The sequence below is a fragment of the Haliotis rufescens genome, unplaced genomic scaffold (assembly GCF_023055435.1).
Source record: "Haliotis rufescens isolate VD_foot unplaced genomic scaffold, xgHalRufe1.0.p SCAF_5, whole genome shotgun sequence".
Lineage (NCBI taxonomy): Eukaryota > Metazoa > Mollusca > Gastropoda > Lepetellida > Haliotidae > Haliotis > Haliotis rufescens.
In genome coordinates, this window is record NW_025964223.1 from 49,415,619 (window position 1) to 49,860,177 (window position 444,559).

The following is a 444,559-nucleotide window of genomic DNA, read 5'->3' on the forward strand; positions in this document are numbered from 1 at the left end:
CTTTCGGTTTGGTGGGGGACGTTAGTATTGCCTATGGTTATATTTATTGGGAAGTGGTCACTTCCTAGGGGGGCGTCGTGAACTTCCCATTGTGTGCTTTGAGCTAGATCTGCTGTGCAGATTGTTAGGTCGATAGCCGACATGTTGTTATTGCTTTTATCGTATCTAGTGGGTTGGTTATTATTTAGAAGTACTAGATCGTTAGCCTCTATCCATTCTGAAATTAGTTTGCCGTCGTTATCTAGTTTATCCCCCGTGCCCCAGGAGGGGTGGTGGGCGTTAAAGTCTCCTAGGAAGATGGATGATTTGGTGCTTATTTGTTTGAGAGTATTTAGATCCTCCGGTTGGATTTTTTGTTGTAGCCAGTGGTAGATATTTACGATGTTTATTTTTTTGTTATTTAAGGTGATTTGGACGCCATTGGCTTCTAGGTTTGGGGTATTGACTAGGATTTCTTCGTAGTTTATGTCCTCTCTGATTAGTATAATTAGGCCTCCCGATGCTCTTAGTACTTTTGATTTAGGTCGGTCTAGTCTGACTGTGTTATAGTTTGGAAGATTAAATTTTGATTTGCTTGAAAATTTGGTTTCCTGGATACACGCTACATGTGGTCCCTGTTTAAGTTTAAATCTAGCTTTAAGTTCGTGGCTGTGGGAGTTTAGCCCGTCCGCATTCCACTGGAAGATATTTAGGCCTGTCATTATTTGGGCTTTTAGTGTTTGGAGATTATGATTTTGGTTTTGTTTTTAATTTATAGTCCTGCGGTTGCTAGGGAGTAGCTTGCGTAGAATTCTGGGTAGGTTTGGTTTGTAAGATTTAGTCTACGAGCTACTTGGTGTAGGTTAGTGGCTTTAATGTCTGGTTTGATTTCTTTCAGCAGGTAGAGTAGTAGGAGTGTAAAGTTATCTAGTTGGGTATTTAAGGGTGTTTGGGGTTCAGGTTGAGTTTGAGGTCTGCGTTTGCGGTTTTTGAGATTTCTGGGGGCTGACCGTGTTATATCATTTATGTTAAGCTGAGTTTCGGTTTGGGAGTCATCTAAGTTAATTAGATTAGTGTCCTCACTATCCATGGGGGTTGTTTGAGTGTTTTGTTGTGTCGTGCTGGGTATTTCAATGGGTTGAGTTATGTTTGCATTTTCGGGTGTTGCTTGCTCGTGTCTGGTTGTTGTTGCCCTGGTGGCTGCTGATTGTATGGTGTTTGGGTGGGATATGGCAGGTATGGTGAGTTTTGGTTTGCGTGCGGGAGTAGATGCAGTGACTGGTTTGGGTGTGGCGAATGTTGGCGGGTAGTGCGGGGTTTGGGTGTTTGTGGCTGTTGCGTGTGGTATTTCCATGGGGATGCCGTCAAACAGGCTCTGTAGGTGTGGTTTGTTGTTTGGTTGTGGTGTGGGTAGCAAGGGTGTTCTTGGATGCTGTGTCAGTTTTCGTGTTTATAATTTGGCCGAGTCGATGTCTATGTATCTGTTGGCCTGTTGGGTGAGGGTGTGTTTGTGGGGGCATTTGTTGGATAGTGAGGAGTGGTTGGTTGTTTTGCAGTGAATGCACCAGGGAGTGCAGGATCCCTGACATTGAGGTTGAGCGCAAGTTCTACATTTAGTTTTTTGATATTTACAATCGTTAGCGGTGTGATTATATTGAAGGCAGTTTGTACACTGTTTAACTTGTTTGATGTAGGGTTTTACTTCTAATTTAGATGACGCTCCGAAGGAGATGTGTTTAGGGGCTTCTGGATATTTATCTGATTTTTGGAAGTTTATGATGACTATTGGCGTGTTGGTTATTCTACCGTTCCTATTTGAGGTAGTTCTCCTAGTGCTGGTTATTTTAGGTTGGAGGGTGTCTGTGTTAAGATTTGCTTCGCTACTGTATAATTCTAGGTCTTCCTCTGACTCTCTAGGGTTTACTCTGATTACTCCTCTAGTGTATAGTTGCCAGTTAGGTGTTTGGTGGGTTACTGTGTATTGGAAAATTTCCGTTATTTTTTTGGCTGCATTAAGTGAGTGTTGATCCGGAAAGATGATTTGAAATCCTTTGTGAGCTTCCCTGATTTTATCGAAGTGTATTTTTTGTTTTTTAAACCATAGTCCTACTTTATTAGCGGAGAGTACCTTACTTAGTGTGTTAATGGGGCCAGCCGCGCAGAAGTAGAGGGCGAACGTGACCATGGATGCAGGGATGGAAGGTGATGTGGGTGTTGTGTTTGAAGCGTCCAACTTCCTTTTTTTTGGGTTTGTTGTGATTGCGGGCGAATCCGAAGTTTTGGTAGGAGAAGCGACTGTAGTTGGCTTTCCGAATTCGTGCGGGATGAGGGTTTCGGGTGTCCGATCGGAGGTGTTGTGGGCCTCCGATGGTGTGGGTGTGTCTGTGCAGTGGATGTCTGCCTGGGTGATTGTGCGTGTGTCGGTCATGTCTGTGGTTGTGTAGGCTGATGTAGGTTTTTAGGTTTTTGTTTGGGGGGGAGGAGAGTGAGCTGATCTTAAGAGGGGGCTTTTGTGTGTAGAGTGGGTGACTGGGTGAGTGGTGTTTGGCTGGCTTCTACGCTATTTTGGGGTTTGGCTGGTGAGTTTGTTTGTTTAGTTAGGAGATTTTGGAGAGTTGGTGTTTTAAGTGGGCTTGGGGGTGAGTTACCTTTTGCCTAAGTTTGAAAGGGTGTGTTGTGATAGTAACTAAGGGATTTGAGGGTTTGGTGTTTTAAGTGGGCTTGTGTGTGAGTGGTTTTAACCTAAATTGTATGGGTGTGTTGTGATAATTACCGAGGTGTTGCTCTTGGGCTGGCTATCAGTGGAACTGTGCTGGCTTGGGAGGCTTGCTGGGTGAGGTTGGCTTGGTGGCTGGATGGCTTGGGTTGCTTCGTAGGCTGAGGAGGTGTTGCTAGCTAGGAGTACAAACTGCGTCTGTTTACCAATGTGCGGTGTCTATATGTAGCTAAAGTTTGCCGATAAGCACCCAGATGCCAGAACGGTCTGGCGCAAAATCCACGCCATCAGAGGCTTAAAACGACATAAAAAAACCCCTAACATTGACAACTCAACCAACCCCGCCCAAAAAGCAAATAATCTCGCCAACCACTTTTCGGCCGTTAGCAGTAACACCAACTTCAGTAAAAAATTCCAAGATAAACTTAAAACAGAAAACAAACCTACAAAAGAACCAAACAATAACAATCTAGAAATAAATCAACCCTACACAATGGAGGAGCTCCTCTACGTAATCCAAAACAGGAAAAAGGGCACAGCCCCAGGATTAGACCTAACTTCTTACCAAATAATTAAAAAACTCCCCCTAAAACTACTCCAGGCACTACTCAAACTATACAATCTCATCTACCTAAACGGACAGGTTCCTACTCCCTGGAAACAGGCCCTAGTCATACCAATCCCTAAACCTAATAAACCAGCTAATCAAGCTAACTCATATAGACCAATATCCCTAACTTCAAACTTATGTAAAGTAATGGAATCAATGGCTAAAAATAGATTACAACATTACTTAACCCAAAATAACATCATAAACCCAGATCAAAGCGGTTTCACTCCTGGCCGCTCAACCCTAGATAACCTCACCCGACTAGAACAAGATATTAAGACAGGACAGCTAAATAAACAATATACCACAGGCATCTTCTTAGACTTCTCTAAAGCTTTCGACATGGTATGGCACGATGGGCTAATACAAAAACTTAAAAAAATAGGTCTCAAAGGTCAGATAATAAACTACATCCAGGACTTCCTAAACAATCGTAAAATAACCGTGGGTATAGACCAAACTCTATCGGACCAATGTCCCCTAGAAAATGGTACTCCACAGGGCAGTATCCTCAGCCCCACCCTCTTCAATATAATGATAAACGATCTATTCGAGGGCCTATCCCCTAAAGTAAACACATCAAAATTCGCGGATGATGGAGCCATCTGGATCCGCACTAAAAGCATGAACATGGTCCAAAATTTACTCCAAAAATCTCTTAATAAAATACAACAGTGGGCTGACAAATGGGGCTTCTCCCTTAACTCAGAAAAAACAACAGGAATAGTATTCAAACATAAAAACATGAAACCCGCCTCCCCAATCCTCCAGCTAAACAATCAAACAATCAAATTTCAAAAACAAACCAAATTCTTAGGACTTATTTTCGATGAACATCTCACCTGGGATGCTCACATCCAAAACCTAACAACTAAATGCAGTAAAGACCTAAACACCCTAAGATGCCTAACTGGTTCTCACTGGGGAGCATCCAAAGATACCCTCCTCTCTCTCTACATATCACTAATTAGATCAAAACTAGACTACGGCTGCGCCATATACAACACCCTAAACAACTCTCTATCTAAAAAACTTGACTCAATACAATATCAGGCTCTCAAACTAATTACACGCACCCAACATGGCACCTCCTACACCTCACTTCAGGCCTTAACAGGAGAAATGCCACTAAGTCTACGCAGGGAACAGCTAAGCTTAAATTTCTGGGCCGCGTCCCAATCAAACCCTCTCATCCAAAACTTAATAAACCAAAACATCAGCCCCAAAAACCAAGCTCTAGCTCGTAAACACCCCTTACTTACCCCAATATCCCAAAGAATAACAAACTACCTAAATGAACACCAAATTAAAAATCTTAAACAAAACTGCAAACAATCAAATATCTTCACCCCTAAACTTAAAATACCCAAAATAGACACAACACTAGCTAGCCAAATAAATAAACAAACCGACCCAAACATAGCTAAAACTACCACACTAGCATACATACACGAAAATTGGCCAAATTGGTGTCACATTTACACGGACGGATCCTCAGATCCGACCTCCAAACACACAGGTTTCGGAGTCCATACCACACAACCAACTAAAACCACACAATCCTTCCGACTCCCAAACAACCAATCAATATTCACGGCAGAACTAATGGGCATGGCCTCAGCCCTCCATAATCAAGAATCCAAAAACCACAAAAAAATCCTAATACTTACCGACTCCCTAAGTGGACTGCAAGCCCTCCAAAACAAAAATACCAAAAACCGACCTAAATTAATAAATCAAATACTTAAAAGCTCCAACGACCTAACTAAGGCAGGCAAACAAATAACCTTCTTGTGGATACCCGCCCACGTAGGAATATACGGTAATGAAAACGCCGATAAAGCAGCTAAACTATCCCTCAAAATCCCAGAAATAAGCTTAAACTTACCCATCTCAAAATCAGAAATTAAAAGTGTAAACAAGCAAAAAATCACCAAAAAATGGCATAACCTATATCTAAACTCAAATAGCCAAATCAAAAAAGTGCTCAGCAAACCACTAACCAAACCAAAAATTCTCCATCCATCCAAAAAAATCGACAGAGTAATCACTAAACTCCAAACAGGACACACCAACCTAAATAACCACCTAAAAAAATTTAAAAAACACACTACAGGTAACTGCCCGCACTGCAAACAACCAGAAACCCCAGAACACGCACTCATCCACTGCACACACTACCTAACACATCGAACCGCATTACAAACCACCCTCAATCTAAACAAGGCTCTAACTCTAGAAGCAATACTAAACCCACAAAATAAACTAGAAAACTTCAAGGCCTTAGGCGTATTCTTAATCAAAACGGAACTAATAAAACGCATCTAAAAACACAATAACTCACCAAATCAAAATCACATAAACAAACAAACATCCACCATACCCAGCTCCCTTAGTTCTCCTCCCCAATCCCATCGGCATCTATTCCAAATCTCAAAATTCCCAAATTCTATATAAGCAACCCCTAAAACCCCCCTCTTGGGTTGCACAGACCACCTTCGCCCCTTTCGGAAACACATTAAATGGCCTGGCCGGGCCCGTGTGCGAAATACGCATCAGTCGGAAAGCGCACGTTAAATCTCCAAAGTAAGTAAGTAAGTAAGTAAGTAAGATAAGCACCCACCACACCCATAACCGACAGCTTTGTCTGGGGCCCCTACCGAGAAACCGCACCCACCTCACACATACAAGCAGCCACTCAACCAACCTCGAACCCTCCCACATCTCACATAGCCAAAACATCAACCCCCGCATGCAAAACAAACCTCAAAATGACCACCACAACACGACCCTCATCCAAGCACCCTACAGCCCATATGGTAACAACGCTCTCCCACAAGCAAGCACAACAACAAAACACAAACACTATGAAATCATCAGCTACACCCATCCCACAAACACCTTCACAATCCTCCACATCACATGCCTCCCCCATGGAAACTCAATCAGCTAAACCTAATCTAACCGATGACGAAGATTTCTCCACTACTGAGGAAACAATAGACACTACTCCAACTAAAACAAACCAAACTCCCCAACCAGCCAACACCCAAAACCTAAACAACCTCACCTTACTCCTAGCATACATGCATAGTCAAAACTCACCAAAAGCTAGCATGAAATCCTTCTACAAAGTAGCTTTCAATCTAAAATTAACCGATCTTCCCTTCTTCCTCTTTAACCTCCATCTAAAAGAACTCACCGAATAAAATAAAAAATAGAAAATAAATCACCAATCACCCGAACCCAATATTCGAAGGACTAAATATTTTTCAGTGGAACGCCAATGGACTCACCTCCCACGGCCATGAACTAAAAACTAAATTTAAACTAAATAAAGGCCCTCACATTGCTTGTATACAGGAAACCAAATTCTCAAAAAAATCCAAATTCACACTACCTAACTACAACTCAGTTAGAACTGACAGAGCTAAACCGAAAACAAGAAGAGGCGCAGGAGGACTAATCATATTTATCAGGGAAGATATAAATTACGAAGAAATAAAAATAGACACGCCAAACCTAGAAGCCAACGGCATTAAAATCACATTAAATAACCGAAACATAAACATCATAAATATTTACCACTGGGCGGAACAAAAAGTCCAACCTGAGGATCTAAACAAACTACTCCATATAAGCGATAAATCTACTATATTCCTAGGAGACTTTAACGCTCACCATCCTACATGGAGCATAGATGATAAAATAGATAATCATGGCAAATTAATCTCCGAATGGATAGAAACAAACGACCTAGTACTCCTTAATAGCAACCAACCCACGAGGTACGATAAGATAAACCAAAAAATGTCGGCTATCAACCTAACCATATGCACCGCAGATCTAGCCCAAAGTACTCAATGGGAAGTGCACGACGTCCCGCTAGGTAGTGACCACTTCCCCATAAACATAACCATAGGAAATACAAACGTACCAATCCAAACAGAAAACCAAGAACCAAAATTCCATTACAATAAAGCTAACTGGGACCAATTCCAAGATATCTGCAACGAAGCTAACTTAAACGAAATAGAAAATAATGATCCAGAAACCTATTGTAAAAACCTAACAGACTATATAATAAACGCAGCCAAAACCTCCATCCCCTTCAAAACATCTAAGACAGGCAAACCGACGGTACCATGGTGGAATGAGGAAATAGAACAGACTAGACGAAAACGTAAATCAGCCTTCAATAAAGCAAAACGCGACTACAAATATTTAAACATAGCCCACGAACTAAACCACCAGGTTCAAAAACTAGTCCAAATAGCCAAAAGTAGAGACTGGAAAAAATTCTGCGAAGGTATAAATAACCGTACAGATGCCAGAACGGTCTGGCGCAAAATCCACGCCATCAGAGGCTTAAAACGACATAAAAAAAACCTAACATTGACAACTCAACCAACCCCGCCCAAAAAGCAAATAATCTCGCCAACCACTTTTCGGCCGTTAGCAGTAACACCAACTTCAGTAAAAAATTCCAAGATAAACTTAAAACAGAAAACAAACCCACAAAAGAACCAAACAATAACAATCTAGAAATAAATCAACCCTACACAATGGAGGAGCTCCTCTACGTAATCCAAAACAGGAAAAAGGGCACAGCCCCAGGATTAGACCTAACTCCTTACCAAATAATTAAAAAACTCCCCCTAAAACTACTCCAGGCACTACTCAAACTATACAATCTCATCTACCTAAACGGACAGGTTCCTACTCCCTGGAAACAGGCCCTAGTCATACCAATCCCTAAACCTAATAAACCAGCTAATCAAGCTAACTCATATAGACCAATATCCCTAACTTCAAACTTATGTAAAGTAATGGAATCAATGGCTAAAAATAGATTACAACATTACTTAACCCAAAATAACATCATAAACCCAGATCAAAGCGGTTTCACTCCTGGCCGCTCAACCCTAGATAACCTCACCCGACTAGAACAAGATATTAAGACAGGACAGCTAAATAAACAATATACCACAGGCATCTTCTTAGACTTCTCTAAAGCTTTCGACATGGCATGGCACGATGGGCCAAAAACTTAAAAAAATAGGACTCAAAGGTCAGATAATAAACTACATCCAGGACTTCCTAAACAATCGTAAAATAACCGTGGGTATAGACCAAACTCTATCGGACCAATGTCCCCTAGAAAATGGTACTCCACAGGGCAGTATCCTCAGCCCCACCCTCTTCAATATAATGATAAACGATCTATTCGAGGGCCTATCCCCTAAAGTAAACACATCAAAATTCGCGGATGATGGAGCCATCTGGATCCGCACTAAAAGCATGAACATGGTCCAAAATTTACTCCAAAAATCTCTTAATAAAATACAACAATGGGCTGACAAATGGGGCTTCTCCCTTAACTCAGAAAAAACAACAGGAATAGTATTCAAACATAAAAACATGAAACCCGCCTCCCCAATCCTCCAGCTAAACAATCAAACAATCAAATTTCAAAAACAAACCAAATTCTTAGGACTTATTTTCGATGAACATCTCACCTGGGATGCTCACATCCAAAACCTAACAACTAAATGCAGTAAAGACCTAAACACCCTAAGATGCCTAACTGGCTCTAACTGGGGAGCATCCAAAGATACCCTCCTCTCTCTCTACATATCACTAATTAGATCAAAACTAGACTACGGCTGCGCCATATACAACACCCTAAACAACTCTCTATCTAAAAAACTTGACTCAATACAATATCAGGCTCTCAAACTAATTACACGCACCCAACATGGCACCTCCTACACCTCACTTCAGGCCTTAACAGGAGAAATGCCACTAAGTCTACGCAGGGAACAGCTAAGCTTAAATTTCTGGGCCGCGTCCCAATCAAACCCTCTCATCCAAAACTTAATAAACCAAAACATCAGCCCCCAAAACCAAGCTCTAGCTCGTAAACACCCCTTACTTACCCCAATATCCCAAAGAATAACAAACTACCTAAATGAACACCAAATTAAAAATCTTAAACAAAACTGCAAACAATCAAATATCTTCACCCCTAAACTTAAAATACCCAAAATAGACACAACACTAGCTAGCCAAATAAATAAACAAACCGACCCAAACATAGCTAAAACTACCACACTAGCATACATACACGAAAATTGGCCAAATTGGTGTCACATTTACACGGACGGATCCTCAGATCCGACCTCCAAACACACAGGTTTCGGAGTCCATACCACACAACCAACTAAAACCACACAATCCTTCCGACTCCCAAACAACCAATCAATATTCACGGCAGAACTAATGGGCATGGCCTCAGCCCTCCATAATCAAGAATCCAAAAACCACAAAAAAATCCTAATACTTACCGACTCCCTAAGTGGACTGCAAGCCCTCCAAAACAAAAATACCAAAAACCGACCTAAATTAATAAATCAAATACTTAAAAGCTCCAACGACCTAACTAAGGCAGGCAAACAAATAACCTTCTTGTGGATACCCGCCCACGTAGGAATATACGGTAATGAAAACGCCGATAAAGCAGCTAAACTATCCCTCAAAATCCCAGAAATAAGCTTAAACTTACCCATCTCAAAATCAGAAATTAAAAGTGTAAACAAGCAAAAAATCACCAAAAAATGGCATAACCTATATCTAAACTCAAATAGCCAAATCAAAAAAGTGCTCAGCAAACCACTAACCAAACCAAAAATTCTCCATCCATCCAAAAAAATCGACAGAGTAATCACTAAACTCCAAACAGGACACACCAACCTAAATAACCACCTAAAAAATTTTAAAAAACACACTACAGGTAACTGCCCGCACTGCAAACAACCAGAAACCCCAGAACACGCACTCATCCACTGCACACACTACCTAACACATCGAACCGCATTACAAACCACCCTCAATCTAAACAAGGCTCTAACTCTAGAAGCAATACTAAACCCACAAAATAAACTAGAAAACTTCAAGGCCTTAGGCGTATTCTTAATCAAAACGGAACTAATAAAACGCATCTAAAAACACAATAACTCACCAAATCAAAATCACATAAACAAACAAACATCCACCATACCCAGCTCCCTTAGTTCTCCTCCCCAATCCCATCGGCATCTATTCCAAATCTCAAAATTCCCAAATTCTATATAAGCAACCCCTAAAACCCCCCTCTTGGGTTGCACAGACCACCTTCGCCCCTTTCGGAAACACATTAAATGGCCTGGCCGGGCCCGTGTGCGAAATACGCATCAGTCGGAAAGCGCACGTTAAATCTCCAAAGTAAGTAAGTAAGTAAGTAAGTAAGATAAGCACCCACCACACCCATAACCGACAGCTTTGTCTGGGGCCCCTACCGAGAAACCGCACCCACCTCACACATACAAGCAGCCACTCAACCAACCTCGAACCCTCCCACATCTCACATAGCCAAAACATCAACCCCCGCATGCAAAACAAACCTCAAAATGACCACCACAACACGACCCTCATCCAAGCACCCTACAGCCCATATGGTAACAACGCTCTCCCACAAGCAAGCACAACAACAAAACACAAACACTATGAAATCATCAGCTACACCCATCCCACAAACACCTTCACAATCCTCCACATCACATGCCTCCCCCATGGAAACTCAATCAGCTAAACCTAATCTAACCGATGACGAAGATTTCTCCACTACTGAGGAAACAATAGACACTACTCCAACTAAAACAAACCAAACTCCCCAACCAGCCAACACCCAAAACCTAAACAACCTCACCTTACTCCTAGCATACATGCATAGTCAAAACTCACCAAAAGCTAGCATGAAATCCTTCTACAAAGTAGCTTTCAATCTAAAATTAACCGATCTTCCCTTCTTCCTCTTTAACCTCCATCTAAAAGAACTCACCGAATAAAATAAAAAATAGAAAATAAATCACCAATCACCCGAACCCAATATTCGAAGGACTAAATATTTTTCAGTGGAACGCCAATGGACTCACCTCCCACGGCCATGAACTAAAAACTAAATTTAAACTAAATAAAGGCCCTCACATTGCTTGTATACAGGAAACCAAATTCTCAAAAAAATCCAAATTCACACTACCTAACTACAACTCAGTTAGAACTGACAGAGCTAAACCGAAAACAAGAAGAGGCGCAGGAGGACTAATCATATTTATCAGGGAAGATATAAATTACGAAGAAATAAAAATAGACACGCCAAACCTAGAAGCCAACGGCATTAAAATCACATTAAATAACCGAAACATAAACATCATAAATATTTACCACTGGGCGGAACAAAAAGTCCAACCTGAGGATCTAAACAAACTACTCCATATAAGCGATAAATCTACTATATTCCTAGGAGACTTTAACGCTCACCATCCTACATGGAGCATAGATGATAAAATAGATAATCATGGCAAATTAATCTCCGAATGGATAGAAACAAACGACCTAGTACTCCTTAATAGCAACCAACCCACGAGGTACGATAAGATAAACCAAAAAATGTCGGCTATCAACCTAACCATATGCACCGCAGATCTAGCCCAAAGTACTCAATGGGAAGTGCACGACGTCCCGCTAGGTAGTGACCACTTCCCCATAAACATAACCATAGGAAATACAAACGTACCAATCCAAACAGAAAACCAAGAACCAAAATTCCATTACAATAAAGCTAACTGGGACCAATTCCAAGATATCTGCAACGAAGCTAACTTAAACGAAATAGAAAATAATGATCCAGAAACCTATTGTAAAAACCTATCAGACTATATAATAAACGCAGCCAAAACCTCCATCCCCTTCAAAACATCTAAGACAGGCAAACCGACGGTACCATGGTGGAATGAGGAAATAGAACAGACTAGACGAAAACGTAAATCAGCCTTCAATAAAGCAAAACGCGACTACAAATATTTAAACATAGCCCACGAACTAAACCACCAGGTTCAAAAACTAGTCCAAATAGCCAAAAGTAGAGACTGGAAAAAATTCTGCGAAGGTATAAATAACCGTACAGATGCCAGAACGGTCTGGCGCAAAATCCACGCCATCAGAGGCTTAAAACGACATAAAAAAAACCTAACATTGACAACTCAACCAACCCCGCCCAAAAAGCAAATAATCTCGCCAACCACTTTTCGGCCGTTAGCAGTAACACCAACTTCAGTAAAAAATTCCAAGATAAACTTAAAACAGAAAACAAACCCACAAAAGAACCAAACAATAACAATCTAGAAATAAATCAACCCTACACAATGGAGGAGCTCCTCTACGTAATCCAAAACAGGAAAAAGGGCACAGCCCCAGGATTAGACCTAACTCCTTACCAAATAATTAAAAAACTCCCCCTAAAACTACTCCAGGCACTACTCAAACTATACAATCTCATCTACCTAAACGGACAGGTTCCTACTCCCTGGAAACAGGCCCTAGTCATACCAATCCATAAACCTAATAAACCAGCTAATCAAGCTAACTCATATAGACCAATATCCCTAACTTCAAACTTATGTAAAGTAATGGAATCAATGGCTAAAAATAGATTACAACATTACTTAACCCAAAATAACATCATAAACCCAGATCAAAGCGGTTTCACTCCTGGCCGCTCAACCCTAGATAACCTCACCCGACTAGAACAAGATATTAAGACAGGACAGCTAAATAAACAATATACCACAGGCATCTTCTTAGACTTCTCTAAAGCTTTCGACATGGCATGGCACGATGGGCCAAAAACTTAAAAAAATAGGACTCAAAGGTCAGATAATAAACTACATCCAGGACTTCCTAAACAATCGTAAAATAACCGTGGGTATAGACCAAACTCTATCGGACCAATGTCCCCTAGAAAATGGTACTCCACAGGGCAGTATCCTCAGCCCCACCCTCTTCAATATAATGATAAACGATCTATTCGAGGGCCTATCCCCTAAAGTAAACACATCAAAATTCGCGGATGATGGAGCCATCTGGATCCGCACTAAAAGCATGAACATGGTCCAAAATTTACTCCAAAAATCTCTTAATAAAATACAACAATGGGCTGACAAATGGGGCTTCTCCCTTAACTCAGAAAAAACAACAGGAATAGTATTCAAACATAAAAACATGAAACCCGCCTCCCCAATCCTCCAGCTAAACAATCAAACAATCAAATTTCAAAAACAAACCAAATTCTTAGGACTTATTTTCGATGAACATCTCACCTGGGATGCTCACATCCAAAACCTAACAACTAAATGCAGTAAAGACCTAAACACCCTAAGATGCCTAACTGGCTCTAACTGGGGAGCATCCAAAGATACCCTCCTCTCTCTCTACATATCACTAATTAGATCAAAACTAGACTACGGCTGCGCCATATACAACACCCTAAACAACTCTCTATCTAAAAAACTTGACTCAATACAATATCAGGCTCTCAAACTAATTACACGCACCCAACATGGCACCTCCTACACCTCACTTCAGGCCTTAACAGGAGAAATGCCACTAAGTCTACGCAGGGAACAGCTAAGCTTAAATTTCTGGGCCGCGTCCCAATCAAACCCTCTCATCCAAAACTTAATAAACCAAAACATCAGCCCCAAAAACCAAGCTCTAGCTCGTAAACACCCCTTACTACCCCAATATCCCAAAGAATAACAAACTACCTAAATGAACACCAAATTAAAAATCTTAAACAAAACTGCAAACAATCAAATATCTTCACCCCTAAACTTAAAATACCCAAAATAGACACAACACTAGCTAGCCAAATAAATAAACAAACCGACCCAAACATAGCTAAAACTACCACACTAGCATACATACACGAAAATTGGCCAAATTGGTGTCACATTTACACGGACGGATCCTCAGATCCGACCTCCAAACACACAGGTTTCGGAGTCCATACCACACAACCAACTAAAACCACACAATCCTTCCGACTCCCAAACAACCAATCAATATTCACGGCAGAACTAATGGGCATGGCCTCAGCCCTCCATAATCAAGAATCCAAAAACCACAAAAAAATCCTAATACTTACCGACTCCCTAAGTGGACTGCAAGCCCTCCAAAACAAAAATACCAAAAACCGACCTAAATTAATAAATCAAATACTTAAAAGCTCCAACGACCTAACTAAGGCAGGCAAACAAATAACCTTCTTGTGGATACCCGCCCACGTAGGAATATACGGTAATGAAAACGCCGATAAAGCAGCTAAACTATCCCTCAAAATCCCAGAAATAAGCTTAAACTTACCCATCTCAAAATCAGAAATTAAAAGTGTAAACAAGCAAAAAATCACCAAAAAATGGCATAACCTATATCTAAACTCAAATAGCCAAATCAAAAAAGTGCTCAGCAAACCACTAACCAAACCAAAAATTCTCCATCCATCCAAAAAAATCGACAGAGTAATCACTAAACTCCAAACAGGACACACCAACCTAAATAACCACCTAAAAAAATTTAAAAAACACACTACAGGTAACTGCCCGCACTGCAAACAACCAGAAACCCCAGAACACGCACTCATCCACTGCACACACTACCTAACACATCGAACCGCATTACAAACCACCCTCAATCTAAACAAGGCTCTAACTCTAGAAGCAATACTAAACCCACAAAATAAACTAGAAAACTTCAAGGCCTTAGGCGTATTCTTAATCAAAACGGAACTAATAAAACGCATCTAAAAACACAATAACTCACCAAATCAAAATCACATAAACAAACAAACATCCACCATACCCAGCTCCCTTAGTTCTCCTCCCCAATCCCATCGGCATCTATTCCAAATCTCAAAATTCCCAAATTCTATATAAGCAACCCCTAAAACCCCCCTCTTGGGTTGCACAGACCACCTTCGCCCCTTTCGGAAACACATTAAATGGCCTGGCCGGGCCCGTGTGCGAAATACGCATCAGTCGGAAAGCGCACGTTAAATCTCCAAAGTAAGTAAGTAAGTAAGTAAGTAAGATAAGCACCCACCACACCCATAACCGACAGCTTTGTCTGGGGCCCCTACCGAGAAACCGCACCCACCTCACACATACAAGCAGCCACTCAACCAACCTCGAACCCTCCCACATCTCACATAGCCAAAACATCAACCCCCGCATGCAAAACAAACCTCAAAATGACCACCACAACACGACCCTCATCCAAGCACCCTACAGCCCATATGGTAACAACGCTCTCCCACAAGCAAGCACAACAACAAAACACAAACACTATGAAATCATCAGCTACACCCATCCCACAAACACCTTCACAATCCTCCACATCACATGCCTCCCCCATGGAAACTCAATCAGCTAAACCTAATCTAACCGATGACGAAGATTTCTCCACTACTGAGGAAACAATAGACACTACTCCAACTAAAACAAACCAAACTCCCCAACCAGCCAACACCCAAAACCTAAACAACCTCACCTTACTCCTAGCATACATGCATAGTCAAAACTCACCAAAAGCTAGCATGAAATCCTTCTACAAAGTAGCTTTCAATCTAAAATTAACCGATCTTCCCTTTTCCTCTTTAACCTCCATCTAAAAGAACTCACCGAATAAAATAAAAAATAGAAAATAAATCACCAATCACCCGAACCCAATATTCGAAGGACTAAATATTTTTCAGTGGAACGCCAACGGACTCACCTCCCACGGCCATGAACTAAAAACTAAATTTAAACTAAATAAAGGCCCTCACATTGCTTGTATACAGGAAACCAAATTCTCAAAAAAATCCAAATTCACACTACCTAACTACAACTCAGTTAGAACTGACAGAGCTAAACCGAAAACAAGAAGAGGCGCAGGAGGACTAATCATATTTATCAGGGAAGATATAAATTACGAAGAAATAAAAATAGACACGCCAAACCTAGAAGCCAACGGCATTAAAATCACATTAAATAACCGAAACATAAACATCATAAATATTTACCACTGGGCGGAACAAAAAGTCCAACCTGAGGATCTAAACAAACTACTCCATATAAGCGATAAATCTACTATATTCCTAGGAGACTTTAACGCTCACCATCCTACATGGAGCATAGATGATAAAATAGATAATCATGGCAAATTAATCTCCGAATGGATAGAAACAAACGACCTAGTACTCCTTAATAGCAACCAACCCACGAGGTACGATAAGATAAACCAAAAAATGTCGGCTATCAACCTAACCATATGCACCGCAGATCTAGCCCAAAGTACTCAATGGGAAGTGCACGACGTCCCGCTAGGTAGTGACCACTTCCCCATAAACATAACCATAGGAAATACAAACGTACCAATCCAAACAGAAAACCAAGAACCAAAATTCCATTACAATCAAGCTAACTGGGACCAATTCCAAGATATCTGCAACGAAGCTAACTTAAACGAAATAGAAAATAATGATCCAGAAACCTATTGTAAAAACCTAACAGACTATATAATAAACGCAGCCAAAACCTCCATCCCCTTCAAAACATCTAAGACAGGCAAACCGACGGTACCATGGTGGAATGAGGAAATAGAACAGACTAGACGAAAACGTAAATCAGCCTTCAATAAAGCAAAACGCGACTACAAATATTTAAACATAGCCCACGAACTAAACCACCAGGTTCAAAAACTAGTCCAAATAGCCAAAAGTAGAGACTGGAAAAAATTCTGCGAAGGTATAAATAACCGTACAGATGCCAGAACGGTCTGGCGCAAAATCCACGCCATCAGAGGCTTAAAACGACATAAAAAAAACCCTAACATTGACAACTCAACCAACCCCGCCCAAAAAGCAAATAATCTCGCCAACCACTTTTCGGCCGTTAGCAGTAACACCAACTTCAGTAAAAAATTCCAAGATAAACTTAAAACAGAAAACAAACCTACAAAAGAACCAAACAATAACAATCTAGAAATAAATCAACCCTACACAATGGAGGAGCTCCTCTACGTAATCCAAAACAGGAAAAAGGGCACAGCCCAAACCAAAAAAAAACACACTACAGGTAACTGCCCACACTGCAAACAACCAGAAACCCCAGAACACGCACTCATCCACTGCACACACTACCTAACACATCGAACCGCATTACAAACCACCCTCAATCTAAACAAGGCTCTAACTCTAGAAGCAATACTAAACCCACAAAATAAACTAGAAAACTTCAAGGCCTTAGGCGTATTCTTAATCAAAACGGAACTAATAAAACGCATCTAAAAACACAATAACTCACCAAATCAAAATCACATAAACAAACAAACATCCACCATACCCAGCTCCCTTAGTTCTCCTCCCCAATCCCATCGGCATCTATTCCAAATCTCAAAATTCCCAAATTCTATATAAGCAACGCCTAAAACCCCCCTCTTGGGTTGCACAGACCACCTTCGCCCCTTTCGGAAACACATTAAATGGCCTGGCCGGGCCCGTGTGCGAAATACGCATCAGTCGGAAAGCGCACGTTAAATCTCCAAAGTAAGTAAGTAAGATAAGCATTGTCTACGGCCATACCACGTTGAAAACACCGGTTCTCGTCCGATCACCGAAGTTAAGCAACGTCGGGTCCGGAGAGTACTTGGATGGGTGACCGCCTGGGAACACCGGGTGCAGTAGACATTTTTGCTATGCGATTCCCACTTTTTTTCTTTTTCGACCATAAGGTGCACTTGACTCATTCACATCTGATGTAATCATACACTTTTATTTCCTTGTAAATGGCCCCACTCATGCATGTCTGCTCAAAGACATACCTGCCAGCCATGTATTCTTACATCCCTTTACAGAAAGGACTTTTCCACTATACATGTGATCATATTCAGTTGTCAGTTCACCAAACTCGTCAACTATTCTGAAGGCATGTACGTCCTTTTCGCCACATAAAGGTGTTTGCGTGCACCGATAATTGACTATTTTACTTACTTTCTTACTTTCAAAGCATGAATTCGTGTTAAGTCTCGGCTCACATCTCTTTGCCTACACAGATAAGAAAAGGAGAAAGAGTTAGATCGTACAGAGCGCCTGTCAATAGGAGTTCACTGGCTTGCTGCTGGAAAATGTATTTTGAAAGCTGTGAGCAAACTGATCACTGTTGACACGCTTTAAAAATATGAAAAGAAACGACGCGACTGTGTGATAAACCAGCTATTTTATGTTCCCCGTTCCAGCTGATCGCTTGCAAACGTACTTTAGACTTATTAGAAAGTATTTCCATACATTTCTCTCGCCATACAACAGGTAGATGTGACATGTTGCAGGTAGAGGGCTAGGCGAAACGCACACGACCAAGGGCGCACAACTCTTGGCGCTCTATTTGAAAAGTCGTGCACAGGCGAGGCGTGTGTCGGTAAAACACCCCGTGGATGTCGGGCCTTTATCGCCGTTTTACACCTTTGAACACAACGTGCATGTGCAGCTACACACATATACATATTTATTGTTTTGTTATCAGTGTTTTCAAGTTTTCTTTTGGGGTATTTGGATGGCCCTGAAAAGGGCCTTTGGACCACAGAAATGTGGAGCGAAGGCGTGACAATGAGAGCTTAAGCCTTCTTTGGCTTGACTGCCTTCTTCTTGGGGGTCTTGACCTTCTTGGGTTTGGCTGCTGCCTTCTTGGGTGTCTTCGCCTTCTTGGGCTTGGCTGCAGCCTTCACCTTCTTTGGTGACTTAGCGGCCTTCTTAGCGGCTGTTTTGGGTTTCTTGGCAGCAGCTGGCTTCTTGACTTTATGGAGGATTTGGCAGCCTTCTTTGGTTTGGCAGCTGCCTTAGCCTTCTTGGGTTTTTCGTCTTTCTTTGCCTCGCCAAGACGGAATGATCCAGCGGCTCCAGTTCCCTTTGATTGCTTCAGTGCGCCGTTCTTGACTCCATTTTTCAAAGCAGTCTTGATGCGAGCATTGATGGGCACCTGGTTGTCACCAACCTTGTAGTTGGCCAAGATGTATTTCAGAACAGCCTGTCGGGAAGAACCACCCCTCTCCTTCAGGGTTGAAATAGCTTTCTTGATCATCTCCAAATAGGTAGGATGTGCGGCAGCCTTCTTAGGCTTGGCAGCAGCCTTCTTCTTGGGAGTCTTGACAACAGCGGGGGCAGCAGCAGCATCAGCCATAGTGGTAAGTTTGAGTGGTAAGAATTCACGTCAGCTACGAGAGAAGCACAGAGAGCGAATGACACTTCCCCACAGACAGCCCGGCTGATACTCCGGAGGCGCGGACGTCGGAGGAGACACCCTGCTTGTTGTGGCTGATAGCTGCACGCTTACAAGCGCGTGTGCTTTTTCGTGTATTTGTATCCGAATAATCACTTCTTAATCAAGGAAAGTTTCAATTTCAACAATACAGTTAGGTAGTAAAAACATTTGGCTACACTTCGGTTACAATAGCAACGCTCACGGGTGAAGTTCAAAGCCACACGTGCTGTTTCCAATGAAGCGACCCAGTCTAAAATGTAGACATCGCTACTTTCAAAAGCACATTTTTAGCCTTGAGACTCAAGTTTTTGCATTTTAAACGTTGCCTGTCAATTCTCAATATATCTAACTATGAAAGTAAAACACAACACTCATCAGTATTGCCTATGATAAGCTAGAACAAGCGTTCAAACAACGACAATGAAGCACGTTTTTCTGACGACTTCGCCATTTTGCAACAGAAAACATTTGACACTATATTTCTGGAGACATAATTTTGGTCACTTCAATTAGAGTTGAAACTAACTTTGTCATAACAAGTAAGTAACGGGGATTTTACTTTCAGGAAAACAGTCTAGTAAGACGAGGATCTCGGGACACAAGCAGCTAGGGCGCGAAGCCCCGAACAGTAACATATATACATTGGTGTTTAGATCACTCGATCGGTCGTCACAGATTAAGTCTTTTTGCCTGTCTTAATAGCACGATATTAGTAGGGGTCTTCGTCGTTTGGATGTTAATTTTACCAGAACAATATAGGCTACCATGCATCAACGAAAAGTGAATGTTTCAGACGAAAGGCCGGATCGAGTGAGCGAGTGTGCCGGGCCTCGTGTTAAACAGTGATCACATGTTTTTACAACGGCTAGATTTTAATCCCTGTAAATATACATCATAAATCAACAAACACAACATGTCTACTGAACCCGCTGAAAACGCGAGCATGCTGTTTTCATGGCAATGTCTGTTTACCAATGTGCGGTGTCTATATGTAGCTAAAGTTTGCCGACAAGCATTGTCTACGGCCATACCACGTTGAAAACACCGGTTCTCGTCCGATCACCGAAGTTAAGCAACGTCGGGTCCGGAGAGTACTTGGATGGGTGACCGCCTGGGAACACCGGGTGCAGTAGACATTTTTGCTGTGCGATTCCCACTTTTTTTCTTTTTCGACCATAAGGTGCACTTGCCTCATTCACATCTGATGTAATCATACACTTTTATTTCCTTGTAAATGGCCCCACTCATGCATGTCTGCTCAAAGACATAGCTGCCAGCCATGTATTCTTACATACCTTTACAGAAAGGACTTTTCCACTATACATGTGATCATATTCAGTTGTCAGTTCACCAAACTCGTCAACTATTCTGAAGGCATGTACGTCCTTTTCGCCACATAAAGGTGTTTGCGTGCACCGATAATTGACTATTTTACTTACTTTCTTACTTTCAAAGCATGAATATATAATATATACATGTAAAATTATAATGTTGTTCGTGTTAAGTCTCGGCTCACATCTCTTTGCCTACACAGATAAGAAAAGGAGAAAGAGTTAGATCGTACAGAGCGCCTGTCAATAGGAGTTCACTGGCTTGCTGCTGGAAAATGTATTTTGAAAGCTGTGAGCAAGCTGATCACTGTTGACACGCTTTAAAAATATGAAAAGAAACGACGCGACTGTGTGATAAACGTACTTTAGACTTATTGGAAAGTATTTCCATACATTTCTCTCGCCATACAACAGGTAGATGTGACATGTTGCAGGTAGGGGGCTAGGCGAAACGCACACGACCAAGGGCGCACAACTCTTGACGCTCTATTTGAAAAGTCGTGCACAGGCGAGGCGTGTGTCGGTAAAACACCCCGTGGATGTCGGGCCTTTTTCGCCGTTTTACACCTTTGAACACAACGTACATGTGCAGCTACACACATAGGAAGTCTGCACTCAGGATATTATATATATCAACGACACTAATCGCCTCACTTTCCAACATACACCCATTTGGGGGGTTAATAAACAAGCATAACAACAGTCATTAGTGTGAAGACACACTACCCCCCCCCCCCCCCACACACACAATAAAATCCCTGACATACCTTTATCATCATCACTTATGTGTGTTATGTGCGTGGTGGGTGTTGCTGCCACGTTATCTCTGTTATCACGAGAACCTGCACTTTATTACTGCTAATATACATATTTATTGTTTTGTTATCAGTGTTTTCAAGTTTTCTTTTGGGGTATTTGGATGGCCCTGAAAAGGGCCTTTGGACCACAGAAATGTGGAGCGAAGGCGTGACAATGAGAGCTTAAGCCTTCTTTGGCTTGACTGCCTTCTTCTTGGGGGTCTTGACCTTCTTGGGTTTGGCTGCTGCCTTCTTGGGTGTCTTCGCCTTCTTGGGCTTGGCTGCAGCCTTCACCTTCTTTGGTGACTTAGCGGCCTTCTTAGCGGCTGTTTTGGGTTTCTTGGCAGCAGCTGGCTTCTTGACTTTATGGAGGATTTGGCAGCCTTCTTTGGTTTGGCAGCTGCCTTAGCCTTCTTGGGTTTTTCGTCTTTCTTTGCCTCGCCAAGACGGAATGATCCAGCGGCTCCAGTTCCCTTTGATTGCTTCAGTGCGCCGTTCTTGACTCCATTTTTCAAAGCAGTCTTGATGCGAGCATTGATGGGCACCTGGTTGTCACCAACCTTGTAGTTGGCCAAGATGTATTTCAGAACAGCCTGTCGGGAAGAACCACCCCTCTCCTTCAGGGTTGAAATAGCTTTCTTGATCATCTCCAAATAGGTAGGATGTGCGGCAGCCTTCTTAGGCTTGGCAGCAGCCTTCTTCTTGGGAGTCTTGACAACAGCGGGGGCAGCAGCAGCATCAGCCATAGTGGTAAGTTTGAGTGGTAAGAATTCACGTCAGCTACGAGAGAAGCACAGAGAGCGAATGACACTTCCCCACAGACAGCCCGGCTGATACTCCGGAGGCGCGGACGTCGGAGGAGACACCCTGCTTGTTGTGGCTGATAGCTGCACGCTTACAAGCGCGTGTGCTTTTTCGTGTATTTGTATCCGAATAATCACTTCTTAATCAAGGAAAGTTTCAATTTCAACAATACAGTTAGGTAGTAAAAACATTTGGCTACACTTCGGTTACAATAGCAACGCTCACGGGTGAAGTTCAAAGCCACACGTGCTGTTTCCAATGAAGCGACCCAGTCTAAAATGTAGACATCGCTACTTTCAAAAGCACATTTTTAGCCTTGAGACTCAAGTTTTTGCATTTTAAACGTTGCTCTTAAATTCTCAATATATCTAACTATGAAAGTAAAACACAACACTCATCAGTATTGCCTATGATAAGCTAGAACAAGCGTTCAAACAACGACAATGAAGCACGTTTTTCTGACGACTTCGCCATTTTGCAACAGAAAACATTTGACACTATATTTCTGGAGACATAATTTTGGTCACTTCAATTAGAGTTGAAACTAACTTTGTCATAACAAGTAAGTAACGGGGATTTTACTTTCAGGAAAACAGTCTAGTAAGACGAGGATCTCGGGACACAAGCAGCTAGGGCGCGAAGCCCCGAACAGTAACATATATACATTGGTGTTTAGATCACTCGATCGGTCGTCACAGATTAAGTCTTTTTGCCTGTCTTAATAGCACGATATTAGTAGGGGTCTTCGTCGTTTGGATGTTAATTTTACCAGAACAATATAGGCTACCATGCATCAACGAAAAGTGAATGTTTCAGACGAAAGGCCGGATCGAGTGAGCGAGTGTGCCGGGCCTCGTGTTAAACAGTGATCACATGTTTTTACAACGGCTAGATTTTAATCCCTGTAAATATACATCATAAATCAACAAACACAACATGTCTACTGAACCCGCTGAAAACGCGAGCATGCTGTTTTCATGGCAATGTCTGTTTACCAATGTGTGGTGTCTATATGTAGCTAAAGCTTGCCGACAAGCATTGTCTACGGCCATACCACGTTGAAAACACCGGTTCTCGTCCGATCACCGAAGTTAAGCAACGTCGGGCCCGGAGAGTACTTGGATGTGTGACCGCCTGGGAACACCGGGTGCAGTAGACATTTTTGCTGTGCGATTCCCACTTTTTTTCTTTTTCGACCATAAGGTGCACTTGCCTCATTCACATCTGATGTAATCATACACTTTTATTTCCTTGTAAATGGCCCCACTCATGCATGTCTGCTCAAAGACATAGCTGCCAGCCATGTATTCTTACATACCTTTACAGAAAGGACTTTTCCACTATACATGTGATCATATTCAGTTGTCAGTTCACCAAACTCGTCAACTATTCTGAAGGCATGTACGTCCTTTTCGCCACATAAAGGTGTTTGCGTGCACCGATAATTGACTATTTTACTTACTTTCTTACTTTCAAAGCATGAATATATAATATATACATGTAAAATTATAATGTTGTTCGTGTTAAGTCTCGGCTCACATCTCTTTGCCTACACAGATAAGAAAAGGAGAAAGAGTTAGATCGTACAGAGCGCCTGTCAATAGGAGTTCACTGGCTTGCTGCTGGAAAATGTATTTTGAAAGCTGTGAGCAAGCTGATCACTGTTGACACGCTTTACAAATATGAAAAAAAACGACGCGACTGTGTGATAAACGTACTTTAGACTTATTGGAAAGTATTTCCATACATTTCTCTCGCCATACAACAGGTAGATGTGACATGTTGCAGGTAGGGGGCTAGGCGAAACGCACACGACCAAGGGCGCACAACTCTTGACGCTCTATTTGAAAAGTCGTGCACAGGCGAGGCGTGTGTCGGTAAAACACCCCGTGGATGTCGGGCCTTTATCGCCGTTTTACACCTTTGAACACAACGTACATGTGCAGCTACACACATAGGAAGTCTGCACTCAGGATATTATATATATCAACGACACTAATCGCCTCACTTTCCAACATACACCCATTTGGGGGGTTAATAAACAAGCATAACAACAGTCATTAGTGTGAAGACACACTACCCCCCACACACACACAATAAAATCCCTGACATACCTTTATCATCATCACTTATGTGTGTTATGTGCGTGGTGGGTGTTGCTGCCACGTTATCTCTGTTATCACGAGAACCTGCACTTTATTACTGCTAATATACATATTTATTGTTTTGTTATCAGTGTTTTCAAGTTTTCTTTTGGGGTATTTGGATGGCCCTGAAAAGGGCCTTTGGACCACAGAAATGTGGAGCGAAGGCGTGACAATGAGAGCTTAAGCCTTCTTTGGCTTGACTGCCTTCTTCTTGGGGGTCTTGACCTTCTTGGGTTTGGCTGCTGCCTTCTTGGGTGTCTTCGCCTTCTTGGGCTTGGCTGCAGCCTTCACCTTCTTTGGTGACTTAGCGGCCTTCTTAGCGGCTGTTTTGGGTTTCTTGGCAGCAGCTGGCTTCTTGACTTTCTTGGGGGATTTGGCAGCCTTCTTTGGTTTGGCAGCTGCCTTAGCCTTCTTGGGTTTTTCGTCTTTCTTTGCCTCGCCAAGACGGAATGATCCAGCGGCTCCAGTTCCCTTTGATTGCTTCAGTGCGCCGTTCTTGACTCCATTTTTCAAAGCAGTCTTGATGCGAGCATTGATGGGCACCTGGTTGTCACCAACCTTGTAGTTGGCCAAGATGTATTTCAGAACAGCCTGTCGGGAAGAACCACCCCTCTCCTTCAGGGTTGAAATAGCTTTCTTGATCATCTCCAAATAGGTAGGATGTGCGGCAGCCTTCTTAGGCTTGGCAGCAGCCTTCTTCTTGGGAGTCTTGACAACAGCGGGGGCAGCAGCAGCATCAGCCATAGTGGTAAGTTTGAGTGGTAAGAATTCACGTCAGCTACGAGAGAAGCACAGAGAGCGAATGACACTTCCCCACAGACAGCCCGGCTGATACTCCGGAGGCGCGGACGTCGGAGGAGACACCCTGCTTGTTGTGGCTGATAGCTGCACGCTTACAAGCGCGTGTGCTTTTTCGTGTATTTGTATCCGAATAATCACTTCTTAATCAAGGAAAGTTTCAATTTCAACAATACAGTTAGGTAGTAAAAACATTTGGCTACACTTCGGTTACAATAGCAACGCTCACGGGTGAAGTTCAAAGCCACACGTGCTGTTTCCAATGAAGCGACCCAGTCTAAAATGTAGACATCGCTACTTTCAAAAGCACATTTTTAGCCTTGAGACTCAAGTTTTTGCATTTTAAACGTTGCCTGTCAATTCTCAATATATCTAACTATGAAAGTAAAACACAACACTCATCAGTATTGCCTATGATAAGCTAGAACAAGCGTTCAAACAACGACAATGAAGCACGTTTTTCTGACGACTTCGCCATTTTGCAACAGAAAACATTTGACACTATATTTCTGGAGACATAATTTTGGTCACTTCAGTTAGAGTTGAAACTAACTTTGTCATAACAAGTAAGTAACGGGGATTTTACTTTCAGGAAAACAGTCTAGTAAGACGAGGATCTCGGGACACAAGCAGCTAGGGCGCGAAGCCCCGAACAGTAACATATATACATAGGTGTTTAGATCACTCGATCGGTCGTCACAGATTAAGTCTTTTTGCCTGTCTTAATAGCACGATATTAGTAGGGGTCTTCGTCGTTTGGATGTTAATATTACCAGAACAATATAGGCTACAATGCATCAACGAAAAGTGAATGTTTCATACGAAAGGCCGGATCGAGTGAGCGAGTGTGCCGGGCCTCGTGTTAATCAGTGATCACATGTTTTTACAACGGCTAGATTTTAATCCCTGTAAATATACATCATAAATCAACAAACACAACATGTCTACTGAACCCGCTGAAAACGCGAGCATGCTGTTTTCATGGCAATGTCTGTTTACCAATGTGCGGTGTCTATATGTAGCTAAAGTTTGCCGATAAGCATTGTCTACGACCATACCACGTTGAAAACACCGGTTCTCGTCCGATCACCGAAGTTAAGCAACGTCGGGCCCGGAGAGTACTTGGATGTGTGACCGCCTGGGAACACCGGGTGCAGTAGACATTTTTGCTGTGCGATTCCCACTTTTTTTCTTTTTCGACCATAAGGTGCACTTGCCTCATTCACATCTGATGTAATCATACACTTTTATTTCCTTGTAAATGGCCCCACTCATGCATGTCTGCTCAAAGACATAGCTGCCAGCCATGTATTCTTACATACCTTTACAGAAAGGACTTTTCCACTATACATGTGATCATATTCAGTTGTCAGTTCACCAAACTCGTCAACTATTCTGAAGGCATGTACGTCCTTTTCGCCACATAAAGGTGTTTGCGTGCACCGATAATTGACTATTTTACTTACTTTCTTACTTTCAAAGCATGAATATATAATATATACATGTAAAATTATAATGTTGTTCGTGTTAAGTCTCGGCTCACATCTCTTTGCCTACACAGATAAGAAAAGGAGAAAGAGTTAGATCGTACAGAGCGCCTGTCAATAGGAGTTCACTGGCTTGCTGCTGGAAAATGTATTTTGAAAGCTGTGAGCAAGCTGATCACTGTTGACACGCTTTAAAAATATGAAAAAAAACGACGCGACTGTGTGATAAACGTACTTTAGACTTATTGGAAAGTATTTCCATACATTTCTCTCGCCATACAACAGGTAGATGTGACATGTTGCAGGTAGGGGGCTAGGCGAAACGCACACGACCAAGGGCGCACAACTCTTGACGCTCTATTTGAAAAGTCATGCACAGGCGAGGCGTGTGTCGTTAAAACACCCCGTGGATGTCGGGCCTTTATCGCCGTTTTACACCTTTGAACACAACGTACATGTGCAGCTACACACATAGGAAGTCTGCACTCAGGATATTATATATATCAACGACACTAATCGCCTCACTTTCCAACATACACCCATTTGGGGGGTTAATAAACAAGCATAACAACAGTCATTAGTGTGAAGACACACTACCCCCCCCCCCCCCCCCCCTCTTGGGTTTTTCGTCTTTCTTTGCCTCGCCAAGACGGAATGATCCAGCGGCTCCAGTTCCCTTTGATTGCTTCAGTGCGCCGTTCTTGACTCCATTTTTCAAAGCAGTCTTGATGCGAGCATTGATGGGCACCTGGTTGTCACCAACCTTGTAGTTGGCCAAGATGTATTTCAGAACAGCCTGTCGGGAAGAACCACCCCTCTCCTTCAGGGTTGAAATAGCTTTCTTGATCATCTCCAAATAGGTAGGATGTGCGGCAGCCTTCTTAGGCTTGGCAGCAGCCTTCTTCTTGGGAGTCTTGACAACAGCGGGGGCAGCAGCAGCATCAGCCATAGTGGTAAGTTTGAGTGGTAAGAATTCACGTCAGCTACGAGAGAAGCACAGAGAGCGAATGACACTTCCCCACAGACAGCCCGGCTGATACTCCGGAGGCGCGGACGTCGGAGGAGACACCCTGCTTGTTGTGGCTGATAGCTGCACGCTTACAAGCGCGTGTGCTTTTTCGTGTATTTGTATCCGAATAATCACTTCTTAATCAAGGAAAGTTTCAATTTCAACAATACAGTTAGGTAGTAAAAACATTTGGCTACACTTCGGTTACAATAGCAACGCTCACGGGTGAAGTTCAAAGCCACACGTGCTGTTTCCAATGAAGCGACCCAGTCTAAAATGTAGACATCGCTACTTTCAAAAGCACATTTTTAGCCTTGAGACTCAAGTTTTTGCATTTTAAACGTTGCCTGTCAATTCTCAATATATCTAACTATGAAAGTAAAACACAACACTCATCAGTATTGCCTATGATAAGCTAGAACAAGCGTTCAAACAACGACAATGAAGCACGTTTTTCTGACGACTTCGCCATTTTGCAACAGAAAACATTTGACACTATATTTCTGGAGACATAATTTTGGTCACTTCAATTAGAGTTGAAACTAACTTTGTCATAACAAGTAAGTAACGGGGATTTTACTTTCAGGAAAACAGTCTAGTAAGACGAGGATCTCGGGACACAAGCAGCTAGGGCGCGAAGCCCCGAACAGTAACATATATACATTGGTGTTTAGATCACTCGATCGGTCGTCACAGATTAAGTCTTTTTGCCTGTCTTAATAGCACGATATTAGTAGGGGTCTTCGTCGTTTGGATGTTAATTTTACCAGAACAATATAGGCTTCCATGCATCAACAAAAAGTGAATGTTTCAGACGAAAGGCCGGATCGAGTGAGCGAGTGTGCCGGGCCTCGTGTTAAACAGTGATCACATGTTTTTACAACGGCTAGATTTTAATCCCTGTAAATATACATCATAAATCAACAAACACAACATGTCTACTGAACCCGCTGAAAACGCGAGCATGCTGTTTTCATGGCAATGTCTGTTTACCAATGTGTGGTGTCTATATGTAGCTAAAGCTTGCCGACAAGCATTGCGAAACCGAGGGACATACAGCCACACAAATTACTTGCCCACTCAAACAACAACACATCCTTCGGCTCAACAAACACATCAAACAGGAACATCTACCTAAACCGGCCAGAATACTACAAACATATAACAGCCTTCCAGATTATGAAGATATATCAGATACAGCATCCTCCACATCATTCCCTCCCCCTATTCCCCCCACCCAGACCCGACCCACCCAGTCCAAACGTAAACAACTTTTCTCCACTCCAGCCCCAACCCAACAGACCCTCCCCCACCCAATAAACTCCATCCCACCCACCCAAGCAGTAAACACTGCCCCACCCCACACAGACAACCCAACACAGGCACGGCCCCCTCAACCAGTACCCCCACCCACAGCATACAACACCCTCCCCAAGACCACCACCCCCCTGCTACCCACCCCTACCCCCCACCCCTCCACCCTACCCCCCCCCACAACCCAGCCATACTCCCCTCCCCCTGTCCATCCCACCTCCAACCCAACCTGTCTCCCTACCCATCCAAACCCCCATTCACACACTCTTCAGATCTGCTATACCAATTTTAGCCACCCAACTACAAATCCAGTCTAAAACACACAAAGCCAAAGCACATCTAGCTAGAAAACCACTACTCGCACAGAAAATACAATCACTCAGGTCCACCACACCCAAACCAATCACCCCACAAAAATTTCACTCCAACACAAACAAAATCATAGAATTCCTGTCAGCAATTCTTCTTATTAAAAACCCCTCCCCCAAAAAAATCCACAACATAGCCTTGGTGTCTAACCTATACCAAAAACCATATCATCACTTCCAAACTGCAATAAGAGCTCTCAAATAACAAGCTAAATTAGTCCCAAAACCCCTCTTCCAAATTAGCCCCATAGCACCATGCATTTGGCTTTAACATCCCCACAAAATCTACAAATCAGAACATGGTGTTTTTACAGTGGAATTGTAATGGTCTCAATACTAATGGGCATGAACTTAAGGCCCTCATTGCCCTAAACAAAATTGTCCCATATGTAATAGCAGTACAAGAAACAAAACTATCCCCCAAAAAAGCCTTCAAATTGCCGGGCTACACTTTCATTCGACAAGATAGAGTCAGACCAACCAATAAACCAGGCCCCCCCCATGGAGGGCTAGGGCTGTTTATCAAAAATACCATACAGTTTTCAGAACTACCCATCCCCACTCCTAACCTAGAAGTCCTGGCTGCCAACATCACTATTAATGACACTAAAATAACTGTAATTAACTGCTACCACACAAAAACCAAACCGTTTAAACCTGAAGATTTAGAAGTCCTCTCCAAATTTATAGGCCCAAATACCCTCATTCTAGGAGACTTTAATGCACATCACCCACTGTGGGGCACTAAAAATTATCAAGATAGATTTGGAAAATATATAACTGAATGGTTAGACACCAAAAATCTCATTAGCTTAAACGACAATAGTGCCACTAGAATTCCTATTACCCACCTACAATCCCCCACTGCAGTAGACTTATCTATCACTACCCCCCAACTCTTTCAAAAACTCACATGGGACCCCCACAATGACACCTGGGGTAGTGATCATTTCCCCATAAAAATCTCTATAAACATTCCTTCTAATAAACCCATATCTGACCCCAACCCCACTTCTGACAACCCCACACAAACTAAATTCAATTTCACCAAAGCTGACTGGCAGGAATTCAATATACTATGCAACCAGATAGACCCCCACAATATACATAGCACTGACATCGACACCTTCAACTCAAATCTAAGCAATACCCTATACAATATATCCATTAAATGCATTCCCACAACCAAAACAAAACCCATACATAATACAGTACCATGGTGGAGCCCTGAAATTATTCAATCTAGAAAACTCAGGAAAAAAGCTCTTAATAAGGCAAAACATGATAGAACTAAACTCCATTTGGCCCATAAACAAAGAAATCTTACCAAAGAACTAATAATGGCAACAAAAAGAAATCATTGGCAAACTTTTACATCAACCTTGAAGATGGGCAAACAAAATTCAAAAATTCTGTGGAATAAACTTAAAGCAATAAAAGGCATCGCTAAATCCTCCAACTCGCCCAATTTTCCCTTACTTAAAACAAATAAAGAAAAAGCCAATGCCATGGCCGCCCATCTTTCGACCGTAAGTAGCTCCGCCAACCACTCCAAACACATACAAGACACAATAAACACACAACCTGCATTTCAAAACAGATCACCACTCTCACATCTCGCAATAAACAAACTCATTAACATCCACGAACTCCAATACGCCCTAAAAAACAAAAACACAGCCCCAGCCACTGGATTAGACAATATAAGTTACAAAATTCTAAATCATGTCCCCATCAAAATTCAAAAATTAATACTTCAACTTTATAATCAGATTTGGACTTCTGGCCACCTCCCCAAAACATGGAAAAATGCTCTAGTGGTGCCAATCCTAAAACCAGGGAAATCCCCAAATGACCCTGACTCCTACCGCCCTATCTCTCTCACATCTCACCTATGTAAAATCATGGAAACAGTAATAAACAACAGACTAAAGCATAAAATACAAAACAATAGCCTGATAAAAGAGGACCAGAGCGGCTTTACAGCAAACAGACAGACCCTAGACCATATTTTACATTTGGAACATGATGTTAGGACAGCCCAAGCACAAAAACAATACACTGTGGCCATTTTTATAGACTTTTCTAAAGCATTTGATATGGTTTGGCAACAAGGCCTAATTCAAAAATTAATAAATAAAGCAATTGATGGGAGAATTCTAAATTTCATTCACTCTTTCCTAAATAACAGAAACATAACAGTTAAATCAAGCAACACCCTATCAGACCCCCACACTCTTGAAAATGGCACCCCCCAGGGAAGCATCCTGTCCCCCACTCTATTTAATCTAATGATTGATGACATATTCCCATCTGCCCCCAAAAAAACCACCACAGCTAAATTCGCTGATGATATATCATTTTGGTCGTCATCAACATCCATAAAACAAATTGAAAACAGAATTAAACCAACTCTTGCGAAAATAGAAAACTGGGCTTCCCAATGGGGGTTCAAAATTAACACCAAAAAAACCATCGGCATTGTCTTCAAAAAAACTTTCATGACAAATTTAACACCCAAACTTACACTCCTTAAAGAAAATATTAAATTTCAAAAAGAAGCAAAATTCCTTGGAGTCACATTTGACCAACATCTCACATGGGCTCCCCACATCAATAACGTGGTCAACTCCTGCCAAAAAGATATTAATCTAATGAGAGCCATCAGCGGCTCTCACTGGGGAGCTGACAAACAAACATTATTAAACATATACAAAACCCTTATTCAATCAAAAATAGACTATGCCGCTCCGGTCCTCCATTCTTTAACAAATAAGTTGGAAAAAAAGCTCAATTCAATACAATATAAGGCCCTCAAGATAGCCCTGGGGACTAGAAATGGCACCTCCCTTAATACACTGCAAATCATCACAGGCATTACATCAATTCAACTCAAACGACATCAATCTATACTCAATTACTGGGCTGGGGCACAACAAAACCCTATTTACAACGAAATACTACACAAATACAAAAACTCAAGACCAGCAACCCTCAAAAAGTTCAAAAACAAGACAAATATAGCACCCTTCATAACACACCTGCAAAATCTCATTAAAACACACAATCTAGGACACATAACTCACTCACCCCCAGACAACACCTATATTCTTGACCTTCCCCCCCCCGAAATAGACATATCCCTAGCCAAACTACTAAACAACCATATCAAACCCACAAATATAGAAAAGGGAACAATATCACTTAATTATATTCATGACAACTGGCCGGAACATACACACATCTATACAGATGCATCATACAACAGCAAAAACCAAAAAACAGGGCTGGGTGTCCACACAACACAGCCCATACAAAGCACAAAGAAATACCAATATACAAACTACTCACATACAAACACAGCAGAGCTACTAGCCATTCTACAAGCCTATAAACAGGCAGAAACATCAAACTATAACAAAATTATCATAATTTCTGACTCACTAAATTCAATTAAACAAATATCAGACAAATCTTCCAAATGCAGACCCGATTTAATCAAACAAATAATAAACACCCATACAAAACTCAAAACATCCAACAAATCAATAACATTAGTATGGATACCCAGCCATACAGGCATACCAGGCAACCAGATTGCAGACCAAACAGCAAAAACAGCAACTAATGACCAAACACCCACTTTACAATTTCACACAAGCAAAGCCGAAACCAAAACTCTAATAAAACACAATATAATACAACAAAACTTTAGCAATAACATTCAAAAATGTAAATCCCAATGGATCAAAACACTATTCAGTAAACCAACAACAAAATGCAAAAATTACACAAACTCCATTTTAGCAGACAAAGCCATAACCAGAATACAAAGTAACCAAACAAACTTAAACGCAACCTTACACAAACAAAACAGACATACAAGCCCAAACTGCATTCATTGCAATACAACAGAAGACATAAAACATATATTCACCACCTGTAGTAAATATAAACAACAACAACAAACACTTTACAACTCACTCCCACCCAAATACAACAATAATATAACACTGCTATTCAAACCCGACAACCCACCAGCGATTTACCTACAAATAGTCACTTTCCTCAAAGACACAAACCTAATAGAAAAAATTTAGACCCTCCCAAACAAACCCAGCAAGTAACTTTAACATAAACAGCAAAATTCTAGATTCGGATCGGGATCGAAATTCTCAGCGCGGATTGTCTTCTACGACGTCCGCGCCTCAAAATTCTATAGCGGATAGTCTACAATGACGTCCGCGCACTCAACCTATAGCGCGGATTGTCTACTCCGACGTCCGCGCCACAAACTCCTATATCCATACTCAGTAACTCTATAGCCGCTTAACCAGCCATCCACCATCAGCCGACACAAACAAGCCCACTACCAATCACGCCGACACCAAGCCTTACCCCCACCACCCACCCCCGCGCTAGGCCCCCGTTTTCTAACGTAGGTTACTCATATTTTTTCATTATTTTTCCCCCTTGATTTGTTTTAATTTAATCTATCTATTAATAGTAGCTATACATCAGCTTAACTGATTACTTCTGTCACTCTATCTATCCTAGTAACTATAACCCAATAAACCTGGCTAATGTAGAACTTTACTATCTCTCTACGGCTCTCTATGGCCACTAAATCCTAAACCCCTCTTCTCATTACTTTATCCCCCTTCACTTACAGTTTTTTGGGCTAGACGTTTATATTTATTCCCACTATTCTATATTTTATAAGAACCGTCTGCCCCGAGTGCGAAATAGCCAGAGGCTGAAGCGCTCGTAAAATCTCCAAATATCTATCTATCTACAAGCATTGTCTACGGCCATACCACGTTGAAAACACCGGTTCTCGTCCGATCACCGAAGTTAAGCAACGTCGGGCCCGGAGAGTACTTGGATGTGTGACCGCCTGGGAACACCGGGTGCAGTAGACATTTTTGCTGTGCGATTCCCACTTTTTTTCTTTTTCGACCATAAGGTGCACTTGCCTCATTCACATCTGATGTAATCATACACTTTTATTTCCTTGTAAATGGCCCCACTCATGCATGTCTGCTCAAAGACATAGCTGCCAGCCATGTATTCTTACATACCTTTACAGAAAGGACTTTTCCACTATACATGTGATCATATTCAGTTGTCAGTTCACCAAACTCGTCAACTATTCTGAAGGCATGTACGTCCTTTTCGCCACATAAAGGTGTTTGCGTGCACCGATAATTGACTATTTTACTTACTTTCTTACTTTCAAAGCATGAATATATAATATATACATGTAAAATTATAATGTTGTTCGTGTTAAGTCTCGGCTCACATCTCTTTGCCTACACAGATAAGAAAAGGAGAAAGAGTTAGATCGTACAGAGCGCCTGTCAATAGGAGTTCACTGGCTTGCTGCTGGAAAATGTATTTTGAAAGCTGTGAGCAAGCTGATCACTGTTGACACGCTTTAAAAATATGAAAAAAAACGACGCGACTGTGTGATAAACGTACTTTAGACTTATTGGAAAGTATTTCCATACATTTCTCTCGCCATACAACAGGTAGATGTGACATGTTGCAGGTAGGGGGCTAGGCGAAACGCACACGACCAAGGGCGCACAACTCTTGACGCTCTATTTGAAAAGTCATGCACAGGCGAGGCGTGTGTCGTTAAAACACCCCGTGGATGTCGGGCCTTTATCGCCGTTTTACACCTTTGAACACAACGTACATGTGCAGCTACACACATAGGAAGTCTGCACTCAGGATATTATATATATCAACGACACTAATCGCCTCACTTTCCAACATACACCCATTTGGGGGGTTAATAAACAAGCATAACAACAGTCATTAGTGTGAAGACACACTACCCCCCCCCCCCCCCCCCCACACACACACAATAAAATCCCTGACATACCTTTATCATCATACTCCAAGCTAGCAACACCTCTCCAGCCTACGAAGCAACCCAAGCCATCCAGCCACCAAGCCAACCTCACCCAGCAAAGCCTCCCAAGCCAGCACAGTTCCACTGATAGCCAGCCCAAGAGCAACACATCGGTAATTATCACAACACACCCATACAATCTAGGTTAAAACCACTCACACACAAGCCCACTTAAAACACCAAACCCTCAAACCCTCTAGTTACTACCAAAACACACCCTTTCAAACTTAGGCCAAAGGTAACTCACCCCAAGCCCACTTAAAACACCAACTCTCCAAAATTTCCTAGCTAAACAAACTAACTCACCAGCCAAAACCCAAATAGCGTAGAAGCCAGCCAAACACTACTCACCCAGTCACCCACTCTACACACAAAGCCCCCTCTTAAGCCCAGCTCACTCTCCTCCCCCAAACCAAAACCTACAAACCTACAACAGCTACACTACCACAGACATGACCGACACACGCATTATCACCCAGGCAGACATCCACTGCACAGACACACCCACACCATCGGAGGCCCACAACACCTCCGATCGGACACCTGAAACCCTCATCCCGCACGAATTCGGAAAGCAAACCACAGTCGCTTCTCCCACCAAAACTCCGGATTCGCCTGCAACCACAACAAACCCAAAGAAACGGAAGCTAAATGCTTCAAACACAACACCTGCATCACCTTCCACCCCCGCATCTATAGTCACCTTCGCCCTCTACTTCTGCGCGGCTGGCCCCATAAACATCCTAAGTAAGGTACTCTCCGCCAATAAAGTAGGATCATTCTTTAAAAAAAAACAAATACTCTTCGATAAAATCAGGGAAGCCCACAAAGGATTTCAGATCATCTTTCCGGACCAACAATCACTTAACGCAGCCAAAAAAATAACGGAAATATTTCAATACACAGTAACCCACCAAACCCCAAACTGGCAACTATACACTAGAGGAGTAATTAGAGTAAACCCTAGAGAGTCAGAGGAGGACCTAGAATTCTACAGTAACGAAGCAAATCTAAACACAGGCTCCTTCCCCCAACCTAAAATAACCAGCACTAAAAGAATTACATCAAATAGGAACGGTAGAATAACCAACACGCCGATAGTCATCATAAACTTCCAAAAATCAGAAACGTATCCAGAAGCCCCTAAACACATCTCCTTCGGAGCGTCATCTAAATTAGAAGTTAAACCCTATATCAAACAAGTCAAACAGTGCACAAACTGCCTCCAATACAATCACACCGCTAACGGATGTAAATATCAAAAAACTAAATGTAGAAACTGCGCTCAACCTCAATGTCTAGGGCCATGCGCCCCCTGGTGCATTCACTGCAAAACAAACACCCACTCCTCACTATCCAACAAATGCCCCCACAAACACACACTCACCCAACAGGCCAACCGACACATAAACATCGACTCGGCCAAACTACAAACACGAAAACTGACACAGCATCCAAGAACACCCCTACTACCCACACCACAACCAAACAACCAACCACACCTACAGAGCCCGTACGACGGCGTCCTCATGCCAACACCACAAGCATCAGCCACAAACACCCAAACCCAACACTACCCGCCAACATTCGCCACACCCAAACCAGTCGCCGCATCCACACCCGCACCTAAACCAAAACTCACTAAACCTACCATATCTCACCCCAACACCATACAATCTACAGCCACCAGGGCAACAACAACCACACACGAGCAAGCAACACACGAAAAACTAAACATTACTAAACCCATTGAAATACCCAGTACACCTACTCCAACACAACCAAACACCCACACAACTCCCATGGATAGTGAGGAAACCAATCTAATTAACCTAGATGACTCCCAAACCACAACTGATCAAAACATAAATGATAAAACATTTTCAGCCCCCAAAACCCTGAAAAATCGCAAACGCAAACCCCAAACTCAACCTGAACCCGAAACTTTAACCACCAAACTAAATAGCTTCACACTCCTACTAGTATACATGCTTAAAGAAATCAAACCAGACCTTAAAGCCACTAACCTACACCAGGTAGCACATAGACTAAATCTAACTACCCAAACCTACCAAGAATTCTACGATAGTTACAACCTAGCAATCGCAGGACTATAAACCAAAAACCAAACCAAAATCGTAATCTCCAAACACTAAAAGCCCACATAATGACAGGCCTAAATATCTTTCAGTGGAATGCGGCCGGGCTTAACTCCCACAGCCACGAATTAAAAGCTAGATTTAAACTAAAACAAGGACCACACATAGCGTGCATCCAGGAAACTAAATTCTCCAATAAATCCAAATTTCACCTACCAAACTACAACATAGTCAGACATGATCGACCTAAAACCAAAATAATAAGAGCATCAGGTGGCCTACTAATACTAATTAGAGAAGACATAAGCTACGAGGAAATCAAAATAAACACCCCAAACCTAGAAGCCAATGGTATCCAAATCACCCTTAAAAACCAAAAAATAAACATCATAAACATCTACCACTGGCAACAACAGAAAATCCAACCGGAGGATCTAAACATACTCACAAAGATAGGCAACAAATCTACCATCTTTCTAGGAGACTTCAACGCCCACCACCCTTCCTGGGGCACGGGAGATAAACTAGATAATCACGGCAAACTAATATCAGAATGGATAGAAACAAATAATTTAGTACTACTAAATAACAACCAACCTACCAGATACGACAAAAACAATAAAAACATGTCGGCTATCGACCTAACCATATGTACAGCAGACTTAGCGCAAAGTACCCAATGGGAAGTTCACGACGCCCCCCTAGGAAGTGATCACTTCCCCATAAACATAACCATAGGAAACACTAACGTCCCAAATCAATCCGAAAGTTCAGAACCTAAATTTAACTACAACCAGGCTAACTGGGATAAATTCCAAGACATATGCAACCAAGCTAACCTAGTAGAACTAGAAAATAGTGACCCAGAAATATATTGCCAAAACCTAACGGACTTCATAATAAACGCAGCCAAAAGCGCAATCCCCTTTAAAAAACCCAATAAATCGGGTAGGCCCTCTGTACCCTGGTGGAACGAGGAAATAGAACTAACTAGACAAAAACGTAAAACAGCCTTCAACAAAGCCAAACGCGACCATAACCACATACCAGTAGCTCACCAACTAAACCACCAGGTACAAAAACTAGTTAAAATAGCAAAAACTAGAGACTGGAAAAAATTCTGTGAGGGATTAAACAACCGTACAGACGCCAGAACGGTCTGGCGTAAAATCCACGCCGTTAGAGGCCTAAAACGTCACCAAAAGACACCTAACATAAATAACTCAACAACTCCTAGCGAAAAAGCAGACAACCTAGCAAACCACTTTTCGGCCACAAGCAGTAATAACAATTTCAGTGACAAATTCCAACTAAAACTTAAAACAGAAACCAAACCTAGCCAAGACCCAAATAATGACGCCCTAGAAATAAATCAGCCGTACACAATAGAAGAACTCAATTATGTACTCCAAAATAGGAAAAAGGGAACAGCCCCAGGACTAGACCTAACCTCCTACCAAATATTAAAAAAACTCCCCCCTAAATTACTCCAGACACTACTCAAACTATATAACCTAATCTACATAAAAGGCCATGTACCAACCCCCTGGAAAGAGGCGCTAATCATACCTATTCCCAAACCCGGTAAACCAACCAACCAAGCTAACTCTTATAGACCAATCTCTCTTACTTCCAACCTTTGCAAAGTAATGGAATCCATGGCCAAAAATAGACTTCAACACTATCTATCTCAAAATAACATAATAAACTCAGATCAAAGCGGTTTCACTCCTGGCCGCTCCACCCTAGATAACCTCGCTCGTCTCGAACAGGATATTAAAACCGGTCAACTAAACAAACAATACACAACAGGCATCTTTCTGGACTTCTCTAAAGCCTTTGATATGGTATGGCATAACGGATTAATCCAAAAACTTAAAAAAATAGGACTTAAAGGTCAAATCGTAAACTACATCCAAAGCTTCCTCCAAAACCGCAAAATTACAGTGGGTATAGACCAGGCCTTGTCAGAGCAGTGTCCCCTGGAAAACGGCACCCCTCAAGGCAGCATTCTTAGCCCCACACTTTTTAACATAATGATAAACGACCTATTTGATGGCTTATCCCCCAAAATAAACACCTCAAAATTTGCGGATGACGGAGCCCTATGGATCCGCTCCAAAAGTATCTTAACATCTCAGGACTTACTACAAAAATCCCTAAACAAAATACAAAACTGGGCAGACAAATGGGGCTTCTCCCTAAACTCCGAAAAAACGACAGGAATAGTATTCAAACACAAAAATATGAGACGGGCCTCCCCTCTCCTCAAACTAAACAATAAACCAATCATATTTCAAAAGCAAACTAAATTCCTAGGTCTAATCTTCGACGAGCATCTCTCCTGGGATGCTCACGTCCAAAACCTAACCACCAGATGTAGCAAAGATCTAAACACACTAAGATGCCTAACCGGCTCCAACTGGGGAGCCTCTAAAGATACCCTCCTCAGCCTCTACACATCCCTAATCGGATCTAAACTAGACTACGGCTGTGCCATATACGATACCCTAAACGAAACCCTAACCAAAAAACTAGATTCAATACAATATCAAGCCCTCAAACTAGTAACACGTACTCAACATGGCACCTCCCTCACATCACTTCAGGCCCTTACAGGAGAAATGCCACTAAATTTACGTAGACAACACTTAACACTAAACTTCTGGGCAGCATCTCAATCAAACCCCCTTCTCCAAAACATGCTAAACCAAAACATACGTCCCCAAAACCAGGCACTAACTAGAAAACACCCTCTACTCACCCCAATATCCCAACGAATAATAAACTACCATAACGAACACCAAATAGGAAACCAACAACAAAACTGCAAACAATCAAACGTATTCACCCCAAAACTTAAAATCCCCAAAATAGACACATCCCTAGCCAACACAATAAACAAACAAACCGACCCAAACCTAGCTAAAAGCACATCACTAGCTTACATCCATCAAAAATGGCCAAATTGGTGTCACATATACACAGACGGATCCGCTGATCCGATCACAAATCACACAGGTTTCGGAGTCCATATAGCCCAACCAGTCAAAAATACTCAATCCTTCCGACTCCCAAACAACCAATCTATATTCACCGCAGAGCTCATGGGTATCGCCACGGCGCTCCACAGCCATCACACCAAAAACCAAAAAAAAATCTTAATACTCTCAGACTCACTAAGCGGACTTCAGGCCCTCCAAAACAAAAACACCAAAAACCGCCCCAAATTAATAAACCAAATTCTCAAAAGCGTAAACAAACTAACAGAGGCAGGCAAAAACATACAACTTATCTGGATACCAGCTCACGTAGGAATTTACGGGAATGAAAACGCAGACAGAGCCGCAAAACAATCCCTAAAAATACCAGACATAAGCCTTAAGCTACCAATATCTAAAGCAGAAATCAAAAGTATAAACAAACGTAAAATCACCCAAAAATGGCATAACCTCTATCAAAACACAAAAACCCAAATCCTAAAAACCCTCAAAAAACCCCTCACCAAACCAAAAATCCTCCATCCCTCCAAAAAAATCGATAGAATAATCACCAAACTCCAAACAGGACACACCAAACTAAATAACCACCTTCAAAAACTAAAAAAACACGCAAACGGGAAGTGCCCACACTGCACTCACCCAGAAACAATAGACCACGTACTACTACATTGCACCCACTACCTCACACAACGTACAACATTACAAACCAACCTAAATCCAAATAACGCTCTTACCTTAGAAGCAATCCTTAACCCCCAAAATAAAATAGAAAACTTCAAAGCCCTAGGCATTTACCTAACCAAAACAGAACTAATTAACCGTATTTAAAACTTCACTAAACCACCAACACTAAACATCCAAAAAACATCAACTCACCCCCACACACTCCCTTAGTCCCAACCACTCCCCCAAGGCATGTATTCCAAATCTCAAAATTTCAAACTTTATATAAGCAACCACTAAACCCCCCTCCTTGGTTGCACTCCTCTCGCTACCACTTTTATACCACTAAATGGCCCGGCCGGGCCCGTGTGCGAAATACGCTCCAGTCGGAAAGCGCACGTAAAATCTCCTAATATAAGTAAGTAAGTTTATCATCATCACTTATGTGTGTTATGTGCGTGGTGGGTGTTGCTGCCACGTTATCTCTGTTATCACGAGAACCTGCACTTTATTACTGCTAATATACATATTTATTGTTTTGTTATCAGTGTTTTCAAGTTTTCTTTTGGGGTATTTGGATGGCCCTGAAAAGGGCCTTTGGACCACAGAAATGTGGAGCGAAGGCGTGACAATGAGAGCTTAAGCCTTCTTTGGCTTGACTGCCTTCTTCTTGGGGGTCTTGACCTTCTTGGGTTTGGCTGCTGCCTTCTTGGGTGTCTTCGCCTTCTTGGGCTTGGCTGCAGCCTTCACCTTCTTTGGTGACTTAGCGGCCTTCTTAGCGGCTGTTTTGGGTTTCTTGGCAGCAGCTGGCTTCTTGACTTTCTTGGGGGATTTGGCAGCCTTCTTTGGTTTGGCAGCTGCCTTAGCCTTCTTGGGTTTTTCGTCTTTCTTTGCCTCGCCAAGACGGAATGATCCAGCGGCTCCAGTTCCCTTTGATTGCTTCAGTGCGCCGTTCTTGACTCCATTTTTCAAAGCAGTCTTGATGCGAGCATTGATGGCCACCTGGTTGTCACCAACCTTGTAGTTGGCCAAGATGTATTTCAGAACAGCCTGTCGGGAAGAACCACCCCTCTCCTTCAGGGTTGAAATAGCTTTCTTGATCATCTCCAAATAGGTAGGATGTGCAGCAGCCTTCTTAGGCTTGGCAGCAGCCTTCTTCTTGGGAGTCTTGACAACAGCGGGGGCAGCAGCAGCATCAGCCATAGTGGTAAGTTTGAGTGGTAAAAATTCACGTCAGCTACGAGAGAAGCACAGAGAGCGAATGACACTTCCCCACAGACAGCCCGGCTGATACTCCGGAGGCGCGGACGTCGGAGGAGACACCCTGCTTGTTGTGGCTGATAGCTGCACGCTTACAAGCGCGTGTGCTTTTTCGTGTATTTGTATCCGAATAATCACTTCTTAATCAAGGAAAGTTTCAATTTCAACAATACAGTTAGGTAGTAAAAACATTTGGCTACACTTCGGTTACAATAGCAACGCTCACGGGTGAAGTTCAAAGCCACACGTGCTGTTTCCAATGAAGCGACCCAGTCTAAAATGTAGACATCGCTACTTTCAAAAGCACATTTTTAGCCTTGAGACTCAAGTTTTTGCATTTTAAACGTTGCTCTTAAATTCTCAATATATCTAACTATGAAAGTAAAACACAACACTCATCAGTATTGCCTATGATAAGCTAGAACAAGCGTTCAAACAACGACAATGAAGCACGTTTTTCTGACGACTTCGCCATTTTGCAACAGAAAACATTTGACACTATATTTCTGGAGACATAATTTTGGTCACTTCAATTAGAGTTGAAACTAACTTTGTCATAACAAGTAAGTAACGGGGATTTTACTTTCAGGAAAACAGTCTAGTAAGACGAGGATCTCGGGACACAAGCAGCTAGGGCGCGAAGCCCCGAACAGTAACATATATACATTGGTGTTTAGATCACTCGATCGGTCGTCACAGATTAAGTCTTTTTGCCTGTCTTAATAGCACGATATTAGTAGGGGTCTTCGTCGTTTGGATGTTAATTTTACCAGAACAATATAGGCTTCCATGCATCAACAAAAAGTGAATGTTTCAGACGAAAGGCCGGATCGAGTGAGCGAGTGTGCCGGGCCTCGTGTTAAACAGTGATCACATGTTTTTACAACGGCTAGATTTTAATCCCTGTAAATATACATCATAAATCAACAAACACAACATGTCTACTGAACCCGCTGAAAACGCGAGCATGCTGTTTTCATGGCAATGTCTGTTTACCAATGTGTGGTGTCTATATGTAGCTAAAGCTTGCCGACAAGCATTGTCTACGGCCATACCACGTTGAAAACACCGGTTCTCGTCCGATCACCGAAGTTAAGCAACGTCGGGCCCGGAGAGTACTTGGATGTGTGACCGCCTGGGAACACCGGGTGCAGTAGACATTTTTGCTGTGCGATTCCCACTTTTTTTCTTTTTCGACCATAAGGTGCACTTGCCTCATTCACATCTGATGTAATCATACACTTTTATTTCCTTGTAAATGGCCCCACTCATGCATGTCTGCTCAAAGACATAGCTGCCAGCCATGTATTCTTACATACCTTTACAGAAAGGACTTTTCCACTATACATGTGATCATATTCAGTTGTCAGTTCACCAAACTCGTCAACTATTCTGAAGGCATGTACGTCCTTTTCGCCACATAAAGGTGTTTGCGTGCACCGATAATTGACTATTTTACTTACTTTCTTACTTTCAAAGCATGAATATATAATATATACATGTAAAATTATAATGTTGTTCGTGTTAAGTCTCGGCTCACATCTCTTTGCCTACACAGATAAGAAAAGGAGAAAGAGTTAGATCGTACAGAGCGCCTGTCAATAGGAGTTCACTGGCTTGCTGCTGGAAAATGTATTTTGAAAGCTGTGAGCAAGCTGATCACTGTTGACACGCTTTAAAAATATGAAAAAAAACGACGCGACTGTGTGATAAACGTACTTTAGACTTATTGGAAAGTATTTCCATACATTTCTCTCGCCATACAACAGGTAGATGTGACATGTTGCAGGTCGGGGGCTAGGCGAAACGCACCCGACCAAGGGCGCACAACTCTTGACGCTCTATTTGAAAAGTCATGCACAGGCGAGGCGTGTGTCGGTAAAACACCCCGTGGATGTCGGGCCTTTATCGCCGTTTTACACCTTTGAACACAACGTACATGTGCAGCTACACACATAGGAAGTCTGCACTCAGGATATTATATATATCAACGACACTAATCGCCTCACTTTCCAACATACACCCATTTGGGGGGTTAATAAACAAGCATAACAACAGTCATTAGTGTGAAGACACACTACCCCCCCCCCCCACACACACAATAAAATCCCTGACATACCTTTATCATCATCACTTATGTGTGTTATGTGCGTGGTGGGTGTTGCTGCCACGTTATCTCTGTTATCACGAGAACCTGCACTTTATTACTGCTAATATACATATTTATTGTTTTGTTATCAGTGTTTTCAAGTTTTCTTTTGGGGTATTTGGATGGCCCTGAAAAGGGCCTTTGGACCACAGAAATGTGGAGCGAAGGCGTGACAATGAGAGCTTAAGCCTTCTTTGGCTTGACTGCCTTCTTCTTGGGGGTCTTGACCTTCTTGGGTTTGGCTGCTGCCTTCTTGGGTGTCTTCGCCTTCTTGGGCTTGGCTGCAGCCTTCACCTTCTTTGGTGACTTAGCGGCCTTCTTAGCGGCTGTTTTGGGTTTCTTGGCAGCAGCTGGCTTCTTGACTTTCTTGGGGGATTTGGCAGCCTTCTTTGGTTTGGCAGCTGCCTTAGCCTTCTTGGGTTTTTCGTCTTTCTTTGCCTCGCCAAGACGGAATGATCCAGCGGCTCCAGTTCCCTTTGATTGCTTCAGTGCGCCGTTCTTGACTCCATTTTTCAAAGCAGTCTTGATGCGAGCATTGATGGCCACCTGGTTGTCACCAACCTTGTAGTTGGCCAAGATGTATTTCAGAACAGCCTGTCGGGAAGAACCACCCCTCTCCTTCAGGGTTGAAATAGCTTTCTTGATCATCTCCAAATAGGTAGGATGTGCGGCAGCCTTCTTAGGCTTGGCAGCAGCCTTCTTCTTGGGAGTCTTGACAACAGCGGGGGCAGAAGCAGCATCAGCCATAGTGGTAAGTTTGAGTGGTAAAAATTCACGTCAGCTACGAGAGAAGCACAGAGAGCGAATGACACTTCCCCACAGACAGCCCGGCTGATACTCCGGAGGCGCGGACGTCGGAGGAGACACCCTGCTTGTTGTGGCTGATAGCTGCACGCTTACAAGCGCGTGTGCTTTTTCGTGTATTTGTATCCGAATAATCACTTCTTAATCAAGGAAAGTTTCAATTTCAACAATACAGTTAGGTAGTAAAAACATTTGGCTACACTTCGGTTACAATAGCATCGCTCACGGGTGAAGTTCAAAGCCACACGTGCTGTTTCCAATGAAGCGACCCAGTCTAAAATGTAGACATCGCTACTTTCAAAAGCACATTTTTAGCCTTGAGACTCAAGTTTTTGCATTTTAAACGTTGCCTGTCAATTCTCAATATATCTAACTATGAAAGTAAAACACAACACTCATCAGTATTGCCTATGATAAGCTAGAACAAGCGTTCAAACAACGACAATGAAGCACGTTTTTCTGACGACTTCGCCATTTTGCAACAGAAAACATTTGACACTATATTTCTGGAGACATAATTTTGGTCACTTCAATTAGAGTTGAAACTAACTTTGTCATAACAAGTAAGTAACGGGGATTTTACTTTCAGGAAAACAGTCTAGTAAGACGAGGATCTCGGGACACAAGCAGCTAGGGCGCGAAGCCCCGAACAGTAACATATATACATTGGTGTTTAGATCACTCGATCGGTCGTCACAGATTAAGTCTTTTTGCCTGTCTTAATAGCACGATATTAGTAGGGGTCTTCGTCGTTTGGATGTTAATTTTACCAGAACAATATAGGCTACCATGCATCAACGAAAAGTGAATGTTTCAGACGAAAGGCCGGATCGAGTGAGCGAGTGTGCCGGGCCTCGTGTTAAACAGTGATCACATGTTTTTACAACGGCTAGATTTTAATCCCTGTAAATATACATCATAAATCAACAAACACAACATGTCTACTGAACCCGCTGAAAACGCGAGCATGCTGTTTTCATGGCAATGTCTGTTTACCAATGTGTGGTGTCTATATGTAGCTAAAGCTTGCCGACAAGCATTGTCTACGGCCATACCACGTTGAAAACACCGGTTCTCGTCCGATCACCGAAGTTAAGCAACGTCGGGCCCGGAGAGTACTTGGATGTGTGACCGCCTGGGAACACCGGGTGCAGTAGACATTTTTGCTGTGCGATTCCCACTTTTTTTCTTTTTCGACCATAAGGTGCACTTGCCTCATTCACATCTGATGTAATCATACACTTTTATTTCCTTGTAAATGGCCCCACTCATGCATGTCTGCTCAAAGACATAGCTGCCAGCCATGTATTCTTACATACCTTTACAGAAAGGACTTTTCCACTATACATGTGATCATATTCAGTTGTCAGTTCACCAAACTCGTCAACTATTCTGAAGGCATGTACGTCCTTTTCGCCACATAAAGGTGTTTGCGTGCACCGATAATTGACTATTTTACTTACTTTCTTACTTTCAAAGCATGAATATATAATATATACATGTAAAATTATAATGTTGTTCGTGTTAAGTCTCGGCTCACATCTCTTTGCCTACACAGATAAGAAAAGGAGAAAGAGTTAGATCGTACAGAGCGCCTGTCAATAGGAGTTCACTGGCTTGCTGCTGGAAAATGTATTTTGAAAGCTGTGAGCAAGCTGATCACTGTTGACACGCTTTAAAAATATGAAAAAAAACGACGCGACTGTGTGATAAACGTACTTTAGACTTATTGGAAAGTATTTCCATACATTTCTCTCGCCATACAACAGGTAGATGTGACATGTTGCAGGTAGGGGGCTAGGCGAAACGCACACGACCAAGGGCGCACAACTCTTGACGCTCTATTTGAAAAGTCATGCACAGGCGAGGCGTGTGTCGTTAAAACACCCCGTGGATGTCGGGCCTTTATCGCCGTTTTACACCTTTGAACACAACGTACATGTGCAGCTACACACATAGGAAGTCTGCACTCAGGATATTATATATATCAACGACACTAATCGCCTCACTTTCCAACATACACCCATTTGGGGGGTTAATAAACAAGCATAACAACAGTCATTAGTGTGAAGACACACTACCCCCCCCCCCCCCCCCCCACACACAATAAAATCCCTGACATACCTTTATCATCATCACTTATGTGTGTTATGTGCGTGGTGGGTGTTGCTGCCACGTTATCTCTGTTATCACGAGAACCTGCACTTTATTACTGCTAATATACATATTTATTGTTTTGTTATCAGTGTTTTCAAGTTTTCTTTTGGGGTATTTGGATGGCCCTGAAAAGGGCCTTTGGACCACAGAAATGTGGAGCGAAGGCGTGACAATGAGAGCTTAAGCCTTCTTTGGCTTGACTGCCTTCTTCTTGGGGGTCTTGACCTTCTTGGGTTTGGCTGCTGCCTTCTTGGGTGTCTTCGCCTTCTTGGGCTTGGCTGCAGCCTTCACCTTCTTTGGTGACTTAGCGGCCTTCTTAGCGGCTGTTTTGGGTTTCTTGGCAGCAGCTGGCTTCTTGACTTTCTTGGGGGATTTGGCAGCCTTCTTTGGTTTGGCAGCTGCCTTAGCCTTCTTGGGTTTTTCGTCTTTCTTTGCCTCGCCAAGACGGAATGATCCAGCGGCTCCAGTTCCCTTTGATTGCTTCAGTGCGCCGTTCTTGACTCCATTTTTCAAAGCAGTCTTGATGCGAGCATTGATGGCCACCTGGTTGTCACCAACCTTGTAGTTGGCCAAGATGTATTTCAGAACAGCCTGTCGGGAAGAACCACCCCTCTCCTTCAGGGTTGAAATAGCTTTCTTGATCATCTCCAAATAGGTAGGATGTGCAGCAGCCTTCTTAGGCTTGGCAGCAGCCTTCTTCTTGGGAGTCTTGACAACAGCGGGGGCAGCAGCAGCATCAGCCATAGTGGTAAGTTTGAGTGGTAAAAATTCACGTCAGCTACGAGAGAAGCACAGAGAGCGAATGACACTTCCCCACAGACAGCCCGGCTGATACTCCGGAGGCGCGGACGTCGGAGGAGACACCCTGCTTGTTGTGGCTGATAGCTGCACGCTTACAAGCGCGTGTGCTTTTTCGTGTATTTGTATCCGAATAATCACTTCTTAATCAAGGAAAGTTTCAATTTCAACAATACAGTTAGGTAGTAAAAACATTTGGCTACACTTCGGTTACAATAGCAACGCTCACGGGTGAAGTTCAAAGCCACACGTGCTGTTTCCAATGAAGCGACCCAGTCTAAAATGTAGACATCGCTACTTTCAAAAGCACATTTTTAGCCTTGAGACTCAAGTTTTTGCATTTTAAACGTTGCCTGTCAATTCTCAATATATCTAACTATGAAAGTAAAACACAACACTCATCAGTATTGCCTATGATAAGCTAGAACAAGCGTTCAAACAACGACAATGAAGCACGTTTTTCTGACGACTTCGCCATTTTGCAACAGAAAACATTTGACACTATATTTCTGGAGACATAATTTTGGTCACTTCAATTAGAGTTGAAACTAACTTTGTCATAACAAGTAAGTAACGGGGATTTTACTTTCAGGAAAACAGTCTAGTAAGACGAGGATCTCGGGACACAAGCAGCTAGGGCGCGAAGCCCCGAACAGTAACATATATACATTGGTGTTTAGATCACTCGATCGGTCGTCACAGATTAAGTCTTTTTGCCTGTCTTAATAGCACGATATTAGTAGGGGTCTTCGTCGTTTGGATGTTAATTTTACCAGAACAATATAGGCTACCATGCATCAACGAAAAGTGAATGTTTCAGACGAAAGGCCGGATCGATTGAGCGAGTGTGCCGGGCCTCGTGTTAAACAGTGATCACATGTTTTTACAACGGCTAGATTTTAATCCCTGTAAATATACATCATAAATCAACAAACACAACATGTCTACTGAACCCGCTGAAAACGCGAGCATGCTGTTTTCATGGCAATGTCTGTTTACCAATGTGTGGTGTCTATATGTAGCTAAATTTTGCCGACAAGCATTGTCTACGGCCATACCACGTTGAAAACACCGGTTCTCGTCCGATCACCGAAGTTAAGCAACGTCGGGCCCGGAGAGTACTTGGATGGGTGACCGCCTGGGAACACCGGGTGCAGTAGACATTTTTGCTGTGCGATTCCCACTTTTTTTCTTTTTCGACCATAAGGTGCACTTGCCACATTCACATCTGATGTAATCATACACTTTTATTTCCTTGTAAATGGCCCCACTCATGCATGTCTGCTCAAAGACATAGCTGCCAGCCATGTATTCTTACATACCTTTACAGAAAGGACTTTTCCACTATACATGTGATCATATTCAGTTGTCAGTTCACCAAACTCGTCAACTATTCTGAAGGCATGTACGTCCTTTTCGCCACATAAAGGTGTTTGCGTGCACCGATAATTGACTATTTTACTTACTTTCTTACTTTCAAAGCATGAATATATAATATATACATGTAAAATTATAATGTTGTTCGTGTTAAGTCTCGGCTCACATCTCTTTGCCTACACAGATAAGAAAAGGAGAAAGAGTTAGATCGTACAGAGCGCCTGTCAATAGGAGTTCACTGGCTTGCTGCTGGAAAATGTATTTTGAAAGCTGTGAGCAAGCTGATCACTGTTGACACGCTTTACAAATATGAAAAAAAAACGACGCGACTGTGTGATAAACCAGCTATTTTATGTTCCCCGTTCTAGCTGATCGCTTGCAAACGTACTTTAGACTTATTAGAAAGTATTTCCATACATTTCTCTCGCCATACAACAGGTAGATGTGACATGTTGCAGGTAGGGGGCTAGGCGAAACGCACCCGACCAAGGGCGCACAACTCTTGACGCTCTATTTGAAAAGTCATGCACAGGCGAGGCGTGTGTCGGTAAAACACCCCGTGGATGTCGGGCCTTTATCGCCGTTTTACACCTTTGAACACAACGTACATGTGCAGCTACACACATAGGAAGTCTGCACTCAGGATATTATATATATCAACGACACTAATCGCCTCACTTTCCAACATACACCCATTTGGGGGGTTAATAAACAAGCATAACAACAGTCATTAGTGTGAAGACACACTACCCCCCCCCCCCCCACACACACAATAAAATCCCTGACATACCTTTATCATCATCACTTATGTGTGTTATGTGCGTGGTGGGTGTTGCTGCCACGTTATCTCTGTTATCACGAGAACCTGCACTTTATTACTGCTAATATACATATTTATTGTTTTGTTATCAGTGTTTTCAAGTTTTCTTTTGGGGTATTTGGATGGCCCTGAAAAGGGCCTTTGGACCACAGAAATGTGGAGCGAAGGCGTGACAATGAGAGCTTAAGCCTTCTTTGGCTTGACTGCCTTCTTCTTGGGGGTCTTGACCTTCTTGGGTTTGGCTGCTGCCTTCTTGGGTGTCTTCGCCTTCTTGGGCTTGGCTGCAGCCTTCACCTTCTTTGGTGACTTAGCGGCCTTCTTAGCGGCTGTTTTGGGTTTCTTGGCAGCAGCTGGCTTCTTGACTTTCTTGGGGGATTTGGCAGCCTTCTTTGGTTTGGCAGCTGCCTTAGCCTTCTTGGGTTTTTCGTCTTTCTTTGCCTCGCCAAGACGGAATGATCCAGCGGCTCCAGTTCCCTTTGATTGCTTCAGTGCGCCGTTCTTGACTCCATTTTTCAAAGCAGTCTTGATGCGAGCATTGATGGCCACCTGGTTGTCACCAACCTTGTGGTTGGCCAAGATGTATTTCAGAACAGCCTGTCGGGAAGAACCACCCCTCTCCTTCAGGGTTGAAATAGCTTTCTTGATCATCTCCAAATAGGTAGGATGTGCGGCAGCCTTCTTAGGCTTGGCAGCAGCCTTCTTCTTGGGAGTCTTGACAACAGCGGGGGCAGAAGCAGCATCAGCCATAGTGGTAAGTTTGAGTGGTAAAAATTCACGTCAGCTACGAGAGAAGCACAGAGAGCGAATGACACTTCCCCACAGACAGCCCGGCTGATACTCCGGAGGCGCGGACGTCGGAGGAGACACCCTGCTTGTTGTGGCTGATAGCTGCACGCTTACAAGCGCGTGTGCTTTTTCGTGTATTTGTATCCGAATAATCACTTCTTAATCAAGGAAAGTTTCAATTTCAACAATACAGTTAGGTAGTAAAAACATTTGGCTACACTTCGGTTACAATAGCAACGCTCAGGGGTGAAGTTCAAAGCCACACGTGCTGTTTCCAATGAAGCGACCCAGTCTAAAATGTAGACATCGCTACTTTCAAAAGCACATTTTTAGCCTTGAGACTCAAGTTTTTGCATTTTAAACGTTGCCTGTCAATTCTCAATATATCTAACTATGAAAGTAAAACACAACACTCATCAGTATTGCCTATGATAAGCTAGAACAAGCGTTCAAACAACGACAATGAAGCACGTTTTTCTGACGACTTCGCCATTTTGCAACAGAAAACATTTGACACTATATTTCTGGAGACATAATTTTGGTCACTTCAATTAGAGTTGAAACTAACTTTGTCATAACAAGTAAGTAACGGGGATTTTACTTTCAGGAAAACAGTCTAGTAAGACGAGGATCTCGGGACACAAGCAGCTAGGGCGCGAAGCCCCGAACAGTAACATATATACATTGGTGTTTAGATCACTCGATCGGTCGTCACAGATTAAGTCTTTTTGCCTGTCTTAATAGCACGATATTAGTAGGGGTCTTCGTCGTTTGGATGTTAATTTTACCAGAACAATATAGGCTACCATGCATCAACGAAAAGTGAATGTTTCAGACGAAAGGCCGGATCGAGTGAGCGAGTGTGCCGGGCCTCGTGTTAAACAGTGATCACATGTTTTTACAACGGCTAGATTTTAATCCCTGTAAATATACATCATAAATCAACAAACACAACATGTCTACTGAACCCGCTGAAAACGCGAGCATGCTGTTTTCATGGCAATGTCTGTTTACCAATGTGTGGTGTCTATATGTAGCTAAAGCTTGCCGACAAGCATTGTCTACGGCCATACCACGTTGAAAACACCGGTTCTCGTCCGATCACCGAAGTTAAGCAACGTCGGGCCCGGAGAGTACTTGGATGTGTGACCGCCTGGGAACACCGGGTGCAGTAGACATTTTTGCTGTGCGATTCCCACTTTTTTTCTTTTTCGACCATAAGGTGCACTTGCCTCATTCACATCTGATGTAATCATACACTTTTATTTCCTTGTAAATGGCCCCACTCATGCATGTCTGCTCAAAGACATAGCTGCCAGCCATGTATTCTTACATACCTTTACAGAAAGGACTTTTCCACTATACATGTGATCATATTCAGTTGTCAGTTCACCAAACTCGTCAACTATTCTGAAGGCATGTACGTCCTTTTCGCCACATAAAGGTGTTTGCGTGCACCGATAATTGACTATTTTACTTACTTTCTTACTTTCAAAGCATGAATATATAATATATACATGTAAAATTATAATGTTGTTCGTGTTAAGTCTCGGCTCACATCTCTTTGCCTACACAGATAAGAAAAGGAGAAAGAGTTAGATCGTACAGAGCGCCTGTCAATAGGAGTTCACTGGCTTGCTGCTGGAAAATGTATTTTGAAAGCTGTGAGCAAGCTGATCACTGTTGACACGCTTTAAAAATATGAAAAAAAACGACGCGACTGTGTGATAAACGTACTTTAGACTTATTGGAAAGTATTTCCATACATTTCTCTCGCCATACAACAGGTAGATGTGACATGTTGCAGGTAGGGGGCTAGGCGAAACGCACACGACCAAGGGCGCACAACTCTTGACGCTCTATTTGAAAAGTCATGCACAGGCGAGGCGTGTGTCGTTAAAACACCCCGTGGATGTCGGGCCTTTATCGCCGTTTTACACCTTTGAACACAACGTACATGTGCAGCTACACACATAGGAAGTCTGCACTCAGGATATTATATATATCAACGACACTAATCGCCTCACTTTCCAACATACACCCATTTGGGGGGTTAATAAACAAGCATAACAACAGTCATTAGTGTGAAGACACACTACCCCCCCCCCCCACACACAATAAAATCCCTGACATACCTTTATCATCATCACTTATGTGCGTTATGTGCGTGGTGGGTGTTGCTGCCACGTTATCTCTGTTATCACGAGAACCTGCACTTTATTACTGCTAATATACATATTTATTGTTTTGTTATCAGTGTTTTCAAGTTTTCTTTTGGGGTATTTGGATGGCCCTGAAAAGGGCCTTTGGACCACAGAAATGTGGAGCGAAGGCGTGACAATGAGAGCTTAAGCCTTCTTTGGCTTGACTGCCTTCTTCTTGGGGGTCTTGACCTTCTTGGGTTTGGCTGCTGCCTTCTTGGGTGTCTTCGCCTTCTTGGGCTTGGCTGCAGCCTTCACCTTCTTTGGTGACTTAGCGGCCTTCTTAGCGGCTGTTTTGGGTTTCTTGGCAGCAGCTGGCTTCTTGACTTTCTTGGGGGATTTGGCAGCCTTCTTTGGTTTGGCAGCTGCCTTAGCCTTCTTGGGTTTTTCGTCTTTCTTTGCCTCGCCAAGACGGAATGATCCAGCGGCTCCAGTTCCCTTTGATTGCTTCAGTGCGCCGTTCTTGACTCCATTTTTCAAAGCAGTCTTGATGCGAGCATTGATGGCCACCTGGTTGTCACCAACCTTGTAGTTGGCCAAGATGTATTTCAGAACAGCCTGTCGGGAAGAACCACCCCTCTCCTTCAGGGTTGAAATAGCTTTCTTGATCATCTCCAAATAGGTAGGATGTGCAGCAGCCTTCTTAGGCTTGGCAGCAGCCTTCTTCTTGGGAGTCTTGACAACAGCGGGGGCAGCAGCAGCATCAGCCATAGTGGTAAGTTTGAGTGGTAAAAATTCACGTCAGCTACGAGAGAAGCACAGAGAGCGAATGACACTTCCCCACAGACAGCCCGGCTGATACTCCGGAGGCGCGGACGTCGGAGGAGACACCCTGCTTGTTGTGGCTGATAGCTGCACGCTTACAAGCGCGTGTGCTTTTTCGTGTATTTGTATCCGAATAATCACTTCTTAATCAAGGAAAGTTTCAATTTCAACAATACAGTTAGGTAGTAAAAACATTTGGCTACACTTCGGTTACAATAGCAACGCTCACGGGTGAAGTTCAAAGCCACACGTGCTGTTTCCAATGAAGCGACCCAGTCTAAAATGTAGACATCGCTACTTTCAAAAGCACATTTTTAGCCTTGAGACTCAAGTTTTTGCATTTTAAACGTTGCCTGTCAATTCTCAATATATCTAACTATGAAAGTAAAACACAACACTCATCAGTATTGCCTATGATAAGCTAGAACAAGCGTTCAAACAACGACAATGAAGCACGTTTTTCTGACGACTTCGCCATTTTGCAACAGAAAACATTTGACACTATATTTCTGGAGACATAATTTTGGTCACTTCAATTAGAGTTGAAACTAACTTTGTCATAACAAGTAAGTAACGGGGATTTTACTTTCAGGAAAACAGTCTAGTAAGACGAGGATCTCGGGACACAAGCAGCTAGGGCGCGAAGCCCCGAACAGTAACATATATACATTGGTGTTTAGATCACTCGATCGGTCGTCACAGATTAAGTCTTTTTGCCTGTCTTAATAGCACGATATTAGTAGGGGTCTTCGTCGTTTGGATGTTAATTTTACCAGAACAATATAGGCTACCATGCATCAACGAAAAGTGAATGTTTCAGACGAAAGGCCGGATCGATTGAGCGAGTGTGCCGGGCCTCGTGTTAAACAGTGATCACATGTTTTTACAACGGCTAGATTTTAATCCCTGTAAATATACATCATAAATCAACAAACACAACATGTCTACTGAACCCGCTGAAAACGCGAGCATGCTGTTTTCATGGCAATGTCTGTTTACCAATGTGTGGTGTCTATATGTAGCTAAATTTTGCCGACAAGCATTGTCTACGGCCATACCACGTTGAAAACACCGGTTCTCGTCCGATCACCGAAGTTAAGCAACGTCGGGCCCGGAGAGTACTTGGATGGGTGACCGCCTGGGAACACCGGGTGCAGTAGACATTTTTGCTGTGCGATTCCCACTTTTTTTCTTTTTCGACCATAAGGTGCACTTGCCACATTCACATTTGATGTAATCATACACTTTTATTTCCTTGTAAATGGCCCCACTCATGCATGTCTGCTCAAAGACATAGCTGCCAGCCATGTATTCTTACATACCTTTACAGAAAGGACTTTTCCACTATACATGTGATCATATTCAGTTGTCAGTTCACCAAACTCGTCAACTATTCTGAAGGCATGTACGTCCTTTTCGCCACATAAAGGTGTTTGCGTGCACCGATAATTGACTATTTTACTTACTTTCTTACTTTCAAAGCATGAATATATAATATATACATGTAAAATTATAATGTTGTTCGTGTTAAGTCTCGGCTCACATCTCTTTGCCTACACAGATAAGAAAAGGAGAAAGAGTTAGATCGTACAGAGCGCCTGTCAATAGGAGTTCACTGGCTTGCTGCTGGAAAATGTATTTTGAAAGCTGTGAGCAAGCTGATCACTGTTGACACGCTTTACAAATATGAAAAAAAAACGACGCGACTGTGTGATAAACCAGCTATTTTATGTTCCCCGTTCTAGCTGATCGCTTGCAAACGTACTTTAGACTTATTAGAAAGTATTTCCATACATTTCTCTCGCCATACAACAGGTAGATGTGACATGTTGCAGGTAGGGGGCTAGGCGAAACGCACACGACCAAGGGCGCACAACTCTTGACGCTCTATTTGAAAGGTCGTGCACAGGCGAGGCGTGTGTCGGTAAAACACCCCGTGGATGTCTGGCCTTTATCGCCGTTTTACACCTTTGAACACAACGTGCATGTGCAGCTACACACATAGGAAGTCTGCACTCAGGATATTATATATATCAACGACACTAATCGCCTCACTTTCCAACATACACTCATTTGGTGGGTTAATAAACAAGCATAACAACAGTCATTAGTGTGAAGACACACTACCCCCCCCACACACACAATAAAATCCCTGACATACCTTTATCATCATCACCTATGTGTGTTATGTGCGTGGTGGGTGTTGCTGCCACGTTATCTCTGTTATCACGAGAACCTGCACTTTATTACTGCTAATATACATATTTATTGTTTTGTTATCAGTGTTTTCAAGTTTTCTTTTGGGGTATTTGGATGGCCCTGAAAAGGGCCTTTGGACCACAGAAATGTGGAGCGAAGGCGTGACAATGAGAGCTTAAGCCTTCTTTGGCTTGACTGCCTTCTTCTTGGGGGTCTTGACCTTCTTGGGTTTGGCTGCTGCCTTCTTGGGTGTCTTCGCCTTCTTGGGCTTGGCTGCAGCCTTCACCTTCTTTGGTGACTTAGCGGCCTTCTTAGCGGCTGTTTTGGGTTTCTTGGCAGCAGCTGGCTTCTTGACTTTCTTGGGGGATTTGGCAGCCTTCTTTGGTTTGGCAGCTGCCTTAGCCTTCTTGGGTTTTTCGTCTTTCTTTGCCTCGCCAAGACGGAATGATCCAGCGGCTCCAGTTCCCTTTGATTGCTTCAGTGCGCCGTTCTTGACTCCATTTTTCAAAGCAGTCTTGATGCGAGCATTGATGGCCACCTGGTTGTCACCAACCTTGTAGTTGGCCAAGATGTATTTCAGAACAGCCTGTCGGGAAGAACCACTCCTCTCCTTCAGGGTTGAAATAGCTTTCTTGATCATCTCCAAATAGGTAGGATGTGCGGCAGCCTTCTTAGGCTTGGCAGCAGCCTTCTTCTTGGGAGTCTTGACAACAGCGGGGGCAGCAGCAGCATCAGCCATAGTGGTAAGTTTAAGTGGTAAGAATTCACGTCAGCTACGAGAGAAGCACAGAGAGCGAATGACACTTCCCCACAGACAGCCCGGCTGATACTCCGGAGGCGCGGACGTCGGAGGAGACACCCTGCTTGTTGTGGCTGATAGCTGCACGCTTACAAGCGCGTGTGCTTTTTCGTGTATTTGTATCCGAATAATCACTTCTTAATCAAGGAAAGTTTCAATTTCAACAATACAGTTAGGTAGTAAAAACATTTGGCTACACTTCGGTTACAATAGCAACGCTCACGGGTGAAGTTCAAAGCCACACGTGCTGTTTCCAATGAAGCGACCCAGTCTAAAATGTAGACATCGCTACTTTCAAAAGCACATTTTTAGCCTTGAGACTCAAGTTTTTGCATTTTAAACGTTGCCTGTCAATTCTCAATATATCTAACTATGAAAGTAAAACACAACACTCATCAGTATTGCCTATGATAAGCTAGAACAAGCGTTCAAACAACGACAATGAAGCACGTTTTTCTGACGACTTCGCCATTTTGCAACAGAAAACATTTGACACTATATTTCTGGAGACATAATTTTGGTCACTTCAATTAGAGTTGAAACTAACTTTGTCATAACAAGTAAGTAACGGGGATTTTACTTTCAGGAAAACAGTCTAGTAAGACGAGGATCTCGGGACACAAGCAGCTAGGGCGCGAAGCCCCGAACAGTAACATATATACATTGGTGTTTAGATCACTCGATCGGTCGTCACAGATTAAGTCTTTTTGCCTGTCTTAATAGCACGATATTAGTAGGGGTCTTCGTCGTTTGGATGTTAATTTTACCAGAACAATATAGGCTACCATGCATCAACGAAAAGTGAATGTTTCAGACGAAAGGCCGGATCGAGTGAGCGAGTGTGCCGGGCCTCGTGTTAAACAGTGATCACATGTTTTTACAACGGCTAGATTTTAATCCCTGTAAATATACATCATAAATCAACAAACACAACATGTCTACTGAACCCGCTGAAAACGCGAGCATGCTGTTTTCATGGCAATGTCTGTTTACCAATGTGTGGTGTCTATATGTAGCTAAAGTTTGCCGACAAGCATTGTCTACGGCCATACCACGTTGAAAACACCAGTTCTCGTCCGATCACCGAAGTTAAAGCCCCACCCTGACTATAAATAGCCCGCAAGGTGGCGGTGTTTCAGTTTCGAACAATGACTGACAATGTAAACACAACCGAGTGTCGGGAGAGGTTTTTTGAAAACTATACGGGAACCAGATCACCATTGACCTTCAAACTTCGTATCAACTTGTATGACAAACCATGGATACAATAAATGGCTCCATATCAAGATATAAGTCAATAAATTTTCTGTAGTTTTATCATAAAAAATCGAATCGATCGTGTTTGGCGTCTGCATCAATCACAGTGGGCGGAGCTTATTTACGGTTGCGCTATAAATAGCAAAGCACATGGCCAAATGTACATGTGACACATTCAATGCATTTGTGGTCAAAGTGAATTGTGTTGCATATTTTTTACGGCAGAACAGCAGCAGAACATCAGTTTCGGTTAATGTAACAGTAACGATACTTAAATACGAAATTGACGACGCGATTCTTTCAGTTCAATCCGAAAATTACAGATATTTGTTTAGTTTTGGTCATTTGCATTCAACAGTTAGATTTGTGCCACACAATAATCAGTTTATATTCATAAAACTTAAATTATTACACAGATTTTCAACTAGTGTTTAGGAAGGGGCCTAATTTGAAGCACCAGAAGTTCCGCCAATATTTCTCAGCTTGACTACAATAGATGAATATGTCACGTGTATCAACATAACAATGCACATAAGCAACTGGTAAATAAGTAACGAAATATACTTGATGTTTTGACCTACAGAAGGCGTATCCAGATAATATTGTACTTACGATAAACGAAAACTCCAATACATATATTCCAAGACAACTTTAATTATGAATTTCCTTTTCTTTCACAGAATTTTCACACACAAAACTGAGTTTGATCATTAGATCCACACTTGTCCCATGTATGTTTGTTCGGGGTATTTGGATATACTTCGCGCACAAGTTTTGAAATACAATCTGGGATCCCTTTCCCGTTTTGTCCACACAAATCCTTCATCTGCTGCAACGTTTAATTACGTTTCTTCAAGTCGAAGTATCTACGATCTCTCCAAACACTTCGTTTATTTAGCTCAGTCCAGAAGCAATGTGTTCAAATCGACGAATTTCTGCAACATGGTGGCCGCACCATTCCCCAACTGCGATTGCCTGTGCCGTGTCACCCATGGTTGACAAAAGAAGTGTGAACATACATATTCGGCTTCATCTGGTTCCACAATGAAATCTCGCTGTCACATTGATTCACTAATCCCAAGAATCGGCACTGAATTTATCAAAGTTTCTGTTGCACTTGCAAGGGCGGGAAGAGAGGCGCCATCTTGTCGATTCGAGTTGTGAATCGGAATCATGTCATCTTGAATTGGAACTTTCTCCACGATAAAGTCACCAATGTCATAATCGAAATGACCAAAGGCTCCCTGATTATCTCGAACAACTCTTCGTCAAATTAGGCTTCACATGAAAATGTTTTGTTGCTCATATTGAAGACAAGCGAAATTGCAAAGTTCTTGACAGTTGTAAGCAGCAACTCGATGCCCTCTTGGGGCGTGGTTGCTAGGAGATCGCGTGGTCAGAAAGGGGAAAACAACTTTTTTTAGAAAGTAATAAAAGAAATACGCAGTGCAATCCAAAGGTACCATGTACAGGATATTTTTTAATAATAATATTCACGAAAAAAAATCTTTTCTAAAAATGCAAATTAATTTATTAATTTATCCCAAGGTTGTAACCCTGATCACGTGGTGGGTATTTGGAATTTTTGCGATGACGCCGTGTATTACATTGTTGAATTCAACTGCCCAGGAAGATTGTTGAGGCATTGACATTTTGACAGATGTTCGTCATGAATGGAGAGAAAAATGTATCTGAGAGAAACATTGTTGCTTTGAGCTTCGAGACAAAACATGTGTTAATGCCGAAGTAGCCAGCGACCTGAATGTAAGCTTGATGAAAATAATGTTGAAACCCATTTTCACATGACAGAATTAATGTGAACTAATATTTATCTGAACATCGTTTCGAAGTCTGTGAGGCTGTCCGTATTTTATTATTTATATCTCCAATAATGTCTTCGTGTCTCAATTTTGCTGCCGCTGTGGAAAATTGCGCACCGATGTAATAAAAGAAATACTACTAGATCTACCATTGCATCGTCATAAAAGAACCAGGTCAACTTTATCTTTGTTCCGTTGTTTATTAAAAATTCGTTTTCGAAGCAAAGCGAATCGATCTACATCATAAATTAATTCATAGACTAGATTCTAGTACCAAGTGTTAAACCCTTTTTTAAATGTCATAAAACAACTTACACAATTATTGAAAGAGATTTTTTTATAAGTAATATATTTTATTCCGTCCGCCCGCTCCCTGGTTAGTTCAGGCTTGAGGGGAGAAACACATACAAACAATATGGATGGCCTTATGCAAATGACACTTGGCATGCCAATCAACAGGGATGTGGGTCACTGGGACCCGCCAAGTTTCACGGATCGAGTTACTTCAGGATAAGGGCTTCATCGGACAAGTCTTTGCCAAAATACATTGGTAGATCTACTTGGCAATGAAAAAATGTCACGGAAACGACAAAAAACTACTTTGATCACTTGAAAATATGTTTGACCATTATATTACCAGGGTTTTTCTACAGGATCGTTGTCATCCAGATTCCAGATGAGGCAAGACGAACACAACGAAGAAAAACATTGTTGAAATCACCGATTGCCGTATATATTGTGAGAAATGCTTCTTCCTGCTTGTGCGATTCCCACTTTTTTTCTTTTTCGACCATAAGGTGCACTTGCCACATTCACATCTGATGTAATCATACACTTTTATTTCCTTGTAAATGGCCCCACTCATGCATGTCTGCTCAAAGACATAGCTGCCAGCCATGTATTCTTACATACCTTTACAGAAAGGACTTTTCCACTATACATGTGATCATATTCAGTTGTCAGTTCACCCAACTCGTCAACTATTCTGAAGGCATGTACGTCCTTTTCGCCACATAAAGGTGTTTGCGTGCACCGATAATTGACTATTTTACTTACTTTCTTACTTTCAAAGCATGAATATATAATATATACATGTAAAATTATAATGTTGTTCGTGTTAAGTCTCGGCTCACATCTCTTTGCCTACACAGATAAGAAAAGGAGAAAGAGTTAGATCGTACAGAGCGCCTGTCAATAGGAGTTCACTTGCTTGCTGCTGGAAAATGTATTTTGAAAGCTGTGAGCAAGCTGATCACTGTTGACACGCTTTAAAAATATGAAAAAAAAACGACGCGACTGTGTGATAAACCAGCTATTTTATGTTCCCCGTTCTAGCTGATCGCTGGCAAACGTACTTTAGACTTATTAGAAAGTATTTCCATACATTTCTCTCGCCATACAACAGGTAGATGTGACATGTTGCAGGTAGGGGGCTAGGCGAAACGCACACGACCAAGGGCGCACAACTCTTGACGCTCTATTTGAAAGGTCGTGCACAGGCGAGGCGTGTGTCGGTAAAACACCCCGTGGATGTCGGGCCTTTATCGCCGTTTTACACCTTTGAACACAACGTGCATGTGCAGCTACACACATAGGAAGTCTGCACTCAGGATATTATATATATCAACGACACTAATCGCCTCACTTTCCAACATACACCCATTTGGGGGGTTAATAAACAAGCATAACAACAGTCATTAGTGTGAAGACACACTACCCCACCCCCCCCACCCCCACCCACCCCCCCCCCCCCACACCCCACACACACAATAAAATCCCTGACATACCTTTATCATCATCACCTATGTGTGTTATGTGCGTGGTGGGTGTTGCTGCCACGTTATCTCTGTTATCACGAGAACCTGCACTTTATTACTGCTAATATACATATTTATTGTTTTGTTATCAGTGTTTTCAAGTTTTCTTTTGGGGTATTTGGATGGCCCTGAAAAGGGCCTTTGGACCACAGAAATGTGGAGCGAAGGCGTGACAATGAGAGCTTAAGCCTTCTTTGGCTTGACTGCCTTCTTCTTGGGGGTCTTGACCTTCTTGGGTTTGGCTGCTGCCTTCTTGGGTGTCTTCGCCTTCTTGGGCTTGGCTGCAGCCTTCACCTTCTTTGGTGACTTAGCGGCCTTCTTAGCGGCTGTTTTGGGTTTCTTGGCAGCAGCTGGCTTCTTGACTTTCTTGGGGGATTTGGCAGCCTTCTTTGGTTTGGCAGCTGCCTTAGCCTTCTTGGGTTTATCGTCTTTCTTTGCCTCGCCAAGACGGAATGATCCAGCGGCTCCAGTTCCCTTTGATTGCTTCAGTGCGCCGTTCTTGACTCCATTTTTCAAAGCAGTCTTGATGCGAGCATTGATGGCCACCTGGTTGTCACCAACCTTGTAGTTGGCCAAGATGTATTTCAGAACAGCCTGTCGGGAAGAACCACCCCTCTCCTTCAGGGTTGAAATAGCTTTCTTGATCATCTCCAAATAGGTAGGATGTGCGGCAGCCTTCTTAGGCTTGGCAGCAGCCTTCTTCTTGGGAGTCTTGACAACAGCGGGGGCAGCAGCAGCATCAGCCATAGTGGTAAGTTTGAGTGGTAAGAATTCACGTCAGCTACGAGAGAAGCACAGAGAGCGAATGACACTTCCCCACAGACAGCCCGGCTGATACTCCGGAGGCGCGGACGTCGGAGGAGACACCCTGCTTGTTGTGGCTGATAGCTGCACGCTTACAAGCGCGTGTGCTTTTTCGTGTATTTGTATCCGAATAATCACTTCTTAATCAAGGAAAGTTTCAATTTCAACAATACAGTTAGGTAGTAAAAACATTTGGCTACATTTCGGTTACAATAGCAACGCTCACGGGTGAAGTTCAAAGCCACACGTGCTGTTTCCAATGAAGCGACCCAGTCTAAAATGTAGACATCGCTACTTTCAAAAGCACATTTTTAGCCTTGAGACTCAAGTTTATGCATTTTAAACGTTGCCTGTCAATTCTCAATATATCTAACTATGAAAGTAAAACACAACACTCATCAGTATTGCCTATGATAAGCTAGAACAAGCGTTCAAACAACGACAATGAAGCACGTTTTTCTGACGACTTCGCCATTTTGCAACAGAAAACATTTGACACTATATTTCTGGAGACATAATTTTGGTCACTTCAATTAGAGTTGAAACTAACTTTGTCATAACAAGTAAGTAACGGGGATTTTACTTTCAGGAAAACAGTCTAGTAAGACGAGGATCTCGGGACACAAGCAGCTAGGGCGCGAAGCCCCGAACAGTAACATATATACATTGGTGTTTAGATCACTCGATCGGTCGTCACAGATTAAGTCTTTTTGCCTGTCTTAATAGCACGATATTAGTAGGGGTCTTCGTCGTTTGGATGTTAATTTTACCAGAACAATATAGGCTACCATGCATCAACGAAAAGTGAATGTTTCAGACGAAAGGCCGGATCGAGTGAGCGAGTGTGCCGGGCCTCGTGTTAAACAGTGATCACATGTTTTTACAACGGCTAGATTTTAATCCCTGTAAATATACATCATAAATCAACAAACACAACATGTCTACTGAACCCGCTGAAAACGCGAGCATGCTGTTTTCATGGCAATGTCTGTTTACCAATGTGTGGTGTCTATATGTAGCTAAAGTTTGCCGACAAACTCCCCAACCAGCCAACACCCAAAACCTAAACAACCTCACCTTACTCCTAGCATACATGCATAGTCAAAACTCACCAAAAGCTAGCATGAAATCCTTCTACAAAGTAGCTTTCAATCTAAAATTTACCGATCTTCCCTTCTTCCTCTTTAACCTCCATCTAAAAGAACTCACCGAATAAAATAAAAAATAAAAAATAAATCACGAATCACCCGAACCCAATATTCGAAGGACTAAATATTTTTCAGTGGAACGCCAACGGACTCACCTCCCACGGCCATGAACTAAAAACTAAATTTAAACTAAATAAAGGCCCTCACATTGCTTGTATACAGGAAACCAAATTCTCAAAAAAATCCAAATTCACACTACCTAACTACAACTCAGTTAGAACTGACAGAGCTAAACCGAAAACAAGAAGAGCCGCAGGAGGACTAATCATATTTATCAGGGAAGATATAAATTACGAAGAAATAAAAATAGACACGCCAAACCTAGAAGCCAACGGCATTAAAATCACATTAAATAACCGAAACATAAACATCATAAATATTTACCACTGGGCGGAACAAAAAGTCCAACCTGAGGATCTAAACAAACTACTCCAAATAAGCGATAAATCTACTATATTCCTAGGAGACTTTAACGCTCACCATCCTACATGGAGCATAGATGATAAAATAGATAATCATGGCAAATTAATCTCCGAATGGATAGAAACAAACGACCTAGTACTCCTTAATAGCAACCAACCCACGAGGTACGATAAGATAAACCAAAAAATGTCGGCTATCGACCTAACCATATTCACCGCAGATCTAGCCCAAAGTACTCAATGGGAAGTGCACGACGTCCCGCTAGGTAGTGACCACTTCCCCATAAACATAACCATAGGAAATACAAACGTACCAATCCAAACAGAAAACCAAGAACCAAAATTCCATTACAATAAAGCTAACTGGGACCAATTCCAAGATATCTGCAACGAAGCTAACCTAAACGAAATAGAAAATAATGATCCAGAAACCTATTGTAAAAACCTAACAGACTATATAATAAACGCAGCCAAAACCTCCATCCCCTTCAAAACATCTAAGACAGGCAAACCGACGGTACCATGGTGGAATGAGGAAATAGAACAGACTAGACGAAAACGTAAATCAGCCTTCAATAAAGCAAAACGCGACTACAAATATTTAAACATAGCCCACGAACTAAACCACCAGGTTCAAAAACTAGTCCAAATAGCCAAAAGTAGAGACTGGAAAAAATTCTGCGAAGGTATAAATAACCGTACAGATGCCAGAACGGTCTGGCGCAAAATCCACGCCATCAGAGGCTTAAAACGACATAACAAAAACCCTAACATTGACAACTCAACCAACCCCGCCCAAAAAGCAAATAATCTCGCCAACCACTTTTCGGCCGTTAGCAGTAACACCAACTTCAGTAAAAAATTCCAAGATAAACTTAAAACAGAAAACAAACCCACAAAAGAACCAAACAATAACAATCTAGAAATAAATCAACCCTACACAATGGAGGAGCTCCTCTATGTAATCCAAAACAGGAAAAAGGGCACAGCCCCAGGATTAGACCTAACTTCTTACCAAATAATTAAAAAACTCCCCCTAAAACTACTCCAGGCACTACTCAAACTATACAATCTCATCTACCTAAACGGACAGGTTCCTACTCCCTGGAAACAGGCCCTAGTCATACCAATCCCTAAACCTAATAAACCAGCTAATCAAGCTAACTCATATAGACCAATATCCCTAACTTCAAACTTATGTAAAGTAATGGAATCAATGGCTAAAAATAGATTACAACATTACTTAACCCAAAATAACATCATAAACCCAGATCAAAGCGGTTTCACTCCTGGCCGCTCAACCCTAGATAACCTCACCCGACTAGAACAAGATATTAAGACAGGACAGCTAAATAAACAATATACCACAGGCATCTTCTTAGACTTCTCTAAAGCTTTCGACATGGTATGGCACGATGGGCTAATACAAAAACTTAAAAAAATAGGACTCAAAGGTCAGATAATAAACTACATCCAGGACTTCCTAAACAATCGTAAAATAACCGTAGGTATAGACCAAACTCTATCGGACCAATGTCCCCTAGAAAATGGTACTCCACAGGGCAGTATCCTCAGCCCCACCCTCTTCAATATAATGATAAACGATCTATTCGAGGGCCTATCCCCTAAAGTAAACACATCAAAATTCGCGGATGATGGAGCCATCTGGATCCGCACTAAAAGCATGAACATGGTCCAAAATTTACTCCAAAAATCTCTTAATAAAATACAACAGTGGGCTGACAAATGGGGCTTCTCCCTTAACTCAGAAAAAACAACAGGAATAGTATTCAAACATAAAAACATGAAACCCGCCTCCCCAATCTTCCAGCTAAACAATCAAACAATCAAATTTCAAAAACAAACCAAATTCTTAGGAATTATTTTCGATGAACATCTCACCTGGGATGCTCACATCCAAAACCTAACAACTAAATGCAGTAAAGACCTAAACACCCTAAGATGCCTAACTGGTTCTAACTGGGGAGCATCCAAAGATACCCTCCTCTCTCTCTACATATCACTAATTAGATCAAAACTAGACTATGGCTGCGCCATATACAACACCCTAAACAACTCTCTATCTAAAAAACTTGACTCAATACAATATCAGGCTCTCAAACTAATTACACGCACCCAACATGGCACCTCCTGCACCTCACTTCAGGCCTTAACAGGAGAAATGCCACTAAGTCTACGCAGGGAACAGCTAAGCTTAAATTTCTGGGCCGCGTCCCAATCAAACCCTCTCATCCAAAACTTAATAAACCAAAACATCAGCCCCAAAAACCAAGCTCTAGCTCGTAAACACCCCTTACTACCCCAATATCCCAAAGAATAACAAACTACCTAAATGAACACCAAATTAAAAATCTTAAACAAAACTGCAAACAATCAAATATCTTCACCCCTAAACTTAAAATACCCAAAATAGACACAACACTAGCTAGCCAAATAAATAAACAAACCGACCCAAACATAGCTAAAACTACCACACTAGCATACATACACGAAAATTGGCCAAATTGGTGTCACATTTACACGGACGGATCCTCAGATCCGACCTCCAAACACACAGGTTTCGGAGTCCATACCACACAACCAACTAAAACCACACAATCCTTCCGACTCCCAAACAACCAATCAATATTCACGGCAGAACTAATGGGCATGGCCTCAGCCCTCCATAATCAAGAATCCAAAAACCACAAAAAAATCCTAATACTTACCGACTCCCTAAGTGGACTGCAAGCCCTCCAAAACAAAAATACCAAAAACCGACCTAAATTAATAAATCAAATACTTAAAAGCTCCAACGACCTAACTAAGGCAGGCAAACAAATAACCTTCTTGTGGATACCCGCCCACGTAGGAATATACGGTAATGAAAACGCCGATAAAGCAGCTAAACTATCCCTCAAAATCCCAGAAATAAGCTTAAACTTACCCATCTCAAAATCAGAAATTAAAAGTGTAAACAAGCAAAAAATCACCAAAAAATGGCATAACCTATATCTAAACTCAAATAGCCAAATCAAAAAAGTGCTCAGCAAACCACTAACCAAACCAAAAATTCTCCATCCATCCAAAAACATCGACAGAGTAATCACTAAACTCCAAACAGGACACACCAACCTAAATAACCACCTAAAAAAATTTAAAAAACACACTACAGGTAACTGCCCACACTGCAAACAACCAGAAACCCCAGAACACGCACTCATCCACTGCACACACTACCTAACACATCGAACCGCATTACAAACCACCCTCAATCTAAACAAGGCTCTAACTCTAGAAGCAATACTAAACCCACAAAATAACCTAGAAAACTTCAAGGCCTTAGGCGTATTCTTAATCAAAACGGAACTAATAAAACGCATCTAAAAACACAATAACTCACCAAATCAAAATCACATAAACAAACAAACATCCACCATACCCAGCTCCCTTAGTTCTCCTCCCCAATCCCATCGGCATCTATTCCAAATCTCAAAATTCCCAAATTCTATATAAGCAACCCCTAAAACCCCCCTCTTGGGTTGCACAGACCACCTTCGCCCCTTTCGGAAACACATTAAATGGCCTGGCCGGGGCCGTGTGCGAAATACGCATCAGTCGGAAAGCGCACGTTAAATCTCCAAAGTAAGTAAGTAAGACAAGCATTGTCTACGGCCATACCACGTTGAAAACACCGGTTCTCGTCCGATCACCGAAGTTAAGCAACGTCGGGCCCGGAGAGTACTTGGATGGGTGACCGCCTGGGAACACCGGGTGCAGTAGACATTTTTGCTGTGCGATTCCCACTTTTTTTCTTTTCGACCATAAGGTGCACTTGCCACATTCACATCTGATGTAATCATACACTTTTATTTCCTTGTAAATGGCCCCACTCATGCATGTCTGCTCAAAGACATAGCTGCCAGCCATGTATTCTTACATACCTTTACAGAAAGGACTTTTCCACTATACATGTGATCATATTCAGTTGTCAGTTCACCAAACTCGTCAACTATTCTGAAGGCATGTACGTCCTTTTCGCCACATAAAGGTGTTTGCGTGCACTGATAATTGACTATTTTACTTACTTTCTTACTTTCAAAGCATGAATATATAATATATACATGTAAAATTATAATGTTGTTCGTGTTAAGTCTCGGCTCACATCTCTTTGCCTACACAGATAAGAAAAGGAGAAAGAGTTAGATCTTACAGAGCGCCTGTCAATAGGAGTTCACTGGCTTGCTGCTGGAAAATGTATTTTGAAAGCTGTGAGCAAGCTGATCACTGTTGACACGCTTTAAAAATATGAAAAAAAACGACGCGACTGTGTGATAAACGTACTTTAGACTTATTGGAAAGTATTTCCATACATTTCTCTCGCCATACAACAGGTAGATGTGACATGTTGCAGGTAGGGGGCTAGGCGAAACGCACACGACCAAGGGCGCACAACTCTTGACGCTCTATTTGAAAAGTCGTGCACAGGCGAGGCGTGTGTCGGTAAAACACCCCGTGGATGTCTGGCCTTTATCGCCGTTTTACACCTTTGAACACAACGTGCATGTGCAGCTACACACATAGGAAGTCTGCACTCAGGATATTATATATATCAACGACACTAATCGCCTCACTTTCCAACATACACCCATTTGGGGGGTTAATAAACAAGCATAACAACAGTCATTAGTGTGAAGACACACTACCCCACACACACACACAATAAAATCCCTGACATACCTTTATCATCATCACCTATGTGTGTTATGTGCGTGGTGGGTGTTGCTGCCACGTTATCTCTGTTATCACGAGAACCTGCACTTTATTACTGCTAATATACATATTTATTGTTTTGTTATCAGTGTTTTCAAGTTTTCTTTTGGGGTATTTGGATGGCCCTGAAAAGGGCCTTTGGACCACAGAAATGTGGAGCGAAGGCGTGACAATGAGAGCTTAAGCCTTCTTTGGCTTGACTGCCTTCTTCTTGGGGGTCTTGACCTTCTTGGGTTTGGCTGCTGCCTTCTTGGGTGTCTTCGCCTTCCTGGGCTTGGCTGCAGCCTTCACCTTCTTTGGTGACTTAGCGGCCTTCTTAGCGGCTGTTTTGGGTTTCTTGGCAGCAGCTGGCTTCTTGACTTTCTTGGGGGATTTGGCAGCCTTCTTTGGTTTGGCAGCTGCCTTAGCCTTCTTGGGTTTTTCGTCTTTCTTTGCCTCGCCAAGACGGAATGATCCAGCGGCTCCAGTTCCCTTTGATTGCTTCAGTGCGCCGTTCTTGACTCCATTTTTCAAAGCAGTCTTGATGCGAGCATTGATGGCCACCTGGTTGTCACCAACCTTGTAGTTGGCCAAGATGTATTTCAGAACAGCCTGTCGGGAAGAACCACCCCTCTCCTTCAGGGTTGAAATAGCTTTCTTGATCATCTCCAAATAGGTAGGATGTGCGGCAGCCTTCTTAGGCTTGGCAGCAGCCTTCTTCTTGGGAGTCTTGACAACAGCGGGGGCAGCAGCAGCATCAGCCATAGTGGTAAGTTTGAGTGGTAAAAATTCACGTCAGCTACGAGAGAAGCACAGAGAGCGAATGACACTTCCCCACAGACAGCCCGGCTGATACTCCGGAGGCGCGGACGTCGGAGGAGACACCCTGCTTGTTGTGGCTGATAGCTGCACGCTTACAAGCGCGTGTGCTTTTTCGTGTATTTGTATCCGAATAATCACTTCTTAATCAAGGAAAGTTTCAATTTCAACAATACAGTTAGGTAGTAAAAACATTTGGCTACATTTCGGTTACAATAGCAACGCTCACGGGTGAAGTTCAAAGCCACACGTGCTGTTTCCAATGAAGCGACCCAGTCTAAAATGTAGACATCGCTACTTTCAAAAGCACATTTTTAGCCTTGAGACTCAAGTTTATGCATTTTAAACGTTGCCTGTCAATTCTCAATATATCTAACTATGAAAGTAAAACACAACACTCATCAGTATTGCCTATGATAAGCTAGAACAAGCGTTCAAACAACGACAATGAAGCACGTTTTTCTGACGACTTCGCCATTTTGCAACAGAAAACATTTGACACTATATTTCTGGAGACATAATTTTGGTCACTTCAATTAGAGTTGAAACTAACTTTGTCATAACAAGTAAGTAACGGGGATTTTACTTTCAGGAAAACAGTCTAGTAAGACGAGGATCTCGGGACACAAGCAGCTAGGGCGCGAAGCCCCGAACAGTAACATATATACATTGGTGTTTAGATCACTCGATCGGTCGTCACAGATTAAGTCTTTTTGCCTGTCTTAATAGCACGATATTAGTAGGGGTCTTCGTCGTTTGGATGTTAATTTTACCAGAACAATATAGGCTACCATCCATCAACGAAAAGTGAATGTTTCAGACGAAAGGCCGGATCGAGTGAGCGAGTGTGCCGGGCCTCGTGTTAAACAGTGATCACATGTTTTTAGAACGGCTAGATTTTAATCCCTGTAAATATACATCATAAATCAACAAACACAACATGTCTACTGAACCCGCTGAAAACGCGAGCATGCTGTTTTCATGGCAATGTCTGTTTACCGACTGACTGACTGATATAGAAGATTTAACGTGCGCTTTCCGACTGCAGCGTATTTCGCACACGGGCCTGGCCAGGCCATTTAGTGTATTCCGAGAAGGGTGAAAGTGGTGTGTGCAACCCAAGAGGGGGCTTTTAGGGGTTGCTTATATCGATTTTTTTGAAATTCTAAAATTTGGAATAAATGCCGAGGTGGGTGGAGGAGGGAAATAAGGGAGCCGGGTGAGGTGGGTGTTTGTATGTTTATTGGATTTTGGATTGGTAGATTAATTAGTTTTTAGATGCGCTTAATTAGGCCTGTTTTGATTAGGAATACGCCTAGGGCCTTGAAGTTTTCTAGTTTATTTTGAGGGTTTAGTATTTCATCTAGAGTAGGAACCTTATTTAGATTGAGGTTGGTTTGTAGTGTGGTTCTGTGTGTTTGGTAGTGGGTGCAGTGGATGAGTGCGTGTTCTGTGGTTTCGGGTTGTTTGCAGTGGGGGCAGTTGCCCGTGTCTTTTAAGTTGTTTTAGGTGGTTATTTAGGTTCGTGTGTCCTGTTTGGAGTTTTGTAATTAATCTGTCAATTTTTTTAGAGGGGTGTAGGATTTTAGGTTTGGCTAGTGGTTTTCTGAGCACTTTTTTGATTTGGCTATTTGAGTTTTGATATTGATTATGCCATTTTTTGGTTATTTTTTGTTTGTTTACACTTTTAATTTCTGATTTTGAGATGGGTAGGTTTAGGCTTATTTCTGGTATTTTGAGAGATAATTTAGCTGCTTTATCGGCGTTTTCGTTGCCGTAAATTCCTACGTGGGCGGGGATCCACAAGAAGGTTATTTGTTTGCCTGCTTTTGTTAGGTTGTTGGAGCTTTTAAGTATTTGGTTTATTAATTTAGGTCGTTTTTTGGTATTTTTGTTTTGGAGGGCTTGTAGCCCACTAAGCGAGTCAGTGAGAATTAGGATTTTTTGTTGTTTTTTGATTGTTGGTTATGCAGGGCTGAGGCCATGCCCATAAGTTCAGCCGTGAATATAGATTGGTTGTTAGGGAGTCGGTAAGATTGTGTGGATATAACTGGTTGTGTGGTATGGACTCCGAAACCTGTGTGGTTGGAGATCGGGTCTGAAGATCCGTCAGTATATATGTGACACCAATTTGGCCAATTTTCGTGTATGTAAGAAAGTGTGGTGGTTTTAGCTATGTTTGGGTCGGTTTGTTTATTTATTTGGTTAGTTAGCGTTGTGTCTATTTTGGGTATTTTGAGTTTAGGGGTGAAGATATTTGATTTTTTGCAGTTTTGTTTAAGATTTTGAGTTTGGTGTTCATTGAGGTAGTTAGTTATTCTTTGGGATATTGGGGTAGTAAGGGGTGTTTGCGAGCTAGAGCTTGGTTTCTTGGGCTAATGTTTTGGTTAATTAGGTTTTGGATGAGAGGGTTTGTTTGGGACGCGGCCCAGAAATTAAGGCTTAGATGTTCCCTGCGTAGATTTAGTGGCATTTCTCCTGTAAGGGCCTGAAGTGAGGTGCAGGAGGTGCCATGTTGGGTGCGTGTAATTAGTTTAAGGGCTTGGTATTGTATTGAGTCAAGTTTTTTAGATAGAGAGTTGTTTAGGGTATTGTATATGGCGCAGCCGTAGTCTAGTTTTGATCTAATTAGTGTTGTATATAGTGAGAGGAGGGTATCTTTGGAGGCTCCCCAGTTAGAGCCGGTGAGACATCTTAATGTGTTAAGGTCTTTGCTGCATCTAGTTTTTAGGTTTTGGACGTGAGCCTCCCAGGTGAGGTGTTGATCGAAAATAAGTCCTAAGAATTTGGTTTGTTTTTGGAATTTGATTGTTTGGTTGTTTAGCTGGAGGATTGGGTAGGCAGGTTTCATGTTTTTATGTTTGAATACTATTCCTGTTGTTTTATCTGAGTTAAGGGAGAAGCCCCATTTGTCTGCCCATTGTTGTATTTTATTTAGAGATTTTTGGATTAAGTTTTCTGCCATTTTAATGCTTTTAGTGCGGATCCATAGGGCTCCATCATCCGCGAATTTTGAAGTGTTTAGTTTAGGGGATAAGCCCTCGAATAGATCATTTATCATTATATTGAAGAGGGTTGGGCTGAGAATGCTGCCCTGGGGAGTGCCATTTTCTAGGGGACACTGGTCCGATAGCGTATGGTCTATACCCACGGTAATTTTGCGATTGTTTAGGAAATCTTGGATGAAGTTTATTATTTGGCCTTTTAGTCCTATTTTTTTTAGTTTTTGTATTAGCCCGTGGTGCCATACCATATCGAAAGCTTTAGAGAAGTCGAGGAATATGCCTATGGTGTATTGCTTGTTCAGCTGTCCTGTTTTTATATCCTGTTCTAGTCGGGCAAGGTTATCGAGAGTTGATCGGCCAGGAGTGAAGCCGCTTTGGTCGGGGTTTATGATGTTGTTTTGGTCTAGGTAGTGCTGTAGCCTATTTTTAGTCATAAGTTCCATTATTTTGCAGAGATTTGAGGTTAGGGATATGGGCCTATAGGAGTTGTCCTGATCTGCTGGTTTATTTGGTTTAGGTATTGGGATTACTAGAGCTTCCTTCCATGAGGATGGGACCTGTCCGTTTAGGTAAACTAGGTTGTATAGTTTAAGTAAAGTTTGGAGTAGTTTGGTAGGTAAGTGTTTGATTATTTGGTAAGAGGTGAGGTCTAGGCCAGGGGCTGTTCCTTTTTTTCTATTGTTTAGTACGTGATTTAGTTCTTCTATGGTGTAAGGTTGATTTATTTCTAGGTTGTCTTGTCTGATTTCTTTGGAGAATTTTATTTCTTTATTTAGTTTATCTTGGAATTTCTTACTGAAGTTACTGTTGCTACTAACTTTAGAGGAGTGTTTGGCTAGGTTGTTGGCCTTTTGGGTGGGGTTTGTTGAGTTGTTTATATTGGGGCTTTTTTTGTGCCGTTTGATGCCTCGGATGGCGTGAATTTTGCGCCACACCTTCCTAGCGTCGGTGTGGTGGTTTAGCTCCTCACAGAATTTTTTCCAGTTTTTGGTTTTAGCAGTTTTAACTAGGTTTTGGACTTGGTGGTTTAGTTCATGAGCTGTTTTGAGATGAGAGGGGTCTCGTTTAGCTCTGTTGAAAGCTGATTTGCGTTTTAGTCTAGTTAGCTCTATTTCCTCATTCCACCAAGGGACAGTGGGTTTTCCTGGGTTGGATGATTTGAAGGGGATTGCGGATTTGGCTGCGTTGATTATGAAGTTAGTTAGGTTTTGACAGAATGTTTCGGGGTCTGTTGTTTCTAAATCGTTTAGATTAGCTTCGTTGCATAATTCTTGGAATTGGTCCCAGTTGGCGTTTTTGTACTGAAATTTAGGTTCCTGTTTAGGGGTTTGATTTGGTATTTTTATATTTCCTAGGGTTATATTTATGGGAAAGTGGTCGCTGCCTAGAGGTACTGGGTGGACGTCCCACATCAGACTTTGTGCTAAGTCTGGCGTACATATTGTTAAGTCGATAGCCGACATGGTGTGGTGGATTTTGTCGTATCTAGTTGGTTGGTTATTGTTTAATAGTATTAGGTCATTTTTTTCGATCCACTCTGATATTAGTTGTCCATGGTTGTCTAGTTTATCTGCAATGCCCCAGGTAGGATGATGGGCATTGAAGTCTCCTAGGAAGATGGTTGATTTGTTTCCTAATTGGTAAAGGATATCTAGGTCTGTATCTTTAATTGGTTTTAGTGTTGAGTGATAGATGTTAATGATTTTTATTTTTTGGTTATTGATGGTGACTTGGATTCCATTAGCTTCTAGATTAGGAGTGTTTACTTTAACTTCCTCGTAGTTTATATCCTCTCTAACGTAGATGATTAGACCTCCTCCTGTTCTGCCTGGGATGGTTTTGGACCTGTCGGTTCTCACTGCGTTATAATTTGGTAGCTTGAATTTAGTTTTATGTGAGAATTTGGTTTCTTGAATACAAGCTACATGGGGACCTTTATCTATTTTGAATTTAGCTTTAAGTTCAGAACCATGGCCAGCGAGGCCATTGGCATTCCATTGAAAAATATTTAGGCCTTCCATTGGGAAACTGGGTGGATTTATGTTTGGTTTAGGCTTGGTTTAGGTATTTACTTTAGTAGGTTATTAAGGTTGCTGCTGAAACGGTCGAAAGAGGTGGTGACGAGTTGTAGTTTATGTGGTACACCAAAGAAGGCTTTGGAGCTGGCTTCTGGATTAGACTGCTTTAACATGTAAGCTAGTAGGAGGACTAAGTTGTTTAGTTTTTTGCTTGCTACGTTTTGGGTGAGTTTTTTTCTATAGCTTTTGGTTTTTGGGGCTGACAAGGTAAGATCGTTTATTTCCTCTGAGGATGTGTACTCGTCCTCTTCGGTTAAGTTATCTTTAGTTTGGTCACTCTGTTCGGTGGTGGGTTGCATGATGGGTTTGGGTGCGAGAGTCTGAGTGGTTTCTGTAGTTTCCCTGTTGACTGGGTGTTCGGGGGGTGCCTGTAGGTTTTGGAGTGTTGTTGCCCTTGTGGCTGTGATGGCTTGTGTTGGTGCTGGTTGTGTGGTGGTCGTTGTGCGTTGGGTTTTGCTTGCGGGTGTAGATGTGGTAATTGTAGGGTGAGAGGCGGGGAGGGTGAGAGTGTGAGTTTGTGGGATGTGTGGGGTGTTTGTTTCATTTGCGATGTATGCGTCTCGCTGATTTTGGTCCCATACGGAGACTGGGTATACTGTTTTGCGTGCGTGAGTGTTGTTGTTTGGGGGTGGTGTTGGTAGTAGTTGTTTGTATGCTTGCGGTGTGGGTTTTTTGGTTTGGATTTTGGCCGTGTTTATGTCTATATGTTTGTTGGCCTGTTGGGTGAGTGATAGTCTGTGGGGGCATTGGTTGGAGAGTGATGAGTGTTTTATGGATTTGCAGTGGATGCACCAGGGTGTGCATATCCCTGGGCAGTCCGTTTGGGCACAGTTTTTGCATTTAGTTTTTTTGAAAGTACATTGGTTAGCGGTGTGATTATATTGTAGGCAATTTGAACATTGCCTTACTTGCTTGATGTAGGGTTTGACCTCTAAGTTATGGTTAGCGCCGAAAGTGATATGTTTGGGGGCTTCAGGGTGTTTAGCTGTTTTTTTTAAGTTTATTATTACAATAGGTGTGGGGGTGGTTTTCCCGTTTCTGTTTGATTTTATCCTGCGGAGGCTAGTTATTTGTGGTTGGGTTTGGATAGTGTTAGCTTCTTTGGCGTATATGTCGAGGTCCTCGTCGGTTTCCCTTGGGTGCACTCGAATAACTCCCCTAGTGTATATTTGCCAGTTAGGTTTAGAGCTATTTACGGTGAATTGGAATATTTGTTTAATTTTAGTTGCTGCTATGTAGGATTCCTGATTTGGGAAGATTATCTGATATCCTTTGAAGCTACGTTTGATGTTTAGGTAATTGATTTTTTGTTGCCTTAGCCACATGCCTATTTTATTTATGGTTAGTGTTGGAGCTAGTTGTACTGAGGGGGTGGCCGAAAAAAAGTAGAGGGCCCACGTGGTGATGAGGGCTGCGGGTGAGAGGGTGTGTGAGGTAGGTGATGCCGATGCGTCTAGTTTGCGTTTTTTTGTGTTGCATGCTTGGGGAGGTGGGGTGCTGGGTTGAGTTTCCATGTAGGAGGCTTGAGGGTCTTGATCGCCGTAGCCTGTTGGAATGAGTGAGGGTGTTGCCCTGTCGGAGGTGTTGTGCGCCTCCGCAGGTGTAGGGGATGTAATGCCAGAGATTTCGCTTATCTCGATTTGTCTTTGGTCTGCCATGCTGGGATAGGGTGTATAGGATGAGTGTGTGTTGTTGTGGTGTTTGAGGTGAGGGGTTGTGGGTGGAGTGTTTTGGAAGGGGTGAGTAGTGTTTGCGGAGTTTTGGTTGTTTTTGGGTTTGTGAGTTGTTTAAAGCTTTTAGAGATTAATTAGAGGGCTTGTGTTTTAATTTGAAGTGTTTGAGTTTGTTTAGGTTGGCTTTGTGAGTGTAGTTTTAGGTTTGGGCTTGGGTGTGAGCGTTGATTAGGAGGTGTAGGTTGTTGTGAATGGATGGGTGAGTGGTTATATAATTACCTTTGAAGTTCTCCCTGGGCTTGCTATCAGCGGTGCTGTGCGTGGGCTTGAGGAGGCTCTGGAGGCTTGGAGAGGTGTTGCTCGCTTGGAGTACAAACTGCAACTGAATGGTCTGTTTACCAATGTGTGGTGTCTATATGTAGCTAAAGTTTGCCGATAAGCATTGTCTACGGCCATACCACGTTGAAAACACCGGTTCTCGTCCGATCACCGAAGTTAAGCAACGTCGGGCCCGGAGAGTACTTGGATGGGTGACCGCCTGGGAACACCGGGTGCAGTAGACATTTTTGCTGTGCGATTCCCACTTTTTTTCATTTTCGACCATAAGGTGCACTTGCCTCATTCACATCTGATGTAATCATACACTTTTATTTCCTTGTAAATGGCCCCACTCATGCATGTCTGCTCAAAGACATAGCTGCCAGCCATGTATTCTTACATACCTTTACAGAAAGGAATTTTCCACTATACATGTGATCATATTCAGTTGTCAGTTCACCAAACTCGTCAACTATTCTGAAGGCATGTATGTCCTTTTCGCCACATAAAGGTGTTTGCGTGCACCGATAATTGACTATTTTACTTACTTTCTTACTTTCAAAGCATGAATATATAATATATACATGTAAAATTATAGAATGCACTGGACGCCGAGCTGAACGGACGTGTTTTTTGTAGCTCCTCCAGACAAGGGTTATGTAATGACATAAGCCCACAAGGGCGAAACAGTATGATGAATACTACAGCCTTGTGAGAAAGTGGACGATAATAATTGTGAATTACTGGAGATTCGTGATGCATTACCCTGAGATATTTGGACTATTTTGTGATTGACCACTGGACATCTCAATGTAAGGTAAAACAATCCTTCTTTATACCTTTATATTGACAATGAGTCAAAGTGCTCAAGCGTACTCAACACAACTGCCAGATGAACTGGACTACAATATATTGAAGCAGCTTGAAGAGATAATTGGCGAAAATGATAGAAAGACTTGTGAGCAGAAATTGGTTGACGCCTATGATAATGATGATACAGGGCTCAATCATATCAGAGAATCTGTCTATGATGTAGCTAAAGCAGAGTGTGGAGACTATCCAGAGGGCATTTTGATTAAGAGAGTCAATAGAAGTGGTCAAACTAAAAGCGTAGCAGAAAAATATGCATCTGATGTGTATCTGCTCTATAAGTTTGTTAAAGGTGCTATTCCAGCTCATGTGATTCAGACTGATGTCTTAAGTAGACCAAAGCAAGCCTGTATGAAGCCTACTACTGATGTAGCTATGGAAAAGGACAAGGACATATTGTCAAGTGTATTGGCGAAACTAATGTTCTTGCACGAAGATGTAAACAAGAAGTTTGACAGTGTGCGCAGACAACTGGATCAATTTCAAGACAAATATGACAGAGATATGTTACAGTTAATCAGTGCATATGATGAAAAGAGCGATGAAGTGAAAAGGTGTACGGTTGTGATTCAGACACTTCGTTCAAATGAACAGTCAATGAAGACGGACTTAATTCAATTACGTAATCAACTCAAACAGAAAGAGACTGAGTTACTTGAATTGAGAGGAAATGTGAAAGAAACAATTATATCTATTGACAAGAATGTGCGCGTTGTCGATGGAAAAATAGATTGCATGAACACGAGAAACAAACTTTTATATTCGGAGACTGTTACGAAGGGAAGCCCAAATTCCAACAGACCTATATCCCCACCCATTCAGAGGACCGATTACACGAGTATAGACTCTCGTCAATTCCCAAGCCTCCCATTCAGACCTCAGACTCATGACAATGCAGGCAGTAAAGACCCAAGCTCTGAAGACACTTCCCCCAAGCCGCTCATTGTCAAGCATGATGGCGTCGACAGACAAAAGCAAACTAAACCTGTAAACAATGTAAAGGAGACAAGAAATGTTACATTCAACAATCAGTGGGAAAAGTCTTTTGCCGGTGTCTATAGAAATAGAAACAAAAGACTGGTCCTAAGCTATGTCAGAGCTGACGAACCATTTGACGTTGTTAAAGATGCTATATGTGACTATGCTAAGAATCGTGATGTAACTATCACAAATGTGAGACTCATGAAACACTCGGAAGGGCGACGCAATCCTACCTTCACCATTCGAATAACTGTCCCACAGCAATGTGCAGATATCATCTTGGATGATGACTGCTTCTGGCCCGAAAACGTTAACTGTCGTGAGTGGCTACCGAATAATGTGTGGTACAATGACGATAAGGCTGAACATTAATAATGTTGATGAACAATTTTAGACTTGCGACATATATACTTGTTCTAATGGCAATCCTTCGCATGATTACGTGGAATGTGCGTGGGGCATTGAATTGCTTAGATGAAATTCGCTCAAAACTAATGAGCTGTGACATTTTGGTTATTACCGAACACTGGCTGGACGACACACGTGAATATCTACTCTATGACTTGGATGATGACTTTAACGTCTATGTTAAATGTCAGCATGACCACTTATCTCAAAGAGGCGCAGGGGGTATAGCCATATTTATTCGTAAAAGTACATGTCGGAGGTCGTCAGCAATTAGTATACCTTCAAGCGAGCATATCATTGGGGCTAAACTCTTCATTAATAAATGCCCTATGTATATAATTGGTGCTCGCCTTCCCTCATCTAACGTATTAGATAGTGTATACATAGAAGAAGTTAATAATGTACTGGAGATTTATGATAGATGTTCTCATCAAGGGGAGACAATTCTTCTGGGTGATTTTAATGCAGACCTGCGGCATGGAATTATATTGAAACGCAGAGCGAAATATCTGCAAAGAGTGCTCACTGAACGGAATCTAATCTCTGTCGTACCCCTTGACGATAATGCCTTTTTTACCTTCACAAGTAAATGTAAAACTATAAGAAGTATGATAGATTATGTGTTCATTAATCTCCAACATGTTAGTAACGTTGTTGGTTATACTTTAGATACTGGTGTTCAATACTCAGTATCAGACCATTGTCCGATATTCCTATGTCTGAGTACTGATTCCCAGCCACGCCACCATGGCGGTGAACATCTAAACTGGCGTAAAGCTAATGACGTAGACTTTATGTTATACCGATATGAAACTGAAAACTATTTTAGATGTGCTCAGTTTGACGAAACTCAGTACGCATCTCCTCATGAATACATTGAAAGTTATCACGACTATATCCTACAAGCGTTACATGCTGCAGCTAAACTAAGTATACCATCTTCAAAATTCCAATCTCATTTAAAACCATACTGGAAAAAAGATAATTTAAATACGTTGCATCGTACAATGCGACAACGCCGTAGTGAATGGATCTATAATGGTAAATCTCATGATAAAGAGGATGCAAATTACATTGAGTATAAAAGAGCAAAACGTATCTTTAGGAAGCAGCATCGCCGTTCCAAACAAAAACTGAAAGACGAAAAGTTTCAGGAAATATATGAAGCAGCTGAGGTTGATATAACAGAGTACTTTAGAGTAACCAAGAAATATAAAAGAAAGAAGGAACAAACCCAGACGCTTGTGTATAATGAAGAGTCCTGTAATACACAGGAAGGAATTTGTAATCTGTTTTCCAAATATTTCAAGGATTTATCAATGCCAAATCATGATATCAATTTTGACTCAGATTTTACTGATTATGTGAATATTCGCATGGAACAGATTGAAAATGACTCGTATAATGACCAAGGGAACAGCGACGTTAGTTCCACGTTGATTTGTCCTTTCACATCTGATGAGTTATTGGCAACTATAAAACGTCTAAAAAGTGGAAAATCGCCTGGTCCCGATGGCATAGTTAATGAACATATCAAATACTCTGGTAGATCTATTATCCAACACCTTGTTATATTTTATAATAAAATTGTTTCTCATGAATATGTACCTAAAATGTTTAACGTTGGAAAGATTTTACCTATCCATAAAGGCCATGGTAAACGTAAAGACGACCCCACTAACTACAGAGGTATTACCGTCACTCCAGTATTAAGTAAACTGTTCGAAAGACTTCTGCTGAATAGAATTGAAGAGTGGGCAAACAAATCTAAAGGCTTCCCCCACCGCTTTCAATTTGGATTTAGGAGAGGGGCTGGGGCAGAAACTGCCCTGTTTACATTAATGGAAAGCATAGCTTATTATAACGAAAGACAGTCTCCAGTTTACTGCGCTTTTCTCGACAACGAGAAAGCTTTTGACAGAGTCTGGCTTAATGGTCTTTTCTTCAAACTGTATAACTTTGGTATTAATGGAAAATTATGGCGACTTCTACGCACAATATATACCTCAATGCAGTCATGTGTAAGCATTGGAGGTTTTACCTCAAATGTGTTTCATGTTAAGCAAGGTGTTGGCCAAGGTCGCGTTTTATCGGCATGGTTTTTTACTCTATATATTAACGACTTGTTGTATTCACTTGATGATTTAGGGCGTGGCTTGTGTCTTCCATGGGGTAATACACCCGGCATCCTATTAGCAGACGATACTACGCTGTTGAGCAGCTCCTCTGACGGACTGCAATGTCTACTGAATAATATATACACCTATGCTAATAGATGGCATTTGAAATATAATGCCAGTAAAAGTGCATTTCTACTGTTTGGGAATATTCGCAAATCTGTCTCTCAATGTGTCTACATTGGTTCACAAGTACTTCCTAAAAAGGAAAATGTAACTTATGCTGGATTGCTTCTAAGTACATCAAAGAAAACCTTAGAACGTACCCATCTAATATGTGAAAAACTCAGAATGTTAGTCAATATAAATTATAATCATGGACTATACTTTGGTGGCTTAAATCCTATCCCAGCTGTTCGTATATGGGAAAGGGTAATTTTACCATGTGGATTATTTGCTTGTAGTGTATGGGGTAAACTGTCACCGAAGGAATACGAAATGCTTGAAATTATTCAACGTTATTTTTGTAAAAAGATTCAAGGACTGTCTAGACGCACTCCTTCCGTCGTCACCAGAGATTGTCTGGGTTAAATTTCTCTCCAGGCGTACATTGATCAACGAGCTCTCTTATTTCTGGGAAGACTATGTAATAGTGACATTAACTTTGCATTTAAAAGACTATTTCAGCACAGACTTGTTCAGTTTGAACTCGATACAATTAAAGAAAAAGATGATAAATGTAAAATGTCACCCTTGTACCACATGCTTTCACTTGTAAACAAGTATGAACTCAATAATGACATAAACACATATACCATTTATTCTCATTTCCCCTCAAAACATGCATGGGCGAGTCGAGTTAAAGAACAAATAAGCGTAGGTGACCATAACATAATTCATGCAGAGATTCATTCAAGAGAAAACCTAAAACGATACTCTCTTATACGATCACCTAAGGTACACAGACTTTGGTTACTAACAATTGAAAGGCCGGAACACTTCTATGATTTAGCATATTTATTATGCCTTAGCACCTACAGTATACAATCTGATGAATGTTTATGCGGCACATTTGCTTTTGATATTATCAAACATGTGTTTATGTATTGTAAAAAGACTCAACAACAAAGAAATATTCTTGTTGAGTCTATTATTGATTTGCTAGATGTGACAACTTTTTCTAGTATCTGGAACGATGATGACGATACCTTTCTGTCCTTTTTACTTGGCGGTTTGCCAACAGAAAGTACTATGGCAATTGAATACAATCTATGGGCAAATATCATGCTTCGTGTATGTAAAACTGTTAAAATGTGGAAAAACCTACTAAGAAACATTATTTGATAACGATGTGAAACATGTGATCATATTCAGTTGTCAGTTCACCCAACTCGTCAACTATTCTGAAGGCATGTACGTCCTTTTCGCCACATAAAGGTGTTTGCGTGCACCGATAATTGACTATTTTACTTACTTTCTTACTTTCAAAGCATGAATATATAATATATACATGTAAAATTATAATGTTGTTCGTGTTAAGTCTCGGCTCACATCTCTTTGCCTACACAGATAAGAAAAGGAGAAAGAGTTAGATCGTACAGAGCGCCTGTCAATAGGAGTTCACTGGCTTGCTGCTGGAAAATGTATTTTGAAAGCTGTGAGCAAGCTGATCACTGTTGACACGCTTTAAAAATATGAAAAAAAACGACGTTACTGTGTGATAAACCAGCTATTTTATGTTCCCCGTTCTAGCTGATCGCTGGCAAACGTACTTTAGACTTATTAGAAAGTATTTCCATACATTTCTCTCGCCATACAACAGGTAGATGTGACATGTTGCAGGTAGGGGGCTAGGCGAAACGCACACGACCAAGGGCGCACAACTCTTGGCGCTCTATTTGAAAAGTCGTGCACAGGCGAGGCGTGTGTCGGTAAAACACCCCGTGGATGTCGGGCCTTTATCGCCGTTTTACACCTTTGAACACAACGTGCATGTGCAGCTACACACATAGGAAGTCTGCACTCAGGATATTATATATATCAACGACACTAATCGCCTCACTTTCCAACATACACCCATTTGGGGGGTTAATAAACAAGCATAACAACAGTCATTAGTGTGAAGACACACTACCCCACCCCCCCCACCCCCACCCACCCCCCCCCCACACCCCACACACACAATAAAATCCCTGACATACCTTTATCATCATCACCTATGTGTGTTATGTGCGTGGTGGGTGTTGCTGCCACGTTATCTCTGTTATCACGAGAACCTGCACTTTATTACTGCTAATATACATATTTATTGTTTTGTTATCAGTGTTTTCAAGTTTTCTTTTGGGGTATTTGGATGGCCCTGAAAAGGGCCTTTGGACCACAGAAATGTGGAGCGAAGGCGTGACAATGAGAGCTTAAGCCTTCTTTGGCTTGACTGCCTTCTTCTTGGGGGTCTTGACCTTCTTGGGTTTGGCTGCTGCCTTCTTGGGTGTCTTCGCCTTCTTGGGCTTGGCTGCAGCCTTCACCTTCTTTGGTGACTTAGCGGCCTTCTTAGCGGCTGTTTTGGGTTTCTTGGCAGCAGCTGGCTTCTTGACTTTCTTGGGGGATTTGGCAGCCTTCTTTGGTTTGGCAGCTGCCTTAGCCTTCTTGGGTTTTTCGTCTTTCTTTGCCTCGCCAAGACGGAATGATCCAGCGGCTCCAGTTCCCTTTGATTGCTTCAGTGCGCCGTTCTTGACTCCATTTTTCAAAGCAGTCTTGATGCGAGCATTGATGGCCACCTGGTTGTCACCAACCTTGTAGTTGGCCAAGATGTATTTCAGAACAGCCTGTCGGGAAGAACCACCCCTCTCCTTCAGGGTTGAAATAGCTTTCTTGATCATCTCCAAATAGGTAGGATGTGCGGCAGCCTTCTTAGGCTTGGCAGCAGCCTTCTTCTTGGGAGTCTTGACAACAGCGGGGGCAGCAGCAGCATCAGCCATAGTGCTTACTTACTTACTTACTTATATTAGGGGATTTTACGTGCGCTTTCCGACTGGAGCGTATTTCGCACACGGGCCCTGCCGGGCCATTTAGTGATATAAAAGGGGTAGCGAGAAGAGTGCAACCAAGGAGGGGGGTTTAGTGGTTGCTTATATAGAGTTTTGAAATTTTGAGATTTGGAAGACATGCCTTGGGGGAGTGGTTGGGACTAAGGGAGTGTGTGGGGGTGAGTTGTTGTTTTTAGATGTTTAGTGTTGGTGGTTTAGTGAAGTTTTAAATACGGTTAATTAGGTCTGTTTTGGTTAGGTAAATGCCTAGGGCTTTGAAGTTTTCTATTTTATTTTGGGGGTTAAGGATTGCTTCTAATGTAAGAGCTTTATTTGGATTTAGGTTGGTTTGTAATGTTTTACGTTGGGCGAGGTAGTGGGTGCAATGTAGTAGTACGTGGTCTATTGTTTCTGGGTGAGTGCAGTGTGGGCACTTCCCGTTTGCGTGTTTTTTTAGTTTTAGAAGGTGGTTATTTAGTTTGGTGTGTCCTGTTTGGAGTTTGGTGATTATTCTATCGATTTTTTTGGAGGGATGGAGGATTTTTGGTTTGGTAAGGGTTTTTTTGAGGATTTTTAAGATTTGGGTTTTTGTGTTTTGATAGAGGTTATGCCATTTTTGGGTGATTTTACGTTTGTTTATACTTTTGATCTCTGCTTTAGATATTGGTAGCTTAAGGCTTATGTCTGGTATTTTTAGGGATTGTTTTGCGGCTCTGTCTGCGTTTTCATTCCCGTATATTCCTACGTGAGCTGGTATCCAGATAAGTTGTATGTTTTTGCCTGCCTCTGTTAGTTTGTTTACGCTTTTGAGAATTTGGTTTATTAATTTGGGGCGGTTTTTGGTGTTTTTGTTTTGGAGGGCCTGAAGTCCACTTAGTGAGTCTGAGAGTATTAAGATTTTTTTTTGGTTTTTAGTGTGATGGCTGTGGAGCGCCGTGGCGATACCCATGAGTTCTGCGGTGAAGATGGATTGGTTGTTTGGGAGTCGGAAGGATTGAGTATTTTTAACTGGTTGGGCTATGTGGACTCCGAAACCTGTGTGATTTGTGATCGGATCAGCGGATCCGTCTGTGTATATGTGACACCAATTTGGCCATTTTTGATGGATGTAAGCTAGTGAGGTGGTTTTAGCTAGGTTTGGGTCAGTTTGTTTGTTTATTGTGTTGGCTAGGGATGTGTCTATTTTGGGGATTTTAAGTTTTGGGGTGAATACGTTTGATCGCTTGCAGTTTTGTTGTTGGTTTCCTATTTGGTGTTCGTTATGGTAGTTTATTATTCGTTGGGATATTGGAGTGAGTAGAGGGTGTTTCCTAGTTAGTGCCTGGTTTGGGGGACGTATGTTTTGGTTTAGCATGTTTTGGAGAAGGGGGTTTGAGTGAGATGCTGCCCAAAAGTTTAGTGTTAAGTGTTGTCTACGTAAATTTAGTGGCATTTCTCCTGTAAGGGCCTGCAGTGATGTGAGGGAGGTGCCATGTTGAGTACGTGTTACTAGTTTGAGGGCTTGATATTGTATTGAATCTAGTTTTTTGGTTAGGGTTTCGTTTAGGGTATCGTATATGGCACAGCCGTAGTCTAGTTTAGATCTGATTAGGGATGTGTAGAGGCTGAGGAGGGTATCTTTAGAGGCTCCCCAGTTGGAGCCGGTTAGGCATCTTAGTGTGTTTAGATCTTTGCTACATCTGGTGGTTAGGTTTTGGACGTGAGCATCCCAGGAGAGATGCTCGTCGAAAATTAGACCTAGGAATTTAGTTTGCTTTTGAAATTTGATTGGTTTATTGTTTAGTTTGAGGAGAGGGGAGGCCCGTTTCATACTTTTGTGTTTGAATACTATTCCTGTCGTTTTTTCGGAGTTTAGGGAGAAGCCCCATTTGTCTGCCCATTTTTGTATTTTGTTTAGGGATTTTTGTAGTAAGTCCTGAGATGTTAAGATACTTTTGGAGCGGATCCAGAGGGCTCCGTCATCCGCAAATTTTGAGGTGTTTATTTTGGGGGATAAGCCATCAAATAGGTCGTTTATCATTATGTTAAAAAGTGTGGGGCTAAGAATGCTGCCTTGTGGGGTGCCGTTTTCTAGGGGACACTGCTCCGACAAGGCCTGGTCTATACCCACTGTAATTTTGCGGTTTTGGAGGAAGCTTTGGATGTAGTTAACGATTTGACCTTTAAGTCCTATTTTTTTAAGTTTTTGGATTAATCCGTTATGCCATACCATATCAAAGGCTTTAGAGAAATCCAGAAAGATGCCTGTTGTGTATTGTTTGTTTAGTTGACCGGTTTTAATATCCTGTTCGAGACGAGCGAGGTTATCTAGGGTGGAGCGGCCAGGAGTGAAACCGCTTTGATCTGAGTTTATTATGTTATTTTGAGATAGATAGTGTTGAAGTCTATTTTTGGCCATGGATTCCATTACTTTGCAAAGGTTTGAGGTAAGAGAAATTGGTCTATAAGAGTTAGCTTGGTTGGTTGGTTTACCGGGTTTGGGAATAGGTATGATTAGCGCCTCCTTCCAGGGGGTTGGTACATGGCCTTTTATGTAGATTAGATTATATAGTTTGAGTAGTGTCTGGAGTAGTTTAGGGGGGAGTTTTTTTAATATTTGGTAGGAGGTTAGGTCTAGTCCTGGGGCTGTTCCCTTTTTCCTATTTTGGAGTACATAATTGAGCTCTTCTATTGTGTACGGCTGATTTATTTCTAGGGCGTCGTTATTTGGGTCTTGGCTAGGTTTGGTTTCTGTTTTAAGTTTTAGTTGGAATTTGTCACTGAAATTGTTATTACTGCTTGTGGCCGAAAAGTGGTTTGCTAGGTTATCTGCTTTTTCGCTAGGAGTTGTTGAGTTATTTATGTTAGGTGTCTTTTTGTGACGTTTTAGGCCTCTAACGGCGTGGATTTTACGCCAGACCGTTCTGGCGTCTGTGCGGTTGTTTAATCCCTCACAGAATTTTTTCCAGTCTCTAGTTTTTGCTATTTTAACTAGTTTTTGTACCTGGTGGTTTAGTTGGTGAGCTACTGGTATGTGGTTATGGTCGCGTTTGGCTTTGTTGAAGGCTGTTTTACGTTTTTGTCTAGTTAGTTCTATTTCCTCGTTCCACCAGGGTACAGAGGGCCTACCCGATTTATTGGGTTTTTTAAAGGGGATTGCGCTTTTGGCTGCGTTTATTATGAAGTCCGTTAGGTTTTGGCAATATATTTCTGGGTCACTATTTTCTAGTTCTACTAGGTTAGCTTGGTTGCATATGTCTTGGAATTTATCCCAGTTAGCCTGGTTGTAGTTAAATTTGGGTTCTGAACTTTCGGATTGATTTGGGACGTTAGTGTTTCCTATGGTTATGTTTATGGGGAAGTGATCACTTCCTAGGGGGGCGTCGTGAACTTCCCATTGGGTACTTTGAGCTAAGTCTGCTGTACATATGGTTAGGTCGATAGCCGACATGTCTTTATTGTTTTTATCGTATCTGGTAGGTTGGTTGTTATTTAGTAGTACTAGATTGTTTGTTTCTATCCATTCTGATATTAGTTTGCCGTGATTATCTAGTTTATCTCCCGTGCCCCAGGAAGGGTGGTGGGCGTTGAAGTCTCCTAGAAAGATGGTAGATTTGTTGCCTATCTTTTTGAGTATGTTTAGATCCTCCGGTTGGATTTTCTGTTGTTGCCAGTGGTAAATGTTTATGATGTTTATTTTTTGGTTTTTAAGGGTGATTTGGATACCATTGGCTTCTAGGTTTGGGGTGTTTATTTTGATTTCCTCGTAACTTATGTCTTCTCTAATTAGTATTAGTAGGCCACCTGATGCTCTTATTATTTTGGTTTTAGGTCGATCATGTCTGACTATGTTGTAGTTTGGTAGGTAGAATTTGGATTTATTGGAGAATTTAGTTTCCTGGATGCACGCTATATGTGGTCCTTGTTTTAGTTTAAATCTAGCTTTTAATTCGTGGCTGTGGGAGTTAAGCCCGTCCGCATTCCACTGAAAGATATTTAGGCCTGTCATTATTTGGGCTTTTAGTGTTTGGAGATTATGGATTTATTGTTTGTTTGGATTGTCTATAGTCCTGCGGTTGCTGTTGAGTAGTTTGTAAGAAATTCCTTGTAACTTTGAGTGGTCAGTTTTAGGTTTAGGGCTACTTTGTGAAGATTTTTGGAGCTAGCCTCTGGGTTTATTTGTTTGAGCATGTAGGCCAGTAAGATTGTGATGTTGTTTAGTTTGGAAGTTATGGGGGTTTGGGGTTGAGATTGGATTTTGCGTTTGCGGTTTTTAAATTTTTTAGGTGCTGATCGGGTAATTTCAATTTCGTTTGCATTATCTTCAGAATCGTATTCGTCTTCGTCTATATTGCTTTGGTTTATCTCCTCACTCTCCATGGGGGTTGTTTGTGTGTTTGGTAGTGCTTGCGTGTGCGTGCTGGGTATGTCCATGGGTTGAGTGCTGTTTGTGTCTTCGGGTAGTGCTTGCTCGTGTGTGGTTGTTGTTGCCCTGGTGGCTGCGGGTTGTATGGTGTTGGGTAGGGTTGAGGCGTGTGAGGTGCGGTTGGTTTTGCTTGCGGGTGTGGATGCAGCGAGTGGCTGTGGTGTGGCGAAAGTTTGGGGGTTGCGTGGGTGGTGGTTGAGTGTGGTTGTTGCTTGGGGGATTACCTTGGGGATGCCATCCCATGGGGATTGTAGGTGTCGGTCGTTGTTTGGTTGCGGTGTGGGTAAGAGTGGATTGTTTGTATGCTGTGTTTGTTTTCTTGTTTGGAGTTTGGCCGAGTCAATGTCGATGTGTTTGTTGGCCTGTTGGGTGAGGGTGTGTCTGTGGGGGCATTTGTTGGAGAGAGAGGAGTGATTAGTTGCTTTACAATGTATGCACCAGGGAGCGCAGGCTCCTGGGCATTGGGTTTGAGCATAAGTCCTACATTTGGTTTTTTTAAATGTAAAGGCGTTAGCAGTATGATTGTATTGTAAACAGTTTGAGCATTGTTTTACTTGCTTAATGTAGGGTTTAACCTCTAGTTTAGTAGAAGCGCCGAAAGAGATGAAGTTTGGGGCTTGAGGGTATTTTTCTGATTTCTGAAAGTTTATGATAACAATTGGTGTGTTTGTAGTTTTGCCGTTTCTGTTTGAAGTTATTCTCCTGGTGCTGGTTATTTTGGGTTGAAGAAGGGTATGGTTATTTAGGTTGGCTTCATCTGTGTAAAGTGCTAAGTCTTCATCTGATTCCCTAGGATTTACTCTGATTACGCCTCTAGTATAAAGTTGCCAATTTGGGGTTTGATGGGTTACTGTAAATTGGAAGATCTCCGTTACTTTTTTAGCTAAGTTTAGTGATTCTAGGTCCGGAAAGATAATTTGGTATCCTTTGTGTGCCTCTCTGATTTTGTTGTATTGGATTTTTTGTTTTTTAAACCAGAGTCCTACTTTGTTAATTGAGAGTTCCTTAGTTAGATTTATGACGGGGCCTGACGCACAGAAGTAGAGGGCGAAGGTGACCAGTGATGCTGCTTGTGATGTGAATGAGGTGTTGGAAGAGTCCAGCTTCCGTTTTTTAGGGTTTGTGGTGGCTGCGGTCGATTCGGAAGTTTTTGGAGGGTTGACTGTGGTTTTGTTTCCGAAATCGTGTGGTATGAGGGTCTCGGGCGTCCGATCGGAGGTGTTGTGCGCCTCCGATGGTGTAGGAGTGTCAGTCTGGTGTATGTCTGCCTGGGTGACTGTGACTGTGCGTGTGTCGGACATGGTGAGCTTGTGTGAGAGAGTGTTTGTTGTGTATGGGTTTTTGTATGGGGGTATTTGTAGAGAGTGCCTGGGTGAGTTGTGTTTGACTGGTTTCTACTCTATATAGGGTTGGATTGGAGAGGTTGTTTGTTTAGGTTAAGAGATTTTTAAAGGTTTGTGGTTTTTAGTGGGCTTGGGTGTGAGATACTTTGGCCTAGTGTTGAAAGGGTGTGTTGTGATAGTAACGGATTGGCATGGGTGGTGGTTTGTTTTAAGCTAGAGGTTTAGGTGGTTTGGTGTTTTAAGTTGGCTTGGGTGTGAGTAATTTTAACCTAAATTGTATGGGTGTGTTGTGATAGTTACCGGGGTGTTGCTCTTGGGCTGGCTAGCAGTGGGAACTGTGCTGGCTTGGGAGGCTTTGCTGGGTGAGGTTGGCTTGGTGGCTGGATGGCTTGGGTTGCTTCGTAGGCTGAAGAGGTGTTGCTAGCTTGGAGTACAAACTGCGACTGCAGCCATAGTGGTAAGTTTGAGTGGTAAAAATTCACGTCAGCTACGAGAGAAGCACAGAGAGCGAATGACACTTCCCCACAGACAGCCCGGCTGATACTCCGGAGGCGCGGACGTCGGAGGAGACACCCTGCTTGTTGTGGCTGATAGCTGCACGCTTACAAGCGCGTGTGCTTTTTCGTGTATTTGTATCCGAATAATCACTTCTTAATCAAGGAAAGTTTCAATTTCAACAATACAGTTAGGTAGTAAAAACATTTGGCTACATTTCGGTAACAATAGCAACGCTCACGGGTGAAGTTCAAAGCCACACGTGCTGTTTCCAATGAAGCGACCCAGTCTAAAATGTAGACATCGCTACTTTCAAAAGCACATTTTTAGCCTTGAGACTCAAGTTTTTGCATTTTAAACGTTGCCTGTCAATTCTCAATATATCTAACTATGGAAGTAAAACACAACACTCATCAGTATTGCCTATGATAAGCTAGAACAAGCTTTCAAACAACGACAATGAAGCACGTTTTTCTGACGACTTCGCCATTTTGCAACAGAAAACATTTGACACTATATTTCTGGAGACATAATTTTGGTCACTTCAATTAGAGTTGAAACTAACTTTGTCATAACAAGTAAGTAACGGGGATTTTACTTTCAGGAAAACAGTCTAGTAAGACGAGGATCTCGGGACACAAGCAGCTAGGGCGCGAAGCCCCGAACAGTAACATATATACATTGGTGTTTAGATCACTCGATCGGTCGTCACAGATTAAGTCTTTTTGCCTGTCTTAATAGCACGATATTAGTAGGGGTCTTCGTCGTTTGGATGTTAATTTTACCAGAACAATATAGGCTACCATCCATCAACGAAAAGTGAATGTTTCAGACGAAAGGCCGGATCGAGTGAGCGAGTGTGCCGGGCCTCGTGTTAAACAGTGATCACATGTTTTTAGAACGGCTAGATTTTAATCCCTGTAAATATACATCATAAATCAACAAACACAACATGTCTACCGAACCCGCTGAAAACGCGAGCATGCTGTTTTCATGGCAATGTCTGTTTACCAATGTGTGGTGGCTATATGTAGCTAAAGTTTGCCGACAAGCATTGTCTACGGCCATACCACGTTGAAAACACCGGTTCTCGTCCGATCACCGAAGTTAAGCAACGTCGGGCCCGGAGAGTACTTGGATGGGTGACCGCCTGGGAACACCGGGTGCAGTAGACATTTTTGCTGTGCGATTCCCACTTTTTTTCTTTTTCGACCATAAGGTGCACTTGCCTCATTCACATCTGATGTAATCATACACTTTTATTTCCTTGTAAATGGCCCCACTCATGCATGTCTGCTCAAAGACATAGCTGCCAGCCATGTATTCTTACATACCTTTACAGAAAGGAATTTTCCACTATACATGTGATCATATTCAGTTGTCAGTTCACCCAACTCGTCAACTATTCTGAAGGCATGTACGTCCTTTTCGCCACATAAAGGTGTTTGCGTGCACCGATAATTGACTATTTTACTTACTTTCTTACTTTCAAAGCATGAATATATAATATATAAATGTAAAATTATAATGTTGTTCGTGTTAAGTCTCGGCTCACATCTCTTTGCCTACACAGATAAGAAAAGGAGAAAGAGTTAGATCGTACAGAGCGCCTGTCAATAGGAGTTCACTGGCTTGCTGCTGGAAAATGTATTTTGAAAGCTGTGAGCAAGCTGATCACTGTTGACACGCTTTAAAAATATGAAGAAAAACGACGCGACTGTGTGATAAACCAGCTATTTTATGTTCCCCGTTCTAGCTGATCGCTGGCAAACGTACTTTAGACTTATTAGAAAGTATTTCCATACATTTCTCTCGCCATACAACAGGTAGATGTGACATGTTGCAGGTAGGGGGCTAGGCGAAACGCACACGACCAAGGGCGCACAACTCTTGGCGCTCTATTTGAAAAGTCGTGCACAGGCGAGGCGTGTGTCGGTAAAACACCCCGTGGATGTCTGGCCTTTATCGCCGTTTTACACCTTTGAACACAACGTGCATGTGCAGCTACACACATAGGAAGTCTGCACTCAGGATATTATATATATCAACGACACTAATCGCCTCACTTTCCAACATACACCCATTTGGGGGGTTAATAAACAAGCATAACAACAGTCATTAGTGTGAAGACACACTACCCCACCCCCCCCACCCCCCCCACCCCCCCCCCCCCCCCACCCCCCCCCCCCCCCCCACCCCACACACACACACAATAAAATCCCTGACATACCTTTATCATCATCACCTATGTGTGTTATGTGCGTGGTGGGTGTTGCTGCCACGTTATCTCTGTTATCACGAGAACCTGCACTTTATTACTGCTAATATACATATTTATTGTTTTGTTATCAGTGTTTTCAAGTTTTCTTTTGGGGTATTTGGATGGCCCTGAAAAGGGCCTTTGGACCACAGAAATGTGGAGCGAAGGCGTGACAATGAGAGCTTAAGCCTTCTTTGGCTTGACTGCCTTCTTCTTGGGGGTCTTGACCTTCTTGGGTTTGGCTGCTGCCTTCTTGGGTGTCTTCGCCTTCTTGGGCTTGGCTGCAGCCTTCACCTTCTTTGGTGACTTAGCGGCCTTCTTAGCGGCTGTTTTGGGTTTCTTGGCAGCAGCTGGCTTCTTGACTTTCTTGGGGGATTTGGCAGCCTTCTTTGGTTTGGCAGCTGCCTTAGCCTTCTTGGGTTTTTCGTCTTTCTTTGCCTCGCCAAGACGGAATGATCCAGCGGCTCCAGTTCCCTTTGATTGCTTCAGTGCGCCGTTCTTGACTCCATTTTTCAAAGCAGTCTTGATGCGAGCATTGATGGCCACCTGGTTGTCACCAACCTTGTAGTTGGCCAAGATGTATTTCAGAACAGCCTGTCGGGAAGAACCACCCCTCTCCTTCAGGGTTGAAATAGCTTTCTTGATCATCTCCAAATAGGTAGGATGTGCGGCAGCCTTCTTAGGCTTGGCAGCAGCCTTCTTCTTGGGAGTCTTGACAACAGCGGGGGCAGCAGCAGCATCAGCCATAGTGGTAAGTTTGAGTGGTAAAAATTCACTTACTTACTTACTTATATTAGGGGATTTTACGTGCGCTTTCCGACTGGAGCGTAATTCGCACACGGGCCCGGCCGGGCCATTTAGTGATATAAAAGGGGTAGCGAGAAGAGTGCAACCAAGGATGGGGGTTTAGTGGTTGCTTATATAAAGTTTTGAAATTTTGAGATTTGGAAGACATGCCTTGGGGGAGTGGTTGGGACTAAGGGAGTGTGTGGGGGTGAGTTGTTGTTTTTAGATGTTTAGTGTTGGTGGTTTAGTGAAGTTTTAAATACGGTTAATTAGGTCTGTTTTGGTTAGGTAAATGCCTAGGGCTTTGAAGTTTTCTATTTTATTTTGGGGGTTAAGGATTGCTTCTAAGGTAAGAGCTTTATTTGGATTTAGGTTGGTTTGTAATGTTGTACGTTGGGTGAGGTAGTGGGTGCAATGTAGTAGTACGTGGTCTATTGTTTCTGGGTGAGTGCAGTGTGGGCACTTCCCGTTTGCGTGTTTTTTTTAGTTTTAGAAGGTGGTTATTTAGTTTGGTGTGTCCTGTTTGGAGTTTGGTGATTATTCTATCGACTTTTTTGGAGGGATGGAGGATTTTTGGTTTGGTAAGGGGTTTTTTGAGGATTTTTAAGATTTGGGTTTTTGTGTTTTGATAGAGGTTATGCCATTTTTGGGTGATTTTACGTTTGTTTATACTTTTGATCTCTGCTTTAGATATTGGTAGCTTAAGGCTTATGTCTGGTATATTAAGGGATTGTTTTGCGGCTCTGTCTGCGTTTTCATTCCCGTATATTCCTACGTGGGCTGGTATCCAGATAAGTTGTATGTTTTTGCCTGCCTCTGTTAGTTTGTTTACGCTTTTGAGAATTTGGTTTATTAATTTGGGGCGGTTTTTGGTGTTTTTGTTTTGGAGGGCCTGAAGTCCACTTAGTGAGTCTGAGAGTATTAAGATTTTTTTTTGGTTTTTAGTTTGATGGCTGTGGAGCGCCGTGGCGATACCCATGAGTTCTGCGGTGAAGATGGATTGGTTGTTTGGGAGTCGGAAGGATTGAGTATTTTTAACTGGTTGGGCTATGTGGACTCCGAAACCTGTGTGATTTGTGATCGGATCAGCGGATCCGTCTGTGTATATGTGACACCAATTTGGCCATTTTTGATGAATGTAAGCTAGTGAGGTGGTTTTAGCTAGGTTTGGGTCAGTTTGTTTGTTTATTGTGTTGGCTAGGGATGTGTCTATTTTGGGGATTTTAAGTTTTGGGGTGAATACGTTTGATTTCTTGCAGTTTTGTTGTTGGTTTCCTATTTGGTGTTCGTTATGGTAGTTTATTATTCGTTGGGATATTGGAGTGAGTAGAGGGTGTTTCCTAGTTAGTGCCTGGTTTTGGGGACGTATGTTTTGGTTTAGCATGTTTTGGAGAAGGGGGTTTGAGTGAGATGCTGCCCAGAAGTTTAGTGTTAAGTGTTGTCTACGTAAATTTAGTGGCATTTCTCCTGTAAGGGCCTGCAGTGATGTGAGGGAGGTGCCATGTTGAGTACGTGTTACTAGTTTGAGGGCTTGATATTGTATTGAATCTAGTTTTTTGGTTAGGGTTTCGTTTAGGGTATCGTATATGGCACAGCCGTAGTCTAGTTTAGATCTGATTAGGGATGTGTAGAGGCTGAGGAGGGTATCTTTAGAGGCTCCCCAGTTGGAGCCGGTTAGGCATCTTAGTGTGTTTAGATCTTTGCTACATCTGGTGGTTAGGTTTTGGACGTGAGCATCCCAGGAGAGATGCTCGTCGAAAATTAGACCTAGGAATTTGGTTTGCTTTTGGAATTTGATTGGTTTATTGTTTAGTTTGAGGAAAGGGGAGGCCCGTTTCATACTTTTGTGTTTGAATACTATTCCTGTCGTTTTTTCGGAGTTTAGGGAGAAGCCCCATTTGTCTGCCCATTTTTGTATTTTGTTTAGGGATTTTTGTAGTAAGTCCTGAGATGTTAAGATACTTTTGGAGCGGATCCAGAGGGCTCCGTCATCCGCAAATTTTGAGGTGTTTATTTTGGGGGATAAGCCATCAAATAGGTCGTTTATCATTATGTTAAAAAGTGTGGGGCTAAGAATGCTGCCTTGTGGGGTGCCGTTTTCTAGGGGACACTGCTCCGACAAGGCCTGGTCTATACCCACTGTAATTTTGCGGTTTTGGAGGAAGCTTTGGATGTAGTTAACGATTTGACCTTTAAGTCCTATTTTTTTAAGTTTTTGGATTAATCCGTTATGCCATACCATATCAAAGGCTTTAGAGAAATCCAGAAAGATGCCTGTTGTGTATTGTTTGTTTAGTTGACCGGTTTTAATATCCTGTTCGAGACGAGCGAGGTTATCTAGGGTGGAGCGGCCAGGAGTGAAACCGCTTTGATCTGAGTTTATTATGTTATTTTGAGATAGATAGTGTTGAAGTCTATTTTTGGCCATGGATTCCATTACTTTGCAAAGGTTTGAAGTAAGAGAAATTGGTCTATAAGAGTTAGCTTGGTTGGTTGGTTTACCGGGTTTGGGAATAGGTATGATTAGCGCCTCCTTCCAGGGGGTTGGTACATGGCCTTTTATGTAGATTAGATTATATAGTTTGAGTAGTGTCTGGAGTAGTTTAGGGGGGAGTTTTTTTAATATTTGGTAGGAGGTTAGGTCTAGTCCTGGGGCTGTTCCCTTTTTCCTATTTTGGAGTACATAATTGAGTTCTTCTATTGTGTACGGCTGATTTATTTCTAGGGCGTCGTTATTTGGGTCTTGGCTAGGTTTGGTTTCTGTTTTAAGTTTTAGTTGGAATTTGTCACTGAAATTGTTATTACTGCTTGTGGCCGAAAAGTGGTTTGCTAGGTTGTCTGCTTTTTCGCTAGGAGTTGTTGAGTTATTTATGTTAGGTGTCTTTTTGTGACGTTTTAGGCCTCTAACGGCGTGGATTTTACGCCAGACCGTTCTGGCGTCTGTGCGGTTGTTTAATCCCTCACAGAATTTTTTCCAGTCTCTAGTTTTTGCTATTTTAACTAGTTTTTGTACCTGGTGGTTTAGTTGGTGTGCTACTGGTATGTGGTTATGGTCGCGTTTGGCTTTGTTGAAGGCTGTTTTACGTTTTTGTCTAGTTAGTTCTATTTCCTCGTTCCACCAGGGTACAGAGGGCCTACCCGATTTATTGGGTTTTTTAAAGGGGATTGCGCTTTTGGCTGCGTTTATTATGAAGTCCGTTAGGTTTTGGCAATATATTTCTGGGTCACTATTTTCTAGTTCTACTAGGTTAGCTTGGTTGCATATGTCTTGGAATTTATCCCAGTTAGCCTGGTTGTAGTTAAATTTGGGTTCTGAACTTTCGGATTGATTTGGGACGTTAGTGTTTCCTATGGTTATGTTTATGGGGAAGTGATCACTTCCTAGGGGGGCGTCGTGGACTTCCCATTGGGTGCTTTGAGCTAAGTCTGCTGTACATATGGTTAGGTCGATAGCCGACATGTCTTTATTGTTTTTATCGTATCTGGTAGGTTGGTTGTTAATTAATAGTACTAAATTGTTTGTTTCTATCCATTCTGATATTAGTTTGCCGTGATTATCTAGTTTATCTCCCGTGCCCCAGGAGGGGTGGTGGGCGTTGAAGTCTCCTAGAAAGATGGTAGATTTGTTGCCTATCTTTTTGAGTATGTTTAGATCCTCCGGTTGGATTTTCTGTTGTTGCCAGTGGTAAATGTTTATGATGTTTATTTTTTGTTTTTTAAGGGTGATTTGGATACCATTGGCTTCTAGGTTTGGGGTGTTTATTTTGATTTCCTCGTAACTTATGTCTTCTCTAATTAGTATTAGTAGGCCACCTGATGCTCTAATTGTTTTGGTTTTAGGTCAATCATGTCTGACTATGTTGTAGTTTGGTAGGTAGAATTTGGATTTATTGGAGAATTTAGTTTCCTGGATGCACGCTATATGTGGTCCTTGTTTTAGTTTAAATCTAGCTTTTAATTCGTGGCTGTGGGAGTTAAGCCCGTCCGCATTCCACTGAAAGATATTTAGGCCTGTCATTATTTGGGCTTTTAGTGTTTGGAGATTATGGATTTATTGTTTGTTTGGATTGTCTATAGTCCTGCGGTTGCTGTTGAGTAGTTTGTAAGAAATTCCTTGTAACTTTGAGTGGTCAGTTTTAGGTTTAGGGCTACTTTGTGAAGATTTTTGGAGCTAGCCTCTGGGTTTATTTGTTTGAGCATGTAGGCCAGTAAGATTGTGATGTTGTTTAGTTTGGAAGTTATGGGGGTTTGGGGTTGAGATTGGATTTTGCGTTTGCGGTTTTTAAATTTTTTAGGTGCTGATCGGGTAATTTCAATTTCGTTTGCATTATCTTCAGAATCGTATTCGTCTTCGTCTATATTGCTTTGGTTTATCTCCTCACTCTCCATGGGGGTTGTTTGTGTGTTTGGTAGTGCTTGCGTGTGCGTGCTGGGTATGTCCATGGGTTGAGTGCTGTTTGTGTCTTCGGGTAGTGCTTGCTCGTGTGTGGTTGTTGTTGCCCTGGTGGCTGCGGGTTGTATGGTGTTGGGTAGGGTTGAGGCGTGTGAGGTGCGGTTGGTTTTGCTTGCGGGTGTGGATGCAGCGAGTGGCTGTGGTGTGGCGAAAGTTTGGGGGTTGCGTGGGTGGTGGTTGAGTGTGGTTGTTGCTTGGGGGATTACCTTGGGGATGCCATCCCATGGGGATTGTAGGTGTCGGTCGTTGTTTGGTTGCGGTGTGGGTAAGAGTGGATTGTTTGTATGCTGTGTTTGTTTTCTTGTTTGGAGTTTGGCCGAGTCAATGTCGATGTGTTTGTTGGCCTGTTGGGTGAGGGTGTGTCTGTGGGGGCATTTGTTGGAGAGAGAGGAGTGATTAGTTGCTTTACAATGTATGCACCAGGGAGCGCAGGCTCCTGGGCATTGGGTTTGAGCACAAGTCCTACATTTGGTTTTTTTAAATGTACAGGTGTTAGCAGTATGATTGTATTGTAAACAGTTTGAGCATTGTTTTACTTGTTTAATGTAGGGTTTAACCTCTAGTTTAGTAGAAGCGCCGAAAGAGATGAAGTTTGGGGCTTGAGGGTACTTTTCTGATTTCTGAAAGTTTATGATAACAATTGGTGTGTTTGTAGTTTTGCCGTTTCTGTTTGAAGTTATTCTCCTGGTGCTGGTTATTTTGGGTTGAAGAAGGGTATGGTTATTTAGGTTGGCTTCATCTGTGTAAAGTGCTAAGTCTTCATCTGATTCCCTAGGATTTACTCTGATTACGCCTCTAGTATAAAGTTGCCAATTTGGGGTTTGATGGGTTACTGTAAATTGGAAGATCTCCGTTACTTTTTTAGCTAAGTTTAGTGATTCTAGGTCCGGAAAGATAATTTGGTATCCTTTGTGTGCCTCTCTGATTTTGTTGTATTGGATTTTTTGTTTTTTAAACCAGAGTCCTACTTTGTTAATTGAGAGTTCCTTAGTTAGATTTATGACGGGGCCTGCCGCACAGAAGTAGAGGGCGAAGGTGACCAGTGATGCTGCTTGTGATGTGAATGAGGTGTTGGAAGAGTCCAGCTTCCGTTTTTTAGGGTTTGTGGTGGCTGCGGTCGATTCGGAAGTTTTTGGAGGGTTGACTGTGGTTTTGTTTCCGAAATCGTGTGGTATGAGGGTCTCGGGCGTCCGATCGGAGGTGTTGGTTTGGTGTTTTAAGTTGGCTTGGGTGTGAGTAATTTTAACCTAAATTGTATGGGTGTGTTGTGATAGTTACCGGGGTGTTGCTCTTGGGCTGGCTAGCAGTGGGAACTGTGCTGGCTTGGGAGGCTTTGCTGGGTGAGGTTGGCTTGGTGGCTGGATGGCTTGGGTTGCTTCGTAGGCTGAAGAGGTGTTGCTAGCTTGGAGTACAAACTGCAGATGCTACGAGAGAAGCACAGAGAGCGAATGACACTTCCCCACAGACAGCCCGGCTGATACTCCGGAGGCGCTGACGTCGGAGGAGGAGACACCCTGCTTGTTGTGGCTGATAGCTGCACGCTTACAAGCGCGTGTGCTTTTTCGTGTATTTGTATCCGAATAATCACTTCTTAATCAAGGAAAGTTTCAATTTCAACAATACAGTTAGGTAGTAAAAACATTTGGCTACATTTCGGTTACAATAGCAACGCTCACGGGTGAAGTTCAAAGCCACACGTGCTGTTTCCAATGAAGCGACCCAGTCTAAAATGTAGACATCGCTACTTTCAAAAGCACATTTTTAGCCTTGAGACTCAAGTTTATGCATTTTAAACGTTGCCTGTCAATTCTCAATATATCTAACTATGAAAGTAAAACACAACACTCATCAGTATTGCCTATGATAAGCTAGAACAAGCTTTCAAACAACGACAATGAAGCACGTTTTTCTGACGACTTCGCCATTTTGCAACAGAAAACATTTGACACTATATTTCTGGAGACATAATTTTGGTCACTTCAATTAGAGTTGAAACTAACTTTGTCATAACAAGTAAGTAACGGGGATTTTACTTTCAGGAAAACAGTCTAGTAAGACGAGGATCTCGGGACACAAGCAGCTAGGGCGCGAAGCCCCGAACAGTAACATATATACATTGGTGTTTAGATCACTCGATCGGTCGTCACAGATTAAGTCTTTTTGCCTGTCTTAATAGCACGATATTAGTAGGGGTCTTCGTCGTTTGGATGTTAATTTTACCAGAACAATATAGGCTACCATCCATCAACGAAAAGTGAATGTTTCAGACGAAAGGCCGGATCGAGTGAGCGAGTGTGCCGGGCCTCGTGTTAAACAGTGATCACATGTTTTTAGAACGGCTAGATTTTAATCCCTGTAAATATACATCATAAATCAACAAACACAACATGTCTACTGAACCCGCTGAAAACGCGAGCATGCTGTTTTCATGGCAATGTCTGTTTACCAATGTGTGGTGGCTATATGTAGCTAAAGTTTGCCGACAAGCATTGTCTACGGCCATACCACGTTGAAAACACCGGTTCTCGTCCGATCACCGAAGTTAAGCAACGTCGGGCCCGGAGAGTACTTGGATGGGTGACCGCCTGGGAACACCGGGTGCAGTAGACATTTTTGCTGTGCGATTCCCACTTTTTTTCTTTTTCGACCATAAGGTGCACTTGCCTCATTCACATCTGATGTAATCATACACTTTTATTTCCTTGTAAATGGCCCCACTCATGCATGTCTGCTCAAAGACATAGCTGCCAGCCATGTATTCTTACATACCTTTACAGAAAGGAATTTTCCACTATACATGTGATCATATTCAGTTGTCAGTTCACCCAACTCGTCAACTATTCTGAAGGCATGTACGTCCTTTTCGCCACATAAAGGTGTTTGCGTGCACCGATAATTGACTATTTTTCTTACTTTCTTACTTTCAAAGCATGAATATATAATATATACATGTAAAATTATAATGTTGTTCGTGTTAAGTCTCGGCTCACATCTCTTTGCCTACACAGATAAGAAAAGGAGAAAGAGTTAGATCGTACAGAGCGCCTGTCAATAGGAGTTCACTGGCTTGCTGCTGGAAAATGTATTTTGAAAGCTGTGAGCAAGCTGATCACTGTTGACACGCTTTAAAAATATGAAAAAAAAACGACGCGACTGTGTGATAAACCAGCTATTTTATGTTCCCCGTTCTAGCTGATCGCTGGCAAACGTACTTTAGACTTATTAGAAAGTATTTCCATACATTTCTCTCGCCATACAACAGGTAGATGTGACATGTTGCAGGTAGGGGGCTAGGCGAAACGCACACGACCAAGGGCGCACAACTCTTGGCGCTCTATTTGAAAAGTCGTGCACAGGCGAGGCGTGTGTCGGTAAAACACCCCGTGGATGTCTGGCCTTTATCGCCGTTTTACACCTTTGAACACAACGTGCATGTGCAGCTACACACATAGGAAGTCTGCACTCAGGATATTATATATATCAACGACACTAATCGCCTCACTTTCCAACATACACCCATTTGGGGGGTTAATAAACAAGCATAACAACAGTCATTAGTGTGAAGACACAGTACCCCACCCCCCCATCCCCCCCCCCACACACAATAAAATCCCTGACATACCTTTATCAACATCACCTATGTGTGTTATGTGCGTGGTGGGTGTTGCTGCCACGTTATCTCTGTTATCACGAGAACCTGCACTTTATTACTGCTAATATACATATTTATTGTTTTGTTATCAGTGTTTTCAAGTTTTCTTTTGGGGTATTTGGATGGCCCTGAAAAGGGCCTTTGGACCACAGAAATGTGGAGCGAAGGCGTGACAATGAGAGCTTAAGCCTTCTTTGGCTTGACTGCCTTCTTCTTGGGGGTCTTGACCTTCTTGGGTTTGGCTGCTGCCTTCTTGGGTGTCTTCGCCTTCTTGGGCTTGGCTGCAGCCTTCACCTTCTTTGGTGACTTAGCGGCCTTCTTAGCGGCTGTTTTGGGTTTCTTGGCAGCAGCTGGCTTCTTGACTTTCTTGGGGGATTTGGCAGCCTTCTTTGGTTTGGCAGCTGCCTTAGCCTTCTTGGGTTTTTCGTCTTTCTTTGCCTCGCCAAGACGGAATGATCCAGCGGCTCCAGTTCCCTTTGATTGCTTCAGTGCGCCGTTCTTGACTCCATTTTTCAAAGCAGTCTTGATGCGAGCATTGATGGCCACCTGGTTGTCACCAACCTTGTAGTTGGCCAAGATGTATTTCAGAACAGCCTGTCGGGAAGAACCACCCCTCTCCTTCAGGGTTGAAATAGCTTTCTTGATCATCTCCAAATAGGTAGGATGTGCGGCAGCCTTCTTAGGCTTGGCAGTAGCCTTCTTCTTGGGAGTCTTGACAACAGCGGGGGCAGCAGCAGCATCAGCCATAGTGGTAAGTTTGAGTGGTAAAAATTCACGTCAGCTACGAGAGAAGCACAGAGAGCGAATGACACTTCCCCACAGACAGCCCGGCTGATACTCCGGAGGCGCGGACGTCGGAGGAGACACCCTGCTTGTTGTGGCTGATAGCTGCACGCTTACAAGCGCGTGTGCTTTTTCGTGTATTTGTATCCGAATAATCACTTCTTAATCAAGGAAAGTTTCAATTTCAACAATACAGTTAGGTAGTAAAAACATTTGGCTACATTTCGGTTACAATAGCAACGCTCACGGGTGAAGTTCAAAGCCACACGTGCTGTTTCCAATGAAGCGACCCAGTCTAAAATGTAGACATCGCTACTTTCAAAAGCACATTTTTAGCCTTGAGACTCAAGTTTATGCATTTTAAACGTTGCCTGTCAATTCTCAATATATCTAACTATGAAAGTAAAACACAACACTCATCAGTATTGCCTATGATAAGCTAGAACAAGCTTTCAAACAACGACAATGAAGCACGTTTTTCTGACGACTTCGCCATTTTGCAACAGAAAACATTTGACACTATATTTCTGGAGACATAATTTTGGTCACTTCAATTAGAGTTGAAACTAACTTTGTCATAACAAGTAAGTAACGGGGATTTTACTTTCAGGAAAACAGTCTAGTAAGACGAGGATCTCGGGACACAAGCAGCTAGGGCGCGAAGCCCCGAACAGTAACATATATACATTGGTGTTTAGATCACTCGATCGGTCGTCACAGATTAAGTCTTTTTGCCTGTCTTAATAGCACGATATTAGTAGGGGTCTTCGTCGTTTGGATGTTAATTTTACCAGAACAATATAGGCTACCATCCATCAACGAAAAGTGAATGTTTCAGACGAAAGGCCGGATCGAGTGAGCGAGTGTGCCGGGCCTCGTGTTAAACAGTGATCACATGTTTTTAGAACGGCTAGATTTTAATCCCTGTAAATATACATCATAAATGAACAAACACAACATGTCTACTGAACCCGCTGAAAACGCGAGCATGCTGTTTTCATGGCAATGTCTGTTTACCAATGTGTGGTGGCTATATGTAGCTAAAGTTTGCCGACAAGCATTGTCTACGGCCATACCACGTTGAAAACACCGGTTCTCGTCCGATCACCGAAGTTAAGCAACGTCGGGCCCGGAGAGTACTTGGATGTGTGACCGCCTGGGAACACCGGGTGCAGTAGACATTTTTGCTGTGCGATTCCCACTTTTTTTCTTTTTCGACCATAAGGTGCACTTGCCTCATTCACATCTGATGTAATCATACACTTTTATTTCCTTGTAAATGGCCCCACTCATGCATGTCTGCTCAAAGACATAGCTGCCAGCCATGTATTCTTACATACCTTTACAGAAAGGAATTTTCCACTATACATGTGATCATATTCAGTTGTCAGTTCACCCAACTCGTCAACTATTCTGAAGGCATGTACGTCCTTTTCGCCACATAAAGGTGTTTGCGTGCACCGATAATTGACTATTTTTCTTACTTTCTTACTTTCAAAGCATGAATATATAATATATACATGTAAAATTATAATGTTGTTCGTGTTAAGTCTCGGCTCACATCTCTTTGCCTACACAGATAAGAAAAGGAGAAAGAGTTAGATCGTACAGAGCGCCTGTCAATAGGAGTTCACTGGCTTGCTGCTGGAAAATGTATTTTGAAAGCTGTGAGCAAGCTGATCACTGTTGACACGCTTTAAAAATATGAAAAAAAAACGACGCGACTGTGTGATAAACCAGCTATTTTATGTTCCCCGTTCTAGCTGATCGCTGGCAAACGTACTTTAGACTTATTAGAAAGTATTTCCATACATTTCTCTCGCCATACAACAGGTAGATGTGACATGTTGCAGGTAGGGGGCTAGGCGAAACGCACACGACCAAGGGCGCACAACTCTTGGCGCTCTATTTGAAAAGTCGTGCACAGGCGAGGCGTGTGTCGGTAAAACACCCCGTGGATGTCTGGCCTTTATCGCCGTTTTACACCTTTGAACACAACGTGCATGTGCAGCTACACACATAGGAAGTCTGCACTCAGGATATTATATATATCAACGACACTAATCGCCTCACTTTCCAACATACACCCATTTGGGGGGTTAATAAACAAGCATAACAACAGTCATTAGTGTGAAGACACAGTACCCCACCCCCCCATCCCCCCCCCCACACACAATAAAATCCCTGACATACCTTTATCAACATCACCTATGTGTGTTATGTGCGTGGTGGGTGTTGCTGCCACGTTATCTCTGTTATCACGAGAACCTGCACTTTATTACTGCTAATATACATATTTATTGTTTTGTTATCAGTGTTTTCAAGTTTTCTTTTGGGGTATTTGGATGGCCCTGAAAAGGGCCTTTGGACCACAGAAATGTGGAGCGAAGGCGTGACAATGAGAGCTTAAGCCTTCTTTGGCTTGACTGCCTTCTTCTTGGGGGTCTTGACCTTCTTGGGTTTGGCTGCTGCCTTCTTGGGTGTCTTCGCCTTCTTGGGCTTGGCTGCAGCCTTCACCTTCTTTGGTGACTTAGCGGCCTTCTTAGCGGCTGTTTTGGGTTTCTTGGCAGCAGCTGGCTTCTTGACTTTCTTGGGGGATTTGGCAGCCTTCTTTGGTTTGGCAGCTGCCTTAGCCTTCTTGGGTTTTTCGTCTTTCTTTGCCTCGCCAAGACGGAATGATCCAGCGGCTCCAGTTCCCTTTGATTGCTTCAATGCGCCGTTCTTGACTCCATTTTTCAAAGCAGTCTTGATGCGAGCATTGATGGCCACCTGGTTGTCACCAACCTTGTAGTTGGCCAAGATGTATTTCAGAACAGCCTGTCGGGAAGAACCACCCCTCTCCTTCAGGGTTGAAATAGCTTTCTTGATCATCTCCAAATAGGTAGGATGTGCGGCAGCCTTCTTAGGCTTGGCAGTAGCCTTCTTCTTGGGAGTCTTGACAACAGCGGGGGCAGCAGCAGCATCAGCCATAGTGGTAAGTTTGAGTGGTAAAAATTCACGTCAGCTACGAGAGAAGCACAGAGAGCGAATGACACTTCCCCACAGACAGCCCGGCTGATACTCCGGAGGCGCGGACGTCGGAGGAGACACCCTGCTTGTTGTGGCTGATAGCTGCACGCTTACAAGCGCGTGTGCTTTTTCGTGTATTTGTATCCGAATAATCACTTCTTAATCAAGGAAAGTTTCAATTTCAACAATACAGTTAGGTAGTAAAAACATTTGGCTACATTTCGGTTACAATAGCAACGCTCACGGGTGAAGTTCAAAGCCACACGTGCTGTTTCCAATGAAGCGACCCAGTCTAAAATGTAGACATCGCTACTTTCAAAAGCACATTTTTAGCCTTGAGACTCAAGTTTATGCATTTTAAACGTTGCCTGTCAATTCTCAATATATCTAACTATGAAAGTAAAACACAACACTCATCAGTATTGCCTATGATAAGCTAGAACAAGCTTTCAAACAACGACAATGAAGCACGTTTTTCTGACGACTTCGCCATTTTGCAACAGAAAACATTTGACACTATATTTCTGGAGACATAATTTTGGTCACTTCAATTAGAGTTGAAACTAACTTTGTCATAACAAGTAAGTAACGGGGATTTTACTTTCAGGAAAACAGTCTAGTAAGACGAGGATCTCGGGACACAAGCAGCTAGGGCGCGAAGCCCCGAACAGTAACATATATACATTGGTGTTTAGATCACTCGATCGGTCGTCAAAGATTAAGTCTTTTTGCCTGTCTTAATAGCACGATATTAGTAGGGGTCTTCGTCGTTTGGATGTTAATTTTACCAGAACAATATAGGCTACCATCCATCAACGAAAAGTGAATGTTTCAGACGAAAGGCCGGATCGAGTGAGCGAGTGTGCCGGGCCTCGTGTTAAACAGTGATCACATGTTTTTAGAACGGCTAGATTTTAATCCCTGTAAATATACATCATAAATGAACAAACACAACATGTCTACTGAACCCGCTGAAAACGCGAGCATGCTGTTTTCATGGCAATGTCTGTTTACCAATGTGTGGTGGCTATATGTAGCTAAAGTTTGCCGACAAGCATTGTCTACGGCCATACCACGTTGAAAACACCGGTTCTCGTCCGATCACCGAAGTTAAGCAACGTCGGGCCCGGAGAGTACTTGGATGTGTGACCGCCTGGGAACACCGGGTGCAGTAGACATTTTTGCTGTGCGATTCCCACTTTTTTTCTTTTTCGACCATAAGGTGCACTTGCCTCATTCACATCTGATGTAATCATACACTTTTATTTCCTTGTAAATGGCCCCACTCATGCATGTCTGCTCAAAGACATAGCTGCCAGCCATGTATTCTTACATACCTTTACAGAAAGGAATTTTCCACTATACATGTGATCATATTCAGTTGTCAGTTCACCCAACTCGTCAACTATTCTGAAGGCATGTACGTCCTTTTCGCCACATAAAGGTGTTTGCGTGCACCGATAATTGACTATTTTACTTACTTTCTTACTTTCAAAGCATGAATATATAATATATACATGTAAAATTATAATGTTGTTCGTGTTAAGTCTCGGCTCACATCTCTTTGCCTACACAGATAAGAAAAGGAGAAAGAGTTAGATCGTACAGAGCGCCTGTCAATAGGAGTTCACTGGCTTGCTGCTGGAAAATGTATTTTGAAAGCTGTGAGCAAGCTGATCACTGTTGACACGCTTTAAAAATATGAAAAAAAAACGACGCGACTGTGTGATAAACCAGCTATTTTATGTTCCCCGTTCTAGCTGATCGCTGGCAAACGTACTTTAGACTTATTAGAAAGTATTTCCATACATTTCTCTCGCCATACAACAGGTAGATGTGACATGTTGCAGGTAGGGGGCTAGGCGAAACGCACACGACCAAGGGCGCACAACTCTTGGCGCTCTATTTGAAAAGTCGTGCACAGGCGAGGCGTGTGTCGGTAAAACACCCCGTGGATGTCTGGCCTTTATCGCCGTTTTACACCTTTGAACACAACGTGCATGTGCAGCTACACACATAGGAAGTCTGCACTCAGGATATTATATATATCAACGACACTAATCGCCTCACTTTCCAACATACACCCATTTGGGGGGTTAATAAACAAGCATAACAACAGTCATTAGTGTGAAGACACACTACCCCACCCCCCCATCCCCCCACACACACACACACAATAAAATCCCTGACATACCTTTATCAACATCACCTATGTGTGTTATGTGCGTGGTGGGTGTTGCTGCCACGTTATCTCTGTTATCACGAGAACCTGCACTTTATTACTGCTAATATACATATTTATTGTTTTGTTATCAGTGTTTTCAAGTTTTCTTTTGGGGTATTTGGATGGCCCTGAAAAGGGCCTTTGGACCACAGAAATGTGGAGCGAAGGCGTGACAATGAGAGCTTAAGCCTTCTTTGGCTTGACTGCCTTCTTCTTGGGGGTCTTGACCTTCTTGGGTTTGGCTGCTGCCTTCTTGGGTGTCTTCGCCTTCTTGGGCTTGGCTGCAGCCTTCACCTTCTTTGGTGACTTAGCGGCCTTCTTAGCGGCTGTTTTGGGTTTCTTGGCAGCAGCTGGCTTCTTGACTTTCTTGGGGGATTTGGCAGCCTTCTTTGGTTTGGCAGCTGCCTTAGCCTTCTTGGGTTTTTCGTCTTTCTTTGCCTCGCCAAGACGGAATGATCCAGCGGCTCCAGTTCCCTTTGATTGCTTCAGTGCGCCGTTCTTGACTCCATTTTTCAAAGCAGTCTTGATGCGAGCATTGATGGCCACCTGGTTGTCACCAACCTTGTAGTTGGCCAAGATGTATTTCAGAACAGCCTGTCGGGAAGAACCACCCCTCTCCTTCAGGGTTGAAATAGCTTTCTTGATCATCTCCAAATAGGTAGGATGTGCGGCAGCCTTCTTAGGCTTGGCAGTAGCCTTCTTCTTGGGAGTCTTGACAACAGCGGGGGCAGCAGCAGCATCAGCCATAGTGGTAAGTTTGAGTGGTAAAAATTCACGTCAGCTACGAGAGAAGCACAGAGAGCGAATGACACTTCCCCACAGACAGCCCGGCTGATACTCCGGAGGCGCGGACGTCGGAGGAGACACCCTGCTTGTTGTGGCTGATAGCTGCACGCTTACAAGCGCGTGTGCTTTTTCGTGTATTTGTATCCGAATAATCACTTCTTAATCAAGGAAAGTTTCAATTTCAACAATACAGTTAGGTAGTAAAAACATTTGGCTACATTTCGGTTACAATAGCAACGCTCACGGGTGAAGTTCAAAGCCACACGTGCTGTTTCCAATGAAGCGACCCAGTCTAAAATGTAGACATCGCTACTTTCAAAAGCACATTTTTAGCCTTGAGACTCAAGTTTATGCATTTTAAACGTTGCCTGTCAATTCTCAATATATCTAACTATGAAAGTAAAACACAACACTCATCAGTATTGCCTATGATAAGCTAGAACAAGCTTTCAAACAACGACAATGAAGCACGTTTTTCTGACGACTTCGCCATTTTGCAACAGAAAACATTTGACACTATATTTCTGGAGACATAATTTTGGTCACTTCAATTAGAGTTGAAACTAACTTTGTCATAACAAGTAAGTAACGGGGATTTTACTTTCAGGAAAACAGTCTAGTAAGACGAGGATCTCGGGACACAAGCAGCTAGGGCGCGAAGCCCCGAACAGTAACATATATACATTGGTGTTTAGATCACTCGATCGGTCGTCACAGATTAAGTCTTTTTGCCTGTCTTAATAGCACGATATTAGTAGGGGTCTTCGTCGTTTGGATGTTAATTTTACCAGAACAATATAGGCTACCATCCATCAACGAAAAGTGAATGTTTCAGACGAAAGGCCGGATCGAGTGAGCGAGTGTGCCGGGCCTCGTGTTAAACAGTGATCACATGTTTTTAGAACGGCTAGATTTTAATCCCTGTAAATATACATCATAAATGAACAAACACAACATGTCTACTGAACCCGCTGAAAACGCGAGCATGCTGTTTTCATGGCAATGTCTGTTTACCAATGTGTGGTGGCTATATGTAGCTAAAGTTTGCCGACAAGCATTGTCTACGGCCATACCACGTTGAAAACACCGGTTCTCGTCCGATCACCGAAGTTAAGCAACGTCGGGCCCGGAGAGTACTTGGATGTGTGACCGCCTGGGAACACCGGGTGCAGTAGACATTTTTGCTGTGCGATTCCCACTTTTTTTCTTTTTCGACCATAAGGTGCACTTGCCTCATTCACATCTGATGTAATCATACACTTTTATTTCCTTGTAAATGGCCCCACTCATGCATGTCTGCTCAAAGACATAGCTGCCAGCCATGTATTCTTACATACCTTTACAGAAAGGAATTTTCCACTATACATGTGATCATATTCAGTTGTCAGTTCACCCAACTCGTCAACTATTCTGAAGGCATGTACGTCCTTTTCGCCACATAAAGGTGTTTGCGTGCACCGATAATTGACTATTTTACTTACTTTCTTACTTTCAAAGCATGAATATATAATATATACATGTAAAATTATAATGTTGTTCGTGTTAAGTCTCGGCTCACATCTCTTTGCCTACACAGATAAGAAAAGGAGAAAGAGTTAGATCGTACAGAGCGCCTGTCAATAGGAGTTCACTGGCTTGCTGCTGGAAAATGTATTTTGAAAGCTGTGAGCAAGCTGATCACTGTTGACACGCTTTAAAAATATGAAAAAAAAACGACGCGACTGTGTGATAAACCAGCTATTTTATGTTCCCCGTTCTAGCTGATCGCTGGCAAACGTACTTTAGACTTATTAGAAAGTATTTCCATACATTTCTCTCGCCATACAACAGGTAGATGTGACATGTTGCAGGTAGGGGGCTAGGCGAAACGCACACGACCAAGGGCGCACAACTCTTGGCGCTCTATTTGAAAAGTCGTGCACAGGCGAGGCGTGTGTCGGTAAAACACCCCGTGGATGTCTGGCCTTTATCGCCGTTTTACACCTTTGAACACAACGTGCATGTGCAGCTACACACATAGGAAGTCTGCACTCAGGATATTATATATATCAACGACACTAATCGCCTCACTTTCCAACATACACCCATTTGGGGGGTTAATAAACAAGCATAACAACAGTCATTAGTGTGAAGACACACTACCCCACCCCCCCATCCCCCCCCCCACACACAATAAAATCCCTGACATACCTTTATCAACATCACCTATGTGTGTTATGTGCGTGGTGGGTGTTGCTGCCACGTTATCTCTGTTATCACGAGAACCTGCACTTTATTACTGCTAATATACATATTTATTGTTTTGTTGTCAGTGTTTTCAAGTTTTCTTTTGGGGTATTTGGATGGCCCTGAAAAGGGCCTTTGGACCACAGAAATGTGGAGCGAAGGCGTGACAATGAGAGCTTAAGCCTTCTTTGGCTTGACTGCCTTCTTCTTGGGGGTCTTGACCTTCTTGGGTTTGGCTGCTGCCTTCTTGGGTGTCTTCGCCTTCTTGGGCTTGGCTGCAGCCTTCACCTTCTTTGGTGACTTAGCGGCCTTCTTAGCGGCTGTTTTGGGTTTCTTGGCAGCAGCTGGCTTCTTGACTTTCTTGGGGGATTTGGCAGCCTTCTTTGGTTTGGCAGCTGCCTTAGCCTTCTTGGGTTTTTCGTCTTTCTTTGCCTCGCCAAGACGGAATGATCCAGCGGCTCCAGTTCCCTTTGATTGCTTCAGTGCGCCGTTCTTGACTCCATTTTTCAAAGCAGTCTTGATGCGAGCATTGATGGCCACCTGGTTGTCACCAACCTTGTAGTTGGCCAAGATGTATTTCAGAACAGCCTGTCGGGAAGAACCACCCCTCTCCTTCAGGGTTGAAATAGCTTTCTTGATCATCTCCAAATAGGTAGGATGTGCGGCAGCCTTCTTAGGCTTGGCAGTAGCCTTCTTCTTGGGAGTCTTGACAACAGCGGGGGCAGCAGCAGCATCAGCCATAGTGGTAAGTTTGAGTGGTAAAAATTCACGTCAGCTACGAGAGAAGCACAGAGAGCGAATGACACTTCCCCACAGACAGCCCGGCTGATACTCCGGAGGCGCGGACGTCGGAGGAGACACCCTGCTTGTTGTGGCTGATAGCTGCACGCTTACAAGCGCGTGTGCTTTTTCGTGTATTTGTATCCGAATAATCACTTCTTAATCAAGGAAAGTTTCAATTTCAACAATACAGTTAGGTAGTAAAAACATTTGGCTACATTTCGGTTACAATAGCAACGCTCACGGGTGAAGTTCAAAGCCACACGTGCTGTTTCCAATGAAGCGACCCAGTCTAAAATGTAGACATCGCTACTTTCAAAAGCACATTTTTAGCCTTGAGACTCAAGTTTATGCATTTTAAACGTTGCCTGTCAATTCTCAATATATCTAACTATGAAAGTAAAACACAACACTCATCAGTATTGCCTATGATAAGCTAGAACAAGCTTTCAAACAACGACAATGAAGCACGTTTTTCTGACGACTTCGCCATTTTGCAACAGAAAACATTTGACACTATATTTCTGGAGACATAATTTTGGTCACTTCAATTAGAGTTGAAACTAACTTTGTCATAACAAGTAAGTAACGGGGATTTTACTTTCAGGAAAACAGTCTAGTAAGACGAGGATCTCGGGACACAAGCAGCTAGGGCGCGAAGCCCCGAACAGTAACATATATACATTGGTGTTTAGATCACTCGATCGGTCGTCACAGATTAAGTCTTTTTGCCTGTCTTAATAGCACGATATTAGTAGGGGTCTTCGTCGTTTGGATGTTAATTTTACCAGAACAATATAGGCTACCATCCATCAACGAAAAGTGAATGTTTCAGACGAAAGGCCGGATCGAGTGAGCGAGTGTGCCGGGCCTCGTGTTAAACAGTGATCACATGTTTTTAGAACGGCTAGATTTTAATCCCTGTAAATATACATCATAAATGAACAAACACAACATGTCTACTGAACCCGCTGAAAACGCGAGCATGCTGTTTTCATGGCAATGTCTGTTTACCAATGTGTGGTGGCTATATGTAGCTAAAGTTTGCCGACAAGCATTGTCTACGGCCATACCACGTTGAAAACACCGGTTCTCGTCCGATCACCGAAGTTAAGCAACGTCGGGCCCGGAGAGTACTTGGATGTGTGACCGCCTGGGAACACCGGGTGCAGTAGACATTTTTGCTGTGCGATTCCCACTTTTTTTCTTTTTCGACCATAAGGTGCACTTGCCTCATTCACATCTGATGTAATCATACACTTTTATTTCCTTGTAAATGGCCCCACTCATGCATGTCTGCTCAAAGACATAGCTGCCAGCCATGTATTCTTACATACCTTTACAGAAAGGAATTTTCCACTATACATGTGATCATATTCAGTTGTCAGTTCACCCAACTCGTCAACTATTCTGAAGGCATGTACGTCCTTTTCGCCACATAAAGGTGTTTGCGTGCACCGATAATTGACTATTTTACTTACTTTCTTACTTTCAAAGCATGAATATATAATATATACATGTAAAATTATAATGTTGTTCGTGTTAAGTCTCGGCTCACATCTCTTTGCCTACACAGATAAGAAAAGGAGAAAGAGTTAGATCGTACAGAGCGCCTGTCAATAGGAGTTCACTGGCTTGCTGCTGGAAAATGTATTTTGAAAGCTGTGAGCAAGCTGATCACTGTTGACACGCTTTAAAAATATGAAAAAAAAACGACGCGACTGTGTGATAAACCAGCTATTTTATGTTCCCCGTTCTAGCTGATCGCTGGCAAACGTACTTTAGACTTATTAGAAAGTATTTCCATACATTTCTCTCGCCATACAACAGGTAGATGTGACATGTTGCAGGTAGGGGGCTAGGCGAAACGCACACGACCAAGGGCGCACAACTCTTGGCGCTCTATTTGAAAAGTCGTGCACAGGCGAGGCGTGTGTCGGTAAAACACCCCGTGGATGTCTGGCCTTTATCGCCGTTTTACACCTTTGAACACAACGTGCATGTGCAGCTACACACATAGGAAGTCTGCACTCAGGATATTATATATATCAACGACACTAATCGCCTCACTTTCCAACATACACCCATTTGGGGGGTTAATAAACAAGCATAACAACAGTCATTAGTGTGAAGACACACTACCCCACCCCCCCATCCCCCCCCCCCCCACACAATAAAATCCCTGACATACCTTTATCAACATCACCTATGTGTGTTATGTGCGTGGTGGGTGTTGCTGCCACGTTATCTCTGTTATCACGAGAACCTGCACTTTATTACTGCTAATATACATATTTATTGTTTTGTTATCAGTGTTTTCAAGTTTTCTTTTGGGGTATTTGGATGGCCCTGAAAAGGGCCTTTGGACCACAGAAATGTGGAGCGAAGGCGTGACAATGAGAGCTTAAGCCTTCTTTGGCTTGACTGCCTTCTTCTTGGGGGTCTTGACCTTCTTGGGTTTGGCTGCTGCCTTCTTGGGTGTCTTCGCCTTCTTGGGCTTGGCTGCAGCCTTCACCTTCTTTGGTGACTTAGCGGCCTTCTTAGCGGCTGTTTTGGGTTTCTTGGCAGCAGCTGGCTTCTTGACTTTCTTGGGGGATTTGGCAGCCTTCTTTGGTTTGGCAGCTGCCTTAGCCTTCTTGGGTTTTTCGTCTTTCTTTGCCTCGCCAAGACGGAATGATCCAGCGGCTCCAGTTCCCTTTGATTGCTTCAGTGCGCCGTTCTTGACTCCATTTTTCAAAGCAGTCTTGATGCGAGCATTGATGGCCACCTGGTTGTCACCAACCTTGTAGTTGGCCAAGATGTATTTCAGAACAGCCTGTCGGGAAGAACCACCCCTCTCCTTCAGGGTTGAAATAGCTTTCTTGATCATCTCCAAATAGGTAGGATGTGCGGCAGCCTTCTTAGGCTTGGCAGTAGCCTTCTTCTTGGGAGTCTTGACAACAGCGGGGGCAGCAGCAGCATCAGCCATAGTGGTAAGTTTGAGTGGTAAAAATTCACGTCAGCTACGAGAGAAGCACAGAGAGCGAATGACACTTCCCCACAGACAGCCCGGCTGATACTCCGGAGGCGCGGACGTCGGAGGAGACACCCTGCTTGTTGTGGCTGATAGCTGCACGCTTACAAGCGCGTGTGCTTTTTCGTGTATTTGTATCCGAATAATCACTTCTTAATCAAGGAAAGTTTCAATTTCAACAATACAGTTAGGTAGTAAAAACATTTGGCTACATTTCGGTTACAATAGCAACGCTCACGGGTGAAGTTCAAAGCCACACGTGCTGTTTCCAATGAAGCGACCCAGTCTAAAATGTAGACATCGCTACTTTCAAAAGCACATTTTTAGCCTTGAGACTCAAGTTTATGCATTTTAAACGTTGCCTGTCAATTCTCAATATATCTAACTATGAAAGTAAAACACAACACTCATCAGTATTGCCTATGATAAGCTAGAACAAGCTTTCAAACAACGACAATGAAGCACGTTTTTCTGACGACTTCGCCATTTTGCAACAGAAAACATTTGACACTATATTTCTGGAGACATAATTTTGGTCACTTCAATTAGAGTTGAAACTAACTTTGTCATAACAAGTAAGTAACGGGGATTTTACTTTCAGGAAAACAGTCTAGTAAGACGAGGATCTCGGGACACAAGCAGCTAGGGCGCGAAGCCCCGAACAGTAACATATATACATTGGTGTTTAGATCACTCGATCGGTCGTCACAGATTAAGTCTTTTTGCCTGTCTTAATAGCACGATATTAGTAGGGGTCTTCGTCGTTTGGATGTTAATTTTACCAGAACAATATAGGCTACCATCCATCAACGAAAAGTGAATGTTTCAGACGAAAGGCCGGATCGAGTGAGCGAGTGTGCCGGGCCTCGTGTTAAACAGTGATCACATGTTTTTAGAACGGCTAGATTTTAATCCCTGTAAATATACATCATAAATGAACAAACACAACATGTCTACTGAACCCGCTGAAAACGCGAGCATGCTGTTTTCATGGCAATGTCTGTTTACCAATGTGTGGTGGCTATATGTAGCTAAAGTTTGCCGACAAGCATTGTCTACGGCCATACCACGTTGAAAACACCGGTTCTCGTCCGATCACCGAAGTTAAGCAACGTCGGGCCCGGAGAGTACTTGGATGTGTGACCGCCTGGGAACACCGGGTGCAGTAGACATTTTTGCTGTGCGATTCCCACTTTTTTTCTTTTTCGACCATAAGGTGCACTTGCCTCATTCACATCTGATGTAATCATACACTTTTATTTCCTTGTAAATGGCCCCACTCATGCATGTCTGCTCAAAGACATAGCTGCCAGCCATGTATTCTTACATACCTTTACAGAAAGGAATTTTCCACTATACATGTGATCATATTCAGTTGTCAGTTCACCCAACTCGTCAACTATTCTGAAGGCATGTACGTCCTTTTCGCCACATAAAGGTGTTTGCGTGCACCGATAATTGACTATTTTACTTACTTTCTTACTTTCAAAGCATGAATATATAATATATACATGTAAAATTATAATGTTGTTCGTGTTAAGTCTCGGCTCACATCTCTTTGCCTACACAGATAAGAAAAGGAGAAAGAGTTAGATCGTACAGAGCGCCTGTCAATAGGAGTTCACTGGCTTGCTGCTGGAAAATGTATTTTGAAAGCTGTGAGCAAGCTGATCACTGTTGACACGCTTTAAAAATATGGAAAAAAAACGACGCGACTGTGTGATAAACCAGCTATTTTATGTTCCCCGTTCTAGCTGATCGCTGGCAAACGTACTTTAGACTTATTAGAAAGTATTTCCATACATTTCTCTCGCCATACAACAGGTAGATGTGACATGTTGCAGGTAGGGGGCTAGGCGAAACGCACACGACCAAGGGCGCACAACTCTTGGCGCTCTATTTGAAAAGTCGTGCACAGGCGAGGCGTGTGTCGGTAAAACACCCCGTGGATGTCTGGCCTTTATCGCCGTTTTACACCTTTGAACACAACGTGCATGTGCAGCTACACACATAGGAAGTCTGCACTCAGGATATTATATATATCAACGACACTAATCGCCTCACTTTCCAACATACACCCATTTGGGGGGTTAATAAACAAGCATAACAACAGTCATTAGTGTGAAGACACAGTACCCCACCCCCCCATCCCCCCACACACACACAATAAAATCCCTGACATACCTTTATCAACATCACCTATGTGTGTTATGTGCGTGGTGGGTGTTGCTGCCACGTTATCTCTGTTATCACGAGAACCTGCACTTTATTACTGCTAATATACATATTTATTGTTTTGTTATCAGTGTTTTCAAGTTTTCTTTTGGGGTATTTGGATGGCCCTGAAAAGGGCCTTTGGACCACAGAAATGTGGAGCGAAGGCGTGACAATGAGAGCTTAAGCCTTCTTTGGCTTGACTGCCTTCTTCTTGGGGGTCTTGACCTTCTTGGGTTTGGCTGCTGCCTTCTTGGGTGTCTTCACCTTCTTGGGCTTGGCTGCAGCCTTCACCTTCTTTGGTGACTTAGCGGCCTTCTTAGCGGCTGTTTTGGGTTTCTTGGCAGCAGCTGGCTTCTTGACTTTCTTGGGGGATTTGGCAGCCTTCTTTGGTTTGGCAGCTGCCTTAGCCTTCTTGGGTTTTTCGTCTTTCTTTGCCTCGCCAAGACGGAATGATCCAGCGGCTCCAGTTCCCTTTGATTGCTTCAGTGCGCCGTTCTTGACTCCATTTTTCAAAGCAGTCTTGATGCGAGCATTGATGGCCACCTGGTTGTCACCAACCTTGTAGTTGGCCAAGATGTATTTCAGAACAGCCTGTCGGGAAGAACCACCCCTCTCCTTCAGGGTTGAAATAGCTTTCTTGATCATCTCCAAATAGGTAGGATGTGCGGCAGCCTTCTTAGGCTTGGCAGCAGCCTTCTTCTTGGGAGTCTTGACAACAGCGGGGGCAGCAGCAGCATCAGCCATAGTGGTAAGTTTGAGTGGTAAAAATTCACGTCAGCTACGAGAGAAGCACAGAGAGCGAATGACACTTCCCCACAGACAGCCCGGCTGATACTCCGGAGGCGCGGACGTCGGAGGAGACACCCTGCTTGTTGTGGCTGATAGCTGCACGCTTACAAGCGCGTGTGCTTTTTCGTGTATTTGTATCCGAATAATCACTTCTTAATCAAGGAAAGTTTCAATTTCAACAATACAGTTAGGTAGTAAAAACATTTGGCTACATTTCGGTTACAATAGCAACGCTCACGGGTGAAGTTCAAAGCCACACGTGCTGTTTCCAATGAAGCGACCCAGTCTAAAATGTAGACATCGCTACTTTCAAAAGCACATTTTTAGCCTTGAGACTCAAGTTTATGCATTTTAAACGTTGCCTGTCAATTCTCAATATATCTAACTATGAAAGTAAAACACAACACTCATCAGTATTGCCTATGATAAGCTAGAACAAGCTTTCAAACAACGACAATGAAGCACGTTTTTCTGACGACTTCGCCATTTTGCAACAGAAAACATTTGACACTATATTTCTGGAGACATAATTTTGGTCACTTCAATTAGAGTTGAAACTAACTTTGTCATAACAAGTAAGTAACGGGGATTTTACTTTCAGGAAAACAGTCTAGTAAGACGAGGATCTCGGGACACAAGCAGCTAGGGCGCGAAGCCCCGAACAGTAACATATATACATTGGTGTTTAGATCACTCGATCGGTCGTCACAGATTAAGTCTTTTTGCCTGTCTTAATAGCACGATATTAGTAGGGGTCTTCGTCGTTTGGATGTTAATTTTACCAGAACAATATAGGCTACCATCCATCAACGAAAAGTGAATGTTTCAGACGAAAGGCCGGATCGAGTGAGCGAGTGTGCCGGGCCTCGTGTTAAACAGTGATCACATGTTTTTAGAACGGCTAGATTTTAATCCCTGTAAATATACATCATAAATGAACAAACACAACATGTCTACTGAACCCGCTGAAAACGCGAGCATGCTGTTTTCATGGCAATGTCTGTTTACCAATGTGTGGTGGCTATATGTAGCTAAAGTTTGCCGACAAGCATTGTCTACGGCCATACCACGTTGAAAACACCGGTTCTCGTCCGATCACCGAAGTTAAGCAACGTCGGGCCCGGAGAGTACTTGGATGTGTGACCGCCTGGGAACACCGGGTGCAGTAGACATTTTTGCTGTGCGATTCCCACTTTTTTTCTTTTTCGACCATAAGGTGCACTTGCCTCATTCACATCTGATGTAATCATACACTTTTATTTCCTTGTAAATGGCCCCACTCATGCATGTCTGCTCAAAGACATAGCTGCCAGCCATGTATTCTTACATACCTTTACAGAAAGGAATTTTCCACTATACATGTGATCATATTCAGTTGTCAGTTCACCCAACTCGTCAACTATTCTGAAGGCATGTACGTCCTTTTCGCCACATAAAGGTGTTTGCGTGCACCGATAATTGACTATTTTACTTACTTTCTTACTTTCAAAGCATGAATATATAATATATACATGTAAAATTATAATGTTGTTCGTGTTAAGTCTCGGCTCACATCTCTTTGCCTACACAGATAAGAAAAGGAGAAAGAGTTAGATCGTACAGAGCGCCTGTCAATAGGAGTTCACTGGCTTGCTGCTGGAAAATGTATTTTGAAAGCTGTGAGCAAGCTGATCACTGTTGACACGCTTTAAAAATATGGAAAAAAAACGACGCGACTGTGTGATAAACCAGCTATTTTATGTTCCCCGTTCTAGCTGATCGCTGGCAAACGTACTTTAGACTTATTAGAAAGTATTTCCATACATTTCTCTCGCCATACAACAGGTAGATGTGACATGTTGCAGGTAGGGGGCTAGGCGAAACGCACACGACCAAGGGCGCACAACTCTTGGCGCTCTATTTGAAAAGTCGTGCACAGGCGAGGCGTGTGTCGGTAAAACACCCCGTGGATGTCTGGCCTTTATCGCCGTTTTACACCTTTGAACACAACGTGCATGTGCAGCTACACACATAGGAAGTCTGCACTCAGGATATTATATATATCAACGACACTAATCGCCTCACTTTCCAACATACACCCATTTGGGGGGTTAATAAACAAGCATAACAACAGTCATTAGTGTGAAGACACAGTACCCCACCCCCCCATCCCCCCACACACACACAATAAAATCCCTGACATACCTTTATCAACATCACCTATGTGTGTTATGTGCGTGGTGGGTGTTGCTGCCACGTTATCTCTGTTATCACGAGAACCTGCACTTTATTACTGCTAATATACATATTTATTGTTTTGTTATCAGTGTTTTCAAGTTTTCTTTTGGGGTATTTGGATGGCCCTGAAAAGGGCCTTTGGACCACAGAAATGTGGAGCGAAGGCGTGACAATGAGAGCTTAAGCCTTCTTTGGCTTGACTGCCTTCTTCTTGGGGGTCTTGACCTTCTTGGGTTTGGCTGCTGCCTTCTTGGGTGTCTTCACCTTCTTGGGCTTGGCTGCAGCCTTCACCTTCTTTGGTGACTTAGCGGCCTTCTTAGCGGCTGTTTTGGGTTTCTTGGCAGCAGCTGGCTTCTTGACTTTCTTGGGGGATTTGGCAGCCTTCTTTGGTTTGGCAGCTGCCTTAGCCTTCTTGGGTTTTTCGTCTTTCTTTGCCTCGCCAAGACGGAATGATCCAGCGGCTCCAGTTCCCTTTGATTGCTTCAGTGCGCCGTTCTTGACTCCATTTTTCAAAGCAGTCTTGATGCGAGCATTGATGGCCACCTGGTTGTCACCAACCTTGTAGTTGGCCAAGATGTATTTCAGAACAGCCTGTCGGGAAGAACCACCCCTCTCCTTCAGGGTTGAAATAGCTTTCTTGATCATCTCCAAATAGGTAGGATGTGCGGCAGCCTTCTTAGGCTTGGCAGTAGCCTTCTTCTTGGGAGTCTTGACAACAGCGGGGGCAGCAGCAGCATCAGCCATAGTGGTAAGTTTGAGTGGTAAAAATTCACGTCAGCTACGAGAGAAGCACAGAGAGCGAATGACACTTCCCCACAGACAGCCCGGCTGATACTCCGGAGGCGCGGACGTCGGAGGAGACACCCTGCTTGTTGTGGCTGATAGCTGCACGCTTACAAGCGCGTGTGCTTTTTCGTGTATTTGTATCCGAATAATCACTTCTTAATCAAGGAAAGTTTCAATTTCAACAATACAGTTAGGTAGTAAAAACATTTGGCTACATTTCGGTTACAATAGCAACGCTCACGGGTGAAGTTCAAAGCCACACGTGCTGTTTCCAATGAAGCGACCCAGTCTAAAATGTAGACATCGCTACTTTCAAAAGCACATTTTTAGCCTTGAGACTCAAGTTTATGCATTTTAAACGTTGCCTGTCAATTCTCAATATATCTAACTATGAAAGTAAAACACAACACTCATCAGTATTGCCTATGATAAGCTAGAACAAGCTTTCAAACAACGACAATGAAGCACGTTTTTCTGACGACTTCGCCATTTTGCAACAGAAAACATTTGACACTATATTTCTGGAGACATAATTTTGGTCACTTCAATTAGAGTTGAAACTAACTTTGTCATAACAAGTAAGTAACGGGGATTTTACTTTCAGGAAAACAGTCTAGTAAGACGAGGATCTCGGGACACAAGCAGCTAGGGCGCGAAGCCCCGAACAGTAACATATATACATTGGTGTTTAGATCACTCGATCGGTCGTCACAGATTAAGTCTTTTTGCCTGTCTTAATAGCACGATATTAGTAGGGGTCTTCGTCGTTTGGATGTTAATTTTACCAGAACAATATAGGCTACCATCCATCAACGAAAAGTGAATGTTTCAGACGAAAGGCCGGATCGAGTGAGCGAGTGTGCCGGGCCTCGTGTTAAACAGTGATCACATGTTTTTAGAACGGCTAGATTTTAATCCCTGTAAATATACATCATAAATGAACAAACACAACATGTCTACTGAACCCGCTGAAAACGCGAGCATGCTGTTTTCATGGCAATGTCTGTTTACCAATGTGTGGTGGCTATATGTAGCTAAAGTTTGCCGACAAGCATTGTCTACGGCCATACCACGTTGAAAACACCGGTTCTCGTCCGATCACCGAAGTTAAGCAACGTCGGGCCCGGAGAGTACTTGGATGGGTGACCGCCTGGGAACACCGGGTGCAGTAGACATTTTTGCTGTGCGATTCCCACTTTTTTTCTTTTTCGACCATAAGGTGCACTTGCCTCATTCACATCTGATGTAATCATACACTTTTATTTCCTTGTAAATGGCCCCACTCATGCATGTCTGCTCAAAGACATAGCTGCCAGCCATGTATTCTTACATACCTTTACAGAAAGGAATTTTCCACTATACATGTGATCATATTCAGTTGTCAGTTCACCCAACTCGTCAACTATTCTGAAGGCATGTACGTCCTTTTCGCCACATAAAGGTGTTTGCGTGCACCGATAATTGACTATTTTACTTACTTTCTTACTTTCAAAGCATGAATATATAATATATACATGTAAAATTATAATGTTGTTCGTGTTAAGTCTCGGCTCACATCTCTTTGCCTACACAGATAAGAAAAGGAGAAAGAGTTAGATCGTACAGAGCGCCTGTCAATAGGAGTTCACTGGCTTGCTGCTGGAAAATGTATTTTGAAAGCTGTGAGCAAGCTGATCACTGTTGACACGCTTTAAAAATATGAAAGAAAAACGACGCGACTGTGTGATAAACCAGCTATTTTATGTTCCCCGTTCTAGCTGATCGCTGGCAAACGTACTTTAGACTTATTAGAAAGTATTTCCATACATTTCTCTCGCCATACAACAGGTAGATGTGACATGTTGCAGGTAGGGGGCTAGGCGAAACGCACACGACCAAGGGCGCACAACTCTTGGCGCTCTATTTGAAAAGTCGTGCACAGGCGAGGCGTGTGTCGGTAAAACACCCCGTGGATGTCTGGCCTTTATCGCCGTTTTACACCTTTGAACACAACGTGCATGTGCAGCTACACACATAGGAAGTCTGCACTCAGGATATTATATATATCAACGACACTAATCGCCTCACTTTCCAACATACACCCATTTGGGGGGTTAATAAACAAGCATAACAACAGTCATTAGTGTGAAGACACAGTACCCCACCCCCCCATCCCCCCACACACACACAATAAAATCCCTGACATACCTTTATCAACATCACCTATGTGTGTTATGTGCGTGGTGGGTGTTGCTGCCACGTTATCTCTGTTATCACGAGAACCTGCACTTTATTACTGCTAATATACATATTTATTGTTTTGTTATCAGTGTTTTCAAGTTTTCTTTTGGGGTATTTGGATGGCCCTGAAAAGGGCCTTTGGACCACAGAAATGTGGAGCGAAGGCGTGACAATGAGAGCTTAAGCCTTCTTTGGCTTGACTGCCTTCTTCTTGGGGGTCTTGACCTTCTTGGGTTTGGCTGCTGCCTTCTTGGGTGTCTTCGCCTTCTTGGGCTTGGCTGCAGCCTTCACCTTCTTTGGTGACTTAGCGGCCTTCTTAGCGGCTGTTTTGGGTTTCTTGGCAGCAGCTGGCTTCTTGACTTTCTTGGGGGATTTGGCAGCCTTCTTTGGTTTGGCAGCTGCCTTAGCCTTCTTGGGTTTTTCGTCTTTCTTTGCCTCGCCAAGACGGAATGATCCAGCGGCTCCAGTTCCCTTTGATTGCTTCAATGCGCCGTTCTTGACTCCATTTTTCAAAGCAGTCTTGATGCGAGCATTGATGGCCACCTGGTTGTCACCAACCTTGTAGTTGGCCAAGATGTATTTCAGAACAGCCTGTCGGGAAGAACCACCCCTCTCCTTCAGGGTTGAAATAGCTTTCTTGATCATCTCCAAATAGGTAGGATGTGCGGCAGCCTTCTTAGGCTTGGCAGTAGCCTTCTTCTTGGGAGTCTTGACAACAGCGGGGGCAGCAGCAGCATCAGCCATAGTGGTAAGTTTGAGTGGTAAAAATTCACGTCAGCTACGAGAGAAGCACAGAGAGCGAATGACACTTCCCCACAGACAGCCCGGCTGATACTCCGGAGGCGCGGACGTCGGAGGAGACACCCTGCTTGTTGTGGCTGATAGCTGCACGCTTACAAGCGCGTGTGCTTTTTCGTGTATTTGTATCCGAATAATCACTTCTTAATCAAGGAAAGTTTCAATTTCAACAATACAGTTAGGTAGTAAAAACATTTGGCTACATTTCGGTTACAATAGCAACGCTCACGGGTGAAGTTCAAAGCCACACGTGCTGTTTCCAATGAAGCGACCCAGTCTAAAATGTAGACATCGCTACTTTCAAAAGCACATTTTTAGCCTTGAGACTCAAGTTTATGCATTTTAAACGTTGCCTGTCAATTCTCAATATATCTAACTATGAAAGTAAAACACAACACTCATCAGTATTGCCTATGATAAGCTAGAACAAGCTTTCAAACAACGACAATGAAGCACGTTTTTCTGACGACTTCGCCATTTTGCAACAGAAAACATTTGACACTATATTTCTGGAGACATAATTTTGGTCACTTCAATTAGAGTTGAAACTAACTTTGTCATAACAAGTAAGTAACGGGGATTTTACTTTCAGGAAAACAGTCTAGTAAGACGAGGATCTCGGGACACAAGCAGCTAGGGCGCGAAGCCCCGAACAGTAACATATATACATTGGTGTTTAGATCACTCGATCGGTCGTCACAGATTAAGTCTTTTTGCCTGTCTTAATAGCACGATATTAGTAGGGGTCTTCGTCGTTTGGATGTTAATTTTACCAGAACAATATAGGCTACCATCCATCAACGAAAAGTGAATGTTTCAGACGAAAGGCCGGATCGAGTGAGCGAGTGTGCCGGGCCTCGTGTTAAACAGTGATCACATGTTTTTAGAACGGCTAGATTTTAATCCCTGTAAATATACATCATAAATGAACAAACACAACATGTCTACTGAACCCGCTGAAAACGCGAGCATGCTGTTTTCATGGCAATGTCTGTTTACCAATGTGTGGTGGCTATATGTAGCTAAAGTTTGCCGACAAGCATTGTCTACGGCCATACCACGTTGAAAACACCGGTTCTCGTCCGATCACCGAAGTTAAGCAACGTCGGGCCCGGAGAGTACTTGGATGGGTGACCGCCTGGGAACACCGGGTGCAGTAGACATTTTTGCTGTGCGATTCCCACTTTTTTTCTTTTTCGACCATAAGGTGCACTTGCCTCATTCACATCTGATGTAATCATACACTTTTATTTCCTTGTAAATGGCCCCACTCATGCATGTCTGCTCAAAGACATAGCTGCCAGCCATGTATTCTTACATACCTTTACAGAAAGGAATTTTCCACTATACATGTGATCATATTCAGTTGTCAGTTCACCCAACTCGTCAACTATTCTGAAGGCATGTACGTCCTTTTCGCCACATAAAGGTGTTTGCGTGCACCGATAATTGACTATTTTACTTACTTTCTTACTTTCAAAGCATGAATATATAATATATACATGTAAAATTATAATGTTGTTCGTGTTAAGTCTCGGCTCACATCTCTTTGCCTACACAGATAAGAAAAGGAGAAAGAGTTAGATCGTACAGAGCGCCTGTCAATAGGAGTTCACTGGCTTGCTGCTGGAAAATGTATTTTGAAAGCTGTGAGCAAGCTGATCACTGTTGACACGCTTTAAAAATATGAAAAAAAAACGACGCGACTGTGTGATAAACCAGCTATTTTATGTTCCCCGTTCTAGCTGATCGCTGGCAAACGTACTTTAGACTTATTAGAAAGTATTTCCATACATTTCTCTCGCCATACAACAGGTAGATGTGACATGTTGCAGGTAGGGGGCTAGGCGAAACGCACACGACCAAGGGCGCACAACTCTTGGCGCTCTATTTGAAAAGTCGTGCACAGGCGAGGCGTGTGTCGGTAAAACACCCCGTGGATGTCTGGCCTTTATCGCCGTTTTACACCTTTGAACACAACGTGCATGTGCAGCTACACACATAGGAAGTCTGCACTCAGGATATTATATATATCAACGACACTAATCGCCTCACTTTCCAACATACACCCATTTGGGGGGTTAATAAACAAGCATAACAACAGTCATTAGTGTGAAGACACACTACCCCACCCCCCCATCCCCCCCCACACACACAATAAAATCCCTGACATACCTTTATCAACATCACCTATGTGTGTTATGTGCGTGGTGGGTGTTGCTGCCACGTTATCTCTGTTATCACGAGAACCTGCACTTTATTACTGCTAATATACATATTTATTGTTTTGTTATCAGTGTTTTCAAGTTTTCTTTTGGGGTATTTGGATGGCCCTGAAAAGGGCCTTTGGACCACAGAAATGTGGAGCGAAGGTGTGACAATGAGAGCTTAAGCCTTCTTTGGCTTGACTGCCTTCTTCTTGGGGGTCTTGACCTTCTTGGGTTTGGCTGCTGCCTTCTTGGGTGTCTTCGCCTTCTTGGGCTTGGCTGCAGCCTTCACCTTCTTTGGTGACTTAGCGGCCTTCTTAGCGGCTGTTTTGGGTTTCTTGGCAGCAGCTGGCTTCTTGACTTTCTTGGGGGATTTGGCAGCCTTCTTTGGTTTGGCAGCTGCCTTAGCCTTCTTGGGTTTTTCGTCTTTCTTTGCCTCGCCAAGACGGAATGATCCAGCGGCTCCAGTTCCCTTTGATTGCTTCAGTGCGCCGTTCTTGACTCCATTTTTCAAAGCAGTCTTGATGCGAGCATTGATGGCCACCTGGTTGTCACCAACCTTGTAGTTGGCCAAGATGTATTTCAGAACAGCCTGTCGGGAAGAACCACCCCTCTCCTTCAGGGTTGAAATAGCTTTCTTGATCATCTCCAAATAGGTAGGATGTGCGGCAGCCTTCTTAGGCTTGGCAGTAGCCTTCTTCTTGGGAGTCTTGACAACAGCGGGGGCAGCAGCAGCATCAGCCATAGTGGTAAGTTTGAGTGGTAAAAATTCACGTCAGCTACGAGAGAAGCACAGAGAGCGAATGACACTTCCCCACAGACAGCCCGGCTGATACTCCGGAGGCGCGGACGTCGGAGGAGACACCCTGCTTGTTGTGGCTGATAGCTGCACGCTTACAAGCGCGTGTGCTTTTTCGTGTATTTGTATCCGAATAATCACTTCTTAATCAAGGAAAGTTTCAATTTCAACAATACAGTTAGGTAGTAAAAACATTTGGCTACATTTCGGTTACAATAGCAACGCTCACGGGTGAAGTTCAAAGCCACACGTGCTGTTTCCAATGAAGCGACCCAGTCTAAAATGTAGACATCGCTACTTTCAAAAGCACATTTTTAGCCTTGAGACTCAAGTTTATGCATTTTAAACGTTGCCTGTCAATTCTCAATATATCTAACTATGAAAGTAAAACACAACACTCATCAGTATTGCCTATGATAAGCTAGAACAAGCTTTCAAACAACGACAATGAAGCACGTTTTTCTGACGACTTCGCCATTTTGCAACAGAAAACATTTGACACTATATTTCTGGAGACATAATTTTGGTCACTTCAATTAGAGTTGAAACTAACTTTGTCATAACAAGTAAGTAACGGGGATTTTACTTTCAGGAAAACAGTCTAGTAAGACGAGGATCTCGGGACACAAGCAGCTAGGGCGCGAAGCCCCGAACAGTAACATATATACATTGGTGTTTAGATCACTCGATCGGTCGTCACAGATTAAGTCTTTTTGCCTGTCTAAATAGCACGATATTAGTAGGGGTCTTCGTCGTTTGGATGTTAATTTTACCAGAACAATATAGGCTACCATCCATCAACGAAAAGTGAATGTTTCAGACGAAAGGCCGGATCGAGTGAGCGAGTGTGCCGGGCCTCGTGTTAAACAGTGATCACATGTTTTTAGAACGGCTAGATTTTAATCCCTGTAAATATACATCATAAATCAACAAACACAACATGTCTACTGAACCCGCTGAAAACGCGAGCATGCTGTTTTCATGGCAATGTCTGTTTACCAATGTGTGGTGGCTATATGTAGCTAAAGTTTGCCAACAAGCATTGTCTACGGCCATACCACGTTGAAAACACCGGTTCTCGTCCGATCACCGAAGTTAAGCAACGTCGGGCCCGGAGAGTACTTGGATGGGTGACCGCCTGGGAACACCGGGTGCAGTAGACATTTTTGCTGTGCGATTCCCACTTTTTTTCTTTTTCGACCATAAGGTGCACTTGCCTCATTCACATCTGATGTAATCATACACTTTTATTTCCTTGTAAATGGCCCCACTCATGCATGTCTGCTCAAAGACATAGCTGCCAGCCATGTATTCTTACATACCTTTACAGAAAGGAATTTTCCACTATACATGTGATCATATTCAGTTGTCAGTTCACCCAACTCGTCAACTATTCTGAAGGCATGTACGTCCTTTTCGCCACATAAAGGTGTTTGCGTGCACCGATAATTGACTATTTTACTTACTTTCTTACTTTCAAAGCATGAATATATAATATATACATGTAAAATTATAATGTTGTTCGTGTTAAGTCTCGGCTCACATCTCTTTGCCTACACAGATAAGAAAAGGAGAAAGAGTTAGATCGTACAGAGCGCCTGTCAATAGGAGTTCACTGGCTTGCTGCTGGAAAATGTATTTTGAAAGCTGTGAGCAAGCTGATCACTGTTGACACGCTTTAAAAATATGAAAGAAAAACGACGCGACTGTGTGATAAACCAGCTATTTTATGTTCCCCGTTCTAGCTGATCGCTGGCAAACGTACTTTAGACTTATTAGAAAGTATTTCCATACATTTCTCTCGCCATACAACATGTAGATGTGACATGTTGCAGGTAGGGGGCTAGGCGAAACGCACACGACCAAGGGCGCACAACTCTTGGCGCTCTATTTGAAAAGTCGTGCACAGGCGAGGCGTGTGTCGGTAAAACACCCCGTGGATGTCTGGCCTTTATCGCCGTTTTACACCTTTGAACACAACGTGCATGTGCAGCTACACACATAGGAAGTCTGCACTCAGGATATTATATATATCAACGACACTAATCGCCTCACTTTCCAACATACACCCATTTGGGGGGTTAATAAACAAGCATAACAACAGTCATTAGTGTGAAGACACAGTACCCCACCCCCCCATCCCCCCCCACACACACAATAAAATCCCTGACATACCTTTATCAACATCACCTATGTGTGTTATGTGCGTGGTGGGTGTTGCTGCCACGTTATCTCTGTTATCACGAGAACCTGCACTTTATTACTGCTAATATACATATTTATTGTTTTGTTATCAGTGTTTTCAAGTTTTCTTTTGGGGTATTTGGATGGCCCTGAAAAGGGCCTTTGGACCACAGAAATGTGGAGCGAAGGCGTGACAATGAGAGCTTAAGCCTTCTTTGGCTTGACTGCCTTCTTCTTGGGGGTCTTGACCTTCTTGGGTTTGGCTGCTGCCTTCTTGGGTGTCTTCGCCTTCTTGGGCTTGGCTGCAGCCTTCACCTTCTTTGGTGACTTAGCGGCCTTCTTAGCGGCTGTTTTGGGTTTCTTGGCAGCAGCTGGCTTCTTGACTTTCTTGGGGGATTTGGCAGCCTTCTTTGGTTTGGCAGCTGCCTTAGCCTTCTTGGGTTTTTCGTCTTTCTTTGCCTCGCCAAGACGGAATGATCCAGCGGCTCCAGTTCCCTTTGATTGCTTCAATGCGCCGTTCTTGACTCCATTTTTCAAAGCAGTCTTGATGCGAGCATTGATGGCCACCTGGTTGTCACCAACCTTGTAGTTGGCCAAGATGTATTTCAGAACAGCCTGTCGGGAAGAACCACCCCTCTCCTTCAGGGTTGAAATAGCTTTCTTGATCATCTCCAAATAGGTAGGATGTGCGGCAGCCTTCTTAGGCTTGGCAGTAGCCTTCTTCTTGGGAGTCTTGACAACAGCGGGGGCAGCAGCAGCATCAGCCATAGTGGTAAGTTTGAGTGGTAAAAATTCACGTCAGCTACGAGAGAAGCACAGAGAGCGAATGACACTTCCCCACAGACAGCCCGGCTGATACTCCGGAGGCGCGGACGTCGGAGGAGACACCCTGCTTGTTGTGGCTGATAGCTGCACGCTTACAAGCGCGTGTGCTTTTTCGTGTATTTGTATCCGAATAATCACTTCTTAATCAAGGAAAGTTTCAATTTCAACAATACAGTTAGGTAGTAAAAACATTTGGCTACATTTCGGTTACAATAGCAACGCTCACGGGTGAAGTTCAAAGCCACACGTGCTGTTTCCAATGAAGCGACCCAGTCTAAAATGTAGACATCGCTACTTTCAAAAGCACATTTTTAGCCTTGAGACTCAAGTTTATGCATTTTAAACGTTGCCTGTCAATTCTCAATATATCTAACTATGAAAGTAAAACACAACACTCATCAGTATTGCCTATGATAAGCTAGAACAAGCTTTCAAACAACGACAATGAAGCACGTTTTTCTGACGACTTCGCCATTTTGCAACAGAAAACATTTGACACTATATTTCTGGAGACATAATTTTGGTCACTTCAATTAGAGTTGAAACTAACTTTGTCATAACAAGTAAGTAACGGGGATTTTACTTTCAGGAAAACAGTCTAGTAAGACGAGGATCTCGGGACACAAGCAGCTAGGGCGCGAAGCCCCGAACAGTAACATATATACATTGGTGTTTAGATCACTCGATCGGTCGTCACAGATTAAGTCTTTTTGCCTGTCTTAATAGCACGATATTAGTAGGGGTCTTCGTCGTTTGGATGTTAATTTTACCAGAACAATATAGGCTACCATCCATCAACGAAAAGTGAATGTTTCAGACGAAAGGCCGGATCGAGTGAGCGAGTGTGCCGGGCCTCGTGTTAAACAGTGATCACATGTTTTTAGAACGGCTAGATTTTAATCCCTGTAAATATACATCATAAATGAACAAACACAACATGTCTACTGAACCCGCTGAAAACGCGAGCATGCTGTTTTCATGGCAATGTCTGTTTACCAATGTGTGGTGGCTATATGTAGCTAAAGTTTGCCGACAAGCATTGTCTACGGCCATACCACGTTGAAAACACCGGTTCTCGTCCGATCACCGAAGTTAAGCAACGTCGGGCCCGGAGAGTACTTGGATGGGTGACCGCCTGGGAACACCGGGTGCAGTAGACATTTTTGCTGTGCGATTCCCACTTTTTTTCTTTTTCGACCATAAGGTGCACTTGCCTCATTCACATCTGATGTAATCATACACTTTTATTTCCTTGTAAATGGCCCCACTCATGCATGTCTGCTCAAAGACATAGCTGCCAGCCATGTATTCTTACATACCTTTACAGAAAGGAATTTTCCACTATACATGTGATCATATATTCAGTTGTCAGTTCACCCAACTCGTCAACTATTCTGAAGGCATGTACGTCCTTTTCGCCACATAAAGGTGTTTGCGTGCACCGATAATTGACTATTTTACTTACTTTCTTACTTTCAAAGCATGAATATATAATATATACATGTAAAATTATAATGTTGTTCGTGTTAAGTCTCGGCTCACATCTCTTTGCCTACACAGATAAGAAAAGGAGAAAGAGTTAGATCGTACAGAGCGCCTGTCAATAGGAGTTCACTGGCTTGCTGCTGGAAAATGTATTTTGAAAGCTGTGAGCAAGCTGATCACTGTTGACACGCTTTAAAAATATGAAAAAAAAACGACGCGACTGTGTGATAAACCAGCTATTTTATGTTCCCCGTTCTAGCTGATCGCTGGCAAACGTACTTTAGACTTATTAGAAAGTATTTCCATACATTTCTCTCGCCATACAACAGGTAGATGTGACATGTTGCAGGTAGGGGGCTAGGCGAAACGCACACGACCAAGGGCGCACAACTCTTGGCGCTCTATTTGAAAAGTCGTGCACAGGCGAGGCGTGTGTCGGTAAAACACCCCGTGGATGTCTGGCCTTTATCGCCGTTTTACACCTTTGAACACAACGTGCATGTGCAGCTACACACATAGGAAGTCTGCACTCAGGATATTATATATATCAACGACACTAATCGCCTCACTTTCCAACATACACCCATTTGGGGGGTTAATAAACAAGCATAACAACAGTCATTAGTGTGAAGACACACTACCCCACCCCCCCATCCCCCCCCACACACACAATAAAATCCCTGACATACCTTTATCAACATCACCTATGTGTGTTATGTGCGTGGTGGGTGTTGCTGCCACGTTATCTCTGTTATCACGAGAACCTGCACTTTATTACTGCTAATATACATATTTATTGTTTTGTTATCAGTGTTTTCAAGTTTTCTTTTGGGGTATTTGGATGGCCCTGAAAAGGGCCTTTGGACCACAGAAATGTGGAGCGAAGGTGTGACAATGAGAGCTTAAGCCTTCTTTGGCTTGACTGCCTTCTTCTTGGGGGTCTTGACCTTCTTGGGTTTGGCTGCTGCCTTCTTGGGTGTCTTCGCCTTCTTGGGCTTGGCTGCAGCCTTCACCTTCTTTGGTGACTTAGCGGCCTTCTTAGCGGCTGTTTTGGGTTTCTTGGCAGCAGCTGGCTTCTTGACTTTCTTGGGGGATTTGGCAGCCTTCTTTGGTTTGGCAGCTGCCTTAGCCTTCTTGGGTTTTTCGTCTTTCTTTGCCTCGCCAAGACGGAATGATCCAGCGGCTCCAGTTCCCTTTGATTGCTTCAGTGCGCCGTTCTTGACTCCATTTTTCAAAGCAGTCTTGATGCGAGCATTGATGGCCACCTGGTTGTCACCAACCTTGTAGTTGGCCAAGATGTATTTCAGAACAGCCTGTCGGGAAGAACCACCCCTCTCCTTCAGGGTTGAAATAGCTTTCTTGATCATCTCCAAATAGGTAGGATGTGCGGCAGCCTTCTTAGGCTTGGCAGTAGCCTTCTTCTTGGGAGTCTTGACAACAGCGGGGGCAGCAGCAGCATCAGCCATAGTGGTAAGTTTGAGTGGTAAAAATTCACGTCAGCTACGAGAGAAGCACAGAGAGCGAATGACACTTCCCCACAGACAGCCCGGCTGATACTCCGGAGGCGCGGACGTCGGAGGAGACACCCTGCTTGTTGTGGCTGATAGCTGCACGCTTACAAGCGCGTGTGCTTTTTCGTGTATTTGTATCCGAATAATCACTTCTTAATCAAGGAAAGTTTCAATTTCAACAATACAGTTAGGTAGTAAAAACATTTGGCTACATTTCGGTTACAATAGCAACGCTCACGGGTGAAGTTCAAAGCCACACGTGCTGTTTCCAATGAAGCGACCCAGTCTAAAATGTAGACATCGCTACTTTCAAAAGCACATTTTTAGCCTTGAGACTCAAGTTTATGCATTTTAAACGTTGCCTGTCAATTCTCAATATATCTAACTATGAAAGTAAAACACAACACTCATCAGTATTGCCTATGATAAGCTAGAACAAGCTTTCAAACAACGACAATGAAGCACGTTTTTCTGACGACTTCGCCATTTTGCAACAGAAAACATTTGACACTATATTTCTGGAGACATAATTTTGGTCACTTCAATTAGAGTTGAAACTAACTTTGTCATAACAAGTAAGTAACGGGGATTTTACTTTCAGGAAAACAGTCTAGTAAGACGAGGATCTCGGGACACAAGCAGCTAGGGCGCGAAGCCCCGAACAGTAACATATATACATTGGTGTTTAGATCACTCGATCGGTCGTCACAGATTAAGTCTTTTTGCCTGTCTTAATAGCACGATATTAGTAGGGGTCTTCGTCGTTTGGATGTTAATTTTACCAGAACAATATAGGCTACCATCCATCAACGAAAAGTGAATGTTTCAGACGAAAGGCCGGATCGAGTGAGCGAGTGTGCCGGGCCTCGTGTTAAACAGTGATCACATGTTTTTAGAACGGCTAGATTTTAATCCCTGTAAATATACATCATAAATCAACAAACACAACATGTCTACTGAACCCGCTGAAAACGCGAGCATGCTGTTTTCATGGCAATGTCTGTTTACCAATGTGTGGTGGCTATATGTAGCTAAAGTTTGCCGACAAGCATTGTCTACGGCCATACCACGTTGAAAACACCGGTTCTCGTCCGATCACCGAAGTTAAGCAACGTCGGGCCCGGAGAGTACTTGGATGGGTGACCGCCTGGGAACACCGGGTGCAGTAGACATTTTTGCTGTGCGATTCCCACTTTTTTTCTTTTTCGACCATAAGGTGCACTTGCCTCATTCACATCTGATGTAATCATACACTTTTATTTCCTTGTAAATGGCCCCACTCATGCATGTCTGCTCAAAGACATAGCTGCCAGCCATGTATTCTTACATACCTTTACAGAAAGGAATTTTCCACTATACATGTGATCATATATTCAGTTGTCAGTTCACCCAACTCGTCAACTATTCTGAAGGCATGTACGTCCTTTTCGCCACATAAAGGTGTTTGCGTGCACCGATAATTGACTATTTTACTTACTTTCTTACTTTCAAAGCATGAATATATAATATATACATGTAAAATTATAATGTTGTTCGTGTTAAGTCTCGGCTCACATCTCTTTGCCTACACAGATAAGAAAAGGAGAAAGAGTTAGATCGTACAGAGCGCCTGTCAATAGGAGTTCACTGGCTTGCTGCTGGAAAATGTATTTTGAAAGCTGTGAGCAAGCTGATCACTGTTGACACGCTTTAAAAATATGAAAAAAAAACGACGCGACTGTGTGATAAACCAGCTATTTTATGTTCCCCGTTCTAGCTGATCGCTGGCAAACGTACTTTAGACTTATTAGAAAGTATTTCCATACATTTCTCTCGCCATACAACAGGTAGATGTGACATGTTGCAGGTAGGGGGCTAGGCGAAACGCACACGACCAAGGGCGCACAACTCTTGGCGCTCTATTTGAAAAGTCGTGCACAGGCGAGGCGTGTGTCGGTAAAACACCCCGTGGATGTCTGGCCTTTATCGCCGTTTTACACCTTTGAACACAACGTGCATGTGCAGCTACACACATAGGAAGTCTGCACTCAGGATATTATATATATCAACGACACTAATCGCCTCACTTTCCAACATACACCCATTTGGGGGGTTAATAAACAAGCATAACAACAGTCATTAGTGTGAAGACACACTACCCCACCCCCCCATCCCCCCCCACACACACAATAAAATCCCTGACATACCTTTATCAACATCACCTATGTGTGTTATGTGCGTGGTGGGTGTTGCTGCCACGTTATCTCTGTTATCACGAGAACCTGCACTTTATTACTGCTAATATACATATTTATTGTTTTGTTATCAGTGTTTTCAAGTTTTCTTTTGGGGTATTTGGATGGCCCTGAAAAGGGCCTTTGGACCACAGAAATGTGGAGCGAAGGCGTGACAATGAGAGCTTAAGCCTTCTTTGGCTTGACTGCCTTCTTCTTGGGGGTCTTGACCTTCTTGGGTTTGGCTGCTGCCTTCTTGGGTGTCTTCGCCTTCTTGGGCTTGGCTGCAGCCTTCACCTTCTTTGGTGACTTAGCGGCCTTCTTAGCGGCTGTTTTGGGCTTCTTGGCAGCAGCTGGCTTCTTGACTTTCTTGGGGGATTTGGCAGCCTTCTTTGGTTTGGCAGCTGCCTTAGCCTTCTTGGGTTTTTCGTCTTTCTTTGCCTCGCCAAGACGGAATGATCCAGCGGCTCCAGTTCCCTTTGATTGCTTCAGTGCGCCGTTCTTGACTCCATTTTTCAAAGCAGTCTTGATGCGAGCATTGATGGCCACCTGGTTGTCACCAACCTTGTAGTTGGCCAAGATGTATTTCAGAACAGCCTGTCGGGAAGAACCACCCCTCTCCTTCAGGGTTGAAATAGCTTTCTTGATCATCTCCAAATAGGTAGGATGTGCGGCAGCCTTCTTAGGCTTGGCAGCAGCCTTCTTCTTGGGAGTCTTGACAACAGCGGGGGCAGCAGCAGCATCAGCCATAGTGGTAAGTTTGAGTGGTAAAAATTCACGTCAGCTACGAGAGAAGCACAGAGAGCGAATGACACTTCCCCAGTCAGTCAGTCAGTTTCTTAGTTTTAACGACCCCTTCTAGCATAGCTAATTTCGGGGTCGGGATGGCCCCGTTCTAGTAGATAGGGAGAATTTGAAAAATAAAGTCCTGATAATGACGTGAATAGTGGAGATATGCTAAGGTAGCCACCCAAAAAAATGTAAGGTTTTATGGGGCAGGGGAATCGGGTGGAGGGCTGGGTGGTTGGTGTGTTGGGACTTGGCGTAGCGATTTATTTGGAGTATTTATAGTTGGTTATGTTTTGTGTGGTTTGTGGAAGAATTAGAAATTATTTGATAGTTTTCTTAAGTTGTTTTTGTGTCACGTGGGTTTTGTTAGGAAGGATAGTGGGCAGTGAGTAAATAACGATTTGGGATTTTAGGGTGTTTTTTGTGTGGTTTTTGTTGTTGTTGTTGTTGTTTTTTTGTGGGTTTTTTAAATGTCTTGGGGGAGGTGCGTTTGGTTTATATCCGTTAGGAAGTTGGATGGATGATTGTGTCGCTTTTGTGGGTGGTGTTAGATTAGTTTTATGATATCTGTTTTTGTGATATAATTTATGATTGTTTTTTGTATTTGTGGGGGATTGTGGGGGGATAGGAGTGTGTGGATAGTTTTTGTGTATTTTGCATCTAGTGTGTTGATGTACTGTATTCTGTGTGGTAAGTAGAGTGTGCACGTGTAGAATAAGTGCTGTATTGTTTGGGGAACTTGACATGTGGGGCAGAGCCCAGTGGAATGGCGAAAGTTTAATTTTGTGATGCCTACATATAGCCTGTTTAGTGCGGATTGTATATTACGTGAGTTGCTAGAAAGATTTACTTTATTGATTTGTTTATTTATTGTTTTGTATGTCCATGTGGCGGGGGAGGTGTGCAGTTGTTTGAAGTTTTCTTGGGTTATTAGTTTATTTATGATGGATTTATATTCCTGTTTGCTGTATGTCAGTGGGTAATTAATATGTTTATTTTTTGCTGCTTGTTTGGCCGCTTGATCTGCCTTTTCGTTTCCCGTGATCCCAATATGTGAGGGTACCCATGCAATATTGATTTGTTTATTCTGTTCTGTTAATGTTTTCGTTAAGTGTAGTATTCGGTGTAGTAGATGTGGCCTGTTTGTGTAATTTCTGTTTTTAATTGATTGTATTGAGCTAAGTGAATCTGTGAGGATTAGAAGTTTGTTTTGTGTTATTGTCTCTGCCATTTTGAAGGCCATATAGATTGCTGTTTTTTCGGCGGTATGTATGGATAGGTGGTTTGGGATGCGTGCTGATGTGGTGGTTATGTTTGGTTTGGTTGTGTGTATTGCGAAGGCTGTTGTGTGGTCCGTCGGGTTGTGTGACCCGTCTGTGTAGATGTATGTCCAGTCTGGCCAGTGTTGTTGTATGTAATCCATTGCCATTATTTTTTGTTGGTGCTTGTTTGATGTTATTTTTGTGATGTTTGTTAGACCAGTGTCAGTATGAGGAGGTGGCAGGTGATATGAGTAGTCATGAATGACAGGGGTGAGTTTTATGTTTTTAAGTTTGTATGTTTTGAGAAGGTGGTTTAGCCGAATGGTGAATGGGAGTCTTCGTCTTTTTTTGATTAGTTTGACTTTCTGTCTTAGTGGTAGATTTTCTGTTGTTGTTATGAGGCTGCTTAACAATGGGTTTGTGCATGCTGTAGCCCAGTAGTTTAGTGTGATTTGTTTGCGTTTAAGGGGGAGAGCTATTTCCCCAGTGAGCTTTAAGAGAGATGTGAGTGCTGTGCCTGATATTGTACCTAGTGAGATTGATAGTGCTTTGTATTGTATTGAGTCTAATTTCTTGGAGTCTGTTTGTGTGAGTGCGTCGTATGCGGGTGCGGCGTATTCTAACTTGGGTCGGATGAGTGTTTTGTAGACAGTAAGTAGCGTGTGCTGGTCTGCTCCCCAGCTTGTTCCCCGTATGCTGCGCATTAAGTTAAGATCATGGTTGCATTTTGTGATGAGGTGTTTGATATGGGGTGTGTATGTTAGGTGTTGGTCGAGTATTAGGCCTAGAAATTTTGTTTGTGTGCTGTAGTTGATTTGGGAGTTATTTAGAGTTAAAGGTGGGGAGTAGTTTTGCATGTTAGGTGTTTTGAAGAGTATGGCTACTGTTTTGTCAGTATTGATTTTAAAACCCCATGTATTTGCCCATGTGTCAATATCATTGAGTTCTTGTTGGATATGTTCCTGCGCTGTACCTAGTGTTTTGTGTGAAGTCCAAAGTGATGCGTCGTCTGCAAATTTAGCTGGTTTGATTGTTGAGCGGATGTCTGTGAATATGTCATCGATCATAAGATTGAAAAGTGTTGGAGAAAGGACACTGCCTTGAGGTGTACCGTTTTGGACGGGATGTGGGTCAGAAAGTGTGTTGTTTACTTTTACAGTTATGGTACGATTTTTGAGAAAGTTGTGTATGAAGTTTAGCATACGTCCTTTAATATTTTTGTTTGACAATTTAGTGATTAGGCCGTCATTCCAGATCATGTCAAAGGCTTTTGAGAAATCGATGAATACAGCTAGGAGATAGTGTTTGTTAGCCTGGGCTACTCTGATGTCGTGTTCAATTCGAATGATGTGATCTAGGGTGGTTCTGTTTGGCGTGAACCCGCTCTGGTCTGCATGTAAGAGATTGTTTGAGTCTATGTGGTGTTGAAGTCTTTTCTTTATTATTGTTTCCATGATTTTGCACATATTTGATGTGAGTGATATGGGTCTATATGATTCTGGGTTCTGTGGGGGTTTGTTTGGTTTTTTGATTGGGATTACCAGTGCTTGTTTCCATGTCGTAGGTATTTGAGCGGTATCCCAGACTGCATTGAGGAGTTTCAGTAGAAGAAGTTTTCCGTGCATGCTGAGTTTTTTTAGTAAAATATAAGTTAAGTCATCTGCTCCTGGAGCAGACGACGTGGTTTTGCTTTGGAGAGCGTGTGTCAGCTCGTGTATTGTTAAGGGTGCGTTGTAGGGTATATGGGCTTGGGGTGGTTGTGTGATGTAATCAGGTGTAGTGAGTAGTTTCTGTTGGAGTGAAGTGGGGTGGTTTGTGTTACTACTTATATGTTGGTAGTGTTGAGCTAATGTTTGCGCTTTTAATTTGTTATCAGTAAGGTTGTCTATTTTGTGGATGTGTGATGATTTTTTGGTACCGTTTATTGCCTTTAGTTTGCTCCACATGGCCTTTGAATTGTTTTTTGTTGTGTTTAAGGTACTGCAGAATTTTTCCCAGTGTTCTTTTCTCGTGTTTTTTATTAACATGTGTGTACTGTTTCGTAGTTGTTTTGCGTGTGGGAGTTCATGTGGATGGGTTTTTGCGCGTCTAAATGCTCGTTTTCTTTGTCTTCTAGCCTCTTTGATTTCTGGGGTCCACCAGGGAACTTTATTTCGTTGGGGGTTGGGGTTTGTTTTGGGGATACACTTAGTGGCTATAGTGATAATTTCTTTTGTTAATTTTTTGGAAAAGATTTCAGGGTCTGAATCTATAATTTTTAGGTTGTCAATTTGGTAGGTTAAGGTTTTGTATTTCTCCCAGTCTGCTTTTTTGTAGTTAAATTTTGGATCTCGTGAAGTTTGTTCTGATATATAACTTGAACCAGTTTTGATATTTATTGAGATTGGGAAGTGATCACTACCCCATGGGTCGTCAAATACTTCCCATGTAGTTTTACTTGCCAGATTTGGGGTAGTTATTGTCAGATCTATTGCAGTGAGGAAGTTTTGGTTTTCCTGTGGGCTGTATCTGGTAGGGGATTTGTCATTTAAGATAATGAGATCATTTTGTTCTGCCCATGCGTATAGTAGATTACCAAATTTGTCTGTGTGGTCTCTAGTAGTCCAGCTATGGTGGTGCGCGTTTAAATCTCCTAACAATATAGTATTTTTTGTGATGTGCTTTGCTAGGATTTCAAGGTCTGTGTTGTCGAAAGGGTTTGTGGTTTGATGGTATATGTTTATCAGTGTTATATTAGTGTTTTCTGTCGAGATTGTGTACGCTTGTGTTTCTAAGTGAGGAGTGTCAATTGGAACTTTTTGGTAACCAAGTGTGTCGTGTATCAGTAGTGTTAGGCCACCATGTGGAGCGCTTGGATTTTTTGATGTGCGGTATTTGTTTATTGTGGTGTAATTTGGTATAGTGAATTGTTTGTTCTTTGGTATTTTAGACTCCTGAATGGCTATTATTTGTGGGTTGAGCTTATTTAGTTTTATTAGTGATTTAATTTCATGGGATTTAGATATGATGCCATTTGCATTCCACTGGATTATGTGCATGGTGAGTAGTAGCAGTAGGAGTGTGTGTATTTGCGTGTGTTTGTGGTGTCCCATCATAGTTTGATTGATTTGACATTGTGTTTAAATTGCACTAGAGGGAGAGTGTATAGTGAGGTTTGGAGAAGATATTGGTGAATTGTTTCGATTGTGTTGTTGGGAGAGAGGGTTAGTGCAGTGATGAATTCTATGAGATTTTGTTGGATGTTTTGCAGTTTGATGATTGCATCTTGTGCTGTGTGTACTGGTGGTGTTGTGTCTATTGAACGGAGGTTTGAGTTTGATTTAGGGGGTTTGGGGGCTACGTTTGTAGTGACTGGTGGTGGCCCTGGGTTTGGTTGTTCATGGCTGGCTGTGGTAGCTGGAGTCATGGTTTTGCCTTTTTTTTGTGTTTGCCTACGACCCCGTGACGACGCTAGACTAGCAGAGCGACCTGAGCTTGGTGCTCTTGGCTTGGGCATCCTGGGTTGGCGGCGGGGTGGTGGGTTTGGGGGTGGTGGGAGGTCGTCCTCGTTGTCATGTGAAGATTCGTAGGATAAAGGTGGGGGGTCAAAATCCCTGTCGTACCAGTTGTATATTTTGGAGTTAGGGTTCCTTGCAGGGGCGGGGAGGTCAGATGCTGTAAGGTGTTTATTTATTGATAGGATTTGGTTTTGGCGGACTGGGCAGGTGTTTGAAAAGGCGGTATGATCATATTGGTCACAGTTTATACAGTAGGGTTGTTGATTGCACTCAGTGCTGTTATGGAACTCGGAGCTGCATTTGGAACATCTGTCCAGGTTTTTACAATTTGATTGTGCGTGTCCAAAAAGGTGGCAGATGGTACATTGGACTGGGTTTTTTCTCGTTTTGTGCACTTTGCAATATATTGATCCAAAAGTAATTTTGTCAGGAAGTTTGGTTCCTTTGAAAGTCAGGATGATAGTGGAAGTGTTTGTTGGGGGACCTTGTGGGTTTCGTCTGGTGATCCTTAGAAGATTAGTGATTTGAGGCTGGGTTTGGAGTTTATTTGATTCAATTACGTAAGCTTTGAGGTCGTGGTCAGACTCTGCAGGGTCGGTGTAAATGACCCCTTTTGTTTCAGAAAGCCAACGAGGAGTCTGCCACGACAGATTGATGCCATCTATTGATGTTTGTTTCATTGCCACATTGAGGTCATATTGTAGGTTAAAGTTTATTTTGAAGGCTCTGCCGCAGCTGTTTATAAATTTGAATTTTAGATGGGCTTGCTTTAGTATAAGCCCAAATCTGTTTTTGGTGTACAGTGAAGTGAGTGGGGTGGGACCTGTATTGAATGCTAGAAGTACAAGATGTTGATTGTTGTTTGAGTTAGGTTGTGTACAACTCTGTCGTTTCTGTATCTTCGACTGCGTTTCAAGATCTTCGGGTGATTGTAGAGGGCGTTTTCCCCCAATGGCTGTGGCTGTGGCTAGGTTATTTAGTAGATTAGACTGGGAGCTGCGGGGGGTAGTCATTGAGATGCTGGGCGAAATTGGAGGGGATTTTCCGAAAGTGGGAGGGATGAGGTTAGTGGGATTACTTAGATCGAGTGGAGGGTACTGGGAACTAGTGGAGATTTTAGCGGGGGTTGAAGTGAGTGAAGGGGAAGGGGAAGTGGTGAAGGTAGATGATAGTAGCTTACAGTCTTTTCTTGAGGGACGTTTGTCTTTCTGTTTGTCTAGGGTTGAAGTTGATATTGATGCTTGGGGTGTAGACAGCGGGCGGTCATGTCGGTTTTCCTGCCGATCGAGTGATAGGGTCCGATTTGCCGCCATGTTTGAAGTTCGAATGGTTGGCCTCCTTCAGCTTGATTTCAGCTGAGGCCACCTGGCTGCGAGCGACAGGTCCGAGGGGAGGAGGGTTTCTTAAAGCAAAGCTGATTACTGCTTCTTACTTACTTACTTATATTAGGAGATTTTACGTGCGCTTTCCGACTGGAGCGTATTTCGCACACGGGCCCGGCCGGGCCATTTAGTGGTATAAAAGTGGTAGCGAGAGGAGTGCAACCAAGGAGGGGGGTTTAGTGGTTGCTTATATAAAGTTTTGAAATTTTGAGATTTGGAATACATGCCTTGGGGGAGTGGTTGGGACTAAGGGAGTGTGTGGGGGTGAGTTGATGTTTTTTGGATGTTTAGTGTTGGTGGTTTAGTGAAGTTTTAAATACGGTTAATTAGTTCTGTTTTGGTTAGGTAAATGCCTAGGGCTTTGAAGTTTTCTATTTTATTTTGGGGGTTAAGGATTGCTTCTAAGGTAAGAGCGTTATTTGGATTTAGGTTGGTTTGTAATGTTGTACGTTGTGTGAGGTAGTGGGTGCAATGTAGTAGTACGTGGTCTATTGTTTCTGGGTGAGTGCAGTGTGGGCACTTCCCGTTTGCGTGTTTTTTTAGTTTTAGAAGGTGGTTATTTAGTTTGGTGTGTCCTGTTTGGAGTTTGGTGATTATTCTATCGATTTTTTTGGAGGGATGGAGGATTTTTGGTTTGGTGAGGGGTTTTTTGAGGGTTTTTAGGATTTGGGTTTTTGTGTTTTGATAGAGGTTATGCCATTTTTGGGTGATTTTACGTTTGTTTATACTTTTGATTTCTGCTTTAGATATTGGTAGCTTAAGGCTTATGTCTGGTATTTTTAGGGATTGTTTTGCGGCTCTGTCTGCGTTTTCATTCCCGTAAATTCCTACGTGAGCTGGTATCCAGATAAGTTGTATGTTTTTGCCTGCCTCTGTTAGTTTGTTTACGCTTTTGAGAATTTGGTTTATTAATTTGGGGCGGTTTTTGGTGTTTTTGTTTTGGAGGGCCTGAAGTCCGCTTAGTGAGTCTGAGAGTATTAAGATTTTTTTTTGGTTTTTGGTGTGATGGCTGTGGAGCGCCGTGGCGATACCCATGAGCTCTGCGGTGAATATAGATTGGTTGTTTGGGAGTCGGAAGGATTGAGTATTTTTGACTGGTTGGGCTATATGGACTCCGAAACCTGTGTGATTTGTGATCGGATCAGCGGATCCGTCTGTGTATATGTGACACCAATTTGGCCATTTTTGATGGATGTAAGCTAGTGATGTGCTTTTAGCTAGGTTTGGGTCGGTTTGTTTGTTTATTGTGTTGGCTAGGGATGTGTCTATTTTGGGGATTTTAAGTTTTGGGGTGAATACGTTTGATTGTTTGCAGTTTTGTTGTTGGTTTCCTATTTGGTGTTCGTTATGGTAGTTTATTATTCGTTGGGATATTGGGGTGAGTAGAGGGTGTTTTCTAGTAAGTGCCTGGTTTTGGGGACGTATGTTTTGGTTTAGCATGTTTTGGAGAAGGGGGTTTGATTGAGATGCTGCCCAGAAGTTTAGTGTTAAGTGTTGTCTACGTAAATTTAGTGGCATTTCTCCTGTAAGGGCCTGAAGTGATGTGAGGGAGGTGCCATGTTGAGTACGTGTTACTAGTTTGAGGGCTTGATATTGTATTGAATCTAGTTTTTTGGTTAGGGTTTCGTTTAGGGTATCGTATATGGCACAGCCGTAGTCTAGTTTAGATCTGATTAGGGATGTGTAGAGGCTGAGGAGGGTATCTTTAGAGGCTCCCCAGTTGGAGCCGGTTAGGCATCTTAGTGTGTTTAGATCTTTGCTACATCTGGTGGTTAGGTTTTGGACGTGAGCATCCCAGGAGAGATGCTCGTCGAAGATTAGACCTAGGAATTTAGTTTGCTTTTGAAATATGATTGGTTTATTGTTTAGTTTGAGGAGAGGGGAGGCCCGTCTCATATTTTTGTGTTTGAATACTATTCCTGTCGTTTTTTCGGAGTTTAGGGAGAAGCCCCATTTGTCTGCCCAGTTTTGTATTTTGTTTAGGGATTTTTGTAGTAAGTCCTGAGATGTTAAGATACTTTTGGAGCGGATCCATAGGGCTCCGTCATCCGCAAATTTTGAGGTGTTTATTTTGGGGGATAAGCCATCAAATAGGTCGTTTATCATTATGTTAAAAAGTGTGGGGCTAAGAATGCTGCCTTGAGGGGTGCCGTTTTCCAGGGGACACTGCTCTGACAAGGCCTGGTCTATACCCACTGTAATTTTGCGGTTTTGGAGGAAGCTTTGGATGTAGTTTACGATTTGACCTTTACTGCTTCTTGCTGATCGGTAAAAAATCACGTCAGCTACGAGAGAAGCACAGAGAGCGAATGACACTTCCCCACAGACAGCCCGGCTGATACTCCGGAGGCGCGGACGTCGGAGGAGACACCCTGCTTGTTGTGGCTGATAGCTGCACGCTTACAAGCGCGTGTGCTTTTTCGTGTATTTGTATCCGAATAATCACTTCTTAATCAAGGAAAGTTTCAATTTCAACAATACAGTTAGGTAGTAAAAACATTTGGCTACATTTCGGTTACAATAGCAACGCTCACGGGTGAAGTTCAAAGCCACACGTGCTGTTTCCAATGAAGCGACCCAGTCTAAAATGTAGACATCGCTACTTTCAAAAGCACATTTTTAGCCTTGAGACTCAAGTTTATGCATTTTAAACGTTGCCTGTCAATTCTCAATATATCTAACTATGAAAGTAAAACACAACACTCATCAGTATTGCCTATGATAAGCTAGAACAAGCTTTCAAACAACGACAATGAAGCACGTTTTTCTGACGACTTCGCCATTTTGCAACAGAAAACATTTGACACTATATTTCTGGAGACATAATTTTGGTCACTTCAATTAGAGTTGAAACTAACTTTGTCATAACAAGTAAGTAACGGGGATTTTACTTTCAGGAAAACAGTCTAGTAAGACGAGGATCTCGGGACACAAGCAGCTAGGGCGCGAAGCCCCGAACAGTAACATATATACATTGGTGTTTAGATCACTCGATCGGTCGTCACAGATTAAGTCTTTTTGCCTGTCTTAATAGCACGATATTAGTAGGGGTCTTCGTCGTTTGGATGTTAATTTTACCAGAACAATATAGGCTACCATCCATCAACGAAAAGTGAATGTTTCAGACGAAAGGCCGGATCGAGTGAGCGAGTGTGCCGGGCCTCGTGTTAAACAGTGATCACATGTTTTTAGAACGGCTAGATTTTAATCCCTGTAAATATACATCATAAATCAACAAACACAACATGTCTACTGAACCCGCTGAAAACGCGAGCATGCTGTTTTCATGGCAATGTCTGTTTACCAATGTGTGGTGGCTATATGTAGCTAAAGTTTGCCGATAAGCATTGTCTACGGCCATACCACGTTGAAAACACCGGTTCTCGTCCGATCACCGAAGATAAGCAACGTCGAGCCCGGAGAGTACTTGGATGGGTGACCGCCTGGGAACACCGGGTGCAGTAGACATTTTTGCTATGCGATTCCCACTTTTTTTCTTTTTCGACCATAAGGTGCACTTGCCTCATTCACATCTGATGTAATCATACACTTTTATTTCCTTGTAAATGGCCCCACTCATGCATGTCTGCTCAAAGACATAGCTGCCAGCCATGTATTCTTACATACCTTTACAGAAAGGAATTTTCCACTATACATGTGATCATATTCAGTTGTCAGTTCACCCAACTCGTCAACTATTCTGAAGGCATGTACGTCCTTTTCGCCACATAAAGGTGTTTGCGTGCACCGATAATTGACTATTTTACTTACTTTCTTACTTTCAAAGCATGAATATATAATATATACATGTAAAATTATAATGTTGTTCGTGTTAAGTCTCGGCTCACATCTCTTTGCCTACACAGATAAGAAAAGGAGAAAGAGTTAGATCGTACAGAGCGCCTGTCAATAGGAGTTCACTGGCTTGCTGCTGGAAAATGTATTTTGAAAGCTGTGAGCAAGCTGATCACTGTTGACACGCTTTAAAAATATGAAAAAAAAACGACGCGACTGTGTGATAAACCAGCTATTTTATGTTCCCCGTTCTAGCTGATCGCTGGCAAACGTACTTTAGACTTATTAGAAAGTATTTCCATACATTTCTCTCGCCATACAACAGGTAGATGTGACATGTTGCAGGTAGGGGGCTAGGCGAAACGCACACGACCAAGGGCGCACAACTCTTGGCGCTCTATTTGAAAAGTCGTGCACAGGCGAGGCGTGTGTCGGTAAAACACCCCGTGGATGTCTGGCCTTTATCGCCGTTTTACACCTTTGAACACAACGTGCATGTGCAGCTACACACATAGGAAGTCTGCACTCAGGATATTATATATATCAACGACACTAATCGCCTCACTTTCCAACATACACCCATTTGGGGGGTTAATAAACAAGCATAACAACAGTCATTAGTGTGAAGACACACTACCCCACCCCCCCATCCCCCCCCCCCCCACACACAATAAAATCCCTGACATACCTTTATCAACATCACCTATGTGTGTTATGTGCGTGGTGGGTGTTGCTGCCACGTTATCTCTGTTATCACGAGAACCTGCACTTTATTACTGCTAATATACATATTTATTGTTTTGTTATCAGTGTTTTCAAGTTTTCTTTTGGGGTATTTGGATGGCCCTGAAAAGGGCCTTTGGACCACAGAAATGTGGAGCGAAGGCGTGACAATGAGAGCTTAAGCCTTCTTTGGCTTGACTGCCTTCTTCTTGGGGGTCTTGACCTTCTTGGGTTTGGCTGCTGCCTTCTTGGGCTTGGCTGCAGCCTTCACCTTCTTTGGTGACTTAGCGGCCTTCTTAGCGGCTGTTTTGGGTTTCTTGGCAGCAGCTGGCTTCTTGACTTTCTTGGGGGATTTGGCAGCCTTCTTTGGTTTGGCAGCTGCCTTAGCCTTCTTGGGTTTTTCGTCTTTCTTTGCCTCGCCAAGACGGAATGATCCAGCGGCTCCAGTTCCCTTTGATTGCTTCAGTGCGCCGTTCTTGACTCCATTTTTCAAAGCAGTCTTGATGCGAGCATTGATGGCCACCTGGTTGTCACCAACCTTGTAGTTGGCCAAGATGTATTTCAGAACAGCCTGTCGGGAAGAACCACCCCTCTCCTTCAGGGTTGAAATAGCTTTCTTGATCATCTCCAAATAGGTAGGATGTGCGGCAGCCTTCTTAGGCTTGGCAGCAGCCTTCTTCTTGGGAGTCTTGACAACAGCGGGGGCAGCAGCAGCATCAGCCATAGTGGTAAGTTTGAGTGGTAAAAATTCACGTCAGCTACGAGAGAAGCACAGAGAGCGAATGACTTACTTACTTACTTATATTAGGGGATTTTACGTGCGCTTTCCGACTGGAGCGTATTTCGCACACGGGCCCGGCCGGGCCATTTAGTGATATAAAAGGGGAAGCGAGAAGAGTGCAACCAAGGAGGGGGGTTTAGTGGTTGCTTATATAAAGTTTTGAAATTTTGAAATTAGGAAGACATGCCTTGGGGGAGGGGTTGGGACTAAGGGAGTGTGTGGGGGTGAGTTGTTGTTTTTAGATGTTTAGTGTTGGTGGTTTAGTGAAGTTTTTAAATACGGTTAATTAGGTCTGTTTTGGTTAGGTAAATGCCTAGGGCTTTGAAGTTTTCTATTTTATTTTGGGGGTTAAGGATTGCTTCTAAGGTAAGAGCTTTATTTGGATTTAGGTTGGTTTGTAATGTTGTACGTTGGGTGAGGTAGTGGGTGCAATGTAGTAGTACGTGGTCTATTGTTTCTGGGTGAGTGCAGTGTGGGCACTTCCCGTTTGCGTGTTTTTTTAGTTTTAGAAGGTGGTTATTTAGTTTGGTGTGTCCTGTTTGGAGTTTGGTGATTATTCTATCGATTTTTTTGTGAGTCTGAGAGTATTAAGATTTTTTTTTGGTTTTTAGTGTGATGGCTGTGGAGCGCCGTGGCGATACCCATGAGTTCTGCGGTGAAGATGGATTGGTTGTTTGGGAGTCGGAAGGATTGAGTATTTTTAACTGGTTGGGCTATGTGGACTCCGAAACCTGTGTGATTTGTGATCGGATCAGCGGATCCGTCTGTGTATATGTGACACCAATTTGGCCATTTTTGATGAATGTAAGCTAGTGAGGTGGTTTTAGCTAGGTTTGGGTCAGTTTGTTTGTTTATTGTGTTGGCTAGGGATGTGTCTATTTTGGGGATTTTAAGTTTTGGGGTGAATACGTTTGATTGCTTGCAGTTTTGTTGTTGGTTTCCTATTTGGTGTTCGTTATGGTAGTTTATTATTCGTTGGGATATTGGAGTGAGTAGAGGGTGTTTCCTAGTTAGTGCCTGGTTTTGGGGACGTATGTTTTGGTTTAGCATGTTTTGGAGAAGGGGGTTTGAGTGAGATGCTGCCCAGAAGTTTAGTGTTAAGTGTTGTCTACGTAAATTTAGTGGCATTTCTCCTGTAAGGGCCTGCAGTGATGTGAGGGAGGTGCCATGTTGAGTACGTGTTACTAGTTTGAGGGCTTGATATTGTATTGAATCTAGTTTTTTGGTTAGGGTTTCGTTTAGGGTATCGTATATGGCACAGCCGTAGTCTAGTTTAGATCTGATTAGGGATGTGTAGAGGCTGAGGAGGGTATCTTTAGAGGCTCCCCAGTTGGAGCCGGTTAGGCATCTTAGTGTGTTTAGATCTTTGCTACATCTGGTGGTTAGGTTTTGGACGTGAGCATCCCAGGAGAGATGCTCGTCGAAAATTAGACCTAGGAATTTAGTTTGCTTTTGGAATTTGATTGGTTTATTGTTTAGTTTTAGGAAAGGGGAGGCCCGTTTCATACTTTTGTGTTTGAATACTATTCCTGTCGTTTTTTCGGAGTTTAGGGAGAAGCCCCATTTGTCTGCCCATTTTTGTATTTTGTTTAGGGATTTTTGTAGTAAGTCCTGAGATGTTAAGATACTTTTGGAGCGGATCCAGAGGGCTCCGTCATCCGCAAATTTTGAGGTGTTTATTTTAGGGGATAAGCCATCAAATAGGTCGTTTATCATTATATTAAAAAGTGTGGGGCTAAGAATGCTGCCTTGTGGGGTGCCGTTTTCTAGGGGACACTGCTCCGACAAGGCCTGGTCTATACCCACTGTAATTTTGCGGTTTTGGAGGAAGCTTTGGATGTAATTAACGATTTGACCTTTAAGTCCTATTTTTTTAAGTTTTTGGATTAATCCGTTATGCCATACCATATCAAAGGCTTTAGAGAAATCCAGAAAGATGCCTGTTGTGTATTGTTTGTTTAGTTGACCGGTTTTAATATCCTGTTCGAGACGAGCGAGGTTATCTAGGGTGGAGCGGCCAGGAGTGAAACCGCTTTGATCTGAGTTTATTATGTTATTTTGAGATAGATAGTGTTGAAGTCTATTTTTGGCCATGGATTCCATTACTTTGCAAAGGTTTGAAGTAAGAGAAATTGGTCTATAAGAGTTAGCTTGGTTGGTTGGTTTACCGGGTTTGGGAATAGGTATGATTAGCGCCTCCTTCCAGGGGGTTGGTACATGGCCTTTTATGTAGATTAGATTATATAGTTTGAGTAGTGTCTGGAGTAGTTTAGGGGGGAGTTTTTTTAATATTTGGTAGGAGGTTAGGTCTAGTCCTGGGGCTGTTCCCTTTTTCCTATTTTGGAGTACATAATTGAGTTCTTCTATTGTGTACGGCTGATTTATTTCTAGGGCGTCGTTATTTGGGTCTTGGCTAGGTTTGGTTTCTGTTTTAAGTTTTAGTTGGAATTTGTCACTGAAATTGTTATTACTGCTTGTGGCCGAAAAGTGGTTTGCTAGGTTATCTGCTTTTTCGCTAGGAGTTGTTGAGTTATTTATGTTAGGTGTCTTTTTGTGACGTTTTAGGCCTCTAACGGCGTGGATTTTACGCCAGACCGTTCTGGCGTCTGTGCGGTTGTTTAATCCCTCACAGAATTTTTTCCAGTCTCTAGTTTTTGCTATTTTAACTAGTTTTTGTACCTGGTGGTTTAGTTGGTGAGCTACTGGTATGTGGTTATGGTCGCGTTTGGCTTTGTTGAAGGCTGTTTTACGTTTTTGTCTAGTTAGTTCTATTTCCTCGTTCCACCAGGGTACAGAGGGCCTACCCAATTTATTGGGTTTTTTAAAGGGGATTGCGCTTTTGGCTGCGTTTATTATGAAGTCCGTTAGGTTTTGGCAATATATTTCTGGGTCACTATTTTCTAGTTCTACTAGGTTAGCTTGGTTGCATATGTCTTGGAATTTATCCCAGTTAGCCTGGTTGTAGTTAAATTTGGGTTCTGAACTTTCGGATTGATTTGGGACGTTAGTGTTTCCTATGGTTATGTTTATGGGGAAGTGATCACTTCCTAGGGGGGCGTCGTGAACTTCCCATTGGGTACTTTGAGCTAAGTCTGCTGTACATATGGTTAGGTCGATAGCCGACATGTCTCTATTGTTTTTATCGTATCTGGTAGGTTGGTTGTTATTTAATAGTACTAAATTGTTTGTTTCTATCCATTCTGATATTAGTTTGCCGTGATTATCTAGTTTATCTCCCGTGCCCCAGGAAGGGTGGTGGGCGTTGAAGTCTCCTAGAAAGATGGTAGATTTGTTGCCTATCTTTTTGAGTATGTTTAGATCCTCCGGTTGGATTTTCTGTTGTTGCCAGTGGTAAATGTTTATGATGTTTATTTTTTGGTTTTTAAGGGTGATTTGGATACCATTGGCTTCTAGGTTTGGGGTGTTTATTTTGATTTCCTCGTAACTTATGTCTTCTCTAATCAGTATTAGTAGGCCACCTGATGCTCTAATTGTTTTGTTTTTAGGTCTATCATGTCTGACTATGTTGTAGTTTGGTAGGTAGAATTTGGATTTATTGGAGAATTTAGTTTCCTGGATGCACGCTATATGTGGTCCTTGTTTTAGTTTAAATCTAGCTTTTAATTCGTGGCTGTGGGAGTTAAGCCCGTCCGCATTCCACTGAAAGATATTTAGGCCTGTCATTATTTGGGCTTTTAGTGTTTGGAGATTATGGATTTATTGTTTGTTTGGATTGTCTATAGTCCTGCGGTTGCTGTTGAGTAGTTTGTAAGAAATTCCTTGTAACTTTGAGTGGTCAGTTTTAGGTTTAGGGCTACTTTGTGAAGATTTTTGGAGCTAGCCTCTGGGTTTATTTGTTTGAGCATGTAGGCCAGTAAGATTGTGATGTTGTTTAGTTTGGAAGTTATGGGGGTTTGGGGTTGAGATTGGATTTTGCGTTTGCGGTTTTTAAATTTTTTAGGTGCTGATCGGGTAATTTCAATTTCGTTTGCATTATCTTCAGTATCGTATTCGTCTTCGTCTATATTGCTTTGGTTTATCTCCTCACTCTCCATGGGGGTTGTTTGTGTGTTTGGTAGTGCTTGCGTGTGCGTGCTGGGTATGTCCATGGGTTGAGTGCTGTTTGTGTCTTCGGGTAGTGCTTGCTCGTGTGTGGTTGTTGTTGCCCTGGTGGCTGCGGGTTGTATGGTGTTGGGTAGGGTTGAGGCGTGTGAGGTGCGGTTTGTTTTGCTTGCGGGTGTGGATGCAGCGAGTGGCTGTGGTGTGGCGAAGGTTTGGGGTTTGCGTGGGTGGTGGTAGAGTGTGGTTGTTGCTTGGGGGATTACCTTGGGGATGCCATCCCATGGGGATTGTAGGTGTCGGTCGTTGTTTGGTTGCGGTGTGGGTAAGAGTGGATTGTTTGTATGCTGTGTTTGTTTTCTTGTTTGGAGTTTGGCCGAGTCAATGTCGATGTGTTTGTTGGCCTGTTGGGTGAGGGTGTGTCTGTGGGGACATTTGTTGGAGAGAGAGGAGTGATTAGTTGCTTTACAATGTATGCACCAGGGAGCGCAGGCTCCTGGGCATTGGGTTTGAGCACAAGTCCTACATTTGGTTTTTTTAAATGTACAGGTGTTAGCAGTATGATTGTATTGTAAACAGTTTGAGCATTGTTTTACTTGCTTAATGTAGGGTTTAACCTCTAGTTTAGTAGAAGCGCCGAAAGAGATGAAGTTTGGGGCTTGAGGGTATTTTTCTGATTTCTGAAAGTTTATGATAACAATTGGTGTGTTTGTAGTTTTGCCGTTTCTGTTTGAAGTTATTCTCCTGGTGCTGGTTATTTTGGGTTGAAGAAGGGTATGGTTATTTAGGTTGGCTTCATCTGTGTAAAGTGCTAAGTCTTCATCTGATTCCCTAGGATTTACTCTGATTACGCCTCTAGTATAAAGTTGCCAATTTGGGGTTTGATGGGTTACTGTGAATTGGAAGATCTCCGTTACTTTTTTAGCTAAGTTTAGTGATTCTAGGTCCGGAAAGATAATTTGGTATCCTTTGTGTGCCTCTCTGATTTTGTTGTATTGGATTTTTTGTTTTTTAAACCAGAGTCCTACTTTGTTAATTGAGAGTTCCTTAGTTAGATTTATGACGGGGCCTGCCGCGCAGAAGTAGAGGGCGAAGGTGACCAGTGATGCTGCTTGTGATGTGAATGAGGTGTTGGAAGAGTCCAGCTTCCGTTTTTTAGGGTTTGTGGTGGCTGCGGTCGATTCGGAAGTTTTTGGAGGGTTGACTGTGGTTTTGTTTCCGAAATCGTGTGGTATGAGGGTCTCGGGTGTCCGATCGGAGGTGTTGTGCGCCTCCGATGGTGTAGGAGTGTCAGTCTGGTGTATGTCTGCCTGGGTGACTGTGACTGTGCGTGTGTCGGACATGGTGAGCTTGTGTGAGAGAGTGTTTGTTGTGTTTGGGTTTTGTATGGGGGTATTTGTAGAGAGTGCCTGGGTGAGTTGTGTTTGACTGGTTTCTACTCTATATAGGGTTGGATTGGAGAGGTTGTTTGTTTAGGTTAAGAGATTTCTAAAGGTTTGTGGTTTTTAGTGGGCTTGGGTGTGAGATACTTTGGCCTAGTGTTGAAAGGGTGTGTTGTGATAGTAACGGATTGGCTTGGGTGGTGGTTTGTTTTAAGCTAGAGGTTTAGGTGGTTTGGTGTTTTAAGTTGGCTTGGGTGTGAGTAATTTTAACCTAAATTGTATGGGTGTGTTGTGATAGTTACCGGGGTGTTGCTCTTGGGCTGGCTAGCAGTGGGAACTGTGCTGGCTTGGGAGGCTTTGCTGGGTGAGGTTGGCTTGGTGGCTGGATGGCTTGGGTTGCTTCGTAGGCTGAAGAGGTGTTGCTAGCTTGGAGTACAAACTGCGAAATGTGGCTGATAGCTGCACGCTTACAAGCGCGTGTGCTTTTTCGTGTATTTGTATCCGAATAATCACTTCTTAATCAAGGAAAGTTTCAATTTCAACAATACAGTTAGGTAGTAAAAACATTTGGCTACATTTCGGTTACAATAGCAACGCTCACGGGTGAAGTTCAAAGCCACACGTGCTGTTTCCAATGAAGCGACCCAGTCTAAAATGTAGACATCGCTACTTTCAAAAGCACATTTTTAGCCTTGAGACTCAAGTTTATGCATTTTAAACGTTGCCTGTCAATTCTCAATATATCTAACTATGAAAGTAAAACACAACACTCATCAGTATTGCCTATGATAAGCTAGAACAAGCTTTCAAACAACGACAATGAAGCACGTTTTTCTGACGACTTCGCCATTTTGCAACAGAAAACATTTGACACTATATTTCTGGAGACATAATTTTGGTCACTTCAATTAGAGTTGAAACTAACTTTGTCATAACAAGTAAGTAACGGGGATTTTACTTTCAGGAAAACAGTCTAGTAAGACGAGGATCTCGGGACACAAGCAGCTAGGGCGCGAAGCCCCGAACAGTAACATATATACATTGGTGTTTAGATCACTCGATCGGTCGTCACAGATTAAGTCTTTTTGCCTGTCTTAATAGCACGATATTAGTAGGGGTCTTCGTCGTTTGGATGTTAATTTTACCAGAACAATATAGGCTACCATCCATCAACGAAAAGTGAATGTTTCAGACGAAAGGCCGGATCGAGTGAGCGAGTGTGCCGGGCCTCGTGTTAAACAGTGATCACATGTTTTTAGAACGGCTAGATTTTAATCCCTGTAAATATACATCATAAATCAACAAACACAACATGTCTACTGAACCCGCTGAAAACGCGAGCATGCTGTTTTCATGGCAATGTCTGTTTACCAATGTGTGGTGGCTATATGTAGCTAAAGTTTGCCAACAAGCATTGTCTACGGCCATACCACGTTGAAAACACCGGTTCTCGTCCGATCACCGAAGTTAAGCAACGTCGGGCCCGGAGAGTACTTGGATGGGTGACCGCCTGGGAACACCGGGTGCAGTAGACATTTTTGCTGTGCGATTCCCACTTTTTTTCTTTTTCGACCATAAGGTGCACTTGCCTCATTCACATCTGATGTAATCATACACTTTTATTTCCTTGTAAATGGCCCCACTCATGCATGTCTGCTCAAAGACATAGCTGCCAGCCATGTATTCTTACATACCTTTACAGAAAGGAATTTTCCACTATACATGTGATCATATTCAGTTGTCAGTTCACCCAACTCGTCAACTATTCTGAAGGCATGTACGTCCTTTTCGCCACATAAAGGTGTTTGCGTGCACCGATAATTGACTATTTTACTTACTTTCTTACTTTCAAAGCATGAATATATAATATATACATGTAAAATTATAATGTTGTTCGTGTTAAGTCTCGGCTCACATCTCTTTGCCTACACAGATAAGAAAAGGAGAAAGAGTTAGATCGTACAGAGCGCCTGTCAATAGGAGTTCACTGGCTTGCTGCTGGAAAATGTATTTTGAAAGCTGTGAGCAAGCTGATCACTGTTGACACGCTTTAAAAATATGAAAGAAAAACGACGCGACTGTGTGATAAACCAGCTATTTTATGTTCCCCGTTCTAGCTGATCGCTGGCAAACGTACTTTAGACTTATTAGAAAGTATTTCCATACATTTCTCTCGCCATACAACATGTAGATGTGACATGTTGCAGGTAGGGGGCTAGGCGAAACGCACACGACCAAGGGCGCACAACTCTTGGCGCTCTATTTGAAAAGTCGTGCACAGGCGAGGCGTGTGTCGGTAAAACACCCCGTGGATGTCTGGCCTTTATCGCCGTTTTACACCTTTGAACACAACGTGCATGTGCAGCTACACACATAGGAAGTCTGCACTCAGGATATTATATATATCAACGACACTAATCGCCTCACTTTCCAACATACACCCATTTGGGGGGTTAATAAACAAGCATAACAACAGTCATTAGTGTGAAGACACACTACCCCCCCCCCCCCCCCCCCCCACCCCACACACACACACACACACAATAAAATCCCTGACATACCTTTATCATCATCACCTATGTGTGTTATGTGCGTGGTGGGTGTTGCTGCCACGTTATCTCTGTTATCACGAGAACCTGCACTTTATTACTGCTAATATACATATTTATTGTTTTGTTATCAGTGTTTTCAAGTTTTCTTTTGGGGTATTTGGATGGCCCTGAAAAGGGCCTTTGGACCACAGAAATGTGGAGCGAAGGCGTGACAATGAGAGCTTAAGCCTGTCATTATTTGGGCTTTTAGTGTTTGGAGATTATGGATTTATTGTTTGTTTGGATTGTCTATAGTCCTGCGGTTGCTGTTGAGTAGTTTGTAAGAAATTCCTTGTAACTTTGAGTGGTCAGTTTTAGGTTTAGGGCTACTTTGTGAAGATTTTTGGAGCTAGCCTCTGGGTTTATTTGTTTGAGCATGTAGGCCAGTAAGATTGTGATGTTGTTTAGTTTGGAAGTTATGGGGGTTTGGGGTTGAGATTGGATTTTGCGTTTGCGGTTTTTAAATTTTTTAGGTGCTGATCGGGTAATTTCAATTTCGTTTGCATTATCTTCAGTATCGTATTCGTCTTCGTCTATATTGCTTTGGTTTATCTCCTCACTCTCCATGGGGGTTGTTTGTGTGTTTGGTAGTGCTTGCGTGTGCGTGCTGGGTATGTCCATGGGTTGAGTGCTGTTTGTGTCTTCGGGTAGTGCTTGCTCGTGTGTGGTTGTTGTTGCCCTGGTGGCTGCGGGTTGTATGGTGTTGGGTAGGGTTGAGGCGTGTGAGGTGCGGTTTGTTTTGCTTGCGGGTGTGGATGCAGCGAGTGGCTGTGGTGTGGCGAAGGTTTGGGGTTTGCGTGGGTGGTGGTAGAGTGTGGTTGTTGCTTGGGGGATTACCTTGGGGATGCCATCCCATGGGGATTGTAGGTGTCGGTCGTTGTTTGGTTGCGGTGTGGGTAAGAGTGGATTGTTTGTATGCTGTGTTTGTTTTCTTGTTTGGAGTTTGGCCGAGTCAATGTCGATGTGTTTGTTGGCCTGTTGGGTGAGGGTGTGTCTGTGGGGACATTTGTTGGAGAGAGAGGAGTGATTAGTTGCTTTACAATGTATGCACCAGGGAGCGCAGGCTCCTGGGCATTGGGTTTGAGCACAAGTCCTACATTTGGTTTTTTTAAATGTACAGGTGTTAGCAGTATGATTGTATTGTAAACAGTTTGAGCATTGTTTTACTTGCTTAATGTAGGGTTTAACCTCTAGTTTAGTAGAAGCGCCGAAAGAGATGAAGTTTGGGGCTTGAGGGTATTTTTCTGATTTCTGAAAGTTTATGATAACAATTGGTGTGTTTGTAGTTTTGCCGTTTCTGTTTGAAGTTATTCTCCTGGTGCTGGTTATTTTGGGTTGAAGAAGGGTATGGTTATTTAGGTTGGCTTCATCTGTGTAAAGTGCTAAGTCTTCATCTGATTCCCTAGGATTTACTCTGATTACGCCTCTAGTATAAAGTTGCCAATTTGGGGTTTGATGGGTTACTGTGAATTGGAAGATCTCCGTTACTTTTTTAGCTAAGTTTAGTGATTCTAGGTCCGGAAAGATAATTTGGTATCCTTTGTGTGCCTCTCTGATTTTGTTGTATTGGATTTTTTGTTTTTTAAACCAGAGTCCTACTTTGTTAATTGAGAGTTCCTTAGTTAGATTTATGACGGGGCCTGCCGCGCAGAAGTAGAGGGCGAAGGTGACCAGTGATGCTGCTTGTGATGTGAATGAGGTGTTGGAAGAGTCCAGCTTCCGTTTTTTAGGGTTTGTGGTGGCTGCGGTCGATTCGGAAGTTTTTGGAGGGTTGACTGTGGTTTTGTTTCCGAAATCGTGTGGTATGAGGGTCTCGGGTGTCCGATCGGAGGTGTTGTGCGCCTCCGATGGTGTAGGAGTGTCAGTCTGGTGTATGTCTGCCTGGGTGACTGTGACTGTGCGTGTGTCGGACATGGTGAGCTTGTGTGAGAGAGTGTTTGTTGTGTTTGGGTTTTGTATGGGGGTATTTGTAGAGAGTGCCTGGGTGAGTTGTGTTTGTTGTTGTTGTTGTTGCATTAGGTGTTTAAGAGGTCGCCTTCTGCCTAGGCAATTTCGGCTGACCTGTCCCTCTTTGGGACTCCTGTGTGTGAGAAGGGTTCACATATCTATTGTGAGTTCGGTGTTCACATAATTTCTGTTTTTGCATTGATATGATTTCTATTTTCTTATATTGATATGATTTCATTTTTATCCTTGGCTGCTCTGTTTATATACGTTCGAGCAGCTGTCCATCTCTCAGAAATAGAGTTAGTTTGGCCTTCGCTATTGCATCTCTTGGCTTTAGGAGATCTATGACAGATAGCGGATCTAACTGCAATTCTTGTTTTAACCTAGCCCGGGCCGGGGCATGGTCTTGACATTCTAGTAACAGGTGGTCAATGGTTTCAGCCTGATTGCAAGATGAACAAACCTTGTCATAGTGCTTTTTGTGACCAAGTCTGAGGCGTGAGATAGCAGTTTCAATTTTCCTTTCATTTGAGTATGAGTTTGGCTTTTGTTGGACCTTGGGTTGAATTTTGTATAGCCATCTGCCGATCTTACTTGCGTCCCATTGGGTTTGCCATCTTTTTGCTATGGAGGCTTTGATTTTGCTTTTTATCTCTAGTTTACTAAAGGGAATAGGCTGTATATCCGCTTTGTCTAGAGCTAGCTTCGCCAGTGAGTCTGCTTTTTCATTTCCATGAATATCTATGTGAGAGGGGATCCAACACAGCTCCACCTGTTGCCCTTGGTCCGATAGTTTTGTATATTCGTATAGAATATTGTTGACTGTGTTTGGCCTGGAGTTTGAGTTTCTTCCACTGATGGCCTGAAGTGCACTTAGCGAGTCTGATAGGACGACTGCCTTTGCTTCCGGGAGTTCCGGTATGAGTTTGAGTGCATGATGAATTGCCTCCAATTCAGCCGTGAATACTGACTGACCATCGGGCAAGCGAACTGAATGTGCTTGGGGTTTGGAGCTGTGGATATGGATCCCGTAACCAGCACTGTTGTTGATAGGATTCTTGGATCCATCAGTGTATATATGGGCCCAGCTGTCCCAGGTAGTTTGAATTTTAGTGATAGCTACTGAACGTAGTAGGGTTGGGTTTTCTCTTTTAGTGACTTCTGATGTTAAAGCAGTGTCAACTTTGGGAGTTTGTAAAGTCCAGGGAGGGTGTAACCCTTTGTAGTGACTTTCTGGAGGCTGAATGTCATCGCAATTGTGACTTCGAATGAGTTCACGTACTAATATCCCAGATGGCTTTAGTGAGGGATTTTTTCGAGCTAGGGCCTCATCTCGAGCGTTTTTGTCTTGCCATATCTTTTTAACCAAAGGGTTTGATGTTCGTCCCCAGAACGATAATATTGCCTGCTCTCGTCTTAGTTTCAATGGGAGTTCTCCCGTTTCTACTTGTAGTGCTTCTAGTGAGGTGCCTGTCGCTGCGCCTGTGGCCAGTATTAGGGCTTTGTATTGTATTCTGTCTAGTCGCCTCAAGACAGTATTTGATGCTGAGTGAAAAGCCTCACAACCATAGTCAATTTTTGATCTGATAAGAGCTTTGTAGAGGTCCAGCTGAGTGTCCCTCGATGTGCCCCAAGATGTGCCTGAAATTGCCCGTAATACGTTCAGGTCTTTTTGACATCTGTTTTCCACATATTCGATATGCTTGCGCCAAGTGAGGTGTTGATCAAGGATAACTCCAAGAAATATTGCAGATTTTTCGAATTTGATAGGTTTGCCTTTTATGGAGACACGGGGTATCATAGCATCTTTCCCCCGGCGTTTGAATAGAACTCCAACAGTTTTTTCACTTGAAAGGGTGAATCCCCATTTATTGCACCATTGATCTACTCCGTCCAGGGCTGACTGGAGTTTTTTTCTGATTTGTGAGATATCTCTGTGCTTTACCCATATTGCTCCGTCATCAGCGAACTTAGAAGTTTGGGTAGGAGAGTTGACATGGTCAAAAAGATCATTGATCATGATATTAAACAGGGTTGGGCTTATAATGCTGCCTTGTGGCGTGCCATTGTCCAGTGCCATAGGATCCGATCGATTGTTCCCTATTTTAACTGAAAGCGACCTGTCTTGCAGGAAGCTGTCTATGAAGTTTGCCATGTTCCCTTCAACTCCATTTTGTGATAGTTTTGAGAGGAGTCCGTCATGCCATACCATGTCGAAGGCTTTGCTGAAGTCCAGAAATACTGCGGCTAGGTATTGTCTGTTTAATTGGGCTTTTTTTATTTCATTTTCCAGTCTTAGAATATGATCTAGACACGAGTGTCCCTTCCTGAAGCCACTTTGGTCAGGTTTTATGTGGTTGCCAGTTTCAAGATGATGCATGAGCCTTTTTGTAACCATGGCTTCCATGGCTTTGCACATGTTTGAGGTGAGTGAGATCGGTCGATAAGAGTTTGGTAGGGCTTCGTCTTTCCCTTGCTTTAGCAGCGGGATAACCGCAGCATGTTTCCATGCTTTTGGGACTTCTCCTTTGGACCATATCGTGTTATACAACTCAGTGAGTAAGCCTTTGGTTTGATCAGGTAGGTTTTTCAATATCTCGTAGCTGGTTGTGTCAAGACCAGGTGCTGTGCCTTTTCTATGTTGTATCGCATCATCAAACTCTGTCACAGTAAATGGTATATTGTATACCAGATGCTTGCTTTGCGGCCGTTTTGAGATCTTAGGCATAAGCATTTTTGCCTGTTTGAATTCTTCGCTGCAATTTGTGTTGCTGCTGACAGATGAGAAGTGCTCAGCTAGAATGTTGGCCTTTTCTTTGACTGTATGGGCGTTGGCTAACTTGGGAATTTTTGTGGGTTTACGCTTACCCCTGATTGCGTGTATTTTGCTCCAGACTGTTTTAGCATTTGTTTTCTCATTAAGGGATTTGCAGAAGGTCTGCCATGACTCTTTTTTAGAATCGTCTATGAGTTGTCTTACTTTCGTCCTGGCTGCTCGGACTTGGGCAAAGGCTGATTTATCCCTTTTTGACCTATTTAGGGCTTTCTTTCTCACTCTCCTAGCTTTTGCTATTTCCCTGTTCCACCATGGTACCGGCGTTTTGCCAGTTTTGTGGTCTTTTTTTGGAATTGATTTTTCAGCTGCGGCAATAATTGCTGAGGTGAGATTTTGGCAAAAAAGATCAGGATCATCCGAGGCAATTTCTGAGGACTTGAATGATACACATTCCTTCCTGAATTTAGGCCAGTCAGCCTTTGCATAGTCCCATGTGGGCTGAGGATTGGGCTGTTCCTCTAATTGTGGTGGGCTACCTATGTAGGTGAGTATAGGAAGGTGATCGCTTCCCCAAGTGTCGTCATGGACTTGCCATTGGCAATGTGAGGCGAGGTTTTTGGTGGCAATTGTGAGATCAATTGAACTCCACGTGTTGTGGACTTGGTCATAACGCGTGTGACTGCCGTTGTTCAGAGTTATGAGATTGTCGTCCTCAACCCATTTCTCTACCATTTTGCCATATTTGCCATATTTGCATGAATCATTGTGTTTGACTGGTTTGACTGGTTTCTACTCTATATAGGGTTGGATTGGAGAGGTTGTTTGTTTAGGTTAAGAGATTTCTAAAGGTTTGTGGTTTTTAGTGGGCTTGGGTGTGAGATACTTTGGCCTAGTGTTGAAAGGGTGTGTTGTGATAGTAACGGATTGGCTTGGGTGGTGGTTTGTTTTAAGCTAGAGGTTTAGGTGGTTTGGTGTTTTAAGTTGGCTTGGGTGTGAGTAATTTTAACCTAAATTGTATGGGTGTGTTGTGATAGTTACCGGGGTGTTGCTCTTGGGCTGGCTAGCAGTGGGAACTGTGCTGGCTTGGGAGGCTTTGCTGGGTGAGGTTGGCTTGGTGGCTGGATGGCTTGGGTTGCTTCGTAGGCTGAAGAGGTGTTGCTAGCTTGGAGTACAAACTGCGAAATGTGGCTGATAGCTGCACGCTTACAAGCGCGTGTGCTTTTTCGTGTATTTGTATCCGAATAATCACTTCTTAATCAAGGAAAGTTTCAATTTCAACAATACAGTTAGGTAGTAAAAACATTTGGCTACATTTCGGTTACAATAGCAACGCTCACGGGTGAAGTTCAAAGCCACACGTGCTGTTTCCAATGAAGCGACCCAGTCTAAAATGTAGACATCGCTACTTTCAAAAGCACATTTTTAGCCTTGAGACTCAAGTTTATGCATTTTAAACGTTGCCTGTCAATTCTCAATATATCTAACTATGAAAGTAAAACACAACACTCATCAGTATTGCCTATGATAAGCTAGAACAAGCTTTCAAACAACGACAATGAAGCACGTTTTTCTGACGACTTCGCCATTTTGCAACAGAAAACATTTGACACTATATTTCTGGAGACATAATTTTGGTCACTTCAATTAGAGTTGAAACTAACTTTGTCATAACAAGTAAGTAACGGGGATTTTACTTTCAGGAAAACAGTCTAGTAAGACGAGGATCTCGGGACACAAGCAGCTAGGGCGCGAAGCCCCGAACAGTAACATATATACATTGGTGTTTAGATCACTCGATCGGTCGTCACAGATTAAGTCTTTTTGCCTGTCTTAATAGCACGATATTAGTAGGGGTCTTCGTCGTTTGGATGTTAATTTTACCAGAACAATATAGGCTACCATCCATCAACGAAAAGTGAATGTTTCAGACGAAAGGCCGGATCGAGTGAGCGAGTGTGCCGGGCCTCGTGTTAAACAGTGATCACATGTTTTTAGAACGGCTAGATTTTAATCCCTGTAAATATACATCATAAATCAACAAACACAACATGTCTACTGAACCCGCTGAAAACGCGAGCATGCTGTTTTCATGGCAATGTCTGTTTACCAATGTGTGGTGGCTATATGTAGCTAAAGTTTGCCAACAAGCATTGTCTACGGCCATACCACGTTGAAAACACCGGTTCTCGTCCGATCACCGAAGTTAAGCAACGTCGGGCCCGGAGAGTACTTGGATGGGTGACCGCCTGGGAACACCGGGTGCAGTAGACATTTTTGCTGTGCGATTCCCACTTTTTTTCTTTTTCGACCATAAGGTGCACTTGCCTCATTCACATCTGATGTAATCATACACTTTTATTTCCTTGTAAATGGCCCCACTCATGCATGTCTGCTCAAAGACATAGCTGCCAGCCATGTATTCTTACATACCTTTACAGAAAGGAATTTTCCACTATACATGTGATCATATTCAGTTGTCAGTTCACCCAACTCGTCAACTATTCTGAAGGCATGTACGTCCTTTTCGCCACATAAAGGTGTTTGCGTGCACCGATAATTGACTATTTTACTTACTTTCTTACTTTCAAAGCATGAATATATAATATATACATGTAAAATTATAATGTTGTTCGTGTTAAGTCTCGGCTCACATCTCTTTGCCTACACAGATAAGAAAAGGAGAAAGAGTTAGATCGTACAGAGCGCCTGTCAATAGGAGTTCACTGGCTTGCTGCTGGAAAATGTATTTTGAAAGCTGTGAGCAAGCTGATCACTGTTGACACGCTTTAAAAATATGAAAGAAAAACGACGCGACTGTGTGATAAACCAGCTATTTTATGTTCCCCGTTCTAGCTGATCGCTGGCAAACGTACTTTAGACTTATTAGAAAGTATTTCCATACATTTCTCTCGCCATACAACATGTAGATGTGACATGTTGCAGGTAGGGGGCTAGGCGAAACGCACACGACCAAGGGCGCACAACTCTTGGCGCTCTATTTGAAAAGTCGTGCACAGGCGAGGCGTGTGTCGGTAAAACACCCCGTGGATGTCTGGCCTTTATCGCCGTTTTACACCTTTGAACACAACGTGCATGTGCAGCTACACACATAGGAAGTCTGCACTCAGGATATTATATATATCAACGACACTAATCGCCTCACTTTCCAACATACACCCATTTGGGGGGTTAATAAACAAGCATAACAACAGTCATTAGTGTGAAGACACACTACCCCCCCCCCCCCCCCCCCCCCCCCACCCCACACACACACACACACACAATAAAATCCCTGACATACCTTTATCATCATCACCTATGTGTGTTATGTGCGTGGTGGGTGTTGCTGCCACGTTATCTCTGTTATCACGAGAACCTGCACTTTATTACTGCTAATATACATATTTATTGTTTTGTTATCAGTGTTTTCAAGTTTTCTTTTGGGGTATTTGGATGGCCCTGAAAAGGGCCTTTGGACCACAGAAATGTGGAGCGAAGGCGTGACAATGAGAGCTTAAGCCTTCTTTGGCTTGACTGCCTTCTTCTTGGGGGTCTTGACCTTCTTGGGTTTGGCTGCTGCCTTCTTGGGTGTCTTCGCCTTCTTGGGCTTGGCTGCAGCCTTCACCTTCTTTGGTGACTTAGCGGCCTTCTTAGCGGCTGTTTTGGGCTTCTTGGCAGCAGCTGGCTTCTTGACTTTCTTGGGGGATTTGGCAGCCTTCTTTGGTTTGGCAGCTGCCTTAGCCTTCTTGGGTTTTTCGTCTTTCTTTGCCTCGCCAAGACGGAATGATCCAGCGGCTCCAGTTCCCTTTGATTGCTTCAGTGCGCCGTTCTTGACTCCATTTTTCAAAGCAGTCTTGATGCGAGCATTGATGGCCACCTGGTTGTCACCAACCTTGTAGTTGGCCAAGATGTATTTCAGAACAGCCTGTCGGGAAGAACCACCCCTCTCCTTCAGGGTTGAAATAGCTTTCTTGATCATCTCCAAATAGGTAGGATGTGCGGCAGCCTTCTTAGGCTTGGCAGCAGCCTTCTTCTTGGGAGTCTTGACAACAGCGGGGGCAGCAGCAGCATCAGCCATAGTGGTAAGTTTGAGTGGTAAAAATTCACGTCAGCTACGAGAGAAGCACAGAGAGCGAATGACACTTCCCCAGTCAGTCAGTCAGTTTCTTAGTTTTAACGACCCCTTCTAGCATAGCTAATTTCGGGGTCGGGATGGCCCCGTTCTAGTAGATAGGGAGAATTTGAAAAATAAAGTCCTGATAATGACGTGAATAGTGGAGATATGCTAAGGTAGCCACCCAAAAAAATGTAAGGTTTTATGGGGCAGGGGAATCGGGTGGAGGGCTGGGTGGTTGGTGTGTTGGGACTTGGCGTAGCGATTTATTTGGAGTATTTATAGTTGGTTATGTTTTGTGTGGTTTGTGGAAGAATTAGAAATTATTTGATAGTTTTCTTAAGTTGTTTTTGTGTCACGTGGGTTTTGTTAGGAAGGATAGTGGGCAGTGAGTAAATAACGATTTGGGATTTTAGGGTGTTTTTTGTGTGGTTTTTGTTGTTGTTGTTGTTGTTTTTTTGTGGGTTTTTTAAATGTCTTGGGGGAGGTGCGTTTGGTTTATATCCGTTAGGAAGTTGGATGGATGATTGTGTCGCTTTTGTGGGTGGTGTTAGATTAGTTTTATGATATCTGTTTTTGTGACATAATTTATGATTGTTTTTTGTATTTGTGGGGGATTGTGGGGGGATAGGAGTGTGTGGATAGTTTTTGTGTATTTTGCATCTAGTGTGTTGATGTACTGTATTCTGTGTGGTAAGTAGAGTGTGCACGTGTAGAATAAGTGCTGTATTGTTTGGGGAACTTGACATGTGGGGCAGAGCCCAGTGGAATGGCGAAAGTTTAATTTTGTGATGCCTACATATAGCCTGTTTAGTGCGGATTGTATATTACGTGAGTTGCTAGAAAGATTTACTTTATTGATTTGTTTATTTATTGTTTTGTATGTCCATGTGGCGGGGGAGGTGTGCAGTTGTTTGAAGTTTTCTTGGGTTATTAGTTTATTTATGATGGATTTATATTCCTGTTTGCTGTATGTCAGTGGGTAATTAATATGTTTATTTTTTGCTGCTTGTTTGGCCGCTTGATCTGCCTTTTCGTTTCCCGTGATCCCAATATGTGAGGGTACCCATGCAATATTGATTTGTTTATTCTGTTCTGTTAATGTTTTCGTTAAGTGTAGTATTCGGTGTAGTAGATGTGGCCTGTTTGTGTAATTTCTGTTTTTAATTGATTGTATTGAGCTAAGTGAATCTGTGAGGATTAGAAGTTTGTTTTGTGTTATTGTCTCTGCCATTTTGAAGGCCATATAGATTGCTGTTTTTTCGGCGGTATGTATGGATAGGTGGTTTGGGATGCGTGCTGATGTGGTGGTTATGTTTGGTTTGGTTGTGTGTATTGCGAAGGCTGTTGTGTGGTCCGTCGGGTTGTGTGACCCGTCTGTGTAGATGTATGTCCAGTCTGGCCAGTGTTGTTGTATGTAATCCATTGCCATTATTTTTTGTTGGTGCTTGTTTGATGTTATTTTTGTGATGTTTGTTAGACCAGTGTCAGTATGAGGAGGTGGCAGGTGATATGAGTAGTCATGAATGACAGGGGTGAGTTTTATGTTTTTAAGTTTGTATGTTTTGAGAAGGTGGTTTAGCCGAATGGTGAATGGGAGTCTTCGTCTTTTTTTGATTAGTTTGACTTTCTGTCTTAGTGGTAGATTTTCTGTTGTTGTTATGAGGCTGCTTAACAATGGGTTTGTGCATGCTGTAGCCCAGTAGTTTAGTGTGATTTGTTTGCGTTTAAGGGGGAGAGCTATTTCCCCAGTGAGCTTTAAGAGAGATGTGAGTGCTGTGCCTGATATTGTACCTAGTGAGATTGATAGTGCTTTGTATTGTATTGAGTCTAATTTCTTGGAGTCTGTTTGTGTGAGTGCGTCGTATGCGGGTGCGGCGTATTCTAACTTGGGTCGGATGAGTGTTTTGTAGACAGTAAGTAGCGTGTGCTGGTCTGCTCCCCAGCTTGTTCCCCGTATGCTGCGCATTAAGTTAAGATCATGGTTGCATTTTGTGATGAGGTGTTTGATATGGGGTGTGTATGTTAGGTGTTGGTCGAGTATTAGGCCTAGAAATTTTGTTTGTGTGCTGTAGTTGATTTGGGAGTTATTTAGAGTTAAAGGTGGGGAGTAGTTTTGCATGTTAGGTGTTTTGAAGAGTATGGCTACTGTTTTGTCAGTATTGATTTTAAAACCCCATGTATTTGCCCATGTGTCAATATCATTGAGTTCTTGTTGGATATGTTCCTGCGCTGTACCTAGTGTTTTGTGTGAAGTCCAAAGTGATGCGTCGTCTGCAAATTTAGCTGGTTTGATTGTTGAGCGGATGTCTGTGAATATGTCATCGATCATAAGATTGAAAAGTGTTGGAGAAAGGACACTGCCTTGAGGTGTACCGTTTTGGACGGGATGTGGGTCAGAAAGTGTGTTGTTTACTTTTACAGTTATGGTACGATTTTTGAGAAAGTTGTGTATGAAGTTTAGCATACGTCCTTTAATATTTTTGTTTGACAATTTAGTGATTAGGCCGTCATTCCAGATCATGTCAAAGGCTTTTGAGAAATCGATGAATACAGCTAGGAGATAGTGTTTGTTAGCCTGGGCTACTCTGATGTCGTGTTCAATTCGAATGATGTGATCTAGGGTGGTTCTGTTTGGCGTGAACCCGCTCTGGTCTGCATGTAAGAGATTGTTTGAGTCTATGTGGTGTTGAAGTCTTTTCTTTATTATTGTTTCCATGATTTTGCACATATTTGATGTGAGTGATATGGGTCTATATGATTCTGGGTTCTGTGGGGGTTTGTTTGGTTTTTTGATTGGGATTACCAGTGCTTGTTTCCATGTCGTAGGTATTTGAGCGGTATCCCAGACTGCATTGAGGAGTTTCAGTAGAAGAAGTTTTCCGTGCATGCTGAGTTTTTTTAGTAAAATATAAGTTAAGTCATCTGCTCCTGGAGCAGACGACGTGGTTTTGCTTTGGAGAGCGTGTGTCAGCTCGTGTATTGTTAAGGGTGCGTTGTAGGGTATATGGGCTTGGGGTGGTTGTGTGATGTAATCAGGTGTAGTGAGTAGTTTCTGTTGGAGTGAAGTGGGGTGGTTTGTGTTACTACTTATATGTTGGTAGTGTTGAGCTAATGTTTGCGCTTTTAATTTGTTATCAGTAAGGTTGTCTATTTTGTGGATGTGTGATGATTTTTTGGTACCGTTTATTGCCTTTAGTTTGCTCCACATGGCCTTTGAATTGTTTTTTGTTGTGTTTAAGGTACTGCAGAATTTTTCCCAGTGTTCTTTTCTCGTGTTTTTTATTAACATGTGTGTACTGTTTCGTAGTTGTTTTGCGTGTGGGAGTTCATGTGGATGGGTTTTTGCGCGTCTAAATGCTCGTTTTCTTTGTCTTCTAGCCTCTTTGATTTCTGGGGTCCACCAGGGAACTTTATTTCGTTGGGGGTTGGGGTTTGTTTTGGGGATACACTTAGTGGCTATAGTGATAATTTCTTTTGTTAATTTTTTGGAAAAGATTTCAGGGTCTGAATCTATAATTTTTAGGTTGTCAATTTGGTAGGTTAAGGTTTTGTATTTCTCCCAGTCTGCTTTTTTGTAGTTAAATTTTGGATCTCGTGAAGTTTGTTCTGATATATAACTTGAACCAGTTTTGATATTTATTGAGATTGGGAAGTGATCACTACCCCATGGGTCGTCAAATACTTCCCATGTAGTTTTACTTGCCAGATTTGGGGTAGTTATTGTCAGATCTATTGCAGTGAGGAAGTTTTGGTTTTCCTGTGGGCTGTATCTGGTAGGGGATTTGTCATTTAAGATAATGAGATCATTTTGTTCTGCCCATGCGTATAGTAGATTACCAAATTTGTCTGTGTGGTCTCTAGTAGTCCAGCTATGGTGGTGCGCGTTTAAATCTCCTAACAATATAGTATTTTTTGTGATGTGCTTTGCTAGGATTTCAAGGTCTGTGTTGTCGAAAGGGTTTGTGGTTTGATGGTATATGTTTATCAGTGTTATATTAGTGTTTTCTGTCGAGATTGTGTACGCTTGTGTTTCTAAGTGAGGAGTGTCAATTGGAACTTTTTGGTAACCAAGTGTGTCGTGTATCAGTAGTGTTAGGCCACCATGTGGAGCGCTTGGATTTTTTGATGTGCGGTATTTGTTTATTGTGGTGTAATTTGGTATAGTGAATTGTTTGTTCTTTGGTATTTTAGACTCCTGAATGGCTATTATTTGTGGGTTGAGCTTATTTAGTTTTATTAGTGATTTAATTTCATGGGATTTAGATATGATGCCATTTGCATTCCACTGGATTATGTGCATGGTGAGTAGTAGCAGTAGGAGTGTGTGTATTTGCGTGTGTTTGTGGTGTCCCATCATAGTTTGATTGATTTGACATTGTGTTTAAATTGCACTAGAGGGAGAGTGTATAGTGAGGTTTGGAGAAGATATTGGTGAATTGTTTCGATTGTGTTGTTGGGAGAGAGGGTTAGTGCAGTGATGAATTCTATGAGATTTTGTTGGATGTTTTGCAGTTTGATGATTGCATCTTGTGCTGTGTGTACTGGTGGTGTTGTGTCTATTGAACGGAGGTTTGAGTTTGATTTAGGGGGTTTGGGGGCTACGTTTGTAGTGACTGGTGGTGGCCCTGGGTTTGGTTGTTCATGGCTGGCTGTGGTAGCTGGAGTCATGGTTTTGCCTTTTTTTTGTGTTTGCCTACGACCCCGTGACGACGCTAGACTAGCAGAGCGACCTGAGCTTGGTGCTCTTGGCTTGGGCATCCTGGGTTGGCGGCGGGGTGGTGGGTTTGGGGGTGGTGGGAGGTCGTCCTCGTTGTCATGTGAAGATTCGTAGGATAAAGGTGGGGGGTCAAAATCCCTGTCGTACCAGTTGTATATTTTGGAGTTAGGGTTCCTTGCAGGGGCGGGGAGGTCAGATGCTGTAAGGTGTTTATTTATTGATAGGATTTGGTTTTGGCGGACTGGGCAGGTGTTTGAAAAGGCGGTATGATCATATTGGTCACAGTTTATACAGTAGGGTTGTTGATTGCACTCAGTGCTGTTATGGAACTCGGAGCTGCATTTGGAACATCTGTCCAGGTTTTTACAATTTGATTGTGCGTGTCCAAAAAGGTGGCAGATGGTACATTGGACTGGGTTTTTTCTCGTTTTGTGCACTTTGCAATATATTGATCCAAAAGTAATTTTGTCAGGAAGTTTGGTTCCTTTGAAAGTCAGGATGATAGTGGAAGTGTTTGTTGGGGGACCTTGTGGGTTTCGTCTGGTGATCCTTAGAAGATTAGTGATTTGAGGCTGGGTTTGGAGTTTATTTGATTCAATTACGTAAGCTTTGAGGTCGTGGTCAGACTCTGCAGGGTCGGTGTAAATGACCCCTTTTGTTTCAGAAAGCCAACGAGGAGTCTGCCACGACAGATTGATGCCATCTATTGATGTTTGTTTCATTGCCACATTGAGGTCATATTGTAGGTTAAAGTTTATTTTGAAGGCTCTGCCGCAGCTGTTTATAAATTTGAATTTTAGATGGGCTTGCTTTAGTATAAGCCCAAATCTGTTTTTGGTGTACAGTGAAGTGAGTGGGGTGGGACCTGTATTGAATGCTAGAAGTACAAGATGTTGATTGTTGTTTGAGTTAGGTTGTGTACAACTCTGTCGTTTCTGTATCTTCGACTGCGTTTCAAGATCTTCGGGTGATTGTAGAGGGCGTTTTCCCCCAATGGCTGTGGCTGTGGCTAGGTTATTTAGTAGATTAGACTGGGAGCTGCGGGGGGTAGTCATTGAGATGCTGGGCGAAATTGGAGGGGATTTTCCGAAAGTGGGAGGGATGAGGTTAGTGGGATTACTTAGATCGAGTGGAGGGTACTGGGAACTAGTGGAGATTTTAGCGGGGGTTGAAGTGAGTGAAGGGGAAGGGGAAGTGGTGAAGGTAGATGATAGTAGCTTACAGTCTTTTCTTGAGGGACGTTTGTCTTTCTGTTTGTCTAGGGTTGAAGTTGATATTGATGCTTGGGGTGTAGACAGCGGGCGGTCATGTCGGTTTTCCTGCCGATCGAGTGATAGGGTCCGATTTGCCGCCATGTTTGAAGTTCGAATGGTTGGCCTCCTTCAGCTTGATTTCAGCTGAGGCCACCTGGCTGCGAGCGACAGGTCCGAGGGGAGGAGGGTTTCTTAAAGCAAAGCTGATTACTGCTTCTTACTTACTTACTTATATTAGGAGATTTTACGTGCGCTTTCCGACTGGAGCGTATTTCGCACACGGGCCCGGCCGGGCCATTTAGTGGTATAAAAGTGGTAGCGAGAGGAGTGCAACCAAGGAGGGGGGTTTAGTGGTTGCTTATATAAAGTTTTGAAATTTTGAGATTTGGAATACATGCCTTGGGGGAGTGGTTGGGACTAAGGGAGTGTGTGGGGGTGAGTTGATGTTTTTTGGATGTTTAGTGTTGGTGGTTTAGTGAAGTTTTAAATACGGTTAATTAGTTCTGTTTTGGTTAGGTAAATGCCTAGGGCTTTGAAGTTTTCTATTTTATTTTGGGGGTTAAGGATTGCTTCTAAGGTAAGAGCGTTATTTGGATTTAGGTTGGTTTGTAATGTTGTACGTTGTGTGAGGTAGTGGGTGCAATGTAGTAGTACGTGGTCTATTGTTTCTGGGTGAGTGCAGTGTGGGCACTTCCCGTTTGCGTGTTTTTTTAGTTTTAGAAGGTGGTTATTTAGTTTGGTGTGTCCTGTTTGGAGTTTGGTGATTATTCTATCGATTTTTTTGGAGGGATGGAGGATTTTTGGTTTGGTGAGGGGTTTTTTGAGGGTTTTTAGGATTTGGGTTTTTGTGTTTTGATAGAGGTTATGCCATTTTTGGGTGATTTTACGTTTGTTTATACTTTTGATTTCTGCTTTAGATATTGGTAGCTTAAGGCTTATGTCTGGTATTTTTAGGGATTGTTTTGCGGCTCTGTCTGCGTTTTCATTCCCGTAAATTCCTACGTGAGCTGGTATCCAGATAAGTTGTATGTTTTTGCCTGCCTCTGTTAGTTTGTTTACGCTTTTGAGAATTTGGTTTATTAATTTGGGGCGGTTTTTGGTGTTTTTGTTTTGGAGGGCCTGAAGTCCGCTTAGTGAGTCTGAGAGTATTAAGATTTTTTTTTGGTTTTTGGTGTGATGGCTGTGGAGCGCCGTGGCGATACCCATGAGCTCTGCGGTGAATATAGATTGGTTGTTTGGGAGTCGGAAGGATTGAGTATTTTTGACTGGTTGGGCTATATGGACTCCGAAACCTGTGTGATTTGTGATCGGATCAGCGGATCCGTCTGTGTATATGTGACACCAATTTGGCCATTTTTGATGGATGTAAGCTAGTGATGTGCTTTTAGCTAGGTTTGGGTCGGTTTGTTTGTTTATTGTGTTGGCTAGGGATGTGTCTATTTTGGGGATTTTAAGTTTTGGGGTGAATACGTTTGATTGTTTGCAGTTTTGTTGTTGGTTTCCTATTTGGTGTTCGTTATGGTAGTTTATTATTCGTTGGGATATTGGGGTGAGTAGAGGGTGTTTTCTAGTAAGTGCCTGGTTTTGGGGACGTATGTTTTGGTTTAGCATGTTTTGGAGAAGGGGGTTTGATTGAGATGCTGCCCAGAAGTTTAGTGTTAAGTGTTGTCTACGTAAATTTAGTGGCATTTCTCCTGTAAGGGCCTGAAGTGATGTGAGGGAGGTGCCATGTTGAGTACGTGTTACTAGTTTGAGGGCTTGATATTGTATTGAATCTAGTTTTTTGGTTAGGGTTTCGTTTAGGGTATCGTATATGGCACAGCCGTAGTCTAGTTTAGATCTGATTAGGGATGTGTAGAGGCTGAGGAGGGTATCTTTAGAGGCTCCCCAGTTGGAGCCGGTTAGGCATCTTAGTGTGTTTAGATCTTTGCTACATCTGGTGGTTAGGTTTTGGACGTGAGCATCCCAGGAGAGATGCTCGTCGAAGATTAGACCTAGGAATTTAGTTTGCTTTTGAAATATGATTGGTTTATTGTTTAGTTTGAGGAGAGGGGAGGCCCGTCTCATATTTTTGTGTTTGAATACTATTCCTGTCGTTTTTTCGGAGTTTAGGGAGAAGCCCCATTTGTCTGCCCAGTTTTGTATTTTGTTTAGGGATTTTTGTAGTAAGTCCTGAGATGTTAAGATACTTTTGGAGCGGATCCATAGGGCTCCGTCATCCGCAAATTTTGAGGTGTTTATTTTGGGGGATAAGCCATCAAATAGGTCGTTTATCATTATGTTAAAAAGTGTGGGGCTAAGAATGCTGCCTTGAGGGGTGCCGTTTTCCAGGGGACACTGCTCTGACAAGGCCTGGTCTATACCCACTGTAATTTTGCGGTTTTGGAGGAAGCTTTGGATGTAGTTTACGATTTGACCTTTACTGCTTCTTGCTGATCGGTAAAAAATCACGTCAGCTACGAGAGAAGCACAGAGAGCGAATGACACTTCCCCACAGACAGCCCGGCTGATACTCCGGAGGCGCGGACGTCGGAGGAGACACCCTGCTTGTTGTGGCTGATAGCTGCACGCTTACAAGCGCGTGTGCTTTTTCGTGTATTTGTATCCGAATAATCACTTCTTAATCAAGGAAAGTTTCAATTTCAACAATACAGTTAGGTAGTAAAAACATTTGGCTACATTTCGGTTACAATAGCAACGCTCACGGGTGAAGTTCAAAGCCACACGTGCTGTTTCCAATGAAGCGACCCAGTCTAAAATGTAGACATCGCTACTTTCAAAAGCACATTTTTAGCCTTGAGACTCAAGTTTATGCATTTTAAACGTTGCCTGTCAATTCTCAATATATCTAACTATGAAAGTAAAACACAACACTCATCAGTATTGCCTATGATAAGCTAGAACAAGCTTTCAAACAACGACAATGAAGCACGTTTTTCTGACGACTTCGCCATTTTGCAACAGAAAACATTTGACACTATATTTCTGGAGACATAATTTTGGTCACTTCAATTAGAGTTGAAACTAACTTTGTCATAACAAGTAAGTAACGGGGATTTTACTTTCAGGAAAACAGTCTAGTAAGACGAGGATCTCGGGACACAAGCAGCTAGGGCGCGAAGCCCCGAACAGTAACATATATACATTGGTGTTTAGATCACTCGATCGGTCGTCACAGATTAAGTCTTTTTGCCTGTCTTAATAGCACGATATTAGTAGGGGTCTTCGTCGTTTGGATGTTAATTTTACCAGAACAATATAGGCTACCATCCATCAACGAAAAGTGAATGTTTCAGACGAAAGGCCGGATCGAGTGAGCGAGTGTGCCGGGCCTCGTGTTAAACAGTGATCACATGTTTTTAGAACGGCTAGATTTTAATCCCTGTAAATATACATCATAAATCAACAAACACAACATGTCTACTGAACCCGCTGAAAACGCGAGCATGCTGTTTTCATGGCAATGTCTGTTTACCAATGTGTGGTGGCTATATGTAGCTAAAGTTTGCCGACAAGCATTGTCTACGGCCATACCACGTTGAAAACACCGGTTCTCGTCCGATCACCGAAGTTAAGCAACGTCGGGCCCGGAGAGTACTTGGATGGGTGACCGCCTGGGAACACCGGGTGCAGTAGACATTTTTGCTGTGCGATTCCCACTTTTTTTCTTTTTCGACCATAAGGTGCACTTGCCTCATTCACATCTGATGTAATCATACACTTTTATTTCCTTGTAAATGGCCCCACTCATGCATGTCTGCTCAAAGACATAGCTGCCAGCCATGTATTCTTACATACCTTTACAGAAAGGAATTTTCCACTATACATGTGATCATATTCAGTTGTCAGTTCACCCAACTCGTCAACTATTCTGAAGGCATGTACGTCCTTTTCGCCACATAAAGGTGTTTGCGTGCACCGATAATTGACTATTTTACTTACTTTCTTACTTTCAAAGCATGAATATATAATATATACATGTAAAATTATAATGTTGTTCGTGTTAAGTCTCGGCTCACATCTCTTTGCCTACACAGATAAGAAAAGGAGAAAGAGTTAGATCGTACAGAGCGCCTGTCAATAGGAGTTCACTGGCTTGCTGCTGGAAAATGTATTTTGAAAGCTGTGAGCAAGCTGATCACTGTTGACACGCTTTAAAAATATGAAAAAAAAACGACGCGACTGTGTGATAAACCAGCTATTTTATGTTCCCCGTTCTAGCTGATCGCTGGCAAACGTACTTTAGACTTATTAGAAAGTATTTCCATACATTTCTCTCGCCATACAACAGGTAGATGTGACATGTTGCAGGTAGGGGGCTAGGCGAAACGCACACGACCAAGGGCGCACAACTCTTGGCGCTCTATTTGAAAAGTCGTGCACAGGCGAGGCGTGTGTCGGTAAAACACCCCGTGGATGTCTGGCCTTTATCGCCGTTTTACACCTTTGAACACAACGTGCATGTGCAGCTACACACATAGGAAGTCTGCACTCAGGATATTATATATATCAACGACACTAATCGCCTCACTTTCCAACATACACCCATTTGGGGGGTTAATAAACAAGCATAACAACAGTCATTAGTGTGAAGACACACTACCCCACCCCCCCATCCCCCCCCCCCCCCCCACACACAATAAAATCCCTGACATACCTTTATCAACATCACCTATGTGTGTTATGTGCGTGGTGGGTGTTGCTGCCACGTTATCTCTGTTATCACGAGAACCTGCACTTTATTACTGCTAATATACATATTTATTGTTTTGTTATCAGTGTTTTCAAGTTTTCTTTTGGGGTATTTGGATGGCCCTGAAAAGGGCCTTTGGACCACAGAAATGTGGAGCGAAGGCGTGACAATGAGAGCTTAAGCCTTCTTTGGCTTGACTGCCTTCTTCTTGGGGGTCTTGACCTTCTTGGGTTTGGCTGCTGCCTTCTTGGGCTTGGCTGCAGCCTTCACCTTCTTTGGTGACTTAGCGGCCTTCTTAGCGGCTGTTTTGGGTTTCTTGGCAGCAGCTGGCTTCTTGACTTTCTTGGGGGATTTGGCAGCCTTCTTTGGTTTGGCAGCTGCCTTAGCCTTCTTGGGTTTTTCGTCTTTCTTTGCCTCGCCAAGACGGAATGATCCAGCGGCTCCAGTTCCCTTTGATTGCTTCAGTGCGCCGTTCTTGACTCCATTTTTCAAAGCAGTCTTGATGCGAGCATTGATGGCCACCTGGTTGTCACCAACCTTGTAGTTGGCCAAGATGTATTTCAGAACAGCCTGTCGGGAAGAACCACCCCTCTCCTTCAGGGTTGAAATAGCTTTCTTGATCATCTCCAAATAGGTAGGATGTGCGGCAGCCTTCTTAGGCTTGGCAGCAGCCTTCTTCTTGGGAGTCTTGACAACAGCGGGGGCAGCAGCAGCATCAGCCATAGTGGTAAGTTTGAGTGGTAAAAATTCACGTCAGCTACGAGAGAAGCACAGAGAGCGAATGACTTACTTACTTACTTATATTAGGGGATTTTACGTGCGCTTTCCGACTGGAGCGTATTTCGCACACGGGCCCGGCCGGGCCATTTAGTGATATAAAAGGGGAAGCGAGAAGAGTGCAACCAAGGAGGGGGGTTTAGTGGTTGCTTATATAAAGTTTTGAAATTTTGAAATTAGGAAGACATGCCTTGGGGGAGGGGTTGGGACTAAGGGAGTGTGTGGGGGTGAGTTGTTGTTTTTAGATGTTTAGTGTTGGTGGTTTAGTGAAGTTTTTAAATACGGTTAATTAGGTCTGTTTTGGTTAGGTAAATGCCTAGGGCTTTGAAGTTTTCTATTTTATTTTGGGGGTTAAGGATTGCTTCTAAGGTAAGAGCTTTATTTGGATTTAGGTTGGTTTGTAATGTTGTACGTTGGGTGAGGTAGTGGGTGCAATGTAGTAGTACGTGGTCTATTGTTTCTGGGTGAGTGCAGTGTGGGCACTTCCCGTTTGCGTGTTTTTTTAGTTTTAGAAGGTGGTTATTTAGTTTGGTGTGTCCTGTTTGGAGTTTGGTGATTATTCTATCGATTTTTTTGTGAGTCTGAGAGTATTAAGATTTTTTTTTGGTTTTTAGTGTGATGGCTGTGGAGCGCCGTGGCGATACCCATGAGTTCTGCGGTGAAGATGGATTGGTTGTTTGGGAGTCGGAAGGATTGAGTATTTTTAACTGGTTGGGCTATGTGGACTCCGAAACCTGTGTGATTTGTGATCGGATCAGCGGATCCGTCTGTGTATATGTGACACCAATTTGGCCATTTTTGATGAATGTAAGCTAGTGAGGTGGTTTTAGCTAGGTTTGGGTCAGTTTGTTTGTTTATTGTGTTGGCTAGGGATGTGTCTATTTTGGGGATTTTAAGTTTTGGGGTGAATACGTTTGATTGCTTGCAGTTTTGTTGTTGGTTTCCTATTTGGTGTTCGTTATGGTAGTTTATTATTCGTTGGGATATTGGAGTGAGTAGAGGGTGTTTCCTAGTTAGTGCCTGGTTTTGGGGACGTATGTTTTGGTTTAGCATGTTTTGGAGAAGGGGGTTTGAGTGAGATGCTGCCCAGAAGTTTAGTGTTAAGTGTTGTCTACGTAAATTTAGTGGCATTTCTCCTGTAAGGGCCTGCAGTGATGTGAGGGAGGTGCCATGTTGAGTACGTGTTACTAGTTTGAGGGCTTGATATTGTATTGAATCTAGTTTTTTGGTTAGGGTTTCGTTTAGGGTATCGTATATGGCACAGCCGTAGTCTAGTTTAGATCTGATTAGGGATGTGTAGAGGCTGAGGAGGGTATCTTTAGAGGCTCCCCAGTTGGAGCCGGTTAGGCATCTTAGTGTGTTTAGATCTTTGCTACATCTGGTGGTTAGGTTTTGGACGTGAGCATCCCAGGAGAGATGCTCGTCGAAAATTAGACCTAGGAATTTAGTTTGCTTTTGGAATTTGATTGGTTTATTGTTTAGTTTTAGGAAAGGGGAGGCCCGTTTCATACTTTTGTGTTTGAATACTATTCCTGTCGTTTTTTCGGAGTTTAGGGAGAAGCCCCATTTGTCTGCCCATTTTTGTATTTTGTTTAGGGATTTTTGTAGTAAGTCCTGAGATGTTAAGATACTTTTGGAGCGGATCCAGAGGGCTCCGTCATCCGCAAATTTTGAGGTGTTTATTTTAGGGGATAAGCCATCAAATAGGTCGTTTATCATTATATTAAAAAGTGTGGGGCTAAGAATGCTGCCTTGTGGGGTGCCGTTTTCTAGGGGACACTGCTCCGACAAGGCCTGGTCTATACCCACTGTAATTTTGCGGTTTTGGAGGAAGCTTTGGATGTAATTAACGATTTGACCTTTAAGTCCTATTTTTTTAAGTTTTTGGATTAATCCGTTATGCCATACCATATCAAAGGCTTTAGAGAAATCCAGAAAGATGCCTGTTGTGTATTGTTTGTTTAGTTGACCGGTTTTAATATCCTGTTCGAGACGAGCGAGGTTATCTAGGGTGGAGCGGCCAGGAGTGAAACCGCTTTGATCTGAGTTTATTATGTTATTTTGAGATAGATAGTGTTGAAGTCTATTTTTGGCCATGGATTCCATTACTTTGCAAAGGTTTGAAGTAAGAGAAATTGGTCTATAAGAGTTAGCTTGGTTGGTTGGTTTACCGGGTTTGGGAATAGGTATGATTAGCGCCTCCTTCCAGGGGGTTGGTACATGGCCTTTTATGTAGATTAGATTATATAGTTTGAGTAGTGTCTGGAGTAGTTTAGGGGGGAGTTTTTTTAATATTTGGTAGGAGGTTAGGTCTAGTCCTGGGGCTGTTCCCTTTTTCCTATTTTGGAGTACATAATTGAGTTCTTCTATTGTGTACGGCTGATTTATTTCTAGGGCGTCGTTATTTGGGTCTTGGCTAGGTTTGGTTTCTGTTTTAAGTTTTAGTTGGAATTTGTCACTGAAATTGTTATTACTGCTTGTGGCCGAAAAGTGGTTTGCTAGGTTATCTGCTTTTTCGCTAGGAGTTGTTGAGTTATTTATGTTAGGTGTCTTTTTGTGACGTTTTAGGCCTCTAACGGCGTGGATTTTACGCCAGACCGTTCTGGCGTCTGTGCGGTTGTTTAATCCCTCACAGAATTTTTTCCAGTCTCTAGTTTTTGCTATTTTAACTAGTTTTTGTACCTGGTGGTTTAGTTGGTGAGCTACTGGTATGTGGTTATGGTCGCGTTTGGCTTTGTTGAAGGCTGTTTTACGTTTTTGTCTAGTTAGTTCTATTTCCTCGTTCCACCAGGGTACAGAGGGCCTACCCAATTTATTGGGTTTTTTAAAGGGGATTGCGCTTTTGGCTGCGTTTATTATGAAGTCCGTTAGGTTTTGGCAATATATTTCTGGGTCACTATTTTCTAGTTCTACTAGGTTAGCTTGGTTGCATATGTCTTGGAATTTATCCCAGTTAGCCTGGTTGTAGTTAAATTTGGGTTCTGAACTTTCGGATTGATTTGGGACGTTAGTGTTTCCTATGGTTATGTTTATGGGGAAGTGATCACTTCCTAGGGGGGCGTCGTGAACTTCCCATTGGGTACTTTGAGCTAAGTCTGCTGTACATATGGTTAGGTCGATAGCCGACATGTCTCTATTGTTTTTATCGTATCTGGTAGGTTGGTTGTTATTTAATAGTACTAAATTGTTTGTTTCTATCCATTCTGATATTAGTTTGCCGTGATTATCTAGTTTATCTCCCGTGCCCCAGGAAGGGTGGTGGGCGTTGAAGTCTCCTAGAAAGATGGTAGATTTGTTGCCTATCTTTTTGAGTATGTTTAGATCCTCCGGTTGGATTTTCTGTTGTTGCCAGTGGTAAATGTTTATGATGTTTATTTTTTGGTTTTTAAGGGTGATTTGGATACCATTGGCTTCTAGGTTTGGGGTGTTTATTTTGATTTCCTCGTAACTTATGTCTTCTCTAATCAGTATTAGTAGGCCACCTGATGCTCTAATTGTTTTGTTTTTAGGTCTATCATGTCTGACTATGTTGTAGTTTGGTAGGTAGAATTTGGATTTATTGGAGAATTTAGTTTCCTGGATGCACGCTATATGTGGTCCTTGTTTTAGTTTAAATCTAGCTTTTAATTCGTGGCTGTGGGAGTTAAGCCCGTCCGCATTCCACTGAAAGATATTTAGGCCTGTCATTATTTGGGCTTTTAGTGTTTGGAGATTATGGATTTATTGTTTGTTTGGATTGTCTATAGTCCTGCGGTTGCTGTTGAGTAGTTTGTAAGAAATTCCTTGTAACTTTGAGTGGTCAGTTTTAGGTTTAGGGCTACTTTGTGAAGATTTTTGGAGCTAGCCTCTGGGTTTATTTGTTTGAGCATGTAGGCCAGTAAGATTGTGATGTTGTTTAGTTTGGAAGTTATGGGGGTTTGGGGTTGAGATTGGATTTTGCGTTTGCGGTTTTTAAATTTTTTAGGTGCTGATCGGGTAATTTCAATTTCGTTTGCATTATCTTCAGTATCGTATTCGTCTTCGTCTATATTGCTTTGGTTTATCTCCTCACTCTCCATGGGGGTTGTTTGTGTGTTTGGTAGTGCTTGCGTGTGCGTGCTGGGTATGTCCATGGGTTGAGTGCTGTTTGTGTCTTCGGGTAGTGCTTGCTCGTGTGTGGTTGTTGTTGCCCTGGTGGCTGCGGGTTGTATGGTGTTGGGTAGGGTTGAGGCGTGTGAGGTGCGGTTTGTTTTGCTTGCGGGTGTGGATGCAGCGAGTGGCTGTGGTGTGGCGAAGGTTTGGGGTTTGCGTGGGTGGTGGTAGAGTGTGGTTGTTGCTTGGGGGATTACCTTGGGGATGCCATCCCATGGGGATTGTAGGTGTCGGTCGTTGTTTGGTTGCGGTGTGGGTAAGAGTGGATTGTTTGTATGCTGTGTTTGTTTTCTTGTTTGGAGTTTGGCCGAGTCAATGTCGATGTGTTTGTTGGCCTGTTGGGTGAGGGTGTGTCTGTGGGGACATTTGTTGGAGAGAGAGGAGTGATTAGTTGCTTTACAATGTATGCACCAGGGAGCGCAGGCTCCTGGGCATTGGGTTTGAGCACAAGTCCTACATTTGGTTTTTTTAAATGTACAGGTGTTAGCAGTATGATTGTATTGTAAACAGTTTGAGCATTGTTTTACTTGCTTAATGTAGGGTTTAACCTCTAGTTTAGTAGAAGCGCCGAAAGAGATGAAGTTTGGGGCTTGAGGGTATTTTTCTGATTTCTGAAAGTTTATGATAACAATTGGTGTGTTTGTAGTTTTGCCGTTTCTGTTTGAAGTTATTCTCCTGGTGCTGGTTATTTTGGGTTGAAGAAGGGTATGGTTATTTAGGTTGGCTTCATCTGTGTAAAGTGCTAAGTCTTCATCTGATTCCCTAGGATTTACTCTGATTACGCCTCTAGTATAAAGTTGCCAATTTGGGGTTTGATGGGTTACTGTGAATTGGAAGATCTCCGTTACTTTTTTAGCTAAGTTTAGTGATTCTAGGTCCGGAAAGATAATTTGGTATCCTTTGTGTGCCTCTCTGATTTTGTTGTATTGGATTTTTTGTTTTTTAAACCAGAGTCCTACTTTGTTAATTGAGAGTTCCTTAGTTAGATTTATGACGGGGCCTGCCGCGCAGAAGTAGAGGGCGAAGGTGACCAGTGATGCTGCTTGTGATGTGAATGAGGTGTTGGAAGAGTCCAGCTTCCGTTTTTTAGGGTTTGTGGTGGCTGCGGTCGATTCGGAAGTTTTTGGAGGGTTGACTGTGGTTTTGTTTCCGAAATCGTGTGGTATGAGGGTCTCGGGTGTCCGATCGGAGGTGTTGTGCGCCTCCGATGGTGTAGGAGTGTCAGTCTGGTGTATGTCTGCCTGGGTGACTGTGACTGTGCGTGTGTCGGACATGGTGAGCTTGTGTGAGAGAGTGTTTGTTGTGTTTGGGTTTTGTATGGGGGTATTTGTAGAGAGTGCCTGGGTGAGTTGTGTTTGACTGGTTTCTACTCTATATAGGGTTGGATTGGAGAGGTTGTTTGTTTAGGTTAAGAGATTTCTAAAGGTTTGTGGTTTTTAGTGGGCTTGGGTGTGAGATACTTTGGCCTAGTGTTGAAAGGGTGTGTTGTGATAGTAACGGATTGGCTTGGGTGGTGGTTTGTTTTAAGCTAGAGGTTTAGGTGGTTTGGTGTTTTAAGTTGGCTTGGGTGTGAGTAATTTTAACCTAAATTGTATGGGTGTGTTGTGATAGTTACCGGGGTGTTGCTCTTGGGCTGGCTAGCAGTGGGAACTGTGCTGGCTTGGGAGGCTTTGCTGGGTGAGGTTGGCTTGGTGGCTGGATGGCTTGGGTTGCTTCGTAGGCTGAAGAGGTGTTGCTAGCTTGGAGTACAAACTGCGAAATGTGGCTGATAGCTGCACGCTTACAAGCGCGTGTGCTTTTTCGTGTATTTGTATCCGAATAATCACTTCTTAATCAAGGAAAGTTTCAATTTCAACAATACAGTTAGGTAGTAAAAACATTTGGCTACATTTCGGTTACAATAGCAACGCTCACGGGTGAAGTTCAAAGCCACACGTGCTGTTTCCAATGAAGCGACCCAGTCTAAAATGTAGACATCGCTACTTTCAAAAGCACATTTTGAGCCTTGAGACTCAAGTTTATGCATTTTAAACGTTGCCTGTCAATTCTCAATATATCTAACTATGAAAGTAAAACACAACACTCATCAGTATTGCCTATGATAAGCTAGAACAAGCTTTCAAACAACGACAATGAAGCACGTTTTTCTGACGACTTCGCCATTTTGCAACAGAAAACATTTGACACTATATTTCTGGAGACATAATTTTGGTCACTTCAATTAGAGTTGAAACTAACTTTGTCATAACAAGTAAGTAACGGGGATTTTACTTTCAGGAAAACAGTCTAGTAAGACGAGGATCTCGGGACACAAGCAGCTAGGGCGCGAAGCCCCGAACAGTAACATATATACATTGGTGTTTAGATCACTCGATCGGTCGTCACAGATTAAGTCTTTTTGCCTGTCTTAATAGCACGATATTAGTAGGGGTCTTCGTCGTTTGGATGTTAATTTTACCAGAACAATATAGGCTACCATCCATCAACGAAAAGTGAATGTTTCAGACGAAAGGCCGGATCGAGTGAGCGAGTGTGCCGGGCCTCGTGTTAAACAGTGATCACATGTTTTTAGAACGGCTAGATTTTAATCCCTGTAAATATACATCATAAATCAACAAACACAACATGTCTACTGAACCCGCTGAAAACGCGAGCATGCTGTTTTCATGGCAATGTCTGTTTACCAATGTGTGGTGGCTATATGTAGCTAAAGTTTGCCGAAAAGCATTGTCTACGGCCATACCACGTTGAAAACACCGGTTCTCGTCCGATCACCGAAGTTAAGCAACGTCGGGCCCGGAGAGTACTTGGATGGGTGACCGCCTGGGAACACCGGGTGCAGTAGACATTTTTGCTGTGCGATTCCCACTTTTTTTCTTTTTCGACCATAAGGTGCACTTGCCACATTCACATCTGATGTAATCATACACTTTTATTTCCTTGTAAATGGCCCCACTCATGCATGTCTGCTCAAAGACATAGCTGCCAGCCATGTATTCTTACATACCTTTACAGAAAGGAATTTTCCACTATACATGTGATCATATTCAGTTGTCAGTTCACCCAACTCGTCAACTATTCTGAAGGCATGTACGTCCTTTTCGCCACATAAAGGTGTTTGCGTGCACCGATAATTGACTATTTTACTTACTTTCTTACTTTCAAAGCATGAATATATAATATATACATGTAAAATTATAATGTTGTTCGTGTTAAGTCTCGGCTCACATCTCTTTGCCTACACAGATAAGAAAAGGAGAAAGAGTTAGATCGTACAGAGCGCCTGTCAATAGGAGTTCACTGGCTTGCTGCTGGAAAATGTATTTTGAAAGCTGTGAGCAAGCTGATCACTGTTGACACGCTTTAAAAATATGAAAAAAAAACGACGCGACTGTGTGATAAACCAGCTATTTTATGTTCCCCGTTCTAGCTGATCGCTGGCAAACGTACTTTAGACTTATTAGAAAGTATTTCCATACATTTCTCTCGCCATACAACAGGTAGATGTGACATGTTGCAGGTAGGGGGCTAGGCGAAACGCACACGACCAAGGGCGCACAACTCTTGGCGCTCTATTTGAAAAGTCGTGCACAGGCGAGGCGTGTGTCGGTAAAACACCCCGTGGATGTCTGGCCTTTATCGCCGTTTTACACCTTTGAACACAACGTGCATGTGCAGCTACACACATAATAAAGTCTGCACTCAGGATATTATATATATCAACGACACTAATCGCCTCACTTTCCAACATACACCCATTTGGGGGGTTAATAAACAAGCATAACAACAGTCATTAGTGTGAAGACACACTACCCCACCCCCCCATCCCCCCCCCCCACACACAATAAAATCCCTGACATACCTTTATCAACATCACCTATGTGTGTTATGTGCGTGGTGGGTGTTGCTGCCACGTTATCTCTGTTATCACGAGAACCTGCACTTTATTACTGCTAATATACATATTTATTGTTTTGTTATCAGTGTTTTCAAGTTTTCTTTTGGGGTATTTGGATGGCCCTGAAAAGGGCCTTTGGACCACAGAAATGTGGAGCGAAGGCGTGACAATGAGAGCTTAAGCCTTCTTTGGCTTGACTGCCTTCTTCTTGGGGGTCTTGACCTTCTTGGGTTTGGCTGCTGCCTTCTTGGGCTTGGCTGCAGCCTTCACCTTCTTTGGTGACTTAGCGGCCTTCTTAGCGGCTGTTTTGGGTTTCTTGGCAGCAGCTGGCTTCTTGACTTTCTTGGGGGATTTGGCAGCCTTCTTTGGTTTGGCAGCTGCCTTAGCCTTCTTGGGTTTTTCGTCTTTCTTTGCCTCGCCAAGACGGAATGATCCAGCGGCTCCAGTTCCCTTTGATTGCTTCAGTGCGCCGTTCTTGACTCCATTTTTCAAAGCAGTCTTGATGCGAGCATTGATGGCCACCTGGTTGTCACCAACCTTGTAGTTGGCCAAGATGTATTTCAGAACAGCCTGTCGGGAAGAACCACCCCTCTCCTTCAGGGTTGAAATAGCTTTCTTGATCATCTCCAAATAGGTAGGATGTGCGGCAGCCTTCTTAGGCTTGGCAGCAGCCTTCTTCTTGGGAGTCTTGACAACAGCGGGGGCAGCAGCAGCATCAGCCATAGTGGTAAGTTTGAGTGGTAAAAATTCACGTCAGCTACGAGAGAAGCACAGAGAGCGAATGACACTTCCCCACAGACAGCCCGGCTGATACTCCGGAGGCGCGGACGTCGGAGGAGACACCCTGCTTGTTGTGGCTGATAGCTGCACGCTTACAAGCGCGTGTGCTTTTTCGTGTATTTGTATCCGAATAATCACTTCTTAATCAAGGAAAGTTTCAATTTCAACAATACAGTTAGGTAGTAAAAACATTTGGCTACATTTCGGTTACAATAGCAACGCTCACGGGTGAAGTTCAAAGCCACACGTGCTGTTTCCAATGAAGCGACCAAGTCTAAAATGTAGACATCGCTACTTTCAAAAGCACATTTTTAGCCTTGAGACTCAAGTTTATGCATTTTAAACGTTGCCTGTCAATTCTCAATATATATAACTATGAAAGTAAAACACAACACTCATCAGTATTGCCTATGATAAGCTAGAACAAGCTTTCAAACAACGACAATGAAGCACGTTTTTCTGACGACTTCGCCATTTTGCAACAGAAAACATTTGACACTATATTTCTGGAGACATAATTTTGGTCACTTCAATTAGAGTTGAAACTAACTTTGTCATAACAAGTAAGTAACGGGGATTTTACTTTCAGGAAAACAGTCTAGTAAGACGAGGATCTCGGGACACAAGCAGCTAGGGCGCGAAGCCCCGAACAGTAACATATATACATTGGTGTTTAGATCACTCGATCGGTCGTCACAGATTAAGTCTTTTTGCCTGTCTTAATAGCACGATATTAGTAGGGGTCTTCGTCGTTTGGATGTTAATTTTACCAGAACAATATAGGCTACCATCCATCAACGAAAAGTGAATGTTTCAGACGAAAGGCCGGATCGAGTGAGCGAGTGTGCCGGGCCTCGTGTTAAACAGTGATCACATGTTTTTAGAACGGCTAGATTTTAATCCCTGTAAATATACATCATAAATCAACAAACACAACATGTCTACTGAACCCGCTGAAAACGCGAGCATGCTGTTTTCATGGCAATGTCTGTTTACCAATGTGTGGTGGCTATATGTAGCTAAAGTTTGCCGACAAGCATTGTCTACGGCCATACCACGTTGAAAACACCGGTTCTCGTCCGATCACCGAAGTTAAGCAACGTCGGGCCCGGAGAGTACTTGGATGGGTGACCGCCTGGGAACACCGGGTGCAGTAGACATTTTTGCTGTGCGATTCCCACTTTTTTTCTTTTTCGACCATAAGGTGCACTTGCCTCATTCACATCTGATGTAATCATACACTTTTATTTCCTTGTAAATGGCCCCACTCATGCATGTCTGCTCAAAGACATAGCTGCCAGCCATGTATTCTTACATACCTTTACAGAAAGGAATTTTCCACTATACATGTGATCATATTCAGTTGTCAGTTCACCCAACTCGTCAACTATTCTGAAGGCATGTACGTCCTTTTCGCCACATAAAGGTGTTTGCGTGCACCGATAATTGACTATTTTACTTACTTTCTTACTTTCAAAGCATGAATATATAATATATACATGTAAAATTATAATGTTGTTCGTGTTAAGTCTCGGCTCACATCTCTTTGCCTACACAGATAAGAAAAGGAGAAAGAGTTAGATCGTACAGAGCGCCTGTCAATAGGAGTTCACTGGCTTGCTGCTGGAAAATGTATTTTGAAAGCTGTGAGCAAGCTGATCACTGTTGACACGCTTTAAAAATATGAAAAAAAAACGACGCGACTGTGTGATAAACCAGCTATTTTATGTTCCCCGTTCTAGCTGATCGCTGGCAAACGTACTTTAGACTTATTAGAAAGTATTTCCATACATTTCTCTCGCCATACAACAGGTAGATGTGACATGTTGCAGGTAGGGGGCTAGGCGAAACGCACACGACCAAGGGCGCACAACTCTTGGCGCTCTATTTGAAAAGTCGTGCACAGGCGAGGCGTGTGTCGGTAAAACACCCCGTGGATGTCTGGCCTTTATCGCCGTTTTACACCTTTGAACACAACGTGCATGTGCAGCTACACACATAGGAAGTCTGCACTCAGGATATTATATATATCAACGACACTAATCGCCTCACTTTCCAACATACACCCATTTGGGGGGTTAATAAACAAGCATAACAACAGTCATTAGTGTGAAGACACACTACCCCACCCCCCCATCCCCCCCCACACACACAATAAAATCCCTGACATACCTTTATCAACATCACCTATGTGTGTTATGTGCGTGGTGGGTGTTGCTGCCACGTTATCTCTGTTATCACGAGAACCTGCACTTTATTACTGCTAATATACATATTTATTGTTTTGTTATCAGTGTTTTCAAGTTTTCTTTTGGGGTATTTGGATGGCCCTGAAAAGGGCCTTTGGACCACAGAAATGTGGAGCGAAGGCGTGACAATGAGAGCTTAAGCCTTCTTTGGCTTGACTGCCTTTTTCTTGGGGGTCTTGACCTTCTTGGGTTTGGCTGCTGCCTTCTTGGGTGTCTTCGCCTTCTTGGGCTTGGCTGCAGCCTTCACCTTCTTTGGTGACTTAGCGGCCTTCTTAGCGGCTGTTTTGGGTTTCTTGGCAGCAGCTGGCTTCTTGACTTTCTTGGGGGATTTGGCAGCCTTCTTTGGTTTGGCAGCTGCCTTAGCCTTCTTGGGCTTTTCGTCTTTCTTTGCCTCGCCAAGACGGAATGATCCAGCGGCTCCAGTTCCCTTTGATTGCTTCAGTGCGCCGTTCTTGACTCCATTTTTCAAAGCAGTCTTGATGCGAGCATTGATGGCCACCTGGTTGTCACCAACCTTGTAGTTGGCCAAGATGTATTTCAGAACAGCCTGTCGGGAAGAACCACCCCTCTCCTTCAGGGTTGAAATAGCTTTCTTGATCATCTCCAAATAGGTAGGATGTGCGGCAGCCTTCTTAGGCTTGGCAGCAGCCTTCTTCTTGGGAGTCTTGACAACAGCGGGGGCAGCAGCAGCATCAGCCATAGTGGTAAGTTTGAGTGGTAAAAATTCACGTCAGCTACGAGAGAAGCACAGAGAGCGAATGACACTTCCCCACAGACAGCCCGGCTGATACTCCGGAGGCGCGGACGTCGGAGGAGACACCCTGCTTGTTGTGGCTGATAGCTGCACGCTTACAAGCGCGTGTGCTTTTTCGTGTATTTGTATCCGAATAATCACTTCTTAATCAAGGAAAGTTTCAATTTCAACAATACAGTTAGGTAGTAAAAACATTTGGCTACATTTCGGTTACAATAGCAACGCTCACGGGTGAAGTTCAAAGCCACACGTGCTGTTTCCAATGAAGCGACCAAGTCTAAAATGTAGACATCGCTACTTTCAAAAGCACATTTTTAGCCTTGAGACTCAAGTTTATGCATTTTAAACGTTGCCTGTCAATTCTCAATATATCTAACTATGAAAGTAAAACACAACACTCATCAGTATTGCCTATGATAAGCTAGAACAAGCTTTCAAACAACGACAATGAAGCACGTTTTTCTGACGACTTCGCCATTTTGCAACAGAAAACATTTGACACTATATTTCTGGAGACATAATTTTGGTCACTTCAATTAGAGTTGAAACTAACTTTGTCATAACAAGTAAGTAACGGGGATTTTACTTTCAGGAAAACAGTCTAGTAAGACGAGGATCTCGGGACACAAGCAGCTAGGGCGCGAAGCCCCGAACAGTAACATATATACATTGGTGTTTAGATCACTCGATCGGTCGTCACAGATTAAGTCTTTTTGCCTGTCTTAATAGCACGATATTAGTAGGGGTCTTCGTCGTTTGGATGTTAATTTTACCAGAACAATATAGGCTACCATCCATCAACGAAAAGTGAATGTTTCAGACGAAAGGCCGGATCGAGTGAGCGAGTGTGCCGGGCCTCGTGTTAAACAGTGATCACATGTTTTTAGAACGGCTAGATTTTAATCCCTGTAAATATACATCATAAATGAACAAACACAACATGTCTACTGAACCCGCTGAAAACGCGAGCATGCTGTTTTCATGGCAATGTCTGTTTACCAATGTGTGGTGGCTATTTGTAGCTAAAGTTTGCCGACAAGCATTGTCTACGGCCATACCACGTTGAAAACACCGGTTCTCGTCCGATCACCGAAGTTAAGCAACGTCGGGCCCGGAGAGTACTTGGATGGGTGACCGCCTGGGAACACCGGGTGCAGTAGACATTTTTGCTGTGCGATTCCCACTTTTTTTCTTTTTCGACCATAAGGTGCACTTGCCTCATTCACATCTGATGTAATCATACACTTTTATTTCCTTGTAAATGGCCCCACTCATGCATGTCTGCTCAAAGACATAGCTGCCAGCCATGTATTCTTACATACCTTTACAGAAAGGAATTTTCCACTATACATGTGATCATATTCAGTTGTCAGTTCACCCAACTCGTCAACTATTCTGAAGGCATGTACGTCCTTTTCGCCACATAAAGGTGTTTGCGTGCACCGATAATTGACTATTTTACTTACTTTCTTACTTTCAAACCATGAATATATAATATATACATGTAAAATTATAATGTTGTTCGTGTTAAGTCTCGGCTCACATCTCTTTGCCTACACAGATAAGAAAAGGAGAAAGAGTTAGATCGTACAGAGCGCCTGTCAATAGGAGTTCACTGGCTTGCTGCTGGAAAATGTATTTTGAAAGCTGTGAGCAAGCTGATCACTGTTGACACGCTTTAAAAATATGAAAAAAAAACGACGCGACTGTGTGATAAACCAGCTATTTTATGTTCCCCGTTCTAGCTGATCGCTGGCAAACGTACTTTAGACTTATTAGAAAGTATTTCCATACATTTCTCTCGCCATACAACAGGTAGATGTGACATGTTGCAGGTAGGGGGCTAGGCGAAACGCACACGACCAAGGGCGCACAACTCTTGGCGCTCTATTTGAAAAGTCGTGCACAGGCGAGGCGTGTGTCGGTAAAACACCCCGTGGATGTCTGGCCTTTATCGCCGTTTTACACCTTTGAACACAACGTGCATGTGCAGCTACACACATAGGAAGTCTGCACTCAGGATATTATATATATCAACGACACTAATCGCCTCACTTTCCAACATACACCCATTTGGGGGGTTAATAAACAAGCATAACAACAGTCATTAGTGTGAAGACACACTACCCCACCCCCCCCCCACACACACAATAAAATCCCTGACATACCTTTATCAACATCACCTATGTGTGTTATGTGCGTGGTGGGTGTTGCTGCCACGTTATCTCTGTTATCACGAGAACCTGCACTTTATTACTGCTAATATACATATTTATTGTTTTGTTATCAGTGTTTTCAAGTTTTCTTTTGGGGTATTTGGATGGCCCTGAAAAGGGCCTTTGGACCACAGAAATGTGGAGCGAAGGCGTGACAATGAGAGCTTAAGCCTTCTTTGGCTTGACTGCCTTCTTCTTGGGGGTCTTGACCTTCTTGGGTTTGGCTGCTGCCTTCTTGGGTGTCTTCGCCTTCTTGGGCTTGGCTGCAGCCTTCACCTTCTTTGGTGACTTAGCGGCCTTCTTAGCGGCTGTTTTGGGTTTCTTGGCAGCAGCTGGCTTCTTGACTTTCTTGGGGGATTTGGCAGCCTTCTTTGGTTTGGCAGCTGCCTTAGCCTTCTTGGGTTTTTCGTCTTTCTTTGCCTCGCCAAGACGGAATGATCCAGCGGCTCCAGTTCCCTTTGATTGCTTCAGTGCGCCGTTCTTGACTCCATTTTTCAAAGCAGTCTTGATGCGAGCATTGATGGCCACCTGGTTGTCACCAACCTTGTAGTTGGCCAAGATGTATTTCAGAACAGCCTGTCGGGAAGAACCACCCCTCTCCTTCAGGGTTGAAATAGCTTTCTTGATCATCTCCAAATAGGTAGGATGTGCGGCAGCCTTCTTAGGCTTGGCAGCAGCCTTCTTCTTGGGAGTCTTGACAACAGCGGGGGCAGCAGCAGCATCAGCCATAGTGGTAAGTTTGAGTGGTAAAAATTCACGTCAGCTACGAGAGAAGCACAGAGAGCGAATGACACTTCCCCACAGACAGCCCGGCTGATACTCCGGAGGCGCGGACGTCGGAGGAGACACCCTGCTTGTTGTGGCTGATAGCTGCACGCTTACAAGCGCGTGTGCTTTTTCGTGTATTTGTATCCGAATAATCACTTCTTAATCAAGGAAAGTTTCAATTTCAACAATACAGTTAGGTAGTAAAAACATTTGGCTACATTTCGGTTACAATAGCAACGCTCACGGGTGAAGTTCAAAGCCACACGTGCTGTTTCCAATGAAGCGACCAAGTCTAAAATGTAGACATCGCTACTTTCAAAAGCACATTTTTAGCCTTGAGACTCAAGTTTATGCATTTTAAACGTTGCCTGTCAATTCTCAATATATCTAACTATGAAAGTAAAACACAACACTCATCAGTATTGCCTATGATAAGCTAGAACAAGCTTTCAAACAACGACAATGAAGCACGTTTTTCTGACGACTTCGCCATTTTGCAACAGAAAACATTTGACACTATATTTCTGGAGACATAATTTTGGTCACTTCAATTAGAGTTGAAACTAACTTTGTCATAACAAGTAAGTAACGGGGATTTTACTTTCAGGAAAACAGTCTAGTAAGACGAGGATCTCGGGACACAAGCAGCTAGGGCGCGAAGCCCCGAACAGTAACATATATACATTGGTGTTTAGATCACTCGATCGGTCGTCACAGATTAAGTCTTTTTGCCTGTCTTAATAGCACGATATTAGTAGGGGTCTTCGTCGTTTGGATGTTAATTTAACCAGAACAATATAGGCTACCATCCATCAACGAAAAGTGAATGTTTCAGACGAAAGGCCGGATCGAGTGAGCGAGTGTGCCGGGCCTCGTGTTAAACAGTGATCACATGTTTTTAGAACGGCTAGATTTTAATCCCTGTAAATATACATCATAAATCAACAAACACAACATGTCTACTGAACCCGCTGAAAACGCGAGCATGCTGTTTTCATGGCAATGTCTGTTTACCAATGTGTGGTGGCTATATGTAGCTAAAGTTTGCCGACAAGCATTGTCTATGGCCATACCACGTTGAAAACACCGGTTCTCGTCCGATCACCGAAGTTAAACAACGTCGGGCCCGGAGAGTACTTGGATGGGTGACCGCCTGGGAACACCGGGTGCAGTAGACATTTTTGCTGTGCGATTCCCACTTTTTTTCTTTTTCGACCATAAGGTGCACTTGCCTCATTCACATCTGATGTAATCATACACTTTTATTTCCTTGTAAATGGCCCCACTCATGCATGTCTGCTCAAAGACATAGCTGCCAGCCATGTATTCTTACATACCTTTACAGAAAGGAATTTTCCACTATACATGTGATCATATTCAGTTGTCAGTTCACCCAACTCGTCAACTATTCTGAAGGCATGTACGTCCTTTTCGCCACATAAAGGTGTTTGCGTACACCGATAATTGACTATTTTACTTACTTTCTTACTTTCAAAGCATGAATATATAATATATACATGTAAAATTATAATGTTGTTCGTGTTAAGTCTCGGCTCACATCTCTTTGCCTACACAGATAAGAAAAGGAGAAAGAGTTAGATCGTACAGAGCGCCTGTCAATAGGAGTTCACTGGCTTGCTGCTGGAAAATGTATTTTGAAAGCTGTGAGCAAGCTGATCACTGTTGACACGCTTTAAAAATATGAAAAAAAAACGACGCGACTGTGTGATAAACCAGCTATTTTATGTTCCCCGTTCTAGCTGATCGCTGGCAAACGTACTTTAGACTTATTAGAAAGTATTTCCATACATTTCTCTCGCCATACAACAGGTAGATGTGACATGTTGCAGGTAGGGGGCTAGGCGAAACGCACACGACCAAGGGCGCACAACTCTTGGCGCTCTATTTGAAAAGTCGTGCACAGGCGAGGCGTGTGTCGGTAAAACACCCCGTGGATGTCTGGCCTTTATCGCCGTTTTACACCTTTGAACACAACGTGCATGTGCAGCTACACACATAGGAAGTCTGCACTCAGGATATTATATATATCAACGACACTAATCGCCTCACTTTCCAACATACACCCATTTGGGGGGTTAATAAACAAGCATAACAACAGTCATTAGTGTGAAGACACACTACCCCACCCCCCCATCCCCCCCCCCCCCACACACACAATAAAATCCCTGACATACCTTTATCAACATCACCTATGTGTGTTATGTGCGTGGTGGGTGTTGCTGCCACGTTATCTCTGTTATCACGAGAACCTGCACTTTATTACTGCTAATATACATATTTATTGTTTTGTTATCAGTGTTTTCAAGTTTTCTTTTGGGGTATTTGGATGGCCCTGAAAAGGGCCTTTGGACCACAGAAATGTGGAGCGAAGGCGTGACAATGAGAGCTTAAGCCTTCTTTGGCTTGACTGCCTTCTTCTTGGGGGTCTTGACCTTCTTGGGTTTGGCTGCTGCCTTCTTGGGTGTCTTCGCCTTCTTGGGCTTGGCTGCAGCCTTCACCTTCTTTGGTGACTTAGCGGCCTTCTTAGCGGCTGTTTTGGGTTTCTTGGCAGCAGCTGGCTTCTTGACTTTCTTGGGGGATTTGGCAGCCTTCTTTGGTTTTGCAGCTGCCTTAGCCTTCTTGGGTTTTTCGTCTTTCTTTGCCTCGCCAAGACGGAATGATCCAGCGGCTCCAGTTCCCTTTGATTGCTTCAGTGCGCCGTTCTTGACTCCATTTTTCAAAGCAGTCTTGATGCGAGCATTGATGGCCACCTGGTTGTCACCAACCTTGTAGTTGGCCAAGATGTATTTCAGAACAGCCTGTCGGGAAGAACCACCCCTCTCCTTCAGGGTTGAAATAGCTTTCTTGATCATCTCCAAATAGGTAGGATGTGCGGCAGCCTTCTTAGGCTTGGCAGCAGCCTTCTTCTTGGGAGTCTTGACAACAGCGGGGGCAGCAGCAGCATCAGCCATAGTGGTAAGTTTGAGTGGTAAAAATTCACGTCAGCTACGAGAGAAGCACAGAGAGCGAATGACACTTCCCCACAGACAGCCCGGCTGATACTCCGGAGGCGCGGACGTCGGAGGAGACACCCTGCTTGTTGTGGCTGATAGCTGCACGCTTACAAGCGCGTGTGCTTTTTCGTGTATTTGTATCCGAATAATCACTTCTTAATCAAGGAAAGTTTCAATTTCAACAATACAGTTAGGTAGTAAAAACATTTGGCTACATTTCGGTTACAATAGCAACGCTCACGGGTGAAGTTCAAAGCCACACGTGCTGTTTCCAATGAAGCGACCCAGTCTAAAATGTAGACATCGCTACTTTCAAAAGCACATTTTTAGCCTTGAGACTCAAGTTTATGCATTTTAAACGTTGCCTGTCAATTCTCAATATATCTAACTATGAAAGTAAAACACAACACTCATCAGTATTGCCTATGATAAGCTAGAACAAGCTTTCAAACAACGACAATGAAGCACGTTTTTCTGACGACTTCGCCATTTTGCAACAGAAAACATTTGACACTATATTTCTGGAGACATAATTTTGGTCACTTCAATTAGAGTTGAAACTAACTTTGTCATAACAAGTAAGTAACGGGGATTTTACTTTCAGGAAAACAGTCTAGTAAGACGAGGATCTCGGGACACAAGCAGCTAGGGCGCGAAGCCCCGAACAGTAACATATATACATTGGTGTTTAGATCACTCGATCGGTCGTCACAGATTAAGTCTTTTTGCCTGTCTTAATAGCACGATATTAGTAGGGGTCTTCGTCGTTTGGATGTTAATTTTACCAGAACAATATAGGCTACCATCCATCAACGAAAAGTGAATGTTTCAGACGAAAGGCCGGATCGAGTGAGCGAGTGTGCCGGGCCTCGTGTTAAACAGTGATCACATGTTTTTAGAACGGCTAGATTTTAATCCCTGTAAATATACATCATAAATGAACAAACACAACATGTCTACTGAACCCGCTGAAAACGCGAGCATGCTGTTTTCATGGCAATGTCTGTTTACCAATGTGTGGTGGCTATATGTAGCTAAAGTTTGCCGACAAGCATTGTCTACGGCCATACCACGTTGAAAACACCGGTTCTCGTCCGATCACCGAAGTTAAGCAACGTCGGGCCCGGAGAGTACTTGGATGGGTGACCGCCTGGGAACACCGGGTGCAGTAGACATTTTTGCTGTGCGATTCCCACTTTTTTTCTTTTTCGACCATAAGGTGCACTTGCCTCATTCACATCTGATGTAATCATACACTTTTATTTCCTTGTAAATGGCCCCACTCATGCATGTCTGCTCAAAGACATAGCTGCCAGCCATGTATTCTTACATACCTTTACAGAAAGGAATTTTCCACTAGACATGTGATCATATTCAGTTGTCAGTTCACCCAACTCGTCAACTATTCTGAAGGCATGTACGTCCTTTTCGCCACATAAAGGTGTTTGCGTGCACCGATAATTGACTATTTTACTTACTTTCTTACTTTCAAAGCATGAATATATAATATATACATGTAAAATTATAATGTTGTTCGTGTTAAGTCTCGGCTCACATCTCTTTGCCTACACAGATAAGAAAAGGAGAAAGAGTTAGATCGTACAGAGCGCCTGTCAATAGGAGTTCACTGGCTTGCTGCTGGAAAATGTATTTTGAAAGCTGTGAGCAAGCTGATCACTGTTGACACGCTTTAAAAATATGAAAAAAAAACGACGCGACTGTGTGATAAACCAGCTATTTTATGTTCCCCGTTCTAGCTGATCGCTGGCAAACGTACTTTAGACTTATTAGAAAGTATTTCCATACATTTCTCTCGCCATACAACAGGTAGATGTGACATGTTGCAGGTAGGGGGCTAGGCGAAACGCACACGACCAAGGGCGCACAACTCTTGGCGCTCTATTTGAAAAGTCGTGCACAGGCGAGGCGTGTGTCGGTAAAACACCCCGTGGATGTCTGGCCTTTATTGCCGTTTTACACCTTTGAACACAACGTGCATGTGCAGCTACACACATAGGAAGTCTGCACTCAGGATATTATATATATCAACGACACTAATCGCCTCACTTTCCAACATACACCCATTTGGGGGGTTAATAAACAAGCATAACAACAGTCATTAGTGTGAAGACACACTACCCCACCCCCCCATCCCCCCCCATCCCCCCCCATCCCCCCCCACACACACAATAAAATCCCTGACATACCTTTATCAACATCACCTATGTGTGTTATGTGCGTGGTGGGTGTTGCTGCCACGTTATCTCTGTTATCACGAGAACCTGCACTTTATTACTGCTAATATACATATTTATTGTTTTGTTATCAGTGTTTTCAAGTTTTCTTTTGGGGTATTTGGATGGCCCTGAAAAGGGCCTTTGGACCACAGAAATGTGGAGCGAAGGCGTGACAATGAGAGCTTAAGCCTTCTTTGGCTTGACTGCCTTCTTCTTGGGGGTCTTGACCTTCTTGGGTTTGGCTGCTGCCTTCTTGGGTGTCTTCGCCTTCTTGGGCTTGGCTGCAGCCTTCACCTTCTTTGGTGACTTAGCGGCCTTCTTAGCGGCTGTTTTGGGTTTCTTGGCAGCAGCTGGCTTCTTGACTTTCTTGGGGGATTTGGCAGCCTTCTTTGGTTTGGCAGCTGCCTTAGCCTTCTTGGGTTTTTCGTCTTTCTTTGCCTCGCCAAGACGGAATGATCCAGCGGCTCCAGTTCCCTTTGATTGCTTCAGTGCGCCGTTCTTGACTCCATTTTTCAAAGCAGTCTTGATGCGAGCATTGATGGCCACCTGGTTGTCACCAACCTTGTAGTTGGCCAAGATGTATTTCAGAACAGCCTGTCGGGAAGAACCACCCCTCTCCTTCAGGGTTGAAATAGCTTTCTTGATCATCTCCAAATAGGTAGGATGTGCGGCAGCCTTCTTAGGCTTGGCAGCAGCCTTCTTCTTGGGAGTCTTGACAACAGCGGGGGCAGCAGCAGCATCAGCCATAGTGGTAAGTTTGAGTGGTAAAAATTCACGTCAGCTACGAGAGAAGCACAGAGAGCGAATGACACTTCCCCACAGACAGCCCGGCTGATACTCCGGAGGCGCGGACGTCGGAGGAGACACCCTGCTTGTTGTGGCTGATAGCTGCACGCTTACAAGCGCGTGTGCTTTTTCGTGTATTTGTATCCGAATAATCACTTCTTAATCAAGGAAAGTTTCAATTTCAACAATACAGTTAGGTAGTAAAAACATTTGGCTACATTTCGGTTACAATAGCAACGCTCACGGGTGAAGTTCAAAGCCACACGTGCTGTTTCCAATGAAGCGACCCAGTCTAAAATGTAGACATCGCTACTTTCAAAAGCACATTTTTAGCCTTGAGACTCAAGTTTATGCATTTTAAACGTTGCCTGTCAATTCTCAATATATCTAACTATGAAAGTAAAACACAACACTCATCAGTATTGCCTATGATAAGCTAGAACAAGCTTTCAAACAACGACAATGAAGCACGTTTTTCTGACGACTTCGCCATTTTGCAACAGAAAACATTTGACACTATATTTCTGGAGACATAATTTTGGTCACTTCAATTAGAGTTGAAACTAACTTTGTCATAACAAGTAAGTAACGGGGATTTTACTTTCAGGAAAACAGTCTAGTAAGACGAGGATCTCGGGACACAAGCAGCTAGGGCGCGAAGCCCCGAACAGTAACATATATACATTGGTGTTTAGATCACTCGATCGGTCGTCACAGATTAAGTCTTTTTGCCTGTCTTAATAGCACGATATTAGTAGGGGTCTTCGTCGTTTGGATGTTAATTTTACCAGAACAATAAAGGCTACCATCCATCAACGAAAAGTGAATGTTTCAGACGAAAGGCCGGATCGAGTGAGCGAGTGTGCCGGGCCTCGTGTTAAACAGTGATCACATGTTTTTAGAACGGCTAGATTTTAATCCCTGTAAATATACATCATAAATCAACAAACACAACATGTCTACTGAACCCGCTGAAAACGCGAGCATGCTGTTTTCATGGCAATGTCTGTTTACCAATGTGTGGTGGCTATATGTAGCTAAAGTTTGCCGACAAGCATTGTCTACGGCCATACCACGTTGAAAACACCGGTTCTCGTCCGATCACCGAAGTTAAGCAACGTCGGGCCCGGAGAGTACTTGGATGGGTGACCGCCTGGGAACACCGGGTGCAGTAGACATTTTTGCTGTGCGATTCCCACTTTTTTTCTTTTTCGACCATAAGGTGCACTTGCCTCATTCACATCTGATGTAATCATACACTTTTATTTCCTTGTAAATGGCCCCACTCATGCATGTCTGCTCAAAGACATAGCTGCCAGCCATGTATTCTTACATACCTTTACAGAAAGGAATTTTCCACTATACATGTGATCATATTCAGTTGTCAGTTCACCCAACTCGTCAACTATTCTGAAGGCATGTACGTCCTTTTCGCCACATAAAGGTGTTTGCGTGCACCGATAATTGACTATTTTACTTACTTTCTTACTTTCAAAGCATGAATATATAATATATACATGTAAAATTATAATGTTGTTCGTGTTAAGTCTCGGCTCACATCTCTTTGCCTACACAGATAAGAAAAGGAGAAAGAGTTAGATCGTACAGAGCGCCTGTCAATAGGAGTTCACTGGCTTGCTGCTGGAAAATGTATTTTGAAAGCTGTGAGCAAGCTGATCACTGTTGACACGCTTTAAAAATATGAAAAAAAAACGACGCGACTGTGTGATAAACCAGCTATTTTATGTTCCCCGTTCTAGCTGATCGCTGGCAAACGTACTTTAGACTTATTAGAAAGTATTTCCATACATTTCTCTCGCCATACAACAGGTAGATGTGACATGTTGCAGGTAGGGGGCTAGGCGAAACGCACACGACCAAGGGCGCACAACTCTTGGCGCTCTATTTGAAAAGTCGTGCACAGGCGAGGCGTGTGTCGGTAAAACACCCCGTGGATGTCTGGCCTTTATCGCCGTTTTACACCTTTGAACACAACGTGCATGTGCAGCTACACACATAGGAAGTCTGCACTCAGGATATTATATATATCAACGACACTAATCGCCTCACTTTCCAACATACACCCATTTGGGGGGTTAATAAACAAGCATAACAACAGTCATTAGTGTGAAGACACACTACCCCACCCCCCCATCCCCCCCCCCACACACACAATAAAATCCCTGTCATACCTTTATCAACATCACCTATGTGTGTTATGTGCGTGGTGGGTGTTGCTGCCACGTTATCTCTGTTATCACGAGAACCTGCACTTTATTACTGCTAATATACATATTTATTGTTTTGTTATCAGTGTTTTCAAGTTTTCTTTTGGGGTATTTGGATGGCCCTGAAAAGGGCCTTTGGACCACAGAAATGTGGAGCGAAGGCGTGACAATGAGAGCTTAAGCCTTCTTTGGCTTGACTGCCTTCTTCTTGGGGGTCTTGACCTTCTTGGGTTTGGCTGCTGTCTTCTTGGGTGTCTTCGCCTTCTTGGGCTTGGCTGCAGCCTTCACCTTCTTTGGTGACTTAGCGGCCTTCTTAGCGGCTGTTTTGGGTTTCTTGGCAGCAGCTGGCTTCTTGACTTTCTTGGGGGATTTGGCAGCCTTCTTTGGTTTGGCAGCTGCCTTAGCCTTCTTGGGTTTTTCGTCTTTCTTTGCCTCGCCAAGACGGAATGATCCAGCGGCTCCAGTTCCCTTTGATTGCTTCAGTGCGCCGTTCTTGACTCCATTTTTCAAAGCAGTCTTGATGCGAGCATTGATGGCCACCTGGTTGTCACCAACCTTGTAGTTGGCCAAGATGTATTTCAGAACAGCCTGTCGGGAAGAACCACCCCTCTCCTTCAGGGTTGAAATAGCTTTCTTGATCATCTCCAAATAGGTAGGATGTGCGGCAGCCTTCTTAGGCTTGGCAGCAGCCTTCTTCTTGGGAGTCTTGACAACAGCGGGGGCAGCAGCAGCATCAGCCATAGTGGTAAGTTTGAGTGGTAAAAATTCACGTCAGCTACGAGAGAAGCACAGAGAGCGAATGACACTTCCCCACAGACAGCCCGGCTGATACTCCGGAGGCGCGGACGTCGGAGGAGACACCCTGCTTGTTGTGGCTGATAGCTGCACGCTTACAAGCGCGTGTGCTTTTTCGTGTATTTGTATCCGAATAATCACTTCTTAATCAAGGAAAGTTTCAATTTCAACAATACAGTTAGGTAGTAAAAACATTTGGCTACATTTCGGTTACAATAGCAACGCTCACGGGTGAAGTTCAAAGCCACACGTGCTGTTTCCAATGAAGCGACCCAGTCTAAAATGTAGACATCGCTACTTTCAAAAGCACATTTTTAGCCTTGAGACTCAAGTTTATGCATTTTAAACGTTGCCTGTCAATTCTCAATATATCTAACTATGAAAGTAAAACACAACACTCATCAGTATTGCCTATGATAAGCTAGAACAAGCTTTCAAACAACGACAATGAAGCACGTTTTTCTGACGACTTCGCCATTTTGCAACAGAAAACATTTGACACTATATTTCTGGAGACATAATTTTGGTCACTTCAATTAGAGTTGAAACTAACTTTGTCATAACAAGTAAGTAACGGGGATTTTACTTTCAGGAAAACAGTCTAGTAAGACGAGGATCTCGGGACACAAGCAGCTAGGGCGCGAAGCCCCGAACAGTAACATATATACATTGGTGTTTAGATCACTCGATCGGTCGTCACAGATTAAGTCTTTTTGCCTGTCTTAATAGCACGATATTAGTAGGGGTCTTCGTCGTTTGGATGTTAATTTTACCAGAACAATAAAGGCTACCATCCATCAACGAAAAGTGAATGTTTCAGACGAAAGGCCGGATCGAGTGAGCGAGTGTGCCGGGCCTCGTGTTAAACAGTGATCACATGTTTTTAGAACGGCTAGATTTTAATCCCTGTAAATATACATCATAAATCAACAAACACAACATGTCTACTGAACCCGCTGAAAACGCGAGCATGCTGTTTTCATGGCAATGTCTGTTTACCAATGTGTGGTGGCTATATGTAGCTAAAGTTTGCCGACAAGCATTGTCTACGGCCATACCACGTTGAAAACACCGGTTCTCGTCCGATCACCGAAGTTAAGCAACGTCGGGCCCGGAGAGTACTTGGATGGGTGACCGCCTGGGAACACCGGGTGCAGTAGACATTTTTGCTGTGCGATTCCCACTTTTTTTCTTTTTCGACCATAAGGTGCACTTGCCTCATTCACATCTGATGTAATCATACACTTTTATTTCCTTGTAAATGGCCCCACTCATGAATGTCTGCTCAAAGACATAGCTGCCAGCCATGTATTCTTACATACCTTTACAGAAAGGAATTTTCCACTATACATGTGATCATATTCAGTTGTCAGTTCACCCAACTCGTCAACTATTCTGAAGGCATGTACGTCCTTTTCGCCACATAAAGGTGTTTGCGTGCACCGATAATTGACTATTTTACTTACTTTCTTACTTTCAAAGCATGAATATATAATATATACATGTAAAATTATAATGTTGTTCGTGTTAAGTCTCGGCTCACATCTCTTTGCCTACACAGATAAGAAAAGGAGAAAGAGTTAGATCGTACAGAGCGCCTGTCAATAGGAGTTCACTGGCTTGCTGCTGGAAAATGTATTTTGAAAGCTGTGAGCAAGCTGATCACTGTTGACACGCTTTAAAAATATGAAAAAAAAACGACGCGACTGTGTGATAAACCAGCTATTTTATGTTCCCCGTTCTAGCTGATCGCTGGCAAACGTACTTTAGACTTATTAGAAAGTATTTCCATACATTTCTCTCGCCATACAACAGGTAGATGTGACATGTTGCAGGTAGGGGGCTAGGCGAAACGCACACGACCAAGGGCGCACAACTCTTGGCGCTCTATTTGAAAAGTCGTGCACAGGCGAGGCGTGTGTCGGTAAAACACCCCGTGGATGTCTGGCCTTTATCGCCGTTTTACACCTTTGAACACAACGTGCATGTGCAGCTACACACATAGGAAGTCTGCACTCAGGATATTATATATATCAACGACACTAATCGCCTCACTTTCCAACATACACCCATTTGGGGGGTTAATAAACAAGCATAACAACAGTCATTAGTGTGAAGACACACTACCCCACCCCCCCATCCCCCCCCCACACACACAATAAAATCCCTGTCATACCTTTATCAACATCACCTATGTGTGTTATGTGCGTGGTGGGTGTTGCTGCCACGTTATCTCTGTTATCACGAGAACCTGCACTTTATTACTGCTAATATACATATTTATTGTTTTGTTATCAGTGTTTTCAAGTTTTCTTTTGGGGTATTTGGATGGCCCTGAAAAGGGCCTTTGGACCACAGAAATGTGGAGCGAAGGCGTGACAATGAGAGCTTAAGCCTTCTTTGGCTTGACTGCCTTCTTCTTGGGGGTCTTGACCTTCTTGGGTTTGGCTGCTGTCTTCTTGGGTGTCTTCGCCTTCTTGGGCTTGGCTGCAGCCTTCACCTTCTTTGGTGACTTAGCGGCCTTCTTAGCGGCTGTTTTGGGTTTCTTGGCAGCAGCTGGCTTCTTGACTTTCTTGGGGGATTTGGCAGCCTTCTTTGGTTTGGCAGCTGCCTTAGCCTTCTTGGGTTTTTCGTCTTTCTTTGCCTCGCCAAGACGGAATGATCCAGCGGCTCCAGTTCCCTTTGATTGCTTCAGTGCGCCGTTCTTGACTCCATTTTTCAAAGCAGTCTTGATGCGAGCATTGATGGCCACCTGGTTGTCACCAACCTTGTAGTTGGCCAAGATGTATTTCAGAACAGCCTGTCGGGAAGAACCACCCCTCTCCTTCAGGGTTGAAATAGCTTTCTTGATCATCTCCAAATAGGTAGGATGTGCGGCAGCCTTCTTAGGCTTGGCAGCAGCCTTCTTCTTGGGAGTCTTGACAACAGCGGGGGCAGCAGCAGCATCAGCCATAGTGGTAAGTTTGAGTGGTAAAAATTCACGTCAGCTACGAGAGAAGCACAGAGAGCGAATGACACTTCCCCACAGACAGCCCGGCTGATACTCCGGAGGCGCGGACGTCGGAGGAGACACCCTGCTTGTTGTGGCTGATAGCTGCACGCTTACAAGCGCGTGTGCTTTTTCGTGTATTTGTATCCGAATAATCACTTCTTAATCAAGGAAAGTTTCAATTTCAACAATACAGTTAGGTAGTAAAAACATTTGGCTACATTTCGGTTACAATAGCAACGCTCACGGGTGAAGTTCAAAGCCACACGTGCTGTTTCCAATGAAGCGACCCAGTCTAAAATGTAGACATCGCTACTTTCAAAAGCACATTTTTAGCCTTGAGACTCAAGTTTATGCATTTTAAACGTTGCCTGTCAATTCTCAATATATCTAACTATGAAAGTAAAACACAACACTCATCAGTATTGCCTATGATAAGCTAGAACAAGCTTTCAAACAACGACAATGAAGCACGTTTTTCTGACGACTTCGCCATTTTGCAACAGAAAACATTTGACACTATATTTCTGGAGACATAATTTTGGTCACTTCAATTAGAGTTGAAACTAACTTTGTCATAACAAGTAAGTAACGGGGATTTTACTTTCAGGAAAACAGTCTAGTAAGACGAGGATCTCGGGACACAAGCAGCTAGGGCGCGAAGCCCCGAACAGTAACATATATACATTGGTGTTTAGATCACTCGATCGGTCGTCACAGATTAAGTCTTTTTGCCTGTCTTAATAGCACGATATTAGTAGGGGTCTTCGTCGTTTGGATGTTAATTTAACCAGAACAATAAAGGCTACCATCCATCAACGAAAAGTGAATGTTTCAGACGAAAGGCCGGATCGAGCGAGCGAGTGTGCCGGGCCTCGTGTTAAACAGTGATCACATGTTTTTAGAACGGCTAGATTTTAATCCCTGTAAATATACATCATAAATCAACAAACACAACATGTCTACTGAACCCGCTGAAAACGCGAGCATGCTGTTTTCATGGCAATGTCTGTTTACCAATGTGTGGTGGCTATATGTAGCTAAAGTTTGCCGACAAGCATTGTCTACGGCCATACCACGTTGAAAACACCGGTTCTCGTCCGATCACCGAAGTTAAGCAACGTCGGGCCCGGAGAGTACTTGGATGGGTGACCGCCTGGGAACACCGGGTGCAGTAGACATTTTTGCTGTGCGATTCCCACTTTTTTTCTTTTTCGACCATAAGGTGCACTTGCCTCATTCACATCTGATGTAATCATACACTTTTATTTCCTTGTAAATGGCCCCACTCATGCATGTCTGCTCAAAGACATAGCTGCCAGCCATGTATTCTTACATACCTTTACAGAAAGGAATTTTCCACTATACATGTGATCATATTCAGTTGTCAGTTCACCCAACTCGTCAACTATTCTGAAGGCATGTACGTCCTTTTCGCCACATAAAGGTGTTTGCGTGCACCGATAATTGACTATTTTACTTACTTTCTTACTTTCAAAGCATGAATATATAATATATACATGTAAAATTATAATGTTGTTCGTGTTAAGTCTCGGCTCACATCTCTTTGCCTACACAGATAAGAAAAGGAGAAAGAGTTAGATCGTACAGAGCGCCTGTCAATAGGAGTTCACTGGCTTGCTGCTGGAAAATGTATTTTGAAAGCTGTGAGCAAGCTGATCACTGTTGACACGCTTTAAAAATATGAAAAAAAAACGACGCGACTGTGTGATAAACCAGCTATTTTATGTTCCCCGTTCTAGCTGATCGCTGGCAAACGTACTTTAGACTTATTAGAAAGTATTTCCATACATTTCTCTCGCCATACAACAGGTAGATGTGACATGTTGCAGGTAGGGGGCTAGGCGAAACGCACACGACCAAGGGCGCACAACTCTTGGCGCTCTATTTGAAAAGTCGTGCACAGGCGAGGCGTGTGTCGGTAAAACACCCCGTGGATGTCTGGCCTTTATCGCCGTTTTACACCTTTGAACACAACGTGCATGTGCAGCTACACACATAGGAAGTCTGCACTCAGGATGTTATATATATCAACGACACTAATCGCCTCACTTTCCAACATACACCCATTTGGGGGGTTAATAAACAAGCATAACAACAGTCATTAGTGTGAAGACACACTACCCCACCCCCCCATCCCCCCCCACACACACAATAAAATCCCTGACATACCTTTATCAACATCACCTATGTGTGTTATGTGCGTGGTGGGTGTTGCTGCCACGTTATCTCTGTTATCACGAGAACCTGCACTTTATTACTGCTAATATACATATTTATTGTTTTGTTATCAGTGTTTTCAAGTTTTCTTTTGGGGTATTTGGATGGCCCTGAAAAGGGCCTTTGGACCACAGAAATGTGGAGCGAAGGCGTGACAATGAGAGCTTAAGCCTTCTTTGGCTTGACTGCCTTCTTCTTGGGGGTCTTGACCTTCTTGGGTTTGGCTGCTGCCTTCTTGGGTGTCTTCGCCTTCTTTGGCTTGGCTGCAGCCTTCACCTTCTTTGGTGACTTAGCGGCCTTCTTAGCGGCTGTTTTGGGTTTCTTGGCAGCAGCTGGCTTCTTGACTTTCTTGGGGGATTTGGCAGCCTTCTTTGGTTTGGCAGCTGCCTTAGCCTTCTTGGGTTTTTCGTCTTTCTTTGCCTCGCCAAGACGGAATGATCCAGCGGCTCCAGTTCCCTTTGATTGCTTCAGTGCGCCGTTCTTGACTCCATTTTTCAAAGCAGTCTTGATGCGAGCATTGATGGCCACCTGGTTGTCACCAACCTTGTAGTTGGCCAAGATGTATTTCAGAACAGCCTGTCGGGAAGAACCACCCCTCTCCTTCAGGGTTGAAATAGCTTTCTTGATCATCTCCAAATAGGTAGGATGTGCGGCAGCCTTCTTAGGCTTGGCAGCAGCCTTCTTCTTGGGAGTCTTGACAACAGCGGGGGCAGCAGCAGCATCAGCCATAGTGGTAAGTTTGAGTGGTAAAAATTCACGTCAGCTACGAGAGAAGCACAGAGAGCGAATGACACTTCCCCACAGACAGCCCGGCTGATACTCCGGAGGCGCGGACGTCGGAGGAGACACCCTGCTTGTTGTGGCTGATAGCTGCACGCTTACAAGCGCGTGTGCTTTTTCGTGTATTTGTATCCGAATAATCACTTCTTAATCAAGGAAAGTTTCAATTTCAACAATACAGTTAGGTAGTAAAAACATTTGGCTACATTTCGGTTACAATAGCAACGCTCACGGGTGAAGTTCAAAGCCACACGTGCTGTTTCCAATGAAGCGACCCAGTCTAAAATGTAGACATCGCTACTTTCAAAAGCACATTTTTAGCCTTGAGACTCAAGTTTATGCATTTTAAACGTTGCCTGTCAATTCTCAATATATCTAACTATGAAAGTAAAACACAACACTCATCAGTATTGCCTATGATAAGCTAGAACAAGCTTTCAAACAACGACAATGAAGCACGTTTTTCTGACGACTTCGCCATTTTGCAACAGAAAACATTTGACACTATATTTCTGGAGACATAATTTTGGTCACTTCAATTAGAGTTGAAACTAACTTTGTCATAACAAGTAAGTAACGGGGATTTTACTTTCAGGAAAACAGTCTAGTAAGACGAGGATCTCGGGACACAAGCAGCTAGGGCGCGAAGCCCCGAACAGTAACATATATACATTGGTGTTTAGATCACTCGATCGGTCGTCACAGATTAAGTCTTTTTGCCTGTCTTAATAGCACGATATTAGTAGGGGTCTTCGTCGTTTGGATGTTAATTTTACCAGAACAATATAGGCTACCATCCATCAACGAAAAGTGAATGTTTCAGACGAAAGGCCGGATCGAGTGAGCGAGTGTGCCGGGCCTCGTGTTAAACAGTGATCACATGTTTTTAGAACGGCTAGATTTTAATCCCTGTAAATATACATCATAAATCAACAAACACAACATGTCTACTGAACCCGCTGAAAACGCGAGCATGCTGTTTTCATGGCAATGTCTGTTTACCAATGTGTGGTGGCTATATGTAGCTAAAGTTTGCCGACAAGCATTGTCTACGGCCATACCACGTTGAAAACACCGGTTCTCGTCCGATCACCGAAGTTAAGCAACGTCGGGCCCGGAGAGTACTTGGATGGGTGACCGCCTGGGAACACCGGGTGCAGTAGACATTTTTGCTGTGCGATTCCCACTTTTTTTCTTTTTCGACCATAAGGTGCACTTGCCTCATTCACATCTGATGTAATCATACACTTTTATTTCCTTGTAAATGGCCCCACTCATGCATGTCTGCTCAAAGACATAGCTGCCAGCCATGTATTCTTACATACCTTTACAGAAAGGAATTTTCCACTATACATGTGATCATATTCAGTTGTCAGTTCACCCAACTCGTCAACTATTCTGAAGGCATGTACGTCCTTTTCGCCACATAAAGGTGTTTGCGTGCACCGATAATTGACTATTTTACTTACTTTCTTACTTTCAAAGCATGAATATATAATATATACATGTAAAATTATAATGTTGTTCGTGTTAAGTCTCGGCTCACATCTCTTTGCCTACACAGATAAGAAAAGGAGAAAGAGTTAGATCGTACAGAGCGCCTGTCAATAGGAGTTCACTGGCTTGCTGCTGGAAAATGTATTTTGAAAGCTGTGAGCAAGCTGATCACTGTTGACACGCTTTAAAAATATGAAAAAAAAACGACGCGACTGTGTGATAAACCAGCTATTTTATGTTCCCCGTTCTAGCTGATCGCTGGCAAACGTACTTTAGACTTATTAGAAAGTATTTCCATACATTTCTCTCGCCATACAACAGGTAGATGTGACATGTTGCAGGTAGGGGGCTAGGCGAAACGCACACGACCAAGGGCGCACAACTCTTGGCGCTCTATTTGAAAAGTCGTGCACAGGCGAGGCGTGTGTCGGTAAAACACCCCGTGGATGTCTGGCCTTTATCGCCGTTTTACACCTTTGAACACAACGTGCATGTGCAGCTACACACATAGGAAGTCTGCACTCAGGATATTATATATATCAACGACACTAATCGCCTCACTTTCCAACATACACCCATTTGGGGGGTTAATAAACAAGCATAACAACAGTCATTAGTGTGAAGACACACTACCCCACCCCCCCATCCCCCCCCACACACACAATAAAATCCCTGACATACCTTTATCAACATCACCTATGTGTGTTATGTGCGTGGTGGGTGTTGCTGCCACGTTATCTCTGTTATCACGAGAACCTGCACTTTATTACTGCTAATATACATATTTATTGTTTTGTTATCAGTGTTTTCAAGTTTTCTTTTGGGGTATTTGGATGGCCCTGAAAAGGGCCTTTGGACCACAGAAATGTGGAGCGAAGGCGTGACAATGAGAGCTTAAGCCTTCTTTGGCTTGACTGCCTTCTTCTTGGGGGTCTTGACCTTCTTGGGTTTGGCTGCTGCCTTCTTGGGTGTCTTCGCCTTCTTTGGCTTGGCTGCAGCCTTCACCTTCTTTGGTGACTTAGCGGCCTTCTTAGCGGCTGTTTTGGGTTTCTTGGCAGCAGCTGGCTTCTTGACTTTCTTGGGGGATTTGGCAGCCTTCTTTGGTTTGGCAGCTGCCTTAGCCTTCTTGGGTTTTTCGTCTTTCTTTGCCTCGCCAAGACGGAATGATCCAGCGGCTCCAGTTCCCTTTGATTGCTTCAGTGCGCCGTTCTTGACTCCATTTTTCAAAGCAGTCTTGATGCGAGCATTGATGGCCACCTGGTTGTCACCAACCTTGTAGTTGGCCAAGATGTATTTCAGAACAGCCTGTCGGGAAGAACCACCCCTCTCCTTCAGGGTTGAAATAGCTTTCTTGATCATCTCCAAATAGGTAGGATGTGCGGCAGCCTTCTTAGGCTTGGCAGCAGCCTTCTTCTTGGGAGTCTTGACAACAGCGGGGGCAGCAGCAGCATCAGCCATAGTGGTAAGTTTGAGTGGTAAAAATTCACGTCAGCTACGAGAGAAGCACAGAGAGCGAATGACACTTCCCCACAGACAGCCCGGCTGATACTCCGGAGGCGCGGACGTCGGAGGAGACACCCTGCTTGTTGTGGCTGATAGCTGCACGCTTACAAGCGCGTGTGCTTTTTCGTGTATTTGTATCCGAATAATCACTTCTTAATCAAGGAAAGTTTCAATTTCAACAATACAGTTAGGTAGTAAAAACATTTGGCTACATTTCGGTTACAATAGCAACGCTCACGGGTGAAGTTCAAAGCCACACGTGCTGTTTCCAATGAAGCGACCCAGTCTAAAATGTAGACATCGCTACTTTCAAAAGCACATTTTTAGCCTTGAGACTCAAGTTTATGCATTTTAAACGTTGCCTGTCAATTCTCAATATATCTAACTATGAAAGTAAAACACAACACTCATCAGTATTGCCTATGATAAGCTAGAACAAGCTTTCAAACAACGACAATGAAGCACGTTTTTCTGACGACTTCGCCATTTTGCAACAGAAAACATTTGACACTATATTTCTGGAGACATAATTTTGGTCACTTCAATTAGAGTTGAAACTAACTTTGTCATAACAAGTAAGTAACGGGGATTTTACTTTCAGGAAAACAGTCTAGTAAGACGAGGATCTCGGGACACAAGCAGCTAGGGCGCGAAGCCCCGAACAGTAACATATATACATTGGTGTTTAGATCACTCGATCGGTCGTCACAGATTAAGTCTTTTTGCCTGTCTTAATAGCACGATATTAGTAGGGGTCTTCGTCGTTTGGATGTTAATTTTACCAGAACAATATAGGCTACCATCCATCAACGAAAAGTGAATGTTTCAGACGAAAGGCCGGATCGAGTGAGCGAGTGTGCCGGGCCTCGTGTTAAACAGTGATCACATGTTTTTAGAACGGCTAGATTTTAATCCCTGTAAATATACATCATAAATCAACAAACACAACATGTCTACTGAACCCGCTGAAAACGCGAGCATGCTGTTTTCATGGCAATGTCTGTTTACCAATGTGTGGTGGCTATATGTAGCTAAAGTTTGCCGACAAGCATTGTCTACGGCCATACCACGTTGAAAACACCGGTTCTCGTCCGATCACCGAAGTTAAGCAACGTCGGGCCCGGAGAGTACTTGGATGGGTGACCGCCTGGGAACACCGGGTGCAGTAGACATTTTTGCTGTGCGATTCCCACTTTTTTTCTTTTTCGACCATAAGGTGCACTTGCCTCATTCACATCTGATGTAATCATACACTTTTATTTCCTTGTAAATGGCCCCACTCATGCATGTCTGCTCAAAGACATAGCTGCCAGCCATGTATTCTTACATACCTTTACAGAAAGGAATTTTCCACTATACATGTGATCATATTCAGTTGTCAGTTCACCCAACTCGTCAACTATTCTGAAGGCATGTACGTCCTTTTCGCCACATAAAGGTGTTTGCGTGCACCGATAATTGACTATTTTACTTACTTTCTTACTTTCAAAGCATGAATATATAATATATACATGTAAAATTATAATGTTGTTCGTGTTAAGTCTCGGCTCACATCTCTTTGCCTACACAGATAAGAAAAGGAGAAAGAGTTAGATCGTACAGAGCGCCTGTCAATAGGAGTTCACTGGCTTGCTGCTGGAAAATGTATTTTGAAAGCTGTGAGCAAGCTGATCACTGTTGACACGCTTTAAAAATATGAAAAAAAAACGACGCGACTGTGTGATAAACCAGCTATTTTATGTTCCCCGTTCTAGCTGATCGCTGGCAAACGTACTTTAGACTTATTAGAAAGTATTTCCATACATTTCTCTCGCCATACAACAGGTAGATGTGACATGTTGCAGGTAGGGGGCTAGGCGAAACGCACACGACCAAGGGCGCACAACTCTTGGCGCTCTATTTGAAAAGTCGTGCACAGGCGAGGCGTGTGTCGGTAAAACACCCCGTGGATGTCTGGCCTTTATCGCCGTTTTACACCTTTGAACACAACGTGCATGTGCAGCTACACACATAGGAAGTCTGCACTCAGGATATTATATATATCAACGACACTAATCGCCTCACTTTCCAACATACACCCATTTGGGGGGTTAATAAACAAGCATAACAACAGTCATTAGTGTGAAGACACACTACCCCACCCCCCCATCCCCCCCCACACACACAATAAAATCCCTGACATACCTTTATCAACATCACCTATGTGTGTTATGTGCGTGGTGGGTGTTGCTGCCACGTTATCTCTGTTATCACGAGAACCTGCACTTTATTACTGCTAATATACATATTTATTGTTTTGTTATCAGTGTTTTCAAGTTTTCTTTTGGGGTATTTGGATGGCCCTGAAAAGGGCCTTTGGACCACAGAAATGTGGAGCGAAGGCGTGACAATGAGAGCTTAAGCCTTCTTTGGCTTGACTGCCTTCTTCTTGGGGGTCTTGACCTTCTTGGGTTTGGCTGCTGCCTTCTTGGGTGTCTTCGCCTTCTTTGGCTTGGCTGCAGCCTTCACCTTCTTTGGTGACTTAGCGGCCTTCTTAGCGGCTGTTTTGGGTTTCTTGGCAGCAGCTGGCTTCTTGACTTTCTTGGGGGATTTGGCAGCCTTCTTTGGTTTGGCAGCTGCCTTAGCCTTCTTGGGTTTTTCGTCTTTCTTTGCCTCGCCAAGACGGAATGATCCAGCGGCTCCAGTTCCCTTTGATTGCTTCAGTGCGCCGTTCTTGACTCCATTTTTCAAAGCAGTCTTGATGCGAGCATTGATGGCCACCTGGTTGTCACCAACCTTGTAGTTGGCCAAGATGTATTTCAGAACAGCCTGTCGGGAAGAACCACCCCTCTCCTTCAGGGTTGAAATAGCTTTCTTGATCATCTCCAAATAGGTAGGATGTGCGGCAGCCTTCTTAGGCTTGGCAGCAGCCTTCTTCTTGGGAGTCTTGACAACAGCGGGGGCAGCAGCAGCATCAGCCATAGTGGTAAGTTTGAGTGGTAAAAATTCACGTCAGCTACGAGAGAAGCACAGAGAGCGAATGACACTTCCCCACAGACAGCCCGGCTGATACTCCGGAGGCGCGGACGTCGGAGGAGACACCCTGCTTGTTGTGGCTGATAGCTGCACGCTTACAAGCGCGTGTGCTTTTTCGTGTATTTGTATCCGAATAATCACTTCTTAATCAAGGAAAGTTTCAATTTCAACAATACAGTTAGGTAGTAAAAACATTTGGCTACATTTCGGTTACAATAGCAACGCTCACGGGTGAAGTTCAAAGCCACACGTGCTGTTTCCAATGAAGCGACCCAGTCTAAAATGTAGACATCGCTACTTTCAAAAGCACATTTTTAGCCTTGAGACTCAAGTTTATGCATTTTAAACGTTGCCTGTCAATTCTCAATATATCTAACTATGAAAGTAAAACACAACACTCATCAGTATTGCCTATGATAAGCTAGAACAAGCTTTCAAACAACGACAATGAAGCACGTTTTTCTGACGACTTCGCCATTTTGCAACAGAAAACATTTGACACTATATTTCTGGAGACATAATTTTGGTCACTTCAATTAGAGTTGAAACTAACTTTGTCATAACAAGTAAGTAACGGGGATTTTACTTTCAGGAAAACAGTCTAGTAAGACGAGGATCTCGGGACACAAGCAGCTAGGGCGCGAAGCCCCGAACAGTAACATATATACATTGGTGTTTAGATCACTCGATCGGTCGTCACAGATTAAGTCTTTTTGCCTGTCTTAATAGCACGATATTAGTAGGGGTCTTCGTCGTTTGGATGTTAATTTTACCAGAACAATATAGGCTACCATCCATCAACGAAAAGTGAATGTTTCAGACGAAAGGCCGGATCGAGTGAGCGAGTGTGCCGGGCCTCGTGTTAAACAGTGATCACATGTTTTTAGAACGGCTAGATTTTAATCCCTGTAAATATACATCATAAATCAACAAACACAACATGTCTACTGAACCCGCTGAAAACGCGAGCATGCTGTTTTCATGGCAATGTCTGTTTACCAATGTGTGGTGGCTATATGTAGCTAAAGTTTGCCGACAAGCATTGTCTACGGCCATACCACGTTGAAAACACCGGTTCTCGTCCGATCACCGAAGTTAAGCAACGTCGGGCCCGGAGAGTACTTGGATGGGTGACCGCCTGGGAACACCGGGTGCAGTAGACATTTTTGCTGTGCGATTCCCACTTTTTTTCTTTTTCGACCATAAGGTGCACTTGCCTCATTCACATCTGATGTAATCATACACTTTTATTTCCTTGTAAATGGCCCCACTCATGCATGTCTGCTCAAAGACATAGCTGCCAGCCATGTATTCTTACATACCTTTACAGAAAGGAATTTTCCACTATACATGTGATCATATTCAGTTGTCAGTTCACCCAACTCGTCAACTATTCTGAAGGCATGTATGTCCTTTTCGCCACATAAAGGTGTTTGCGTGCACCGATAATTGACTATTTTACTTACTTTCTTACTTTCAAAGCATGAATATATAATATATACATGTAAAATTATAATGTTGTTCGTGTTAAGTCTCGGCTCACATCTCTTTGCCTACACAGATAAGAAAAGGAGAAAGAGTTAGATCGTACAGAGCGCCTGTCAATAGGAGTTCACTGGCTTGCTGCTGGAAAATGTATTTTGAAAGCTGTGAGCAAGCTGATCACTGTTGACACGCTTTAAAAATATGAAAAAAAAACGACGCGACTGTGTGATAAACCAGCTATTTTATGTTCCCCGTTCTAGCTGATCGCTGGCAAACGTACTTTAGACTTATTAGAAAGTATTTCCATACATTTCTCTCGCCATACAACAGGTAGATGTGACATGTTGCAGGTAGGGGGCTAGGCGAAACGCACACGACCAAGGGCGCACAACTCTTGGCGCTCTATTTGAAAAGTCGTGCACAGGCGAGGCGTGTGTCGGTAAAACACCCCGTGGATGTCTGGCCTTTATCGCCGTTTTACACCTTTGAACACAACGTGCATGTGCAGCTACACACATAGGAAGTCTGCACTCAGGATATTATATATATCAACGACACTAATCGCCTCACTTTCCAACATACACCCATTTGGGGGGTTAATAAACAAGCATAACAACAGTCATTAGTGTGAAGACACACTACCCCACCCCCCCCATCCCCCCCCACACACACAATAAAATCCCTGACATACCTTTATCAACATCACCTATGTGTGTTATGTGCGTGGTGGGTGTTGCTGCCACGTTATCTCTGTTATCACGAGAACCTGCACTTTATTACTGCTAATATACATATTTATTGTTTTGTTATCAGTGTTTTCAAGTTTTCTTTTGGGGTATTTGGATGGCCCTGAAAAGGGCCTTTGGACCACAGAAATGTGGAGCGAAGGCGTGACAATGAGAGCTTAAGCCTTCTTTGGCTTGACTGCCTTCTTCTTGGGGGTCTTGACCTTCTTGGGTTTGGCTGCTGCCTTCTTGGGTGTCTTCGCCTTCTTGGGCTTGGCTGCAGCCTTCACCTTCTTTGGTGACTTAGCGGCCTTCTTAGCGGCTGTTTTGGGTTTCTTGGCAGCAGCTGGCTTCTTGACTTTCTTGGGGGATTTGGCAGCCTTCTTTGGTTTGGCAGCTGCCTTAGCCTTCTTGGGTTTTTCGTCTTTCTTTGCCTCGCCAAGACGGAATGATCCAGCGGCTCCAGTTCCCTTTGATTGCTTCAGTGCGCCGTTCTTGACTCCATTTTTCAAAGCAGTCTTGATGCGAGCATTGATGGCCACCTGGTTGTCACCAACCTTGTAGTTGGCCAAGATGTATTTCAGAACAGCCTGTCGGGAAGAACCACCCCTCTCCTTCAGGGTTGAAATAGCTTTCTTGATCATCTCCAAATAGGTAGGATGTGCGGCAGCCTTCTTAGGCTTGGCAGCAGCCTTCTTCTTGGGAGTCTTGACAACAGCGGGGGCAGCAGCAGCATCAGCCATAGTGGTAAGTTTGAGTGGTAAAAATTCACGTCAGCTACGAGAGAAGCACAGAGAGCGAATGACACTTCCCCACAGACAGCCCGGCTGATACTCCGGAGGCGCGGACGTCGGAGGAGACACCCTGCTTGTTGTGGCTGATAGCTGCACGCTTACAAGCGCGTGTGCTTTTTCGTGTATTTGTATCCGAATAATCACTTCTTAATCAAGGAAAGTTTCAATTTCAACAATACAGTTAGGTAGTAAAAACATTTGGCTACATTTCGGTTACAATAGCAACGCTCACGGGTGAAGTTCAAAGCCACACGTGCTGTTTCCAATGAAGCGACCCAGTCTAAAATGTAGACATCGCTACTTTCAAAAGCACATTTTTAGCCTTGAGACTCAAGTTTATGCATTTTAAACGTTGCCTGTCAATTCTCAATATATCTAACTATGAAAGTAAAACACAACACTCATCAGTATTGCCTATGATAAGCTAGAACAAGCTTTCAAACAACGACAATGAAGCACGTTTTTCTGACGACTTCGCCATTTTGCAACAGAAAACATTTGACACTATATTTCTGGAGACATAATTTTGGTCACTTCAATTAGAGTTGAAACTAACTTTGTCATAACAAGTAAGTAACGGGGATTTTACTTTCAGGAAAACAGTCTAGTAAGACGAGGATCTCGGGACACAAGCAGCTAGGGCGCGAAGCCCCGAACAGTAACATATATACATTGGTGTTTAGATCACTCGATCGGTCGTCACAGATTAAGTCTTTTTGCCTGTCTTAATAGCACGATATTAGTAGGGGTCTTCGTCGTTTGGATGTTAATTTTACCAGAACAATATAGGCTACCATCCATCAACGAAAAGTGAATGTTTCAGACGAAAGGCCGGATCGAGTGAGCGAGTGTGCCGGGCCTCGTGTTAAACAGTGATCACATGTTTTTAGAACGGCTAGATTTTAATCCCTGTAAATATACATCATAAATCAACAAACACAACATGTCTACTGAACCCGCTGAAAACGCGAGCATGCTGTTTTCATGGCAATGTCTGTTTACCAATGTGTGGTGGCTATATGTAGCTAAAGTTTGCCGACAAGCATTGTCTACGGCCATACCACGTTGAAAACACCGGTTCTCGTCCGATCACCGAAGTTAAGCAACGTCGGGCCCGGAGAGTACTTGGATGGGTGACCGCCTGGGAACACCGGGTGCAGTAGACATTTTTGCTGTGCGATTCCCACTTTTTTTCTTTTTCGACCATAAGGTGCACTTGCCTCATTCACATCTGATGTAATCATACACTTTTATTTCCTTGTAAATGGCCCCACTCATGCATGTCTGCTCAAAGACATAGCTGCCAGCCATGTATTCTTACATACCTTTACAGAAAGGAATTTTCCACTATACATGTGATCATATTCAGTTGTCAGTTCACCCAACTCGTCAACTATTCTGAAGGCATGTACGTCCTTTTCGCCACATAAAGGTGTTTGCGTGCACCGATAATTGACTATTTTACTTACTTTCTTACTTTCAAAGCATGAATATATAATATATACATGTAAAATTATAATGTTGTTCGTGTTAAGTCTCGGCTCACATCTCTTTGCCTACACAGATAAGAAAAGGAGAAAGAGTTAGATCGTACAGAGCGCCTGTCAATAGGAGTTCACTGGCTTGCTGCTGGAAAATGTATTTTGAAAGCTGTGAGCAAGCTGATCACTGTTGACACGCTTTAAAAATATGAAAAAAAAACGACGCGACTGTGTGATAAACCAGCTATTTTATGTTCCCCGTTCTAGCTGATCGCTGGCAAACGTACTTTAGACTTATTAGAAAGTATTTCCATACATTTCTCTCGCCATACAACAGGTAGATGTGACATGTTGCAGGTAGGGGGCTAGGCGAAACGCACACGACCAAGGGCGCACAACTCTTGGCGCTCTATTTGAAAAGTCGTGCACAGGCGAGGCGTGTGTCGGTAAAACACCCCGTGGATGTCTGGCCTTTATCGCCGTTTTACACCTTTGAACACAACGTGCATGTGCAGCTACACACATAGGAAGTCTGCACTCAGGATATTATATATATCAACGACACTAATCGCCTCACTTTCCAACATACACCCATTTGGGGGGTTAATAAACAAGCATAACAACAGTCATTAGTGTGAAGACACACTACCCCACCCCCCCATCCCCCCCCACACACACAATAAAATCCCTGACATACCTTTATCAACATCACCTATGTGTGTTATGTGCGTGGTGGGTGTTGCTGCCACGTTATCTCTGTTATCACGAGAACCTGCACTTTATTACTGCTAATATACATATTTATTGTTTTGTTATCAGTGTTTTCAAGTTTTCTTTTGGGGTATTTGGATGGCCCTGAAAAGGGCCTTTGGACCACAGAAATGTGGAGCGAAGGCGTGACAATGAGAGCTTAAGCCTTCTTTGGCTTGACTGCCTTCTTCTTGGGGGTCTTGACCTTCTTGGGTTTGGCTGCTGCCTTCTTGGGTGTCTTCGCCTTCTTGGGCTTGGCTGCAGCCTTCACCTTCTTTGGTGACTTAGCGGCCTTCTTAGCGGCTGTTTTGGGTTTCTTGGCAGCAGCTGGCTTCTTGACTTTCTTGGGGGATTTGGCAGCCTTCTTTGGTTTGGCAGCTGCCTTAGCCTTCTTGGGTTTTTCGTCTTTCTTTGCCTCGCCAAGACGGAATGATCCAGCGGCTCCAGTTCCCTTTGATTGCTTCAGTGCGCCGTTCTTGACTCCATTTTTCAAAGCAGTCTTGATGCGAGCATTGATGGCCACCTGGTTGTCACCAACCTTGTAGTTGGCCAAGATGTATTTCAGAACAGCCTGTCGGGAAGAACCACCCCTCTCCTTCAGGGTTGAAATAGCTTTCTTGATCATCTCCAAATAGGTAGGATGTGCGGCAGCCTTCTTAGGCTTGGCAGCAGCCTTCTTCTTGGGAGTCTTGACAACAGCGGGGGCAGCAGCAGCATCAGCCATAGTGGTAAGTTTGAGTGGTAAAAATTCACGTCAGCTACGAGAGAAGCACAGAGAGCGAATGACACTTCCCCACAGACAGCCCGGCTGATACTCCGGAGGCGCGGACGTCGGAGGAGACACCCTGCTTGTTGTGGCTGATAGCTGCACGCTTACAAGCGCGTGTGCTTTTTCGTGTATTTGTATCCGAATAATCACTTCTTAATCAAGGAAAGTTTCAATTTCAACAATACAGTTAGGTAGTAAAAACATTTGGCTACATTTCGGTTACAATAGCAACGCTCACGGGTGAAGTTCAAAGCCACACGTGCTGTTTCCAATGAAGCGACCCAGTCTAAAATGTAGACATCGCTACTTTCAAAAGCACATTTTTAGCCTTGAGACTCAAGTTTATGCATTTTAAACGTTGCCTGTCAATTCTCAATATATCTAACTATGAAAGTAAAACACAACACTCATCAGTATTGCCTATGATAAGCTAGAACAAGCTTTCAAACAACGACAATGAAGCACGTTTTTCTGACGACTTCGCCATTTTGCAACAGAAAACATTTGACACTATATTTATGGAGACATAATTTTGGTCACTTCAATTAGAGTTGAAACTAACTTTGTCATAACAAGTAAGTAACGGGGATTTTACTTTCAGGAAAACAGTCTAGTAAGACGAGGATCTCGGGACACAAGCAGCTAGGGCGCGAAGCCCCGAACAGTAACATATATACATTGGTGTTTAGATCACTCGATCGGTCGTCACAGATTAAGTCTTTTTGCCTGTCTTAATAGCACGATATTAGTAGGGGTCTTCGTCGTTTGGATGTTAATTTTACCAGAACAATATAGGCTACCATCCATCAACGAAAAGTGAATGTTTCAGACGAAAGGCCGGATCGAGTGAGCGAGTGTGCCGGGCCTCGTGTTAAACAGTGATCACATGTTTTTAGAACGGCTAGATTTTAATCCCTGTAAATATACATCATAAATCAACAAACACAACATGTCTACTGAACCCGCTGAAAACGCGAGCATGCTGTTTTCATGGCAATGTCTGTTTACCAATGTGTGGTGGCTATATGTAGCTAAAGTTTGCCGACAAGCATTGTCTACGGCCATACCACGTTGAAAACACCGATTCTCGTCCGATCACCGAAGTTAAGCAACGTCGGGCCCGGAGAGTACTTGGATGGGTGACCGCCTGGGAACACCGGGTGCAGTAGACATTTTTGCTGTGCGATTCCCACTTTTTTTCTTTTTCGACCATAAGGTGCACTTGCCTCATTCACATCTGATGTAATCATACACTTTTATTTCCTTGTAAATGGCCCCACTCATGCATGTCTGCTCAAAGACATAGCTGCCAGCCATGTATTCTTACATACCTTTACAGAAAGGAATTTTCCACTATACATGTGATCATATTCAGTTGTCAGTTCACCCAACTCGTCAACTATTCTGAAGGCATGTACGTCCTTTTCGCCACATAAAGGTGTTTGCGTGCACCGATAATTGACTATTTTACTTACTTTCTTACTTTCAAAGCATGAATATATAATATATACATGTAAAATTATAATGTTGTTCGTGTTAAGTCTCGGCTCACATCTCTTTGCCTACACAGATAAGAAAAGGAGAAAGAGTTAGATCGTACAGAGCGCCTGTCAATAGGAGTTCACTGGCTTGCTGCTGGAAAATGTATTTTGAAAGCTGTGAGCAAGCTGATCACTGTTGACACGCTTTAAAAATATGAAAAAAAAACGACGCGACTGTGTGATAAACCAGCTATTTTATGTTCCCCGTTCTAGCTGATCGCTGGCAAACGTACTTTAGACTTATTAGAAAGTATTTCCATACATTTCTCTCGCCATACAACAGGTAGATGTGACATGTTGCAGGTAGGGGGCTAGGCGAAACGCACACGACCAAGGGCGCACAACTCTTGGCGCTCTATTTGAAAAGTCGTGCACAGGCGAGGCGTGTGTCGGTAAAACACCCCGTGGATGTCTGGCCTTTATCGCCGTTTTACACCTTTGAACACAACGTGCATGTGCAGCTACACACATAGGAAGTCTGCACTCAGGATATTATATATATCAACGACACTAATCGCCTCACTTTCCAACATACACCCATTTGGGGGGTTAATAAACAAGCATAACAACAGTCATTAGTGTGAAGACACACTACCCCACCCCCCCATCCCCCCCCACACACACAATAAAATCCCTGACATACCTTTATCAACATCACCTATGTGTGTTATGTGCGTGGTGGGTGTTGCTGCCACGTTATCTCTGTTATCACGAGAACCTGCACTTTATTACTGCTAATATACATATTTATTGTTTTGTTATCAGTGTTTTCAAGTTTTCTTTTGGGGTATTTGGATGGCCCTGAAAAGGGCCTTTGGACCACAGAAATGTGGAGCGAAGGCGTGACAATGAGAGCTTAAGCCTTCTTTGGCTTGACTGCCTTCTTCTTGGGGGTCTTGACCTTCTTGGGTTTGGCTGCTGCCTTCTTGGGTGTCTTCGCCTTCTTGGGCTTGGCTGCAGCCTTCACCTTCTTTGGTGACTTAGCGGCCTTCTTAGCGGCTGTTTTGGGTTTCTTGGCAGCAGCTGGCTTCTTGACTTTCTTGGGGGATTTGGCAGCCTTCTTTGGTTTGGCAGCTGCCTTAGCCTTCTTGGGTTTTTCGTCTTTCTTTGCCTCGCCAAGACGGAATGATCCAGCGGCTCCAGTTCCCTTTGATTGCTTCAGTGCGCCGTTCTTGACTCCATTTTTCAAAGCAGTCTTGATGCGAGCATTGATGGCCACCTGGTTGTCACCAACCTTGTAGTTGGCCAAGATGTATTTCAGAACAGCCTGTCGGGAAGAACCACCCCTCTCCTTCAGGGTTGAAATAGCTTTCTTGATCATCTCCAAATAGGTAGGATGTGCGGCAGCCTTCTTAGGCTTGGCAGCAGCCTTCTTCTTGGGAGTCTTGACAACAGCGGGGGCAGCAGCAGCATCAGCCATAGTGGTAAGTTTGAGTGGTAAAAATTCACGTCAGCTACGAGAGAAGCACAGAGAGCGAATGACACTTCCCCACAGACAGCCCGGCTGATACTCCGGAGGCGCGGACGTCGGAGGAGACACCCTGCTTGTTGTGGCTGATAGCTGCACGCTTACAAGCGCGTGTGCTTTTTCGTGTATTTGTATCCGAATAATCACTTCTTAATCAAGGAAAGTTTCAATTTCAACAATACAGTTAGGTAGTAAAAACATTTGGCTACATTTCGGTTACAATAGCAACGCTCACGGGTGAAGTTCAAAGCCACACGTGCTGTTTCCAATGAAGCGACCCAGTCTAAAATGTAGACATCGCTACTTTCAAAAGCACATTTTTAGCCTTGAGACTCAAGTTTATGCATTTTAAACGTTGCCTGTCAATTCTCAATATATCTAACTATGAAAGTAAAACACAACACTCATCAGTATTGCCTATGATAAGCTAGAACAAGCTTTCAAACAACGACAATGAAGCACGTTTTTCTGACGACTTCGCCATTTTGCAACAGAAAACATTTGACACTATATTTCTGGAGACATAATTTTGGTCACTTCAATTAGAGTTGAAACTAACTTTGTCATAACAAGTAAGTAACGGGGATTTTACTTTCAGGAAAACAGTCTAGTAAGACGAGGATCTCGGGACACAAGCAGCTAGGGCGCGAAGCCCCGAACAGTAACATATATACATTGGTGTTTAGATCACTCGATCGGTCGTCACAGATTAAGTCTTTTTGCCTGTCTTAATAGCACGATATTAGTAGGGGTCTTCGTCGTTTGGATGTTAATTTAACCAGAACAATAAAGGCTACCATCCATCAACGAAAAGTGAATGTTTCAGACGAAAGGCCGGATCGAGCGAGCGAGTGTGCCGGGCCTCGTGTTAAACAGTGATCACATGTTTTTAGAACGGCTAGATTTTAATCCCTGTAAATATACATCATAAATCAACAAACACAACATGTCTACTGAACCCGCTGAAAACGCGAGCATGCTGTTTTCATGGCAATGTCTGTTTACCAATGTGTGGTGGCTATATGTAGCTAAAGTTTGCCGACAAGCATTGTCTACGGCCATACCACGTTGAAAACACCGGTTCTCGTCCGATCACCGAAGTTAAGCAACGTCGGGCCCGGAGAGTACTTGGATGGGTGACCGCCTGGGAACACCGGGTGCAGTAGACATTTTTGCTGTGCGATTCCCACTTTTTTTCTTTTTCGACCATAAGGTGCACTTGCCTCATTCACATCTGATGTAATCATACACTTTTATTTCCTTGTAAATGGCCCCACTCATGCATGTCTGCTCAAAGACATAGCTGCCAGCCATGTATTCTTACATACCTTTACAGAAAGGAATTTTCCACTATACATGTGATCATATTCAGTTGTCAGTTCACCCAACTCGTCAACTATTCTGAAGGCATGTACGTCCTTTTCGCCACATAAAGGTGTTTGCGTGCACCGATAATTGACTATTTTACTTACTTTCTTACTTTCAAAGCATGAATATATAATATATACATGTAAAATTATAATGTTGTTCGTGTTAAGTCTCGGCTCACATCTCTTTGCCTACACAGATAAGAAAAGGAGAAAGAGTTAGATCGTACAGAGCGCCTGTCAATAGGAGTTCACTGGCTTGCTGCTGGAAAATGTATTTTGAAAGCTGTGAGCAAGCTGATCACTGTTGACACGCTTTAAAAATATGAAAAAAAAACGACGCGACTGTGTGATAAACCAGCTATTTTATGTTCCCCGTTCTAGCTGATCGCTGGCAAACGTACTTTAGACTTATTAGAAAGTATTTCCATACATTTCTCTCGCCATACAACAGGTAGATGTGACATGTTGCAGGTAGGGGGCTAGGCGAAACGCACACGACCAAGGGCGCACAACTCTTGGCGCTCTATTTGAAAAGTCGTGCACAGGCGAGGCGTGTGTCGGTAAAACACCCCGTGGATGTCTGGCCTTTATCGCCGTTTTACACCTTTGAACACAACGTGCATGTGCAGCTACACACATAGGAAGTCTGCACTCAGGATATTATATATATCAACGACACTAATCGCCTCACTTTCCAACATACACCCATTTGGGGGGTTAATAAACAAGCATAACAACAGTCATTAGTGTGAAGACACACTACCCCACCCCCCCATCCCCCCCCACACACACAATAAAATCCCTGACATACCTTTATCAACATCACCTATGTGTGTTATGTGCGTGGTGGGTGTTGCTGCCACGTTATCTCTGTTATCACGAGAACCTGCACTTTATTACTGCTAATATACATATTTATTGTTTTGTTATCAGTGTTTTCAAGTTTTCTTTTGGGGTATTTGGATGGCCCTGAAAAGGGCCTTTGGACCACAGAAATGTGGAGCGAAGGCGTGACAATGAGAGCTTAAGCCTTCTTTGGCTTGACTGCCTTCTTCTTGGGGGTCTTGACCTTCTTGGGTTTGGCTGCTGCCTTCTTGGGTGTCTTCGCCTTCTTGGGCTTGGCTGCAGCCTTCACCTTCTTTGGTGACTTAGCGGCCTTCTTAGCGGCTGTTTTGGGTTTCTTGGCAGCAGCTGGCTTCTTGACTTTCTTGGGGGATTTGGCAGCCTTCTTTGGTTTGGCAGCTGCCTTAGCCTTCTTGGGTTTTTCGTCTTTCTTTGCCTCGCCAAGACGGAATGATCCAGCGGCTCCAGTTCCCTTTGATTGCTTCAGTGCGCCGTTCTTGACTCCATTTTTCAAAGCAGTCTTGATGCGAGCATTGATGGCCACCTGGTTGTCACCAACCTTGTAGTTGGCCAAGATGTATTTCAGAACAGCCTGTCGGGAAGAACCACCCCTCTCCTTCAGGGTTGAAATAGCTTTCTTGATCATCTCCAAATAGGTAGGATGTGCGGCAGCCTTCTTAGGCTTGGCAGCAGCCTTCTTCTTGGGAGTCTTGACAACAGCGGGGGCAGCAGCAGCATCAGCCATAGTGGTAAGTTTGAGTGGTAAAAATTCACGTCAGCTACGAGAGAAGCACAGAGAGCGAATGACACTTCCCCACAGACAGCCCGGCTGATACTCCGGAGGCGCGGACGTCGGAGGAGACACCCTGCTTGTTGTGGCTGATAGCTGCACGCTTACAAGCGCGTGTGCTTTTTCGTGTATTTGTATCCGAATAATCACTTCTTAATCAAGGAAAGTTTCAATTTCAACAATACAGTTAGGTAGTAAAAACATTTGGCTACATTTCGGTTACAATAGCAACGCTCACGGGTGAAGTTCAAAGCCACACGTGCTGTTTCCAATGAAGCGACCCAGTCTAAAATGTAGACATCGCTACTTTCAAAAGCACATTTTTAGCCTTGAGACTCAAGTTTATGCATTTTAAACGTTGCCTGTCAATTCTCAATATATCTAACTATGAAAGTAAAACACAACACTCATCAGTATTGCCTATGATAAGCTAGAACAAGCTTTCAAACAACGACAATGAAGCACGTTTTTCTGACGACTTCGCCATTTTGCAACAGAAAACATTTGACACTATATTTATGGAGACATAATTTTGGTCACTTCAATTAGAGTTGAAACTAACTTTGTCATAACAAGTAAGTAACGGGGATTTTACTTTCAGGAAAACAGTCTAGTAAGACGAGGATCTCGGGACACAAGCAGCTAGGGCGCGAAGCCCCGAACAGTAACATATATACATTGGTGTTTAGATCACTCGATCGGTCGTCACAGATTAAGTCTTTTTGCCTGTCTTAATAGCACGATATTAGTAGGGGTCTTCGTCGTTTGGATGTTAATTTTACCAGAACAATATAGGCTACCATCCATCAACGAAAAGTGAATGTTTCAGACGAAAGGCCGGATCGAGTGAGCGAGTGTGCCGGGCCTCGTGTTAAACAGTGATCACATGTTTTTAGAACGGCTAGATTTTAATCCCTGTAAATATACATCATAAATCAACAAACACAACATGTCTACTGAACCCGCTGAAAACGCGAGCATGCTGTTTTCATGGCAATGTCTGTTTACCAATGTGTGGTGGCTATATGTAGCTAAAGTTTGCCGACAAGCATTGTCTACGGCCATACCACGTTGAAAACACCGGTTCTCGTCCGATCACCGAAGTTAAGCAACGTCGGGCCCGGAGAGTACTTGGATGGGTGACCGCCTGGGAACACCGGGTGCAGTAGACATTTTTGCTGTGCGATTCCCACTTTTTTTCTTTTTCGACCATAAGGTGCACTTGCCTCATTCACATCTGATGTAATCATACACTTTTATTTCCTTGTAAATGGCCCCACTCATGCATGTCTGCTCAAAGACATAGCTGCCAGCCATGTATTCTTACATACCTTTACAGAAAGGAATTTTCCACTATACATGTGATCATATTCAGTTGTCAGTTCACCCAACTCGTCAACTATTCTGAAGGCATGTACGTCCTTTTCGCCACATAAAGGTGTTTGCGTGCACCGATAATTGACTATTTTACTTACTTTCTTACTTTCAAAGCATGAATATATAATATATACATGTAAAATTATAATGTTGTTCGTGTTAAGTCTCGGCTCACATCTCTTTGCCTACACAGATAAGAAAAGGAGAAAGAGTTAGATCGTACAGAGCGCCTGTCAATAGGAGTTCACTGGCTTGCAGCTGGAAAATGTATTTTGAAAGCTGTGAGCAAGCTGATCACTGTTGACACGCTTTAAAAATATGAAAAAAAAACGACGCGACTGTGTGATAAACCAGCTATTTTATGTTCCCCGTTCTAGCTGATCGCTGGCAAACGTACTTTAGACTTATTAGAAAGTATTTCCATACATTTCTCTCGCCATACAACAGGTAGATGTGACATGTTGCAGGTAGGGGGCTAGGCGAAACGCACACGACCAAGGGCGCACAACTCTTGGCGCTCTATTTGAAAAGTCGTGCACAGGCGAGGCGTGTGTCGGTAAAACACCCCGTGGATGTCTGGCCTTTATCGCCGTTTTACACCTTTGAACACAACGTGCATGTGCAGCTACACACATAGGAAGTCTGCACTCAGGATATTATATATATCAACGACACTAATCGCCTCACTTTCCAACATACACCCATTTGGGGGGTTAATAAACAAGCATAACAACAGTCATTAGTGTGAAGACACACTACCCCACCCCCCCATCCCCCCCCCACACACACAATAAAATCCCTGACATACCTTTATCAACATCACCTATGTGTGTTATGTGCGTGGTGGGTGTTGCTGCCACGTTATCTCTGTTATCACGAGAACCTGCACTTTATTACTGCTAATATACATATTTATTGTTTTGTTATCAGTGTTTTCAAGTTTTCTTTTGGGGTATTTGGATGGCCCTGAAAAGGGCCTTTGGACCACAGAAATGTGGAGCGAAGGCGTGACAATGAGAGCTTAAGCCTTCTTTGGCTTGACTGCCTTCTTCTTGGGGGTCTTGACCTTCTTGGGTTTGGCTGCTGCCTTCTTGGGTGTCTTCGCCTTCTTGGGCTTGGCTGCAGCCTTCACCTTCTTTGGTGACTTAGCGGCCTTCTTAGCGGCTGTTTTGGGTTTCTTGGCAGCAGCTGGCTTCTTGACTTTCTTGGGGGATTTGGCAGCCTTCTTTGGTTTGGCAGCTGCCTTAGCCTTCTTGGGTTTTTCGTCTTTCTTTGCCTCGCCAAGACGGAATGATCCAGCGGCTCCAGTTCCCTTTGATTGCTTCAGTGCGCCGTTCTTGACTCCATTTTTCAAAGCAGTCTTGATGCGAGCATTGATGGCCACCTGGTTGTCACCAACCTTGTAGTTGGCCAAGATGTATTTCAGAACAGCCTGTCGGGAAGAACCACCCCTCTCCTTCAGGGTTGAAATAGCTTTCTTGATCATCTCCAAATAGGTAGGATGTGCGGCAGCCTTCTTAGGCTTGGCAGCAGCCTTCTTCTTGGGAGTCTTGACAACAGCGGGGGCAGCAGCAGCATCAGCCATAGTGGTAAGTTTGAGTGGTAAAAATTCACGTCAGCTACGAGAGAAGCACAGAGAGCGAATGACACTTCCCCACAGACAGCCCGGCTGATACTCCGGAGGCGCGGACGTCGGAGGAGACACCCTGCTTGTTGTGGCTGATAGCTGCACGCTTACAAGCGCGTGTGCTTTTTCGTGTATTTGTATCCGAATAATCACTTCTTAATCAAGGAAAGTTTCAATTTCAACAATACAGTTAGGTAGTAAAAACATTTGGCTACATTTCGGTTACAATAGCAACGCTCACGGGTGAAGTTCAAAGCCACACGTGCTGTTTCCAATGAAGCGACCCAGTCTAAAATGTAGACATCGCTACTTTCAAAAGCACATTTTTAGCCTTGAGACTCAAGTTTATGCATTTTAAACGTTGCCTGTCAATTCTCAATATATCTAACTATGAAAGTAAAACACAACACTCATCAGTATTGCCTATGATAAGCTAGAACAAGCTTTCAAACAACGACAATGAAGCACGTTTTTCTGACGACTTCGCCATTTTGCAACAGAAAACATTTGACACTATATTTCTGGAGACATAATTTTGGTCACTTCAATTAGAGTTGAAACTAACTTTGTCATAACAAGTAAGTAACGGGGATTTTACTTTCAGGAAAACAGTCTAGTAAGACGAGGATCTCGGGACACAAGCAGCTAGGGCGCGAAGCCCCGAACAGTAACATATATACATTGGTGTTTAGATCACTCGATCGGTCGTCACAGATTAAGTCTTTTTGCCTGTCTTAATAGCACGATATTAGTAGGGGTCTTCGTCGTTTGGATGTTAATTTTACCAGAACAATATAGGCTACCATCCATCAACGAAAAGTGAATGTTTCAGACGAAAGGCCGGATCGAGTGAGCGAGTGTGCCGGGCCTCGTGTTAAACAGTGATCACATGTTTTTAGAACGGCTAGATTTTAATCCCTGTAAATATACATCATAAATCAACAAACACAACATGTCTACTGAACCCGCTGAAAACGCGAGCATGCTGTTTTCATGGCAATGTCTGTTTACCAATGTGTGGTGGCTATATGTAGCTAAAGTTTGCCGACAAGCATTGTCTACGGCCATACCACGTTGAAAACACCGGTTCTCGTCCGATCACCGAAGTTAAGCAACGTCGGGCCCGGAGAGTACTTGGATGGGTGACCGCCTGGGAACACCGGGTGCAGTAGACATTTTTGCTGTGCGATTCCCACTTTTTTTCTTTTTCGACCATAAGGTGCACTTGCCTCATTCACATCTGATGTAATCATACACTTTTATTTCCTTGTAAATGGCCCCACTCATGCATGTCTGCTCAAAGACATAGCTGCCAGCCATGTATTCTTACATACCTTTACAGAAAGGAATTTTCCACTATACATGTGATCATATTCAGTTGTCAGTTCACCCAACTCGTCAACTATTCTGAAGGCATGTACGTCCTTTTCGCCACATAAAGGTGTTTGCGTGCACCGATAATTGACTATTTTACTTACTTTCTTACTTTCAAAGCATGAATATATAATATATACATGTAAAATTATAATGTTGTTCGTGTTAAGTCTCGGCTCACATCTCTTTGCCTACACAGATAAGAAAAGGAGAAAGAGTTAGATCGTACAGAGCGCCTGTCAATAGGAGTTCACTGGCTTGCTGCTGGAAAATGTATTTTGAAAGCTGTGAGCAAGCTGATCACTGTTGACACGCTTTAAAAATATGAAAAAAAAACGACGCGACTGTGTGATAAACCAGCTATTTTATGTTCCCCGTTCTAGCTGATCGCTGGCAAACGTACTTTAGACTTATTAGAAAGTATTTCCATACATTTCTCTCGCCATACAACAGGTAGATGTGACATGTTGCAGGTAGGGGGCTAGGCGAAACGCACACGAGCAAGGGCGCACAACTCTTGGCGCTCTATTTGAAAAGTCGTGCACAGGCGAGGCGTGTGTCGGTAAAACACCCCGTGGATGTCTGGCCTTTATCGCCGTTTTACACCTTTGAACACAACGTGCATGTGCAGCTACACACATAGGAAGTCTGCACTCAGGATATTATATATATCAACGACACTAATCGCCTCACTTTCCAACATACACCCATTTGGGGGGTTAATAAACAAGCATAACAACAGTCATTAGTGTGAAGACACACTACCCCACCCCCCCATCCCCCCCCCCACACACACAATAAAATCCCTGACATATCTTTATCAACATCACCTATGTGTGTTATGTGCGTGGTGGGTGTTGCTGCCACGTTATCTCTGTTATCACGAGAACCTGCACTTTATTACTGCTAATATACATATTTATTGTTTTGTTATCAGTGTTTTCAAGTTTTCTTTTGGGGTATTTGGATGGCCCTGAAAAGGGCCTTTGGACCACAGAAATGTGGAGCGAAGGCGTGACAATGAGAGCTTAAGCCTTCTTTGGCTTGACTGCCTTCTTCTTGGGGGTCTTGACCTTCTTGGGTTTGGCTGCTGCCTTCTTGGGTGTCTTCGCCTTCTTTGGCTTGGCTGCAGCCTTCACCTTCTTTGGTGACTTAGCGGCCTTCTTAGCGGCTGTTTTGGGTTTCTTGGCAGCAGCTGGCTTCTTGACTTTCTTGGGGGATTTGGCAGCCTTCTTTGGTTTGGCAGCTGCCTTAGCCTTCTTGGGTTTTTCGTCTTTCTTTGCCTCGCCAAGACGGAATGATCCAGCGGCTCCAGTTCCCTTTGATTGCTTCAGTGCGCCGTTCTTGACTCCATTTTTCAAAGCAGTCTTGATGCGAGCATTGATGGCCACCTGGTTGTCACCAACCTTGTAGTTGGCCAAGATGTATTTCAGAACAGCCTGTCGGGAAGAACCACCCCTCTCCTTCAGGGTTGAAATAGCTTTCTTGATCATCTCCAAATAGGTAGGATGTGCGGCAGCCTTCTTAGGCTTGGCAGCAGCCTTCTTCTTGGGAGTCTTGACAACAGCGGGGGCAGCAGCAGCATCAGCCATAGTGGTAAGTTTGAGTGGTAAAAATTCACGTCAGCTACGAGAGAAGCACAGAGAGCGAATGACACTTCCCCACAGACAGCCCGGCTGATACTCCGGAGGCGCGGACGTCGGAGGAGACACCCTGTTTGTTGTGGCTGATAGCTGCACGCTTACAAGCGCGTGTGCTTTTTCGTGTATTTGTATCCGAATAATCACTTCTTAATCAAGGAAAGTTTCAATTTCAACAATACAGTTAGGTAGTAAAAACATTTGGCTACATTTCGGTTACAATAGCAACGCTCACGGGTGAAGTTCAAAGCCACACGTGCTGTTTCCAATGAAGCGACCCAGTCTAAAATGTAGACATCGCTACTTTCAAAAGCACATTTTTAGCCTTGAGACTCAAGTTTATGCATTTTAAACGTTGCCTGTCAATTCTCAATATATCTAACTATGAAAGTAAAACACAACACTCATCAGTATTGCCTATGATAAGCTAGAACAAGCTTTCAAACAACGACAATGAAGCACGTTTTTCTGACGACTTCGCCATTTTGCAACAGAAAACATTTGACACTATATTTCTGGAGACATAATTTTGGTCACTTCAATTAGAGTTGAAACTAACTTTGTCATAACAAGTAAGTAACGGGGATTTTACTTTCAGGAAAACAGTCTAGTAAGACGAGGATCTCGGGACACAAGCAGCTAGGGCGCGAAGCCCCGAACAGTAACATATATACATTGGTGTTTAGATCACTCGATCGGTCGTCACAGATTAAGTCTTTTTGCCTGTCTTAATAGCACGATATTAGTAGGGGTCTTCGTCGTTTGGATGTTAATTTTACCAGAACAATATAGGCTACCATCCATCAACGAAAAGTGAATGTTTCAGACGAAAGGCCGGATCGAGTGAGCGAGTGTGCCGGGCCTCGTGTTAAACAGTGATCACATGTTTTTAGAACGGCTAGATTTTAATCCCTGTAAATATACATCATAAATCAACAAACACAACATGTCTACTGAACCCGCTGAAAACGCGAGCATGCTGTTTTCATGGCAATGTCTGTTTACCAATGTGTGGTGGCTATATGTAGCTAAAGTTTGCCGACAAGCATTGTCTACGGCCATACCACGTTGAAAACACCGGTTCTCGTCCGATCACCGAAGTTAAGCAACGTCGGGCCCGGAGAGTACTTGGATGGGTGACCGCCTGGGAACACCGGGTGCAGTAGACATTTTTGCTGTGCGATTCCCACTTTTTTTCCTTTTTCGACCATAAGGTGCACTTGCCTCATTCACATCTGATGTAATCATACACTTTTATTTCCTTGTAAATGGCCCCACTCATGCATGTCTGCTCAAAGACATAGCTGCCAGCCATGTATTCTTACATACCTTTACAGAAAGGAATTTTCAACTATACATGTGATCATATTCAGTTGTCAGTTCACCCAACTCGTCAACTATTCTGAAGGCATGTACGTCCTTTTCGCCACATAAAGGTGTTTGCGTGCACCGATAATTGACTATTTTACTTACTTTCTTACTTTCAAAGCATGAATATATAATATATACATGTAAAATTATAATGTTGTTCGTGTTAAGTCTCGGCTCACATCTCTTTGCCTACACAGATAAGAAAAGGAGAAAGAGTTAGATCGTACAGAGCGCCTGTCAATAGGAGTTCACTGGCTTGCTGCTGGAAAATGTATTTTGAAAGCTGTGAGCAAGCTGATCACTGTTGACACGCTTTAAAAATATGAAAAAAAAACGACGCGACTGTGTGATAAACCAGCTATTTTATGTTCCCCGTTCTAGCTGATCGCTGGCAAACGTACTTTAGACTTATTAGAAAGTATTTCCATACATTTCTCTCGCCATACAACAGGTAGATGTGACATGTTGCAGGTAGGGGGCTAGGCGAAACGCACACGACCAAGGGCGCACAACTCTTGGCGCTCTATTTGAAAAGTCGTGCACAGGCGAGGCGTGTGTCGGTAAAACACCCCGTGGATGTCTGGCCTTTATCGCCGTTTTACACCTTTGAACACAACGTGCATGTGCAGCTACACACATAGGAAGTCTGCACTCAGGATATTATATATATCAACGACACTAATCGCCTCACTTTCCAACATACACCCATTTGGGGGGTTAATAAACAAGCATAACAACAGTCATTAGTGTGAAGACACACTACCCCACCCCCCCATCCCCCCCCCACACACACAATAAAATCCCTGACATACCTTTATCAACATCACCTATGTGTGTTATGTGCGTGGTGGGTGTTGCTGCCACGTTATCTCTGTTATCACGAGAACCTGCACTTTATTACTGCTAATATACATATTTATTGTTTTGTTATCAGTGTTTTCAAGTTTTCTTTTGGGGTATTTGGATGGCCCTGAAAAGGGCCTTTGGACCACAGAAATGTGGAGCGAAGGCGTGACAATGAGAGCTTAAGCCTTCTTTGGCTTGACTGCCTTCTTCTTGGGGGTCTTGACCTTCTTGGGTTTGGCTGCTGCCTTCTTGGGTGTCTTCGCCTTCTTGGGCTTGGCTGCAGCCTTCACCTTCTTTGGTGACTTAGCGGCCTTCTTAGCGGCTGTTTTGGGTTTCTTGGCAGCAGCTGGCTTCTTGACTTTCTTGGGGGATTTGGCAGCCTTCTTTGGTTTGGCAGCTGCCTTAGCCTTCTTGGGTTTTTCGTCTTTCTTTGCCTCGCCAAGACGGAATGATCCAGCGGCTCCAGTTCCCTTTGATTGCTTCAGTGCGCCGTTCTTGACTCCATTTTTCAAAGCAGTCTTGATGCGAGCATTGATGGCCACCTGGTTGTCACCAACCTTGTAGTTGGCCAAGATGTATTTCAGAACAGCCTGTCGGGAAGAACCACCCCTCTCCTTCAGGGTTGAAATAGCTTTCTTGATCATCTCCAAATAGGTAGGATGTGCAGCAGCCTTCTTAGGCTTGGCAGCAGCCTTCTTCTTGGGAGTCTTGACAACAGCGGGGGCAGCAGCAGCATCAGCCATAGTGGTAAGTTTGAGTGGTAAAAATTCACGTCAGCTACGAGAGAAGCACAGAGAGCGAATGACACTTCCCCACAGACAGCCCGGCTGATACTCCGGAGGCGCGGACGTCGGAGGAGACACCCTGCTTGTTGTGGCTGATAGCTGCACGCTTACAAGCGCGTGTGCTTTTTCGTGTATTTGTATCCGAATAATCACTTCTTAATCAAGGAAAGTTTCAATTTCAACAATACAGTTAGGTAGTAAAAACATTTGGCTACATTTCGGTTACAATAGCAACGCTCACGGGTGAAGTTCAAAGCCACACGTGCTGTTTCCAATGAAGCGACCCAGTCTAAAATGTAGACATCGCTACTTTCAAAAGCACATTTTTAGCCTTGAGACTCAAGTTTATGCATTTTAAACGTTGCCTGTCAATTCTCAATATATCTAACTATGAAAGTAAAACACAACACTCATCAGTATTGCCTATGATAAGCTAGAACAAGCTTTCAAACAACGACAATGAAGCACGTTTTTCTGACGACTTCGCCATTTTGCAACAGAAAACATTTGACACTATATTTCTGGAGACATAATTTTGGTCACTTCAATTAGAGTTGAAACTAACTTTGTCATAACAAGTAAGTAACGGGGATTTTACTTTCAGGAAAACAGTCTAGTAAGACGAGGATCTCGGGACACAAGCAGCTAGGGTGCGAAGCCCCGAACAGTAACATATATACATTGGTGTTTAGATCACTCGATCGGTCGTCACAGATTAAGTCTTTTTGCCTGTCTTAATAGCACGATATTAGTAGGGGTCTTCGTCGTTTGGATGTTAATTTTACCAGAACAATATAGGCTACCATCCATCAACGAAAAGTGAATGTTTCAGACGAAAGGCCGGATCGAGTGAGCGAGTGTGCCGGGCCTCGTGTTAAACAGTGATCACATGTTTTTAGAACGGCTAGATTTTAATCCCTGTAAATATACATCATAAATCAACAAACACAACATGTCTACTGAACCCGCTGAAAACGCGAGCATGCTGTTTTCATGGCAATGTCTGTTTACCAATGTGTGGTGGCTATATGTAGCTAAAGTTTGCCGACAAGCATTGTCTACGGCCATACAATGTTGAAAACACCGGTTCTCGTCCGATCACCGAAGTTAAGCAACGTCGGGCCCGGAGAGTACTTGGATGGGTGACCGCCTGGGAACACCGGGTGCAGTAGACATTTTTGCTGTGCGATTCCCACTTTTTTTCTTTTTCGACCATAAGGTGCACTTGCCTCATTCACATCTGATGTAATCATACACTTTTATTTCCTTGTAAATGGCCCCACTCATGCATGTCTGCTCAAAGACATAGCTGCCAGCCATGTATTCTTACATACCTTTACAGAAAGGAATTTTCCACTATACATGTGATCATATTCAGTTGTCAGTTCACCCAACTCGTCAACTATTCTGAAGGCATGTACGTCCTTTTCGCCACATAAAGGTGTTTGCGTGCACCGATAATTGACTATTTTACTTACTTTCTTACTTTCAAAGCATGAATATATAATATATACATGTAAAATTATAATGTTGTTCGTGTTAAGTCTCGGCTCACATCTCTTTGCCTACACAGATAAGAAAAGGAGAAAGAGTTAGATCGTACAGAGCGCCTGTCAATAGGAGTTCACTGGCTTGCTGCTGGAAAATGTATTTTGAAAGCTGTGAGCAAGCTGATCACTGTTGACACGCTTTAAAAATATGAAAAAAAAACGACGCGACTGTGTGATAAACCAGCTATTTTATGTTCCCCGTTCTAGCTGATCGCTGGCAAACGTACTTTAGACTTATTAGAAAGTATTTCCATACATTTCTCTCGCCATACAACAGGTAGATGTGACATGTTGCAGGTAGGGGGCTAGGCGAAACGCACACGACCAAGGGCGCACAACTCTTGGCGCTCTATTTGAAAAGTCGTGCACAGGCGAGGCGTGTGTCGGTAAAACACCCCGTGGATGTCTGGCCTTTATCGCCGTTTTACACCTTTGAACACAACGTGCATGTGCAGCTACACACATAGGAAGTCTGCACTCAGGATATTATATATATCAACGACACTAATCGCCTCACTTTCCAACATACACCCATTTGGGGGGTTAATAAACAAGCATAACAACAGTCATTAGTGTGAAGACACACTACCCCACCCCCCCATCCCCCCCCACACACACAATAAAATCCCTGACATATCTTTATCAACATCACCTATGTGTGTTATGTGCGTGGTGGGTGTTGCTGCCACGTTATCTCTGTTATCACGAGAACCTGCACTTTATTACTGCTAATATACATATTTATTGTTTTGTTATCAGTGTTTTCAAGTTTTCTTTTGGGGTATTTGGATGGCCCTGAAAAGGGCCTTTGGACCACAGAAATGTGGAGCGAAGGCGTGACAATGAGAGCTTAAGCCTTCTTTGGCTTGACTGCCTTCTTCTTGGGGGTCTTGACCTTCTTGGGTTTGGCTGCTGCCTTCTTGGGTGTCTTCGCCTTCTTTGGCTTGGCTGCAGCCTTCACCTTCTTTGGTGACTTAGCGGCCTTCTTAGCGGCTGTTTTGGGTTTCTTGGCAGCAGCTGGCTTCTTGACTTTCTTGGGGGATTTGGCAGCCTTCTTTGGTTTGGCAGCTGCCTTAGCCTTCTTGGGTTTTTCGTCTTTCTTTGCCTCGCCAAGACGGAATGATCCAGCGGCTCCAGTTCCCTTTGATTGCTTCAGTGCGCCGTTCTTGACTCCATTTTTCAAAGCAGTCTTGATGCGAGCATTGATGGCCACCTGGTTGTCACCAACCTTGTAGTTGGCCAAGATGTATTTCAGAACAGCCTGTCGGGAAGAACCACCCCTCTCCTTCAGGGTTGAAATAGCTTTCTTGATCATCTCCAAATAGGTAGGATGTGCGGCAGCCTTCTTAGGCTTGGCAGCAGCCTTCTTCTTGGGAGTCTTGACAACAGCGGGGGCAGCAGCAGCATCAGCCATAGTGGTAAGTTTGAGTGGTAAAAATTCACGTCAGCTACGAGAGAAGCACAGAGAGCGAATGACACTTCCCCACAGACAGCCCGGCTGATACTCCGGAGGCGCGGACGTCGGAGGAGACACCCTGCTTGTTGTGGCTGATAGCTGCACGCTTACAAGCGCGTGTGCTTTTTCGTGTATTTGTATCCGAATAATCACTTCTTAATCAAGGAAAGTTTCAATTTCAACAATACAGTTAGGTAGTAAAAACATTTGGCTACATTTCGGTTACAATAGCAACGCTCACGGGTGAAGTTCAAAGCCACACGTGCTGTTTCCAATGAAGCGACCCAGTCTAAAATGTAGACATCGCTACTTTCAAAAGCACATTTTTAGCCTTGAGACTCAAGTTTATGCATTTTAAACGTTGCCTGTCAATTCTCAATATATCTAACTATGAAAGTAAAACACAACACTCATCAGTATTGCCTATGATAAGCTAGAACAAGCTTTCAAACAACGACAATGAAGCACGTTTTTCTGACGACTTCGCCATTTTGCAACAGAAAACATTTGACACTATATTTCTGGAGACATAATTTTGGTCACTTCAATTAGAGTTGAAACTAACTTTGTCATAACAAGTAAGTAACGGGGATTTTACTTTCAGGAAAACAGTCTAGTAAGACGAGGATCTCGGGACACAAGCAGCTAGGGTGCGAAGCCCCGAACAGTAACATATATACATTGGTGTTTAGATCACTCGATCGGTCGTCACAGATTAAGTCTTTTTGCCTGTCTTAATAGCACGATATTAGTAGGGGTCTTCGTCGTTTGGATGTTAATTTAACCAGAACAATATAGGCTACCATCCATCAACGAAAAGTGAATGTTTCAGACGAAAGGCCGGATCGAGTGAGCGAGTGTGCCGGGCCTCGTGTTAAACAGTGATCACATGTTTTTAGAACGGCTAGATTTTAATCCCTGTAAATATACATCATAAATCAACAAACACAACATGTCTACTGAACCCGCTGAAAACGCGAGCATGCTGTTTTCATGGCAATGTCTGTTTACCAATGTGTGGTGGCTATATGTAGCTAAAGTTTGCCGACAAGCATTGTCTACGGCCATACCACGTTGAAAACACCGGTTCTCGTCCGATCACCGAAGTTAAGCAACGTCGGGCCCGGAGAGTACTTGGATGGGTGACCGCCTGGGAACACCGGGTGCAGTAGACATTTTTGCTGTGCGATTCCCACTTTTTTTCTTTTTCGACCATAAGGTGCACTTGCCTCATTCACATCTGATGTAATCATACACTTTTATTTCCTTGTAAATGGCCCCACTCATGCATGTCTGCTCAAAGACATAGCTGCCAGCCATGTATTCTTACATACCTTTACAGAAAGGAATTTTCCACTATACATGTGATCATATTCAGTTGTCAGTTCACCCAACTCGTCAACTATTCTGAAGGCATGTACGTCCTTTTCGCCACATAAAGGTGTTTGCGTGCACCGATAATTGACTATTTTACTTACTTTCTTACTTTCAAAGCATGAATATATAATATATACATGTAAAATTATAATGTTGTTCGTGTTAAGTCTCGGCTCACATCTCTTTGCCTACACAGATAAGAAAAGGAGAAAGAGTTAGATCGTACAGAGCGCCTGTCAATAGGAGTTCCCTGGCTTGCTGCTGGAAAATGTATTTTGAAAGCTGTGAGCAAGCTGATCACTGTTGACACGCTTTAAAAATATGAAAAAAAAACGACGCGACTGTGTGATAAACCAGCTATTTTATGTTCCCCGTTCTAGCTGATCGCTGGCAAACGTACTTTAGACTTATAAGAAAGTATTTCCATACATTTCTCTCGCCATACAACGGGTAGATGTGACATGTTGCAGGTAGGGGGCTAGGCGAAACGCACACGACCAAGGGCGCACAACTCTTGGCGCTCTATTTGAAAAGTCGTGCACAGGCGAGGCGTGTGTCGGTAAAACACCCCGTGGATGTCTGGCCTTTATCGCCGTTTTACACCTTTGAACACAACGTGCATGTGCAGCTACACACATAGGAAGTCTGCACTCAGGATATTATATATATCAACGACACTAATCGCCTCACTTTCCAACATACACCCATTTGGGGGGTTAATAAACAAGCATAACAACAGTCATTAGTGTGAAGACACACTACCCCACCCCCCCATCCCCCCCCACACACACAATAAAATCCCTGACATACCTTTATCAACATCACCTATGTGTGTTATGTGCGTGGTGGGTGTTGCTGCCACGTTATCTCTGTTATCACGAGAACCTGCACTTTATTACTGCTAATATACATATTTATTGTTTTGTTATCAGTGTTTTCAAGTTTTCTTTTGGGGTATTTGGATGGCCCTGAAAAGGGCCTTTGGACCACAGAAATGTGGAGCGAAGGCGTGACAATGAGAGCTTAAGCCTTCTTTGGCTTGACTGCCTTCTTCTTGGGGGTCTTGACCTTCTTGGGTTTGGCTGCTGCCTTCTTGGGTGTCTTCGCCTTCTTGGGCTTGGCTGCAGCCTTCACCTTCTTTGGTGACTTAGCGGCCTTCTTAGCGGCTGTTTTGGGTTTCTTGGCAGCAGCTGGCTTCTTGACTTTCTTGGGGGATTTGGCAGCCTTCTTTGGTTTGGCAGCTGCCTTAGCCTTCTTGGGTTTTTCGTCTTTCTTTGCCTCGCCAAGACGGAATGATCCAGCGGCTCCAGTTCCCTTTGATTGCTTCAGTGCGCCGTTCTTGACTCCATTTTTCAAAGCAGTCTTGATGCGAGCATTGATGGCCACCTGGTTGTCACCAACCTTGTAGTTGGCCAAGATGTATTTCAGAACAGCCTGTCGGGAAGAACCACCCCTCTCCTTCAGGGTTGAAATAGCTTTCTTGATCATCTCCAAATAGGTAGGATGTGCGGCAGCCTTCTTAGGCTTGGCAGCAGCCTTCTTCTTGGGAGTCTTGACAACAGCGGGGGCAGCAGCAGCATCAGCCATAGTGGTAAGTTTGAGTGGTAAAAATTCACGTCAGCTACGAGAGAAGCACAGAGAGCGAATGACACTTCCCCACAGACAGCCCGGCTGATACTCCGGAGGCGCGGACGTCGGAGGAGACACCCTGCTTGTTGTGGCTGATAGCTGCACGCTTACAAGCGCGTGTGCTTTTTCGTGTATTTGTATCCGAATAATCACTTCTTAATCAAGGAAAGTTTCAATTTCAACAATACAGTTAGGTAGTAAAAACATTTGGCTACATTTCGGTTACAATAGCAACGCTCACGGGTGAAGTTCAAAGCCACACGTGCTGTTTCCAATGAAGCGACCCAGTCTAAAATGTAGACATCGCTACTTTCAAAAGCACATTTTTAGCCTTGAGACTCAAGTTTATGCATTTTAAACGTTGCCTGTCAATTCTCAATATATCTAACTATGAAAGTAAAACACAACACTCATCAGTATTGCCTATGATAAGCTAGAACAAGCTTTCAAACAACGACAATGAAGCACGTTTTTCTGACGACTTCGCCATTTTGCAACAGAAAACATTTGACACTATATTTCTGGAGACATAATTTTGGTCACTTCAATTAGAGTTGAAACTAACTTTGTCATAACAAGTAAGTAACGGGGATTTTACTTTCAGGAAAACAGTCTAGTAAGACGAGGATCTCGGGACACAAGCAGCTAGGGCGCGAAGCCCCGAACAGTAACATATATACATTGGTGTTTAGATCACTCGATCGGTCGTCACAGATTAAGTCTTTTTGCCTGTCTTAATAGCACGATATTAGTAGGGGTCTTCGTCGTTTGGATGTTAATTTAACCAGAACAATATAGGCTACCATCCATCAACGAAAAGTGAATGTTTCAGACGAAAGGCCGGATCGAGTGAGCGAGTGTGCCGGGCCTCGTGTTAAACAGTGATCACATGTTTTTAGAACGGCTAGATTTTAATCCCTGTAAATATACATCATAAATCAACAAACACAACATGTCTACTGAACCCGCTGAAAACGCGAGCATGCTGTTTTCATGGCAATGTCTGTTTACCAATGTGTGGTGGCTATATGTAGCTAAAGTTTGCCGACAAGCATTGTCTACGGCCATACCACGTTGAAAACACCGGTTCTCGTCCGATCACCGAAGTTAAGCAACGTCGGGCCCGGAGAGTACTTGGATGGGTGACCGCCTGGGAACACCGGGTGCAGTAGACATTTTTGCTGTGCGATTCCCACTTTTTTTCTTTTTCGACCATAAGGTGCACTTGCCTCATTCACATCTGATGTAATCATACACTTTTATTTCCTTGTAAATGGCCCCACTCATGCATGTCTGCTCAAAGACATAGCTGCCAGCCATGTATTCTTACATACCTTTACAGAAAGGAATTTTCCACTATACATGTGATCATATTCAGTTGTCAGTTCACCCAACTCGTCAACTATTCTGAAGGCATGTACGTCCTTTTCGCCACATAAAGGTGTTTGCGTGCACCGATAATTGACTATTTTACTTACTTTCTTACTTTCAAAGCATGAATATATAATATATACATGTAAAATTATAATGTTGTTCGTGTTAAGTCTCGGCTCACATCTCTTTGCCTACACAGATAAGAAAAGGAGAAAGAGTTAGATCGTACAGAGCGCCTGTCAATAGGAGTTCCCTGGCTTGCTGCTGGAAAATGTATTTTGAAAGCTGTGAGCAAGCTGATCACTGTTGACACGCTTTAAAAATATGAAAAAAAAACGACGCGACTGTGTGATAAACCAGCTATTTTATGTTCCCCGTTCTAGCTGATCGCTGGCAAACGTACTTTAGACTTATAAGAAAGTATTTCCATACATTTCTCTCGCCATACAACGGGTAGATGTGACATGTTGCAGGTAGGGGGCTAGGCGAAACGCACACGACCAAGGGCGCACAACTCTTGGCGCTCTATTTGAAAAGTCGTGCACAGGCGAGGCGTGTGTCGGTAAAACACCCCGTGGATGTCTGGCCTTTATCGCCGTTTTACACCTTTGAACACAACGTGCATGTGCAGCTACACACATAGGAAGTCTGCACTCAGGATATTATATATATCAACGACACTAATCGCCTCACTTTCCAACATACACCCATTTGGGGGGTTAATAAACAAGCATAACAACAGTCATTAGTGTGAAGACACACTACCCCACCCCCCCATCCCCCCCCACACACACAATAAAATCCCTGACATACCTTTATCAACATCACCTATGTGTGTTATGTGCGTGGTGGGTGTTGCTGCCACGTTATCTCTGTTATCACGAGAACCTGCACTTTATTACTGCTAATATACATATTTATTGTTTTGTTATCAGTGTTTTCAAGTTTTCTTTTGGGGTATTTGGATGGCCCTGAAAAGGGCCTTTGGACCACAGAAATGTGGAGCGAAGGCGTGACAATGAGAGCTTAAGCCTTCTTTGGCTTGACTGCCTTCTTCTTGGGGGTCTTGACCTTCTTGGGTTTGGCTGCTGCCTTCTTGGGTGTCTTCGCCTTCTTGGGCTTGGCTGCAGCCTTCACCTTCTTTGGTGACTTAGCGGCCTTCTTAGCGGCTGTTTTGGGTTTCTTGGCAGCAGCTGGCTTCTTGACTTTCTTGGGGGATTTGGCAGCCTTCTTTGGTTTGGCAGCTGCCTTAGCCTTCTTGGGTTTTTCGTCTTTCTTTGCCTCGCCAAGACGGAATGATCCAGCGGCTCCAGTTCCCTTTGATTGCTTCAGTGCGCCGTTCTTGACTCCATTTTTCAAAGCAGTCTTGATGCGAGCATTGATGGCCACCTGGTTGTCACCAACCTTGTAGTTGGCCAAGATGTATTTCAGAACAGCCTGTCGGGAAGAACCACCCCTCTCCTTCAGGGTTGAAATAGCTTTCTTGATCATCTCCAAATAGGTAGGATGTGCGGCAGCCTTCTTAGGCTTGGCAGCAGCCTTCTTCTTGGGAGTCTTGACAACAGCGGGGGCAGCAGCAGCATCAGCCATAGTGGTAAGTTTGAGTGGTAAAAATTCACGTCAGCTACGAGAGAAGCACAGAGAGCGAATGACACTTCCCCACAGACAGCCCGGCTGATACTCCGGAGGCGCGGACGTCGGAGGAGACACCCTGCTTGTTGTGGCTGATAGCTGCACGCTTACAAGCGCGTGTGCTTTTTCGTGTATTTGTATCCGAATAATCACTTCTTAATCAAGGAAAGTTTCAATTTCAACAATACAGTTAGGTAGTAAAAACATTTGGCTACATTTCGGTTACAATAGCAACGCTCACGGGTGAAGTTCAAAGCCACACGTGCTGTTTCCAATGAAGCGACCCAGTCTAAAATGTAGACATCGCTACTTTCAAAAGCACATTTTTAGCCTTGAGACTCAAGTTTATGCATTTTAAACGTTGCCTGTCAATTCTCAATATATCTAACTATGAAAGTAAAACACAACACTCATCAGTATTGCCTATGATAAGCTAGAACAAGCTTTCAAACAACGACAATGAAGCACGTTTTTCTGACGACTTCGCCATTTTGCAACAGAAAACATTTGACACTATATTTCTGGAGACATAATTTTGGTCACTTCAATTAGAGTTGAAACTAACTTTGTCATAACAAGTAAGTAACGGGGATTTTACTTTCAGGAAAACAGTCTAGTAAGACGAGGATCTCGGGACACAAGCAGCTAGGGCGCGAAGCCCCGAACAGTAACATATATACATTGGTGTTTAGATCACTCGATCGGTCGTCACAGATTAAGTCTTTTTGCCTGTCTTAATAGCACGATATTAGTAGGGGTCTTCGTCGTTTGGATGTTAATTTAACCAGAACAATATAGGCTACCATCCATCAACGAAAAGTGAATGTTTCAGACGAAAGGCCGGATCGAGTGAGCGAGTGTGCCGGGCCTCGTGTTAAACAGTGATCACATGTTTTTAGAACGGCTAGATTTTAATCCCTGTAAATATACATCATAAATCAACAAACACAACATGTCTACTGAACCCGCTGAAAACGCGAGCATGCTGTTTTCATGGCAATGTCTGTTTACCAATGTGTGGTGGCTATATGTAGCTAAAGTTTGCCGACAAGCATTGTCTACGGCCATACCACGTTGAAAACACCGGTTCTCGTCCGATCACCGAAGTTAAGCAACGTCGGGCCCGGAGAGTACTTGGATGGGTGACCGCCTGGGAACACCGGGTGCAGTAGACATTTTTGCTGTGCGATTCCCACTTTTTTTCTTTTTCGACCATAAGGTGCACTTGCCTCATTCACATCTGATGTAATCATACACTTTTATTTCCTTGTAAATGGCCCCACTCATGCATGTCTGCTCAAAGACATAGCTGCCAGCCATGTATTCTTACATACCTTTACAGAAAGGAATTTTCCACTATACATGTGATCATATTCAGTTGTCAGTTCACCCAACTCGTCAACTATTCTGAAGGCATGTACGTCCTTTTCGCCACATAAAGGTGTTTGCGTGCACCGATAATTGACTATTTTACTTACTTTCTTACTTTCAAAGCATGAATATATAATATATACATGTAAAATTATAATGTTGTTCGTGTTAAGTCTCGGCTCACATCTCTTTGCCTACACAGATAAGAAAAGGAGAAAGAGTTAGATCGTACAGAGCGCCTGTCAATAGGAGTTCACTGGCTTGCTGCTGGAAAATGTATTTTGAAAGCTGTGAGCAAGCTGATCACTGTTGACACGCTTTAAAAATATGAAAAAAAAACGACGCGACTGTGTGATAAACCAGCTATTTTATGTTCCCCGTTCTAGCTGATCGCTGGCAAACGTACTTTAGACTTATTAGAAAGTATTTCCATACATTTCTCTCGCCATACAACGGGTAGATGTGACATGTTGCAGGTAGGGGGCTAGGCGAAACGCACACGACCAAGGGCGCACAACTCTTGGCGCTCTATTTGAAAAGTCGTGCACAGGCGAGGCGTGTGTCGGTAAAACACCCCGTGGATGTCTGGCCTTTATCGCCGTTTTACACCTTTGAACACAACGTGCATGTGCAGCTACACACATAGGAAGTCTGCACTCAGGATATTATATATATCAACGACACTAATCGCCTCACTTTCCAACATACACCCATTTGGGGGGTTAATAAACAAGCATAACAACAGTCATTAGTGTGAAGACACACTACCCCACCCCCCCATCCCCCCCCCCACACACAATAAAATCCCTGACATACCTTTATCAACATCACCTATGTGTGTTATGTGCGTGGTGGGTGTTGCTGCCACGTTATCTCTGTTATCACGAGAACCTGCACTTTATTACTGCTAATATACATATTTATTGTTTTGTTATCAGTGTTTTCAAGTTTTCTTTTGGGGTATTTGGATGGCCCTGAAAAGGGCCTTTGGACCACAGAAATGTGGAGCGAAGGCGTGACAATGAGAGCTTAAGCCTTCTTTGGCTTGACTGCCTTCTTCTTGGGGGTCTTGACCTTCTTGGGTTTGGCTGCTGCCTTCTTGGGTGTCTTCGCCTTCTTGGGCTTGGCTGCAGCCTTCACCTTCTTTGGTGACTTAGCGGCCTTCTTAGCGGCTGTTTTGGGTTTCTTGGCAGCAGCTGGCTTCTTGACTTTCTTGGGGGATTTGGCAGCCTTCTTTGGTTTGGCAGCTGCCTTAGCCTTCTTGGGTTTTTCGTCTTTCTTTGCCTCGCCAAGACGGAATGATCCAGCGGCTCCAGTTCCCTTTGATTGCTTCAGTGCGCCGTTCTTGACTCCATTTTTCAAAGCAGTCTTGATGCGAGCATTGATGGCCACCTGGTTGTCACCAACCTTGTAGTTGGCCAAGATGTATTTCAGAACAGCCTGTCGGGAAGAACCACCCCTCTCCTTCAGGGTTGAAATAGCTTTCTTGATCATCTCCAAATAGGTAGGATGTGCGGCAGCCTTCTTAGGCTTGGCAGCAGCCTTCTTCTTGGGAGTCTTGACAACAGCGGGGGCAGCAGCAGCATCAGCCATAGTGGTAAGTTTGAGTGGTAAAAATTCACGTCAGCTACGAGAGAAGCACAGAGAGCGAATGACACTTCCCCACAGACAGCCCGGCTGATACTCCGGAGGCGCGGACGTCGGAGGAGACACCCTGCTTGTTGTGGCTGATAGCTGCACGCTTACAAGCGCGTGTGCTTTTTCGTGTATTTGTATCCGAATAATCACTTCTTAATCAAGGAAAGTTTCAATTTCAACAATACAGTTAGGTAGTAAAAACATTTGGCTACATTTCGGTTACAATAGCAACGCTCACGGGTGAAGTTCAAAGCCACACGTGCTGTTTCCAATGAAGCGACCCAGTCTAAAATGTAGACATCGCTACTTTCAAAAGCACATTTTTAGCCTTGAGACTCAAGTTTATGCATTTTAAACGTTGCCTGTCAATTCTCAATATATCTAACTATGAAAGTAAAACACAACACTCATCAGTATTGCCTATGATAAGCTAGAACAAGCTTTCAAACAACGACAATGAAGCACGTTTTTCTGACGACTTCGCCATTTTGCAACAGAAAACATTTGACACTATATTTCTGGAGACATAATTTTGGTCACTTCAATTAGAGTTGAAACTAACTTTGTCATAACAAGTAAGTAACGGGGATTTTACTTTCAGGAAAACAGTCTAGTAAGACGAGGATCTCGGGACACAAGCAGCTAGGGCGCGAAGCCCCGAACAGTAACATATATACATTGGTGTTTAGATCACTCGATCGGTCGTCACAGATTAAGTCTTTTTGCCTGTCTTAATAGCACGATATTAGTAGGGGTCTTCGTCGTTTGGATGTTAATTTAACCAGAACAATATAGGCTACCATCCATCAACGAAAAGTGAATGTTTCAGACGAAAGGCCGGATCGAGTGAGCGAGTGTGCCGGGCCTCGTGTTAAACAGTGATCACATGTTTTTAGAACGGCTAGATTTTAATCCCTGTAAATATACATCATAAATCAACAAACACAACATGTCTACTGAACCCGCTGAAAACGCGAGCATGCTGTTTTCATGGCAATGTCTGTTTACCAATGTGTGGTGGCTATATGTAGCTAAAGTTTGCCGACAAGCATTGTCTACGGCCATACCACGTTGAAAACACCGGTTCTCGTCCGATCACCGAAGTTAAGCAACGTCGGGCCCGGAGAGTACTTGGATGGGTGACCGCCTGGGAACACCGGGTGCAGTAGACATTTTTGCTGTGCGATTCCCACTTTTTTTCCTTTTTCGACCATAAGGTGCACTTGCCTCATTCACATCTGATGTAATCATACACTTTTATTTCCTTGTAAATGGCCCCACTCATGCATGTCTGCTCAAAGACATAGCTGCCAGCCATGTATTCTTACATACCTTTACAGAAAGGAATTTTCCACTATACATGTGATCATATTCAGTTGTCAGTTCACCCAACTCGTCAACTATTCTGAAGGCATGTACGTCCTTTTCGCCACATAAAGGTGTTTGCGTGCACCGATAATTGACTATTTTACTTACTTTCTTACTTTCAAAGCATGAATATATAATATATACATGTAAAATTATAATGTTGTTCGTGTTAAGTCTCGGCTCACATCTCTTTGCCTACACAGATAAGAAAAGGAGAAAGAGTTAGATCGTACAGAGCGCCTGTCAATAGGAGTTCACTGGCTTGCTGCTGGAAAATGTATTTTGAAAGCTGTGAGCAAGCTGATCACTGTTGACACGCTTTAAAAATATGAAAAAAAAACGACGCGACTGTGTGATAAACCAGCTATTTTATGTTCCCCGTTCTAGCTGATCGCTGGCAAACGTACTTTAGACTTATTAGAAAGTATTTCCATACATTTCTCTCGCCATACAACAGGTAGATGTGACATGTTGCAGGTAGGGGGCTAGGCGAAACGCACACGACCAAGGGCGCACAACTCTTGGCGCTCTATTTGAAAAGTCGTGCACAGGCGAGGCGTGTGTCGGTAAAACACCCCGTGGATGTCTGGCCTTTATCGCCGTTTTACACCTTTGAACACAACGTGCATGTGCAGCTACACACATAGGAAGTCTGCACTCAGGATATTATATATATCAACGACACTAATCGCCTCACTTTCCAACATACACCCATTTGGGGGGTTAATAAACAAGCATAACAACAGTCATTAGTGTGAAGACACACTACCCCACCCCCCCATCCCCCCCCACACACACAATAAAATCCCTGACATACCTTTATCAACATCACCTATGTGTGTTATGTGCGTGGTGGGTGTTGCTGCCACGTTATCTCTGTTATCACGAGAACCTGCACTTTATTACTGCTAATATACATATTTATTGTTTTGTTATCAGTGTTTTCAAGTTTTCTTTTGGGGTATTTAGATGGCCCTGAAAAGGGCCTTTGGACCACAGAAATGTGGAGCGAAGGCGTGACAATGAGAGCTTAAGCCTTCTTTGGCTTGACTGCCTTCTTCTTGGGGGTCTTGACCTTCTTGGGTTTGGCTGCTGCCTTCTTGGGTGTCTTCGCCTTCTTGGGCTTGGCTGCAGCCTTCACCTTCTTTGGTGACTTAGCGGCCTTCTTAGCGGCTGTTTTGGGTTTCTTGGCAGCAGCTGGCTTCTTGACTTTCTTGGGGGATTTGGCAGCCTTCTTTGGTTTGGCAGCTGCCTTAGCCTTCTTGGGTTTTTCGTCTTTCTTTGCCTCGCCAAGACGGAATGATCCAGCGGCTCCAGTTCCCTTTGATTGCTTCAGTGCGCCGTTCTTGACTCCATTTTTCAAAGCAGTCTTGATGCGAGCATTGATGGCCACCTGGTTGTCACCAACCTTGTAGTTGGCCAAGATGTATTTCAGAACAGCCTGTCGGGAAGAACCACCCCTCTCCTTCAGGGTTGAAATAGCTTTCTTGATCATCTCCAAATAGGTAGGATGTGCGGCAGCCTTCTTAGGCTTGGCAGCAGCCTTCTTCTTGGGAGTCTTGACAACAGCGGGGGCAGCAGCAGCATCAGCCATAGTGGTAAGTTTGAGTGGTAAAAATTCACGTCAGCTACGAGAGAAGCACAGAGAGCGAATGACACTTCCCCACAGACAGCCCGGCTGATACTCCGGAGGCGCGGACGTCGGAGGAGACACCCTGCTTGTTGTGGCTGATAGCTGCACGCTTACAAGCGCGTGTGCTTTTTCGTGTATTTGTATCCGAATAATCACTTCTTAATCAAGGAAAGTTTCAATTTCAACAATACAGTTAGGTAGTAAAAACATTTGGCTACATTTCGGTTACAATAGCAACGCTCACGGGTGAAGTTCAAAGCCACACGTGCTGTTTCCAATGAAGCGACCCAGTCTAAAATGTAGACATCGCTACTTTCAAAAGCACATTTTTAGCCTTGAGACTCAAGTTTATGCATTTTAAACGTTGCCTGTCAATTCTCAATATATCTAACTATGAAAGTAAAACACAACACTCATCAGTATTGCCTATGATAAGCTAGAACAAGCTTTCAAACAACGACAATGAAGCACGTTTTTCTGACGACTTCGCCATTTTGCAACAGAAAACATTTGACACTATATTTCTGGAGACATAATTTTGGTCACTTCAATTAGAGTTGAAACTAACTTTGTCATAACAAGTAAGTAACGGGGATTTTACTTTCAGGAAAACAGTCTAGTAAGACGAGGATCTCGGGACACAAGCAGCTAGGGCGCGAAGCCCCGAACAGTAACATATATACATTGGTGTTTAGATCACTCGATCGGTCGTCACAGATTAAGTCTTTTTGCCTGTCTTAATAGCACGATATTAGTAGGGGTCTTCGTCGTTTGGATGTTAATTTAACCAGAACAATATAGGCTACCATCCATCAACGAAAAGTGAATGTTTCAGACGAAAGGCCGGATCGAGTGAGCGAGTGTGCCGGGCCTCGTGTTAAACAGTGATCACATGTTTTTAGAACGGCTAGATTTTAATCCCTGTAAATATACATCATAAATCAACAAACACAACATGTCTACTGAACCCGCTGAAAACGCGAGCATGCTGTTTTCATGGCAATGTCTGTTTACCAATGTGTGGTGGCTATATGTAGCTAAAGTTTGCCGACAAGCATTGTCTACGGCCATACCACGTTGAAAACACCGGTTCTCGTCCGATCACCGAAGTTAAGCAACGTCGGGCCCGGAGAGTACTTGGATGGGTGACCGCCTGGGAACACCGGGTGCAGTAGACATTTTTGCTGTGCGATTCCCACTTTTTTTCCTTTTTCGACCATAAGGTGCACTTGCCTCATTCACATCTGATGTAATCATACACTTTTATTTCCTTGTAAATGGCCCCACTCATGCATGTCTGCTCAAAGACATAGCTGCCAGCCATGTATTCTTACATACCTTTACAGAAAGGAATTTTCCACTATACATGTGATCATATTCAGTTGTCAGTTCACCCAACTCGTCAACTATTCTGAAGGCATGTACGTCCTTTTCGCCACATAAAGGTGTTTGCGTGCACCGATAATTGACTATTTTACTTACTTTCTTACTTTCAAAGCATGAATATATAATATATACATGTAAAATTATAATGTTGTTCGTGTTAAGTCTCGGCTCACATCTCTTTGCCTACACAGATAAGAAAAGGAGAAAGAGTTAGATCGTACAGAGCGCCTGTCAATAGGAGTTCACTGGCTTGCTGCTGGAAAATGTATTTTGAAAGCTGTGAGCAAGCTGATCACTGTTGACACGCTTTAAAAATATGAAAAAAAAACGACGCGACTGTGTGATAAACCAGCTATTTTATGTTCCCCGTTCTAGCTGATCGCTGGCAAACGTACTTTAGACTTATTAGAAAGTATTTCCATACATTTCTCTCGCCATACAACAGGTAGATGTGACATGTTGCAGGTAGGGGGCTAGGCGAAACGCACACGACCAAGGGCGCACAACTCTTGGCGCTCTATTTGAAAAGTCGTGCACAGGCGAGGCGTGTGTCGGTAAAACACCCCGTGGATGTCTGGCCTTTATCGCCGTTTTACACCTTTGAACACAACGTGCATGTGCAGCTACACACATAGGAAGTCTGCACTCAGGATATTATATATATCAACGACACTAATCGCCTCACTTTCCAACATACACCCATTTGGGGGGTTAATAAACAAGCATAACAACAGTCATTAGTGTGAAGACACACTACCCCACCCCCCCATCCCCCCCCACACACACAATAAAATCCCTGACATACCTTTATCAACATCACCTATGTGTGTTATGTGCGTGGTGGGTGTTGCTGCCACGTTATCTCTGTTATCACGAGAACCTGCACTTTATTACTGCTAATATACATATTTATTGTTTTGTTATCAGTGTTTTCAAGTTTTCTTTTGGGGTATTTGGATGGCCCTGAAAAGGGCCTTTGGACCACAGAAATGTGGAGCGAAGGCGTGACAATGAGAGCTTAAGCCTTCTTTGGCTTGACTGCCTTCTTCTTGGGGGTCTTGACCTTCTTGGGTTTGGCTGCTGCCTTCTTGGGTGTCTTCGCCTTCTTGGGCTTGGCTGCAGCCTTCACCTTCTTTGGTGACTTAGCGGCCTTCTTAGCGGCTGTTTTGGGTTTCTTGGCAGCAGCTGGCTTCTTGACTTTCTTGGGGGATTTGGCAGCCTTCTTTGGTTTGGCAGCTGCCTTAGCCTTCTTGGGTTTTTCGTCTTTCTTTGCCTCGCCAAGACGGAATGATCCAGCGGCTCCAGTTCCCTTTGATTGCTTCAGTGCGCCGTTCTTGACTCCATTTTTCAAAGCAGTCTTGATGCGAGCATTGATGGCCACCTGGTTGTCACCAACCTTGTAGTTGGCCAAGATGTATTTCAGAACAGCCTGTCGGGAAGAACCACCCCTCTCCTTCAGGGTTGAAATAGCTTTCTTGATCATCTCCAAATAGGTAGGATGTGCGGCAGCCTTCTTAGGCTTGGCAGCAGCCTTCTTCTTGGGAGTCTTGACAACAGCGGGGGCAGCAGCAGCATCAGCCATAGTGGTAAGTTTGAGTGGTAAAAATTCACGTCAGCTACGAGAGAAGCACAGAGAGCGAATGACACTTCCCCACAGACAGCCCGGCTGATACTCCGGAGGCGCGGACGTCGGAGGAGACACCCTGCTTGTTGTGGCTGATAGCTGCACGCTTACAAGCGCGTGTGCTTTTTCGTGTATTTGTATCCGAATAATCACTTCTTAATCAAGGAAAGTTTCAATTTCAACAATACAGTTAGGTAGTAAAAACATTTGGCTACATTTCGGTTACAATAGCAACGCTCACGGGTGAAGTTCAAAGCCACACGTGCTGTTTCCAATGAAGCGACCCAGTCTAAAATGTAGACATCGCTACTTTCAAAAGCACATTTTTAGCCTTGAGACTCAAGTTTATGCATTTTAAACGTTGCCTGTCAATTCTCAATATATCTAACTATGAAAGTAAAACACAACACTCATCAGTATTGCCTATGATAAGCTAGAACAAGCTTTCAAACAACGACAATGAAGCACGTTTTTCTGACGACTTCGCCATTTTGCAACAGAAAACATTTGACACTATATTTCTGGAGACATAATTTTGGTCACTTCAATTAGAGTTGAAACTAACTTTGTCATAACAAGTAAGTAACGGGGATTTTACTTTCAGGAAAACAGTCTAGTAAGACGAGGATCTCGGGACACAAGCAGCTAGGGCGCGAAGCCCCGAACAGTAACATATATACATTGGTGTTTAGATCACTCGATCGGTCGTCACAGATTAAGTCTTTTTGCCTGTCTTAATAGCACGATATTAGTAGGGGTCTTCGTCGTTTGGATGTTAATTTTACCAGAACAATATAGGCTACCATCCATCAACGAAAAGTGAATGTTTCAGACGAAAGGCCGGATCGAGTGAGCGAGTGTGCCGGGCCTCGTGTTAAACAGTGATCACATGTTTTTAGAACGGCTAGATTTTAATCCCTGTAAATATACATCATAAATCAACAAACACAACATGTCTACTGAACCCGCTGAAAACGCGAGCATGCTGTTTTCATGGCAATGTCTGTTTACCAATGTGTGGTGGCTATATGTAGCTAAAGTTTGCCGACAAGCATTGTCTACGACCATACCACGTTGAAAACACCGGTTCTCGTCCGATCACCGAAGTTAAGCAACGTCGGGCCCGGAGAGTACTTGGATGGGTGACCGCCTGGGAACACCGGGTGCAGTAGACATTTTTGCTGTGCGATTCCCACTTTTTTTCCTTTTTCGACCATAAGGTGCACTTGCCTCATTCACATCTGATGTAATCATACACTTTTATTTCCTTGTAAATGGCCCCACTCATGCATGTCTGCTCAAAGACATAGCTGCCAGCCATGTATTCTTACATACCTTTACAGAAAGGAATTTTCCACTATACATGTGATCATATTCAGTTGTCAGTTCACCCAACTCGTCAACTATTCTGAAGGCATGTACGTCCTTTTCGCCACATAAAGGTGTTTGCGTGCACCGATAATTGACTATTTTACTTACTTTCTTACTTTCAAAGCATGAATATATAATATATACATGTAAAATTATAATGTTGTTCGTGTTAAGTCTCGGCTCACATCTCTTTGCCTACACAGATAAGAAAAGGAGAAAGAGTTAGATCGTACAGAGCGCCTGTCAATAGGAGTTCACTGGCTTGCTGCTGGAAAATGTATTTTGAAAGCTGTGAGCAAGCTGATCACTGTTGACACGCTTTAAAAATATGAAAAAAAAACGACGCGACTGTGTGATAAACCAGCTATTTTATGTTCCCCGTTCTAGCTGATCGCTGGCAAACGTACTTTAGACTTATTAGAAAGTATTTCCATACATTTCTCTCGCCATACAACAGGTAGATGTGACATGTTGCAGGTAGGGGGCTAGGCGAAACGCACACGACCAAGGGCGCACAACTCTTGGCGCTCTATTTGAAAAGTCGTGCACAGGCGAGGCGTGTGTCGGTAAAACACCCCGTGGATGTCTGGCCTTTATCGCCGTTTTACACCTTTGAACACAACGTGCATGTGCAGCTACACACATAGGAAGTCTGCACTCAGGATATTATATATATCAACGACACTAATCGCCTCACTTTCCAACATACACCCATTTGGGGGGTTAATAAACAAGCATAACAACAGTCATTAGTGTGAAGACACACTACCCCACCCCCCCATCCCCCCCCACACACACAATAAAATCCCTGACATACCTTTATCAACATCACCTATGTGTGTTATGTGCGTGGTGGGTGTTGCTGCCACGTTATCTCTGTTATCACGAGAACCTGCACTTTATTACTGCTAATATACATATTTATTGTTTTGTTATCAGTGTTTTCAAGTTTTCTTTTGGGGTATTTGGATGGCCCTGAAAAGGGCCTTTGGACCACAGAAATGTGGAGCGAAGGCGTGACAATGAGAGCTTAAGCCTTCTTTGGCTTGACTGCCTTCTTCTTGGGGGTCTTGACCTTCTTGGGTTTGGCTGCTGCCTTCTTGGGTGTCTTCGCCTTCTTGGGCTTGGCTGCAGCCTTCACCTTCTTTGGTGACTTAGCGGCCTTCTTAGCGGCTGTTTTGGGTTTCTTGGCAGCAGCTGGCTTCTTGACTTTCTTGGGGGATTTGGCAGCCTTCTTTGGTTTGGCAGCTGCCTTAGCCTTCTTGGGTTTTTCGTCTTTCTTTGCCTCGCCAAGACGGAATGATCCAGCGGCTCCAGTTCCCTTTGATTGCTTCAGTGCGCCGTTCTTGACTCCATTTTTCAAAGCAGTCTTGATGCGAGCATTGATGGCCACCTGGTTGTCACCAACCTTGTAGTTGGCCAAGATGTATTTCAGAACAGCCTGTCGGGAAGAACCACCCCTCTCCTTCAGGGTTGAAATAGCTTTCTTGATCATCTCCAAATAGGTAGGATGTGCGGCAGCCTTCTTAGGCTTGGCAGCAGCCTTCTTCTTGGGAGTCTTGACAACAGCGGGGGCAGCAGCAGCATCAGCCATAGTGGTAAGTTTGAGTGGTAAAAATTCACGTCAGCTACGAGAGAAGCACAGAGAGCGAATGACACTTCCCCACAGACAGCCCGGCTGATACTCCGGAGGCGCGGACGTCGGAGGAGACACCCTGCTTGTTGTGGCTGATAGCTGCACGCTTACAAGCGCGTGTGCTTTTTCGTGTATTTGTATCCGAATAATCACTTCTTAATCAAGGAAAGTTTCAATTTCAACAATACAGTTAGGTAGTAAAAACATTTGGCTACATTTCGGTTACAATAGCAACGCTCACGGGTGAAGTTCAAAGCCACACGTGCTGTTTCCAATGAAGCGACCCAGTCTAAAATGTAGACATCGCTACTTTCAAAAGCACATTTTTAGCCTTGAGACTCAAGTTTATGCATTTTAAACGTTGCCTGTCAATTCTCAATATATCTAACTATGAAAGTAAAACACAACACTCATCAGTATTGCCTATGATAAGCTAGAACAAGCTTTCAAACAACGACAATGAAGCACGTTTTTCTGACGACTTCGCCATTTTGCAACAGAAAACATTTGACACTATATTTCTGGAGACATAATTTTGGTCACTTCAATTAGAGTTGAAACTAACTTTGTCATAACAAGTAAGTAACGGGGATTTTACTTTCAGGAAAACAGTCTAGTAAGACGAGGATCTCGGGACACAAGCAGCTAGGGCGCGAAGCCCCGAACAGTAACATATATACATTGGTGTTTAGATCACTCGATCGGTCGTCACAGATTAAGTCTTTTTGCCTGTCTTAATAGCACGATATTAGTAGGGGTCTTCGTCGTTTGGATGTTAATTTAACCAGAACAATATAGGCTACCATCCATCAACGAAAAGTGAATGTTTCAGACGAAAGGCCGGATCGAGTGAGCGAGTGTGCCGGGCCTCGTGTTAAACAGTGATCACATGTTTTTAGAACGGCTAGATTTTAATCCCTGTAAATATACATCATAAATCAACAAACACAACATGTCTACTGAACCCGCTGAAAACGCGAGCATGCTGTTTTCATGGCAATGTCTGTTTACCAATGTGTGGTGGCTATATGTAGCTAAAGTTTGCCGACAAGCATTGTCTACGACCATACCACGTTGAAAACACCGGTTCTCGTCCGATCACCGAAGTTAAGCAACGTCGGGCCCGGAGAGTACTTGGATGGGTGACCGCCTGGGAACACCGGGTGCAGTAGACATTTTTGCTGTGCGATTCCCACTTTTTTTCCTTTTTCGACCATAAGGTGCACTTGCCTCATTCACATCTGATGTAATCATACACTTTTATTTCCTTGTAAATGGCCCCACTCATGCATGTCTGCTCAAAGACATAGCTGCCAGCCATGTATTCTTACATACCTTTACAGAAAGGAATTTTCCACTATACATGTGATCATATTCAGTTGTCAGTTCACCCAACTCGTCAACTATTCTGAAGGCATGTACGTCCTTTTCGCCACATAAAGGTGTTTGCGTGCACCGATAATTGACTATTTTACTTACTTTCTTACTTTCAAAGCATGAATATATAATATATACATGTAAAATTATAATGTTGTTCGTGTTAAGTCTCGGCTCACATCTCTTTGCCTACACAGATAAGAAAAGGAGAAAGAGTTAGATCGTACAGAGCGCCTGTCAATAGGAGTTCACTGGCTTGCTGCTGGAAAATGTATTTTGAAAGCTGTGAGCAAGCTGATCACTGTTGACACGCTTTAAAAATATGAAAAAAAAACGACGCGACTGTGTGATAAACCAGCTATTTTATGTTCCCCGTTCTAGCTGATCGCTGGCAAACGTACTTTAGACTTATTAGAAAGTATTTCCATACATTTCTCTCGCCATACAACAGGTAGATGTGACATGTTGCAGGTAGGGGGCTAGGCGAAACGCACACGACCAAGGGCGCACAACTCTTGGCGCTCTATTTGAAAAGTCGTGCACAGGCGAGGCGTGTGTCGGTAAAACACCCCGTGGATGTCTGGCCTTTATCGCCGTTTTACACCTTTGAACACAACGTGCATGTGCAGCTACACACATAGGAAGTCTGCACTCAGGATATTATATATATCAACGACACTAATCGCCTCACTCTCCAACATACACCCATTTGGGGGGTTAATAAACAAGCATAACAACAGTCATTAGTGTGAAGACACACTACCCCACCCCCCCATCCCCCCCCCCACACACAATAAAATCCCTGACATACCTTTATCAACATCACCTATGTGTGTTATGTGCGTGGTGGGTGTTGCTGCCACGTTATCTCTGTTATCACGAGAACCTGCACTTTATTACTGCTAATATACATATTTATTGTTTTGTTATCAGTGTTTTCAAGTTTTCTTTTGGGGTATTTGGATGGCCCTGAAAAGGGCCTTTGGACCACAGAAATGTGGAGCGAAGGCGTGACAATGAGAGCTTAAGCCTTCTTTGGCTTGACTGCCTTCTTCTTGGGGGTCTTGACCTTCTTGGGTTTGGCTGCTGCCTTCTTGGGTGTCTTCGCCTTCTTGGGCTTGGCTGCAGCCTTCACCTTCTTTGGTGACTTAGCGGCCTTCTTAGCGGCTGTTTTGGGTTTCTTGGCAGCAGCTGGCTTCTTGACTTTCTTGGGGGATTTGGCAGCCTTCTTTGGTTTGGCAGCTGCCTTAGCCTTCTTGGGTTTTTCGTCTTTCTTTGCCTCGCCAAGACGGAATGATCCAGCGGCTCCAGTTCCCTTTGATTGCTTCAGTGCGCCGTTCTTGACTCCATTTTTCAAAGCAGTCTTGATGCGAGCATTGATGGCCACCTGGTTGTCACCAACCTTGTAGTTGGCCAAGATGTATTTCAGAACAGCCTGTCGGGAAGAACCACCCCTCTCCTTCAGGGTTGAAATAGCTTTCTTGATCATCTCCAAATAGGTAGGATGTGCGGCAGCCTTCTTAGGCTTGGCAGCAGCCTTCTTCTTGGGAGTCTTGACAACAGCGGGGGCAGCAGCAGCATCAGCCATAGTGGTAAGTTTGAGTGGTAAAAATTCACGTCAGCTACGAGAGAAGCACAGAGAGCGAATGACACTTCCCCACAGACAGCCCGGCTGATACTCCGGAGGCGCGGACGTCGGAGGAGACACCCTGCTTGTTGTGGCTGATAGCTGCACGCTTACAAGCGCGTGTGCTTTTTCGTGTATTTGTATCCGAATAATCACTTCTTAATCAAGGAAAGTTTCAATTTCAACAATACAGTTAGGTAGTAAAAACATTTGGCTACATTTCGGTTACAATAGCAACGCTCACGGGTGAAGTTCAAAGCCACACGTGCTGTTTCCAATGAAGCGACCCAGTCTAAAATGTAGACATCGCTACTTTCAAAAGCACATTTTTAGCCTTGAGACTCAAGTTTATGCATTTTAAACGTTGCCTGTCAATTCTCAATATATCTAACTATGAAAGTAAAACACAACACTCATCAGTATTGCCTATGATAAGCTAGAACAAGCTTTCAAACAACGACAATGAAGCACGTTTTTCTGACGACTTCGCCATTTTGCAACAGAAAACATTTGACACTATATTTCTGGAGACATAATTTTGGTCACTTCAATTAGAGTTGAAACTAACTTTGTCATAACAAGTAAGTAACGGGGATTTTACTTTCAGGAAAACAGTCTAGTAAGACGAGGATCTCGGGACACAAGCAGCTAGGGCGCGAAGCCCCGAACAGTAACATATATACATTGGTGTTTAGATCACTCGATCGGTCGTCACAGATTAAGTCTTTTTGCCTGTCTTAATAGCACGATATTAGTAGGGGTCTTCGTCGTTTGGATGTTAATTTAACCAGAACAATATAGGCTACCATCCATCAACGAAAAGTGAATGTTTCAGACGAAAGGCCGGATCGAGTGAGCGAGTGTGCCGGGCCTCGTGTTAAACAGTGATCACATGTTTTTAGAACGGCTAGATTTTAATCCCTGTAAATATACATCATAAATCAACAAACACAACATGTCTACTGAACCCGCTGAAAACGCGAGCATGCTGTTTTCATGGCAATGTCTGTTTACCAATGTGTGGTGGCTATATGTAGCTAAAGTTTGCCGACAAGCATTGTCTACGACCATACCACGTTGAAAACACCGGTTCTCGTCCGATCACCGAAGTTAAGCAACGTCGGGCCCGGAGAGTACTTGGATGGGTGACCGCCTGGGAACACCGGGTGCAGTAGACATTTTTGCTGTGCGATTCCCACTTTTTTTCCTTTTTCGACCATAAGGTGCACTTGCCTCATTCACATCTGATGTAATCATACACTTTTATTTCCTTGTAAATGGCCCCACTCATGCATGTCTGCTCAAAGACATAGCTGCCAGCCATGTATTCTTACATACCTTTACAGAAAGGAATTTTCCACTATACATGTGATCATATTCAGTTGTCAGTTCACCCAACTCGTCAACTATTCTGAAGGCATGTACGTCCTTTTCGCCACATAAAGGTGTTTGCGTGCACCGATAATTGACTATTTTACTTACTTTCTTACTTTCAAAGCATGAATATATAATATATACATGTAAAATTATAATGTTGTTCGTGTTAAGTCTCGGCTCACATCTCTTTGCCTACACAGATAAGAAAAGGAGAAAGAGTTAGATCGTACAGAGCGCCTGTCAATAGGAGTTCACTGGCTTGCTGCTGGAAAATGTATTTTGAAAGCTGTGAGCAAGCTGATCACTGTTGACACGCTTTAAAAATATGAAAAAAAAACGACGCGACTGTGTGATAAACCAGCTATTTTATGTTCCCCGTTCTAGCTGATCGCTGGCAAACGTACTTTAGACTTATTAGAAAGTATTTCCATACATTTCTCTCGCCATACAACAGGTAGATGTGACATGTTGCAGGTAGGGGGCTAGGCGAAACGCACACGACCAAGGGCGCACAACTCTTGGCGCTCTATTTGAAAAGTCGTGCACAGGCGAGGCGTGTGTCGGTAAAACACCCCGTGGATGTCTGGCCTTTATCGCCGTTTTACACCTTTGAACACAACGTGCATGTGCAGCTACACACATAGGAAGTCTGCACTCAGGATATTATATATATCAACGACACTAATCGCCTCACTTTCCAACATACACCCATTTGGGGGGTTAATAAACAAGCATAACAACAGTCATTAGTGTGAAGACACACTACCCCACCCCCCCATCCCCCCCCCACACACACAATAAAATCCCTGACATACCTTTATCAACATCACCTATGTGTGTTATGTGCGTGGTGGGTGTTGCTGCCACGTTATCTCTGTTATCACGAGAACCTGCACTTTATTACTGCTAATATACATATTTATTGTTTTGTTATCAGTGTTTTCAAGTTTTCTTTTGGGGTATTTGGATGGCCCTGAAAAGGGCCTTTGGACCACAGAAATGTGGAGCGAAGGCGTGACAATGAGAGCTTAAGCCTTCTTTGGCTTGACTGCCTTCTTCTTGGGGGTCTTGACCTTCTTGGGTTTGGCTGCTGCCTTCTTGGGTGTCTTCGCCTTCTTGGGCTTGGCTGCAGCCTTCACCTTCTTTGGTGACTTAGCGGCCTTCTTAGCGGCTGTTTTGGGTTTCTTGGCAGCAGCTGGCTTCTTGACTTTCTTGGGGGATTTGGCAGCCTTCTTTGGTTTGGCAGCTGCCTTAGCCTTCTTGGGTTTTTCGTCTTTCTTTGCCTCGCCAAGACGGAATGATCCAGCGGCTCCAGTTCCCTTTGATTGCTTCAGTGCGCCGTTCTTGACTCCATTTTTCAAAGCAGTCTTGATGCGAGCATTGATGGCCACCTGGTTGTCACCAACCTTGTAGTTGGCCAAGATGTATTTCAGAACAGCCTGTCGGGAAGAACCACCCCTCTCCTTCAGGGTTGAAATAGCTTTCTTGATCATCTCCAAATAGGTAGGATGTGCGGCAGCCTTCTTAGGCTTGGCAGCAGCCTTCTTCTTGGGAGTCTTGACAACAGCGGGGGCAGCAGCAGCATCAGCCATAGTGGTAAGTTTGAGTGGTAAAAATTCACGTCAGCTACGAGAGAAGCACAGAGAGCGAATGACACTTCCCCACAGACAGCCCGGCTGATACTCCGGAGGCGCGGACGTCGGAGGAGACACCCTGCTTGTTGTGGCTGATAGCTGCACGCTTACAAGCGCGTGTGCTTTTTCGTGTATTTGTATCCGAATAATCACTTCTTAATCAAGGAAAGTTTCAATTTCAACAATACAGTTAGGTAGTAAAAACATTTGGCTACATTTCGGTTACAATAGCAACGCTCACGGGTGAAGTTCAAAGCCACACGTGCTGTTTCCAATGAAGCGACCCAGTCTAAAATGTAGACATCGCTACTTTCAAAAGCACATTTTTAGCCTTGAGACTCAAGTTTATGCATTTTAAACGTTGCCTGTCAATTCTCAATATATCTAACTATGAAAGTAAAACACAACACTCATCAGTATTGCCTATGATAAGCTAGAACAAGCTTTCAAACAACGACAATGAAGCACGTTTTTCTGACGACTTCGCCATTTTGCAACAGAAAACATTTGACACTATATTTCTGGAGACATAATTTTGGTCACTTCAATTAGAGTTGAAACTAACTTTGTCATAACAAGTAAGTAACGGGGATTTTACTTTCAGGAAAACAGTCTAGTAAGACGAGGATCTCGGGACACAAGCAGCTAGGGCGCGAAGCCCCGAACAGTAACATATATACATTGGTGTTTAGATCACTCGATCGGTCGTCACAGATTAAGTCTTTTTGCCTGTCTTAATAGCACGATATTAGTAGGGGTCTTCGTCGTTTGGATGTTAATTTAACCAGAACAATATAGGCTACCATCCATCAACGAAAAGTGAATGTTTCAGACGAAAGGCCGGATCGAGTGAGCGAGTGTGCCGGGCCTCGTGTTAAACAGTGATCACATGTTTTTAGAACGGCTAGATTTTAATCCCTGTAAATATACATCATAAATCAACAAACACAACATGTCTACTGAACCCGCTGAAAACGCGAGCATGCTGTTTTCATGGCAATGTCTGTTTACCAATGTGTGGTCGCTATATGTAGCTAAAGTTTGCCGACAAGCATTGTCTACGGCCATACCACGTTGAAAACACCGGTTCTCGTCCGATCACCGAAGTTAAGCAACGTCGGCCCCGGAGAGTACTTGGATGGGTGACCGCCTGGGAACACCGGGTGCAGTAGACATTTTTGCTGTGCGATTCCCACTTTTTTTCCTTTTTCGACCATAAGGTGCACTTGTCTCATTCACATCTGATGTAATCATACACTTTTATTTCCTTGTAAATGGCCCCACTCATGCATGTCTGCTCAAAGACATAGCTGCCAGCCATGTATTCTTACATACCTTTACAGAAAGGAATTTTCCACTATACATGTGATCATATTCAGTTGTCAGTTCACCCAACTCGTCAACTATTCTGAAGGCATGTACGTCCTTTTCGCCACATAAAGGTGTTTGCGTGCACCGATAATTGACTATTTTACTTACTTTCTTACTTTCAAAGCATGAATATATAATATATACATGTAAAATTATAATGTTGTTCGTGTTAAGTCTCGGCTCACATCTCTTTGCCTACACAGATAAGAAAAGGAGATAGAGTTAGATCGTACAGAGCGCCTGTCAATAGGAGTTCACTGGCTTGCTGCTGGAAAATGTATTTTGAAAGCTGTGAGCAAGCTGATCACTGTTGACACGCTTTAAAAATATGAAAAAAAAACGACGCGACTGTGTGATAAACCAGCTATTTTATATTCCCCGTTCTAGCTGATCGCTGGCAAACGTACTTTAGACTTATTAGAAAGTATTTCCATACATTTCTCTCGCCATACAACAGGTAGATGTGACATGTTGCAGGTAGGGGGCTAGGCGAAACGCACACGACCAAGGGCGCACAACTCTTGGCGCTCTATTTGAAAAGTCGTGCACAGGCGAGGCGTGTGTCGGTAAAACACCCCGTGGATGTCTGGCCTTTATCGCCGTTTTACACCTTTGAACACAACGTGCATGTGCAGCTACACACATAGGAAGTCTGCACTCAGGATATTATATATATCAACGACACTAATCGCCTCACTTTCCAACATACACCCATTTGGGGGGTTAATAAACAAGCATAACAACAGTCATTAGTGTGAAGACACACTACCCCACCCCCCCCATCCCCCCCCACACACACAATAAAATCCCTGACATACCTTTATCAACATCACCTATGTGTGTTATGTGCGTGGTGGGTGTTGCTGCCACGTTATCTCTGTTATCACGAGAACCTGCACTTTATTACTGCTAATATACATATTTATTGTTTTGTTATCAGTGTTTTCAAGTTTTCTTTTGGGGTATTTGGATGGCCCTGAAAAGGGCCTTTGGACCACAGAAATGTGGAGCGAAGGCGTGACAATGAGAGCTTAAGCCTTCTTTGGCTTGACTGCCTTCTTCTTGGGGGTCTTGACCTTCTTGGGTTTGGCTGCTGCCTTCTTGGGTGTCTTCGCCTTCTTGGGCTTGGCTGCAGCCTTCACCTTCTTTGGTGACTTAGCGGCCTTCTTAGCGGCTGTTTTGGGTTTCTTGGCAGCAGCTGGCTTCTTGACTTTCTTGGGGGATTTGGCAGCCTTCTTTGGTTTGGCAGCTGCCTTAGCCTTCTTGGGTTTTTCGTCTTTCTTTGCCTCGCCAAGACGGAATGATCCAGCGGCTCCAGTTCCCTTTGATTGCTTCAGTGCGCCGTTCTTGACTCCATTTTTCAAAGCAGTCTTGATGCGAGCATTGATGGCCACCTGGTTGTCACCAACCTTGTAGTTGGCCAAGATGTATTTCAGAACAGCCTGTCGGGAAGAACCACCCCTCTCCTTCAGGGTTGAAATAGCTTTCTTGATCATCTCCAAATAGGTAGGTTACTTACTTACTTATATTAGGAGATTTTACGTGCGCTTTCCGACTGGAGCGTATTTCGCACACGGGCCAGGCCGGGCCATTTAGTGGTATAAAAGTGGTAGCGAGAGGAGTGCAACCAGTGGAGGGGGGTTTAGTGGTTGCTTATATAAAGTTTTGAAATTTTGAGATTTGGAATACATGCCTTGGGGGAGTGGTTGGGACTAAGGGAGTGTGTGGGGGTGAGTTGATGTTTTTTGGATGTTTAGTGTTGGTGGTTTAGTGAAGTTTTAAATACGGTTAATTAGTTCTGTTTTGGTTAGGTAAATGCCTAGGGCTTTGAAGTTTTCTATTTTATTTTGGGGGTTAAGGATTGCTTCTAAGGTAAGAGCGTTATTTGGATTTAGGTTGGTTTGTAATGTTGTACGTTGTGTGAGGTAGTGGGTGCAATGTAGTAGTACGTGGTCTATTGTTTCTGGGTGAGTGCAGTGTGGGCACTTCCCGTTTGCGTGTTTTTTTAGTTTTAGAAGGTGGTTATTTAGTTTGGTGTGTCCTGTTTGGAGTTTGGTGATTATTCTATCGATTTTTTTGGAGGGATGGAGGATTTTTGGTTTGGTGAGGGGTTTTTTGAGGGTTTTTAGGATTTGGGTTTTTGTGTTTTGATAGAGGTTATGCCATTTTTGGGTGATTTTACGTTTGTTTATACTTTTGATTTCTGCTTTAGATATTGGTAGCTTAAGGCTTATGTCTGGTATTTTTAGGGATTGTTTTGCGGCTCTGTCTGCGTTTTCATTCCCGTAAATTCCTACGTGAGCTGGTATCCAGATAAGTTGTATGTTTTTGCCTGCTTCTGTTAGTTTGTTTACGCTTTTGAGAATTTGGTTTATTAATTTGGGGCGGTTTTTGGTGTTTTTGTTTTGGAGGGCCTGAAGTCCGCTTAGTGAGTCTGAGAGTATTAAGATTTTTTTTTGGTTTTTGGTGTGATGGCTGTGGAGCGCCGTGGCGATACCCATGAGCTCTGCGGTGAATATAGATTGGTTGTTTGGGAGTCGGAAGGATTGAGTATTTTTGACTGGTTGGGCTATATGGACTCCGAAACCTGTGTGATTTGTGATCGGATCAGCGGATCCGTCTGTGTATATGTGACACCAATTTGGCCATTTTTGATGGATGTAAGCTAGTGATGTGCTTTTAGCTAGGTTTGGGTCGGTTTGTTTGTTTATTGTGTTGGCTAGGGATGTGTCTATTTTGGGGATTTTAAGTTTTGGGGTGAATACGTTTGATTGTTTGCAGTTTTGTTGTTGGTTTCCTATTTGGTGTTCGTTATGGTAGTTTATTATTCGTTGGGATATTGGGGTGAGTAGAGGGTGTTTTCTAGTTAGTGCCTGGTTTTGGGGACGTATGTTTTGGTTTAGCATGTTTTGGAGAAGGGGGTTTGATTGAGATGCTGCCCAGAAGTTTAGTGTTAAGTGTTGTCTACGTAAATTTAGTGGCATTTCTCCTGTAAGGGCCTGAAGTGATGTGAGGGAGGTGCCATGTTGAGTACGTGTTACTAGTTTGAGGGCTTGATATTGTATTGAATCTAGTTTTTTGGTTAGGGTTTCGTTTAGGGTATCGTATATGGCACAGCCGTAGTCTAGTTTAGATCTGATTAGGGATGTGTAGAGGCTGAGGAGGGTATCTTTAGAGGCTCCCCAGTTGGAGCCGGTTAGGCATCTTAGTGTGTTTAGATCTTTGCTACATCTGGTGGTTAGGTTTTGGACGTGAGCATCCCAGGAGAGATGCTCGTCGAAGATTAGACCTAGGAATTTAGTTTGCTTTTGAAATATGATTGGTTTATTGTTTAGTTTGAGGAGAGGGGAGGCCCGTCTCATATTTTTGTGTTTGAATACTATTCCTGTCGTTTTTTCGGAGTTTAGGGAGAAGCCCCATTTGTCTGCCCAGTTTTGTATTTTGTTTAGGGATTTTTGTAGTAAGTCCTGAGATGTTAAGATACTTTTGGAGCGGATCCATAGGGCTCCGTCATCCGCAAATTTTGAGGTGTTTATTTTGGGGGATAAGCCATCAAATAGGTCGTTTATCATTATGTTAAAAAGTGTGGGGCTAAGAATGCTGCCTTGAGGGGTGCCGTTTTCCAGGGGACACTGCTCTGACAAGGCCTGGTCTATACCCACTGTAATTTTGCGGTTTTGGAGGAAGCTTTGGATGTAGTTTACGATTTGACCTTTAAGTCCTATTTTTTTAAGTTTTTGGATTAATCCGTTATGCCATACCATATCAAAGGCTTTAGAGAAGTCCAGAAAGATGCCTGTTGTGTATTGTTTGTTTAGTTGACCGGTTTTAATATCCTGTTCGAGACGAGCGAGGTTATCTAGGGTGGAGCGGCCAGGAGTGAAACCGCTTTGATCTGAGTTTATTATGTTATTTTGAGATAGATAGTGTTGAAGTCTATTTTTGGCCATGGATTCCATTACTTTGCAAAGGTTGGAAGTAAGAGAGATTGGTCTATAAGAGTTAGCTTGGTTGGTTGGTTTACCGGGTTTGGGAATAGGTATGATTAGCGCCTCTTTCCAGGGGGTTGGTACATGGCCTTTTATGTAGATTAGGTTATATAGTTTGAGTAGTGTCTGGAGTAATTTAGGGGGGAGTTTTTTTAATATTTGGTAGGAGGTTAGGTCTAGTCCTGGGGCTGTTCCCTTTTTCCTATTTTGGAGTACATAATTGAGTTCTTCTATTGTGTACGGCTGATTTATTTCTAGGGCGTCATTATTTGGGTCTTGGCTAGGTTTGGTTTCTGTTTTAAGTTTTAGTTGGAATTTGTCACTGAAATTGTTATTACTGCTTGTGGCCGAAAAGTGGTTTGCTAGGTTGTCTGCTTTTTCGCTAGGGGTTGTTGAGTTATTTATGTTAGGTGTCTTTTGGTGACGTTTTAGGCCTCTAACGGCGTGGATTTTACGCCAGACCGTTCTGGCGTCTGTACGGTTGTTTAATCCCTCACAGAATTTTTTCCAGTCTCTAGTTTTTGCTATTTTAACTAGGTTTTGTACCTGGTGGTTTAGTTGGTGAGCTACTGGTATGTGGTTATGGTCGCGTTTGGCTTTGTTGAAGGCTGTTTTACGTTTTTGTCTAGTTAGTTCTATTTCCTCGTTCCACCAGGGTACAGAGGGCCTACCCGATTTATTGGGTTTTTTAAAGGGGATTGCGCTTTTGGCTGCGTTTATTATGAAGTCCGTTAGGTTTTGGCAATATATTTCTGGGTCACTATTTTCTAGTTCTACTAGGTTAGCTTGGTTGCATATGTCTTGGAATTTATCCCAGTTAGCCTGGTTGTAGTTAAATTTAGGTTCTGAACTTTCGGATTGATTTGGGACGTTAGTGTTTCCTATGGTTATGTTTATGGGGAAGTGATCACTTCCTAGGGGGGCGTCGTGAACTTCCCATTGGGTACTTTGAGCTAAGTCTGCTGTACATATGGTTAGGTCGATAGCCGACATGTTTTTATTGTTTTTGTCGTATCTGGTAGGTTGGTTGTTATTTAGTAGTACTAAATTATTTGTTTCTATCCATTCTGATATTAGTTTGCCGTGATTATCTAGTTTATCTCCCGTGCCCCAGGAAGGGTGGTGGGCGTTGAAGTCTCCTAGAAAGATGGTAGATTTGTTGCCTATCTTTGTGAGTATGTTTAGATCCTCCGGTTGGATTTTCTGTTGTTGCCAGTGGTAGATGTTTATGATGTTTATTTTTTGGTTTTTAAGGGTGATTTGGATACCATTGGCTTCTAGGTTTGGGGTGTTTATTTTGATTTCCTCGTAGCTTATGTCTTCTCTAATTAGTATTAGTAGGCCACCTGATGCTCTTATTATTTTGGTTTTAGGTCGATCATGTCTGACTATGTTGTAGTTTGGTAGGTGAAATTTGGATTTATTGGAGAATTTAGTTTCCTGGATGCACGCTATGTGTGGTCCTTGTTTTAGTTTAAATCTAGCTTTTAATTCGTGGCTGTGGGAGTTAAGCCCGGCCGCATTCCACTGAAAGATATTTAGGCCTGTCATTATGTGGGCTTTTAGTGTTTGGAGATTACGATTTTGGTTTGGTTTTTGGTTTATAGTCCTGCGATTGCTAGGTTGTAACTATCGTAGAATTCTTGGTAGGTTTGGGTAGTTAGATTTAGTCTATGTGCTACCTGGTGTAGGTTAGTGGCTTTAAGGTCTGGTTTGATTTCTTTAAGCATGTATACTAGTAGGAGTGTGAAGCTATTTAGTTTGGTGGTTAAAGTTTCGGGTTCAGGTTGAGTTTGGGGTTTGCGTTTGCGATTTTTCAGGGTTTTGGGGGCTGAAAATGTTTTATCATTTATGTTTTGATCAGTTGTGGTTTGGGAGTCATCTAGGTTAATTAGATTGGTTTCCTCACTATCCATGGGAGTTGTGTGGGTGTTTGGTTGTGTTGGAGTAGGTGTACTGGGTATTTCAATGGGTTTAGTAATGTTTAGTTTTTCGTGTGTTGCTTGCTCGTGTGTGGTTGTTGTTGCCCTGGTGGCTGTAGATTGTATGGTGTTGGGGTGAGATATGGTAGGTTTAGTGAGTTTTGGTTTAGGTGCGGGTGTGGATGCGGCGACTGGTTTGGGTGTGGCGAATGTTGGCGGGTAGTGTTGGGTTTGGGTGTTTGTGGCTGATGCTTGTGGTGTTGGCATGAGGACGCCGTCGTACGGGCTCTGTAGGTGTGGTTGGTTGTTTGGTTGTGGTGTGGGTAGTAGGGGTGTTCTTGGATGCTGTGTCAGTTTTCGTGTTTGTAGTTTGGCCGAGTCGATGTTTATGTGTCGGTTGGCCTGTTGGGTGAGTGTGTGTTTGTGGGGGCATTTGTTGGATAGTGAGGAGTGGGTGTTTGTTTTGCAGTGAATGCACCAGGGGGCGCATGGCCCTAGACATTGGGGTTGAGCGCAGTTTCTACATTTAGTTTTTTGATATTTACATCCGTTAGCGGTGTGATTGTATTGGAGGCAGTTTGTGCACTGTTTGACTTGTTTGATATAGGGTTTAACTTCTAATTTAGATGACGCTCCGAAGGAGATGTGTTTAGGGGCTTCTGGATACGTTTCTGATTTTTGGAAGTTTATGATGACTATCGGCGTGTTGGTTATTCTACCGTTCCTATTTGATGTAATTCTTTTAGTGCTGGTTATTTTAGGTTGGGGGAAGGAGCCTGTGTTTAGATTTGCTTCGTTACTGTAGAATTCTAGGTCCTCCTCTGACTCTCTAGGGTTTACTCTAATTACTCCTCTAGTGTATAGTTGCCAGTTTGGGGTTTGGTGGGTTACTGTGTATTGAAATATTTCCGTTATTTTTTTGGCTGCGTTAAGTGATTGTTGGTCCGGAAAGATGATCTGAAATCCTTTGTGGGCTTCCCTGATTTTATCGAAGAGTATTTGTTGTTTTTTAAAGAATGATCCTACTTTATTGGCGGAGAGTACCTTACTTAGGATGTTTATGGGGCCAGCCGCGCAGAAGTAGAGGGCGAAGGTGACTATAGATGCGGGGGTGGAAGGTGATGCAGGTGTTGTGTTTGAAGCATTTAGCTTCCGTTTCTTTGGGTTTGTTGTGGTTGCAGGCGAATCCGGAGTTTTGGTGGGAGAAGCGACTGTGGTTTGCTTTCCGAATTCGTGCGGGATGAGGGTTTCAGGTGTCCGATCGGAGGTGTTGTGGGCCTCCGATGGTGTGGGTGTGTCTGTGCAGTGGATGTCTGCCTGGGTGATAATGCGTGTGTCGGTCATGTCTGTGGTAGTGTAGCTGTTGTAGGTTTGTAGGTTTTGGTTTGGGGGAGGAGAGTGAGCTGGGCTTAAGAGGGGGCTTTGTGTGTAGAGTGGGTGACTGGGTGAGTAGTGTTTGGCTGGCTTCTACGCTATTTGGGTTTTGGCTGGTGAGTTAGTTTGTTTAGCTAGGAGATTTTGGAGAGTTGGTGTTTTAAGTGGGCTTGGGGTGAGTTACCTTTGGCCTAAGTTTGAAAGGGTGTGTTTTGGTAGTAACTAGAGTGTTTGAGGGTTTGGTGTTTTAAGTGGGCTTGTGTGTGAGTGGTTTTAACCTAGATTGTATGGGTGTGTTGTGATAATTACCGATGTGTTGCTCTTGGGCTGGCTATCAGTGGAACTGTGCTGGCTTGGGAGGCTTTGCTGGGTGAGGTTGGCTTGGTGGCTGGATGGCTTGGGTTGCTTCGTAGGCTGGAGAGGTGTTGCTAGCTTGGAGTACAAACTGCGACTGAATAGGTAGGATGTGCGGCAGCCTTCTTAGGCTTGGCAGCAGCCTTCTTCTTGGGAGTCTTGACAACAGCGGGGGCAGCAGCAGCATCAGCCATAGTGGTAAGTTTGAGTGGTAAAAATTCACGTCAGCTACGAGAGAAGCACAGAGAGCGAATGACACTTCCCCACAGACAGCCCGGCTGATACTCCGGAGGCGCGGACGTCGGAGGAGACACCCTGCTTGTTGTGGCTGATAGCTGCACGCTTACAAGCGCGTGTGCTTTTTCGTGTATTTGTATCCGAATAATCACTTCTTAATCAAGGAAAGTTTCAATTTCAACAATACAGTTAGGTAGTAAAAACATTTGGCTACATTTCGGTTACAATAGCAACGCTCACGGGTGAAGTTCAAAGCCACACGTGCTGTTTCCAATGAAGCGACCCAGTCTAAAATGTAGACATCGCTACTTTCAAAAGCACATTTTTAGCCTTGAGACTCAAGTTTATGCATTTTAAACGTTGCCTGTCAATTCTCAATATATCTAACTATGAAAGTAAAACACAACACTCATCAGTATTGCCTATGATAAGCTAGAACAAGCTTTCAAACAACGACAATGAAGCACGTTTTTCTGACGACTTCGCCATTTTGCAACAGAAAACATTTGACACTATATTTCTGGAGACATAATTTTGGTCACTTCAATTAGAGTTGAAACTAACTTTGTCATAACAAGTAAGTAACGGGGATTTTACTTTCAGGAAAACAGTCTAGTAAGACGAGGATCTCGGGACACAAGCAGCTAGGGCGCGAAGCCCCGAACAGTAACATATATACATTGGTGTTTAGATCACTCGATCGGTCGTCACAGATTAAGTCTTTTTGCCTGTCTTAATAGCACGATATTAGTAGGGGTCTTCGTCGTTTGGATGTTAATTTAACCAGAACAATATAGGCTACCATCCAACAACGAAAAGTGAATGTTTCAGACGAAAGGCCGGATCGAGTGAGCGAGTGTGCCGGGCCTCGTGTTAAACAGTGATCACATGTTTTTAGAACGGCTAGATTTTAATCCCTGTAAATATACATCATAAATCAACAAACACAACATGTCTACTGAACCCGCTGAAAACGCGAGCATGCTGTTTTCATGGCAATGTCTGTTTACCAATGTGTGGTGGCTATATGTAGCTAAAGTTTGCCGACAAGCATTGTCTACGGCCATACCACGTTGAAAACACCGGTTCTCGTCCGATCACCGAAGTTAAGCAACGTCGGGCCCGGAGAGTACTTGGATGGGTGACCGCCTGGGAACACCGGGTGCAGTAGACATTTTTGCTGTGCGATTCCCACTTTTTTTCCTTTTTCGACCATAAGGTGCACTTGCCTCATTCACATCTGATGTAATCATACACTTTTATTTCCTTGTAAATGGCCCCACTCATGCATGTCTGCTCAAAGACATAGCTGCCAGCCATGTATTCTTACATACCTTTACAGAAAGGAATTTTCCACTATACATGTGATCATATTCAGTTGTCAGTTCACCCAACTCGTCAACTATTCTGAAGGCATGTACGTCCTTTTCGCCACATAAAGGTGTTTGCGTGCACCGATAATTGACTATTTTACTTACTTTCTTACTTTCAAAGCATGAATATATAATATATACATGTAAAATTATAATGTTGTTCGTGTTAAGTCTCGGCTCACATCTCTTTGCCTACACAGATAAGAAAAGGAGAAAGAGTTAGATCGTACAGAGCGCCTGTCAATAGGAGTTCACTGGCTTGCTGCTGGAAAATGTATTTTGAAAGCTGTGAGCAAGCTGATCACTGTTGACACGCTTTAAAAATATGAAAAAAAAACGACGCGACTGTGTGATAAACCAGCTATTTTATGTTCCCCGTTCTAGCTGATCGCTGGCAAACGTACTTTAGACTTATTAGAAAGTATTTCCATACATTTCTCTCGCCATACAACAGGTAGATGTGACATGTTGCAGGTAGGGGGCTAGGCGAAACGCACACGACCAAGGGCGCACAACTCTTGGCGCTCTATTTGAAAAGTCGTGCACAGGCGAGGCGTGTGTCGGTAAAACACCCCGTGGATGTCTGGCCTTTATCGCCGTTTTACACCTTTGAACACAACGTGCATGTGCAGCTACACACATAGGAAGTCTGCACTCAGGATATTATATATATCAACGACACTAATCGCCTCACTTTCCAACATACACCCATTTGGGGGGTTAATAAACAAGCATAACAACAGTCATTAGTGTGAAGACACACTACCCCACCCCCCCATCCCCCCCCACACACACAATAAAATCCCTGACATACCTTTATCAACATCACCTATGTGTGTTATGTGCGTGGTGGGTGTTGCTGCCACGTTATCTCTGTTATCACGAGAACCTGCACTTTATTACTGCTAATATACATATTTATTGTTTTGTTATCAGTGTTTTCAAGTTTTCTTTTGGGGTATTTGGATGGCCCTGAAAAGGGCCTTTGGACCACAGAAATGTGGAGCGAAGGCGTGACAATGAGAGCTTAAGCCTTCTTTGGCTTGACTGCCTTCTTCTTGGGGGTCTTGACCTTCTTGGGTTTGGCTGCTGCCTTCTTGGGTGTCTTCGCCTTCTTGGGCTTGGCTGCAGCCTTCACCTTCTTTGGTGACTTAGCGGCCTTCTTAGCGGCTGTTTTGGGTTTCTTGGCAGCAGCTGGCTTCTTGACTTTCTTGGGGGATTTGGCAGCCTTCTTTGGTTTGGCAGCTGCCTTAGCCTTCTTGGGTTTTTCGTCTTTCTTTGCCTCGCCAAGACGGAATGATCCAGCGGCTCCAGTTCCCTTTGATTGCTTCAGTGCGCCGTTCTTGACTCCATTTTTCAAAGCAGTCTTGATGCGAGCATTGATGGCCACCTGGTTGTCACCAACCTTGTAGTTGGCCAAGATGTATTTCAGAACAGCCTGTCGGGAAGAACCACCCCTCTCCTTCAGGGTTGAAATAGCTTTCTTGATCATCTCCAAATAGGTAGGATGTGCGGCAGCCTTCTTAGGCTTGGCAGCAGCCTTCTTCTTGGGAGTCTTGACAACAGCGGGGGCAGCAGCAGCAGCAGCCATAGTGGTAAGTTTGAGTGGTAAAAATTCACGTCAGCTACGAGAGAAGCACAGAGAGCGAATGACACTTCCCCACAGACAGCCCGGCTGATACTCCGGAGGCGCGGACGTCGGAGGAGACACCCTGCTTGTTGTGGCTGATAGCTGCACGCTTACAAGCGCGTGTGCTTTTTCGTGTATTTGTATCCGAATAATCACTTCTTAATCAAGGAAAGTTTCAATTTCAACAATACAGTTAGGTAGTAAAAACATTTGGCTACATTTCGGTTACAATAGCAACGCTCACGGGTGAAGTTCAAAGCCACACGTGCTGTTTCCAATGAAGCGACCCAGTCTAAAATGTAGACATCGCTACTTTCAAAAGCACATTTTTAGCCTTGAGACTCAAGTTTATGCATTTTAAACGTTGCCTGTCAATTCTCAATATATCTAACTATGAAAGTAAAACACAACACTCATCAGTATTGCCTATGATAAGCTAGAACAAGCTTTCAAACAACGACAATGAAGCACGTTTTTCTGACGACTTCGCCATTTTGCAACAGAAAACATTTGACACTATATTTCTGGAGACATAATTTTGGTCACTTCAATTAGAGTTGAAACTAACTTTGTCATAACAAGTAAGTAACGGGGATTTTACTTTCAGGAAAACAGTCTAGTAAGACGAGGATCTCGGGACACAAGCAGCTAGGGCGCGAAGCCCCGAACAGTGACATATATACATTGGTGTTTAGATCACTCGATCGGTCGTCACAGATTAAGTCTTTTTGCCTGTCTTAATAGCACGATATTAGTAGGGGTCTTCGTCGTTTGGATGTTAATTTAACCAGAACAATATAGGCTACCATCCATCAACGAAAAGTGAATGTTTCAGACGAAAGGCCGGATCGAGTGAGCGAGTGTGCCGGGCCTCGTGTTAAACAGTGATCACATGTTTTTAGAACGGCTAGATTTTAATCCCTGTAAATATACATCATAAATCAACAAACACAACATGTCTACTGAACCCGCTGAAAACGCGAGCATGCTGTTTTCATGGCAATGTCTGTTTACCAATGTGTGGTGGCTATATGTAGCTAAAGTTTGCCGACAAGCATTGTCTACGGCCATACCACGTTGAAAACACCGGTTCTCGTCCGATCACCGAAGTTAAGCAACGTCGGGCCCGGAGAGTACTTGGATGGGTGACCGCCTGGGAACACCGGGTGCAGTAGACATTTTTGCTGTGCGATTCCCACTTTTTTTCCTTTTTCGACCATAAGGTGCACTTGCCTCATTCACATCTGATGTAATCATACACTTTTATTTCCTTGTAAATGGCCCCACTCATGCATGTCTGCTCAAAGACATAGCTGCCAGCCATGTATTCTTACATACCTTTACAGAAAGGAATTTTCCACTATACATGTGATCATATTCAGTTGTCAGTTCACCCAACTCGTCAACTATTCTGAAGGCATGTACGTCCTTTTCGCCACATAAAGGTGTTTGCGTGCACCGATAATTGACTATTTTACTTACTTTCTTACTTTCAAAGCATGAATATATAATATATACATGTAAAATTATAATGTTGTTCGTGTTAAGTCTCGGCTCACATCTCTTTGCCTACACAGATAAGAAAAGGAGAAAGAGTTAGATCGTACAGAGCGCCTGTCAATAGGAGTTCACTGGCTTGCTGCTGGAAAATGTATTTTGAAAGCTGTGAGCAAGCTGATCACTGTTGACACGCTTTAAAAATATGAAAAAAAAACGACGCGACTGTGTGATAAACCAGCTATTTTATGTTCCCCGTTCTAGCTGATCGCTGGCAAACGTACTTTAGACTTATTAGAAAGTATTTCCATACATTTCTCTCGCCATACAACAGGTAGATGTGACATGTTGCAGGTAGGGGGCTAGGCGAAACGCACACGACCAAGGGCGCACAACTCTTGGCGCTCTATTTGAAAAGTCGTGCACAGGCGAGGCGTGTGTCGGTAAAACACCCCGTGGATGTCTGGCCTTTATCGCCGTTTTACACCTTTGAACACAACGTGCATGTGCAGCTACACACATAGGAAGTCTGCACTCAGGATATTATATATATCAACGACACTAATCGCCTCACTTTCCAACATACACCCATTTGGGGGGTTAATAAACAAGCATAACAACAGTCATTAGTGTGAAGACACACTACCCCACCCCCCCATCCCCCCCCCACACACACAATAAAATCCCTGACATACCTTTATCAACATCACCTATGTGTGTTATGTGCGTGGTGGGTGTTGCTGCCACGTTATCTCTGTTATCACGAGAACCTGCACTTTATTACTGCTAATATACATATTTATTGTTTTGTTATCAGTGTTTTCAAGTTTTCTTTTGGGGTATTTGGATGGCCCTGAAAAGGGCCTTTGGACCACAGAAATGTGGAGCGAAGGCGTGACAATGAGAGCTTAAGCCTTCTTTGGCTTGACTGCCTTCTTCTTGGGGGTCTTGACCTTCTTGGGTTTGGCTGCTGCCTTCTTGGGTGTCTTCGCCTTCTTGGGCTTGGCTGCAGCCTTCACCTTCTTTGGTGACTTAGCGGCCTTCTTAGCGGCTGTTTTGGGTTTCTTGGCAGCAGCTGGCTTCTTGACTTTCTTGGGGGATTTGGCAGCCTTCTTTGGTTTGGCAGCTGCCTTAGCCTTCTTGGGTTTTTCGTCTTTCTTTGCCTCGCCAAGACGGAATGATCCAGCGGCTCCAGTTCCCTTTGATTGCTTCAGTGCGCCGTTCTTGACTCCATTTTTCAAAGCAGTCTTGATGCGAGCATTGATGGCCACCTGGTTGTCACCAACCTTGTAGTTGGCCAAGATGTATTTCAGAACAGCCTGTCGGGAAGAACCACCCCTCTCCTTCAGGGTTGAAATAGCTTTCTTGATCATCTCCAAATAGGTAGGATGTGCGGCAGCCTTCTTAGGCTTGGCAGCAGCCTTCTTCTTGGGAGTCTTGACAACAGCGGGGGCAGCAGCAGCATCAGCCATAGTGGTAAGTTTGAGTGGTAAAAATTCACGTCAGCTACGAGAGAAGCACAGAGAGCGAATGACACTTCCCCACAGACAGCCCGGCTGATACTCCGGAGGCGCGGACGTCGGAGGAGACACCCTGCTTGTTGTGGCTGATAGCTGCACGCTTACAAGCGCGTGTGCTTTTTCGTGTATTTGTATCCGAATAATCACTTCTTAATCAAGGAAAGTTTCAATTTCAACAATACAGTTAGGTAGTAAAAACATTTGGCTACATTTCGGTTACAATAGCAACGCTCACGGGTGAAGTTCAAAGCCACACGTGCTGTTTCCAATGAAGCGACCCAGTCTAAAATGTAGACATCGCTACTTTCAAAAGCACATTTTTAGCCTTGAGACTCAAGTTTATGCATTTTAAACGTTGCCTGTCAATTCTCAATATATCTAACTATGAAAGTAAAACACAACACTCATCAGTATTGCCTATGATAAGCTAGAACAAGCTTTCAAACAACGACAATGAAGCACGTTTTTCTGACGACTTCGCCATTTTGCAACAGAAAACATTTGACACTATATTTCTGGAGACATAATTTTGGTCACTTCAATTAGAGTTGAAACTAACTTTGTCATAACAAGTAAGTAACGGGGATTTTACTTTCAGGAAAACAGTCTAGTAAGACGAGGATCTCGGGACACAAGCAGCTAGGGCGCGAAGCCCCGAACAGTAACATATATACATTGGTGTTTAGATCACTCGATCGGTCGTCACAGATTAAGTCTTTTTGCCTGTCTTAATAGCACGATATTAGTAGGGGTCTTCGTCGTTTGGATGTTAATTTAACCAGAACAATATAGGCTACCATCCATCAACGAAAAGTGAATGTTTCAGACGAAAGGCCGGATCGAGTGAGCGAGTGTGCCGGGCCTCGTGTTAAACAGTGATCACATGTTTTTAGAACGGCTAGATTTTAATCCCTGTAAATATACATCATAAATCAACAAACACAACATGTCTACTGAACCCGCTGAAAACGCGAGCATGCTGTTTTCATGGCAATGTCTGTTTACCAATGTGTGGTGGCTATATGTAGCTAAAGTTTGCCGACAAGCATTGTCTACGGCCATACCACGTTGAAAACACCGGTTCTCGTCCGATCACCGAAGTTAAGCAACGTCGGGCCCGGAGAGTACTTGGATGGGTGACCGCCTGGGAACACCGGGTGCAGTAGACATTTTTGCTGTGCGATTCCCACTTTTTTTCCTTTTTCGACCATAAGGTGCACTTGCCTCATTCACATCTGATGTAATCATACACTTTTATTTCCTTGTAAATGGCCCCACTCATGCATGTCTGCTCAAAGACATAGCTGCCAGCCATGTATTCTTACATACCTTTACAGAAAGGAATTTTCCACTATACATGTGATCATATTCAGTTGTCAGTTCACCCAACTCGTCAACTATTCTGAAGGCATGTACGTCCTTTTCGCCACATAAAGGTGTTTGCGTGCACCGATAATTGACTATTTTACTTACTTTCTTACTTTCAAAGCATGAATATATAATATATACATGTAAAATTATAATGTTGTTCGTGTTAAGTCTCGGCTCACATCTCTTTGCCTACACAGATAAGAAAAGGAGAAAGAGTTAGATCGTACAGAGCGCCTGTCAATAGGAGTTCACTGGCTTGCTGCTGGAAAATGTATTTTGAAAGCTGTGAGCAAGCTGATCACTGTTGACACGCTTTAAAAATATGAAAAAAAAACGACGCGACTGTGTGATAAACCAGCTATTTTATGTTCCCCGTTCTAGCTGATCGCTGGCAAGCGTACTTTAGACTTATTAGAAAGTATTTCCATACATTTCTCTCGCCATACAACAGGTAGATGTGACATGTTGCAGGTAGGGGGCTAGGCGAAACGCACACGACCAAGGGCGCACAACTCTTGGCGCTCTATTTGAAAAGTCGTGCACAGGCGAGGCGTGTGTCGGTAAAACACCCCGTGGATGTCTGGCCTTTATCGCCGTTTTACACCTTTGAACACAACGTGCATGTGCAGCTACACACATAGGAAGTCTGCACTCAGGATATTATATATATCAACGACACTAATCGCCTCACTTTCCAACATACACCCATTTGGGGGGTTAATAAACAAGCATAACAACAGTCATTAGTGTGAAGACACACTACCCCACCCCCCCATCCCCCCCCACACACACAATAAAATCCCTGACATACCTTTATCAACATCACCTATGTGTGTTATGTGCGTGGTGGGTGTTGCTGCCACGTTATCTCTGTTATCACGAGAACCTGCACTTTATTACTGCTAATATACATATTTATTGTTTTGTTATCAGTGTTTTCAAGTTTTCTTTTGGGGTATTTGGATGGCCCTGAAAAGGGCCTTTGGACCACAGAAATGTGGAGCGAAGGCGTGACAATGAGAGCTTAAGCCTTCTTTGGCTTGACTGCCTTCTTCTTGGGGGTCTTGACCTTCTTGGGTTTGGCTGCTGCCTTCTTGGGTGTCTTCGCCTTCTTGGGCTTGGCTGCAGCCTTCACCTTCTTTGGTGACTTAGCGGCCTTCTTAGCGGCTGTTTTGGGTTTCTTGGCAGCAGCTGGCTTCTTGACTTTCTTGGGGGATTTGGCAGCCTTCTTTGGTTTGGCAGCTGCCTTAGCCTTCTTGGGTTTTTCGTCTTTCTTTGCCTCGCCAAGACGGAATGATCCAGCGGCTCCAGTTCCCTTTGATTGCTTCAGTGCGCCGTTCTTGACTCCATTTTTCAAAGCAGTCTTGATGCGAGCATTGATGGCCACCTGGTTGTCACCAACCTTGTAGTTGGCCAAGATGTATTTCAGAACAGCCTGTCGGGAAGAACCACCCCTCTCCTTCAGGGTTGAAATAGCTTTCTTGATCATCTCCAAATAGGTAGGATGTGCGGCAGCCTTCTTAGGCTTGGCAGCAGCCTTCTTCTTGGGAGTCTTGACAACAGCGGGGGCAGCAGCAGCAGCAGCCATAGTGGTAAGTTTGAGTGGTAAAAATTCACGTCAGCTACGAGAGAAGCACAGAGAGCGAATGACACTTCCCCACAGACAGCCCGGCTGATACTCCGGAGGCGCGGACGTCGGAGGAGACACCCTGCTTGTTGTGGCTGATAGCTGCACGCTTACAAGCGCGTGTGCTTTTTCGTGTATTTGTATCCGAATAATCACTTCTTAATCAAGGAAAGTTTCAATTTCAACAATACAGTTAGGTAGTAAAAACATTTGGCTACATTTCGGTTACAATAGCAACGCTCACGGGTGAAGTTCAAAGCCACACGTGCTGTTTCCAATGAAGCGACCCAGTCTAAAATGTAGACATCGCTACTTTCAAAAGCACATTTTTAGCCTTGAGACTCAAGTTTATGCATTTTAAACGTTGCCTGTCAATTCTCAATATATCTAACTATGAAAGTAAAACACAACACTCATCAGTATTGCCTATGATAAGCTAGAACAAGCTTTCAAACAACGACAATGAAGCACGTTTTTCTGACGACTTCGCCATTTTGCAACAGAAAACATTTGACACTATATTTCTGGAGACATAATTTTGGTCACTTCAATTAGAGTTGAAACTAACTTTGTCATAACAAGTAAGTAACGGGGATTTTACTTTCAGGAAAACAGTCTAGTAAGACGAGGATCTCGGGACACAAGCAGCTAGGGCGCGAAGCCCCGAACAGTAACATATATACATTGGTGTTTAGATCACTCGATCGGTCGTCACAGATTAAGTCTTTTTGCCTGTCTTAATAGCACGATATTAGTAGGGGTCTTCGTCGTTTGGATGTTAATTTAACCAGAACAATATAGGCTACCATCCATCAACGAAAAGTGAATGTTTCAGACGAAAGGCCGGATCGAGTGAGCGAGTGTGCCGGGCCTCGTGTTAAACAGTGATCACATGTTTTTAGAACGGCTAGATTTTAATCCCTGTAAATATACATCATAAATCAACAAACACAACATGTCTACTGAACCCGCTGAAAACGCGAGCATGCTGTTTTCATGGCAATGTCTGTTTACCAATGTGTGGTGGCTATATGTAGCTAAAGTTTGCCGACAAGCATTGCATACCAGTAGCTCACCAACTAAACCACCAGGTACAAAACCTAGTTAAAATAGCAAAAACTAGAGACTGGAAAAAATTCTGTGAGGGATTAAACAACCGTACAGACGCCAGAACGGTCTGGCGTAAAATCCACGCCGTTAGAGGCCTAAAACGTCACCAAAAGACACCTAACATAAATAACTCAACAACCCCTAGCGAAAAAGCAGACAACCTAGCAAACCACTTTTCGGCCACAAGCAGTAATAACAATTTCAGTGACAAATTCCAACTAAAACTTAAAACAGAAACCAAACCTAGCCAAGACCCAAATAATGACGCCCTAGAAATAAATCAGCCGTACACAATAGAAGAACTCAATTATGTACTCCAAAATAGGAAAAAGGGAACAGCCCCAGGACTAGACCTAACCTCCTACCAAATATTAAAAAAACTCCCCCCTAAATTACTCCAGACACTACTCAAACTATATAACCTAATCTACATAAAAGGCCATGTACCAACCCCCTGGAAAGAGGCGCTAATCATACCTATTCCCAAACCCGGTAAACCAACCAACCAAGCTAACTCTTATAGACCAATCTCTCTTACTTCCAACCTTTGCAAAGTAATGGAATCCATGGCCAAAAATAGACTTCAACACTATCTATCTCAAAATAACATAATAAACTCAGATCAAAGCGGTTTCACTCCTGGCCGCTCCACCCTAGATAACCTCGCTCGTCTCGAACAGGATATTAAAACCGGTCAACTAAACAAACAATACACAACAGGCATCTTTCTGGACTTCTCTAAAGCCTTTGATATGGTATGGCATAACGGATTAATCCAAAAACTTAAAAAAATAGGACTTAAAGGTCAAATCGTAAACTACATCCAAAGCTTCCTCCAAAACCGCAAAATTACAGTGGGTATAGACCAGGCCTTGTCAGAGCAGTGTCCCCTGGAAAACGGCACCCCTCAAGGCAGCATTCTTAGCCCCACACTTTTTAACATAATGATAAACGACCTATTTGATGGCTTATCCCCCAAAATAAACACCTCAAAATTTGCGGATGACGGAGCCCTATGGATCCGCTCCAAAAGTATCTTAACATCTCAGGACTTACTACAAAAATCCCTAAACAAAATACAAAACTGGGCAGACAAATGGGGCTTCTCCCTAAACTCCGAAAAAACGACAGGAATAGTATTCAAACACAAAAATATGAGACGGGCCTCCCCTCTCCTCAAACTAAACAATAAACCAATCATATTTCAAAAGCAAACTAAATTCCTAGGTCTAATCTTCGACGAGCATCTCTCCTGGGATGCTCACGTCCAAAACCTAACCACCAGATGTAACAAAGATCTAAACACACTAAGATGCCTAACCGGCTCCAACTGGGGAGCCTCTAAAGATACCCTCCTCAGCCTCTACACATCCCTAATCAGATCTAAACTAGACTACGGCTGTGCCATATACGATACCCTAAACGAAACCCTAACCAAAAAACTAGATTCAATACAATATCAAGCCCTCAAACTAGTAACACGTACTCAACATGGCACCTCCCTCACATCACTTCAGGCCCTTACAGGAGAAATGCCACTAAATTTACGTAGACAACACTTAACACTAAACTTCTGGGCAGCATCTCAATCAAACCCCCTTCTCCAAAACATGCTAAACCAAAACATACGTCCCCAAAACCAGGCACTAACTAGAAAACACCCTCTACTCACCCCAATATCCCAACGAATAATAAACTACCATAACGAACACCAAATAGGAAACCAACAACAAAACTGCAAACAATCAAACGTATTCACCCCAAAACTTAAAATCCCCAAAATAGACACATCCCTAGCCAACACAATAAACAAACAAACCGACCCAAACCTAGCTAAAAGCACATCACTAGCTTACATCCATCAAAAATGGCCAAATTGGTGTCACATATACACAGACGGATCCGCTGATCCGATCACAAATCACACAGGTTTCGGAGTCCATATAGCCCAACCAGTCAAAAATACTCAATCCTTCCGACTCCCAAACAACCAATCTATATTCACCGCAGAGCTCATGGGTATCGCCACGGCGCTCCACAGCCATCACACCAAAAACCAAAAAAAAATCTTAATACTCTCAGACTCACTAAGCGGACTTCAGGCCCTCCAAAACAAAAACACCAAAAACCGCCCCAAATTAATAAACCAAATTCTCAAAAGCGTAAACAAACTAACAGAGGCAGGCAAAAACATACAACTTATCTGGATACCAGCTCACGTAGGAATTTACGGGAATGAAAACGCAGACAGAGCCGCAAAACAATCCCTAAAAATACCAGACATAAGCCTTAAGCTACCAATATCTAAAGCAGAAATCAAAAGTATAAACAAACGTAAAATCACCCAAAAATGGCATAACCTCTATCAAAACACAAAAACCCAAATCCTAAAAACCCTCAAAAAACCCCTCACCAAACCAAAAATCCTCCATCCCTCCAAAAAAATCGATAGAATAATCACCAAACTCCAAACAGGACACACCAAACTAAATAACCACCTTCTAAAACTAAAAAAACACGCAAACGGGAAGTGCCCACACTGCACTCACCCAGAAACAATAGACCACGTACTACTACATTGCACCCACTACCTCACACAACGTACAACATTACAAACCAACCTAAATCCAAATAACGCTCTTACCTTAGAAGCAATCCTTAACCCCCAAAATAAAATAGAAAACTTCAAAGCCCTAGGCATTTACCTAACCAAAACAGAACTAATTAACCGTATTTAAAACTTCACTAAACCACCAACACTAAACATCCAAAAAACATCAACTCACCCCCACACACTCCCTTAGTCCCAACCACTCCCCCAAGGCATGTATTCCAAATCTCAAAATTTCAAAACTTTATATAAGCAACCACTAAACCCCCCTCCTTGGTTGCACTCCTCTCGCTACCACTTTTATACCACTAAATGGCCCGGCCGGGCCCGTGTGCGAAATACGCTCCAGTCGGAAAGCGCACGTAAAATCTCCTAATATAAGTAAGTAAGTAAGACAAGCATTGTCTACGGCCATACCACGTTGAAAACACCGGTTCTCGTCCGATCACCGAAGTTAAGCAACGTCGGGCCCGGAGAGTACTTGGATGGGTGACCGCCTGGGAACACCGGGTGCAGTAGACATTTTTGCTGTGCGATTCCCACTTTTTTTCCTTTTTCGACCATAAGGTGCACTTGCCTCATTCACATCTGATGTAATCATACACTTTTATTTCCTTGTAAATGGCCCCACTCATGCATGTCTGCTCAAAGACATAGCTGCCAGCCATGTATTCTTACATACCTTTACAGAAAGGAATTTTCCACTATACATGTGATCATATTCAGTTGTCAGTTCACCCAACTCGTCAACTATTCTGAAGGCATGTACGTCCTTTTCGCCACATAAAGGTGTTTGCGTGCACCGATAATTGACTATTTTACTTACTTTCTTACTTTCAAAGCATGAATATATAATATATACATGTAAAATTATAATGTTGTTCGTGTTAAGTCTCGGCTCACATCTCTTTGCCTACACAGATAAGAAAAGGAGAAAGAGTTAGATCGTACAGAGCGCCTGTCAATAGGAGTTCACTGGCTTGCTGCTGGAAAATGTATTTTGAAAGCTGTGAGCAAGCTGATCACTGTTGACACGCTTTAAAAATATGAAAAAAAAACGACGCGACTGTGTGATAAACCAGCTATTTTATGTTCCCCGTTCTAGCTGATCGCTGGCAAGCGTACTTTAGACTTATTAGAAAGTATTTCCATACATTTCTCTCGCCATACAACAGGTAGATGTGACATGTTGCAGGTAGGGGGCTAGGCGAAACGCACACGACCAAGGGCGCACAACTCTTGGCGCTCTATTTGAAAAGTCGTGCACAGGCGAGGCGTGTGTCGGTAAAACACCCCGTGGATGTCTGGCCTTTATCGCCGTTTTACACCTTTGAACACAACGTGCATGTGCAGCTACACACATAGGAAGTCTGCACTCAGGATATTATATATATCAACGACACTAATCGCCTCACTTTCCAACATACACCCATTTGGGGGGTTAATAAACAAGCATAACAACAGTCATTAGTGTGAAGACACACTACCCCACCCCCCCATCCCCCCCCACACACACAATAAAATCCCTGACATACCTTTATCAACATCACCTATGTGTGTTATGTGCGTGGTGGGTGTTGCTGCCACGTTATCTCTGTTATCACGAGAACCTGCACTTTATTACTGCTAATATACATATTTATTGTTTTGTTATCAGTGTTTTCAAGTTTTCTTTTGGGGTATTTGGATGGCCCTGAAAAGGGCCTTTGGACCACAGAAATGTGGAGCGAAGGCGTGACAATGAGAGCTTAAGCCTTCTTTGGCTTGACTGCCTTCTTCTTGGGGGTCTTGACCTTCTTGGGTTTGGCTGCTGCCTTCTTGGGTGTCTTCGCCTTCTTGGGCTTGGCTGCAGCCTTCACCTTCTTTGGTGACTTAGCGGCCTTCTTAGCGGCTGTTTTGGGTTTCTTGGCAGCAGCTGGCTTCTTGACTTTCTTGGGGGATTTGGCAGCCTTCTTTGGTTTGGCAGCTGCCTTAGCCTTCTTGGGTTTTTCGTCTTTCTTTGCCTCGCCAAGACGGAATGATCCAGCGGCTCCAGTTCCCTTTGATTGCTTCAGTGCGCCGTTCTTGACTCCATTTTTCAAAGCAGTCTTGATGCGAGCATTGATGGCCACCTGGTTGTCACCAACCTTGTAGTTGGCCAAGATGTATTTCAGAACAGCCTGTCGGGAAGAACCACCCCTCTCCTTCAGGGTTGAAATAGCTTTCTTGATCATCTCCAAATAGGTAGGATGTGCGGCAGCCTTCTTAGGCTTGGCAGCAGCCTTCTTCTTGGGAGTCTTGACAACAGCGGGGGCAGCAGCAGCATCAGCCATAGTGGTAAGTTTGAGTGGTAAAAATTCACGTCAGCTACGAGAGAAGCACAGAGAGCGAATGACACTTCCCCACAGACAGCCCGGCTGATACTCCGGAGGCGCGGACGTCGGAGGAGACACCCTGCTTGTTGTGGCTGATAGCTGCACGCTTACAAGCGCGTGTGCTTTTTCGTGTATTTGTATCCGAATAATCACTTCTTAATCAAGGAAAGTTTCAATTTCAACAATACAGTTAGGTAGTAAAAACATTTGGCTACATTTCGGTTACAATAGCAACGCTCACGGGTGAAGTTCAAAGCCACACGTGCTGTTTCCAATGAAGCGACCCAGTCTAAAATGTAGACATCGCTACTTTCAAAAGCACATTTTTAGCCTTGAGACTCAAGTTTATGCATTTTAAACGTTGCCTGTCAATTCTCAATATATCTAACTATGAAAGTAAAACACAACACTCATCAGTATTGCCTATGATAAGCTAGAACAAGCTTTCAAACAACGACAATGAAGCACGTTTTTCTGACGACTTCGCCATTTTGCAACAGAAAACATTTGACACTATATTTCTGGAGACATAATTTTGGTCACTTCAATTAGAGTTGAAACTAACTTTGTCATAACAAGTAAGTAACGGGGATTTTACTTTCAGGAAAACAGTCTAGTAAGACGAGGATCTCGGGACACAAGCAGCTAGGGCGCGAAGCCCCGAACAGTAACATATATACATTGGTGTTTAGATCACTCGATCGGTCGTCACAGATTAAGTCTTTTTGCCTGTCTTAATAGCACGATATTAGTAGGGGTCTTCGTCGTTTGGATGTTAATTTAACCAGAACAATATAGGCTACCATCCATCAACGAAAAGTGAATGTTTCAGACGAAAGGCCGGATCGAGTGAGCGAGTGTGCCGGGCCTCGTGTTAAACAGTGATCACATGTTTTTAGAACGGCTAGATTTTAATCCCTGTAAATATACATCATAAATCAACAAACACAACATGTCTACTGAACCCGCTGAAAACGCGAGCATGCTGTTTTCATGGCAATGTCTGTTTACCAATGTGTGGTGGCTATATGTAGCTAAAGTTTGCCGACAAGCATTGTCTACGGCCATACCACGTTGAAAACACCGGTTCTCGTCCGATCACCGAAGTTAAGCAACGTCGGGCCCGGAGAGTACTTGGATGGGTGACCGCCTGGGAACACCGGGTGCAGTAGACATTTTTGCTGTGCGATTCCCACTTTTTTTCCTTTTTCGACCATAAGGTGCACTTGCCTCATTCACATCTGATGTAATCATACACTTTTATTTCCTTGTAAATGGCCCCACTCATGCATGTCTGCTCAAAGACATAGCTGCCAGCCATGTATTCTTACATACCTTTACAGAAAGGAATTTTCCACTATACATGTGATCATATTCAGTTGTCAGTTCACCCAACTCGTCAACTATTCTGAAGGCATGTACGTCCTTTTCGCCACATAAAGGTGTTTGCGTGCACCGATAATTGACTATTTTACTTACTTTCTTACTTTCAAAGCATGAATATATAATATATACATGTAAAATTATAATGTTGTTCGTGTTAAGTCTCGGCTCACATCTCTTTGCCTACACAGATAAGAAAAGGAGAAAGAGTTAGATCGTACAGAGCGCCTGTCAATAGGAGTTCACTGGCTTGCTGCTGGAAAATGTATTTTGAAAGCTGTGAGCAAGCTGATCACTGTTGACACGCTTTAAAAATATGAAAAAAAAACGACGCGACTGTGTGATAAACCAGCTATTTTATGTTCCCCGTTCTAGCTGATCGCTGGCAAGCGTACTTTAGACTTATTAGAAAGTATTTCCATACATTTCTCTCGCCATACAACAGGTAGATGTGACATGTTGCAGGTAGGGGGCTAGGCGAAACGCACACGACCAAGGGCGCACAACTCTTGGCGCTCTATTTGAAAAGTCGTGCACAGGCGAGGCGTGTGTCGGTAAAACACCCCGTGGATGTCTGGCCTTTATCGCCGTTTTACACCTTTGAACACAACGTGCATGTGCAGCTACACACATAGGAAGTCTGCACTCAGGATATTATATATATCAACGACACTAATCGCCTCACTTTCCAACATACACCCATTTGGGGGGTTAATAAACAAGCATAACAACAGTCATTAGTGTGAAGACACACTACCCCACCCCCCCATCCCCCCCCACACACACAATAAAATCCCTGACATACCTTTATCAACATCACCTATGTGTGTTATGTGCGTGGTGGGTGTTGCTGCCACGTTATCTCTGTTATCACGAGAACCTGCACTTTATTACTGCTAATATACATATTTATTGTTTTGTTATCAGTGTTTTCAAGTTTTCTTTTGGGGTATTTGGATGGCCCTGAAAAGGGCCTTTGGACCACAGAAATGTGGAGCGAAGGCGTGACAATGAGAGCTTAAGCCTTCTTTGGCTTGACTGCCTTCTTCTTGGGGGTCTTGACCTTCTTGGGTTTGGCTGCTGCCTTCTTGGGTGTCTTCGCCTTCTTGGGCTTGGCTGCAGCCTTCACCTTCTTTGGTGACTTAGCGGCCTTCTTAGCGGCTGTTTTGGGTTTCTTGGCAGCAGCTGGCTTCTTGACTTTCTTGGGGGATTTGGCAGCCTTCTTTGGTTTGGCAGCTGCCTTAGCCTTCTTGGGTTTTTCGTCTTTCTTTGCCTCGCCAAGACGGAATGATCCAGCGGCTCCAGTTCCCTTTGATTGCTTCAGTGCGCCGTTCTTGACTCCATTTTTCAAAGCAGTCTTGATGCGAGCATTGATGGCCACCTGGTTGTCACCAACCTTGTAGTTGGCCAAGATGTATTTCAGAACAGCCTGTCGGGAAGAACCACCCCTCTCCTTCAGGGTTGAAATAGCTTTCTTGATCATCTCCAAATAGGTAGGATGTGCGGCAGCCTTCTTAGGCTTGGCAGCAGCCTTCTTCTTGGGAGTCTTGACAACAGCGGGGGCAGCAGCAGCATCAGCCATAGTGGTAAGTTTGAGTGGTAAAAATTCACGTCAGCTACGAGAGAAGCACAGAGAGCGAATGACACTTCCCCACAGACAGCCCGGCTGATACTCCGGAGGCGCGGACGTCGGAGGAGACACCCTGCTTGTTGTGGCTGATAGCTGCACGCTTACAAGCGCGTGTGCTTTTTCGTGTATTTGTATCCGAATAATCACTTCTTAATCAAGGAAAGTTTCAATTTCAACAATACAGTTAGGTAGTAAAAACATTTGGCTACATTTCGGTTACAATAGCAACGCTCACGGGTGAAGTTCAAAGCCACACGTGCTGTTTCCAATGAAGCGACCCAGTCTAAAATGTAGACATCGCTACTTTCAAAAGCACATTTTTAGCCTTGAGACTCAAGTTTATGCATTTTAAACGTTGCCTGTCAATTCTCAATATATCTAACTATGAAAGTAAAACACAACACTCATCAGTATTGCCTATGATAAGCTAGAACAAGCTTTCAAACAACGACAATGAAGCACGTTTTTCTGACGACTTCGCCATTTTGCAACAGAAAACATTTGACACTATATTTCTGGAGACATAATTTTGGTCACTTCAATTAGAGTTGAAACTAACTTTGTCATAACAAGTAAGTAACGGGGATTTTACTTTCAGGAAAACAGTCTAGTAAGACGAGGATCTCGGGACACAAGCAGCTAGGGCGCGAAGCCCCGAACAGTAACATATATACATTGGTGTTTAGATCACTCGATCGGTCGTCACAGATTAAGTCTTTTTGCCTGTCTTAATAGCACGATATTAGTAGGGGTCTTCGTCGTTTGGATGTTAATTTAACCAGAACAATATAGGCTACCATCCATCAACGAAAAGTGAATGTTTCAGACGAAAGGCCGGATCGAGTGAGCGAGTGTGCCGGGCCTCGTGTTAAACAGTGATCACATGTTTTTAGAACGGCTAGATTTTAATCCCTGTAAATATACATCATAAATCAACAAACACAACATGTCTACTGAACCCGCTGAAAACGCGAGCATGCTGTTTTCATGGCAATGTCTGTTTACCAATGTGTGGTGGCTATATGTAGCTAAAGTTTGCCGACAAGCATTGTCTACGGCCATACCACGTTGAAAACACCGGTTCTCGTCCGATCACCGAAGTTAAGCAACGTCGGGCCCGGAGAGTACTTGGATGGGTGACCGCCTGGGAACACCGGGTGCAGTAGACATTTTTGCTGTGCGATTCCCACTTTTTTTCCTTTTTCGACCATAAGGTGCACTTGCCTCATTCACATCTGATGTAATCATACACTTTTATTTCCTTGTAAATGGCCCCACTCATGCATGTCTGCTCAAAGACATAGCTGCCAGCCATGTATTCTTACATACCTTTACAGAAAGGAATTTTCCACTATACATGTGATCATATTCAGTTGTCAGTTCACCCAACTCGTCAACTATTCTGAAGGCATGTACGTCCTTTTCGCCACATAAAGGTGTTTGCGTGCACCGATAATTGACTATTTTACTTACTTTCTTACTTTCAAAGCATGAATATATAATATATACATGTAAAATTATAATGTTGTTCGTGTTAAGTCTCGGCTCACATCTCTTTGCCTACACAGATAAGAAAAGGAGAAAGAGTTAGATCGTACAGAGCGCCTGTCAATAGGAGTTCACTGGCTTGCTGCTGGAAAATGTATTTTGAAAGCTGTGAGCAAGCTGATCACTGTTGACACGCTTTAAAAATATGAAAAAAAAACGACGCGACTGTGTGATAAACCAGCTATTTTATGTTCCCCGTTCTAGCTGATCGCTGGCAAACGTACTTTAGACTTATTAGAAAGTATTTCCATACATTTCTCTCGCCATACAACAGGTAGATGTGACATGTTGCAGGTAGGGGGCTAGGCGAAACGCACACGACCAAGGGCGCACAACTCTTGGCGCTCTATTTGAAAAGTCGTGCACAGGCGAGGCGTGTGTCGGTAAAACACCCCGTGGATGTCTGGCCTTTATCGCCGTTTTACACCTTTGAACACAACGTGCATGTGCAGCTACACACATAGGAAGTCTGCACTCAGGATATTATATATATCAACGACACTAATCGCCTCACTTTCCAACATACACCCATTTGGGGGGTTAATAAACAAGCATAACAACAGTCATTAGTGTGAAGACACACTACCCCACCCCCCCATCCCCCCCCCCCCCCCCCCCCCCCCCCCCCCCCCCACACACACACACACAATAAAATCCCTGACATACCTTTATCAACATCACCTATGTGTGTTATGTGCGTGGTGGGTGTTGCTGCCACGTTATCTCTGTTATCACGAGAACCTGCACTTTATTACTGCTAATATACATATTTATTGTTTTGTTATCAGTGTTTTCAAGTTTTCTTTTGGGGTATTTGGATGGCCCTGAAAAGGGCCTTTGGACCACAGAAATGTGGAGCGAAGGCGTGACAATGAGAGCTTAAGCCTTCTTTGGCTTGACTGCCTTCTTCTTGGGGGTCTTGACCTTCTTGGGTTTGGCTGCTGCCTTCTTGGGTGTCTTCGCCTTCTTGGGCTTGGCTGCAGCCTTCACCTTCTTTGGTGACTTAGCGGCCTTCTTAGCGGCTGTTTTGGGTTTCTTGGCAGCAGCTGGCTTCTTGACTTTCTTGGGGGATTTGGCAGCCTTCTTTGGTTTGGCAGCTGCCTTAGCCTTCTTGGGTTTTTCGTCTTTCTTTGCCTCGCCAAGACGGAATGATCCAGCGGCTCCAGTTCCCTTTGATTGCTTCAGTGCGCCGTTCTTGACTCCATTTTTCAAAGCAGTCTTGATGCGAGCATTGATGGCCACCTGGTTGTCACCAACCTTGTAGTTGGCCAAGATGTATTTCAGAACAGCCTGTCGGGAAGAACCACCCCTCTCCTTCAGGGTTGAAATAGCTTTCTTGATCATCTCCAAATAGGTAGGATGTGCGGCAGCCTTCTTAGGCTTGGCAGCAGCCTTCTTCTTGGGAGTCTTGACAACAGCGGGGGCAGCAGCAGCATCAGCCATAGTGGTAAGTTTGAGTGGTAAAAATTCACGTCAGCTACGAGAGAAGCACAGAGAGCGAATGACACTTCCCCACAGACAGCCCGGCTGATACTCCGGAGGCGCGGACGTCGGAGGAGACACCCTGCTTGTTGTGGCTGATAGCTGCACGCTTACAAGCGCGTGTGCTTTTTCGTGTATTTGTATCCGAATAATCACTTCTTAATCAAGGAAAGTTTCAATTTCAACAATACAGTTAGGTAGTAAAAACATTTGGCTACATTTCGGTTACAATAGCAACGCTCACGGGTGAAGTTCAAAGCCACACGTGCTGTTTCCAATGAAGCGACCCAGTCTAAAATGTAGACATCGCTACTTTCAAAAGCACATTTTTAGCCTTGAGACTCAAGTTTATGCATTTTAAACGTTGCCTGTCAATTCTCAATATATCTAACTATGAAAGTAAAACACAACACTCATCAGTATTGCCTATGATAAGCTAGAACAAGCTTTCAAACAACGACAATGAAGCACGTTTTTCTGACGACTTCGCCATTTTGCAACAGAAAACATTTGACACTATATTTCTGGAGACATAATTTTGGTCACTTCAATTAGAGTTGAAACTAACTTTGTCATAACAAGTAAGTAACGGGGATTTTACTTTCAGGAAAACAGTCTAGTAAGACGAGGATCTCGGGACACAAGCAGCTAGGGCGCGAAGCCCCGAACAGTAACATATATACATTGGTGTTTAGATCACTCGATCGGTCGTCACAGATTAAGTCTTTTTGCCTGTCTTAATAGCACGATATTAGTAGGGGTCTTCGTCGTTTGGATGTTAATTTAACCAGAACAATATAGGCTACCATCCATCAACGAAAAGTGAATGTTTCAGACGAAAGGCCGGATCGAGTGAGCGAGTGTGCCGGGCCTCGTGTTAAACAGTGATCACATGTTTTTAGAACGGCTAGATTTTAATCCCTGTAAATATACATCATAAATCAACAAACACAACATGTCTACTGAACCCGCTGAAAACGCGAGCATGCTGTTTTCATGGCAATGTCTGTTTACCAATGTGTGGTGGCTATATGTAGCTAAAGTTTGCCGACAAGCATTGTCTACGGCCATACCACGTTGAAAACACCGGTTCTCGTCCGATCACCGAAGTTAAGCAACGTCGGGCCCGGAGAGTACTTGGATGGGTGACCGCCTGGGAACACCGGGTGCAGTAGACATTTTTGCTGTGCGATTCCCACTTTTTTTCCTTTTTCGACCATAAGGTGCACTTGCCTCATTCACATCTGATGTAATCATACACTTTTATTTCCTTGTAAATGGCCCCACTCATGCATGTCTGCTCAAAGACATAGCTGCCAGCCATGTATTCTTACATACCTTTACAGAAAGGAATTTTCCACTATACATGTGATCATATTCAGTTGTCAGTTCACCCAACTCGTCAACTATTCTGAAGGCATGTACGTCCTTTTCGCCACATAAAGGTGTTTGCGTGCACCGATAATTGACTATTTTACTTACTTTCTTACTTTCAAAGCATGAATATATAATATATACATGTAAAATTATAATGTTGTTCGTGTTAAGTCTCGGCTCACATCTCTTTGCCTACACAGATAAGAAAAGGAGAAAGAGTTAGATCGTACAGAGCGCCTGTCAATAGGAGTTCACTGGCTTGCTGCTGGAAAATGTATTTTGAAAGCTGTGAGCAAGCTGATCACTGTTGACACGCTTTAAAAATATGAAAAAAAAACGACGCGACTGTGTGATAAACCAGCTATTTTATGTTCCCCGTTCTAGCTGATCGCTGGCAAACGTACTTTAGACTTATTAGAAAGTATTTCCATACATTTCTCTCGCCATACAACAGGTAGATGTGACATGTTGCAGGTAGGGGGCTAGGCGAAACGCACACGACCAAGGGCGCACAACTCTTGGCGCTCTATTTGAAAAGTCGTGCACAGGCGAGGCGTGTGTCGGTAAAACACCCCGTGGATGTCTGGCCTTTATCGCCGTTTTACACCTTTGAACACAACGTGCATGTGCAGCTACACACATAGGAAGTCTGCACTCAGGATATTATATATATCAACGACACTAATCGCCTCACTTTCCAACATACACCCATTTGGGGGGTTAATAAACAAGCATAACAACAGTCATTAGTGTGAAGACACACTACCCCACCCCCCCCATCCCCCCCCCCCCCCCCCCACACACACAATAAAATCCCTGACATACCTTTATCAACATCACCTATGTGTGTTATGTGCGTGGTGGGTGTTGCTGCCACGTTATCTCTGTTATCACGAGAACCTGCACTTTATTACTGCTAATATACATATTTATTGTTTTGTTATCAGTGTTTTCAAGTTTTCTTTTGGGGTATTTGGATGGCCCTGAAAAGGGCCTTTGGACCACAGAAATGTGGAGCGAAGGCGTGACAATGAGAGCTTAAGCCTTCTTTGGCTTGACTGCCTTCTTCTTGGGGGTCTTGACCTTCTTGGGTTTGGCTGCTGCCTTCTTGGGTGTCTTCGCCTTCTTGGGCTTGGCTGCAGCCTTCACCTTCTTTGGTGACTTAGCGGCCTTCTTAGCGGCTGTTTTGGGTTTCTTGGCAGCAGCTGGCTTCTTGACTTTCTTGGGGGATTTGGCAGCCTTCTTTGGTTTGGCAGCTGCCTTAGCCTTCTTGGGTTTTTCGTCTTTCTTTGCCTCGCCAAGACGGAATGATCCAGCGGCTCCAGTTCCCTTTGATTGCTTCAGTGCGCCGTTCTTGACTCCATTTTTCAAAGCAGTCTTGATGCGAGCATTGATGGCCACCTGGTTGTCACCAACCTTGTAGTTGGCCAAGATGTATTTCAGAACAGCCTGTCGGGAAGAACCACCCCTCTCCTTCAGGGTTGAAATAGCTTTCTTGATCATCTCCAAATAGGTAGGATGTGCGGCAGCCTTCTTAGGCTTGGCAGCAGCCTTCTTCTTGGGAGTCTTGACAACAGCGGGGGCAGCAGCAGCATCAGCCATAGTGGTAAGTTTGAGTGGTAAAAATTCACGTCAGCTACGAGAGAAGCACAGAGAGCGAATGACACTTCCCCACAGACAGCCCGGCTGATACTCCGGAGGCGCGGACGTCGGAGGAGACACCCTGCTTGTTGTGGCTGATAGCTGCACGCTTACAAGCGCGTGTGCTTTTTCGTGTATTTGTATCCGAATAATCACTTCTTAATCAAGGAAAGTTTCAATTTCAACAATACAGTTAGGTAGTAAAAACATTTGGCTACATTTCGGTTACAATAGCAACGCTCACGGGTGAAGTTCAAAGCCACACGTGCTGTTTCCAATGAAGCGACCCAGTCTAAAATGTAGACATCGCTACTTTCAAAAGCACATTTTTAGCCTTGAGACTCAAGTTTATGCATTTTAAACGTTGCCTGTCAATTCTCAATATATCTAACTATGAAAGTAAAACACAACACTCATCAGTATTGCCTATGATAAGCTAGAACAAGCTTTCAAACAACGACAATGAAGCACGTTTTTCTGACGACTTCGCCATTTTGCAACAGAAAACATTTGACACTATATTTCTGGAGACATAATTTTGGTCACTTCAATTAGAGTTGAAACTAACTTTGTCATAACAAGTAAGTAACGGGGATTTTACTTTCAGGAAAACAGTCTAGTAAGACGAGGATCTCGGGACACAAGCAGCTAGGGCGCGAAGCCCCGAACAGTAACATATATACATTGGTGTTTAGATCACTCGATCGGTCGTCACAGATTAAGTCTTTTTGCCTGTCTTAATAGCACGATATTAGTAGGGGTCTTCGTCGTTTGGATGTTAATTTAACCAGAACAATATAGGCTACCATCCATCAACGAAAAGTGAATGTTTCAGACGAAAGGCCGGATCGAGTGAGCGAGTGTGCCGGGCCTCGTGTTAAACAGTGATCACATGTTTTTAGAACGGCTAGATTTTAATCCCTGTAAATATACATCATAAATCAACAAACACAACATGTCTACTGAACCCGCTGAAAACGCGAGCATGCTGTTTTCATGGCAATGTCTGTTTACCAATGTGTGGTGGCTATATGTAGCTAAAGTTTGCCGACAAGCATTGTCTACGGCCATACCACGTTGAAAACACCGGTTCTCGTCCGATCACCGAAGTTAAGCAACGTCGGGCCCGGAGAGTACTTGGATGGGTGACCGCCTGGGAACACCGGGTGCAGTAGACATTTTTGCTGTGCGATTCCCACTTTTTTTCCTTTTTCGACCATAAGGTGCACTTGCCTCATTCACATCTGATGTAATCATACACTTTTATTTCCTTGTAAATGGCCCCACTCATGCATGTCTGCTCAAAGACATAGCTGCCAGCCATGTATTCTTACATACCTTTACAGAAAGGAATTTTCCACTATACATGTGATCATATTCAGTTGTCAGTTCACCCAACTCGTCAACTATTCTGAAGGCATGTACGTCCTTTTCGCCACATAAAGGTGTTTGCGTGCACCGATAATTGACTATTTTACTTACTTTCTTACTTTCAAAGCATGAATATATAATATATACATGTAAAATTATAATGTTGTTCGTGTTAAGTCTCGGCTCACATCTCTTTGCCTACACAGATAAGAAAAGGAGAAAGAGTTAGATCGTACAGAGCGCCTGTCAATAGGAGTTCACTGGCTTGCTGCTGGAAAATGTATTTTGAAAGCTGTGAGCAAGCTGATCACTGTTGACACGCTTTAAAAATATGAAAAAAAAACGACGCGACTGTGTGATAAACCAGCTATTTTATGTTCCCCGTTCTAGCTGATCGCTGGCAAACGTACTTTAGACTTATTAGAAAGTATTTCCATACATTTCTCTCGCCATACAACAGGTAGATGTGACATGTTGCAGGTAGGGGGCTAGGCGAAACGCACACGACCAAGGGCGCACAACTCTTGGCGCTCTATTTGAAAAGTCGTGCACAGGCGAGGCGTGTGTCGGTAAAACACCCCGTGGATGTCTGGCCTTTATCGCCGTTTTACACCTTTGAACACAACGTGCATGTGCAGCTACACACATAGGAAGTCTGCACTCAGGATATTATATATATCAACGACACTAATCGCCTCACTTTCCAACATACACCCATTTGGGGGGTTAATAAACAAGCATAACAACAGTCATTAGTGTGAAGACACACTACCCCACCCCCCCATCCCCCCCCCCCCACACACAATAAAATCCCTGACATACCTTTATCAACATCACCTATGTGTGTTATGTGCGTGGTGGGTGTTGCTGCCACGTTATCTCTGTTATCACGAGAACCTGCACTTTATTACTGCTAATATACATATTTATTGTTTTGTTATCAGTGTTTTCAAGTTTTCTTTTGGGGTATTTGGATGGCCCTGAAAAGGGCCTTTGGACCACAGAAATGTGGAGCGAAGGCGTGACAATGAGAGCTTAAGCCTTCTTTGGCTTGACTGCCTTCTTCTTGGGGGTCTTGACCTTCTTGGGTTTGGCTGCTGCCTTCTTGGGTGTCTTCGCCTTCTTGGGCTTGGCTGCAGCCTTCACCTTCTTTGGTGACTTAGCGGCCTTCTTAGCGGCTGTTTTGGGTTTCTTGGCAGCAGCTGGCTTCTTGACTTTCTTGGGGGATTTGGCAGCCTTCTTTGGTTTGGCAGCTGCCTTAGCCTTCTTGGGTTTTTCGTCTTTCTTTGCCTCGCCAAGACGGAATGATCCAGCGGCTCCAGTTCCCTTTGATTGCTTCAGTGCGCCGTTCTTGACTCCATTTTTCAAAGCAGTCTTGATGCGAGCATTGATGGCCACCTGGTTGTCACCAACCTTGTAGTTGGCCAAGATGTATTTCAGAACAGCCTGTCGGGAAGAACCACCCCTTACTTACTTACTTATATTAGGAGATTTTACGTGCGCTTTCCGACTGGAGCGTATTTCGCACACGGGCCCGGCCGGGCCACTTAGTGGTATAAAAGTGGTAGCGAGAGGAGTGCAACCAAGGAGGGGGGTTTAGTGGTTGCTTATATAAAGTTTTGAAATTTTGAGATTTGGAATACATGCCTTGGGGGAGAGGTTGGGACTAAGGGAGTGTGTGGGGGTGAGTTGATGTTTTTTGGATGTTTAGTGTTGGTGGTTTAGTGAAGTTTTAAATACGGTTAATTAGTTCTGTTTTGGTTAGGTAACTGCCTAGGGCTTTGAAGTTTTCTATTTTATTTTGGGGGTTAAGGATTGCTTCTAAGGTAAGAGCGTTATTTGGATTTAGGTTGGTTTGTAATGTTGTACGTTGTGTGAGGTAGTGGGTGCAATGTAGTAGTACGTGGTCTATTGTTTCTGGGTGAGTGCAGTGTGGGCACTTCCCGTTTGCGTGTTTTTTTAATTTTAGAAGGTGGTTATTTAGTTTGGTGTGTCCTGTTTGGAGTTTGGTGATTATTCTATCGATTTTTTTGGAGGGATGGAGGATTTTTGGTTTGGTGAGGGGTTTTTTGAGGGTTTTTAGGATTTGGGTTTTTGTGTTTTGATAGAGGTTATGCCATTTTTGGGTGATTTTACGTTTGTTTATACTTTTGATTTCTGCTTTAGATATTGGTAGCTTAAGGCTTATGTCTGGTATTTTTAGGGATTGTTTTGCGGCTCTGTCTGCGTTTTCATTCCCGTAAATTCCTACGTGAGCTGGTATCCAGATAAGTTGTATGTTTTTGCCTGCCTCTGTTAGTTTGTTTACGCTTTTGAGAATTTGGTTTATTAATTTTGGGCGGTTTTTGGTGTTTTTGTTTTGGAGGGCCTGAAGTCCGCTTAGTGAGTCTGAGAGTATTAAGATTTTTTTTTGGTTTTTGGTGTGATGGCTGTGGAGCGCCGTGGCGATACCCATGAGCTCTGCGGTGAATATAGATTGGTTGTTTGGGAGTCGGAAGGATTGAGTATTTTTGACTGGTTGGGCTATATGGACTCCGAAACCTGTGTGATTTGTGATCGGATCAGCGGATCCGTCTGTGTATATGTGACACCAATTTGGCCATTTTTGATGGATGTAAGCTAGTGATGTGCTTTTAGCTAGGTTTGGGTCGGTTTGTTTGTTTATTATGTTGGCTAGGGATGTGTCTATTTTGGGGATTTTAAGTTTTGGGGTGAATACGTTTGATTGTTTGCAGTTTTGTTGTTGGTTTCCTATTTGGTGTTCGTTATGGTAGTTTATTATTCGTTGGGATATTGGGGTGAGTAGAGGGTGTTTTCTAGTTAGTGCCTGGTTTTGGGGACGTATGTTTTGGTTTAGCATGTTTTGGAGAAGGGGGTTTGATTGAGATGCTGCCCAGAAGTTTAGTGTTAAGTGTTGTCTACGTAAATTTAGTGGCATTTCTCCTGTAAGGGCCTGAAGTGATGTGAGGGAGGTGCCATGTTGAGTACGTGTTACTAGTTTGAGGGCTTGATATTGTATTGAATCTAGTTTTTTGGTTAGGGTTTCGTTTAGGGTATCGTATATGGCACAGCCGTAGTCTAGTTTAGATCTGATTAGGGATGTGTAGAGGCTGAGGAGGGTATCTTTAGAGGCTCCCCAGTTGGAGCCGGTTAGGCATCTTAGTGTGTTTAGATCTTTGCTACATCTGGTGGTTAGGTTTTGGACGTGAGCATCCCAGGAGAGATGCTCGTCGAAGATTAGACCTAGGAATTTAGTTTGCTTTTGAAATATGATTGGTTTATTGTTTAGTTTGAGGAGAGGGGAGGCCCGTCTCATATTTTTCTCCTTCAGGGTTGAAATAGCTTTCTTGATCATCTCCAAATAGGTAGGATGTGCGGCAGCCTTCTTAGGCTTGGCAGCAGCCTTCTTCTTGGGAGTCTTGACAACAGCGGGGGCAGCAGCAGCATCAGCCATAGTGGTAAGTTTGAGTGGTAAAAATTCACGTCAGCTACGAGAGAAGCACAGAGAGCGAATGACACTTCCCCACAGACAGCCCGGCTGATACTCCGGAGGCGCGGACGTCGGAGGAGACACCCTGCTTGTTGTGGCTGATAGCTGCACGCTTACAAGCGCGTGTGCTTTTTCGTGTATTTGTATCCGAATAATCACTTCTTAATCAAGGAAAGTTTCAATTTCAACAATACAGTTAGGTAGTAAAAACATTTGGCTACATTTCGGTTACAATAGCAACGCTCACGGGTGAAGTTCAAAGCCACACGTGCTGTTTCCAATGAAGCGACCCAGTCTAAAATGTAGACATCGCTACTTTCAAAAGCACATTTTTAGCCTTGAGACTCAAGTTTATGCATTTTAAACGTTGCCTGTCAATTCTCAATATATCTAACTATGAAAGTAAAACACAACACTCATCAGTATTGCCTATGATAAGCTAGAACAAGCTTTCAAACAACGACAATGAAGCACGTTTTTCTGACGACTTCGCCATTTTGCAACAGAAAACATTTGACACTATATTTCTGGAGACATAATTTTGGTCACTTCAATTAGAGTTGAAACTAACTTTGTCATAACAAGTAAGTAACGGGGATTTTACTTTCAGGAAAACAGTCTAGTAAGACGAGGATCTCGGGACACAAGCAGCTAGGGCGCGAAGCCCCGAACAGTAACATATATACATTGGTGTTTAGATCACTCGATCGGTCGTCACAGATTAAGTCTTTTTGCCTGTCTTAATAGCACGATATTAGTAGGGGTCTTCGTCGTTTGGATGTTAATTTTACCAGAACAATATAGGCTACCATCCATCAACGAAAAGTGAATGTTTCAGACGAAAGGCCGGATCGAGTGAGCGAGTGTGCCGGGCCTCGTGTTAAACAGTGATCACATGTTTTTAGAACGGCTAGATTTTAATCCCTGTAAATATACATCATAAATCAACAAACACAACATGTCTACTGAACCCGCTGAAAACGCGAGCATGCTGTTTTCATGGCAATGTCTGTTTACCAATGTGTGGTGGCTATATGTAGCTAAAGTTTGCCGACAAGCATTGTCTACGGCCATACCACGTTGAAAACACCGGTTCTCGTCCGATCACCGAAGTAAAGCAACGTCGGGCCCGGAGAGTACTTGGATGGGTGACCGCCTGGGAACACCGGGTGCAGTAGACATTTTTGCTGTGCGATTCCCACTTTTTTTCCTTTTTCGACCATAAGGTGCACTTGCCTCATTCACATCTGATGTAATCATACACTTTTATTTCCTTGTAAATGGCCCCACTCATGCATGTCTGCTCAAAGACATAGCTGCCAGCCATGTATTCTTACATACCTTTACAGAAAGGAATTTTCCACTATACATGTGATCATATTCAGTTGTCAGTTCACCCAACTCGTCAACTATTCTGAAGGCATGTACGTCCTTTTCGCCACATAAAGGTGTTTGCGTGCACCGATAATTGACTATTTTACTTACTTTCTTACTTTCAAAGCATGAATATATAATATATACATGTAAAATTATAATGTTGTTCGTGTTAAGTCTCGGCTCACATCTCTTTGCCTACACAGATAAGAAAAGGAGAAAGAGTTAGATCGTACAGAGCGCCTGTCAATAGGAGTTCACTGGCTTGCTGCTGGAAAATGTATTTTGAAAGCTGTGAGCAAGCTGATCACTGTTGACACGCTTTAAAAATATGAAAAAAAAACGACGCGACTGTGTGATAAACCAGCTATTTTATGTTCCCCGTTCTAGCTGATCGCTGGCAAACGTACTTTAGACTTATTAGAAAGTATTTCCATACATTTCTCTCGCCATACAACAGGTAGATGTGACATGTTGCAGGTAGGGGGCTAGGCGAAACGCACACGACCAAGGGCGCACAACTCTTGGCGCTCTATTTGAAAAGTCGTGCACAGGCGAGGCGTGTGTCGGTAAAACACCCCGTGGATGTCTGGCCTTTATCGCCGTTTTACACCTTTGAACACAACGTGCATGTGCAGCTACACACATAGGAAGTCTGCACTCAGGATATTATATATATCAACGACACTAATCGCCTCACTTTCCAACATACACCCATTTGGGGGGTTAATAAACAAGCATAACAACAGTCATTAGTGTGAAGACACACTACCCCACCCCCCCATCCCCCCCCACACACACAATAAAATCCCTGACATACCTTTATCAACATCACCTATGTGTGTTATGTGCGTGGTGGGTGTTGCTGCCACGTTATCTCTGTTATCACGAGAACCTGCACTTTATTACTGCTAATATACATATTTATTGTTTTGTTATCAGTGTTTTCAAGTTTTCTTTTGGGGTATTTGGATGGCCCTGAAAAGGGCCTTTGGACCACAGAAATGTGGAGCGAAGGCGTGACAATGAGAGCTTAAGCCTTCTTTGGCTTGACTGCCTTCTTCTTGGGGGTCTTGACCTTCTTGGGTTTGGCTGCTGCCTTCTTGGGTGTCTTCGCCTTCTTGGGCTTGGCTGCAGCCTTCACCTTCTTTGGTGACTTAGCGGCCTTCTTAGCGGCTGTTTTGGGTTTCTTGGCAGCAGCTGGCTTCTTGACTTTCTTGGGGGATTTGGCAGCCTTCTTTGGTTTGGCAGCTGCCTTAGCCTTCTTGGGTTTTTCGTCTTTCTTTGCCTCGCCAAGACGGAATGATCCAGCGGCTCCAGTTCCCTTTGATTGCTTCAGTGCGCCGTTCTTGACTCCATTTTTCAAAGCAGTCTTGATGCGAGCATTGATGGCCACCTGGTTGTCACCAACCTTGTAGTTGGCCAAGATGTATTTCAGAACAGCCTGTCGGGAAGAACCACCCCTTACTTACTTACTTATATTAGGAGATTTTACGTGCGCTTTCCGACTGGAGCGTATTTCGCACACGGGCCCGGCCGGGCCACTTAGTGGTATAAAAGTGGTAGCGAGAGGAGTGCAACCAAGGAGGGGGGTTTAGTGGTTGCTTATATAAAGTTTTGAAATTTTGAGATTTGGAATACATGCCTTGGGGGAGTGGTTGGGACTAAGGGAGTGTGTGGGGGTGAGTTGATGTTTTTTGGATGTTTAGTGTTGGTGGTTTAGTGAAGTTTTAAATACGGTTAATTAGTTCTGTTTTGGTTAGGTAACTGCCTAGGGCTTTGAAGTTTTCTATTTTATTTTGGGGGTTAAGGATTGCTTCTAAGGTAAGAGCGTTATTTGGATTTAGGTTGGTTTGTAATGTTGTACGTTGTGTGAGGTAGTGGGTGCAATGTAGTAGTACGTGGTCTATTGTTTCTGGGTGAGTGCAGTGTGGGCACTTCCCGTTTGCGTGTTTTTTTAATTTTAGAAGGTGGTTATTTAGTTTGGTGTGTCCTGTTTGGAGTTTGGTGATTATTCTATCGATTTTTTTGGAGGGATGGAGGATTTTTGGTTTGGTGAGGGGTTTTTTGAGGGTTTTTAGGATTTGGGTTTTTGTGTTTTGATAGAGGTTATGCCATTTTTGGGTGATTTTACGTTTGTTTATACTTTTGATTTCTGCTTTAGATATTGGTAGCTTAAGGCTTATGTCTGGTATTTTTAGGGATTGTTTTGCGGCTCTGTCTGCGTTTTCATTCCCGTAAATTCCTACGTGAGCTGGTATCCAGATAAGTTGTATGTTTTTGCCTGCCTCTGTTAGTTTGTTTACGCTTTTGAGAATTTGGTTTATTAATTTTGGGCGGTTTTTGGTGTTTTTGTTTTGGAGGGCCTGAAGTCCGCTTAGTGAGTCTGAGAGTATTAAGATTTTTTTTTGGTTTTTGGTGTGATGGCTGTGGAGCGCCGTGGCGATACCCATGAGCTCTGCGGTGAATATAGATTGGTTGTTTGGGAGTCGGAAGGATTGAGTATTTTTGACTGGTTGGGCTATATGGACTCCGAAACCTGTGTGATTTGTGATCGGATCAGCGGATCCGTCTGTGTATATGTGACACCAATTTGGCCATTTTTGATGGATGTAAGCTAGTGATGTGCTTTTAGCTAGGTTTGGGTCGGTTTGTTTGTTTATTATGTTGGCTAGGGATGTGTCTATTTTGGGGATTTTAAGTTTTGGGGTGAATACGTTTGATTGTTTGCAGTTTTGTTGTTGGTTTCCTATTTGGTGTTCGTTATGGTAGTTTATTATTCGTTGGGATATTGGGGTGAGTAGAGGGTGTTTTCTAGTTAGTGCCTGGTTTTGGGGACGTATGTTTTGGTTTAGCATGTTTTGGAGAAGGGGGTTTGATTGAGATGCTGCCCAGAAGTTTAGTGTTAAGTGTTGTCTACGTAAATTTAGTGGCATTTCTCCTGTAAGGGCCTGAAGTGATGTGAGGGAGGTGCCATGTTGAGTACGTGTTACTAGTTTGAGGGCTTGATATTGTATTGAATCTAGTTTTTTGGTTAGGGTTTCGTTTAGGGTATCGTATATGGCACAGCCGTAGTCTAGTTTAGATCTGATTAGGGATGTGTAGAGGCTGAGGAGGGTATCTTTAGAGGCTCCCCAGTTGGAGCCGGTTAGGCATCTTAGTGTGTTTAGATCTTTGCTACATCTGGTGGTTAGGTTTTGGACGTGAGCATCCCAGGAGAGATGCTCGTCGAAGATTAGACCTAGGAATTTAGTTTGCTTTTGAAATATGATTGGTTTATTGTTTAGTTTGAGGAGAGGGGAGGCCCGTCTCATATTTTTCTCCTTCAGGGTTGAAATAGCTTTCTTGATCATCTCCAAATAGGTAGGATGTGCGGCAGCCTTCTTAGGCTTGGCAGCAGCCTTCTTCTTGGGAGTCTTGACAACAGCGGGGGCAGCAGCAGCATCAGCCATAGTGGTAAGTTTGAGTGGTAAAAATTCACGTCAGCTACGAGAGAAGCACAGAGAGCGAATGACACTTCCCCACAGACAGCCCGGCTGATACTCCGGAGGCGCGGACGTCGGAGGAGACACCCTGCTTGTTGTGGCTGATAGCTGCACGCTTACAAGCGCGTGTGCTTTTTCGTGTATTTGTATCCGAATAATGGAACGAGGAAATAGAACAAACTAGGAAAAAACGTAAATCAGCCTTCAATAAAGCCAAACGCGACCATAATCACATACCGGTAGCTCACCAACTAAACCACCAAGTCCAAACACTAGTCAAAATAGCAAAAACCAGAGACTGGAAAAAATTCTGCGAGGGACTAAATAATCGCACAGATGCCAGAACAGTCTGGCGCAAAATCCACGCCGTCAGAGGCTTAAAAAAACAAAAAAAAACGCCTAACATAAACAACTCAAATACTCCCAGCGAAAAAGCAAATAACCTAGCAAACCACTTTTCGGCAATAAGTAGCAATAACAACTTCAGCCATAAATTCAAACAAAAACTCCAGGCAGAAACCAAACCTATCCAAGAACCAAACAATAACAACCTAGAAATAAACCAACCGTACACAATAGAAGAACTAAACCACGTACTTCAAAATAGGAAAAAAGGAACAGCCCCAGGTCTAGACTTAACTTCCTACCAAATAATCAAAAAACTCCCGCCCAAACTACTCCAGTCACTACTAAAACTCTATAATCTAATTTATCTAAACGGCCAGGTTCCAAATCCTTGGAAAGAAGCTCTCATTATCCCCATCCCTAAACCCGGTAAACCAGCCAACCAAGCCAACTCCTATAGGCCAATATCGCTCACCTCTAACCTATGCAAAGTAATGGAATCCATGGCAAAAAATAGACTCCAACACTACTTAACCCAAAATAATATAATTAATTCAGACCAAAGCGGTTTTACTCCCGGCCGCTCAACCCTAGATAACCTAGCACGTCTAGAACAGGATATTAAAACAGGACAACTAAATAAACAATATACTACAGGCATCTTTCTGGACTTTTCCAAAGCCTTCGATATGGTATGGCACAACGGGCTAATCCAAAAACTTAAAAAAATAGGACTAAAAGGTCAAATCATAAACTACATCCAAAGTTTCCTTAAAAACCGTAAAATCACAGTGGGTATAGACCAGGCCTTGTCGGACCAGTGTCCACTAGAAAACGGCACACCCCAAGGCAGCATTCTTAGCCCCACACTATTCAACATAATGATAAACGATCTCTTTGATGGCTTATCCCCTAAAATAAATACTTCCAAATTTGCAGATGACGGAGCCCTCTGGATCCGTTCTAAAAGTATTTTAACATCCCAGGACTTACTCCAGAAATCACTAAACAAAATACAACAATGGGCCGATAAATGGGGGTTCTCCCTAAACACTGAAAAAACCACAGGAATAGTATTTAAACATAAAAATATGACACGGGCCACCCCCACCCTTAAACTAAACAACAAACCAATCCAATTTCAGAAACAAACTAAATTCTTAGGACTAATATTCGACGAACATCTCTCCTGGGATGCCCACGTCCAAAACCTAACCACAAGATGTAGCAAAGATTTAAACACACTAAGATGTCTAACCGGCTCCAACTGGGGTGCCTCTAAAGATACCCTCCTCAGCCTCTATACATCCCTAATCAGATCCAAACTAGACTACGGCTGTGCCATATACGATACCTTAAACGAAACATTAACCAAAAAACTAGATTCAATCCAATACCAAGCCCTCAAATTAGTCACACGTACCCAACAAGGCACCTCCCTTACGTCACTTCAGGCCCTCACAGGAGAAATGCCGCTAAACCTACGTAGGCAACACTTAACACTAAACTTCTGGGCAGCTTCTCAATCAAACCCTCTTCTACAAAATCTCCTAAACCTAAACATACGTCCCAAAAACCAGGCACTAACTAGGAAACACCCTCTACTCACTCCAATTTCCCAACGTATTATAAACTACCGCAACGAACACCAAATAGGGAACCTACAACAAAACTGCAAAAAATCCAACGTATTCACCCCAAAACTTAAAATCCCCAAAATAGACACTTCCCTAGCCAAAACAATAAACAAACAAACTGACCCTAACATAGCTAAATCCACCTCACTAGCCTACATACATCAAAACTGGCCAAATTGGTGCCACATCTACACAGATGGATCTGCTGATCCATTCACAAATCACACAGGTTTCGGAGTCCACATAGCCCAACCAATAAGAAATACGCAATCCTTCCGACTCCCAAACAACAAATCTATCTTCACCGCAGAACTCATGGGTATCGCCACGGCCCTCCACAGCCATCACACTAAAAACCAAAATAAAATCCTAATACTCTCAGACTCACTAAGTGGACTCCAGGCCCTCCAAAGCAAAAACACCAAAAACCGCCCCAAATTAATAAACCAAATTCTCAAAAGTATAGATAAATTAACAGAGGCAGGCAAAAACATAGTACTCACCTGGATACCAGCCCACGTAGGAATATACGGTAATGAGAACGCCGACCAAGCCGCTAAACAGTCCCTAAAAATACCAGAGATAAGCCTTAAGCTACCAATAAGTAAATCAGAGATCAAAAGTATCAACAAACACAAAATCACCCAAAAATGGCATAGCCTCTATCAAAACACAAACACCCAAATCATAAAAGTCCTCAAAAAACCCCTTACCAAACCAAAAATCCTCCATCCATCCAAAAAAATCGATAGAATAATCACCAAACTCCAAACAGGACACACCAAACTAAATAACCATCTTCTAAAACTAAAAAAACACGCAAACGGGAAGTGTCCACACTGCACTCACCCAGAAACCATAGACCACGTACTACTACATTGCACCCACTACCTCATCCAACGTACAACATTACAAACCAACCTAAATCCAAATAAAGCTCTTACCTTAGAAGCAATCCTCAACCCCCAAAATAAAATAGAAAACTTCAAAGCCCTAGGCATTTACCTAACCAAAACAGACCTAATTAATCGTATCTAAAAATTCACTAAACCACCAACACTAAACATCTAAAAACAACAACTCACCCCCACACACTCCCTTAGTCCCAACCACTCCCCCAAGGCATGTCTTCCAAATCTCAAAATTTCAAAACTTTATATAAGCAACCACTAAACCCCCCTCCTTCCCTTTTGTCATTATGTGGGCTTTTAGTGTTTGGAGATTACGATTTTGGTTTGGTTTTTGGTTTATAGTCCTGCGATTGCTAGGTTGTAACTATCGTAGAATTCTTGGTAGGTTTGGGTAGTTAGATTTAGTCTATGTGCTACCTGGTGTAGGTTAGTGGCTTTAAGGTCTGGTTTGATTTCTTTAAGCATGTATACTAGTAGGAGTGTGAAGCTATTTAGTTTGGTGGTTAAAGTTTCGGGTTCAGGTTGAGTTTGGGGTTTGCGTTTGCGATTTTTCAGGGTTTTGGGGGCTGAAAATGTTTTATCATTTATGTTTTGATCAGTTGTGGTTTGGGAGTCATCTAGGTTAATTAGATTGGTTTCCTCACTATCCATGGGAGTTGTGTGGGTGTTTGGTTGTGTTGGAGTAGGTGTACTGGGTATTTCAATGGGTTTAGTAATGTTTAGTTTTTCGTGTGTTGCTTGCTCGTGTGTGGTTGTTGTTGCCCTGGTGGCTGTAGATTGTATGGTGTTGGGGTGAGATATGGTAGGTTTAGTGAGTTTTGGTTTAGGTGCGGGTGTGGATGCGGCGACTGGTTTGGGTGTGGCGAATGTTGGCGGGTAGTGTTGGGTTTGGGTGTTTGTGGCTGATGCTTGTGGTGTTGGCATGAGGACGCCGTCGTACGGGCTCTGTAGGTGTGGTTGGTTGTTTGGTTGTGGTGTGGGTAGTAGGGGTGTTCTTGGATGCTGTGTCAGTTTTCGTGTTTGTAGTTTGGCCGAGTCGATGTTTATGTGTCGGTTGGCCTGTTGGGTGAGTGTGTGTTTGTGGGGGCATTTGTTGGATAGTGAGGAGTGGGTGTTTGTTTTGCAGTGAATGCACCAGGGGGCGCATGGCCCTAGACATTGAGGTTGAGCGCAGTTTCTACATTTAGTTTTTTGATATTTACATCCGTTAGCGGTGTGATTGTATTGGAGGCAGTTTGTGCACTGTTTGACTTGTTTGATATAGGGTTTAACTTCTAATTTAGATGACGCTCCGAAGGAGATGTGTTTAGGGGCTTCTGGATACGTTTCTGATTTTTGGAAGTTTATGATGACTATCGGTGTGTTGGTTATTCTACCGTTCCTATTTGATGTAATTCTTTTAGTGCTGGTTATTTTAGGTTGGGGGAAGGAGCCTGTGTTTAGATTTGCTTCGTTACTGTAGAATTCTAGGTCCTCCTCTGACTCTCTAGGGTTTACTCTAATTACTCCTCTAGTGTATAGTTGCCAGTTTGGGGTTTGGTGGGTTACTGTGTATTGAAATATTTCCGTTATTTTTTTGGCTGCGTTAAGTGATTGTTGGTCCGGAAAGATGATCTGAAATCCTTTGTGGGCTTCCCTGATTTTATCGAAGAGTATTTGTTGTTTTTTAAAGAATGATCCTACTTTATTGGCGGAGAGTACCTTACTTAGGATGTTTATGGGGCCAGCCGCGCAGAAGTAGAGGGCGAAGGTGACTATAGATGCGGGGGTGGAAGGTGATGCAGGTGTTGTGTTTGAAGCATTTAGCTTCCGTTTCTTTGGGTTTGTTGTGGTTGCAGGCGAATCCGGAGTTTTGGTGGGAGAAGCGACTGTGGTTTGCTTTCCGAATTCGTGCGGGATGAGGGTTTCAGGTGTCCGATCGGAGGTGTTGTGGTTGCACTCTTCTCGCTTCCCCTTTTATATCACTAAATGGCCCGGCCGGGCCCGTGTGCGAAATACGCTCCAGTCGGAAAGCGCACGTAAAATCCCCTAATATAAGTAAGTAAGTAAGACAAGCATTGTCTACGGCCATACCACGTTGAAAATACCGGTTCTCGTCCGATCACCGAAGTTAAGCAACGTCGGGCCCGGAGAGTACTTGGATGGGTGACCGCCTGGGAACACCGGGTGCAGTAGACATTTTTGCTGTGCGATTCCCACTTTTTTTCTTTTTCGACCATAAGGTGCACTTGCCTCATTCACATCTGATGTAATCATACACTTTTATTTCCTTGTAAATGGCCCCACTCATGCATGTCTGCTCAAAGACATAGCTGCCAGCCATGTATTCTTACATACCTTTACAGAAAGGAATTTTCCACTATACATGTGATCATATTCAGTTGTCAGTTCACCCAACTCGTCAACTATTCTGAAGGCATGTACGTCCTTTTCGCCACATAAAGGTGTTTGCGTGCACCGATAATTGACTATTTTACTTACTTTCTTACTTTCAAAGCATGAATATATAATATATACATGTAAAATTATAATGTTGTTCGTGTTAAGTCTCGGCTCACATCTCTTTGCCTACACAGATAAGAAAAGGAGAAAGAGTTAGATCGTACAGAGCGCCTGTCAATAGGAGTTCACTGGCTTGCTGCTGGAAAATGTATTTTGAAAGCTGTGAGCAAGCTGATCACTGTTGACACGCTTTAAAAATATGAAAAAAAAACGACGCGACTGTGTGATAAACCAGCTATTTTATGTTCCCCGTTCTAGCTGATCGCTGGCAAACGTACTTTAGACTTATTAGAAAGTATTTCCATACATTTCTCTCGCCATACAACAGGTAGATGTGACATGTTGCAGGTAGGGGGCTAGGCGAAACGCACACGACCAAGGGCGCGCAACTCTTGGCGCTCTATTTGAAAAGTCGTGCACAGGCGAGGCGTGTGTCGGTAAAACACCCCGTGGATGTCTGGCCTTTATCGCCGTTTTACACCTTTGAACACAACGTGCATGTGCAGCTACACACATAGGAAGTCTGCACTCAGGATATTATATATATCAACGACACTAATCGCCTCACTTTCCAACATACACCCATTTGGGGGGTTAATAAACAAGCATAACAACAGTCATTAGTGTGAAGACACACTACCCCACCCCCCCATCCCCCCCCACACACACAATAAAATCCCTGACATACCTTTATCAACATCACCTATGTGTGTTATGTGCGTGGTGGGTGTTGCTGCCACGTTATCTCTGTTATCACGAGAACCTGCACTTTATTACTGCTAATATACATATTTATTGTTTTGTTATCAGTGTTTTCAAGTTTTCTTTTGGGGTATTTGGATGGCCCTGAAAAGGGCCTTTGGACCACAGAAATGTGGAGCGAAGGCGTGACAATGAGAGCTTAAGCCTTCTTTGGCTTGACTGCCTTCTTCTTGGGGGTCTTGACCTTCTTGGGTTTGGCTGCTGCCTTCTTGGGCGTCTTCGCCTTCTTGGGCTTGGCTGCAGCCTTCACCTTCTTTGGTGACTTAGCGGCCTTCTTAGCGGCTGTTTTGGGTTTCTTGGCAGCAGCTGGCTTCTTGACTTTCTTGGGGGATTTGGCAGCCTTCTTTGGTTTGGCAGCTGCCTTAGCCTTCTTGGGTTTTTCGTCTTTCTTTGCCTCGCCAAGACGGAATGATCCAGCGGCTCCAGTTCCCTTTGATTGCTTCAGTGCGCCGTTCTTGACTCCATTTTTCAAAGCAGTCTTGATGCGAGCATTGATGGCCACCTGGTTGTCACCAACCTTGTAGTTGGCCAAGATGTATTTCAGAACAGCCTGTCGGGAAGAACCACCCCTCTCCTTCAGGGTTGAAATAGCTTTCTTGATCATCTCCAAATAGGTAGGATGTGCGGCAGCCTTCTTAGGCTTGGCAGCAGCCTTCTTCTTGGGAGTCTTGACAACAGCGGGGGCAGCAGCAGCATCAGCCATAGTGGTAAGTTTGAGTGGTAAAAATTCACGTCAGCTACGAGAGAAGCACAGAGAGCGAATGACACTTCCCCACAGACAGCCCGGCTGATACTCCGGAGGCGCGGACGTCGGAGGAGACACCCTGCTTGTTGTGGCTGATAGCTGCACGCTTACAAGCGCGTGTGCTTTTTCGTGTATTTGTATCCGAATATAATCACTTCTTAATCAAGGAAAGTTTCAATTTCAACAATACAGTTAGGTAGTAAAAACATTTGGCTACATTTCGGTTACAATAGCAACGCTCACGGGTGAAGTTCAAAGCCACACGTGCTGTTTCCAATGAAGCGACCCAGTCTAAAATGTAGACATCGCTACTTTCAAAAGCACATTTTTAGCCTTGAGACTCAAGTTTATGCATTTTAAACGTTGCCTGTCAATTCTCAATATATCTAACTATGAAAGTAAAACACAACACTCATCAGTATTGCCTATGATAAGCTAGAACAAGCTTTCAAACAACGACAATGAAGCACGTTTTTCTGACGACTTCGCCATTTTGCAACAGAAAACATTTGACACTATATTTCTGGAGACATAATTTTGGTCACTTCAATTAGAGTTGAAACTAACTTTGTCATAACAAGTAAGTAACGGGGATTTTACTTTCAGGAAAACAGTCTAGTAAGACGAGGATCTCGGGACACAAGCAGCTAGGGCGCGAAGCCCCGAACAGTAACATATATACATTGGTGTTTAGATCACTCGATCGGTCGTCACAGATTAAGTCTTTTTGCCTGTCTTAATAGCACGATATTAGTAGGGGTCTTCGTCGTTTGGATGTTAATTTTACCAGAACAATATAGGCTACCATCCATCAACGAAAAGTGAATGTTTCAGACGAAAGGCCGGATCGAGTGAGCGAGTGTGCCGGGCCTCGTGTTAAACAGTGATCACATGTTTTTAGAACGGCTAGATTTTAATCCCTGTAAATATACATCATAAATCAACAAACACAACATGTCTACTGAACCCGCTGAAAACGCGAGCATGCTGTTTTCATGGCAATGTCTGTTTACCAATGTGTGGTGGCTATATGTAGCTAAAGTTTGCCGACAAGCGTTGTCTACGGCCATACCACGTTGAAAACACCGGTTCTCGTCCGATCACCGAAGTTAAGCAACGTCGGGCCCGGAGAGTACTTGGATGGGTGACCGCCTGGGAACACCGGGTGCAGTAGACATTTTTGCTGTGCGATTCCCACTTTTTTTCTTTTTCGACCATAAGGTGCACTTGCCTCATTCACATCTGATGTAATCATACACTTTTATTTCCTTGTAAATGGCCCCACTCATGCATGTCTGCTCAAAGACATAGCTGCCAGCCATGTATTCTTACATACCTTTACAGAAAGGAATTTTCCACTATACATGTGATCATATTCAGTTGTCAGTTCACCCAACTCGTCAACTATTCTGAAGGCATGTACGTCCTTTTCGCCACATAAAGGTGTTTGCGTGCACCGATAATTGACTATTTTACTTACTTTCTTACTTTCAAAGCATGAATATATAATATATACATGTAAAATTATAATGTTGTTCGTGTTAAGTCTCGGCTCACATCTCTTTGCCTACACAGATAAGAAAAGGAGAAAGAGTTAGATCGTACAGAGCGCCTGTCAATAGGAGTTCACTGGCTTGCTGCTGGAAAATGTATTTTGAAAGCTGTGAGCAAGCTGATCACTGTTGACACGCTTTAAAAATATGAAAAAAAAACGACGCGACTGTGTGATAAACCAGCTATTTTATGTTCCCCGTTCTAGCTGATCGCTGGCAAACGTACTTTAGACTTATTAGAAAGTATTTCCATACATTTCTCTCGCCATACAACAGGTAGATGTGACATGTTGCAGGTAGGGGGCTAGGCGAAACGCACACGACCAAGGGCGCACAACTCTTGGCGCTCTATTTGAAAAGTCGTGCACAGGCGAGGCGTGTGTCGGTAAAACACCCCGTGGATGTCTGGCCTTTATCGCCGTTTTACACCTTTGAACACAACGTGCATGTGCAGCTACACACATAGGAAGTCTGCACTCAGGATATTATATATATCAACGACACTAATCGCCTCACTTTCCAACATACACCCATTTGGGGGGTTAATAAACAAGCATAACAACAGTCATTAGTGTGAAGACACACTACCCCACCCCCCCATCCCCCCCCACACACACAATAAAATCCCTGACATACCTTTATCAACATCACCTATGTGTGTTATGTGCGTGGTGGGTGTTGCTGCCACGTTATCTCTGTTATCACGAGAACCTGCACTTTATTACTGCTAATATACATATTTATTGTTTTGTTATCAGTGTTTTCAAGTTTTCTTTTGGGGTATTTGGATGGCCCTGAAAAGGGCCTTTGGACCACAGAAATGTGGAGCGAAGGCGTGACAATGAGAGCTTAAGCCTTCTTTGGCTTGACTGCCTTCTTCTTGGGGGTCTTGACCTTCTTGGGTTTGGCTGCTGCCTTCTTGGGTGTCTTCGCCTTCTTGGGCTTGGCTGCAGCCTTCACCTTCTTTGGTGACTTAGCGGCCTTCTTAGCGGCTGTTTTGGGTTTCTTGGCAGCAGCTGGCTTCTTGACTTTCTTGGGGGATTTGGCAGCCTTCTTTGGTTTGGCAGCTGCCTTAGCCTTCTTGGGTTTTTCGTCTTTCTTTGCCTCGCCAAGACGGAATGATCCAGCGGCTCCAGTTCCCTTTGATTGCTTCAGTGCGCCGTTCTTGACTCCATTTTTCAAAGCAGTCTTGATGCGAGCATTGATGGCCACCTGGTTGTCACCAACCTTGTAGTTGGCCAAGATGTATTTCAGAACAGCCTGTCGGGAAGAACCACCCCTCTCCTTCAGGGTTGAAATAGCTTTCTTGATCATCTCCAAATAGGTAGGATGTGCGGCAGCCTTCTTAGGCTTGGCAGCAGCCTTCTTCTTGGGAGTCTTGACAACAGCGGGGGCAGCAGCAGCATCAGCCATAGTGGTAAGTTTGAGTGGTAAAAATTCACGTCAGCTACGAGAGAAGCACAGAGAGCGAATGACACTTCCCCACAGACAGCCCGGCTGATACTCCGGAGGCGCGGACGTCGGAGGAGACACCCTGCTTGTTGTGGCTGATAGCTGCACGCTTACAAGCGCGTGTGCTTTTTCGTGTATTTGTATCCGAATAATCACTTCTTAATCAAGGAAAGTTTCAATTTCAACAATACAGTTAGGTAGTAAAAACATTTGGCTACATTTCGGTTACAATAGCAACGCTCACGGGTGAAGTTCAAAGCCACACGTGCTGTTTCCAATGAAGCGACCCAGTCTAAAATGTAGACATCGCTACTTTCAAAAGCACATTTTTAGCCTTGAGACTCAAGTTTATGCATTTTAAACGTTGCCTGTCAATTCTCAATATATCTAACTATGAAAGTAAAACACAACACTTATCAGTATTGCCTATGATAAGCTAGAACAAGCTTTCAAACAACGACAATGAAGCACGTTTTTCTGACGACTTCGCCATTTTGCAACAGAAAACATTTGACACTATATTTCTGGAGACATAATTTTGGTCACTTCAATTAGAGTTGAAACTAACTTTGTCATAACAAGTAAGTAACGGGGATTTTACTTTCAGGAAAACAGTCTAGTAAGACGAGGATCTCGGGACACAAGCAGCTAGGGCGCGAAGCCCCGAACAGTAACATATATACATTGGTGTTTAGATCACTCGATCGGTCGTCACAGATTAAGTCTTTTTGCCTGTCTTAATAGCACGATATTAGTAGGGGTCTTCGTCGTTTGGATGTTAATTTTACCAGAACAATATAGGCTACCATCCATCAACGAAAAGTGAATGTTTCAGACGAAAGGCCGGATCGAGTGAGCGAGTGTGCCGGGCCTCGTGTTAAACAGTGATCACATGTTTTTAGAACGGCTAGATTTTAATCCCTGTAAATATACATCATAAATCAACAAACACAACATGTCTACTGAACCCGCTGAAAACGCGAGCATGCTGTTTTCATGGCAATGTCTGTTTACCAATGTGTGGTGGCTATATGTAGCTAAAGTTTGCCGACAAGCATTGTCTACGGCCATACCACGTTGAAAACACCGGTTCTCGTCCGATCACCGAAGTTAAGCAACGTCGGGCCCGGAGAGTACTTGGATGGGTGACCGCCTGGGAACACCGGGTGCAGTAGACATTTTTGCTGTGCGATTCCCACTTTTTTTCTTTTTCGACCATAAGGTGCACTTGCCTCATTCACATCTGATGTAATCATACACTTTTATTTCCTTGTAAATGGCCCCACTCATGCATGTCTGCTCAAAGACATAGCTGCCAGCCATGTATTCTTACATACCTTTACAGAAAGGAATTTTCCACTATACATGTGATCATATTCAGTTGTCAGTTCACCCAACTCGTCAACTATTCTGAAGGCATGTACGTCCTTTTCGCCACATAAAGGTGTTTGCGTGCACCGATAATTGACTATTTTACTTACTTTCTTACTTTCAAAGCATGAATATATAATATATACATGTAAAATTATAAAGTTGTTCGTGTTAAGTCTCGGCTCACATCTCTTTGCCTACACAGATAAGAAAAGGAGAAAGAGTTAGATCGTACAGAGCGCCTGTCAATAGGAGTTCACTGGCTTGCTGCTGGAAAATGTATTTTGAAAGCTGTGAGCAAGCTGATCACTGTTGACACGCTTTAAAAATATGAAAAAAAAACGACGCGACTGTGTGATAAACCAGCTATTTTATGTTCCCCGTTCTAGCTGATCGCTGGCAAACGTACTTTAGACTTATTAGAAAGTATTTCCATACATTTCTCTCGCCATACAACAGGTAGATGTGACATGTTGCAGGTAGGGGGCTAGGCGAAACGCACACGACCAAGGGCGCACAACTCTTGGCGCTCTATTTGAAAAGTCGTGCACAGGCGAGGCGTGTGTCGGTAAAACACCCCGTGGATGTCTGGCCTTTATCGCCGTTTTACACCTTTGAACACAACGTGCATGTGCAGCTACACACATAGGAAGTCTGCACTCAGGATATTATATATATCAACGACACTAATCGCCTCACTTTCCAACATACACCCATTTGGGGGGTTAATAAACAAGCATAACAACAGTCATTAGTGTGAAGACACACTACCCCACCCCCCCATCCCCCCCCCCCCCACACACAATAAAATCCCTGACATACCTTTATCAACATCACCTATGTGTGTTATGTGCGTGGTGGGTGTTGCTGCCACGTTATCTCTGTTATCACGAGAACCTGCACTTTATTACTGCTAATATACATATTTATTGTTTTGTTATCAGTGTTTTCAAGTTTTCTTTTGGGGTATTTGGATGGCCCTGAAAAGGGCCTTTGGACCACAGAAATGTGGAGCGAAGGCGTGACAATGAGAGCTTAAGCCTTCTTTGGCTTGACTGCCTTCTTCTTGGGGGTCTTGACCTTCTTGGGTTTGGCTGCTGCCTTCTTGGGTGTCTTCGCCTTCTTGGGCTTGGCTGCAGCCTTCACCTTCTTTGGTGACTTAGCGGCCTTCTTAGCGGCTGTTTTGGGTTTCTTGGCAGCAGCTGGCTTCTTGACTTTCTTGGGGGATTTGGCAGCCTTCTTTGGTTTGGCAGCTGCCTTAGCCTTCTTGGGTTTTTCGTCTTTCTTTGCCTCGCCAAGACGGAATGATCCAGCGGCTCCAGTTCCCTTTGATTGCTTCAGTGCGCCGTTCTTGACTCCATTTTTCAAAGCAGTCTTGATGCGAGCATTGATGGCCACCTGGTTGTCACCAACCTTGTAGTTGGCCAAGATGTATTTCAGAACAGCCTGTCGGGAAGAACCACCCCTCTCCTTCAGGGTTGAAATAGCTTTCTTGATCATCTCCAAATAGGTAGGATGTGCGGCAGCCTTCTTAGGCTTGGCAGCAGCCTTCTTCTTGGGAGTCTTGACAACAGCGGGGGCAGCAGCAGCATCAGCCATAGTGGTAAGTTTGAGTGGTAAAAATTCACGTCAGCTACGAGAGAAGCACAGAGAGCGAATGACACTTCCCCACAGACAGCCCGGCTGATACTCCGGAGGCGCGGACGTCGGAGGAGACACCCTGCTTGTTGTGGCTGATAGCTGCACGCTTACAAGCGCGTGTGCTTTTTCGTGTATTTGTATCCGAATAATCACTTCTTAATCAAGGAAAGTTTCAATTTCAACAATACAGTTAGGTAGTAAAAACATTTGGCTACATTTCGGTTACAATAGCAACGCTCACGGGTGAAGTTCAAAGCCACACGTGCTGTTTCCAATGAAGCGACCCAGTCTAAAATGTAGACATCGCTACTTTCAAAAGCACATTTTTAGCCTTGAGACTCAAGTTTATGCATTTTAAACGTTGCCTGTCAATTCTCAATATATCTAACTATGAAAGTAAAACACAACACTCATCAGTATTGCCTATGATAAGCTAGAACAAGCTTTCAAACAACGACAATGAAGCACGTTTTTCTGACGACTTCGCCATTTTGCAACAGAAAACATTTGACACTATATTTCTGGAGACATAATTTTGGTCACTTCAATTAGAGTTGAAACTAACTTTGTCATAACAAGTAAGTAACGGGGATTTTACTTTCAGGAAAACAGTCTAGTAAGACGAGGATCTCGGGACACAAGCAGCTAGGGCGCGAAGCCCCGAACAGTAACATATATACATTGGTGTTTAGATCACTCGATCGGTCGTCACAGATTAAGTCTTTTTGCCTGTCTTAATAGCACGATATTAGTAGGGGTCTTCGTCGTTTGGATGTTAATTTTACCAGAACAATATAGGCTACCATCCATCAACGAAAAGTGAATGTTTCAGACGAAAGGCCGGATCGAGTGAGCGAGTGTGCCGGGCCTCGTGTTAAACAGTGATCACATGTTTTTAGAACGGCTAGATTTTAATCCCTGTAAATATACATCATAAATCAACAAACACAACATGTCTACTGAACCCGCTGAAAACGCGAGCATGCTGTTTTCATGGCAATGTCTGTTTACCAATGTGTGGTGGCTATATGTAGCTAAAGTTTGCCGACAAGCATTGTCTACGGCCATACCACGTTGAAAACACCGGTTCTCGTCCGATCACCGAAGTTAAGCAACGTCGGGCCCGGAGAGTACTTGGATGGGTGACCGCCTGGGAACACCGGGTGCAGTAGACATTTTTGCTGTGCGATTCCCACTTTTTTTCTTTTTCGACCATAAGGTGCACTTGCCTCATTCACATCTGATGTAATCATACACTTTTATTTCCTTGTAAATGGCCCCACTCATGCATGTCTGCTCAAAGACATAGCTGCCAGCCATGTATTCTTACATACCTTTACAGAAAGGAATTTTCCACTATACATGTGATCATATTCAGTTGTCAGTTCACCCAACTCGTCAACTATTCTGAAGGCATGTACGTCCTTTTCGCCACATAAAGGTGTTTGCGTGCACCGATAATTGACTATTTTACTTACTTTCTTACTTTCAAAGCATGAATATATAATATATACATGTAAAATTATAATGTTGTTCGTGTTAAGTCTCGGCTCACATCTCTTTGCCTACACAGATAAGAAAAGGAGAAAGAGTTAGATCGTACAGAGCGCCTGTCAATAGGAGTTCACTGGCTTGCTGCTGGAAAATGTATTTTGAAAGCTGTGAGCAAGCTGATCACTGTTGACACGCTTTAAAAATATGAAAAAAAAACGACGCGACTGTGTGATAAACCAGCTATTTTATGTTCCCCGTTCTAGCTGATCGCTGGCAAACGTACTTTAGACTTATTAGAAAGTATTTCCATACATTTCTCTCGCCATACAACAGGTAGATGTGACATGTTGCAGGTAGGGGGCTAGGCGAAACGCACACGACCAAGGGCGCACAACTCTTGGCGCTCTATTTGAAAAGTCGTGCACAGGCGAGGCGTGTGTCGGTAAAACACCCCGTGGATGTCTGGCCTTTATCGCCGTTTTACACCTTTGAACACAACGTGCATGTGCAGCTACACACATAGGAAGTCTGCACTCAGGATATTATATATATCAACGACACTAATCGCCTCACTTTCCAACATACACCCATTTGGGGGGTTAATAAACAAGCATAACAACAGTCATTAGTGTGAAGACACACTACCCCACCCCCCCATCCCCCCCCCACACACACAATAAAATCCCTGACATACCTTTATCAACATCACCTATGTGTGTTATGTGCGTGGTGGGTGTTGCTGCCACGTTATCTCTGTTATCACGAGAACCTGCACTTTATTACTGCTAATATACATATTTATTGTTTTGTTATCAGTGTTTTCAAGTTTTCTTTTGGGGTATTTGGATGGCCCTGAAAAGGGCCTTTGGACCACAGAAATGTGGAGCGAAGGCGTGACAATGAGAGCTTAAGCCTTCTTTGGCTTGACTGCCTTCTTCTTGGGGGTCTTGACCTTCTTGGGTTTGGCTGCTGCCTTCTTGGGTGTCTTCGCCTTCTTGGGCTTGGCTGCAGCCTTCACCTTCTTTGGTGACTTAGCGGCCTTCTTAGCGGCTGTTTTGGGTTTCTTGGCAGCAGCTGGCTTCTTGACTTTCTTGGGGGATTTGGCAGCCTTCTTTGGTTTGGCAGCTGCCTTAGCCTTCTTGGGTTTTTCGTCTTTCTTTGCCTCGCCAAGACGGAATGATCCAGCGGCTCCAGTTCCCTTTGATTGCTTCAGTGCGCCGTTCTTGACTCCATTTTTCAAAGCAGTCTTGATGCGAGCATTGATGGCCACCTGGTTGTCACCAACCTTGTAGTTGGCCAAGATGTATTTCAGAACAGCCTGTCGGGAAGAACCACCCCTCTCCTTCAGGGTTGAAATAGCTTTCTTGATCATCTCCAAATAGGTAGGATGTGCGGCAGCCTTCTTAGGCTTGGCAGCAGCCTTCTTCTTGGGAGTCTTGACAACAGCGGGGGCAGCAGCAGCATCAGCCATAGTGGTAAGTTTGAGTGGTAAAAATTCACGTCAGCTACGAGAGAAGCACAGAGAGCGAATGACACTTCCCCACAGACAGCCCGGCTGATACTCCGGAGGCGCGGACGTCGGAGGAGACACCCTGCTTGTTGTGGCTGATAGCTGCACGCTTACAAGCGCGTGTGCTTTTTCGTGTATTTGTATCCGAATAATCACTTCCTAATCAAGGAAAGTTTCAATTTCAACAATACAGTTAGGTAGTAAAAACATTTGGCTACATTTCGGTTACAATAGCAACGCTCACGGGTGAAGTTCAAAGCCACACGTGCTGTTTCCAATGAAGCGACCCAGTCTAAAATGTAGACATCGCTACTTTCAAAAGCACATTTTTAGCCTTGAGACTCAAGTTTATGCATTTTAAACGTTGCCTGTCAATTCTCAATATATCTAACTATGAAAGTAAAACACAACACTCATCAGTATTGCCTATGATAAGCTAGAACAAGCTTTCAAACAACGACAATGAAGCACGTTTTTCTGACGACTTCGCCATTTTGCAACAGAAAACATTTGACACTATATTTCTGGAGACATAATTTTGGTCACTTCAATTAGAGTTGAAACTAACTTTGTCATAACAAGTAAGTAACGGGGATTTTACTTTCAGGAAAACAGTCTAGTAAGACGAGGATCTCGGGACACAAGCAGCTAGGGCGCGAAGCCCCGAACAGTAACATATATACATTGGTGTTTAGATCACTCGATCGGTCGTCACAGATTAAGTCTTTTTGCCTGTCTTAATAGCACGATATTAGTAGGGGTCTTCGTCGTTTGGATGTTAATTTTACCAGAACAATATAGGCTACCATCCATCAACGAAAAGTGAATGTTTCAGACGAAAGGCCGGATCGAGTGAGCGAGTGTGCCGGGCCTCGTGTTAAACAGTGATCGCATGTTTTTAGAACGGCTAGATTTTAATCCCTGTAAATATACATCATAAATCAACAAACACAACATGTCTACTGAACCCGCTGAAAACGCGAGCATGCTGTTTTCATGGCAATGTCTGTTTACCAATGTGTGGTGGCTATATGTAGCTAAAGTTTGCCGACTAGCATTGTCTACGGCCATACCACGTTGAAAACACCGGTTCTCGTCCGATCACCGAAGTTAAGCAACGTCGGGCCCGGAGAGTACTTGGATGGGTGACCGCCTGGGAACACCGGGTGCAGTAGACATTTTTGCTGTGCGATTCCCACTTTTTTTCTTTTTCGACCATAAGGTGCACTTGCCTCATTCACATCTGATGTAATCATACACTTTTATTTCCTTGTAAATGGCCCCACTCATGCATGTCTGCTCAAAGACATAGCTGCCAGCCATGTATTCTTACATACCTTTACAGAAAGGAATTTTCCACTATACATGTGATCATATTCAGTTGTCAGTTCACCCAACTCGTCAACTATTCTGAAGGCATGTACGTCCTTTTCGCCACATAAAGGTGTTTGCGTGCACCGATAATTGACTATTTTACTTACTTTCTTACTTTCAAAGCATGAATATATAATATATACATGTAAAATTATAATGTTGTTCGTGTTAAGTCTCGGCTCACATCTCTTTGCCTACACAGATAAGAAAAGGAGAAAGAGTTAGATCGTACAGAGCGCCTGTCAATAGGAGTTCACTGGCTTGCTGCTGGAAAATGTATTTTGAAAGCTGTGAGCAAGCTGATCACTGTTGACACGCTTTAAAAATATGAAAAAAAAACGACGCGACTGTGTGATAAACCAGCTATTTTATGTTCCCCGTTCTAGCTGATCGCTGGCAAACGTACTTTAGACTTATTAGAAAGTATTTCCATACATTTCTCTCGCCATACAACAGGTAGATGTGACATGTTGCAGGTAGGGGGCTAGGCGAAACGCACACGACCAAGGGCGCACAACTCTTGGCGCTCTATTTGAAAAGTCGTGCACAGGCGAGGCGTGTGTCGGTAAAACACCCCGTGGATGTCTGGCCTTTATCGCCGTTTTACACCTTTGAACACAACGTGCATGTGCAGCTACACACATAGGAAGTCTGCACTCAGGATATTATATATATCAACGACACTAATCGCCTCACTTTCCAACATACACCCATTTGGGGGGTTAATAAACAAGCATAACAACAGTCATTAGTGTGAAGACACACTACCCCACCCCCCCATCCCCCCCCCCCCCCCCCCCCACACACAATAAAATCCCTGACATACCTTTATCAACATCACCTATGTGTGTTATGTGCGTGGTGGGTGTTGCTGCCACGTTATCTCTGTTATCACGAGAACCTGCACTTTATTACTGCTAATATACATATTTATTGTTTTGTTATCAGTGTTTTCAAGTTTTCTTTTGGGGTATTTGGATGGCCCTGAAAAGGGCCTTTGGACCACAGAAATGTGGAGCGAAGGCGTGACAATGAGAGCTTAAGCCTTCTTTGGCTTGACTGCCTTCTTCTTGGGGGTCTTGACCTTCTTGGGTTTGGCTGCTGCCTTCTTGGGTGTCTTCGCCTTCTTGGGCTTGGCTGCAGCCTTCACCTTCTTTGGTGACTTAGCGGCCTTCTTAGCGGCTGTTTTGGGTTTCTTGGCAGCAGCTGGCTTCTTGACTTTCTTGGGGGATTTGGCAGCCTTCTTTGGTTTGGCAGCTGCCTTAGCCTTCTTGGGTTTTTCGTCTTTCTTTGCCTCGCCAAGACGGAATGATCCAGCGGCTCCAGTTCCCTTTGATTGCTTCAGTGCGCCGTTCTTGACTCCATTTTTCAAAGCAGTCTTGATGCGAGCATTGATGGCCACCTGGTTGTCACCAACCTTGTAGTTGGCCAAGATGTATTTCAGAACAGCCTGTCGGGAAGAACCACCCCTCTCCTTCAGGGTTGAAATAGCTTTCTTGATCATCTCCAAATAGGTAGGATGTGCGGCAGCCTTCTTAGGCTTGGCAGCAGCCTTCTTCTTGGGAGTCTTGACAACAGCGGGGGCAGCAGCAGCATCAGCCATAGTGGTAAGTTTGAGTGGTAGAAATTCACGTCAGCTACGAGAGAAGCACAGAGAGCGAATGACACTTCCCCACAGACAGCCCGGCTGATACTCCGGAGGCGCGGACGTCGGAGGAGACACCCTGCTTGTTGTGGCTGATAGCTGCACGCTTACAAGCGCGTGTGCTTTTTCGTGTATTTGTATCCGAATAATCACTTCTTAATCAAGGAAAGTTTCAATTTCAACAATACAGTTAGGTAGTAAAAACATTTGGCTACATTTCGGTTACAATAGCAACGCTCACGGGTGAAGTTCAAAGCCACACGTGCTGTTTCCAATGAAGCGACCCAGTCTAAAATGTAGACATCGCTACTTTCAAAAGCACATTTTTAGCCTTGAGACTCAAGTTTATGCATTTTAAACGTTGCCTGTCAATTCTCAATATATCTAACTATGAAAGTAAAACACAACACTCATCAGTATTGCCTATGATAAGCTAGAACAAGCTTTCAAACAACGACAATGAAGCACGTTTTTCTGACGACTTCGCCATTTTGCAACAGAAAACATTTGACACTATATTTCTGGAGACATAATTTTGGTCACTTCAATTAGAGTTGAAACTAACTTTGTCATAACAAGTAAGTAACGGGGATTTTACTTTCAGGAAAACAGTCTAGTAAGACGAGGATCTCGGGACACAAGCAGCTAGGGCGCGAAGCCCCGAACAGTAACATATATACATTGGTGTTTAGATCACTCGATCGGTCGTCACAGATTAAGTCTTTTTGCCTGTCTTAATAGCACGATATTAGTAGGGGTCTTCGTCGTTTGGATGTTAATTTTACCAGAACAATATAGGCTACCATCCATCAACGAAAAGTGAATGTTTCAGACGAAAGGCCGGATCGAGTGAGCGAGTGTGCCGGGCCTCGTGTTAAACAGTGATCGCATGTTTTTAGAACGGCTAGATTTTAATCCCTGTAAATATACATCATAAATCAACAAACACAACATGTCTACTGAACCCGCTGAAAACGCGAGCATGCTGTTTTCATGGCAATGTCTGTTTACCAATGTGTGGTGGCTATATGTAGCTAAAGTTTGCCGACAAGCATTGTCTACGGCCATACCACGTTGAAAACACCGGTTCTCGTCCGATCACCGAAGTTAAGCAACGTCGGGCCCGGAGAGTACTTGGATGGGTGACCGCCTGGGAACACCGGGTGCAGTAGACATTTTTGCTGTGCGATTCCCACTTTTTTTCTTTTTCGACCATAAGGTGCACTTGCCTCATTCACATCTGATGTAATCATACACTTTTATTTCCTTGTAAATGGCCCCACTCATGCATGTCTGCTCAAAGACATAGCTGCCAGCCATGTATTCTTACATACCTTTACAGAAAGGAATTTTCCACTATACATGTGATCATATTCAGTTGTCAGTTCACCCAACTCGTCAACTATTCTGAAGGCATGTACGTCCTTTTCGCCACATAAAGGTGTTTGCGTGCACCGATAATTGACTATTTTACTTACTTTCTTACTTTCAAAGCATGAATATATAATATATACATGTAAAATTATAATGTTGTTCGTGTTAAGTCTCGGCTCACATCTCTTTGCCTACACAGATAAGAAAAGGAGAAAGAGTTAGATCGTACAGAGCGCCTGTCAATAGGAGTTCACTGGCTTGCTGCTGGAAAATGTATTTTGAAAGCTGTGAGCAAGCTGATCACTGTTGACACGCTTTAAAAATATGAAAAAAAAACGACGCGACTGTGTGATAAACCAGCTATTTTATGTTCCCCGTTCTAGCTGATCGCTGGCAAACGTACTTTAGACTTATTAGAAAGTATTTCCATACATTTCTCTCGCCATACAACAGGTAGATGTGACATGTTGCAGGTAGGGGGCTAGGCGAAACGCACACGACCAAGGGCGCACAACTCTTGGCGCTCTATTTGAAAAGTCGTGCACAGGCGAGGCGTGTGTCGGTAAAACACCCCGTGGATGTCTGGCCTTTATCGCCGTTTTACACCTTTGAACACAACGTGCATGTGCAGCTACACACATAGGAAGTCTGCACTCAGGATATTATATATATCAACGACACTAATCGCCTCACTTTCCAACATACACCCATTTGGGGGGTTAATAAACAAGCATAACAACAGTCATTAGTGTGAAGACACACTACCCCACCCCCCCATCCCCCCCCCCCCCCCCCCCACACACAATAAAATCCCTGACATACCTTTATCAACATCACCTATGTGTGTTATGTGCGTGGTGGGTGTTGCTGCCACGTTATCTCTGTTATCACGAGAACCTGCACTTTATTACTGCTAATATACATATTTATTGTTTTGTTATCAGTGTTTTCAAGTTTTCTTTTGGGGTATTTGGATGGCCCTGAAAAGGGCCTTTGGACCACAGAAATGTGGAGCGAAGGCGTGACAATGAGAGCTTAAGCCTTCTTTGGCTTGACTGCCTTCTTCTTGGGGGTCTTGACCTTCTTGGGTTTGGCTGCTGCCTTCTTGGGTGTCTTCGCCTTCTTGGGCTTGGCTGCAGCCTTCACCTTCTTTGGTGACTTAGCGGCCTTCTTAGCGGCTGTTTTGGGTTTCTTGGCAGCAGCTGGCTTCTTGACTTTCTTGGGGGATTTGGCAGCCTTCTTTGGTTTGGCAGCTGCCTTAGCCTTCTTGGGTTTTTCGTCTTTCTTTGCCTCGCCAAGACGGAATGATCCAGCGGCTCCAGTTCCCTTTGATTGCTTCAGTGCGCCGTTCTTGACTCCATTTTTCAAAGCAGTCTTGATGCGAGCATTGATGGCCACCTGGTTGTCACCAACCTTGTAGTTGGCCAAGATGTATTTCAGAACAGCCTGTCGGGAAGAACCACCCCTCTCCTTCAGGGTTGAAATAGCTTTCTTGATCATCTCCAAATAGGTAGGATGTGCGGCAGCCTTCTTAGGCTTGGCAGCAGCCTTCTTCTTGGGAGTCTTGACAACAGCGGGGGCAGCAGCAGCATCAGCCATAGTGGTAAGTTTGAGTGGTAAAAATTCACGTCAGCTACGAGAGAAGCACAGAGAGCGAATGACACTTCCCCACAGACAGCCCGGCTGATACTCCGGAGGCGCGGACGTCGGAGGAGACACCCTGCTTGTTGTGGCTGATAGCTGCACGCTTACAAGCGCGTGTGCTTTTTCGTGTATTTGTATCCGAATAATCACTTCTTAATCAAGGAAAGTTTCAATTTCAACAATACAGTTAGGTAGTAAAAACATTTGGCTACATTTCGGTTACAATAGCAACGCTCACGGGTGAAGTTCAAAGCCACACGTGCTGTTTCCAATGAAGCGACCCAGTCTAAAATGTAGACATCGCTACTTTCAAAAGCACATTTTTAGCCTTGAGACTCAAGTTTATGCATTTTAAACGTTGCCTGTCAATTCTCAATATATCTAACTATGAAAGTAAAACACAACACTCATCAGTATTGCCTATGATAAGCTAGAACAAGCTTTCAAACAACGACAATGAAGCACGTTTTTCTGACGACTTCGCCATTTTGCAACAGAAAACATTTGACACTATATTTCTGGAGACATAATTTTGGTCACTTCAATTAGAGTTGAAACTAACTTTGTCATAACAAGTAAGTAACGGGGATTTTACTTTCAGGAAAACAGTCTAGTAAGACGAGGATCTCGGGACACAAGCAGCTAGGGCGCGAAGCCCCGAACAGTAACATATATACATTGGTGTTTAGATCACTCGATCGGTCGTCACAGATTAAGTCTTTTTGCCTGTCTTAATAGCACGATATTAGTAGGGGTCTTCGTCGTTTGGATGTTAATTTTACCAGAACAATATAGGCTACCATCCATCAACGAAAAGTGAATGTTTCAGACGAAAGGCCGGATCGAGTGAGCGAGTGTGCCGGGCCTCGTGTTAAACAGTGATCGCATGTTTTTAGAACGGCTAGATTTTAATCCCTGTAAATATACATCATAAATCAACAAACACAACATGTCTACTGAACCCGCTGAAAACGCGAGCATGCTGTTTTCATGGCAATGTCTGTTTACCAATGTGTGGTGGCTATATGTAGCTAAAGTTTGCCGACAAGCACTGTCTACGGCCATACCACGTTGAAAACACCGGTTCTCGTCCGATCACCGAAGTTAAGCAACGTCGGGCCCGGAGAGTACTTGGATGGGTGACCGCCTGGGAACACCGGGTGCAGTAGACATTTTTGCTGTGCGATTCCCACTTTTTTTCTTTTTCGACCATAAGGTGCACTTGCCTCATTCACATCTGATGTAATCATACACTTTTATTTCCTTGTAAATGGCCCCACTCATGCATGTCTGCTCAAAGACATAGCTGCCAGCCATGTATTCTTACATACCTTTACAGAAAGGAATTTTCCACTATACATGTGATCATATTCAGTTGTCAGTTCACCCAACTCGTCAACTATTCTGAAGGCATGTACGTCCTTTTCGCCACATAAAGGTGTTTGCGTGCACCGATAATTGACTATTTTACTTACTTTCTTACTTTCAAAGCATGAATATATAATATATACATGTAAAATTATAATGTTGTTCGTGTTAAGTCTCGGCTCACATCTCTTTGCCTACACAGATAAGAAAAGGAGAAAGAGTTAGATCGTACAGAGCGCCTGTCAATAGGAGTTCACTGGCTTGCTGCTGGAAAATGTATTTTGAAAGCTGTGAGCAAGCTGATCACTGTTGACACGCTTTAAAAATATGAGAAAAAAAACGACGCGACTGTGTGATAAACCAGCTATTTTATGTTCCCCGTTCTAGCTGATCGCTGGCAAACGTACTTTAGACTTATTAGAAAGTATTTCCATACATTTCTCTCGCCATACAACAGGTAGATGTGACATGTTGCAGGTAGGGGGCTAGGCGAAACGCACACGACCAAGGGCGCACAACTCTTGGCGCTCTATTTGAAAAGTCGTGCACAGGCGAGGCGTGTGTCGGTAAAACACACCGTGGATGTCTGGCCTTTATCGCCGTTTTACACCTTTGAACACAACGTGCATGTGCAGCTACACACATAGGAAGTCTGCACTCAGGATATTATATATATCAACGACACTAATCGCCTCACTTTCCAACATACACCCATTTGGGGGGTTAATAAACAAGCATAACAACAGTCATTAGTGTGAAGACACACTACCCCACCCCCCCACACACACACAATAAAATCCCTGACATACCTTTATCAACATCACCTATGTGTGTTATGTGCGTGGTGGGTGTTGCTGCCACGTTATCTCTGTTATCACGAGAACCTGCACTTTATTACTGCTAATATACATATTTATTGTTTTGTTATCAGTGTTTTCAAGTTTTCTTTTGGGGTATTTGGATGGCCCTGAAAAGGGCCTTTGGACCACAGAAATGTGGAGCGAAGGCGTGACAATGAGAGCTTAAGCCTTCTTTGGCTTGACTGCCTTCTTCTTGGGGGTCTTGACCTTCTTGGGTTTGGCTGCTGCCTTCTTGGGTGTCTTCGCCTTCTTGGGCTTGGCTGCAGCCTTCACCTTCTTTGGTGACTTAGCGGCCTTCTTAGCGGCTGTTTTGGGTTTCTTGGCAGCAGCTGGCTTCTTGACTTTCTTGGGGGATTTGGCAGCCTTCTTTGGTTTGGCAGCTGCCTTAGCCTTCTTGGGTTTTTCGTCTTTCTTTGCCTCGCCAAGACGGAATGATCCAGCGGCTCCAGTTCCCTTTGATTGCTTCAGTGCGCCGTTCTTGACTCCATTTTTCAAAGCAGTCTTGATGCGAGCATTGATGGCCACCTGGTTGTCACCAACCTTGTAGTTGGCCAAGATGTATTTCAGAACAGCCTGTCGGGAAGAACCACCCCTCTCCTTCAGGGTTGAAATAGCTTTCTTGATCATCTCCAAATAGGTAGGATGTGCGGCAGCCTTCTTAGGCTTGGCAGCAGCCTTCTTCTTGGGAGTCTTGACAACAGCGGGGGCAGCAGCAGCATCAGCCATAGTGGTAAGTTTGAGTGGTAAAAATTCACGTCAGCTACGAGAGAAGCACAGAGAGCGAATGACACTTCCCCACAGACAGCCCGGCTGATACTCCGGAGGCGCGGACGTCGGAGGAGACACCCTGCTTGTTGTGGCTGATAGCTGCACGCTTACAAGCGCGTGTGCTTTTTCGTGTATTTGTATCCGAATAATCACTTCTTAATCAAGGAAAGTTTCAATTTCAACAATACAGTTAGGTAGTAAAAACATTTGGCTACATTTCGGTTACAATAGCAACGCTCACGGGTGAAGTTCAAAGCCACACGTGCTGTTTCCAATGAAGCGACCCAGTCTAAAATGTAGACATCGCTACTTTCAAAAGCACATTTTTAGCCTTGAGACTCAAGTTTATGCATTTTAAACGTTGCCTGTCAATTCTCAATATATCTAACTATGAAAGTAAAACACAACACTCATCAGTATTGCCTATGATAAGCTAGAACAAGCTTTCAAACAACGACAATGAAGCACGTTTTTCTGACGACTTCGCCATTTTGCAACAGAAAACATTTGACACTATATTTCTGGAGACATAATTTTGGTCACTTCAATTAGAGTTGAAACTAACTTTGTCATAACAAGTAAGTAACGGGGATTTTACTTTCAGGAAAACAGTCTAGTAAGACGAGGATCTCGGGACACAAGCAGCTAGGGCGCGAAGCCCCGAACAGTAACATATATACATTGGTGTTTAGATCACTCGATCGGTCGTCACAGATTAAGTCTTTTTGCCTGTCTTAATAGCACGATATTAGTAGGGGTCTTCGTCGTTTGGATGTTAATTTTACCAGAACAATATAGGCTACCATCCATCAACGAAAAGTGAATGTTTCAGACGAAAGGCCGGATCGAGTGAGCGAGTGTGCCGGGCCTCGTGTTAAACAGTGATCGCATGTTTTTAGAACGGCTAGATTTTAATCCCTGTAAATATACATCATAAATCAACAAACACAACATGTCTACTGAACCCGCTGAAAACGCGAGCATGCTGTTTTCATGGCAATGTCTGTTTACCAATGTGTGGTGGCTATATGTAGCTAAAGTTTGCCGACAAGCACTGTCTACGGCCATACCACGTTGAAAACACCGGTTCTCGTCCGATCACCGAAGTTAAGCAACGTCGGGCCCGGAGAGTACTTGGATGGGTGACCGCCTGGGAACACCGGGTGCAGTAGACATTTTTGCTGTGCGATTCCCACTTTTTTTCTTTTTCGACCATAAGGTGCACTTGCCTCATTCACATCTGATGTAATCATACACTTTTATTTCCTTGTAAATGGCCCCACTCATGCATGTCTGCTCAAAGACATAGCTGCCAGCCATGTATTCTTACATACCTTTACAGAAAGGAATTTTCCACTATACATGTGATCATATTCAGTTGTCAGTTCACCCAACTCGTCAACTATTCTGAAGGCATGTACGTCCTTTTCGCCACATAAAGGTGTTTGCGTGCACCGATAATTGACTATTTTACTTACTTTCTTACTTTCAAAGCATGAATATATAATATATACATGTAAAATTATAATGTTGTTCGTGTTAAGTCTCGGCTCACATCTCTTTGCCTACACAGATAAGAAAAGGAGAAAGAGTTAGATCGTACAGAGCGCCTGTCAATAGGAGTTCACTGGCTTGCTGCTGGAAAATGTATTTTGAAAGCTGTGAGCAAGCTGATCACTGTTGACACGCTTTAAAAATATGAGAAAAAAAACGACGCGACTGTGTGATAAACCAGCTATTTTATGTTCCCCGTTCTAGCTGATCGCTGGCAAACGTACTTTAGACTTATTAGAAAGTATTTCCATACATTTCTCTCGCCATACAACAGGTAGATGTGACATGTTGCAGGTAGGGGGCTAGGCGAAACGCACACGACCAAGGGCGCACAACTCTTGGCGCTCTATTTGAAAAGTCGTGCACAGGCGAGGCGTGTGTCGGTAAAACACACCGTGGATGTCTGGCCTTTATCGCCGTTTTACACCTTTGAACACAACGTGCATGTGCAGCTACACACATAGGAAGTCTGCACTCAGGATATTATATATATCAACGACACTAATCGCCTCACTTTCCAACATACACCCATTTGGGGGGTTAATAAACAAGCATAACAACAGTCATTAGTGTGAAGACACACTACCCCACCCCCCCACACACACACAATAAAATCCCTGACATACCTTTATCAACATCACCTATGTGTGTTATGTGCGTGGTGGGTGTTGCTGCCACGTTATCTCTGTTATCACGAGAACCTGCACTTTATTACTGCTAATATACATATTTATTGTTTTGTTATCAGTGTTTTCAAGTTTTCTTTTGGGGTATTTGGATGGCCCTGAAAAGGGCCTTTGGACCACAGAAATGTGGAGCGAAGGCGTGACAATGAGAGCTTAAGCCTTCTTTGGCTTGACTGCCTTCTTCTTGGGGGTCTTGACCTTCTTGGGTTTGGCTGCTGCCTTCTTGGGTGTCTTCGCCTTCTTGGGCTTGGCTGCAGCCTTCACCTTCTTTGGTGACTTAGCGGCCTTCTTAGCGGCTGTTTTGGGTTTCTTGGCAGCAGCTGGCTTCTTGACTTTCTTGGGGGATTTGGCAGCCTTCTTTGGTTTGGCAGCTGCCTTAGCCTTCTTGGGTTTTTCGTCTTTCTTTGCCTCGCCAAGACGGAATGATCCAGCGGCTCCAGTTCCCTTTGATTGCTTCAGTGCGCCGTTCTTGACTCCATTTTTCAAAGCAGTCTTGATGCGAGCATTGATGGCCACCTGGTTGTCACCAACCTTGTAGTTGGCCAAGATGTATTTCAGAACAGCCTGTCGGGAAGAACCACCCCTCTCCTTCAGGGTTGAAATAGCTTTCTTGATCATCTCCAAATAGGTAGGATGTGCGGCAGCCTTCTGAAGGCTTGGCAGCAGCCTTCTTCTTGGGAGTCTTGACAACAGCGGGGGCAGCAGCAGCATCAGCCATAGTGGTAAGTTTGAGTGGTAAAAATTCACGTCAGCTACGAGAGAAGCACAGAGAGCGAATGACACTTCCCCATAGACAGCCCGGCTGATACTCCGGAGGCGCGGACGTCGGAGGAGACACCCTGCTTGTTGTGGCTGATAGCTGCACGCTTACAAGCGCGTGTGCTTTTTCGTGTATTTGTATCCGAATAATCACTTCTTAATCAAGGAAAGTTTCAATTTCAACAATACAGTTAGGTAGTAAAAACATTTGGCTACATTTCGGTTACAATAGCAACGCTCACGGGTGAAGTTCAAAGCCACACGTGCTGTTTCCAATGAAGCGACCCAGTCTAAAATGTAGACATCGCTACTTTCAAAAGCACATTTTTAGCCTTGAGACTCAAGTTTATGCATTTTAAACGTTGCCTGTCAATTCTCAATATATCTAACTATGAAAGTAAAACACAACACTCATCAGTATTGCCTATGATAAGCTAGAACAAGCTTTCAAACAACGACAATGAAGCACGTTTTTCTGACGACTTCGCCATTTTGCAACAGAAAACATTTGACACTATATTTCTGGAGACATAATTTTGGTCACTTCAATTAGAGTTGAAACTAACTTTGTCATAACAAGTAAGTAACGGGGATTTTACTTTCAGGAAAACAGTCTAGTAAGACGAGGATCTCGGGACACAAGCAGCTAGGGCGCGAAGCCCCGAACAGTAACATATATACATTGGTGTTTAGATCACTCGATCGGTCGTCACAGATTAAGTCTTTTTGCCTGTCTTAATAGCACGATATTAGTAGGGGTCTTCGTCGTTTGGATGTTAATTTTACCAGAACAATATAGGCTACCATCCATCAACGAAAAGTGAATGTTTCAGACGAAAGGCCGGATCGAGTGAGCGAGTGTGCCGGGCCTCGTGTTAAACAGTGATCGCATGTTTTTAGAACGGCTAGATTTTAATCCCTGTAAATATACATCATAAATCAACAAACACAACATGTCTACTGAACCCGCTGAAAACGCGAGCATGCTGTTTTCATGGCAATGTCTGTTTACCAATGTGTGGTGGCTATATGTAGCTAAAGTTTGCCGACAAGCATTGTCTACGGCCATACCACGTTGAAAACACCGGTTCTCGTCCGATCACCGAAGTTAAGCAACGTCGGGCCCGGAGAGTACTTGGATGGGTGACCGCCTGGGAACACCGGGTGCAGTAGACATTTTTGCTGTGCGATTCCCACTTTTTTTCTTTTTCGACCATAAGGTGCACTTGCCTCATTCACATCTGATGTAATCATACACTTTTATTTCCTTGTAAATGGCCCCACTCATGCATGTCTGCTCAAAGACATAGCTGCCAGCCATGTATTCTTACATACCTTTACAGAAAGGAATTTTCCACTATACATGTGATCATATTCAGTTGTCAGTTCACCCAACTCGTCAACTATTCTGAAGGCATGTACGTCCTTTTCGCCACATAAAGGTGTTTGCGTGCACCGATAATTGACTATTTTACTTACTTTCTTACTTTCAAAGCATGAATATATAATATATACATGTAAAATTATAATGTTGTTCGTGTTAAGTCTCGGCTCACATCTCTTTGCCTACACAGATAAGAAAAGGAGAAAGAGTTAGATCGTACAGAGCGCCTGTCAATAGGAGTTCACTGGCTTGCTGCTGGAAAATGTATTTTGAAAGCTGTGAGCAAGCTGATCACTGTTGACACGCTTTAAAAATATGAAAAAAAAACGACGCGACTGTGTGATAAACCAGCTATTTTATGTTCCCCGTTCTAGCTGATCGCTGGCAAACGTACTTTAGACTTATTAGAAAGTATTTCCATACATTTCTCTCGCCATACAACAGGTAGATGTGACATGTTGCAGGTAGGGGGCTAGGCGAAACGCACACGACCAAGGGCGCACAACTCTTGGCGCTCTATTTGAAAAGTCGTGCACAGGCGAGGCGTGTGTCGGTAAAACACCCCGTGGATGTCTGGCCTTTATCGCCGTTTTACACCTTTGAACACAACGTGCATGTGCAGCTACACACATAGGAAGTCTGCACTCAGGATATTATATATATCAACGACACTAATCGCCTCACTTTCCAACATACACCCATTTGGGGGGTTAATAAACAAGCATAACAACAGTCATTAGTGTGAAGACACACTACCCCACCCCCCCCATCCCCCCCCACACACACAATAAAATCCCTGACATACCTTTATCAACATCACCTATGTGTGTTATGTGCGTGGTGGGTGTTGCTGCCACGTTATCTCTGTTATCACGAGAACCTGCACTTTATTACTGCTAATATACATATTTATTGTTTTGTTATCAGTGTTTTCAAGTTTTCTTTTGGGGTATTTGGATGGCCCTGAAAAGGGCCTTTGGACCACAGAAATGTGGAGCGAAGGCGTGACAATGAGAGCTTAAGCCTTCTTTGGCTTGACTGCCTTCTTCTTGGGGGTCTTGACCTTCTTGGGTTTGGCTGCTGCCTTCTTGGGTGTCTTCGCCTTCTTGGGCTTGGCTGCAGCCTTCACCTTCTTTGGTGACTTAGCGGCCTTCTTAGCGGCTGTTTTGGGTTTCTTGGCAGCAGCTGGCTTCTTGACTTTCTTGGGGGATTTGGCAGCCTTCTTTGGTTTGGCAGCTGCCTTAGCCTTCTTGGGTTTTTCGTCTTTCTTTGCCTCGCCAAGACGGAATGATCCAGCGGCTCCAGTTCCCTTTGATTGCTTCAGTGCGCCGTTCTTGACTCCATTTTTCAAAGCAGTCTTGATGCGAGCATTGATGGCCACCTGGTTGTCACCAACCTTGTAGTTGGCCAAGATGTATTTCAGAACAGCCTGTCGGGAAGAACCACCCCTCTCCTTCAGGGTTGAAATAGCTTTCTTGATCATCTCCAAATAGGTAGGATGTGCGGCAGCCTTCTTAGGCTTGGCAGCAGCCTTCTTCTTGGGAGTCTTGACAACAGCGGGGGCAGCAGCAGCATCAGCCATAGTGGTAAGTTTGAGTGGTAAAAATTCACGTCAGCTACGAGAGAAGCACAGAGAGCGAATGACACTTCCCCACAGACAGCCCGGCTGATACTCCGGAGGCGCGGACGTCGGAGGAGACACCCTGCTTGTTGTGGCTGATAGCTGCACGCTTACAAGCGCGTGTGCTTTTTCGTGTATTTGTATCCGAATAATCACTTCTTAATCAAGGAAAGTTTCAATTTCAACAATACAGTTAGGTAGTAAAAACATTTGGCTACATTTCGGTTACAATAGCAACGCTCACGGGTGAAGTTCAAAGCCACACGTGCTGTTTCCAATGAAGCGACCCAGTCTAAAATGTAGACATCGCTACTTTCAAAAGCACATTTTTAGCCTTGAGACTCAAGTTTATGCATTTTAAACGTTGCCTGTCAATTCTCAATATATCTAACTATGAAAGTAAAACACAACACTCATCAGTATTGCCTATGATAAGCTAGAACAAGCTTTCAAACAACGACAATGAAGCACGTTTTTCTGACGACTTCGCCATTTTGCAACAGAAAACATTTGACACTATATTTCTGGAGACATAATTTTGGTCACTTCAATTAGAGTTGAAACTAACTTTGTCATAACAAGTAAGTAACGGGGATTTTACTTTCAGGAAAACAGTCTAGTAAGACGAGGATCTCGGGACACAAGCAGCTAGGGCGCGAAGCCCCGAACAGTAACATATATACATTGGTGTTTAGATCACTCGATCGGTCGTCACAGATTAAGTCTTTTTGCCTGTCTTAATAGCACGATATTAGTAGGGGTCTTCGTCGTTTGGATGTTAATTTTACCAGAACAATATAGGCTACCATCCATCAACGAAAAGTGAATGTTTCAGACGAAAGGCCGGATCGAGTGAGCGAGTGTGCCGGGCCTCGTGTTAAACAGTGATCACATGTTTTTAGAACGGCTAGATTTTAATCCCTGTAAATATACATCATAAATCAACAAACACAACATGTCTACTGAACCCGCTGAAAACGCGAGCATGCTGTTTTCATGGCAATGTCTGTTTACCAATGTGTGGTGGCTATATGTAGCTAAAGTTTGCCGACAAGCATTGTCTACGGCCATACCACGTTGAAAACACCGGTTCTCGTCCGATCACCGAAGTTAAGCAACGTCGGGCCCGGAGAGTACTTGGATGGGTGACCGCCTGGGAACACCGGGTGCAGTAGACATTTTTGCTGTGCGATTCCCACTTTTTTTCTTTTTCGACCATAAGGTGCACTTGCCTCATTCACATCTGATGTAATCATACACTTTTATTTCCTTGTAAATGGCCCCACTCATGCATGTCTGCTCAAAGACATAGCTGCCAGCCATGTATTCTTACATACCTTTACAGAAAGGAATTTTCCACTATACATGTGATCATATTCAGTTGTCAGTTCACCCAACTCGTCAACTATTCTGAAGGCATGTACGTCCTTTTCGCCACATAAAGGTGTTTGCGTGCACCGATAATTGACTATTTTACTTACTTTCTTACTTTCAAAGCATGAATATATAATATATACATGTAAAATTATAATGTTGTTCGTGTTAAGTCTCGGCTCACATCTCTTTGCCTACACAGATAAGAAAAGGAGAAAGAGTTAGATCGTACAGAGCGCCTGTCAATAGGAGTTCACTGGCTTGCTGCTGGAAAATGTATTTTGAAAGCTGTGAGCAAGCTGATCACTGTTGACACGCTTTAAAAATATGAAAAAAAAACGACGCGACTGTGTGATAAACCAGCTATTTTATGTTCCCCGTTCTAGCTGATCGCTGGCAAACGTACTTTAGACTTATTAGAAAGTATTTCCATACATTTCTCTCGCCATACAACAGGTAGATGTGACATGTTGCAGGTAGGGGGCTAGGCGAAACGCACACGACCAAGGGCGCACAACTCTTGGCGCTCTATTTGAAAAGTCGTGCACAGGCGAGGCGTGTGTCGGTAAAACACCCCGTGGATGTCTGGCCTTTATCGCCGTTTTACACCTTTGAACACAACGTGCATGTGCAGCTACACACATAGGAAGTCTGCACTCAGGATATTATATATATCAACGACACTAATCGCCTCACTTTCCAACATACACCCATTTGGGGGGTTAATAAACAAGCATAACAACAGTCATTAGTGTGAAGACACACTACCCCACCCCCCCATCCCCCCCCCCACACACACAATAAAATCCCTGACATACCTTTATCAACATCACCTATGTGTGTTATGTGCGTGGTGGGTGTTGCTGCCACGTTATCTCTGTTATCACGAGAACCTGCACTTTATTACTGCTAATATACATATTTATTGTTTTGTTATCAGTGTTTTCAAGTTTTCTTTTGGGGTATTTGGATGGCCCTGAAAAGGGCCTTTGGACCACAGAAATGTGGAGCGAAGGCGTGACAATGAGAGCTTAAGCCTTCTTTGGCTTGACTGCCTTCTTCTTGGGGGTCTTGACCTTCTTGGGTTTGGCTGCTGCCTTCTTGGGTGTCTTCGCCTTCTTGGGCTTGGCTGCAGCCTTCACCTTCTTTGGTGACTTAGCGGCCTTCTTAGCGGCTGTTTTGGGTTTCTTGGCAGCAGCTGGCTTCTTGACTTTCTTGGGGGATTTGGCAGCCTTCTTTGGTTTGGCAGCTGCCTTAGCCTTCTTGGGTTTTTCGTCTTTCTTTGCCTCGCCAAGACGGAATGATCCAGCGGCTCCAGTTCCCTTTGATTGCTTCAGTGCGCCGTTCTTGACTCCATTTTTCAAAGCAGTCTTGATGCGAGCATTGATGGCCACCTGGTTGTCACCAACCTTGTAGTTGGCCAAGATGTATTTCAGAACAGCCTGTCGGGAAGAACCACCCCTCTCCTTCAGGGTTGAAATAGCTTTCTTGATCATCTCCAAATAGGTAGGATGTGCGGCAGCCTTCTTAGGCTTGGCAGCAGCCTTCTTCTTGGGAGTCTTGACAACAGCGGGGGCAGCAGCAGCATCAGCCATAGTGGTAAGTTTGAGTGGTAAAAATTCACGTCAGCTACGAGAGAAGCACAGAGAGCGAATGACACTTCCCCACAGACAGCCCGGCTGATACTCCGGAGGCGCGGACGTCGGAGGAGACACCCTGCTTGTTGTGGCTGATAGCTGCACGCTTACAAGCGCGTGTGCTTTTTCGTGTATTTGTATCCGAATAATCACTTCTTAATCAAGGAAAGTTTCAATTTCAACAATACAGTTAGGTAGTAAAAACATTTGGCTACATTTCGGTTACAATAGCAACGCTCACGGGTGAAGTTCAAAGCCACACGTGCTGTTTCCAATGAAGCGACCCAGTCTAAAATGTAGACATCGCTACTTTCAAAAGCACATTTTTAGCCTTGAGACTCAAGTTTATGCATTTTAAACGTTGCCTGTCAATTCTCAATATATCTAACTATGAAAGTAAAACACAACACTCATCAGTATTGCCTATGATAAGCTAGAACAAGCTTTCAAACAACGACAATGAAGCACGTTTTTCTGACGACTTCGCCATTTTGCAACAGAAAACATTTGACACTATATTTCTGGAGACATAATTTTGGTCACTTCAATTAGAGTTGAAACTAACTTTGTCATAACAAGTAAGTAACGGGGATTTTACTTTCAGGAAAACAGTCTAGTAAGACGAGGATCTCGGGACACAAGCAGCTAGGGCGCGAAGCCCCGAACAGTAACATATATACATTGGTGTTTAGATCACTCGATCGGTCGTCACAGATTAAGTCTTTTTGCCTGTCTTAATAGCACGATATTAGTAGGGGTCTTCGTCGTTTGGATGTTAATTTTACCAGAACAATATAGGCTACCATCCATCAACGAAAAGTGAATGTTTCAGACGAAAGGCCGGATCGAGTGAGCGAGTGTGCCGGGCCTCGTGTTAAACAGTGATCACATGTTTTTAGAACGGCTAGATTTTAATCCCTGTAAATATACATCATAAATCAACAAACACAACATGTCTACTGAACCCGCTGAAAACGCGAGCATGCTGTTTTCATGGCAATGTCTGTTTACCAATGTGTGGTGGCTATATGTAGCTAAAGTTTGCCGGCAAGCATTGTCTACGGCCATACCACGTTGAAAACACCGGTTCTCGTCCGATCACCGAAGTTAAGCAACGTCGGGCCCGGAGAGTACTTGGATGGGTGACCGCCTGGGAACACCGGGTGCAGTAGACATTTTTGCTGTGCGATTCCCACTTTTCTTCTTTTTCGACCATAAGGTGCACTTGCCTCATTCACATCTGATGTAATCATACACTTTTATTTCCTTGTAAATGGCCCCACTCATGCATGTCTGCTCAAAGACATAGCTGCCAGCCATGTATTCTTACATACCTTTACAGAAAGGAATTTTCCACTATACATGTGATCATATTCAGTTGTCAGTTCACCCAACTCGTCAACTATTCTGAAGGCATGTACGTCCTTTTCGCCACATAAAGGTGTTTGCGTGCACCGATAATTGACTATTTTACTTACTTTCTTACTTTCAAAGCATGAATATATAATATATACATGTAAAATTATAATGTTGTTCGTGTTAAGTCTCGGCTCACATCTCTTTGCCTACACAGATAAGAAAAGGAGAAAGAGTTAGATCGTACAGAGCGCCTGTCAATAGGAGTTCACTGGCTTGCTGCTGGAAAATGTATTTTGAAAGCTGTGAGCAAGCTGATCACTGTTGACACGCTTTAAAAATATGAAAAAAAAACGACGCGACTGTGTGATAAACCAGCTATTTTATGTTCCCCGTTCTAGCTGATCGCTGGCAAACGTACTTTAGACTTATTAGAAAGTATTTCCATACATTTCTCTCGCCATACAACAGGTAGATGTGACATGTTGCAGGTAGGGGGCTAGGCGAAACGCACACGACCAAGGGCGCACAACTCTTGGCGCTCTATTTGAAAAGTCGTGCACAGGCGAGGCGTGTGTCGGTAAAACACCCCGTGGATGTCTGGCCTTTATCGCCGTTTTACACCTTTGAACACAACGTGCATGTGCAGCTACACACATAGGAAGTCTGCACTCAGGATATTATATATATCAACGACACTAATCGCCTCACTTTCCAACATACACCCATTTGGGGGGTTAATAAACAAGCATAACAACAGTCATTAGTGTGAAGACACACTACCCCACCCCCCCATCCCCCCCCACACACACAATAAAATCCCTGACATACCTTTATCAACATCACCTATGTGTGTTATGTGCGTGGTGGGTGTTGCTGCCACGTTATCTCTGTTATCACGAGAACCTGCACTTTATTACTGCTAATATACATATTTATTGTTTTGTTATCAGTGTTTTCAAGTTTTCTTTTGGGGTATTTGGATGGCCCTGAAAAGGGCCTTTGGACCACAGAAATGTGGAGCGAAGGCGTGACAATGAGAGCTTAAGCCTTCTTTGGCTTGACTGCCTTCTTCTTGGGGGTCTTGACCTTCTTGGGTTTGGCTGCTGCCTTCTTGGGTGTCTTCGCCTTCTTGGGCTTGGCTGCAGCCTTCACCTTCTTTGGTGACTTAGCGGCCTTCTTAGCGGCTGTTTTGGGTTTCTTGGCAGCAGCTGGCTTCTTGACTTTCTTGGGGGATTTGGCAGCCTTCTTTGGTTTGGCAGCTGCCTTAGCCTTCTTGGGTTTTTCGTCTTTCTTTGCCTCGCCAAGACGGAATGATCCAGCGGCTCCAGTTCCCTTTGATTGCTTCAGTGCGCCGTTCTTGACTCCATTTTTCAAAGCAGTCTTGATGCGAGCATTGATGGCCACCTGGTTGTCACCAACCTTGTAGTTGGCCAAGATGTATTTCAGAACAGCCTGTCGGGAAGAACCACCCCTCTCCTTCAGGGTTGAAATAGCTTTCTTGATCATCTCCAAATAGGTAGGATGTGCGGCAGCCTTCTTAGGCTTGGCAGCAGCCTTCTTCTTGGGAGTCTTGACAACAGCGGGGGCAGCAGCAGCATCAGCCATAGTGGTAAGTTTGAGTGGTAAAAATTCACGTCAGCTACGAGAGAAGCACAGAGAGCGAATGACACTTCCCCACAGACAGCCCGGCTGATACTCCGGAGGCGCGGACGTCGGAGGAGACACCCTGCTTGTTGTGGCTGATAGCTGCACGCTTACAAGCGCGTGTGCTTTTTCGTGTATTTGTATCCGAATAATCACTTCTTAATCAAGGAAAGTTTCAATTTCAACAATACAGTTAGGTAGTAAAAACATTTGGCTACATTTCGGTTACAATAGCAACGCTCACGGGTGAAGTTCAAAGCCACACGTGCTGTTTCCAATGAAGCGACCCAGTCTAAAATGTAGACATCGCTACTTTCAAAAGCACATTTTTAGCCTTGAGACTCAAGTTTATGCATTTTAAACGTTGCCTGTCAATTCTCAATATATCTAACTATGAAAGTAAAACACAACACTCATCAGTATTGCCTATGATAAGCTAGAACAAGCTTTCAAACAACGACAATGAAGCACGTTTTTCTGACGACTTCGCCATTTTGCAACAGAAAACATTTGACACTATATTTCTGGAGACATAATTTTGGTCACTTCAATTAGAGTTGAAACTAACTTTGTCATAACAAGTAAGTAACGGGGATTTTACTTTCAGGAAAACAGTCTAGTAAGACGAGGATCTCGGGACACAAGCAGCTAGGGCGCGAAGCCCCGAACAGTAACATATATACATTGGTGTTTAGATCACTCGATCGGTCGTCACAGATTAAGTCTTTTTGCCTGTCTTAATAGCACGATATTAGTAGGGGTCTTCGTCGTTTGGATGTTAATTTTACCAGAACAATATAGGCTACCATCCATCAACGAAAAGTGAATGTTTCAGACGAAAGGCCGGATCGAGTGAGCGAGTGTGCCGGGCCTCGTGTTAAACAGTGATCACATGTTTTTAGAACGGCTAGATTTTAATCCCTGTAAATATACATCATAAATCAACAAACACAACATGTCTACTGAACCCGCTGAAAACGCGAGCATGCTGTTTTCATGGCAATGTCTGTTTACCAATGTGTGGTGGCTATATGTAGCTAAAGTTTGCCGACAAGCATTGTCTACGGCCATACCACGTTGAAAACACCGGTTCTCGTCCGATCACCGAAGTTAAGCAACGTCGGGCCCGGAGAGTACTTGGATGGGTGACCGCCTGGGAACACCGGGTGCAGTAGACATTTTTGCTGTGCGATTCCCACTATTTTTCTTTTTCGACCATAAGGTGCACTTGCCTCATTCACATCTGATGTAATCATACACTTTTATTTCCTTGTAAATGGCCCCACTCATGCATGTCTGCTCAAAGACATAGCTGCCAGCCATGTATTCTTACATACCTTTACAGAAAGGAATTTTCCACTATACATGTGATCATATTCAGTTGTCAGTTCACCCAACTCGTCAACTATTCTGAAGGCATGTACGTCCTTTTCGCCACATAAAGGTGTTTGCGTGCACCGATAATTGACTATTTTACTTACTTTCTTACTTTCAAAGCATGAATATATAATATATACATGTAAAATTATAATGTTGTTCGTGTTAAGTCTCGGCTCACATCTCTTTGCCTACACAGATAAGAAAAGGAGAAAGAGTTAGATCGTACAGAGCGCCTGTCAATAGGAGTTCACTGGCTTGCTGCTGGAAAATGTATTTTGAAAGCTGTGAGCAAGCTGATCACTGTTGACACGCTTTAAAAATATGAAAAAAAAACGACGCGACTGTGTGATAAACCAGCTATTTTATGTTCCCCGTTCTAGCTGATCGCTGGCAAACGTACTTTAGACTTATTAGAAAGTATTTCCATACATTTCTCTCGCCATACAACAGGTAGATGTGACATGTTGCAGGTAGGGGGCTAGGCGAAACGCACACGACCAAGGGCGCACAACTCTTGGCGCTCTATTTGAAAAGTCGTGCACAGGCGAGGCGTGTGTCGGTAAAACACCCCGTGGATGTCTGGCCTTTATCGCCGTTTTACACCTTTGAACACAACGTGCATGTGCAGCTACACACATAGGAAGTCTGCACTCAGGATATTATATATATCAACGACACTAATCGCCTCACTTTCCAACATACACCCATTTGGGGGGTTAATAAACAAGCATAACAACAGTCATTAGTGTGAAGACACACTACCCCACCCCCCCATCCCCCCCCACACACACAATAAAATCCCTGACATACCTTTATCAACATCACCTATGTGTGTTATGTGCGTGGTGGGTGTTGCTGCCACGTTATCTCTGTTATCACGAGAACCTGCACTTTATTACTGCTAATATACATATTTATTGTTTTGTTATCAGTGTTTTCAAGTTTTCTTTTGGGGTATTTGGATGGCCCTGAAAAGGGCCTTTGGACCACAGAAATGTGGAGCGAAGGCGTGACAATGAGAGCTTAAGCCTTCTTTGGCTTGACTGCCTTCTTCTTGGGGGTCTTGACCTTCTTGGGTTTGGCTGCTGCCTTCTTGGGTGTCTTCGCCTTCTTGGGCTTGGCTGCAGCCTTCACCTTCTTTGGTGACTTAGCGGCCTTCTTAGCGGCTGTTTTGGGTTTCTTGGCAGCAGCTGGCTTCTTGACTTTCTTGGGGGATTTGGCAGCCTTCTTTGGTTTGGCAGCTGCCTTAGCCTTCTTGGGTTTTTCGTCTTTCTTTGCCTCGCCAAGACGGAATGATCCAGCGGCTCCAGTTCCCTTTGATTGCTTCAGTGCGCCGTTCTTGACTCCATTTTTCAAAGCAGTCTTGATGCGAGCATTGATGGCCACCTGGTTGTCACCAACCTTGTAGTTGGCCAAGATGTATTTCAGAACAGCCTGTCGGGAAGAACCACCCCTCTCCTTCAGGGTTGAAATAGCTTTCTTGATCATCTCCAAATAGGTAGGATGTGCGGCAGCCTTCTTAGGCTTGGCAGCAGCCTTCTTCTTGGGAGTCTTGACAACAGCGGGGGCAGCAGCAGCATCAGCCATAGTGGTAAGTTTGAGTGGTAAAAATTCACGTCAGCTACGAGAGAAGCACAGAGAGCGAATGACACTTCCCCACAGACAGCCCGGCTGATACTCCGGAGGCGCGGACGTCGGAGGAGACACCCTGCTTGTTGTGGCTGATAGCTGCACGCTTACAAGCGCGTGTGCTTTTTCGTGTATTTGTATCCGAATAATCACTTCTTAATCAAGGAAAGTTTCAATTTCAACAATACAGTTAGGTAGTAAAAACATTTGGCTACATTTCGGTTACAATAGCAACGCTCACGGGTGAAGTTCAAAGCCACACGTGCTGTTTCCAATGAAGCGACCCAGTCTAAAATGTAGACATCGCTACTTTCAAAAGCACATTTTTAGCCTTGAGACTCAAGTTTATGCATTTTAAACGTTGCCTGTCAATTCTCAATATATCTAACTATGAAAGTAAAACACAACACTCATCAGTATTGCCTATGATAAGCTAGAACAAGCTTTCAAACAACGACAATGAAGCACGTTTTTCTGACGACTTCGCCATTTTGCAACAGAAAACATTTGACACTATATTTCTGGAGACATAATTTTGGTCACTTCAATTAGAGTTGAAACTAACTTTGTCATAACAAGTAAGTAACGGGGATTTTACTTTCAGGAAAACAGTCTAGTAAGACGAGGATCTCGGGACACAAGCAGCTAGGGCGCGAAGCCCCGAACAGTAACATATATACATTGGTGTTTAGATCACTCGATCGGTCGTCACAGATTAAGTCTTTTTGCCTGTCTTAATAGCACGATATTAGTAGGGGTCTTCGTCGTTTGGATGTTAATTTTACCAGAACAATATAGGCTACCATCCATCAACGAAAAGTGAATGTTTCAGACGAAAGGCCGGATCGAGTGAGCGAGTGTGCCGGGCCTCGTGTTAAACAGTGATCACATGTTTTTAGAACGGCTAGATTTTAATCCCTGTAAATATACATCATAAATCAACAAACACAACATGTCTACTGAACCCGCTGAAAACGCGAGCATGCTGTTTTCATGGCAATGTCTGTTTACCAATGTGTGGTGGCTATATGTAGCTAAAGTTTGCCGACAAGCATTGTCTACGGCCATACCACGTTGAAAACACCGGTTCTCGTCCGATCACCGAAGTTAAGCAACGTCGGGCCCGGAGAGTACTTGGATGGGTGACCGCCTGGGAACACCGGGTGCAGTAGACATTTTTGCTGTGCGATTCCCACTATTTTTCTTTTTCGACCATAAGGTGCACTTGCCTCATTCACATCTGATGTAATCATACACTTTTATTTCCTTGTAAATGGCCCCACTCATGCATGTCTGCTCAAAGACATAGCTGCCAGCCATGTATTCTTACATACCTTTACAGAAAGGAATTTTCCACTATACATGTGATCATATTCAGTTGTCAGTTCACCCAACTCGTCAACTATTCTGAAGGCATGTACGTCCTTTTCGCCACATAAAGGTGTTTGCGTGCACCGATAATTGACTATTTTACTTACTTTCTTACTTTCAAAGCATGAATATATAATATATACATGTAAAATTATAATGTTGTTCGTGTTAAGTCTCGGCTCACATCTCTTTGCCTACACAGATAAGAAAAGGAGAAAGAGTTAGATCGTACAGAGCGCCTGTCAATAGGAGTTCACTGGCTTGCTGCTGGAAAATGTATTTTGAAAGCTGTGAGCAAGCTGATCACTGTTGACACGCTTTAAAAATATGAAAAAAAAACGACGCGACTGTGTGATAAACCAGCTATTTTATGTTCCCCGTTCTAGCTGATCGCTGGCAAACGTACTTTAGACTTATTAGAAAGTATTTCCATACATTTCTCTCGCCATACAACAGGTAGATGTGACATGTTGCAGGTAGGGGGCTAGGCGAAACGCACACGACCAAGGGCGCACAACTCTTGGCGCTCTATTTGAAAAGTCGTGCACAGGCGAGGCGTGTGTCGGTAAAACACCCCGTGGATGTCTGGCCTTTATCGCCGTTTTACACCTTTGAACACAACGTGCATGTGCAGCTACACACATAGGAAGTCTGCACTCAGGATATTATATATATCAACGACACTAATCGCCTCACTTTCCAACATACACCCATTTGGGGGGTTAATAAACAAGCATAACAACAGTCATTAGTGTGAAGACACACTACCCCACCCCCCCATCCCCCCCCACACACACAATAAAATCCCTGACATACCTTTATCAACATCACCTATGTGTGTTATGTGCGTGGTGGGTGTTGCTGCCACGTTATCTCTGTTATCACGAGAACCTGCACTTTATTACTGCTAATATACATATTTATTGTTTTGTTATCAGTGTTTTCAAGTTTTCTTTTGGGGTATTTGGATGGCCCTGAAAAGGGCCTTTGGACCACAGAAATGTGGAGCGAAGGCGTGACAATGAGAGCTTAAGCCTTCTTTGGCTTGACTGCCTTCTTCTTGGGGGTCTTGACCTTCTTGGGTTTGGCTGCTGCCTTCTTGGGTGTCTTCGCCTTCTTGGGCTTGGCTGCAGCCTTCACCTTCTTTGGTGACTTAGCGGCCTTCTTAGCGGCTGTTTTGGGTTTCTTGGCAGCAGCTGGCTTCTTGACTTTCTTGGGGGATTTGGCAGCCTTCTTTGGTTTGGCAGCTGCCTTAGCCTTCTTGGGTTTTTCGTCTTTCTTTGCCTCGCCAAGACGGAATGATCCAGCGGCTCCAGTTCCCTTTGATTGCTTCAGTGCGCCGTTCTTGACTCCATTTTTCAAAGCAGTCTTGATGCGAGCATTGATGGCCACCTGGTTGTCACCAACCTTGTAGTTGGCCAAGATGTATTTCAGAACAGCCTGTCGGGAAGAACCACCCCTCTCCTTCAGGGTTGAAATAGCTTTCTTGATCATCTCCAAATAGGTAGGATGTGCGGCAGCCTTCTTAGGCTTGGCAGCAGCCTTCTTCTTGGGAGTCTTGACAACAGCGGGGGCAGCAGCAGCATCAGCCATAGTGGTAAGTTTGAGTGGTAAAAATTCACGTCAGCTACGAGAGAAGCACAGAGAGCGAATGACACTTCCCCACAGACAGCCCGGCTGATACTCCGGAGGCGCGGACGTCGGAGGAGACACCCTGCTTGTTGTGGCTGATAGCTGCACGCTTACAAGCGCGTGTGCTTTTTCGTGTATTTGTATCCGAATAATCACTTCTTAATCAAGGAAAGTTTCAATTTCAACAATACAGTTAGGTAGTAAAAACATTTGGCTACATTTCGGTTACAATAGCAACGCTCACGGGTGAAGTTCAAAGCCACACGTGCTGTTTCCAATGAAGCGACCCAGTCTAAAATGTAGACATCGCTACTTTCAAAAGCACATTTTTAGCCTTGAGACTCAAGTTTATGCATTTTAAACGTTGCCTGTCAATTCTCAATATATCTAACTATGAAAGTAAAACACAACACTCATCAGTATTGCCTATGATAAGCTAGAACAAGCTTTCAAACAACGACAATGAAGCACGTTTTTCTGACGACTTCGCCATTTTGCAACAGAAAACATTTGACACTATATTTCTGGAGACATAATTTTGGTCACTTCAATTAGAGTTGAAACTAACTTTGTCATAACAAGTAAGTAACGGGGATTTTACTTTCAGGAAAACAGTCTAGTAAGACGAGGATCTCGGGACACAAGCAGCTAGGGCGCGAAGCCCCGAACAGTAACATATATACATTGGTGTTTAGATCACTCGATCGGTCGTCACAGATTAAGTCTTTTTGCCTGTCTTAATAGCACGATATTAGTAGGGGTCTTCGTCGTTTGGATGTTAATTTTACCAGAACAATATAGGCTACCATCCATCAACGAAAAGTGAATGTTTCAGACGAAAGGCCGGATCGAGTGAGCGAGTGTGCCGGGCCTCGTGTTAAACAGTGATCACATGTTTTTAGAACGGCTAGATTTTAATCCCTGTAAATATACATCATAAATCAACAAACACAACATGTCTACTGAACCCGCTGAAAACGCGAGCATGCTGTTTTCATGGCAATGTCTGTTTACCAATGTGTGGTGGCTATATGTAGCTAAAGTTTGCCGACAAGCATTGTCTACGGCCATACCACGTTGAAAACACCGGTTCTCGTCCGATCACCGAAGTTAAGCAACGTCGGGCCCGGAGAGTACTTGGATGGGTGACCGCCTGGGAACACCGGGTGCAGTAGACATTTTTGCTGTGCGATTCCCACTTTTTTTCTTTTTCGACCATAAGGTGCACTTGCCTCATTCACATCTGATGTAATCATACACTTTTATTTCCTTGTAAATGGCCCCACTCATGCATGTCTGCTCAAAGACATAGCTGCCAGCCATGTATTCTTACATACCTTTACAGAAAGGAATTTTCCACTATACATGTGATCATATTCAGTTGTCAGTTCACCCAACTCGTCAACTATTCTGAAGGCATGTACGTCCTTTTCGCCACATAAAGGTGTTTGCGTGCACCGATAATTGACTATTTTACTTACTTTCTTACTTTCAAAGCATGAATATATAATATATACATGTAAAATTATAATGTTGTTCGTGTTAAGTCTCGGCTCACATCTCTTTGCCTACACAGATAAGAAAAGGAGAAAGAGTTAGATCGTACAGAGCGCCTGTCAATAGGAGTTCACTGGCTTGCTGCTGGAAAATGTATTTTGAAAGCTGTGAGCAAGCTGATCACTGTTGACACGCTTTAAAAATATGAAAAAAAAACGACGCGACTGTGTGATAAACCAGCTATTTTATGTTCCCCGTTCTAGCTGATCGCTGGCAAACGTACTTTAGACTTATTAGAAAGTATTTCCATACATTTCTCTCGCCATACAACAGGTAGATGTGACATGTTGCAGGTAGGGGGCTAGGCGAAACGCACACGACCAAGGGCGCACAACTCTTGGCGCTCTATTTGAAAAGTCGTGCACAGGCGAGGCGTGTGTCGGTAAAACACCCCGTGGATGTCTGGCCTTTATCGCCGTTTTACACCTTTGAACACAACGTGCATGTGCAGCTACACACATAGGAAGTCTGCACTCAGGATATTATATATATCAACGACACTAATCGCCTCACTTTCCAACATACACCCATTTGGGGGGTTAATAAACAAGCATAACAACAGTCATTAGTGTGAAGACACACTACCCCACCCCCCCATCCCCCCCCACACACACAATAAAATCCCTGACATACCTTTATCAACATCACCTATGTGTGTTATGTGCGTGGTGGGTGTTGCTGCCACGTTATCTCTGTTATCACGAGAACCTGCACTTTATTACTGCTAATATACATATTTATTGTTTTGTTATCAGTGTTTTCAAGTTTTCTTTTGGGGTATTTGGATGGCCCTGAAAAGGGCCTTTGGACCACAGAAATGTGGAGCGAAGGCGTGACAATGAGAGCTTAAGCCTTCTTTGGCTTGACTGCCTTCTTCTTGGGGGTCTTGACCTTCTTGGGTTTGGCTGCTGCCTTCTTGGGTGTCTTCGCCTTCTTGGGCTTGGCTGCAGCCTTCACCTTCTTTGGTGACTTAGCGGCCTTCTTAGCGGCTGTTTTGGGTTTCTTGGCAGCAGCTGGCTTCTTGACTTTCTTGGGGGATTTGGCAGCCTTCTTTGGTTTGGCAGCTGCCTTAGCCTTCTTGGGTTTTTCGTCTTTCTTTGCCTCGCCAAGACGGAATGATCCAGCGGCTCCAGTTCCCTTTGATTGCTTCAGTGCGCCGTTCTTGACTCCATTTTTCAAAGCAGTCTTGATGCGAGCATTGATGGCCACCTGGTTGTCACCAACCTTGTAGTTGGCCAAGATGTATTTCAGAACAGCCTGTCGGGAAGAACCACCCCTCTCCTTCAGGGTTGAAATAGCTTTCTTGATCATCTCCAAATAGGTAGGATGTGCGGCAGCCTTCTTAGGCTTGGCAGCAGCCTTCTTCTTGGGAGTCTTGACAACAGCGGGGGCAGCAGCAGCATCAGCCATAGTGGTAAGTTTGAGTGGTAAAAATTCACGTCAGCTACGAGAGAAGCACAGAGAGCGAATGACACTTCCCCACAGACAGCCCGGCTGATACTCCGGAGGCGCGGACGTCGGAGGAGACACCCTGCTTGTTGTGGCTGATAGCTGCACGCTTACAAGCGCGTGTGCTTTTTCGTGTATTTGTATCCGAATAATCACTTCTTAATCAAGGAAAGTTTCAATTTCAACAATACAGTTAGGTAGTAAAAACATTTGGCTACATTTCGGTTACAATAGCAACGCTCACGGGTGAAGTTCAAAGCCACACGTGCTGTTTCCAATGAAGCGACCCAGTCTAAAATGTAGACATCGCTACTTTCAAAAGCACATTTTTAGCCTTGAGACTCAAGTTTATGCATTTTAAACGTTGCCTGTCAATTCTCAATATATCTAACTATGAAAGTAAAACACAACACTCATCAGTATTGCCTATGATAAGCTAGAACAAGCTTTCAAACAACGACAATGAAGCACGTTTTTCTGACGACTTCGCCATTTTGCAACAGAAAACATTTGACACTATATTTCTGGAGACATAATTTTGGTCACTTCAATTAGAGTTGAAACTAACTTTGTCATAACAAGTAAGTAACGGGGATTTTACTTTCAGGAAAACAGTCTAGTAAGACGAGAATCTCGGGACACAAGCAGCTAGGGCGCGAAGCCCCGAACAGTAACATATATACATTGGTGTTTAGATCACTCGATCGGTCGTCACAGATTAAGTCTTTTTGCCTGTCTTAATAGCACGATATTAGTAGGGGTCTTCGTCGTTTGGATGTTAATTTTACCAGAACAATATAGGCTACCATCCATCAACGAAAAGTGAATGTTTCAGACGAAAGGCCGGATCGAGTGAGCGAGTGTGCCGGGCCTCGTGTTAAACAGTGATCACATGTTTTTAGAACGGCTAGATTTTAATCCCTGTAAATATACATCATAAATCAACAAACACAACATGTCTACTGAACCCGCTGAAAACGCGAGCATGCTGTTTTCATGGCAATGTCTGTTTACCAATGTGTGGTGGCTATATGTAGCTAAAGTTTGCCGACAAGCATTGTCTACGGCCATACCACGTTGAAAACACCGGTTCTCGTCCGATCACCGAAGTTAAGCAACGTCGGGCCCGGAGAGTACTTGGATGGGTGACCGCCTGGGAACACCGGGTGCAGTAGACATTTTTGCTGTGCGATTCCCACTTTTTTTCTTTTTCGACCATAAGGTGCACTTGCCTCATTCACATCTGATGTAATCATACACTTTTATTTCCTTGTAAATGGCCCCACTCATGCATGTCTGCTCAAAGACATAGCTGCCAGCCATGTATTCTTACATACCTTTACAGAAAGGAATTTTCCACTATACATGTGATCATATTCAGTTGTCAGTTCACCCAACTCGTCAACTATTCTGAAGGCATGTACGTCCTTTTCGCCACATAAAGGTGTTTGCGTGCACCGATAATTGACTATTTTACTTACTTTCTTACTTTCAAAGCATGAATATATAATATATACATGTAAAATTATAATGTTGTTCGTGTTAAGTCTCGGCTCACATCTCTTTGCCTACACAGATAAGAAAAGGAGAAAGAGTTAGATCGTACAGAGCGCCTGTCAATAGGAGTTCACTGGCTTGCTGCTGGAAAATGTATTTTGAAAGCTGTGAGCAAGCTGATCACTGTTGACACGCTTTAAAAATATGAAAAAAAAACGACGCGACTGTGTGATAAACCAGCTATTTTATGTTCCCCGTTCTAGCTGATCGCTGGCAAACGTACTTTAGACTTATTAGAAAGTATTTCCATACATTTCTCTCGCCATACAACAGGTAGATGTGACATGTTGCAGGTAGGGGGCTAGGCGAAACGCACACGACCAAGGGCGCACAACTCTTGGCGCTCTATTTGAAAAGTCGTGCACAGGCGAGGCGTGTGTCGGTAAAACACCCCGTGGATGTCTGGCCTTTATCGCCGTTTTACACCTTTGAACACAACGTGCATGTGCAGCTACACACATAGGAAGTCTGCACTCAGGATATTATATATATCAACGACACTAATCGCCTCACTTTCCAACATACACCCATTTGGGGGGTTAATAAACAAGCATAACAACAGTCATTAGTGTGAAGACACACTACCCCACCCCCCCATCCCCCCCCACACACACAATAAAATCCCTGACATACCTTTATCAACATCACCTATGTGTGTTATGTGCGTGGTGGGTGTTGCTGCCACGTTATCTCTGTTATCACGAGAACCTGCACTTTATTACTGCTAATATACATATTTATTGTTTTGTTATCAGTGTTTTCAAGTTTTCTTTTGGGGTATTTGGATGGCCCTGAAAAGGGCCTTTGGACCACAGAAATGTGGAGCGAAGGCGTGACAATGAGAGCTTAAGCCTTCTTTGGCTTGACTGCCTTCTTCTTGGGGGTCTTGACCTTCTTGGGTTTGGCTGCTGCCTTCTTGGGTGTCTTCGCCTTCTTGGGCTTGGCTGCAGCCTTCACCTTCTTTGGTGACTTAGCGGCCTTCTTAGCGGCTGTTTTGGGTTTCTTGGCAGCAGCTGGCTTCTTGACTTTCTTGGGGGATTTGGCAGCCTTCTTTGGTTTGGCAGCTGCCTTAGCCTTCTTGGGTTTTTCGTCTTTCTTTGCCTCGCCAAGACGGAATGATCCAGCGGCTCCAGTTCCCTTTGATTGCTTCAGTGCGCCGTTCTTGACTCCATTTTTCAAAGCAGTCTTGATGCGAGCATTGATGGCCACCTGGTTGTCACCAACCTTGTAGTTGGCCAAGATGTATTTCAGAACAGCCTGTCGGGAAGAACCACCCCTCTCCTTCAGGGTTGAAATAGCTTTCTTGATCATCTCCAAATAGGTAGGATGTGCGGCAGCCTTCTTAGGCTTGGCAGCAGCCTTCTTCTTGGGAGTCTTGACAACAGCGGGGGCAGCAGCAGCATCAGCCATAGTGGTAAGTTTGAGTGGTAAAAATTCACGTCAGCTACGAGAGAAGCACAGAGAGCGAATGACACTTCCCCACAGACAGCCCGGCTGATACTCCGGAGGCGCGGACGTCGGAGGAGACACCCTGCTTGTTGTGGCTGATAGCTGCACGCTTACAAGCGCGTGTGCTTTTTCGTGTATTTGTATCCGAATAATCACTTCTTAATCAAGGAAAGTTTCAATTTCAACAATACAGTTAGGTAGTAAAAACATTTGGCTACATTTCGGTTACAATAGCAACGCTCACGGGTGAAGTTCAAAGCCACACGTGCTGTTTCCAATGAAGCGACCCAGTCTAAAATGTAGACATCGCTACTTTCAAAAGCACATTTTTAGCCTTGAGACTCAAGTTTATGCATTTTAAACGTTGCCTGTCAATTCTCAATATATCTAACTATGAAAGTAAAACACAACACTCATCAGTATTGCCTATGATAAGCTAGAACAAGCTTTCAAACAACGACAATGAAGCACGTTTTTCTGACGACTTCGCCATTTTGCAACAGAAAACATTTGACACTATATTTCTGGAGACATAATTTTGGTCACTTCAATTAGAGTTGAAACTAACTTTGTCATAACAAGTAAGTAACGGGGATTTTACTTTCAGGAAAACAGTCTAGTAAGACGAGGATCTCGGGACACAAGCAGCTAGGGCGCGAAGCCCCGAACAGTAACATATATACATTGGTGTTTAGATCACTCGATCGGTCGTCACAGATTAAGTCTTTTTGCCTGTCTTAATAGCACGATATTAGTAGGGGTCTTCGTCGTTTGGATGTTAATTTTACCAGAACAATATAGGCTACCATCCATCAACGAAAAGTGAATGTTTCAGACGAAAGGCCGGATCGAGTGAGCGAGTGTGCCGGGCCTCGTGTTAAACAGTGATCACATGTTTTTAGAACGGCTAGATTTTAATCCCTGTAAATATACATCATAAATCAACAAACACAACATGTCTACTGAACCCGCTGAAAACGCGAGCATGCTGTTTTCATGGCAATGTCTGTTTACCAATGTGTGGTGGCTATATGTAGCTAAAGTTTGCCGACAAGCATTGCGACAGTCGCAGTTTGTACTCCAAGCTAGCAACACCTCTCCAGCCTACGAAGCAACCCAAGCCATCCAGCCACCAAGCCAACCTCACCCAGCAAAGCCTCCCAAGCCAGCACAGTTCCACTGATAGCCAGCCCAAGAGCAACACATCGGTAATTATCACAACACACCCATACAATCTAGGTTAAAACCACTCACACACAAGCCCACTTAAAACACCAAACCCTCAAACCCTCTAGTTACTACCAAAACACACCCTTTCAAACTTAGGCCAAAGGTAACTCACCCCAAGCCCACTTAAAACACCAACTCTCCAAAATCTCCTAGCTAAACAAACTAACTCACCAGCCAAAACCCAAATAGCGTAGAAGCCAGCCAAACACTACTCACCCAGTCACCCACTCTACACACAAAGCCCCCTCTTAAGCCCAGCTCACTCTCCTCCCCCAAACCAAAACCTACAAACCTACAACAGCTACACTACCACAGACATGACCGACACACGCATTATCACCCAGGCAGACATCCACTGCACAGACACACCCACACCATCGGAGGCCCACAACACCTCCGATCGGACACCTGAAACCCTCATCCCGCACGAATTCGGAAAGCAAACCACAGTCGCTTCTCCCACCAAAACTCCGGATTCGCCTGCAACCACAACAAACCCAAAGAAACGGAAGCTAAATGCTTCAAACACAACACCTGCATCACCTTCCACCCCCGCATCTATAGTCACCTTCGCCCTCTACTTCTGCGCGGCTGGCCCCATAAACATCCTAAGTAAGGTACTCTCCGCCAATAAAGTAGGATCATTCTTTAAAAAACAACAAATACTCTTCGATAAAATCAGGGAAGCCCACAAAGGATTTCAGATCATCTTTCCGGACCAACAATCACTTAACGCAGCCAAAAAAATAACGGAAATATTTCAATACACAGTAACCCACCAAACCCCAAACTGGCAACTATACACTAGAGGAGTAATTAGAGTAAACCCTAGAGAGTCAGAGGAGGACCTAGAATTCTACAGTAACGAAGCAAATCTAAACACAGGCTCCTTCCCCCAACCTAAAATAACCAGCACTAAAAGAATTACATCAAATAGGAACGGTAGAATAACCAACACGCCGATAGTCATCATAAACTTCCAAAAATCAGAAACGTATCCAGAAGCCCCTAAACACATCTCCTTCGGAGCGTCATCTAAATTAGAAGTTAAACCCTATATCAAACAAGTCAAACAGTGCACAAACTGCCTCCAATACAATCACACCGCTAACGGATGTAAATATCAAAAAACTAAATGTAGAAACTGCGCTCAACCTCAATGTCTAGGGCCATGCGCCCCCTGGTGCATTCACTGCAAAACAAACACCCACTCCTCACTATCCAACAAATGCCCCCACAAACACACACTCACCCAACAGGCCAACCGACACATAAACATCGACTCGGCCAAACTACAAACACGAAAACTGACACAGCATCCAAGAACACCCCTACTACCCACACCACAACCAAACAACCAACCACACCTACAGAGCCCGTACGACGGCGTCCTCATGCCAACACCACAAGCATCAGCCACAAACACCCAAACCCAACACTACCCGCCAACATTCGCCACACCCAAACCAGTCGCCGCATCCACACCCGCACCTAAACCAAAACTCACTAAAACTACCATATCTCACCCCAACACCATACAATCTACAGCCACCAGGGCAACAACAACCACACACGAGCAAGCAACACACGAAAAACTAAACATTACTAAACCCATTGAAATACCCAGTACACCTACTCCAACACAACCAAACACCCACACAACTCCCATGGATAGTGAGGAAACCAATCTAATTAACCTAGATGACTCCCAAACCACAACTGATCAAAACATAAATGATAAAACATTTTCAGCCCCCAAAACCCTGAAAAATCGCAAACGCAAACCCCAAACTCAACCTGAACCCGAAACTTTAACCACCAAACTAAATAGCTTCACACTCCTACTAGTATACATGCTTAAAGAAATCAAACCAGACCTTAAAGCCACTAACCTACACCAGGTAGCACATAGACTAAATCTAACTACCCAAACCTACCAAGAATTCTACGATAGTTACAACCTAGCAATCGCAGGACTATAAACCAAAAACCAAACCAAAATCGTAATCTCCAAACACTAAAAGCCCACATAATGACAGGCCTAAATATCTTTCAGTGGAATGCGGCCGGGCTTAACTCCCACAGCCACGAATTAAAAGCTAGATTTAAACTAAAACAAGGACCACACATAGCGTGCATCCAGGAAACTAAATTCTCCAATAAATCCAAATTTCACCTACCAAACTACAACATAGTCAGACATGATCGACCTAAAACCAAAATAATAAGAGCATCAGGTGGCCTACTAATACTAATTAGAGAAGACATAAGCTACGAGGAAATCAAAATAAACACCCCAAACCTAGAAGCCAATGGTATCCAAATCACCCTTAAAAACCAAAAAATAAACATCATAAACATCTACCACTGGCAACAACAGAAAATCCAACCGGAGGATCTAAACATACTCACAAAGATAGGCAACAAATCTACCATCTTTCTAGGAGACTTCAACGCCCACCACCCTTCCTGGGGCACGGGAGATAAACTAGATAATCACGGCAAACTAATATCAGAATGGATAGAAACAAATAATTTAGTACTACTAAATAACAACCAACCTACCAGATACGACAAAAACAATAAAAACATGTCGGCTATCGACCTAACCATATGTACAGCAGACTTAGCTCAAAGTACCCAATGGGAAGTTCACGACGCCCCCCTAGGAAGTGATCACTTCCCCATAAACATAACCATAGGAAACACTAACGTCCCAAATCAATCCGAAAGTTCAGAACCTAAATTTAACTACAACCAGGCTAACTGGGATAAATTCCAAGACATATGCAACCAAGCTAACCTAGTAGAACTAGAAAATAGTGACCCAGAAATATATTGCCAAAACCTAACGGACTTCATAATAAACGCAGCCAAAAGCGCAATCCCCTTTAAAAAACCCAATAAATCGGGTAGGCCCTCTGTACCCTGGTGGAACGAGGAAATAGAACTAACTAGACAAAAACGTAAAACAGCCTTCAACAAAGCCAAACGCGACCATAACCACATACCAGTAGCTCACCAACTAAACCACCAGGTACAAAACCTAGTTAAAATAGCAAAAACTAGAGACTGGAAAAAATTCTGTGAGGGATTAAACAACCGTACAGACGCCAGAACGGTCTGGCGTAAAATCCACGCCGTTAGAGGCCTAAAACGTCACCAAAAGACACCTAACATAAATAACTCAACAACCCCTAGCGAAAAAGCAGACAACCTAGCAAACCACTTTTCGGCCACAAGCAGTAATAACAATTTCAGTGACAAATTCCAACTAAAACTTAAAACAGAAACCAAACCTAGCCAAGACCCAAATAATGACGCCCTAGAAATAAATCAGCCGTACACAATAGAAGAACTCAATTATGTACTCCAAAATAGGAAAAAGGGAACAGCCCCAGGACTAGACCTAACCTCCTACCAAATATTAAAAAAACTCCCCCCTAAATTACTCCAGACACTACTCAAACTATATAACCTAATCTACATAAAAGGCCATGTACCAACCCCCTGGAAAGAGGCGCTAATCATACCTATTCCCAAACCCGGTAAACCAACCAACCAAGCTAACTCTTATAGACCAATCTCTCTTACTTCCAACCTTTGCAAAGTAATGGAATCCATGGCCAAAAATAGACTTCAACACTATCTATCTCAAAATAACATAATAAACTCAGATCAAAGCGGTTTCACTCCTGGCCGCTCCACCCTAGATAACCTCGCTCGTCTCGAACAGGATATTAAAACCGGTCAACTAAACAAACAATACACAACAGGCATCTTTCTGGACTTCTCTAAAGCCTTTGATATGGTATGGCATAACGGATTAATCCAAAAACTTAAAAAAATAGGACTTAAAGGTCAAATCGTAAACTACATCCAAAGCTTCCTCCAAAACCGCAAAATTACAGTGGGTATAGACCAGGCCTTGTCAGAGCAGTGTCCCCTGGAAAACGGCACCCCTCAAGGCAGCATTCTTAGCCCCACACTTTTTAACATAATGATAAACGACCTATTTGATGGCTTATCCCCCAAAATAAACACCTCAAAATTTGCGGATGACGGAGCCCTATGGATCCGCTCCAAAAGTATCTTAACATCTCAGGACTTACTACAAAAATCCCTAAACAAAATACAAAACTGGGCAGACAAATGGGGCTTCTCCCTAAACTCCGAAAAAACGACAGGAATAGTATTCAAACACAAAAATATGAGACGGGCCTCCCCTCTCCTCAAACTAAACAATAAACCAATCATATTTCAAAAGCAAACTAAATTCCTAGGTCTAATCTTCGACGAGCATCTCTCCTGGGATGCTCACGTCCAAAACCTAACCACCAGATGTAGCAAAGATCTAAACACACTAAGATGCCTAACCGGCTCCAACTGGGGAGCCTCTAAAGATACCCTCCTCAGCCTCTACACATCCCTAATCAGATCTAAACTAGACTACGGCTGTGCCATATACGATACCCTAAACGAAACCCTAACCAAAAAACTAGATTCAATACAATATCAAGCCCTCAAACTAGTAACACGTACTCAACATGGCACCTCCCTCACATCACTTCAGGCCCTTACAGGAGAAATGCCACTAAATTTACGTAGACAACACTTAACACTAAACTTCTGGGCAGCATCTCAATCAAACCCCCTTCTCCAAAACATGCTAAACCAAAACATACGTCCCCAAAACCAGGCACTAACTAGAAAACACCCTCTACTCACCCCAATATCCCAACGAATAATAAACTACCATAACGAACACCAAATAGGAAACCAACAACAAAACTGCAAACAATCAAACGTATTCACCCCAAAACTTAAAATCCCCAAAATAGACACATCCCTAGCCAACACAATAAACAAACAAACCGACCCAAACCTAGCTAAAAGCACATCACTAGCTTACATCCATCAAAAATGGCCAAATTGGTGTCACATATACACAGACGGATCCGCTGATCCGATCACAAATCACACAGGTTTCGGAGTCCATATAGCCCAACCAGTCAAAAATACTCAATCCTTCCGACTCCCAAACAACCAATCTATATTCACCGCAGAGCTCATGGGTATCGCCACGGCGCTCCACAGCCATCACACCAAAAACCAAAAAAAAATCTTAATACTCTCAGACTCACTAAGCGGACTTCAGGCCCTCCAAAACAAAAACACCAAAAACCGCCCCAAATTAATAAACCAAATTCTCAAAAGCGTAAACAAACTAACAGAGGCAGGCAAAAACATACAACTTATCTGGATACCAGCTCACGTAGGAATTTACGGGAATGAAAACGCAGACAGAGCCGCAAAACAATCCCTAAAAATACCAGACATAAGCCTTAAGCTACCAATATCTAAAGCAGAAATCAAAAGTATAAACAAACGTAAAATCACCCAAAAATGGCATAACCTCTATCAAAACACAAAAACCCAAATCCTAAAAACCCTCAAAAAACCCCTCACCAAACCAAAAATCCTCCATCCCTCCAAAAAAATCGATAGAATAATCACCAAACTCCAAACAGGACACACCAAACTAAATAACCACCTTCTAAAACTAAAAAAACACGCAAACGGGAAGTGCCCACACTGCACTCACCCAGAAACAATAGACCACGTACTACTACATTGCACCCACTACCTCACACAACGTACAACATTACAAACCAACCTAAATCCAAATAACGCTCTTACCTTAGAAGCAATCCTTAACCCCCAAAATAAAATAGAAAACTTCAAAGCCCTAGGCATTTACCTAACCAAAACAGAACTAATTAACCGTATTTAAAACTTCACTAAACCACCAACACTAAACATCCAAAAAACATCAACTCACCCCCACACACTCCCTTAGTCCCAACCACTCCCCCAAGGCATGTATTCCAAATCTCAAAATTTCAAAACTTTATATAAGCAACCACTAAACCCCCCTCCTTGGTTGCACTCCTCTCGCTACCACTTTTATACCACTAAATGGCCCGGCCGGGCCCGTGTGCGAAATACGCTCCAGTCGGAAAGCGCACGTAAAATCTCCTAATATAAGTAAGTAAGTAAGACAAGCATTGTCTACGGCCATACCACGTTGAAAACACCGGTTCTCGTCCGATCACCGAAGTTAAGCAACGTCGGGCCCGGAGAGTACTTGGATGGGTGACCGCCTGGGAACACCGGGTGCAGTAGACATTTTTGCTGTGCGATTCCCACTTTTTTTCTTTTTCGACCATAAGGTGCACTTGCCTCATTCACATCTGATGTAATCATACACTTTTATTTCCTTGTAAATGGCCCCACTCATGCATGTCTGCTCAAAGACATAGCTGCCAGCCATGTATTCTTACATACCTTTACAGAAAGGAATTTTCCACTATACATGTGATCATATTCAGTTGTCAGTTCACCCAACTCGTCAACTATTCTGAAGGCATGTACGTCCTTTTCGCCACATAAAGGTGTTTGCGTGCACCGATAATTGACTATTTTACTTACTTTCTTACTTTCAAAGCATGAATATATAATATATACATGTAAAATTATAATGTTGTTCGTGTTAAGTCTCGGCTCACATCTCTTTGCCTACACAGATAAGAAAAGGAGAAAGAGTTAGATCGTACAGAGCGCCTGTCAATAGGAGTTCACTGGCTTGCTGCTGGAAAATGTATTTTGAAAGCTGTGAGCAAGCTGATCACTGTTGACACGCTTTAAAAATATGAAAAAAAAACGACGCGACTGTGTGATAAACCAGCTATTTTATGTTCCCCGTTCTAGCTGATCGCTGGCAAACGTACTTTAGACTTATTAGAAAGTATTTCCATACATTTCTCTCGCCATACAACAGGTAGATGTGACATGTTGCAGGTAGGGGGCTAGGCGAAACGCACACGACCAAGGGCGCACAACTCTTGGCGCTCTATTTGAAAAGTCGTGCACAGGCGAGGCGTGTGTCGGTAAAACACCCCGTGGATGTCTGGCCTTTATCGCCGTTTTACACCTTTGAACACAACGTGCATGTGCAGCTACACACATAGGAAGTCTGCACTCAGGATATTATATATATCAACGACACTAATCGCCTCACTTTCCAACATACACCCATTTGGGGGGTTAATAAACAAGCATAACAACAGTCATTAGTGTGAAGACACACTACCCCACCCCCCCATCCCCCCACACACACACACACAATAAAATCCCTGACATACCTTTATCAACATCACCTATGTGTGTTATGTGCGTGGTGGGTGTTGCTGCCACGTTATCTCTGTTATCACGAGAACCTGCACTTTATTACTGCTAATATACATATTTATTGTTTTGTTATCAGTGTTTTCAAGTTTTCTTTTGGGGTATTTGGATGGCCCTGAAAAGGGCCTTTGGACCACAGAAATGTGGAGCGAAGGCGTGACAATGAGAGCTTAAGCCTTCTTTGGCTTGACTGCCTTCTTCTTGGGGGTCTTGACCTTCTTGGGTTTGGCTGCTGCCTTCTTGGGTGTCTTCGCCTTCTTGGGCTTGGCTGCAGCCTTCACCTTCTTTGGTGACTTAGCGGCCTTCTTAGCGGCTGTTTTGGGTTTCTTGGCAGCAGCTGGCTTCTTGACTTTCTTGGGGGATTTGGCAGCCTTCTTTGGTTTGGCAGCTGCCTTAGCCTTCTTGGGTTTTTCGTCTTTCTTTGCCTCGCCAAGACGGAATGATCCAGCGGCTCCAGTTCCCTTTGATTGCTTCAGTGCGCCGTTCTTGACTCCATTTTTCAAAGCAGTCTTGATGCGAGCATTGATGGCCACCTGGTTGTCACCAACCTTGTAGTTGGCCAAGATGTATTTCAGAACAGCCTGTCGGGAAGAACCACCCCTCTCCTTCAGGGTTGAAATAGCTTTCTTGATCATCTCCAAATAGGTAGGATGTGCGGCAGCCTTCTTAGGCTTGGCAGCAGCCTTCTTCTTGGGAGTCTTGACAACAGCGGGGGCAGCAGCAGCATCAGCCATAGTGGTAAGTTTGAGTGGTAAAAATTCACGTCAGCTACGAGAGAAGCACAGAGAGCGAATGACACTTCCCCACAGACAGCCCGGCTGATACTCCGGAGGCGCGGACGTCGGAGGAGACACCCTGCTTGTTGTGGCTGATAGCTGCACGCTTACAAGCGCGTGTGCTTTTTCGTGTATTTGTATCCGAATAATCACTTCTTAATCAAGGAAAGTTTCAATTTCAACAATACAGTTAGGTAGTAAAAACATTTGGCTACATTTCGGTTACAATAGCAACGCTCACGGGTGAAGTTCAAAGCCACACGTGCTGTTTCCAATGAAGCGACCCAGTCTAAAATGTAGACATCGCTACTTTCAAAAGCACATTTTTAGCCTTGAGACTCAAGTTTATGCATTTTAAACGTTGCCTGTCAATTCTCAATATATCTAACTATGAAAGTAAAACACAACACTCATCAGTATTGCCTATGATAAGCTAGAACAAGCTTTCAAACAACGACAATGAAGCACGTTTTTCTGACGACTTCGCCATTTTGCAACAGAAAACATTTGACACTATATTTCTGGAGACATAATTTTGGTCACTTCAATTAGAGTTGAAACTAACTTTGTCATAACAAGTAAGTAACGGGGATTTTACTTTCAGGAAAACAGTCTAGTAAGACGAGGATCTCGGGACACAAGCAGCTAGGGCGCGAAGCCCCGAACAGTAACATATATACATTGGTGTTTAGATCACTCGATCGGTCGTCACAGATTAAGTCTTTTTGCCTGTCTTAATAGCACGATATTAGTAGGGGTCTTCGTCGTTTGGATGTTAATTTTACCAGAACAATATAGGCTACCATCCATCAACGAAAAGTGAATGTTTCAGACGAAAGGCCGGATCGAGTGAGCGAGTGTGCCGGGCCTCGTGTTAAACAGTGATCACATGTTTTTAGAACGGCTAGATTTTAATCCCTGTAAATATACATCATAAATCAACAAACACAACATGTCTACTGAACCCGCTGAAAACGCGAGCATGCTGTTTTCATGGCAATGTCTGTTTACCAATGTGTGGTGGCTATATGTAGCTAAAGTTTGCCGACAAGCATTGTCTACGGCCATACCACGTTGAAAACACCGGTTCTCGTCCGATCACCGAAGTTAAGCAACGTCGGGCCCGGAGAGTACTTGGATGGGTGACCGCCTGGGAACACCGGGTGCAGTAGACATTTTTGCTGTGCGATTCCCACTTTTTTTCTTTTTCGACCATAAGGTGCACTTGCCTCATTCACATCTGATGTAATCATACACTTTTATTTCCTTGTAAATGGCCCCACTCATGCATGTCTGCTCAAAGACATAGCTGCCAGCCATGTATTCTTACATACCTTTACAGAAAGGAATTTTCCACTATACATGTGATCATATTCAGTTGTCAGTTCACCCAACTCGTCAACTATTCTGAAGGCATGTACGTCCTTTTCGCCACATAAAGGTGTTTGCGTGCACCGATAATTGACTATTTTACTTACTTTCTTACTTTCAAAGCATGAATATATAATATATACATGTAAAATTATAATGTTGTTCGTGTTAAGTCTCGGCTCACATCTCTTTGCCTACACAGATAAGAAAAGGAGAAAGAGTTAGATCGTACAGAGCGCCTGTCAATAGGAGTTCACTGGCTTGCTGCTGGAAAATGTATTTTGAAAGCTGTGAGCAAGCTGATCACTGTTGACACGCTTTAAAAATATGAAAAAAAAACGACGCGACTGTGTGATAAACCAGCTATTTTATGTTCCCCGTTCTAGCTGATCGCTGGCAAACGTACTTTAGACTTATTAGAAAGTATTTCCATACATTTCTCTCGCCATACAACAGGTAGATGTGACATGTTGCAGGTAGGGGGCTAGGCGAAACGCACACGACCAAGGGCGCACAACTCTTGGCGCTCTATTTGAAAAGTCGTGCACAGGCGAGGCGTGTGTCGGTAAAACACCCCGTGGATGTCTGGCCTTTATCGCCGTTTTACACCTTTGAACACAACGTGCATGTGCAGCTACACACATAGGAAGTCTGCACTCAGGATATTATATATATCAACGACACTAATCGCCTCACTTTCCAACATACACCCATTTGGGGGGTTAATAAACAAGCATAACAACAGTCATTAGTGTGAAGACACACTACCCCACCCCCCCATCCCCCCACACACACACACACAATAAAATCCCTGACATACCTTTATCAACATCACCTATGTGTGTTATGTGCGTGGTGGGTGTTGCTGCCACGTTATCTCTGTTATCACGAGAACCTGCACTTTATTACTGCTAATATACATATTTATTGTTTTGTTATCAGTGTTTTCAAGTTTTCTTTTGGGGTATTTGGATGGCCCTGAAAAGGGCCTTTGGACCACAGAAATGTGGAGCGAAGGCGTGACAATGAGAGCTTAAGCCTTCTTTGGCTTGACTGCCTTCTTCTTGGGGGTCTTGACCTTCTTGGGTTTGGCTGCTGCCTTCTTGGGTGTCTTCGCCTTCTTGGGCTTGGCTGCAGCCTTCACCTTCTTTGGTGACTTAGCGGCCTTCTTAGCGGCTGTTTTGGGTTTCTTGGCAGCAGCTGGCTTCTTGACTTTCTTGGGGGATTTGGCAGCCTTCTTTGGTTTGGCAGCTGCCTTAGCCTTCTTGGGTTTTTCGTCTTTCTTTGCCTCGCCAAGACGGAATGATCCAGCGGCTCCAGTTCCCTTTGATTGCTTCAGTGCGCCGTTCTTGACTCCATTTTTCAAAGCAGTCTTGATGCGAGCATTGATGGCCACCTGGTTGTCACCAACCTTGTAGTTGGCCAAGATGTATTTCAGAACAGCCTGTCGGGAAGAACCACCCCTCTCCTTCAGGGTTGAAATAGCTTTCTTGATCATCTCCAAATAGGTAGGATGTGCGGCAGCCTTCTTAGGCTTGGCAGCAGCCTTCTTCTTGGGAGTCTTGACAACAGCGGGGGCAGCAGCAGCATCAGCCATAGTGGTAAGTTTGAGTGGTAAAAATTCACGTCAGCTACGAGAGAAGCACAGAGAGCGAATGACACTTCCCCACAGACAGCCCGGCTGATACTCCGGAGGCGCGGACGTCGGAGGAGACACCCTGCTTGTTGTGGCTGATAGCTGCACGCTTACAAGCGCGTGTGCTTTTTCGTGTATTTGTATCCGAATAATCACTTCTTAATCAAGGAAAGTTTCAATTTCAACAATACAGTTAGGTAGTAAAAACATTTGGCTACATTTCGGTTACAATAGCAACGCTCACGGGTGAAGTTCAAAGCCACACGTGCTGTTTCCAATGAAGCGACCCAGTCTAAAATGTAGACATCGCTACTTTCAAAAGCACATTTTTAGCCTTGAGACTCAAGTTTATGCATTTTAAACGTTGCCTGTCAATTCTCAATATATCTAACTATGAAAGTAAAACACAACACTCATCAGTATTGCCTATGATAAGCTAGAACAAGCTTTCAAACAACGACAATGAAGCACGTTTTTCTGACGACTTCGCCATTTTGCAACAGAAAACATTTGACACTATATTTCTGGAGACATAATTTTGGTCACTTCAATTAGAGTTGAAACTAACTTTGTCATAACAAGTAAGTAACGGGGATTTTACTTTCAGGAAAACAGTCTAGTAAGACGAGGATCTCGGGACACAAGCAGCTAGGGCGCGAAGCCCCGAACAGTAACATATATACATTGGTGTTTAGATCACTCGATCGGTCGTCACAGATTAAGTCTTTTTGCCTGTCTTAATAGCACGATATTAGTAGGGGTCTTCGTCGTTTGGATGTTAATTTTACCAGAACAATATAGGCTACCATCCATCAACGAAAAGTGAATGTTTCAGACGAAAGGCCGGATCGAGTGAGCGAGTGTGCCGGGCCTCGTGTTAAACAGTGATCACATGTTTTTAGAACGGCTAGATTTTAATCCCTGTAAATATACATCATAAATCAACAAACACAACATGTCTACTGAACCCGCTGAAAACGCGAGCATGCTGTTTTCATGGCAATGTCTGTTTACCAATGTGTGGTGGCTATATGTAGCTAAAGTTTGCCGACAAGCATTGTCTACGGCCATACCACGTTGAAAACACCGGTTCTCGTCCGATCACCGAAGTTAAGCAACGTCGGGCCCGGAGAGTACTTGGATGGGTGACCGCCTGGGAACACCGGGTGCAGTAGACATTTTTGCTGTGCGATTCCCACTTTTTTTCTTTTTCGACCATAAGGTGCACTTGCCTCATTCACATCTGATGTAATCATACACTTTTATTTCCTTGTAAATGGCCCCACTCATGCATGTCTGCTCAAAGACATAGCTGCCAGCCATGTATTCTTACATACCTTTACAGAAAGGAATTTTCCACTATACATGTGATCATATTCAGTTGTCAGTTCACCCAACTCGTCAACTATTCTGAAGGCATGTACGTCCTTTTCGCCACATAAAGGTGTTTGCGTGCACCGATAATTGACTATTTTACTTACTTTCTTACTTTCAAAGCATGAATATATAATATATACATGTAAAATTATAATGTTGTTCGTGTTAAGTCTCGGCTCACATCTCTTTGCCTACACAGATAAGAAAAGGAGAAAGAGTTAGATCGTACAGAGCGCCTGTCAATAGGAGTTCACTGGCTTGCTGCTGGAAAATGTATTTTGAAAGCTGTGAGCAAGCTGATCACTGTTGACACGCTTTAAAAATATGAAAAAAAAACGACGCGACTGTGTGATAAACCAGCTATTTTATGTTCCCCGTTCTAGCTGATCGCTGGCAAACGTACTTTAGACTTATTAGAAAGTATTTCCATACATTTCTCTCGCCATACAACAGGTAGATGTGACATGTTGCAGGTAGGGGGCTAGGCGAAACGCACACGACCAAGGGCGCACAACTCTTGGCGCTCTATTTGAAAAGTCGTGCACAGGCGAGGCGTGTGTCGGTAAAACACCCCGTGGATGTCTGGCCTTTATCGCCGTTTTACACCTTTGAACACAACGTGCATGTGCAGCTACACACATAGGAAGTCTGCACTCAGGATATTATATATATCAACGACACTAATCGCCTCACTTTCCAACATACACCCATTTGGGGGGTTAATAAACAAGCATAACAACAGTCATTAGTGTGAAGACACACTACCCCACCCCCCCATCCCCCCACACACACACACACAATAAAATCCCTGACATACCTTTATCAACATCACCTATGTGTGTTATGTGCGTGGTGGGTGTTGCTGCCACGTTATCTCTGTTATCACGAGAACCTGCACTTTATTACTGCTAATATACATATTTATTGTTTTGTTATCAGTGTTTTCAAGTTTTCTTTTGGGGTATTTGGATGGCCCTGAAAAGGGCCTTTGGACCACAGAAATGTGGAGCGAAGGCGTGACAATGAGAGCTTAAGCCTTCTTTGGCTTGACTGCCTTCTTCTTGGGGGTCTTGACCTTCTTGGGTTTGGCTGCTGCCTTCTTGGGTGTCTTCGCCTTCTTGGGCTTGGCTGCAGCCTTCACCTTCTTTGGTGACTTAGCGGCCTTCTTAGCGGCTGTTTTGGGTTTCTTGGCAGCAGCTGGCTTCTTGACTTTCTTGGGGGATTTGGCAGCCTTCTTTGGTTTGGCAGCTGCCTTAGCCTTCTTGGGTTTTTCGTCTTTCTTTGCCTCGCCAAGACGGAATGATCCAGCGGCTCCAGTTCCCTTTGATTGCTTCAGTGCGCCGTTCTTGACTCCATTTTTCAAAGCAGTCTTGATGCGAGCATTGATGGCCACCTGGTTGTCACCAACCTTGTAGTTGGCCAAGATGTATTTCAGAACAGCCTGTCGGGAAGAACCACCCCTCTCCTTCAGGGTTGAAATAGCTTTCTTGATCATCTCCAAATAGGTAGGATGTGCGGCAGCCTTCTTAGGCTTGGCAGCAGCCTTCTTCTTGGGAGTCTTGACAACAGCGGGGGCAGCAGCAGCATCAGCCATAGTGGTAAGTTTGAGTGGTAAAAATTCACGTCAGCTACGAGAGAAGCACAGAGAGCGAATGACACTTCCCCACAGACAGCCCGGCTGATACTCCGGAGGCGCGGACGTCGGAGGAGACACCCTGCTTGTTGTGGCTGATAGCTGCACGCTTACAAGCGCGTGTGCTTTTTCGTGTATTTGTATCCGAATAATCACTTCTTAATCAAGGAAAGTTTCAATTTCAACAATACAGTTAGGTAGTAAAAACATTTGGCTACATTTCGGTTACAATAGCAACGCTCACGGGTGAAGTTCAAAGCCACACGTGCTGTTTCCAATGAAGCGACCCAGTCTAAAATGTAGACATCGCTACTTTCAAAAGCACATTTTTAGCCTTGAGACTCAAGTTTATGCATTTTAAACGTTGCCTGTCAATTCTCAATATATCTAACTATGAAAGTAAAACACAACACTCATCAGTATTGCCTATGATAAGCTAGAACAAGCTTTCAAACAACGACAATGAAGCACGTTTTTCTGACGACTTCGCCATTTTGCAACAGAAAACATTTGACACTATATTTCTGGAGACATAATTTTGGTCACTTCAATTAGAGTTGAAACTAACTTTGTCATAACAAGTAAGTAACGGGGATTTTACTTTCAGGAAAACAGTCTAGTAAGACGAGGATCTCGGGACACAAGCAGCTAGGGCGCGAAGCCCCGAACAGTAACATATATACATTGGTGTTTAGATCACTCGATCGGTCGTCACAGATTAAGTCTTTTTGCCTGTCTTAATAGCACGATATTAGTAGGGGTCTTCGTCGTTTGGATGTTAATTTTACCAGAACAATATAGGCTACCATCCATCAACGAAAAGTGAATGTTTCAGACGAAAGGCCGGATCGAGTGAGCGAGTGTGCCGGGCCTCGTGTTAAACAGTGATCACATGTTTTTAGAACGGCTAGATTTTAATCCCTGTAAATATACATCATAAATCAACAAACACAACATGTCTACTGAACCCGCTGAAAACGCGAGCATGCTGTTTTCATGGCAATGTCTGTTTACCAATGTGTGGTGGCTATATGTAGCTAAAGTTTGCCGACAAGCATTGTCTACGGCCATACCACGTTGAAAACACCGGTTCTCGTCCGATCACCGAAGTTAAGCAACGTCGGGCCCGGAGAGTACTTGGATGGGTGACCGCCTGGGAACACCGGGTGCAGTAGACATTTTTGCTGTGCGATTCCCACTTTTTTTCTTTTTCGACCATAAGGTGCACTTGCCTCATTCACATCTGATGTAATCATACACTTTTATTTCCTTGTAAATGGCCCCACTCATGCATGTCTGCTCAAAGACATAGCTGCCAGCCATGTATTCTTACATACCTTTACAGAAAGGAATTTTCCACTATACATGTGATCATATTCAGTTGTCAGTTCACCCAACTCGTCAACTATTCTGAAGGCATGTACGTCCTTTTCGCCACATAAAGGTGTTTGCGTGCACCGATAATTGACTATTTTACTTACTTTCTTACTTTCAAAGCATGAATATATAATATATACATGTAAAATTATAATGTTGTTCGTGTTAAGTCTCGGCTCACATCTCTTTGCCTACACAGATAAGAAAAGGAGAAAGAGTTAGATCGTACAGAGCGCCTGTCAATAGGAGTTCACTGGCTTGCTGCTGGAAAATGTATTTTGAAAGCTGTGAGCAAGCTGATCACTGTTGACACGCTTTAAAAATATGAAAAAAAAACGACGCGACTGTGTGATAAACCAGCTATTTTATGTTCCCCGTTCTAGCTGATCGCTGGCAAACGTACTTTAGACTTATTAGAAAGTATTTCCATACATTTCTCTCGCCATACAACAGGTAGATGTGACATGTTGCAGGTAGGGGGCTAGGCGAAACGCACACGACCAAGGGCGCACAACTCTTGGCGCTCTATTTGAAAAGTCGTGCACAGGCGAGGCGTGTGTCGGTAAAACACCCCGTGGATGTCTGGCCTTTATCGCCGTTTTACACCTTTGAACACAACGTGCATGTGCAGCTACACACATAGGAAGTCTGCACTCAGGATATTATATATATCAACGACACTAATCGCCTCACTTTCCAACATACACCCATTTGGGGGGTTAATAAACAAGCATAACAACAGTCATTAGTGTGAAGACACACTACCCCACCCCCCCATCCCCCCACACACACACACACAATAAAATCCCTGACATACCTTTATCAACATCACCTATGTGTGTTATGTGCGTGGTGGGTGTTGCTGCCACGTTATCTCTGTTATCACGAGAACCTGCACTTTATTACTGCTAATATACATATTTATTGTTTTGTTATCAGTGTTTTCAAGTTTTCTTTTGGGGTATTTGGATGGCCCTGAAAAGGGCCTTTGGACCACAGAAATGTGGAGCGAAGGCGTGACAATGAGAGCTTAAGCCTTCTTTGGCTTGACTGCCTTCTTCTTGGGGGTCTTGACCTTCTTGGGTTTGGCTGCTGCCTTCTTGGGTGTCTTCGCCTTCTTGGGCTTGGCTGCAGCCTTCACCTTCTTTGGTGACTTAGCGGCCTTCTTAGCGGCTGTTTTGGGTTTCTTGGCAGCAGCTGGCTTCTTGACTTTCTTGGGGGATTTGGCAGCCTTCTTTGGTTTGGCAGCTGCCTTAGCCTTCTTGGGTTTTTCGTCTTTCTTTGCCTCGCCAAGACGGAATGATCCAGCGGCTCCAGTTCCCTTTGATTGCTTCAGTGCGCCGTTCTTGACTCCATTTTTCAAAGCAGTCTTGATGCGAGCATTGATGGCCACCTGGTTGTCACCAACCTTGTAGTTGGCCAAGATGTATTTCAGAACAGCCTGTCGGGAAGAACCACCCCTCTCCTTCAGGGTTGAAATAGCTTTCTTGATCATCTCCAAATAGGTAGGATGTGCGGCAGCCTTCTTAGGCTTGGCAGCAGCCTTCTTCTTGGGAGTCTTGACAACAGCGGGGGCAGCAGCAGCATCAGCCATAGTGGTAAGTTTGAGTGGTAAAAATTCACGTCAGCTACGAGAGAAGCACAGAGAGCGAATGACACTTCCCCACAGACAGCCCGGCTGATACTCCGGAGGCGCGGACGTCGGAGGAGACACCCTGCTTGTTGTGGCTGATAGCTGCACGCTTACAAGCGCGTGTGCTTTTTCGTGTATTTGTATCCGAATAATCACTTCTTAATCAAGGAAAGTTTCAATTTCAACAATACAGTTAGGTAGTAAAAACATTTGGCTACATTTCGGTTACAATAGCAACGCTCACGGGTGAAGTTCAAAGCCACACGTGCTGTTTCCAATGAAGCGACCCAGTCTAAAATGTAGACATCGCTACTTTCAAAAGCACATTTTTAGCCTTGAGACTCAAGTTTATGCATTTTAAACGTTGCCTGTCAATTCTCAATATATCTAACTATGAAAGTAAAACACAACACTCATCAGTATTGCCTATGATAAGCTAGAACAAGCTTTCAAACAACGACAATGAAGCACGTTTTTCTGACGACTTCGCCATTTTGCAACAGAAAACATTTGACACTATATTTCTGGAGACATAATTTTGGTCACTTCAATTAGAGTTGAAACTAACTTTGTCATAACAAGTAAGTAACGGGGATTTTACTTTCAGGAAAACAGTCTAGTAAGACGAGGATCTCGGGACACAAGCAGCTAGGGCGCGAAGCCCCGAACAGTAACATATATACATTGGTGTTTAGATCACTCGATCGGTCGTCACAGATTAAGTCTTTTTGCCTGTCTTAATAGCACGATATTAGTAGGGGTCTTCGTCGTTTGGATGTTAATTTTACCAGAACAATATAGGCTACCATCCATCAACGAAAAGTGAATGTTTCAGACGAAAGGCCGGATCGAGTGAGCGAGTGTGCCGGGCCTCGTGTTAAACAGTGATCACATGTTTTTAGAACGGCTAGATTTTAATCCCTGTAAATATACATCATAAATCAACAAACACAACATGTCTACTGAACCCGCTGAAAACGCGAGCATGCTGTTTTCATGGCAATGTCTGTTTACCAATGTGTGGTGGCTATATGTAGCTAAAGTTTGCCGACAAGCATTGTCTACGGCCATACCACGTTGAAAACACCGGTTCTCGTCCGATCACCGAAGTTAAGCAACGTCGGGCCCGGAGAGTACTTGGATGGGTGACCGCCTGGGAACACCGGGTGCAGTAGACATTTTTGCTGTGCGATTCCCACTTTTTTTCTTTTTCGACCATAAGGTGCACTTGCCTCATTCACATCTGATGTAATCATACACTTTTATTTCCTTGTAAATGGCCCCACTCATGCATGTCTGCTCAAAGACATAGCTGCCAGCCATGTATTCTTACATACCTTTACAGAAAGGAATTTTCCACTATACATGTGATCATATTCAGTTGTCAGTTCACCCAACTCGTCAACTATTCTGAAGGCATGTACGTCCTTTTCGCCACATAAAGGTGTTTGCGTGCACCGATAATTGACTATTTTACTTACTTTCTTACTTTCAAAGCATGAATATATAATATATACATGTAAAATTATAATGTTGTTCGTGTTAAGTCTCGGCTCACATCTCTTTGCCTACACAGATAAGAAAAGGAGAAAGAGTTAGATCGTACAGAGCGCCTGTCAATAGGAGTTCACTGGCTTGCTGCTGGAAAATGTATTTTGAAAGCTGTGAGCAAGCTGATCACTGTTGACACGCTTTAAAAATATGAAAAAAAAACGACGCGACTGTGTGATAAACCAGCTATTTTATGTTCCCCGTTCTAGCTGATCGCTGGCAAACGTACTTTAGACTTATTAGAAAGTATTTCCATACATTTCTCTCGCCATACAACAGGTAGATGTGACATGTTGCAGGTAGGGGGCTAGGCGAAACGCACACGACCAAGGGCGCACAACTCTTGGCGCTCTATTTGAAAAGTCGTGCACAGGCGAGGCGTGTGTCGGTAAAACACCCCGTGGATGTCTGGCCTTTATCGCCGTTTTACACCTTTGAACACAACGTGCATGTGCAGCTACACACATAGGAAGTCTGCACTCAGGATATTATATATATCAACGACACTAATCGCCTCACTTTCCAACATACACCCATTTGGGGGGTTAATAAACAAGCATAACAACAGTCATTAGTGTGAAGACACACTACCCCACCCCCCCATCCCCCCACACACACACACAATAAAATCCCTGACATACCTTTATCAACATCACCTATGTGTGTTATGTGCGTGGTGGGTGTTGCTGCCACGTTATCTCTGTTATCACGAGAACCTGCACTTTATTACTGCTAATATACATATTTATTGTTTTGTTATCAGTGTTTTCAAGTTTTCTTTTGGGGTATTTGGATGGCCCTGAAAAGGGCCTTTGGACCACAGAAATGTGGAGCGAAGGCGTGACAATGAGAGCTTAAGCCTTCTTTGGCTTGACTGCCTTCTTCTTGGGGGTCTTGACCTTCTTGGGTTTGGCTGCTGCCTTCTTGGGTGTCTTCGCCTTCTTGGGCTTGGCTGCAGCCTTCACCTTCTTTGGTGACTTAGCGGCCTTCTTAGCGGCTGTTTTGGGTTTCTTGGCAGCAGCTGGCTTCTTGACTTTCTTGGGGGATTTGGCAGCCTTCTTTGGTTTGGCAGCTGCCTTAGCCTTCTTGGGTTTTTCGTCTTTCTTTGCCTCGCCAAGACGGAATGATCCAGCGGCTCCAGTTCCCTTTGATTGCTTCAGTGCGCCGTTCTTGACTCCATTTTTCAAAGCAGTCTTGATGCGAGCATTGATGGCCACCTGGTTGTCACCAACCTTGTAGTTGGCCAAGATGTATTTCAGAACAGCCTGTCGGGAAGAACCACCCCTCTCCTTCAGGGTTGAAATAGCTTTCTTGATCATCTCCAAATAGGTAGGATGTGCGGCAGCCTTCTTAGGCTTGGCAGCAGCCTTCTTCTTGGGAGTCTTGACAACAGCGGGGGCAGCAGCAGCATCAGCCATAGTGGTAAGTTTGAGTGGTAAAAATTCACGTCAGCTACGAGAGAAGCACAGAGAGCGAATGACACTTCCCCACAGACAGCCCGGCTGATACTCCGGAGGCGCGGACGTCGGAGGAGACACCCTGCTTGTTGTGGCTGATAGCTGCACGCTTACAAGCGCGTGTGCTTTTTCGTGTATTTGTATCCGAATAATCACTTCTTAATCAAGGAAAGTTTCAATTTCAACAATACAGTTAGGTAGTAAAAACATTTGGCTACATTTCGGTTACAATAGCAACGCTCACGGGTGAAGTTCAAAGCCACACGTGCTGTTTCCAATGAAGCGACCCAGTCTAAAATGTAGACATCGCTACTTTCAAAAGCACATTTTTAGCCTTGAGACTCAAGTTTATGCATTTTAAACGTTGCCTGTCAATTCTCAATATATCTAACTATGAAAGTAAAACACAACACTCATCAGTATTGCCTATGATAAGCTAGAACAAGCTTTCAAACAACGACAATGAAGCACGTTTTTCTGACGACTTCGCCATTTTGCAACAGAAAACATTTGACACTATATTTCTGGAGACATAATTTTGGTCACTTCAATTAGAGTTGAAACTAACTTTGTCATAACAAGTAAGTAACGGGGATTTTACTTTCAGGAAAACAGTCTAGTAAGACGAGGATCTCGGGACACAAGCAGCTAGGGCGCGAAGCCCCGAACAGTAACATATATACATTGGTGTTTAGATCACTCGATCGGTCGTCACAGATTAAGTCTTTTTGCCTGTCTTAATAGCACGATATTAGTAGGGGTCTTCGTCGTTTGGATGTTAATTTTACCAGAACAATATAGGCTACCATCCATCAACGAAAAGTGAATGTTTCAGACGAAAGGCCGGATCGAGTGAGCGAGTGTGCCGGGCCTCGTGTTAAACAGTGATCACATGTTTTTAGAACGGCTAGATTTTAATCCCTGTAAATATACATCATAAATCAACAAACACAACATGTCTACTGAACCCGCTGAAAACGCGAGCATGCTGTTTTCATGGCAATGTCTGTTTACCAATGTGTGGTGGCTATATGTAGCTAAAGTTTGCCGACAAGCATTGTCTACGGCCATACCACGTTGAAAACACCGGTTCTCGTCCGATCACCGAAGTTAAGCAACGTCGGGCCCGGAGAGTACTTGGATGGGTGACCGCCTGGGAACACCGGGTGCAGTAGACATTTTTGCTGTGCGATTCCCACTTTTTTTCTTTTTCGACCATAAGGTGCACTTGCCTCATTCACATCTGATGTAATCATACACTTTTATTTCCTTGTAAATGGCCCCACTCATGCATGTCTGCTCAAAGACATAGCTGCCAGCCATGTATTCTTACATACCTTTACAGAAAGGAATTTTCCACTATACATGTGATCATATTCAGTTGTCAGTTCACCCAACTCGTCAACTATTCTGAAGGCATGTACGTCCTTTTCGCCACATAAAGGTGTTTGCGTGCACCGATAATTGACTATTTTACTTACTTTCTTACTTTCAAAGCATGAATATATAATATATACATGTAAAATTATAATGTTGTTCGTGTTAAGTCTCGGCTCACATCTCTTTGCCTACACAGATAAGAAAAGGAGAAAGAGTTAGATCGTACAGAGCGCCTGTCAATAGGAGTTCACTGGCTTGCTGCTGGAAAATGTATTTTGAAAGCTGTGAGCAAGCTGATCACTGTTGACACGCTTTAAAAATATGAAAAAAAAACGACGCGACTGTGTGATAAACCAGCTATTTTATGTTCCCCGTTCTAGCTGATCGCTGGCAAACGTACTTTAGACTTATTAGAAAGTATTTCCATACATTTCTCTCGCCATACAACAGGTAGATGTGACATGTTGCAGGTAGGGGGCTAGGCGAAACGCACACGACCAAGGGCGCACAACTCTTGGCGCTCTATTTGAAAAGTCGTGCACAGGCGAGGCGTGTGTCGGTAAAACACCCCGTGGATGTCTGGCCTTTATCGCCGTTTTACACCTTTGAACACAACGTGCATGTGCAGCTACACACATAGGAAGTCTGCACTCAGGATATTATATATATCAACGACACTAATCGCCTCACTTTCCAACATACACCCATTTGGGGGGTTAATAAACAAGCATAACAACAGTCATTAGTGTGAAGACACACTACCCCACCCCCCCATCCCCCCACACACACACACACAATAAAATCCCTGACATACCTTTATCAACATCACCTATGTGTGTTATGTGCGTGGTGGGTGTTGCTGCCACGTTATCTCTGTTATCACGAGAACCTGCACTTTATTACTGCTAATATACATATTTATTGTTTTGTTATCAGTGTTTTCAAGTTTTCTTTTGGGGTATTTGGATGGCCCTGAAAAGGGCCTTTGGACCACAGAAATGTGGAGCGAAGGCGTGACAATGAGAGCTTAAGCCTTCTTTGGCTTGACTGCCTTCTTCTTGGGGGTCTTGACCTTCTTGGGTTTGGCTGCTGCCTTCTTGGGTGTCTTCGCCTTCTTGGGCTTGGCTGCAGCCTTCACCTTCTTTGGTGACTTAGCGGCCTTCTTAGCGGCTGTTTTGGGTTTCTTGGCAGCAGCTGGCTTCTTGACTTTCTTGGGGGATTTGGCAGCCTTCTTTGGTTTGGCAGCTGCCTTAGCCTTCTTGGGTTTTTCGTCTTTCTTTGCCTCGCCAAGACGGAATGATCCAGCGGCTCCAGTTCCCTTTGATTGCTTCAGTGCGCCGTTCTTGACTCCATTTTTCAAAGCAGTCTTGATGCGAGCATTGATGGCCACCTGGTTGTCACCAACCTTGTAGTTGGCCAAGATGTATTTCAGAACAGCCTGTCGGGAAGAACCACCCCTCTCCTTCAGGGTTGAAATAGCTTTCTTGATCATCTCCAAATAGGTAGGATGTGCGGCAGCCTTCTTAGGCTTGGCAGCAGCCTTCTTCTTGGGAGTCTTGACAACAGCGGGGGCAGCAGCAGCATCAGCCATAGTGGTAAGTTTGAGTGGTAAAAATTCACGTCAGCTACGAGAGAAGCACAGAGAGCGAATGACACTTCCCCACAGACAGCCCGGCTGATACTCCGGAGGCGCGGACGTCGGAGGAGACACCCTGCTTGTTGTGGCTGATAGCTGCACGCTTACAAGCGCGTGTGCTTTTTCGTGTATTTGTATCCGAATAATCACTTCTTAATCAAGGAAAGTTTCAATTTCAACAATACAGTTAGGTAGTAAAAACATTTGGCTACATTTCGGTTACAATAGCAACGCTCACGGGTGAAGTTCAAAGCCACACGTGCTGTTTCCAATGAAGCGACCCAGTCTAAAATGTAGACATCGCTACTTTCAAAAGCACATTTTTAGCCTTGAGACTCAAGTTTATGCATTTTAAACGTTGCCTGTCAATTCTCAATATATCTAACTATGAAAGTAAAACACAACACTCATCAGTATTGCCTATGATAAGCTAGAACAAGCTTTCAAACAACGACAATGAAGCACGTTTTTCTGACGACTTCGCCATTTTGCAACAGAAAACATTTGACACTATATTTCTGGAGACATAATTTTGGTCACTTCAATTAGAGTTGAAACTAACTTTGTCATAACAAGTAAGTAACGGGGATTTTACTTTCAGGAAAACAGTCTAGTAAGACGAGGATCTCGGGACACAAGCAGCTAGGGCGCGAAGCCCCGAACAGTAACATATATACATTGGTGTTTAGATCACTCGATCGGTCGTCACAGATTAAGTCTTTTTGCCTGTCTTAATAGCACGATATTAGTAGGGGTCTTCGTCGTTTGGATGTTAATTTTACCAGAACAATATAGGCTACCATCCATCAACGAAAAGTGAATGTTTCAGACGAAAGGCCGGATCGAGTGAGCGAGTGTGCCGGGCCTCGTGTTAAACAGTGATCACATGTTTTTAGAACGGCTAGATTTTAATCCCTGTAAATATACATCATAAATCAACAAACACAACATGTCTACTGAACCCGCTGAAAACGCGAGCATGCTGTTTTCATGGCAATGTCTGTTTACCAATGTGTGGTGGCTATATGTAGCTAAAGTTTGCCGACAAGCATTGTCTACGGCCATACCACGTTGAAAACACCGGTTCTCGTCCGATCACCGAAGTTAAGCAACGTCGGGCCCGGAGAGTACTTGGATGGGTGACCGCCTGGGAACACCGGGTGCAGTAGACATTTTTGCTGTGCGATTCCCACTTTTTTTCTTTTTCGACCATAAGGTGCACTTGCCTCATTCACATCTGATGTAATCATACACTTTTATTTCCTTGTAAATGGCCCCACTCATGCATGTCTGCTCAAAGACATAGCTGCCAGCCATGTATTCTTACATACCTTTACAGAAAGGAATTTTCCACTATACATGTGATCATATTCAGTTGTCAGTTCACCCAACTCGTCAACTATTCTGAAGGCATGTACGTCCTTTTCGCCACATAAAGGTGTTTGCGTGCACCGATAATTGACTATTTTACTTACTTTCTTACTTTCAAAGCATGAATATATAATATATACATGTAAAATTATAATGTTGTTCGTGTTAAGTCTCGGCTCACATCTCTTTGCCTACACAGATAAGAAAAGGAGAAAGAGTTAGATCGTACAGAGCGCCTGTCAATAGGAGTTCACTGGCTTGCTGCTGGAAAATGTATTTTGAAAGCTGTGAGCAAGCTGATCACTGTTGACACGCTTTAAAAATATGAAAAAAAAACGACGCGACTGTGTGATAAACCAGCTATTTTATGTTCCCCGTTCTAGCTGATCGCTGGCAAACGTACTTTAGACTTATTAGAAAGTATTTCCATACATTTCTCTCGCCATACAACAGGTAGATGTGACATGTTGCAGGTAGGGGGCTAGGCGAAACGCACACGACCAAGGGCGCACAACTCTTGGCGCTCTATTTGAAAAGTCGTGCACAGGCGAGGCGTGTGTCGGTAAAACACCCCGTGGATGTCTGGCCTTTATCGCCGTTTTACACCTTTGAACACAACGTGCATGTGCAGCTACACACATAGGAAGTCTGCACTCAGGATATTATATATATCAACGACACTAATCGCCTCACTTTCCAACATACACCCATTTGGGGGGTTAATAAACAAGCATAACAACAGTCATTAGTGTGAAGACACACTACCCCACCCCCCCATCCCCCCACACACACACACACAATAAAATCCCTGACATACCTTTATCAACATCACCTATGTGTGTTATGTGCGTGGTGGGTGTTGCTGCCACGTTATCTCTGTTATCACGAGAACCTGCACTTTATTACTGCTAATATACATATTTATTGTTTTGTTATCAGTGTTTTCAAGTTTTCTTTTGGGGTATTTGGATGGCCCTGAAAAGGGCCTTTGGACCACAGAAATGTGGAGCGAAGGCGTGACAATGAGAGCTTAAGCCTTCTTTGGCTTGACTGCCTTCTTCTTGGGGGTCTTGACCTTCTTGGGTTTGGCTGCTGCCTTCTTGGGTGTCTTCGCCTTCTTGGGCTTGGCTGCAGCCTTCACCTTCTTTGGTGACTTAGCGGCCTTCTTAGCGGCTGTTTTGGGTTTCTTGGCAGCAGCTGGCTTCTTGACTTTCTTGGGGGATTTGGCAGCCTTCTTTGGTTTGGCAGCTGCCTTAGCCTTCTTGGGTTTTTCGTCTTTCTTTGCCTCGCCAAGACGGAATGATCCAGCGGCTCCAGTTCCCTTTGATTGCTTCAGTGCGCCGTTCTTGACTCCATTTTTCAAAGCAGTCTTGATGCGAGCATTGATGGCCACCTGGTTGTCACCAACCTTGTAGTTGGCCAAGATGTATTTCAGAACAGCCTGTCGGGAAGAACCACCCCTCTCCTTCAGGGTTGAAATAGCTTTCTTGATCATCTCCAAATAGGTAGGATGTGCGGCAGCCTTCTTAGGCTTGGCAGCAGCCTTCTTCTTGGGAGTCTTGACAACAGCGGGGGCAGCAGCAGCATCAGCCATAGTGGTAAGTTTGAGTGGTAAAAATTCACGTCAGCTACGAGAGAAGCACAGAGAGCGAATGACACTTCCCCACAGACAGCCCGGCTGATACTCCGGAGGCGCGGACGTCGGAGGAGACACCCTGCTTGTTGTGGCTGATAGCTGCACGCTTACAAGCGCGTGTGCTTTTTCGTGTATTTGTATCCGAATAATCACTTCTTAATCAAGGAAAGTTTCAATTTCAACAATACAGTTAGGTAGTAAAAACATTTGGCTACATTTCGGTTACAATAGCAACGCTCACGGGTGAAGTTCAAAGCCACACGTGCTGTTTCCAATGAAGCGACCCAGTCTAAAATGTAGACATCGCTACTTTCAAAAGCACATTTTTAGCCTTGAGACTCAAGTTTATGCATTTTAAACGTTGCCTGTCAATTCTCAATATATCTAACTATGAAAGTAAAACACAACACTCATCAGTATTGCCTATGATAAGCTAGAACAAGCTTTCAAACAACGACAATGAAGCACGTTTTTCTGACGACTTCGCCATTTTGCAACAGAAAACATTTGACACTATATTTCTGGAGACATAATTTTGGTCACTTCAATTAGAGTTGAAACTAACTTTGTCATAACAAGTAAGTAACGGGGATTTTACTTTCAGGAAAACAGTCTAGTAAGACGAGGATCTCGGGACACAAGCAGCTAGGGCGCGAAGCCCCGAACAGTAACATATATACATTGGTGTTTAGATCACTCGATCGGTCGTCACAGATTAAGTCTTTTTGCCTGTCTTAATAGCACGATATTAGTAGGGGTCTTCGTCGTTTGGATGTTAATTTAACCAGAACAATATAGGCTACCATCCATCAACGAAAAGTGAATGTTTCAGACGAAAGGCCGGATCGAGTGAGCGAGTGTGCCGGGCCTCGTGTTAAACAGTGATCACATGTTTTTAGAACGGCTAGATTTTAATCCCTGTAAATATACATCATAAATCAACAAACACAACATGTCTACTGAACCCGCTGAAAACGCGAGCATGCTGTTTTCATGGCAATGTCTGTTTACCAATGTGTGGTGGCTATATGTAGCTAAAGTTTGCCGACAAGCATTGTCTACGGCCATACCACGTTGAAAACACCGGTTCTCGTCCGATCACCGAAGTTAAGCAACGTCGGGCCCGGAGAGTACTTGGATGGGTGACCGCCTGGGAACACCGGGTGCAGTAGACATTTTTGCTGTGCGATTCCCACTTTTTTTCTTTTTCGACCATAAGGTGCACTTGCCTCATTCACATCTGATGTAATCATACACTTTTATTTCCTTGTAAATGGCCCCACTCATGCATGTCTGCTCAAAGACATAGCTGCCAGCCATGTATTCTTACATACCTTTACAGAAAGGAATTTTCCACTATACATGTGATCATATTCAGTTGTCAGTTCACCCAACTCGTCAACTATTCTGAAGGCATGTACGTCCTTTTCGCCACATAAAGGTGTTTGCGTGCACCGATAATTGACTATTTTACTTACTTTCTTACTTTCAAAGCATGAATATATAATATATACATGTAAAATTATAATGTTGTTCGTGTTAAGTCTCGGCTCACATCTCTTTGCCTACACAGATAAGAAAAGGAGAAAGAGTTAGATCGTACAGAGCGCCTGTCAATAGGAGTTCACTGGCTTGCTGCTGGAAAATGTATTTTGAAAGCTGTGAGCAAGCTGATCACTGTTGACACGCTTTAAAAATATGAAAAAAAAACGACGCGACTGTGTGATAAACCAGCTATTTTATGTTCCCCGTTCTAGCTGATCGCTGGCAAACGTACTTTAGACTTATTAGAAAGTATTTCCATACATTTCTCTCGCCATACAACAGGTAGATGTGACATGTTGCAGGTAGGGGGCTAGGCGAAACGCACACGACCAAGGGCGCACAACTCTTGGCGCTCTATTTGAAAAGTCGTGCACAGGCGAGGCGTGTGTCGGTAAAACACCCCGTGGATGTCTGGCCTTTATCGCCGTTTTACACCTTTGAACACAACGTGCATGTGCAGCTACACACATAGGAAGTCTGCACTCAGGATATTATATATATCAACGACACTAATCGCCTCACTTTCCAACATACACCCATTTGGGGGGTTAATAAACAAGCATAACAACAGTCATTAGTGTGAAGACACACTACCCCACCCCCCCATCCCCCCACACACACACACACAATAAAATCCCTGACATACCTTTATCAACATCACCTATGTGTGTTATGTGCGTGGTGGGTGTTGCTGCCACGTTATCTCTGTTATCACGAGAACCTGCACTTTATTACTGCTAATATACATATTTATTGTTTTGTTATCAGTGTTTTCAAGTTTTCTTTTGGGGTATTTGGATGGCCCTGAAAAGGGCCTTTGGACCACAGAAATGTGGAGCGAAGGCGTGACAATGAGAGCTTAAGCCTTCTTTGGCTTGACTGCCTTCTTCTTGGGGGTCTTGACCTTCTTGGGTTTGGCTGCTGCCTTCTTGGGTGTCTTCGCCTTCTTGGGCTTGGCTGCAGCCTTCACCTTCTTTGGTGACTTAGCGGCCTTCTTAGCGGCTGTTTTGGGTTTCTTGGCAGCAGCTGGCTTCTTGACTTTCTTGGGGGATTTGGCAGCCTTCTTTGGTTTGGCAGCTGCCTTAGCCTTCTTGGGTTTTTCGTCTTTCTTTGCCTCGCCAAGACGGAATGATCCAGCGGCTCCAGTTCCCTTTGATTGCTTCAGTGCGCCGTTCTTGACTCCATTTTTCAAAGCAGTCTTGATGCGAGCATTGATGGCCACCTGGTTGTCACCAACCTTGTAGTTGGCCAAGATGTATTTCAGAACAGCCTGTCGGGAAGAACCACCCCTCTCCTTCAGGGTTGAAATAGCTTTCTTGATCATCTCCAAATAGGTAGGATGTGCGGCAGCCTTCTTAGGCTTGGCAGCAGCCTTCTTCTTGGGAGTCTTGACAACAGCGGGGGCAGCAGCAGCATCAGCCATAGTGGTAAGTTTGAGTGGTAAAAATTCACGTCAGCTACGAGAGAAGCACAGAGAGCGAATGACACTTCCCCACAGACAGCCCGGCTGATACTCCGGAGGCGCGGACGTCGGAGGAGACACCCTGCTTGTTGTGGCTGATAGCTGCACGCTTACAAGCGCGTGTGCTTTTTCGTGTATTTGTATCCGAATAATCACTTCTTAATCAAGGAAAGTTTCAATTTCAACAATACAGTTAGGTAGTAAAAACATTTGGCTACATTTCGGTTACAATAGCAACGCTCACGGGTGAAGTTCAAAGCCACACGTGCTGTTTCCAATGAAGCGACCCAGTCTAAAATGTAGACATCGCTACTTTCAAAAGCACATTTTTAGCCTTGAGACTCAAGTTTATGCATTTTAAACGTTGCCTGTCAATTCTCAATATATCTAACTATGAAAGTAAAACACAACACTCATCAGTATTGCCTATGATAAGCTAGAACAAGCTTTCAAACAACGACAATGAAGCACGTTTTTCTGACGACTTCGCCATTTTGCAACAGAAAACATTTGACACTATATTTCTGGAGACATAATTTTGGTCACTTCAATTAGAGTTGAAACTAACTTTGTCATAACAAGTAAGTAACGGGGATTTTACTTTCAGGAAAACAGTCTAGTAAGACGAGGATCTCGGGACACAAGCAGCTAGGGCGCGAAGCCCCGAACAGTAACATATATACATTGGTGTTTAGATCACTCGATCGGTCGTCACAGATTAAGTCTTTTTGCCTGTCTTAATAGCACGATATTAGTAGGGGTCTTCGTCGTTTGGATGTTAATTTTACCAGAACAATATAGGCTACCATCCATCAACGAAAAGTGAATGTTTCAGACGAAAGGCCGGATCGAGTGAGCGAGTGTGCCGGGCCTCGTGTTAAACAGTGATCACATGTTTTTAGAACGGCTAGATTTTAATCCCTGTAAATATACATCATAAATCAACAAACACAACATGTCTACTGAACCCGCTGAAAACGCGAGCATGCTGTTTTCATGGCAATGTCTGTTTACCAATGTGTGGTGGCTATATGTAGCTAAAGTTTGCCGACAAGCATTGTCTACGGCCATACCACGTTGAAAACACCGGTTCTCGTCCGATCACCGAAGTTAAGCAACGTCGGGCCCGGAGAGTACTTGGATGGGTGACCGCCTGGGAACACCGGGTGCAGTAGACATTTTTGCTGTGCGATTCCCACTTTTTTTCTTTTTCGACCATAAGGTGCACTTGCCTCATTCACATCTGATGTAATCATACACTTTTATTTCCTTGTAAATGGCCCCACTCATGCATGTCTGCTCAAAGACATAGCTGCCAGCCATGTATTCTTACATACCTTTACAGAAAGGAATTTTCCACTATACATGTGATCATATTCAGTTGTCAGTTCACCCAACTCGTCAACTATTCTGAAGGCATGTACGTCCTTTTCGCCACATAAAGGTGTTTGCGTGCACCGATAATTGACTATTTTACTTACTTTCTTACTTTCAAAGCATGAATATATAATATATACATGTAAAATTATAATGTTGTTCGTGTTAAGTCTCGGCTCACATCTCTTTGCCTACACAGATAAGAAAAGGAGAAAGAGTTAGATCGTACAGAGCGCCTGTCAATAGGAGTTCACTGGCTTGCTGCTGGAAAATGTATTTTGAAAGCTGTGAGCAAGCTGATCACTGTTGACACGCTTTAAAAATATGAAAAAAAAACGACGCGACTGTGTGATAAACCAGCTATTTTATGTTCCCCGTTCTAGCTGATCGCTGGCAAACGTACTTTAGACTTATTAGAAAGTATTTCCATACATTTCTCTCGCCATACAACAGGTAGATGTGACATGTTGCAGGTAGGGGGCTAGGCGAAACGCACACGACCAAGGGCGCACAACTCTTGGCGCTCTATTTGAAAAGTCGTGCACAGGCGAGGCGTGTGTCGGTAAAACACCCCGTGGATGTCTGGCCTTTATCGCCGTTTTACACCTTTGAACACAACGTGCATGTGCAGCTACACACATAGGAAGTCTGCACTCAGGATATTATATATATCAACGACACTAATCGCCTCACTTTCCAACATACACCCATTTGGGGGGTTAATAAACAAGCATAACAACAGTCATTAGTGTGAAGACACACTACCCCACCCCCCCATCCCCCCACACACACACACACAATAAAATCCCTGACATACCTTTATCAACATCACCTATGTGTGTTATGTGCGTGGTGGGTGTTGCTGCCACGTTATCTCTGTTATCACGAGAACCTGCACTTTATTACTGCTAATATACATATTTATTGTTTTGTTATCAGTGTTTTCAAGTTTTCTTTTGGGGTATTTGGATGGCCCTGAAAAGGGCCTTTGGACCACAGAAATGTGGAGCGAAGGCGTGACAATGAGAGCTTAAGCCTTCTTTGGCTTGACTGCCTTCTTCTTGGGGGTCTTGACCTTCTTGGGTTTGGCTGCTGCCTTCTTGGGTGTCTTCGCCTTCTTGGGCTTGGCTGCAGCCTTCACCTTCTTTGGTGACTTAGCGGCCTTCTTAGCGGCTGTTTTGGGTTTCTTGGCAGCAGCTGGCTTCTTGACTTTCTTGGGGGATTTGGCAGCCTTCTTTGGTTTGGCAGCTGCCTTAGCCTTCTTGGGTTTTTCGTCTTTCTTTGCCTCGCCAAGACGGAATGATCCAGCGGCTCCAGTTCCCTTTGATTGCTTCAGTGCGCCGTTCTTGACTCCATTTTTCAAAGCAGTCTTGATGCGAGCATTGATGGCCACCTGGTTGTCACCAACCTTGTAGTTGGCCAAGATGTATTTCAGAACAGCCTGTCGGGAAGAACCACCCCTCTCCTTCAGGGTTGAAATAGCTTTCTTGATCATCTCCAAATAGGTAGGATGTGCGGCAGCCTTCTTAGGCTTGGCAGCAGCCTTCTTCTTGGGAGTCTTGACAACAGCGGGGGCAGCAGCAGCATCAGCCATAGTGGTAAGTTTGAGTGGTAAAAATTCACGTCAGCTACGAGAGAAGCACAGAGAGCGAATGACACTTCCCCACAGACAGCCCGGCTGATACTCCGGAGGCGCGGACGTCGGAGGAGACACCCTGCTTGTTGTGGCTGATAGCTGCACGCTTACAAGCGCGTGTGCTTTTTCGTGTATTTGTATCCGAATAATCACTTCTTAATCAAGGAAAGTTTCAATTTCAACAATACAGTTAGGTAGTAAAAACATTTGGCTACATTTCGGTTACAATAGCAACGCTCACGGGTGAAGTTCAAAGCCACACGTGCTGTTTCCAATGAAGCGACCCAGTCTAAAATGTAGACATCGCTACTTTCAAAAGCACATTTTTAGCCTTGAGACTCAAGTTTATGCATTTTAAACGTTGCCTGTCAATTCTCAATATATCTAACTATGAAAGTAAAACACAACACTCATCAGTATTGCCTATGATAAGCTAGAACAAGCTTTCAAACAACGACAATGAAGCACGTTTTTCTGACGACTTCGCCATTTTGCAACAGAAAACATTTGACACTATATTTCTGGAGACATAATTTTGGTCACTTCAATTAGAGTTGAAACTAACTTTGTCATAACAAGTAAGTAACGGGGATTTTACTTTCAGGAAAACAGTCTAGTAAGACGAGGATCTCGGGACACAAGCAGCTAGGGCGCGAAGCCCCGAACAGTAACATATATACATTGGTGTTTAGATCACTCGATCGGTCGTCACAGATTAAGTCTTTTTGCCTGTCTTAATAGCACGATATTAGTAGGGGTCTTCGTCGTTTGGATGTTAATTTAACCAGAACAATATAGGCTACCATCCATCAACGAAAAGTGAATGTTTCAGACGAAAGGCCGGATCGAGTGAGCGAGTGTGCCGGGCCTCGTGTTAAACAGTGATCACATGTTTTTAGAACGGCTAGATTTTAATCCCTGTAAATATACATCATAAATCAACAAACACAACATGTCTACTGAACCCGCTGAAAACGCGAGCATGCTGTTTTCATGGCAATGTCTGTTTACCAATGTGTGGTGGCTATATGTAGCTAAAGTTTGCCGACAAGCATTGTCTACGGCCATACCACGTTGAAAACACCGGTTCTCGTCCGATCACCGAAGTTAAGCAACGTCGGGCCCGGAGAGTACTTGGATGGGTGACCGCCTGGGAACACCGGGTGCAGTAGACATTTTTGCTGTGCGATTCCCACTTTTTTTCTTTTTCGACCATAAGGTGCACTTGCCTCATTCACATCTGATGTAATCATACACTTTTATTTCCTTGTAAATGGCCCCACTCATGCATGTCTGCTCAAAGACATAGCTGCCAGCCATGTATTCTTACATACCTTTACAGAAAGGAATTTTCCACTATACATGTGATCATATTCAGTTGTCAGTTCACCCAACTCGTCAACTATTCTGAAGGCATGTACGTCCTTTTCGCCACATAAAGGTGTTTGCGTGCACCGATAATTGACTATTTTACTTACTTTCTTACTTTCAAAGCATGAATATATAATATATACATGTAAAATTATAATGTTGTTCGTGTTAAGTCTCGGCTCACATCTCTTTGCCTACACAGATAAGAAAAGGAGAAAGAGTTAGATCGTACAGAGCGCCTGTCAATAGGAGTTCACTGGCTTGCTGCTGGAAAATGTATTTTGAAAGCTGTGAGCAAGCTGATCACTGTTGACACGCTTTAAAAATATGAAAAAAAAACGACGCGACTGTGTGATAAACCAGCTATTTTATGTTCCCCGTTCTAGCTGATCGCTGGCAAACGTACTTTAGACTTATTAGAAAGTATTTCCATACATTTCTCTCGCCATACAACAGGTAGATGTGACATGTTGCAGGTAGGGGGCTAGGCGAAACGCACACGACCAAGGGCGCACAACTCTTGGCGCTCTATTTGAAAAGTCGTGCACAGGCGAGGCGTGTGTCGGTAAAACACCCCGTGGATGTCTGGCCTTTATCGCCGTTTTACACCTTTGAACACAACGTGCATGTGCAGCTACACACATAGGAAGTCTGCACTCAGGATATTATATATATCAACGACACTAATCGCCTCACTTTCCAACATACACCCATTTGGGGGGTTAATAAACAAGCATAACAACAGTCATTAGTGTGAAGACACACTACCCCACCCCCCCATCCCCCCCCACACACACAATAAAATCCCTGACATACCTTTATCAACATCACCTATGTGTGTTATGTGCGTGGTGGGTGTTGCTGCCACGTTATCTCTGTTATCACGAGAACCTGCACTTTATTACTGCTAATATACATATTTATTGTTTTGTTATCAGTGTTTTCAAGTTTTCTTTTGGGGTATTTGGATGGCCCTGAAAAGGGCCTTTGGACCACAGAAATGTGGAGCGAAGGCGTGACAATGAGAGCTTAAGCCTTCTTTGGCTTGACTGCCTTCTTCTTGGGGGTCTTGACCTTCTTGGGTTTGGCTGCTGCCTTCTTGGGTGTCTTCGCCTTCTTGGGCTTGGCTGCAGCCTTCACCTTCTTTGGTGACTTAGCGGCCTTCTTAGCGGCTGTTTTGGGTTTCTTGGCAGCAGCTGGCTTCTTGACTTTCTTGGGGGATTTGGCAGCCTTCTTTGGTTTGGCAGCTGCCTTAGCCTTCTTGGGTTTTTCGTCTTTCTTTGCCTCGCCAAGACGGAATGATCCAGCGGCTCCAGTTCCCTTTGATTGCTTCAGTGCGCCGTTCTTGACTCCATTTTTCAAAGCAGTCTTGATGCGAGCATTGATGGCCACCTGGTTGTCACCAACCTTGTAGTTGGCCAAGATGTATTTCAGAACAGCCTGTCGGGAAGAACCACCCCTCTCCTTCAGGGTTGAAATAGCTTTCTTGATCATCTCCAAATAGGTAGGATGTGCGGCAGCCTTCTTAGGCTTGGCAGCAGGCTTCTTCTTGGGAGTCTTGACAACAGCGGGGGCAGCAGCAGCATCAGCCATAGTGGTAAGTTTGAGTGGTAAAAATTCACGTCAGCTACGAGAGAAGCACAGAGAGCGAATGACACTTCCCCACAGACAGCCCGGCTGATACTCCGGAGGCGCGGACGTCGGAGGAGACACCCTGCTTGTTGTGGCTGATAGCTGCACGCTTACAAGCGCGTGTGCTTTTTCGTGTATTTGTATCCGAATATAATCACTTCTTAATCAAGGAAAGTTTCAATTTCAACAATACAGTTAGGTAGTAAAAACATTTGGCTACATTTCGGTTACAATAGCAACGCTCACGGGTGAAGTTCAAAGCCACACGTGCTGTTTCCAATGAAGCGACCCAGTCTAAAATGTAGACATCGCTACTTTCAAAAGCACATTTTTAGCCTTGAGACTCAAGTTTATGCATTTTAAACGTTGCCTGTCAATTCTCAATATATCTAACTATGAAAGTAAAACACAACACTCATCAGTATTGCCTATGATAAGCTAGAACAAGCTTTCAAACAACGACAATGAAGCACGTTTTTCTGACGACTTCGCCATTTTGCAACAGAAAACATTTGACACTATATTTCTGGAGACATAATTTTGGTCACTTCAATTAGAGTTGAAACTAACTTTGTCATAACAAGTAAGTAACGGGGATTTTACTTTCAGGAAAACAGTCTAGTAAGACGAGGATCTCGGGACACAAGCAGCTAGGGCGCGAAGCCCCGAACAGTAACATATATACATTGGTGTTTAGATCACTCGATCGGTCGTCACAGATTAAGTCTTTTTGCCTGTCTTAATAGCACGATATTAGTAGGGGTCTTCGTCGTTTGGATGTTAATTTTACCAGAACAATATAGGCTACCATCCATCAACGAAAAGTGAATGTTTCAGACGAAAGGCCGGATCGAGTGAGCGAGTGTGCCGGGCCTCGTGTTAAACAGTGATCACATGTTTTTAGAACGGCTAGATTTTAATCCCTGTAAATATACATCATAAATCAACAAACACAACATGTCTACTGAACCCGCTGAAAACGCGAGCATGCTGTTTTCATGGCAATGTCTGTTTACCAATGTGTGGTGGCTATATGTAGCTAAAGTTTGCCGACAAGCATTGTCTACGGCCATACCACGTTGAAAACACCGGTTCTCGTCCGATCACCGAAGTTAAGCAACGTCGGGCCCGGAGAGTACTTGGATGGGTGACCGCCTGGGAACACCGGGTGCAGTAGACATTTTTGCTGTGCGATTCCCACTTTTTTTCTTTTTCGACCATAAGGTGCACTTGCCTCATTCACATCTGATGTAATCATACACTTTTATTTCCTTGTAAATGGCCCCACTCATGCATGTCTGCTCAAAGACATAGCTGCCAGCCATGTATTCTTACATACCTTTACAGAAAGGAATTTTCCACTATACATGTGATCATATTCAGTTGTCAGTTCACCCAACTCGTCAACTATTCTGAAGGCATGTACGTCCTTTTCGCCACATAAAGGTGTTTGCGTGCACCGATAATTGACTATTTTACTTACTTTCTTACTTTCAAAGCATGAATATATAATATATACATGTAAAATTATAATGTTGTTCGTGTTAAGTCTCGGCTCACATCTCTTTGCCTACACAGATAAGAAAAGGAGAAAGAGTTAGATCGTACAGAGCGCCTGTCAATAGGAGTTCACTGGCTTGCTGCTGGAAAATGTATTTTGAAAGCTGTGAGCAAGCTGATCACTGTTGACACGCTTTAAAAATATGAAAAAAAAACGACGCGACTGTGTGATAAACCAGCTATTTTATGTTCCCCGTTCTAGCTGATCGCTGGCAAACGTACTTTAGACTTATTAGAAAGTATTTCCATACATTTCTCTCGCCATACAACAGGTAGATGTGACATGTTGCAGGTAGGGGGCTAGGCGAAACGCACACGACCAAGGGCGCACAACTCTTGGCGCTCTATTTGAAAAGTCGTGCACAGGCGAGGCGTGTGTCGGTAAAACACCCCGTGGATGTCTGGCTTTTATCGCCGTTTTACACCTTTGAACACAACGTGCATGTGCAGCTACACACATAGGAAGTCTGCACTCAGGATATTATATATATCAACGACACTAATCGCCTCACTTTCCAACATACACCCATTTGGGGGGTTAATAAACAAGCATAACAACAGTCATTAGTGTGAAGACACACTACCCCACCCCCCCATCCCCCCCCCCCCCCCCCCCCACACACAATAAAATCCCTGACATACCTTTATCAACATCACCTATGTGTGTTATGTGCGTGGTGGGTGTTGCTGCCACGTTATCTCTGTTATCACGAGAACCTGCACTTTATTACTGCTAATATACATATTTATTGTTTTGTTATCAGTGTTTTCAAGTTTTCTTTTGGGGTATTTGGATGGCCCTGAAAAGGGCCTTTGGACCACAGAAATGTGGAGCGAAGGCGTGACAATGAGAGCTTAAGCCTTCTTTGGCTTGACTGCCTTCTTCTTGGGGGTCTTGACCTTCTTGGGTTTGGCTGCTGCCTTCTTGGGTGTCTTCGCCTTCTTGGGCTTGGCTGCAGCCTTCACCTTCTTTGGTGACTTAGCGGCCTTCTTAGCGGCTGTTTTGGGTTTCTTGGCAGCAGCTGGCTTCTTGACTTTCTTGGGGGATTTGGCAGCCTTCTTTGGTTTGGCAGCTGCCTTAGCCTTCTTGGGTTTTTCGTCTTTCTTTGCCTCGCCAAGACGGAATGATCCAGCGGCTCCAGTTCCCTTTGATTGCTTCAGTGCGCCGTTCTTGACTCCATTTTTCAAAGCAGTCTTGATGCGAGCATTGATGGCCACCTGGTTGTCACCAACCTTGTAGTTGGCCAAGATGTATTTCAGAACAGCCTGTCGGGAAGAACCACCCCTCTCCTTCAGGGTTGAAATAGCTTTCTTGATCATCTCCAAATAGGTAGGATGTGCGGCAGCCTTCTTAGGCTTGGCAGCAGGCTTCTTCTTGGGAGTCTTGACAACAGCGGGGGCAGCAGCAGCATCAGCCATAGTGGTAAGTTTGAGTGGTAAAAATTCACGTCAGCTACGAGAGAAGCACAGAGAGCGAATGACACTTCCCCACAGACAGCCCGGCTGATACTCCGGAGGCGCGGACGTCGGAGGAGACACCCTGCTTGTTGTGGCTGATAGCTGCACGCTTACAAGCGCGTGTGCTTTTTCGTGTATTTGTATCCGAATATAATCACTTCTTAATCAAGGAAAGTTTCAATTTCAACAATACAGTTAGGTAGTAAAAACATTTGGCTACATTTCGGTTACAATAGCAACGCTCACGGGTGAAGTTCAAAGCCACACGTGCTGTTTCCAATGAAGCGACCCAGTCTAAAATGTAGACATCGCTACTTTCAAAAGCACATTTTTAGCCTTGAGACTCAAGTTTATGCATTTTAAACGTTGCCTGTCAATTCTCAATATATCTAACTATGAAAGTAAAACACAACACTCATCAGTATTGCCTATGATAAGCTAGAACAAGCTTTCAAACAACGACAATGAAGCACGTTTTTCTGACGACTTCGCCATTTTGCAACAGAAAACATTTGACACTATATTTCTGGAGACATAATTTTGGTCACTTCAATTAGAGTTGAAACTAACTTTGTCATAACAAGTAAGTAACGGGGATTTTACTTTCAGGAAAACAGTCTAGTAAGACGAGGATCTCGGGACACAAGCAGCTAGGGCGCGAAGCCCCGAACAGTAACATATATACATTGGTGTTTAGATCACTCGATCGGTCGTCACAGATTAAGTCTTTTTGCCTGTCTTAATAGCACGATATTAGTAGGGGTCTTCGTCGTTTGGATGTTAATTTTACCAGAACAATATAGGCTACCATCCATCAACGAAAAGTGAATGTTTCAGACGAAAGGCCGGATCGAGTGAGCGAGTGTGCCGGGCCTCGTGTTAAACAGTGATCACATGTTTTTAGAACGGCTAGATTTTAATCCCTGTAAATATACATCATAAATCAACAAACACAACATGTCTACTGAACCCGCTGAAAACGCGAGCATGCTGTTTTCATGGCAATGTCTGTTTACCAATGTGTGGTGGCTATATGTAGCTAAAGTTTGCCGACAAGCATTGTCTACGGCCATACCACGTTGAAAACACCGGTTCTCGTCCGATCACCGAAGTTAAGCAACGTCGGGCCCGGAGAGTACTTGGATGGGTGACCGCCTGGGAACACCGGGTGCAGTAGACATTTTTGCTGTGCGATTCCCACTTTTTTTCTTTTTCGACCATAAGGTGCACTTGCCTCATTCACATCTGATGTAATCATACACTTTTATTTCCTTGTAAATGGCCCCACTCATGCATGTCTGCTCAAAGACATAGCTGCCAGCCATGTATTCTTACATACCTTTACAGAAAGGAATTTTCCACTATACATGTGATCATATTCAGTTGTCAGTTCACCCAACTCGTCAACTATTCTGAAGGCATGTACGTCCTTTTCGCCACATAAAGGTGTTTGCGTGCACCGATAATTGACTATTTTACTTACTTTCTTACTTTCAAAGCATGAATATATAATATATACATGTAAAATTATAATGTTGTTCGTGTTAAGTCTCGGCTCACATCTCTTTGCCTACACAGATAAGAAAAGGAGAAAGAGTTAGATCGTACAGAGCGCCTGTCAATAGGAGTTCACTGGCTTGCTGCTGGAAAATGTATTTTGAAAGCTGTGAGCAAGCTGATCACTGTTGACACGCTTTAAAAATATGAAAAAAAAACGACGCGACTGTGTGATAAACCAGCTATTTTATGTTCCCCGTTCTAGCTGATCGCTGGCAAACGTACTTTAGACTTATTAGAAAGTATTTCCATACATTTCTCTCGCCATACAACAGGTAGATGTGACATGTTGCAGGTAGGGGGCTAGGCGAAACGCACACGACCAAGGGCGCACAACTCTTGGCGCTCTATTTGAAAAGTCGTGCACAGGCGAGGCGTGTGTCGGTAAAACACCCCGTGGATGTCTGGCCTTTATCGCCGTTTTACACCTTTGAACACAACGTGCATGTGCAGCTACACACATAGGAAGTCTGCACTCAGGATATTATATATATCAACGACACTAATCGCCTCACTTTCCAACATACACCCATTTGGGGGGTTAATAAACAAGCATAACAACAGTCATTAGTGTGAAGACACACTACCCCATCCCCCCATCCCCCCCCCCACACACACAATAAAATCCCTGACATACCTTTATCAACATCACCTATGTGTGTTATGTGCGTGGTGGGTGTTGCTGCCACGTTATCTCTGTTATCACGAGAACCTGCACTTTATTACTGCTAATATACATATTTATTGTTTTGTTATCAGTGTTTTCAAGTTTTCTTTTGGGGTATTTGGATGGCCCTGAAAAGGGCCTTTGGACCACAGAAATGTGGAGCGAAGGCGTGACAATGAGAGCTTAAGCCTTCTTTGGCTTGACTGCCTTCTTCTTGGGGGTCTTGACCTTCTTGGGTTTGGCTGCTGCCTTCTTGGGTGTCTTCGCCTTCTTGGGCTTGGCTGCAGCCTTCACCTTCTTTGGTGACTTAGCGGCCTTCTTAGCGGCTGTTTTGGGTTTCTTGGCAGCAGCTGGCTTCTTGACTTTCTTGGGGGATTTGGCAGCCTTCTTTGGTTTGGCAGCTGCCTTAGCCTTCTTGGGTTTTTCGTCTTTCTTTGCCTCGCCAAGACGGAATGATCCAGCGGCTCCAGTTCCCTTTGATTGCTTCAGTGCGCCGTTCTTGACTCCATTTTTCAAAGCAGTCTTGATGCGAGCATTGATGGCCACCTGGTTGTCACCAACCTTGTAGTTGGCCAAGATGTATTTCAGAACAGCCTGTCGGGAAGAACCACCCCTCTCCTTCAGGGTTGAAATAGCTTTCTTGATCATCTCCAAATAGGTAGGATGTGCGGCAGCCTTCTTAGGCTTGGCAGCAGGCTTCTTCTTGGGAGTCTTGACAACAGCGGGGGCAGCAGCAGCATCAGCCATAGTGGTAAGTTTGAGTGGTAAAAATTCACGTCAGCTACGAGAGAAGCACAGAGAGCGAATGACACTTCCCCACAGACAGCCCGGCTGATACTCCGGAGGCGCGGACGTCGGAGGAGACACCCTGCTTGTTGTGGCTGATAGCTGCACGCTTACAAGCGCGTGTGCTTTTTCGTGTATTTGTATCCGAATATAATCACTTCTTAATCAAGGAAAGTTTCAATTTCAACAATACAGTTAGGTAGTAAAAACATTTGGCTACATTTCGGTTACAATAGCAACGCTCACGGGTGAAGTTCAAAGCCACACGTGCTGTTTCCAATGAAGCGACCCAGTCTAAAATGTAGACATCGCTACTTTCAAAAGCACATTTTTAGCCTTGAGACTCAAGTTTATGCATTTTAAACGTTGCCTGTCAATTCTCAATATATCTAACTATGAAAGTAAAACACAACACTCATCAGTATTGCCTATGATAAGCTAGAACAAGCTTTCAAACAACGACAATGAAGCACGTTTTTCTGACGACTTCGCCATTTTGCAACAGAAAACATTTGACACTATATTTCTGGAGACATAATTTTGGTCACTTCAATTAGAGTTGAAACTAACTTTGTCATAACAAGTAAGTAACGGGGATTTTACTTTCAGGAAAACAGTCTAGTAAGACGAGGATCTCGGGACACAAGCAGCTAGGGCGCGAAGCCCCGAACAGTAACATATATACATTGGTGTTTAGATCACTCGATCGGTCGTCACAGATTAAGTCTTTTTGCCTGTCTTAATAGCACGATATTAGTAGGGGTCTTCGTCGTTTGGATGTTAATTTTACCAGAACAATATAGGCTACCATCCATCAACGAAAAGTGAATGTTTCAGACGAAAGGCCGGATCGAGTGAGCGAGTGTGCCGGGCCTCGTGTTAAACAGTGATCACATGTTTTTAGAACGGCTAGATTTTAATCCCTGTAAATATACATCATAAATCAACAAACACAACATGTCTACTGAACCCGCTGAAAACGCGAGCATGCTGTTTTCATGGCAATGTCTGTTTACCAATGTGTGGTGGCTATATGTAGCTAAAGTTTGCCGACAAGCATTGTCTACGGCCATACCACGTTGAAAACACCGGTTCTCGTCCGATCACCGAAGTTAAGCAACGTCGGGCCCGGAGAGTACTTGGATGGGTGACCGCCTGGGAACACCGGGTGCAGTAGACATTTTTGCTGTGCGATTCCCACTTTTTTTCTTTTTCGACCATAAGGTGCACTTGCCTCATTCACATCTGATGTAATCATACACTTTTATTTCCTTGTAAATGGCCCCACTCATGCATGTCTGCTCAAAGACATAGCTGCCAGCCATGTATTCTTACATACCTTTACAGAAAGGAATTTTCCACTATACATGTGATCATATTCAGTTGTCAGTTCACCCAACTCGTCAACTATTCTGAAGGCATGTACGTCCTTTTCGCCACATAAAGGTGTTTGCGTGCACCGATAATTGACTATTTTACTTACTTTCTTACTTTCAAAGCATGAATATATAATATATACATGTAAAATTATAATGTTGTTCGTGTTAAGTCTCGGCTCACATCTCTTTGCCTACACAGATAAGAAAAGGAGAAAGAGTTAGATCGTACAGAGCGCCTGTCAATAGGAGTTCACTGGCTTGCTGCTGGAAAATGTATTTTGAAAGCTGTGAGCAAGCTGATCACTGTTGACACGCTTTAAAAATATGAAAAAAAAACGACGCGACTGTGTGATAAACCAGCTATTTTATGTTCCCCGTTCTAGCTGATCGCTGGCAAACGTACTTTAGACTTATTAGAAAGTATTTCCATACATTTCTCTCGCCATACAACAGGTAGATGTGACATGTTGCAGGTAGGGGGCTAGGCGAAACGCACACGACCAAGGGCGCACAACTCTTGGCGCTCTATTTGAAAAGTCGTGCACAGGCGAGGCGTGTGTCGGTAAAACACCCCGTGGATGTCTGGCCTTTATCGCCGTTTTACACCTTTGAACACAACGTGCATGTGCAGCTACACACATAGGAAGTCTGCACTCAGGATATTATATATATCAACGACACTAATCGCCCCACTTTCCAACATACACCCATTTGGGGGGTTAATAAACAAGCATAACAACAGTCATTAGTGTGAAGACACACTACCCCACCCCCCCATCCCCCCCCCCCCCCCCCACACACAATAAAATCCCTGACATACCTTTATCAACATCACCTATGTGTGTTATGTGCGTGGTGGGTGTTGCTGCCACGTTATCTCTGTTATCACGAGAACCTGCACTTTATTACTGCTAATATACATATTTATTGTTTTGTTATCAGTGTTTTCAAGTTTTCTTTTGGGGTATTTGGATGGCCCTGAAAAGGGCCTTTGGACCACAGAAATGTGGAGCGAAGGCGTGACAATGAGAGCTTAAGCCTTCTTTGGCTTGACTGCCTTCTTCTTGGGGGTCTTGACCTTCTTGGGTTTGGCTGCTGCCTTCTTGGGTGTCTTCGCCTTCTTGGGCTTGGCTGCAGCCTTCACCTTCTTTGGTGACTTAGCGGCCTTCTTAGCGGCTGTTTTGGGTTTCTTGGCAGCAGCTGGCTTCTTGACTTTCTTGGGGGATTTGGCAGCCTTCTTTGGTTTGGCAGCTGCCTTAGCCTTCTTGGGTTTTTCGTCTTTCTTTGCCTCGCCAAGACGGAATGATCCAGCGGCTCCAGTTCCCTTTGATTGCTTCAGTGCGCCGTTCTTGACTCCATTTTTCAAAGCAGTCTTGATGCGAGCATTGATGGCCACCTGGTTGTCACCAACCTTGTAGTTGGCCAAGATGTATTTCAGAACAGCCTGTCGGGAAGAACCACCCCTCTCCTTCAGGGTTGAAATAGCTTTCTTGATCATCTCCAAATAGGTAGGATGTGCGGCAGCCTTCTTAGGCTTGGCAGCAGGCTTCTTCTTGGGAGTCTTGACAACAGCGGGGGCAGCAGCAGCATCAGCCATAGTGGTAAGTTTGAGTGGTAAAAATTCACGTCAGCTACGAGAGAAGCACAGAGAGCGAATGACACTTCCCCACAGACAGCCCGGCTGATACTCCGGAGGCGCGGACGTCGGAGGAGACACCCTGCTTGTTGTGGCTGATAGCTGCACGCTTACAAGCGCGTGTGCTTTTTCGTGTATTTGTATCCGAATATAATCACTTCTTAATCAAGGAAAGTTTCAATTTCAACAATACAGTTAGGTAGTAAAAACATTTGGCTACATTTCGGTTACAATAGCAACGCTCACGGGTGAAGTTCAAAGCCACACGTGCTGTTTCCAATGAAGCGACCCAGTCTAAAATGTAGACATCGCTACTTTCAAAAGCACATTTTTAGCCTTGAGACTCAAGTTTATGCATTTTAAACGTTGCCTGTCAATTCTCAATATATCTAACTATGAAAGTAAAACACAACACTCATCAGTATTGCCTATGATAAGCTAGAACAAGCTTTCAAACAACGACAATGAAGCACGTTTTTCTGACGACTTCGCCATTTTGCAACAGAAAACATTTGACACTATATTTCTGGAGACATAATTTTGGTCACTTCAATTAGAGTTGAAACTAACTTTGTCATAACAAGTAAGTAACGGGGATTTTACTTTCAGGAAAACAGTCTAGTAAGACGAGGATCTCGGGACACAAGCAGCTAGGGCGCGAAGCCCCGAACAGTAACATATATACATTGGTGTTTAGATCACTCGATCGGTCGTCACAGATTAAGTCTTTTTGCCTGTCTTAATAGCACGATATTAGTAGGGGTCTTCGTCGTTTGGATGTTAATTTTACCAGAACAATATAGGCTACCATCCATCAACGAAAAGTGAATGTTTCAGACGAAAGGCCGGATCGAGTGAGCGAGTGTGCCGGGCCTCGTGTTAAACAGTGATCACATGTTTTTAGAACGGCTAGATTTTAATCCCTGTAAATATACATCATAAATCAACAAACACAACATGTCTACTGAACCCGCTGAAAACGCGAGCATGCTGTTTTCATGGCAATGTCTGTTTACCAATGTGTGGTGGCTATATGTAGCTAAAGTTTGCCGACAAGCATTGTCTACGGCCATACCACGTTGAAAACACCGGTTCTCGTCCGATCACCGAAGTTAAGCAACGTCGGGCCCGGAGAGTACTTGGATGGGTGACCGCCTGGGAACACCGGGTGCAGTAGACATTTTTGCTGTGCGATTCCCACTTTTTTTCTTTTTCGACCATAAGGTGCACTTGCCTCATTCACATCTGATGTAATCATACACTTTTATTTCCTTGTAAATGGCCCCACTCATGCATGTCTGCTCAAAGACATAGCTGCCAGCCATGTATTCTTACATACCTTTACAGAAAGGAATTTTCCACTATACATGTGATCATATTCAGTTGTCAGTTCACCCAACTCGTCAACTATTCTGAAGGCATGTACGTCCTTTTCGCCACATAAAGGTGTTTGCGTGCACCGATAATTGACTATTTTACTTACTTTCTTACTTTCAAAGCATGAATATATAATATATACATGTAAAATTATAATGTTGTTCGTGTTAAGTCTCGGCTCACATCTCTTTGCCTACACAGATAAGAAAAGGAGAAAGAGTTAGATCGTACAGAGCGCCTGTCAATAGGAGTTCACTGGCTTGCTGCTGGAAAATGTATTTTGAAAGCTGTGAGCAAGCTGATCACTGTTGACACGCTTTAAAAATATGAAAAAAAAACGACGCGACTGTGTGATAAACCAGCTATTTTATGTTCCCCGTTCTAGCTGATCGCTGGCAAACGTACTTTAGACTTATTAGAAAGTATTTCCATACATTTCTCTCGCCATACAACAGGTAGATGTGACATGTTGCAGGTAGGGGGCTAGGCGAAACGCACACGACCAAGGGCGCACAACTCTTGGCGCTCTATTTGAAAAGTCGTGCACAGGCGAGGCGTGTGTCGGTAAAACACCCCGTGGATGTCTGGCCTTTATCGCCGTTTTACACCTTTGAACACAACGTGCATGTGCAGCTACACACATAGGAAGTCTGCACTCAGGATATTATATATATCAACGACACTAATCGCCCCACTTTCCAACATACACCCATTTGGGGGGTTAATAAACAAGCATAACAACAGTCATTAGTGTGAAGACACACTACCCCACCCCCCCATCCCCCCCCCCCCCCCACACACAATAAAATCCCTGACATACCTTTATCAACATCACCTATGTGTGTTATGTGCGTGGTGGGTGTTGCTGCCACGTTATCTCTGTTATCACGAGAACCTGCACTTTATTACTGCTAATATACATATTTATTGTTTTGTTATCAGTGTTTTCAAGTTTTCTTTTGGGGTATTTGGATGGCCCTGAAAAGGGCCTTTGGACCACAGAAATGTGGAGCGAAGGCGTGACAATGAGAGCTTAAGCCTTCTTTGGCTTGACTGCCTTCTTCTTGGGGGTCTTGACCTTCTTGGGTTTGGCTGCTGCCTTCTTGGGTGTCTTCGCCTTCTTGGGCTTGGCTGCAGCCTTCACCTTCTTTGGTGACTTAGCGGCCTTCTTAGCGGCTGTTTTGGGTTTCTTGGCAGCAGCTGGCTTCTTGACTTTCTTGGGGGATTTGGCAGCCTTCTTTGGTTTGGCAGCTGCCTTAGCCTTCTTGGGTTTTTCGTCTTTCTTTGCCTCGCCAAGACGGAATGATCCAGCGGCTCCAGTTCCCTTTGATTGCTTCAGTGCGCCGTTCTTGACTCCATTTTTCAAAGCAGTCTTGATGCGAGCATTGATGGCCACCTGGTTGTCACCAACCTTGTAGTTGGCCAAGATGTATTTCAGAACAGCCTGTCGGGAAGAACCACCCCTCTCCTTCAGGGTTGAAATAGCTTTCTTGATCATCTCCAAATAGGTAGGATGTGCGGCAGCCTTCTTAGGCTTGGCAGCAGGCTTCTTCTTGGGAGTCTTGACAACAGCGGGGGCAGCAGCAGCATCAGCCATAGTGGTAAGTTTGAGTGGTAAAAATTCACGTCAGCTACGAGAGAAGCACAGAGAGCGAATGACACTTCCCCACAGACAGCCCGGCTGATACTCCGGAGGCGCGGACGTCGGAGGAGACACCCTGCTTGTTGTGGCTGATAGCTGCACGCTTACAAGCGCGTGTGCTTTTTCGTGTATTTGTATCCGAATATAATCACTTCTTAATCAAGGAAAGTTTCAATTTCAACAATACAGTTAGGTAGTAAAAACATTTGGCTACATTTCGGTTACAATAGCAACGCTCACGGGTGAAGTTCAAAGCCACACGTGCTGTTTCCAATGAAGCGACCCAGTCTAAAATGTAGACATCGCTACTTTCAAAAGCACATTTTTAGCCTTGAGACTCAAGTTTATGCATTTTAAACGTTGCCTGTCAATTCTCAATATATCTAACTATGAAAGTAAAACACAACACTCATCAGTATTGCCTATGATAAGCTAGAACAAGCTTTCAAACAACGACAATGAAGCACGTTTTTCTGACGACTTCGCCATTTTGCAACAGAAAACATTTGACACTATATTTCTGGAGACATAATTTTGGTCACTTCAATTAGAGTTGAAACTAACTTTGTCATAACAAGTAAGTAACGGGGATTTTACTTTCAGGAAAACAGTCTAGTAAGACGAGGATCTCGGGACACAAGCAGCTAGGGCGCGAAGCCCCGAACAGTAACATATATACATTGGTGTTTAGATCACTCGATCGGTCGTCACAGATTAAGTCTTTTTGCCTGTCTTAATAGCACGATATTAGTAGGGGTCTTCGTCGTTTGGATGTTAATTTTACCAGAACAATATAGGCTACCATCCATCAACGAAAAGTGAATGTTTCAGACGAAAGGCCGGATCGAGTGAGCGAGTGTGCCGGGCCTCGTGTTAAACAGTGATCACATGTTTTTAGAACGGCTAGATTTTAATCCCTGTAAATATACATCATAAATCAACAAACACAACATGTCTACTGAACCCGCTGAAAACGCGAGCATGCTGTTTTCATGGCAATGTCTGTTTACCAATGTGTGGTGGCTATATGTAGCTAAAGTTTGCCGACAAGCATTGTCTACGGCCATACCACGTTGAAAACACCGGTTCTCGTCCGATCACCGAAGTTAAGCAACGTCGGGCCCGGAGAGTACTTGGATGGGTGACCGCCTGGGAACACCGGGTGCAGTAGACATTTTTGCTGTGCGATTCCCACTTTTTTTCTTTTTCGACCATAAGGTGCACTTGCCTCATTCACATCTGATGTAATCATACACTTTTATTTCCTTGTAAATGGCCCCACTCATGCATGTCTGCTCAAAGACATAGCTGCCAGCCATGTATTCTTACATACCTTTACAGAAAGGAATTTTCCACTATACATGTGATCATATTCAGTTGTCAGTTCACCCAACTCGTCAACTATTCTGAAGGCATGTACGTCCTTTTCGCCACATAAAGGTGTTTGCGTGCACCGATAATTGACTATTTTACTTACTTTCTTACTTTCAAAGCATGAATATATAATATATACATGTAAAATTATAATGTTGTTCGTGTTAAGTCTCGGCTCACATCTCTTTGCCTACACAGATAAGAAAAGGAGAAAGAGTTAGATCGTACAGAGCGCCTGTCAATAGGAGTTCACTGGCTTGCTGCTGGAAAATGTATTTTGAAAGCTGTGAGCAAGCTGATCACTGTTGACACGCTTTAAAAATATGAAAAAAAAACGACGCGACTGTGTGATAAACCAGCTATTTTATGTTCCCCGTTCTAGCTGATCGCTGGCAAACGTACTTTAGACTTATTAGAAAGTATTTCCATACATTTCTCTCGCCATACAACAGGTAGATGTGACATGTTGCAGGTAGGGGGCTAGGCGAAACGCACACGACCAAGGGCGCACAACTCTTGGCGCTCTATTTGAAAAGTCGTGCACAGGCGAGGCGTGTGTCGGTAAAACACCCCGTGGATGTCTGGCCTTTATCGCCGTTTTACACCTTTGAACACAACGTGCATGTGCAGCTACACACATAGGAAGTCTGCACTCAGGATATTATATATATCAACGACACTAATCGCCCCACTTTCCAACATACACCCATTTGGGGGGTTAATAAACAAGCATAACAACAGTCATTAGTGTGAAGACACACTACCCCCCCCCCCCATCCCCCCCCCCCCCCCCCCACACACAATAAAATCCCTGACATACCTTTATCAACATCACCTATGTGTGTTATGTGCGTGGTGGGTGTTGCTGCCACGTTATCTCTGTTATCACGAGAACCTGCACTTTATTACTGCTAATATACATATTTATTGTTTTGTTATCAGTGTTTTCAAGTTTTCTTTTGGGGTATTTGGATGGCCCTGAAAAGGGCCTTTGGACCACAGAAATGTGGAGCGAAGGCGTGACAATGAGAGCTTAAGCCTTCTTTGGCTTGACTGCCTTCTTCTTGGGGGTCTTGACCTTCTTGGGTTTGGCTGCTGCCTTCTTGGGTGTCTTCGCCTTCTTGGGCTTGGCTGCAGCCTTCACCTTCTTTGGTGACTTAGCGGCCTTCTTAGCGGCTGTTTTGGGTTTCTTGGCAGCAGCTGGCTTCTTGACTTTCTTGGGGGATTTGGCAGCCTTCTTTGGTTTGGCAGCTGCCTTAGCCTTCTTGGGTTTTTCGTCTTTCTTTGCCTCGCCAAGACGGAATGATCCAGCGGCTCCAGTTCCCTTTGATTGCTTCAGTGCGCCGTTCTTGACTCCATTTTTCAAAGCAGTCTTGATGCGAGCATTGATGGCCACCTGGTTGTCACCAACCTTGTAGTTGGCCAAGATGTATTTCAGAACAGCCTGTCGGGAAGAACCACCCCTCTCCTTCAGGGTTGAAATAGCTTTCTTGATCATCTCCAAATAGGTAGGATGTGCGGCAGCCTTCTTAGGCTTGGCAGCAGGCTTCTTCTTGGGAGTCTTGACAACAGCGGGGGCAGCAGCAGCATCAGCCATAGTGGTAAGTTTGAGTGGTAAAAATTCACGTCAGCTACGAGAGAAGCACAGAGAGCGAATGACACTTCCCCACAGACAGCCCGGCTGATACTCCGGAGGCGCGGACGTCGGAGGAGACACCCTGCTTGTTGTGGCTGATAGCTGCACGCTTACAAGCGCGTGTGCTTTTTCGTGTATTTGTATCCGAATATAATCACTTCTTAATCAAGGAAAGTTTCAATTTCAACAATACAGTTAGGTAGTAAAAACATTTGGCTACATTTCGGTTACAATAGCAACGCTCACGGGTGAAGTTCAAAGCCACACGTGCTGTTTCCAATGAAGCGACCCAGTCTAAAATGTAGACATCGCTACTTTCAAAAGCACATTTTTAGCCTTGAGACTCAAGTTTATGCATTTTAAACGTTGCCTGTCAATTCTCAATATATCTAACTATGAAAGTAAAACACAACACTCATCAGTATTGCCTATGATAAGCTAGAACAAGCTTTCAAACAACGACAATGAAGCACGTTTTTCTGACGACTTCGCCATTTTGCAACAGAAAACATTTGACACTATATTTCTGGAGACATAATTTTGGTCACTTCAATTAGAGTTGAAACTAACTTTGTCATAACAAGTAAGTAACGGGGATTTTACTTTCAGGAAAACAGTCTAGTAAGACGAGGATCTCGGGACACAAGCAGCTAGGGCGCGAAGCCCCGAACAGTAACATATATACATTGGTGTTTAGATCACTCGATCGGTCGTCACAGATTAAGTCTTTTTGCCTGTCTTAATAGCACGATATTAGTAGGGGTCTTCGTCGTTTGGATGTTAATTTTACCAGAACAATATAGGCTACCATCCATCAACGAAAAGTGAATGTTTCAGACGAAAGGCCGGATCGAGTGAGCGAGTGTGCCGGGCCTCGTGTTAAACAGTGATCACATGTTTTTAGAACGGCTAGATTTTAATCCCTGTAAATATACATCATAAATCAACAAACACAACATGTCTACTGAACCCGCTGAAAACGCGAGCATGCTGTTTTCATGGCAATGTCTGTTTACCAATGTGTGGTGGCTATATGTAGCTAAAGTTTGCCGACAAGCATTGTCTACGGCCATACCACGTTGAAAACACCGGTTCTCGTCCGATCACCGAAGTTAAGCAACGTCGGGCCCGGAGAGTACTTGGATGGGTGACCGCCTGGGAACACCGGGTGCAGTAGACATTTTTGCTGTGCGATTCCCACTTTTTTTCTTTTTCGACCATAAGGTGCACTTGCCTCATTCACATCTGATGTAATCATACACTTTTATTTCCTTGTAAATGGCCCCACTCATGCATGTCTGCTCAAAGACATAGCTGCCAGCCATGTATTCTTACATACCTTTACAGAAAGGAATTTTCCACTATACATGTGATCATATTCAGTTGTCAGTTCACCCAACTCGTCAACTATTCTGAAGGCATGTACGTCCTTTTCGCCACATAAAGGTGTTTGCGTGCACCGATAATTGACTATTTTACTTACTTTCTTACTTTCAAAGCATGAATATATAATATATACATGTAAAATTATAATGTTGTTCGTGTTAAGTCTCGGCTCACATCTCTTTGCCTACACAGATAAGAAAAGGAGAAAGAGTTAGATCGTACAGAGCGCCTGTCAATAGGAGTTCACTGGCTTGCTGCTGGAAAATGTATTTTGAAAGCTGTGAGCAAGCTGATCACTGTTGACACGCTTTAAAAATATGAAAAAAAAACGACGCGACTGTGTGATAAACCAGCTATTTTATGTTCCCCGTTCTAGCTGATCGCTGGCAAACGTACTTTAGACTTATTAGAAAGTATTTCCATACATTTCTCTCGCCATACAACAGGTAGATGTGACATGTTGCAGGTAGGGGGCTAGGCGAAACGCACACGACCAAGGGCGCACAACTCTTGGCGCTCTATTTGAAAAGTCGTGCACAGGCGAGGCGTGTGTCGGTAAAACACCCCGTGGATGTCTGGCCTTTATCGCCGTTTTACACCTTTGAACACAACGTGCATGTGCAGCTACACACATAGGAAGTCTGCACTCAGGATATTATATATATCAACGACACTAATCGCCCCACTTTCCAACATACACCCATTTGGGGGGTTAATAAACAAGCATAACAACAGTCATTAGTGTGAAGACACACTACCCCACCCCCCCATCCCCCCCCCCCCCCCCCACACACAATAAAATCCCTGACATACCTTTATCAACATCACCTATGTGTGTTATGTGCGTGGTGGGTGTTGCTGCCACGTTATCTCTGTTATCACGAGAACCTGCACTTTATTACTGCTAATATACATATTTATTGTTTTGTTATCAGTGTTTTCAAGTTTTCTTTTGGGGTATTTGGATGGCCCTGAAAAGGGCCTTTGGACCACAGAAATGTGGAGCGAAGGCGTGACAATGAGAGCTTAAGCCTTCTTTGGCTTGACTGCCTTCTTCTTGGGGGTCTTGACCTTCTTGGGTTTGGCTGCTGCCTTCTTGGGTGTCTTCGCCTTCTTGGGCTTGGCTGCAGCCTTCACCTTCTTTGGTGACTTAGCGGCCTTCTTAGCGGCTGTTTTGGGTTTCTTGGCAGCAGCTGGCTTCTTGACTTTCTTGGGGGATTTGGCAGCCTTCTTTGGTTTGGCAGCTGCCTTAGCCTTCTTGGGTTTTTCGTCTTTCTTTGCCTCGCCAAGACGGAATGATCCAGCGGCTCCAGTTCCCTTTGATTGCTTCAGTGCGCCGTTCTTGACTCCATTTTTCAAAGCAGTCTTGATGCGAGCATTGATGGCCACCTGGTTGTCACCAACCTTGTAGTTGGCCAAGATGTATTTCAGAACAGCCTGTCGGGAAGAACCACCCCTCTCCTTCAGGGTTGAAATAGCTTTCTTGATCATCTCCAAATAGGTAGGATGTGCGGCAGCCTTCTTAGGCTTGGCAGCAGGCTTCTTCTTGGGAGTCTTGACAACAGCGGGGGCAGCAGCAGCATCAGCCATAGTGGTAAGTTTGAGTGGTAAAAATTCACGTCAGCTACGAGAGAAGCACAGAGAGCGAATGACACTTCCCCACAGACAGCCCGGCTGATACTCCGGAGGCGCGGACGTCGGAGGAGACACCCTGCTTGTTGTGGCTGATAGCTGCACGCTTACAAGCGCGTGTGCTTTTTCGTGTATTTGTATCCGAATATAATCACTTCTTAATCAAGGAAAGTTTCAATTTCAACAATACAGTTAGGTAGTAAAAACATTTGGCTACATTTCGGTTACAATAGCAACGCTCACGGGTGAAGTTCAAAGCCACACGTGCTGTTTCCAATGAAGCGACCCAGTCTAAAATGTAGACATCGCTACTTTCAAAAGCACATTTTTAGCCTTGAGACTCAAGTTTATGCATTTTAAACGTTGCCTGTCAATTCTCAATATATCTAACTATGAAAGTAAAACACAACACTCATCAGTATTGCCTATGATAAGCTAGAACAAGCTTTCAAACAACGACAATGAAGCACGTTTTTCTGACGACTTCGCCATTTTGCAACAGAAAACATTTGACACTATATTTCTGGAGACATAATTTTGGTCACTTCAATTAGAGTTGAAACTAACTTTGTCATAACAAGTAAGTAACGGGGATTTTACTTTCAGGAAAACAGTCTAGTAAGACGAGGATCTCGGGACACAAGCAGCTAGGGCGCGAAGCCCCGAACAGTAACATATATACATTGGTGTTTAGATCACTCGATCGGTCGTCACAGATTAAGTCTTTTTGCCTGTCTTAATAGCACGATATTAGTAGGGGTCTTCGTCGTTTGGATGTTAATTTTACCAGAACAATATAGGCTACCATCCATCAACGAAAAGTGAATGTTTCAGACGAAAGGCCGGATCGAGTGAGCGAGTGTGCCGGGCCTCGTGTTAAACAGTGATCACATGTTTTTAGAACGGCTAGATTTTAATCCCTGTAAATATACATCATAAATCAACAAACACAACATGTCTACTGAACCCGCTGAAAACGCGAGCATGCTGTTTTCATGGCAATGTCTGTTTACCAATGTGTGGTGGCTATATGTAGCTAAAGTTTGCCGACAAGCATTGTCTACGGCCATACCACGTTGAAAACACCGGTTCTCGTCCGATCACCGAAGTTAAGCAACGTCGGGCCCGGAGAGTACTTGGATGGGTGACCGCCTGGGAACACCGGGTGCAGTAGACATTTTTGCTGTGCGATTCCCACTTTTTTTCTTTTTCGACCATAAGGTGCACTTGCCTCATTCACATCTGATGTAATCATACACTTTTATTTCCTTGTAAATGGCCCCACTCATGCATGTCTGCTCAAAGACATAGCTGCCAGCCATGTATTCTTACATACCTTTACAGAAAGGAATTTTCCACTATACATGTGATCATATTCAGTTGTCAGTTCACCCAACTCGTCAACTATTCTGAAGGCATGTACGTCCTTTTCGCCACATAAAGGTGTTTGCGTGCACCGATAATTGACTATTTTACTTACTTTCTTACTTTCAAAGCATGAATATATAATATATACATGTAAAATTATAATGTTGTTCGTGTTAAGTCTCGGCTCACATCTCTTTGCCTACACAGATAAGAAAAGGAGAAAGAGTTAGATCGTACAGAGCGCCTGTCAATAGGAGTTCACTGGCTTGCTGCTGGAAAATGTATTTTGAAAGCTGTGAGCAAGCTGATCACTGTTGACACGCTTTAAAAATATGAAAAAAAAACGACGCGACTGTGTGATAAACCAGCTATTTTATGTTCCCCGTTCTAGCTGATCGCTGGCAAACGTACTTTAGACTTATTAGAAAGTATTTCCATACATTTCTCTCGCCATACAACAGGTAGATGTGACATGTTGCAGGTAGGGGGCTAGGCGAAACGCACACGACCAAGGGCGCACAACTCTTGGCGCTCTATTTGAAAAGTCGTGCACAGGCGAGGCGTGTGTCGGTAAAACACCCCGTGGATGTCTGGCCTTTATCGCCGTTTTACACCTTTGAACACAACGTGCATGTGCAGCTACACACATAGGAAGTCTGCACTCAGGATATTATATATATCAACGACACTAATCGCCCCACTTTCCAACATACACCCATTTGGGGGGTTAATAAACAAGCATAACAACAGTCATTAGTGTGAAGACACACTACCCCACCCCCCCATCCCCCCCCCCCCCACACACAATAAAATCCCTGACATACCTTTATCAACATCACCTATGTGTGTTATGTGCGTGGTGGGTGTTGCTGCCACGTTATCTCTGTTATCACGAGAACCTGCACTTTATTACTGCTAATATACATATTTATTGTTTTGTTATCAGTGTTTTCAAGTTTTCTTTTGGGGTATTTGGATGGCCCTGAAAAGGGCCTTTGGACCACAGAAATGTGGAGCGAAGGCGTGACAATGAGAGCTTAAGCCTTCTTTGGCTTGACTGCCTTCTTCTTGGGGGTCTTGACCTTCTTGGGTTTGGCTGCTGCCTTCTTGGGTGTCTTCGCCTTCTTGGGCTTGGCTGCAGCCTTCACCTTCTTTGGTGACTTAGCGGCCTTCTTAGCGGCTGTTTTGGGTTTCTTGGCAGCAGCTGGCTTCTTGACTTTCTTGGGGGATTTGGCAGCCTTCTTTGGTTTGGCAGCTGCCTTAGCCTTCTTGGGTTTTTCGTCTTTCTTTGCCTCGCCAAGACGGAATGATCCAGCGGCTCCAGTTCCCTTTGATTGCTTCAGTGCGCCGTTCTTGACTCCATTTTTCAAAGCAGTCTTGATGCGAGCATTGATGGCCACCTGGTTGTCACCAACCTTGTAGTTGGCCAAGATGTATTTCAGAACAGCCTGTCGGGAAGAACCACCCCTCTCCTTCAGGGTTGAAATAGCTTTCTTGATCATCTCCAAATAGGTAGGATGTGCGGCAGCCTTCTTAGGCTTGGCAGCAGGCTTCTTCTTGGGAGTCTTGACAACAGCGGGGGCAGCAGCAGCATCAGCCATAGTGGTAAGTTTGAGTGGTAAAAATTCACGTCAGCTACGAGAGAAGCACAGAGAGCGAATGACACTTCCCCACAGACAGCCCGGCTGATACTCCGGAGGCGCGGACGTCGGAGGAGACACCCTGCTTGTTGTGGCTGATAGCTGCACGCTTACAAGCGCGTGTGCTTTTTCGTGTATTTGTATCCGAATATAATCACTTCTTAATCAAGGAAAGTTTCAATTTCAACAATACAGTTAGGTAGTAAAAACATTTGGCTACATTTCGGTTACAATAGCAACGCTCACGGGTGAAGTTCAAAGCCACACGTGCTGTTTCCAATGAAGCGACCCAGTCTAAAATGTAGACATCGCTACTTTCAAAAGCACATTTTTAGCCTTGAGACTCAAGTTTATGCATTTTAAACGTTGCCTGTCAATTCTCAATATATCTAACTATGAAAGTAAAACACAACACTCATCAGTATTGCCTATGATAAGCTAGAACAAGCTTTCAAACAACGACAATGAAGCACGTTTTTCTGACGACTTCGCCATTTTGCAACAGAAAACATTTGACACTATATTTCTGGAGACATAATTTTGGTCACTTCAATTAGAGTTGAAACTAACTTTGTCATAACAAGTAAGTAACGGGGATTTTACTTTCAGGAAAACAGTCTAGTAAGACGAGGATCTCGGGACACAAGCAGCTAGGGCGCGAAGCCCCGAACAGTAACATATATACATTGGTGTTTAGATCACTCGATCGGTCGTCACAGATTAAGTCTTTTTGCCTGTCTTAATAGCACGATATTAGTAGGGGTCTTCGTCGTTTGGATGTTAATTTTACCAGAACAATATAGGCTACCATCCATCAACGAAAAGTGAATGTTTCAGACGAAAGGCCGGATCGAGTGAGCGAGTGTGCCGGGCCTCGTGTTAAACAGTGATCACATGTTTTTAGAACGGCTAGATTTTAATCCCTGTAAATATACATCATAAATCAACAAACACAACATGTCTACTGAACCCGCTGAAAACGCGAGCATGCTGTTTTCATGGCAATGTCTGTTTACCAATGTGTGGTGGCTATATGTAGCTAAAGTTTGCCGACAAGCATTGTCTACGGCCATACCACGTTGAAAACACCGGTTCTCGTCCGATCACCGAAGTTAAGCAACGTCGGGCCCGGAGAGTACTTGGATGGGTGACCGCCTGGGAACACCGGGTGCAGTAGACATTTTTGCTGTGCGATTCCCACTTTTTTTCTTTTTCGACCATAAGGTGCACTTGCCTCATTCACATCTGATGTAATCATACACTTTTATTTCCTTGTAAATGGCCCCACTCATGCATGTCTGCTCAAAGACATAGCTGCCAGCCATGTATTCTTACATACCTTTACAGAAAGGAATTTTCCACTATACATGTGATCATATTCAGTTGTCAGTTCACCCAACTCGTCAACTATTCTGAAGGCATGTACGTCCTTTTCGCCACATAAAGGTGTTTGCGTGCACCGATAATTGACTATTTTACTTACTTTCTTACTTTCAAAGCATGAATATATAATATATACATGTAAAATTATAATGTTGTTCGTGTTAAGTCTCGGCTCACATCTCTTTGCCTACACAGATAAGAAAAGGAGAAAGAGTTAGATCGTACAGAGCGCCTGTCAATAGGAGTTCACTGGCTTGCTGCTGGAAAATGTATTTTGAAAGCTGTGAGCAAGCTGATCACTGTTGACACGCTTTAAAAATATGAAAAAAAAACGACGCGACTGTGTGATAAACAAGGCATTTTATGTTCCCCGTTCTAGCTGATCGCTGGCAAACGTACTTTAGACTTATTAGAAAGTATTTCCATACATTTCTCTCGCCATACAACAGGTAGATGTGACATGTTGCAGGTAGGGGGCTAGGCGAAACGCACACGACCAAGGGCGCACAACTCTTGGCGCTCTATTTGAAAAGTCGTGCACAGGCGAGGCGTGTGTCGGTAAAACACCCCGTGGATGTCTGGCCTTTATCGCCGTTTTACACCTTTGAACACAACGTGCATGTGCAGCTACACACATAGGAAGTCTGCACTCAGGATATTATATATATCAACGACACTAATCGCCCCACTTTCCAACATACACCCATTTGGGGGGTTAATAAACAAGCATAACAACAGTCATTAGTGTGAAGACACACTACCCCACCCCCCCATCCCCCCCCCCCCCCACACACAATAAAATCCCTGACATACCTTTATCAACATCACCTATGTGTGTTATGTGCGTGGTGGGTGTTGCTGCCACGTTATCTCTGTTATCACGAGAACCTGCACTTTATTACTGCTAATATACATATTTATTGTTTTGTTATCAGTGTTTTCAAGTTTTCTTTTGGGGTATTTGGATGGCCCTGAAAAGGGCCTTTGGACCACAGAAATGTGGAGCGAAGGCGTGACAATGAGAGCTTAAGCCTTCTTTGGCTTGACTGCCTTCTTCTTGGGGGTCTTGACCTTCTTGGGTTTGGCTGCTGCCTTCTTGGGTGTCTTCGCCTTCTTGGGCTTGGCTGCAGCCTTCACCTTCTTTGGTGACTTAGCGGCCTTCTTAGCGGCTGTTTTGGGTTTCTTGGCAGCAGCTGGCTTCTTGACTTTCTTGGGGGATTTGGCAGCCTTCTTTGGTTTGGCAGCTGCCTTAGCCTTCTTGGGTTTTTCGTCTTTCTTTGCCTCGCCAAGACGGAATGATCCAGCGGCTCCAGTTCCCTTTGATTGCTTCAGTGCGCCGTTCTTGACTCCATTTTTCAAAGCAGTCTTGATGCGAGCATTGATGGCCACCTGGTTGTCACCAACCTTGTAGTTGGCCAAGATGTATTTCAGAACAGCCTGTCGGGAAGAACCACCCCTCTCCTTCAGGGTTGAAATAGCTTTCTTGATCATCTCCAAATAGGTAGGATGTGCGGCAGCCTTCTTAGGCTTGGCAGCAGGCTTCTTCTTGGGAGTCTTGACAACAGCGGGGGCAGCAGCAGCATCAGCCATAGTGGTAAGTTTGAGTGGTAAAAATTCACGTCAGCTACGAGAGAAGCACAGAGAGCGAATGACACTTCCCCACAGACAGCCCGGCTGATACTCCGGAGGCGCGGACGTCGGAGGAGACACCCTGCTTGTTGTGGCTGATAGCTGCACGCTTACAAGCGCGTGTGCTTTTTCGTGTATTTGTATCCGAATATAATCACTTCTTAATCAAGGAAAGTTTCAATTTCAACAATACAGTTAGGTAGTAAAAACATTTGGCTACATTTCGGTTACAATAGCAACGCTCACGGGTGAAGTTCAAAGCCACACGTGCTGTTTCCAATGAAGCGACCCAGTCTAAAATGTAGACATCGCTACTTTCAAAAGCACATTTTTAGCCTTGAGACTCAAGTTTATGCATTTTAAACGTTGCCTGTCAATTCTCAATATATCTAACTATGAAAGTAAAACACAACACTCATCAGTATTGCCTATGATAAGCTAGAACAAGCTTTCAAACAACGACAATGAAGCACGTTTTTCTGACGACTTCGCCATTTTGCAACAGAAAACATTTGACACTATATTTCTGGAGACATAATTTTGGTCACTTCAATTAGAGTTGAAACTAACTTTGTCATAACAAGTAAGTAACGGGGATTTTACTTTCAGGAAAACAGTCTAGTAAGACGAGGATCTCGGGACACAAGCAGCTAGGGCGCGAAGCCCCGAACAGTAACATATATACATTGGTGTTTAGATCACTCGATCGGTCGTCACAGATTAAGTCTTTTTGCCTGTCTTAATAGCACGATATTAGTAGGGGTCTTCGTCGTTTGGATGTTAATTTTACCAGAACAATATAGGCTACCATCCATCAACGAAAAGTGAATGTTTCAGACGAAAGGCCGGATCGAGTGAGCGAGTGTGCCGGGCCTCGTGTTAAACAGTGATCACATGTTTTTAGAACGGCTAGATTTTAATCCCTGTAAATATACATCATAAATCAACAAACACAACATGTCTACTGAACCCGCTGAAAACGCGAGCATGCTGTTTTCATGGCAATGTCTGTTTACCAATGTGTGGTGGCTATATGTAGCTAAAGTTTGCCGACAAGCATTGTCTACGGCCATACCACGTTGAAAACACCGGTTCTCGTCCGATCACCGAAGTTAAGCAACGTCGGGCCCGGAGAGTACTTGGATGGGTGACCGCCTGGGAACACCGGGTGCAGTAGACATTTTTGCTGTGCGATTCCCACTTTTTTTCTTTTTCGACCATAAGGTGCACTTGCCTCATTCACATCTGATGTAATCATACACTTTTATTTCCTTGTAAATGGCCCCACTCATGCATGTCTGCTCAAAGACATAGCTGCCAGCCATGTATTCTTACATACCTTTACAGAAAGGAATTTTCCACTATACATGTGATCATATTCAGTTGTCAGTTCACCCAACTCGTCAACTATTCTGAAGGCATGTACGTCCTTTTCGCCACATAAAGGTGTTTGCGTGCACCGATAATTGACTATTTTACTTACTTTCTTACTTTCAAAGCATGAATATATAATATATACATGTAAAATTATAATGTTGTTCGTGTTAAGTCTCGGCTCACATCTCTTTGCCTACACAGATAAGAAAAGGAGAAAGAGTTAGATCGTACAGAGCGCCTGTCAATAGGAGTTCACTGGCTTGCTGCTGGAAAATGTATTTTGAAAGCTGTGAGCAAGCTGATCACTGTTGACACGCTTTAAAAATATGAAAAAAAAACGACGCGACTGTGTGATAAACCAGCTATTTTATGTTCCCCGTTCTAGCTGATCGCTGGCAAACGTACTTTAGACTTATTAGAAAGTATTTCCATACATTTCTCTCGCCATACAACAGGTAGATGTGACATGTTGCAGGTAGGGGGCTAGGCGAAACGCACACGACCAAGGGCGCACAACTCTTGGCGCTCTATTTGAAAAGTCGTGCACAGGCGAGGCGTGTGTCGGTAAAACACCCCGTGGATGTCTGGCCTTTATCGCCGTTTTACACCTTTGAACACAACGTGCATGTGCAGCTACACACATAGGAAGTCTGCACTCAGGATATTATATATATCAACGACACTAATCGCCCCACTTTCCAACATACACCCATTTGGGGGGTTAATAAACAAGCATAACAACAGTCATTAGTGTGAAGACACACTACCCCACCCCCCCATCCCCCCCCCCCCCCCCCCACACACAATAAAATCCCTGACATACCTTTATCAACATCACCTATGTGTGTTATGTGCGTGGTGGGTGTTGCTGCCACGTTATCTCTGTTATCACGAGAACCTGCACTTTATTACTGCTAATATACATATTTATTGTTTTGTTATCAGTGTTTTCAAGTTTTCTTTTGGGGTATTTGGATGGCCCTGAAAAGGGCCTTTGGACCACAGAAATGTGGAGCGAAGGCGTGACAATGAGAGCTTAAGCCTTCTTTGGCTTGACTGCCTTCTTCTTGGGGGTCTTGACCTTCTTGGGTTTGGCTGCTGCCTTCTTGGGTGTCTTCGCCTTCTTGGGCTTGGCTGCAGCCTTCACCTTCTTTGGTGACTTAGCGGCCTTCTTAGCGGCTGTTTTGGGTTTCTTGGCAGCAGCTGGCTTCTTGACTTTCTTGGGGGATTTGGCAGCCTTCTTTGGTTTGGCAGCTGCCTTAGCCTTCTTGGGTTTTTCGTCTTTCTTTGCCTCGCCAAGACGGAATGATCCAGCGGCTCCAGTTCCCTTTGATTGCTTCAGTGCGCCGTTCTTGACTCCATTTTTCAAAGCAGTCTTGATGCGAGCATTGATGGCCACCTGGTTGTCACCAACCTTGTAGTTGGCCAAGATGTATTTCAGAACAGCCTGTCGGGAAGAACCACCCCTCTCCTTCAGGGTTGAAATAGCTTTCTTGATCATCTCCAAATAGGTAGGATGTGCGGCAGCCTTCTTAGGCTTGGCAGCAGGCTTCTTCTTGGGAGTCTTGACAACAGCGGGGGCAGCAGCAGCATCAGCCATAGTGGTAAGTTTGAGTGGTAAAAATTCACGTCAGCTACGAGAGAAGCACAGAGAGCGAATGACACTTCCCCACAGACAGCCCGGCTGATACTCCGGAGGCGCGGACGTCGGAGGAGACACCCTGCTTGTTGTGGCTGATAGCTGCACGCTTACAAGCGCGTGTGCTTTTTCGTGTATTTGTATCCGAATATAATCACTTCTTAATCAAGGAAAGTTTCAATTTCAACAATACAGTTAGGTAGTAAAAACATTTGGCTACATTTCGGTTACAATAGCAACGCTCACGGGTGAAGTTCAAAGCCACACGTGCTGTTTCCAATGAAGCGACCCAGTCTAAAATGTAGACATCGCTACTTTCAAAAGCACATTTTTAGCCTTGAGACTCAAGTTTATGCATTTTAAACGTTGCCTGTCAATTCTCAATATATCTAACTATGAAAGTAAAACACAACACTCATCAGTATTGCCTATGATAAGCTAGAACAAGCTTTCAAACAACGACAATGAAGCACGTTTTTCTGACGACTTCGCCATTTTGCAACAGAAAACATTTGACACTATATTTCTGGAGACATAATTTTGGTCACTTCAATTAGAGTTGAAACTAACTTTGTCATAACAAGTAAGTAACGGGGATTTTACTTTCAGGAAAACAGTCTAGTAAGACGAGGATCTCGGGACACAAGCAGCTAGGGCGCGAAGCCCCGAACAGTAACATATATACATTGGTGTTTAGATCACTCGATCGGTCGTCACAGATTAAGTCTTTTTGCCTGTCTTAATAGCACGATATTAGTAGGGGTCTTCGTCGTTTGGATGTTAATTTTACCAGAACAATATAGGCTACCATCCATCAACGAAAAGTGAATGTTTCAGACGAAAGGCCGGATCGAGTGAGCGAGTGTGCCGGGCCTCGTGTTAAACAGTGATCACATGTTTTTAGAACGGCTAGATTTTAATCCCTGTAAATATACATCATAAATCAACAAACACAACATGTCTACTGAACCCGCTGAAAACGCGAGCATGCTGTTTTCATGGCAATGTCTGTTTACCAATGTGTGGTGGCTATATGTAGCTAAAGTTTGCCGACAAGCATTGTCTACGGCCATACCACGTTGAAAACACCGGTTCTCGTCCGATCACCGAAGTTAAGCAACGTCGGGCCCGGAGAGTACTTGGATGGGTGACCGCCTGGGAACACCGGGTGCAGTAGACATTTTTGCTGTGCGATTCCCACTTTTTTTCTTTTTCGACCATAAGGTGCACTTGCCTCATTCACATCTGATGTAATCATACACTTTTATTTCCTTGTAAATGGCCCCACTCATGCATGTCTGCTCAAAGACATAGCTGCCAGCCATGTATTCTTACATACCTTTACAGAAAGGAATTTTCCACTATACATGTGATCATATTCAGTTGTCAGTTCACCCAACTCGTCAACTATTCTGAAGGCATGTACGTCCTTTTCGCCACATAAAGGTGTTTGCGTGCACCGATAATTGACTATTTTACTTACTTTCTTACTTTCAAAGCATGAATATATAATATATACATGTAAAATTATAATGTTGTTCGTGTTAAGTCTCGGCTCACATCTCTTTGCCTACACAGATAAGAAAAGGAGAAAGAGTTAGATCGTACAGAGCGCCTGTCAATAGGAGTTCACTGGCTTGCTGCTGGAAAATGTATTTTGAAAGCTGTGAGCAAGCTGATCACTGTTGACACGCTTTAAAAATATGAAAAAAAAACGACGCGACTGTGTGATAAACCAGCTATTTTATGTTCCCCGTTCTAGCTGATCGCTGGCAAACGTACTTTAGACTTATTAGAAAGTATTTCCATACATTTCTCTCGCCATACAACAGGTAGATGTGACATGTTGCAGGTAGGGGGCTAGGCGAAACGCACACGACCAAGGGCGCACAACTCTTGGCGCTCTATTTGAAAAGTCGTGCACAGGCGAGGCGTGTGTCGGTAAAACACCCCGTGGATGTCTGGCCTTTATCGCCGTTTTACACCTTTGAACACAACGTGCATGTGCAGCTACACACATAGGAAGTCTGCACTCAGGATATTATATATATCAACGACACTAATCGCCCCACTTTCCAACATACACCCATTTGGGGGGTTAATAAACAAGCATAACAACAGTCATTAGTGTGAAGACACACTACCCCACCCCCCCATCCCCCCCCCCCCCCCCCCACACACAATAAAATCCCTGACATACCTTTATCAACATCACCTATGTGTGTTATGTGCGTGGTGGGTGTTGCTGCCACGTTATCTCTGTTATCACGAGAACCTGCACTTTATTACTGCTAATATACATATTTATTGTTTTGTTATCAGTGTTTTCAAGTTTTCTTTTGGGGTATTTGGATGGCCCTGAAAAGGGCCTTTGGACCACAGAAATGTGGAGCGAAGGCGTGACAATGAGAGCTTAAGCCTTCTTTGGCTTGACTGCCTTCTTCTTGGGGGTCTTGACCTTCTTGGGTTTGGCTGCTGCCTTCTTGGGTGTCTTCGCCTTCTTGGGCTTGGCTGCAGCCTTCACCTTCTTTGGTGACTTAGCGGCCTTCTTAGCGGCTGTTTTGGGTTTCTTGGCAGCAGCTGGCTTCTTGACTTTCTTGGGGGATTTGGCAGCCTTCTTTGGTTTGGCAGCTGCCTTAGCCTTCTTGGGTTTTTCGTCTTTCTTTGCCTCGCCAAGACGGAATGATCCAGCGGCTCCAGTTCCCTTTGATTGCTTCAGTGCGCCGTTCTTGACTCCATTTTTCAAAGCAGTCTTGATGCGAGCATTGATGGCCACCTGGTTGTCACCAACCTTGTAGTTGGCCAAGATGTATTTCAGAACAGCCTGTCGGGAAGAACCACCCCTCTCCTTCAGGGTTGAAATAGCTTTCTTGATCATCTCCAAATAGGTAGGATGTGCGGCAGCCTTCTTAGGCTTGGCAGCAGGCTTCTTCTTGGGAGTCTTGACAACAGCGGGGGCAGCAGCAGCATCAGCCATAGTGGTAAGTTTGAGTGGTAAAAATTCACGTCAGCTACGAGAGAAGCACAGAGAGCGAATGACACTTCCCCACAGACAGCCCGGCTGATACTCCGGAGGCGCGGACGTCGGAGGAGACACCCTGCTTGTTGTGGCTGATAGCTGCACGCTTACAAGCGCGTGTGCTTTTTCGTGTATTTGTATCCGAATATAATCACTTCTTAATCAAGGAAAGTTTCAATTTCAACAATACAGTTAGGTAGTAAAAACATTTGGCTACATTTCGGTTACAATAGCAACGCTCACGGGTGAAGTTCAAAGCCACACGTGCTGTTTCCAATGAAGCGACCCAGTCTAAAATGTAGACATCGCTACTTTCAAAAGCACATTTTTAGCCTTGAGACTCAAGTTTATGCATTTTAAACGTTGCCTGTCAATTCTCAATATATCTAACTATGAAAGTAAAACACAACACTCATCAGTATTGCCTATGATAAGCTAGAACAAGCTTTCAAACAACGACAATGAAGCACGTTTTTCTGACGACTTCGCCATTTTGCAACAGAAAACATTTGACACTATATTTCTGGAGACATAATTTTGGTCACTTCAATTAGAGTTGAAACTAACTTTGTCATAACAAGTAAGTAACGGGGATTTTACTTTCAGGAAAACAGTCTAGTAAGACGAGGATCTCGGGACACAAGCAGCTAGGGCGCGAAGCCCCGAACAGTAACATATATACATTGGTGTTTAGATCACTCGATCGGTCGTCACAGATTAAGTCTTTTTGCCTGTCTTAATAGCACGATATTAGTAGGGGTCTTCGTCGTTTGGATGTTAATTTTACCAGAACAATATAGGCTACCATCCATCAACGAAAAGTGAATGTTTCAGACGAAAGGCCGGATCGAGTGAGCGAGTGTGCCGGGCCTCGTGTTAAACAGTGATCACATGTTTTTAGAACGGCTAGATTTTAATCCCTGTAAATATACATCATAAATCAACAAACACAACATGTCTACTGAACCCGCTGAAAACGCGAGCATGCTGTTTTCATGGCAATGTCTGTTTACCAATGTGTGGTGGCTATATGTAGCTAAAGTTTGCCGACAAGCATTGTCTACGGCCATACCACGTTGAAAACACCGGTTCTCGTCCGATCACCGAAGTTAAGCAACGTCGGGCCCGGAGAGTACTTGGATGGGTGACCGCCTGGGAACACCGGGTGCAGTAGACATTTTTGCTGTGCGATTCCCACTTTTTTTCTTTTTCGACCATAAGGTGCACTTGCCTCATTCACATCTGATGTAATCATACACTTTTATTTCCTTGTAAATGGCCCCACTCATGCATGTCTGCTCAAAGACATAGCTGCCAGCCATGTATTCTTACATACCTTTACAGAAAGGAATTTTCCACTATACATGTGATCATATTCAGTTGTCAGTTCACCCAACTCGTCAACTATTCTGAAGGCATGTACGTCCTTTTCGCCACATAAAGGTGTTTGCGTGCACCGATAATTGACTATTTTACTTACTTTCTTACTTTCAAAGCATGAATATATAATATATACATGTAAAATTATAATGTTGTTCGTGTTAAGTCTCGGCTCACATCTCTTTGCCTACACAGATAAGAAAAGGAGAAAGAGTTAGATCGTACAGAGCGCCTGTCAATAGGAGTTCACTGGCTTGCTGCTGGAAAATGTATTTTGAAAGCTGTGAGCAAGCTGATCACTGTTGACACGCTTTAAAAATATGAAAAAAAAACGACGCGACTGTGTGATAAACCAGCTATTTTATGTTCCCCGTTCTAGCTGATCGCTGGCAAACGTACTTTAGACTTATTAGAAAGTATTTCCATACATTTCTCTCGCCATACAACAGGTAGATGTGACATGTTGCAGGTAGGGGGCTAGGCGAAACGCACACGACCAAGGGCGCACAACTCTTGGCGCTCTATTTGAAAAGTCGTGCACAGGCGAGGCGTGTGTCGGTAAAACACCCCGTGGATGTCTGGCCTTTATCGCCGTTTTACACCTTTGAACACAACGTGCATGTGCAGCTACACACATAGGAAGTCTGCACTCAGGATATTATATATATCAACGACACTAATCGCCCCACTTTCCAACATACACCCATTTGGGGGGTTAATAAACAAGCATAACAACAGTCATTAGTGTGAAGACACACTACCCCACCCCCCCATCCCCCCCCCCCCACACACACAATAAAATCCCTGACATACCTTTATCAACATCACCTATGTGTGTTATGTGCGTGGTGGGTGTTGCTGCCACGTTATCTCTGTTATCACGAGAACCTGCACTTTATTACTGCTAATATACATATTTATTGTTTTGTTATCAGTGTTTTCAAGTTTTCTTTTGGGGTATTTGGATGGCCCTGAAAAGGGCCTTTGGACCACAGAAATGTGGAGCGAAGGCGTGACAATGAGAGCTTAAGCCTTCTTTGGCTTGACTGCCTTCTTCTTGGGGGTCTTGACCTTCTTGGGTTTGGCTGCTGCCTTCTTGGGTGTCTTCGCCTTCTTGGGCTTGGCTGCAGCCTTCACCTTCTTTGGTGACTTAGCGGCCTTCTTAGCGGCTGTTTTGGGTTTCTTGGCAGCAGCTGGCTTCTTGACTTTCTTGGGGGATTTGGCAGCCTTCTTTGGTTTGGCAGCTGCCTTAGCCTTCTTGGGTTTTTCGTCTTTCTTTGCCTCGCCAAGACGGAATGATCCAGCGGCTCCAGTTCCCTTTGATTGCTTCAGTGCGCCGTTCTTGACTCCATTTTTCAAAGCAGTCTTGATGTTGTTCGTGTTAAGTCTCGGCTCACATCTCTTTGCCTACACAGATAAGGTGGCGCGGACGTCGGAGGAGACACCCTGCTTGTTGCGGCTGATAGCTGCACGCTTACAAGCGCGTGTGCTTTTTCGTGTATTTGTATCCGAATAATCACTTTTAATCAAGGAAAGTTTCAATTTCAACAACACTGTTAGGTAGTAAAACATTTGGCCATAGCAACACTCACGGGACCATTGTTTTACTTCATGTTTTACAAGTGCTCGTCTTTATCCCTGTAAATATACACCAAATACAGCATTGTCTGTTTTAAGACATCCAAGATGTCGAGTGCCGATATGGGGCTAAAGATTGTGATTTTTAACTGTCTCCGGCGATATCACGCCATACAATTATTTCGCTTGGCGAAAACTGCTCCTTGTGTATGTTTGTGCGTGCATGCGTTAGCGTGTGTGTGTTCGTGCGTGTACTTGTGCATCAGAAGGCAATACAACGATTTCGAATCGTGCTTGAGTATATATTATCATAATCCCCTCCGTTCTTGCTACTGATTTTGTTTACCCGTTGTCAAGGGCAACAACTTGCTCACTGACTCGAAACGATCTTACGGGTTGTCTGGAACCCCGCTCAGTGTTTAATTACCAGCAACTCAACCACATACCTCCTGACGACGCATTGTATGCTTCTCAAACCATTGCCACGACCCAAGTCAACTATCGAGTTAACTGCAAGAGGCAGCCATATGTGAGACAAATATATACTGACTCGTCACGTGGGCACCCTGTTCTCTGCAATCCTTATCGCAGATGTCCTTCCAGTAGTGTCGTTAGCCTTCGCCCCGGGATATTTATTCAGCTAGGCAGGTACGTGATTCCTTACAACGCTATAGACCTAGCGGGTTTGTAATGATCTAACAACGGCTATGCTTTACTTGACTGGAGGTCATGTACAGCACGACGCCTATAGTGGTGGAGGTATTGTCAACAATGCTGCTATCGGCTTTTACAATCCATTAAAACAGTGTGTTTTATTCGGTATACGTCTCTGTTTGCCTGTCATTTGACACGGGTTTATCCACAGTTATTGGACTTGTGAACGGTTAGACTGGACGCGCGCGCACGCACACACACACGCACACACACACACACACACCATCACAATCGCACCATCACTCACATACATACACACATATGTGAGTGAGTGAGTGAGTTTGGTTTTACGCCGCTTTTAGCAATATTCCAGCAATATCACGGCGGGGGACACCAGAAATGGGCTTCACACATTGTACCCATGTCGGGAATCGAACCCGGGTCTTCAGCGTGACGAGCGAACGCTTTAACCACTAGGCTACCCGACCGACCCCAAACATATGTGAAAGGCTCACACATTTTCTCCATGTGACGAATCGGACACGGGTCTTCCATGTACAGCCATGCGCTTCCCCATGGAGACCTTGACCATTAATAACAATTATTCTCCGAAAAGAAACTATTTGCTTTTGGTTTTGGTAAGTTATATATTTTTAAAAAACTATGGGGAAAAGAAAAAATGCCTGTTGTTTTCAGTGTGTACATGAAAATGTTTAAAAATTTGACCTAATTAAATTTAACAGGCGGTCCATTTTACCGTCACTCATTCCTACTACTGTTCTAAACAGTAAACTGTGGCTAGAATTTGGTGTAAAAATAAATTGGTTCATTTGTTTTAATTTTTAAAAGTTTTAATTGGTTATAATATAGCTAACTCAAGATATTTTCAATTAAATATCAAACATATTAAATCAACTGAGTGGTATAGTTATTTTGCCCCTCACTTTATAAAATAGAACTGATCCCCCAGAGAATTTCTTCATTTATATTTGAAATCTAGGACTTTCAAAACTAGCCTAGAATTGCTTAGAATTGTCTTCATATCGTTTTTCAGGGACTGCATATGAGTTTGCCCCTGACCAAGCTCTTCGTGATGTACTCCGGTTCAACCTCCAGCATCTCCACATCAGGCTCAAGCAGACCAGGGTCAAGGCCTTTGTTTGGGAGAAAGCACAGTGAAGCCCATACTCCTGAAAGTCCCCCAACAACAGCGGACGAGCCAGTGTTCTACCCCGAGCCACGATCCTCACATTCAGAAGCAGGACCCCAGAAGAGTCGTAGACGACAGACTAACTACATGATACCCAGCCCTCTAGACTACTCTGTCTCGACACGACTGACCACCCCCCGCGCACCCACCACCCTCTTGGGCCTGACAGACCCCAGGAGTAGCAGTCATATCCGTATACAGCCGACGCCGGGGCCTATCTACCAAGTGCCTGACCCTCAACACATTCCAAGTGTGGTAATGATTCCAATGAACGGCAGAGACACAAGCGCTACTTACATGAAAGCATAACATGTTTAGAAAATCTTTCGAAAGAGTTAGGTGTCAAGGATAGATATATCAAAGAATATACATCGCTCTCAGGAAACACTATGATAGAGAAAACTGTTGGACTTTTGCTGAAATACATCAGAACCCATTATTCAAACGTACAAGTTTCCTCGTCAGATTTACAAAAAATCGTTTTTACTTCCAACAATTCTAACTTTAATGAATCGATTGCGTGTAACAGATGCCCTGATGATGCAGAGGATCTTATCCTGTATGCCCACGGGTTGCTGAAACTGTTCGAAGATAAGCTTGATGTTCAGCCCCCTCATTACAAAATAGAGCCCCCCACCAGACGTTATGGGAGCCGAGTCGTGAACAGTCGGCCGACGCCGGCGAAATTCCCTGTCTTCGCGGATGCCGAAGATGAGAACGAGACAAAGACGGGAGAAACTGAGTCTGTTTTTGTCACAAAATTATCCACTTTGAAATAAATATATATTGCCTACTTACTTATTCTAATTGAGACCCGTGAGGATCAGGGTAGAATGGGTCTTCAGCGACCAATGCGTGTCATAAGAGCCGACTATGCTTGTCGTAAGAGCCGACTAACGGGATTGGGTGGTTAGGCTCGCTGACTTGGTGGATGTATGTGATCGTATTCCATTTGCGTAGATCGATGCTCATGATATCAATCACTAAATTGTCTGGTCCAGACTCGATTATTATATACATACCGCTGATTGCGGCGTTAAACAACAAACTAACTTATTTGTGACATCTATGATATATTTAGATGTTTGAATGTCCCAGCCATTTTTTTACATATTCCCAACAAGACACAAATTCAGTCCCGCAGGCTTCCCATGAAACTGCATCAAGCTTCCCATCAAGCAATTGTCACAATATGTATATCATGCAATGTTTTTAAGACAATCTCTATTATAATGCCACATCTCCTAGATCACTGAACATGAGGGGTCTACGTGATGAATAAACACATTTGAAATAATAAATGTTACGGGGTATATAATCTAAACATGCATTTGGAAAGGTATATACTGGTATACATTAGGACGAAACAAAACAAACAATGCAATTTGGTCTGTTTATATTCAGGCAAGAAATGTCCATCAATATTGTATTTTGTTTCCTTGGTGAGTTGATTGATTAACTTTACGGCTTCTACTTGTGGGGCGGCAATCGATGAAACCAGACAGGAAGTCAAACACCTGTCAGTTCCTTGATCTACCTGTGTCTACCGCCTGGCCCATGTAGGTGAAACCCGCCTCATCGATCTCCCAACAGTTAGGCGGAACACCATTGTGGTAAAGAAGGAATGGATTACCTCATTGTTTATGGGGATGTTTTGTTATGCAGCGACGTGTTGTAGCGATCGACCTGGTCCTCCGTTTGTTATAACTTACAAATATAAAACTTACATATGGTACATGTATTGATTCCAGGATTAGGTAAATTATTTATCATGTATGATTTCCATTTTCTTAATAATAATCAGTAGATAATCTTTGGTATTATATAAGGAGATATTCTGGTAACAGCGAGGCTGCTATTCTGAATAATATAACAAGTGGAATTTTAACAATTTCGTTATCACAAAATAATTTTGCAAATTCCTTACTTGATTGAGCGAATATTGTTTAACGCCGCATTATGCAATAATTTCGGTTGACACCATTCCTACATTAACGTGACATTAAAGTATTTGAGAATTTGGGGTGCCGTCATGATTTGGAAGTACCACTTAATTGTCATCAAGCCAAACGTGTCTAATAATGTATACAATAATACGCTGATAAAATGCGGGTCCGATCAAAAGAATTGCATTACATTCAAACCTCAAAAAAAGACAAGTACATCTCAAAATGAACGCCGTAGGTGATCCTTATCGCAATTTTGACTTAACAAACTTTCGAATTGTAAGAACTGCTCTTTTCATCTCCATCCATCTAAACCAATCAAGATGCCAGGAAACAAAATCGTACATTTAAAATATCATATGTTAATGGCTTTGTACAACCCATTGTTATTCCGGCATTAACTAATGAAACATTAATAATTTAATGTGCCTTTAGTGATGACGTTAGACACAAACGGGTCCAGTTCATAGTGCTTGAATCATGCGAGACGACTAATATGAGCACTGGGTGGTCGCAATGTGACACCAGGCGGATGACGTGTCATCTTGGTGTACTAATACCATCAACCACTCGTTTTCCCGGACGAGTCTCCATTATTTTCAGGTGTCGATATATATTATGTTAAACGTGATATATGTGCTGCGTCATATAGCTGGAATCTTATGTCTGCGACGCCAGACAATAATCAATCACTCGCTGACTAATTATATTCTCCATCACCCAAGACGAGCGATCTCACCGTATGTAGACCTATTTGCTAACAGATCCAGTGCACCAGTTCCCAATCCATATGGTATCATATAGCTGATCGATACATTAGCTGATCGATAGCTCTCTCCTACATTATTTCCAACACAGTGCACGAACTGTCAGACTGTTACCCTAACAACGCCCACGTCTCTTGGTCGATACACTTCACCACGGGACAAACAGAATATATAATGTCCACAACACAAACAAACCCGACCGCCCATAACGTTTACTGCAATATTAGGTTCTTAAGAAAGAAGCACAAGCAATATCAATAACGGGTATGTCACGTGAACGAAAGTCTGCTCTAATAAACTCCCGTATAGGCTGACAAACAATCGAGACTTACATTAGACTAAAGCGGCAGTATTTCAACAACTGTTAAGTCATTCCACCACATTTATATCACAAAGACCCACTTAACTTGACGACCACCAATCGTCCACACTGTCAAACAAGGACTTTAAAGCACGGCAGTCAGTATATCATTGCTTGACGCGGGTCTAGCAATAAAACATGTGAATATGCCATGGGCTAGTCAACTATGTTATCTGTTGCCCCACATACCAAATTAAATATTACCATATCGACATATGATTAATAACATATATATTTTGATAATTATACGCGATAGAACTACTTTCTCAATATATGCCGTGCGGCAAACTAAATAGATTGTTTGCAATATACTAATTATTGATTGAACCTATGGCGTTTAATAAATAAGCCCAGACCTTTCTGGAGTGATGTGTTGAAATCTAACAGGCTTTGTCCTGAGGGTCACATGACAACAAAGGAGTACAGTACTAACAATCCCTAGGTGGTATTTGCTTGCCGTGATCATATAAACATACACTCGTACATGTGCTGTGGTTGTGTGTTTTTTTTGTCGATGTTATTCATGCCATTACACATGTGAAAGCATTGTTCAGCTGTATTCAAAAGAGCTCCCAGTAAACAGGCCTGACAAAATGTCGTATAAGTAGGTATGCGTATTTCTTTAACAATGTGTACGTTCAGTCTAATCTATTGTGTAGTCCAAGGTGACCATATGTATAGTGATTAATGTAGTCGGAAAGTGTTTCTGTACATGGCTATTTTATACTGTTCCTTTCAAATGACGAATAGTTGTAGTCCTCACAAGCAAATGTTCAACTGAACACGTCCCTGACAATAAGCACAGGGCTTACCAACAGCTGGTAACAGGGTGCAGAGCCTCCAACAATGCACAAGCAGCTTAGGTGGTATACTCCCCAGGGATCTTAAAGTGCAATGACAATAACACAGATCCATTTACAAGTGGCGTAACTAATGTCATGCGCTTGCAGCATGACCCCTTATTGTGGACTTTTGGACTATTGTTTTAGTGAGTGAGTTTTGTTTTACGCCATTTTCCAGCAATATCACGGCGGGAGACACCTGAAATGGGCTTCACACATTGAACCCATGATGGGAATCGAACCCGGATCTTCGGCTTGACGAGCGAACACTTTAACCACTTGGCTACCCCACCGCCCCTCAGTGAGGATATGTCTTTTGTACAGGAATAATGTTTTGTTTGAGTTAATGTTTTAGGGCTGTTATTTAATAACATGTACTTTGTTAGAATAGGTCCTAAAATGAAAATGTCTTTGCACCATAATCTCTCAAAAACATTTATAGTCCGAAGACATAAACCATGGAAATTATATTTGTTATACAGTAAATAGAAATTAAATTTACTTAATGAAAAATAAAGAAAGTTATATTCCACATTTGTGAAATTTGGGGCCGGCGATTTCGTAAACCAAACAAATAAAAACAAATCTTAAAATTTTCAAATCACCCCGTTTAATTAATTAAATATTTCCAAACAATAGTTATTTCAGCAATAAACGACCAGTGGTCGTTTATGGTACACGAAAACACTGCAGGGAGAATAAACCACGAGAGCGCATTTATTTCTTATATGCGATATCAATATTAAGTTACTAAAATGTACAAGCTTTATAAATATTTACACGTATTTAAATAATGATGACTACCTGAATAGAACCCGACTTCGGCAATGTCGGACAAGTCCATTTTATGAACAGGGGGTTAAAATGTGTTTTTTCCTGAATATTCTCACAATTTTCACGTCGATTATCTGCATCTTTTCCCCCAATACCGATTGTCATATCTTTCCCTCTCTGGGATGCGATCGTTCGGCCATGGCGTTTTTTGGCCCAGCTACATCTATGGGGGAACAACTCACTTGGCACTTCCCTCTCAAAAATAGCGTCGTCCAATTTACGTCATCAAGTTGCGAGCGCATGTACGAATCTCCCCATGATATATTCTCCTTTCAGTGTTTTTTTTGTACGATATACAATGACCACGAGTCGTTTGTTTCTTAAATAAACTCGGCTTCGTTCGCAATAGTTCGTTGTGATTTATCGCTTTGCTATCTTATATACAGGAATAACGTCGTCTTTATCCCGTGACGTTGCGATGTTAGCCATGCATCAACCAACATCACACACTCATTAAAACAATCTCGTTAGCAACGATGAACAAACGCAAAAACAACACATGCTTACCGATGGATCGATCTGTTGTGCTGAACAGTCGCCAACCTTTCACTTTCTCGCAACTATCCTAACTCGGGTTTTATCAGCATGAGTGAAATAAAAAAATCTAGGAAATTCAGAGTGGTGATGAACCGAACATTTCATTAATAATGTATCTAAAGAAGCTGCTTTCACACAAATGCATTTACGGGGTGTATATGTGATTAATCCAGTTGACGTGGAGTATTGATTCAACTGAAAGTCGTTTTCATACACAAATAAAATACAAACACACACACACACACACACACACACACACACACACACACACACACACACACACACACACACACACAAACACACACAAACACAAACCTATGATGAGAACGACAATTCAACTTTAATTAATTGCTATCAACAACGGTATTTTGCAAATGTAAGTCTCAGGAAGATCCATGGCTAAACCCGCTTACCCTGACTATCCATCTGTTTGGGTTCTTTTTTGTTTTGTTACAGTTTGTTGTTGATGGTTATTGTTTACGCGCTGCAGATATTGATGACAACGCTACCCAACAGCAAATCGATTTTACTTGAATTTTGTGACACTGACATATAGTTCATAGGAGACACCAACTTGATGGAACAAGTGGGTTGATGGACTAAGGTGTTTGGGAAACTAAAAATAAATCACTTTGCTGGATGAAATTAACTGGGATAAAGGATTTCATACTAGTTTTTAGATGTGACCATGTTTGTATTTATTCAGTCAATAGTCTTAATGGGAGGAAACACTACAAACTGTGAATATTGTATACCTTCAATTTGAAAACAGAGTATTGAACAAGCTAAATATGGTCTTAATCTTTTTTTAAATGGATAATGATTTCAAATTAATTGCATTACCTTTGGTCTAATCCTAGGAGCTGCAGTTATGTATCTCAACATCACACACATCACCATTAGCTACAGTGGTTTTGTTTTGTAATGATATATTTGTTCAAAATCCTGCCAAAAGGTTCCGTATTAAAACCAGCAGGCAACCAGCTACATTGTCCAAGAACCCGTTTTAATGCCATTGAAGCGTATCACTTTATAGCGGTTAACGGGCACCTGCTGGTGTTGCGAAATTAGAGTTATTCGCCTTGTTTCTAAGGCCCAGTCGACAACTAATTCAACCAATGAAGATACCAGAAATCGGTCACATGTGTTAGTCTCTGGGTATCCATGTTTATGGAGCAACTGTAGGCCCGCAAGCTGACAGTGGTTTAGGGGCGATATCTAGGGGTTATCACGCTAAAAGGGTACACTGCTTGATTGACACAGGTGAGTCCAGGTGTTGTCTTTAGAACACTCAGCTATTGTCCAAAAGCAGGTAAGTTCATATCTGGTTTCAAAAATCGCGATATTGAAACAGTTAAGGAAATATTTTATTTCAAAATGTCATAGCTGCGTGGCTGTGAATAATAAACTCCACAATCACGGCTTGGTCGACTCGCAAGATTACACAGAATGACATATCTCTGTTAGTGCGCTAATAACGTTTTGTTTAATGCTACTATACACGTAACACGACCTTTTTCCATACCTTTCATATTCAGCTTGTGAAATTGATAGGATATATATATCAATATTAACCATACAAAAAACAAAGTTCCCAAACCTTATCTCCAAGGCTACATCATATTGAAGCAATTTTTCAACTAACATAAATTTTAGGTAACTTCAAAGCCGAGCTTAGACAAAATATGGTCACACAAAAATTTCAAATCATTTACTATTTTTCCTCTATAGATGAAACAGGGACTACGCAAAAATGACAAAAATATATCAAATTAAATTATTTTTTTGAAAATATAATAACTAAAATCATCTGTGCTCTTCAGTTAAACAGAATGTGATAGCAGACTTGTATGGGCAAAAGGCATGTTCTACATATATGTAGATATTACTGATTAAGAATGGATAAAGAGACGTCATCACACACAGCAGAGTGCCAGGACAGGTTGCCCAGGTGCTAGTCAGTAAACACTACAGCAGTGGGCCGCGGTCATGCTGACGGATGTTATCTTTATACCTGCTTGATACTTTGCCTACAGTGGTATTTCAAGGGTGAAATCTTGCAATAAATTACAAGCTATGATATTCGTAATTCATTTGTGTACTTTGACATCAGTCATTTCTCCAGGAAAGGTTTTCACTTCCACTCCTAGACATGTTATGTGACCTGGGAACATGATATGCTAGGCCAGTGTGTACAGGAAAGCTTCACTAGGAATTTGTATTATGCTTATTGTTAACCTATTTAAGTAATCTTATATTTTGTCTGAGTGTTTCTGTTTTATTTAGGGTTTTGTTTGTTTTGTTTCACCATATTATTTCATGATTCAGACTTGTTCAAATTCTTGGACATTGACAGATCATGATTCAAATGTTTGATTCTTTTCAATATTTGTAATGATATTGAAGAAAGTTTAATCCAAAACAAAATCATTAAAATATCCTTTTGTAAATTATCTCCAGCTATATCACTATATTTTGGGAAATTGGTTGTGATGAACATATCTATAATTAGAGATTGTTTATTTTCTCTTTTCTTGTGAATGTTTTTATATAATTATGATTGAATTTTGTTGTAACATGAGTTGTTTTTTTAAAGATTAAGAACAAATTGCTGATAGTCAGGAAACAAGGTCGATGGTGATATTATGACAAATGTCAGTTTCCTACAAAATGGTTAAATGTGACACCTTTATCAAGGATCAGATTGTTTTAATAATGGAATAATAGTTTCTTCTAAGTTCCTCTAACTTTGAGCTTCACAGAAGCTCCTAAAATACTTTGGATATGTATTGTCCTCAACAGAGTCAATTAGTCCGACCCATATATCAACTACATTACATCCCTGGCAAGAATTAAGTCATTTGTACCTAATTACATGCTTAACCTGTAGGTAACATAGATATCTGAAAATCAGGTTCAGGGAAGACAGTTGCGAGTGTGAGACACTTTAGGAATGTCATCGAAGAAATATGCCGTTATTTTACACACTCATCCTTGCAGATATTTTATCAAATGGAATTAATGAACTGTTTCTTATGTTCCAGTGACCAAGATGCCGTGTGTTTCACAGAGTACATGGAAGGAGACCCGCCCGCGGGGGCCAATTGCTCCCATGTTCGGAAGTCCCGGACCCCAGTATGCGCTGCCAGGATTGATTGGCGTCAATGACCACGATCCAAGGAGTCCCCATAAGAAGAACCCTGCCTACTCTTTCGGTGTGAGGCATGGCAAGTTCCGGGATGACTGTGGCCCTGGCCCGGCTTATCTGCCTGAAGCTAAACTTTACCGAGACGGCAGAGATGGGGCTCCCCACTATTCACTATACAGTCGCCCCCGGGATCTCAGTACCCACAAAACTCCTGGCCCAGGGGCTTACAGGCCTGAAAATGCAGGTCTTACCTCGGCATGTGTTGGGGCACCCAAATATTCATTTGGAAACAGACATTTAAACAGGAAGTCAGATCATACCCCAGGTATGCTATAGTATTGACAGGGCAACTGTAGACGGTTATTAGTCTGTTAGCTAATGTGGAGAGTTAACCTGCTTGTTCAGCATAATATCTCTTGACAATACCTGAAGCATTCAGTCGTTGCGATTGCAGAAATACATATAGTCAGTGATATTTTGTACTGTAAAAAAAATATAAAACACCTCAATCTAAAGCTTCAAATTACCATGTTAAATGTATATAAATCCAGTTTTGTTACAAATGACATTAACTGAACGGTTTTGATTTAAAAGAATAAATGTACAATGCCAAATCAATGTCAGTATTACCTACCCCAGTGTCATGGGCACAGAAAGGTCCGTGGAGCCTACTGGATTGAAGAATCTAACAACTGACTAGATATCATTAATCCAACCTTTTGACATTTGAATGTAGATGCTGTGTGGCTCATATTCATGACATGTTTGTTGCATTGTTCCATGTTCACTTCAGCCCCAAATGCCTACCGACTGCCTGACCAGCTGGGCAGAACAATCGAGGGGGGTAAGAAGCAAGCACCAGTATATTCCCTCAGGGGACGCCAAAAGATCGGAAGCTTCCACGAAGACCTGCAAAAGGTAGACCATTATGCCTATACATACAACATACACATGGTAGCCGAGTGTTTTTGAAGTGTTCACCTGTCGCACCATTTACCTGGGTTTGATTAATCATAAGACTCTCGAGTGAAGCTCATTCTTTGTGTAAACAACTCATATACCCTTGTCACAAATTCGGTTTTGAAAAACACCCTTATTTCAGAGGGAGGGATTGAGGGAATTACGAAATAATATAGTGATATAGACGGCGATACTGTATTCTTGTGTGGAATCTAACACTTGACCATTATGCTACATATATTTCAAAGTTTCTGTTCTTAGTGTTCACAAGGGTGGTAGGGTAGCCTAGTGGTTAAAGCGTTCGCTCGTCACGCCGAAGACCCGGGTTCGATTCCCGACATGGGTACAATGTGTGAAGCCCATTTCTGGTGTCCCCCACCGTGATATTGCTGGAATATTGCTAAAAGCGGCGTAAAACCATACTCACTCACTCACTCACTCACTCACTCACTCACTCACTCACTAGTGTTCACAAGTTAAGCATGACAGTCAAGGGGTCCTTGTATAAACATTAATGTTAAAAGTTAAGGTTTAGTGGTTTCCCAGGTTCAAATACTGAAGGAGCCCGTAGGACTCCAGGACCTCTGACACTAACTTTATAGAGTCTACAAGCTCAAGCCTGTCTTTTGTATCATTTTCATTAGATGCTAGTTTGAATTATTGGCTTTTAGATTAGCTGAACTTTAAAGACTGAAATTTTAGCTAGATTCTGATTGACCTTAAAGTTTCCATGTTAGAGGTATCTGGTACACATGAATATAATGTAATACAGTTTTATGAATCTGTATGCTCGCTTTACAATACTGAGTTAAAGCTGTGGTTAAAGCATTCACTCGTCACACCAAAGACCAAGGTTCGATTCCCCACATGGGTACAATGTGTTAAGCCCATTTCTGGTGTCCCCCCCACCCCACCCTGGTATTGCTGGAATATTGATAATTGGCATAAAACCAAACTCACTCACTCACTCACTCACTCACTCACTCACTCACTCACTCACTCACTCACTCACTCACTCACTCAACTCACTCACTCACTCACTCACTCACTCACTCACTCACTCACTCACTCAACTCAATCACTCAACTCACTCACTCACTCACTCACTCACTCACTCACTCACTCACTCACTCACTCACTCACTCACTTTACTGCATTTACTGCACCAATGTATTGTAACTGAAAACTGCAAAAAAACTGTGATGACATTTTGTTTTCTTTTACTCTAGACCCCTGGTCCCGGTAATTACAACGTGACCGACCCTAACAGATACAAGAGAGCCGCCCCAGGTTACAGCATGACTTCTCGGTCTCAGTTGCCAGGCGACACCACCGTCAAACCCGGACCTGGCTCCCACAGCCCTGAACAAGTAAGTACTTTAGTCTGAGATACCAGAGGAATCCCCTATCTCCCATTTCAAAATGCTCTCAAAGCTGGTAACAAATACGGTTTGTAAATGTGGAAGTAAGTCCAATTGATTTCAAAATATTTAAATAAACTTAGACACATTCAGATAACTTACACTTAATACTGAGTCTTCAACAGCCAGTGTCCAAATATTTGTATTTGATATTATTCATCAAGTCAATTAAGTCATTTATCGGTGGAAATAGTTTAGAAAAGAAGTATTCAGCTGTATTGTGCATTGACATTAAGGATATTTATTTCACAGTAGTAGTGGACCTTTTCCTAGGTATAAGGTACATTTTAGCTGGTCTTATAACATAGCCATAGCCTTATAACAATGAAAATTAGGTATGGGTGAATTTTCTGTAATATTCTAGATTTTACAAAATATCTAAAATGACAAATTGATGAAGGTCAGAAATGAATGAAATTCTATCAATAGCTCATGCAAGAACGGCCTTTCTTCTTGCAGGTTTACATAAACAAACGCTCAGCGCCATGTGTTAGTTTTGGAATGCGTCATTCCCAATACACAGCGCCACTGATAGTGGACGTCCGAGACTAAACAACTCTGGATGTATGTCATCTATTTCAACACGTAAAGTCTACTACACATGATAATCCTGCACAGTCACACAGTCTTTCATCACTAGCCTCATGGTTACTGTATGCGTTCTTCACGTTGATGACCATGGCTGCGGTCCACACAGCGATCCTAGTGCTACGACTGTTTAAGTAAAAGAGTTACGATCGTCTTAGCACTACAATTGTTTTGTGGAACTGGGCCAGGGTGTGAGAACCCATATGGCTACCATCCCTATTCTTGGTGCCCCCCACTCACTCACAGAGCAGTTTTAGAAGCCCTTGCTGTCACTGTTGTAATGTGCCTGTCTGTACCAAACAGTTTTCATTCTTCCAAGATGAGCAAGAACCTTTGTTTTACATATACCAGAACTAAGATCTATACATACACCAAACCGACTGCAGGAAAAGGTTGTTCAAGAGCATTATTTATTTATTTATTTATTCATTCATTCATTCATTCATTCATTCATTTATTTATTTATTTATTTACAAAATCAGCTTGTCTGTCCACCTTAAGTCATTTAATGGTCTGGATGAAAAGACAAAATTAAAACTTGCTACCTATCTACCATTCCCTTTATGCCTGGTCACATAAAGAGATCTTGTAATGATGCCTTATTGATACTAGAACACAATCACCACCAGAACATAAGCTCTGTATGAAACGGAAACATAAAAAATTTAAGCTCCATTGATGGTAGTCACAGGGGCGGCGGGGTAGCCAGCCATTTGGTAGAACTATACTCCCTCACTCATAATGGTCACATGGTGTAATTGCACTTACCTATGAGACGTGAGGACTGAGAACTGTTGTTGCATGATTTGACTCCACCAAAGACATCAAGATTCTAAGTCTACTTAAGGATGAAAATGAACCTGATTTTATTTTCACACTGATTTTAATAGAGGAGTTTTTGTCTTGAAATTCATATAAATTAGAGCATGGTGCACCCTTATGTCTTGAACACCTAATCTGATTTAGTCTTGGCCTGGTTAATGCTTGCACACCGTGCACCTGACTGGAGTGTACATTCTGCACCTGGTATGTTCACCACACCTGATGTTGTAAGATGTATATGATCATAGGAGCACATGAACTCTTGTCAAGCACATGAACTCTTGTCAAGCACATGAACTCTTGTCAAGCTCATGAACTCTAGTCAAGCACATGAACTCTAGTCAAGCACATGAACTCTAGTCAAGCACATGAACTCTAGTCAAGCACATGAACTCTTGTCAAGCACATGAACTCTTGTCAAGCTCATGAACTCTAGTCAAGCACATGAACTCTAGTCAAGCACATGAACTCTAGTCAAGCACATGAACTCTAGTCAAGCTCATGAACTCTAGTCAAGCACACATGAACATTGTGAACATTAATTAAAAGTATTTTGTCATTGTTTAACAGTAATAGCGTTACTACAAACCATTCATAATGGAGGAATTATGCTGATTTTAATCTGACACACATATCTGTAGGCTATGACAGTTGAACTATAATCTTAGATGTTCTTTAACATCTTTTGAGTAATACATGATATGCCAATATCATACTTAGGTGGGTAGCTTAGTGGTTAAAGCGTTCGCTCATCATGCCAAAGTCCCAGGTTATTGGTGCAATATGTGAAGCCCATTTCTGGTGTCCTCCTCTGTGATAGTGATGGAATATTGCTAAAAGCGGCGTAAAACAAAACTCACTAACTCACTCATTATACCAAGACATGGGTCAGCCCTGATTATCTTAAATAAATTTATGTTGACACGACATGCAGCTACAAACATGATTTGTTGTGTAGTCAGTGGATGTTTACTATCTCACATCTTTCAAATATCATTGTTTTCATTTCTCAGGTTTACTCAAATAAGAAAGAAGCTCCATGCTATTCATTTGGAATCCGACACAGCCAGTACACGGCACCCTTGATTGTGGAGGTCCAGGATTAGTGCTGCCGCCGACGTCCAGCTGTGTGTGCAGCCAGCCTGCCGGCCGGCCAAAGAGTCAGATATTAACCAATAGTATTATCACAAAAGAACTGCTGAATATATTTGTCTGTCAGACAATACGAGAAACTGATGCATTATGCTGAAGTACTTTGACTGTCATCAAAGAAACTCAATCATTCATTTGACAAAGCTTTAAGAATGAGATGCAATCCTACTTATTAACAGACAGATTGATATTTATAATTGTTATGACTAACTTGAATGGTATATCAGTATGAATCTTTTTGTTGAAAAAGAAAAGCAGTAAAATCTTTCTACCAAATGGGAAATATGGCTGAAGGTCAAACTGTTGAAGCTAGACATGTTAAGTAAAATAAGAGATCTAAATAAAATATACCTACATAGGAATACCCGGTAAGGATACTGCATTTTGTTCAGTGACATTCATTAGTGAAAATTTGTTTAAAACTTCATCGCTTGTTAAAACAATTGCTACGCAAATACTTATTGTTTCAGGTAATATTTTAGACTGTTTATCTTTTGTCAAAGTACTTTCTTGAATCTGTGTAAACCATGTTTAAGATTTTGATAAAATTTATACGCGATGTATCATAATTTGATTATTATATATAGATAAATATGAAAGGTTAACATTGGATTCATATTCATTCTGTTTTCGCGTCGTTTCGTCTTGAATGATTTTCTGTTTTGTTTGACTACATCATAGCTGACTTGTTACAATGGGATAAATGATCCTATAGAGACATTGTTTGCTTTATTTCAGATATTGTTTGTACAAATATTAAAAAAAGCAATTTTGCAAGGTATTTAAATTTCTTTGTATATTTTGATACAGAAAAATATGCCACTTAATTAATTCGGAAAACTACCCACAATCAAAAACTGTTCCACAAATTTGAACGGATTTGTATAAAATTACCTCATGTATAAAGTAGATGATGGTGTTGTGGCTGGTTGTCCCTCAGTGATCGTGCCTTGCAACTGGATAGGAAGCTAGTCTAGCAGGACATATCTGTAGAGAATGAGCAGTGAAGTCTATATGTTGTGAGCTCTCAATTCTGCAACCAAATAACAACTGCTCATCTGATGTGGTATTTATTTATGCGTGTTACCACTCCAGCATTTTACCCGACACAAGCAGTATTCACTTTCACTTCAGTATTCAATTTTTGACATTTATTGTTAATTGTATTCAATGTTTTACACAATATGGAAATCTTTGTGGAGAAACTATGTATGTTATTAAACACCCTAATATCAGCTATAACCAAATATACTACTGAGATGTAGGAATTTCATATTGATCCTTCGTATTGTGAAAGTCAGATTTCCTTGGAGGAAGTGTCCCGTGAAAATTAAGGTTAATAAATAAGTGTAATTGTATATCAAGTTTTTGAAATATATAATATTTGGCATTGACGCTCTACAATGTTATATAACTGGTTTCATTGAGATCTTTTACACCCTTTTGTCACCATATCGGGATATTGTTGCATTGAAATAAATAAAATTCATTAAAAGATGAAAGTGATTAAATTGGAAGATGTGAATCTGAATGCAGGTTTAACATGAAAATGGATGTTGAAAGTATGTGATTATAAACACATATGTTCATATCCAGATTGTTATATACTGTAGTGAGAATATGTGTTGTTTTTTCTGTTTGTGGTGTTTGATCTATCTGTTGGCAAATTTTTGCATGTTAGCTAAATCTGTGATAACCCGTGTGCACAAGTTAACCACATTGCTCTACGTTCTATGGATGGTTTTGTAGCTTCGTCGTATTGCTGCTGTAAATTTTTGCTCATTTTATGCTTTATGCTCTTGTACAAATTTTACTTATATATAATAACTACAATCATGCTCAATTCTTAACCTAACAAATAAAATGTTCTGTCTTAAGAAATTGTTTTTTGTTTTGTATCATGTTATGAATGTCTTCTCAACTTATCAGCATCATCAACATCATCAGCTTCATTCAAAACATCAACATCATCAAGAACATCTGTAATGTTTGGGATTATATGTTTTGGGTAAAGTACAAATTCTAGTACTTTTTTGGGTGCGGTCCCATCTGGGATTCTAACTCACTATCTCACCCTAAGGCACCTTATCTCCAGCATCGAGGCTTCCACAAAAATGGAAGTCTGAAAACTCATAATAGTTTAGATCATACTTTGTGTACCTGTACTACTCTGATGAGTGTAATTTGGCATGGCTCCCATAGTCAAAACATCCTCACCAAAAAGTACTAGAATTAGTGTTTTACAAAAGAAAGCGTAACCCCAAATATAACATTGCATTTGACCACTTTCTAAAAGGCATTGTCTATTATAAATGTGTGTGGTCTTAACTTAAATACATGTATCCTCATGAACACCACTGACATAGTTATCATCATCATGTTAATAATCATGATACTGGTAATTGCGGATTTGCTGCATAAGAGTTAGATAAGTCTCGGAGGTGATGTATATAAAGCTGAAAATACAATTATTTATGAACTACATATACTAGTACATTTCTTAATGGTGCAGGGGGGCATGTGCGGCCCAGTCGTCTAAGGCTCTGCAATTCGCTGTGCAAAGTTGTGTCCCTCGGGCGTGCCAGAAACCTATGATTGTGGGTTTGAATCCTGGTTCGACCCGATTATGTTTCTAGGTTTGTCAGCACCATACTCGTGGGTTTCACCGAAGTGGTAAATGTCTGAGACCTGCATCACTTGGGGCTTTCCTCCCACATTAAGCTGACATGCCGTGATATGACTGGAAAGCTGTTAAAAGCGGTGTTAAACCCAACTCACTCACTCACTTAATGGTGCAGCATACATTTTTGCTGCTCTGTCTTATAACCCTATCTGGTATAAGAAGGTTCCACTGTACAGAGTAGAGGTGGGTTTATTGAGGTACCTGTTATAAAGGGGGATATCATCGATAAGTGAACAATAAAAAGATGAAAAATGAAGGCCTCTCTCTAAGGCTCTGCACAACATTGTAATACATTCACAACCAGTGAGTCTCAACCTGTCATGACAAGTTCTTAAAGCAAAGACCTTATGAATTTTTATAATTATTTATCTATGCAAATGTAAGATGCATTTGGTGTTCTAAACAAACATATTAATACTATATAATACATAATATATAGCTATCTAGACTAACACTTAGTCAATGAAAACATGTCTCTAAAAAAATTAAAATATTTTTTCGAAAGAACCTTTCCTCTTCTGCTGTTTTCATAGACTGTGGAATCAAGCAAACTAGACTTGGTTAGTTTGATTTAGACTTGCCTAGGTTTTTAGTAAAAAACACCTAAAAAAATCTAAATTCCACAGTCATGGTTCAGGACTTTTAGCTATCATGTGTCGGTTCTCTCAGATGTGATAATGGAGGTTTGTATTGAAGGGCAGTGTTCTCATGGTGATTATATGAACGCTTCACACTGCACTGTCAAGATATTTGTGTTTTCTCAACCGATAAGAGAAATGAAATGTATCACTACAAAAATGAACTGGAAAAATAAAGTGAAAATATGTTTGTTTTACGTGAGTTACTCCCACTTTAACTCCGTGACACTGATTAATACGTTTAAGATTAATCGTTTGTAAGTGTGTAAGTTTATTTCTGTATATTTATGTTTGTTCTTTCATTAATTAATTCACTCAAACTACTTACGAATAATTAAGGAGATGTGTGCCGGAGCAAACATATATCTGATGAAAAACAACAATTTGCCATTAAGCAGTCTAGTTGGTCTTTTTTCCTAGTGTAATTATATTTTATATATATTTTAACCACAAATGGATAAAAAAAATATGTTCATCTATAAGTTACATGTCTTAATTCATATACTTTGGCGTACCAATTTAATCGCAATAATTAGTTCATCAAGTTGCTGGTTGAGTATTTTTGACTCAAGTGAACTTTAAGTCAGAAGATGAGGAGAGTTGGTCGCCCACACAATTATAATAAGATTTGCTCTTTGAGGGTATCGTCAAGTTTATAACATTCAATATGAATCGAAATGTTCTAGCATTGTGACGTCACAGCGTTGTCATCGGTCACTGTATTAGTCGTATCAATTACAAATGACGTATTTCACCATAGCTCATTCTTTGGTGAATATGACTACAATAGATACAAATGCTGCATTATTTTCGTTTTAAGTTTAGTTCGAACCACAAGAGAAAGAAGCGCACATAGAATCCCTGAACACCTGTTGATAATCGCGTTGACGTGTTCAAGACACATCAACTCATATATACTTGTATGTACATGAGCACATGAATTTGCGACGCGCTCTGTTAATGATCGTTAATCAGTGCAGAAGACCACTTGTATATAAAGAGGACATTTCTTCTTCTTTTATTCTGTCAAATAACATGTTGATCAGAAGGACTGACCAGGCAAAAGTTTGACGAGCGAAAATGTAATTCTTCAGGTCATAATATACATGTGTTATTGGACAAGACAAATCTTTTATATAATGATTTATTTTATTTTCCTATCTTTAGTGATCTTACTGAATCATTATGTCGTTGAAGCAGACTGTAAAGTTGTTCCTGTATGTAAGATAAATCGCAAAGAACAATGAAGACATTTGGAGAAAAGGTAAAGTAATCGACGTGAGGATTGTGAGAATAACACACACACACACACACACACACACACACACACACACACACACACACACACATACACACATCTCACCCCCTCTCCCCTCTGCATATCATGGACTCATCCGACATTACCGAGGTCGGATTCTACTGAGGGAGTCATCATAATATAAATACGGGTAAATATTTTTTAAATCTTGTACTTTATATCATCATTCTTAAAGAGCTCATATAAGATTGTTGTTTGTTTGTTTGTTGTTTAACGCCGCACTCAGCAATATTCCAGCTATATGACGGCGGTCTGTAAAATAATCGAGTCTGGACCAGACAATCCAGTGATTGACATCATGAGCATCGATCCACGCAATTGGGATTGATGACATGTATCAACCAAGTCAGCGAGCCTGACCACCCGACCCCGTTAGTCGCTTTTTACGACAAGCATAGTCGCCTTTTTATGGCAAGTATGGGTTGCTGAAGACCTATTCTAGCCGGGAATCTTCACGGGTCGCTCAAATAAGAAATAAGTTTTATTGTACGATAAACAACGACCACGAGTTGCTCATATAAGAAATAAACAACTCGTGGTCGTTGTTTATCGTACAATAAAACACTGCAGGGAGAATAAACGGTATTTCAGTGGGCCAGCACTATTAAATCGGCATTAACGTAGTACGAACTAGTACAAGCAGCCACACACACGTGCATGCTCAGCGGTCGTTATTTACTACATAATATGTGTTAAGTGATCTGGAAGCGTAGCGAGCGTGAAGTCATTATTTGGTATGCATTAGGTCAATTCTTTTATATGTAATGTATGATATGTCGGATGTTATTACCAATAACTTCATAAAATAAACACTTCAACTTTTGCGAATACAAACAAAGGGAACGGTTTAACCCGATACAAGGAAACCTGCCAGGATTTCCCGAGCTGATTTCCTTGTATCGAATCTAAAAAAAACATTGCTTGACTATCTCAGATTAAAACAAAGTTACGTGAACTTTAACTTTGGGTATGGGTACTAAATCGGCCCATACTTTTCCTTGAAAGGTTCCCCTCCCATAGTTAAACAAAAGCGGTCACCCTCCCATAGTATAGCATAGTATACAGAATATCACTTGAAGATTAGTTTGAGGCATTAACTTGATCGAACTTTGTTTTAAGTAGGAGAAAGTCCTCAATCTCGCAATTATTTTCGCATGTGACGCTTGTTCGATGCCGAAATGCCGAGAACAAGTTTCACTTGCGAAAATAATCGCGAGATTTCGGACATTCTCCTATACTTACATCGATTGGTGGTCATTAGTGACGTGATGGCATTTACGTTTTATTGTCATCAAAAACATAAATTGACCACTGTGACACTGAAAAACACACCTCAAGGAGTTTTGGGAAATACTAAATATTGCTTGTACATATGATTACCTGTTGCAATATTCTAGTCTCGAAGTGACAAATGCATAGACTGAGCAATTGACAGGGTCTTTGTCGACATATCTAATGATTGATATTCCTTATACGGTGTGCATTTTGCAGATGTTATTCACATGATTTTCTCAAACTCAATGAATTCCTAGATTTCTTGCGTTCAGCGCTGGAGGAACCTCGTTTTGAGCCAGCAACTGTTTTACTATTGAAGTGAGGGTTGGCAGGAGAACCCATTGCCACTGTTTCAGTAATCATGTTAGACAAGGGTCGAGACTGCAAGATTTTGTGTAAATTCTATTTTATTAGGGACATGTCATGTTATAAAAGCAATACCGAGACCTTTTTCTCTCTCGAACCACCACCCCCCCCCCCCCAAATAATGTAAAATCTAATTCCATTGAGAAAAGACTTTGAACATAACATCTGTGATATTTTTGTGAATATATCACTCAACACGTAAATATTTCACCTAACTTGGTGGCGGAGCTTTAGCATCGTCGGTATATATAGAGGCGTTGGAAATTCAAAACACACAAGTTCGATTCACATAAACGTTTGCAGAAGCTCGTGGTTTCCGTCTATATAATATGCCCGTATAGGTTCTTTTATCCAACGTATGATGTGGTTATGTGAATATATTAACCTCCACTAACAATCGAGACAATCACCCCGTATGCTGTATGTATAACTTACTTGTTAGTATGTCGAACATATGTCTTACTAAATAAAACAAACATTGTCAACACATAATCCCAGTACAATAAGGAAGTGATGCTTTGTTTGCTATTTAAACTTAAAATATATGCATTACAACAAATACCTTTTAAGCATTTAAGTTTTGTTTTATAGGGATACCGTTACTTACATAATGATTGGTCTGTTGCATTTAATGTAATATTAATACACTAATGACATATGGAATGGTGTGAGAGTTCCGGAAGTAAGAAGGAATTTAAGGGCATAGGTTTTCATACTAGCACTGTATATTCAAAATTATGAAGACATTTTCCTTCATGTAGGGAATAGTTTATGTCTTTCGGATAAACGGGGTCAAGGGTATTAATAATTGAGTTTTCACTGTATGCCGTTTGAACCTATTCTTTGTTACATTGTTAACGCAAGTGTGTCATAGGGGCCATGCACGTATATAATAGTTGGCAAGTCTACATTACTGCAGTTGCAGGAAAATAAAGAGTATCTGGGCTCCTTTTTATTATAGTTTATTATGATAATTTAATTACTGCTTTTTCTGTTAAAAAATCATTTCAGAGAATAGATGTTCGTCGTCTACGCTGTCGTTGTCAATGTTTACCACCGCATGTCATCTGCGAGGAACTCACGGATTTGTCATGAATATCATCTATACTAGCCTCGGATACACGGATATTAAGCACCTATGAAAATGTGTTATACTTTTTATATGGTCGTTTTCTCAATTAAAATTGTGTCTGTTGGATTTTAACTCTATTTGATTAGCTGTTCTCTATCGGGTACTCGTCAAGACTAATAAAGGAGTGATGGAGTTTTGGCGAGATATCTGTTCAGGTAGCTATCGTTGCAGTGCTATGTATAAAGTTTGACAATCAACAGACAGACATTCTAAAGAGTGAGTGAATGAGTTGGGTTTAACGCCGGTTTTAACAGTATTCCAGTTATAATTATATCACGGCGTGTCAGCTTATTTTGAGAGGACAACCTGAAGTGATGCAGGTCTCACTTTGGTGAAACCCACAAGCATGGGTATGGTGCTAAATGAGTGAGTGAGTATGGTTTTACGCCGCCACTAGCAATATTCCAGTAATATCACGGCGGGGGACACCACAAATGGGCTTCACACATTGTACTCATGTCGGGAATCGAACCCGGATCTTCGGCGTGACGAGCGAACGCGGTAACCACTAGGCTACCCGACCGCCCCTGGTGCTGAAAGAGGTTGTATTGCATTCAGGTACAGTTAACAATGCATACATAGTATGATACACATAAGACCAACAGTTCAAAATTGACCACCTCGGAGAATGAGTAAATATGTGTTCCTGAAATTATTAAAC

General features: G+C 43.3%; 68 protein-coding genes and 101 non-coding genes across 172 annotated transcripts; 103 read left to right on the top strand and 66 right to left on the bottom strand.

Annotated features, from left to right (window-relative positions):
• The first annotated feature begins 17,788 nt into the window (after positions 1-17,788).
• Positions 17,789-17,907, top strand: LOC125373581. Its single transcript, XR_007218424.1, has one exon. It is a non-coding gene; the product is annotated as a 5S ribosomal RNA (ribosomal RNA).
• Positions 17,908-20,491: 2,584 nt separating this feature from the next.
• Positions 20,492-20,610, top strand: LOC125373582. Its single transcript, XR_007218425.1, has one exon. It is a non-coding gene; the product is annotated as a 5S ribosomal RNA (ribosomal RNA).
• A 2,836-nt stretch (positions 20,611-23,446) lies between these two features.
• On the top strand, positions 23,447-23,565 carry LOC125373593. The gene has a single exon (XR_007218436.1). It is a non-coding gene; the product is annotated as a 5S ribosomal RNA (ribosomal RNA).
• A 1,201-nt stretch (positions 23,566-24,766) lies between these two features.
• Positions 24,767-25,297, bottom strand: LOC125373076 (histone 24-like; the record flags this gene model as incomplete). Its single annotated transcript, XM_048383911.1, has 1 exon — positions 24,767-25,297. A coding segment is annotated over exon 1 (531 nt), but the record flags the coding sequence as incomplete, so codon positions are not given.
• A 1,098-nt stretch (positions 25,298-26,395) lies between these two features.
• LOC125373606 lies at positions 26,396-26,514 on the top strand. The gene has a single exon (XR_007218447.1). It is a non-coding gene; the product is annotated as a 5S ribosomal RNA (ribosomal RNA).
• Positions 26,515-34,332: 7,818 nt separating this feature from the next.
• On the top strand, positions 34,333-34,451 carry LOC125373595. Its single transcript, XR_007218438.1, has one exon. It is a non-coding gene; the product is annotated as a 5S ribosomal RNA (ribosomal RNA).
• A 7,401-nt stretch (positions 34,452-41,852) lies between these two features.
• On the bottom strand, positions 41,853-42,416 carry LOC124137202 (histone 24-like). Its single transcript, XM_046503402.2, has one exon. It carries the CDS (start codon positions 42,414-42,416, stop codon positions 41,853-41,855), a length of 564 nt encoding a protein of 187 aa, XP_046359358.2.
• Positions 42,417-43,514: 1,098 nt separating this feature from the next.
• On the top strand, positions 43,515-43,633 carry LOC125373597. The gene has a single exon (XR_007218439.1). It is a non-coding gene; the product is annotated as a 5S ribosomal RNA (ribosomal RNA).
• A 1,202-nt stretch (positions 43,634-44,835) lies between these two features.
• On the bottom strand, positions 44,836-45,369 carry LOC124137182 (histone 24-like; the record flags this gene model as incomplete). The annotated part of the gene is made up of 1 exon (XM_048383698.1): positions 44,836-45,369. A coding segment is annotated over exon 1 (534 nt), but the record flags the coding sequence as incomplete, so codon positions are not given.
• Positions 45,370-45,661: 292 nt separating this feature from the next.
• Positions 45,662-57,268, bottom strand: LOC125373316 (histone H1, gonadal-like). Its single transcript, XM_048384321.1, has 5 exons — positions 56,738-57,268; positions 53,758-54,276; positions 50,924-50,932; positions 47,863-47,991; positions 45,662-45,676 (listed from the first exon to the last, which is right to left on the bottom strand). Exons 1-5 carry the CDS (start codon positions 57,266-57,268, stop codon positions 45,662-45,664), a joined length of 1,203 nt encoding a protein of 400 aa, XP_048240278.1.
• Positions 46,468-46,586, top strand: LOC124137206. Its single transcript, XR_006861492.2, has one exon. It is a non-coding gene; the product is annotated as a 5S ribosomal RNA (ribosomal RNA).
• Positions 49,426-49,544, top strand: LOC125373624. The gene has a single exon (XR_007218463.1). It is a non-coding gene; the product is annotated as a 5S ribosomal RNA (ribosomal RNA).
• On the top strand, positions 52,424-52,542 carry LOC125373598. Its single transcript, XR_007218440.1, has one exon. It is a non-coding gene; the product is annotated as a 5S ribosomal RNA (ribosomal RNA).
• On the top strand, positions 55,375-55,493 carry LOC125373636. Its single transcript, XR_007218474.1, has one exon. It is a non-coding gene; the product is annotated as a 5S ribosomal RNA (ribosomal RNA).
• An 11,055-nt stretch (positions 57,269-68,323) lies between the features above and the next one.
• Positions 68,324-68,442, top strand: LOC125373647. Its single transcript, XR_007218485.1, has one exon. It is a non-coding gene; the product is annotated as a 5S ribosomal RNA (ribosomal RNA).
• Positions 68,443-69,642: 1,200 nt separating this feature from the next.
• LOC125373087 (histone 24-like) lies at positions 69,643-70,107 on the bottom strand (the record flags this gene model as incomplete). The annotated part of the gene is made up of 1 exon (XM_048383925.1): positions 69,643-70,107. A coding segment is annotated over one exon (465 nt), but the record flags the coding sequence as incomplete, so codon positions are not given.
• Positions 70,108-77,427: 7,320 nt separating this feature from the next.
• Positions 77,428-77,546, top strand: LOC125373552. Its single transcript, XR_007218397.1, has one exon. It is a non-coding gene; the product is annotated as a 5S ribosomal RNA (ribosomal RNA).
• A 6,545-nt stretch (positions 77,547-84,091) lies between these two features.
• Positions 84,092-84,655, bottom strand: LOC125373541 (histone 24-like). The gene has a single exon (XM_048384678.1). The coding sequence runs from the start codon at positions 84,653-84,655 to the stop codon at positions 84,092-84,094; it is 564 nt and encodes a 187-aa protein (XP_048240635.1).
• Positions 84,656-92,002: 7,347 nt separating this feature from the next.
• Positions 92,003-92,121, top strand: LOC125373562. The gene has a single exon (XR_007218406.1). It is a non-coding gene; the product is annotated as a 5S ribosomal RNA (ribosomal RNA).
• A 1,268-nt stretch (positions 92,122-93,389) lies between these two features.
• On the bottom strand, positions 93,390-93,953 carry LOC124127604 (histone 24-like). The gene has a single exon (XM_048384677.1). The coding sequence runs from the start codon at positions 93,951-93,953 to the stop codon at positions 93,390-93,392; it is 564 nt and encodes a 187-aa protein (XP_048240634.1).
• A 6,983-nt stretch (positions 93,954-100,936) lies between these two features.
• LOC124137208 lies at positions 100,937-101,055 on the top strand. Its single transcript, XR_006861494.1, has one exon. It is a non-coding gene; the product is annotated as a 5S ribosomal RNA (ribosomal RNA).
• Positions 101,056-102,280: 1,225 nt separating this feature from the next.
• On the bottom strand, positions 102,281-102,844 carry LOC124127092 (histone 24-like). Its single transcript, XM_046490547.2, has one exon. The coding sequence runs from the start codon at positions 102,842-102,844 to the stop codon at positions 102,281-102,283; it is 564 nt and encodes a 187-aa protein (XP_046346503.2).
• Positions 102,845-103,942: 1,098 nt separating this feature from the next.
• Positions 103,943-104,061, top strand: LOC124127836. The gene has a single exon (XR_006860076.2). It is a non-coding gene; the product is annotated as a 5S ribosomal RNA (ribosomal RNA).
• A 1,225-nt stretch (positions 104,062-105,286) lies between these two features.
• Positions 105,287-105,850, bottom strand: LOC124127589 (histone 24-like). Its single transcript, XM_046490988.2, has one exon. It carries the CDS (start codon positions 105,848-105,850, stop codon positions 105,287-105,289), a length of 564 nt encoding a protein of 187 aa, XP_046346944.2.
• A 1,098-nt stretch (positions 105,851-106,948) lies between these two features.
• On the top strand, positions 106,949-107,067 carry LOC124127863. The gene has a single exon (XR_006860081.2). It is a non-coding gene; the product is annotated as a 5S ribosomal RNA (ribosomal RNA).
• Positions 107,068-108,296: 1,229 nt separating this feature from the next.
• LOC124127103 (histone 24-like) lies at positions 108,297-108,860 on the bottom strand. The gene has a single exon (XM_048383761.1). It carries the CDS (start codon positions 108,858-108,860, stop codon positions 108,297-108,299), a length of 564 nt encoding a protein of 187 aa, XP_048239718.1.
• Positions 108,861-109,958: 1,098 nt separating this feature from the next.
• On the top strand, positions 109,959-110,077 carry LOC124127847. The gene has a single exon (XR_006860077.2). It is a non-coding gene; the product is annotated as a 5S ribosomal RNA (ribosomal RNA).
• A 1,225-nt stretch (positions 110,078-111,302) lies between these two features.
• Positions 111,303-111,866, bottom strand: LOC125372982 (histone 24-like). The gene has a single exon (XM_048383759.1). It carries the CDS (start codon positions 111,864-111,866, stop codon positions 111,303-111,305), a length of 564 nt encoding a protein of 187 aa, XP_048239716.1.
• Positions 111,867-112,964: 1,098 nt separating this feature from the next.
• LOC125373599 lies at positions 112,965-113,083 on the top strand. The gene has a single exon (XR_007218441.1). It is a non-coding gene; the product is annotated as a 5S ribosomal RNA (ribosomal RNA).
• A 1,226-nt stretch (positions 113,084-114,309) lies between these two features.
• LOC125372983 (histone 24-like) lies at positions 114,310-114,873 on the bottom strand. Its single transcript, XM_048383760.1, has one exon. The coding sequence runs from the start codon at positions 114,871-114,873 to the stop codon at positions 114,310-114,312; it is 564 nt and encodes a 187-aa protein (XP_048239717.1).
• A 1,098-nt stretch (positions 114,874-115,971) lies between these two features.
• Positions 115,972-116,090, top strand: LOC125373600. Its single transcript, XR_007218442.1, has one exon. It is a non-coding gene; the product is annotated as a 5S ribosomal RNA (ribosomal RNA).
• Positions 116,091-117,315: 1,225 nt separating this feature from the next.
• Positions 117,316-117,879, bottom strand: LOC125373036 (histone 24-like). Its single transcript, XM_048383842.1, has one exon. It carries the CDS (start codon positions 117,877-117,879, stop codon positions 117,316-117,318), a length of 564 nt encoding a protein of 187 aa, XP_048239799.1.
• A 1,098-nt stretch (positions 117,880-118,977) lies between these two features.
• LOC125373601 lies at positions 118,978-119,096 on the top strand. The gene has a single exon (XR_007218443.1). It is a non-coding gene; the product is annotated as a 5S ribosomal RNA (ribosomal RNA).
• A 1,255-nt stretch (positions 119,097-120,351) lies between these two features.
• Positions 120,352-120,885, bottom strand: LOC125373084 (histone 24-like; the record flags this gene model as incomplete). The annotated part of the gene is made up of 1 exon (XM_048383923.1): positions 120,352-120,885. A coding segment is annotated over exon 1 (534 nt), but the record flags the coding sequence as incomplete, so codon positions are not given.
• A 1,098-nt stretch (positions 120,886-121,983) lies between these two features.
• On the top strand, positions 121,984-122,102 carry LOC125373583. Its single transcript, XR_007218426.1, has one exon. It is a non-coding gene; the product is annotated as a 5S ribosomal RNA (ribosomal RNA).
• Positions 122,103-123,327: 1,225 nt separating this feature from the next.
• LOC125372980 (histone 24-like) lies at positions 123,328-123,891 on the bottom strand. The gene has a single exon (XM_048383757.1). It carries the CDS (start codon positions 123,889-123,891, stop codon positions 123,328-123,330), a length of 564 nt encoding a protein of 187 aa, XP_048239714.1.
• Positions 123,892-124,989: 1,098 nt separating this feature from the next.
• Positions 124,990-125,108, top strand: LOC125373594. The gene has a single exon (XR_007218437.1). It is a non-coding gene; the product is annotated as a 5S ribosomal RNA (ribosomal RNA).
• A 1,225-nt stretch (positions 125,109-126,333) lies between these two features.
• On the bottom strand, positions 126,334-126,897 carry LOC125372981 (histone 24-like). The gene has a single exon (XM_048383758.1). The coding sequence runs from the start codon at positions 126,895-126,897 to the stop codon at positions 126,334-126,336; it is 564 nt and encodes a 187-aa protein (XP_048239715.1).
• Positions 126,898-127,995: 1,098 nt separating this feature from the next.
• LOC125373602 lies at positions 127,996-128,114 on the top strand. Its single transcript, XR_007218444.1, has one exon. It is a non-coding gene; the product is annotated as a 5S ribosomal RNA (ribosomal RNA).
• A 1,225-nt stretch (positions 128,115-129,339) lies between these two features.
• Positions 129,340-129,903, bottom strand: LOC125372979 (histone 24-like). Its single transcript, XM_048383756.1, has one exon. It carries the CDS (start codon positions 129,901-129,903, stop codon positions 129,340-129,342), a length of 564 nt encoding a protein of 187 aa, XP_048239713.1.
• Positions 129,904-131,001: 1,098 nt separating this feature from the next.
• Positions 131,002-131,120, top strand: LOC125373609. The gene has a single exon (XR_007218449.1). It is a non-coding gene; the product is annotated as a 5S ribosomal RNA (ribosomal RNA).
• A 1,227-nt stretch (positions 131,121-132,347) lies between these two features.
• LOC125372978 (histone 24-like) lies at positions 132,348-132,911 on the bottom strand. Its single transcript, XM_048383755.1, has one exon. It carries the CDS (start codon positions 132,909-132,911, stop codon positions 132,348-132,350), a length of 564 nt encoding a protein of 187 aa, XP_048239712.1.
• Positions 132,912-134,009: 1,098 nt separating this feature from the next.
• LOC125373611 lies at positions 134,010-134,128 on the top strand. The gene has a single exon (XR_007218451.1). It is a non-coding gene; the product is annotated as a 5S ribosomal RNA (ribosomal RNA).
• A 1,227-nt stretch (positions 134,129-135,355) lies between these two features.
• On the bottom strand, positions 135,356-135,919 carry LOC125373540 (histone 24-like). The gene has a single exon (XM_048384676.1). It carries the CDS (start codon positions 135,917-135,919, stop codon positions 135,356-135,358), a length of 564 nt encoding a protein of 187 aa, XP_048240633.1.
• Positions 135,920-145,448: 9,529 nt separating this feature from the next.
• LOC125373604 lies at positions 145,449-145,567 on the top strand. Its single transcript, XR_007218445.1, has one exon. It is a non-coding gene; the product is annotated as a 5S ribosomal RNA (ribosomal RNA).
• A 1,228-nt stretch (positions 145,568-146,795) lies between these two features.
• On the bottom strand, positions 146,796-147,341 carry LOC125373499 (histone H1-delta-like). Its single transcript, XM_048384607.1, has one exon. The coding sequence runs from the start codon at positions 147,339-147,341 to the stop codon at positions 146,796-146,798; it is 546 nt and encodes a 181-aa protein (XP_048240564.1).
• A 6,914-nt stretch (positions 147,342-154,255) lies between these two features.
• On the top strand, positions 154,256-154,374 carry LOC125373612. Its single transcript, XR_007218452.1, has one exon. It is a non-coding gene; the product is annotated as a 5S ribosomal RNA (ribosomal RNA).
• A 1,073-nt stretch (positions 154,375-155,447) lies between these two features.
• On the bottom strand, positions 155,448-164,231 carry LOC125373525 (histone 24-like). The gene is made up of 2 exons (XM_048384652.1): positions 163,674-164,231; positions 155,448-155,619 (listed from the first exon to the last, which is right to left on the bottom strand). Exons 1-2 carry the CDS (start codon positions 164,229-164,231, stop codon positions 155,614-155,616), a joined length of 564 nt encoding a protein of 187 aa, XP_048240609.1. The 3' UTR covers positions 155,448-155,613.
• Positions 162,306-162,424, top strand: LOC125373613. Its single transcript, XR_007218453.1, has one exon. It is a non-coding gene; the product is annotated as a 5S ribosomal RNA (ribosomal RNA).
• Positions 164,232-173,760: 9,529 nt separating the features above from the next.
• On the top strand, positions 173,761-173,879 carry LOC125373615. Its single transcript, XR_007218455.1, has one exon. It is a non-coding gene; the product is annotated as a 5S ribosomal RNA (ribosomal RNA).
• A 1,231-nt stretch (positions 173,880-175,110) lies between these two features.
• LOC125373500 (histone H1-delta-like) lies at positions 175,111-175,656 on the bottom strand. The gene has a single exon (XM_048384608.1). The coding sequence runs from the start codon at positions 175,654-175,656 to the stop codon at positions 175,111-175,113; it is 546 nt and encodes a 181-aa protein (XP_048240565.1).
• Positions 175,657-182,570: 6,914 nt separating this feature from the next.
• Positions 182,571-182,689, top strand: LOC124127858. The gene has a single exon (XR_006860080.1). It is a non-coding gene; the product is annotated as a 5S ribosomal RNA (ribosomal RNA).
• A 1,227-nt stretch (positions 182,690-183,916) lies between these two features.
• Positions 183,917-184,462, bottom strand: LOC125373436 (histone H1-delta-like). The gene has a single exon (XM_048384504.1). It carries the CDS (start codon positions 184,460-184,462, stop codon positions 183,917-183,919), a length of 546 nt encoding a protein of 181 aa, XP_048240461.1.
• Positions 184,463-185,560: 1,098 nt separating this feature from the next.
• On the top strand, positions 185,561-185,679 carry LOC124127854. The gene has a single exon (XR_006860078.1). It is a non-coding gene; the product is annotated as a 5S ribosomal RNA (ribosomal RNA).
• Positions 185,680-186,904: 1,225 nt separating this feature from the next.
• LOC125372867 (histone 24-like) lies at positions 186,905-187,468 on the bottom strand. The gene has a single exon (XM_048383550.1). It carries the CDS (start codon positions 187,466-187,468, stop codon positions 186,905-186,907), a length of 564 nt encoding a protein of 187 aa, XP_048239507.1.
• Positions 187,469-188,566: 1,098 nt separating this feature from the next.
• LOC125373616 lies at positions 188,567-188,685 on the top strand. The gene has a single exon (XR_007218456.1). It is a non-coding gene; the product is annotated as a 5S ribosomal RNA (ribosomal RNA).
• Positions 188,686-189,903: 1,218 nt separating this feature from the next.
• Positions 189,904-190,467, bottom strand: LOC125372866 (histone 24-like). Its single transcript, XM_048383549.1, has one exon. It carries the CDS (start codon positions 190,465-190,467, stop codon positions 189,904-189,906), a length of 564 nt encoding a protein of 187 aa, XP_048239506.1.
• A 1,098-nt stretch (positions 190,468-191,565) lies between these two features.
• LOC125373580 lies at positions 191,566-191,684 on the top strand. The gene has a single exon (XR_007218423.1). It is a non-coding gene; the product is annotated as a 5S ribosomal RNA (ribosomal RNA).
• Positions 191,685-192,914: 1,230 nt separating this feature from the next.
• Positions 192,915-193,478, bottom strand: LOC125372869 (histone 24-like). The gene has a single exon (XM_048383551.1). It carries the CDS (start codon positions 193,476-193,478, stop codon positions 192,915-192,917), a length of 564 nt encoding a protein of 187 aa, XP_048239508.1.
• A 1,098-nt stretch (positions 193,479-194,576) lies between these two features.
• LOC125373617 lies at positions 194,577-194,695 on the top strand. The gene has a single exon (XR_007218457.1). It is a non-coding gene; the product is annotated as a 5S ribosomal RNA (ribosomal RNA).
• A 1,245-nt stretch (positions 194,696-195,940) lies between these two features.
• On the bottom strand, positions 195,941-196,504 carry LOC125372872 (histone 24-like). The gene has a single exon (XM_048383555.1). It carries the CDS (start codon positions 196,502-196,504, stop codon positions 195,941-195,943), a length of 564 nt encoding a protein of 187 aa, XP_048239512.1.
• Positions 196,505-197,602: 1,098 nt separating this feature from the next.
• LOC125373618 lies at positions 197,603-197,721 on the top strand. The gene has a single exon (XR_007218458.1). It is a non-coding gene; the product is annotated as a 5S ribosomal RNA (ribosomal RNA).
• A 1,257-nt stretch (positions 197,722-198,978) lies between these two features.
• LOC125372891 (histone 24-like) lies at positions 198,979-199,512 on the bottom strand (the record flags this gene model as incomplete). The annotated part of the gene is made up of 1 exon (XM_048383593.1): positions 198,979-199,512. A coding segment is annotated over exon 1 (534 nt), but the record flags the coding sequence as incomplete, so codon positions are not given.
• Positions 199,513-200,610: 1,098 nt separating this feature from the next.
• Positions 200,611-200,729, top strand: LOC125373620. Its single transcript, XR_007218459.1, has one exon. It is a non-coding gene; the product is annotated as a 5S ribosomal RNA (ribosomal RNA).
• A 1,256-nt stretch (positions 200,730-201,985) lies between these two features.
• On the bottom strand, positions 201,986-202,519 carry LOC125372892 (histone 24-like; the record flags this gene model as incomplete). The annotated part of the gene is made up of 1 exon (XM_048383594.1): positions 201,986-202,519. A coding segment is annotated over exon 1 (534 nt), but the record flags the coding sequence as incomplete, so codon positions are not given.
• Positions 202,520-203,617: 1,098 nt separating this feature from the next.
• On the top strand, positions 203,618-203,736 carry LOC125373621. The gene has a single exon (XR_007218460.1). It is a non-coding gene; the product is annotated as a 5S ribosomal RNA (ribosomal RNA).
• Positions 203,737-204,991: 1,255 nt separating this feature from the next.
• Positions 204,992-205,525, bottom strand: LOC125372879 (histone 24-like; the record flags this gene model as incomplete). The annotated part of the gene is made up of 1 exon (XM_048383567.1): positions 204,992-205,525. A coding segment is annotated over exon 1 (534 nt), but the record flags the coding sequence as incomplete, so codon positions are not given.
• A 1,098-nt stretch (positions 205,526-206,623) lies between these two features.
• Positions 206,624-206,742, top strand: LOC125373622. The gene has a single exon (XR_007218461.1). It is a non-coding gene; the product is annotated as a 5S ribosomal RNA (ribosomal RNA).
• A 1,255-nt stretch (positions 206,743-207,997) lies between these two features.
• On the bottom strand, positions 207,998-208,531 carry LOC125372889 (histone 24-like; the record flags this gene model as incomplete). The annotated part of the gene is made up of 1 exon (XM_048383592.1): positions 207,998-208,531. A coding segment is annotated over exon 1 (534 nt), but the record flags the coding sequence as incomplete, so codon positions are not given.
• A 1,098-nt stretch (positions 208,532-209,629) lies between these two features.
• On the top strand, positions 209,630-209,748 carry LOC125373623. The gene has a single exon (XR_007218462.1). It is a non-coding gene; the product is annotated as a 5S ribosomal RNA (ribosomal RNA).
• A 1,255-nt stretch (positions 209,749-211,003) lies between these two features.
• Positions 211,004-211,537, bottom strand: LOC125372900 (histone 24-like; the record flags this gene model as incomplete). Its single annotated transcript, XM_048383603.1, has 1 exon — positions 211,004-211,537. A coding segment is annotated over exon 1 (534 nt), but the record flags the coding sequence as incomplete, so codon positions are not given.
• A 1,098-nt stretch (positions 211,538-212,635) lies between these two features.
• Positions 212,636-212,754, top strand: LOC125373625. Its single transcript, XR_007218464.1, has one exon. It is a non-coding gene; the product is annotated as a 5S ribosomal RNA (ribosomal RNA).
• A 1,256-nt stretch (positions 212,755-214,010) lies between these two features.
• On the bottom strand, positions 214,011-214,544 carry LOC125372904 (histone 24-like; the record flags this gene model as incomplete). The annotated part of the gene is made up of 1 exon (XM_048383606.1): positions 214,011-214,544. A coding segment is annotated over exon 1 (534 nt), but the record flags the coding sequence as incomplete, so codon positions are not given.
• Positions 214,545-215,642: 1,098 nt separating this feature from the next.
• On the top strand, positions 215,643-215,761 carry LOC125373626. The gene has a single exon (XR_007218465.1). It is a non-coding gene; the product is annotated as a 5S ribosomal RNA (ribosomal RNA).
• A 1,255-nt stretch (positions 215,762-217,016) lies between these two features.
• On the bottom strand, positions 217,017-217,550 carry LOC125372901 (histone 24-like; the record flags this gene model as incomplete). Its single annotated transcript, XM_048383604.1, has 1 exon — positions 217,017-217,550. A coding segment is annotated over exon 1 (534 nt), but the record flags the coding sequence as incomplete, so codon positions are not given.
• Positions 217,551-218,648: 1,098 nt separating this feature from the next.
• LOC125373592 lies at positions 218,649-218,767 on the top strand. Its single transcript, XR_007218435.1, has one exon. It is a non-coding gene; the product is annotated as a 5S ribosomal RNA (ribosomal RNA).
• A 1,255-nt stretch (positions 218,768-220,022) lies between these two features.
• Positions 220,023-220,556, bottom strand: LOC125372902 (histone 24-like; the record flags this gene model as incomplete). Its single annotated transcript, XM_048383605.1, has 1 exon — positions 220,023-220,556. A coding segment is annotated over exon 1 (534 nt), but the record flags the coding sequence as incomplete, so codon positions are not given.
• A 1,098-nt stretch (positions 220,557-221,654) lies between these two features.
• LOC125373627 lies at positions 221,655-221,773 on the top strand. The gene has a single exon (XR_007218466.1). It is a non-coding gene; the product is annotated as a 5S ribosomal RNA (ribosomal RNA).
• A 1,255-nt stretch (positions 221,774-223,028) lies between these two features.
• On the bottom strand, positions 223,029-223,562 carry LOC125372898 (histone 24-like; the record flags this gene model as incomplete). Its single annotated transcript, XM_048383601.1, has 1 exon — positions 223,029-223,562. A coding segment is annotated over exon 1 (534 nt), but the record flags the coding sequence as incomplete, so codon positions are not given.
• Positions 223,563-224,660: 1,098 nt separating this feature from the next.
• LOC125373628 lies at positions 224,661-224,779 on the top strand. Its single transcript, XR_007218467.1, has one exon. It is a non-coding gene; the product is annotated as a 5S ribosomal RNA (ribosomal RNA).
• Positions 224,780-226,035: 1,256 nt separating this feature from the next.
• Positions 226,036-226,569, bottom strand: LOC125372899 (histone 24-like; the record flags this gene model as incomplete). Its single annotated transcript, XM_048383602.1, has 1 exon — positions 226,036-226,569. A coding segment is annotated over exon 1 (534 nt), but the record flags the coding sequence as incomplete, so codon positions are not given.
• A 1,098-nt stretch (positions 226,570-227,667) lies between these two features.
• On the top strand, positions 227,668-227,786 carry LOC125373629. The gene has a single exon (XR_007218468.1). It is a non-coding gene; the product is annotated as a 5S ribosomal RNA (ribosomal RNA).
• A 1,257-nt stretch (positions 227,787-229,043) lies between these two features.
• Positions 229,044-229,577, bottom strand: LOC125372897 (histone 24-like; the record flags this gene model as incomplete). The annotated part of the gene is made up of 1 exon (XM_048383600.1): positions 229,044-229,577. A coding segment is annotated over exon 1 (534 nt), but the record flags the coding sequence as incomplete, so codon positions are not given.
• A 1,098-nt stretch (positions 229,578-230,675) lies between these two features.
• Positions 230,676-230,794, top strand: LOC125373631. Its single transcript, XR_007218469.1, has one exon. It is a non-coding gene; the product is annotated as a 5S ribosomal RNA (ribosomal RNA).
• A 1,257-nt stretch (positions 230,795-232,051) lies between these two features.
• LOC125372911 (histone 24-like) lies at positions 232,052-232,585 on the bottom strand (the record flags this gene model as incomplete). Its single annotated transcript, XM_048383617.1, has 1 exon — positions 232,052-232,585. A coding segment is annotated over exon 1 (534 nt), but the record flags the coding sequence as incomplete, so codon positions are not given.
• Positions 232,586-233,683: 1,098 nt separating this feature from the next.
• Positions 233,684-233,802, top strand: LOC125373605. Its single transcript, XR_007218446.1, has one exon. It is a non-coding gene; the product is annotated as a 5S ribosomal RNA (ribosomal RNA).
• A 1,255-nt stretch (positions 233,803-235,057) lies between these two features.
• Positions 235,058-235,591, bottom strand: LOC125372968 (histone 24-like; the record flags this gene model as incomplete). Its single annotated transcript, XM_048383737.1, has 1 exon — positions 235,058-235,591. A coding segment is annotated over exon 1 (534 nt), but the record flags the coding sequence as incomplete, so codon positions are not given.
• Positions 235,592-236,689: 1,098 nt separating this feature from the next.
• LOC125373632 lies at positions 236,690-236,808 on the top strand. Its single transcript, XR_007218470.1, has one exon. It is a non-coding gene; the product is annotated as a 5S ribosomal RNA (ribosomal RNA).
• A 1,255-nt stretch (positions 236,809-238,063) lies between these two features.
• On the bottom strand, positions 238,064-238,597 carry LOC125373187 (histone 24-like; the record flags this gene model as incomplete). The annotated part of the gene is made up of 1 exon (XM_048384115.1): positions 238,064-238,597. A coding segment is annotated over exon 1 (534 nt), but the record flags the coding sequence as incomplete, so codon positions are not given.
• A 1,098-nt stretch (positions 238,598-239,695) lies between these two features.
• Positions 239,696-239,814, top strand: LOC125373633. Its single transcript, XR_007218471.1, has one exon. It is a non-coding gene; the product is annotated as a 5S ribosomal RNA (ribosomal RNA).
• A 2,887-nt stretch (positions 239,815-242,701) lies between these two features.
• LOC125373634 lies at positions 242,702-242,820 on the top strand. Its single transcript, XR_007218472.1, has one exon. It is a non-coding gene; the product is annotated as a 5S ribosomal RNA (ribosomal RNA).
• A 2,887-nt stretch (positions 242,821-245,707) lies between these two features.
• Positions 245,708-245,826, top strand: LOC125373635. The gene has a single exon (XR_007218473.1). It is a non-coding gene; the product is annotated as a 5S ribosomal RNA (ribosomal RNA).
• Positions 245,827-248,714: 2,888 nt separating this feature from the next.
• On the top strand, positions 248,715-248,833 carry LOC125373637. Its single transcript, XR_007218475.1, has one exon. It is a non-coding gene; the product is annotated as a 5S ribosomal RNA (ribosomal RNA).
• A 2,888-nt stretch (positions 248,834-251,721) lies between these two features.
• On the top strand, positions 251,722-251,840 carry LOC125373586. Its single transcript, XR_007218429.1, has one exon. It is a non-coding gene; the product is annotated as a 5S ribosomal RNA (ribosomal RNA).
• Positions 251,841-254,728: 2,888 nt separating this feature from the next.
• On the top strand, positions 254,729-254,847 carry LOC125373587. Its single transcript, XR_007218430.1, has one exon. It is a non-coding gene; the product is annotated as a 5S ribosomal RNA (ribosomal RNA).
• A 2,888-nt stretch (positions 254,848-257,735) lies between these two features.
• Positions 257,736-257,854, top strand: LOC125373588. The gene has a single exon (XR_007218431.1). It is a non-coding gene; the product is annotated as a 5S ribosomal RNA (ribosomal RNA).
• Positions 257,855-260,743: 2,889 nt separating this feature from the next.
• Positions 260,744-260,862, top strand: LOC125373590. Its single transcript, XR_007218433.1, has one exon. It is a non-coding gene; the product is annotated as a 5S ribosomal RNA (ribosomal RNA).
• A 6,273-nt stretch (positions 260,863-267,135) lies between these two features.
• On the bottom strand, positions 267,136-268,891 carry LOC125373317 (sialidase-like). Its single transcript, XM_048384322.1, has 3 exons — positions 268,790-268,891; positions 268,019-268,286; positions 267,136-267,371 (listed from the first exon to the last, which is right to left on the bottom strand). The coding sequence occupies exons 1-3, from the start codon at positions 268,889-268,891 to the stop codon at positions 267,136-267,138; spliced, it is 606 nt and encodes a 201-aa protein (XP_048240279.1).
• Positions 268,892-269,989: 1,098 nt separating this feature from the next.
• On the top strand, positions 269,990-270,108 carry LOC125373638. The gene has a single exon (XR_007218476.1). It is a non-coding gene; the product is annotated as a 5S ribosomal RNA (ribosomal RNA).
• Positions 270,109-272,996: 2,888 nt separating this feature from the next.
• LOC125373639 lies at positions 272,997-273,115 on the top strand. The gene has a single exon (XR_007218477.1). It is a non-coding gene; the product is annotated as a 5S ribosomal RNA (ribosomal RNA).
• A 1,257-nt stretch (positions 273,116-274,372) lies between these two features.
• LOC125373458 (histone 24-like) lies at positions 274,373-274,906 on the bottom strand (the record flags this gene model as incomplete). The annotated part of the gene is made up of 1 exon (XM_048384533.1): positions 274,373-274,906. A coding segment is annotated over exon 1 (534 nt), but the record flags the coding sequence as incomplete, so codon positions are not given.
• A 1,098-nt stretch (positions 274,907-276,004) lies between these two features.
• LOC125373640 lies at positions 276,005-276,123 on the top strand. The gene has a single exon (XR_007218478.1). It is a non-coding gene; the product is annotated as a 5S ribosomal RNA (ribosomal RNA).
• Positions 276,124-282,076: 5,953 nt separating this feature from the next.
• On the top strand, positions 282,077-282,195 carry LOC125373641. Its single transcript, XR_007218479.1, has one exon. It is a non-coding gene; the product is annotated as a 5S ribosomal RNA (ribosomal RNA).
• A 1,256-nt stretch (positions 282,196-283,451) lies between these two features.
• LOC125373457 (histone 24-like) lies at positions 283,452-283,985 on the bottom strand (the record flags this gene model as incomplete). The annotated part of the gene is made up of 1 exon (XM_048384532.1): positions 283,452-283,985. A coding segment is annotated over exon 1 (534 nt), but the record flags the coding sequence as incomplete, so codon positions are not given.
• A 1,098-nt stretch (positions 283,986-285,083) lies between these two features.
• LOC125373642 lies at positions 285,084-285,202 on the top strand. The gene has a single exon (XR_007218480.1). It is a non-coding gene; the product is annotated as a 5S ribosomal RNA (ribosomal RNA).
• Positions 285,203-286,458: 1,256 nt separating this feature from the next.
• LOC125373456 (histone 24-like) lies at positions 286,459-286,992 on the bottom strand (the record flags this gene model as incomplete). Its single annotated transcript, XM_048384531.1, has 1 exon — positions 286,459-286,992. A coding segment is annotated over exon 1 (534 nt), but the record flags the coding sequence as incomplete, so codon positions are not given.
• A 1,098-nt stretch (positions 286,993-288,090) lies between these two features.
• LOC125373643 lies at positions 288,091-288,209 on the top strand. The gene has a single exon (XR_007218481.1). It is a non-coding gene; the product is annotated as a 5S ribosomal RNA (ribosomal RNA).
• Positions 288,210-289,497: 1,288 nt separating this feature from the next.
• LOC125373455 (histone 24-like) lies at positions 289,498-290,031 on the bottom strand (the record flags this gene model as incomplete). The annotated part of the gene is made up of 1 exon (XM_048384530.1): positions 289,498-290,031. A coding segment is annotated over exon 1 (534 nt), but the record flags the coding sequence as incomplete, so codon positions are not given.
• Positions 290,032-291,129: 1,098 nt separating this feature from the next.
• Positions 291,130-291,248, top strand: LOC125373644. Its single transcript, XR_007218482.1, has one exon. It is a non-coding gene; the product is annotated as a 5S ribosomal RNA (ribosomal RNA).
• A 1,267-nt stretch (positions 291,249-292,515) lies between these two features.
• On the bottom strand, positions 292,516-293,049 carry LOC125373454 (histone 24-like; the record flags this gene model as incomplete). The annotated part of the gene is made up of 1 exon (XM_048384529.1): positions 292,516-293,049. A coding segment is annotated over exon 1 (534 nt), but the record flags the coding sequence as incomplete, so codon positions are not given.
• Positions 293,050-294,147: 1,098 nt separating this feature from the next.
• LOC125373645 lies at positions 294,148-294,266 on the top strand. The gene has a single exon (XR_007218483.1). It is a non-coding gene; the product is annotated as a 5S ribosomal RNA (ribosomal RNA).
• Positions 294,267-299,011: 4,745 nt separating this feature from the next.
• On the top strand, positions 299,012-299,130 carry LOC125373579. The gene has a single exon (XR_007218422.1). It is a non-coding gene; the product is annotated as a 5S ribosomal RNA (ribosomal RNA).
• Positions 299,131-307,760: 8,630 nt separating this feature from the next.
• Positions 307,761-307,879, top strand: LOC125373578. The gene has a single exon (XR_007218421.1). It is a non-coding gene; the product is annotated as a 5S ribosomal RNA (ribosomal RNA).
• Positions 307,880-309,134: 1,255 nt separating this feature from the next.
• Positions 309,135-309,668, bottom strand: LOC125373453 (histone 24-like; the record flags this gene model as incomplete). The annotated part of the gene is made up of 1 exon (XM_048384528.1): positions 309,135-309,668. A coding segment is annotated over exon 1 (534 nt), but the record flags the coding sequence as incomplete, so codon positions are not given.
• A 1,100-nt stretch (positions 309,669-310,768) lies between these two features.
• LOC125373646 lies at positions 310,769-310,887 on the top strand. The gene has a single exon (XR_007218484.1). It is a non-coding gene; the product is annotated as a 5S ribosomal RNA (ribosomal RNA).
• A 1,255-nt stretch (positions 310,888-312,142) lies between these two features.
• On the bottom strand, positions 312,143-312,676 carry LOC125373452 (histone 24-like; the record flags this gene model as incomplete). Its single annotated transcript, XM_048384527.1, has 1 exon — positions 312,143-312,676. A coding segment is annotated over exon 1 (534 nt), but the record flags the coding sequence as incomplete, so codon positions are not given.
• A 1,098-nt stretch (positions 312,677-313,774) lies between these two features.
• LOC125373648 lies at positions 313,775-313,893 on the top strand. The gene has a single exon (XR_007218486.1). It is a non-coding gene; the product is annotated as a 5S ribosomal RNA (ribosomal RNA).
• A 1,258-nt stretch (positions 313,894-315,151) lies between these two features.
• On the bottom strand, positions 315,152-315,685 carry LOC125373451 (histone 24-like; the record flags this gene model as incomplete). Its single annotated transcript, XM_048384526.1, has 1 exon — positions 315,152-315,685. A coding segment is annotated over exon 1 (534 nt), but the record flags the coding sequence as incomplete, so codon positions are not given.
• A 1,098-nt stretch (positions 315,686-316,783) lies between these two features.
• LOC125373649 lies at positions 316,784-316,902 on the top strand. Its single transcript, XR_007218487.1, has one exon. It is a non-coding gene; the product is annotated as a 5S ribosomal RNA (ribosomal RNA).
• Positions 316,903-318,158: 1,256 nt separating this feature from the next.
• Positions 318,159-318,692, bottom strand: LOC125373450 (histone 24-like; the record flags this gene model as incomplete). Its single annotated transcript, XM_048384525.1, has 1 exon — positions 318,159-318,692. A coding segment is annotated over exon 1 (534 nt), but the record flags the coding sequence as incomplete, so codon positions are not given.
• A 1,098-nt stretch (positions 318,693-319,790) lies between these two features.
• On the top strand, positions 319,791-319,909 carry LOC125373650. The gene has a single exon (XR_007218488.1). It is a non-coding gene; the product is annotated as a 5S ribosomal RNA (ribosomal RNA).
• Positions 319,910-321,174: 1,265 nt separating this feature from the next.
• On the bottom strand, positions 321,175-321,708 carry LOC125373145 (histone 24-like; the record flags this gene model as incomplete). The annotated part of the gene is made up of 1 exon (XM_048384042.1): positions 321,175-321,708. A coding segment is annotated over exon 1 (534 nt), but the record flags the coding sequence as incomplete, so codon positions are not given.
• Positions 321,709-322,806: 1,098 nt separating this feature from the next.
• On the top strand, positions 322,807-322,925 carry LOC125373651. The gene has a single exon (XR_007218489.1). It is a non-coding gene; the product is annotated as a 5S ribosomal RNA (ribosomal RNA).
• A 1,294-nt stretch (positions 322,926-324,219) lies between these two features.
• Positions 324,220-327,722, bottom strand: LOC125373392 (late histone H1-like; the record flags this gene model as incomplete). The annotated part of the gene is made up of 2 exons (XM_048384444.1): positions 327,270-327,722; positions 324,220-324,678 (listed from the first exon to the last, which is right to left on the bottom strand). Coding segments are annotated over exons 1-2 (912 nt in total), but the record flags the coding sequence as incomplete, so codon positions are not given.
• Positions 325,822-325,940, top strand: LOC125373652. The gene has a single exon (XR_007218490.1). It is a non-coding gene; the product is annotated as a 5S ribosomal RNA (ribosomal RNA).
• A 1,098-nt stretch (positions 327,723-328,820) lies between the features above and the next one.
• Positions 328,821-328,939, top strand: LOC125373547. Its single transcript, XR_007218392.1, has one exon. It is a non-coding gene; the product is annotated as a 5S ribosomal RNA (ribosomal RNA).
• Positions 328,940-331,820: 2,881 nt separating this feature from the next.
• On the top strand, positions 331,821-331,939 carry LOC125373548. Its single transcript, XR_007218393.1, has one exon. It is a non-coding gene; the product is annotated as a 5S ribosomal RNA (ribosomal RNA).
• A 1,256-nt stretch (positions 331,940-333,195) lies between these two features.
• Positions 333,196-333,729, bottom strand: LOC125373393 (histone 24-like; the record flags this gene model as incomplete). Its single annotated transcript, XM_048384445.1, has 1 exon — positions 333,196-333,729. A coding segment is annotated over exon 1 (534 nt), but the record flags the coding sequence as incomplete, so codon positions are not given.
• A 1,098-nt stretch (positions 333,730-334,827) lies between these two features.
• On the top strand, positions 334,828-334,946 carry LOC125373549. Its single transcript, XR_007218394.1, has one exon. It is a non-coding gene; the product is annotated as a 5S ribosomal RNA (ribosomal RNA).
• A 1,257-nt stretch (positions 334,947-336,203) lies between these two features.
• On the bottom strand, positions 336,204-336,737 carry LOC125373449 (histone 24-like; the record flags this gene model as incomplete). Its single annotated transcript, XM_048384524.1, has 1 exon — positions 336,204-336,737. A coding segment is annotated over exon 1 (534 nt), but the record flags the coding sequence as incomplete, so codon positions are not given.
• Positions 336,738-337,835: 1,098 nt separating this feature from the next.
• Positions 337,836-337,954, top strand: LOC125373550. The gene has a single exon (XR_007218395.1). It is a non-coding gene; the product is annotated as a 5S ribosomal RNA (ribosomal RNA).
• Positions 337,955-339,209: 1,255 nt separating this feature from the next.
• On the bottom strand, positions 339,210-339,743 carry LOC125373448 (histone 24-like; the record flags this gene model as incomplete). Its single annotated transcript, XM_048384523.1, has 1 exon — positions 339,210-339,743. A coding segment is annotated over exon 1 (534 nt), but the record flags the coding sequence as incomplete, so codon positions are not given.
• Positions 339,744-340,841: 1,098 nt separating this feature from the next.
• On the top strand, positions 340,842-340,960 carry LOC125373551. The gene has a single exon (XR_007218396.1). It is a non-coding gene; the product is annotated as a 5S ribosomal RNA (ribosomal RNA).
• Positions 340,961-342,215: 1,255 nt separating this feature from the next.
• On the bottom strand, positions 342,216-342,749 carry LOC125373446 (histone 24-like; the record flags this gene model as incomplete). The annotated part of the gene is made up of 1 exon (XM_048384521.1): positions 342,216-342,749. A coding segment is annotated over exon 1 (534 nt), but the record flags the coding sequence as incomplete, so codon positions are not given.
• Positions 342,750-343,847: 1,098 nt separating this feature from the next.
• LOC125373553 lies at positions 343,848-343,966 on the top strand. Its single transcript, XR_007218398.1, has one exon. It is a non-coding gene; the product is annotated as a 5S ribosomal RNA (ribosomal RNA).
• A 1,255-nt stretch (positions 343,967-345,221) lies between these two features.
• LOC125373447 (histone 24-like) lies at positions 345,222-345,755 on the bottom strand (the record flags this gene model as incomplete). The annotated part of the gene is made up of 1 exon (XM_048384522.1): positions 345,222-345,755. A coding segment is annotated over exon 1 (534 nt), but the record flags the coding sequence as incomplete, so codon positions are not given.
• Positions 345,756-346,853: 1,098 nt separating this feature from the next.
• LOC125373554 lies at positions 346,854-346,972 on the top strand. The gene has a single exon (XR_007218399.1). It is a non-coding gene; the product is annotated as a 5S ribosomal RNA (ribosomal RNA).
• A 1,255-nt stretch (positions 346,973-348,227) lies between these two features.
• On the bottom strand, positions 348,228-348,761 carry LOC125373445 (histone 24-like; the record flags this gene model as incomplete). The annotated part of the gene is made up of 1 exon (XM_048384520.1): positions 348,228-348,761. A coding segment is annotated over exon 1 (534 nt), but the record flags the coding sequence as incomplete, so codon positions are not given.
• A 1,098-nt stretch (positions 348,762-349,859) lies between these two features.
• On the top strand, positions 349,860-349,978 carry LOC125373555. The gene has a single exon (XR_007218400.1). It is a non-coding gene; the product is annotated as a 5S ribosomal RNA (ribosomal RNA).
• Positions 349,979-351,233: 1,255 nt separating this feature from the next.
• On the bottom strand, positions 351,234-351,767 carry LOC125373444 (histone 24-like; the record flags this gene model as incomplete). The annotated part of the gene is made up of 1 exon (XM_048384519.1): positions 351,234-351,767. A coding segment is annotated over exon 1 (534 nt), but the record flags the coding sequence as incomplete, so codon positions are not given.
• Positions 351,768-359,106: 7,339 nt separating this feature from the next.
• On the top strand, positions 359,107-359,225 carry LOC125373556. The gene has a single exon (XR_007218401.1). It is a non-coding gene; the product is annotated as a 5S ribosomal RNA (ribosomal RNA).
• Positions 359,226-360,484: 1,259 nt separating this feature from the next.
• LOC125373442 (histone 24-like) lies at positions 360,485-361,018 on the bottom strand (the record flags this gene model as incomplete). The annotated part of the gene is made up of 1 exon (XM_048384517.1): positions 360,485-361,018. A coding segment is annotated over exon 1 (534 nt), but the record flags the coding sequence as incomplete, so codon positions are not given.
• A 1,098-nt stretch (positions 361,019-362,116) lies between these two features.
• LOC125373557 lies at positions 362,117-362,235 on the top strand. Its single transcript, XR_007218402.1, has one exon. It is a non-coding gene; the product is annotated as a 5S ribosomal RNA (ribosomal RNA).
• A 1,259-nt stretch (positions 362,236-363,494) lies between these two features.
• On the bottom strand, positions 363,495-364,028 carry LOC125373443 (histone 24-like; the record flags this gene model as incomplete). The annotated part of the gene is made up of 1 exon (XM_048384518.1): positions 363,495-364,028. A coding segment is annotated over exon 1 (534 nt), but the record flags the coding sequence as incomplete, so codon positions are not given.
• Positions 364,029-365,126: 1,098 nt separating this feature from the next.
• Positions 365,127-365,245, top strand: LOC124137210. Its single transcript, XR_006861496.1, has one exon. It is a non-coding gene; the product is annotated as a 5S ribosomal RNA (ribosomal RNA).
• Positions 365,246-366,504: 1,259 nt separating this feature from the next.
• LOC125373440 (histone 24-like) lies at positions 366,505-367,038 on the bottom strand (the record flags this gene model as incomplete). The annotated part of the gene is made up of 1 exon (XM_048384515.1): positions 366,505-367,038. A coding segment is annotated over exon 1 (534 nt), but the record flags the coding sequence as incomplete, so codon positions are not given.
• A 1,098-nt stretch (positions 367,039-368,136) lies between these two features.
• Positions 368,137-368,255, top strand: LOC124137209. Its single transcript, XR_006861495.1, has one exon. It is a non-coding gene; the product is annotated as a 5S ribosomal RNA (ribosomal RNA).
• A 1,259-nt stretch (positions 368,256-369,514) lies between these two features.
• Positions 369,515-370,048, bottom strand: LOC125373441 (histone 24-like; the record flags this gene model as incomplete). The annotated part of the gene is made up of 1 exon (XM_048384516.1): positions 369,515-370,048. A coding segment is annotated over exon 1 (534 nt), but the record flags the coding sequence as incomplete, so codon positions are not given.
• Positions 370,049-371,146: 1,098 nt separating this feature from the next.
• Positions 371,147-371,265, top strand: LOC125373559. The gene has a single exon (XR_007218403.1). It is a non-coding gene; the product is annotated as a 5S ribosomal RNA (ribosomal RNA).
• Positions 371,266-372,522: 1,257 nt separating this feature from the next.
• LOC125373438 (histone 24-like) lies at positions 372,523-373,056 on the bottom strand (the record flags this gene model as incomplete). The annotated part of the gene is made up of 1 exon (XM_048384513.1): positions 372,523-373,056. A coding segment is annotated over exon 1 (534 nt), but the record flags the coding sequence as incomplete, so codon positions are not given.
• Positions 373,057-374,154: 1,098 nt separating this feature from the next.
• Positions 374,155-374,273, top strand: LOC125373560. Its single transcript, XR_007218404.1, has one exon. It is a non-coding gene; the product is annotated as a 5S ribosomal RNA (ribosomal RNA).
• Positions 374,274-375,532: 1,259 nt separating this feature from the next.
• On the bottom strand, positions 375,533-376,066 carry LOC125373439 (histone 24-like; the record flags this gene model as incomplete). The annotated part of the gene is made up of 1 exon (XM_048384514.1): positions 375,533-376,066. A coding segment is annotated over exon 1 (534 nt), but the record flags the coding sequence as incomplete, so codon positions are not given.
• Positions 376,067-377,164: 1,098 nt separating this feature from the next.
• LOC125373561 lies at positions 377,165-377,283 on the top strand. The gene has a single exon (XR_007218405.1). It is a non-coding gene; the product is annotated as a 5S ribosomal RNA (ribosomal RNA).
• A 2,891-nt stretch (positions 377,284-380,174) lies between these two features.
• Positions 380,175-380,293, top strand: LOC125373563. The gene has a single exon (XR_007218407.1). It is a non-coding gene; the product is annotated as a 5S ribosomal RNA (ribosomal RNA).
• A 2,891-nt stretch (positions 380,294-383,184) lies between these two features.
• LOC125373564 lies at positions 383,185-383,303 on the top strand. The gene has a single exon (XR_007218408.1). It is a non-coding gene; the product is annotated as a 5S ribosomal RNA (ribosomal RNA).
• Positions 383,304-386,194: 2,891 nt separating this feature from the next.
• LOC125373565 lies at positions 386,195-386,313 on the top strand. The gene has a single exon (XR_007218409.1). It is a non-coding gene; the product is annotated as a 5S ribosomal RNA (ribosomal RNA).
• A 2,889-nt stretch (positions 386,314-389,202) lies between these two features.
• On the top strand, positions 389,203-389,321 carry LOC125373566. The gene has a single exon (XR_007218410.1). It is a non-coding gene; the product is annotated as a 5S ribosomal RNA (ribosomal RNA).
• A 2,899-nt stretch (positions 389,322-392,220) lies between these two features.
• Positions 392,221-392,339, top strand: LOC125373567. The gene has a single exon (XR_007218411.1). It is a non-coding gene; the product is annotated as a 5S ribosomal RNA (ribosomal RNA).
• Positions 392,340-395,230: 2,891 nt separating this feature from the next.
• On the top strand, positions 395,231-395,349 carry LOC125373568. The gene has a single exon (XR_007218412.1). It is a non-coding gene; the product is annotated as a 5S ribosomal RNA (ribosomal RNA).
• A 2,896-nt stretch (positions 395,350-398,245) lies between these two features.
• Positions 398,246-398,364, top strand: LOC125373569. Its single transcript, XR_007218413.1, has one exon. It is a non-coding gene; the product is annotated as a 5S ribosomal RNA (ribosomal RNA).
• Positions 398,365-401,258: 2,894 nt separating this feature from the next.
• On the top strand, positions 401,259-401,377 carry LOC125373570. The gene has a single exon (XR_007218414.1). It is a non-coding gene; the product is annotated as a 5S ribosomal RNA (ribosomal RNA).
• A 2,897-nt stretch (positions 401,378-404,274) lies between these two features.
• Positions 404,275-404,393, top strand: LOC125373571. The gene has a single exon (XR_007218415.1). It is a non-coding gene; the product is annotated as a 5S ribosomal RNA (ribosomal RNA).
• Positions 404,394-407,289: 2,896 nt separating this feature from the next.
• LOC125373572 lies at positions 407,290-407,408 on the top strand. Its single transcript, XR_007218416.1, has one exon. It is a non-coding gene; the product is annotated as a 5S ribosomal RNA (ribosomal RNA).
• A 2,892-nt stretch (positions 407,409-410,300) lies between these two features.
• Positions 410,301-410,419, top strand: LOC125373573. Its single transcript, XR_007218417.1, has one exon. It is a non-coding gene; the product is annotated as a 5S ribosomal RNA (ribosomal RNA).
• Positions 410,420-413,312: 2,893 nt separating this feature from the next.
• LOC125373574 lies at positions 413,313-413,431 on the top strand. The gene has a single exon (XR_007218418.1). It is a non-coding gene; the product is annotated as a 5S ribosomal RNA (ribosomal RNA).
• Positions 413,432-416,328: 2,897 nt separating this feature from the next.
• LOC125373575 lies at positions 416,329-416,447 on the top strand. The gene has a single exon (XR_007218419.1). It is a non-coding gene; the product is annotated as a 5S ribosomal RNA (ribosomal RNA).
• Positions 416,448-419,344: 2,897 nt separating this feature from the next.
• Positions 419,345-419,463, top strand: LOC125373577. Its single transcript, XR_007218420.1, has one exon. It is a non-coding gene; the product is annotated as a 5S ribosomal RNA (ribosomal RNA).
• Positions 419,464-421,624: 2,161 nt separating this feature from the next.
• LOC124127572 lies at positions 421,625-423,901 on the top strand. Its single transcript, XM_048384013.1, has 3 exons — positions 421,625-421,892; positions 422,953-423,363; positions 423,638-423,901. Exons 2-3 carry the CDS (start codon positions 422,962-422,964, stop codon positions 423,644-423,646), a joined length of 411 nt encoding a protein of 136 aa, XP_048239970.1. The 5' UTR covers positions 421,625-421,892; positions 422,953-422,961; the 3' UTR covers positions 423,647-423,901.
• A 5,606-nt stretch (positions 423,902-429,507) lies between these two features.
• LOC124127061 (outer dense fiber protein 3-like) lies at positions 429,508-438,363 on the top strand. 4 transcript variants are annotated; one of them, XM_046490537.2, is made up of 6 exons: positions 429,508-429,658; positions 431,440-431,868; positions 432,337-432,461; positions 433,733-433,873; positions 434,384-434,509; positions 436,348-438,363. In XM_046490537.2, exons 2-5 carry the CDS (start codon positions 431,448-431,450, stop codon positions 434,474-434,476), a joined length of 780 nt encoding a protein of 259 aa, XP_046346493.2. In that variant the 5' UTR covers positions 429,508-429,658; positions 431,440-431,447; the 3' UTR covers positions 434,477-434,509; positions 436,348-438,363. The 4 variants fall into 4 exon arrangements, with proteins under 4 accessions (XP_046346493.2, XP_046346485.2, XP_046346478.2 ...); XM_046490529.2 differs by having other exon boundaries at positions 434,384-434,488; XM_046490522.2 differs by lacking the exon at positions 434,384-434,509.
• Positions 438,364-444,559: the final 6,196 nt, after the last annotated feature.

Excerpts from the sequence above, each read along its gene's own strand:
- LOC124127103 (XM_048383761.1), bottom strand. The coding sequence starts at position 108,860 with ATGGCTGATGCTGCTGCTGCCCCCGCTGTTGTCAAGACTCCCAAGAAG.
- LOC124127061 (XM_046490537.2), top strand. The coding sequence starts at position 431,448 with ATGCCGTGTGTTTCACAGAGTACATGGAAGGAGACCCGCCCGCGGGGG. Across the intron at positions 431,869-432,336 it reads GAAGTCAGATCATACCCCAG|CCCCAAATGCCTACCGACTG; the intron begins GTATGCTATAGT and ends TGTTCACTTCAG. Across the intron at positions 432,462-433,732 it reads TCCACGAAGACCTGCAAAAG|ACCCCTGGTCCCGGTAATTA; the intron begins GTAGACCATTAT and ends CTTTTACTCTAG.
- LOC125373500 (XM_048384608.1), bottom strand. The coding sequence starts at position 175,656 with ATGGCTGATGCTGCTGCTGCCCCCGCTGTTGTCAAGACTCCCAAGAAG.
- LOC124127092 (XM_046490547.2), bottom strand. The coding sequence starts at position 102,844 with ATGGCTGATGCTGCTGCTGCCCCCGCTGTTGTCAAGACTCCCAAGAAG.
- LOC125372980 (XM_048383757.1), bottom strand. The coding sequence starts at position 123,891 with ATGGCTGATGCTGCTGCTGCCCCCGCTGTTGTCAAGACTCCCAAGAAG.
- LOC125372872 (XM_048383555.1), bottom strand. The coding sequence starts at position 196,504 with ATGGCTGATGCTGCTGCTGCCCCCGCTGTTGTCAAGACTCCCAAGAAG.
- LOC125373436 (XM_048384504.1), bottom strand. The coding sequence starts at position 184,462 with ATGGCTGATGCTGCTGCTGCCCCCGCTGTTGTCAAGACTCCCAAGAAG.
- LOC125372983 (XM_048383760.1), bottom strand. The coding sequence starts at position 114,873 with ATGGCTGATGCTGCTGCTGCCCCCGCTGTTGTCAAGACTCCCAAGAAG.
- LOC124127604 (XM_048384677.1), bottom strand. The coding sequence starts at position 93,953 with ATGGCTGATGCTGCTGCTGCCCCCGCTGTTGTCAAGACTCCCAAGAAG.
- LOC125372869 (XM_048383551.1), bottom strand. The coding sequence starts at position 193,478 with ATGGCTGATGCTGCTGCTGCCCCCGCTGTTGTCAAGACTCCCAAGAAG.
- LOC125372981 (XM_048383758.1), bottom strand. The coding sequence starts at position 126,897 with ATGGCTGATGCTGCTGCTGCCCCCGCTGTTGTCAAGACTCCCAAGAAG.
- LOC125372978 (XM_048383755.1), bottom strand. The coding sequence starts at position 132,911 with ATGGCTGATGCTGCTGCTGCCCCCGCTGTTGTCAAGACTCCCAAGAAG.
- LOC124127589 (XM_046490988.2), bottom strand. The coding sequence starts at position 105,850 with ATGGCTGATGCTGCTGCTGCCCCCGCTGTTGTCAAGACTCCCAAGAAG.
- LOC125373036 (XM_048383842.1), bottom strand. The coding sequence starts at position 117,879 with ATGGCTGATGCTGCTGCTGCCCCCGCTGTTGTCAAGACTCCCAAGAAG.
- LOC125373525 (XM_048384652.1), bottom strand. The coding sequence starts at position 164,231 with ATGGCTGATGCTGCTGCTGCCCCCGCTGTTGTCAAGACTCCCAAGAAG.
- LOC124137202 (XM_046503402.2), bottom strand. The coding sequence starts at position 42,416 with ATGGCTGATGCTGCTGCTGCCCCCGCTGTTGTCAAGACTCCCAAGAAG.
- LOC125372867 (XM_048383550.1), bottom strand. The coding sequence starts at position 187,468 with ATGGCTGATGCTGCTGCTGCCCCCGCTGTTGTCAAGACTCCCAAGAAG.
- LOC125372982 (XM_048383759.1), bottom strand. The coding sequence starts at position 111,866 with ATGGCTGATGCTGCTGCTGCCCCCGCTGTTGTCAAGACTCCCAAGAAG.
- LOC125372866 (XM_048383549.1), bottom strand. The coding sequence starts at position 190,467 with ATGGCTGATGCTGCTGCTGCCCCCGCTGTTGTCAAGACTCCCAAGAAG.
- LOC125373541 (XM_048384678.1), bottom strand. The coding sequence starts at position 84,655 with ATGGCTGATGCTGCTGCTGCCCCCGCTGTTGTCAAGACTCCCAAGAAG.
- LOC125373499 (XM_048384607.1), bottom strand. The coding sequence starts at position 147,341 with ATGGCTGATGCTGCTGCTGCCCCCGCTGTTGTCAAGACTCCCAAGAAG.
- LOC125373316 (XM_048384321.1), bottom strand. The coding sequence starts at position 57,268 with ATGGCTGATGCTGCTGCTGCCCCCGCTGTTGTCAAGACTCCCAAGAAG. Across the intron at positions 54,277-56,737 it reads CCAAGAAGGTCAAGACCCCC|ATGGCTGATGCTGCTGCTGC; the intron begins AAGAAGAAGGCA and ends AAACTTACCACT.
- LOC125372979 (XM_048383756.1), bottom strand. The coding sequence starts at position 129,903 with ATGGCTGATGCTGCTGCTGCCCCCGCTGTTGTCAAGACTCCCAAGAAG.
- LOC125373540 (XM_048384676.1), bottom strand. The coding sequence starts at position 135,919 with ATGGCTGATGCTGCTGCTGCCCCCGCTGTTGTCAAGACTCCCAAGAAG.
- LOC125373317 (XM_048384322.1), bottom strand. The coding sequence starts at position 268,891 with ATGGCTGATGCTGCTGCTGCCCCCGCTGTTGTCAAGACTCCCAAGAAG. Across the intron at positions 268,287-268,789 it reads ATCCTACCTATTCAGTCGCA|GCAGACATCCACTGCACAGA; the intron begins GTTTGTACTCCA and ends ATTATCACCCAG. Across the intron at positions 267,372-268,018 it reads TGGCCCCATAAACATCCTAA|GCCAACCGACACATAAACAT; the intron begins GTAAGGTACTCT and ends CTCACCCAACAG.
- LOC124127572 (XM_048384013.1), top strand. The coding sequence starts at position 422,962 with ATGAGTTTGCCCCTGACCAAGCTCTTCGTGATGTACTCCGGTTCAACC.